The 551,409-nt window shown below is 38.5% G+C and overlaps 7 protein-coding genes, 6 long non-coding RNA genes and 2 pseudogenes across 14 annotated transcripts; 6 read left to right on the top strand and 9 right to left on the bottom strand.

Moving 5' to 3' along the window:
• Positions 1 to 28,744: 28,744 nt before the first annotated feature.
• LOC114268952 (uncharacterized) lies at positions 28,745 to 39,466 on the bottom strand. 2 transcript variants are annotated; one of them, XR_003631456.2, is made up of 3 exons: positions 39,280 to 39,466; positions 39,126 to 39,151; positions 28,745 to 29,266 (listed from the first exon to the last, which is right to left on the bottom strand). It is a non-coding gene; the product is annotated as an uncharacterized LOC114268952 (long non-coding RNA). The 2 variants fall into 2 exon arrangements; XR_003631455.2 differs by having other exon boundaries at positions 39,284 to 39,466.
• LOC114268951 (putative mannitol dehydrogenase) lies at positions 39,442 to 43,728 on the top strand. Its single transcript, XM_082866909.1, has 5 exons — positions 39,442 to 39,650; positions 39,758 to 39,871; positions 42,229 to 42,742; positions 42,854 to 43,007; positions 43,305 to 43,728. The coding sequence occupies exons 1-5, from the start codon at positions 39,550 to 39,552 to the stop codon at positions 43,505 to 43,507; spliced, it is 1,086 nt and encodes a 361-aa protein (XP_082723035.1). The 5' UTR covers positions 39,442 to 39,549; the 3' UTR covers positions 43,508 to 43,728.
• A 25,386-nt stretch (positions 43,729 to 69,114) lies between these two features.
• LOC145824227 (glycerol kinase-like) lies at positions 69,115 to 71,812 on the bottom strand (annotated as a pseudogene).
• Positions 71,813 to 94,647: 22,835 nt separating this feature from the next.
• LOC114281691 (protein FAR1-RELATED SEQUENCE 5-like) lies at positions 94,648 to 109,868 on the top strand. The gene is made up of 7 exons (XM_082923853.1): positions 94,648 to 94,798; positions 95,065 to 95,240; positions 104,520 to 104,615; positions 104,907 to 104,975; positions 108,074 to 109,058; positions 109,161 to 109,246; positions 109,344 to 109,868. The coding sequence occupies exons 1-7, from the start codon at positions 94,648 to 94,650 to the stop codon at positions 109,866 to 109,868; spliced, it is 2,088 nt and encodes a 695-aa protein (XP_082779979.1).
• Positions 109,869 to 112,753: 2,885 nt separating this feature from the next.
• Positions 112,754 to 116,855, bottom strand: LOC145789680 (uncharacterized). Its single transcript, XR_014327899.1, has 3 exons — positions 116,300 to 116,855; positions 112,929 to 113,078; positions 112,754 to 112,844 (listed from the first exon to the last, which is right to left on the bottom strand). It is a non-coding gene; the product is annotated as an uncharacterized LOC145789680 (long non-coding RNA).
• A 764-nt stretch (positions 116,856 to 117,619) lies between these two features.
• LOC114302632 (putative mannitol dehydrogenase) lies at positions 117,620 to 120,004 on the top strand. Its single transcript, XM_082866910.1, has 4 exons — positions 117,620 to 117,745; positions 118,606 to 119,050; positions 119,132 to 119,285; positions 119,482 to 120,004. The coding sequence occupies exons 2-4, from the start codon at positions 118,688 to 118,690 to the stop codon at positions 119,682 to 119,684; spliced, it is 720 nt and encodes a 239-aa protein (XP_082723036.1). The 5' UTR covers positions 117,620 to 117,745; positions 118,606 to 118,687; the 3' UTR covers positions 119,685 to 120,004.
• An 80,000-nt stretch (positions 120,005 to 200,004) lies between these two features.
• On the top strand, positions 200,005 to 204,877 carry LOC114295476 (uncharacterized). Its single transcript, XR_003640919.2, has 2 exons — positions 200,005 to 201,268; positions 204,171 to 204,877. It is a non-coding gene; the product is annotated as an uncharacterized LOC114295476 (long non-coding RNA).
• A 22,033-nt stretch (positions 204,878 to 226,910) lies between these two features.
• LOC145824226 (uncharacterized) lies at positions 226,911 to 235,274 on the bottom strand. Its single transcript, XM_082923852.1, has 5 exons — positions 235,242 to 235,274; positions 229,694 to 229,787; positions 229,227 to 229,477; positions 228,944 to 229,150; positions 226,911 to 226,925 (listed from the first exon to the last, which is right to left on the bottom strand). Exons 1-5 carry the CDS (start codon positions 235,272 to 235,274, stop codon positions 226,911 to 226,913), a joined length of 600 nt encoding a protein of 199 aa, XP_082779978.1.
• Positions 235,275 to 235,581: 307 nt separating this feature from the next.
• Positions 235,582 to 454,264, bottom strand: LOC114269193 (coniferyl alcohol acyltransferase-like). The gene is made up of 5 exons (XM_082923851.1): positions 453,726 to 454,264; positions 441,284 to 441,682; positions 314,075 to 314,081; positions 272,333 to 272,343; positions 235,582 to 236,597 (listed from the first exon to the last, which is right to left on the bottom strand). The coding sequence occupies exons 1-5, from the start codon at positions 454,262 to 454,264 to the stop codon at positions 235,637 to 235,639; spliced, it is 1,917 nt and encodes a 638-aa protein (XP_082779977.1). The 3' UTR covers positions 235,582 to 235,636.
• LOC114306897 (putative mannitol dehydrogenase) lies at positions 244,738 to 247,210 on the bottom strand. Its single transcript, XM_082922826.1, is given in 4 exon segments — positions 244,738 to 245,197; positions 245,457 to 245,609; positions 245,670 to 246,241; positions 247,008 to 247,210. Coding segments are annotated over 4 exon segments (1,131 nt in total). The 3' UTR covers positions 244,738 to 244,994.
• Positions 248,054 to 252,522, top strand: LOC145789679 (uncharacterized). The gene is made up of 3 exons (XR_014327898.1): positions 248,054 to 248,458; positions 251,918 to 252,067; positions 252,152 to 252,522. It is a non-coding gene; the product is annotated as an uncharacterized LOC145789679 (long non-coding RNA).
• On the bottom strand, positions 279,505 to 283,937 carry LOC114302967 (putative mannitol dehydrogenase). Its single transcript, XM_028248088.2, has 5 exons — positions 283,539 to 283,937; positions 283,309 to 283,422; positions 280,481 to 280,994; positions 280,215 to 280,368; positions 279,505 to 279,928 (listed from the first exon to the last, which is right to left on the bottom strand). Exons 1-5 carry the CDS (start codon positions 283,637 to 283,639, stop codon positions 279,726 to 279,728), a joined length of 1,086 nt encoding a protein of 361 aa, XP_028103889.1. The 5' UTR covers positions 283,640 to 283,937; the 3' UTR covers positions 279,505 to 279,725.
• A 52,372-nt stretch (positions 454,265 to 506,636) lies between the features above and the next one.
• On the bottom strand, positions 506,637 to 548,396 carry LOC114312819 (coniferyl alcohol acyltransferase-like; annotated as a pseudogene).
• Positions 524,326 to 526,390, top strand: LOC145789677 (uncharacterized). The gene is made up of 4 exons (XR_014327896.1): positions 524,326 to 524,412; positions 524,501 to 524,580; positions 526,018 to 526,169; positions 526,245 to 526,390. It is a non-coding gene; the product is annotated as an uncharacterized LOC145789677 (long non-coding RNA).
• On the bottom strand, positions 527,240 to 528,511 carry LOC145789678 (uncharacterized). The gene is made up of 2 exons (XR_014327897.1): positions 528,054 to 528,511; positions 527,240 to 527,813 (listed from the first exon to the last, which is right to left on the bottom strand). It is a non-coding gene; the product is annotated as an uncharacterized LOC145789678 (long non-coding RNA).
• Positions 548,397 to 551,409: the final 3,013 nt, after the last annotated feature.

The following is a 551,409-nucleotide window of genomic DNA, read 5'->3' as shown; positions in this document are numbered from 1 at the left end:
ACCCACTGTCACAGTATGTGTTGTGTGTGTGTGTGTGTGTGTTTTTTTTTTCTTTTCGTTTTCCACCTCATTAGTGGTGGATTAGAACCACCAAATTATGTCTCTACGATGACCAGTGGAAAAATGCACCTACACATAATACAGACAGAGATGGGTGGGCTTTGTCTACGTTGCGAGAAATTCTATGATACGGGCCCTGTGCCTCAATTATCACGTGTGTTTTTTAATTTTTTTTATTTTATAATCAAGTATTTGGGTCAATACCCATTCGGAGTAACACATCTCGACTAATTTTTTTTTTTTAATTTTATAATCGAGTATCTGTGGCAGCACCCATTCAGAGTGACGCATCTCGACTAATCTCGGGTTTTTTTTTAAAAAAAATTTTATAATCGAGTATCTAGGCCAGCACCCATTCGGAGTGACGCATCTCGACTAATCTCGGAACTATGAGCCGATCGACCAGGTAAAGACGCAATGGCCCGCCAGTAGCTAATTGGGGATAAGATTCGAACCAGGCAAAGATGCAGTAGTCCATCAGTAGGGTCCGATTGTCTAGGCAAAGACGCAGTGGCCTGCCAGTAGCCAATTGGAGATGAGATTCGAACCAGTTAAAGATGTAGTGGCCTTCTAGTAACTAGCTAGGGGTGGGATTCGAACTTGAAACCTAGAGAGGAGCATACTCCTATAGGTCTTTGGTCCCTTTCTCCTCAACCAATCAGGCTACCCTTGTGGGCAAGGTTCTGAAAAACGGTTGTGGTCGCCATAACGGTAGCGGTGGCACGGTTGCGGTTGCGGAGTGTAAAGGCGGTAGCGTAACGGTTGCGGTAACCGGAACCGTGAATTTTTTTATTTTTCACACAATTTGAAAAAAACTTACCGATATGCATTTTTTTTTTCCATGATCATATTTATTGGGTTTAAAATAAATATTGATCAATTTTTGTAAATTTTTAAGTATGATATAATATATTTCATATTTTTAAATCACCAATTGAGTTTTTTACATCTAATTTTAATAATTAATGACTTTATATTATATAAAAAATCAATCACTAACTATTATATATAAGATAAATAATGACAAAAGTAAGAGAATAAATAAGAGCCTAAATATATATATATATATATATACATATTTTAACCAAGCCAAATAGAAAATGACCACACTTATTAATATTATTATTATTTTCAAACAATATATAGATAGACACACACAAACAAAATAGTTGAGTGATAGCAGCTAAATAGAATAGCGTAGGTATTATAGTTTTAACAAATCAATAACATATTCTTCATTTTCCCTCTTCTCTCTCTCTCTATCTCTTGCTCCTCCATCTTCTCTATTTTTCTTCCCTTTTCTCTCTATCCCTCTTCCCCCATTTTTAGCTTTTTTTTTTGTGTGTTTTTTCGAAAGAAACAGTTCAGAACCGTTACTTAACAGTGCGTAACAGACCGTTATGGCACCATTACAACCGCTACAGCAGTCGCTACAACCGACACATTTGTGAATCCCAATCACACTGCAAAAGTGGCCGTAACGGGTGGCGATAACCACCACAACCGTTACGTAACGACGTTACGTAACGATTGCGGCTGCTTTTTAAAACCTTGCTTGCAGGTTACCGCAATTATCACGCTAGTAGTATTTGATTAAGATTTATTGTGATTTTAGCTATAACTTTGTTGTAATTTTGTTATATAAATTGTAAAGTTAGTTATGACATTATGATATTGGTTATAATTTTAATTTAATTATGATTCAAAACATTTTAGTTATACCTTGTTGTATTTTGTTATGACTCAATTTTTTTAATTATAACTCTAAAAGGATTTAATTATGACTGAAAAATCTAAAAATCCCCTAAATGTTGATTTGTGATTATGTATCAATTTTAAGCAGCATATAACAATCCCAATCAAACAATCAAGACAAATTGACACAACGATTTTACGTGAAAAAACCACAATTGGACACCTCCAATTGTGATAAAAAAAAAAAACCACGGGCAACAGCCACAAAACAATCCACTAAGAAGATATAAAGGAATTACACAGTTATACTCTCAATTACCTAGCGAATCCACGCCCGAATTGAACCAACCTCTATGTGCATCTTCCAACCCCGTCTTCACCTCAGAATTGTCTTGACGATGAGCCACTTCAGAATCCACCAAAGCTTCAGGCTCGAATTCTTCAGAATCCACCGAAGAACAACTCTCTCTTTTGTGTAGAACAAACAAATAATCCTTTGATGTATACTCTTTAAACCATGAGTTGAATACTCAATCAAAACATCAAAGAAAACTAGCAAAATATCCCCAGATATAAACCCTAGAACCCAAGAAGAAGATCTGGAGAAGTAATCCTAAATTCTGACAGAAACCCGTACTTATAGAAATCTGGAACTGCGAGGCTCGCTCGAGCGAAGACTCACTCGCTCGAGCGAGGAACCAAAAACACGTGTTTTCCATAAGTACCTACGCTCGAGCCACGAAACCTTCCCTCGTGCGTACATTCATCTCTTTCAGGTTTTTTGCTAGACGCAGCCTTCGCTCGAGCGAGCAATGGCGGACATACAACTTCGAATATAATTTTGCATTTTGCTTCGGGGGTGCTGCCCCTCGACCCCGCCATGGCGCTGCCCCGGATCCGCCAAGGGGCGCTGCCCCGTAGACCCCCGCGAGCTGACCAGGCAACTCGATCCACGTCATAATCAGCGAAGTGGCAATCTTAAAAGTATTAACATCACAAATTTCTCTGCAAGGTACAATTCGGGTTGGATTCGCATCTAAACACTCATAGCCTCACTGAAATAAAAAGTGCAAAAATAAATACAACTTAAAGGAGTTTTGCCAAACGGGGTTGCCAAGAAAAAAAACCTAAGAATCTCCCCCTTTGGCAATGCCGTGACAAAACACACCTAACAAATAAAATCCTAAACACCCTAACCCTCACAGCCAATAAAAACAAACTTTTTTCTCAAGGTCATGATCTGCAAAACAACTATTAGTGCCAAGAGTATATGAAAAAGCAATAGACATGTGACACGATTATCTTGAAACATGAGATGGAAAACATGAATAGATGAAAACTAAGACTCATGAAAAACAACTCTCAAACAACAAAAGCAAGATCATAAACCACACAAGCAATGATATGACGATGTAAATACCATGAACATGCAAGAAGGAAATAATAAGGAAGCAGTGCATAGCAACATGCAAAACAACTATAGCCAATCTCCCTTACCAAACAAATCAAAGCAAACTCTTGTAATGATAAACCAAACTCCCCTTCACTAAAAACAATGAACAAGAAGAAAAACAACAAAAGTAATATGGTGGAACAAGCAAGAAATCTCAGATTTGTACCTTAAAACACACAAGATTATCCAAGAAGCAAAATTACTAGTAAACACAATGTGCACAGTCTATAGAAGATTCCTCATGAAAGAAAGTGATGCATTATGTGAAAAGCATAGATCCCATGATAAAAGTGTGTGTGTGACTCTTGGATTTCGACAAAGGAAAGTCAAGCACAACAAAGGAAAGTCAAACAAGAGATCTGAAAGTTGGACCTCCAACAAGAGAATCTAAGCACAACAAAGGAAAGTCAAACCACTAGGAATCAAGGGGTATTTGGTGCGTAAAGGCGGAAGCTCCCCCTCAACCAATGAATCCTTTATTTTTTCCTTTTTTTTTTTTTTACATCTTTTGCTTTTCTTTCTTTTGCACATCCTTTTTTTTCTTTCTTTTGCATATTTTTTCTTTCTTTTGCACACTCATTGGCGGCTGACACGTTCAAGAGTATGGAAATCGAACCAGAGAAGTATGGGTATAATAAGGATGGCCTGGTTGGTGACTCTGAGGTAGCCTTTTCCTCATGGCTGGACTACAAAGAATAACGGGGCAAGCCGTGGAGATGCAAAATGATGGAAGATGGTTAAGAGACTCAACATCACCCATGATATACTAGTATAAGTCAATTCCTCTAGAAACGCAAAAGATCAATGACAGAAGTCTATAGAGAAAAAATAATCACTAAGGCAGAAGACTCCAAAATTTGCTAATCCAAGAGTGTGAACAGAATGAGACATACTAATAAAAAAATACGCACTTCAAAATGAGTAATGACCACAGAAAGCACACATATATTAACATGTAATGGATATTCTCATCAATTCCAATATACACCAAGGACCACTCAAAAATTTCAAGCTTGCAAAACCATACTAAGAAAATCTTTTTGGGATTTTTTTTTTTTTTCAAAAATAAAGCAAGACAAAAAAATGAACAAGCACACATTTAATGAAAAAAAAAACACACAGAAACCCAAAAACTAAAACGACAAAACACATTAACACAAGTCAAATTTTCTCACCCAAACTGCTTTAGTACGAACAAAGTTGTGAGCATTGCGGTTCTTGGGTGGTGTCTTGACGTTGTGGTTCCCTTTGCTTTCAATGAGAACCCGTCTCGACTTGGTTTCCAACTTCCTATATCTAGGTCTAGGTAAACACAATCTCTGTTCATGTTTGGTCTCAAGCAAATCAAAATAGCAAGGTTTATTATGACCCTTGGCCTCCTTACGACCAATGACGTGTCTCTTACCCCATGAGATGTTAGAATTTCTTCCATCTCTATGAGACACTCTCCCATGCAACTTATAACAATAAGGGCGAATATGACCATGCATACCACAATGATGACAAATAAAGACAGAGTGTAGCTTCTTTTCTTTGGCCTTACCAACTCTAGGAAGATTGAGAAGTCCATCCTCATGTTGAATTTTTTGATGTCCCTTTCCTTGAGTTCTTGTAACATGAGATGTGGATGCACTCTGTTTTTGCTCTTTCTTACCACCAAATCCAAAGCCAATGCCACTCTTGTCAAAACAAATTTGTTGAGACCCAATGATATTGCCTAAAGTCTTTAATCCTCTGTTCCAAAGACCAATGGTAGCCATAGCACACTTGAGTTCTTCATCTTTCTTGATCATTAGTTCTTCCAAAGCAACTTGAGACATCTCAAGAGTTTCAATTTTTTCTTCATATGTTGCATAGATTTGCTGTGGCTCATTTCTCTCTGTCTCACAAGCAAGAGTTTTGCACAAAGAGCTTGTCGATCATTAGCTATCTTGATGGCATCAATCCTAGCCTTGGAAATCTCCTCCTTTAGTTTGACATTCTCACTTTCACATGCTTTGAGTTTCATAGTGAGTTTGTCATTCAATTTGGATAACTTAAGAGATTCCTTATACAACTTTTCATAAGCTTGCTCAAGCTCTTCATCATCACTCTCCGTGGATTCATCATCAGTGGCATTCTCAACCGACCTCTTCGGATACTCTGTTTGTCCTTCAGATTCAGAAGCCACCATGAAAGCAAGGAAATGTTTATGTCCCTCTTCGCCTTGATCTTCGTTGTCACTTTCATTTTCATCAGATTCTGATTCATCATCCTAAGTGATGGCGAGGGCTTTCTTCTTCTTCAAACGAGTGGGGCATTCTAGAGCAAAGTGGCCAAATTCTTGGCATTCATAGCATTGGACTCTTGCAGAGTTCCCTTGTATCTTTCCTTTCTCCTTCTTAGCTATAGAATTAATTTTGAGTTTATCTTTGCCTTTAGATTTATGAGTATGAGTAGATTCCAAAAGATTAGGATCTTTTTCAAAAAAGATTTTTTAAATTGTTTAACAAAAGCAACCGTAATCTTGGAATCTATCTCACAATCCTCATCAGGATCCTCTCCAACTCTATGAGCACTACTAAAAGCAATAGCATCTTTTTGTTTCTTTTTGAAATTCCTATGTGCCTCATAAGTTTGGAGATTTCCAATCAATTGATCCAGCTTGAGGTTGTCAACATCTTGAGCCTCCTCAATAGCCGTAACTTTTGGTTGGAACCGATCGGGCAAGGATTTGAAAATTTTTCCCACAACTTTGGATTCTGGTATTTTTTCACCTAAATTGAAGCTGGAATTTACAATGTCACTCAACTTCGTATAAAATTCATCAAAGGTCTCACTATCTTTCATTGAAAGGTTTTCGAAACTAGACGTGAGCCTTTGAAGTTTTGAGCGTTTAACAGAAGGAGTGCCCTCATGAATAGTTTGTAAGATATCACAAGCCTCTTTTGCGACTTCACAATTGCAAATACGACTAAACTCTTCAGGTGTGACAGCGCGAAAGAGAGAACTGATAGCTTTACTATTCTAGCTACTATTTTGGTAATCAATTGTGTCCCACTTATCAGTTTGGGGAAAGTTACTCCATCAACGGTAATTGTTGGTTCGGTACACCCATTCATGACAGATTGCCAAACTTTTTCATCTATAGATTTCAAAAACGATCTCATCCGAGCTTTCCAAAAAGAATAATTGGATCCGTCAAGTAGGGGTGGTCAAACCATAGAATTTCCCTCACGTATTGAATCCATTATCACAAATCAAACAAGATCTCGTTCTAAAAGATGTTTTTTTAAAAAAAATAGAACGACCCGCTTTGATACCAAATTGAAAAATCTAGAAATCCCCTAGATGTTGATTTATGATTATGTATCAATTTTAAGCAGTATATAACAATCCCAATCAAACAATCAAGACAAATTGATACAACGATTTTACGTGGAAAAACCACAATTGGACACCTCCAATTGTGATAAAAAAAAACCACGGACAACAGTCACAAAACAATCCACTAAGAAGATATAAAGGAATTACACAGGTATACTCTTAATTACCTAGCGAATCCACGCCCGAATTGAACCAACCTCTATGTGCCTCTTCCAACCCCGTATTCACCTCAGAATTGTCTTGACGATGAGCCACTCCGGAAGCCACCAAAGCTTCAGGCTCGAATTCTTCAGAATCCACCGAAGAACAACTCTCTCTTTTGTGTAGAACAAACAAATAATCCTTTGATGTATACTCTTTAAATCATGAGTTGAATACTCAATCAAAACATCAAAGAAAACTAGCAAAATATCCCCAGATATAAACCCTAGAACCCAAGAAGAAGATCTGGGGAAGTCATCCTAAATTCTGACATAAACCCGTACTTATAGAAATCTGGAACTGAGAGGCTCGCTCGAGCGAAGACTCTCTCACTCGAGCGAGGAACCAAAAACGCGTGTTTTCCATAAGTGGCTTTGCTCGAGCCACGAAACCTTCGCTCGAGCGTACATTCATCTCTTTCAGGTTTTTTGCCAGACTCAGCCTTCGCTCGAGCGAGCAAGGGCGGACATGCAACTTCGAATGCAATTTTGCATTTTGCTTCGGGGGCGCTGCCCCGGATCCGCCAAGGGGCGCTGCCCCCTAGACCCCCGCGAGTTGACCGGGCAGCTCGATCCCCGTCATAATCAGCGAAGTGGCAATCTTGAAAGTATTAACATCACAAACTTCTCTGCAAGGCACAATTCGGGTTGGATTCGCATCTAAACACTCATAGTCTCACTGAAATAAAAAATGCGAAAACAAATACAACTTAAAGGTGTTTTGTCAAACGGGGTTGCCAAGAATAAAAACTAACGATGACATTTATGATAATTAACCTCACAAATATCACAACTAGAATATGATATAGCTGTGTACCCAAGGATTGATCTGGGGGGCGGGGTGTGGTCACACTCCAAAAATTATAAAAAAAAATGCATATTATTCTACTAATTAGTAAAATAATTTTATGATAATTAACCTCACAAATATCACAACTGACATATGATATAGCTGTGTACCCAAGGATTGATCTAGGGGACGAGGTACGGTTGCACTCCAAAAATTATAAAAAAAAATGTAAATTATTCTACTAATTAGTAAAATAATTTAAAAAAATGAGAAATTATATACATTTGCCCCTCCAAAATTTGAATCCTGGAACCATCAAATACCATAACATAATCTGTATGTTCTACACAATTATATATATATATATATATTTGTTCAATAATAGTTTTTTTTTAATTAAAAAAAATTACAGAATTATGTATGTTATTATAGTATTTTTAACTTAAAAACACAACACCCATCGTAATGATAATAATTTAAATAAAGATATTATGATTATTTTTTATAACCAAAATAATAAAATGTATATATATTTTTGGCATATTTATTTATTTTTTGTAAATAACTTATATATTTATATTAAAAATTATTACGCATAATTAAGTATATTGATATATGAAAAAATTATATAATACTGGGTCAACCTAAAATATAGAGTTTGTTCTAGTCTTACATTGGGCTCGATTTAAAAATTGATCAGTTAATAATAATCAATTTAAACTTGTGTTTAATAATTTGTTAAGTTATGATGGGTATGAGCTAACACTAGATCAAATACTAATAGTGTAGAAATTGAATTTGATTGATTTTTATGTTATACATCAATATAAGTTTTAGACAATCATTTTGGTTCAAGCCCAACCATCACATTACCCACTTATTTATCTTTTAAAATGATAAAAATATTGTAAAATGTTTTATAACCAAAATAAAAAAAAAATATGAATATGTATTTGGCATATTTATTAATATTCTGAAACTTCAATTAAGAAATTATATATTTATTCTTAAAATGTGTCTAATAGTAAATTATATTTACATCTGAAAGAATTATTTAAGATTGATTAAATTAGTTCGTAGATTTTATTTTTAGTATAGAACTTGATTAAAAAAGTGAAGTCTCAAAGCAAATTATAATTTTCAATTTAAATTTTATGAAACTTTTATTTAATACAAATCTTCACGTAAAATGTTTTAATATTTTAAAAATAATTAATTATTTGTGAAACGAGTTACCATTATAAAAACATTAAAAAAAATTGTCCTTTAGTAGTGTGAAAATTGATTAACCAAAGAATTAAATTGATGAGATATAGATTTTTTTTTTCTTTTGAAAAAAAAAATCAATGAATGTGTGCTTATAATCATACACACTTAATTTCTTTTTACACCCATCACATGTATTAAAAAATTTATAATTTAGGCATAAATATTAGTACATATGAGTGTACAAAAAAGAAAAAAAAAATGTACAAAAGAAATTAAATGTGTGTTATTAAATCATAATATTTTGAAGGTTTTGAATTTTTATCATGAATTTTAAAGATTTGAGAGCAATTATATATGGTATGAATAATATAGTAATATAGTAAAAAATAAGTTTTAATTTTTTTTAAAAGGAATAAAAATCAGTGTTTCCTTCAGAAAACTATAAATTATGGAATTAATAATATTTTGAAAACTATTACTTTAATGAATTAGCCAATATTAGTTTTTAAAATTTATTTTTAATTCAATAAATTCATAAATTTGTTATGAGGTTTTGGACACGAAAACCTCATTTTGCTTATATAATATACAGATTTGCTAACCAAAATATTTTTGAGTCTGTCATTTATTAATTGTTTTTTTTTTTAAGTGGAAAACTTCTTTTTTGTTTGATTGTAAGGAAATAATGATTTTAGGGAATAATTTTAGGAATGGATTTAATTTGAAAAATTGAAAAAGAGTAAAATTATATATGAAACTGAGCGTGGGATTTATAAATTAATTTTTTTAATTGAAAAATTTAGAAATTGAGATTGAGTGTGTGGAGTTCTTACATTCCTTCTCATTAGAAACTTTATTTTCTTTAATATATAGTATAGATGAATGACTACTCTTGAAATTATAATTGTCGTTCATTTTTTAAAATCTAATGGGATTCAAACAAATAGTTGTCGATATCGGATTATCATAATATTTAGTATGAATATTTTACTCAACAAAAGTGAAAGATTCATATCATTAAAATCAACTCCAAAATGAACCCACCAAGCTCGAATGCTCTATAAAGTTGGATGGCGAATTTAAGATAATCTAATCTCATAGGGTAATACATTTTTTTGAGAATAATGTGTATAATAGTGTCTTAGACATGCATGTTTTTGCTTTATTTAGGAGCAATGATTGAGACCCCCACCTCCACAAATTTGAACCACTCATGATGTGGGCCTCGTACATACATGAGTGGTCACACATATATAGAGGGTCAGAATCACTTTGGGAGTGTGAGTCATTCTCAAAAGGGGTTCCAAACATTTTCCTTTACTACACATTATTCCTTTTAAACGTTATACACATTCTACATTTTAACGCCTTCTGCAATCTAAATCAATTATCACTAGGCATGTAACACGTCCTTGGACTAAATTCAAATGATGTTTGGTAACTTTGAAGTTTGAATAATGCATCTTTAAGGTTGAGTTTACACCATAAATTTGAGAAGAAATTTTGAAAAGAAAATAAAAAAAATGTGTGAAGTATAAGTGAAATATATTTATATTTTATTCAGATTTCACCTACTTTTTCCCTTACCGCTTCCCTTTCTCTTTCTAAATTCTTACTTACATCTATGAACCAAAGGCAACATAAATAGTGACAAAGGTGCAATTTTGGTTATGTAGTTGCGAAAATAATACCATCGTTTGATGAAAATATCTTCCTAGTTCTTCCACATGTGGCCAATGTGAATCCATCCTTATCCTTCACCTACAATGGACAAGGGGATGAGTGAACTTTCTCAATGAATGTTAGTACTAAATATCCCAGACGACCAAGTCAGTCATGCTGACTAAAAATTGGATATTTGTCAAATTAATATTTTATGGACAAAAATTTAGAAACGAAATCAAATTAAGAATCAAATATTTTAATTGATAAAAATAATGTCGTTATATTTTTAGCTCATATGGCTGATCAGCAACTTGAGCTTTGAATGCATCCTTAAAAAGTGACTCTAAAAGGTGCAATTTAGTTATGTGCGATTCGTTTGGGGATTAGCTAATGTGTAAAAATATAACATATTCTTATTATATTTTTAGTGATAAAATTATACATTTAATAATGAATTATTATATTTTTTTAATCAAAATTTTCATTTCAAAAAGTAAACCTTTTTTATATGAAATTATTTTGTTACTAAAAGTGTATATATTTATTAATGTATTTACTACAATCCCTAAAAATGCAATTTTTAGTGTATTTATTAGTGCAAAAAATTTCACTTGGAATGAAAAGAATTAGTTTCTAAAAAGCAATAGCTTCTCTCCAGTCCTCCATCTAACTAGAGAGGTACTGTTGGGCTTAATGAGCTTACTTTTAGGTCCCGTTTCGATGATTTGAACCGTTAATATTTTAGGATTCAACGAGTACAAAAAATCAAGTTGATCAAATAACGACAACCACGTATTCGAATCAATTTTGTATGAAAAAATGGACAGTGAAGAAATAAAAGGTTCATACAAAATTAATCCGAAAATGTGATTTTCGTTATTTGATGGACTTATTTTTTGCAAAGATGTCACACTCGACAAAACCTAAAATATGAACATTTCGGATCATCGAAGTGGGGCTAAAAAATCAGCCTACTGGGCCAGACTGCACCGTCTAGTTCGAGGGAGGACTGAAGATAATCCAAACTCTTTTTCAAACTCTTATATTTTGTAGTGAAGACATCATGTCATGATAACAATAAAGTAAATTGTAAATTACAATTACCCCCGGAGATTTTTGATAAATACATTTGAATGCCTAAAGTTCAAAAAAAAAACATATTCCACCCCTTGAGATCTTAAATAACATAATTGTGGTGGGTAAAAATTGTACCACTTGATTGCGGCGCTACAATAGTTTTGTATCGCTTTGGACCTGAAATCACTCACAAAATGATGAAGAGTATGGTTGGGGAGTAGTATGGGGACACTCCGATGCCTAAGTTACTAAAACAATAGACAAAAGTGTAGAATATGTGAGTAAATGTTCAGATAGAAGTGATTGTGTGCCTTAAACTTGAAAATTATCTTTATTTATAACTTGCTTCCACTAGCCGTTGTGGGCTGTTAGCCCTCTTCCCACTCCTCACATCAACCCCTTTTCTCTAGGGATTGTGTTCCACTAAGCGTAAATTTCTAGAAGTTTTTTGGACCTAGAATTTAAGAACACGTCTTGACTGAATCTGCTCCCCTAAGATATGCTTTATACTCCTCTAATCTTAAACCTAAATGTCTGGACCTAAAACCCCAATTCTGGTTCTGGACTTCGAGTTCTGAACTTTCACGCTAGATCTAGTCCACCAAGACCTGAATCTCTAAATTTCTAAATGACAAGTCTTCTGACTTGTCAGGAAGTTATCCTAACTGTAACGCCCTCAAAATAATAACATTAAACCCATCAAATAAGACATGCATTGATATGTAAAAGTTCCACATTCTTCTATATATCTGAGTTCCATTACAAAAGCATTACATGTTAACAACAAAAGCAAATGCCCTAAGGGCTTACAGCTTTCCAAGTTAACACTTGGTTACATCAAAAGAGTACTAACTCGTTTACACATTAAGCCCTTGGCTTGAATTTACATGTAATACATCAAAAAGTAAAACGACAAAAGTATGTCCGCCTCTAGCCTCCCAAGCTATGTCCTTGGAGGTGGCATGCTACCTGTACCTGAAAATGAGATTCCCATATAGGGTGAGCCACAGCCCAGTAGAAAAACACTAAACCAACCATGAACAATGACTAAAAGATTAGCAATTAATAGATGGCCAACACTGATACATTCACATAAATCACATATTTATGTCATCCGACTTATGAGTCCAAGTTACTTTTCATTTTTCCCTTTTTCAACAGATAAGTATAAAAACTATATCCCACATTCACAGATAAGCATATAAGCTATATCCACATTCTCAACAGATATGTATGACAACAATATCCCACATTCACAGATAAGCATATAAGCTCTATCTTCACTTCTCTAGACAAGCATATGAGCTGTATCTACGGAGTTCATCCCTTATCTTCTCCCAACACTATCCGGTTTAGAGGTGCATCCCCCATCTTCCCCTAAACCGCGGAGTACATCCCCCATCTCCTCCTCTACACGTAACGTATACAAACACATTGGTTCTATATACAATCACTCAATACATACAGTTAATGTATTCTAACAACCGTCAAATCCCATGACACATTCCATTGATTAGTTTCTGTTTGCCTAATCATCATGCATTGTCTACAACAATCACGACTATCCTCCACCGATAGCCCAAAGCAGTTATCTCTAAACAGAAAATAAATGCACAATGGATATTCAATCAACATTTCATTTCCTCATTTCTCACAATTAATTATCCCAATTAATCAAACAATGTAATTAGGTCATTTTCCTTAATTACCATCCCGACCCTTAGGTCCCATTTTCATCAATGATTCAACATTTATTCCATTTCTCTATGCCAAACATGCATCTAGGTTTATTATGAATAAAACCCCAACTTTTGTAAAATAACACAAAAGCCCCAACTTTCACAAAATTACCAAACCAACCCCAACATCTCCAAAATACCAAAATTTAAAGACAAAATCCATAGAGAGGAGTAGGATATCCCTACCTTGAAGTTTGAGCCAAAAAGGAGATGAAGGCTCGAAGTTCAACGTGCTCCAAATCCAAACTTTTTCAGATTAAGTCGAAGCTCTCAACGCCCTCTATCTTTTTAACAAAGGCCCTAGGCTAAATTCACACTCTAGGGAGATCAAATCTTAGAGAGAGTGTAAGTTTAGAGAGAGAGAGTCTCGGATCTAGGGTTTGGAAGAAAAAGAAAGTGAAAAACTGATGTTCAAAAACGCTACTGTCCGCTGATATAAAACACGCTCGCTCGAGCGAAGACTTTTTCGCTCGAGCGACCAGACACAGAAAACTCTCGCTCGAGCCAAGAAGTTCTCGCTCGAGCCAAAAACTCAGAAGTGCGCTCGAGCGAAAGAATGCTCGCTCGAGCCAACAACTCAAACCCTCAGGTCTGCAACCAGCACGCTCGAGCGACAGACTTCTCGCTCGAGCGAAGAACAAACCAGACCGCTCGAGCGAAGAAAGCTCGCTCGAGCCAAGAAATGCAACTCTCAGGTCCAGAACCAAACGCAATCGCTCGCTCGAGCGAAGCCACTCTGGCTCGATCCACCAGACACGAACTCAACTCTCGCTCGAGCGACCAACTCCTCGCTCGAGCGAAGGTCCAAAAATCTGGGCAGCAACACTAGGCTCCCAAACACAACCAACCTGTAACAAACCTGCCCAACACATCCTATAACTCAAAATACAAAGTAAAAAGGATGCAAACAAGATAATAAACAACTACCAACATCCATGGACACATGTCCGGATCACTGTACCACAAGGGTAAACCCGGGATCGCTATACTAACCATAACTTTTGGTCCTGCTCAATCACAGCTTCTTTTAGCTTCCCACAGTAACAAGTATTTTATTTTGGTTAAGTAACAAATTTTGATGATTTAGTAATTTTATTTTTCAAAATATCCATTTGAACTGAAGAATAATCTCATGCATTTATCCTTAATTTACGTTATAATCTAATTAGAAAAAATAATGAAAAATGCTATAAGCCCCAAATTACGGATCCCACACCCATATGAGATATTTGGTTATTTATTTGATAAAAAAATTGATATCCCTAACATTATCCAAAAATAATTTATCATTTGTGATTATAGTAATTATTATAACTACTATGATATTATTGAACTTCTCAAAATAATGTACAAGCCTCACCAGATTTAAGCAATTGTAAATTATTTATTTTTCCAACAAATAAAAAAGGAAAAATCATATACAAATATGCTATTTAGACGTATTTTCTACACTCATAGATATGTCACCAAATTGATTGGTTGATAATTAGAGAATCTTTAATTATCAACTAATCATTTTCTTAACACGTCACTAGATTTAAAAAGTGAGTCTAATTTTTTAGTCTGATTAGCAACACTGTTAAAAAAAATTAGATAAAAAAACCTAAAATTCTTAAGATTGTGATTTGTAATTACGATTCAATATCGACAATGAATAACAATCCTCAAACAATCAATGATAGATCTAATCCAATCAAGAGTGAATTGAATTAGATCTAATATCAACCAACAACCATGGACAGGGACCGGGACAGAATCAAAATTTTTATTACGGAGGGGCTGAGATCTGAATAATTTTTTTCCTTTGTATATCAATTGTTATGTATTTTTGTTATATTTCAATTCAGAAATGAGAAATAACTAAGATATGATACTAAAATAATACATATAAAAAATATATTGTATTTAGTCTTAACATGATCAAAAGCAAATTCATAAATATTTAACTTAAACATATAAATAAAAGAGAAATTAGAGGTCAATTATTTTTTGTAAATGCCAATTAAATTGTCTATTAAAGTGAAAGTCAGTGCGGCTTTTTGTGAGTTCAAATTTCAAAACTTTTCAACAGGTCTAATGTGAATCTCATTAATTTGGTATTATCATTAAGAGTACTAGTGAAAACCCATGCTATATGTTGAAAATCAAAATCAATTTGAGTTTGGACAAGAAGGTTCAAAGAGTTCCAGATTGAAGAAGAGGAATTCAATTTGAATTTGAAGAACAAAAGAAGAAGCTAGAAACTTCTGGAGAATTCATGAAGTTTCTTCTTCATTCTAGACTCTCTTCTTCAACTTGAATTTTGAAGCCTCCAAATTCATGAAGTTTTTTTTTTCAATCGAATTCATCAAGTTGATATGGGGAACTTAACACTAATTTAAATTTTAGTAATTCAATTTACACACCATCAATTCTCTCAGTATACACCATTTAGCCAATAAATTTATATAATAATAATATCCTCAAATAAAATGACTATTAAGGACAATATGGGTGTGTATACACTCATTTCAACGATTTACATATGAAAACACAAATATCTTTATACGCACCATTACCTAGAACAAATTTCTATTCTATTATTTTTCAAACTCAAAATATTATTGTTTTGGAAGATTTAGGGTTTTAAAACACTGAAATCAATTGATTTTAAAATTTTACATTCTATGGATGACATTGATTTGGAACAAAACAGTAATGAAAATGTCAGTTTACTTTGCTATTTATCTTGTTCGTATCAATTTGGAACAAAAGACCGCTGTTTATATTTACAACAATAACTTATTCATTTCGTGTGCACATAGAGTTAAACATCTACAAAATGTTTAATTATTTATATTTGAACAGATTCATTTTCTTCATATTATTAAAGTTGATCAGATGTTAAACTTTCATACATAAAAAATTGGACATTTTGATTTGGTTTGAATATCAATTTGTAAACATATTAAGTTTTTTCAATACTGTATTTGTGAACAATACTAAAACTATTTCTTTGTTTAAATTTTTGCAAAATACCACACTAATTGCTTTGTCATCGTAAAATTTCGGTCCACCGTTTGATTCTCGCTTTTGCTCTCACATTGCTTTCATAGATTCAACACATATCGGGAAGAGAGAGACACATAGAAATCTAAAATTATCATGAATTATATTTTAGACCATTTTGTCTTTTCAATATTGATGGCGTGTACATCATCTTGTGTTAGGATGTGTATTGTGTTATGTGGGTTAGGCTAAAAGAGTAATATTATGGTGTGTATGTTGAGTGAAAAATCAAAAATTCAAAACATTATTAATGCGAACTAAATGATGATATATACTGAGAAAATTAAAAGTGTGCAAATAGAATCACCCATTAAAGTTAGTTGAAAATTACGTTTCATGGGGAAAAGTCGTGAGAGTTTTGTATGTAATTAACGCGAATTTTGTGTGTCTATGACATCTGCTTTTGACAATTTTACAACATTGTTATGGTATATTACATGAAAATGGGGAGACTATTGTGTATCAGTCACTCTTGTTCTTTCGGTGGGACCAATTCTAGGTTTTATTTTGATAACATGAATTGTTCTTTCGGTGCGACCAACTCTAGATTCTATTTTGATAACATGAATTGTTATTTTTTAGAGTGTTATGTAAAATATTAAATTGCACATAAATTGATAACAATTGATCGAATCATATTTTTATTCAAGTTAACATTCAAACTCGCATCTACCTTTTATTTTATTACATACAAATGTGTTTTTGATAAAAAGGCTACTAATATCCGATTAATTTAATTTTTACAAAAATATTGTACTTGACGAACTCTAAAAACTGAACGGTTCGAATTATCGAAATAAGATCACAAAAAGCACAACCGTGACTGTTGTACTAGAAAATAACAATCACCTAACATCCTATATATACCGATAGTTATAACGTATTATTTATGGTATATATACACTTATCAATGTGAGACCATTTCACACATTAGATTTTGCACTTGAATGTCTGCACTGAATTATTCTTTCACAACAATGCAAAGTGAATCATTTTATGGGTTTGATTTACTGTAAATCTTAAAATTTGTATATCTACATTGAATTGGATGTTGATTCGAATAATTGGAATGATGTACTATGTAAACATTCATAATAGATTTCATGTACACCTTCTATTTGGATCCTAAAATGTTTTTTGGTTTTTGAATGTAAATATCAACATTATTCAAAAACCACAAAACATTTTAGGATCCAAATAGAAGGTGCACATGATATCTATTATGAATGTTTACATAGTACACCATTCCAATTATTCGAATCAACATCCAATTCAATGTAGATATACAAATTTTAAGATTTACAGTAAATCAAACCCATAAAATGATTCACTTTGCATTGTTGTGAAAGAATAATTCAGTGCAGACATTCAAGTGCAAAATCTAATGTGTGAAATGGTCTCACATTGATAAGTGTATATATACCATAAATAATACGTTATAACTATCGGTATATATAGGATGTTAGGTGATTGTTATTTTCTAGTACAACAGTCACGGTTGTGCTTTTTGTGATCTTATTTCGATAATTCGAACCGTTCAGTTTTTAGAGTTCGTCAAGTACAATATTTTTGTAAAAATTAAATTAATCGGATATTAGTAGCCTTTTTATCAAAAACACATTTGTATGTAATAAAATAAAAGGTAGATGCGAGTTTGAATGTTAACTTGAATAAAAATATGATTCGATCAATTGTTATCAATTTATGTGCAATTTAATATTTTACATAACACTCTAAAAAATAACAATTCATGTTATCAAAATAGAATCTAGAGTTGGTCGCACCGAAAGAACAATTCATGTTATCAAAATAAAACCTAGAATTGGTCCCACCGAAAGAACAAGAGTGACTGATACACAATAGTCTCCCCATTTTCATGTAATATACCATAACAATGTTGTAAAATTGTCAAAAGCAGATGTCATAGACACACAAAATTCGCGTTAATTACATACAAAACTCTCACGACTTTTCCCCATGAAACGTAATTTTCAACTAACTTTAATGGGTGATTCTATTTGCACACTTTTAATTTTCTCAGTATATATCATCATTTAGTTCGCATTAATAATGTTTTGAATTTTTGATTTTTCACTCAACATACACACCATAATATTACTCTTTTAGCCTAACCCACATAACACAATACACATCCTAACACAAGATGATGTACACGCCATCAATATTGAAAAGACAAAATGGTCTAAAATATAATTCATGATAATTTTAGATTTCTATGTGTCTCTCTCTTCCCGATATGTGTTGAATCTATGAAAGCAATGTGAGAGCAAAAGCGAGAATCAAACGGTGGACCGAAATTTTACGATGACAAAGCAATTAGTGTGGTATTTTGCAAAAATTTAAACAAAGAAATAGTTTTAGTATTGTTCACAAATACAGTATTGAAAAAACTTAATATGTTTACAAATTGATATTCAAACCAAATCAAAATGTCCAATTTTTTATGTATGAAAGTTTAACATCTGATCAACTTTAATAATATGAAGAAAATGAATCTGTTCAAATATAAATAATTAAACATTTTGTAGATGTTTAACTCTATGTGCACACGAAATGAATAAGTTATTGTTGTAAATATAAACAGCGGTCTTTTGTTCCAAATTGATACGAACAAGATAAATAGCAAAGTAAACTGACATTTTCATTACTGTTTTGTTCCAAATCAATGTCATCCATAGAATGTAAAATTTTAAAATCAATTGATTTCAGTGTTTTAAAACCCTAAATCTTCCAAAACAATAATATTTTGAGTTTGAAAAATAATAGAATAGAAATTTGTTCTAGGTAATGGTGCGTATAAAGATATTTGTGTTTTCATATGTAAATCGTTGAAATGAGTGTATACACACCCATATTGTCCTTAATAGTCATTTTATTTGAGGATATTATTATTATATAAATTTATTGGCTAAATGGTGTATACTGAGAGAATTGATGGTGTGTAAATTGAATTACTAAAATTTAAATTAGTGTTAAGTTCCCCATATCAACTTGATGAATTCGATTGAAAAAAAAAACTTCATGAATTTGGAGGCTTCAAAATTCAAGTTGAAGAAGAGAGTCTAGAATGAAGAAGAAACTTCATGAATTCTCCAGTAGTTTCCAGCTTCTTCTTTTGTTCTTCAAATTCAAATTGAATTCCTCTTCTTCAATCTGGAACTCTTTGAACCTTCTTGTCCAAACTCAAATTGAGTTTGATTTTCAACATATAGCATGGGTTTTCACTAGTACTCTTAATGATAATACCAAATTAATGAGATTCACATTAGACCTGTTGAAAAGTTTTGAAATTTGAACTCACAAAAAGCCGCACTGACTTTCACTTTTGGTCGTGGAATGTGATAATTGGCGACCAAATTTTTTGGTCGTGGAATGTGGCAATGGGCGACTAACATGTTTGGTCGGGAATATGTCACTTTTCGCGACTAAAGTGTTTTAGCGACTAAATGGATTAGTCGCAGTAATGATATATTTAGCGATCAAAAATTTAGTCGGCAAATTTAACTTTTTCCCGACTAACAAAAGTTTTGGTCGCTAATTACTTTTGCCGACCCTCAATTGGTGACCAAGGTGGCGACCAAAAAAATTGGTCGCGAATTGCTTTTGCCGACTAAAAATTGACTTTTGCCGACCAAATTTTTAGTCGCCAAAAATGTGATTTCTTGTAGTGAATATTGTCGACCAATTATTTTGGTCGTGGAATGTATTGCCGACCAAATTTTTTGGTCACGGAATGTGACAATTGGCGACCAAATTTGTTGGTCGTAGAAATGGGCGACAATTGCCGACCAAACTATTTGGTCGTTGAATGTGCGAATTGGCGACTAACATGTTTGGTAAGGAAAATATGACTTTTCGCGACTAAAGTGTTTTAGCTACTTAATGGATTAGTTGCAGTAATTATATATTTAGCGACCAAAAATTTAGTCGGCAAATATAACTTTTTCGCGACTAAAAAATTTTTCAGTCGCTAATTACTTTCCGCGACCCTCAATTAGCGACCAAAGTGGCGACCAAAAAAATTAGTCGCAGATAACTTTTGCCGACTAAAAATGGACTTTTGCCGACCAAATTTTTAGTCGGCAAAAGTGCAAATTCTTGTAGTGATATAATATGAGTCCTTGCGGACCACACCTATTGATTTAATTGTTTATGATGACTACTCTTTTTCATGAACACAGACGAAACAGTACTGATACTGATGTACAAATAAAAAAATTAATACAAAATTTTTATACATAATGATGTAATTTAATAGTGACTTTTTATTTTAAAATAAAATATTTATAAAGATAATTTATATTTACAATAATATTATTACAACATCATTTTTATAATATATTTTGCATAAATTTTATGTATGAAAAGAATTTTCAGGTGTTGTTTGATTAGCAAGATTAATAGTGAAGTGATTAATAATTCATACAATTAGTATAAAATTAATTATCTAACTGAATTATTTGGATAAATAATTCAATTTTGCTCACATTTATTTTGCAATAGATATAAAAATATATAATCCTAATTATATGTTAATGCTACATTATTAGTTGTACAAATTAAAATATTCACTAATTTTATTAAATTGAATATCCATGGAAATCCCAAACATTCAAATATGAGTCACATGATTAATAATCTCAGCCACCCAATCAAACAGCCCTTACAGTCCAAAATGAATAATGCTATATATACTAATTAGTGTACTAACTAATATATCAATTGATGATGTGACATAATTTAAAATATTTTTGGTATTTATAATTTGTATAATGAGTAGGGTCAATAATAATGTCATAACTAGTGTTGGTACACTAATTGGTGTATGTAGCACTACTCATTGGGATCCTTTGGAGAGTGGGCGAGGTTTTTACGCGCTATTAACCTACAATATGTGCACGCTCCATATCGTTGTAAAACAATCTCACCACCAATAGGTGACTCTACATAGAGAGGAGATGCTAACTAAGCCAACTCTAACCCCAAAACCAATGCAAATGCAGACGAGATAAATGAATGGGATGCACCCGTATCAATCAACACATTAGCAACTGAATTGCAAAACAAGAAAGTACCTCTCATTACTGAAGGAGCTGGTACAAGATCTGGTGTGGTAATAGCATACACACGCCTTGTAGGTCTATGCTCAACCTGCTCACCCCTCGGAGCATAAGCCTGATACAATGACTGAGCCGAAGAAGCTTCATGATTAGCCCTCGAGGCCTGTGCTGACTGTGCCGGCTAGTGGCTTTGTGTCTGCCTCGAATCAGACTTACTAGGCGTGCCACCCAACTGAGTGCAAAACCTCTTTATGTTCCCCGCCTGCCCACACTGATAACAAGTGAGCGGATGGCCTCTCCCCTGACTCTGGCTCTGAGAACGAGCCGAAGACGATGCAGACTGCTGCCCTCCTCCTCTCTGCGGGCAAGCTGGAGACTTGTGGCCTAACTGACCACACTTGAAACAAGTGACATCTCCTTGACCACCTCCCCCAGAACCCGAACTCGGTACTGGAAAAGCGGACCTCGACTGAGCTCCTTAGGACTGCTGTGGGTTAAAATCCCTCTACCTCTTACTGGCCCCGTTTGGTAGAGCTGTGAGAAAGTGATTATAACTTATAGCCTAACAATTTATAACTCATAGCTGTGAACATAACCTGATTTTTGACTTATAAATTAAGCTTCTCCTCCCCCACTCAAAGAATAAGTTGATTTTTGACTTACAAAAAGCTATAAGCTGTATTGTTAACTGAACCAAACACATCGAAATAGCTTAAATTAAGCTAAAAGCTGAAATAAGCTGGAAATAAGCCCTACCAAACAGGGCCACTGTCTTCCTGAACATCCTGACTCCTCCTGAAGCCCCTTATCCACTCTTCCTCAATTTGCATTACGGTCTTAAGATGAGCCGTCACTTCCACAAGGCGTCCATAGTCTCTAATAATTGTCCTGGCTACTTTGAACATGAGCCCAGTCCTCAACCTCTTTTCGAACTCTAAACAACGGCGCTCCTCAATCGCTACGAGTTCTGGTGCAAACCTCGACAAGCTTGTAAATGTAGCCTCAAACTCAGCAACCGGAGTGTTCAACTGCACAAGCTTAGAGAATTGGTCTCTCAATTTCTCCCTAAAAATGGGAGGCAAAAACTTCTCCTGGAAGGTGCTGACAAAAGCCTTCCAGGTCGCCCCAATGCGCCCACATGCATACTTTCACCACTGACCCGTATCTCCCTTCAGTTTGAAGGATGCCAAGGTCACTCAAAGTTGGTTGTCCTCAATGCCGAGCATCTCAAACATCTTCACTATCTACCCTAGCCATTCATCTACCTTCAGTGGCTCCTTGGGACCATCCAAAACTCATCCGGATTTAACCGGAAAAACCCCTGCTTAAGGAATGACAACCCTGTCTCAGCTACTTGGGCCAGGACTTGATTCTCAACTCTAAGAATGTCCATAGACTCTTGCAATGCTCCGACTGTTTCACGGGCTAAGGCACCCATGGCCTGCTGATCGACTGGTTCAACTACATTAGCTTAACTAACTCCTTCTTCTTGCACCGGAATATCATTCGGTAAAGACACCTCATACCTCCTAGGCCTACCACACCTACCACCACCACGCCCACGTCTTGACATCCTAATGAAAGTAACACAAGAGATTGGCACATTTACAAATGTGCTAAAACTAACTCACTCGCGTTCTAATGCGGTGGACAACAGTAATTCATTCCACATAAGCACGTTGTCACATAAACACATATGAATTTTATTTCTGGATAATGACCGTCCCATTGCGTTGCCAGAGTTCCAATTAGAAACAGCAGTGATCAATTGCTCTTCTAATGGGACTTCTAGAAACCCGTGGACTCGATCAACATCCTAGAAACTAAATCCCATATCCATATAACCACATAAGGATGTTATCATGTAAACACATCATACATACTAAAGTCTCTATCAAACGAGACAAACCCATTGTGGTACTAACCACTTCCCACGTACCCAAAGTATTCAAACCCGGTATGCTCTAATACCAAGTTGTAACACCCCAAAATAAACACAATATACATGTCTCATACAACTAACCAACAATAGCATAGATAAAATGATAAGTTTTCATTAATCAGAGTTTGATATACAAAAGGTGACACATGCGATATACATTCATAAACAGAGTAACTTGAATCTACAGCATGTGTTACAAGTAGTAAAGGGAATGAAAGCTAAATAGATATTCATATGCCCTAAAGGTTTACATCTCTCCAAGTCACTACTTGGTTACAACAAAAATATGAGTCTAGCTCAACACAATTAAAGCATTTGGCTATACAAAATAAATACAACAAAAGAGAAGCTCTTGCTCCAAATCCCTCCAAACTACTATCTTGGCAGAGGCATATCACCGACACCTGGAAATGGTTTTTCCCAAATAGAGTAAGCCAAAGCCTAGTAAAAACAATCCAACACAATGCATGAATCTTAACAAAGATATAAGTATGATATGCATATCCAATGGCCATGATAAAATCATTTATAACTCTTTTACAAAACCATGCCATGCCAAGTTTTATGTCTCAATTCATTTTATCTCATTTAATGAGTCATTCACTATTTCATTTAGACAACTAATTTAAGGGTACAACTTAGTGGGTCTCTAACCAACACAACCATTATACAAATACTTTAATTTTTTCATTTTACAGATATTTCATCCGCAGGAATCGACACTCATGTATACATGCGGTTTTTAGGACTTTTACCCTAGACACATAGGCCAGCGTAATTCAGTGGAGTCCATCCCATTTCTTCTCCCAAACATCATACATTTACAATGTATTAAAGACATAGTCATATTCAATGACAACAGATAAGAGATTAGTTTCAATTCACCTAATCCTCATGTAATTTCTACAACAATCATAGCTATCCTCCACCGATAGCCCAAAACAAATATTTCTAAATAGATCTACAATTTTCAAGAAAAATAAATTATCCAAATTTCCATAAGTGAGTGGTAATACATATCCAACTCCACCATTTATATAAACATTCATCCAATTTTATATTCCCAATACTAATTTCATTTATTTATACAAAATAACTATTTGAGACATTTTAGGACAAAACTCCATTTTCTTCCAAAATCCATACTGGGTAACAAAATCAACAAATTTATCACAACACAACCTCACATCTACTCCCATAACCATTTTTAATGCATACATTTGAAAATCCCTATTTTGATTTTTAAACCAAAAACCTAGTTTTGTTCAAAATTATTCCAAATTCCAATATTCTTTACACATCAACAAATAATTAAGTTAAAACTCATAGAAGAGTGTAGAAAGTCCCTACCTCAAGCTTAGAAGACCAAGGAAGAAATGGAGGAACTCTAAATACACCGAAACCAAGCTTTATTCAGATCAAATGAGAGCCCCCGGAGTGCTTTATCTTTTTAACAAAGAGAGTAGGGTAGAGAGATCCTTAGTTCTAGGTGTATTTGTAGAGAAAATTAGGGTTTTAGAGAGAGTGTGTGTCGATCTAGGGTTTTGAGAGAAAAAAAGATGAAAAAGTGATGTAAAAAGGTGTCGTTGTGAACTGATATACGTGAACTCGCTCGAGCGCAGAAGTTGTCGCTCGAGCGACCAGACACAATAAGTTATTCCACTCGAGCGTAAGAAACTCTGCTCGAGCGCAGAATGCACACTCCCAGAAGTTTTACAGACAGAAGGCCGTCGCTAAAGTGTAAAAAGTCTCGCTCGAGCGAAGAACACTACCTCCTCGGTATCTCTACAGGCCTGCAAAAGTACTGGGAGTTCACAAAGCTCGCTTGAGCTAAGAGGCCAGTTTCTAAACAACAACAATTTGAACCAATTAGCAACCAACCTGTTCCAAACACACCCAAGACACTCCAATACTCAAACTCAACGAGAAATGAGGGAAATAGGACATTAACAACAATACAAAACCACAAAAACCCGAGTCCAAGATACAAAAGGATCGGGTTAAAACCAGAATCGCTATAAAAATTACCATTCTATATTTGAAGAATACAGGGTCATGGGCGCCGTATATTGATTTTTTTTTTTAAAAAAAAGGCCCCCAAATATTTTTGGCTATTATACTAGTCCACAAAAAAAATTCACCTAAATTTAAAAGGACTCAACAAAATTCGACGAAGATTCAAAACTAATAAATGATTGAGGTGTGAAAATTATATGGGGAGATGCACCTCTAAATCTCTGCATAAGATTGGAGTCTTGAATAATAGCATCTCTTTTGTGTGAAACTAAAGCAGCAGAGTGTGAAAATTAGAGTTGTAGCTTCTGCAGGTGTATGCCACTATTTTTTTTTTTTTTGCCGTAGTTATGAAGCTTCCTTTCATGGTGGAATAATGATTCTTAATGATCTCTGTGATCTCATTAAAGTAAGAGTAGCTTTTGGTGGAAATCATTTGATCTAGGATGCCCATTTCCTATCATTGTTCTTATTTTCAATAAGTAGCATCCGAGTAGTAGTCTGTGAGAACAAGGTAGGGAATAGCAGTTGGGCTCTCTTTGTGTTACTGATATGTTACTTGTTTCTTTTTTTTTCTATCTTTGTTCCTTTAGTTGGTTGCTCACCAATTTGGGGGTGTAGCATATGATAGGATGAGTTTTTTGGTGCCAACCTAATTAGGATAATCGTGCTCATCGTGATGCTTTTTTGCACTCACCTATTTTTATTGATGTAATTTGTTCTTGTACCTTGTACCGTGCTATTTCATCAATAAAGTTTCTCTTTTGCTGATCAAAAATAAATAAATAAATGATTGATGTAGTGAATTATTTAAACTAATAGATGTTTGTTTTTACTTCAAAAAATCGAAAAGCCTATTTATTTGATGAGTTATTCGAAATTAATGGATGGTTGTTTTCCAAATTTATGAATTGTATATAGATTGCGATTAATTACACTAGTAACAGTTATTTCTGAAGAAAAAAAAAATCAAATTTCAAATTAAATAAATCTTATCTATGCCAGTTATAAAAATTTTATTATTTTATTAAAAACATCAAATTTAATATTTTGTTATTTTAAATAAATCTTACCATTGTTTTATTATTTTATTCAGCAGCTAGCTAGTTCTAAATATTTTGATCAACCTTCTATTTATTTATTTTGTTTATATGATTTTGTATGGATTATGAATCTCCTCAATTTTATTAGATTTGAACGAGTTTTGGTGTGGGTAGGAAAATGATATAGGGTTTGCATGTTTAATATGCATGTTTAAGTTCAGAATTTATCATAAATTTTTATTTAATTTTATCCTTTATAAATTCATAAACTGTATAATAAATTTTAATTTTCTAAATTTCTCGAATAAAATTAATTTATACAGTGATGTAGTGGCTTTCATTTATTTAAATGTAGTGGCTTCTATATATACTTTGAATTAATGTTAGTTTTTATTAATTTTGATTATTTTGTAAAATGATAGTAATCTACATTGCAAATACACACAAACATATATAAATTTTGCCGTGTCCATATCTCTATTTTTTCGAAATCGCTGTGTCCCATGTCCGTATCTGTGTGCGTGTTCATGTCCGTACTTCATAGCATGGTAGCGTCTTCTTTATTACGCTGCCAGAGTGTTGGGTATACCTCCTTAGGGGAATATGGGACTTAATTAGTTTATTAAAAAAATTTAATTTGATTTGGTGTTGGTTATAATATATTTTTAATATATTAGATCTAACCTTTGGAGACCCAATAGGTATTTAATAATTTGTTTGGTGGCAACTAAGGTTTTGACAAAAAGCCCAAGAGTTCACAATTGGTATTATATATACTTGCTAGGAGGCAGCGGCTAAGTCAATTCGGTGGGTTTGGTATATGCATAGTGCTTGGTGTATAGATTTTCAATTGGTGGCTGCTGTAAGGATTGGTCCTTTTTCGACTGGTGCTTGGGGATTCTTTGGATGCTTTGAAGCATTAATTATGTACATATTCGGCTGATTTGGAATATTATTTTGCGTCTTCTATAATTTTGTTTTGAAGGTTTTTGTTCATCTATTTGGTGGGGTTTTTGCTCTTGATTATTTGGAATTCACATAAGGGTGGTTTTGTGAGACCATTCGTGTCTCGTTTGTAATCGTTTGGAAACTTTTTGATTGATAGTGGAATCAGATTTTGATCTCGTAGACGTACCTCACATTGAGGGAACCACGTAAAAATTCTTGTTTCGTTATTGATTTAATTTTTCCATATTAGGTTTTATTCCCATTGCTTGATTTACTAGTGGGGAACCATATATTTTCCCTAACACATAGCAGGTACTCATCAAGTCATTTCTTCATAGTTTATGATTTATATTTTCAAATTTCCAATGATGGTGTATTTTGTTGGCTTGAGTAATATATAGATGGTTCTTCAATGTTCTAAGTAGAACGAAAAATTAAAAATTGCATTACCAATTTATTCATTTGTATTTTCTTTAAAAATAGTCTTTTTAATCGATTTCTTTGATTTCCAACTATGTTTCTTTGTTTTCTATGTCAAATTTTATTCTGTTGCATACTTCTTTGCTTCTCTAAATGTTTATTTTGTGCACTTCCAGATCGCGTTAACCATTTGGAAACATTCTTTTCAATTGCAAGAACTTAAGTTATAAATTGTTGGGAGGTTCTCTACCTTTAGGCCTGGGTCTTAATTCTCTTAAAAAGTTGTAAGGTTACAAACTTCAATACATTAGGGTACATAGCATTGTTCCTTACTCTATATGAAGTCTTCTTATGTCATCTTATAACTTAATCTGTATCATTTCTAATGCCCAGAGGCATTCTGAGATTTACCTTTCATTGACTGGTTGATAAATGTATGCTTTAGAATCTTCTCTCTTTTCACATATGTTATTGTGCTTTATGTAAACAATTTTCTTTATAGTTACTTGGCTTAAAACTATCATGTTTATTTTCTCGGACTTCTCATCTTATTTTTTAAATTAGCTATAGTCTCCACCATATATTTGAATCCCTTCACAAGGAATGTTGTTTGCATACATACCCAACAATTTCTATGTGGCTATTCATATTCTATAATGCTTGTGAAAGTGAAACAAAGGGATTTACATATGTTTAAGTGAAACAAAATGGAACAGATGTGCATGTATCAATCCTTTAAAACACTTCTGCTAGATTGAGCTGAAATAAAATAGAAGAGAGAAAATTAAAGTTTTCATATTTTTAATGCTCCTTTGCTGCCATTGGCACATGTTTCCTCAAGAAAAACAAGTTGGCAACCTTCATACAATGTAGTTTGTTCCACTTTAACCAATGAATTAGAAATTTCAACATGCACATAACTCTAAAAAATCTAGAAAACCTAGGGCCTGGGACTTCAGCAACCAGCAGCATCAAAATAAAAAAATAACCGTAAAGGCCAACTGGTCCCTGCTACATAGACTATATACACCACTACTAATGGCAGACTCCACAGTTCCCTAGTACAACCCACCAAGATAAGCAAAATAAAATAAACATTTTCTGATATTAAAGATTTTAGACATGAGGTAATAACATAAGAAAATAACAACAGAGTATAGCCATAGTAGATCAGCAAGAGGGCGCAAGATGTAGCCATTCCATGATTCCGCTTCTTGTCAAACTCCAGCAGCAAGAATAACCAATGCTGATATCACAGTAGTTCCATCCATGGAAATGTATTGGTTGTAGCCACCACCAAGGAAGAGTGCCATTTTGTTGAGACTCAAATGATCCTGGCAAGGGAGCTTTAAGTATTACCAACACATAGGTAGCACCAACCATTTAGCAACAAATAGGTGAAGGCTAGTGCCACTCAACCCACCATGTGACCTCTCATTTCTAATATTATGTAGCATTGAGATATGTGGCTCACAACACTCAACCCTTAGAATATCTTCAAGTTCCATGGACAACATCTACACAACACAACAAACAATTAGTAAAACACATAGTGTACTGCTCCCCTTCATTCAACTCTCATATAGAGAAACTCCTATCACTTAGTAGCCCTCCCATAGCTGGATATATGGAGCTTCAAAATGGATTCTGGTAAATTCCATTACTAAAAAAACCAAGAATCAACTGTTGATCTAGGCAAATTGTATACAGATAACAGTCTTACAACATGTAATATATTTCTATAACTATCTAAAACATAACACTTTAGGTATGAAAATAGGTTACAAAACTCTATGAAGAAAATCACCAAAAATTTGAATTAGCCACAGAAATACCCAATAATCGGTTCAAACACTTAGTAAGGACCAAAGTGACTTACACAAACTCATGGAACAAGCACTAGACTCCTGATTTCAAAATTAAGCTCAAACTTGCATTTTTTGAGCTCTTTTTTTGGGGGGAAATAAGTTATAATATAAAACAACACAACTAAACAAGTTTACAAGGGACATACCCCAGGCCCTAACAAAAACTATACATAAACAAGCCCTAATGAAAACAAAACCACCAACTGGACTAGTAAGGGACTACCTAGGCTACAAACATCATAGACCTGTTCATAACCCCCATTCAAGTTGGAGGGAGGAGATGAACAAACCTTAACAAGCCTAGTTAAGCAGGAGCACCAAAATGATAATATAGCAACATAAACTAGCAGCAACTGGAGCAACCCAAACATCCAAGCTGAGCTTCCATAATCAGCAACAGTAAGAGATGGCCAAACAAAAGCCAAAAATAATTACACTACCCAAAATAACTCATACATAGCCCGTAGGAGAAGGCTAAAAAGAAACCAAAAATATTTACACTGCCCAGTGTTCTAGTATTACAAGACACTCCTATATCCTCTCATCACTAGGCCCACACCAAAGAATTCCCTATTAACGTACCAGCATAGATCTAATCCTACAAGAAAAGGTTAGGGACACTCCTTTATGATTATTTACATCTCTTAACCCACAAGCTCACAACTGCCCACCTTCTAACTATATGCTCACACCACACTTAATCCACAATCCCTAAAGAGAAAGGCCAACAAACAACCTACATAGCAAACTGTTAGGGAAAACATGTATAATGGCATATAATAGCTCACATTCACTCAACCCTGAGTATAGTAACACTTCACTCTCAACTCAATGCTTCAAACATCTGCTCCAAGCACCATAACTAGGTATACTAGTAATCAAATGAGGCCAGGGCGACCTGCAGAAACTGTTAGATACACCTACTAAAACATCAATTAGGATTTGCACAGAGGATAAATGAGGGCAACCTTCAAGTAGCTAAAAACCATGCATCATTTGGATTCGTTTCCAAATTTTTAAGTGACAGTACTCTAAATCTAACCATATTAAAGCTGTTCAAACCAATGATTTCTTCAGGAATTTTTTCTTTGGTGAAGACTCTATTATTCCTCTCAAGCCAAATAAGGTAAACAGTGCAGGTAAGATCAAGCCTAAAGATAATAGAGCCAAGTGAGTTACCATTAATAGATTTAGCAATATGAGACACCAAACCAGACCAGTTTAACACAGGCCAAGCCATATTTTAAAATAGGGAAAACCATTTAATAATCATGAAAATGCCCAAGAATTGGTTTGAGCACCTTATTAAGGACAAAAGTGACTTGTAGAAACTCACGATATAAGCACCAAACTTTTGGTTTGGAAATTAGGCTCAATTTTTAACTAATTCAAAAAAAGATGAATTACTCATGTTTTTACACTTAAAAATGAAATAACTTTAATTAATTCAATTAATTTTAACTATATTTGTATATTATTTTTGAAGTTAATGCATTGATAAAATACTCATGTTTTTATCCTTTTGTTCACAGGTTGGTGACTGATGTTCGTGGTTCAATAGTGATATATATGGTCATTAAAGATATGATAATTTGTCATTTTGCACGTAGGCATTCATTTTATTTTTCTTTGTTTCATTTTATAGGTTATTTTGTTGAATATTTAGATACTTTTAGGAATTATTATGTTTGGGATTTATGGATGTAGTTAGATACATTTTAGGATTCTTATGTTTAGTATTGTTGGATATTTGAATAAAATTTGAAATATTGAAATGCATTTGATATTAATTTGGTTACATTGCTAATTGTTATTGTAAAACAAGTATATAACGCAGCGGGTAAAAAAATTCAGATCATACCTTGAGGTGATAGAACCTGAAGTGAAGAATCTCGTGGGTAAATCACGTGCTTCTAAAAATGCGAACAATGAACACCTAGCAGTGGAGTGATACCACAGTATGAGTATCACCCACACAGTCACAGTATAGAGGCTGGATTGTTCTCTTCATGGGAGAGAGTTAAAGAGAGAGTCTAGGAAAAAAGGCTATAGGTAAAAACCACATAACGTACGTGATATCAATATATTATATAAAATATATAATCAGATATATAAATATATATATATATATATATATATCAATCTATCCATATCAGTTGATATGATAGATATAGATATCATGAGTGGTTATCCAAATAAGTTTTGAATTCAAATTCAAACTTACATGGATAAGGTTCAAAAGGTTCATAGCTCATGCCACATGAGTGCCCAATTTCTAACATCTCCCACTCGCTCATGAGTTGGCATGACACAGCCACATCTCTATCTCAATCTCCCCAAATATTAAACAATCACATCCTAGCCAATGAATCGTGCGACTGCTGAGAAACACCTGCATGTGGAAGCTCTATACTAGAAACTCAAAAAAGAGCCAGCATAGAGACATCAACCCAAAAAATAGAAATAATGTCTCATATACCCCAGACCCATCTAATTACACCGGTCCAAAAAACATCTCTAATCCCTCGAAAAGAGCATGTTTGACCTTCTCAATTCTTGCAATATATTCACACTCAATCTGCCTCTCATATAGAGCGATGTGAGTTGCCAGCAATGAATACACAACAGTGGTGTAATACTAGATGATCTTCCCTTTGCCCTCATACCATTTAGTTTAGGATTGACCGTTTTCCCAGTGATATCCCTTAAGGCCGAATCATACATGACCGCAGACAACATATCAAAGTAGCAGAACATCAACCCCTTACCTTATGACATAGTCAAAAGTCACAAAAGGGTACATAAATGAAAGTCATATCAATAATGACACGTAAGACTCACACGGTGAGAAAACAGGGATCCATTATCTCACCTCATTACTCGGTCGCCAAGCACATGCAGTATGAATACATGTTATGGTGCAGTAACTCTTCCAAAAAAAGTGACGTCATACTCGATACACTATACAGATATTAGTCTAGTTGCTTTCTAGCGCCTAATCCAAATTCTCTATTTGCTCACCTTCCAGGCGCCAAATAAGATCTCGCATCTGGCTAATCATAACAAGCACAACATGGAAAGTGGGTACAAACATCCATGTTTGGTCCTTATCAAGACCTTATCTTGGTTGTAACCAAGGAGACATACATAGTGGATAATTTAAGCCTTTCTTGGCTCTAAATAAAAATAAACCACTAGTCTCATCCTTGCTCGCTTCTAAGCGCCAAGGGCGATTGCTTGTGTGAGTGAGCCAATCTTGCCTGCTGACATCATCACATGCTAATCATTATGACACAAACCATAATAGTGTCAACATCCCATCATCTCATAACAAATAAGTGATCTATTTTTTTAAAAAAACTCGACCACAGCTTGCGCAATTCTAGACTCCAAACATAAGCCTTATCAGCACCTCTTGCGATAAGTATGTACAATGGAATCCACCATGTGCGCCTCACATGAAGTGATTCAAGATCACTACCTCTTGCGCAATAACCTCTCTAAAGGTATTTTGGTGACTAATTTGCGTTTATTCTGGATGCGCAGGAGGAAGTCTTCTCATGGTCTACACTTTTCTCAATGGTGCGACTTTTCGGTATCTAGCAAGCCTTATGCCTCAACAATGACTATCCAAATTGCGCATAACTTTAGAACAGTTTCGCATCATAATGGAAAGTCAACCAAATTATAGAAATGGTTAATCCTCAAAGACTTTGTCTTAAACTGCGTAACGTTGATCCACTTTCTAAAAACAGGGGACTAGAGCCTTTGGCATTATCCTAGGCTCTTTATCATCTTGCGGAGCAATCAAGAATGTTTCCCTCTCAATCACCCAGTGATGACGTGGAAAATTTTCACATTTGCTACCATGCAACAAAAAATGTAGAGTATTCTTCTCTAATGGAGTAATCCACTAGTAGGCACATCGCTTCCACTATCTCTAGGATATTGGAAATTTCTTTCCATTCTCAACTAGGCTACATAAAAGCGCTATGCTTAGAATTTTCTATCTTATAGAGTTCCAAAACTCTATTCACGTCACCTTTACTAAGAAAACTTTATGTGACTTAGTTATACTACCACAAAGCTGCTTACCTATATATACATGACCCGGAGGGTTTACATGACAGCATACAATAATGCGCCACATGACCCTATGTGTTTACAAGACAGCATACAATAATGCGTTATAGAACCCTAGGTCTTAACTTCGCAACCTTATGAGAAGTAAGATAAGGATAAGCTACTTAACAGTTACAGATCGTCCATAGATGGCTCTCCGCTAACCCATTACTCAAATGGAGTGTAAAATCTGATATGGAGGGCACTTAGTCAGGGATATAGGCAACAAACTAGTGCAATTCCCAATTGGGAAACATTTTGCGCCATCATCCACCTAACATTAACAATATTTAATTTCTTATCTCTACTACACCATTGTGTTGTTGAGTACTAGGAATAATCAATTTCTAAGCATCCATTTCTCTTCACAGAGTTTTCTAAAATAACTCAAATAGATGCTCGCCACCTTGGTCAAAACTAAAAGCACGAAAGTTATTATCTAATTGATCTCAACCTCATATGTGCAATGTCAAAAATCATCTTAAAACTTTTGACTTATGGGAGATCAAATAGTCTTGACTCAGATGCGTATCGTAATCTATAAATGTGTCAAGATTGAGGCTTAGCTATCATACCCTTACACATATCTAGTCACAAATATAATAGTGGACTAAATGTGCCAAAACCAATGACCTTTTACGACTTTCCTACTTACTTGTGCGCAACCATTGTGAACAAAGTTACACATTCATATGAGAGCAGGATGTCACAAGCGAGTGGGCCCGAAAGGGCCTACTCAAACCATCCATGTCATCTTCTCATTAATGTGATTAAGTATAACAAACCACTGACTAATTCCAATCATTCTAATGTGTGAGTTCTTGAACACAAGTTTAAAAGGTTTAGGCCCAAATAAGTAATGACTCACGACTAATTCATGTTCACTAGATCATAAAAGGATGTCATGGAGATATCAAGTGCACTTAAGTCACAAATTTAACTAGTAAGTGCTAATCCCCTGCACCTTCAAGTCAATTTTATTCTCCATACACTTTACTACATCTAGTTGAAAGATCACGATGCTCCTCTTGCCATCTTTGTTTCTCGCTTCATAGTTACTTGCAATTAATTCTACTATCCACAAGAAGGAGAGAATAAGCTATCAATCTATGACAGCTCCCGAAATAACTTAAGCGCGAATTAGGCTAAAGAGTCTAATTCAACACAAAGCTCTCACAAGTCATGCGTCAAATTCTTAGAGTCATAACAACCTTGTCGGCCTTGACCTTTTCATTACTATGCTGCAACGTTTGCGCTTAGTGGTAAACATTATTCAAAAACATTAGCCTAGCTAAGGAACCATACAAAGAAGCACCTCCTCATGTCTCACACTCAAGTGTGGAAACAGTAAGTGTCCAAACTTAGACAAGTTGGCAATGTTAATAGATTTTGCAGCCACTTGGCGCTAATCTCTTCACTTAGTATTAATAGATTTTTCTACTACTAAGCGCTAATCTTTTAACTTCAAGTGATACTTTAATGCACACTATTATAGTGCATGAAATTTTGCTCCATCCATGCCAACAGTTGGATAGAGAGCGAAACACTGCTCATATTGGCTACTCATCTTACACTTAAATGACTAATTCATTTAAGCTCGCATTTTTTGGATGACGTGACTCTTGAATGTTACTTCTTCCAATGATGCAACATCATTACAAGTCAAATTACAAAGTCAATCCACACAGCTCAATAGTCAAGATCATATATAGATCTATTGAGGGCTTACTAATTTCACAACTCCAAAACTCGCCAACCAAAACTACGTAGCGTGCTGCTAACCATAGCGCACACATTAGTTTTTATTGTGCCAAACAAGGCAACAAAACCACAGCAACTTTGAGTCATGTTTCCTTACTTTGGCTCAATTAAGGTCTAACCTAAAGTCTCCAAGACTTTTGCTCATCTAAAGAATAGGGTTACATTGTTCACATTTGAACATCTCTACTAAGTCTAGGTCAACCAAATTAACTTCTATAAGCTAAGTCAATTTAGAGAGAAATTCACATTGGGATTAATTTGATTAGCATAATATAATTTTTTCGCAAAAATCTAAATTAAATAGTGACAATATTACACAAGTCACAAGATCGAAAATCTGCTATGCTCGTAATCATCTCTTGCGCCACAGGTGACAATTATCCAAAATTTAATTTTATTTTATTTATGCGCAAAATATTAGTTTTCGGGAGTAAATCTACAAAGATTTCTCTCAACCGAACAACCTCCCACTGACTATGGCATGTCTAAAAACATGATAAAATATTCTAATTCCATACAATAGCATCATAATGTAGATTCACAATCAACACATGCTATGTTACAATTAATAATGGAATTTAAATAAATAAAAAAATTAATCATGCTATTCGAATCATAACATATTAGAAACTCTAGGCAAAAACAACAATATGCTATATTTAATAATCAGATTATGCCATAATAGAAAGTATATCACTTCTAAAATTTTTTGGAATTTTCTGGTATTTTCTAGAATTTTAAATAATTAATGAACACACATGAAATCATAAATAAATATTCCAGAATCTGGAAAAATACAACAATCATACCAGCAAATAGTAAACCATTACAGTGGCCTACAGTAAAAATTTCAGCTCCAGAAACTTAATCATGCAACACCAGAAGCATTTTATAGTAGAAATAATGAATTATTATTTCAGGAAAAATATTTTTTATTTTCATAAAATTTTGAAAATTTTACAGAAGATAGAAAATTTAATTCTGAGTCTAACAGTACTAACCACGCTTAAAACAAAGCTATAACGAATTACTTATGACCATTCAACACAATTCTAGATTTTAAAAAAAAAAAAAAACAAAAAAAAAACAAACAAACAGACCCTTACACCCAGCCGTCAAACCAGCCAAGCTGGCACGGAAAACGGAGCAGCTCGGCTTGGTGTGCCGCTCAGCGCACGGCTCGCGCGTGGCAGCTCACGTGGCGCGGCTCGAAGCGGCTCAGCTTAACACGCTCGTGGAAGGGTGCAAGTCGCACGCGTGGACGACCCAGACAGCGCGCGCATGGCAGCACGTAGGAAGCGGGTCTGGCACGTGGTAACGCGTGGCAGCCGCTGACGACATCATTTGGTGCGTGAGGCTCACGTGGCGCCTTCTGGAGTGTTTTCTGGTCCAATTTTGGTACTTCCGGACTCCATTTTCCAAAATAAAAACATTTGTGGTCTCAAAAAAGACATTTAATGAACATAAAAAGATGAGGTGTATTACACTCTCTCTCTAATGAAAGTGGAAGTGCAAAAAATTAACATTGAGATATTAGAACATGTGAATTAGAAATCTCATTTTCCTTATATAATATATAAATAGATAACTAATCAGATTACTTTAATACTTTCCAAAACTAACATTCAAAAGATAACTGTGGATAATAAAGCACATAAAATTATAATTATAACTAATCAAATTACTCTAATACTATCCAAAACTAACATTCAAAAGATAAATGAAGAAAGGGTCTTGCCATGAGCCACTGGCCACAAAGCCATGAAACGATCCGGTCCATAAAATCTGAGCCCTTGCGGACCACCCCTATTATTTAATTGTTTATGATGACTAATCTTTTTCACCAACACAGACGAAACAGTAATTATATACAAATAAAAAAAGTAATACAAAATTTTTATATACAAATAAAAAAATTAATACAAAATTTTTATGGCTTTGTTTGCCATATAGGATTTGGGTTAAAATAGTCATAAAAAGATATAATTTACTAAAAATTCAATAAGACAAAACATCACATCCAAAACATCACAATAGTTAAAAAAATCAAAAACTTATCCAAAATAAGGTTTTTTAGCCTCAGGCTAAAATAGCCGAAAAATCAACCCATATTCCAAAACGAAGGCATAATAATGTCATTTAATAGTGACTTTTCATTTTAAAATAAAATATTTATAAAGATAATTTATATTTATAATATTATTGCAACATCCATTTTATAATATATTTTGTATAAATTTTATATATGAATTGAATTTTCAGGTATTGTTTGATTAGCAAGATTAATAGTGAAGCGACTAATAATTTATAAAATTAGTATAGAATTAATTATCTAGTTGAATTAGTTGGATAAATAATTCAATTCTGTTCACGTTCATTTTGCAATGGATGTAGAAATATATAATCATAATTATATGTTAATGCTACATTATTAGTTGTACAAATTAAAAAATTCATTCATTTTATTAAAATCGAATATCCATCAAAATCCCATACATTCAAATATGAGTCACATGATTAATAATCTTATCCACCCAATTAAACAGCTCTTACTGTCCAAATTGTGACAATCGCCTCATTTAAAAAGTTAGTTATTTTAATAAGTTAAAATTTTTGTGTTTGAGAATATGATTAAATTTTTTATAATTTAATATGATATTTGTGAGAAAAAAAAATAAAATATGAGTTGATACAATAATTTGCCCTATTAACTATTTTAACTTATTTTATATTTTTGTGAATTTTAGTATAAAAAAATATTTAAAAAAAAAAATCAAAAACCCAAGTGATATTTAGTTAATTATGATTGTTATTTGAATAATGACCAATGAGGTCTTTGATTATATCTCAAGTGATATTTAGTTATAACTTTGTTCATAATTCATTGTGAGATTAGTTATAATTTAACCTTAAAGAGTTGGCCTAGTGGTTAAGATTTGAGGTTTGGGGGATGTGCTTCTTCTAATGTCTCAAATTTGAAACTTCGCAAGTGTAAATAATTTCTTGTAGCCATGCTTATATAGGACAAAAGCCTTGGTTTTAATCGAGACTCTTTCAAGTAAACAATAGGATTGATCCCCTGAACTAGTCAGATCTCCCGAACTAGTCAGTTCAAAAAAACAATTTAACTTGCATATAATATATTCTTTCTCAGGGGTGTAGGGAAGAAGTCATCTTAAATTATTGATTTAAATGATAATGTAAAAAATGTAAACTTAGTAGAGTGGAGCATTGAACTCTGGATTATTTTTTCATGATGGGGAGAAGGTAAAGTTGGAATGTATTCATTGATTTAAGTGATAATTTAAAAAATGTTAACTTATCAAAGTAGGGCATCGAACTCTGAATAACTTGTCCATGATGGGGAAAAGGTGAAATTAAAATATACTATTGATTTAAATGATAATGTAAAAAATATTAACTTAGCAGAGTGAAGCATTGAACTCTAGATAATTTTTCAATGATGTGGGGAGCACGTGAAGTTAAAATGTTGAAATTAAAGACATACATGTGACATTGATCAAAACTTATGGTTGTCGACTTTTCGACAACTGATAATTGCTCCATATCTACTACAAATTAAAAAAAAAAAAAAGCAATATAACACCATTACGGATTAGTGTACCTGGGCGTGGCCAATTCCATAGTTTTCTGTAGCCAACAAAAATAGATAAAATTTATATTAAGTGTCACATAAATTATAATAAAATTAAATAGAATCATAAAAGTTAATTTTCTAGCTATATAACAAAATTGACCAATGAATAAACAATACTAACCCACCACGTCTTATAATTGGAATTCGAATACTTTTCCGTGGAACAAACCTAGCAATGGCTGATCTCACCGGCTACGAAATGTCTCACTGATTTCATCGACAACGTCAGGCCCATTCCAGTCCTCAACTAGTATATATATCCACGAACCCAAACGACAGACCCAACACATGTCACTGCTTTGCACCACTAGCCAATAGCATATCCCTCTTTTTGTTCTCTCTCTAGATTTCTTAACATTCTGTTCTCTTTCTCTCTCTTTCTCTCTCTGTCATGGCAAAATTACCTGCTGAGCAACAACACCCAGTCGAGGCCTTGGGATGGGCAGCCAGAGACACATCTGGTGTCCTCTCTCCTTTCAAATTCTCCAGAAGGTATATTACTTCTTTTTTTTTTTCATTTCATTCGATTAATGTTTAATATATGGTTGTGTTTAATCGGCAGTATGTTATTGTATTAATTGGGTTTTCGTGTGGTACAGGGCAACCGGAGAAAAAGACGTAACATTCAATGTATTGTATTGTGGGGTTTGTCATTCGGACCTTCACACAATCAAGAACGAATGGGGCAGCACCAACTATCCTTCTCTCCCTGGGTACCACTTCATGCATCTTTCATTCTCTCTCTCCAAACATTTTCAAAAAATACAAGAACCAAACCAAATCAATTGGACCATTATCAGTTGGGTTGGTTGGGTTATGTCAATGCATTGCTCTGTTTTTGTGTCTAAAACCAGAAGCTATACAATTTCAACCCAAAACAAGAAGCTATAAAATATGATTTATATTGAGATGCCTTCATTCATATATTTGTATATTCGTTGTAACTAAAAAGGTTTGTTGTTTATATTAGCATTCGTGCACGCATACATATATTTTACTTGTATAAATATCTTGACAATGCAATCTTCATTTTTAATTTGTAATTTTGAAACATGTTACTTTGTATCTAAGTCCATTGAGTCTATTATGCATTTCTTATTTCTCAAAATTAAAAATTGGTTCCAATTTTCAAAAAATTCTACTTTTTTATTTTTCGTATTTAATGTTTTTGACGAATTTTTTTAATATTTTGAACAATTTTTTTTTATTTTTTAATTACACCTAACATAAAAACACTTACTAAAAAGTATAATATTTGTGGAAAAAAATCTTTAAAAAATACACTAAATGCCAAAAAATACAAAAAAAAAAATACACAAAAAAACGAAAATTCAGTTCATTTTTCGTATTTTTGTGTATTTATTAAAATTTTAAAATATTTTTTCACAAATATTTTACTATTTAGATACATGTCTGAAAAAGTAAAAAAAAAAATTCTTAAAACTTGAAAAATATTCACTAAAAACGAAAAAACACAAAAAATAAAAAATTCAATTTTCAAACCCAACACACCATATACACTACAAGAAAAAGCAGATTTCGCGACTAAAAATAGATTTTTCGTCGCTGAAAGTAGAAAAATTGGCGACTAAAATTCAATTAGTCGCCAAAAGTCACTTTTGGTGACTAAAACAGTTTAGTAGCCGAATGTAGGGGTTTTAGTGACTAAAAGTCAGTTTAGTCGCCGAATGTAGGGGTTTTAGCGACTAAAAAAATTTTAGTAGCCAAAAGTGAAGGTTTTTTGGCGACTAAAAACATTTAGTAGCCAAAAGTATACGTTTTGGTGACTAAAAAATAGTTTGGTCGCCGATTATACGTGTTTTACCGACAAAAATCAATTTCGTAGCCAAAAGTGAACCTTTTTGGCCACTAAAAAAAATTTAGTAGCTAAAAGTCAAGAATTGCCAACTAAAATGCAGTTTAGTCGCCCAAAGTACAGGTTTTGGCGACTAAAATTCAGTTTAGTCGCCAAAAGTGCTATCCTTAGGCGTGATTCAATTCTTTTAGCGACAAAACAGAAATTAGTAGCCAAAAAAATATAGAATTCGCGACTAAAATTCAGATTTAGTCACCAAAAGTACTATCCTATTTTTTTTAGTAAATAATTTATTTTTTACATAAAATATATTAAATAAAAATAATTATTTATATATATATATATATATAATTTTGTATTAATACTGGTCAATATAATATATAAATAATATATGTTGCATTAATATTCATGTGATGTTGTAGTGGCGTAGTGGGGTGAGAGTGTTGGTAAAGGTTGAGAATGTTGGGAGGTTGGTGGTTCGAAACTTGGGAACAACAGAGGCAATTTTTTTTTCTTTTTTTCTGAAAATGGCTTTTGGCGACTAAAGTCTGTGGTCGCCGAAAGATTGGCTATTGGCGACGAAAAGTTTAGTCGGGAAATGTATAAATAAATAAAAAAATTCACTATTGGCGACTAAAAGTTTAGTCGCTAAATGTATAGTTTCCAAAAATGGAATTAACTATTGGCGACAAATTCTTTAGTCGTTGAAGACCTGTACATTGCCGACTAACAGTTTTTTAGTCGCCAAAGGTATTCACGACCATGTATTCGCGACAAAATCGGCGACTAAAATATTTAGTCGGGGAAAGTGAAAATTCGACATTTGGCGACTAAAAAAGGACTTTTGGCGACTAAAAATTTAGTCGCCAAAGGTGTGTTTTCTTGTAGTGATAGTCTTTTTTTTTCCCCTTGTTCTTTGTGTTTTTTTATGATTAGGCTTGTTTATTGCACTTATTTATTTATTTATGTATTTCTTTTGATTATGTGACAGTGACATTTTTATAATTAAATGTCATTTTAGTGGGCATTCTCTTTTAAAATAACAATTCCAAATGAAATTATGTCATTTAAATAAATAATTTCTATTGGTATATCAGTACTAAATTGTTCTTACATCCCATTAATAGAAATTGGTAGTTAGATGATGAAATTCTAACCACTTAATTAATAAAATCTAACATATGAATGGATATAAAATTGCCAACTCCTTAGTTAGTACGATATGACATGTTTCATTTGAATTGACAAACGCAGGCACGAGATAGTGGGTGTGGTAACAGAGGTAGGTAGCAAGGTGCAGAAATTCAAAGTTGGAGACAAAGTTGGGGTGGGATGTTTGGTTGGGTCTTGTCACACTTGTGACAATTGTGCTAATGATCTAGAAAACTATTGTCCTAAAATGTTATTCACCTACAATTCCATCTACTATGATGGAACCCCAAACTATGGAGGTTACTCTAATATTATGGTGGCTGATGAGCACTTCGTGATTCGCATCCCTGACAGTCTTCCTCTTGATGGTTGTGCACCTCTTCTTTGTGCTGGGATCACTACTTATAGTCCTCTAAAACACTTTGGGCTTGACCAGCCTGGTATGCATGTGGGTGTGGTTGGTCTTGGTGGGCTTGGTCATGCAGCTGTAAAATTTGCCAAAGCTTTTGGTGTTAAAGTGACTGTGATTAGTACCTCTCCCGACAAGAAGAAAGAAGCTATTGAACGGCTTGGTGCTGATTCTTTTTTGGATAGCCGTGACCCAACTCAGATGCAGGTAACCATTTTTTTTCCTTAATAGCTTTGAGTCTTGTTATGATCAATAGTTAATGGGCATTCTTGATTGATAACTTTTTTTCTTGTTGTTTTGATGTGTCGAATGTAATAGGTTGTTATGGGCACAATGGATGGTATCATTGATACGGTTTCTGCACCTCACCCTCTTCTACCATTGATTGGTTTGTTGAAATCTCATGGAAAGCTCATCTTGGTTGGTGCACCAGAGAAGCCGCTTGAGCTTCCAGTCTTTCCTCTGCTCATGGGTAAGCATTTAACATAACTAATTTGTTTTGAGGAATGTATGTAAAAGAAACACAACACTTCTATGTACACAAAATCTAAACATAGAAAAAATAAACCAAACGTTCATGCAGTCCAACCATAGAAAAATACTCCAAACGCTTACACACACCCATGTGAGTGCTTGTATTTTTTGTGGTTGAATTGCCTACCTAACTGTTCTTGAGCAAAAATATAATGAAAGGCTCCTTGGCTTTGTGAATTAGAAATTATATGTACGAAAGGCTCCAAACGCTTAATACACAATGTTTGAATGGCAGGGAGGAAAATTGTGGCTGGGAGTTGCATTGGAGGCATAAAAGAGACACAAGAGATGATAGATTTTGCCGCAAAACACAACATAACGGCAGACATTGAGGTGATACCGATGGACTACGTGAATACTGCAATGGAGCGCCTCGTGAAAGCTGATGTTAGATATCGGTTTGTGATTGATATAGGGAATACATTAAAAATGGCTTAAAGTTTTTGCGTTGTGGCTCCTGAATTTGGCTTTTCTTTTTGAACTGACTTGTGCTGTTGGATGGGGATATCTCACAGATTGCAAGTCTTAGAAGTTCTGCACTTATTTTTCTTGTTTTGTTGCTACTGGTTATTTATTTCTTCTTGTCATTCAAATTTCCAACAGTGTATTCACTTTTTCATTTTGAATAAATGATAGTGGTCAATTTTGCTAGAATAAAACTGTCTGCAATTTATTCTCCAAAATAAAACTCATAGACGCTACATTGATAAGTTTATGTAGTTAATGAAAAATGTAAATATTAGTAAGTTAAGCATTGAAAGTATCCGAGAGGTATACTATCAGAAAAACTTCTTAACCAGTTGGGTAGTTTAAGAAAACAATAGTGCTAAAATGAAAAGGAATGTGAAATGTGAATTAAATACAACTACATTTCACACATATTTTTTCTTCTCCCTTTCCTTTTTCAAATGCGTCTCCAAATTTATAAACTAAATACAGCCTTGGAGTATCTATCTATATCTATACCAACTATAATTGCAAAACATTGTGTTGTTGCCTTTAACAAACTCTAGATCCAATTTTTTCATATTTTCAAATTTAAATAAAAAAAATAAAAATACGCATGTCGCAATACTATAGTGTGTTTGATTTGAGTTTTCTGGATTAAGATTTTTGAAAATTGAGTTTTTTGGTTTTTGTATTCTTTTGTTTTTATTAGTGAATATTTTTTAAATTTTAATTTTTTTTTTTTACTTTTGTAGATGCAGCTTAGTTAGATATATCTAAAAAGTAAAAAATTTGTGCAAAAATATTTTAAAAAATTAATAAATACATAAAAATACAAAAAAATGTACTGAATTCTTGTATTTTTTTTTGTATTTTCGGTATTTAGTGAATTTTTAAAAGATTTTTTTTACCATTTTTTTTACTTTTTAGGTGTATTTATGTTAAGTGTGTCTAAAAAGTAAAAAAATTGCTTAAAATATTAAAAAAATTCAATAAAAACAAAAAAACACGGAAAATAAAAATGTAGAATTTTCTGAAAAGTGTTTTCTGAAAAATGAAAACAAGCAATTTTTTTTAAAAATTCAATAGGTATTAATTTTTCTTCATTTTTAATAATTAACTTCCCAAAAATATATGTTTGGAAATTAAGTCAAAATCTTAAATTTGAAAATTTAAAATTAATGTGTTATTATTAAATCTTTCTTTATATAACAATGATTCAATTATTATTATTTTTAATTGTAGCCCTCTAGAACATTTAAAATGAAAAATAAATAAATTTTAAATTTGGTATCTAGAATTATGTTTTTTCAAAAATATAAGGTAAGTTACACTTTGCCCCCTTTATGTTTGGTCACTCTTCCATTTTGGCTCTTAAAATTTGTTTTTTTTTTTTTTCACTTTAGCTCTTCATGTTTCAAAATTTTCTCAATTTACTCTTAAAGTCAAACAGAAAATGACACATTGACAATTACATGACATAAAAATATTTTATTATATGCAACTCACATCTCTAACATAAACTTAAATTCTAATATAATAATATATATTTTTTATGTTATGTGACAGTTATTATGGGCTTTTTTGTCTAATTTTGAACAGAAATGAGTTTTAAGAGTAAACTGAGAAAAACTTGAAAAATATAAACGGCCAAAGTGAGAAAAAATAAAATTTAAGGACCAAAGTAGAAAAGTGGTTAAACATAAAAGGGACAAAGTGTAATTTACCCAAAATATAAATATTTATTTGTAAATACATTATTAAAATTGCCCTAAAATTTTAATGAACTAAAGATTAAATTACAAATACATTCCCTGAGGTATACTTAAAATATGGATTGTGTTTTATAATTTAGAAAATTACAAATACCCCTTCTAAGAATTTTTTATTTAACAGAATTAACTAGAAAAATGAAATTCCTAACTGCAATCCTATATAATATAAAATTACCTGAACTATTAATTGAAATATATTTATGATATCATTAAAAATTGTTAATTGACTTGATGATTTATTGATAAAATGGTCCACTTGTTATAAAATTAGAAATTTCAAGGGATAGAATGTAATTTTTAAAATCACAAGGGATAATTTGTATTTTAAATAAATCTAAAGAGATGTATTTATAATTTATCTTTTTTAAAAAATATTATAATTGTCCCAAATAAATATGTCAATTTTTTAAGATGCCTCTTCGAAAATATATATGCTAACTTTTTTTTTCAATACGATAATGTGGAATAGGTGTAAATGCGGCCTCATTTGAGCTTCTTAAGCATGCTTGAAAGTATGAAAGAATCAACCCCACACCAATAACTCTGGAATTTTTGAATAATTTCTATAATTTAGCCCAAGAAATAGCAGCTGTGATAGGAATAGTGGTCGAAGTTCTTATGCCCACCGAATAATGGAATTGGGGTGGCAGTTGTCCGAGTTGTTGTGCTGCTTATGGGGTTTGTTTTGAAGTTTATTTTGATATTTTAATTGTAGAATATATTTATAAAAAATTTAATTGATCGATCTCATATTCTTATTATTGAATTTTATTTGTATTTATAAAAGTAATAGTAAATGTGATTTAAAAAATAAAACTGAATACAAATATAATTTGATGAATCGATTATCGATATTTAATCAATTTAGTTATTACAATTATATTCTACGCCATATACCTTAAAAAGTGAACAATTTAAATTATAAAAATAATTTCGAAATCAGTGACTATGCAGCAGCGGGTAATTATTCAGTAATCTCGGAATATGGATACGTAGTATTCCATAGTATTGTGATTGGTGGAGAAAGTGGGTAGGTGAAGTATTGTGTTAAGTGATTGAAAAATATGAAAGAATATATTAAGCCATGGTTTGGCTAACATTTTGGAGCTAAACAATCACAAAAAGACAAAATAGGCTATGTAAGTCAATAAGATAAAATACTACTTTTTTCCATAATCATTACGCTTTTTTTCTCACAAAAAAAAAATAATCCCAAAACAAAACCAAACGAGGCTAGGCATAGTTTGGGAAGTTGGTTTTGGTGGGTTAGGGGCTAAAATAGCCACAAAAAACAAAATAGGCTATTTTAGCCACAAAAAACAAAACATCAAATCCAACCCATAATCATTACACTCCTCTCTCGCAAAAAAAGTCAAAAAACTAAAAAGCCCTTCCCAAACCAGGCTTTTTAGCCCCAGGCTAAAATAGCCAAAAAGTCAAAAAGCCAACCCACTTCCCAAACGGAGGCTAAAAATGTCACGCTAAAAAAGTCTCAAGATAAAAAAAAATTGGCTAAAAAAGCCAATATCAAACGAACCATAAATAACGATTGATTAGAAAATAAAGACACATTCTATTGGGAATATTGAATAATGAAAAAAAATTGGAAGCTCTAAATTAAGGGAGTATTTGTTTGGATTTTTTTGAGCCAACTTATAATTTTTAGCTTTGGAAAAGTTATTTTGGACTGTTTGGTTAAACTTATTTCAAACAATTTCTGATTCTAACAACTTATTTTAACTCAAGAAATTGATTCTGAGAAACCGCTCACCCCTTACTTCTGATTATCAGCTTTTGCTGTGGACATCTTAATTTATACTCTTAGATTTTTTTTAAAAAAAAAAAAAAAAAATAGAAAAAGACTCAAATGAATTATAGATTATTATTATTATTATTTATGAAAAATGTAGATAAGTAGTGAATAATAAAAAATAAAAGTTAATTGAAAAATCTACTTCACAGCTTATTTAACAAACACTACTCAACAACTTAAATCTATAATCTAATAGTTACAGCAAACAGATTAACAGTCTTTGATTAAAATCATAATCTATAATCTGTTAAGTTATAATTTATAATTAAGTAATAATCAAACTAAAGAAATCGTACTGTGAGATGGCAACCGGTGGTGTGAAGGAAGTAGGAGGATGGCAACCAGTGGTGCATGGGAGAAGGAAGCAGGTATGGAGGTGTGAAGAGGTTGACGGAAAGGACAATGCTATTTACACAGTTTTTGTTGATAACATTCCATGGTCCATGACTCCAAAGGGTCTTTACTCTCTGTTTGGAAAGTTTGGGGTTATAAGTGATGTGTTCATTCCAAACAAGATAAGGAAAGTTACAAAGACAAGATTTGGCTTTGTCAGATACGATTGTCGTGTTGCAGTCACTACAAGAAAAAGCACATTTGGCGACTAAATTTTTAGTCGCCAAAAGTCCGTTTTTAGTCACCAAAAGTCGACTTTTTACTTTCCCCGACTAATTTTTTTAGTCACTGGTTTTGTCGCGTATAGATGGTCGGCAGAGGTATTGGCGACTGAAACTTTTTCGCGACCAACATTTTAGTCGCCAATAGTGATTTACACTTTTCAAAATCATACATTTAGCGACTAATCCTTTAGTCGCCAATACTCACTGAATCGCCAACTAATCCATTTAGTCGCCAAAATAAAGACTTTTGGCGACTAATAGTTTTAGTCGCCAAAGGTGCTTCCGTGAAAAAAAAAATTACCAACTTCTTTGCTTTTTCTGAGATTCGAACCACGGACCTTCTACTTTATAGACCTTTACCAACACACTCCTTCCACTATGCCACCACAAGATCACATGAATATATATGCAATATATATTATTTATATAGTATATTGACCCGTATTAATTTAAAACTATATATATAAATATAATTATTTTTATTCAATATTAATTTATGTAAAAAATAAATTAATTATTAAAAAAAAAGGGAGCCACTTTTGGCGACTAAAGTTTTTTTTAGTCGCCAAAAACCTTAGTTTTGGCTACTACCAATAATTTAGTCGCTAAAAAAATTAATTTCCGTCCAAAAATAACCACTTTCGGCAACTAAACTGATTTTTAGTCGCCAAAACCGCCACTTTTGCCGACAAAACTCAATTTTAGTCGCCAATTGTCCACTTTTAGCCATTAAAAATTTTTTTGTAGCCAAAAACCTTTACATTTGGCTACAACATTTTTTTTTGTCGGTAAAACACCTACAATCGGCGACCAAACCATTTTTTAGTCGCTAGAGTCTATACTTTTGGCTACTAATCTTTTTTAGTCGCCAAAAACCTTCACCTTTGGCTACTAAAATTGTTTTAGTCGCTAAAACCCATGTAATCAGCGACTAATCTGATTTTTAGTCGCCAATAAGTACACATTTGGCTACTAAACTGTTTTAGTCGCCAAAAGTCTTCACTTTTGGCTACTAATTCAATTTTAGTCGCCAATTGTCCTACTTTCAGCGACGAAATTTACATTTTTGGTCGCCAAAACTGCTTTTTGTTGTAGTGAGTATCTATGGCAATCGAAAAAGGAAATGGTTTGTGGTGTGATGACAAGGCGTTGAAGGTCAAGGAAGCAGAGTTCGGGAAAGATCCAAGAGAAAAACTTAGCGATACAATCCAAGTAGTCACCAATGGAGGAAGGGGAAGAAATACCGTAGGAAGCTTAAAAGAGCAAATGGATAAGATAAGGCTAAGGAGTATAGGATTTAAGTCCTATGCTGAGGTTGTGAACAATGACTCATGCAAAGTGTATAAAGAACACACAATTGTCGCTCATGAAGTGGGGAATGAGTGGTTGTTTGACAGCCTCTTTGTGAAGTTAAAGAGTTATCACGCTTTTCCATTTTTCAGAAAGCAGTTCTTGAAAAAGGGACAAAAATGTGTCCTTGTCCAGAAAGGGAGGGGAAGGATGGCTGTAGTTTCATTTAGCTCACCGAAACACTTAAAAGAGAATCAAGTTTTACTCAAAGAATGCTTGCAGGAATGGTGTGAATCTGTCTTAGGATGGAGTGAGGGTGCCCACGTAGAGCAAGAAAGAGAAGTATGGCTTTGTTGTTATGGTGTGCCGTTTAACCTCTAAAGTACTGATAAGTTCACAAAGATTGGAAAACTTTGGGGCGAGGTAATCAAGCTTGACGAAAAAACATCTCGACAAATTTTCTTTAGGTGTGGAAGAGTCAAAGTGGCTACAAAATATATGGATTCCATCAATACAGTTATTCAGGTCTGTTGTAAGGATAGAATTTTTCCTGTCAGAGTTTGTGAAGAGCAAGTCATGGTATCTAAAGTGGTTAATGTGGCATATATGTGCACCATGCATGATTGTTCCAGCTCATACAAACTGGAAAAGCTGGGAGGCAGCCATGGCAATAGCTCGGAGGATGAGACCGATGGGGTGGTTGGAGTAGAGATGAATGATGTGGCAAGATCACAACGGAATGAGGTGGCAATTGTTGACGAAGTGGTAATGATCGAGTTAGTATGGGGGAGAAGGAGAAGAACGGTTCTAATTCCTCTTTTGTGGGGGAAACTATTAGTAATTGTTTCGGAAACATAATGGTGTCAGAGGCATGCAAAACTCAGACAGTTAAGGAGGCACCATTTACTAACCAGAGGAGTAATGATATTGGAGAAAGTGCAAGGGTGGAGAAGGTTACCACGTCTGGGTTTATGAAAAGCCTAAGTGGGAATGGGTGTGAGGAGCCTAGAATAAATATTCAAATTCTATTGGGTAGGGCCCAATTAGCAAACAGACTGCCTAAGCCCAAGTTTACGCCAACAGTGATGGACCATAATTGTCACGACCCGAACCTGCCCCTACGGGTTAAAGACGTAACCGGCCAGTAATCCTGAGATTACCTGCGGCCTCAAACCAAAATAGACATAACTCAACAGAGTAAAGGGGCCAAACGGAAGCAATAATCAAAAACTTTGTCCATAGAGCCGTGCTTATATGCGCTTCAAAACAAACCATACTCATATACGTTAATAACCCACGTCAAAAGTACAGTACCATAAAATTCTTTACAGACAGGATCATCCAACTAAGTCAACCCATGACAGACTATTTACAAATATACATAAAGTCCTTGCCAGCAAGACAAAATATAGTTACATAACAAAATGGCAAGGATAGGTCTCTTGCGTGAGACACAAGGCTGACTTTCTCAAAACTCATGTTGTTCCTGGCAGACTTCACTGGGGCTGGGTTTGGACTTCCCTCGGCTCACCTGCAGACACATAAATGAGCGTGAGCGATAGCCCAGTGAATAATATCAAGTATAGAAGTCATATAAACAATATGTAAGACAACATACTCCAAACGGCCTTGGGCCCAATTCATATTCCTACTTAACATATGTACATTTATGCAAGGTTTAGATCGAGTGACTGTAGTTCCAAACATATTAGCCTTTGGCCCATTCATTTATGTCAAAACGGCCTTCGGCCCATTCATTTATGTCATAACGGCCTTCGGCCCATATACTTGTGGCAAAACGGCCTTCGGCCCACTCATTCATGCCAAAACGACATTTGGTCCATCTATATATGTCAAAACGGCCTTCGGTCCGTTCATGTACATCAAAACAACCTTTGGTCCAGCCATTTCTATCAAACGACCTTCGGTCCATTCATTTATATCAAAACGACCTCCGGTCCATTCATTACTATCAAAACGACCTTTGGTCCACTCATCTCTATCAAAACGACCTCTGGTCTATTCATTTCTATCAAAACGACCTTAGGTCCAATTATTTTCATATTAGATTTTTGTCCACAATCCCAATCAGCAAATCATAAAGCTTATAAGGGAATAAACAAGTGGACATTCACAATTATTCGAATATCGATATTACTCACAGTGATCGGCTTGTGGATTTGTCCTGGAGCTTGACCCAAGGAGTTTAATCTTCGCACTCTATGGCAATTCTTGTGTTATCTTCAAGGCATTCAAGGATCACAAGCAAAACTTAGATTTTTCTCCCCCCACTCTCTCTAATAGCCGGCCCTCCTCTTCTCTTAGAGTTGATCTGCCAAAATCAATGTAAAGGGAAGGAATTGGTTTTAATAAGGTTTATAATAGCCCCTCTCACATATTATTTCAACATAAAATAATTGAGTACTCAATTCATCAATTAAATCAATTTAATTTGACCAGAATCAATTTCTAATTAAATTTCACCATAGATTCTAAAAATTATGCTAATCCCAATCGCGTAATCAATTTCGGGTTCTGTAGCCGATAAGGCCCTCAATTTAATTTCCAAAGCAGATTATTCAAACAGATATTCCTACGATGAACAGATAAAACTTCAAAATCACATATATTCATATAATGGCACATAAAATCATGCTAAACACCTAATCATACTTAAATTAAGGACCAATTAGCATACTACGGAACAGGGGTATCACAGTCTTCCCCCCTTTTTGGAAGTTTGGTCCTCCAAACTTAATTTACCTTTGTTGGGAAACAAATGTGGATAGCGTAGACGCATGTCCTCCTCTTTTTCCCATGTAGCATCTGTCCCATAGTGTTCCTTCCATTCCACTTTCACCATCGGGATGGATTTGTTTCTCAATTCTTTCACTTGTCGGTCAACGATCCTTTCCAGCCATTCAGCATATTCCATATTTTCATCAATAGCAACCCGGTGATAATCAATCACATGCAACGGGTCTCGGAGGTAACCCCTCAACATTGACACATGAAACACATTATGGATTTGCTCAAATCCCGGTGGCAAGGCAACTCTATAAGCAACTGGACCGAGTCTCTCCAAAATCTGGAGCGGCCCAATGTAACGGGGCGACAACTTGCCCTTTTTCCCAAATCTGACTTGGCCCTTCATCGGAGAAACACGGATGAACACATGGTCACCAACCTCATACTCAAGAGGTCTTCTCCGAACGTCTGCATAATTCTTTTGTCGGTCCTGAGCTGTTTTGAGCCTTTGACGAATAGTCTTGATTTTCTCAGAAGTGTCTTGTACAATTTCTGGCCCAAGCAAAGCTCTATCCCCGATCTCTGTCCAACAGATAGGTGATCTACACCTCCTACCATACAAAGCCTCGTATGGTGCCATACCGATGCTGGAGTGGAAGCTATTATTATAAGCAAATTCTGCAAGTGGCAAATAATCTTCCCAACTCCCCTGAAAATCCAAAGCACACATGCGAAGCATATCTTCCAATATCTGTATCGTTCATTCTGACTGCCCATCTGTCTGTGGGTGAAATGCAGTACTAAACCTTAGTTCTGTTCCCATAGCTTCCTGCAAACTCTTCCACAATCTAGATACAAATTTCGGATCTCTATCCGACACGATAGATACCGGAACTCCGTGTAAACGGACAATTTCATCAACATAAATAGTAGCCAATCTATAAGTAGTAAATGTAGTTTTGACAGGCAGAAAATGTGCAGATTTAGTTAGTCTGTCAACTATAACCCAAACAGAATCCATACCTTGAGAAGTCCGAGGTAGGCCAACGACGAAATCCATAGTCTCATGTTCCCACTTCCATTCAGGAATAGGAAGAGGTTGAAGTAGACCGCCTGGTTTCTGATGTTCAGCCTTAACTTGCTGACACTGAAGGCACTTGGACACATATTCTGCAATCTCTCTCTTCATTTTAGGCCACCAATAGGTTTGTTTCAAATCTCGATACATCTTATTGTTGCCCGGATGCATAGCAAACACGGATCTATGGGCTTCATCTAAGATCCTTTTCTTTAGTTTCGGAATATCTAGGACACACATTCTGTTCCGAAATCTCAACACTTGATTTTCGATGCTAAACTCTGCTTTCGGACTTGTCTCAAATTCCCTAATTACTTTCTTGAAAAACTCGTCCTTTTTCTGTTTCTGTTTGATTTCATCAATGATTGCCGGCTCGACTGTAATAGCGGCTATCAATCCACCCTGTTCACACACTACCACTTCAATTTCAGACTTTTCAAAGTCTTGCAAAATCTCCCTTTGTTCAGTAAGCATACACGCCATACTCCCTGTTGATTTTCTGCTCAAGGCATCAGCTACTGTATTAGCTTTCCCGGGATGATACTGAATCTCTAGATCGTAGTCTTTTATCAGTTCTAGCCACCTTCTCTGACGCATATTCAACTCTTTCTGCGTGAAGAAGTATTTCAAGCTCTTATGATCCATGTAGACTTCACACTTTGCCCCATACAAATAATGCCGCCAGATTTTCAAAGCAAAAACGACTGCGGCCAATTCTAGGTCATGTGTTGGATAATTCTTCTCGTGTGGCCTCAGCTGTCGGGAGGCGTAAGCAATAACCTTTCCGTTCTGCATTAGCACACAACCCAAACCCTTATAAGATGCATCACTGAAAATCACAAAATTTTCCGTACCTGAAGGTAGTGTCAAAATTGGTGCAGTGGTCAATCTTGTCTTCAATTCATGAAAGGCTGATTCTCTTTCACTATTCCACTCAAATGGTTGTCCTTTACGTGTCAATTGGGTAAGAGGTATTGCTAATTTCGAAAAGTCCTTCACAAACCTCCTGTAGTACCCAGCTAAGCCCATGAAACTGCAAACTTCTGTCACATTGGTCGGCGTAGGCCAATTCACAATTGCCTCTTTCTTCTGCGGGTCCACTGAAATTCCTTCCTTGTTGATCACATGCCCTAAGAAAACAACCTCATCCAACCAAAACTCACATTTCTTTAATTTAGCAAATAGTTTTCTTTCCCGAAGTATTTGTAAGACAGTCCTCAAATGATGTTCATGTTCAAGTCTATCTCTAGAGTATATCAAAATATCATCGATAAAGACTACAACAAACTCATCAAGGTAAGTCTTAAAAATTCTATTCATTAAGTCCATAAATGCTGCCGGAGCATTAGTTACCCCAAATGGCATAACAAGAAACTTAAAATGACCATACCTTGTTCTGAATGCGGTTTTCTCAACATCCCCTGCCTTAACCTTCAGCTGATGATACCCGGATCTCAAATCAATCTTAGAAAACACCTGTGATCCCTGCAATTGGTCAAATAAGTCATCAATACGGGGTAAGGGATATTTGTTCTTTATCGTTACCTTGTTCAATTCCCGGTAATCAATGCACAGGCGCAAGGTACCATCCTTCTTCTTTACAAATAACACTGGCGCACCCCAAGGCGAAGTGCTAGGCCGAATAAACCCTTTATCAAGAGGGTCTTGCAACTATTCCTTTAATTCTGTCATTTCGGCAGTGGCCATTCTGTAGGGAGTTTTAGAAATAGGCTGGGTGCCTGGCACAGTTTCAATGGTAAACTCTATCTCCCTGTCTACCAATTCCCCTGGTAATTCATTCGGAAACACATCCGGAAATTCTTTAACAATAGGAATATTATTCAATTCAACATTCTCAGGTTGTTCAGACAGCACATAGCACAAATAACCCTGGCACCCTTTCCTGATCAGTTTACATGCTTTAATTGCAGATATCAAATAAGGTGGAGGCACTACCCCATTACCCACAAACACGATCTCTTTCTGTTCTGGTGGGTTAAATACAACCCTTTTTGTCACACAGTCTATGGTGGCACAATACTTGGTCAACCAATCCATGCCCAAAATTACATCGAAATGTCTAAAGTTCAAGGGCAGCAAATCTACATATAGGGTAGCCTCCTCAATATGCATGTCACAAAACCGATATATATAATCACATAGCACAGATTCCCCCGATGGAGCAGACACACATAGCAAATATGGCAATAACTCTAGGGGTCCATTCAGTCTAGATGCAAATGTATATGTCACAAATGAGTGCGTTGATCCAGAATCAATAAATACAAAGGCATCCTGATCACATATTGAAATAGTACCTGAGACAACGGCATTGGCATTCCGTGTATCGCCCGGAACAAGCGCAAAAACTCTTCCCTATGTCACTGTATCCCCAGTAGTAGCAAATCTCAAAGTATTTCCCGGCTTTGGGACTGATGCAGTTGAACTAGCTGCTAGTTTTCCACTGTTCTGATTACATTCTCGGGCTATGTGCCCCTACTTCCCACATTTGAAACAGGCTTCAGATGCACGGTAACAGACTCTATGGTGCCTTTTGCTACAAATGTTGCACATGGGAACTGTGTCTCGGGAAGAACTTGAAGTAGTTGAGGAGCCCGTGTTTTGCTTTTTCAGAAATTTCTTCTTCGAAAAGAAGCCTTGCCCTTTATTGCCCTTTATTGCCCTTCCATTCTGTCGTTGGCTTAGCTTGTCTAGCTATGTTAGTCTCTGATATGATGGCCCTGTCTAGCACCCCAATGTAGGTCTCCAGCTTTAGGACATTCACCCTCTCTAGGATGTCACTGCGGAGTCCACCTTCAAAATGTCTTGCCTTCTTATAGTCTGTGTCAATTACATGTGGGGAAAACCTGGCCAATTCAGTGAATTTGGCCTCATACTCAGCTACAGTCATGCTGTCTTGCTTGAGTTCCATGAACTCTGCCACTTTTCTATACCGGACACACTGTGGGAAGTACTTGTCATAGAATATTTCTAGAAACTTTACCCAGTCAACGTCCTTATGATTTTCTCGTATCAACATCCACCATCTTCTTGCTTCGTCTTCTAGCATAAAAGTGGCTAGAAGCACTTTCTGAGTCTCTGAATAGGGGAACACTTCAAATAATTTCTCAATGCCGAGGACCCACGCTTCGGCTTTCAACGGATCTAATCCCCTGTGGAACTGTGGTGGTTTCCTTTTCTTGAATTTCTTGGTGAGAGCTATAATCCGGTCATCATTCTGATTATCTGGCACGGGTGGTGCCGGAGGTGGAGGTGACGGATGTGGTTGCTGCCACTGCTGTTGCCACTCTTGTTGCTGTCTCAAGGCTTCTGCCATTTCCTGTATCAGTCTTTCCATTCTGTCCATTCTGGCAGTTGAGGATTCTTCTATTTCATCTCCTCTTGTTCTCACCATCTGATTAAACTTGCATTATATTTCATACAAAAGGTACACAAATATGCACACACTAGAAAGCACATATTCCCAAATAATTTCCAATGCAAGTAGTTCACAACTTACACACGTAATTGCTCATGTCAAAACATTTAGGCATATAAACAATGCTTTCAAATTCATATTTATCACATGAATGCATCCTAGATCTTGTCTAGACGCTTATTGCTCTTTTTGGACAAGTGTGTGAGTTATTAACTCGTGCTCTGATACCACTCTGTCACGACCCGAACCTGCCCCTATGGGTTAAGGGCGTAACGGGCCAGTAATCCTGAGATTACCTACAGCCTCAAACCAAAATAGACATAACTCAACAGAGTAAAGGGGCCAAATGGAAGCAATAATCAAAAACTTTGTCCATAGAGCCGTGCTTATATGCGCTTCAAAACAAACCATACTCATATACATTAATAACCCACGTCAAAAGTACAGTACCATAAAATTCTTTATAGACAGGATCATCCAACTAAGTCAACCCATGACAGACTATTTACAAATATACATAAAGTCCTTGCCAGCAAGACAAAATATAGTAACATAACAAAACGGCAAGGATAGGTCTCGTGCGTGAGACACAAGGCTGACTTTCTCAAAACTCATGTTGTTCCTGGCAGACTTTACTGGGGCTGGGTTTGGACTTCCCTCGGCTCACCTACAGACACATGAATGAGCGTGAGCGATAGCCCAGTGAATAATATCAAGTACAGAAGTCATATAAACAATATGTAAGATAACATACTCTAGACGGCCTTGGGCCCAATTCATATTCCTACTTAACATATGTACATTTATGCAAGGTTTAGATCGAGTGGTTGTAGTTCCAAACATACTAGCCTTTGGCCCATTCATTTATGTCAAAACGGCCTTCGGCCCATTCATTTATGTCATAACGGCCTTCGGCCCATATACTTGTGGCAAAACGGCCTTCGGCCCACTCATTCGTGTCAAAACGGCCTTTGGCCCACTCATTCATGCCAAAACGACCTTCGGTCCATCCATATATGTCAAAACGGCCTTCGGTCCGTTCATGTACATCAAAACGACCTTTGGTCCAACCATTTCTATCAAACGACCTTCGGCCCATTCATTTTTATCAAAATGACCTCCGGTCCATTCATTACTATCAAAATGACCTTTGGTCCACTCATCTCTATCAAAACGACCTCTGGTCTATTCATTTCTATCAAAACGACCTTAGGTCCAATTATTTTCATATCAGATTTTTGTCCACAATCCCAATCAGCAAATCATAAAGCTTATAAGGGAATAAACAATTGGACATTCACAATTATTCGAATATCGATATTACTCACAGTGATCAGCTTGTGGATTTGCCCTGGAGCTTGACCCAAGGAGTTTAATCTTCGCACTCTATGGCAATTCTTGTGTTATCTTCAAGGCATTCAAGGATCACGAGCAAAACTTAGATTTTTCTCCCCTCCCTCTCTCTAATAGCCGGCCCTCCTCTTCTCTTAGAGTTGATCAGCCAAAATCAATGTAAAGGGAAGGAATTGGTTTTAATAAGGTTTATAATAGCCCCTCTCACATATTATTTCAACATAAAATAATTGAGTACTCAATTCATCAATTAAATCAATTTAATCTGACCAGAATCAATTTCTAATTAAATTTCACCATAGGTTCTAAAAATTATGCTAATCCCAATCGCGTAATAAATTTCGGGTTCTGTAGCCGATAAGGCCCTCAATTTAATTTCCAAAGCAGATTATTCAAACAGATATTCCTACGATGAACAGATAAAACTTCAAAATCACATATATTCATATAATGGCACATAAAATCATGCTAAACACCTAATCATACTTAAATTAAGGACCAATTAGCATACTACGGAACAGGGGTATCACAATAATCACAATATTAAGAAGGGCAATCAGGCCCTATTAGGATCTATTCTCTCATCACCTAAACCCCAGCCCACAGCTATGTATGGGCTATTTGTGGAGGAATCAAGCAAGGCCAAACTCCAAAATAGCAAGATTTTTAGATCTAAGCAAGCTTTTGCTCCAGCAAAATGAAGTAGGGGAGGAAGGTATGCTCGGAATAAAGGGAAGGGATTAAGGAGTGGAGGGATGTCAATGATGAATAATTGGTATAAAGGACCAGTGTTTAGAGTGGCAGCATCAACTTTTTCTCATTCAAGTTTGAGTGAGCAGCGTTCAGCTAGAGTGATGAGCATATTAGCGGAGGCCAGAGAAACTATAAAACTGGGTAAAAATCTGGGCATCGATTTTGATAACAACGATGAAGAAGCTATAAAAAGAATTGTTGAGCTCATAGAAGATGATGCTCTGAAAGTTGCGCATGAGAATGATGTTGTTTGTAATTGAATGGTATTATATGGTGGTCTCAGTGTTTTTCTCAAGTTTTAATGAAGCTATTGTCGTGGAATGTAAGGGAGACCAGAAAAAAGGAGGTCTGTAAAAAATCTGGTCAAAGAAAGAAGAATTTATGTTGTGTTTTTGCAAGAAACAAAGAAATCAGTACTGACGTCTGACATAGTTAAATTGCTCTGGCTTAGTGATGATATGGAATACATGTCGGTAGATGCTGATGGTTTGGCTGGGGGACTTTTGTGCATTTGGAAGTCTGGTGTATTTTCACTTTTACAATGTTTCAGCACAAGGAATTTCGTTCTTTTATCAGGTACGATTCATCCAGATTTTCAATGTGTTTTGATTAATATTTATGCTCCTAATGATGTTGTTAGAAGAAGTTATCTATGGAATGTACTGGTAAATTTGAAGTCACAGTTTAAAGAGCCTTGGTGTATAGGGGGGATTTCAATGAGATTAGAAAGTTGGGTGAAAGAAATGAGTGTTCAAGGAGGGATAGAGGAATGAGGGCTTTCAATGATTTCATTGAAAGGCTTGAATTATCCGATTTACCAATGCAAGGTAGGCAATTTACATAGAGTAATTCAAGTGATGGAGGAAGGTGGAGTCGAATTGACAGAATTTTACTCTCAACAGAGTGGTCGGAAAAATACAATTTTAAACTTTGGGGCCTTCCAAGAGGGGTATTTGACCATAGTTACGGGCCAAGACCATTTCGTTTTATTAATGCATGGGTTTTACACCCTCAGTTTTTGTTAGTTATGAAGAACTCCTGGTTGGATTCAGTTGTCTCAAGTTGGGCGGGGTATGTCATTCAAATAAAGCTTAGGAAGCTTAGATTGAATCTAAAGAAATGGAACACTAAGGTATATGAGAATACCACTCACTCTATCAAGGTCGCGAAGGAGGAACTGCATAAGCTTGATTTATTGACTGAGCTTAGGGATTTGTCTGTAGGTGAAGTTGAAAGAAGAAGACAGATCAGAAAAGAATTATGGTCACTAAACAAAAAACATGAATGGATGTGGCTCCAAAAATCTAGAATGGATTGGGGTTTGAAAGGGGATAAAAATGCGAGATTTTTTCATATTGTGGCTTCCAGCAAGCAAACACAGAAATCTATTAAATTCGATATCAGTGGGAGGGGTTCTATTTGAAGATCCACTTGGGGTAAAGCATGAGATATTTAAGCATTTCAAGAATCTATTCTCACAAGATTAGAGGTCTAGGCCCAAACTGACTGGGCATTTCACTTCTATTGACAGTGATTGTCTTGCTAAAAATCTTGAAGCCAGGTTCACTGAAGGGAAATATGGGATGTCGTTAAGAGTTGTGATGGTAATAAAGCTCCGAGTCCTGACGGGTTTAATTTATTGTTCTTTCAAAAATGTTGGAAGATTCTCAAAGATGATATCCTTCAATTCTTCAATGAGTTCCATGAAAATGGGAAATTAGTAAGGGGTATTAACAGTTCTTTTATCACTCTTCTCCCTAAAGTGGATGGACCAGCCAAAATTTCTGATTATAGATCAATCAGTCTAATTGGGTCTATGTATAAAATTCTAGCCAAAGTTCTTACTAATAGGTTGAAGCTAGTGGTCCATAGAGTGATTGGAGAGGCACAATCTGCTTTCCTTGGGGAAGGAATATTATGGATTGGGTATTAATAGCAAATGAAGTGGTTGATTGGTGAAAGAAAAATAGAAAACAGGGCCTGATTCTAAAACTTGATTTTGAAAAAACGTACCATTTTGTCAGTTGGGAGTGTTTGCTTTCTATGATGAACAAATTTGGTTTTGGGGGTAAATGGCGAAATTGGATTAAGGAGTGCCTAACCTTATCCCGAATTTCAGGCCTTGCCAATGGGTCTCTAACTCTTGAATTCACTCCAGAAAAAGGCCTCAGGCAAGGGGATCCAATGTGTCCTTTCCTCTTTAATCTTGTAGCTGAAGGTTTAAATCTATTGTTGCAAAAGGCAAGATCAAGAGGCCTAATAACAGGGGCTGTGATAGGTCATGGTGAAGCCAAAACAACGGTAACCCATCTTCAATTTGCTGATGATACGATAATTTTTTGTGAAGGAGGTGGGGAGGAGGTGATGTTAATTAAAAGGATTTTGAGATGCTTTCAGTTAGTTTCAGGCCTGAAAATAAATTTCCATAAGAGTATTGTGTGTGGTGTTGGAGTGCTTGAGCAAGTGGTAGAGGAGTGTGCAACTAGACTGCACTGCACAAGACATAAGTTACCTATTCTTTATCTTGGGATGCCTCTAGGTGCCAATCCCAGAATGAAGAAAACATGGTGACCTGTCATTGATAAGATGAATGTTAGATTAGCCTCTTAGAAAAGGAAGTTGCTGTTTTTTGGTGGGCGGTTCACCCTCATTAAATTTGTTTTATCCAGCCTTCCTGTGTACTATTTATCTTTATTTAAGCTATCACAATCAGTAGTGAAGGAAATTGAGAGCATTCAAGTAGCTTTCCTTTGGGAAGGATTTGGTTTAAAGAGGAAGATCCATCTTATCAAATGAGAGGAGGTTACCAAACGAAAGGATCAAGGATGGCTGGGCATTAGAAGAATCAAAGATGTGAATGACTGTTTGTCAGTTAAATGGTGGTGGCGTTTTGGTTCTGAAGATAGTACTCTGTGGAAAAGAGTCCTGTGTAGTAAGTATCAGTCTATGTGTGGGCGTTGGCTTCCTTGTACAAACTTTAGTGGCAGCTATTCATCATTATGGGGTGAGATTTTGAATATTGGTCAGTCAAACCCTTTTTACTGAGCCTTTTTCTGGATAATTCACAGATAGTTGTGGGGAATAGGTGTAGAGTTCATTTTTGGGATGATCATTGGCTGGGGAATTATTGTATCAAGAGTGATTTTCCTAGGCTCTACTGTTTATCATCTCAGAAGGATTTGTCTTTGAGCATAATGATTGAAATGAGAAGGAACTCAGGTAGTTGCAACCTCAATTTCAGAAAGCCCTTATTTGTTTGGGAGTCTAAGGAGTTGGCAAGATTATACTCTATTATGAATCAAGTGGAGTTAATGACTTCAAGTAGAGAGGATCATTTGAAGTGGATGGCATGTCAATCAGGTCAATTTAGTGTCTCTTCCCTCTATAATTTGTTAGCTCCTACAAATTTTGTGCTAGTTACTAAGCTGCTGTGGAATAATGTGGCTCCACCAAAAGCCCAATTCCTTAGTTGGTTGGCTTGGAAGGGGAGATTGAAGATTGCTGGGTTTTTATGTCACATTGGTGTGCTGAATCAGAATACTTCGGTCATTTGTGTGTTTTGTGGTCAAGCCGTGGAAATAGTAAACCATGTTCTTCTTTGGTGTCCTATTGTTTGGAAAGTGTGGTCATGCCTCATGAATTGGTAGGGGATGCACTGGGTAATACCTGATAATGTTAATGGGCTACTGCAGTGGTGAAGGGGTTATAAATGGAGAAAGTTCGAAAATAAAATTTGGAAGGCCATTCCGATGGCTGTCATGTGGTCATTATGGAAAATTAGAAATGATGTGGTCTTTAATGGGAGAATCTTCCAGTTGGATGAATTATGCGAATTGATTAAGGTGAGAATTGCCTTTTGGGTTAAATCTCTATCAAAGGAGCCTCCATATTCAGTTTAGGATATTATTATTAACTTACAGCATATCAGAGCTATCGGTTACTAGACATTGTATCTGTATGTTTGGGGTGTGGGTGTTCTGTAAGGTAAGTATGCAGCTGTCTATCTATGCATTGTTCTGGTTTGGGAGTATTGCTGCTGTCTGTTCTGAGTATGCTGGTTTTGCGATTTCAAGACCTATATGTAGAGACTCATGAGCTGTGGATGTTGAACCGAACTGTATTTGTTGTTTTATAAGGTTTGCTGGTTGCATATATATGCTATCTTTCCTTTGGCTTGGATCTCCAATTACAAGTACATGCTCTTTTTATGTCTTTGTAATGTTAACAGAGGATGCATTGGTGGAGGTTAAGATGGTTTTGAGCTTGGGAGTGAGGCTGCTGTGCCTATGAGTAGGGTGAGCTGTAGTGGAGGTTAACACATTGATGGTCAAGTATAAATATGAAGGACAAGGTAATGGAGGAATTTGTGACACAGGGGAGTTAAGTTGTTCTTGTATTTGAGGCTGCTGTATTTGTAAGCATTGATGCAGGTTTTGTTATCTTGTCTTCTTCCCCTCTTCTTTTTGGTTGCTCTTCATTGGTTCCCATCGGAGAGGTGCAGGTTCAGCTGTTGTTTAGCTCATTGGTTCTGGTGCTGGGATTGAGGTGTTGCTGATGCAAATATGTTATTGAAGCTGCTGTATTGCTGTTGTTTTCTCCAGCAGTGTTGATGTATTATTGCACTGCTAATGGTGTGTTGTTTATTTATCTCGTTTTGGTTGCTTTTGATTGGTTTCTCACCAATCTTGGGTTGTGCTAGCATATGATTGTGCTTCCTTTGTGGTGCCAACCTAGTTAGGATTGTTGAGGTTAGCTATGATGCTCTGTGCATGTCCCCACTTTGTTGATGTAAACTTTGCGTGTATATTGTTTTTTATCAATAAAGCTTTTTTGCTGATAAAAAAAAAAAAGAGAAGAAGTTATAATCTATAATCTATTTTAACAGCTACAGTAAACGGGGCCTAAAAGTTCTAATAGCTCTAATTGGTGTGTGAGTCTCATATAATGTGATGTTTTTTTTTTTCATTTTTTCTTTTTTGCATCATTAGTACACTTAAAACTTTCAAATTAGAGGAATGTATTATTTCTGTTAAATAATTTCCCTGTAGCAGCACATGGTTGACCTGATGGCCTTGGACATCAATATCAATCAGTGACTGTGCAGCAGGACATGGTTGGCCTAATGGCCTTGGACATCATCATCAATTCAAATGGTATCAAATTGTATTGATAATTAAAGTTTCGTTTCACATTGGTTAATATAATTTATTTATTTTATATTGAGACTTTTTTAATTTAATTTTTTTAATCTTATTTAGTTTGAATTTTTTAATTTTTATGAAAGAAAAAATATAATGATTGTAAGTTGAATGTGATATTTTATCTTATTAATTTATTTAACGTAAATTATTATTTTATACTTTTTTAACCCAAAATAATAGCCACACCAAGGTTAAAGTAACAAAGGACACATGCATCAAGGATGTCATATTTCTAAAAATAAATAATAAAAAAATAAAAAAAAGTAACTTAATAAAGTCTAGATGGAAGTTACGACTTTTTTTATTTTTTTATTTTATGGAAATTATGAACAATGAAATTATGATGTATATTTTTAAACAATCCCGCTAGGTAGTTCAAAAAATTAGAGGTTTGAGTGGCCTGAAATCACAAAGCGACGTCATTTTGCCTTTTTCTTTTTTTCTTTTTTCTTTTCTTCTTTCTTTCCATAACTCACAGAAGAAGAAGAAGAAGAAGAAGAAGAAGAAGAAGAAGAAGAAAGAAAGAAAGAAGAGAAAGGAGAGAAGAGGAAAGAAATAGAGCAGAGAGATTTAAACCTAAAAAACAAAAATCAAAAATCAAAACCAATACAAATCAAACTCACAAATCCATGAAAGACACACACACACACACACATATACAGATCTGGAAAATCAAAAGCCAAATTCATGAAACACACACACGCATTTATACCTATATATACTTATCCATTTATACCTATATATAAGGAACATAAAATTATTAAAAATAAAAAAAAAAATTCCACACAAATTGGGTCATCCATCCCCTCTTTGAGCAAGAGCACATAGATGACAAAACTCAAAAGAGAAAGAACATATTAATTTATAACACATACTAGTAGGAAGTTTTATAGTATTAGACAATCGGCATAGCATAGCAAAATGTCCATAACCTTCTCTCAGCAAAGCTTGCTAATCAACGCTCTCACTCAATCCCACAAACCCAACAACAAGAAGAACTTGATTCCTTTGAATTCCATACCCATCCATGAAACACACACACACACACACACACACATATATAGAAAAAGAGAAGAGAAGAGGAGAGAAGATCGCCGACAGTGTAGCAATGACAGAAGAGAAAGAGGCGACGGCAACGACGTGAGAAGATCAGCTCCCCCTCCCTCTTCTCTCTTCCTTTCTTCTTTCTTCCTCTCTCTTCTCTTTCACTCTCTCTTCCTCCCTCTCTCTGTTTCATAGATAAAAGAGAGAGGGGGGAAAAAAAAATTCAAAACGACGTCGTTTTGAATTCAGGCCACTCGAGCCTCAGAAATTTCAAGCTCTGAAACATTTTTCATTTTTAAAATTACGATGTTGGTAGATTAAAAAATAAAATTTCGATTTAATTAATCTAAACTAAAGGTTCCTATTAAATTATGAATGTTTAATTAATAATTTAATATTTAAAAATATGATAAAAGTACTATTTAAGGTAAAGCATCAATAAATTTTAAAAAGTGATTTTATGAACTGTTTACTTATTCTTCTTTTCTTATGGATTCAAAAGTTTCATTCTAATGTGAATTACATAAATAGTCAAAATGTGAGTTTTCTCATAATATTGAAATTATTAAACGTAAAATTTCAAAAAACTTCATAGTATACTTTTTCCAAGCGTGGTACTCTAATGTAACACTCAAAAAATATAACACACTAAAAAATTTTTAGCATACTTTTTCCAAACGTAACATTTCAATCAATGAAACACACAAAAACTGCTTACCCAAACGTAACACTCTAATATAACACACTAAAAAAACTCCATGCATTTTTTCCAAACGTAACACTACAATCAATGTAATACTCAAAAACTCTTTAATATACTTTTCTCAAACATAATTACATAACGTTTTTAAAAAAAATTCTTAATATGTTTTTCCCAAACGTAATATTACAATCAATGTAATACACAAAAACTCTTTAGTGTATTTTTCCCAAAAGAAACACTCTAATGTAACACACTAAAAAATTCATGAGTATATTTTTTCCAAACGTAACACGTAACATTCGAAAAAATTTCTTATTATATTCCCAAACGTAACACTCCAATCAATGCAACACATAAAAACTTCTTAATGTACTTTTTCCAAATATAGCACCCTAATGTAACACTCCAATATAACACTAGAAAATCATGCTACAAAAAATATTGATTTTCTTGCTCGGCAACCAATACTTCAACCAATAATTCCTCCAAAAAGAATCTTTTAGACCTTACCTTTCCATTTCCATGCTAAAAATGAAAAAATTAGAAAAATGAATCATAAAAGGCATTCACTTAAAGTCAAATGGTACCAAATCAAATAAATATGGCTTTTCAAAACAAAAAAGACTAATTGATTCACAAAAAAAAAATTTAGGACTAAATGGATCAACATTCTCCCATATAAAATTTATGAATAAATTTTCCTACTATTTAGTTAATGTGTTGCTGTGATTGGTTTAAATTTTATTTTGTATTTTAAGTTCAAATTTTTTTTATTTTATTTTGTTGTAATCTAGATTTATTAAATCATAAAGCAATAACATGTATTTTTAGATTTTTTAATTATTATAATGCTTTCTTTATATCTTGATCTATATAAATAAATTTAGTTTATAATTTTAGGAGTAAAATACAAACATACCTCATAAGATTTGTTTAAAATGCAAATTTTTTCCTATAATTTTGAAACTACACTAATCACCGGTTTTAATAAAAGGAGTATTAGTAATTTTAAAATTATAAGAAAAAATTTGTAGTTTAAGCAAATCTTATGAGGCGTGTTTGTATTTTACTCCTAAAATTATACACTAAATTTATTTATATAGATCAAGATATAAAGAAAGCATTATAATAATTAAAAATCTAAAAATACGATGTTATTGCTTTAGATTTGTGGGACATTCAATAGAACCATCAACAAATTGCAGTAGATTTGTGGCTCTGAGTATATTTTGGAATTGATTCTTCCAAACAATATAATTCAATGAATCCAACTTGACAGTAACAAAAGAATTCAGATTCAAAATCAAGAGTGTGAGATTCGAAGGAAGAGGAATTGAAGAATCCTCCATGAACGCCATTAAGCTAAGCTCGTTAGAGCACAAGCACTGGTATCATGAAGAAGATATGAAACTATTCATTCATTATTTCAAAAGAGTATACTCACTCTGTTTATATACATCAGTAAAGACACTGCTGGAAAAATAACTTTAGCGGCGTTTCAAAAACGCCGCTATATGTCTGAAAAACGCCGTTAATTCCTTTAGTGACGCTTACTACCAAACGCCGAGGACGCGGCCGTCGCTGTAAGTTTACGACGCTTTAAAAGCGTCGTAAAATTAGAATAGGCGGCGTTTTTATGTGACAGTCAACATCAACATGACGTCACATAATCATTTAGCGACGCTTCAAAAACGTCATAATAGCTTTTTTGTTATTTTAAAAATATAACTATAGTGGCATTTTGCAAAACGCCGCAATAGATTTTTTTTTTTTTTTTTCTTCAACTACTAATTTTGTAAGATTTAACTTCAAAAATATACCTGTAAAATAGCAATAATGAATAAAACTTGTATAGACATATATTTATGTGAGATTAATATTCCCTCACATCTATAATAGTACCCCATACAACATCCTTCAAGAAAAAAATCTAATAAGTTCAATCCCAAAAAGTAAAATGAGAATAATTTAAAGATAATACACATCAAATATTACCCTTCCTACATAAAGCAAGAACCACCATACTGCTAGAAATTTATTTTTTCACCCCAAGTCATGCACCTATACCACCGCTTCTGAAGCATTTGGAATCTCTGCCATAATCATGTGCGCATTTGAAAGACCAGAATCATCACCTTTTGTACAGCCAACCTGCTCACAGAGAGAGAGAGAGAGAGAGAGAGAGAGAGAGAGAGAGAGAGAGAGAGAGGATGAACTTATACTAATGGTAAAACTAGGAGGTTCAATCATGGTAAATCAACAATAAAATTCTACTCTAAAAGAGTTTATCTTGCAAAGCATTTTAAGCAAAAAATAATAATTTAATTCTGAAACTAGTTTACTCAAATTGCATTCAATATGCCAGTATCACTTGTGTTCAACTTAAAATCTCAACAACCTGTAGCAGTATTACATTTCATCGTACTAGAAGGTAAGGCACACACTGTGTGCCAAATTAACAAAATATAATATATATATATATATATATAAAGTAGTTGTAACTATTTGTAAGTGGAAAGGCAGGTTTTACTTTTGGAAAATAAAAGTCCACAAAACTTCATGAACACCAAATTGGGTGCTCCCTCTATATATATATATATATATATAAGTATATAGCTAACATTTGTTTCTATTTCAACGAGGTACTGCTAAGGACAAAAAAGATATGATGGGACTTAAGTCTTAGTTTGGTTTGGTGTATATAAATACTTTACATGGAAGAATTTCTTACGTCACATGGCGACTGCGTTGTCACTTCTTTTAAGGTACTGCTCATATAAGGAATGATACTTTGCAGGGATATAATCCTTGAATCTGTCAACAATGACAACAAAAAGATTGAGATCCAGGAATGCTAAGGCAAGCAGATAAAAGACTTTCCACAAAAAATCAAATTGAGTAAACATCCATTTTTTGTAATATAAATTTGATTTAAACATATAATTATCAATATTTGATTATTTTAATTTTTGTATAAATATTCTACTCAACGAAATCGATTCCAAAACGAACCTATCAAATCTAAACATTCTCATTTGAAATGACCAACATGAGAAAAATTTAATCTTTTCTTTTTTGGTGAAAACTTTTTCCTTCAGATATTACCAACATCGCCATACTATCCCACCACCACCACCACGCCCTTACCATCACTACTACAATTACCAACACATTAGTTACAAGGTGATAATCAATCATATCAAAATATTTTTTGAAAGTTTTTCTCCGAGGCAAATATAAAGTTGTGAAAAATTTACTCCACACCCTCACTTTTTTTTTTTTGGTAAAAAAATCCTTATCCGCCTAAAAGGAAAATAATTTATTGTTGATGGTTTCCTTATTTTTTTTAGTGATGCTGGAAAAATTGGCTACACATTGTCATCTTCAGTCCTATGACAAGAGAAGCAGTCATCTTTGTAAAATGGTTTTCATTCTGCCATCATTTTGTGTCTCCCTTTCCCCAATTCTTAGGATCATGCATATACTCAACAATCGGCAAAGGTAGTTTTGTCGATGACATAACAATCAGCATTTCTATCCAACAAATATCAGTCTTTGATTGGTAGCCTCTACCACTGAACCGTGCGTGAGAAAGTGAAAGAAAAATGAGCATTTGTCTTAAGACATAAACTAGTGTCGTACAGGCTGCGTGAGCATGCATTTCATGTGTTTGTGTGTGTGCACATGTGTGTGTGTGTGTGTGTGTGTGTGAGAGAGAGAGAGAGAGGTACCAGTAATTCACAATCATCATTCTTAACACAATTTATGAAAAGCAGCAGCATATTCAGGAATGTAATTCACCACTATCAGAAACAACAACTTCGCTTCTGGGATCCCCACTCTGTCTGCCCTCAGCTTCAATCTTGGAGACAACATCCATCCCAGAAAGCACTTTCCCAAACACAACATGATGCCCATCCAACCTGTACCCAAAATAAATAAAAATAAAAAACTGAAATTCAATGCAGTAGTTAAAAAATCTGTCAGGCCACAAACTATAGGCTTTAGTACCAGTAAATGCGCTATATTGATCAACCAGTAGTGCAGAATCTACACACTGTACCCTTGTTTATGAACATACTACCTATCCAGCCTACTTGCTGGTGTTTTCAATAATGTCGTAATTAAGTTGCCACAAACATTTAGATTTTGTTTATTATATCCTGAGTTCAAAGCTTGATGAGTGTTTAGTGTATTTTTTAACTTTAAACAAAAATAAAACTTAATAAATTGTATATAAGATTTATATAATATATAATTTATAAAACTATATATTGATAATCAGGCTGGCTCAAGAACTATTCCCAAGTGCAACCCATTTAATAAATGGGCTTAAAAAGTTCAGGCCAGCCTGGCCCAATAAGCCTAATTATCAATTCAAAGCCCTTAAAAATGTGGGCTAGATTAGGCAGGCCACCAAAACAGTGCCACCCCTATGCAGGATGTGTACTTCTCTAGTAAATGCTGGAAAAGTTCCTATAGAGAGGAGTACATAGTTAATTACCAGCTAGTTGTCAGAGTAGTAATGAAGAATTGTGATCCGTTGGTGTTTGCTCCTCCATTTGCCATGGATATTACTCCTGTCTGCAAATCACAAGTTCAAAATGAAACTGTGACATATATGACTGGGATAGAGAGAAAAACAATTAGCAGCCAATTATCAAAATATGAACTGAAGAGAAAATATGCCCAAAAAAACTTAAAATGACAATAGAGTAGACTTATAATTTAACTACCTAAGGAAGATCATGCGTGAACAACACAAGATCATGAAAAAAATGTTTGGAAAAATGTTAACAGTAGCACCACCATCCACCCTAAGCAAGAATTCCCCCTTCTCATTTTTGACCTCACCATTCTCTCCTGCATCCTTATGCATTGAATCCAACACATCTTTCACCTGGAAACACATACTCTCAAGCACAGCTCGAGCAATGTGAAACTTGTTTGTAAACCTTGCAATCCCAACACAAACTCCACGAGCATCATCACGTCACCATGGAGCAAATAATCCATTAAATGCCGGCACAAAATAAATTCCACCAGTGGAGTCAACCTGCATAGCCAAGTCCTCAATCTCACTAGCAGTTTTAATTAACCCAAGACCGTCTCTGAGCCACTGAACAGCAGCTCCTGCAATGGCAATTGAGCCCTCAATAGCATAGTTTGTCGGAGCATCTGGGCCAAGCTTAAAAGCGAAAGTGCTTAATAGACCATGAGTAGACTGAATCAACTCTTCACCGGTGTTTAGAAGTATGAAAGCCCCAGTTCTGTAAGTACTTTTTGCCTCTCCTTTCCTACAAGCTTGCCCCAGCATTGCTGCGTGTTGATCACCGAGACAACCAGCAATTGGGATTCCTGGGATTGGCCATCTAGTTTATATTTTTCCGATAATCTCAGAAAGACTAACAATTTTGGGTAGAATGTCAGCAGGAATTTTGAGCGTCTGCAATGTGGATTTATCCCAATCAAGTGTTTTCAAATCCGTGAGCATAGTTCTTGACGCATTTGAAGAATCAGTGACATGTAAACTATTATTAGCCCCTCCAGTCAGATTCCAAATCAACCAGGAATCCAATTTCCTAATTTCCTGTACAAAATACAAAATATTATGGTAAATCTAAAATAAAATAAAAAATTATTTCTTCCAAGTTTACAAGTAAATTGAGTGCAATAGTATAACACCATATGATTACTAACACATTGTGTTACCATCCAATAATAGATGTAAAGGGATGGAGCCGGGATTTTATACACATTATAAATAAATCAAGTTACTTGTGTTCAACTATTTAAAAGTTCATTCAATATCGGCTCATTGTATAAATAAGATTGAGGAACAACAAATCTGTATTGATGCAATTCAAATTCTAGCTGTCAATCCATAATTAGTACTTTTCTACATCTGAATTGACAAACTCAGAACTAGATAAATGATAAATACATACCATTTGGTATATCCTTAAGCTGTGTGCCTTGACCCTGCATATTTACAAAACACAATGTGAGAAAATTCACAATTACTAAGGGGGAAAAAAAGTATAGCATAAATTTACTGTCAACACCTTCTCAATGGACAATGCTTTGCTTGCACTTCTCCCAGTCGAAGGCTCCGAATACCGCTCGACAGTCTTCCTCTCCCTGATCGGCCTCTCAATTGGTGTAATAGGCTCTTTCGAGCCGGGCTCACTCTTCGCCGCCTTCTCATCTTTTGCAGCTTTCTTCGAACTACCCTTTCGGCCTCTCTTCGCCTTCTTGCTTACCTCCTCTGCTTCCTCCTTACTCTCTTCACCTTTCACCTCAAGTTCTTCCTTCTCCTCCTCTTCTTCTTCCTTCTCCGCCATTTCCGTATCCTCTTCTTTCTTTTCCGCTTCTTTCTCTTCTTCACCCTCCTCTGTTTTCCCTTCTTCTTTCACTTCACCTTTGTCTTCGACGTTAGCTATTTCTTCTTGTTTCTTGTCTTCTAGGGTTTCAGACGCCATCGAAATGAACTTCCAGAAAAGAGCGAGAGACAGAGAGAGAGATATAGGGTGTGCTATATGTATATGTATATAGAGAGATCAAAAAAGAACCTAACAGATCAATTCAACAATTCAACAAATATTGATGTATACAAATGTTATACATGAAGTAAAATTCGAAAGAAATAGAGAGAGAGAGAGAGAGAGAGAGAGAGAGAGTATTGATTAAAGTTCAGTAAATGAGGATCAAGTCAGAATGCCTCTCTCTGAATCTCTGCAAATGAGGTTCAAGTAAGAATGCCTTCAAAACATTGATTTCATAGATCTAGAGAGAGAGAGAGAGAGACGGTGGAGCTCGCTACCTCGCCGGTGCAGATGACGGTGGCGATGGAGCTTCGAAATCGATCTGAATCTTCGAAATCGCTTCGAAATCGCTTCGAAATCGCAGGTGCAGATGGAGCTTCGATGAAGAAATGTGTGCGTATAAGGATTGAGAGAGAGAGAGAGATGTGTGCGTATTCAAGCTTCAAGAACAGCCGATTGATCTCCTCCGTCTTCTTCGTCGCTGAGAGAGAGAGAGAGAGAGATGTGCGCGAAATTGCTATTACACTTTGCACTCAGATTAAAAAATAAGGGTTTCATAAAGGGGCGCGTGTAGCTACAGCATTCGGAGGCGCTTTTAAACGCCTTCAATTGGAAACGGTGCCATTTTGGTTTTGAAAAATATGCGACGGTTGCAAAACACCGTTAAAAATTAGCAAACGTGACGTTTAATAAAACGCCGTTAATTAAACGCCGTTAATTGTCTAATTTCCTGTAGTGAGAATCAATAACCAACTATATCTATTCTATATCTAACACACTCTAATTAATTCAGTTACATAAACAGAATAGGGCTTTGATATGCTACAACACAGTCGTATCAGTTCTGGTACTCATCTTGAGATGCACTTGATTTCATAATTCTATCAATTAGTACCTCTCCTGGCAAAAAGAAAAAAGCTACTGAACAGCATGGTGTAGATTTATTTTTGGTCAGTCGTGACCCAGATCAGATGCAGGTAACAGATTTTTTTTTTAGTCACCTTTTCTTGTTATCAGCCTTTTTTTTTTTTTTAGTCACATCCAAAAACAAAGTGTGGGGATATATTTTCTGAGTACTAACACGTGGCATGGTGACGCCGACGTGTCAGCTGAGGTGCCACGTGTCCAAATTGTGACGCCGAGGTTATCTCGGCAAGGCCGAGGTGATCTCCGAAGATATCGGAATCCAAGATAAGCAGATAAGGGACAAAAGTCCTAGAGTAAAGAGAAGACTTTGCTAAGATAAGGATAAAGCTCTTAGGGAGTTTATCTATAGCGATCCCGGGTTTACCCTTGTCGTACAGTGATCCGGACATGTGTCCGTGGATGTTAGTAGTTGATAATTACCTTGTCTACATCCTTTCTTACTTTGTATTTGAGTTATAGGATGTGTAGGGCAGGTTTGTTACAGGTTGGTTGAGATTAGAAACTAAAACTAGTTGCCCAGATTTTGACCTGTCCGCTCGAGCGGGAGTTTCACCCATCCAGTATTTCCTGTGCAGTGTTCGACGCTCGAGCGTGGGATTGGCCGCTCGAGCGGGTTTGTGTGAGTGACGCTCGAGCGGGGAGTTGGAAGCTCAAGCGGGAGACCTGTCTGCAAAAGTTCTAGGAGTGTGTATCCGGAGATCGAGCGGGGGATTGGCCGCTCGAGCAGGAGTCTGTGAGTGACGCTCGAGCGGGGCGTTGGACGCTCGAGCGGGGCGACTGGGTTAAAGCTCCGTGTTTTGACTTTTCAAATCACTTTTTCACTTTCTCTTCTCTATCCTACTTTTTCAAAAACACCATTGTTGAGCCTCTCACTCTAGAACTCTACCTTTTCTCTAGGTTTTGATCTAGTAGGAGTGATTTGCTCATCTTTGGCCTTTACAAAAAGGTTTTTGATCGTCAAGGGCTACATTTTAATCTGAAAATTTCGGGATTTGGAGCACGTTGGGTTTTGTCATCTTCTCCATTGGGGCTCCGAATTTGAGGTAGGGATATCCTACTCCTCTCTATGGATTTTGTCTTTAGATTTTAGTATTTTGAGATGTTGGGGTTGGTTTGGTAAGTTTTGTGAAAGTTTGGGGCTTTTGTGTGATTTTACAAAAATTGGGTTTTATTTATAATAAACCTAGATGCATGTTTGGCATAGAGAAATGGAATAAATGTTGAATCATTGATGAAAATGGGACCTTAAGGGTTGTAATGTTAATTATGGAGAATGTCCTAATTACATTGTTTGATTAATTGGGTTAATTAATCGTGAGAAATGAGGTTATGAAATAGAAATGTTGAGATTGGGAATACATGGGATTAAAGGGTGTAGTTGGATCTCATGCCACTCACCTAGTTGAAAATGTCGATTTTATATCCATTTGTTGCATTTATTTACTATATAGAAATAATTACTTTGGGCTATCGGTGGAGGATAGTCGTGATTGTTGTAGACAATGCATGATGATTAGGCAAACGAAAACTAATCACTGGAATGAGTCATTGATTATGATTGATTGAAAGAACACGTTAAATTTATGTGTTGCGTGATGATGTGTATAATTATTGTTTATATGCATTGTGTTGTGTTGGAGGAGATAAGAGATGTACTCCACGGTTTAGGGGAAGATAGGAGATGGACCTCTAAAACGGATGTTGTTGGGAGGAGATAGGGGATGGACTCCGTAGATAGAGCTCATATGCTTATCTAGTACTGTGTTGATAGAGCTCATATGCTTGTCATTGGAAGTGTGATAGTGCTCATATGCATATCTGTGGAAGTAATGATATAGCTTGTATGCTTATCTGTTGTTGTGTGATATAGCTAGTATGCTTATCTATTATGAAATGGGAAGTGTTTGATATGAGTTACTGTCTCATATCAGTTGTTTGGCCAGGTTCTGAGCCATGGTTGTAAATTGAGAATTGAAAGGAATTGGAAAATGGACTGTAATATGGACTTGTATGTCATGAAACCGTAGAATGTGATAAGGGAAAATATCTGTATTGGCCATCTATCAACTGCTAATCTCTTAGTCATTGTTCATATTTAGTTTAGTGTATTTCTACTAGGCTGTGGCTCACCCTATATGGGAATATCATTTTCAGGTACAGGTAGCATGCCACCTCCAAGGTCATAGCTTGGGAGGCTAGAGGCGGACAGATTTTTTGTTGTTTAAGTTCCTTTTTGATGTATTACATGTATATTCAAGCCGAGGGCTTAAGTTGTAGATGAGTTAGTACTCTTTTGTTGTAACCAAGTGTTAACTTGGAAAGCTGTAAGCCCGTAGGGCATTTTGCTTTTGTTGTTAACATGTAATACTTTTGTAATGAAACTCTGATGAATAGAAGATTGTGGGTATTTCATATGTCAATGAATGTTTTATTTGATGGGTTTAATGTTATTATTTTGAGGGCGTTACAACTTGGTATCAGAGCGTACCGGGTTCGAATACTTTGGGTACGTGGGAAGTGATTAGGATCACAATGGGTTTGTCTCGCTTGATAGAGACTTAGACGTAGTGTTATATGCTACATGTTTAATTGATAACATGCTTATGTGACTATGTGGGTATGGGATTTAGTTTCTAGAATGTTGATTGGATCCTTGGGTTTCTGTGAGTCTTGTTGGAAAGGCACTTGATCAATGCCGTTTCTAACTGGAACTCTAGTAACGCCTCGGGACTATCATTATCCGGAAATGAAATTCGTAAGTGCTTATGTGTTTATGTGCTTACGTGGAGTGAATTACAGTTGTCCATGCATTAGGACGTGAGTGTTTAGTTTTGGCACATTGTGAATGTGCTAATGTTCTGTATTACCTTTATTAGGATGTCAGGGCGAGGAAGAGGCGCTAGGCGTGGTAGGCCTGCGAGGCAGGAAGTACCTTTATCGGATGAGATTCCGGCAGTGCAGGAGGGAGTTGGCCAGGCCAATGTGGCCGAGCCAGCGGGTCAACAGGCTATGAGTGCCTTGGCACGAGAGATAGCAGGAGCTTTGGGTATTCTTAGGGCTGGGAATCAGGCAGCTGAGGCAGGACCTTCTTTCTTGAAGAGGGAGTTTTTTTAGTCTAATCCGGATGAGCTTATCGGGGACCCGAAGGAGCCGCTGAAGGCTGATGAGTGGCTAGAGCAAATGAGTAAGACGTTCGAGATGCTTGGCATCGAGGACGGAGCACTGAAAGTGACCTTGGCATCCTTCCAGCTGAAGGGAGATGCGGGTCAATGGTGGAAGTACGAGAAGGCTCGTGTTGGTGGTGCATGGGAGGCATTTGTGAATGCTTTTCAGCAGAGGTTTTTGTCTGCAGCAGCTAGGGAGAAGTTGAGGGATCAGTTTAGCCGGCTTAATCAACAGGGTATGTCTGTGGTAGAGTTTGAGGCCACTTTCACTAGTTTGTCCAGGTTTACACCTGAGTTGGTGGCATCTGAAGAACGCCGTTGCTATGAGTTTGAGCGGAAGTTGAGGCGGGGCCTCAAGCTAAAAGTTGGTGGGTCTTACATCCGAGAGTATAGACATTTAGTGGATGCTGCAGCTCATATGGAGCTCATGATGCAGGAGGAGGATGAGGGGCAGAGAGGCTCCAAGAGGAGCCAAGATGGTCAGGGTGATGGCAGGAGACAGAGGGGTTCTAACCCTCAGCAGTCTCAGGGAGGAGTTCCTAGATCGACCTTTCCGGTGCCGAGTGCAGGCTTGGGGAGAGGTAGTCAGGGAGGCCTGACTTGTTTTGCGTATGGCCAGCTGGGTCACAAGTCTTCAGTCTGCCCGTAGAAGGGAGGGGGTCAGCGAGCGGCTTCTTCATCAGCTAGACCTCAGGGCCAGAGTTAGGGCAGAGGCCAGCCGTTGTCTTGTTATCAGTGTGGTCAACCTGGGCACCTGAAGAGGTATTGCCCGCAGTTGAGTGCCACATCGGGAGCGTCTGGTTCTAGGCAGACGCAGAGTTTTCAGCCAGCTCAGTCTGTGCAGGCCTCGAGAGCCAATCCGGGGGCTTCGTCGTCCCAGTCAGTGCAGCAATCGTATACTCCTAGAGGTGAGCAGGTAGATCAGGGGCCTACAGGGCGCGTGTATGCTGTTACCGCGCAGGATTTAGTACCGGCTCCATCGGTGGTGAGAGGTACTTTTCTGTTTTGCAACTCGGTTGCTAGTGTGTTGATTGACACGGGTGCATCTCATTCTTTTGTATCTGCTGCATTTGCATCTGTTTTAGAATTGGAGTTGGCACAGTTAGCATCTCCTATTTGTGTGGTATCGCCTTTGGGTGGTGAGTTGATCTTGAAACAGGGTGTTAGAGGTTGTGATATAGAGGTCGCCGACCATAGGCTTCCTTTTCCGTTTGTTGTCATGCCCATGAAGGGCTTTGATGTTATTTTGGGTATGGACTGGCTATCGTCATACCGGGCTGTTATCGATTGCTACCGCCAGAGGGTCACGTTATGTACCTTGAGCGGGGAGTGGTTCCATTTCTTGGGAGACCGGGTTGGTAATGTTTTGCCACCGGGGTATGATTCGCGAGGGCGAAGTGAGCTTAGTGGTCTACTTGCTAGCTTTGAGAGTGGTGAGAGTGGTGAGACCCAGCTTGTATTGCCGAGGGTGGTTTGTGAGTATTCGGATGTCTTTCCCGAAGACATTGTTAGTTTGCCACCTCACCAGGAGATAGAGTTCTCTATTGATCTAGTGCCTGGCACGGCGCCGATTTCTATGGCACCTTACCGTTTTGCTCCAGCAGAGTTGGTTGAGTTGAAAGTTCAGCTCCAAGAATTGCTAGATAAGGGATTTGTCCGCCCTAGTGTTTCGCCGTGGGGAGCACCGGCCCTCTTTGCTAAGAAGAAAGATGGTGCCTTGAGATTGTGTATAGACTACCGGAAGTTGAATCGGGCTATGGTCAAGAATAAGTACCCTATGCCCCGTATAGATGATTTGTTTGACTAGTTGAAGGGTTCCCGTTGTTTCTCTAAGATAGACTTGAGATCGGGTTACCACCAGTTGAGGGTCAGGGAGGAAGATATTCCTAAGACGGCTTTCCGTACGCGGTATGGCCATTATGAGTTCCTGGTGATGCCATTTGGGCTCACCAACGCACCAGCAGTCTTTATGGACTTGATGAACCGGATCTTCCGGGAATTCTTGGATCGATTTGTAGTCGTTTTCGTGGATGACATCCTTATCTATTCGCCTTCAGAGGAGGAGCATGAGGAACACTTGAGAGTGGTGCTTGAGTTGCTTAGAGCCCATAGGCTGTATGCCAAGTTTGGGAAGTGTGAGTTCTGGCTAGGAGAAGTCAAGTTCTTAGGCCATGTGGTTTCCGGGGAAGGGGTGTCTGTAGATACATCCAAGATTGAGGCAGTGCAAGATTGGGCACAACCTAAGAGTGTGTTTGAGATCCGCAGTTTTCTGGGATTAGTTGGGTATTATCGCCGGTTTGTGAAAGATTTCTCCAGGTTAGCGTCACCGTTGACTAGGCTGACTTGGAAGGGAGTCAAGTTTGTGTGGAGTGAAACTTGTGAAAAGTCATTCCAAGAACTGAAGGTTAGATTGACCACCGCCCCAGTTTTGATTATTCCGGAGAGAGGGTTGGGTTACGCAGCTTATTGTGATGCCTCACGAGAGGGTTTGGGTTGTGTGTTGATGCAAGAAGGGAAAGTGGTAGCTTATGGCTCACGTCAGTTGAAAATACACGAGAATAATTACCCTACACACGACCTAGAATTAGCGGCTGTGATCTTTGCCTTGAAGATTTGGAGACACTACCTTTATGGTGAGAGGTTTGAGGTGTTCTCAGACCACAAGAGTTTAAAGTATCTGTTTACACAGAGAGACTTGAATTTGAGGCAGAGGAGATGGATGGAGTTCATCGAGGACTATGATTTTGAGTTGCATTATCACCCGGGAAAAGCCAATGTTGTGGCCGATGCCCTTAGTAGGAAATTCATTAGTGATGTAGCTTGTATTGCCATCCGAGAATGGGAGATGTTGGGAGCACATGGCGAGTTTGATTTTCTACTGGGCGAATCCGTTGAGGCTGCGGCCTTGTTTTCCATTGTTACTCAGCCTACACTTGTGACTAGAGTGTTAGAGGCACAGAGAGGTGACCTTGGGGTAGAATCCCTCTGAGAGAAGATCTCCAGTGGGAGAATTGAGAAGGGTTTGACGGTGTATCCCGACCTGAGTGTGAGATACCGAGACCGTTTGTTTATGCCGGAGTCTTGCCGAGAGGAAGTACTCCGAGAGTTTCACCATTCGCGTCTTCGGTGCATCCGGGGGTTACTAAAATGTATCAGGATTTGGGTCGCCAGTTTTGGTGGCGGGGTATGAAGAGAGATGTGGCTGTTTTCGTATCGAAGTGCCTTACTTGCCAGCAAGTGAAGGCCGAGCATCAGAGGCCAGCGGGTTTGTTGCAACCCTTGCCTATTGCCAAGTGGAAGTGGGAGCATGTCACTATGGACTTCGTTGTAGGTCTTCCGAGGACTCAGTGGGGTAGTGATGCTATTTGGGTGGTTGTAGACCGGTTGACTAAGTCGGCGCATCTCATTCCCATGCGCGTGAGAGATTCGGTAGATCATCTTGCCGACTTGTATATTCGGGACATAGTGAGATTGCACGGGGTCCCAGTGACGATCGTCTCAGATAGAGATCCTCGTTTTACCGCCAAGTTGTGGCAGAGTTTGCAGAGTGCCTTGGGCACTAACTTAACCTTTAGTACGGCTTATCATCCTCAGACTGACGGGCAGTTCGAGCGTACTATTCAGATCCTCGAGGATATGCTTCAGGGTTGTGTCCTGGACTTCAGTGGGACGTGGGAGAGGCACTTACCCTTGGTAGAGTTTGCCTACAATAACAGTTTTCAATCTAGCATCGGTATGGCACCGTTTGAGGCCTTGTATGGCCGACCGTGTAGGTCTCCAGTTTGTTGGGCTGAGGTGAGTGATGCACCTTTGTTGGGTCCAGAGTTGGTTAGGGAGACGACGGAGAAGGTCGAGCTTATCCGTAGGAGACTTTTTACAGCCCAGAGTCGCCAAAAGAGTTATGCCGACCGTAGGAAGAGGCCTTTGGCGTTCAAGGTAGGTGATCATGTCTTTCTGAAGATATCACCTAGGCGAGGTTTGATGAGGTTTGGGAAGAATGGGAAGTTATCCCCTCGGTTTATTGGTCATTTTGAGATCCTTGAGAGGATTGGCGAGGTTGCTTATTGGTTGGCTTTACCGCCGCAGTTGTCCGAAGTTCATGACATGTTTCACGTGAGTATGCTTAGGAAGTATGAGCCAAATCCATCACATGTGTTGGATTGGACCGATTTAGAGGTAGGTGAGGATGCCTCGTATGAGGAGAGACCGATTCGGATCTTGGATAGGCGGGATCAGGTCCTGCGTGGCAAGACCATTCCTTTGGTGAAAGTCTTGTGGAAACGTCACGGAGTGGAGGAAGCCACTTGGGAACGTGAGTTGGAAGTCCGCGAAAAATACCCGAACTTGTTTGTTGATATGTAATCTTGTATTTAGATTTTGAACTATTGTTGAACTTAAGAGCTTTTGTATATGTCTTAAGTTGTGAAACATTGAAAATGTTTTGGTTTATTGGAAATATGTTTTGGAACTTGCCTCATATGGAAGTTGAATGTAACATTATATATGTTGAATATATTGTTGAAATTGGAAAGGAAATGCGTAATGTTGATGCATGTTGAAAGTACATATGTTGTTTACATATTGTGAAATGCCTCTTGTTAAAGGGATGGGATGACCGGTAATGGGTCGAGTTTTTGAATGTTAAAATGTAACATTGTTAAAAATGGAGGAAAACCTGTTTTTGAAACTTGTGCTTAATTTCGGGGACGAAATTCTTTAAGGGGGGGAGGTTATAGCGATCCCGGGTTTACCCTTGTCGTACAATGATCCAGACATTTGTCCGTGGATGTTAGTAGTTGATCATTACCTTGTGTACATCCTTTCTTACTTTGTATTTGAGTTATAGGATGTGTAGGGCAGGTTTGTTACAGGTTGGTTGAGATTAGAAACTAAAACTAGTTGCCCAGATTTTGACCTGTCCGCTCGAGCGGGGGTTTTAGCGCTCGAGCAGGAGTTTCACCCATCCAGTATTTCCTGTGCAGTGTTCGACGCTCGAGCGTGGGATTGGCCGCTCGAGCGGGTTTGTGTGAGTGACGCTCGAGCGGGGAGTTGGAAGCTCGAGCGGGAGACCTGTCTGCAAAAGTTCTGGGAGTGTGTATCCGGAGATCGAACGGGGGATTGGCCGCTCGAGCGGGAGTCTGTGAGTGACGCTCGAGCGGGGCGTTGGATGCTCGAGCGGGGCGATTGGGTTAAAGCTCCGTGTTTTGACTTTTCAAATCACTTTTTCACTTTCTCTTCTCTATCCTACTTTTCCAAAAACACCATTGTTGAGCCTCTCACTCTAGAACTCTACCTTCTCTCTAGGTTTTGATCTAGTAGAAGTGATTTGCTCATCTTTGGCCTTTACAAAAAGGTTGTTGATCGTCGAGGGCTACATTTTAATCTGAAAATTTCGGGATTTGGAGCACGTTGGGTTTTGTCATCTTCTCCCTTAGGGCACCGAATTTAAGGTAGGGATACCCTACTCCTCTCTATGGATTTTGTCTTTAGATTTTGGTATTTTGAGATGTTGGGGTTGGTTTGGTAAGTTTTGTGAAAGTTTGGGGCTTTTGTGTGATTTTACAAAAGTTGGGATTTTATTTATAATAAACCTAGATGCATGTTTGGTATAGAGAAATGGAATAAATGTTGAATCATTGATGAAAATGGGACCTTAAGGGTTGCAATGTTAATTATGGAGAATGCCCTAATTACATTGTTTGATTAATTGGGTTAATTAATCGTAAGAAATGAGGTTATGAAATAGAAATGTTAAGATTGGGAATACATGGGATTAAAGGGTGTAGTTGGATCTCATGCCACTCACCTAGTTGAAAATGTCGATTTTATATCCATTTGTTGCATTTATTTACTGTATAGAAATAACTACTTTGGGCTATCGGTGGAGGATAGTCGTGATTGTTGTAGACAATGCATGATGATTAGGCAAACGGAAACTAATCACTGGAATGAGTCATTGATTATGATTGATTAAAAGAACACGTTAAATTTATGTGTTGCGTGATGATGTGTATAATTATTGTTTATATGCATTGTGTTGTGTTGGAGGAGATAGAGGGTGTACTCCACGGTTTAGGGAAAGATAGGGGATGGACCTCTAAACCGGATGTTGTTGGGAGGAGATAGGGGATGGACTCCGTAGATAGAGCTCATATGCTTATCTAGTACTGTGTTGACAGAGCTCATATGCTTGTCAGTGGAAGTGTGATAGTGCTTATATGCATATCTGTGGAAGTAATGATATAGCTTGTATGCTTATCTGTTGTTGTGTGATATAGCTAGTATGCTTATCTATTATGAAATGGGAAGTGTTTGATATGAGTTACTGTCTCATATCAGTTGTTTGGCCAGGTTCTGAGCCATGGTTGTAAATTGAGAATTGAAAGGAATTGGAAAATGGACTGTAATATGGACTTGTATGTCGTGAAACCGTAGAATGTGATAAGGGAAAATATCTGTATTGGCCATCTATCAACTGCTAATCTCTTAGTCATTGTTCATATTTGGTTTAGTGTATTTCTACTGGGCTGTGGCTCACCCTATATGGGAATATCATTTGCAGGTACAGGTAGCATGCCACCTCCAAGGTCATAGCTTGGGAGGCTAGAGGCGGACAGATTTTTTGTTGTTTAAGTTCCTTTTTGATGTATTACATGTATATTCAAGCCGAGGGCTTAAGTTGTAGATGAGTTAGTACTCTTTTGTTGTAACCAAGTGTTAACTTGGAAAGCTGTAAGCCCGTAGGGCATTTTGCTTTTGTTGTTAACATGTAATACTTTTGTAATGAAACTCTGATGAATAGAAGATTGTGGATATTTCATATGTCAATGAATGTTTTATTTGATGGGTTTAATGTTATTATTTTGAGGGCGTTACATTATCTTTATCTCTTGAGGAATCCAAAGTAAGCACTGAATTGGAGTCCATAGAAGTCAGGCTTCTAGTGGGACTTGGATTAAGTAAACTATAAAAGAGAGGCACCCCCGTGGGTCTAAGGTACGCAGTTTTATACTCAAGCTTGTGAGTTTAGCACTTGATTATCTTTGAGAGATATACTGACTTGATCGTTGGAGTGCCCCCGGGTGGAAGAGCCACCGCCGGAGCCTTTTCTTTCTGTTACAGGTTTGCTGAAGCCATCTATTCTGCCAGTGCTCTCCTGCTGATTACTAGGCGGGCAGTGTGGTCAGAAAATTACCCACACAATTTGGCACCGTCTGTGGGAACTTAGAAGAATAGATGGCCAGTGACGGACAAAGGGAAAACATGGGGGACGACACTCCTGCTAGGAGTGGCAGACCAATTGACCTTGATGTTGAAGGAGACAACCACAATGCAGAAACTCATGACCAAGGCCACATCGAGAAAGATGTCGGCCAGGAGGGCAACACTTCAAAGAAGACAGACCAAGGCAAGTACTATAACGAAGATAACCTTCAGGTATGGAGGGATAGGTTCCTACGGAGGGATGAGGAAGTAAAAGACTTGGCAAATAAGTTGGCAGACCTACAGTCGGTCGTCAACTTCATGATGCAAAATAATGTCATGCAGCCACCATACCCGCTGCAGGACACACCGATGCCAGCAACCAATGCCCAGAAGGGAGGAAGAAGAACAATCCCCGAAGTCCCTCAGCACACCAGGAGCGGAAGGCACTCTCACCGACCTTCCAGGGAAGTCGGACGGGAGGAGCCGAGGCAAGAAGAGTCCCGAAGGACACATCACATAAAGGATCCAGGGCCCAAAGAACATCGGCATGTCCAAGGGCAAGCACTCTGCTTTGACACAACCCATGGAGAAAGATCGAAACGGGCCCACCACGAGGCCGAAAGTAGTGTGCCAAAAAGATTAAAGTCCAGAGATAGCCGAGCTCCAGGTAGGAGTAAAGAAGACTTGAGGGATTACCTCAAAAGGAGGCAGCAGAATGTTGAAGCCGAGGTGACTTCCCCAGTTAAGCCGAGAACACCATTCTCGATGGAACTGGACAAATTTGAAGCACCAAAGAGATTCAGTATGCCGAGGTTCCAAATTTATGATGGTAAGTCAGATCAAAACTTTCATGTTGGACTATACCTGAATTCAATGGCATTATATAGTGGGAACGAGTCGTTGCTCTGCAAAGTATTCCCCTCATCCTTCGGGGAGATCGCATCCGATTGGTTCCATAAACTACCGAAGGGAAGCGTAAAGACGTGGGTAGGCCTGGCCGAGATGTTTGTGGCCAGGTTTGTGACGAACAAACTACAGCCCTTAAGGGTCGACGCCCTGATGGCTTTAAGAATCACCAAGGAAGAAGGCCTTAGGGCCTACGCGAAGAGGTACTACGAGGTGTTCAATCGAATACCCGAATGCAACCAAGAAGTGGCGGTCGTGTCGTTCAAGAACGGCCTAAAAGATGACTGCCCACTACGGAAGTCTTTGGCAAAAACACTGCCAAAAAGCATGGAAGAACTCATGGCAAGAATCGAGAAGTACGCCAGAGCCGAGGAATATACATCGGGAAACAAAGAGATGAAGTAGGAGAAGGGAAACGGCTCACCGAAGCGAGGCCGAGGTAACAATGGGCCGACCAAACAAGAAACAGAATTGAAGGGTAAACAGGCAGTGACGACGGTATTCCGAATCCCTATCCATAAAGTCCTGGATCAAATACGAAATCAACCCTATTTCAGGGCACCGGCAAGAGCACCAGGGGAATTTATGGGAAGAAACGTTGGTAGGCGCTGTGCTTACCACAATGAAGAAGGACACCCAACTCAGGGTTGCAGAGCCTTAAAAGCACACTTAGAAGACCTAGTAAGGCAAGGCCATCTGAGGGACCTTGTTGATGAGGCCAGGACAAGAGAAGAACAGGCAAGATTGCCTCAAGCACCTGCAGCTCCGCCTCTCCCAGCACAACAACCACAGGCAGGAGGACCACGGGTGGTTAATGTCATTCACTTAAAAGTGAACGAAAACGACATTCAGGGAGAAACCCAAAGAATAAAGCACCTGGAGCACATGAACCAGGTCGGACACAAAAGACCTCGGCCTAAAGAATGCCAAGGGCCGATGATAACCTTCACTAAAGCCGACCTAGAGATGGTCCAGCATCCGCATAATGATGCCTTGGTAGTATCCCTTCAGGTTGGGGAGTGCCAAGTAAAACGCATCCTAATAGATCAAGGCAGCTCTTGTGACATCATGTACGTCAGATGCTACAAGGAGTTGGGCCTTTATCCTAACGACCTGGAACAATCCAACAACCCTATGGTCGGCTTCAATGGAACGCCGACATGGCCACTGGGCGCAGCAAGCGTGGAAGTACAAGCTGGTACTAAGAAGATCAAGACAGAATTTATGGTGATTGACACACCCTCGCCATATAACATTATCTTGGGAAGACCATGGTTGCATGCAATGGGGGCAGTTCCCTCAACATTGCATCAACCACTACGATTCCCAACAGAGCATGGGATTGAAGAAGTCAGAGGAGATCAACTACATGCAAAAAGTTGCTCCATGGCAGCAATGAAGACTACTTACAGCATTCGAGAGCCAAAAGAGGCAGAGATTGAAGACGAGAACATAGAGGTCCTAGATGATGTCGGCAAGGAACCAACCGAAAAGAGTGATGAGACACTAAAGAAAATCCTTGTCCAGGAAGGTGACGAAGAACGCTTCTTTCTTCTCGGCTCAGGCTTAGCCGAAGAAGAGGAAAGAGAACTGGATGATTTTTTGAGAGCCAACATTGAGGTGTTCGCCTGGACACCTTACGAAATGCCTGGCATTGACCCCGAGGTCATTTGCCACAGACTGAATGTCGACAGGTCGGCAAAACCTGTGATTCAACGAGCCAGAAGACCGACGTTGATGCACGTCGAAGCAGTAGAAGAAGAAGTAGACAGACTTCTGGAGGCCAGGGCCATCCGAGAAGTTCACTACCCGACATGGCTGTCCAACACAGTAGTGGTGAAGAAGAAGAATGGCAAATGGAGGGTCTGTGTAGACTTTACCAGCCTCAACAAAGCCTGCCCCAAAGACAGTTTTCCTCTGCCCAAGATTGACCAGCTAGTAGATGCTACTTCAGGGCATGAAAGGATGAGTTTTTTGGATACATACAGGGGTACCACCAGATTGCCATGTACCCTCCAGACGAGGAGAAGACCGCGTTCATCACCCCTAAAGGCCTGTACTGTTACAAGGTAATGCCTTTTGGGTTGAAAAACGCAGGGACAACTTACCAAAGGTTAGTAACAAAGATGTTCAAACATCTGATTGGCAAAACGGTAGAAGTCTACATCGATGACATGGTTGTGAAGACCAAAGAATCTAAGGGTCATCTTGCCGACCTAAAAGAGGTCTTTGATATACTCAAAACATACCGGCTCCGACTCAACGCGTCAAAGTGCGTGTTTGGAGTTTGATCTAGTAAGTTTTTAGGGTATCTGGTAACAAGAAAGGGCATTGAGGCCAGCCCAGACCAAATCAATGCCATCCTAGAGCTGACGAGCCCTACGTCGGCAAAACAAGTTCAGATGCTTACTGGAAGGGCCGCAGCCCTAAACAGATTCATCAGCAGAAGCTCAGATAAGTGCAGACCCTTCTTCAACTTGGTGAAAAAAGCCACAGACTTTCTGTGGACAGAAGAATGTGAAGCCGCTTTAACCGACCTGAAGAAGTACTTGACCACAGCTCCGGTTCTTTCCAATCCAGAACCAGGAGAAGAACTATTTTTGTACTTGGCAGTTTCAGAACACGCAGTCAGTGCAATACTAATCCGAGAAGAAAAAGGGGAGCAAAAGGCTGTTTATTATGTAAGTAAAACCTTGGCCGATGCAGAAACAAGGTATCTACCACTGGAAAAAGTAATGCTAGCCTTAGTAATGGCTTCAAAGAAGTTGAACCATTACTTTCAGGCGCACAAGATTGTGGTCCTAACAGAGCACCCACTGAAGTCCTTGTTGCAACAAGGAGACTTAACATGAAGGATAGCAAGATGGGCAGTAGCCCTGGGTCAGTATGACCTGGAGTTCAGGCCGAGAACAGCAATAAAGGGTCAAGTTTTGGCCGACTTCGTAGCAGAATTCACGCCTGAAACCATCGAACATCGGGCTCCGTTGAGCCAGGATGAGCATTGTCCCAGCAAGCAAGGAGAATCCCAGCCTAGGGCAAAAGAGCAAAGGAAGGAAAAACTCAGACCCTGCAGCATCTACATCGGCGATTCATTCAGACTATTCGTCGATGGAAGTTCGAACCGACAAGGAGCGGGGGCAGGAGTACTGTTGATATCTCCAGATGGAGAAATAATAGAACAGTCCATCCGTTTGGGGTTCAAGGCCTCAAACAATGAAGCGGAATACGAAGCATTAATTGCAGGGCTAAAACTGGCAGTAGTAGCAGCAGAAGCAGATGAGGTAATAGTTTTTTGTGATTCACAGCTTATTGTTAACCAGTCAACAGGAGAATTTGCAGCCAGGGACGAAAGGATGTCGACATATGCAAAAGAGGTCATCAGATTGGCAGCCCTATTTCAGAACTGCCGACTACTCCAAGTTAGCCGAGATGACAACACCCACGCCGAAGCGTTGGCTAACCTGGCAAGTTCAATGCAGACTAGAAAAACAAGGACAATCATGATCGACTATATGTCGGGCCCGAGCATAGAACCACAGAGCAACGAGCAAGAAGCAATGTGCGTGGACTTGGGACCAAGCTGGATGGATGCAATCGTTGCATTCCTAAAAGAGGGAAAGCTGCCAGAAGACCATAAGGAAGCACATAAAATCAGATTAAAGTCGGCCAGATTTAGTCTAACAGCAGAGGGCCATCTCTACAGAAGGTCCTTCACTGGACCCCTTTTAAGGTGCATACACCCTTTGCAGGTTGAAGATTTTCTATACGAGATTCATGAAGGGATTTGTGGAAGCCACACTGGGGACAGATCATTAGCCCACAGGGCCATTACCCAGGGGTATTGGTGGCCCTACTGGCAAAAGGATGCTAAAGCCTACGTGAAGAAGTGTGAACAATGCCAAAAGTTTGCACCTTTGATACATTAGCTAGCTGCTGACCTAAACCCAGTGTCCAGCCCCTGGCCATTTGCCCAATGGGGCATGGATCTTGTTGGGCAACTTCCCCAGGCAACTGGGCAGAGAAAATACTTGCTGGTGGCAATAGATTACTTTACGAAGTGTATAGAGGCAGAACCTCTTGCCAAAATTCGATATGTGGACGTCAAGAACTTTATATGGAGAAACATCATCACCAGATTTGGCATTCCAAGAGCAATAGTTGCCGACAACGGAACACATTTTGACAGCAAACTCATCAAGAACTTTTGTGCGAAATTCAAGATCAAGAATTACTTTTCAACACCAAGTTTTTCCCAAAGTAATGGGCAAGCAGAAGCATCCAACAAAGTAATCTTAGATGGGATAAAGAAGAGGCTGCAGGCAGCAAAAGGAAAGTGGGTAGACAAATTACCCAACGTGCTTTGGGCATATCGGACTACGCCGAGAAGATCAACAGGGGAATCCCCCTTTGCCATGGCTTATGGCACAGAAGTAGTCATCTCATTCGAGATCGGCATCCCTAGGATCAGGACCCAGGGAGTAAAGAATGGCACCAATGACATACTCTTAGCCCGAGATCTGGATCTTTTAGAAGAACGAAGAGAGAAAGCTGCAATTCAGCTTGCAGTATACCAGCAACAACTTGCCAGAGCTTACAACAAGAAGGTCAATCCAAGAGATTTTCAAGTTGGCAACCTAGTCCTGAGAAAAGTCGTTGGCAACAAGAAGGATCCCAGAGAGGGCAAGCTTGGCCCAAACTGGGAAGGACCCTACAGAATTACTTCGGTATTAGGCAATGGAGCTTATCGACTAGAAGATAACGAGGGCAAAGCACTGCCAAGACCTTGGAACACTTGTAATTTGAAATTCTTCTATCATTAGATGTGCACTGTTTTTGGCCGATGTCATCAATAAAATCTTTTCCCTTTTCTTTAAAACACATACGATTGATAAAGTTACATATTGGTGTTTTTGAGACATGAATAATGAGAACCCAAGTAGAACTCAGGTTCACATTGGGGGCAGAGAGAAGACTAAGACACTTAATTAACTAGTTAAAATTTGTAGCAATTTACAAGTTGGAGTTAAGCTGATTCCTTATCTTCACTTGTTGAAATTTGTAGCAATTTACAAGTTGGAGTTAAGCTGATTCCTTAATTCACTTGTTGAAATTTGTAGCAATTTACAAGTTGGAGTTAAGCTGATTCCTTATCTTCACTTTTTAAAATTTGTAGCAATTTACAAGTCGAAGTTAAGTTGAGATTATTCCTTATCTTCACTTGTTGAAATTTGTAGCAATTTACAAGTTGAAGTTAAGCCGAGATTATTCCTTAATTCACTTGTTGAAATTTGTAGCAATTTACAAGTTGGAGTTAAGCTGATTCCTTATCTTCACCTGTTGAAATTTGTAGCAATTTACAAGTTAGAGTTAAGCTGATTTCTTAGCTTCACTTGTTAAAATTTGTAGCAATTTACAAGTTGGAGTTAAACTGATTCCTTAATTCACTTGTTGAAATTTGTAGCAATTTACAAGTTGGAGTTAAGCTGATTCTTTATCTTCACTTGTTAAAATTTGTAGCAATTTGCAAGTCGAAGTTAAGCCGAGATTATTCCTTATCTTCACTTGTTGAAATTTGTAGCAATTTACAAGTTGAAGTTAAGCTGAGATTACTGTTTCTCTTCACTTGTTGAAATTTGTAGCAATTTACAAGTCGAAGTAAAGCCGAGATTATAGTTTGCACACTTATAGCAATCTACAGGTTAGTCCAACCAAAGAAGATGCTTAACACTAGTTGAAATTTGTAGCAATTTACAAGATAATGTTAAGCCGACATGTGATCATCTGTTGAAATTTGCAGTAATTTGCAAGTTGAGGTAAAAGCTAAGTATATTGTTTAAACACTTGTTGAAATTTGTAGCAATTTACATGTAGATCATTACTTAAACACTTGTTATAACTTGAGAAAAGCTTACAGTACGTGATAACACTTGTTGAAATGGGTAGCAATTTACAAGTAGGTTAGACTAAGATCACTGTCTAAACACTTGATTGAAACATTGAGAAACGTTCACAAAGTTGACATTGAGTAGTATATGTCTTACACTTGTTGAAATTTATGAAAAGTTTGTAGGTCAGTATCTTACCGAAGTAAAGCTTGTAGTTATTATACCTGAGATATGTAACCCCGAGAAGATTGCACAAGGCGGCAAAATATGAAAGGCATACAAAATATTCTAAGTATAGAACCATGCAGAAGCAAATGAAGAGAAATGAAAAGATTAAAGCATCCATAGAAAAACAGTTGCAGTTGTGTACAAAAGAAGGCACTACAGAAGTAAATTGTTTCGAAATAACAAAGATAGGCACATCGGCCACAAAAGAAAGTTTACATTCTCCAGAACATAGAAAAATAAAAATGTTCAAACAAAGAAACACATCGGAGTCAAGCTCCTTCAGCATCAACAGCTGGATGGGCTGAAACCTCGGAGGATTCTAGTGGAACCACCTCGGCAAGCTTTTCCGCCGCCAACTCAGCATCAATTTTGGCAAGTGTTTGATCAAGACTTCTGTCGACTGGAGGAACATCAGATGACGCTTGCTCAGGAGTGGTCTCCTTGATAACCTCCCCATCCTCCTCCTGAGTCAAGTCTAGGACTTGATCATCCTGAGGAGGGGACTTGGTCTCACCAGCGTCCTTGTGTTTCCTTACCAAAGCCTCATCGTCATCCTTATCCTCATCCTCAGATTCAGACTCAGATTCATCTTCAGCTTGGCTTGGAGGTGGAGGAAATGGAAGAGGGATAGCATCGGCATTGTGGAAGGGTGAATCGGCAGGAAGATTAAGTTTCTTTATCAGGGACATCCAACCAAGGGAGAAGCCCCAGTTGCATGCCTGCCTGACCTGAAGTTTGTATTCTTCAGTGACGTCAGCCATACCCTGGGCGTATGCCTTTTCGTCGGCCTCTTTAATGTCAACATCCTTGGTGGCCAGGGCCTCCTACAGTTCCTTTTCGGCTTGGGCCTTTCTGTCCTCGGCCTTTATCTTCTCTGCTTCGGCGACCTTCCTTATGGCCTCGGCTGATTAAGCTTTTTCCTCGGCTATCTGTTGGGCCTTAGTTGCAGCCTCGGCCTGGTCTTCCAGCTTCTTCATTTTTAGTTGAAGACCTTTGTTGGTCTTCTGCAGGGCAGAAAACTCCCTCTTCATCTCGGTCATCCTTTCCCGGTTCTTAAAAGACTGCACTGAAAACGAATGAGCATGCTGGATGGCCTGAGAGAAAATAGAAGTATTAGAAAATATTTTAAGTATAAAATAGAAAGAAAGTCAAAAAGTAGGAACACTTACTTGAACGGAGTGCTGGAGCATTAAGGCGTAGTTCTCATACTCACTCATCTTGGCATTCCGCTCAAGATCGCCTGGGAGGAGTAGAGCAGTACTGAGTGCCACGCCGACGTTTATATCATCGGCGCTATCGCTGGCAAGGACAGACTTATCTTCTAGAGTAATCTCAGGTGTCCAGGGGACTTTTGGTATTCTAGAACCCGAGGTCGTCGCAGACGATGACCTCGGCTTCTTTGACTGTGTGGACTCAGAGGGTTGGGTTTCAGCAGACCTTTTTGCAGGAGCAGAAGAAGTCTTCTTACTCCCAGCCAATTATGAAATTGGCAGAGTATCTTCAGTCTCAACTACAGTAGCTTTGGCCTTGGGCTGAGCCTTTTTGATTCTTTTCGGCTTTGGTGGGGGCATGGATTGAGTTGGAACAGCATCAACGTCGGCAAGTAGGTCGGCTAAGAGATCAATAGCATCAGGCTTCGGGCGACCCATCTCAGCAGTCTTAACAAGTCGTCACTGACGTTTTCTTTCTAGTATTGGGATTAAATATGGGACTGAAGTAGATGGCAGATCAGCTGGGTCAGAAGTGGATCCTTGGTCTGCTCGTGATGTGGAAGCAGTGGGAAGAGTTGTGGCAGAAGGTGGAGAAAGACTCTTCTTCTTCTTCTTCGGGACGTCGGGCAGAGTGGATTTGTACGTAGGAATAAAGTTTAGAAGAAGAGGTGCTTTTCTTTTGTGGACAGGCAAGTCCAGGAGCTTTTTCAGGTCCTTGTTAGGAACGTAAGATTGGCGAAAGTCTTTCGCTGGCTTGCGAACGTCTGCAAGAAGAAACAGACATTAGAAACAGATAAAATGTTGAAGACTTGAACAGAAACAACTAAGTATTGACACTAGGCTCTTACCCTTGCCCTCTTTAATTGATCGGGGAAGAGGGTAGAGATGGGCGTCCTCATCTGCGCCAAACTCCCAATTTCCCGAAGCAATAACATAGTCATCTCCAGCCCCCTTGTTGGAGTCTGGAAGGTCGGCTACGATTTTGAATTCTGTGGACCTCGGCTTGAGGTAGTAGACAAAACCTTTTTCCTTCAGGTTAAGGGGGCACATGGTGTAACAATATCGTATATCGGCTAGGGTGATTCTAACATTTTCTTGTCTAGCCAAGGCGATGATACCAAAAATCACTCGATAAGAGTTTATGGCAAGTTGCATAGGGTTCAACTTGTAAAAGTGAAGAATTTCACGAAAGAGAATGTTAAGTGGGAGCTGGAGTCTGCACTTAGTAAAAGCTACTATGGGAAAAGGCATTGAATCATCTGTGGGCATGATGGAGTCGTTATCTTCAGCCAACCTCAGATGGACATCGGCAGGAATAGAAAACTCCTGCCTAAAGTACTCAAGTTTGGTCGGGGTATCTACCTTATGTCTCCACATACCCATAACGTCGGCCTAACCTCAGAGGGCTAGGTTTCAGAAAGAAGGTGCCCTTAAGAGATTATCGGGACCTCGGCAAAACCCTAGGTATATGCTGGTAAGGATTGTTTCAGTTTTTTCCTAAGAATTGATAGGTTCTATAGACAAATCCCAAACCTAAATCTATGAAGGCAAAGATTGAAAGCCAAAATTGAAGGTAGAGATCTGGCAAAGACACAAAACACAGAAAACAAAGGCGAAGTTTCAGAAACAAGAACAAGGATGGGCTATCAGGAACATGAAGAATACAAGAAATAAAGGACCAAGATCAATGGCAAAAATACAGTGAAGTGGTGCAAAGGTGCGTGTGTTCAAGATATAGCAAGGGCCAAATCAAAGAATAAACATATTCAGACGAATGATTCACAAGATAGATATTTGAGCAAAGAAGTAATAACGGGAGGTTCCAGAAACAGTCAAGAATTGAAATCACAAGGAACAGTTGCTTACCAGAAAAAATGAAGCCGATGTGAGGGCTGCCGAAGTCAACAGTAGTTACAGATGTGACAGAATGACGAAAGTTCCACCAGGAAGACAAATGCAAAGCTTGGAGCTTCAGCAATGCCGGAATCGAAAGAACAAGTTTTAGAGAGAGAAACAGCGAATGCAAAAGTGAAGAGACGGAAAGAAAGGGGGAAAATTTTTTGTCAAAAACCAAACAACGGCGGCAAAGAGATAATCAATGCACCTGGAGCAACGCATACGTCAGGCGGCGTACGCAGAAAAAACGTGGTTTATAAGCACGTCACAAACACGCACCAATAAAGTAAAGACGCATAAGAAAAACGGTTGAGAAGTAGTGCATGACAGCTCACACATATGAAAAGGATCACTGGAATTCTTGTTCTCCAAAGGGAACATGTCGGCTTGACATGAATGATCTCGGCCAAAGAGTTCTTACGCCGAGGTACTAGAAGACAATACAGATATAGGTTCCATCACCTCAGAATGCCGAGGTAATAGAACCTAGGGGGCAGTTGTGGGGATATATTTTATGAGTACCAACACGTGGCATGGTGACGCCGACGTGTCAGCTGAGGTGCCACGTGCCCAGATTGTGACGCCGAGGTTATCTCGGCAAGGCCGAGGTGATCTCCGAAGATATCGAAATCCGAGATAAGCAGATAAGGGACAAGAGTCCTAGAGTAAAGAGAAGACTTTGCTAAGATAAGGATAAAGCTCTTAGGGAGTTTATCTTTATCTCTTGAGGAATCCAAAGTAAACACTGAATTGGAGTCCATAGAAGTCAGGCTTCTAGTGGGACTTGGATTAAGTAAACTATAAAAGAGAGGCACCCCCGTGGGTCTAAGGTACGCAGTTTTATACTCAAGCTTGTGAGTTTAGCACTTGATTATCTTTGAGAGATATACTGACTTGATCGTCGGAGTGCCCCCGGGTGGAAGAGCCACCGCCGGAGCCTTTTCTTTCTGTTACAGGTTTGCTGAAGCCATCTATTCTGCCGGTGCTTTCCAGCTGATTACTAGCCGGGCAGTGTGGTCAGAAAATTACCCACACACAAAGGATAAAATTCTCGATTTATACTAATAAATGGGATTCTTGGTCACTTTTTATTCTATTTTTTTACGATTGTTGTTATGATTAAAAGTTCATAGGTAATCATAATTACTTTGGGTAGAAGTTAAAAAAAGCCAGTTTTTTGACTTTTTAGTTTTTTAAGCCAAAAAAGTCAGTTTTTTTGCCAGAAAAATCACCCAAAAAACTAAAAAATCAAAAAGTCAGCTTTTTACTATCTTTCCAAAACACTACTAGGTGATTTTTTTTTTTTTTTTTTTTGTTTGGTTGAATTTAAATAGGCTGTTATGGCCACAATGGACTTTATCATTGATACTGTCTCTGCACCTCACCCTCTTGTACCATTGGTAGGCCTGTTGAAGTCCCATGGAAAACTCATCTTGGTTGTTGCACCAGAGAAGCCACTTGAGCTGCAGTCTTTCTTCTGCTCATGGGTAAGCATTCAACGTAACTAATTGGTTTTGAGGAATGTGGGTAGAAATAGCAGTTCTACGTACACAAAATATAACCATAGAAAAAAACTATGCGAGTATTCGTTGTAATTTTTTGTGTTAGAATTTCTTGTACCTAACTTTTCTTGAGCATAAATATATTGAAAGGCTTAATCGATGCCTTAATTTCTAGGATGTCATGCCCATGTTTTTAGTCTCTTTAATCTTTATTAGTTCTTCAAATCGCGAATGATATGTAATAACACAATGTTTCAATGATAGGGAGAAAGATAGCGGCTGAAAGTTGCATTGGAGGCATGAAAGAGACACAAGAGATGATAGATTTTGTGACAAAACACAATATAGCGGCAGATATTGAACTGATTCCGATGGATTACGTGAACACTGCAATGGAGTGCCTTGGGAAAGTTGATGTTAGTTATCGATTCGTGATTGATGTATGGAATACATTAATACTGTGTTTGGTTGGGAGATTTGGAAAGGGATTTGGAAAGGAAAATGGAAAAGATAGGTAAAATGTGAATAAATCATGCCTATATTTTACTTAGTTTCACACACATTTTCTCTTTCCCTTTCCAAATCCCCCAACCAAACATAGCATAAAGGTAGCCTAATCTTCTAGCCTTGGCTTTTGAATTTCGCATTTTTTTTAGGTGTGTCTTGTCTTGTTAGATAGAGTCTTTTACACTTACTTCCCATCTTTCGTTCTTCCTGTGATTTAGCACTCCAAGTTTTAGTAGTTTATCTCATTTTGAATAAATCATATTATGCGGGTAAAAAATCATACCAAATTGTTGATGATGAGAACTGTTTTTCTTGAGGTTGAGAAGTGACACTGAATATTAAGAGCAATGATACATTTTTTAATTTTAGAATTTTAATTAAACTCTAATGATATGACAAGGAATAAAAAAAATTAAAAAATAAGATCAAAATATCACATCACAATAAAACTTACTTCTATTAGAGTTTATTAAAACTTCTTCATTAGAGTTTTCAATCATTTTTTTTTTTGTGAATATTAAATGGAAAATGCATAAGACCCCCAGTGGGGGGGCTTGGGGTCTGTTTTGATTGGCCAAAAACTGTTTTTTTTTTTTTTTTTCTTTGTCTTTTCCATTGGCAGCCCCCTACGTAGAGGTGGGGGTGCTGAGGGTGCTGCCGTACTATGGTCCGTAGCAGCGCCCATATTAAATATGAATGCGCAAATATCTTCACCAACAAAACCAAGTTCCATAATTGCTTAGTGGTGCGGTCAAATGACCAGGCACTCTAGTGCCTAAGTCAACAACTCACTCAAGAATATTTAGCATCTGTTTGGAAAGTGGGTTGATTTTTTAACTTTTTAATTTTTTTAGTTATTTTATCTTGGGCTAAAAAACTTAATTTGGGAAGAGTTTTTTGACTTTTTTAGCTTTTTTATGAGAGAAGAGTATAATGATTATGAGTTGGATGTGATGTTTTATTTGTTGTGGTTAAAATAGTATATTTTGTCTTTTGTGACTAAAATAGCCACAAAAGCCCTTGCCAATTGCTCTAATACTGAAAGCTATTGAGCCTTTATATTGATTATTTTGGAAACAAGGTTGAAAATCAATTTATATGTTTTATGATTTTTTTAAGTCATATTATTTTTTTATTTTTTATATTTTTTTTTAAAAGAAAATTAAAAAAATTAAAAAATCAACTTTTAATTTAATTCTCAAAATAAGTCATAGTAGTGTCATTCATCGATTTAGGTTTCGTCATTCATTCATTTTGGTTTCTTTTTCCATATAAGAATGTACTTGCCTAGAAACTATTCTCAATATGGGGCTCCTTTCTTAATTGGATTATGTTAGGTAGTTCCTTATCACATTGGGATTACTCAATCTAAAGCACCGTTAATCTCAGTGATTCATATCATTTCATTGACACCTTTGTTTGAGCTCTTGCCACATAAGCTGACACCATTAACCCATCTAGTCCTACTTAAAATTTTTCCACACAAATGGTTTTTAATTTTTCCAAGATAAAGCTTTGCGATTTATTCTCCAAAAAATAACTTGTTAGTGCTAGAATACTATTCTAGTTAGATTTGTTAATTCCTTAGACTCATGGAAAATTTAGCAAAAATTCTTCCATTGGACCCTTGTTTAATGAAAAAGACAGCTTAATTTATTTTGCTTCATAAACTCCCTAAGAATAAAATACGTAAGTGTTTTGGGAAGTTGGTAAAAAATTGACTTTTTAAATTTTTTGGTGGCTTTTTTGGTAAAAAGCTGGGCTGTTTTAGGTAAAAAAAACTGACTTTTTTGACTAAAAAAACTAAGAGGAGTGATGGAGACCCTCTCCAATCACCACCCCCACCACCCCCCACATACATGTGGCAGGTAGTGATTGGAGGACAAGGGAAACAAAAAAAAAAAAAAAAAAAAGAAAATTCAACCAATGAAAGAGAGAGGGGGTCAAAGGGGGTGGAAAAAAAAGGGGTTCTTAGACATTTTTGAAAAACTAAAAAGCCAAGAAGCTGACTTTTTTGATGTGTTCCCAAAAGACTCCATAATTGAGTAAAGATAAAATAAAATATCTTCATTTTTTTTTCTTGGACAATATTGTCAGAGTAACATGTTACTGTTGTTTACATCAATTTTGATGGTAATAATTTTTTTTAAAGAATTTTATAGTCAACATGAATCTTATTTGATAGATCTTGATAAGAGAATTTTAAAAATATTAATTTTATTAAAAACCGATATCTATATCAAAAGTTATATTATTTTGAAGTTTAATATTTTGATAATAATGATATGTTCAAGGAAAACTTTTTGTAATTGTTAGTATATACTTGTTAATTACTTGTTAATTAGAATAGCTTTAGCTTTATAATTATTAATTGTATAGCTTTACTTTATGCTTTCGGTGTAATTGTTAATTGTATAGCTTCACTTTATGCTTTCGGTGGTAGTGGGTTTTTTGGTATCCAATGCCCATATTTCTCTCTATAAAGAGAGACTTCATTCTCTTTGTAAATGATAACAAATATAGAAACATTTCACAGTCTCTCTCTCGCTCTCTAGCTTCTCTCACTCTCTCAAACTAATCTTTCATGGTATCAGAGCCCAGTATTACATTTCTGGCAATTTTTTAGTCCCGTATACAGTGGCACACTACATCAAACTGTTCGAAATTTTCTCCTGATTCCAACGACACCAAGCCCGTTCTCAGAAAACCTAACACGCGCCCCCACGCGCCGCCCTTATCCTCTGCGCGTCAACACTTCCGCCACCACTCTCACACGCGCCCACACGCGCCATCTGCTGTCGCTCACTTCCGCCACGCGCCCACACGTCCGCGGCTCCCATACGCCGCGCCTGCTACCGTACGCGTCTCGTGCACCACTTCGCTAGTGCGCACCCGCGTGCGCCAAACCAGCTAACGTGCGCCGCGCCTGCGCCTGTCTGCTACCGTGCGCCGTCGCCTACCTGCTAACGTGCTCCTCCCTACACTCTGCTAACGTGAGCCGCTGACATCACTGCTGACATCATCTCTGTCCAGCATACCTTTCCTTGCTATTTTCGACCTTCCGGACTCACTGGTACACTATGTTTTACCTAATTTTGCTCCTACGGGTCTATTCCTATTACTTTAACCCTACTCAACTAGTATTATGGATCGTCATGATGCCTCCCATCCCATTTCCGTCATTTTAAATGGTTCAAACTATGTTCTGTGGGCCCAAGCCATGTCCTCTTTCCTCAAAGGCAAGAAGCTCTGGCGAATTGTCACCGGGGATGTGGCTAAACCAGTAAAAGACAGTGCCACTACTGAAACTCCTGTTCATACTGCTACATATGAAGACCGACTTGAGGAATGGGACAGTAAGAATTACCAAATCATTACCTGGTTTCGTAATACCTCTGTTACCTCTATCAGTCTTCAATTTGGCCGCTTTCAGCTTGACTCTGTAACTACTCTTGCGAAAGACATCTGGGATTTTTTGAAAGAACGATACCAGACTACTGGTCTTGCCCATCAATATCAACTTCAGAACCAACTTCACCGCATGCGCCAAGAATCCACTCAGTCCATTAATGACTTCCTTTCTCAAATATACTCTGTTTGGGATCAGCTTGCTCTTTCAGAACCAGCTTGGCATGACCCCGAAGATGCCGTTTTATTTACTATCCATCGCAACCAGCAAAGGTTGGTGCAATTTCTCATGGCTCTTACCCCCTCTTTTGAGCCCGTCCGTGCCTCTCTGCTTCATCGCCATCCCTTGCCCACTCTTGAACAAGCCATTTCTGAGTTGCTATCAGAGGAGACTCGTCTAGGTACTCTTCAAACTCATCATGTGGACTCTGTTCTTGCCACTCCTCCGTCCCGGCCATCATTTACCCAGCGGACCACTGCTTGCCTCTATTGTCAGAATCGGGGCCTTCCTTCAACCCATCTCCTGGTCAATTGCCTCCTCAGATCCTGCCGCTACTGCAACAAACTTGGTCCTGGTCATCTGCAACAGGATTGTTTTCGCAATCCATCTCGCTCATCCTCCAATAGCCACTCCTCTCGCGGTGGCTCTTCCCGGGGAAGCTTTCATCGTTCCGGCAACCAGTCTCATCACACTGCTACTTCTGCTTCCGGGAATCAGTCTTATCACACTGCTGCTGCTGCTTCCGGGAATCAGTCTCATCACACTGACACTGCCACCTCTGCAGGGTTCTCTGAGTCACCTGCTCCATCTACCCCTCACTTTTCTCCAACGGATGTAGAGGCCATGCTCAAACAACTTCTCTCCTCATCTGGTACACCTCCTCCTACTGCTTTGTCTGTAATCCCAGGTAACTCTTCTTGGTATTTTGACTCTGCCTGTTGTAATCATATGACCTCCAGTTCTACTATCTTTTCTTCCTTATCTTCATCTCCTCATATTCCCTCAATACATACTGCTGATGGTTCCCTCATGTCTGTTCGTCATGTTGGTACTGTTTCCACCTCTTCTTTATCTATACCTCACGTTTATCATATCCCTGCTCTTACCTTAAACCTTATTTCCATTGGTCAATTATGTGAACTTGGTCTAACTGTCACATTTTCTGCTACTGATTGTTTGGTACAGGACCCTCAGACGGGGCAGACTATTGGGATCGGCCGTAAGCATGGACGTCTCTATGAACTCATTCACCTTCATGTTCCTGCCTCTCCTCAGATTGCTGCTCCTACATCTACTTCCTCATTATCTCCCTTTCATCTTTGGCATTGTCGCTTAGGGCATATTTCTATTACTCGCTTAAGGTCTTTGGTTTCTAGTGGACAGTTGGGTCATGTAATTCCTGATAATTTCGATTGTATACCCTGTCAACTTGCCAAACAACCTGCTTTATCCTTTAATAAGAGTACTTCTGTTTCTCTTGCCCCTTTTGATCTTATACATTCGGATATTTGGGGGCCCTCCCCTACTACTACTATGGGGGGATCTCGCTATTTTGTTATTTTTATTGATGATTTTTCCCGGTTTACTTGGCTTTTTCTCATGAAAAATAGGTCTGAACTTAAACACATTTATTATCGATTTGCACAAATGGTTCACCCAATTCTCCAAAGCCATCAAAATTTTTCGCTTTGACAATGCTATGGAATATCGGGATTCAGATTTCCTTTCCTTTCTTCAGCATCATGGTACACTGCCTCATCGTTCCTGTGCTGGCACGTCCCAACAAAATGGCCGCGCTGAACGGAAACATAGGCATATTCTTGACACTACTCGCGCTCTCCTTCTCTCTTCTTCCTGCCCTGAAAACTTTTGGGGAAAAGCTGCCCTCACTGCTGTTTACACTATCAACTGTGCTCCTACCCCTGTCATCCATAATCAAACTCCCTTTGAACGTCTGCATGGCACTCCCCCTCCTTACGCCAATCTCCGGGTTTTTGGCTCTGCCTGTTTTGTTCTACTTCAATCCCATGAACACACCAAGCTTGAACCTCGCTCTCGTCTTTGTTGCTTTCTTGGGTATGGCATTGAACATAAAGGCTTTCGCTGTTGGGATCCTCTCTCTAAACGTCTTCGTATCTCCCGCCATGTCGTTTTCTGGGAACACCAAATGTTTTCCTCGCTATCCTCCTTTCACTTACCCGGACTTTCCACTACTGCACTGTTTACTAATCCTTCCATCGATCTTTTCTCTGCTGATTTTGATACAGGTTCTTCCTCCATCGAGACGCCCTTGCTCACCCCTGATCCTGTCCAGCCTGCTCTACCTGAAGGTCTACCTCTTGTTGCCACACCTCCTTCTCCACCGGCTCTTCCTCCCACCGATCCTCCTACGGGTCGACCACGCCGGGTAACTCAACCTCCTATCCATCTTCGTGATTATATTGTTGGATCTGCTGCCTTCTCTACTTATGAACCTACCTCCTATCGTGAGGCTTGTACTAATCCTCTTTGGCAGCAAGCTATGACTGATGAACTCCATGCCTTGGACAAAGCTCATACTTGGGATCTTGTTGATCTTCCTCCTGGCAAGACTGCGATCGGCTGCAAATGGGTTTACAAAATCAAAACACATTCTAATGGCTCTATTGAACGCTACAAAGCTCGTCTTGTTGCCAAGGGTTTCAACCAAGAATATGGCATTGATTATGAGGAGACATTCTCTCCTGTTGCTCGGCTTACCTCTGTTCGCAGTTTACTTGCTGTTGCTACTGCTCGCCACTGGGGGCTCTTTCAGATGGATGTCAAAAATGCTTTCCTCAATGGTCATCTTCTTGAGGAGGTCTAAATGCAACCTCCACCTGGGTCCACTTTTCAACCTCATCAGGTTTGCAAACTACAGCGTGCTCTCTATGGTCTCAAGCAAGCGCCTCGTGCTTGGTTTGCTAAGTTCAGTTCTGCCATTCATGACTTCGGATTTACCTCTAGCTCCTATGACTCTGCTCTTTTTATACGGACTACTTCTCATGGTACTACTCTTCTTCTTCTGTATGTGGATGATATGATTATCACTGGTAATGATAAAGCTGGTATTCTCCACCTCAAACAATTTCTCCACCAACAGTTTGAGATGAAGGACCTTGGTACTCTTAACTACTTCTTAGGCCTTGAAGTCTCTCATGATTCTACTGGTTCCTATTTGTCCCAGGCCAAATATGCATCCGATCTTCTGGCTCGTGCTGGTCTTACTGATTGCAAAACTGCCTCTACTCCGGTTGATCCTCAGATTCGTCTCACTCCTCTCGATGGGACTCTTCTCTCTGATGCTACTCTTTATCGCCAGCTCGTCGGTAGTCTTGTCTATCTCACAGTCACTCGTCCTGACATTGCCTATGCTGTTCACATTGTCAATCAGTACATGTCGGCTCCTCGCACTCCCCTCTATACTGCTCTACTCCGCATCCTTCGCTACCTCAAAGGCACTATGTTCCATGGTCTTCACTTCTCGGCTTCTTCCTCTCTTGACCTACGTGCCTTTTCCGATGCTGATTGGGCTGGGGATCCTACGGATCGACGCTCCACCACGGGATTCTGTTTCTTCTTAGGGGATTCTCTTCTTGCTTGGCGTAGCAAAAAACAATCCCTCACTGCCCGCTCTAGCACCGAAGCTGAATACCGAGCTCTTGCTGATACTACTCAGGAACTTCTCTGGCTTCGCTGGCTCCTTGCTGATATGGGTGTTTCTTCATCTGCTCCTATCCCTCTCTACTGTGACAATCAGAGTGCCATTCAGATTGCTCACAATGATGTTTTTCATGATCGCACCAAACATATTGAGATTGATTGTCATTTCATTCGCCAGCATGTTACCTGTGGAACTGTTCATCTTCTTCTTATTGCTTCAGTCGATCAACCCGCTGATCTCTTCACTAAGGCTCTTCCTCTTGGCCGCTTCAATGATCTTGTTTCCAAACTCAACTTGGTTGATGCTTTCCCTCCTTGAGTTTACGGGGGGCTGTTAGTATATACTTGTTAATTACTTGTTAATTAGAATAGCTTTAGCTTTATAATTATTAATTGTATAGCTTTACTTTATGCTTTCGGTGTAATTGTTAATTGTATAGCTTCACTTTATGCTTTCGGTGGTAGTGGGTTTTTTGGTATCCAATGCCCATATTTCTCTCTATAAAGAGAGACTTCATTCTCTTTGTAAATGATAACAAATATAGAAACATTTCAGAGTCTCTCTCTCGCTCTCTAGCTTCTCTCACTCTAGAGGATCCTTGGTGCTATATATTAGCTATAATTGACTATTTGAGTCGTAATTATTTTTAGAATCTATCTTAGTTGGGATCATCTTGGAAGAATGCAAGCTAATAAATTAAGAGCAAATCAAACAGATGTAAATGAATTTGTTGATATTTCAATTTGCACTTTTATAGAATACACAACCAAAAAAAAAAAATGTTAATAAATAAAAAATACATTTCGTGGTGTGTATAGCGTGGGTTCACTGCTACTAAAAGGAGAGTGAGTAATTATGGTAAGTAATCTAACTTTATGATTTTCTTATAATAATTTTTTTCTTTTTGCCATTTTTAGTGATACGTTTAAAAAGTAAGATTTTTGTTATTTTATATAGATAAGTTAATATCTTACAACTTCTTAATGTTAACCCCAAAAAAATAAATAATAAAAAAAATGCATATGATTTTAAATTTTGAATTAAAAGTTAATTTATAATAGGAGTATTTTTATAATAAAAAAAATATTATTTATAGTATTTATGTTCCAACTAGTGATCATTTATTCTTACGAGTCTCTCAAATTCGTTCAAAGTCATAGCATAACTTGAAAAAAAATTCAATCTAAAATCCTGTGACTAGTTTTGGGGATGTTTGACCTGATTTGGCATTAAGCTTTGCTATTGCGGAAACAATTAGATCTTTACGAAAAATACTTTGGAGCTCTAATTTTTGAGCTTTAAAGGTAGCTCTAATGAGTTGGCAATTGGCTCCACCCACACTGATGTGATGTTTTGGTCTTGGTTTATTTTTATTTTATTTTTTTTATTTATTGCCATGTCATTAGTGCTCCATTAGAGCACCAAAATTATTGGTATGAATCATTGCTGAATCTTTATCTATCTAAAGACTTGCCTTAGTATCTTGAAGTCTTGCGTATACATATGCCAAGTGAAAATTTATATTCCTAAATTACCTTTTAATCTCACTTAGTAGTTATCACACATTAATAAAGGTTAATACAATTTTATTTTACACATAAATTAAATTATGAAAAAAATCTATATTAAACAAATATTTATATAATACATGCATTTACATATAGAAACACTAATTATCTATACTATTATCTAAAACAAAGTTTTAAACAGGTCTATTAAAGTCATATATCATGTCTTTTCGGTTGATTTAATACCTATTATGCTATCAATATCTATTAGTAAAAATTTAGTTTAACAAACACAAAAGATCAAACTTTAGTTGAGTTTTATACCTTAAACAGATTAAAGATTTCTTTAGAAGTAGTTAAATGAAGAAGAAAAACTAGAACAAAATAGAATATGTATCATTTAAATAAATTATCACTTGTTACAAGTTACATGAACTTAAACAAGAATAAAAATTAAAAAATACATCAATTTGATAGAAGAAAAGAAATAGGAGTTGAAAAAAGTTATCACTGATTTACTCTTATAATTACTAATTTGACTATTCCTAATTAGAAACTAATATCACGATGTATAAATGATTTGATTTGATTGTTTTCTTTTTCTTATTTATAGGCAAAGACTCTCAAAAACAGCTTTCTTAATTCATGTGCCATCTTCTACAATGTTTATCATAAACAGTCACCACTTTTGCCTATTGATCAAAGTCACGTATCATTCAATATAGTAACTTCCTCTACTTTTTCGAAAGATTATTTTCTCCATTTCCTTAAAATTTGCACATTATCAATTGACCATAACTGTGTCGTATTTGTGCTCTTTTTTTGCCATTCAATTTGAAACTCATGATTTGTCAAGACCACCATCATGTGTCACTCATGGCTTGCTTTGCTTATATCGACAGACAATTTACAAAATGGGTGCAAACAATATGTTATTGAGATGAGTTATGTTAGAGGCCCCAATCAAATTATCAAATGTTCTATCAAATCTTTCATATAGGTGTGGGACCTACATACATATGAAGTTTGTAGGTCTCACACCCATGTGAAAGATTTGATAAAATATTTGGTAATCCATTTGAGATCCATAACATTTTCCTATTAAGATATGACTTGCATAATAATAATAATATGGTCATAATCACTTTAAAAAAAAATAATTTATGATTTGTGTTATAATATCTAAGAGAGAGAAAGAGAATATTATATTAAATATTGTAATAATATATACAAAACTCTTTTATATAAGAGGAGAAAAATCTAAATATGATAATGAATATAATATAACATATATGATAGACAAAATATATAATTATTATATTTAACACTCCCTCAAATTCAAGTAAGGATACCAATTTAAGTTTAGAGAGAGAAACTAAACATGAAACAGAACTAAAAAATAAATAAAACATGGATAGATCCGAGGTAAATAGATTGCAAAGTTCAAATGAGAGCGCAAGGGTGCTTGAGATAGATCAAATGTCAAAGTTAATGCAGGAGACAGTGTATGGTCATGTTGGACCGTTGTAGAAGAAGAACGGGTGTCCAACCAGCAAATGTGACACACACATAACTTATTTGAAGTAAAAGGAAAGACAGGGTGGAGCAAAAGCACACCCAAAAATAAAATAAAATTTTGCGAGTAAAAAAAATATGATAGAGATATTTGGGATAGAAATAAACCAGCAAACAAAGGAGATCATCAAGAAATGCGACTGAAAGGAAAATATAGCAGTGGAATGTGCTGAGATTCGGCAGGCGGCCAAAGCAAAGTTGCTGCCCGCCAGTAAGGCAAAGAACATCAAGAGCTTAATCTATAACTCTGATACGATGTTACAATATGTAAGAGAGAGAAAGAGAATATTATATTGAATATTATAACAATGCATACAAGACTCCTTTATATAAAAGGAGAGAAATCTAAATATGTTAATAAATATAATATGACATGTATGATAGACAGAATATATAGTTATTATATTTAATAATTTGAATTGACAGACCACAATAAGATTAGATTTGATCACAATTAATTGGCCATAATCGACATGAAAATTAAAATATGATGTCAACAATACCTTTATTATTTTTTTATTTTATTTTTATTTACTTGAATTTTACACGTTAGGCAACAACTTAATTATTAGAGTAACTCCAACACTACCTTTTAGTTTTTATTGCTAAAGTATAAAAAATGAATGCTTTTTATTTTATCTAATTAAATTTTTATTTATGTGCTTTAACACTGCTCTTTATTTTACTTATTTATTTACTTAAACTGTACAAAGAATATTTTAAAACTCTCCAAATATAACTAATTTAAAAAACTTTTATTAAAATAGTTACTCCCTCCGTCCTAAAATATTAATCCTTTATTCTATTTTTTATTGTCCCAAAATATTAGTCTCTTTTCAAAAATTAAGGACTAAAATAATATGAATTTCTTATTTTTTTTAAAATTCATTAATAACACAAAAAATACAATTATGATAATTGATATTCTTAAAAAAATATACTATCAAAAAGTAATTTTAAAAGATTAAAATATTTCTAAGTACAATAATTGTACTAAAAAAAGTTAAGTTCTCAAAAAAAAAAAAAAAACTATTTTGATGGAGGAAATAATAAATAATAATCAACGTATCTATTTTAAAGAGCTTATTACAAATACTCTTTTAAAAACATAGAAATCACCATTTCACACCTTCTACTCTAGACTAGAGGAGAGGATTCTTGATCCTCCAAACGAGTCTGGATCCCCTCCTTGCAAGCCTTCCTTGCAATCCTCCTTGCAACGGCTGAGCAAAGGCCATAAAAAAAATAAAAAAATAAAAAATAAATAAAGAAATTGAATTTTCATTTTCTTTCCACCCAAAGACACAGAACAGAGCCTACACAGATTTTGGTTCTACAGATTTTGGTTTGGAATCACACTCACAAAAACACACTAATTCCTTCTTCTCCGTCGAATCCACCCTCACCGGCGACCCAGTCTCAGCCGTTGTAGATCCGACGACGGGGAAACACTCTCGACGCCGTTACAGATTTTGTCTACTTGGCAAACCAGAGCCATCATGCTCTTCTCCTCCACCTCACCGGCAGACCCTCGCTACAGCGACCAAATGTTAGTCTCCATTGTCTCTGTCTCTGTAATTGGTTTGCCGTCACTCCCCAAACCGAATCCATTGATGTCTGTAATAACATTGATGTCTGAAGACTGACCTCATTGTCTCTGTCTGTAATTGCAATGAGGCTGAAGACTAACCTCATTGTAATTACACTGTATAGGCTGAAGACTAACCTCATTGTCTCTGTCTGCAATTACAGAGACAGAAATTGAAACAAAACAAAACATAGTCTTCATTGTATGTCTGTAATAACAATGAAATACATTCAATTTACACTGTCAATGGTATTTCAGTGTTAAAAATATTGTTTATTTGTATGATTGTTCAGAATCAAATGTGTACCAGTGAAATACATTCAATGTTAAAAATACATCCAATGAAATGCATTCAATGGTATACAATCAACATTGTGTATTTCAATGGTTTTTCAGTGTTAAAAATACTGTGTCAATGAAATACATTCAATTTCATGTGAACCTATAGACAGATAAAAAAATTCACTTGTTATAATTGATTTAATATTTTGTATTTTTATTTGTTATACATGCAATTCACTTGTTATACATTCAATTTCAGTGTTAAAGGTGACAAATTGTATTTTTATGCTATTTTGTATCCGTTGAGCTACAATAGGATTGCCAAACCCTGTGTAGTGACCCAACCCAAAACTAAACGACTCTTGTTGCCTATGAATCATTGTTACCAAAGGTACTTGGCTTGCATACCTTTTCTTAGACACTTGAAGGAGAACCAAGTAGTTGGAGTTTGGGATTATATAGTTTAATTAATTTATTATTTGATCTTAATTGGGGCTGGCCATATGGTTCTCATTTCTTGTTTCTAGTTTAATTGATTTCTTATTTGATCTTAATTGCATACCTTTTGTCTCTTTAATTGATTTATTATTTGATCTTAATTGCATAACTTTTGTGTAGTTCTCATTTCTTAGACACTTTAATTGATTTGTTCTTGTTTTCTTTTGTCTATGAAATAAATATATTATTTATGTAGCTAAGATTTTATTTATATGGGTTTTCAGTTGCATTTTAATATGGATATGGAACCTGAGAATGATTGTGCTTGGAAGCCAAAACATGGAATGACATTTGATTCTGAACAAAGTGTGTATGGTTTTTATAATACATATGGAGGAAGAATCGGGTTTAGCATAAGAAGGGATTTTTGTAGGAAGAACAAGTTCACTAACCAACTTATTTGTAGACTTTTGGTTTGCAACAAGGAGGGATTTCGGAAGGTTGACAAACGAGACCCATTGGCAAAAAATCCTAGAGCTGAAACTAGGACTGGTTGTGAGGCTCGACTTTATGTTAAATTAGATGAGGGTACTGGGAGATTTGTTGTGACTAATTTCAAAGAAAAACATAACCATGATCTTGTATCACCAGAGTGTGCCCACACGTTGCCATCACAAAGAAAGATATCGACTACCCAAGCAATTGAGTTAGATTTGGCGGCACAATCTGGTCTTCGTTTAGGCCAGTCTTTTGAACTCATGGGTAAGGAAGCTGGTGGGAGGCAATGTCTTGGGTTTACAAAATTAGATCAAAAAAATTATTTGAGAACCAAAAGACAACAAAGTTTAACATATGAGGAAGTAGGCAATGTGTTGCAATACTTTAAAGAAAAATCTTTGCAGAATCCTTCCTTCTTTTATGCTTTTCAATTAGATAATGAGGAGCAAATAACCAATATGTTTTGGGCCGATGCACAAATGATCGTGGATTATGCCCAATTTGGTGATGTTGTCACATTTGATACGACTTGCAAGTTAAACAAAGAACATAGACCCTTTGCATCTTTTGTGGGATTCAGCCATCATAGGGAAACAGTTATATTTGGTGCAACATTGTTGTATGATGAGACCGCCGAATCGTTTGTATGGTTGTTTGAAAATTTTCTAGAGGCTATGTCAAGAAAGGCACCAAAAACTTTGTTCAGCAATCAAGATGCTATAATGGCTAAAGCCATACCTATCGTTATGCCTGACACAAGTCACCGATTGTGTAATTGGCATTTGATGCAAAATGCATTAAAACATGTTAATTGTTTGTTCTAAGATAAGGGGGTAAAGGGTTTACTAAATAAATTCTTCTTTGACATTGAAGATGCAAATCAATGGAAGTTAGAGTGGGCGGAAATGCTTGATAAATATGATGTGCGTGAAAACCATTGGTTGAAATTGACTTTTGTGGTAAAAGAAAAATGGGGTTGGCCATATGTTAGATCAACATGGGCTGCGGGAATGAGTATCACACAGCTTAATGAATCTTTTAATGCTTTTTTTGAAGGATTACATTCGTTCTGATTTTAACTTAAATGAATTCTTCATGCATTTCAAAAGGGTACTTTACGAGAAGCGATGCAAGGAGTTAGAAGTAGGATATGCTTTGTGCCAAAGGTTGCCAAAGGTGAAAGCAACAATAAGAATGTTAATTCAAATGGGTAATGTCTACACAAAAAAGATATTTGAGAAATTTCAAAATGAGTACTTTCGATCCATTGAATCAGACATAGAAGCAATTGAATATGGCGATGCTCGTACCATTTACACAGTTGTTGATGTTGCTAACAAACATGCAAGGAAATTGAAGATGGGGAGGGATGGCTCTTTCAGTTGTAATTGTACAGAGTTTGAAAGGGAAGAAATCTTGTGTTGTCACTCATTGAAGGTTATTAGAGACATATTGAAGATGAAAGAGGTTCCTCCACAATACATTCTAAAGAGGTGGACCAAACAAGCAAGAGCCGAAACTGTGAAGGACATTAAGAGGAATGACATTCAAGTAGATGTGAAATTCCAACAAGCCTTGTAGTATAAGACATTGATGACAACATTTAGAGCACTAGCAAGTAGAGCTGCTGAAACTGAAGAAACTTATGATTTTTGTATTGCACACCTTGTTACATTAGGTGCAAATGTTGAAGGCAAGTTAAGTGCTCATTTTGGTGTTGGAAATGAAGTAAGTAATGATGATGACACCCAAAGCTTTGAAATGGATTGCGAAGATATGAATCATGTTATGCAACCAAAAGGATTGAAGAAAAATGTGGCAACTAGTAGGGCAAAATGAGGGTAAAAGGTGGATTCGAAGCGGCATTGGTAGCGAACTCCAAAAAAAAATCCCATGCTAACAGCTTGGCTTCGTCACAATCTATTGCAAGTCCAACAGTTGTACCTTCTCCATTATCTGTTTGAGGAGATATCTATGTTCGTCAACATGTTCCTCCTCTTCAACCTCTTCCTCTCCTTCATCCTCTTCCTCCATCTTTGCCCATGGGTGGTAATTCTATTCCTCCACCATTGATGTATCCCACATATCATGTAAGTGTTACTTTAACATTGTATTTTTTGTGTAGATATAATATGTGACTCAAACCATGATTGCAAAGCCTAATATATGACATTGTTGTAGGCGAACAATTTGCGGGATATGTATGTAGTGCCAAATTCTTTGCCAAATTCAATGCCTCAATGGTATTCTGCGCAACCAACATTCCAGTCACTACTTCAAGGTTCATGTGGATATGACATTGAGTTTCGATATTCTCAAGAATCAAACAGTCCAATGTGTAGTCAGGTTCGTCCTTGCTGCCTTTTTAATTTGTAGTTGCTGAAAATTCTTGCTTTTTACTTACTGAAAATTTTGTTAGAACATGTATTTACTTGCCGAAAATTCATTTTAAAGTATGTATTTAGCTGCTGAAAATTGTGGAAAATTCTGTCTTTTTCCATTTTAGGCTATGGACAAGCAGAAAGAGAAGCAAACTGAAGCTGAAATTGGCATGGAAAGTGAAGTCATAGCAGCTCAAATTGTGAAGCAAACTGCTGTTGGAAAGTGATGTTACTGCACAAATTGTGATGTTGCTGGAAAGTGAAGTAATGGTTTGTATGTGTGTTCAAATGGCTTGCTAGCTAGAAAGTGATGTTCAAATTGTGTGTTCAAAGTGTTCAAATTGGCTGGAAAGTGATGTTCAAACTGATGTTCAAACCGCTGCTGTATGTGTGTTCAAATTATGTTCAAAATGTGTGTTCAAACTACTGTTGTATGTGTGTTCAAATTGTGTTGTTGCTGGAAAGTCAAGTAATGGCTTGTATGTGTGTTCAAATGGCTTGTGAAGTAATGGCTTACTGGAAAATTCTGTGTACCTGTGTGTTCAAATGTTAATGGCTTGTATGTTAATGGCTTGTATGTGTGGACCAATCTGTTAATTTAGATGGACCAATGTGAGCAAACTTCACTTGATGTTAATTTACACTTGATGTTATATTTCATTTTCTTCTGATTGATTTTCAAATGGACCAATGTGTGTGTTCAAATTTTTAGATTTTGTTTTGTGTGAAAGAATAGGTACATAGATTTGCAACAGATCTGCCAAATAGCATCCACAGATTTTCTTGTGTGAAAGAACAAGTACACAAATCTGCAACAAATCTGCCAAATAGATGCTTGGGTGCAATTTTGTTTAGATGCAATTTTGACGCCAAACATATTTGCCAGTTGATGCAATTTTGTTTAGATGTTTGGGTGATGTTCACTTTTGTTTAGATGCCAAATAGCAGCCACAGATCTGCAACAGATCTGCCAAATAACTTACATGTGGATGCAATTTTGTTTACATGCAATTTGCTACAATTCTGATGAAATACAGATGCAATTTTGATGCCAAACAGATCTGCCAGTTCATGCAATTTTGTTTACATGCTTGGGTGATGTTCAATTTTGTTTAGATGCCAAATAGGAGTCACATATCTGCTAAATAGCAGCAGTTACATATCTGCAACAAATCTGCCAAACAGATCTGCAATAGATAACAGATGCAATTTGATGCAATACAAATGCAATTTGATGCAATACAGATACAATTTTGATGCAATACAGATGCAATTTTGATACCAAACAAATCTTTAACAGATAATAGAACTTGTTCATTAGAACCAAAGCATCAACAAACAACATCCACAGATCTGTCAAATCTGCTTTAAACTTGCTAACAGATAATATTTGAGGCCACAGATAAGTGACAAACAGATACTAGTTGACATATAACAGATCTGCCAAATCTGTTCATTAGAAACAAACCTACAACAGATAACAGAAGTTGTTCATTATAATCAAAATTCATTCACCAAAATAACAAAACCTGCAACAGATAACAGGGCACAGATAAGTGATAAAGCATCTACAAAATTCATTCATCCACAAAGCATCCACAAAATTCATCCACATAGCATCCACAAAATTCATCCACAGATTTGCCAAATAGCATCCACAAAACTCTAACAATGAGACCAATGTTTCCCAAATTTCATTCCATAATAAAATTCTAAGTTACATCATAATAACTTATAAAACTCATTCCATACATTCATTCCATAATAAAATTCATTCCAAAAAGCTATTAAGTAAGTTACATAAGTTACATAAGTTACATCATAATAACATTTATTCCATAAACATAAGTTACATCATGAAGTACAATACAACCAAAAATGGTAGAAACTTTTATTCAATTTCTCAAAATACAATAAAGTACAAAAGTTACATGATAAAGTACAAAATGATAGAAAATACAATGAAATACACCATCCCTTTGATGTTATTTTTTATCCTTTCAAGCCTTTGACCATAGTCATTTTCCATGTCATGAAGCCTCATCCTTACATCATTAAAGTCTTCTATTGTTATAGCATCACAAGCTCTAGTGTTGGAACGGATTCTGGACGTAACGCCTTCATCATCTTCATCCACGAACTTGAAGTAATTGCAATGGGGAGTGGGAGTGTTACTCTACAATGCATGACAATCAGTTAGTTGAATAAGACAAATATTAATGTGACTACTGAAGGATTAAAATTTCCAATACATACTTACATATTTTGATGGGCAAACAAAGAACAAACGCCCTTGATTTCCATTCTCATTGGTTCTTACAATATATATGGCAGCGGTTCTTCCACAATTGCACAGCCTCGGTAGTAATCTTATGTTGCTAATGTTAGAAGAAGAAGCCATTTTTTAAATCTGCATACATGAGAAACATCTATTTGTGTATATTCCATAATGTTATGTTCCATAATAAAATTCTATGTTGCTAATGCTATGCTTGTGTTTGATAGGGTTAATAACAATTCTATTTGAATTTGAGGGACAGAGTGTATGTCATTACTGTTAACATTATATTTTTTCAAACTGCCATGTTTAATAGCATTTGAACAGAGGTTACACAGACTAAACTATTAATAGCATTTGAACAAACATGGCAGTTCAATGTCAGTCATTTTCTTCAGTTTCAAATATAGCATTTGTGATTAAGACTGAACAAAGGTCATTTTCTTCAGTCATTTGAACACACATAGCAATTTCAAACTGAACAAACATAGCAGTTTAATGTCAATTCATATGCAGTTTTACAAACATAGCAGTTCAATGTCAATTCAATTATCAATCACACATGTTACACAAAATTATACATCTTGATAATTATCAATCTACATAATTATGATTCCATGTTATCAATTGGCATAATCATACTATTTATCAATCATACTATTTATCAATCTGCATAATTATGATTCCACAATATGCATATATGATTTCAAAATTTAGCTACTGTAGTTCCACATTTTAATGATATATGTTCCACTATTTATCAATCTGCATAATTTGGCTCCGAAATGCATATATGTTCCTCACAATATGTTCCAATTATACTATTTATCAATCTGCATAAGAGTAATTTTGAAAGCCCTAATTTTCAAATTTCAAATCTATTTTATCAATCACAACCCTAACCTTTTGATTTCAGTGTTTCGAGGACGAACCTGGTTCATTTATGGCCTGAAAACCCACGTTCTCCTCAACAAATTCCTTCGCTCCAGCCGATGGTGGTCGCGGTGGAGCTATGGTCCAAGCAGAGAAAAAGAGGGCTACAGCGGTGGGTTGGGTTTACGAGTGGGTTGCTGTCGGGAGTGGTCGCCGGTGAGGCTAGGTTTGGTGCAGGAGAAGTGAGTGTAAGAGTGAGGGAGATTGAGAGTGAGAGTGAAGTGTATACACTGTATAACCTATATAGCAAAGCGGGAAAGTGAAAATTCAATTTATTTATTTATTTTTATTTTTTTTATGGCCATTGGATATGCAACGACTATTACAAGGAGGGCTTGTAAGGAGGGGATTCGGACTCCCTCCAAACAGCACCCAACCCCACCGACATCAGATAAGTACGTCTCCAGTCATACGTAATCAATGACGTCATCCTTTCCTTTATTATAGTACCCTTCTTTCCAGTCTCTAGAACTCTCTCGCTCTCAATACCCAAAAAATAGAAGTATTAAAAGAGCTGAAAATGACTTCATCTACTATTATTCAATGAGAGAAAATGATAGTACTGACATGTGCAATTTTTTATTTTTTTCCCATTTTCTAGTAGCTATAAAGTAATTACGAAAGAGAGTGGTCTATCTGGGTTTGCTCTCCATCTTTAAGCAAGATATTCAACATCCAGAGTTCTGTCTTCTTTCAACTTCTCCAAGAGGTAAGGGTTTTTTTTTTTTTTTTTAATTTTATTTATTTCTGACTTGGAAAATATTTATATTAAAACAACAACATAGAAACAAGACTAAAGCGTCATACAAACATGTTGTGTTTTGAGAAATTGGTAAAAAAATATTTTTTAAATTATTTTTTGTGATTTTTGGGCTTTTTGTGTTAAAAGAGTTGGCTTTTTTTTTGTAATTTTTTGTGTGTAAAAAAGTTAAAAATTATCTTTTGTGGAAGTTCTCAAAACACCCCATATAAGCAAAATGGAAAAAAAAAACAATAAAAAAAAAAGCAAACAAAAAATAAATTGTCCAAAAACAAATCAGTTACGATATAACAAAAATATCGATCTTTTTGAAGATGTAGTCCGGAAAGTAAAATGTACATCAAATCAAGCAAGATCTTGAAAGCCCACCGACGTCGATACGTCCCTCGTCACAGCTGCCAATTCCTAATTCTTGCCACTCAATTTTTTTTTTTTTTTTTTTTTTTTTTTTGGGTTGAATAATTTGTTTGGGGAGTTGATAATCATTTCTATGCTTATAAAATCATTTGGAACACTCCGTTTGGATCAACTGATTTGATAAGAAATAAAGAGGAGAATTTAAGGGGTGCGAATTGATGAAAAATAGTGACATTTTGTAAGAAAGAGAACCCTTCATAATACTCTGTTTATAAATTATAGATTCATTTCTCACCAAAGTGGTGAGATTATGAACTTTTTCATAATACTCAGACTGCTCGTTAAAATGAAAACATATAAAGAAAAAAAATGTCACCCATATTCCAATTTAAATATAAAAAAATGATTCATCTCCTAATTTTGTCCCCAATTTCACCCAATGATGTGGAATTAGAGGGGTTAAAATGGGAGAGAGAAGTGTGGGACCACATCATTGGGGTGGAATTAGAGAATGTAGCGAACTGACAAGAAAACGGTATAGTTTTTTACCAAATCTCTCGCATGAGTGTGGGACTCACACAAAATTTCGTAGAAAATTTGATAATTTATTTGGGATCCCTATTATCACTTGGACTGATAAATATAATAGTGAGAAAAAACGTAGTTTTTTTTTTTTTTTTTTTTTGGTCATTTAGACGAAAGACAACTATCATTCATTTTCTTTTTCTCATCCCGCGATCCAAACAATATTAGAGCATCTCCAATGGAGCTGCTATTCAACTTGTCAAAGCTAAAATTTGACAAGAATGACAAAAAGAGGGTTTCCAATTGCATGTTATTCTATTTGCCAAAGATAGCAGATGCCATTTCTGTTCTCAAATTTGGCAGGCTGAATAGCAGCAGCCAAACTTGCCAGATCAGCAAATCTCAACAGATTTTTGGCACCAAATGCAGTTGAAGAAACAGATTTGAAATAATATAAAACCCAAAAAATTTAGAATCAAACTCAAATATCAAAATCAAACCCAATTTACAATTTTTTTTGCCAAATTCACAAATTTCAAGATAAATTTGACAAAGCCAAATTCAGTTTCTCTTAAAAAAAATTTTTTAATCATTTATCACCAAATCAGTCAATCAAAATAGAGTGTAAAAATTAGATGGATATTATCACAATAAACCAAACCAAAATAGTCTTGAGTTGTTTGAAAATCAAAATAAAGATCAAAATAAAATCAATGGATGAACAAAAATTAAACCAAAAATCAAAATAAATAATTACGAAAAATCGGGGAGCACAGACCTGAGTTCTTTGAAGATATGGAGATGATTGAGTTCTTTGAAGATCTGGTTTGACGCCATCGCGAGACTTGAGTTTGAAAAATCGCGATCACCTCCACATCAACAACCAGAAAAATAAACAAAAAATCAAAGCATATATATATGAGTATGTATATAGATGGAAATCGTACCAGAGACAGAGGGAGAGAGAGGAAATGGGGGGCGAAATGAGAGAGAGAGAGAGAGAGAGAGATCAGTTTGAGGAGAGAGAAAACAAAGTGAGAGGGAGAGAGAAGACAATGCGAGAGTGAGAGAGCGAGAGTGAGAGTGAGAGATTGGTTTGGAAGAGGGAAGACAGTGCGAGAGTGAGAGAGAGAGATCGGTTTGAGAGGAAAGACAGAGTGAGAGGGAGAGGGAAGACAGTGCGAGAGTGAGAGATTGGTTTGAGAGGGAAGACAGAGTGATAAGAGGGAGAGAAAAGATAGTGTGAGAGTGAGAGGGAGAGGGAAAGGGTTGGATGATTCTAGAGAATCATCTCAACCATTGAACATATAGACGTGGACGGTTGTGATCTCCCCTCTGCACTTAAAACGGCCGTTGTGCTCTGTTTGTTTTTTTTTTTTTGTAAAAATAAATAAATAAATAAATAATTTTTTGTGACGACAGCTATCTTCAAAGAATTTTTTGTGTATTTTCTACAAAAGAATGTAATATTATTTTTGCAATGTATAATGTTGACTATTTTTTAGTATAATTTAATTTTTTTCAATAAAGTCTAATTATTTTTTCAAATGAAGGAAATGAAAAGATAAAATTCATTAACTTTCATTAAATGAAGATATTTTTATTATAATAAAAAGACATTAATGACATTAAAAAAATTGGTGATTGTTTATTTTTTATGTGTAGTTAAAAAAATTTATTAAATATGTAATAATATGTTTTTCGGTGGGGTGAATTATATTTAATTTTTTTTTTTCCAATTTTTTAATTTTTTTTAATTTTTTATATTTGCCTAGTCAGGAATAATATAAATATATAATTTTTTTTACAAACGGTTAAAAAAAAGTCAAAAAAGACAAAAAAATAAACAAAAATAAAATCACAAAAAAACCTATATCCAAACAATATCTACAAACTTAAAGGGAAAGTTGGTTGAGATTTGCCAAAATAGCAAATGACCATTGGAGCACTATTGCTATAATTTGGCAAAATAACACTATTCATTGTCAAATTATAACAATAGCAATGACATTATAGCAACAATGATTGGAGATGCTCCTAGTTTGGGTTTTATTGTTGTGGAGGATGTTGACAGTGATGGATATGATGATGTTGACGATGATGGTTGCAGGGCGACAGGGGATGAAGATGTTAGGTTCAAAATTCTGTACTGTGGAATCTGCCATTCCGATCTTCACTGCGTTAAGAACGAATGGGGCATCTCCAAGTACCCCCTTGTCCCCGGGTATGTTTCCAAAAACCCCTCTGTAATATATTTCTTGGAGTGTTTTAGTTTGTGCTTTGGAGGATTCTGATGCTGATCCTTGTATTAGTCTCTTCATATTTAAATTGCTGATACAATCAGCAGAATTTTATAGAAATTAGAACTGATAATTCGAGATTTATTGGTGTAATTCAACAAGTGTACTTAATTGTGTAGTTGTGTACGAAAACTTGTCCTATAACTGAAAAGAATTTGTGAAGAAAATGGTGCTCTCTCATACACTCAACTCAACATACCTTTGTCACTATTACTTGTGGAAAGCACTAGGAATTCAGATGCAATGCTTATTCATGGAACTTATTTTTCCCATGTGTAATCGAATTGGAAGGAGGACATAAGAACAAGCGAAAAAAAACTAGAGCTGGCTATGTTGTTTGCTAGTCTATCGCGTGACAATGTCTCATTCTTTCAGTTTCCATGACCCGTGTGGACATTTTTTTGCACCGCAGACTGCTATTTCAAATGCATATTAGCTCACTTATAATGGAATCCTCAAATGTAACTGCCAAATGGTATAGCTATTGGTGGTTGTATTATTTATGATATTTATTAAAGTTTTTAAACTACACACACACACATATATTGGTTTTGTATCTAAAGTAAATATAAAATTTGCACCTCTTGATTTTTCTGGCTCTGCCATTTTTAATAAATCTACACCTGTTTTTGACTCTGGTTCACATTAAGATGTCAATGTTACCACATTGATTTTTTATCCTACTCCTTTAATTACACCTGGAAAGATGTTCTGATTTTAAATTTCTAATAACTCATTTAATCACACTTCGACATACGTGTGTGAATACAATTTATATATGTAGGCATGAGATTGTGGGTGTAGTGACAGAGGTGGGTAGCAAGGTACAAAAGTTCAAAGTTGGAGACAAAGTTGGTGTTGGTTGCATGGTTGGAGCGTGTCACTCATGTGACAGCTGCAAGAACGACCTTGAAAATTCTGATCACATGGTTGCTACTGAGCGCTATGTGGTTCGGATTCCTGACAATCTGCCTCTTGATGCATGTGCTCCTCTCCTTTGCACTAGGATCACAACTTATAGCCCCCTAAGATATTTTGGACTTGATAAGCCTGGTCTGAATTTGGGCGTGGTGGGTCTAGATGGGCTGGGCCATGTAGCTGTGAAGTTTGCCAAGGCTTTTGGGCTTATTGTCACTGTGATCAGTACCTCTCCTCGCAAGAAGAAGGAAGCTATTGAACATCTTGGTGCGGATTCATTTCTGATTAGCACTGACCCTAATGAGATGCAGGTAACCATTTTTCCTCCCTTATATATGATATTATAACTTCATGGAGATTCTAAGTGTTTACTGACATGTTGAGTTACATAGGCTGCTATGGGCACTTTGGATGGAATTATTGACACAGTCTCTGCAGTTCACTCTCTACTACCATTGCTTGGTCTGTTAAAGTCTCATGGAAAGCTCATCTTGGTTGGTGCACCAGAAAAGCCATTTGAATTACCAGCTTTTCCTTTGCTTATGGGTAAGCATTTGAGATTGCTTTAATAAATAGCAAAACATATATTTTACAAAGAAAGCAGAAAAATTATTGCTTGGCTTAGATAGTGTGGCCCTGCTTTTTATTTTATATATGTTGAAATGCATATATATACATCCCTTTGATCCTTTCTACTGTTTAAATAAATAAATGTTAGCTAATATGGGATTCGGAATGACAGGGAGGAAAATAGTAGCGGGAAGTAACATTGGGGGTATGAAGGAGACACAAGAAATGATTGATTTTGCAGGAAAACACAACATAACTGCGGACATTGAGGTCATCCCAGCGGACTATGTGAACACTGCTATGGAGCGTCTTGCCAAAGCTGATGTTAAGTACCGATTTGTCATTGACATTGGAAACACACTGAAAGCTGCCTAGTCTTTACCCTTATGCTTCCTGAATTTAGTTTGATGTAGTGACATGGTCACCAATATGGGAGACTATTAAGTTGTCTACTGTCTTTATTTTCTTTTTGTAATGTTAGGCATTTTGTTACCAATGTTGGAACATCTTTTCTACCGGTTACATCCTGTGTCTCCTAGCCCAACTTAATTTTTAAGTGCACTTTTGAAGATCTCAAATGCATTGCTACAAAATAGTTGACTTCACTGCTTGACATTATGTAAAGAGTGCGTGAGAAGCATTACCCAAAAAGACAAAGTCTTCACTCCTTCGTAATCAAATTAACCATGTCTGCATCTGTAGGTAACAATGTCAATGTTTGGGGTTCCATTTTTTATGCATGAATTCTAATTGTGATATTGTGGCTAGGGGTAGTGATAAGGGGTTTGATGGTATTCTTGGTACTTAGAGCCCCAAATGTGCTGATATCATAAGATTCTATCAACAGTTTAATGGTTGATTTAATAGAATGGGGATCTTATATATATTGTTTGAAAAAATAGGAAAAATTAGTGTAATTTTTAAATTACAAGTGGAGTCCCTGCAATTATGCAAAACTTCAAGGGAGGTAGATGTAGTAATTTTATCTAAGTTAGTAGTACCCAAAAGTAACCACCACCCTCACTATCCAATTAAAAATCATTTTCAACATAATCTTCATCAACTTCCTCACATATAAGAGTTGAATAATGAAAAAAAAAATTAAATAAATAAAAAAAGTCATTTGGGAAGAAAGGTTTTGGCTAAAATAGTCAAATAAAAATAAAAATTTATTTTTTTTACATATGTTTTCAAAAAAAATCTAAAAAAATTGAATTTTTTTTTTTTTTTTTTTTTACTTTTCAAAATAGGCCAAAATAGGTTAAAATAGATTAATAGAACAAAATATCACATTCAAATTATAATCATTTTACTCTTTCTCTCACAATCATTAAATGAACTAAAAAAAAATCAATTATTTTCTCAAATACAATTTTTTTAACTAGACTAAAATAATAAAAAAGTCAATTAAGTTGCCATTTGGAAGCAATTTTTTTTGGCTAAAAAGACAAAATAGACTAAGGCCTCGTTTGGGAATATGTTATTTTAGTAACTTTTTTGCTTTTTAACTAAAATATGAGATAGATAAAAAAAAAAAAAAAACTAATATGTTTATAATGACTTTTTAATTTTTTACGAAAAGATATGCAAAAAGTAAAGAGAATGAAATCTTTGGTAGTGTTTGGTAGAGTTTTAGAATTATGATTTGAGGATAGAGTTGTATTTTAAGTTTGTGGGTTTTAGAATTATGATTTGAGTGTGAAAAATTTGTTTGGTTATGAGTTTTGAATTGAGTTTGAAATTTTTGATGTGACATATGATATTTAATTCAATTCAAAAACTTACAATTCATAACCAAACACACAACTCAAAATTCTATTCAAAACTCATAAAAAATTTTAAAAAATTCCGAAAATATTTTTTATTTAAAATATAAAAACAACATATGCCAATTTTCCAAAAAAAAAAAAAAAGAAAAGAAAAGAGCATCGTTCCGATCAATCGGCCGGATGACCGGGTAGGCCAAATTTCAAAATTCAAAACCCCACTTGAAACAAGTTTGCAAAAGTGGGTGTAGATTTAATTTTTGAAAGTTGTATCCAAACACCGCACTCGAATATGAGTGTGGAATCATGATTAGAACTGCATACCAAACACAACCTTTGACTTTTTAGTATAAGTTATAGGTTCTTTAGTTTTTTTAGTAACTTTTTGACTTTTAGGTTAAAAGTGTTGCATGCCAAACGAGGCCTAAATAGCCAATAAAATAAAATGTTACGTCTAAATCATAATTATTTCACTTTATCTCTCACAATCATCACATCCAAACCCAAAAAAAATCATAATTTCTTCCCAAACAAAGCTAATTTAGTCAAGCTAAATTAGCAAAAAAAATCAGACTAAATTAGCCAACTTCCCAAACCAGTCTAACAATTGATCTATCTATTATTTACAACAATTTCACTGACTTTCAAAATATTTTGTAAATATTCGAAGCCATTGACAGAGTGACTGCATTTGTAGTTGAGACCTGAGATGCAACACCAATTTGATAACATCTTTATTTTATCCATCTATCCACACACATTGTTTAAGAAGTCTCCCAATACTCTTCAAATGTAACTAAACTGAAAATTTTTTGTTAAAATAACTATTGTCCTAACTAGTTCATTGGAGAAAGTTAAATAGAATGATGCTAATTATAATAGCCAGCGAGCGTATGGGGATGCTCTAAGTGGGGATCAGCCAAGGCATTAAAATCTGAGAAGAATGTATGAACCAACAGAAAATCCAGTTTAAACTCGTATCAAGCACATAATGTAAAAATGTTATATTGCTCATCCCAATTCACAACTAGAATTTCCTCAAAAAATAAATAAATAAAACCAAAGTTTACCAAGGTTTTTTCATAATTTTAGAACTGTATTGCAGTTGTAGTGACATATAATATGCAAATACTGAAAGAACCAAGACATGGGATGGGAAAGAAAAGAATCCAATCAATGCTGTAGATCCTCATTTTTGCTGCACATGACTGAACTTGTTTCACCAATTTCACGTGACCATATGGTAAAAGCTGGCACAAGGTCAAAAGAATTCAATCAAATATAGAAATATAAAATCAACCTTGTTACACGCATATTTAGGGAGGTTCCTGCGTTTTGATTTTGACCACATTTACATAATAGCCATGTGACAAAGCAGTCAAAAATCAAGTCTCCCATTGCTGGAAACAGGGGTTTAGAGGCGTTTAAAAAACGCCGCTATAGGTCTCAAAAACGCCGTCAAATCTTTTGGTGACGTTTAGCACCAAACGTCGAAGATGCGGCCGTCGCTATAACTTTATGGCGCTTTTAAAAACGTCGCTATATTACTATAGGCGGCGTTTTCTAAAAAAAAATGATTTTGAACAGATTGGGATCCCTGGCTTAGTCGACCCAGAACAGCTACCAGACGTGCCATAAGAACTCCCACTTGAACCATCTATGGGGGCTTGATTTAGACATTCTAAAACCAATGACCTCAGCTTTTTCAGCTTCATTGAGAATGTTGTTGCCTCCAAAATAACTGGAACCTGTGGATAAGTTTGAATCAACCAACTGCAATTAAAGTAGATAATTTCCCAACAGATTAAATTAATTATTCGGCAGATCCAATAATTTGTGGGTAAAAAATTGTATTATTTCACGCTCGTACAGTTGGCAATGAGTAAAATGATAATAGAAAATAACATATGAAGTAGAAGAGAGCACTAGTGCAAAACACACTCATCTCCTACCTGGGTGTTAAGACGGGCCACGTTGTGCACATTGAGAAGGCCAACCATGTCCTGATAACCAGTGAGAAGGTTTGCCAACTCCTTGTCCTCATCTGATACAAACCCCGGTTTAAGGATTAACATTCAGATAGTAAACCTAACAATGCTACTAAGCCAATGGCATACCTGGAATTGCTCTGACGGATAGTAAGGTGTCAGCCAAATGCTGCCATCTCTTTGCAATGGATGGTGAAACAAGGGAAGGTGGAAAGGTTATAACAGCAACTGCATTTGAAGATCGAACCATGCTTTTCAAAGATCTGATAAAGGAAAGCATTTCCCATTCCTACAATGATTATGTGTGAAAAAAGATATTGATAATGCTCATTGAGATAGCAGCAGCAGCCGCTAGAACAAGTGGTAGAAGCCAATCACTAGGATTTCCATTAGCAAAGCATAATGAAGCAGGTTTAAGCCTATTTAAGTAAAAGAAGACATTTTAGAAAGAGAAAAGGGTATAAGAGACTATTAACAATGCCACCAGAATCTCTTCGGGGTCATTCTGTTTCCCCACACTATTTCTGTTTCCACACTACAAAGGACATTAGCACACACCGCATTTCTTTTCATTTAGTAGTTCATATCTGAACCATTGGTTTTCATTCAGTACTAAGTTTCTAAATCTAAGGGTGTGGAAATTGTTAGGTGTGTGAATTGAGAAAAATTGGCACATGGAAATAGAATCTCCCATCTCTTTGCCACTAACCATATTGGAATATTCACATTGTGGAGCACAGAATGATTGAATGGTGATGCGTCAGCAGATTTTATGTTGCCATCAAATCTGGGAACAGAACAAAGAGATGGTCAGAACAAATATGAAAACAGTTGCTTAGATGACCCAAACAGATTCCAACCACCAAAAGCAGTTGAGCAAGATGGATTTTTTAACGGAAAACATGTAATTTGTGAAGAGATATGAGGGATTAATTGAATCTGTTCCCCAATAAATATAAAGAAATATCCATTCATGTTTTCACCTTCTCCATAAATCAAAAGTGAATCATAATTTGGCAGAAGCTGCAAAACACGTGAATATTGTTTTCATACTGCCATTAGCAGCTCAAATGCATATGGGAGACCATAGGAACTAAGAATTTTTATTTTTTATTTTTATATAAAATTACATTAAAAGAGGCACCAAGGGGGTGCAACCCTTGTACAATAGGATCTATACCATCTATATATCAAATGTCTACTCAAAGGCCTCTAAAAATCCAAAAATTGGATCAAAGACAGATAAACAGCTCCTGAATCCGTCTTGAAAAGTAAGCTGATTCTAGCTTGAAAAGTTTGTCCAGCATATGAAATATAATAGAATTCAGCAGAAGTACAAATGCAAAATCAAGGATTGTAACCTTCAAAAAGGAGTGGTGAATTCCATCCAAAACAATTGAAGCATAGTAGAAAGTGAAGCATCTTTGTTCTAAATCCTTTCAATTTTCTATGTTTTAGAATTGATGGGGAGTTTGACATCAAAAAAAAGGAAGGAATATTTTTCCCGTCTCCCCTGAAACTGTTTTTTGATATAAAGCTACATCTCACTAGATTCTTTCTTCCATCATTTTTTTATTTAACAAAACTGTACAATTTCCATCATCATAACAGATTACATAAGACTGCTGAGTTGGGGCAACCACATACAATTGGAAGAACAATTACACAAGACTACTGAGTTGAATAACTATGTGGCAGTATTTAAATTCAACTGCTTATGCATGCTGAAACTTTCATGCCAGGACAGGACAATGTAGAATGGTTTAGGGAAAGAGAGAAACGAATTGGCCACAACAGATATCTCATTTCAATCTTAACGAAGAAATGAAAACATTACTCTTTGTGCCAAAACCCTAATTATATTAAGAAACTAGTTCCTAAAATATTGGAAACAAAATCAAATTTCGTTACTAATATTTGTCTAAATAATAATGTAATTTACCAATTACATTTGTTGGTCCAAAAAATTCTTCGGTCCACACAATGGAACCACAGGCTTCACCTTAGGCTTCCAAAGTGGATAATGGGCCTCCAAAGAGTTAAGGTTGCACCATCAATTCTCCTACACTAAAAAGAACTCAACTCCAGCAAGTTAGCAGACCGACCAAGAATTCCATCAGAACAAGGAGTTGTCGGTGGGCACAAATAAGGGTGTATTCTGTAGAGCCATCAATGAAAGAGTAGATGTTAGCACGGACCGCATGAGTGACATCACAGCTCAAATCTATGCCTGAAGAATATGACAGAGCTTAAGAGGCAAAACATCACATATGACCATCTCTTTGTGCTTGTCGATGTTGAATGTCACGTGACTGATTAAGGTCGAATTGTGCAACACTGAGGCCGTTAATTACAATCTCTTAACTCTACTTGCTTGTCAAATTATATATTTTATGCATGTTTAATGTCAATCAGGTTGTACATAGTGGGAGCATAAAATGAGCAAAAATGCAAGACTTGTGGAGAAAAGTGTTTCCTGCACGTGCATTGACTTTTCCCGCACGTGCAGCAGCACCTCAAAAATTGTGCCGCTGTTTTAAACCTGTTTGAAAGACAGCAGAGGTATAAAAAGAAGAAAGGGAGGATGGATTAGGGTTCTGAAATTTTGAAGGAGAAAGAGGAGGCTAGGGTTTGGAAAAAGGTGATTCTCAATCTTCAAAGCAAATTCCCATGGAGGGTCCCATCTCTTTCCACTCCTCCATGAGTGGCTAGGCTCTTCTTTTCTAGGGTTTTGATGAAACCCTAGCTATGTAATTAGGTTTTCTTTTTGGTTTTTGATTATGTAAAGGTTTGAACAATTGTATGGTGTTTTAGAAGTTTCGTATATGTATTTTTCACTATTTCTTCAAGTATTCGACTTTCTGTGGTTGTTGAATGCTTTCCATACAATAGTTTTCTATTCTTTCATATTCAAGGTATGAGACGAACCATACTACGAGGGACGAGTCGTGTCGTTACCATAGTTTAGAGTGAATGATTCATACTACTTGAGATGGTTCGTGCCCGTACATTGAACGTGATGATTTTCTTGACAAATGCTTCGAACTTGTAGTTGCGAAGTATTATTCTGTTCGAACCATAGCATAATTGATTTCAAATTGAAACCTTATTTACATAACTAGTGGTGAACTCATCGCCCTAGGTTTTTCCCCAAATCAGTAAATTCATCTTTATTTATAACGGCTAGTTTATTAGCTTATTTAATTTAATCATTATTAGGTTATGAACAATCAATCTTTTTTATCAAAATTAATTTAGGAATTTAACAATTAAAATTAGTTTAATTTCCCAATTGTCCCTGTGGATCAATACTTGGACTTACTATTATTCTAAGGAATTTGGTATAATTTAGTGTTTAATTTTGGTGTGTTGACCTTGAGTTTAGTATTGAGGAAAATTAAGTTCAAGATACGACTCCATTTTCAAACCCAATTTCTTCACGGCTTCTTCAGACACAACATTAGTGCAACTCCTAGTATCAATCACCAAAGAATACACTTGATCACCAATTCACCCTTGTATCAAAAATCTTGACTCTTTGTAGCTTTCCGGGTTCTTTTATGGCTTGTTTTGTAGAAGCCAACAATGGTCAAAAAATACCAAACATATCATTAAGGAGATCATCATAGGATTCCGAATCAAGGGGGTCAACAACCTGTTCATCAAGCTTTGTTTCTCAGATTTTTTTACCTCCCAAAGTCTTCATTTTCAATAACTGGTTTAATTGGCACATTAATCTTGGGAGAAAGGCAATCTTGAGCTTGATGTCTAAAACGTGGACAATTAAAACACTTGGACTTAATGTTATCTCAATACAAAGATTGAAAAGGACTTGGAGTAGAATGGGAAGGCCAATCAGGAAGTTTTCTATAAATGAGTTTCACAAAAGTCTTCCATTTGAAATGCTACTTGGATTGCATCTTCTGTATGTAAATTCTATTAGCAGCCAATCCACCAAAGAGTTTCAGATTGAGTTGCGGATTCAACCCCTAACAGTACATGGAAATCATGTCATCTTCAATCGATGAGAACTTGGACCTGGTAGCCAAATTGTAAAACAACCAACGGTAGTTGTCCATGGACTTAATCCCAATTATGTCTAGCTTCATTATGTTTTCACTGATATTTAGCCTATCAAATTCTAGATGTTCACTTCAAATTTTCTCCCACAAAAAAAATATTTTCTTTCCTCTGTCGTGTGATACCGACAAAAAAAAAAAAAAAAAACCTCTTGAAACTGTATGCTGCATCTCATAAGAGGAGATTTAGTGTGGCCCACATACATATTAATATTTGTAAATTATATATATTATATTTTATTTATATATTTATCCTTATATGTATATTTATCTTTTGATAATTATGGGTAATAATTATTGAAGTTATATCAAGAACTCTAAATAGTGGTTTGGCTAAGGCCTATCAATTTCCACTAATTAAGTTTCCTTGACGGAAAGAAACTAACAAGGTTTATCTGATAATGTATCTATCTGATAAGGGTCCCTGACCTAGCAGTTATAAATAGGCTTGTGGGTTTTCATCAATGAGGCACTCAAGTTCTACATAGGTTAGAAGACACTTATTCATAAAGTGTAAAGTGAGTGATATAATATTGAGAGGTTCATAAGAATTACACACATCACACAACTTGATCAACAATGGCTGGAGGAGGTTAGTATAAATTTTATTCCGCTGTATATCCATACATATATGATTATATTATATGTGTATGATTTTCCAACATTGTGGTATCAGAGCTTATCTCCAAATCCATGTTGATCAGTATATAGATTCAATATATATATATATCATTGACGTTCTTATAAACTTTTTTTTTCCCGGTCAATCCTGTTCTTGCAATTGTATAGATTCAATATATATATATATATATATATCATTGACGTTCTTATAAACTTTTTTTTTCGTCAAGACCGTTCTTGCAAATGTGTAATTGTCTTCATCATGACTAGGATGCAAGAATAGCTTCAGCTTTAAACTGTCTTCATCTGTGTATGTGTGTAAATGAGAATGCATGTGCACGTATGTCAAAGGGTAATTAAAAAAAATAAAAATAAATAAATAAATAAATTATGTAAATAGTTGTGGAACGATATTTGGGTTTGTTTATAGAAATTAAATATCTTGGGACCATTATATTTGAGTTTGTTTTCTATTCTGTTAAAGGTTATATGGTGCCGAATTTATAAGATGGTTGAGCACTATAGTAATTTGAGAATAGCCACAGCATCTTAAATTATTGTTATGTGTATAAAGTTAGAAAAATAATTATATTAGATGACATCGTATTACTTGCATTTAAATTAGTAAAATTAATTATTTTACCCACAGGAAGATAATTGTTTTATTAATTTATTTGGAATAAGATAGTAACTTAAATATCAAAATAAAAAAAAAATTCTATGTCCACAGATAATGGAATTATTTTATTTTGTGAGAGATATTTACTAGTCTTATTGATAAAGTTAAGTAGATTCGATGCAAGTTGCAATCTTTACCCACATGGAGATTAGAATTTACTTTATTTTTTATTTTTTCCGTAGCATGATTTGTTCTTTGTTGTTGCAGTCATTCCTACTACATTATTGAGTTCTAAATCATCTCATATTCCATTTTTGAGTGGTGAAAATTTTTCTGACTGGAAAGATAAGATTCTTTTGACTTTGGGGTGCATGGACCTTGATTTGGCGATTTGTGTGGACGAACCACCTGTTCCCACGGAATCAAGTACACTAACTGAGAGGGCTTCTTATGAGCTGTGGGAACGATCTAATTGCTTAAGTTTAATGCTCATCAAGTCCCATATCAGTAAGGGCATTAGGGGTTCAATCCCTGACTGCGACAAGGTTAAGGTCTTCATGAAGGCTATTGAAGAGCAATTTGTGACATCTGATAAAGCATTAGCCAACACCCTAATGAAGAAGCTCTCAGGCATGAGACTTAATGGTTCTAAAGGTGTGCGTGAACACATTATGGAAATGCGGGACATTGTAGCTCAACTTAAAACATTGGAGACAAAAATTTCTGAGTCATTCTTAGTACATTTTATCCTTAACTCTCTTCCTATGGAATATAGTGCTTTCAAAATTTCCTATAACACACGGAAGGAGAAATGGTCAGTAAATGAACTTTTGGCCATGTGTGTTCAAGAGGAAGAGAGATTAAAGCATGAAAAACTAGAGATTGCCAATCTTGCATTTCATGGAAAAGGAAAAGGCCGAAAGGACAAAACTGTTCCACAACAGAAAGTGCAAATGAAGCGTTATGGCAATAAAGGTGAATGCTTCCTTTGCAAGAAAAAGGGACACATGAAGAAGGATTGTCCTAAGTACAAGAAAAGGCTCGAGAAAAAAGGTAATCTATTCTCTCTTGTGTGCTATGAATCTAACTTTGTTAAAGCTCCTGATAATACATGGTGGATTGATTCTGGTTCTACAATTCATGTTGCCAATATTGGGCAGGGCTTTCTCATCCTAAGGAAATTGACAACAAGTGAACAGGGCATCTATTCGAGAAATGGGATGCGTTCACATGTGGAGGCTGTGGAAACTTTTGGATTAATTTTAAATTCTGGCTTTGTTTTGAATCTTGAAAACACTTTTTATGTTCCATCATTTTCTAGAAATTTAGTTTCGATTTCAAAATTAGTACCTTTTGGATATACATTTAGTTTTGTTAGTTCGAGTTTCAATTTATTGAAAAATAATGCTATTATTGGCAATGGTTTTTTAACTGATGGTTTATATAAATTTAATTTGGATCTTTCATATGAAAATAGTCTTATAACCTTACATAGTGGAATTGGCATAAAGAGAAGAGTTACCAATGAGAACTCCTCTATGTTATGGCATAGAAGATTGGGACATATCTCAATGGAAAGGATAAAAAGATTAGTAAATGATGGAGTTTTAAATACTCTTGATTTTACTGATTTTGGTACTTGTGTGGATTGCATTAAGGGAAAGCAAACCAACAAGTCCACTAAAGGTGCCAAAAGAAGTTCTAATATTCTTGAGATCATACACACAGTCCTCTGTGGACCATTTACTCCAACTTGTTTCAATGGTCAGAGATATTTTGTCTCATTTATTGATGATCATACACGATATATGTATCTCTATCTTTTATTTGATAAGGCTGAGGCACTTGATGCTTTTAAAGCCTATAAAGCAGAGGCAGAGAAACAAACAGAAAAGAGCATTAAAATCATGAGATCAGATAGAGGTGGAGAATATTATGGAAAGTACACAGAATCTGGATAAATACCTGGTCCATTTGCTAGGTTTCTTAAAGAAGAAGGGATAATTGCCCAATATTCAATGCCTGGTACACCACAACAAAATAGTGTAGCTAAAAGGAGGAACCGTACACTTATGGAGATGGTAAGGAGCATGCTTAGTTATTTCAATGTTCCCATAAATTTGTAAAGTGAAGCTTTGAAAACCGCTGTGTATGTCTTAAATCAGGTTCCATCTAAAGTTGTTCCTAAAACACCTTTTGAATTATGAAAAGGAAGGAAACCAAGTTTGAGACTGTAACGCCCACAAAATAATAACATTAAACCCATCAAGTAAGACATGCATTGATATGTAAACGTTTCACATTCTTTCAATTATCAGAATTCCATTACATAAGTATTACATGTTAACAACAAAAGCAACTGCCCTATGGGCTTACAGCTTTCCAAGTTAACACTTGGTTACAACAAAAGAGTACTAACTCATTACACATTAAGCCCTTGGCTTGAATTTACATGTAATACATAAGAAAGTAAAACGACAAAAGTATGTCCGCCTCTAGCCTCCCAAGCTATGTCCTTGGAGGTGGCATGCTACCTGTACCTGAAAATGATATTCCCATATAGGGTGAGCCACAGCCCAGTAGAAATACACTAAACCAACCATGAACAATGACTAAAAGATTAGAAATTGATAGATGGTCAACACTGATACATTCACATAAATCACATATTTATGTCATACGACTTATAAGTCCAAGTTACTTCTCATTTTCCCTTTTTCAACAGATAGGCATATAAGCACTACCCACATGCTCAACAGATATGTATAACAACAATATCCACATTCTCAGATAAGCAAATAAGCTATATCCACATTCTACAACAGATATGTATAACAACAATGTCCACAGATAAGCATATAAGCTATATCCACATTCTACAACAGATATGTATAACAACAATGTCCACAGATAAGCATATAAGCTATATCCACATTCTACAACAGATATGTATAACAACAATATCCACAGATAAGCATATAAGCTGTATCCACACTTCACAAAGATAAGCATATGAGCTCTATCTTCACTTCTCTAGACAAGCATATGAGCTGTATCTACGGAGTTCATCCCCTATCTTCTCCCAACACTATCCGGTTTAGAGGTACATCCCCTATCTTCCTCTAAACCGCGGAGTACATCCCCCATCTCCTCCTCTACACATAACGTATACAAACACATTGGTTCTATATACCATCATTCAATACATACAGTTAATGTATCCAATCATCCGTCAAATTCCATGACACATTCCATTGATTAGTTTTTGTTTGCCTAATCATCATGCATTGTCTACAACAATCACGACTATCCTCCACCGATAGCCCAAAGCAGTTATTTCTAAACAGAAAATAAATGCACAATGGATATTCAATCAACATTTCATTTCCTCATTTCTCACAATTAATTATCCCAATTAATCAAACAATGTAATTAGGTCGTTATCCATAATTACCATTTCAACCCTTAGGTCACATTTTCATCAATGATTCAACATTTATTCCATTTCTCTATGCCAAACATGCATCTAGGTTTATTATGAATAAAACCCCAACTTTTGTAAAATTGCACAAAAGCCCCAAACTTTCACAAATTACCAAACCAACCCCAACGTCTCAAAATACTAAAATTTAAAGACAAAATCCATAGAGAGGAGTAGGATATCCCTACCTCAAATTCGGAGTCCCAAAGGAGAAGACAACAAAACCCAATGTGCTCCAAAACCTGAGATTTTTAGATTAAAAAGTAGCCCTCGACGATCAACAACTTTTTTGTAAAGGCCAAAGGTGAGTAAATCACTCCTACTAGATCAAAACCTAGAGAGAAGGTAGAGTTCTAGAGTGAGAGGCTCAACAATGGTGATTTTGGAAAAGTAAGAGAGAGAAGAGAAAGTAAAAAGTGATTTGAAAAGTCACAATTTCGGGACTTAAACCCAGTCTCCCGCTCGAGCGTAAAACACCCCGCTCGAGCGTCACTCACAGACTCCCGCTCGAGCGTCCAAACTTCCGCTCGAGCGCCGGATGCACTATCCCAGCATTTATACAGAACCAGGCCTCCGCTCGAGCTTCCAACTCTACGCTCGAGCGGTACTCAGACAACCCCGCTCGAGCGGCCAATCCCACGCTCGAGCGTACAACGCTGCACAGGAAAATACTGAATGGGTGTAATCTCCGGTCGAGCGCCAAAACCCCCGCTCGAGCGTACAGGCCAAAACCTGGGCAACTAGTTTTGGTTTCTAAACTCAACCAACCTGTAACAAACCTGCCCAACACATCCTATAACTCAATTACGATGTAAAAAGGATGTAAACAAAATAATAAACAACTACCAACATCCACGGACACATGTCCGGATCACTGTACAACAAGGGTAAACCCGGGATCACTATAACCTCCCCCCCTTAAAGAATTTCGTCCCCAAAATTAAGCACAAGTTTTCAAAAACAAGTTTTTCTTCATTTTAAACAATGTTACACTTTAACATTCAACAATTCGACCCATTACCGGTCATCCCATCCCTTTAACAAGAGACATTCCACAATATGTAAACAACATATGTACTTCCAACATGCATCAACATTATGCACTATCTTTCCAATTTCAACAGTATATTCAACATATACAATGTTACATTCAACTTCCATACGAGGCAAGTTCCAAAACATACTTCCAATAAACCAAAACATTTTCAATGTTTCACAACTTAAGACATATATAAAAGCTCTTAAGTTCAACAATAGTTCAAAATCTAAATACAAGATTACATATCAACAAACAAGTCCGGATATTTCTCGCGGACTTCTAACTCACGTTCCCAAGTGGCCTCCTCCACTCCGTGATGTTTCCACAAGACTTTCACCAAAGGAATGGTCTTGCCACGCAGGACCTGATCCCGCCTATCCAAGACCCGAACCGGTCTCTCCTCATACGAAACATCCTCATCTACCTCTAAATCGGTCCAATCCAACACATGTGATGGATCTGGCTCATACTTCCGAAGCATACTCACATGAAACATGTCATGCACTCCGGACAACTGCGGCGGTAAGGCTAACCGATAAGCAACCTCGCCAATCCTCTCAAGGATCTCAAAAGGACCAATAAACTGAGGGGATAACTTCCCACTCTTCCCAAACCTCATCTAGCCTCGCCTAGGTGATATCTTCAGAAAGACATGATCACCTACCTCAAACGCCAAAGGCCTCCTCCTACGGTCGGCATAACTCTTTTGTTGACTCTGGGCTGTAACAAGCCTCCTACGGATAAGCTCAACTTTCTCCGTCGTCTCCCTAACCAACTCCGGACCCAACAAAGGTGCATCACCCACCTCAGCCCAACAAACTGGAGACCTACACGGTCGGCCATACAAGGCCTCAAACAGTGCCATACCGATGCTAGACTGAAAGCTGTTATTGTAGGCAAACTCTACCAAGGGCAAGTGCCTTTCCCACGTCCCGCTAAAGTCAAGGACACAACCCCGAAGCATATCCTCGAGGATCTGAATAGTACGCTTGGACTGCCCGTCAGTCTGAGGATGATAAGCCGTACTAAAGGTCAACTCAGTGCCCAAGGCACTCTGCAAACTCTACCACAACCTAGCAGTAAAACGAGGATCTCTATCTGAGACGATCGTCACTGGGACCCCGTGCAATCTCACTACGTCCTGAATATACAAATCGGCAAGATGATCTACCGAATCTCTCACGCGCATAGGAATAAAGTGCGCCGACTTAGTCAACCGGTCTACAACCACCCAAATAGCATCACTACCCCGCTGAGTCCTCGGAAGACCTACAACGAAGTCCATAGTGACATGCTCCCACTTCCACTCGGCAATAGGCAAGGGTTGCAACAAACCCGCTGGCCTCTGATGCTCGGCCATCACTTGCTGGCAAGTAAGGCACTTCGATACGAAAACAGCCACATCTCTCTTCATACCCCGCCACTAAAACTGGCGACCCAAATCCTGATACATCTTAGTACCTCCCAGATGCACCGCAAGGCGCGAATGGTGAAACTCTCGGAGTACTTCCTCACGGCAAGACTCCGGCACAAACAAACGGTCTCGGTATCTCACACTCAGGTCGGGATACACCGTCAAACCCTTCTCAACCTTCCCACTAGAGATCTTCTCTCGGAGGGATTCTACTTCAAGATCACTTCTCTGTGTCTCTAACACTCTAGTCACAAGTGTAGGCTGCGCAACAACAGAAAACAAGGCCGCAGCCTCTACAGATTCGCCCAGTAGCAAATCAAACTCGCCAAGTGCTCCCAACATCTCCCATTCCCGGATTGCTATACAAGCTACATCACTAATGGTCTTCCTACTAAGGGCATCGGCCACAACATTGGCCTTTCCCAGATGATAATGCAACTCAAAATCATAATCCTCGATGAACACCATCCATCTCCTCTGCCTCAAATTCAAGTCTCTCTGTGTAAACAGATACTTCAAACTCTTATGATCCGAGAATACCTCGAACCTCTCTCCATAAAGGTAGTGCCTCCAAATTTTCAAGGCAAAGATCACTGCTGCTAACTCTAGGTCGTGTGTGGGGTAATTCTTCTCGTGTATTTTCAACTGACGTGAGCCATAAGCTACCACTTTCCCCTCTTGCATCAACACACAACCCAAACCCTCTCGTGAGGCATCACAATAAACCGCATAACCCAACCCTCTCTCCGGAATAATCAACACCGGAGCGGTGGTCAATCTAACTTTCAGCTCTTGGAACGACTTTTCACAAGTCTCACTCCACACAAACTTGACTCCCTTCTGAGTCAGTCTAGTCAACGGTGACGCTAACCTGGAGAAATCTCTTACAAACCGACGATAATACCCAGCTAATCCCAGAAAATTGCGGATCTCAAACACACTCTTAGGCTGTGTCCAATCTTGCACTGCCTCAACCTTGGATGCATCAACAGACACCCCTTCCCCAGATACCACGTGGCCTAAGAATTTGACTTCCCTCAGCCAGAACTCACACTTCCCAAACTTGGCATACAGCCTATGGGCTCTAAGTAACTCAAGCACCACTCTCAAGTGTTCCTCGTGCTCCCCCTCAGAAGGCGAATAGATAAGAATGTCGTCCACAAAAATGACTACAAACCGATCCAAGAATTCCCGGAAGATCCGGTTCATCAAGTCCATAAAGACTGCCGGTGCATTGGTAAGCCCAAATGGCATCACCAGAAACTCATAATGGCCATACCGCGTGCGGAATGCCGTCTTCGGAATATCCTCCTCCCTGACCCTCAACTGGTGGTAACCCGATCTCAAATCTATCTTAGAGAAACAACGGGAATCCTTCAACTGGTCAAACAAATCATCTATACGGGGCATAGGATACTTATTCTTAACCGTAGCTCGATTCAACTTCCGGTAGTCAATACACAATCTCAAAGCACCATCTTTCTTTTTAACAAAGAGGGCCGGTGCTCCCCACGGCGAAACACTAGGGCGAACAAAGCTCTTATCTAGCAATTCCTGGAGCTGAACTTTCAACTCAACCAACTCTGCTGGAGCAAAACGGTAAGGTGCCATAGAAATCGGCGCCGCACCAGGCACTAAATCAATAGAGAACTCTATCTCTCGGTGAGGTGGCAAACTAACAAGATCTTCGGGAAAGACATCCGAATACTCACAAACCACCCTCGGCAACACAATCTGGGTCTCACCACTCTCACCACTCTTAAAGCTGGCAAGTAGACCACTAAGCTCATTTCGCCCTCGCGAATCATACCCCGGTGGCAACACACTACCAACCCGGTCTCCCAAGAAATGGAACCACTCCCCGCTCAAGGTACATAACGTGACCCTCTGGCGGTAGCAATCGATAACAGCCCGGTATGACGATAGCCAGTCCATACCCAAAATAACATCAAAACCCTTCATGGGCATGACAACAAACGGAAAAGGAAGCCTATAGTCGGCGACCTCTATATCACATCCTCTAACACCCTGTTTCAGGATCAACTCACCACCCAAAGGCGATACCACACAAATAGGAGATGCTAACTGTGCTAACTCCAATTCCAAGATAGATGCAAATGCAGCAGATACAAAAGAATGAGATGCACCCGTGTCTATCAACACATTAGCAACCGAGTTGCAAAATAGAAAAGTACCTCTCACTACCGACGGAGCCGGTACTAAATCCTGCGCGGTAACAGCATACACGCGCCCCGTAGGCCCCTGGTCTACCTGCTCACCTCACGGAGCAAAAGACTGCTGCACAGACTGGGATGACGAAGCTCCCGGATTGGCCCTCGAGGCCTGCACAGACTGAGCTGGCTGAAAACCTTGCGTCTGCCTAGAACCAGACGCTCCCGAAGTGGCACTCAACTGCGGGCAAAACCTCTTCAGGTGCCCAGGCTGCCCACACTGATAACAAGACAAGGGCTGCCCCCTGCCCAAACTCTGACTCTGCGGTCTAGCTGAAGAAGAAGCAGCTCTCTGACCCCCACCCTTCTGCGGGCAAACAGAAACCTTGTGACCCAGCTGGCCACACTTGTAACAGGTGAAATTCCCCTGACCACCTCTCCCGGAGCCTGCACTCGGCACTGGAAAGGTCGATCTAGCAACACCACCCTGCGACTGCTGAGGGTTAGAACCCCTCTGCTTCCTGCCATCACCCTGGCCATCTTGGCTCCTCTTGGAGCCTCTCTGCCCCTCATCCTCCTCCTGCATCATGAGCTCCATATGAGCTGCAGCATCCACTAGGTGTCTATACTCTCGGATGTAAGACCCACCAACTCTCAGCTTGAGGCCCCGCCTCAACTTCCGCTCAAACTCATAGCAACAGCGTTCCTCAGACGCCACCAGTTCAGGTGCAAACCTGGACAGACTGGTAAAAGTAGCCTCAAACTCGGCCACTGACAAGCCCTGCTGATTAAGCCAGCTAAACTGATCCCTCAGCTTCTCCCTAGCTGCTGCAGACAAAAACCTCTCCTGAAAAGCATTTATAAACGCCTCCCAAGTACCACCAACACGAGCCTTCTCATACTTCCACCATTGACCCGCATCTCCTTTCAGTTGAAAGGATGCCAAGGTCACTTTCAGTGCTCCGTCCTCGATGCCAAGCATCTCGAACATCTTACTCATTTGCTCTAGCCACTCATCCGCTTTCAGTGGCTCTTTCGGATCCCCGACAAACTCATCCGGATTAGACCAGAAAAACTCCCTCTTCAAGAAAGAAGGCCCTGCCTCAGCTGCCTGACTCCCAGCTCTAAGAATACCCAAAGCTCCTGCTATCTCTCTGGCCAAGGCACCCATGGCCTGCTGACCCACTGGTTCGGCCACATTGGCCTGGCCAACTCCCTCCTGCACTACCGGAATCTCCCCCGGTAACGGTGCTTCCTGCCTCGCAGGTCTACCACGCCTAGCACCTCTTCCTCGTCCTGACATCCTAATAAAGGTAACACAGAACATTAGCACATTCACAAATGTGCCGAAACTAAACACTCACGTCCTAATGCATGGACAACTGTAATTCACTCCACATAAGCACATAAACACATAAGCACTTACGAATTTCATTTCCGGATGATGATAGTCCCGAGGCGTTACTAGAGTTCCGGTTAGAAACAGCATTGATCAAGTGCTTTTCCAACAAGATTCCCAGAAACCCAAGGATCCAATCAACATCCTAGAAACTAAATCCCATACCCACATAGTCACATAAGCATGTTATCAATTAAGCACATAGCATATGGCACTACATCTAAGTCTCTATCAAGCGAGACAAACCCATTGTGATACTAATCACTTCCCACGTACCCAAAGTATTCGAACCCGGTACGCTTTGACACCACGTTGTAACGCCCACAAAATAATAACATTAAACCCATCAAGTAAGACATGCATTGATATGTAAACGTTTCACATTCTTTCAATTATCAGAATTCCATTACATAAGTATTACATGTTAACAACAAAAGCAACAGCCCTATGGGCTTACAGCTTTCCAAGTTAACACTTGGTTACAACAAAAGAGTACTAACTCATTACACATTAAGCCCTTGGCTTGAATTTACATGTAATACATAAGAAAGTAAAACGACAAAAGTATGTCCGCCTCTAGCCTCCCAAGCCATGTCCTTGGAGGTGGCATGCTACCTGTACCTGAAAATGATATTCCCATATAGGGTGAGCCACAGCCCAGTAGAAATACACTAAACCAACCATGAACAATGACTAAAAGATTAGAAATTGATAGATGGTCAACACTGATACATTCACATAAATCACATATTTATGTCATACGACTTATAAGTCCAAGTTACTTCTCATTTTCCCTTTTTCAACAGATAGGCATATAAGCACTACCCACATGCTCAACAGATATGTATAACAACAATATCCACATTCTCAGATAAGCAAATAAGCTATATCCACATTCTACAACAGATATGTATAACAACAATGTCCACAGATAAGCATATAAGCTATATCCACATTCTACAACAGATATGTATAACAACAATGTCCACAGATAAGCATATAAGCTATATCCACATTCTACAACAGATATGTATAACAACAATATCCACAGATAAGCATATAAGCTATATCCACACTTCACAAAGATAAGCATATGAGCTCTATCTTCACTTCTCTAGATAAGCATATGAGCTGTATCTACGGAGTTCATCCCCTATCTTCTCCCAACACTATCCGGTTTAGAGGTACATCCCCTATCTTCCCCTAAACCACGGAGTACATCCCCCATCTCCTCCTCTACACATAACGTATACAAACACATTGGTTCTATATACCATCATTCAATACATACAGTTAATGTATCCAATCATCCGTCAAATTCCATGACACATTCCATTGATTAGTTTTTGTTTGCCTAATCATCATGCATTGTCTACAACAATCACGACTATCCTCCACCGATAGCCCAAAGCAGTTATTTCTAAACAGAAAATAAATGCACAATGGATATTCAATCAACATTTCATTTCCTCATTTCTCACAATTAATTATCCCAATTAATCAAACAATGTAATTAGGTCGTTATCCATAATTACCATTTCAACCCTTAGGTCACATTTTCATCAATGATTCAACATTTATTCCATTTCTCTATGCCAGACATGCATCTAGGTTTATTATGAATAAAACCCCAACTTTTGTAAAATTGCACAAAAGCCCCAAACTTTCACAAATTACCAAACCAACCCCAACGTCTCAAAATACTAAAATTTAAAGACAAAATCCATAGAGAGGAGTAGGATATCCCTACCTCAAATTCGGAGTCCCAAAGGAGAAGACAACAAAACCCAACGTGCTCCAAAACCCGAGATTTTCAGATTAAAAAGTAGCCCTCGACGATCAACAACTTTTTTGTAAAGGCCAAAGGTGAGTAAATCACTCCTACTAGATCAAAACCTAGAGAGAAGGTAGAGTTCTAGAGTGAGAGGCTCAACAATGGTGATTTTGGAAAAGTAAGAGAGAGAAGAGAAAGTAAAAAGTGATTTGAAAAGTCACAATTTCGGGACTTAAACCCAGTCTCCCGCTCGAGCGTAAAACACCCCGCTCGAGCATCACTCACAGACTCCCGCTCGAGCGTCCAAACTTCCGCTCGAGCGCTGGATGCACTCTCCCAGCATTTATACAGAACCAGGCCTCCGCTCGAGCTTCCAACTCTACGCTCGAGCGGCACTCAGACAACCCCGCTCGAGCGGCCAATCCCACGCTCGAGCGTACAACACTGCACAGGAAAATACTGAATGGGTGTAATCTCCGCTCGAGCGCCAAAACCCCCGCTCGAGCGTACAGGCCAAAACCTGGGCAACTAGTTTTGGTTTCTAAACTCAACCAACCTGTAACAAACCTGCCTAACACATCCTATAACTCAATTACGAAGTAAAAAGGATGTAAACAAAATAATAAACAACTACCAACATCCACGGACACATGTCCGGATCACTGTACAACAAGGGTAAACCCGGGATCGCTATAGAGACATTTGCACATATGGGTTGTCCAGTTGAGGTAAGGGTTTATTACCCACACTTAAAGAAATTGGACCCAAGAACAGTTAGTGGTTTTTTCATTGGCTACGCTGAAAACTCCAAAGGTTTTAAATTTTATTGCCCTTCACACACACTTAAAATTGTTGAGGCTAGAAATGCAAAATTTCTTGAGGATCATGGGTAAAGTGGGAGTGGTTTTTCTCGTGTCATAGAATTCGAGAAAATAAGGGACCATATTGAGAAACCAATTGGGGAATTGGTTGTTGTTCTAAGTGTTATTCCAAATATCATTGAAGAACAACCAATACCAGAACAACCGCACCATGAGGAACAAATCAATACAGAACCTCTTATTCAAAATTTAAATGAACCAATAGGAGTAAGGAGATCCACAAGAGAAAAGAAATTAGCTATTTCTAGTGATTACCTTGTATATCTACAAGAATCTGACTTTGATGTTGGACCTAAAGCTGATCCTAGTTCATTTTCACAAGCCATGAATGGAATTAATTCCAATTTATGGTATGATGCTATGAAACAAGAAATGAAATCAATGGCCACAAACAAAGTTTGGGATCTTGTTGAGTTACCAAAAGAAGCTAAGGTCATTGGCTGTTAATGGGTCTATAAGACCAAAAGGAATTCTTCTGGTAACATTGAACGATATAAAGCCAGACTTGTAGCCAAAGGTTTTACCCAAAAGGAAGGAATTGATTACCATGAGACCTTCTCTCCGGTTTCTAAGAAGGACTCATTTTGAATAATCATGGCTTTAGTAGCTCATTTTGATTTAGAGTTACACCAAATAGATGCGAAAACGACTTTTCTTAATGGGGATCTTGAAGAAGAGGTATACATAGTTCATCCTGAGGGATTTTCCTCAAAGGATAATCACTTGGTTTGTAAGTTAAAGAAATCTATATATGGACTTAAACAGGCCTCCCGCCAATGGTATTTAAAATTTCACAACATTGTTACTTCATTCGGGTTTACGGAGAACATTGTTGATAATTGTATATACCTTAAGGTTAGTGGGAGTAAATACATATTCTTAGTCCTGTATGTAGATGGCATTCTACTTGCGAGTAGTAATTTGGGTTTGCTACATGAAACGAAAGAATTTCTTTTTGAAAACTTTGAAATGAAGGATATGGGCGAAGGCTCATATGCCATTGGCATAGAGATTCATAGAGATAGATCTTGTAAAACATTGGAACTATCTTAGAAGGCCTACATTGAACAGGTTTTGGAAAGATTTAACATGAAGTCTTGTTCACCTTCTGTAGCACCTATTGTCAAAGGAGACAAATTTAGTCTAAATCAATCACCACAAAATGATTTGGAGTAAGAATAGATGAAAAACATACGTTATGCATCTGCAGTAGGTAGTCTCATGTATGCTTAGGTTTGTACAAGACCTGATATTAGGTTTGTGGTAGGAATGTTAGGCAGATATCAAAGTAATCTAGGCCTTGCGCACTGGAAAGCTGCTAAGAAGGTTATGAGGTATTTGCAAGGAACTAAGGACTATAAGCTTACATATAGACATGCAGATTCACTAAAGGTGATTGGATATTCAGATTCAGATTTTGTTGGATGTTCCGACACTAGAAGATCTACTTCAGGATATATATTTCTTCTTGCTGAAGGAGCTGTATCTTGGAGAAGCATCAAGTAGTCCATAACTGCTTCGTCTACTATGCAAGCAGAATTTGTTGCATGCTATGAAGCTACAACACAGGCCTTATGGTTAAGAAATTTTATCACAGGACTAAGGATTGTTGATTCCATATCAAGACCACTAAGGATTTACTGTGATAATTCAGATGCAGTTTTCTTTTCTAAAAACAATAAAAGTTGCAGCCGAAATAAACATATTGACATAAAGTATATTGTTGTTAGAGAGAAAGTCAAGATGCAAGAAATTGCTATTGAGCACATCGACACTGAGCTGATGGTTACAGATCCCATGACAAAAGGATTGCCGGCTAAAGTACACAATGATCATGTGGTTCATATGGGACTGTAGACACCCCATTTTTGACCGTCCTCATGACTTGGACGTCATCATTTGAACACTCGATGATCATCCATGCTCGTGTTCGTTTTGAGTTTCTGAAGGTCTCGGTTGCTGGAGTTGCAACTTTGAAGTTGTTCTTCAAGGGTGAGTTTCTAATCCCTTAAAGCTTTATTTTTTGATTAAGCCTTTGGCCCCCTTTGCATGCTAATTTAGGCCTAACTTTAAACTGCAAAAAGTTTTGATTTTAAGTTCTTAACATGTTTGTTTAAGGCCTCTTTGGTGTTGGGGGTGATCTACCCCCTTTGGTGCCTTGTTTGGCTTTGTTTTGTGCCTTCACTTTAGGCTTTTGTTTTAGCCTTTGCATGACCTTTATACCACTAAATTCCATAGGAATTTCAGTGGTGGAAAGTCTGTTTTGAGGTCTCAAATAGGAGGGGGTCGCCCCCCCTCCCCTACTCTTGTTAGCTTGTGTTGATGGCCAACCAAAAGAGCATGCATTTCTATCTTTTTGAGGCTTTGTTTGAGCTCATTTTTGTGACTTTCCAGACTTTCCATAACTCTTGTTTTGGTTATCTTGGTCACCCTTTGCATGCTTCCTGTACTTGTAGTATAATCCTACTTATAGCTTTGCAAAGGAGCATGTCTTTCTAGCATGTTTTGGCTCTATCTTAGCATGTTTAAGGCCTTATTCTAACATGGTATAACTCTTTTTTGGGTTGGTTTGATTGTGTCTTGCATGCTTAATACACTTGTAGTGTAATCCTTGCAAACTAGCCTCGTATGCTTAAGGTTTTGGCTCATCTTTCTAGCATGTGTTGATTCCATTCCAACATGTTTTTGGTTATTATTTAACATGTCATAACTCTGATTTTGGTTGGTGGAGTCACCTCATGGTTGGTTTTGGTAGGTGTAGTGTAATCCTCCTTGTTGGCCTTGCATGCTCCATGCCTTCATGCTAGCTTGTTTTGGCTATACTCCATGCATGTTTTGGTCTTGTTTTGACCTACCTTGGGACTATTTTAAGTCACCTTGGCCCTTTGGGTCTTGCTTGATATGGCTATGGTACAAGTACCTTTACTAGCCATAAGTTTTGAGCCTCCTAGCATGCCTCATTTGTCATATGCGCATGTTTTGGCATCATTTAACATGATATTTCAGAGCATATAGTGTTGTCACACTTTCATGTTTTTCACTCTTTAAGTGCTCTTGAGAGTTGCACCTTAATGCCTTATCCATGAACCAATTAGCATGCATGCTTGTATACGTTTTTGGACTTCATTTTTCAGAATGTTTTGGCCATTGTCTTGGCATGCATGAGGCTTGTTTGAGGTTGGTTTGGTCCATTGAGTGTTGCATTACATAGCCCTTGCCATGTTCATGTTGTTTGCATGTTGTTGCATTGCATTGTTGTTTGCATGTTGTTGCATTGCATTGTGTTAGCATGTTGTTACATTGCATTGTTGTTTGCATGTTGTTGCATTGCATTATTGTTTGCATGTTGTTGCATTGCATTGTGTTAACATGTTGTGTGCATTGCCTTGTGTTAGCATGTTGTGTGTTGCATTGTGTTTGGGTTGCATGTCAATCTAAACATGAGGAATGTCGCACGTTTCATACTCAAAGTGATGAAACGTGCCTCATTTCTTAGTCACCGACACCTTTGATCATGTATGATAAGGCGGAGATTCATCGACTCTTATGTGGTATTTGTGTGCATTCATTGACATTGATTTGTGCAACTCGGTCTCTTTGGCCATCATGCATTGAGATGTGTGATTGATGGCTCGAGAGCTGAGCACTACACTCCTTTGAGCTTTGAGAAATGATAGGGAGGGTGGTTGTGCACGCATACCTTGCAAATACACTGCCATGCCCTTGTTTGTGCTCTGTTGCAGCAAAAAGAGAATATGCAGGAAGCAGTGGCTAACCGGCCATCCGAGCTGCCGATTGATCACTTAGTCTATCGATCGGCTATCAAAATTGGTCGATAGCCATAAACTCTGGCCGATGGCCACTCCTCTTGGTCGACCACCCCTCAGCGTGGTCCTAAGGTGGATCAGAAGCTTCTTGGAAGTTGGTATAATTTTCAGAAGTACAAAAGAGTGCAAACAGAGGCATCACGAGGCACGGTAGTGGATTTCTGAGCGAAGTCGACCGAGCATGCATACATCGCTCGCCCGCGAGGCCATTTTACCGCTTTATTAGCTAGTTGTAGTTAATTACATGTGTTGTAATTAATTAGTTTAATTAATTAGCTTAGATTAGGTGATTATTTAATTTAATTTGATTTGTAATAATTAATTAGCTAGAATAGTTAGTTAATTAGTTGGTTTGTAACAGTTAGCTTAATTAGCGTAGCTAGTTAGCTTTCGTTTCATTCAGACCCTTCGTCGAGAGGGCGAATTTTGTAATAAGTGTGTGTGTGTGTGATGCATGTCTTCCAACCCCCATTTCTTTCTCCCTTTTACTTAACTGCTTTTGATGGTTAGTTTAGGACATATTTCGATTAGCATACCTTATGCTTCGCATACGTGCATCATTCATTTGTCTTCCTTGCACCGGGCTCGGCACATCATTCAAACTGCATAGTATTTCAATACCAATTTGAATACATGTTATCAAGTTGCCTTCACATGACATTTTAGAATAACTGAGCCTATCTTAGTTGCATTTCGCATGTGTTGCATTAGGCATTCTTGACATAGCTAGGGTCATGCATTGATTTCTAACTAGCTTTTGTTTTGGCTTGGAGTATTAGGTAAGCTTTTACGCTTTAGCATACTGCATGAGATGTGTATGTTGCCATGTATAGCATGCTTGCCATGAGGCTAACTGCTTAAGTGTTTAACTGCATGAATGCCTGTGGATGAAGGCTTCATTGCTTGAATTGGAACAATTCACCAAAATATGCGTTTTAAGCCCACTTGAAGTGGAAAATCACCTTGTTTTTCTAAGCCCACTTGAGGGTGGCAAATCTGCGTCATTAGCCTACTTGCGAGTAGCACCTTCAAACCATTTTCAAACAAACAAACATGAGATGTTTTGTTCCAACTTGAGCGATTTAGTCTATACTTGTATGCTGTGCGCATCACATAGTAATTCTAGATTAATAACCGGAATAAGAACACATGTGTTTTCAAAACTGACATATCATGTTAGTAGAGGCCGATCTTTGATCAGGCGAGCGGGGGTGCTCATTTCATGACCTTCCCTTCTCGTACCCAAGTTCCCGAGCCAAGGCAACTTTGGTGATGACGGACACGTGGCCTTAGGCACGAGTTAGGGTTTCCTAAATTTTTTCAAAATAAAATATTTAGGTGGCGACTCTGAAATCTGGCAAAGCAGTCCATGTCTGGCGCTTTTTGATTAAAATTAGTTTTCCAAACCGATTTGCCAGATTTGGACTCTTTGGTGATTTATCAGTCTTACATTGCACTTTGTAAGATTAGATTCAGAACCGTGACAGTAGTCCGAACTGTAGTAGCTAAGAACTACGATTCGCGCTCTCGCGTGCGGCGTGGAGTTCGGGGCGGTCTACTGGGACTAACTAGCTCTTTTGATGTATGAAATTACTTTCTCATTTTGAGGGATTCACTATTGAAAACAATATTTATTTAGAATAAATACATGACCTTTATTGTGCACTTAAAGTATTTGTCATGTTTGTTATCCATTGGGATAAGTAAAGTAGGACCCGAATGGCTATTTATTAGTCATTTGTAAATTGAAAAATTTTATTTAGTACTCATTGAAAAGTGTTATACATTGTAATTTATGGAAGGAAATGTCTATTAAATGAGGCATAACCGCTATGATTCGTGTAGTAACACTTGGCAATGGAGTGTGAGGATTTCAATATTAAAGTTTAGGCAAAGTTTAATGGCCATAATTCAGTACATATCACCCAATACAGTATTTATATGATTTGTGGACCAAGTGGGAGAATATAAGCTGCGTCTCCTAAGAGGAGACTTAATGTGGCCTACATACACATTAATATTTGTAAATTATATATATTATATATTATTTATATATTTATCCTTATATGTATATTTATCTTTTGATAATTATGGGTGATAATTATTGAAGTTGCCTAAAATATCAGGAAGCCTATCAATTTCCACTAATTAAGTTTCCTTGATGGAAGGAAACTAACAAGGTTTATTTGATAATGTATCTATCTGATAAGGGTCCCTGACTTAGCAGTTATAAATAGGCCTGTGATTTTCCATCAATGAGGCACTCAAGTTCTGCATAGGTTAGAAGACACTTATTCATAAAGTGTAAAGTGAGTGATATAATATTGAGAGGTTCAGAAGAATTACACACATGACACAACTTGATCAACAATGGCTAGAGGAGGTTAGTATAAATTTTATTCCGCTGTATATCCATACATATATGATTATATTATATGTGTATGATTTTCCAACATAAAATACCTAACCAATCAAAAAATACCTCTGGATCATGGTCCTCATTAAAATCTGCAATTTACAACTTGGCACTCTTGTCTAGTCTACATTAGACAAGTGATGATCCTCTAGCATTCGTTCATGTTCATACCCAACATCATGAGGCAGAGAAGTACTCAAAGTTGCAATAATCATACCCCTATCCTTTCCTTTGTCTTTCAAAACTAGGCTTATTCAAAGGTAACTTGCACTTGGGTCAATGTCATCTTCAACTCCTTGTGGTATTGGTATAGGGCTTCAATTTTTAAGTTTAACTCAGTGTTGGTCAACGTGTCTTAGGTAAGGAGGTTTTGGGCTGGATGGAGCTTGATTTTGGGCTTAAGTCATAAGCTTTGAACCTAGTAAATTTGATTGTGGGTGATGTATGTGGGTTGGTTTGGGGTTGAAGCCTTTGGTTTTTTAAAAATATAATGGATTGGGGTAAGTTTTAAAAGTTAAGGATAGGTTTTGAAGGAAAAAGATTTAGGTTGGGTTGTTTGAAGAATCTGGGTTGGTTCTTGGGATTAAATGACTGGGTTCTGGTGGGCTGATTGGTTCGGTATCAGGTTAAGCTATCAGTTAGGCAAAAAGGTTGGATTATAGGAAATACACTAGGATAATAGTTTTGGCTATAAAGCAGGGTTGGACCACAGAGGTGTTAGGTTAGGGCCTCAAGTTTTAGATTTATGGTCGGTTTAAGGGTGAAGGGGAGAGGGCCGAACCAACGGGTCTTGAAACTCTACTTGTCTTGTCTTCTGTCGTCATTCTCAATAAACAACGTTGGTATGATGCTGACCTACAAATTACAGCAAGGACGACGAGATAGGAAAGCTTTGGTTGTGATCTATGGCAGTGATGAGGGAAGCTTCGGTTGTGATCTATGGCGGTGATGATGATCTCATCTTTTATTGATGATGACGACAACAAAAGAAACAGTGAGTAGAAGGTGTTGGAGGACTCTACTGATGTTTACAATGACAATGGCTGACAATGAAGGTGGTACCATTGTCGATGACGATGGCTAACTCTTCTAACGGAAAAGGATCAATGTAAGATTTGATACCAAATTGATGTAGAATAGTGGGGGGCAGAAGGAGAGAGAGAGAATTGGCCATGGCCAATGTCTCCAATAATATTATGGAAATTTAGGCCTTGTTGGGGTACTTTAAAAAATTCAAAAAGTTACTATCTTATTTAAGACATATTATTTTATTTAAGTCACATCACTTCTCTATCACATCACTTTAAACTCAACTTATACACAACCCATATTTCACAAAAGGTCAAAAAGTGTACTTATTTAGATCATGCCAAACCATCCCTAAAACCTCTCTCCAATGGACCATTGTTTGGTGAAAAGTACAACTCAATTTACTTTTCTTTATAAACTTTCTAAGGAGAAAACACATAATTGAATAGACAAAGTAAAATATAATTTTTTTTTTCTTTCTTGGACAATATCACCAGAGTAACATATTACTGTGAGACAGAATAATATGTTGCCGTGAAATAGAGTAACATGTTACTGTCAAACAGAGTAACATGTCAAATTTTACTCAATTTCGGATCCATTTGATAGTAAACCAGATACAAATTTTCTTTATAAACATAGTATTATTACACACTATTAAAATTAGAAAATTTTAAAATACTAAATTCATTATAGAATTTATGATATCAAAGTATGTTTTGACACCTTATTTCTACCAATTTTAAGAAATTAATAAATAAATAAAAATATTCACCTTATTTGGTTTAAATTTTCTTAATTGATTTTTTTTATTTTTCCTGTTTTTTAATTTTCAGTTGATTTTTTTAATATTTTAATATTTTTTTAATTTTTAGATACACTTAATATAAATACAATTAAAAAGTATAATATTTGTAAAAAAAAATTAAAATTTCACTAAATACCAGAAATATATAAAAAAAATATGAAAATTTAATATATTTTCGTATTGTTATATATTTATTAATTTTTTTTTAATATTTTAACTTTTAGGTTGATCTAGGTTAGGTACATCTAAAAGTGTAAAAAAAAAATTTACTTAAAATACTAAAAAAATTCACTAAAAAAAAATAAAAAATTCAATTTTCAAAACATAAAAATTAGAGCCAAACAAGGTGATTTATATTTCTTATTATTATTCTTTTATTTTACAGGATAAAATTGGATTTACAGGATCACATAAAACATTTCATGCATAATATGGGAGTTTTATGCATAGCTCTATGGAAAACTCAGAATTGTACAACAAGCTTGTTGGGTGAATATCCAAATACATGCCGAACACACATTCAATACCGTTATCCAAATGTCACTTGTGTAGCACAAATGCTTCACTTATTTAGAAGAATTCGTTTAAGATAGAAAAAGAGACAAAAAAAGAAAAGATGAAATTGAGATAAGGAAGCAAATTTATGCTCTTTTGTTTGAATTGCACTAGGTTAGGTCAGTTCATTAATGTGTCTCCATGATGATATAGAGAGATTGAGGAATACATGTTACTTTCCTATTTTCTGTTTCTGGTAATATTGCAGTTTATTCTAACAACATTGACTCTTGATTTAGGAGTAGTGATGCTGATTTACTAAATTGTATGGTTAAGGTGAGGAAATCTTATAGGATATTTAAATTTTGATTTGCTTTTGATTCTGTGCTTTGTTTTGTAGTTCAAATTCACTAGCCACGAGTTTTCATATGTTGGTTACATAGTTTGGTGTGGGAGTCGGATAAAAATGGACGCAGATAGGCCGAATACACATTTAGATAATCGGTACATGTACTTGCCCGTCTTGTACGTTCTGGATGTCGAATAGCTTAGTCGGCCACACAACCAGCCGAACGAGGGGCCGATTGGAAGTCAGGTTACGACGAAAGAAGGGTCGAGTGAGCAATCACACGACAGATTAGTAGTGGGCCCCATCCTGAGGATTGGGAGTGTATATAAATAGAAGAACAGCAACCAAAGAGAGGTATGTGAGAACTATTACGCTTAACTTAAGATATAAGTAACTAAGAGAGCAGACACTGACTTAACCGTCAGAGTGCTAATTCTGGCACCCCCAACCGGAGTGTTCATCCCTTTTCAAGTCACTAGCTGAGGATCTCGAGCGTCCCAGTGGATCAAAAGAGTATTTCCAAACCACTTCCCCACAATTGGTGCCGTCTGTGGGAATACTCAACTACATCCATGGCGAACGTAACGGAAGACCCTCCAATAGTCACTAACGAAACCACATAGAGAGATGACCTCACTCCAACAAACATGCTTGGACCGGAAACTATCATCGCAAGACGTGCCTTGAACTTCGACTCACTTGCCCAGAACTCATCCTCGACTTCAGCACATGAGACAATGCAGGCGATCATGGAACAGGCGAAGCAAATCGAATAGAGGATGGAAAACATGATCGCTGAGAACGAGCACCTCCGTCAAGATTTGGCCTTAGAAGTAGCAAAATCCAAGCAAGCTGCACGCCAAGATCCCAGACGACCTCTGAGAGAAGATGATCGACAACCTCGAGTTCGAAGATAAAAAAGTGACAGTGATTCTGACTCATTATCCCTGGAACCCAAAAGGAAAGGACGAGTTGAAACCACCAGTTCCTCAGAAGAGAGTCTGTGTGCACGCCATAAGCGAAGATGAAATGGTTTAGGCAAAGAGGACCATCATAATCCCTTTGTGCAACGGATCGCGATGGCAGTACTACCCAAAAAGTTTAAAGCCCCATCGTTTACCCCGTACGACGGGAAATTAGACCCCACTGATCACATCCGACATTTTAAGCAAGCTATGACGTTGCATGCGGACGACGAGGCCCTCATGTACCGAATATTTCCTAACAGTTTGGGACCGTTGTCCGTCAGATGGTATTATAAATTGGAACCGGCATCGATTAAGAGCTTTCATCAACTCCAAAAATCCTTAAGGGCAAGGTTCATTACCAATGAGGTCCAGCCGAAGCGGACTGATTCTCTCTGGGCAATGCAAATCCAGTCAGGGGAAACATTACAGGCATATTCGGCGCGCTATTGGGAATGCTTTAATCTTGTGAATGATGCCTGCAACGACTCCATGGCCATCACCGCCTTTAAAATGGGGTTGCATCCTGATAGTGCCCTCCGCAGTTCCTTGACTAGAAGGCCCCCCAAAACAGTTTAGTCGTTGATGAAGAAAGTCGAGGAATATTGCAAAGTTGAAGATGACGCAATGCGGGTTAAAGTCAGGCACCAGGCCATCAAGACGGCCCCATCTGAAATTATTCAACCGATAAGTTCTGTACCATCACGGAGCCCTGAACTATAGGGCCGGGCTAAACGAGATAAAATAAATTTACACTGATCAAACGACCAATACTCCCGCCATGCTAATGAACAACTTCAAGTGGATGACAGACGTGCAAGACGCACGACCAAGAAATATACGGAGTTGTCGGAGCCGATCAGCACGGTTATGACTAAAATTCAATATCTGCCATTCTTCAAGTGGCCGCCCAAGATGGTGGGACCTCCCGACACAAGGAGACGGGATAGGCGGTGCGAATATCACAAAGATCACGGTCATGATACTGACAGTTGCTATGCTTTGAAAGACCACCTTGAGGAGTTGGTACAAGACGGTCGGCTCCAGCAACACGTCCGAAAGAACAACTCAACTAAAACAGTTGCCCTAAGACAGGATTCACCTCCGCTCGGCGTAATCCATATAATATACAGCCTGTTGACAGCCCTCGCTGTACATTCAATTTAGTCTCATCCTGGCCCCCAAAAGCAAATCACACCAGCAAAATGGCCCTATGAAGCTCCGAGTATTACCTTCAATGATTCTGATTTGATCGATGTAACACTCCCCCATTGATCCATTGGTCATTGAATTACACGTACATCGATTCACCGTTGAACGCATTCTCATAGACCAGGGGACCACCTCGGAGGTTATGTATTACAAGACCTTCATCAAACTCGGGTTCACTGAGTTAGACCTGTCTCCGGCTCCTTATCCGTTTTTCGGCTTCAATACTAATCCAGAATACCCGTTGGGCAAAATCACACTACCAGTTTGAGCGGGCTCCCGAACATTAGATGTGGAATTCTTGGTTGTCAAGCTGCCTTCACCGTATAATCTTATCATGGGACGAACTTGGCTGCATGCCATGCATGTCGTGCCCAGCACCTATCATCAACTGCTTCGCTTCCCGACTGAACGAGGCATTGAACAAATCCGTTGTTCCCAGAAATCGGCACAAGCATGTTATCTTCTCGCCACAAAGACACCAAGAGAGCTGGAGGTGAACTCTATTGAGGTGTCGGATCATGAGAGCTTAGACGATGTTGGACGGCTCCCAAGTGAAAAAGCCACGGAAGCCCTAGACCGAGTTGAAATTGACGGGGATCCTGACAAGTTCTTCATGGTCGGCGCCTCCTTAAATAAAACTAACAGGCAGTAGTTAATTACCTTCTTGCTCGGCAACCTTGTTGTATTCGTATTGTCGCCGTATGAGATACCGGGGGTAGATCCATCTGTTTCTGAGCACCGTCTGAATGTTGACCCCAAATGTATGCTGATCATTTAGAGAAGCCGGCGGTCGGCCGCAGAACACACTGCTGCCATTGTTGAAGAAGTTGACCTGTTACTTGATGCCGGGGCAATCCGGGAAGTGACCTATCCTACATGGCTGTCGAATACTGTGGTGGTAAAGAAGAAGAATGGAACTTGGTGTGTCTGTGTGGACTTCACGGATTTAAATAAAGCTTTCCCCAAGGATTGTTTTCCTCTCTCCAGAATTGACCAACTCGTAGATGCCACGGCACGTCATCAACATATGAGCTTCCTCGATGCCTACAGAGGCTACTATCAAATCGCCATGCATCTGGAGTACCAAGACAAAACTGCATTCCTCACCCCAAGAGGAACCTATTGCTATAAGGTTATGCCTTTTGGGCTGAAGAATGCAGGGGCAACTTACCAAAGACTAGTCACTACCATGTTCAAGGAGCAACTCGGCCGTACTATGGAAGTGTACATTGACGATATGGTGGTCAAGTCAAAAGAAGAGAAAACTTATCTGGCCGACCTGGAAGAGACGTTCGGCATTTTACGCAAGTACAAAATAAAGCCGAATACTTCCAAGTGTGCATTTGGGATTGGATCCAGCAAATTCCTTGGCTACATTGTCAATCACCGAGGAATCGAAGCCAACCCGAGGCAAATCACAGTAATCTTGGAACTCGGCTCCCCTCGATAGGTGAAGGAGGTTCAAAAGTTGATGGGGATGGCCACCGCACTCAACAGGTTCATTAGTCGTTCCACAGACCGCTGTCGACAATTCTTTCATACCCTACGGAAGGGCAAGGCTTTTGAATGGACCTCCGAGTGCGAAGTCGCTTTCAACGGTCTGAAGACCTACCTCCGATCAGTTCCATTCTTGACAACACCTTCGGTAGGTGACCCGTTCATTTTATATCTGGCAGTTTCCGACCGGGCAGTCAGCGCCGTACTGTTAAAGGAAGAGCTTGGGGAGCAGCGGCCAGTGTACTATGTGAGCAAAGCAATGGTTGACGCCGAAACACGTTACCTTCCGTTGGAAAAACTCCTCCTAGTCCTCGTCACGGCAGCAAGAAAGCTGATGCATTACTTTTAGGGGCATACCATCGGGGTACTAATGAACCACCCCCTTCGGTCAGTACTCCGTAGGGCAGAAGCGTCAGGGTGTGTTTCAAAATGGGCTCTTGAACTCGGCCAGTATGATATTCAGTTTCTGCCTAGAACCATAATCAAGGGGCAAGTGCTTGCCGACTTTGTGGCCGAATTCATTGGGGGTCTTACCAACTTCGAGTCTGATGAAATACAACCTAGGCCGAACTGAAGAATTCATGTTGGGGACATTTGGTAGCTGTACTGTGACGGATCATCCAATCAACGTGGCAGCGAGGCCGAAGTAGTAATCATGGCTCCTAACAGAGCAATAATTGAGCAGGCTATCAAACTCAGCTTCGAAGCGTCGAACAATGAAGCCGAATACGATGCCCTGCTAATCGGCTTGCGGAATGCGCATCTTCTGGGTGCTCGACGTCTACTTATATTTTGTGATTCAAAACTGGTGATCAATCAGCTAAAGGGGGAATACGCGGCCAAAAACGACCGTATGGCCGCTTACATGAAAATGGGAAATGCCTTACTAGCAAAATTTGACCATCATGAATTGAACCAAATAACCCGTGATCAGAACACACATGCAGACGCCCTGACTTTCTTAGCCTCCACCACTAACTCAGAGATTAAACGGACAATTAAGGTGGGTTTTATCCTTAATCCGAGCATTGGCCCTTCAGAGGAAGTCCATATCAATGTCATAGAGTCAGGTCCGAGTTGGATGGACTCCATTGTTGCATTCTTATATTCCGAACAGCTCCCGTTGGATAAGAAAGAAACACACAAGCTACGAAACAAAGCCCTGCGATACTATTTGGATCCGCAAGGAAAACTTTACAAAAAATCCCTTTCTGGCTCGTACCTAGAATGCGTTCATTTGGATAAAGTCGAGGGACTCCTAACTGAAATACATGAAGGTAGCTGTGGTGCCCATTCTAGTGGGCGCTCTTTGGCCCACCAAGCTGTGACACAGGGGTATTATTGGCTGACAATGAGAGCTGATGCCGAATGTTACGTGAAGAAGTGTGAACAGTGCTAGAAGTTTTCTCCCTAAACCCATCTGCCTACTGAAGAGTTAAGCTCTTTAACTAGTCTTTGGCCATTTTTCCAATGGGGACTTGACATCGTCGGACCACTGCCTCACGCCCCCAGCAACAAGCGATTTTTGATTGTCGCAACAGATTATTTCACAAAATGGGTAGAAGCGGAGGCACTGACGCACATTTGAGATACTGATGTGAAGCGTTTTCTACAGAGAAATATTGTAACGCAATTCGATATTCCAAGAGCACACATTTCTGATAACTGCACCCAGTTTGATTGCGGTGTCTACCGAGAGCTGTACAGTAAGTATGGTATTCGGCCCTATTTCTCCACCCCGGCTTATCCACAGAGTAATGGCCAAGCTGAAGCCTCCAACAAAGCCATTTTGGACGACATCAAGAAGAGGCTGGAGAAAGCTAAAGGCAGATGGGTCAAAGAATTGTCGAGTGTATTGTGGGCTCATCGCATTACTCCGAGAAAACGCCGTTTGCTTTGTGCTTCGGAAATCAAATAATCATCCCCTTGGAGATTAGTCTCTCAACCTTGAAATCAAAAGTCTTTGATATAGGCCGAAATGACATGATGTTGGCCTTGGATTTAACTCTGATTGAAGAACGAAGAGACCGTGCCCTTGCGTCCATGGCACGGTACCAGGAGCAGCTTACTAAGTTGTATAATCAACGTGTTCAGCTACGCTGCTATGTATTAGGCGAATTGGTCCTGAAGAAAGTGCTTCCAGCTGCCAAGAATCCGACTGATGGAAAATTGGGTCCTAACTGGGCGGCCCCTATCAGGTCGACTCAATCGCAAGAACAAGGGCATGTCGGCTCAAAGACATGTCTGGGAGGAGTCTGCCACGCCCTTGGAATTTCCCACATTTGCGTAAATTCTATCATTGAACCCGACCTATGGGACATGATACTTGTTTTGAGTGATTCACCATGTAAACATTTCGCTTTTGCAATGCAAAGTTTCCTATTTTCTGTGTGAAACTCAGCACAAAAGTATGCTGAATAAAGACTCCGGATTCAGAGCACCCTTCATGGACCTAACGATTGGCCAAGATAAAAAGCCTTCGAATTCGGAGCCCCATCCATGCAGGTCACGTTTGGGCCGAAAAAAGACTCCAGATTTGGAGTGCCCTTTGTGGACCTCACGATTGGCCAAGATAAAAAAGCCTCCGAATTTGGAGCCCCATCCGTACAGGTCACGTTTGGGCCAAAAAAAGATTCCGGATTCGGAGCGCCCTTCATGGATCTCACGATTGGCTAAGATAAAAAAGCCTCCGAATTCGGAGCCCCATCTGTGCAGGTCACATTTGGGCCGAAAAAAAAGACTCTGGATTCGGAGCGCCCTTCGTGGATCTTACGATTGGCTAAGATAAAAAAAAAAAAAGCCTCTGAATTCGGAGCCCCATCCGTGCAGGTCACGTTTGGGCCAAAAAAAGACTCTGGATTTGGAGCGCCCTTCGTAGATCTCACGATTGGCCAAGATATAAAAAAAAAAAAAAAACCTCCGAATTCGGAGCCCCATCCGTGCAGGTCACAATTGGGCCGAATAAAGACTCTGGATTTGGAGCGCCCTTTGTGGATCTCACGATTGGCCAAGATAAACAAGCCTCTGAATTCGGAGCCCCATCCGTGCAAGTCACGTCTGGACCGAATAAAGACTCCGGATTCGGAGCGCCTTTCGTGGATCTTACGATTGGCCAGGATAAAAAAAGCCTCTGAATTCGGAGCCCCATCCGTGCAAGTCACGTTTGGGCCGAATAAAGACTCCGGATTCGGAGTGCCCTTCGTGAATCTCACGATTGACCAGGATAAAAAGGCCTCCAAATTCGGAGCCCCATCCGTGCAGGTCACGTTTGGGCCGAATAAAGACTCCGGATTCGGAGCGCCCTTCGTGGATCTCATGATTGGCCAAGATAAAAAAGCCTCTGAATTCAGAGCCCCACCCGTGCAGGTCACGATTGGGCCGAATAAGGAATCTGAATTCAGAGCGCTCTTCGTGGATCTCACGACACACAGCGAAAATTGAAACATGCAAGCATTCAAAATGAAATGTTTCATTAAATTGATCGACTGGCATAAAGTGTATAAACGCAAGTTGAAACATGCAAACATTCGAAATAAAGTGTTTTATTAGATTAACCAATAAATACATAATTTACATTCAATTTGCGTTTGAGCATTACAATGTCTACTTTTATTCGGCATCTCCCTCATCATCGCTCTTCTCGACTTCGAAGGCTGAAAAGGGACAATGATGACCTTGATATAGCGGCGATGCCGAATCAACGCATGCTGCCTGGAGAGCATCCGCAACCTGAAGTGCCTTGATCTAGCCGTGCTTAAATCCATGATTTTCACATCGGCAGACCTCCTCGGCAAGTTTTTCCTTGGTCTTGTATATCTCGACCTTTCGGCCGTCGTGAAAGCCTTTTTCATAGGCCCTGTTGCAAACATGCTAGTCGTATCTCGATCGGCAATTGCATGACTTATTAGCCGTTGAGTCAGCCTTTCCTCCACGACCGGGTTAGGATGGCTGGCCGATTGTGACTCGGCAGTCTTGATCTTTCTTAGTTCGCGCTCAGCCTTCTCCACGCGAGCTTCTAAGCTTCATATACGTTCGTCTCTCTGCTCTATATCCCGTTGTACGACATGAAGACGCATGCCGATTTCATAGGTGGTGTACAGCCCTTTCACCGGCCCATGAACGCCTTCCCGAAACACTTCGAAATCCTGTGGACCTACCATCGACTGCTGGACTTCAGGTGGAAAAATCTGTCGAGCGAACTTGACTGCCACATTTGGGTCACGAACGATTGAATCCACTTCTGTCATTGGTTTATTCCCCACGAAGACTGCAAAACTCAACGGGCGCGGTGTCGCCTCGGATTCTCTTCCGGGGTAGGGTTAAGGGGATCTACCTTGTTGCTGCTTTTCCCTCCCAGGTGACCTACTTCGACGACAAGGGGAATGGCGTCTCTCCCACTCCCTCGAAGTCCTACTTCCCATGCGCACAGGTTCGCCACTTCGATTCATTTCTCCTTCTAGGTCAGCCAATGTCCTTCCCTCTCCTCCGCTGTTGAAGAACAATCTATTTGACATTCGCACTTGTCTAACCTTCCTCAACGGACTGAACTGAGTTGTTGAGTCTGAACACATAAACAAGACCTACGTGCACGAAGCACTCGCCCCCATTTATTCCTCACGGGGCAGCAGCCTCGAGGCGTTATCATTAATGCTAAACTTCAAAGCCTCACGCGACAAACTAACTATTTTTGGCGTCCCAGTTCAAGTGCTGGCTGGTGCAAGGGTGGATTTATCAATCTATTCGGCATATCTATCAAAGCTCAGCCGAATTGCCATTGTGCCCCAGCAAGTTACTGAATTGCTATTTTCAGTCTGTCTTGGTTCATTAACTTGCTGGGGCAATGGCAGATTAATCAATCCATTCGGCATAACTATCAAAGCCTAGCCGAATTCCCATTATGCCCCAGCAAATTACTGAACTGTCATTTTTAGTCTGTCTTGGTTCATTAAATTGCTGGGGCAAGGGCAGATTAATCAATCCATTTGGCATAATTATCAAAGCTTAGCTGAATTTTCGTTGTGCCCCAGCAAATTACTGAACTACCGTCTTCGGTCTGTCTTGGTTCATTAACTTGCTGGGGCAGGGGTAGATTCATCAATCTATTCGGCATATCTATCAGCGCTCAGCCGAATTGCCATTGTGCCCCAGCAAATTACTGAACTGTCGTTTTCAGTCTGTCTTGGTTCATTAACTTGCTGGGGTAAGGGCAGATTAATTAATCCATTCGACATAACTATCAAAGCTTAGCCGAATTCCCGTTGTGCCCTAGCAAATTACTGAACTGCCATTTTTAGTCTATCTTGGTTCATTAACTTACTGGGGCAAGGGTAGATTAATCAATCTATTCGGCATAACTATCAAAGCTTAGTCGAATTTCCGTTGTGCCCCAGCAAATTCTTGAATTGCCGTTTTCAGATTTTTTCAGTTCATTAGTCTGACTGGTTCATTAACCTGTCGCGGCAAGGGCATATTCACTAGTATATTCGGCTAAGCTGCAACACTTTACAGTTATTTTTAATTCAGCAGCTCTTTTCATTCATTTCATGATTTTACATCTTACTTGGCTGCTAACAAGCACATTCAATGAGCACAAAAGGCAAAAATAATTTCCATTCATAAGCTACGTGCAAATAGCAAAAATAATTTTCATTCGTAAATTGAGCACGAATAGAATTCATTTTACAAATGAAAACTACACTATATCAGTTTCTTATAAAAACAAAAACCTAATACATACAACAAAATCTACATACACTTAGTACCCAAAGCAAAATGGAAAATATTCAACTATCTTCGGGGTCAGACTCCAGCGGCTCAACGTCTACCTGCTCGTATAGAATTGGCTGTTCTGATGTCACGTTAGCGGCATCCAAGGCCTTGAGCCAGCCGTGTTTGAACCCCCTATTTTCAAATTTTGGCACTTCTTCGACGTAGTCCGCCAAGGCCGCATTCTTGCTAGACTAGAACGACTCGGAAATAGTAGACTCGGCGTTCACTTTCGCCCGCCTAGACTGTTCCAGGTCAGCCTCCAGCTTTGCAATCATTTCATTGGCCAGTCTGAGCACCTCTTCGTTCACTTTCGCCTTTTCCTCAGTGGCCATTTTCAGTGCGACAGTGGTCCTGGCTTCATTTGCTTCTGCATCGGACCTAGCTCTCTCTTCCGCCGCTTTCGCGGCCTCAGACTCAGCTCAGAGTGATGCCTCAACTGCTCTCCCCTTCTCATTTTCTAATTTGGCTGTAAGAAAGCCGATTTGCTCAATTGCGTCGTGCTGGCGACATCCAATCTCGGCTATTCTCCCCGTCGCCTACAAAAGAAGGGACCAGTAAGCTAATATAGAAACTCCTGTTTAAGCCTTGCAAATCTGTAAAGGAGTACATACTAGTATCGTCGATTGAGCGGCTAACGCGATAGCCAGCAGATCAGCCTCTGCCCTAAAAGTCGCTTTGTCAGTCGGCAGAGAAATGGAGGAAGCCAGGCTCAAGGCGACAGCTGGGTCCCTTATAGCCGATGAATCAGAGCTAATCGACAAGTTTTTTATCTTTGGTTGCACTGTAAACGGCACAACCAAGTTTGATTCTTCCAAACGTGGCCGTTTATGTATTGGATCTTCCGAATAAACAGTGTCGTGATCGGCTGGGCGCCTTTCACCCCTGTACTCCGTCACTTGAGCCTCCTGTTGATTGACAACAATTTCTGTTTTGGCCATTTCACTCTGAGCCACCTCTTCAACAGGAACGGGTGGAGTTTCTTCCCTGGCGTCAGGTGGAAGGGGCGGAGGTTGGTTTTGCTCAGCTTCAACCCTTCTTCGGGCGGCCATCCTCTCGGTGTTCCTCCGTTTGGCCATTTGGGTGAGCGACTCGCCAGCCATGTTGTCAGGGCAAGAGCCGGGCAAGTCCCCTAAGGTTGTAAAAATGTCTTCGAAAAAGTCCCCTTGGTCTGAGGCGGGCAAAGGGTCAGACGAATTCAATTCGGCCTCCTCAAAAGCTGAATTAAGTGCTTCTTCTATCTCGACTTCCGACTAGTTCAGGTTCTCGGCAACCGGATCGGCTGCTTGTTATTCCTCTTGTTCCGATTCAGAGGCTTCTAAACCAACCTCCTTTATGTTTTTGAAGCTGGGGAAGATAAGGGTGGTAAGATGATCTTACCAATCGGAATTGGAATGTGTTCAGCCGCCAAAAATGTAGAGTAAGACGGCGTGTATCGCAAAAGAATATGGGCTGCCCTCGCTTGTTTCGGCAAGTTTGGATGGCCAATGAATTGAAGAGCGACTCTAATGTCTGCAAGTACAGCGTCGTCGGATGAAACCAACACTTTCTTCAAATTGTTACCTGCAAAAACAAAACGGTAAACACATGGACGGCGAGCCGAATACAAATAAGGTAGACGGAGAAACTAGAGCGAGCTATACGGCCACCTGGTTCGCCTTTTCGCCTTGGCACGGGATCTAGGCGATCTTCACCCTCGCCGAATTCCCAGTTGCCTCGGACAACGACTATGACATCGTCAACACGCTTGCCAGAGCTGGCAAGCATAGTCATTAGGTAATGTTCGGTATTTTTGGCCTTGAGAAAATAGCGTCCCAACCGGCCAGTAGACTTGGCCAAGGCATAACAATGCCGAATTGCAGGTATACCTAAGTTAATCCTAAGACGACGGTTCAACTCTGTAATGCCCATTATGATGTGAAAAAAATTCACGTTGGGCTAGGAAGGAATTAGACCCCAATGTCGAAGGACGGCTCTTAAAAATGGGTGAAGGGGAAAACGGACTCCGCCCTCAGTAATCGATACGAGAGAAAAGATGATTGTACTCTCATCGGTCTTCTCCATATCAGTGGTGCTGTCTGCCACAAGTGACAGATGGACGTCGTCGGGAATGGAATAATGGCATCGGAAGCCGGAAATTCGATCCGCAAAAAGGAGCTCTTTCAAATTTTTTGCCATCACGGCCGACCTAAAGATTATGCAAGACTAAAAGTAAACAAGGAAATGGCATTGGGAGTGAAGGAGAAGAAAACTTACAAGGAGCAGGAGATATAATGAGAGACAGAAGGAAATTGTAGAGGTCGCGATGTGAAGGAGTTGAACTAGAAGGTGAGCCAGAAACTTTGAGTATTCAGATTATACATTTGAAGAGACAAAGTTATAAATCACATTAAATGGAGGACGCGTGCGAAGAGGCGGGAATTCGTAATGATGACCAAAAAACGTGTGCGTTCTGACACACGTTGGCATGAGGTTAACCGCTAAATTTTTGACTTTTCAAGTTCGAAACCAACCACCCAAACATGCCAACTAACTAGCGCTAGTGGGGTGTTTGGGGGGCAATTGTGGGAGCCAGATAAAAATGGACGCAGATAGGCTGAATACACATTTAGATAATCAGTACATGTACTCGCCTGTCTTGTACGTTTTGGATACCAAATAGCTTAGTCAGCCGCACAACCAGCCGAACGAGGGGTCGATTGGAAGTCGGGTTACAACGAAAGAAGGGCCGAGTGAGCAATCACACGACAGATTAGTAGTGGGCCCCATCCTGAGGATTAGGAGTGTATATAAATAGAAGAACATCAATCAAAGAGAGGTATGTGAGAACTATTACGCTTAACTTAAGATACAAGTAACTAAGAGAGCATACACTGACTTAACCGTCAGAGTGCTAATTCCGGCACCCCCGATCGGAGTGTTCATCTCTTTTCAGGTCACTAGCTGAGGATCTGGAGCGTCCCAGTGGATCAAAAGAGTATTTCCAAACCACTTCCCTACATTTGGTTATGTGTAGTTTGACTCATACGGAATATATTGAGGGATGATTCTTGGTTTAAATTTAAAAATCAGTAATTTTACCAATTCACGCAAAATTAATTTTATTTAGAATTAAATTATGTGATGAAAATTAAATTAGTATAATGTAAGTTCTACGTATAGAATAAATTTAAATCGTAGATTAATTTTCTATGTAAGATTGTAGATAAAAAATCTAGTGCTACTTAAAATGGATAGTAGACAGTAACGGGCTAAATGTGCCGTTTAGTTAGCATGTTACAAAAGAATAATTGATTGGGGCCACAAGATGAAAGTGGAAGGAAAGACTTTAATGAACGATTTTCATTAAAAATATAAATTTATAATTATTTTAAATTTTAAAAATTATTATACTTATATAATACAATAGGCCTGTTTAGTAGAGCTTATAAGCTGCTTATTTTAATTTTTAGTTTAATTTAAGCTAAAATATTGTGTTTGGTGCAGTTTAAGTTAACTAAATCAAGCTATTTCTCAGCTTATCTCAAAAGCTGGTCAAGGAGTGTTTAAATTTTTTACTTAAGCGCGTAGCTGGTGTTGGGGGGCTAAAATTACTTAAATACCTTCGTCAATACTCAAATATTAATATTATTAATTAATATTATTTAAAAAATAAAAAATTGTATATTTCTGCAGAAAAAGAAAAAAATCAATATTAATTGAAAAATAAATTTAATTGTTATTAATTATTAATAAATTCATATTGTATATTTTTATATTAATTAAAAAATAAAAAATTGTATATTGCTGAAGGAAAAGAAAAAAAAATCAATATTAATTAAAAAAAATCAATATTAATTGATATTAATTATTAATAAATTAATATTGCATACTTTTGTAATGAATTAATTATTAATTGATACTAATTAATAACAATTTTTGATTATTAATATTAATTGATACTAATAAAAATTAAATATTAATTTTAATTTATATTAATTAATAATTTTAATATTAATTGAGACTAATTAAGCCATTAATTGATACTAATTAATAATTTTAGTATTAATTGATACTAATCAAGCAATTAATTGATACTAATTAATTTATAATGGAAAATAATTGTGACAATAATACTTCTATTACATTTTTAGCAAATGTATCAATTTTTATATTAATTGATACTAATTAATACTACTTATATTAACTTTTATTAATGAAATATATATATATATTTTTAAATTAAAACTGAAAAAAATGACAAAATAATTATTTTTATATCATATAAGGGTAGAAAGGACAATTATACAGTAAAAAGTTATTTTACAGCTTATTAACCAAACACTACCCTGCTGCTTAAATCCATAATCCCATAACTGCACCAAACAGGTTAACAGCTTATGTGCATAGGTATAAGTCATAATATGTTAAGTTATAATGTATAATCACTTTTCTACGGCTCTACCAAACGGGTCAATAACTGAACCGAGAGCACCCCTTGCTTCTTCTTAGGCACCAACTTACCTTCAATGCTGTCATCAGGATTGTAAAAATTGAGACCTTGAAGCTCTACGTGGGCAAAAGCTTCAATGTAGTCCACTACACGGTTGTTGCAGAGAAGCTGAGGTTCACCCACAGTGTTGTGCACAACCTCCCCAGCAAATGGGTAGGAACAAACTAAAGCTTGAGACATGGCCTTCTTCAAATCACCGACCATGGAGGCAAATGTGAACAGCATTAAGCCCCCATCTTTTCTAGTGAGTCCTGTGGTGGTGGTGGTGGGATTCTTGTAACAGAAGAACACAGTGACGTCGACAGGAGGCAAGAGCAAGTCAAGGTTGGAAATAATTAAGTATATTGATGTATGAAAAAAATTTATAATACTGCGGTCGACCTAAAATATAGAGTATGTTCTAATCCTCCCTTGGGCTCGATTTAAAAATTGATCAGGTAATTAGCGAAAACAGTTAATAATAATCAATTTAAGCTTATGTTTAATAATTTGTTAAGTTATGATGGGTATGAGCTAATAGTAAATCAAATACTAAAAGAAGTGTAGAAATTGAATTTGGTTGATTTTTATGTTATACATCAATATAATTTTTAGATAATCATTTTGGTTCATGCCCAAAAATCACATTGCCCACTTATTTATTTTTTAAAATGATAAAAATATTGTAAAATGTTTTATATCCAAAATAAAAAAATAAAATGAATATGTATATTTGGCATATTTATTAGTATTCTAAAACTTCAATAAAGAAATTATATATTTATTCTTAAAATATGTCTAATATTAAATTATATTTACATCTGAAAGAATTATTTAATATCAGATTAAGCTAGTTTGTAGATTTTATTTTTAGTATAGAACTTGATTAAAAAGTGAAACCTCAAAACAAATTATAATTTTCAATTTAAACTTTATGAAACATTTATTTAATACAAATCTTAACGTAAAATGTTTTAATATTTTAAAAATAATTAATTATTTGTGAAATGAGTTACCATTATAAAACACTAAAAAAATTGTCTTTTAGTAGTGTGAAAATTAATTAACCAAAGAATTAAACTGATGAGATATAGATTTTTTTTTTTTGAAAACAAAATCGATGAATGTGTGCTTATAATCATACACACTTAATTTCTTTTCACACCCATCACGTGTATTAAAAAATTTATAATTTAGGCATAGATATTAGTACATATGAGTGTACAAAACAAATCAAAAAAGAAAAAAAATATATACAAAAGAAATTAAATGTGTGTAATTAAATCTTAATATTTTGGAGGTTCTAAATTTTTATCAGGAATTTTAAAGATTTGAGAGCAGTTATATATGGTATGAATAATATATTAATATAGTAAAAAGCAAGTTTTAATTTTTTTTTATTATAAAAGGAATACAATTAGTGTTTCCTTTTGAAAACTATAAATTATGGAATTAATAATATTTTGAAAACTATTACTTTAATGGATTAGCCAATATTACTTTTTAAATTTTATTTTTAATTTAATAAATTCACAAATTTATTATGAGGTTTTGAATCTCTCACAATACTCCTCTCGAAAACTTCTTGTTGCTTATATAATATAGAGATTTGCTAACCAAAATATTTTTGAGTGTGTGATTTATTAATTATTATTTTTTAATTGAAAAACTTCTTTTTTGTTTGATTGTAAGGAAAGAATGATTTTAGGGAATAATTTTAGGAATGGAAGATGCCTTCTTTGTTTAATTTGAAAAATTGAAAAAGAGTAAAATTATATATAAAATTGAGCGTGGGATTTATAAATTAATTTTTTTAATTGAAAAATTAAGAAATTGAGATTGAGTATGTGGAGCTCTCACATCCCTTCTCATTATAAACTTCATTTTCCTTAATATATAGTATAGATGAATGGTCACTTTTGAAATTATAATTGTCGTTCATTTTTTTAAAATTTAATGGGATTCAAACAAATAGTTATCAATTATCATAATTTTTAGTATGAATATTTTACTCAACAAAAGCGAAAGATTTAGATTATTAAAATCAACTCCAAAATGAACACACCAAGCGCGAATGCCCTATAAAGTTGGATGGCCAATTTAAGATAATCTCATCCCATACGGTAATACAATTTTTTGACAATAATGTGTATAATAGCGTCTTGGGCGTGCATGTTTTTGCTTTATTAAAGAGCAATGATTGAGACCCCCACCTTCACAAGACCCCTACAAATCTGAACCACTCATAATGTGGATCTTATACATACATGAGTGAGCCTCACACATATACGGAGGGCCAAAATCACTTTGAGGGTGTGAAAGTCATCCCCAAAGGGGGGTTCCAAACATTTTTCTTCACAACACGTTGCTCCTTTTAAACGTCATACACATAAATCAATTATCACTAGGCATGTAACACGTCCTTGGACTAAATTCAAATGCCTGTCTGCTAACTTGGAAGTTTGAATATTGCATCTTTAAGGTTGTGATTACACCATAAATTTGAGAAGATATTTTGAAAAGAAAATTAAAAAAAATGTGTGAAATATAAGTGAATTATACTTATATTTCATTCAGATTTCACCTACTTTTTCCCTTATCCCTTCCCTCTCTCTGTCTAAATTCTTATATGAACCAAAGGCAACATAAATAGTGACAAAGGTGCAATTTTGGTTACGTAGTTACGAAAATAATACCATTGTTTAATGAAAATATCTTCCTAGTTCTTCCACATGTGGCTAATGTGAATCCTTTCTTATCCTTCACCTACAATGGACAAGGGGATGAGTGAACTTTCTCAATGAATGTTAACACTAAATATCCCAGATGACCAAGTCATTCATGTCCTCTGTGCGGACTAAAAATTGGATATTTGTCAAATTAATATTTATGGACAAAAATTTAGAAACGAAATCAAATTAAGAATCAAATATTTTTAATTGATAATGTTAGAATTATGTATCAAGAAAGAGAGAGAATAAATTGTGTATTGAATTGATGTTTATGTATATTGAATGTGTATTTACAATGTTCAGAGAAGACTCTCCTTTATAGGGGAAAGTGTGTACAGAGGGGTCAAAAGTGGCCGAAAGAAGCAATGCACTAAGGAACAACATGATGAAAGCTGGTTAGTAGACAGCTCATATACAGCTGGCTAGTATACTACTAATATATTCTAACATCCCCCCTTAAACTCAAGGAGGATAAGTTCAAACCAACTTGAGTTTGAAAAGAGTAACAAAATGGGAAAATAAAATAAAAGAGGATAGGAGACACTGTATGTTCGTGTCAGACTGGTGTTGAAGATACTGTGTAGTTGGGTCAGACCGTTGTAGAAGACACTATGTGGTCGTGTCAGACCGTTGTAGAAGACACTGTGTGGTCATGTCGAACCGTTGTAGAGGACACTGTGTGGTCATGTTGGATCGCTGAAGAAAACACTGTGTGGTCGTGTCAGACCGATGTAGAAGACACTGTGTGGTCGTGTCAGACCGTTGTAGAAGACACTGTGTGGTCGTGTTGAACCGCTGTAGAAAACACTATAAGGTCGTGTCGAACCATTGTAAAATACACGGTATGGTCGTGTATATAGGCTGCCCAAAGATATATACATATATATATATATATGTCGCACCTTTGTAGAAAGTCATGCCCGAACTTTCAAAAGTCACGCCGGACACTGTGGCATCGAGCGTCGTGTCTAGTGTAGTTCACGTGACCGACAGAGCGTTGTGTCTACCTCGGGTCTCGCGCCCTCTCTGTCTTCTTCATCTTTTTGTTCTCTTTAAATCGAGGCTGAGACTAGATAGAGAGGCAGAGAAAAACAAAGTGACGAACCAATCTGAAATCACTCTGCAATCCCTTTCTTCCACTATACTACCCCTTGCTTGTGCATCCTCTGATATGGCCTCGTCTTCCCATGGTTCGCTTACCCTCTTTCCAGACCTGAATGAACCGATAAGCGCCCCTAGACAGAGTGCCCCTGCCCCTGCTTTTACTACTCTAAACTTTCCTATGTTGTCAGTTAAGCAAATAATGGCGGCTCAATCTGACATTGAGGCCAACCATTATACGCTAAAGTCATGTGTGGAGACCATGACTGTGGTCACTAACTTGTCTCACTGGCTGCAGAATAGGATAAGTGAGGTACAACAGTTAAATGCCTAACTCTCTCTACTGCAACGTATGTACAAGGATGCGCGAGCAAAGATTTGTGCGCTGAAAGTGGAGAACAAAGAGCTAAAACGGAAGGCCACCGTCATGGTGCGATTCGGAGTGCCGCCGTACTCTGCGGTTGAGGAGCAACAGGGAGGCATGGCGCTCAGCGGGCTTGGAAGTACGGAGGTAGGGCTCTCAAGGGTCGCTCAAGATGAAGGCAAGAGGAAGAGATCGGTAGCAGAGGCGAGTAAGTGAGGCAGGCGGGATGGCCGTCATCGAAAAAGAAAATAAAGCCCTTGTTGGTGGTGTTTGTGGTTTGGTTGTTATGTTTTGCTTTTCTTTGTGCCTTTTTTTTTTTTTTGGTGGTGTAATGGAAAGTGGAGCTATTGAAGATGTGTTATTTACATGGGAAAGTAGAGCAACGTGGGTGATAGTTGGCTCATTGGTTTGGTGAAAACCAACACATGGTTTTGGTTTGGTGGTGGTGTTTATTTGTTTGTTTGTTTGTTTTTTTTTTTTGGATAGTGGGAAACAGGGGTTTGATTAAAAAATAATAATAATAATAAAGAAAAAAAGAAAAGAAAATGGGTTGTGTGGGGACATATTTTTTGGGTAGTAACACGTGGCCAAGGTGGCATCGAAATGCCAGTCGAGGTGCCACGTGTCCTTGACTTGACGCCGAGGTAAGCTCGGTTAGGCTGAGGTTATCTGCCAAGATACCGGAATCCGAGATGAGCGGATAAGGGACAAGAGTCCTAGAATGGGGGAGGACCTCAGTCTGGATAAAGATAAAGCTCTTAGAGAGTTTATCTCTATTTATTTGGGAGTCTAGGATAAGCATTGCATCAGAGTCCATTGAAGCTAGGCTTCTACAGGGATTAGGTCAGTGTTGGCTATAAAAGTGAGGCATCCTTGTGGGCCTAAGGTACGCTTTTTGTATTATGACTAGTGAGTTAAGCACTAATTATTATCTTTGAGAGATACTGATTGCTGACTTGATCGTCGGAATGCCCTCGAGTGGAAGAACCACCACTGGAGTCTTTTTTCCAGTGATAGGTCGTTTGGGCGCAATCTATTCTACCGGTGTTCTCCAGCTGAGTACCTATTTGGCAGTGTGGTCAGAAAAACAACACACATAATTTGGAACCGTCTATGGGAAAGAAGGGAGAATAGATGGCCAACGACGGACAGAAAGAAAAGGTTGGGAACGACATCCCTACTGGGAGTGGTAAGCATATTGACCCTAACGTGGAAGAGGATAACTGCAATGAAGAAACTCGAGATCATAATCCTAGAGAGAAAGACGTCGGCAAGGAGGGCGACGTACCAAAGAAGTCAGATCGAGGTGGGTATTATAATGAGGACGACCTCCAGATATGGAAAGATAGATGCCTGTGGAGGGACAGAGAGATGAAGGGAATGGCGAACAAATTGGCAGACCTGCAATCGGTCTTTAATTTCATAATGCAGAACAACGTCATGCAGCCACCGTTCCCATTACAAGACTCGCCGATTCCAGTGGCCAAGAACAATGCACAGAAGGAGGGGCAGAAAACAGCCCATGTAGTCCCCTAGCACACCAAGACCAAGGAACACTCTCACCGGCCTTCAAGGGCGGTCGGGCAAGGAGAGTCAATGAAGGGAGATTCTCAGAGGACGGATCATACCAAAGAAGCTGACCCCAAAGAACTTTGTTTCGATGCAACGAGCAGAGAGAGGTCCAAGAGAACTCATAACGATACTGGGAGTAGCGCACCGAAAAGGCTAAAATCCATTGATAGCCGAGCTCCTGGACGAACAAAGGAGGATCTAAGGGATTACCTCCAGAGGAAGCAACAAGATGCCGAGGTAACCTCATCGGTCAAGCCGAGAATGCCGTTCTTGGTAGAGTTGAACAAGTTGGAGGCCCCGAAGACGTTCCGCATGCCAGATTCCGATATACGATGGTAAGTCTGACCCTAACTTTTACGTCGGCTTATACCTGAACTCGATGGCACTGTACACCAGGAATGAGCCGTTACTCTGCAAAGTGTTCCCCTCATCCGTTAGGGAAATTGCATCAGACTAGTTTCACAAGTTGTCGAAAGGAACTGTGAAAAGCTGGGAAGGCCTGGCCGAGATGTTTGTGGCCAGGTTTATGACAAACAAACTACATCCGTTAAGGGTGGACTCCCTGATGGCTCTGAGAATTGGCGAGGATGAAAGCCTTGAAGCCTATACCAAAAGGTATAATGAGGTGTTCAACTGAATACTTGGATATAACCAAGAGGTGGCGGTCGTATCTTTTAAGAACGGCCTGAAAAATAATTGTCTGCTTCGAAAATCACTGGCAAAGACACTACCAAAAAGCATGGAGGAACTCATGGCTAGGATAGAAAAGTATGCCAGGGCAGAGGAGGACACACCGAGGACAAAGGCGTCAAAACAAGAGAAGAGAAACAACTCACCAAAGCGAGGCCGAGGTAATGGTGGGTACAACAAGCAAGAGACAGGACTGAGGGCTACACAGGCAGTCACAACTGTGTTCCGAATTTCGGTCTACAAAGTCTTGGAAAGAATCCAAAATTAGCCCTATTATAGAGCACCAGAGAGGATTCCTGGCGAATTTATGGGAAGAAGTCAGGGGAAACACTGTGCCTACCACAACGAGGATGGGCATCTAACTCAAGAGTGCAGAGCCCTAAAGGCACATCTGGAAGACTTGGTAAGACATTGTCATCTAAGGAATCTGGTAGATGAGACCAGGACAAGGGAAGAGCAAGCAAGACTGCCTCATGCACCGGCAGCACCACCTCCACCAGCACCGTAACTACAAGTAGGCGGACCTCGAGTGATCAATGTGATTCACTTGAAGGTCAATGAGAACGAGATACGTGATGAAACTTAGAAGGTAAAACACTTGCAACATGTGTATCAGGTCCGACAGAAGAGACCTAGGGCAGACGAGTGCTAGGGACCAGTGGTATCCTTTACTGAAGACGACCTAGAGATGGTGCAGCATCCACACAACGATGCCTTGGTAATATCCCTCCAGATTGGAGAGTGCCAGGTAAAGCAAATTCTAATCGACCAAGGTAGCTCTTGTGACATCATGTATGTTAGATGTTACAAGGAGCTTGGTCTTCACCAAGATGATCTGGAGCAATCCAATGGTCCAATGGTCGCATTCAATGGAACGCCAACGTGGCCCTTGGGAGCAGTAAGTTTGGACGTACAGGCTGGCACCAAGAAGGTAAAAACTGGGTTCACAATAATTGACACTTCATCTCCTTACAATGCTATCCTAGGAAGGCCATGGCTGCATGCAATGGGGGCTGTTCCCTCAATATTGCACCAGTTGTTGCGATTCCCAACAGAGCATGGAATTAAGGATGTTAGAGGGGATCAAGTGTAGGCAAAGAATTGCTCCATGGCAGTAATGAAATCCATCTGCAACATACAAGAAGCTGAAGTAGCAGAGATTAAAGATGAGGACATGGAGGTCCTTGAGGACGTCAGCAAGGAACCAGCCGAGAAAAGTGAGGAAGCCCTGAAGAAGATCTTAGTCCAGTAAGGGGATGAAGAGCGCTTCTTCCTCCTCGACTCAGGCTTGGCTGAGGAAGAGGAAAGGGAATTAGAATCATTCTTGAGAGCAAACCATGAGGTGTTTGCTTAGACACCGTACGAGATGCCTGGCATTGACCTCGAGGTCACTTGCTATAAACTGAATGTGGACAAGTTGGCTAAACCTGTCATCCAGTGAGCAAGAAGGCCGACGTTGATGCATGTTGAGGCAGTAGAAGATGAAGTGGATAAACTTCTAGAGGCCGCAGCCATTCGAGAGGTAAATTACCCGACATGGTTATCAAACATGGTGGTTGTAAAGAAAAAGAATGGGAAGTGGAGGGTCTGCGTGGATTTCACCAGCCTGAACAAGGCTTGTCCCAAAGACAGTTTCCCACTACCCAAGATTGACCAATTGGTGGATGCCACTTTAGAGCGTGGAAGGATGAGCTTCCTGGACGCCTACAGAGGCTATCATCAGATAGCCATGTACCTCCCAGATGAGGAGAAGACTGCATTTATCACCCCAAAAGGGTTGTATTGCTACTGAGTGATGCCTTTTGGGTTGAAAAATGCAAGAGCAACTTACCAGATATTGGTGACTAAGATGTTCAGGCATCTAATAGGCAAAATAGTGGTGGTATACATTGATGACATGGTCGTGAAGACCAAGGAACCTGAGGATCATCTGGCCGACCTAAAGATAAGCTTTGATATCCTAAGGACATTTTGGCTTCGACTCAATGCATCGAAGTGTGCATTTGGAATGAGATCAGGGAAATTCCTGGGATACTTGGTCACCAGAAAGGGCATTGAGGCAAGCCCGGATCAAATCAAGGCCATCTTGGAGTTAAACAGCCCAATATCGGCAAAGTAAGTGCAGATGTTGACTGGAAGGGCTGCAGCCCTAAATAGATTCATAAGCAAAAGTTCTGACAAATGCAAACCTTTCTTCAGTTTAGTGAATAAAACCACAAACTTCTTATGGACAGAAGAGTGTGAAGCCGCCTTAGCTGACTTGAAGAAATACTTGACCACAACTCCAGTTCTCTCAAATCCAGTACCTGGAGAGGAGCTGTTCCTATACTTAGTGGTTTTCAGAACATGCAATAAGTGTAGTAGTAATCAGAGAAGAAAAGAGAGAACAGAGGGTAGTTTACTACGTGAGTAAAACCCTAGCAGATGCAGAGAGGAGATACCTGCCCTTGGAGAAGTTGACACTGGTTTTAGTGATAGACTCCAAGAAGCTAAATCATTACTTTCAAGCCCACAAAATTGTGGTATTAACTGAGCATCCTTTGAAGTCCTTGTTGCAGCAAGGAGATCTGACAGGTAGGATAGCCAGGTGGGCAGTGGTGTTGGGCCAATATGATCTGGAATTCAGACCCAGAACAATAATCAAAGGCCAAGTTTTGGCCGACTTCGTGGTCGAGTTCACACCAGGTGCCATCATACATCGGGCTCCATTGAGCCGAGGTATACGATGTCCAGATGAACAAAGAGAAACTCAGCTAGGGATAGCAGAACAGAGGAAAGAAAAAAAATTCATGCCCTGCAGCATTTATGTCGGCGACTCATTCCGCCTGTTTGTTGATGAAAGTTCAAACCGACAAGGAGTAGGGGCAGGAGTAGTGCTAGTATCACCGGATGGGCAGATGTTGGAACAATCCATTTATTTGGAGTTTAAGGCCTCAAACAATGAAGCAGAGTATGAAGCACTGATAACAGGATTAAAGTTGGCAACAATAATGGAAGTCGACGAGGTAATGGTCTTCTGTGACTCACAGCTTATCTTCAACCAGGCAACATGCGAATACGCAGCCCGAGATGAAAGGATGGTGGCCTATGTAAAGGAGGTGGACAGACTGATGGCATTGTTCCAAAATTGCCGACTACAGCAAGTCGACCGAGATGACAACAGCCATGCTGATGCCTTGGCTAACGTAGCTAGTGCAATGAAACCAGGAGAGGCAAGGACAATCATGATTGACTACTTATCAGGTCCAAGTGTAAAACCACTGAACACAGAGCATGAAGCAATGTGTGTGGAGATGGGACCAAGCTAGGTGGATGCAATAATAGTATTCCTTAAAGAGGGAAAACTGCTAGATGATCATAAAGAAGCACACAAGATAAGACTGAAGTCGGCAAGATTCAGTGTGACAGCAGAAGGGCATCTCTACAAAAGATCTTTTACTGGACCCTTTTTGAGGTGTGTGCATCCTTCACAAGTTGAAGACTTCCTGTATGAAATACATGAAGGAGAATGTGGAAGCCACACTGGGGGCAGGTCACTTACTTATAGGGCCATTACTCAAGGGTACTGGTGGCCCTACATTCAGAAAGATGTTGAACCTTATGTCAAAAAGTGTGAGAAGTGTTAGAGGTTTGCACCTTTGATACACCAGCCAACAACAGATTTAAACCCAGTATCCAGCCCTTGGCCATTTGCCCAATGGGGCATGGATCTTATTGGACAGCTGCCTCAGGCAACTGGACAAAGGAAGTTCCTACTAGTGGCAACAGACTACTTCACCAAGTGGGTGGAAGCTGAACCCTTTGCAAAGATTCGAGATGTTGATGTGAAGAGTTTTATATGGAAGAACATCATCACCAGGTTTGGGATCCCAAGGGCAATAATAGCAAACAATGGTATGCAGTTTGACAGTAAGGTAATCAAGAGCTTCTGTGTAAAGTACAGGATCAAGAATTATTACTCTACTCCAAGCTTCCCTTAAAGCAATGGTCAAGCAGAAGCATCCAATAAGGTTATCTTGGATGGGATCAAGAAGAGGCTGGGAGCAGCAAAAGGAACGTGGGTGGATGAGCTGCCCAGTGTAGTCTGAGCATACCAGACTACGCCGAGAAGATTAACTGGGGAATCCCCATTTGCTATGGCTTATGGCACAGAGGCAGTAATCCTATTAGAGGTCGGCATCCCAGGAATCAGAACCCAAGGAGTAGAGAATGGGACTAATGATGCATTTTTAGCCCGAGATCTGGACCTATTGAAAGAAAGAAGGGAGAAAGTAGCAATTCAGCTGGGGACATACCAGCAACAGCTTGCTAGGGCTTACAACAAGAAGGTCAACCCACGAGAGTTTCAAGTTGGAGACCTTGTCTTGAGAAAGGTCGTCGGCAACAAGAAGGATCCTAAGGGCAAGCTTGGTCCAAACTGGGAGGGACCTTATAGAATCATCTCGGTCCTGGGCAATGAGGCATATCAGCTTGAAGATAGTGAAGGCAAAGAATTGCCAAAACCTTGGAATACTTGCCACCTGAAGTTCTTCTATCGTTAAGATTTCATTTTGTTTCTTTCTTTAAACTCTTTTGTTATTAGTCGAAGTAATTAATAAAATTTTAGCTCGATTTTTGATTTCAAACTTGTGTAAAATGATCGACCAGTCACTTGGTGATGTTTCTGATTGAAACATGATGAATAACTTAGACTTATTATATGGCAGAGTTGAATTATACTTGCATATAATAGAGTTGAACTAAGTTAACGATGTTTCTGATTGAAACATAACGAATAACTTAGACTTATTATATGGCAGAGTTGAATTATACTTGCATATAATAGAGTTGAACTAAGTTGGTGATATTTCTAATTGAAACATTACGAATAACTTGGACTTATTATATGGCAGAGTTTAATTATACTTGCATATAATAGAGTTGAACTAAGTTAGCGATGTTTCTAATTGAAACATGACTAATAACTTAGACTTATTATATGGCAGAGTTGAATTATACTTGCATATAATAGAGTTGAACTAATGTTTCTAGTTGAAACATGACGAATAACTTAGACTTATTATATGGCAGAGTTGAACTATACTTGCATATAATCAAGTTGAACTAAGTTGAATTAACCTAGATTTGCTATGTCGACAGAATGAAAACTTTGAATGACACTAAAGGCATATTAGTTAGATTAACCGAGACCAAGGTTGATAACCTCGACTAGTCTCTGTTTGAATCTGATTTCAGTGACAAGGTCATAGGTACATATTTAATGTGAACATAAGTGAAACTTAAGTTCACATTAGGGGGCAGAGAGTTGGAAAATAATTTACAAGCTAAAGTTGGTTTAACACTTGTTGAAATTTTAAAAATTTACAAGTTGAAGTTAAGCCGAAGTCATGTTGAAAGAAAATTGGTTTAACACTTGTTGAAATTTTAAGAACAATTTACAAATTGAAGTTAAGCCAAGGTTATGTTGAAAGAAGTACCTACGTACTTGCCGAGATTACCATATTGTTAAAACTTGGAAAATAATGGAAGACAAAAGTCTTGATAGCTGAAAACTTTTTTACAATGTTTTTCAAGTGTTAAGACAAGGCCGAGATAAACATTCAGCAGATATATCCAAAGTATTGAAGACATGCAAAATATTCTAAGTATGGAATCATACAAGACAATAAAGGAAAGACAAGCATTCGAACACTTAGTCAAAAAAGAAGACTTGCATTCAAAAGGAAAAAAGGCACTTTGGCCTACAAAGAGACTACTTGATCAAATTACAAAAGTGGCACATCGGCCAAACACAGAGCTAACATTGTTTAAAGACAAAGTATTATAGCTAAAAAGAAACAAAAAAAATACAAGAAAAGCAGAAATATCCTAAGTACTAGGATTAGCTTCGTCGGCCGGAGGTGTTGTACTTTTGTCAGCCTCTACCTCAGCATCAATCTAGTGAAGTATATCATCAATGCTCTTGCTGGCAGCCTCGACCTGGGCCTTAGAGGTGGTCTTTTGGACCTCGTCCTCCTCATCCTGAGTCAAGTCTACTTACTCATTCAGAGTTGGGGACTTGGCCTCAGCAGCTTCGGCCTTCTCAGACTTGTCGACCTCGGCATCTTTTTCGAACTCAACTTCGGATTGGCTAGGAGTAGGAGGAAATGGCAGGACGAGGAGATTATTATCTCGGAGAGTTGAGTCCTCAAGGACAGCTAACTCCTTTAAAGCAGCCATCCAACCCAGGGTGAAACCTTTGTTGCATGTCTGTTTCACTTATTTCTTGTAGTCCTCGCGGACGTCGGCTGCCCCCTCGGCGTATGTTTTCTCGTCCGCCGCTTTGATCTTAGCGTCCTTTGTGGCCAAGGTAGCGATGAGCTCAGCTTGGGCTTCAGCGGTCTTTGCTTCGGCTTCTTTCTTTTCAGCTTCAAGGACCTTAGCAACGGCCTCAGCAGCGTCTGCCCTCTCTCCGGCCTCGTCTTGGGCCTGTTTTGTTGCTTTGGCCTGATCTATCAGTGTCTTTATCTTGGCCTCGGCTTTGTTCACGGTCTTTAGCAAGCCAGCAGCCTCCTTGGTCTTGTTGACCAACTCCTTCTTGATGTCGAAGGCCTACATCGCGAAGGAGTAGGCATACTGGATCGTCTAGAAGAAATGGACAAAACAAAAGTTAGAAAAATTCTCTAAGTATGGAAAAACAGAGAATGAAAAGTACCAAGTGTTAGGGACTTACTTGTACGGAGTGCTGAAACATCAGAGCGAAGTTTTCATACTCGCTGACCTCGGCGTTACGTTCGAGGTCTTTTGGGAAGAGCAAGGTAGTAGAGAGGGCAACGCCGACTTCAATGTCAGTCGCGCTGTCGCCGACTCTAACTGGCTTGTCCTTAATGGTGATTGGAGGGGCCCAGGGGGGATCAGATTTCATGGACCCCGAGGTTGTCGCAGACTCTGACCTCAACTTCTTCGACCGGGTCGTCGATTCAAAGGGAGCAACCTCTGCGGGCCTCTTTTTGGCGGCAGAGGTACTTTTTTCCACCTCAGCCATTTTTGAGATCGGCATGGTATCCTTAGAATCGATCTAAGTTACCGTTGCCTTCGCTTGGGCTTTCTTCAACCTTTTTTACTTTGGCTTTGTCTGAGATTGCGATGGTGAAGACTGTATGGTGATGATGTTGGGGATGTCGGCTAGAAAGTCGTCTGCTACAGCCTTTTACAACCTATCTCGTCGGTGTCTACGGCAACGGTGACCTTAGTGCCGAAATGGATGGCTGGAAGTACAGTTGGGGGGTTGGCTGGATCGTATGAGGACGCCTCGGCACTTCGGCATCTTTGGCTTCGAGTTCTACCTACTGGTGCAAGCAGTGGAGTTCGACATCAGTGTTGGCGTTGAGAAGGTGGGATCAATTGTGGAGCAGAGGTTGATGGTTGCTTCACAAGACCAGATATTGATCCTTGGTCGGGCCTTGATGATTCGGCTTGGGGAGTTGTTGCTGAAGGAGGAGACTTGCTTTTTCTTGGGACGTCGGGAAGTACAGATTTGTACGTCGGGATGTAGTTGAGCAGCAAAAGGGCTTTTTGTTGGTCAATTGGCAGACCCAACAGCCTCTTAAAATCCTTGCTGGGATAAAAGTTTTTGCGGAAGTTCTTTGGAGGCTAAGGAAGAACTACAAAATAAAACATACAGACATTAGAGCATACAAAAATATCAAAGTAAAAAAGACTTGAGAAGCAAATAAAAGTAACACTTGGCTCTTACCATCTCCCTTTCTGAACAATGTATGGCTTAAAAGGTAGTGGTGAAGGTCATCATCTGGAAGGAACTCCCAGTTGCCCGAGACGATGAAGTAATCGTCGCCCTTGTTAGAATCAGCGAGGTCGGCGATGAGTTTGTATTCCGTCGACCTCGGCTTAAGGTAGTAAATGTAGCCTTTTTCTGACTTAAGGCTACACATGGTGTAACAGTACTGGATGTCGGCTAGAGTTACCCTAGCATTTTCTCGGCTAGCTAAGGTGATAATACCGTTGATGACTCTGTAAGAGTTAATGGCTAATTGCATTGGGTTGAGTTTATAATAGTGAAGGACTTCTCGGAGGAGGATATCGAGAGGGAGCCTAAGTCCACACTCTACGAAGGCTACGACTGGAAAGTGCATGGAGTTGTCTTTGGGCATGATGGAGTCTTCCTTCCTAGTCAACCTGAGGTGAACATCGGCAAGGATGGCAAACTCCTGCCTGAAATATTCTAGCTTAATTGGGGTGTCTACCTTCCACCTCCACATACCCATGATGTCAGCTTCAGGGAAAAGTGTTGGATTTCAGAAGGGAGTGGTTTGTTAAGGTTTGAGGGACCTCAGCAAAACCTAAACGTATGCTGGGGCAAGAGTTTTGAAGGATCTAAGGGGAATTTCTTTCAATTTTTCCTAAAATTTGTAAGTTCTACAACAAATCCCAAAACCTAGGACTGTGGAAACAAGAATTGAGGGCAAGAATCTGGAAAAAAAGCAACAAGAAAACAGAGAAGAATAGAGATTCAGACTCATGAAAATCATAAGGGGTTCAAGAACATTGCATAAAATATAAATGTGCACAAAAACAAGAACAGTGACAAGCCATCAAGAACGTCAAGTGTATGGATAACATGTGTGTATGTGTGTGTGTATACAAGCAACAGATTGTACAAAATCAGAATCATGAAACAGATGACAAATGGGGGAATTCAACACACAAATGACTATTTAAGAGCATGAACATATTTGCAATGGCCATGTACAAGCATAGCAAAGTTTGAAGTAAAACAAAAAATTGAAACGAATGGAAGCAATGGCTTACTAGGAAGAGTGATGTCGGTGAAATGAATGCCGAAGTTGAATGCTGGTGGTACGAGTAACAGAACGTTGAAAGCCTTGCCAGAGGGGAAGAATGAAGTAGTTACAGAAAGCTTCGAGAATGAAAATGGAGGATTTGGGAGATAGAGAGAGAGTTTGGAGAAGACGAAGATGCAAAAGTGAAATGACGAAGAGAGAGGGATGTGTTTTTGTCAAAACACAAAAATGCGACAAATCGCAATTAGTGTGCCTAGGACAACGTGCTTGTTAGGCGGTGCACGCAAGTGTGATGCAACTTGATGGTGTGTGTCAAGTACAGATCAATGGGAAAGAGACGTGTGGCAAGAACGGTTAAGAAACCATGCGTGATAGCTCATATGCGTGTAGAAACTCTTGGAGTTCTTGATTTAATAAAGCAAAGACCTCAGCTAGGGGGACGATCTCGGTTAAGGAAACTTGAAAAAACTTGGTTATTGGTTCAAGGGCATTGATGCAAACAGACTACAAGTCTTGGTCATATGGAGCCGACGAGTGATGACCTCGGTAATAAATGATAGAGCCAGCTTAGCCGACATGCTATATGGTTTGAAGAGATAGGTTCCATCATCTCAGGATGTTGAGGTAATATAACCCAGGGGGCATTTGTAGGGACATATTTTTTTGGGTAGCAACACGTGGCCAAGGTGGCACCGAAATGCCAGCCGAGGTGCCATGTGTCCTTGACTTGACGCCGAGGTAATCTCAGTTAAGCCGAGGTTATCTGTGGAGATACCGGAATCTGAGATGAGCGGATAAGGGACAAGAGTCCTTGAATGGGGGAGGACCTCAGTATGGATAAAGATAAAGCTCTTAGAGAGTTTATCTTTATCTATTTAGGAGTCCATGATAAGCATTGAGCCAGAGTCCATTAAAGCTAGGCTTCTACAGGGATCATGTCAGTGTTGGCTATAAAAGTAAGGCACCCTCATGGGTCTAAGGTACGCTTTTTGTGTTATGACTAGTGAGTTAAGCACTAATTATTATCTTTAAGAGATACTGATTACTGACTTGATCGTTGGAGTGTCCCCGGGTGGAAGAACCACCGCCGGAGTCTTTTCTTCCAGTGACAGGTCGTTCGGGCGCAATCTATTTTGCCGGTGTTCTCCAGCTGTGTACCTGTTTGGCAGTGTAGTTAGAAAAACAACACACACAGGTTGTCCTACCAATAATAAAGTAAAAATATCTGAACTGATGCTCTCATCCTCACACACCACCCATGCCTCCATTATTGCTCCTTTCAAATAAAATATCAAAGTTGGTGATGATCTTTAATGGCCTTTGACAAAAGATGAACCAGTAGTGAAGCTTGATGCGTTGCACTACTTGTTTTCGCTGCCGGTGAAAGATCGTGAGCCTTTCAGCTATGGTGTGACTTTCTTAGGTGGTGGAAATTTGGGGTTATTGGATTCATTCTTGAATGAACATTCATGTTTTTCTTGTTCATCTTCTTCTGCTTCTTCATCAAATCAGAATAAGGATCTAAATTGGAAGGAGTATGCACCTACAATTTGGGAGGAGCAAGTTGGGATGAGAGAGTGGAAGAGTAGCGAGAGGTTTGACCTTAGATTTTGAGGTGAGAGTGAGTGAGTGGTAGCTGAAAATGGCAGTTGTCGTCAGACCAGCAGATGCTTTCGCGGCGGAAAGCAACGGTGACAGCTGGATTCAAATGGCCACTTGAGATGTTGGCCGCCACGGACACTCCAACAAAGAGTGCAAATGCATGGGCTACGGCCACTGCTACTAGCCCTGCTGGTTCCAATGCTGCTTCTGATGTCTTATTGGCCAGCTCGCAATCCATGAGTCTGCATAAGAGGCTTGATACGGTCAAGAGGAGCTGTGACGGTCTTCACAGCGGCGCCGACAATCATTCCGACGGTGAAGAGCACCACGTCTTTGGGCACCAATATCCTCTGCCATTGAAACAGAGGCAAACCTACAAACACTGACATCGGAGCCAGCAGGAGTATCGCCGGAGAACTGCAAATCCTGGAATGACGGTTGAACCTCGTCCTTGGCCTCGAGGAGTGGTAAGTAGCACGGAACTTGAATCAATCAAATGGCATAGTCTTAGGGGGCTTTCCACTTGTTTGGCCATAGCTGGTCGTGGGTTGGTTCAGCGAAGCCATTTCGAGGAGGAATGAGATCCGGAATGACTCGAAAGACTAGTATGGGTTTTTCAGTAGTCCCTTATGGTTGGTGGTATGGAGTTGTTGGTCACATTAAATCATGCGCAGGGAGCAGAACCCATTAAGGAAATAGAATCTCGAGTCATACAAGTGGTATCCGGGAGATATAGAATTTTGTTGGGTTGTAGTCGAATTGAGGAAATCTCCATAGCTGCCTCTGTAAAACTGTGGATGAAAAAGAAGATAAGGAAATGCGAAGAAGTTGCAAAGAGAGAAGGCATGTGTAGAAAATTCCAGCGGGCAGCGAAGGCAAAGTTGCCGGCTGGCTGCCCGCCGGTGAGAAAGAAATACAGGCCTAAATCTTATAGTTCTGATATCATGTTAATTTAATATACAGAGAAAGAGAGAGAATAAATTGTGTATTGAATTGATGTTTATGTATATTGAATGTATAGTTACAATGTTCAGAGAAGACTTTCCTTTATAGGGGAGAGTGTGTACAGAGGGACCAAAAGTGGCCGAAAGAAGCAATGCACTAAGGAACAACATTATGAAAGCTGGTTGGTAGACAACTCATATACAGCTAGCTAATATACTACTATTATATTCTAACATATAAAAACAATGTCGTTATATTTTTAGCTCATATGTCTGATCAGTAACTTGAAGTTTGAATGCATCTTGACTTTAAAAGGTGCAATTTAGTTATATGCGATTCGTTTGGGAATTAGCTAACGTGTAAAAATATAACGAGAAAAGTTGACTTTAATAATAACCTTTTGAATATTTTTTTACTTTCCAAATAATCCCATAGTTATGAAAATAGTATACTATGGACAATATGATGAAAATATCTTACTTGTTCTTCCATTTGTGGCCAACGTGAATTGTTCCTTATCCTTCACATACAATGGACAAAGTGGAGATGAGTGAACTTTTCAACGAATAGGAGGACTAAAATATCGCAGATGACCAGGTTAGTCATTTCCTCTATCCTTACTAAATATTGGATATTTCTCAAAATTAATATTTTATACAAAAAAATTTAGAAAAGAACTATTTTTTATGAATGAAATATTTTAATTGATAAATGTGGGGACATATTTCTTGAGTGCCAACACGTGGCCAAGGTGACGCCGAAGTGTCAGCCTAGGTGCCACGTGTCCTGGTCATGACGCCGATGTGATCTTGGCTAGGCCGTGGTTATCTCCGAAGAAATCGGAGTTCGGGATAAGCGGATAAGGGACAAGAGTCCTAGAATGAGGAAGGACCTCGGCCTGGATAAGGATAAAGCTCTTAGGGAGTTTATCTTTATCTATTGGAGAGTCCAAGATAAGCACTGAGCTGAAGTCCATTGAAGCTAGGCTTCAATTGGGACTAGGGTTGAGTTGGCTATAAAAGAGAGGCACCCCCATGGGTCTAAGGTACGGAATTTGTATTCTGAATAGTGAGTTAAGCATTTTTATCTTTGAGAGATAACTGACTTGATCGTCGGAGTGCCCTCGGGTGGAAGAACCACCGCCGGAATCTCTTCTTTCTGTTGCAGGTCGTTCAGGTTTAATCTATTCTGTCGGTGCTCTCCAGCTGAGTGCTTGATTGGCAGTGTGGTCGGAAATTGACACACATAATTTGGCACTGTCTGTGGGAAAGAAAGAAGAATAGATGGCCAGCGACGGACAGAAAGAGAAGGTTGGGAACGACACCCCTATTGGGAGTGGGAAACCTGTAGACCTTGACGTCGAAAGAGACAATTGCAATAGAGAGACTCACGATAAGAATCACGAAGGAAATGACGTCGGCTAGGAAGGCGACGTACCAAAAAAAATGGACCGAAGTGGGTACTACAACGAGGACGACCTCCAAGTATGGAAAGAAAGATGCTTGCAGAGGTACGATGAGGTAAAGGCCATGGCGAACAAATTGGCGGACCTACAAACAGTGGTCAATTTCATGATGCAGAATAACGTCATGCAGCTACCATACCCACTGCAAGATACGCCGATTCCAGCGGCAAAGAAAGATACCCAACAAGAGGGGCAGAAAATAGTCCCTACAGTCCCTTAGCACACCACGGCTGAGAAACACTCTCACAGGCCTTCAAGGGAGGTTGGGCGAGGGGAGTCAAGAAGGGAAGAATCAAGGAGGACGCATCGCACCAAGGAAGCCGACCCCAAACAGCATCGACATGTCCAAGGGCGGGAGTTGTGCTTCGACGCAACCAATGGAGAGAGGACCAAGAGGACTCACAATGACACAGACAGTAGTGCACCGAAAAGATTGAAATCAGGAGATAGCTGAGCTCCTGGGCGGACCAAAGAGGATTTGAGAGATTACCTCAAGAGAAAGCAACAAATTTGAGGTAACTTCCCTTGTTAAGCCAAGAACACCATTCTTGGTGGAGTTGGACAAATTTGAGGCCCCGAAAAGATTCAGTATGCCGAGGTTCCAGATATACGATGGTAAGTCAGACCCCAACTTTCACGTCAGTTTATACCTGAACTCGATGGCATTGTGCACTGGGAACGCGCCGTTGCTTTGCAAGGTGTTCCCCTCATCTTTCGGGGAAATTGCATTGGATTGGTTTCATAAATTGCCTAAAGGAACTGTGAAGACCTGAGAAGGCCTGGTCGAGATGTTTGTGGCCAGGTTCGTGACAAACAAACTACAGCCATTAAGGGTAGATGCCTTGATGCTTTGAGAATCAGTGAGGATGAAGGCCTTAGGGCCTACGCTAAAAGGTATTATGAGCTGTTCAACCGAATACTCGAGTGCAACCAAGATGTGGCGGTTGTGTCTTTCAAGAACGGCCTAAAAGATGATTGTCCACTACGAAAGTCATTGGCAAAGACATTGCCAAAAAGCATGGAAGAGCTCATGGCCAAAATTGAGAAATATGCCAGAGCCGAGGAAGACACGCCAGGGACAAAGGCGTCGAAACCAGAGAAGAAAAATGGCTCGCCGAAGCAAGGCCAAGGTGATGGTGGACACAATAAATTAGAGACAGGACTAAGGGCTACACAGGCAGTCACAACTGTATTCCGAATCCCAATTCACAAAGTCCTCGATAAAATCCGAACCCAGCCCTATTTCAGAGCACCAGTAAGGGTACCATGAGAGTTTATGGAAAGAAGCCTTGGTAAGCATTGTGCTTACCACAATAAAGATAGGCGTCTGACTCAAGGTTGCAGAGCCCTGAAGGCACACCTGGAAGACCTGGTAAGGCAAGGCCATTTAAGGGAACTTGTAGATGAGGCCAGGACAAGGGAAGAGCAGGCAAGACTGCCTCAGGCACCAGCGGCTCCACCTCCCCCAGCATAGCAACCGCAGGCAGGCGGACCTCGAGTAATTAATGTAATTCACTCAAAGGTCACCGAAAACAAAATACAGGGGGAGACCCAGAAGGTAAAGCACTTGCAGCATGTGTACCGAGTCCGGTAGAAAAGACCTCGGGCCGAGGAGTGCCAGGGACCAGTAGTGTCCTTTACCAAAGCTGACTTGGAGATGGTACAATATTCGCACAACGATGCCTTGGTAGTATCCCTTCAGGTTGGGGAGTGCCAAGTGAAGCGCATCTTAATTGACCAAGGCAGCTCTTGTGACATCATGTATGTCATGTTACAAGGAGCTTGGCCTTCACCCAGACGATATGGAGCAATCCAATGGCCCAATGGTCGGGTTCAATTAAATGCCGACATGGCCACTAGGAGCAGTAAGCTTGGAGGTGTAGGCTGGCACCAAGAAGATAAAGACAGAGTTCACCATAATCGACACACCCTCCCCTTACAATGCTATCCTGGGAAGGCCATGCTTGCATGCAATGAGGGTTGTTCCCTCAACATTGCATCAGCTATTGCGGTTCCCAACAGAGCATAGGATAGAGGAGGTCAGAGGGGACCAGCTACAGGCAAAGAACTGCTCCATGGCAGCAATGAAATCCACTTGCAGCATACGAGAACCAGAAAGGGCAGAGATCGAAGACGAGGACATGGAAGTCCTAGAGGACGCCGGTAAGAAGCCAGCCGAGAAGAGTGAAAAAGCCCTAAAGAAAATCCTCGTCCAGCAGGGGGACGAAGAACACTTCTTCCTTCTCGGCTCGGGCTTAGCTGAAGAAGAGAAAAAAGAACTGGAGGATTTCTTGAGAGCAAACATTAAAGTGTTTGCCTGGACGCCTTATGAAATGCTAGGCATTGACCCCGAGGTCACTTGCCATAAACTGAACGTAGACAAATCGGCCAAACTTGTAATCCAACGGGTAAGAAGAACGATGTTGATGCATGTTAAGGCAGTGGAAGAGGAAGTAGACAAATTTCTGGAGGCCAGAGCCATTCGAGAGGTAAATTACCCGACAAGGCTATCGAATACAGTGATGGTGAAGAAAAAGAATGGTAAATGGAGGGTCTGCGTGGACTTTACCAGCCTAAACAAGGCCTGTGCCAAAGACAATTTTCCTTTAGCTAAGATTGACTAACTGGTGGATGCCACTTCAGGGCATGGAAGAATGAGCTTCCTAGATGCCTATAGGGGGTACCATCAGATAGCCATGTACCCCTCAGAGGAGGAGAAGACTGCGTTTATCACCCCAAAGGGGCTGTATTGCTACAGAGTGATGCCTTTTGGGTTGAAAAATACTGGAGCAACTTACTAGAGATTGGTAACCAAGATGTTCAGACACCTAATTAACCGAACAGTGGGGGTATACATCAATGACATGGTCGTGAAGACCAGGGAATCTAAGGACCATCTGGAAGACTTAAAGGCAGTCTTTGACATCCTAAAAACATATTCGCTCTGACCCAATGCATCGAAGTGTGCATTTGGAGTTGGATCTAGTAAGTTCTTGGGATACTTGGTGACCAGAAAGGGCATTGAGGCCAGCCCAGATCAGATCAAGGCCATCCTAGAACTGAAAAGCCCAACATCGGCGAAGCAAGTACAGATGTTGACTGGAAGGGCCGCAACCTTGAATAGGTTCATAAGCAGAAGCTCAGACAAATGCCAACCCTTCTTCAGCTTTGTGAAGAAAGCCACAGACTTCTTATGGACAGAAGAATGCAAAGTCACCTTGGCCGACTTGTAGAAGTATTTGACCACGGCTCCAGTTCTCTCAAATCCAAAACTTGGAGAGGAGCTGTTCCTGTACTTAGTAGTTTCGGAACATGCGGTGAGTGCAGTGGTAATCCGAGAAGAAAAAGGGGAACAAAAGGTTGTTTACTATGTAAGCAAAACCCTGGCTGATGTAGAAACTAGGTATTTACCCTTAGAGAAGTTGGTGCTAGCTTTAGTAATGGCTTCAAAGAAATTGAACCATTACATTCAAGCCCACAAAATTGTGGTGCTAACTAAATATCCTTTGAAGTCCCTGCTGCAGCAAGGAGATTTGACAGGCAGAATAGCCAGGTGGGCAGTGGCCTTGGGCCAGTATGACCTGGAATACAGACCCAGAACAGCAATCAAAGGCCAAGTTTTGGCTGAGTTCACGCTAGGATCCATCGTACATCGGACTCCGTTGAGCCGAGGTGAACAATGTCCAAGCGAGCAGAGAGGAGCCCAGTCGAAGGCAATAGAACAAAGGAAGAAAGGAAAACTCAGGCCCTGCAGTATTTACATCGGCGACTCCTTTCGACTGTTTGTTGATGGGAGTTCAAACCGACAAGGAGCGGGGGCAGGAGTAGTACTGGTATCTCTAGGTGGATAGATACTAGAACAATCCATTCGTTTGGGATTTAAGGCCTCAAACAATGAAGCAGAGTATGAAACACTAATTACAGGACTGAAACTGGCAGTAGCAGTAGAAGCAGATGAGGTGATAGTCTTCTGTGACTCTCAGCTTATAGCCAACCAGACAACAGGCGAGTTCGCAGCTTGAGACGAAAGGATGTCGGCCTATGTAAAGGAGGTCGGCAGATTGGTGGCCCTGTTTTAGAATTGACAACTACAACAGATTAGTCGAGATGATAACAGTCACGCAGATGCACTGGCCAACCTGGCTAGTGCAATACAACTTGGAAAGGCAAGGAGAATAATGGTTGACTACTTGTCTGGCCCGAGCATCGAACCACTGACCACAGAGCGTGAAGCAATGTGTGTGGACATAGGACCAAGCTGGATGGATGCAATAATAACATTCCTGAAAGAAGGAAAACTGCCAGATGATCACAAAGAGGCACACAAGATCAGATTGAAGTCAGCAAGATTCAGTCTGCCAGCAAAGGGACATCTTTACAGAAGATCCTTCACTGTACCCCTTTTGAGGTGTGTATATCCTTCACAAGTTGAAGATTTTTTGTACGAAATACATGAAGGAGTATGTGGAAGCCATGTTGGGGACAGATCACTTGCTCATAGGGCCATTACCCAGGGGTATTGGCGGCCCTACATCCAAAAAGATGCAGAAACCTATGTCAAGAAGTGTGAAAAGTACCAAAGGTTTGCACCACTAATACACCAACCAGCAGCAGACCTGAACCCAGTATCCAGTCCATGGCCTTTTGCCCAATGGGGCATGGATCTTGTTGGAAAACTGCCCTAAGTAACTGGGCAAAAGAAGTACCTACTGGTAGCAACAGATTACTTCACCAAGTGGATAGAAGTTGAACCCCTTGCCAAGATTCGAGACGTGGATGTGAAGAGCTTCATATGGAAGAACATTATCACCAGGTTTGGGATCCCAAGAGCAATAGTTGCAGACAATGGAACACAATTTGACAATAAGCTAATCAAGAGCTTCTGTGCAAAATTTTCAAGAATTATTTTTCAACCCCAAGTTTTCTTCAAAGCAATGGACAAGCAGAAGCGTCCAACAAAGTTATCTTAGATGGGATCAAGAAGAGGCTACAAGCATTAAAGGGAAAATGAGTGGATGAGTTGCCCAGTGTACTCTGGGCATATCGGACTACGCCGAGAAGATCAACAGGGGAATCCCCATTTGCCATGGCTTATGGCACAGAAGCAGTAATTCCACTAGAGGTCGGTATCCCAGGAATCAAAACTCAGGGAGTAGAGAATGAGACTAATGATGTATTATTAGCTCGAGATATGGATCTGCTAGAAGAAAGAAATGAGAGAACTACAATTCAGCTGGCGGCATACCAGCTGCAGCTTGCCAGGGCTTATAATAAGAAGGTCAACCCAAGGGAGTTTCAAGTCGGTGACCTCGTCTTGAGAAAGGTCGTCGGCAGCAAGAAGGATCCCAGAGAGGGCAAGCTTGGCCCGAATTGGGAGGGACCCTATAGAATCATCTCGGTATTGGGCAATGGGGCATATCGGCTTGAAGATAATGAAGGCAAAGAGTTGCCAAGGCCCTGGAATACTTGCAATCTGGAATTTTTTTATCATTAGACTTTCTTGTTCTTTGTTATTAGCTGAAGTAATAAATAAAGTTTTAGCTTGATTTTTTACACTTGTGATTGATCAGATAATTGACGATGTTTCTGGAATACATGCATAATGAGAACCCAAGTGGAACTTAAGTTCACATTAGGGGGCAGAGAGTTGGAAAATGGTTCCTAGAAAGGTAGAATTTACAAGCTAAAATTAGTTTAACACTTGTTGAAATTTAAGTTTACAAGTTGAAGTTAAACTGAGGTCATGCTTAACACTTGTTGAAACTTGAGTTTACAAGTTGAAGTTAAACTAAGGTCATGTCTAATGCTTGTTGAAATTTAGATTTACAATTGAAGTTAAATCGATGTCATGTTTAACACTTGTTGAAATTTGAGAAAAATTTACAAGTTGAAGTTAAACCGAGGCCATGTTTAACACTTGTTGAAATTTGAGAAAAATTTACAAGTTGAAATTAAACCGAGGCCATGTTTAACACTTGTTGAAATTTGAAAAAAAAATTACAAGTTGAAGTTAAACTGAGATCATGTTTGACACTTGTTGAAATTTGAGAAAAATTTACAAGTTGAAGTTAAACCGAGATCATGTTTGACACTTGTTCAAATTTGAGAAAAATTTACAAGTTGAAGTTAAACCGATGTCATGTTTAACACTTGTTGAAATTTGAGAAAAATTTACAAGTTGAAGTTAGACCGAGATCATGTTTAACACTTGTTGAAATTTTAAGAAAAATTTACAAGTTGAAGTTAAATCGAGGTCATGTTGAAGGATGTTGGTTTAAAATAGTAAGTCCAGGCCGAGATAAACCGTTGGTGGGTATAACCGACGTATTTCACCCCGAGAAGATCGCACAGATAAGGTGTATTTTGAAGACATCCAAATTATTCTAAATATAGAATCATACAAGATAGTAAAAGGAAGACAAAGATACAAGCATTTAGGAGAGGAAGTTGTATTAACATTCAAAAGATGACATGTCGGCCAAATTAAAACTTACACCGTTTTAAAAAGAAAGAAAAAAGTAAAAGGTACAGGGAAAAAAAAAAGAGAAGAGAGAAGAACGTCAAACTAAGACTCTTCGGCGTCTATGACTGGTTAGGTCTGGAGTTCAGAAGATAGCTGAGAAGACATCTCAACGGCCCTCTCGGCCGCGAGCTCGGCATTAATTTCTTGAAGAGTTTGGCCGAGGCTCTTGTCGGCAATAGGCGCGTCCAATTTTGCCTTCTCAGGAGGAGTGTCTTTGGAGACCTTAACTTCCTCATCCTGAGTCAAGTCCAAGACTTGCTCATTCAGAATAGGGGGCTTGGCCCCAGCAATGTCCTTCGTCTTTCTAACCAAAGCTTCCTCTTCAGACTCAGAATCGTCGTCAGATTGGCTTGGAGTAGGCGGGAATGACAGGGGGAGCTCGTCGGCATTCTTGAGGAGGGAGTCCTCGGGATGTCCAACTTCTTGAGAGCAGCCATCCAACCAAGGGTGAAACCCTTGTTGCATGCTTGCTTCACTTGTTTTTTGTAGTCCTCCTTGACGTCGGTCGCTCCCTCTGCGTATACCTTCTCATCGGCGGCCTTGATCTCGGCCTCCTTTGTGGCTAAGGCATCTTGGAGTTCTTTTTAGACATCGGCCGTCTTTTCTTCGGCCTCAAGAACCTTCTTAATGGCCTCTGCAGTATCTGCTTTTTCCTCGGCCATGTCTTTGGCTTTAATGGTTGTCGCAGCCTGATCTGACAAGGTCTTCATTTTTGCCTCGGCCCTTTTGATAGCCTTCTGTAAACCACCAACCTCCATGATCTTGTCGGCCAACTCCTTACTTATTTCAAAAGATTGCATAGAGAAGGAGTGGGCGTGCTGGATCGCCTAGAAGAAAATGGATAGAACAAAAGTTAGTAGAAATTCTGTAAGTATGGAAAAATAGAGAAAGAAAATTACAAAGTGAAGGGACTTACTTGAACGGAGTGTTGCAGCATCAAGGTGAAGTTTTCATACTGGCTCATCTCGGCGTTGCGATCAAGATCTCCCGGAAAGAGCAAAGCTGTAGTAAAGGCAACGCTGACGTTAACGTCATCAACACTATCGGCAGCTCTGACCGGCCTATCCTCCAGTGTGATTGGGGGGGCCCAGGGGAGTCAGACTTCATGGAGCCCGAAGCTGTTGCCGATTCGGACCTCGGCCTCTTTGACCGAGTTGATTGGGATGGTTCGGCCTTGGCGGGCCACTTTTCGGGGATGGAGGGATCTTCTCGCTCTCAGCCAATTTTGAAATTGGCAAGGTGTCCTCAGTGTCAATCTGAGTCACCGTTGCCTTAGGCTGGGCCTTCTTCATTCTTTTGGGCTTTGGTGTTGGTTGAGCGTTGATGGTGTCGGGGATGTTGGCTAGAAGATCTTCTGCGACTGCCTTCTTGCGACCCATCTCGCCAAGAATTGCAGTTCGGCGTCGGCATCAGCGTCGACGTGGTGGGATCAGTTGTGGAGCCAAGGTAGATGGTTGTTCTGTTGGATCTGAGGTTAACCCCTAATCTATCCGAGATGATGAAGTTGTTGGTGGAGTTGTGGCGAAAGGAGAAGACTTGCTTTTCTGCTTCCTTGAGATGTCGGGAAGTACCGACTTGTAGGTCGGGATGAAGTTAAGCAATAAAGGAGCTCTTTGCTTGTGGACTGGCAGGTCCAGCAACTTCTTAAGATCCTTGCTGGGGAATAAGGACTTGCAGAAGTCTTTTGGTGGTTATGGAAGAACTGCAAGAAAAACAGACGTTAGAACATATGGAAAGAACGAAGTATTAAAGGCTTAAAAAAATGTAGCACTTGGCTCTTACCATTACCCTCTACGAATACTGTTCGGCTGAGAGGGTAGAGGTGAAGGTCGTCATTTGGAACAAACTCCCAGTTGCCCAAGACAATGAAGTAATCATCCCCGGCTCCCTTGTTGGAGTCTGGGAGGTTGGTAACAAGTTTGTATTCAGTAGACCTTGGTTTGAGGTAGTAGACATAGCCTTTTTCTAATTTGAGGCCACACATGGTGTAGCAGTATTGGATGTCAGCTAAGGTCACCCTAACATTTTCTCGGCGTGCTAAGGCTATGATACCATTAATGACTCTGTATGAGTTAATGGTTAACTGCATTGGGTTAAGCTTGTAATAATGGTGGACTTCTCGAAAAAGGATGTCTAGTGGAAGCCTGAGTCCACACTCAATGAAGGTGACGACTGGGAAGGACATGGAGTTGACTGTAGGCATAATGGAGTCGTCCTCCCCAGCCAACCTAAGGTGAACGTCGGCTGGAATGGAAAACTCCCGCCTAAAGTATTCTAACTTGGTCGGGGTGTCTACCCTATGCTTCCACATACTCATGATGTTGGCTTAAGGAGAAGGTATAGGATTTCAGAAGGAAGTGTTTTATGACGGTTTTTGAAGGACCTCGGCTAAAACCTAAATGTGAGGTGGGGTAAGAATTTGTGGGGATTTTAAGGGGAATTCGTTCCAGTTTTTCCTAAAATTTGTGGGTTCTACAAGCAAATCCCAAACCTAGATCTATGGAAATGAAGATTGAAGGCACGAATCTGGAAAAGACATAGAAAACAGAAAACAAGAACGTGTTTCAGAATCAAGAACAGTGATGAACTATCAAGAACACTGTGACAAAGTGTGCACAAGGGTGCGAGGCCAAGAACAGTGGCAAAAGTGAATAAACTTGTGAGCAATGTGTGTGTATTCAAGACATGAATTGGGCAAAAGCAAAATCGTAAAATAAATGTGCTTAGATACGTGATTCATAAATCAAGAACTTGAGCAAAACAGCAATGGCAACGAATAATAAAGCAAAACTTTTTGAAGAGAAACAAGGAATTAAAATACAAAGGAACTGTGACTCACCCAAGAAAAATGAAGCCGAAGTAAAGTTTGTCGGGATCAGACGGTAGCCGGAAGCAAGGAAGTGCAACAGAAGCCTCGCCGGAGGAGAGAGTGAGACTGGTCGCAGAAAGCTTCGCGAAAGCAGCAATGGAGGATTTTAGAGAGTAAAGAGAGAGAGAGTTTTTGCACGAAGACAATGATGTAAAATGAAAAGACGAAAAGAGAGGGTGCTAGTTTTGTCAAAAATGCGAAAAGGCGACAAAATGAAATTGATGAGCCTAGAACGACGTATTTGTTAGACAACGCACGCAGGCGCAAGGTGACTTAATGGTGCGTATCAGACACGGTCCAGTGGGGGACAGATGTGTGGTAGAAACGGTTGAAATATTGTACGTGACAGCTCATATGCGTGATAAAACTCTTGGAGTTCTTGGTTTAATGAAGCAATGACCTCGGCTGTTAGGAAGATCTCGGCTAAATAACTTGAATAAACTAGGTTATTGGTTCTAAAAGCCTTGATGAGACAGACTATAGGACCTGGTCGTGTGAAGCCGACGTATGATGACCTCGGTAAATGGATGATAGAGCAAGATAGCCGACATGCTATACGATATGACGATATAGGTTCCATCACCTCAGGATGCCGAGGTAATAGAACCTAAGGGGCAGTTGTGGGGACATAATTCCTGAGTGCCAACACGTGGCCAAGGTGACACTGAAGTGTCAACCGAGGTGCCACGTGTCTTGGTCGTGACGTCGGGGTGATCTTGGCTAGGCCGAGGTTATCTCCAAAGAAATCAGAGTCTGGGATAAGCGGATAAGGGATAAGAGTCCTAGAATGAGGAAGGACCTCAGCCTGGATAAGGATAAAGCTCTTATGGAGTTTATCTTTATCTATTGGAGAGTCCAAGATAAGCACTGAGCTGAAGTCTATTGAAGCTAGGCATTCTTATTATATTTTTAGCGACAAAATTATACGTTTAGTAATGAATTATTATATTTTTTTAATCAAAATTTTCATTTCAAAAAGTAAACCTTTTTTATATGAAATTATTTTGTCACTAAAAGTGTATCTGTTTATTAATGTATTTACTACAATCCCTAAAAATGTATTTTTTAGTGTATAGTGCAAAATATTTCACTTGGAATGAAAAGAATTAGTTTCTTAAAGGCTATGGCTTCTCTCCAGTCCTCCATCTGACTAGAGGGGTACCGTTGGGCTCAATGGGCTCAATTTTAGGCCCCGTATCGATAATTCGAACCGTTAATATTTTAGGATTCGTCGAGTACAAAAAATTAAGTTGATCAAATAACGACAATCACGTGTTCGAATAAGTTTTGTATGAAAAAATGGACGGTGAAGAAATAAACGGTTCGTACAAAATTAATTCGAAAATGTAATTTTCAGTATTTGATGGACTTATTTTTTGCAGGGATGTTGCACTCGACGAAACCTAAAATGTGAATAGTTCGGATCATCGAAGTAGGGTCCAAAAATCAGCCTACTGGGCCAGATTGGACCGTCTAGTCTGATGGAGGACTAAAGACAATCCAAACTCCTTCTCAAACTATTATATGTTGTAGTGAAGGCATCACATCATGATAACAACAAAATAAATTGTAAATTACAATTACCCTTAGATATTTTCAATAAATACATTTGAATGCCTAAAGTTCCAAAAAAAACATGTTCCACCCCTTGAGATCTTAAATAACGTAATTGTGGTGGGTAAAAATTGTACCACTTGACTACGACGCTACAACAGTGTTGTATCACTTTGGACTTAAAATCGCTCACAAATGATGAAGGGTCTAGTTGGGGAATAGCACGGGGACACTCCGATGCCTAAGTTACTAAAACAGTAGACAAAGGTGTAGAATATATGAGTAAAGGTTCAGGTGGAAGTGATTGTGTGCCTTAAACTTGGAAATTATCTTTATTTATAGCATGCTCATACTAGCCATTGTGGGATGTTAGCCCTCTTTTCACTCCTCACATCAACCCGTTTTCTCTAGGAATTGTGTTCCACTAAGCGCGAATGTTTAGGAGTTTGTTGGGCCCTAAAGTTTAAGAACACGTCTTGATTAAGTCTATTCCCCTAACGCATGCTTTATGCTCCTCTAGTCTTGAACCTAAATGTCTGGACCTAAAACCTTAATTCTGGTTCCAAACTTCTAGTTTTGAACCTTCACGCTAGATCAGTCCACCAAGACCTAAATTTTCGAATGACATGTCTTCAGGCTTGTCAGGAAGTTATCCTGACCATAACTTTTGGTCCTCCTCAATCACAGCTTCTTTTAGCCTCCCGTAGTAACAAGTATTTTATATTGGGTTAAGTAACAAATTTTGATGATTTAGTAATTTTATTTTTCAAAATATCCATTTTAACTCAAGAATAATCTAATGCATTTATCGTTAATTTACGTTATTGTCTAATTAGAAAAAATAATGAAAAATGTTATAGGTCCCAAATTTTCCACCAAATAAATAACTAAATGTCTCACATGGGTGTGGATTCCACAAAATTGCGGACCCTACACCCATGTGAGACGTTTGGTCATTTATTTAATAGAAAATTTGGTATTCCTAACATTACCTAAAAATAATTTATCATTTGTGACTTCAGAAATTATTATGACTACGATGATATTATTGACCTTCTCAAAATAATGTACAAGTCTCACTTGATTTAAGCAATTGTAAATTATTTTTCCAATAATTAAAAAAAAAAAAGAAAAATCATATACAAATATGCTATTTATACATATTTTCTAAACTCAATGATACGTCGCGAAACTGATTGGTTGATAATTAGAGAATCTTTAATTATCAACCAATCATCTTCTTGACACATCACTAGGTCAAAAATTGAGTCTAATTTTTTAGCCTGATTAGCAATGCTCTTAAAAAAAAAAAAAGATAAAAAAAACCTAAAATTCTTGAGATTGTGATTTGTAGTTATGATTCAATATTGATAATGAATAACAATCCTTAAACAATCAATGATAGATGTAATCCAATCAAGAGTGAATTGAATTAGATCTAATATCAACGAGCAACATTGTCGCGGTAAATGTTCGGATTCTCAATGCTTTCCGGAGGTTGTAGTTGAAGAGGCATTCTATCTTGTGCACCCCCTGATTGGCCGGTCTGGACATGTCCATTGCTTTGAACCACATCGGGTTCTTCAAAGTATCGTAAAATACCCCTGACAGCGTCCTCTCTCTCCAATGTATGTGGTTCGACGCAGCCGTTCGTTTGGAATATTGAACAGCCGCATTGGAAGTGGAATATCTTCCTGCGTTGGGCCTTCTTCTTGGCATTACGATGCCTCTTCTCGATTGGTTCTGGCGAACAGGGGCTCGTCGACTATATAGAATTCTACGTTTCGGATCGTCCACGCTTTGAGCCCGGCGTGTTCATGTTTTTCCAAAAACTCTTTGTAACTGGAGTCGGCTCCGGGGTTGCATAATATAATACTTGGAATCCCACCCGTTATGTTCTTTGGGTGGGCATATTTACAATTTGAAAAAAAATCCCATTGCACTCCAATAAACTCGCGCCAATGTTTCAAAAATTATGGGGCCACATCATCGATTATGTTGTAGAAAGCGTCGTCCTTGTGGTCCCTCAGGTTGATGTGGCCAGAATAATAATTATGTGGTCCCAAAGACCGGGCCCAACATGTTTTCCCAATTCTAGATGGGCCTTCAATTATAATGCTCTTGGGCCTGTGCGGTCTTTGGGCTTCGTCTTTAATATTGTCTGCAACCCATTGCTGTATGGCTGTTGGAACGATCCATACTGTGTCTGTAAATGGATGAACATACGGCAATGGTGGATTAAATGAAATCCGGTCATAATTTGATGACAATTTGTCATAATTTAACCAGAAACATTTTGGATCGTCGTTTCGTACCACTGCTAGTGCTTCGTCCTTGGTGCCGGCAGCGAGTGCATCGCGATATATATTTTCTTTGTTACTCTGGTTAGCGCAGCAGCTCCTCTCACAGAATTCACCCCATTCCGTGTAATCCCCGTGTTTGGAGATGTATTCCAGTACATTCTGTTGGTTGTAGGCCCCTTGTACATTCGGATGGAAATGGCGACTAGTTCGGTCGTGAGTAACGTCGAAGAACCGTTCATTCTGCGTCTGAAAACGGTATGGAAATTGAACAAGGGCATGGAGATGTGGTTGTCCGTTCTCATGTAATTCACGTGCAACCCTCACATAATTTGGTGGCCTAGTTGTGAAGAGCGCTCTAATTTTTTCTAATAATCTCTCTTTAGGTATAGAACATTGGGCATATGTGAGGAAGATGTTCTTGTTTTGGACTCTAAAACGACGTCGCATTGATGCCATAACTCACTCTCAATGACGTCACTTACTCTCTCGGATGACGTAAGTCACTCTCTGAAAAACTTTACTGGTGGAAGAGAGTTAGGGAGTGAGTTATATAGGTGCCCCGGAGTGTCCAACTAATATTACCTGGGACGCTCCCCCCCTCCCGCGCCACGTGTCGTCCCCTGATTGGTGCTCCCTTCTGCAATTCGCGGCGTGTTGTCGTTTAGGGCTTCCGCTCCGCGTCCAGATCTGCGACCAGGATTAAAAATCTAAAAAGGCAAGCGCCGCTCCCCGATCTGCGGCCAGGATTAAAAATCTAAAAAGGCAAGCGCAGGCGGGAAATTATATAAGCCAAAATAATTGGGGGAGTTTGAATTATTTTGCAAATGGATCGCGGAGATCTAGGCCAATTTCGGCAGCTGATTTTAAAATACGAACCGGATCTATTACTGCTACATTGGTCCTTGTTGGTCGTCGGCGAAAACAACGCCGAAAGTTTAATCCGGCTCATCAACCATGGACAGAGGCAGAACCAAAATTTTTATTACAGAGGGGCCAAGATCTAAATAAATTTATATATCAATTATTATGTACTTTTGTTATATTTCGATTCAAGAATGAGAAATAACTAAGATCTGATACTAAAATAATACATATAATTTTTTTCCTGTATATATCAATTGTTATGTACTTTAGTTATATTTCGATTCAAGAATGAGAAATAACTAAGATCTGATACTAAAATAATACATATAAAAAATATATTGTCTTAACATGATCAAAAGAAAAGTCATAAATATTCAACTTAAACATATAAATAAAAGAGAAATTATAAGTTAATTATTTTTTTGTATATTTCAACTAAATTATCTATTAAAGTGAAAGTCAGTGCGGTTTTTCTGACCTCAAATTTCAAAACTTTTCAATAGGTCTCATGTGAATCTCATTAAATTGGTATTATCATTATGAGTACTAGTGAAAACCCGTGCTATATGTTGGAAATCAAACTCAATTTGAGTTTGGACAAAAAGGTTCCCAAGAGTTCCAAATTGAAAAAGAGGAATTCAATTTGAATTTGAAGAAAAGAAGAAGAAGAAGCTAGAAGCTTCTAGAGAATTCATGAAATTTCTTCTTCATTCTAGACTCTCTTCTTAAACTTGAACTTTGTAGCCTTCAAATTCATGAAGATTTTTTTTCTTTTTCTTTTTTTTAAATCGAATTCAATAAGTTGATATGGGAACTTAACACTAATTTAAATTTGGGTATATAATTCTATTTACACACTATCAATTCTCTCAGTACACACCATTTAACTAACAAATTTATAGAATAATAATATCCTCAAATAAAATGACTATTAATGATAATATGGGTGTGTATATACTCATTTCAACAATTTACATATGAAAACACAAATATCTCTATACGCACCATTACCTACAACAAATATTTTTTTTTATTATTTTTCAAACTTAAAATATTATTGTTTTGAAAAATTAGGATTTTAAAACATTGAAATCAATTGATTTTAAAATTTTACATATTATGGATGACATTGATTTGGAATAAAACAGTAATGAAAATATCAATTTACTTTGCTATTTATCTTGTTCATATTGATTTGGAACAAAAGACCGCTGTTTATCTTTACAACAATAACTTATTCGTTTCATGTGCACATAGAAGTTAAACATTTACAAAATGTTCAATTATTTATATTTGAAAAGAATCATTTTGTTCATATTATTAAAGTTGATCAAATGTTAAATGTTCATACATAAAAAATTGGACATTTTGGTTTAGTAAATTTGTGAACATATTAAGTTTTTTCAACATTGTATTTATGAACAATACTAAAACTATTTCTTTGTTTAAATTTTTACAAAATACCACACTAATTGCTTCGTCGTCGTAAAATTTCCACCTGCCGTTTGATTCTCGCCTTTGCTCTCACGTTGCTTTCATATATTCAACACATATCAGGAAAGAGAGAGACACGCATAAATCTAAAATTACCGTGAATTATATTTTAGACCATTTTGTCTTTTCAATTTTGAGGGTATGTATATCATCTTGTGTTAGGGTGTGTATTGTGTTGTGTGAGTTGAGCTAAAAGAGTAATATTATAGTGTGTATGTTGAGAGACAAATCAAAAATTCAAAACATTATTTATGTGAACTAAATGATGATATATACTGAGAAAATTAAAAGTGTGTAAATAAAATCACACTTTAAATTTAGTTAAAAATTACATTTCATGGAGAAAAGTCGTGTGAGAATTTTGTATGCAACGTGAATTTTGCGTGTCTATGACATCTATGGCATCATTTTTTTTACGACATTGTTATGGTATATGTACATGAAAACTAAAGACGAATGTTGAAAAAATGTCTCCAACTGTTTCCAACGGCACAATCGGTGATCAACGAGAATAGCAATCCTCAGAGGAGAAAGATCATCTTTCTCGGAGTACTAAGAAACTGAAAGCCCATGGGGGCGATGATGATGATAACATGGCAGAGCCTCCTCCAGCTTTTGAGGGTCCATTGGATGCCTTGAATACTCTCGAGGCCAACACAGAGGCTCGAAGCTTATCGAAGCCTCATGCTTCGAAGTCCTTCAAGGAGGCACTAATAAACAGATGCTACGATGAGCGAGCTTTTGACGATGATCTTGATCGATTATCCACGGATGACGATGAATCTGAACCAGAGAGCATGGAAGAAGAATTATGTCTGGATGAGCTAGATCTGGGCTTCCCTCGAATCAAACTTCCCAAAAATTTGCTGAATAAGATAAGAAGGCCGTGGAAAGACTGCCTCATTGTTAAACCGCTTGGGAGAAATATTGGCTACAAACTTCTAACTCTAAAAGTTAGGAAAATTTAGGACCTCCAAGGTGACTTTGAGGCAATTGATTTGGGATTAGGGTTCTTTCTTTTCAAATTCCAAATGAAAGATGATTACATGAAAGTCTTATCAGGGGGGCCATGGATAATTTTGGATCACTACCTCACTGTACGTAAATGGTGCCATGATTTCAAGCCATCTCAAGCAAGAGAAGTCACCACTGCTATCTGGGTTAGATTTCCACAACTACCCATAGAATATTATAATGAGAGGGTGCTTTACCACATTGCCAAATCCATTGGCAAGCCCCTGAAAATTGACATTAACACAGTAACGTGAACAAGAGGTAGGTTTGCTCGGGTTTGCATAGAAGTTGATTTGAGTCAACCTTTAACAGCCTATTTTGCTATTGGGAAATATTCTTATGGGATTGAATATGAACACTTTCACTCCTTTTGTTTTAATTGCGGCAGAGTGGGTCATCGGAGGGATCGTTGCAGCGCTGTTTCGGTGAATCTGTCCGGCGCCATTGCTCCAAAGGAGGTGCCTGCAAAAAATTTGACCGTTGAGAATGAGAAGAAGAGTAGGCCCAGCTGTAGTGAGAGTGGTAAGGCCCACTCATCAGACCCAATTTCGGATCAACCTACAGAGGGCTTTGGCCCATGGATGTTGGTTAGTCGGAGGAGCCCAAAATAGAACTATGCCAACAAGAAAGAGCCCAGATCAAAATCTAAAGACAAAGCCCATGGAAAGGGGCCAGGTAAGCAGTTTCATTATAACCAAGGGGCTATGAATGGAACTTAGTCTTCCAAGACAAACCAGATCACTCCAGATCTTCTAGCTGATGTCAGTTCAGTCCCTGCAAAAAGCACTGATGTGCATAACCCTTTCACAGCCTTGGCAGACACATATGTTATGATGGAAGGTCTAGCCTCAGAAAGTTTAGCTCCACTAGTAGCTCCATGTCCAGTTGCACCACCCTCACCCTTTACACCTTTGGTCCAAAAAGCACAGCCACAAATGGCCACCACAAAAAAACCCCTTGACCCCACCCGTCTTTGCCTGTGACTATCCATTTATCAAACCCAGTGAGTTTACCCAGCTATGGAGATTCCATTGGAGAACCATCACAGAGTTAGGCTTGCATGATCTATCTTGCATTCGATCAAGAGAAAGAAGCCACTCACCTAGTAAGCATAAACTGGTGGATTGGCGAAGCTCGTCTCATAATCAAGAAAGAGAAGATGAACCACTATGGCATCCAAAACACCATAGTCAGAGTGAGTTCCCTGAACTCGGGTGTCTTCGATCGGATGAAAATCAGGAAGACTCTAGGCATTCCTGAATTTGCCTCTTTTCCTAATTTCCCAAATTATGTCTCAATGAAGTTGCTCATATGGAACTGTCGTGATGCTGGCAACAAAGTTTTTAGAAGAACCATGAAGGAACTTGAGAAAAATCACAGACCTTCTATTATTGTTCTGATGGAAACAAAATTTGAGCTTAGTTCAATGGGTTCTTTTTTTAACAAATTGGGGTTCACTGCTTCTTCCCATGTAGACCTTGTTGGTAGGTGTGGGGGCATCTAGGTCCTTTGGGGTCCTTTTAAAGCTACTGTAAAAGCCCTTGAGGTTAATGCCCAAGTTATTCATGCAAAAATTCAACGTGATAACCATGCAAATTGGGTCCTGTCAGTGGTTTATGCCATCCCAATTTCCAGAAATTGTGAACTGTTATGGGATAATCTTGAATCTATTGCCGACAACATGAATCTGCCTTGGCTTGTGGCTGGAGATTTCAATGACATAGCTTCTCAGGGGAAAAACGTAGTCTCAGCCTAACCCTCTCTCATGCTCGAACCCGTAAGTTCAATGCCAGAATGAATAGGTGTAATCTGTTGGATTTTGGGTGCTCTGGGCCCCAACTCACTTGGTCCAATGGAAGGCAAGGACAGGCTAACACATTGGAGAGACTAGACCGTGCTGTTTGCAATTTTGAATGGTGTATAGCTTTCACTGAAGGTGCAATTCGTAATTTACCAAGAACCTACTCTAACCACTCTCCTTTGATTGTGTTCACACAAGGTATGGACTCTCCTAACCCCTTAGCCAGACCTTTCAGATTGGAGGCCGCTTGGCTTACTGATATTACATTTAAATCTATTGTTGAAAACTCTTGGGCTACTAATAATGAATCTATTATTGATACTCTGAATTTGTTCACTAGAAATATTTCTGCTTGGAACAAAAATCATTTTGGCAATATTTTTTGAAAAAAAGGTGGCTTCTTGGACGTATTGAGGGCATCCAAAAAGCCCAATCCTTTGTTTATTCCCATAATCTATTCTTACTTGAAAAAGAACTTGTTAGGGACTATAACAATATTTTGTACCAAGAAGAGCTATTGTGGTTTCAAAAGTCCAGGGCTAACTGGATCACCATGGGTGAGAGGAATATGAGATATTTCCACGTCTCTACTATTGCTAAAAGGAGGAGGATGAGAGTGGTAACTCTGAAAAATTCTGAGAATGGGTGGATCACTGACCCCATTGACCTCAAAAACCATGTACACAACTATTTTTGTAACCTTTTTAAGAAAGGTACTAGTGACACTCTGAGTGTTGGCCCTAACCCTCTGCAGGCTAAAATTAGTCTGGATGATAACAGGTCCCTTTGTAAGCCTATTTCTGGTAAGGAGGTGTGGGATGCCATTAAGAGTGTTAAAGCTTTTAAAGCACCTGGTAGTGATGGTATTCCATCCCTCTTCTATCACAAGCATTGGGACATTGTTGGATCTTCTGTTTGTAAGTTTATACAAAATTGCTTTGCCAACAAACACATTCCTGATAGCATGAATAAAACTCTCCTCACCCTTATTCCTAAAGTTGCTAACCCTGAATCTATATCCCACTTCCGCCCCATTAGCCTTTGCAATGTTCTCTACAAAACCCTCACCAAAATTCTTGTTAATAGACTTAGACCCCTTTTTGACCGATATTGTTGGACCTTTCCAAAGTAGCTTTATTCCTGGACGCTCCACCAGTGATAATGTTATCATTGACCAAGAGATCCTCCACACTCTTAAAGGTAAGAAAGGCAATAAAGGTGATATGATTCTTAAAATTGATCTAGAAAAAGCCTATGATAACGTGTCTTGGGAATTTTTATATCAAACTTTAAATAATCTTGGTCTTAATGATCATTGGGTGGATCTCATCATGAATTGTGTCACAAATGTTTCTGCCTCCATTTTGTGGAATGGGGAAAAACTTAAGGGATTTTGTTTTAAGAAGGGGTTGAGACAGGGGATCCCTTATCCCCTTACCTCTTTGTGTTATGCATGGAAAGACTCTCTAATATGATCCTTGAGAAAGTCCATAACAAAGTATGGATAGGGGTAAAAGCATCTAACAGAGGCCCTATGTTTTCTCACCTTTCTTTGCTGATGATCTGTTTTTGTTTGGGAGAGATGATGAAAAGATGTGTAACTTTGTTATGGGGGTGTTGAAGGAGTTCAGTGAGCTCTCGGGCCTTAAGGTGAGCCTCCATAAATCTAAGCTTTTTGTCTCGCCCAATGTGGGGATCCAGAAAGCAAGAGTTTTGAGTAATTGTTGTGGAATTTCCCTCACCCAAGATTTGGGTAAGTACTTGGGCATTCCCATGTTACATGGCAGATGTAATCGTGCTCATTTCAGTCATATAACTGAAAGGATTCAAAACAAGTTGTCGGGTGGAAAGCCAATATGCTTTCTTTGGCTGGAAGGGCCACCTTAATTCAATCTGTCACTTCTGCCCTTCCTTTTTACACTATGCAAACTCTTGATCTCCCTATGAGTATATGCAGAGATATTAACAAACTTAATCGTAATTTTCTTTGGGGAGATTATGAAAATGGCAAAAAAGTACATCTCATGAATTGGGATATGGTCTGTAATAGCAAGAAGATAGGAGGGCTTGGTCTGAAAAAAGCTTACTTGTAGAACCTGGCCCTCCTATCAAAGTTGGGGTGGAGATTGTTATGCAATGATACTAGCCTTTGGGTGCAAGTCTTGAAGGAGAAATATCTCCGACATGAGTCTTTTATGAGCTATTCTTCTAAGAAAAGGTCTTCTCACACTTGGAGAGGCATCCTCAAAACAAGATATATCTTGAGGAAAGGTACTCAATGGGGAATGGGTGATAGTGCTACTATATCCATCGGGTTTGACTGGTGGTGTGGAAAGGAAACTCTTGCTACTAAATTTCCAAACCACCAGCTTACCAATAACGCTACGGTGGATGTCCTTATAAATGAGGAGGGCAAATGGGATGTGAACCACATCCGGTCTCATATTCCTAGTAACGCTATTGCAAGTGTTTTAAAAATTCCTCTTCCCCAATTTGTTACCTTTCCTGATAGCCCTCACTGGAAGGGTGGTTTAGGAGGGTTTTCTATGACTGCTGCGTATAAAGCTGCTTCTGGGCAGCTTGAGTGTAATTTGGAGATTGCGTGGGTGTGGAAACTTAAAATACCTCACAAACTGAAAGGTTTCCTACGGTTGATTTGCCATAGGAGACTCTTAACCAATGCTATGAGAAAGAATAGAGGCATGGCTTTGAATGCTAATTGTCCCAGATGTAATTGGCATAATGAGGACATGGATCACCTTCTACGTGGTTGCATTGTTTCAAAAAACATATGGACCAATATTGCTGGTCTGTAGTGGGTGTCAACCATCAACCACCTTAATCTGGTTGACTGGATTAGGAAGGACTTGAAGTCTCATAAGAGGAGTGATCCCCATTGGTGCCGTGTTTTTTTTGTGACACTTTGGCAGATATGGAAAGATAGGAACAAGAAAGTTTTTGATAATATTGAAACTACTGTTTTGAATGCTTGCACCTGTATTCTTAATTATGTTGCAGAGATAAATCATGCTTTCTTATCTTCTATTGTTTATGCTCATAAACCTGCTGATAAGATTATTTGATACCCTCCTCTTGCAAGGAAAATCAAATTAAACACAGGTGGCTGTGCTCGGGGCGATCCAGGAGCAGAGGGGTTTGGAGGCCTCTTTCGCGATGAATCTGGCATTTGGCTGTGCGGTTTTTTGGGAAGTTAGAGACATGCTTTAGCTTGGAAGCAGAAATGTGGGGCATCTACAGAGGTCTTACCATAGTGCTCGAGAAAGGTCTCGCCGAAGTTGTCATTGAGACTGACTCCATCATAGCCCAAGAAATGATCACAAACGGGCCTTCCCCAAACTGCCCGTATAGAGCCATTATGGAAGATGCTCGTCACCTGCTCCAGCGGTGCAATTGTTCCATCCAGTACATTGTGAGAGAGGCCAACCAATGTGCGGACAAGCTCGCCAACATGGGTGCAGATCAAGTGGAGTACTTGCTGGTTATGAAGGAACCTTCTCTAGAAGTTAGAAGCTTGATTGTAGCAGATATGGTGGGCACAGCGTTTTGGAGGCTCTAGCTTAGCTGCCTCTCTTGTCTGTGTTTTTGTTGTTCTGGTTTTTTAATTTCCAATGTACCAGAAAAAAAAATGTACATGAAAATGGGGAGACTATTGTATATCAGTCGCTCTTGTTCTTTCAGTGGGACCAACTCTAGGTTCTATTTTGATAACATGAATTGTTATTTTAAGAGTGTTATGTAAAAAATTAAATTGCATAGAAATTGATAATATTTGATCAAAACATATTTTTATTCGAATAATGTCATATGTACCAATTAACATATTCATTAGTATACTAATAGATGATGTGGTATAATTTTAGAAGTTTTGGGTATTTATAATTTATATAATTGGTGGGGTCAGTAATAATGGCATAACATTATTGGTACACTAGTGCGTACATTAATTGGTGTATGTAGCACTACCGTTTTTATTCAAGTTAACATTCAAACTCACATCTACCTTCCATTTTATTAGATACAAATGTGCTTTGATCAAAAGGTTACTAATATCCGATTAACTTAAGGTTCGTTTGGGGAGTGGGTTGGCTTTTTCGCTTTTTGGTTTTTTCAGCTATTTTAGCCCGGGGCTAAAAAGTCTGGTTTGGGAATGGCTTTAGGCTTTTTTGGTTTTTTGTAAGAGAAATAATGTAATGATTATGGGTTGCATGTAATTTTTTGTCTTATTGAGTTAAAAAGTCTATTTTGTTTTTTGTGGCTAAATTAGCCAAAAAAGCCCTAACTTTTGCTTCCCAAACAAAGCCTTAATTTTTTACAAAAATATTGTATTTGATGGACTCTAAAAATTGAACGCTCAAATTATCGAGATAGGATCATTGAAAACACAACCGTGACTGTTGTACTAAAAAATAACAATCACCTAACATCCTATATATACCGATATTTATAATGTATATTATTTATGGTATATACACATTTATCAATGTGAGATGATTTCACACATTAGATTTTGCACTTGAATGTCTGCACTGAATTATTCTTTCACAACAATGAAAAGTGAATCATTTTATGGGCTTGATTTGCTGTAAATCATAAAATTTGTATATCTACATTGAATTGGATGTTGATTCGAATAATTGGAACGATGTACCATGTAAACATTCATAATAGATATCATGTACACCTTCGATTTGGATCTTAAAATATTTTGTGGTTTTTGAATGTAAATATCAACATTAAATCTGGATGCCCTATATCTACATTGAATCAGATGTTTGAAACATAATGTTGATGTTTGGTGTTCAAGGTTTGCTTTCTTTGTGACTTTTGTGTTGGCTTATTTTTAATATATTTTTTTAAATTTTTTTTAATAAAATTTAAAAGTTTAAAATTCTATTCAACAAGACGAAATGAAATGTAACATGCTTTCCTTCTAAAATCATGCAGTAGATTGGTTTTTAATTACACTTCCAAAATAGGTGATACGGTTTGAATGGGTTGTATTTGGTGTTTTCCTCTAATGGAGAGAGACATTCTCAATATGGGATTTGTGGGTAAAAAAGCACATAAAATTATATAATTATAACTAATCAAATTACTCTAATACTTTCCAAAACTAACATTCAATAGATAAACCAACTAAATGAAGAAAGGGTCTTGCCATGAGCCACTGGCCACAAAGCCACCAAACTTCCTCATGAAATGCGATTTTTCAAATGCGATTTTATATTGACTTGATTTATTGGTGTGTAAATGTGGATCGTGTTAATATGAAATTGCATATTCAATATATGATTTCACCATGAAATCGTATTTTAAACTTGCGATTTTAAAAAATGAGTTAATTTAGTAAATAATTTAAAAAGCTGACTATTTACATAAATAATTTAATTTTTTGGAATATTCACAAAAAAAAAAAAAAAATCTTCTTCAAATCCAACACCAAATAACTAGAAAGGCATTTAAACCAGTTTATTTTTTAAAACATTAGTATTATTTTTTGATTAAATATTCTATATTTTAAGACATAAAAATTGGATTTAGATTCTCTCAAGTTGGCCACTCAATTTGATAGAACATTTGGGCTTAGTGGGCCCATTGTAGGGCCAATTCAGTGATCTAAATCATTCAATTTTTAGACATTATTGAATAGAATATTCATATAAAAAATTAAAATGATCAGATATCGACTCAAATTGGGCTTTTACTGCATCGGCTTAGGCCCATGCCTAGCCTTGAACTACATGTAAAGTCCATCAGGGAGAGATATGTCTTATGATTTTATCAGCAATAATCTATAAAGACAGATGTATTCCAAGGAATGTAACAGATGTGAAACAAATAGTAGGTCTCATATGTAGACCCTATATCATGTGGAACTTATCATTAATCTTTCATCTGTATTTCATTCAATGGAACACATCTGTATTGCTAGCAATGCCTCATTAATCTTTCATTTGTATTTCATGCAATGGAACACATCTGTGTTCCTAGCAATGCTCTATTATCAGTGGGGTTAAATTGATTAATTTTTGGAAAAGTTTCTAAATAAAGTAAAATTTTATTTTATTTTTAATATTTTTTCTTCCTATGTTAGATACTTGGGCTATAAATTTAAATTAGGGATAATTATGAAAAAAATATATCAGAATTTGAGTTTGTAACAAAATAAACTATGTGTTTTTAATTTATCAATTTAAACCTTAATATTGTAATTTGCTTTCAATCTAAATCATTAATGTATTTTCGTTAAATAAAATTGACGAAAAAATAGTAGTTTAGTTTTTAAACTCAATGTAAGTATAAATAAAGAGTAATTCTATTTACATACTACAAAATCTCTCAATACACACCATTTCCATAATTTTTTGTATTACGCTTACAGCACTTTATCAAATTACCGTTTTGGACATAATTCTAAACTCTAGACTCTTTTGGGCACCACCACCTACCATTAGTCTTTGCCGCCTGCTTCCACTTCCGGCCACTGTCACTGAAACCCAGCCACCATAGTAAACTCCATAACTTCTCTACCTCGCTGGCGACCCTTTTCCCTTCGGCAAACCTGCTTTTCTCCATCGTGGATAAAGAGAGAGAAAGAGAAATCCTAAGGGTTTTCAGATCTAGATCTAGAGTTTGTAGGAGTTCGATCGTGCAAACCAGTTTCAAAGCTCCGATCTAGGATTTCAAGCTCCGATTCGAAGCTTCACTGTTGCAACTGTCTTCGATGAGAAGCTCCTTTCAAATGGGTTAGGAAAGATTGCTGTGAAGGGGGGGTCGCAGTGTGTAACAACCCCACTCTATGATTAGCTACTAACCCTTAATTAGGAATGCCTAATACGTGTTTAATAAGTAATTATGAGTTAATTATGCATCTCATGAGTTATTTGTGTTTATATCTATTTCTTGTAGGAATATCTGTCTGAATTTCTACTTTGGTACGAAAACTGAAGGCCTTATCGGCATCCAAACCCAAAATCGACTAGATGTATGTGGTAGTTAGAATTTTTAGAGTATTATGGTAATTTTAATTAGATTTTGATTCGGAATCAAATAATTAGAATAAACTAATTAGATTCAATTAGATATAAGCAAGCTTAATTAAACTTAAGTTAACTTAATCCAATCTATAAATATGTGACATAAGTTCTAGAACTCATCTTTCTTCATCATTTTGAGCCTCAAACCGTAAGAGAGAGAGAGAGAGAGAGAGAGAGAGAGAGAGAGAGAGAGAGAGTATATGTGAGGATAATAGTGTGATCAAAGAACAAGAAAGAAGGAATTGTAAGGGAATTGCGAAAATTGGCTTGGTAACTCAAAGAATTAACAATCTAGAACCCAATTGAGGAGTAGAGTTAAGAATTCAACCCATGAATTAAGTGTATGAGTCATCAAGAATGTAATTCAAAAAGTTTAAGAGATTAAACAAGAGAATTGAGCTTTGAATGTAGAATTGGGAATCAATTCATGCATGCACACATAATTCATCCATTTTGAGTTTAATTTCCAATAACTTCTTACATGCGAGATCATATTTTGTTATATCATGAGAGCTTACCATGATTTCAAGTTTTAATACTTCATCTGCTCATGATTTAAGGAGTTTGAACTCAAACATTGCATGCATGTTATATATATACAAGTTCAAGCTTAGTTTTAAGGAATTGGCATGTTTTTGGGCCTTATCATGATGTTATACAATTTTCTAAGTGTTTTCTTGAGTTTTGTCCCAAAAGAATGAGTTTTGATACTTTGAAGCTGAGGTTTGCAGCTTGAAGAACAATCTGGAAATTTTAGGGTTCGCAGGGTTCGCTCGAGCGATGAACTCTTCACTCAAGCGTACTTTGCGAGCTCTCTGAAGTTTTGCAGACAGTGTAGTTGGCTCAAGCGACCAAAGCTTCACTTGAGTGAACTCACCTTTGTTAGGCTCATGGCTCGAGCGACCAAAAAGTTGGCTCGAGCCTAAAATGAGAGCTCCTAGAAATTTTGCAGACTAAGGGGTCCGCTTGAGCGAACTATCCTGTTTTTCAAAATTTTGCTAAGTGTTTCAAAGTGTAAAATTGCATCCTCAAATGAGAGCTCCTAGAACGTTTACAGAGCGTGTGTTTCAATATGTATCTGTCACGTGTTTGTGTAGGCCACATGCTAGTATCCATCTTATTTGTCCAAGCTATTTTTCTGCTTCTGGAGCTATCTGTGAGTAACAACTCTATAAAACTATGTTTGACTATAAATATTTTCTGACTGATAAGATATGATTTGTTTTCTGAAATGTCATTTTGTGATTCATGAATGGATGTCCAAGTTTTTGAAATATACTCGTGGCATCCTTAGCATCATGTGAATTTGTCATGTGTTATCTGTTACCTGGTACCAAGGTTTTACGTGGGTTCCATTCATGGAATTGATTATGCATAATCAACTATCTATTCTGGACGTAGGCCTTAATGGCCATCTCAAGTGAATATGGGTCTTTATGACCAACTACTTTGCGCGTGGGTCTTAATGACCATCTCAAGTGAATATGCGTCTTTACGACCAATTACTCTACACGTGGGTTTTTATGACCAATCTAATCTGTTAGCTATTGGATGTGCCATACATAACTCTTTACAAATTTGAATATGCAAAAAAATCTGTTTCTGATCTGAATTCTGAATCTGTTATGGATATCGTTCATAAAACATTTATTCTATTGTTATTTACTAGGCTCCAGCTCACTATTTATATTATATATGTAGGTGATCAGGCACGTGACCAGGCTTGAGACTTCGAGTCTAGATCGGTTCTGTCAATCCAACTACCGTGTCTCACATGGAGGTTGTGACACATTGTGTCCCCTCGAGGCATAGAGGTTAACATCATTGCAGGCCTTCCTCCACTCAATTTTGTGCGTCAAATTAGGTCTTTCCTAGGTTATGCAAGTTTTTACTGTAAGGTCATCAAAGACTTTAATAAAATATTTCGTCATTTGTGTAGTTGACTTGCTAAGGACGCACTTTTTATCTTTGATGAGGTATGCTTGAAAGTCTTTGAAACACTGAGAGTGGCCCTTACTACCGCCCTAATCATGAAATCACCGGATTGGTCGCTTCCCTTTGAAATCATGTGTGATGCCACAGATTATGTAGTTGGGGTTGTGTTGGGCCAAAGGGTCAATAGGGCACCCTATGCTATATACTGTGTTAGTCGTACTCTCTCGGATGCACAATTGAATTACACTACCGCCAAGAAAGAGTTGCTAGTTGTGGTCTTTGCCTTAGATAAATTCTGGTCCTATCTTTTAGGTTCCAAGGTCATAGTCTTCACTGACCACGCCGCTTTGCGGTATTTATTATCAAAGAAAAAGTCCAACCCTAGGCTGATTAGATGGATATTGTTGCTTTAAGAATTTGACTTAAAGATTCGAGATAAGAAATGATCTTAGAATATGGCGGCCAATCACTTCTCCCAAGTCCTTGTTGAGTATACTAGTGACCCTTTAATTTTGCATGATTCGTTTCCGGATAAACAACTTCTTACGGTGTCATGAGCGAGCCCCCCGTGGCTGGCACATATTGTGAATTACTTGGCCATTGGGCAAATTCCTAAAAATTGGTCTAAGCAAGACAAAGACCGATTCTTTTTGCAGCTCAGGTATTATTTTTGGGAGGATCCAGAGTTGTTTAAATATTGCTTTGACCAAATGATCTGACAGTGTGTGCCGGAGAGTGAGGTGCATAGCATTCTTACATTTTGTCATTCTTCTGCCTGTGGCGGTCATTTTAGTGGGCATAAAACAGCTGCCAAGATTTTACAAAGCGGATTTTATTAGCACACCATTTTTAAAGATGCCTATCAATTTCAAAATTTGATGGGTCGTTACACACACCAAATATAAACACTAAACTATACCAGATTCTTTTAGAATAATGGCAAGTCTAGGTATCGATCCAAAGGGACAAATGAGAAATTAAACTAATTTAATTGCTAGATTCCTAAATTAATTTTGATTAAAAAGATTAATGGATATTATAACTAAACAAGAATTAAATGAAATTAAATAATTAAATTGACAATTAAAATTAGGGTTTGAGATATTAATTTTTTAAAAAATCTTAGGGCAAAGAATTCACCACTAACCGCATAAATGAGATTTAACGTCGGCCATTAATTGCAATCTGGTTTGAAATACCCAATATTTCACAACTACAATTTGAAATATTGATCAAGAGGGTTGTTGCATTCAACGTAATGGCATGAATCATCCCGAGTAGCTGAGGCGTTTGCTCTAAACTATGGTAGCAACACGACCCGTCTCTCGTAGCATGATTCATCTCGTACTTTGAACACAAACGCAAAGAAAACTAATGTATGGAAAGCATTAAATAATTACATAGAGTAAAATACTTGAAGAGATGAAAATAACAATTATTATAAACTTCTAAAACGTCCATACATTTGTTCAAATCGTTTCACAATCAAAGCTTAAGAACAATCCCTTTACATGGCTAGGGTTTCATCAAAACCCTAGAAAATAAGAGCCTAGCCACTCATGGAGAAGTGGGAAGAGGTGGAAGAGATGGAAGCTCGCATGAAAGTTCTCCTTGAAGCTTGAAGAAAATCCTTTTCAAAACCCTAGCCTCCCTTTCCTTAGAATAATTTTCGAACCCTATTCCAGCCTATTTTTCTTCCTTTTATTCCCAGCAAAATAGACTGAAAATTTCATGCACGCAACCCTAGGTAGGCCGCTGGAGCGCCCATATGGGCCACTCGAGTGGTGGTGGGCTGCACGTGTGGTGAATCTTGGTCGTACGTGCGATGAGGTGGCTGGCTTGGATATTTCGCTTTTCGCACGAATAATCTGCTGTCGTGCTCTTTTTGATTGAATTTGAATATGTCCTTCCAAATTTGTACAAGTGCACTAAACACATCATCTCCACCAAATAAACAAAATTTAAAGACTATAAATGTAACTTAAGCGACCTCAATGTGGTACCTTTTGGCCTACGTCAGTTTCTGAAAGTCTTTTGTCATGCCCCAATTTTTAACTACTCAGAAACATTACCAAAAGCCTTTAATTTAGCTATCTCTCTTCCTTTTTTTAAATATATATATATATATATTACCCTTGAGTAATAGAAACATAATAATACATATTCTCTCTCTCAATGAATACAACAATAACAATGATACAGGCCAAGCTTCCGCTATGGAGCTACAAATAAATAATTACAAATATCAATATACAATATTTATTTCCTTCACATCCACAACGAAATTACACAAAAGAGACTCTTGGACTTCTTAACTCTTCAACTATTGGATCAAAATACCTTGAAAAAAAAATAAAACAATAAGGGACGAGCACAATTGCCCAGTAGGAATTTTATAGTTTTACAATAATAACTAACACACAGATAGAAATGATCATGCATGTAGAGTGATACCATATAGTAAGGTGACATTTTGTAAGTTCAAAATATTATTTGTAGAGTATCTTTTTCTCAAAATTTCTTTGAACATTTAAGGAAAACTTTCAGCTATAAAAATTATCCTTCATTATCAGAAAAACCATAAATCATTTTCATAAACAAATATGTTTAAGGAACAACATCATTTTGAATTTGTTAACCAATTCCAAAATATTCTTCATTTAATTTCCATTTTAATAATCCTCTTTTTATTTTCATTTTTCGCTTTTACTAATTCCCATTATTATAACTCCATAACGTAAAAATCCAAATCTTCTTTATTTTCAATAACAATTCTCCTACACTCAACTCCTATTTGTCTAACAACTACCTCACATCCACATTTGCAATATCAATTATAATTCAACATAACACAAGAATAATAAACCCACTTAATTCAATTTCTCAATTAATTATGAAACAAAACTCTTATCTCTCCTTATAATTACATATAACCTAGTGAGTTCATTATCACCAATCCCTTATCTAATTATTATTTCCTTATCCATTCTTTTCAAATAATTTCTATATGTATTACCCTTCCATACTAAATTACACATCAAATTGTAATTTCATAAGTTCATCACAAGTCACACATATCATCACCGATTCAACGCATTTTACAACACATTCCATCTTTTGCCGACTTGATACAATGAGATAACGGACACCCAATTCATAACACCCTCCACCTTTTGCCAACTATTATACGACATGATAGCAGGCAGCCAATTCATAACACCTTCCACCTTTTGTCGACTATTGTACGGCGTGATAGTGGGCAGCCAATTCATTACACCCTCCACCTTTTACCGACTATTATACGACAGGAAGTGAACTCCTAATAACCATTTTCTCAAAAATCATGTTTTCTACATTTACCGACTGTCATACGACAGGACGTAGACACCCAAAAACCATTTCCAACTTTAAAATCATTTTCCACATTTGCCGACTATTATACGGCACGACGTGGGCACCAAAAAACATTTTTAAAATCATTGTTTTTTTCACTTTTGCCGACTATCATACGGAAGGATGTGGGCACTCAAAAATATTTTTGACTCCCCGCGCGGGTACAAACCATAACACAACCCAACACAACTCAACTCAACTCAACCCAACTTAATATAACACAACAAAATTCAACACATTTCAACTTAACTCAATACAATTCAGCACCATTTAATACAATTCGACAAAATTCAATACAAACTCTTAAACCTCCACATCATCATTTCATCACAACGATTGTAACGCCCTCAAAAATAATAACATTAAACCCAACAAATAAGACAGGCATTGATATTCAAAAGTTCCACATTCTTTCATTTCTCAGAGTTTCATTACAAAAAGTGTTACATGTTAACAACAAAAGCAAATGCCCTACAGGCTTACAGTTTTCCAAGTTAACACTTGGTTACAACCAAAAGAGTACTAACTCATACACATTAAGCCCTTGGCTTGTATTTACATGTAATACATCAAAAAGTAAAACGACACCATTATATCCGTCTTAGCCTCCCAAGCTATGTCCTTGGAGGTGGCATGCTTCCTGCACCTGAAAATGATATTCCCATATAGGGTGAGCCACAGCCCAGTAGAAATACACTAAACCAACCATGAACAATGACTAAAATATTAGCAATTTATAGATGGCCAACACTGATACGATCACATAAATCACATATTTATGTCATACGACTTATGAGCCCAAATTACTTTTCATTTTCCCTTTTTCAACAGATAGGCATATAAGCACTACCCACATTCTCAACAGATATGTATAACAACAATATCCACATTCTCAGATAAGCAAATAAGCTATATCCACATTCTACAACAGATATGTATAACAACAATATCCACATTCTCAGATAAGCAAATAAGCTATATCCACATTCTACAACAGATATGTATAACAACAATATCCACATTCTCAGATAAGCAAATAAGCTATATCCACATTCTACAACAGATATGTATAACAACAATATCCACAGATAAGCATATAAGCTATATCCACATTCTACAACAGATATGTATAACAACAATACCCACAGATAAGCATATAAGCTATATCCACATTTCACAAAGATAAGCATAAGAGCTCTATCTTCACTTCTCTAGACAAGCATATGAGCTGTATCTACGGAGTTCATCCCCTATCTTCTCCCAACACTATCCGGTTTAGAGGTACATCCCCTATCTTCCCCTAAACCGCGGAGTACATCCCCCATCTCCTCATCTACACATAACGTATACAAACACATTGGGTCTATATACAATCACTCAATACATGTAGTTAATGTATTCTATCAACCGTCAAGTTCCATGACACACTTCATTGATTAGTTTCAGTTTGCCTAATCATCATGCATTGTCTACAACAATCACGACTATCCTTCACCGATAGCCCAAAGCAGTTATTTCTAAACAGAAAATAAATGCACAATGGATATTCAATCAACATTTCATTTCCTCATTCTTCTCAATTAATTATCCCAATTAATTAAACAATGTAATTAGGTCAATTCCCATAATTAACATTTCCACCCTTAGGTCCCATTTTCATCAACGATTTAACATCAATTCCATTTCTCTATGCCAAACATGCATCTAGGTTTATTATGAATAAAACCCCAACTTTTGTAAAATTACACAAAAGCCCCAAACTTTCACAAAATTACCAAGCCAAGCCCAACATCTCAAAATACCAAAATTTAAAGACAAAATCCATAGAGAGGAGTAGGATATCCCTACCTCAAATTCGGAGTTCCAAGGGAGAAGACGACAAAACCCAACGTGCTCCAAAACCTGAGATTTTCAGATTAAAATGAAGCCCTCGACGATCAACAACTTTTTTGTAAAGGCCAAAGGTGAGCAAATCACTCCTACTAGATCAAAACCTAGAGAGAAGGTAGAGTCTAGAGTGAGAGGCTCAACAATGGTGATTTTGGAAAAGTAAGATAGAGAAGAGAAAGTAAAAAGTGATTTGAAATGTCACAATTTCGGGACTTAAACCCAGTCGCCCGCTCGAGCGTAAAACACCCCGCTCGAGCGTCACTCACAGACTCCCGCTCGAGCGTCCAAACTTTCGCTCGAGCGCCGGATGCACTCTCCTAGCATTTATACAGAACCAGGCCTCCGCTCGAGCTTCCAACTCTACGCTCGAGCGGCACTCAGACAACCCCGCTCGAGCGGCCAATACCATGCTCGAGCGTACAACGCTGCACAGGAAAATACTGAATGGGTGTAATCTCCGCTCGAGCGCCAAAACCCCCGCTCGAGCGTACAGGCCAAAACCTGGGCAACTAGTTTTGGTTTCTAAACTTAACCAACCTGTAACAAACCTGCCCAACACATCCTATAACTCAATTACGAAGTAAAAAGGATGTAAACAAAATAATAAACAACTACCAACATCCACGGACACATGTCCGGATCACTGTACAACAAGGGTAAACCCGGGATCGCTATAACCTCCCCCCCTTAAAGAATTTCGTCCGCGAAATTAAGCACAAGTTTTCGAAAACAAGTTTTTCTTCATTTTAAACAATGTTACACTTTAACATTCAACAATTCGACCCATTACCGGTCAGCCCATCCCTTTAACAAGAGACATTCCACAATATGTAAACAACATATGTACTTCCAACATGCATCAACATTGTGCACTATCTTTCCAATTTCAACAATATATTCAACATATACAATGTCACATTCAACTTCCACACGAGGCAAGTTCCAAAACATACATCCAATAAACCAAAACATTTTCAATGTTTCACAACTTAAGACATATATGAAAGCTCTTAAGTTCAACAATTGTTCAAAATTTAAACACAAAATTACATATCAACAAACAAGTCCGGATATTTCTCTCGGACTTCCAACTCACGTTCCCAAGTGGCCTCCTCCACTCCGTGATGTTTCCACAAGACTTTCACCAAAGGAATGGTCTTGCCACGCAGGACCTGATCCCGCCTATCCAAGACCCGAACCGGTCTCTCCTCATACGAAACATCCTCATCTACCTCTAAATCGGTCCAATCCAACACATGTGATGGATCTGGCTCATACTTCCAAAGCATACTCACATGAAACACGTCATGCACTCCGGACAACTGCGGCGGTAAGGCTAACCGATAAGCAACCTCGCCAATCCTCTCAAGGATCTCAAAAGGACCAGTAAACCGAGGGGATAACTTCCCACTCTTCCCAAACCTCATCAAGCCTCGCCTAGGTGATATCTTCAGAAAGACATGATCACCTACCTCAAACGCCAAAGGCCCCCTCCTACGGTCGGCATAACTCTTTTGTCGACTCTGGCTGTAACAAGCCTCCTACGGATAAGCTCAACTTTCTCCGTCGTCTCCCAAACCAACTCCGGACCCAACAAAGGTGCATCACCCACCTCGGCCCAACAAACTGGAGACCTACACGGTCGGCCATACAAGGCCTCAAACGGTGCCATACCGATGCTAGACTGAAAGCTGTTATTGTAGGCAAACTCTACCAAGGGCAAGTGCCTCTCCCACGTCCCGCTAAAGTCAAGGACACAACCCCGAAGCATATCCTCGAGGATCTGAATAGTACGCTCGGACTGCCCGTCAGTCTGAGGATGATAAGCCGTACTAAAGGTCAACTCAGTGCCCAAGGCACTCTGCAAACTCTGCCACAACCTAGCAGTAAAACGAGGATCTCTATCTGAGACGATCGTCACTGGGACCCCGTGCAATCTCACTACGTCCCGAATATACAAATCGGCAAGATGATCTACCGAATCTCTCACGCGCATAGGAATAAAGTGCGCCGACTTAGTCAACTGGTCTACAACCACCCAAATAGCATCACTACCCCGCTGAGTCCTCGGAAGACCTACAACGAAGTCCATAGTGACATGCTCCTACTTCCACTCGGCAATAGGCAAGGGTTACAACAAACCCGCTGGCCTCTGATGCTCGGCCTTCACTTGCTGGCAAGTAAGGCACTTCGATACGAAAACCACCACATCTCTCTTCATACCCCGCCACCAAAACTGGCGACCCAAATCCTGATACATCTTAGTACCTCCCGGATGCACCGCAAGGCGCGAATGGTGAAACTCTCAGAGTACTTCCTCACGGCAAGACTCCGGCACAAACAAACGGTCTCGGTATCTCACACTCAGGTCGGGATACACCGTCAAACCCTTCTCAACTTTCCCACTGGAGATCTTCTCTCGGAGAGATTCTACCTCAAGGTCACCTCTCTGTGCCTCTAACACTCTAATCACAAGTGTAGGCTGCGCAACAACAGAAAACAAGGCCGCAGCCCCAATAGATTCGCCCAGTAGCAAATCAAACTCGCCAAGTGCTCCCAACATCTCCCATTCCCGGATGGCTATACAAGCTACATCACTAATGGATTTCCTACTAAGGGCATCGGCCACTACATTGGCCTTTCCCGGATGATAGTGCAACTCAAAATCATAATCTTCGATGAACTCCATCCACCTTCTCTGCCTCAAATTCAAGTCTTTCTGTGTAAACAGATACTTCAAACTCTTGTGGTCCGAGAACACCTCGAACTTCTCACCATAAAGGTAGTGCCTCCAGATTTTCAAGGCAAAGATCACAGCCGCTAACTCTAGGTCGTGTGTGGGGTAATTCTTCTCGTGTATTTTCAACTGACGTGAGCCATAAGCTACCACTTTCCCCTCTTGCATTAACACACAACCCAAACCCTCTCGTGAGGCATCACAATAAACCGCATAACCCAACCCTCTCTCCGGAATAATCAACACCGGAGCGGTGGTCAATCTAACTTTCAGCTCTTGGAATGACTTTTCACAAGTCTCACTCCACACAAACTTGACTCCCTTCCGAGTCAGTCTAGTCAACGGTGACGCTAGCCTGGAGAAATCTTTCACAAACCGACGGTAATACCCAGCCAATCCCAGAAAACTGCGGATCTCAAACACACTCTTAGGCTGTGCCCAATCTTGCACTGCCTCAATCTTGGATGTATCAACAGACACCCCTTCCCCGGATACCACGTGACCTAAGAATTTGACTTCCCTCAGCCAGAACTCACACTTCCCAAACTTGGCATACAGCCTATGGGCTCTAAGCAACTCAAGCACCACTCTCAAGTGTGCCTCGTGCTCCCCCTCTGAAGGCGAATAGATAAGGATGTCGTCCACAAAGACGACCACAAATCGGTCTAAGAACTCCCGAAAAATCCGGTTCATCAAGTCCATAAAGACTGCTGGTGCATTGGTAAGCCCAAATGGCATCACCAGAAACTCGTAATGGCCTCACCAGAAACTCGTAATGGCCATACCGCGTACGGAATGCCGTCTTCAGAATATCCTCTTCCCTGACCCTCAACTGGTGGTAACCCGATCTCAAGTCTATCTTAGAGAAACAACGGGAACCCTTCAACTGGTCAAACAGGTCATCTATACGGGGCATAGGATACTTATTCTTAACCGTAGCCCGATTCAACTTCCGGTAGTCAATACACAATCTCAAGGCACCATCTTTCTTTTTAACAAAGAGGGCCGGCGCTCCTCACGGCGAAACACTAGGGCGAACAAAGCCCTTATCGAGCAATTCCTGGAGCTGAACCTTCAACTCAACCAACTCTGCTGGAGCAAAACGAAAAGGTGCCATAGAAATCGGCGCCGTGCCGGGCACTAAATCAATAGAGAACTCTATCTCTCGGTGAGGTGGCAAACTAACAAGATCTTCGGGAAAGACATCCGAATACTCACAAACCACCCTCGGAAATACAATCTGGGTCTCATCACACTCACTACTCTCAAAGCTAGCAAGTAGACCACTAAGCTCACTTCGCCCTCGCGAATCATACCCCGGTGGCAAAACACTACCAACCCGGTCTCCCAAGAAATGGAACCACTCCCCGCTCAAGGTACATAACGTGACCCTCTGGCGGTAGCAATCGATAACAGCCCGGTATGACGATAACCAGTCCATACCCAAAATAACATCAAAACCCTTCATGGGCATGACAACAAACGGAAAAGGAAGCCTATAGTCGGCGACCTCTATATCACATCCTCTAACACCCTGTTTCAAGATCAACTCACCACCCAAAGGCGATACCACACAAATAGGAGATGCTAACTGTGCTAACTCCAATTCCAAAACCGATGCAAATGCAGCAGATACAAAAGAATGAGATGTACTCGTGTCTATCAACACATTAGCAACCGAGTTGCAAAACAGAAAAGTACCTCTCACTACTGATGGAGCTGGCACTAAATCCTGCGCGGTAACAGCATACACGCACCCCGTAGGCCCCTGGTCTACCTGCTCACCTCTCGGAGCAAAAGACTGCTGCACAGACTGGGATGACGAAGCTCCCGGATTGGCCCTCGAGGCCTGCACAGACTGAGCTGGCTGAAAACCCTGCGTCTGCCTAGAACCAGACGCTCCCGAAGTGGCACTCAACTGCGGGCAAAACCTCTTCAGGTGCCCAGGCTGTCCACACTGATAACAAGACAAGGGCTACCCCCTGCCCAAACTCTGACTCTGCGGTCTAGCTGAAGAAGAAACAGCTCTCTGACCCCCACCCTTCTGTGGGCAAACAGAAACCTTGTGACCCAGCTGGCCACACTTGTAACAGGTGAATTCCCCCTGACCACCTCTCCCGGAGCCTGCACTCGGCACTGGGAAGGTCGATCTAGCAACACCACCCTGCGACTGCTGAGGGTTAGAACCCCTCTGTCTCCTGCCATCACCCTGACCATCCTGGCTCCTCTTGGAGCCTCTCTGCCCCTCATCCTCCTCTTGCATCATGAGCTCCATATGAGCTGCAGCATCTACCAGGTGTCTATACTTTCGAATGTAAGACCCACCAACTCTCAACTTGAGGCCCCGCCTCAACTTCCGCTCAAACTCATAGCAACGGCGTTCCTCGGACGCCACCAGTTCCGGTGCAAACCTGGACAGACTGGTAAAAGTAGCCTCAAACTCGGCCACTGACAAGCCCTGCTGATTAAGCCGGCTGAACTGATCCCTCAGCTTCTCCCTAGCTGCTGCAGACAAAAACCTCCCCTAAAAAGCATTCACAAACGCCTCCCAAGTACCACCCACACGAGCCTTCTCATACTTCCACCATTGACCCGCATCTCCCTTCAGTTGAAAGGATGCCAAGGTCACTTTCAGTGCTCCGTCCTCGATGCCAAGCATCTCGAACGTCTTACTCATTTGCTCTAGCCACTCATCCGCTTTCAGTGGCTCCTTCGGATCCTCGACAAACTCATCCGGATTAGACCGGAAAAACTCCCTCTTCAAGAAAGAAGACCCTGCCTCAGCTGCCTGACTCCCAGCTCTAAGAATACCCAAAGCTCCTGCTATCTCTCTGGCCAAGCCACCCATGGCCTGCTGACCCACTGGTTCGGCCACATTGGCCTGGCCAACTCCCTTCTGCACTACCGGAATCTCACCCTGTAATGGTACCTCCTGCCTCGCAGGTCTACCACGCCTAGCACCTCTTCCTCGTCCTGACATCCTAATAAAGGTAACACAGAACATTAGCACATTCACAAATGTGCCGAAACTAAACACTCACGTCCTAATGCATGGACAACTGTAATTCATTCCACGTAAGCACATAAACACATAAGCACTTACGAATTTCATTTCCGGATAATGATAGTCCCGAGGCGTTACTAGAGTTCCGGTTAGAAATAGCATTGATCAAGTGCTTTTCCAACAAGACTCCCAGAAACCCAAGGATCCAATCAACATCCTAGAAAATAAATCCCATACCCACATAGTCACATAAGCATGTTATCAAGTAAGCACATAGCATATGATACTACATCTAAGTCTCTATCAAGCGAGACAAACCCATTGTGATACTAATCACTTCCCACGTACCCAAAGTATTCGAACCCGGTACGCTCTGATACCAAGTTGTAACGCCCTAAAAAATAATAACATTAAACCCAACAAATAAGACAGGCATTGATATTCAAAAGTTTCACATTCTTTCATTTCTCAGAGTTTCATTACAAAAAGTATTACATGTTAACAACAAAAGCAAATGCCCTACAGGCTTACAGTTTTCCAAGTTAACACTTGGTTACAACCAAAAGAGTACTAACTCATACACATTAAGCCCTTGGCTTGTATTTACATGTAATACATCAAAAAGTAAAACGACACCATTATGTCCGTCTTAGCCTCCCAAGCTATGTCCTTGGAGGTGGCATGCTTCCTGCACCTGAAAATGATATTCCCATATAGGGTGAGCCACAGCCCAGTAGAAATACACTAAACCAACCATGAACAATGACTAAAATATTAGCAATTGATAGATGGCCAACACTGATACGATCACATAAATCACATATTTATGTCATACGACTTATGAGCCCAAATTACTTTTCATTTTCCCTTTTTCAACAGATAGGCATATAAGCACTACCCACATTCTCAACAGATATGTATAACAACAATATCCACATTCTCAGATAAGCAAATAAGCTATATCCACATTCTACAACAGATATGTATAACAACAATATCCACATTCTCAGATAAGCAAATAAGCTATATCCACATTCTACAACAGATATGTATAACAACAATATCCACATTCTCAGATAAGCAAATAAGCTATATCCACATTCTACAACAGATATGTATAACAACAATATCCACAGATAAGCATATAAGCTATATCCACATTCTACAACAGATATGTATAACAACAATACCCACAGATAAGCATATAAGCTATATCCACATTTCACAAAGATAAGCATAAGAGCTCTATCTTCACTTCTCTAGACAAGCATATGAGCTGTATCTACGGAGTTCATCCCCTATCTTCTCCCAACACTATCCGGTTTAGAGGTACATCCCCTATCTTCCCCTAAACCGCGGAGTACATCCCCCATCTCCTCCTCTACACATAACGTATACAAACACATTGGTTCTATATACAATCACTCAATACATGTAGTTAATGTATTCTATCAACCGTCAAGTTCCATGACACACTTCATTGATTAGTTTCAGTTTGCCTAATCATCATGCATTGTCTACAACAATCACGACTATCCTTCACCGATAGCCCAAAGCAGTTATTTCTAAACAGAAAATAAATGCACAATGGATATTCAATCAACATTTCATTTCCTCATTCTTCTCAATTAATTATCCCAATTAATTAAGCAATGTAATTAGGTCAATTCCCATAATTAACATTTCCACCCTTAGGTCCCATTTTCATCAACGATTTAACATCAATTCCATTTCTCTATGCCAAACATGCATCTAGGTTTATTATGAATAAAACCCCAACTTTTGTAAAATTACACAAAAGCCCCAAACTTTCACAAAATTACCAAGCCAAGCCCAACATCTCAAAATACCAAAATTTAAAGACAAAATCCATAGAGAGGAGTAGGATATCCCTACCTCAAATTCGGAGTTCCAAGGGAGAAGACGACAAAACCCAACGTGCTCCAAAACCCGAGATTTTCAGATTAAATTGAAGCCCTCGACGATCAACAACTTTTTTGTAAAGGCCAAAGGTGAGCAAATCACTCCTACTAGATCAAAACCTAGAGAGAAGGTAGAGTCTAGAGTGAGAGGCTCAACAATGGTGATTTTGGAAAAGTAAGAGAGAGAAGAGAAAGTAAAAAGTGATTTGAAAAGTCACAATTTCGGGACTTAAACCCAGTCGCCCGCTCGAGCGTAAAACACCCCGCTCGAGCGTCCAAACTTCCGCTCGAGCGCAGGATGCACTCTCCCAGCATTTATGCAGAACCAGGCCTCCGCTCGAGCTTCCAACTCTACGCTCGAGCGGCACTCAGACAACCCCGCTCGAGCGGCCAATACCACGCTCGAGCGTACAACGCTGCACAGGAAAATACTGAATGGGTGTAATCTCCGCTCGAGCGCCAAAACCCCCGCTCGAGCGTACAGGCCAAAACCTGGGCAACTAGTTTTGGTTTCTGAACTCAACCAACCTGTAACAAACCTGCCCAACACATCCTATAACTCAATTACGAAGTAAAAAGGATGTAAACAAAATAATAAACAACTACCAACATCCACGGACACATGTCCGGATCACTGTACAACAAGGGTAAACCCGGGATCGCTATAACGCTCATATCGTCCATACCATTAATAGTTTCTTCCCCCCAAGTTTGGTTTCATAGTATAATATAACAAAAATGATCAAGACCCCCTTTCCCCCCACCCCCTTTGACCACCCCCTCTCTTTCCTGATTGGCCAATTTTTTTTTTCTTTTTTTTTTCATTCTCCTCCAATCACCACCGCCACGTGTGTGGGGGGGGGATGGTGATTGAGGGGGTCTCAATCACAGCCCATAATATAATTTAAAATATCAACATTAAGAGTTCAATCGCAACTTTTACATAAATTTTCAAAATCTTTAAAATTTCAATTAAACTTGTATATGTGTAATTTAGCACCTCAATTTCATGATACTACTTTTAACTTAAGCAAAACTATCATCTATCTTCATGAACCAAACTAGGGTTTTTAAAAGAAATTAAAAATTTTCACAAAACATTTTTTGTTCCAACTCTACTATTGCTTATACAACCAAATTCATAACTCAAAATAATAACCCAACAAGTATACCCCAATCCTTCAAACCCTAAACCCCCAATCTCAAGTTTTTTCACAATGTGCTTAAAAATATAAATTTTGTATTTATGTAAGAAAATAGTACAAATCTATCTATAAATGAGAGTATTGAAGGAGAACTAAAAACCCCTACCTCAGTGATCAAGCAAGAAAGCAAGGCTCCAAGAGATTCCTTCATAAAACCAAAAATCCAATCAGTAGGAAAATGAGATCTTCATGTATTCTTCACTTTTGGTAAGAGATCTTGGCCAAATCTTTGAGAAATAGAAGGTATTTGGGTCAAGAAATCAAGGGTTTTCAGTCTTAGGATGAGAGGAAGGAAGAGAGAAAAGAAAAGTGGAGAGAATGATCTAGAAAGGCACTTTGCTGAATTCGTGCAATCCGCTAGAGCTCCACTTCCTGCACTTGAGCTTTCAGCACAGATATTCAAACTTCAAACGAGCATAACTCTCTCATTTGGACTCCAGTTTAGGTCGTTTTTGTGTCTAAACCGAAACCCCGGAAACAAGCTTTCCAATGGTTCTAGCCGCACACCCAAATTCAAAGGGTGGAAAAAGAAAAGAGTAAAAGAATGATGGTTATTCAGAGGAAAATTATCCGAGTCAAAGTTTTTGGTCCAATCTTGCGCTTGAGCGAACAGACCAACAAAGCCGACGCTTGAGCGACCACTCCCGCGCTCGAACAGAAACTCATAACTCTTAGAATCTCGGACAGACTGCAAAAGTACTGGGAGCCTCACAAGACCGCTAGAGCGTCAATTCTTGCGTTTAAGCAGAGGGAAAATTTATGGAGTGTTACATCTTTTGTGGATGAGTTCCGTAATCAATGTTTTGTGATCAAGTCTTAAGCTCTTATTGTCTTTTGTTTATTTTTTACATAGGGCTAAGTCCCTTTTGTTCTATCTGTACTTGTGACGATGTGTTGACACTAGTATGACATCAAAATATATGTGAATATAAGTTTAAATTTTCTGTCCTATATAAGTTTGCACAACTCTATGGACATTATATGTTTGATATTTGCTTCTGCTAGCCCCTTATTTTGCTAATTTGTCTCAGAGGCCTTTGGTAATCTTACGATTACTTGCTGGTTACGGCGCTAAATCTATAGGGGCGGATTTGGGTAGTGACACAGTGGTGAGGGTGGGTTTGGTAGTTTTTAGAGAGAGAAAATAAGAAGAAGAAGAAGAAGAAGAAGATGTGATGGGATGAGAGGTTGCGGCGACGATAGTCGGGAGGTGTGGAGCCACTAATGGAGAGAAGAAGGGAGGTGGAAAAGGGTTTGGGGGTGAGGCTGGCGATGGTAAGGGAGGAGGAGTGATGAATGGAGAAGTGAGGAAGAAATTCGCTAGAGAAAAATGAGGAGGAGGTGACGGCCGATGGCGAGTGGCGGCGACTAGGGTTAGGGTTAGGGTTGGTGGGGTGGTTGAAGAAGATGAGGATATTTTAGGTAGAAAATGGATGGTGTGCATTGAGCAAAAATAATAATGTCAAAATTGTGTTTGGTGTGCACTGAGATGATGTGTGGTGTGTAAATAGAATATCTCATATATAAAATGCCTAAAGTATCATTTTCCAACGAGTGTTTAAATTTATAAAATTAAAAATTTATTTTTTAGAAAGGCTCAAATCTTGAAATTTTTTGGAAAATAGTTTCCCTATAAATTATAAACTTTTTGGGACCATTTTCTTAACATGGCGGTTGTTGGCTCAAAACGACATTTTATTTTATTTTATTTTTGGGAGTTGCAATGGCTGCAAGTTTATTGAAACAACCAAAGATGCATTCTTACTCGAGGATAATTATTTAGTATTTTGGGAATATGGTCAAATGGTGTTCTATGATAACATGATTGGTGAAAAAGGTAAAGTATTAATTACACTACAAAAAAAGGCATTTTTTGCGACGGTAAAGAGCCGTCGCAAATGCCCCGAAAGCCGTCACTAATACTTTTTGCGACGGTAATTTGGCTTTTTACGACGGTAAGGGGGGGTCGCGACAAAGGGGGTTGCAAAAGAGCTTTAGCGACGGTAAGTACCGTCGCCATTAGTTTCTGCGACGGTAAGGTGTGTTTTTTGCGACGGCACTTTTCCTGTCGCCAATAATGGAAAAAAAATCAGTTTTCACGACGGCACGTAATTCCCGTCGCTAAAAGTGAGTTTTTGAGACGACAACATTACCGTTGCTAAAACTCTGGCATCTTATAAGTATTGGCGACGGCAACGGTTACGGTCGCTAAAGGTGTCTTGTAAATTCCAATTGCACAGCTTTTGCGACTGTGTTGGTGCCGTCGCAAAAGCCTATTATTGTTTTTTGCGATGGGTTCTTCTCCCATCTCAAAAAAAAAAAAAAAAAAAAAAAAAAAAAAAAAATCTGCTAAAAAATTATTAAAAAAATTAAAATAACCTGTATTAGATAAAAAAATAACTATAAAAAAATTGAAAAATTACAGAATAATATAAATACGTACATAAACAAAAATTGACAAATAATGAAAATTAATAATATTGTTCCATTCATAGCAATACATAAATAAAAATTCATAACAATAAAAATTATGCCACTACATAACGTCGCATAATACATACATAATGTTGCTCACAAATTTAAATAACATAAATCAAAATCAAAACCAAAAGTTTTCGTCTTCATTCGTTCGTGGGTTACAAAAACAAAAATTGGTCATAATCTTGATGCGCCCGCATTCCAGAAGAAGCCAACTGCTACTCAGGAAATATCTGAAAAAAACAAGATAAAAATAATTAAAAACCATATAATGGTGTTAATATTTTAATTATAGAAAAATAAAAAAAAAAATTGACTACTATATAATTAGAAAGATAGTTTAGTAAATAATTTTGACTGGACCGAAATCCGGCTCTAACTTCCAAACCGGGAACCCGATTCGAGCCCCGTCTTCTCCCACAAGTCTCTCTTGCCTAGGTGGTCGTGTGTACCAAGTTTCGTGCTAAACCGACGCCGTTTGGTGATTTTGGGGCGTTAACGCCTCGAATTAAAGTTTCTTAAAGAAGTAGTTTGCCTAAAGTGAAATCCGACTCTAACTCCCAAACCGGGAACCTGATTCGAGCCCCGTCTTCTCCCACAAGTCTCTCGTGGCTAGGCGATCGTGTGTGCCAAGTTTCGTGCTAAACCGACGCCGTTTGGTGATTTTGGGGCGTTAACGCCTCAAATTCAAGTTTCTTAAGGAAGTAGTTTGCCTAAAGTGAAATCCGGCTCTAACTCCCAAACCGGGAACCCGATTCGAGCCCCGTCTTCTCCCACAAGTCTCTCGTGCCTAGGCGGTCATGTGTGCCAAGTTTCGTGCTAAACCGACGCCGTTTGGTGATTTTGGGGCGTTAACGCCTCGAATTAAAGTTTCTTAAAGAAGTAGTTTGCCTAAAGTGAAATCCGACTCTAACTCCCAAACCAGGAACCCAATTCGAGCCCCGTCTTCTCCCACAAGTCTCTCGTGCCTAGGCGGTCGTGTGTGCCAAGTTTCATGCTAAACTGACGCCGTTTGGTGAATTTGGGGCATCAACTCCTCGAATTCAAGTTTCTTAAGGAAGTAGTTTGCCTAAAGTGAAATCCGGCTCTAACTCCCAAACAGGGAACCCGATTCGAGCCCCATTTTCTCCCACAAGTCTCTCGTGCCTAGGAGGTCGTGTGTGCCAAGTTTTGTCCTAAACTGACGCCGTTTGGTGATTTTGGGGCGTTAACGCCTCGAATTCAAGTAAAGAACGCAAAGATGCGTTTTAGCTTAGAATGCAAAGATACATTTTATACCTGATCTTCTGGTGGTGGTGTATATGGATTCTCGTCTTCTGCAGATTCCCTAAATGCCCGGTGGCCACTCGATGCATCAGGAACCTATGTTAGTCAGTGCATAATGTGTTAATCATATTCGAATTTCATACATAATCTTGAGTGAAAATTGAACTATCAAACAATTGTGATGTTTATATGGAACCTGTCTGTTGGGATCCACACTCGCCCCCTGTGACACAAGGGCCATCATCTCAGCTCTCATCTGCTGCAAATGTGTAGAGAACTCTGCTCCCAGCTCCTCCCTCAACTCATCCCTTAGCTCAGCATGAACCTACTGCGTGATCTGATCAATAGTCGATGGCTGGGGTGTTAACTGTGATGGCCCAGCACCATCTTTATACACCACTCTCCGAGGCACGATTCTCCCGTATGTGCGACAATATCCATGTCTGTCATGACCTATCAACTCATGGAAAATGGCATTCCTAGCCTCCAAAGTCCGACCATCCTCAGGTAGCATAGAGAGTTGACGATTAAACTCATCCTGTATTGAATAAGACACACAAGTATACGCCAAATTAAGATGGTTGACACACAAAAAATAAACTTTAAATACAATCAAAGGTGTTTGGAAACTACCAAGGTCTGGATAACCTCTAGGTCATCTACTCTACGTGTCATAAGCCAAACATTCATCTTATCAGTAGACTCCCCCTTACTGGTCATCTAAATTTTTTTTAGAAATATGAAAATTAGAATCCAAATAATTTGAAAATATACAATGTTTATTTATATACAAAAATAAAATAATAAAATGTAAACCTCATGCCGTATCTGAGAGAAAGTAGTATGCCCTGTGGTATGAGCTATGCCGTGAGCTCGCCGATTTTTAGCGTTCCTACTTGCAATTTTCTATAACAAGTTCAACAAATGTAAGTATGTAAATATGATTTGTATGTTTACATATCATAAATATAACGTAATTGTATACCTCAACATCGGAAGTACGCCAATACTCCACAAGTTGTTCCCACTGGCTTGGCACAACGTTCATAGGAACATCATCCTTCAGATTAGGATCAGAGCTTCTAGGCTTGAAATACTTAGCCTTAAGCTTGTTCTTGTGATCCTTCCATATGCTGTTGCAGTTTTTCATGCAGATTGGCTTGTACTCCTCTGGACATATATTCAAATTGTCCTATAAAACACAAAGTTTAAGGCTAAGTATAACACAAATTTGGAATTCGAATTTGTGGACAAAAATATACTTTTACCTTCACATCCTTCCAGATAGCATCAACAATATCATCAGGCACACTGTTCCAGTCAACAAAAGTAAGAGGAACAATGTTACCATTCCGGACAATAATGCCAAGTTGAGTAGTTAACTTGGCCACGTTATCCCCTATTGGGCAGTAATTTCCATCAAATTGTATGTGCAGTTTTTTACCAGTACCCCACTCTTTAATGCCCTTGGCACATCCTCTACCACGCCTAGTCGAGGTTGATGAAGAACTAACATGACCTGCGATATACAATAATAATAAACAATATGCAATGGTAACAACCAAATGCAAATTTAAATAATGTGAATACAAATCATATCAAATAAACCTGATGTGGGCTGTGAAGAAGTCGAAGGGTCTGCAAAATACAATAAGAATAAACAAGTTATATATAATGAGCATAAATAAATGTATGTGTAAATAATTTTCATGCAAATCAAAGCAAATTTAAATACCTGCGGATGGCTCATAAGCTGATGATGATAGCTGCTGTGGTGCCACTGATGGTGGACGCACCGATGGTAGGCGTGGAGGCTGAGTACATGGTAGCTACTGTGGTGCCACTGATGGTGGTCGATACGGTGGTAATGGCCCCTCAGATGGTGGTGGCACTAATGGCCCCTCCGATGCTGGCCGATGTGATGCCTCTTCTAATGGTGGTGCTACTGATGTCCTGTTATGTAGCACATCAGACATCATGCGCCGGGGATGATCAGGCTTCCTCTTCCTTCCCATAATAATCTGCAAGCAATATAACATTAATTGACATTAGAAACATAGACAATGGTTTGTCATCAACTATAATATGACATGAATTGAACTAATACAATTACAAAGACAAAGTAAATTAAGAAATTGATGATTAACTACAACCTTGGCCTTAATTGAATTACTAATGTTGATTACATATCAGCCTATTTGAACATCAACTGTTTCCCCTTCTGCGGCTTCCCTCACCCAACCAACTTCTTCATCACGAAGCATTATATTTTCTTCCAATTGTTGGCTCATGTAAGGCTCGATTTGTGGATCAGTTGAACTCATATCAAATAAACCTCTTTGAGACATCTTCACCACGACTTGCCAGTCTGGTTGTAACGGGTCTGCAACATACCAAACTTGCTCTGCTTGGGACGCCAAGATGAAAGGTTCATTGGTAATTCGATCATCTTGGTACAACAAATGATTGAAGTTCACCAACGTGAAATTGAAGACATCTTCTTTCTTTCCGTGAATGTTGTCAATCCAATCACACTTAAACAACACATGTTTCTTCTCATTGGAATATCGAATCTCAACAATATCTGTCAATTGTCCATAATAGTACACAGACCCCAGACGAGGATTCTTGTCTTTTCGACTAGCATAACTTATGGTATCTGCCTTCAAAGCTACACCACAATTTTGTGTGGCTCGACGATCATCCATGGCCTTTACTCAATACCGAAACCCATTCAGTATATACCCGTTGAACCTCCTTGCCAGGTTATGAGGACCATTTGCCAATAGAATAATCTCTTCAGAAAGTATGACATCAGTAGTCCTTCGCAAAGTTTGGACCTATTTAACACGAAAATGTAAAATTTAAAATGTAGATCGACTTAAGTAACTAGAATCTATAGAGTTAAATACATACATGTTCCTTGAACCAAATGTGAAAAGTTTCAAAATGTTCACGCCGAAGTTGATGATCGTCGACACGAGGCATTTTGAGCTTAAGTACTTCAAGGTGTTTGCTGTGTAGATTGAAATTTTAGCCATACAAAAATTTTAGTTGAAAATTCAATAAAACATAATAAAATATTGAGTGAGTGACTTAACCTACTTTATGAATGGTTGAACCGCGCTTGTATTGCATAAGATGTACTGATGAGCTTGTACCCAAGAAGTATTATCAAGATAAAAGCTTGTGTTTTCACCAGTAGCGTGACCCAAATTATCAGCACCACTATAGTTCCTCACGGGTCGACTAGATTTGGTTTCCACATCACTGAGATATTGTGCACAAAAATTCATGCATTCTTCCATAAGATATCCTTTAGCAATTGATCCTTCATGACGAGCTCTATTACGCACGTATTGCTTCAAAGTAAGAAGATACCTCTCAATTGGATACATCTATCGAAACTGAATCGCTCCACCCAATAACGCTTCATCAGCTAGATGTATAGGCAAGTGCTCCATTATATCAAAAAAACTCGGAGGAAATATTTTCTCTAGATGACAAAGTGGTACAGCGATACGATCTTTAATATATTGTAAATCCGTCGCACGATTCACTTTCGAACACAATTGTCTAAAGAAATTGCTCAATTCAATCAAGGGTTCAATTACATTCTTCGGTAACGATCTGCGAATAGCCAATGGAATAAGTTGTTGCATCAGAATATGACTATCATGGCTCTTAAGACCCCCAATGCTTCTATCATGTAAGCGCACACGACGTGATATATTGGATGAATACCCGTCGGGAACTCTTACTTCCTTCAACACTTTCAAGAACAAATCTTTCTCATCCTTGGTCATCGTGAATTGTGCTGGTGGTAAATAGGCTTTATTCGACCCTCTTAACTGCAAATGTAGGGGTTTTCTAATATTCATATCTTGTAAATCACGCCGAGCATTAACACCATCCTTCGATTTTCCTGCAACCCCTAATATTGTCCACAACACATTGTCACAAACATTCTTCTCTATATGCATCACATCGAGGTTGTGTCTTATTAGATTGTGCTCCCAATATGGCAATTCATAAAAGATACTCTTTTTCTTCCAACTATGGGTGCGATGTCCAGCTTTCTCCTTCTCTACCTGTCTCCTATGCCTCTCCTTAAGGTCATCCCTATTGTATTGGGTTAAAATACCCTCAGATTCTAATTGTAGCAACATCTCAATTCCAGACAACAATTTTGGTTTGAGTCTGACTTCCCGACTACCATCAAATGATACTTTATCCTTCCGAAATTTATGGCCAGTAGGTAAAAATCTGCGATGACCCAAGTATAATTGTTTCCTACTATGCTTCAACCAACACGATGTAGTTTCCTTATTGCAACAAGGACATGCATATTCTCCTTTAGTGCTCCATCCTGACAAGTTTGCGTATGCAGGAAAATCACTAATTGTCCACAGTAAAGCTGCATGCATTTGAAACATTTGATTTGTTGATGCATCAAATGTTGACACACCCTCATTCCATAGTTCTTTCAACTCCTCAATCAACGGTTGCATATAAACATCAATCTTGTCACCAGGTCCTTTCGGGCCGTCAATAAACACAGATAAAATTAGAAATGGTTGCTTCATGCACATCCATGGCGGCAAGTTGTATGGAATGAGCACAACAGGCCAAGTGCTATGAACTATGTTCATCGTCCTGAATGGGTTAAAACCATCAGATGCTAAGCCAAGCCTTACACTTCGGCAATCATTACTAAAGTCAATATTCAGACGGTCAAAATCTTTCCATGCAAGGGAGTCAGCAGGATGCCTGAAGACACCATCATCAGTTCGTTCCTCTGCATGCCATCTCATTAACTTGGCCGTCTTGGATGACATAAACAACCTCTGCAACCTTGACTTTAAAGGAAAATACCTCATCTGTTTTGCAGCTATTTGTTTGCCACCTGTGTTAGGACCATTTGAACCACCATCACCATTTGGTTTCCATCTAGAACTGTTGCATATGACACATTTATCAAGATTGGCGTCCTCGTTTCGAAACAATATGCAACTGTTGGGACATGCATCCCACGTCTCATAAGTGAAGCCCAAATCTGTTATGACCTTTTGAGCTTTATAATATGAGTCCGGGAGTTTCACACCCAACGGAAACGCCTCATTCAATAACTCAAGCAACATGTCAACAGACTTGTCCGTCCACTGATTAAGCACCTTCAAATGTAGAAGTCGAACAATGAATGACAAAGATGTGAACGTCTGACAACCCGGATACAATTCAGTTTGTGCATCTTGAAGAAGTTTGAAATACTTTGCAGTCTCTGCATTTGGACCGAGCTGGGGTTCAGATGCATGGGGATCAGGCCCCTGTGGTTCATCACCCTCAACACTTGTACCGGCATGTGGATTTTCCATAGCCCCTTGTATCATTCCAATCATATCATCTCCAATGTCTAAATTAGCTAATGTTTCATTCTCTCGATTACTATGCAGAGATATGTAAGATTCCCCATGATTAATCCAATGTTTGTATTTTTTAAAAAAAACCATTCAAAATCAGATGCTCCCGTACACCATCTCGTACAAAATAGTATCGATTCTCACACTTCCTACACGGACAACTGATCATCGAACCTTCAACCCTATTGGTGTAGGCAAACACAAGGAATTCATCAATCCCATTAATATATTCACTCGACATCCTATTTGGCAAATCAATCCAACTCTTATCCATCATCTGTACACATCCACAAGAATATCTCACCAAAGTAACTCTAAATATAATACCTACACATAAATATTCACTCGACATCCTATTGGGCAAATTAACGAAATGTCTAAAATTCCTATTTAAGGTTTAAATTAATTAAATTAAAATTTTAAGATTTATTTTATTATAAGGGTTAAAATCCTGTTTTTTTTTTGTATTTTTTTTATTTTCTCTTAAATATTTTTATGACTTATTTAAACATTTGCAATTTAAATTTGTAATCGAACCATTACATGTGTATGATATCAAAAATACAAAAAAAAAAAGAAATTCTATCATAATAAACAGATTTATTATGGTACTGTATTTTAAGATTATTGTATATATAGACAGATTTATATAGACATCTCTGAAATCTGTTTATTGTATTTTAAATAAACCAATAAACAGATATATATAGACATCTCTGAAATCTGATTATTTAAGATTATTTTATATACAATAAACAGATTTATAAACCAATAAAATAGATTTATAAATAGATTTATAAACCATAATAAACAGATATATATAAACCAATAAACCAATAAACAGTTATTTAAGATTATTTTAAATACAATAAACAGATTTATAAAAAAAAAATTAAGATTTAAATACAATAAACACATTTCAGATTAAGATTAACTGATTTATACATATATAGACAGATTTATATATATATAGACAGATTTATATATATATATAGACAGATTTCAGATTTATATATATATAGATTTATATACATTGCATATATATACAGATTTATATATATAGACATTCATCTATATATATATATATATATACAGAGACCGAGAGAGAGAGAGAGAGAGAGAGAGAGCATACGCAGAGCGAGAGAGAGTCGTCGCCGGAGCACCACTACTTGTCGCCGTCGCCGCCGCACCACCGCTGTCTTGCTCGTAGCCCGTTTGAGAAATTTGGGGGTGAAGTTAGGGATTTGGGGAGGAAGGATTGAGCGGCAACAGGAAAAAGAAGAGGGGGGATTTTTTTATTTTGACTTTTTGCGATGGTATGCTGTAGACCGTCGCAAATAGAAGGCAGTAGTTCGTAAAACGGCGCCGTTTGAATTAATACTTTTTTGCGACGGCAAATTTCCGTCGCAAATGAGATATGCCGTCTCAAAAAAAAGGTGTTTTGCGACGGTTTTCTTTACCGTCGCTAATACTTCCGCATTTCCGACCCCTCCGCTTAGTTTCATTACCGACGGGTAAGTGCCGTCGCTAAAGACTATTATTTGCGACGGGTGACATTACCGTCGCAAAAAACCGTTTTTTGCGGCGGGGGGCGCGGCGTCACTAAAAGCTCCGTGTTTTTTGCTATGTTTTCCTGTAGTGTTATTTGTGTTAGGTGATTGAGGAACATTAGAAGATATAATAAATGGTTATTGGTGAGGGATATGATCACATAATACTCCAAAACTATTGTATAGTTTTCGCTTAATTAGAGAATACTATCCTCACACGTCCAAAGATATTAATAATTTACTTTTTATTATCAGTTTTTTCGTAAGCGATCAAATAATTATTTCTTCTGTGACAATTTAATTTTCAAATAACTTGCTCTTCTTGTTTTTGTTTGTTACAGATCATTATGTATTTTTCAGTATAATTTATATTGGGGGTTTATATATGAACTAGATGATACCTAAAATTGGATTTTGATTATGTTGTAGGAGGGAGGAGGTGGCACTCATGATATTTCAGAACTGAATGGTTTTATTGATGAAAAAAGAGTACAAGCAGTACACAGAAAAACATCAAAAAAGAGAGGGCTGTGGCATGTTTTTTTACTGAATAGCAAAACAAGATCTCGGTAGAAACTTGCATGGCAAAGGATCAAATTCATTGGGGAGGAAGGAGCAGAGTGCTTAGGTTTTTTTGAACAAAGAGTGCTTATGTTGTTAATTCATAAAAACCACCGACTTGTACACAATTTTTTTCTCATTCTTTTGCTAGTTAAGATTCAGATAATCAAAGGTTAAGGGCTTAAACACATGAGCAGCTTTGGTCTCTATGAACTTCAATTGCTCTTTCAGCATGTGAATGTAGACAATCCAGTCACCATTTTGCAGAGGACTTGGCATGGGCATGACATAGCCAGCCTCCCCACCCCATGGGAAGTGGTAAGACCCAAGCGTCGGCCTTCCCCAACCGAAATCCACCTTTGAGACTGGAAATTGTCGGCCAGATGACACCACAAAAGCCGGTCCATCGTCCTCTTTTCCACTACTACCGGCATATATCTTTGCCAGAGCTGGTTCAGGACGGTGAGCCTCTACCCAATCTATTAGGTCCAAGAAATGCTCCTTCGTCGCTGCATTTGCCAAGCAGTCATGAACTGCCTCTGCCACCCAACTCAACGGCTTCTCCTTGAGGTCGCCCGCTCTTTCCTTGCAAAACGGAATGGACAAAACGTTCCCAAAGTAAGCATCCATCAGGGTTGCCTTTTTGATATATGCATCTGCTTCTCTCAATCTCATTCGTCCATCTACTACAATACCCATCCTGCAAATCTTGTCCCTTTCAGCTTCCCTAGCAGCAACTAGTTTCCACAAGAAGGCACTAAATGCCTCAAGCTTGGTCCTCCCTCGTCCGCTAGTACCACGATTGGCTAATGACTGGAGACGACTGAGTTGATCAACCTCAATATAATAGATGCGACTTATCAACTCATCGACATTGGGCTTCGGATTTTTGGGTAGTGGTGGTAGGGCAGAGACAGGCACATACATGTCATCCAAGAAAGGATTATACCTTCCGGGCTGTCGAGGGCTGAGTAATGATCCTCCGATTGATGGCAGCAAAGACAGTTGTTTGTGCTGAGCCATCTCTGCCCACGAGACAAGAAACATGTTGGTGGAGTAAGCGTCGGCCACCCGATGGTCAAACGTGCAAGCCACCACTAGTCCACCACTACTCTATGGCATTGGCATGCTTAAATGTAATTGCATTATCAGCACTTTTATTGCAGAAAACCAATGACAAAACATTCAGAGTGTATTGGTCTCATGATGGGATTCATCTCTTATGAATGTTTTGTAACTGATTGTTGTGTGTATTTTTTGGGGAAATTGCAATTGAAGTGATAATTTTTTTTATGGTTTTGCAATTTTTTTTTTTTTTTTTGTCTTTCAACTGATTTATAATTTTTTTTATAATTACTGTGTGTGTGTGTGTGTACATATTAAATAATTTATTAAACTAATTGTTGATTTACAAAATTCAATATTCAATATTCAATTTTGAATTCTTAATTTTTGATTTTTGATTTTTTTTTCAATTAAAAAAAATATTACAAATACATGACAAAATTAAGATTTTTATTATTGATACCAATGAAATTTTTCATTAATTTATAATTTATTTTTGAAACTTTTTTTCTCCTGATCTGTTATTTTCTTTAGATTTTATTTAGGACAAATTTTACTTTATCTCTTATGGTTTGGCTCATGTGCGGATTACACCCTTTTTATTTGGAAACTACATGGCCTCTTGTGGCTTGTGAATTGAAATGCACAGTTAAGCCCGTAATCATTTAATAAAAAAAATTAAAATACCTCTGTATATAAATAACATGAGTTTGTGAATTACGAATATTTTCATCTTTTGTTTGGGAGACAAAATGTACTATAACCGTTGTTCTTTATTCAATGTGATTTACCACTTGAAATTTGAAAATGACCATCTAACCCCTTGATGTATTTCATACTTCTGTTAAATTAGATGAAATGTTTAACAATGCATTTCAATTCACAAACCACAACGGTGCTATGTGGTTATTTCCAAATGTGAAGCGGGTAATTCACACATGGGTTAAATCATACAGGGGTAAAGTAAAATTTGGTTTTTTATTTATTCAATGTTAATTTCAGAGAATTATTACAAATTCATGAAAAAATTTATAATTTTAATTATTAATATCCATAAAGTTTACCACTTATTTGTAATTATTTTTTAAAACTTACCTTGCATTGAAAATTCCCCTTTTATTTATGGAGGAAGAGGCTTGTGCAGCTCAGCACAGGTCCCATTTTGATAATACAAATTATTTATTTTGTTGGACATTTCGTATATTTCATCCACACAAAAAAATTAACTCGATTCAGTGATCATAATTTATTCAATTTATCGCGTTAAAAATAAACCATTCATTTTTTTGCCGATAAACGCTATAAATTGAATAAGTTATGATTATTAGATCGATTTAATTTTTTTAGTGAATGAAATAAAGAAAACGCTCAACAAAATAAATAATTCTAATCATCAAGATCGATCCGTAACAGACCCACGGAGCCAAACAGCATAATCTGCCTCACTTATTTGAGCAAGTCAATATAAAAATAAAAAGTTAAGATAGGACCCTCCATCTAGCTACGGGATTGTACGTTTCAAAATTTTCTATTTTCTTTTTCAAGTATACTCATAATCATTCATCACGTATCAAAATTTACATATAATTTAATAATTAAAAATAAATTGGGATACGAAAATAAGAAAATTTGACAACGTTGATTTAACTCAACAATTTTTTTTTCATTATTTTTGTTAAATTGTTTTTCAGTAGAGATAAATGTATAAGTCCCACATATTTATTAATGTGAATCTATTATATTTTATTTACTGATAAAAAAATCTAATAAAAAATCCATTCATATATTAGATTAGTGTTTTGTCAAAGAGTTAGCTTCATTATATTGACATTAACATTTTTAATGCCATTTTATAGTTTAATTAAAAATTTGTAATGTGTACTTGTATTGAACATGTTAGGAAATATCTTTATAATTTTTATTATATATACTTTGGGAAAATATTCCACTGATGTGTACTCTTCTTGAAGGGCATTTTTTTCTTTGAGCAAATCTTTCAAGAGTCTGAGAAAAGCAATAAAATTAAATAATATTTCAATCTTGGCTATTAAAAATTTAGATTTTTCCCAAATAACTACTAAAAGTGAAAATCCAAGTTCGACAGCTCTAATTTTATTAAAAATATTAAGAAAATAGAATTTTAACTTTAAACTCACTAATATGTGTGTAGTATTGAAATATATTTGTAATACAAATTTTACTCAATTTCGTATCCATTTGATAGTAAACTAGATATAGATTTTCTTTATAAACACAGTATTATTACATACTATTAAAATTAGAAAATTTTAAAATTCATTATAGAATTTATGATATCAAAGTATGTGTTGACACCTTATTTTTACCAATTTTAAGAAAATAATAAATAAATAAAAATATTCACCTTGTTTGGTTTAAATTTTCTTAATTCAATTTTTTTAAAATTGAATTTTTTATTTTTATATTTTGTGTTATTAAATTTTTAGTTAATTTTTTAAAATATTTTAAACAATTTTTTTTTAATTTTTTAGACACATTTAATATAAATACTATTAAAAAGTATAATATTTGTAAAAAAAAATTTAAGAATTCACTAAATACCAAAAATATATTTAAAAAAAATGAAAATTTAATATATTTTCGTATTGTTGTGTATTTATTGATTTTTTTTTAAATGTTTTACCTTTTAGGTAGATGTAGGTTAGGTATATCTAAAAGGTATTAAAAAAAGTGTTACTTAAAATATTAAAAAAAATTCACTAAAAACAAAAGCAAAAAAAATTCAATTTTCAAAACATTGAGTTTAGAAATTAGAGCCAAACAAAGGTGATTTATATTTCTTATTATTATTCTTTAATTTTACAAGATAAAATGGGGTTTACAAGATCACATTAAACATTTCATGTATAATATGGGAATTTTATGCATAGCTCTATGAAAATCTCGAATTGTACAACAAGCTTGTTGGGTGAATATCCAAATACATGCCGAACACACATTCAATATATACCTTTATCCAAATGTCACTTGTGTGGCACGAATGCTTCACTTATTTAGAAGAATTCATTTCAGATAGAAAAAGAGACAAAAAAAGAAAAGATGAAATTGAGATAAGGAAGCAAATTTATGCTCTTTTGTTTAAATGGCACTAGGTTGGGTCAGTTTATTAATGTGTCTCCATGATGATATAGAAAGAGATTGAGGAATACATGTTAATTTCCTTGCAGTTTATTCCAACAACATTGACTCTTGATTCAGAAACAGTGAAGCTGATTTACTAAATTGTATGGACAAAGTGAGGAAATCTTATAGGATATTTAGGCCTCGTTTGGGAACATGTTATTTTAGTAATTTTTTTGATTTTTTGGCTAAAATATGAGGTAAAAAAACTAGTACGTTTGGGGTATTTTTTGACTTTTTACGAAAAAATGTGCAAAAAATAAAGAGAAAAGAGAATCTTTGATTTTTTGATATATGTTATAGGCTTTTTAATTTTTTCAGTAACTTTTTAACTTTTAAGTTAAAACAACTACTTGCCAAACGAGGCCTTAAACTTTGATTTGCTTTCTATTCTATGCTTTGTTTTGTAGTTTAAATTCACTAGTCAAGAGTTTTCATATGTTGGTTACATAGTTTAGTTATGTATAGTTTGATTCCCACGGAATATATAAAGGGATGAATCTTGGTTTAAAATTAAAAATTAATAATTTTACTAATTTACAAAAAATTAATTTTATTCAAAATTGAATTGTGTAGTAAAAATTGAATTGATATAATGTAAGTTCCACATATAAAATAGGGGGATTTCGTGATATCCCCCTCACTATCCAATTTGTCTTTCAAAAGGACAACAATTATATAAGTACTTTCAAAACCCCCTGATATTTTAAAACTTGTTTCTTTTACTATATTACCCTCATATCTATCAGCTCTCCTATTAAGTCATCTTCACTATGTATTTCAGAGTAAAATTTTACTCTGTATGAAAGTAAAATTTTACTCTGTATAAATGTAAAATTTTATACTTTGAAACTAAAGTAAAATTTTACTCTGAATAAGAGTAAAATTTTACACTCTGAAACTAAAAGTAAAATTTTACTCTGTATAAAAGTAAAATTTTACTCTGAATAAGAGTAAAATTTTACACTTTGAAACTAAAAGTAAAATTTTACTCTGTATAAAAGTAAAATTTTACTCTGTATAAAAGTAAAATTTTACTCTGAATAAGAGTAAATTTTACACTCTGAAACTAAAAGTAAAATTTTACTCTGTATAAAAGTAAAATTTTACTCTGATTCTGTCAAATGAAAAAAACAGAGCAATAGAACCAGAGTAAAATTTTACTCTGGTTCTATCAAATGAAATTAGATCATTCACAGCCACTGGTCTTCTGTTTCTTCACAGTTACTTGCCTCTTTCGTATCACCTCTTTGGCTTCTCTGTTATCTATTACATATACACAATCCATATTGCTCACTCACGACACAAAAATTTATCAAAATCAAAAACAATTTTACAACAAAAAGTTGAGAGAACATAGTAACAACTCATCAATAGATCAATTTAAGAACTTAACAACACTATCCAAATGAAAAATCTCTCCCTCACACACACACACACACACACACACACACAAACACACACATATATATATGAAAAATCTGAAGAACTGTGTTCAAATATGAAAATTTTGAACAGTCGCGCGATTCGTCTCTATACTCTTTCACAATTCGAATTTTTGATCGACGAGGCTATCATCAACGGCAAGAACATGAACTTCATGAGAATTAGAAGGCGATACATCGACGTCGTCGAAGCTTTCTCTGATCATCTCCGACGATCTCTTCCACTGCGAAACCTATGCGCCATTCAAAGAAAATTCTTTGCAACTGAGAGTGATTTAGGTATATTCACAGTTTTGGTTGAAATCACGAGAGCTTCGAACGAATCCAATTCAAACCCTAGGAATGGAAGAGAGAAGGAAAAAAGAGTGGAGAAGGTGAGGAAATTTAGTTGAGGGTATAATAGTCTAATAAAATATTTAAATAATAAATTTTGTCCTTTATGCAAAATTTTATAATTATGAGGGGGTTTAGAAAATATAATTTTTTTCTTAGTCCTTTTAACAATGAAAGGAAGGTAAAGGGGGTTTATAGCTAAATTTCCCATTCTATTTCCATGTGCCAATTTTTCTCAATTCACACACCTAAAAATTTCCACACCCTTAGATTTAGAAACTTAGTACTGAATGAAAAGAAATGCGGTGTGTGCTAATGTCCTTTGTAGTGTGGAAACAGAAATGGTGTGGGGAAACAGAATGACCCCGAAGAGATTCTGGTGCCATTGTTAATAGTCTCTTATACCCTTTTCTCTTTCTAAAATGTCTTCTTTTACTTAAATAGGCTTAAACCTGCTTCATTATGCTTTGCTAATGGAAATCCTAGTGATTGGCTTCTACCACTCGTTCTAGCGGCTGCTGCTGCTATCGCAATGAGCATTATCAATATCTTTTTTTTAGAAAACGCTGCCTATAGTAATATAGCGACGTTTTTAAAGTGCCATAAAGTTATAGCGACGGCCGCATCTTCGACGTTTGGTGCTAAACATCACCAAAAGATTTGACGGCGTTTTTGAGACCTATAACGGCGTTTTTTAAACGCCTCTAACCCCCTATTTCCAGCAGTGGAAGACTTGATTTTTGACTGCTTTGTCACATGGCTATTATGTAAATGTGGTCAAAATCAAAACGCAGGAACCTCCCTAAATATGCATGTAACAAGGTTGATTTTATATTTCTATATTTGATTGAATTCTTTTGACCTTGTGCCAGCTTTTACCATATGGTCATGTGAAATTGGTGAAACAAGTTCAGTCATGTGCAGCAAAAATGAGGATCTACAACATTGATTGGATTCTTTTCTTTCCCATCCCATGTCTTGGTTCTTTCAGTATTTGCATATTATGTGTCACTACAACTGCAATACAGTTCTAAAATTATGAAAAAACCTTGGTAAACTTTGATTTTATTTATTTATTTTTTGAGGAAATTCTAGTTGTGAATTGGGATGAGCAATATAACATTTTTACATTATGTGCTTGATACGAGTTTAAACTGGATTTTCTGTTGGTTCATACATTCTTCTCAGATTTTAATGCCTTGGCTGATCCCCACTTAGAGCATCCCCATACGCTCGCTGGCTATTATAATTAGCATCATTCTATTTAACTTTCTCCAATGAACTAGTTAGGACAATAGTTATTTTAACAAAAAAATTTCAGTTTAGTTACATTTGAAGAGCACTGGGAGACTTCTTAAACAATGTGTGTGGATAGATGGATAAAATAAAGATGTTATCAAATTGGTGTTGCATCTCAGGTCTCAACTACAAATGCAGCCACTCTGTCAATGGCTTCGAATATTTGCAAAATATTTTGAAAGTCAGTGAAATTGTTGTAAATAATAGATAGATCAATTGTTAGATTGGTTTGGGAAGTTGGCTAATTTAGTCTGATTTTTTTTTGCTAATTTAGCTTGGCTAAATTAGCTTCGTTTGGGAAGAAATTGTGATTTTTTTTGGGGTTTGCATATGATGATTATGAGAGATAAAGTGAAATAATTATGATTTAGACGTAACATTTTATTTTATTGGCTATTTAGGCCTCGTTTGGCATGCAACACTTTTAACCTAAAAGTCAAAAAATTACTAAAAAAACCAAAGAACCTATAACTTATACTAAAAAGTCAAAGGTTGTGTTTGGTATGCAGTTCTAATAATGATTCCACACTCATATTTGAGTGCGGTGTTTGGATACAACTTTCAAAAATTAATTCTACACCCACTTTTGCAAACTTGTTTCAAGCGGGGTTTTGAATTTTGAAATTTGGCCTACCCGGTCATCCAGCCGATTGATCGGAACGATGCTCTTTTCTTTTCTTTTCTTTTCTTTTTGGAAAATTGGCATATGTTGTATTTTATATTTTAAATAAAAAATATTTTCAGAATTTTTTAAATTTTTTTATGAGTTTTGAATAGAATTTTGAGTTGTGTGTTTGGTTATGAATTGTAAGTTTTTGAATTGAATTAAATATCATATGTCACATCAAAAATTTCAAACTCAATTCAATACTCATAACTAAACAAATTTTTCGCACTCAAATCATAATTCTAAAACCCACAAACTCAAAATACAACTCTATTCTCAAATCATAATTCTAAAACTCTACCAAACACTACCAAAGATTTCATTCTCTCTACTTTCTGCATATTTTTTCGTAAAAAATCAAAAAGTCATTATAAACATATTAAATTTTTTTTTTATCTCATATTTTAGTTAAAAAGCAAAAAAGTTACTAAAATAACATATTCCCAAACGAGGCCTTAGTCTATTTTGTCTTTTTAGGCAAAAAAAATTGCTTCCAAATGGCAACTTAATTGACTTTTTTATTATTTTAGTCTAGTTAAAAAAAATTGTATTTGAGGAAATAATTGATTTTTTTTTTAGTTCATTTAATGATTGTGAGAGAAAGAGTAAAATGATTATAATTTGAATGTGATATTTTGTTCTATTAAGCTATTTTAACCTATTTTAGCCTATTTTGAAAAGTAAAAAAAAAAAAAAAAAATTTCAATTTTTTTAGATTTTTTTTGAAAAAATATGTGAAAAAAATAAATTTTTATTTTTATTTGACTATTTTAGCCACAACCTTTCTTGCCAAATGACTTTTTTTATTTATTTATTTTTTTTTTTTCATTATTCAACTCTTATATGTGAGGAAGTTAATGAAGATTATGTTGAAAATGTTTTTTAATTGGATAGTGAGGGTGGTGGTTACTTTTGGGTACTACTAACTTAGATAAAATTATTACATCTACCTCCCTTGAAGTTTTGCATAATTGCAGGGACTCCACTTGTAATTTAAAAATTACACTAATTTTTCCTATTTTTTCAAACAATATATAAGACCCCCATTCTGTTAAATCAACCATTAAACTGTTGATAGAATCTTATGATATCAGCACATTTGGGGCTCTAAGTACCAAGAATACCTTTGTAGATACCAATGCCACCTCTACAAACCCCTTATCACTACCCCTAACCACAATATCACAATTAGAATTCAAGCATAAAAAATGGAACCCCAAACATTGACATTGTTACCTACAGATGCAGACATAGTTAATTTGATTACGAAGGAGTGAAGACTTTGTCTTTTTGGGTAATGCTTCTCACGCACTCTTTACATAATGTCAAGCAGTGAAGTCAACTATTTTGTAGCAATGCATTTGAGATCTTCAAAAGTGCACTTAAAAATTAAGTTGGGCTAGGAGACACAGGATGTAACCGGTAGAAAAGCCTGACATTACAAAAAAAAATAAAGACAGTAGACAACTTAATAGTCTCCCATATTGGTGACCATGTCACTACATCAAACTAAATTCAGGAAGCATAAGGGTAAAGACTAGGCAGCTTTCAGTGTGTTTCCAATGTCAATGACAAATCGGTACTTAACATCAGCTTTGGCAAGACGCTCCATAGCAGTGTTCACATAGTCCGCTGGGATGACCTCAATGTCCGCAGTTATGTTGTGTTTTCCTGCAAAATCAATCATTTCTTGTGTCTCCTTCATACCCCCAATGTTACTTCCCGCTACTATTTTCCTCCCTGTCATTCTGAATCCCATATTAGCTAACATTTATTTATTTAAACAGTAGAAAGGATCAAAGGGATGTATATATGCATTTCAACATATATAAAATAAAGTACAGGGCCACACTATCTAAGCCAAGCAATAATTTTTCTGCTTTCTTTGTGTAGAACAAAAACACTACCAGCCTAATAACCTAAATGTGGAATGCAATGCCTCTATTGCTTAGGTAAAATATATGTTTTGCTATTTATTAAAGCAATCTCGAATGCTTACCCATAAGCAAAGGAAAGGCTGGTAATTCAAATGGCTTTTCTGGTGCACCAACCAAGACCAGCTTTCCATGAGACTTTAACGGACCAAGCAATGGTAGTAGAGAGTGAACTGCAGAGACTGTGTCAATAAGTCCATCCAAAGTCCCATAGCAGCCTATGTTACTCAACATATCAGTAAACACTCAAGAATCTCCATGAAGTTATAATATCATACATAAGGGAGGAAAAATGGTTACCTGCATCTCATTAGGGTCAGTGCTAATCAGAAATGAATCCGCACCAAGATGTTCAATAGCTTCCTTCTTCTTGCGAGGAGAGGTACTGATCACAGTGACAATAAGCCCAAAAGCCTTGGCAAACTTCACAGCTACATGGCCCAGCCCACCTAGACCCACCACGCCCAAATTCAGACCAGGCTTATCAAGTCCAAAATATCTTAGGGGGCTATAAGTTGTGATCCCAGCGCAAAGGAGAGGAGCACATGCATCAAGAGGCAGATTGTCAGGAATCCGAACCACATAGCGCTCGGTAGCAACCATGTGATCAGAATAGCCTCCATATGTCATGGTTCCATCATAGTATATGGAGTTGTAGGTGAGAATCACTTTTGGACAGTAATTTTCAAGGTCGTTCCATCATAGTATATGTCATGGTTCCATCATAGTATATGGAGTTGTAGCCTCCATATGACACGCTCCAACCATGCAACCAACACCAACTTTGTCTCCAACTTTGAACTTTTGTACCTTGCTACCCACCTCTGTCACTACACCCACAATCTCAAGCCTACATATATAAATTGTATTCACACACGTATGTCGAAGTGTCATTAAATGAGTTATTAGAAATTTAAAATTAGAACATCTTTCCAGGTGTAATTAAAGGAGTAGGACAAAAAATCAATGTGGTAACATTGACACCTTAATGTGAACCAGAGTCAAAAACAGGTGTAGATTAAAAACTTTAATAAATATCATAAATAATACAACCACCAATATCTATGCCACTTGGCAGTTACATTTTAGGATTCCATTATAAGTGAGCTAATATGCATTTGTAATAGCAGTCTGCAGTGCAAAAAAATGTCCACACGGGTCATGGAAACTGAAAGAATGAGACATTGTCACGCGATAGACTAGCAAATAACAAAGCCAGCTCCAGTTTTTTTTCGCTTGTTCTTATGTCCTTCCAATTCGATTACACATGGGAAAAATAAGTTCCATGAATAAGCATTGCATCTGAATTCCTAGTGCTTTCCACAAGTAATAGTGACAAAGGTATGTTGAGTTGAGTGTATGAGAGAGCACCATTTTCTTCACAAATGCTTTTCAGTTATAGGACAAGTTTGCGTACACAACTACACAATTAAGTACACTTGTTGAATTACACCAATAAATCTCGAATTATCAGTTCTAATTTCTATAAAATTCTGCTGATTGTATCAGCAATTTAAATATGAAGAGACTAATACAAGGATCAGCATCAGAATCCTCCAAAGCACAAACTAATACACTCCAAGAAATATATTACAGAGGGGTTTTTGGAAACATACCCGGGGACAAGGGGGTACTTGGAGATGCCCCATTCGTTCTTAACGCAGTGAAGATCGGAATGGCAGATTCCACAGTACAGAATTTTGAACCTAACATCTTCATCCCCGGTCGCCCTGCAACCATCATCGTCAACATCATCATATCCATCACTGTCAACATCCTCCACAACAATAAAACCCAAACCAGGAGCATCTCCAACCATTGTTGCTATAATGTCATTGCTATTGTTATAATTTGACAATGAATAGTGTTATTTTGCCAAATTATAGCAATAGTGCTCCAATGGTCATTTGCTATTTTGGCAAATCTCAACCAACTTTCCCTTTAAGTTTGTAGATATTGTTTGGATATAGGTTTTTTTGTGATTTTATTTTTGTTTATTTTTTTGTCTTTTTTGACCTTTTTTTAACTGTTTGTAAAAAAAATTATATATTTATATTATTCCTGACTAGGCAAATATAAAAAATTAAAAAATTGGAAAAAAAAATTAAATATAATTCACCCCACCGAAAAACATATCATTACATATTTCATAAATTTTTTTAACTACACATAAAAAATAAACAATCACCAATTTTTTTAATGTCATTAATGTCTTTTTATTATAATAAAAATATCTTCATTTAATGTCAGTTAATGTATTTTATCTTTTCATTTCCTTCATTTGAAAAAATATATTTATTTTTTCTTTATACTTTATTGAAAAAAATTAAATTATACTAGAAAATAGTCAACATTATACATTGCAAAAATAATATTACATTCTTTTGTAGAAAATACACAAAAAATTATTTAAAGATAGTTGTTGTCACAAAAAATTATTTATTTATTTATTTATTTTTACAAAAAAAAAAAAAAACAAACAGAGCACAACGGCCGTTTTAAGTGCAGAGGGGAGATCACAACCGTCCACGTCTATATGTTCAATGGTTGAGATGATTCTCTAGAATCATCCAACCTTTTCCCTCTCCCTCTCACTCTCACTCTCACACTATCTTTTCTCTCCCTCTCATCACTCTGTCTTCCCTCTCGAACCAATCTCTCACTCTCGCACTGTCTTCCCTCTCCTCCTCACTCTGTCTTTCCTCTCAAACCGATCTCTCTCTCTCACTCTCACACTGTCTTCCCTCTTTCAAACCAATCTCTCACTCTCACTCTCGCTCTCTCACTCTCGCATTGTCTTCTCTCTCCCTCTCACTTTGTCTTCTCTCTCCTCAAACTGATCTCTCTCTCTCTCTCTCTCATTTCGCCCCCCATTTCCTCTCTCTCCCTCTGTCTCTGGTACGATTTCCATCTATATACATACTCATATATATATGCTTTGATTTTTTGTTTATTTTTCTGGTTGTTGATGTGGAGGTGATCGCGATTTTTCAAACTCAAGTCTCGCGATGGCGTCAAACCAGATCTTCAAAGAACTCAATCATCTTCATATCTTCAAAGAACTCAGGTCTGTACTCCCCGATTTTTCGTAATTATTTATTTTGATTTTTGGTTTAATTTTTGTTCATCCTATTTTTGTTCATCCATTGATTTTATTTTGATATTTATTTTGATTTTCAAACAACTCAAGCCTATTTTGGTTTGGTTTATTGTGATAATATCCATCTAATTTTACACTCTATTTTGATTGACTGATTTGGTGATAAATGATTAAAAAAAAATTTTTTAAGAGAAACTGAATTTGGGTTTGTCAAATTTATTCTAAAATTTGTGAATTTGGAAAAAAAAATTGTAAATTGGGTTTGATTCTGATATTTGAGTTTGATTCTGAATTTTTTGGGTTTTATATTGTTTCAAATCTGTTTCTTCAACTGCATTTGTTGCCAAAAATCTGTTGAGATTTGCTGATCTGGCAGGTTTGGCAGCTGCTATTCAGCCTGCCAAATTTGAGAACAGAAATGGCATCTGCTATCTTTGGCAAATAGAATAGCATGCAATTGGAAACCCTCTTTTTGTCATTCTTGTGAAATTTTAGCTTTGACAAGTTGAATAGCAGCTCCATTGGAGATGCTCTAATATTGTTTGGATCGCGGGATGAGAAAAAGAAAATGAATGATAGTTGTCTTTCGTCTAAATGACCAAAAAAAAAAAAAAAACTACATTTTTTCTCACTATTATATTTATCAGTCCAAGTGATAATAGGGATTCCAAATAAATTATCAAATTTTCTACCAAATTTTGTGTGAGTCCCACACTCATACGAGAGATTTGGTAAAAAACTATACCGTTTTCTTATCAGTCCACTACATTCTCTAATTCCACCCCAATGATGTGGTCCCACACTTCTCTCTCCCATTTTAACCCCTCTAATTGCACATCATTGGGTGAAATTGGGGACAAAATTAGGAGATGAATCATTTTTTTATATTTAAATTGGAATATGGGTGACATTTTTTTTCTTTATATGTTTTGCATTTTAACGAGCAGTCTAAGTATTATGAAAAAGTTCATAATCTCACCACTTTGGTGAGAAATGAAATCTATAATTTATAAACAGAGTATTATGAAGGGTTCTCTTTCTTACAAAATGTCACTATTTTTCATCAATTCGCGCCCCTTAAATTCTCCTCTTTATTTCTTATCAAATTAGTTGATCCAAATGGAGTGTTCCAAATGATTTTATAAGCATAGAAATGATTATCAACTCCCTAAACAAATTATTCAACCCAAAAAAAAAAAAAAAGTGGCAAGAATTAGGAATTGGCAGCTGTGACGAGGGACGTATCGACGTTGGTGGGCTTTCAAGATCGTGCTTGATTTGATGTACATTTTACTTTCCGGACTACATCTTCAAAAAGATCTATATTTTTCTTATATCGTAACTGATTTGTTTTTGGACAAATTTATTTTTTGTTTGCTTGTTTTTGTTTTTGTTTTTTTTGTTTTTTTTTTTTTTGTTTTTTTTTTCATTTTGCTTATATGGGGTGTTTTGAGAACTTCCACAAAAGATAATTTTTTAACTTTTTTACACAAAAAAAATTACAAAAAAAAAGCCAACTCTTTTAACACAAAAAGCCGAAAAATCACAAAAAATAATTTAAAAAATATTTTTTTACCAATTTCTCAAAACACAACATGTTTGTATGACGCTTTAGTCTTGTTTCTATGTTGTTGTTTTAATATAAATATTTTCCAAGTCAGAAATAAATAAAATTAAAAAATAAAAATAAAAAAAAAACCCTTACCTCCTGGAGAAGTTGAAGGGAGACAGAACTCCGGATGGGTCGTGGGCAGCCCATCCAAATGCCTTAACAGGGTGCTCTGTTAGAATTAAAAATCCGATTAATTTTTGATAAACAAACCTTATAATACAATCATGTTCCAATTAATTAATAATAAAGGCTATACAAGCAAAAACATACCTGTAGACATTTGAAACGATCGCTTGCTTTTGGCTACGTAGATGATGAATATCTTGCTTAAAGATGGAGAGCAAACCCCGAGAGACCACTCTCTTTCGTAATTACTTTATAGCTACTAGAAAATGGGAAAAAAATAAAAAATTGCACATGTCAGTACTATCATTTTCTCTCATTGAATAATAGTAGATGAAGTCATTTTCAGCTCTTTTAATACTTTATTTTTTGGGTATTGAGAGCGAGAGAGTTCTAGAGACTTGAAAGAAGGGTACTATAATAAAGGAAAGGATGACATCATTGATTACGTATGACTGGAGACGTACTTATCTGATGTCGGTGGGGTTGGGTGCTGTTTGGAGGGAGTCCGGATCCCCTCCTTGCAATAGTCGTTGCACATCCAACGGCTGAGATTAGCCGTTGCACATTCAACGGCCATAAAAAAAATAAAAATAAATAAATAAATTGAATTTTCACTTTCCCGCTTTGCTATACAGGTTATACAGAGTATACACTTCACTCTCACTCTCAATCTCCCTCACTCTCACACTCACTCCTCCTGCACCAAACCCAGCCTCACCGGCGACCACTCCCGACAGCGACCCACTCGTAAACCCAACCCACCGCTGTAGCCCTCTTTTTCTCTGCTTCACAAACCATAGCTCCACTGCGACCACCATCGGCTGGAGCAAAGGAATTTGTTGAGGAGAACGTAGGTTTTCAGGCCATAAATGAACCAGGTTCGTCCTCGAAACACTGAAATCAAAAGGTTAGGGTTGTGATTGATAAAATAGATTTGAAATTTAAAAATTAGGGCTTTCAAAATTACTCTTATGCAGATTGATAAATAGTATGATTGATAAATATGGAACATATTGTGAGAAACATATATGCATTTCGGAGCCAAATTATGCAGATTGATAAATAGTGGAACATATATCATTAAAATGTGGAACTACAGTTGCTAAATTTTGAAATCATATATGCATATTGTGGAATCATAATTATGCAGATTGATAAATAGTATGATTATGCCAATTGATAACATGGAATCATAATTATGTAGATTGATAATTATCAAGATGCATAATTTTGTGTAACATGTGTGATTGATAATTGAATTGACATTGAACTGCTATGTTTGTAAAACTGCATATGAATTGACATTGAACTGCTACGTTTGTAAAACTGCTATGTTTGTTCAGTTTGAAATTGCTATGTGTGTTCAAATGACTAAAGAAAATGACCTCTGTTCAGTCTTAATCACAAATGCTATGTTTGAAACTGAAGAAAATGACTGACATTGAACTGCCATGTTTGTTCAAATGTTATTAATAGTTTAGTCTGTGTAACCTCTGTTCAAATGCTATTAAGCATGGTAGTTTGAACAAATACAATGTTAACAGTAATGACATACACTCTGTCCCTCAAATTCAAATAGAATTGCTATTAACCCTATCAAACACAAGCATAGCATTAGCAACATAGAATTTTATTATGGAACATAACATTATGGAACATACACAAATAGATGTTTCTCATGTATGCAGATTTAAAAAATGGCTTCTTCTTCTAACATTAGCAACATAAGATTACTACTGAGGTTGTGCAATTGTGGAAGAACCGCTGCCATATATATTGTAAGAACCAATGAGAATGGAAATCAATGGCGTTTGTTCTTTGTTTGCCCATCAAAATATGTAAGTATGTATTGGAAATTTTAATCCTTTAGTAGTCACATTAATATTTGTCTTATTCAACTAACTGATTGTCATGCATTGTAGAGTAACACTCCCACTCCCCATTGCAATTACTTCAAGTTCGTGGATGAAAATGATGAAGACGTTACGTCCAGAATCCGTTCCAACACTAGAGCTTGTGATGCTATAACAGTAGAAGACTTTAACGATGTAAGGACGAGGCTTCATGACATGGAAAATGACTATGGTCAAAGGCTTGAAAGGATAGAAAATAATATCAAAGCGATGGTGTATTTCATTATATTTTCTATCATTTTGTACTTTATCATGTAACTTTTGTACTTTATTGTATTTTGAGAAATTGAATAAAAGTTTCTACCATTTTTGGTTGTATTGTACTTCATGATGTAACTTATGTTTATGGAATAAATGTTATTATGATGTAACTTATGTAACTTATGTAACTTACTTAATAGCTTTGTGGAATGAATTTTATTATGGAATGAATGTATGGAATGAGTTTTATAAGTTATTATGATGTAACTTAGAATTTTATTATGGAATGAAATTCGGGAAACATTGGTCTCATTGTTAGAGTTTTGCGGATGCTATTTGGCAGATCTGTGGATGAATTTTGTGGATGCTAGGTAGATGAATTTTGTGGATGCTTTGTGGATGAATGAATTTTGTAGAAGCTTTGTCACTTATCTGTGGCCTGTTATCTGTTGCAGGTTTTGTTATTTGGTGAATGAATTTTGATTATAATGAACAACTTCTGTTATTTGTTGCATGTTTGTTTCTAATGAACAGATTTGGCAGATCTGTTATATGTCAACTAGTATCTGTTTGTCACTTATCTGTGGGCTCAAATATTATCTGTTAGCAAGTTTAAAGCAGATTTGGCAGATCTGTGGATGCTGTTTGTTGATGATTTGGTTCTAATGAACAAGTTCTGTTATTTGTTGAAGATTTGTTTGGCATCAAAATTGCATCTGTATTGCATCAAAATTGTATCTGTATTGCATCAAAATTGCATTTGCATTGCATCAAATTGCATCTGTTATCTATTGCAGATCTGTTTGGCAGATCTGTTGCAGATATGTAGCTGCTATTTGGCATCTAAACAAAATTGAACATCACCCAAGCATGTAAACAAAATTGCATGAATTGACAGATCTGTTTGGCATCAAAATTGCATCTATATTGCATCAAAATTGCAGCAAATTGCATGTAAACAAAATTGCATCCACATGTAAGTTATTTGGCAGATCTGTTGCAGATCTGTGGCTGCTATTTGGCATCTAAACAAAAGTGAACATCACCCAAACATCTAAACAAAATTGCATCAACTGGCAAATATGTTTGGCGTCAAAATTACATCTAAACAAAATTGCACCCAAGCATCTATTTGGCAGATTTGTTGCAGATTTGTGTGCCTGTTCTTTCACACAAGAAAATCTGTGGATGCTATTTGGCAGATCTGTTGCAAATCTATGTACCTATTCTTTCACAAAAAACAAAATCTAAAAATTTGAACACACACATTGTTCCATTTAAAAATCAATCAGAAGAAAATGAAATATAACATCAAGTGTAAATTAATATCAAGTGAAGTTTGCTCACATTGGTCCATCTAAATTAACACATTGGTCCGCACATACAACCCATTAACATACAAGCCATTAACATTTGAACACATAAGTACACAGAATTTTCCAGCAAGACATTACTTCACAAGCCATTTGAACACACATACAAGCCATTACTTGACTTTCCAGCAACAACACAATTTGAACACACATACAACAGTAGTTTGAACACACATTTTGAACATAATTTGAACACACATACAGCAGCAGTTTGAACATCACTTTGAACATCACTTTCCAGCCAATTTGAACACTTTGAACACACAATTTGAACATCAGTTTCCAGCCAGCAAGCCATTTGAACACACATACAAGCCATTACTTCACTTTCCAGCAACATCACAATTTGTGCAGCAACATCACTTTCCAGCAGCAGTTTGCTTCACAATTTGAGCTGCTATGACTTCACTTTCCAGGCCAATTTCAGCTTCAGTTTGCTTCTCTTTCTGCTTGTCCATAGCCTAAAACGGAAAAAGATAGAATTTTCCACATTTTTCAGCAACTAAATACATACTTTAAAATGAATTTTCGGCAAGTAAATACATGTTCTAACAAAATTTTCAGTAACTAAAAAGCAAGAATTTTCAGCAACTACAAATTAAAAAGGCATCAAGGACGAACTTGACTACACATTGGACTGTTTGATTCTTGAGAGTATTGAAACCCAATGTCATATCCACATGAACCTTGAAGTAGTGACTGGAATGTTGGTTGCACAGAATACCGTTGAGGCATGAATTTGGCAAAGAATTTGGCACTACATACATATCCCGCAAATTGTTCGCCTACAACAATGTCATATATTAGGCTTTGCAATCATGGTTTGAGTCACATATTATATCTACACAAAAAATACAATGTTAAAGTAACACTTACATGATATGTGGGATACATCAATGGTGGAGGAATAGAATTACCATCCATGGGCAAAGATGGAGGAAGAGGATGAAGGAGAGGAAGAGGTTGAAGAGGAGGAACATGTTGACGAACATAGATATCTCCTCAAACAGATAATGGAGAAGGTAAAACTGTTGGACTTGCAATAGATTGTGACGAAGCCAAGCTATTAGCACGAGATTTTTTTTTTGGAGTTTGATACCAATGCTGCTTCGAATCCACCTTTTACCCTCATTTTGCCATACTAGTTGCCACATTTTTCTTCAATCCTTTTGGTTACACAACATGATTCATATCTTCGCAATCCATTTCAAAGCTTTGGGTGTCATCATCATTACTTACTTCATTTCCAACACCAAAATGAGCACTTAACTTGCCTTCAACATTTGCACCTAATGTAACAAGGTGTACAATACAAAAATCATAAGTTTCTTCAGTTTCAGCAGCTCTACTTGCTAGTGCTCTAAATGTTGTCATCAATGTCTTATACTGCGAGGCTTGTTGGAATTTCACATCTACTTGAATGTTATTCCCCTTAATGTCCTTCACAGTTTCGGCTCTTGCTTGTTTGGTCCACCTCTTTAGAATGTATTGTGGAGGAACCTCTTTCATCTTCAATATGTCTCTAATAACCTTCAATGAGTGGCAACACAAGATTTCTTCCCTTTCAAACTCTGTACAATTACAACCCAAAGAGCCATCCCTCTCCATCTTCACTTTCCTTGCATGTTTGTTAGCAACATCAACAACTGTGTAAATGGTACTAGCATCGCCATATTCAATTGCTTCTATGTCTGATTCAATGGATCGAAAGTACTCATTTTGAAATTCCTCAAATATCTTTTTTGTGTAGACATTACCCATTTGAATTGCTTTCGCCTTTGGCAACCTTTGGCACAAAGCATATCCTACTTCTAACTCCTTGCATCGCTTCTCGTAAAGTACCCTTTCGAAATACATGAAGAATTCATTTAAGTTAAAATCAGAACGAATGTAATCCTTCAAAAAAGCATTAAAAGATTCATTAAGTTGTGTGGTACTCATTCCCGCAGCCGATGTTGATCTAACATATGGCTAGCCCCATTTTTCTTTCACCGCAAAAGTCAATTTCAACCAATGGTTTTCACACACATCATATTTATCAAGCATTTCCGCCCACTCTAACTTCCATTGATTTGCATCTTCAATGTCAAAGAAGAATTTATTTAGTAAACCCTTTACCTCCTTATCTTAGAACAAACAATTAACATGTTTTAATGCATTTTGCATCAAATGCCAATTACACAATCGGCGACTTGTGTCAGGTATAACGATATCTTGATTGTTGTAGAAAATTTTTGGTGCCTTTCTTGACATAGCCTCTAGAAAATTTTCAAACAACCATACAAACGATTCGGCGGTCTCATCATACAATAATGTTGCACCAAATATAATTGTTTCCCTATGATGGCTGAATCCCACAAAAGATGCAAAGGGTCTATGTTCTTTGTTTAACTTGTAAGTCATATCAAATGTGACAACATCACCAAATTGGGCATAATCCATGATCATTTGTGCATCGACTCAAAACATATTGGTTATTTGCTCCTCATTATCTAATTGAAAAGCACAAAAGAAGGAAGGATTCTGCAAAGATTTTTCTTTAAAGTATTGCAACACATTACCTACTTCCCCATATGCTAAACTTTGTTGTCTTTTGGTTCTCAAATAATTTTTTTGATCTAATTTTGTAAACCAAAGACATTGCCTCCCACCGGCTTCCTTACCCATGAGTTCAATAGACTGGCCTAAATGAAGACCAGATTGTGCCGCCAAATCTAACTCAATTGCTTGGGTAGTCGATATCTTTCTTTGTGACGGCAACATATGGGCACACTCCGGTGATACAAGATCATGGTTATGTTTTTCTTTGAAATCAGTCACAACAAATCTCCCAGTACCCTCATCTAATTTAACATAAAGTCGAGCCTCACAACCAGTCCTAGTTTCAGCTCTAGGATTTTTTGCCAATGGGTCTCGTTTGTCAACCTTCCAAAATCCCTCCTTGTTGCAAACCAAAAATCTACAAATAAGTTGGTTAGTGAACTTGTTCTTCCTACAAAAATCCCTTCTTATGCTAAACTCGATTCTTCCTCCATATGTATTATAAAAATCATACACACTTTGTTCAGAATCAAATGTCATTCCATGTTTTGGCTTCCAAGCACAATCATTCTCAGGTTCCATATCCATATCAAAATGCAACTGAAAACCCATATAAATAAAATCTTAGCTACATAAATAATATATTTATTTCATAGACAAAAGAAAACAAGAACAAATCAATTAAAGTGTCTAAGAAATGAGAACTACACAAAAGTTATGCAATTAAGATCAAATAATAAATCAATTAAAGAGACAAAAGGTATGCAATTAAGATCAAATAATAAATCAATCACACTAGAAACAAGAAATGAGAACCATATGGCCAGCCCCAATTAAGATCACATAATAAATTAATTAAATTATATAATCCCAAACTCCAACTACTTGGTTCTCTTTAAAGTGTCTAAGAAAAGGTATGCAAGCCAAGTACCTTTGGTAACAATGATTCATGGGCAACAAGAGTCGTTTAGTTTTGGGTTGGGTCACTACACAGGGTTTGGCAAACCTATTGTAGCTCAACGGATACAAAATAACATAAAAATACAATTTGTCACCTGTAACACTGAATTGAATGTATAACAAGTGAATTGAATGTATAACAAATAAAAATACAAAATATTAAATCAATTATAACAAGTGAATTTTTTTATCTGTCTATAGGTTCACATGAAATTGAATGTATTTCATTGACACAGTATTTTTAACATTGAAAAATCATTGAAATACACAATGTTGAATGTATACCATTGAATGTATTTCATTGGATGTATTTTTAACATTGAATGTATTTCACTGGTACACATTTGATTCTGAACAATCATACAAATAAACAATATTTTTAACACTGAAATACCATTGGCAGTGTAAATTGAATGTATTTCATTGTTATTACAGACATACAATGAAGACTATGTTTTATTTTGTTTCAATTTCTGTCTCTGTAATTGCAGACAGAGACAATGAGGTTAGTCTTCAGCCTATACAGTGTAATTACAATGAGGTTAGTCTTCAGCCTCATTGCAATTATAGACAGAGACAATGAGGTCAGTCTTCAGACATCAATGTTATTACAGACATCAATGGATTCGGTTTGGGGAGTGACGGCAAACCAATTACAGAGACAGAGACAATGAAGACTAACATTTGGTCGCTGTAGCGAGGGTCTGCTGGTGAGGTGGAGGAGAAGAGCATGACGGCTTTGGTTTGCCAAGTAGACAGAATCTGTAACGGCGTCGAGAGTGTTTCCCCGTCGTCGGATCTACAACGGCTGAGACTGGGTCGCCGGTGAGGGTGGATTCGACGGAAAAGAAAGAATGAGTGTGTTTTTGTGAGTGTGATTCCAAACCAAAATTTGTAGAACCAAAATCTGTGTAGGCTCTGTTATGTGTCTTTGGGGGGAAAGAAAATGAAAATTCAATTTCTTTATTTATTTTTTATTTTTTATTTTTTTATGACCTTTGCTCAGCCGTTGCAAGGAGGATTGCATGGAAGGCTTGCAAAGAGGGGATCCAGACTCGTTTGTAGGATCAGGAATCCTCTCCTCTAGTCTAGAGTAGAAGGTGTGAAATGGTGATTTCTATGTTTTTAAAAGAGTATTTGTAATAAGCTCTTTAAAATAGATACGTTGATTATTATTTATTATTTCCTCCACCAAAATAGTTTTTTTTTTTTTTTTTGTGAGAACTTAACTTTTTTTAGTACAATTATTGTACTTAAAAATATTTTAATCTTTTAAAATTACTTTTTGATAGTATATTTTTTTAAGAATATCAATTATCATAATTGTATTTTTTGTGTTATTAATGAATTTAAAAAAAAAAAAGACAAACTAAGAAATTCATATTATTTTAGTCCTTAATTTTTGAAAAGAGACTAATATTTTTGGACAATAAAAAATAGAATAAAGGATTAATATTTTAGGACGGAGGGACTAACTATTTTAATAAAAGTTTTTTAAATTAGTTATATTTGGAGAGTTTTAAAAGATTCTTTGTACAGTTTAAGTAAATAAATAAGTAAAATAAAGAGCAGTGTTAAAACATATAATAAAAATTTAATTAGATAAAATAAAAAGCATTCATTTTTTATACTTTAGCAATAAAAACTAAAAGGTAGCATTGGAGTTACTCTAATAATTAAGTTGTTGCCTAACGTGTACAATTCAAGTAAATAAAAATAAAATAAAATAATAATAAAGGTATTGTTGACGTCATATTTTAATTTTCATGTCGATTATGGCCAATTAATTGTGATCAAATCTAATCTTATTGTGGTCTGTCAATTCAAATTATTAAATATAATAACTATATATTCTGTCTATCATACATGTCATTTTATATTTATTAACATATTTAGATTTCTCTCCTTTTATATAAAGGAGTCTTGTATACATTGTTATAACAGCAATGCTACAGACCCCCAATGGGGGTGACCCCCAGTGACCCCCCCAGTGCCACGTGTCGGCCTGGGGTTGGCTGAAAACCAAAAAAAAAAAAAAAAAAGTATTTTTTTTGGACCAGTGGGAAGGGACCCCAGCACCCCCACTGGGGGTCCGAAGCTTTATTCTTGTTATAATATTCAATTTAATATTCTCTTTCTCTCTCTTACATATTGTAACATCGTATCAGAGTTATAGATTAAGCTCTTGATGTTCTTTGCCTTACTGGCGGGCGGCAACTTTGCTTTGGCCGCCTGCCAAATCTCAACACATTCCACTGCTATATTTTCCTTTCAGTCTCATTTCTTGATGATCTCCTTTGTTTGCTGGTTTATTTCTATCTCAAATATCTCTATCATATTTTTTTTACTCGCAAATTTTTTTTTTTTTTTTTTTTTTTGGTGTGCTTTTGCTTCACCCTGTCTTTCCTTTTACTTCAAATAAGTTATGTGTGTGTCACATTTGCTGGTTGGACACCTGTTCTTCTTCTACAACGGTCCAACATGACCATACACTGTCTCCTAGCATTACCTTTGACATTTGATCTATCTCAAGCACCCTTGCGCTCTCATTTGAATTTTGCAATCTATTTACCTCGGATCTATCCATGTTTTATTTATTTTTTAGTTTTGTTTCATGTTTAGTTTCTCTCTCTAAACTTAAATTGGTCTCCTTACTTGAATTTGAGGGAGTGTTAAATATAATAATTATATATTTTGTCTATCATATATGTTATATTATATTCATTATCATATTTAGATTTTTCTCCGCTTATATAAAAGAGTTTTGTATATATTATTACAATATTCAATATAATATTCTCTTTCTCTCTCTTAGATATTATAACACAAATCATAAATTATTTTTTTTAAAGTGATTATGACCATATTATTATTATTATGCAAGTCATATCTTAATAGGAAAATGTTATGGACCCCAAATGGATTACCAAACCTTTCACATGGGTGTGGGACATACAAACTTCATATGTATGTAGGTCCCACACATATGTAAAAGATTTGATAGAATATTTGATAATTTGATTGGGGTCTCTAACATAACTCATCTCAATAACATATTCTTTGCACCCATTTTCTAAATTGTCTGTCGATATAAGCAAAGCAAGCCATGAGTGACACATGATGGTGGTCTTTACAAATCATGAGTTTCAAATTGAATGGCAAAAAAAGAGCACAAATAGGACACAGTTATGGTCAATTGATAATGTGCAAATTTTAAGGAATTGGAGAAAATAATCTTCCGAAAAAGTAGAGGAAGTTACTATATTGAAGGATACGTGACTTTGATCAATAGGCAAAAGTGGTGACTGTTTATGATAAACATTGTAGAAGATGGCACATGAATTAAGAAAGCTGTTTTTGAGAGTCTTTGCCTATAAATAAGAAAAAGAAAACAATCAAATCAAATCATTTATACATCGTGATATTAGTTTCTAATTAGGAATAGTCAAATTAGTAATTATAAGAGTAAATCATTGATAACTTTTTTCAACCCCTATTTCTTTTCTTCTATCAAATTGATGTATTTTTTAGTTTTTATTCTTGTTTAAGTTCATGTAACTTGTAACAAGTGATAATTTATTTAAATGATACATATTCTATTTTGTTCTAGTTTTTCTTCTTCATTTAACTACTTCTAAAGAAATCTTTAATCTGTTTAAGGTGTAAAACTCAACTAAAGTTTGATCTTTTGTGTTTGTTAAACTAAATTTTTACTAATAGATATTAATAGCATAATAGGTATCAAATCAACCGAAAAGACGTGATATATGACTTTAATAGACCTGTTTAAAACTTTGTTTTAGATAATAGTATAGATAATTAGTGTTTCTATATGTAAATGCATGTATTATATAAATATTTGTTTAATATAGATTTTTTTTCATAATTTAATTTATGTGTAAAATAAAATTGTATTAACCTTTATTAATGTGTGATAACTACTAAGTGAGATTAAAAGGTAATTTAGGAATATAAATTTTCACCTGGCATATGTATACGCAAGACTTCAAGATACTAAGGCAAGTCTTTAGATAGATAAAGATCTGACAATGATTCATACCACTAATTTTGGTGCTCTAATGGAACACTAATGACATGGCAATAAATAAAAAAAAAATAAAATAAAAATAAACCAAGACCAAAACATCACATCAGTGTGGGTGGAGCCAACTGCCAACTCTACCTTTAGAGCTCAAAAATTAGAGCTCCAAAGCATTTTTCATAAAGATCTAATTGTTTCCGCAATAGCAAAGCTTAATGCCAAATCAGGTCAAACATCCCCAAAACTAGTCACAGGATTTTAGATTGAATTTTTTTTCAAGTTATGCTATGAATTTGAATGAATTTGAGAGACTCCTAAGAATAAATGATCACTAGTTGGAACATAAATACTATAAATAATTTTTTTTATTATAAAAATACTCCTATTATAAATTAACTTTTAATTCAAAATTTAAAATCATATGCATTTTTTTTATTATTTATTTTTTTTGGGTTAACATTAAGAAGTTGTAACATATTAACTTATCTATGTAAAATAACAAAAATCTTACTTTTTAAACGTATCACTAAAAATGGCAAAAAAAAAAAAATTTATTATAAGAAAATCATAAAGTTAGATTACTTACCATAATTACTCATTCTCCTTTTAGTAGCAGTGAACCCACGCTATACACACCACGAAATGTATTTTTTATTTATTAACATTTTTTTTTTTTGGTTGTGTATTCCATAAAAGTGCAAATTGAAAAATCAACAAATTCATTTACATCTGTTTGATTTGCTCTTATTTTATTAGCTTGCATTCTTCCAAGATGATCCCAACTATGATAGATTCTAAAAATAATTACGACTGAAAAAGTCAATTATAGCTAATATATAGGGGATTTGGCCAAACTCCCTCATAATTAAATTTTAATGCATTAAGGATAATCACAAAAAGTTTTCCTTGAACATATCATTATTATCAAAATATTAAACTTTAAAATAATATAACTTTTGATATAGATGTCGGTTTTTAATAAAATTAATATTTTTAAAATTCTCTTATCAAGATCTATCAAATAAGATTCATGTTGACTATAAAATTCTTTAAAAAAAAAATTATTACCATCAAAATTGATGTAAACAACAGTAACATGTTACTCTGACAATATTGTCCAAGAAAAAAAAAGAAGATATTTTATTTTATCTTTACTCAATTATGGAGTCTTTTGGGAACACATCAAAAAAGTCAGCTTCTTCGCTTTTTAGTTTTTCAAAAATGTCTAAGACCCCCTTTTTTTCCCACGCCCTTTGACCGCCGTCTCTCTCATTGGTTGAATTTTTTTTTTTTTTTTTATTTCCCTTGTCCTCCAATCATTACCTACCACATGTGTGTGGGGGTGGTGATTGGAGGAGGTCTCCATCACTTCTTTTAGTTTTTTTAGCCAAAAAAGTCAGTTTTTTTTACCTAAAACAACCCAGCTTTTTGCCAAAAAAGCCACCAAAAAATCTAAAATGTCAGTTTTTTTACCAACTTCCCAAAACACTTACGTATTTTATTCTTAGGGAGTTTATGAAGCAAAATAAATTAAGCTGTCTTTTTCATTAAACAAGGGTCCAATGGAAGAATTTTTGCTAAATTTTCCATGAGTCTAAGGAATTAACAAATCTAACTAGAATAGTATTCTAGCACTAACAAGTTATTTTTTGGAGAATAAATTGCAAAGCTTTATCTTGGAAAAATTAAAAACCATTTGTGTGGAAAAATTTTAAGTAGGACTAGATGGGTTAATGATGTCAGCTGATGTGGCAAGAGCTCAAACAAAGGTGTCAATGAAATGATATGAATCACTGAGATTAACGGTGCTTTAGATTGAGTAATCCCAATGTGATAAGGAACTACCTAACATAATCCAATTAAGAAAGGAGCCCCATATAGAGAATAGTTTCTAGGCAAGTACATTCTTATATGGAAAAAGAAACCAAAATGGATGAATGACGAAACCTAAATGGATGAATGACACTACTATGACTTATTTTGAGAATTAAATTAAAAATTGATTTTTAAATTTTTTTAATTTTTTTTTAAAAAAAAATGTATAAAAAATAAAAAAATAATATGACTTAAAAAAATCATAAAACATATAAATTGATTTTCAACCTTGTTTCCAAAATAACCAATATAAAGGCTCAATAGCTTTCAGTATTAGAGCAATTGGCAAGGGCTTTTGTGGCTATTTTAGCCACAAAAGACAAAGTATGCTATTTTAATCACAACAAGCAAAACATCACATCAAACTCATAATCATTATACTCTTCTCTCACAAAAAAGCTAAAAAAGTCAAAAAGCTCTTCCCAAATCAAGTTTTTTAGCCCAGGATAAAATAACTAAAAAAATTAAAAAGTCAAAAAGTCAACCCACTTTCCAAACGGATGCTAAATATTCTTGAGTGAGTTGTTGACTTAGGCACTAGAGTGCCTGGTCATTTGACGGCACCACTAAGCAATTATTGAACTTGGTTTTGTTGGTGAATATCTTTGCGCATTCATATTTAATATTCACCAAAAAAAAATAATAATAATTGAAAACTCTAATAAGAAGCTTTAATAAACTCTAATAGAAGTAAGTTTTATTGTGATGTGATATTTTGATCTTATTTTTTAATTTTTTTTTATTCCTTGCCATATCGTTAGAGTTTAATTAAAATTCTAAAATTAAAAAATGTATCATTGCTCTTAATATTCAGTGTCACTTCTCAACCTCAAGAAAAACAGTTCTCATCATCAACAATTTGGTATGATTTTTACCCGCATAATATGATTTATTCAAAATGAGATAAACTACTAAAACTTGGAGTGCTAAATCACAGGAAGAACGAAAGATGGGAAATAAGTGTAAAAGACTCTTATCTAACAAGACAAGACACACCTAAAAAAAATGCGAAATTCAAAAGCCAAGGCTAGAAGATTAGGCTGCCTTTATGCTATGTTTGGTTGGGGAATTTGGGGAGGAATTTGGAAAGGGAAAGAGAAAATGTGTGTGAAACTATGTGAAATATAGGCATGATTTATTCACATTTTACCTACATTTTCTATTTCCCTTTCCAAATCCCTTCTCAAATCTCCTAACCAAACACAGTATTAATGTGTTCCATACATCAATCACGAATCGATAACTAACATCGACTTTCCCAAGGCGTTCCATTGCAGTGTTCACGTAATCCATCGGTATCAGCTCCATATCTGCCGCTATATTGTGTTTTGTCACAAAATCTATCATCTCTTGTGTCTCCTTCATGCCTCCAATGCAACTTTCAGCCGCTATCTTTCTCCCTATCATTGAAACATTGTGTTATTACATATCATTCGCGATTTGAAGAACTAATAAAGATTAAAGAGACTAAAAACATGGGCATGACATCCTAGAAATTAAGGCATCGATTAAGCCTTTCAATATATTTACCAGAACTGATACGGCTGTGTTGTAGCATATCAAAGCCCTATTCTGTTTATGTAACTGAATTAATTAGAGTGTGTTAGATATAGAATAGATATAGTTGGTTATTGATTCTTTACTGATGTATATAAACAGAGTGAGTATACTCTTTTGAAATAATGAATGAATAGTTTCATATCTTCTTCATGATATCAGAGCTTGTGCTCTAACGAGCTTAGCTTCAATGGCGTTCATGGAGGATTCTTCAATTCCTCTTCCTTTGAATCTCACACTCTTGATTTTGAATCTGAATTCTTTGTTACTGTCAAGTTGGATTCATCGAATTATATTGTTTGGAAGAATCAATTCCAAAATATACTCAGAGCCACAAATCTACTGCAATTTGTTGATGGTTCTGTTGAATGTCCCACAAATCTAAAGCAATAACATCGTATTTTTAGATTTTTAATTATTATAATGCTTTCTTTTTATCTTCATCTATATAAATAAATTTAGTGTATAATTTTAGGAGTAAAATACAAACACGCCTCATAAGATTTGCTTAAACTACAAATTTTTTCTTATAATTTTAAAATTACTAATACTCCTTTTATTAAAACTGGTGATTAGTGTAGTTTCAAAATTATAGGAAAAAATTTGTATTTTAAACAAATCTTATGAGGTATGTTTGTATTTTACTCCTAAAATTATAAACTAAATTTATTTATATTGATCAAGATATAAAGAAAGCATTATAATAATTAAAAAATCTAAAAATACATGTTATTGCTTTATGATTTAATAAATCTAGATTACAACAAAATAAAATAAATAAAATTTGAACTTAAAATACAAAATAAAATTTAAACCAATCACAGCAACACATTAACTAAATAGTAGGAAAATTTATTCATAAATTTTATATGGGAGAATGTTGATCCATTTAGTCCTGAAATTTTTTTATGAATCAATTAGTCTTTTTTGTTTTGAAAAGCCATATTTATTTGATTTGGTACCATTTGACTTTAAGTAAATGCCTTTTATGATTCATTTTTCTAATTTTTTCATTTTTAGCGTTGAAATGGAAAGGTAAGGTGTAAAAGATTCTTTTTGGAGGAATTATTGGTTGAAGTATTGGTTGTCGAGCAAGAAAATCTATATTTTCTGTAGCGTGATTTTCTGGTGTTATATTGGAGTATTATATTATGGTGCTATATTTGGAAAAAGTACATTAAGAAGTTTTTATGTGTTGCCTTGATTGGAGTGTTACGTTTGGGAATATAATAAGAAATTTTTTCGAATGTTACATGTTATGTTTGGAAAAAGTATACTAATGAATTTTTTAGTATGTTACATTAGAGTATTTCTTTTGGGAAAAATACACTAAAGAGTTTTTGTGTATTACATTGATTGTAATGTTACGTTTGGGAAAAACATATTAAGAATTTTTTTAAAAAATGTTATGTTATTATGTTTGAGAAAAGTATATTAAAGAGTTTTTGAGTATTACATTGATTGGAGTGTTACGTTTAGAAAAAATGCATTGAGTTTTTTTAGTGTGTTATATTAGAGTGTTACGTTTGGGTAAGCAGTTTTTGTGTGTTTCATTGATTGAAATGTTACGTTTGGAAAAAGTATGCTAAAAATTTTTTGGTGTGTTATATTTTTTGAGTGTTACATTAGAGTACCACGCTTAGAAAAAGTATACTAGGAAGTTTTTTTGAAGTGTTACGTTTAATAATTTCAATATTATGAGAAAACTCACATTTTGACTATTTATGTAATTCACATTAGAATGAAACTTTTGAATCCATAAGAAAAAAAGAATAACTAAACAGTTCATAAAATCACTTTTTAAAATTTATTGATGCTTTACCTTAAATAGTACTTTTATCATATTTTTAAATATTAAATTATTAATTAAACATTCATAATTTAATAGGAACCTTTAGTTTAGATTAATTAAATCGAAATTTTATTTTTTAATCTACCAACGTCGTAATTTTAAAAATGAAAAATGTTTCAGAGCTTGAAATTTCTGAGGCTCGAGTGGCCTGAATTCAAAATGACGTCGTTTTGATTTTTTTTCCCCCTCTCTCTTTTATCTATGAAACAGAGAGAGGGAGGAAGAGAGAGTGAAAGAGAAGAGAGAGGAAGAAAGAAGAAAGGAAGAGAGAAGAGGGAGGGGGAGCCGATCTTCTCACGTCGCTGCCGTCGCCTCTTTCTCTTCTGTCACTGCTACACTGTCGGCGATCTTCTCTCCTCTTCTCTTCTCTTTTTCTATATGTGTGTGTGTGTATGTGTGTGTGTGTGTGTGTGTGTGTGTGTTTCATGGATGGGTATGGAATTCAAAGGAATCAAGTTCTTCTTGTTGTTGGGTTTGTGGGATGGAGTGAGAGCGTTGATTAGCAAGCTCTGCTGAGAGAAGGCTATGGACATTTTGCTATGCTATCCCAATTGTCTAATACTATACAACTTCCTACTAGTATGTGTTATAAATTAATATGTTCTTTCTCTTTTGAGTTTTGTCATCTCTGTGCTCTTGCTCAAAGAGGGGATGGATGACCCAATTTGTGTGGAATTTTTTTTTTTATTTTTAATAATTTTATGTTCCTTATATATAGGTATATAAATGGATAAGTATATATAGGTATAAATGCGTGTGTGTGTTTCATGAATTTGGCTTTTGATTTTCCAGATCTGTATATGTGTGTGTGTGTGTGTGTGTCTTTCATGGATTTGTGAGTTTGATTTGTATTGGTTTTGATTTTTGATTTTTGGGTTTAAATCTCTCTGCTCTATTTCTTTCCTCTTCTCTCCTTTCTCTTCTTTCTTCTTCTTCTTCTTCTGTGAGTTATGGAAAGAAAGAAGAAAAGAAAAAAGAAAAAAAGAAAAAGGCAAAATGACGTCGCTTTGTGATTTCAGGCCACTCAAACCTCTAATTTTTTGAACTACCTAGCGGGATTGTTTAAAAATATACATCATAATTTCATTGTTCATAATTTCCATAAAATAAAAATAAAATAAAAATCGTAACTGTTAGGTTTTATTTCTTGGCAATCCCGTTTGACAAAACTCATTTGAGTTGTAATTTTATTCGCATTTTTATTTCAGTGAGGCTATGAGTTGTTAGATGCGAATCCAACCCGAATCAAGCATTTCAGAGAAGTTTGTGATGATAAAGCTTTCAAGATTGCCACTTCGCTGATTATGACGGGGATCGAGTTGCCCGGTCAGCTCGCGGGGGTCCAGGGGGCAGCGCCCCTTGGCGGGTCCGGGGCAGCGCCACGGCGGGGTTGAGGGGCAGCGCCCCCGAAGCAAAATGCAAAAATGCATTCAAAGTTGCCATTCGATCATGTTTTATTTTTCCAGATTTTCCAGTTTTGGCCTGTCCGCTCGAGCGGGACATCGGGCGCTCGAGCGTGGATTGGAAGCTCTCAGCATCTCTGCAGTCGCCTGTAAAAATACTGGAATGTGTGATTTTACGCTCGAGCGGATGCTCCTACGCTCGAGCGCATCTCAGTTTATTCACACGCAGTTTTTGGTCAGTCCGCTCGAGCGGGCTGTGTTGAGCTCGAGCGGAGATCGCGGGACAGATTCTATAAATTCGCGTGTTGGGTCAGATTTTAGGATAACTGCTCCAGATCTTCTTTTTGGTTTCTAGGGTTTATATCTGGGGATACTTTGGGAGTTTTCTTTGATGTTTTTATTGAGTATTCAACTCATGATCTAAAGAGAGTACATCAAAGGTTTGTTTGTTATACACAAAAGAGAGAGTTATTCTTCAGTTGTGGATTCTGAAGAATTCGAGCCTGAAGCTTTGGTGGAATCCGGAGTGGCTCATCAGAAAGACAATTCCGTGGTGAAGATGGGGTTGGAAGAGACACTTAAAGGTTGGTTCAATTAGGCGTTGTGGATTCGTTAGGTAATTGAGAGTATACCTGTGTAATTCCTTTTATTCTTCTTAGTGGATTGTTCTTGTGGCTGTTGCCCGTGGTTTTTTGATCACAGTTGGAGGTGTCCAATTGTGGTTTTTTCCACGTTAAATCACTGTGTCTCTTTGTCTTGATTGTTTGATTGGGATTGTTATATTCTGCTTAAAATTGATACATAATCACAAATCAACATCTAGGGGATTTCTAGATTTTTCAGTAACTTCCATCCAAACTTTATTGAGTTACTTTTTTTATTTTTTTATTATTTATTTTTAGAAATATGACATCCTTGAAGCATGTGTCCTTTGTTACTTTAACCTTGGTGTGGCTATTATTTTGGGTTAAAAAAGTATAAAATAATAATTTACGTTAAATAAATTAATAAGATAAAATATCACATTCAACTTACAATCATTATATTTTTTCTTTCATAAAAATTAAAAAATTCAAACTAAATAAGATTAAAAAAATTAAATTAAAAAAGTCTCAATATAAAATAAAAAAATTATATTAACCAATGTGAAACGAAACTTTAATTATCAATACAATTTGTTACCATTTGAATTGATGATGATGTCCAAGGCCATTAGGCCAACCATGTCCTGCTGCACAGTCACTGATTGATGCTGATGTCCAAGGCCATCAGGCCAACCATGTGCTGCTACAGGGAAATTATTTAACAGAAATAATACGTTCCTCTAATTTGAAAGTTTTAAAAGTGTACTAATGATGCAAAAAAGAAAAAAAGAAAAAAAAAACATCACATTATATGAGACTCACACACCGATTAGAGTTATTAGAACTTTTAGGCCCCGTTTAGTGTAGCTGTTAAAATATATTATAGATTATAACTTCTTCTCTTTTTTTTTATCAGCAAAAAAGCTTTATTGATAAAAAACAATATACACGCAAAGTTTACATCAACAAAGCGGGGAAATGCACAGAGCATCATAGCTAACCTCAACAATCCTAACTAGGTTGGCACCGCAAAGGAAGCACAATCATATGCTAGCACAACCCAAGATTGGTGAGAAACCAATCAAAAGCAACCAAAACGCGATAAATAAACAACACACCATCAGTAGTGCAATAATACATCAACACTGCTGGAGAAAACAACAGCAATACAGCAGCTTCAACAACATATTTGCATCAGCAACACCTCAATCCCAGCACCAGAACTAATGAGCTAAACAACAGTTGAACCTGTACCTCTCCGATGGGAACCAATGAAGAGCAACCAAAAGGAATAGAGGAAGAAGACAGGATAACAAAGCCTGCATCAATGCTTACAAATACAGCAGCCTCAAATACAACAGCAACTTAACTCCCCTGTGTCACAAATTCCTCCATTACCTTGTCCTTCATATTTATACCTAACCATCAATGTGTTAACATCCACTGCAGCTCACCTTACTCATAGGCACAGCATCCTCACTCCCAAGCTCAAAACCATCTTAACCTCCACCAATGCATCATCTGTTACCATTACAAAGACATAAAAAGAGCATGTGCTTGTAATTGGAGATCCAAGCCAAAGGAAAGATAGCATATATATGCAACCAGCAAACCTTATAAAACAACAAATACAGTTCGGTTCAACACCCACAGCTCATGAGTCTCTACATATAGGTCTTGAAATTGCAAAACCAGCATACTCAGAACAGACAGCAGCAATACTCCCAAACCAGAACAATGCACAGACAGACAGCTGCATACTTACCTTGCAGAACATCCACACCCCCAACATACAGATACAATGTCTAGTAACTGATAGCTCTGATATGCTGCAAGTTAATAATAATATCCTAAACTGAATACGGAGGCTCCTTTGATAGAGATTTAACCCAAAAGGCAATTCTCACCTTAATCAATTCGCATAATTCATCCAACAGGAAGATTCTCCCGTTAAAGACCACATCATTTCTAATTTTCCATAATGACCACATGACAGCCATCGGAATGGCCTTCCAAATTTTATTTTCGAACTTTCTCCATTTATAACCCCATCACCACTGCAGTAGCCCATTAACATTATCAGGTATTACCCAGTGCATCCCCTACCAATTCTTGAGGCATGACCACACTTTCCAAACAATAGGACACCAAAGAAGAACATGGTTTACTATTTCTACGGCTTGACCACAGAACACACAATTGACAGAAGTATTCTGATTCAGCACACCAATGTGACGTAAAAACCTAGCAATCTTCAATCTCCCCTTCCAAGCCAACCAACTAAGGAATTGGGCTTTTGGTGGAGCCACATTATTCCACAGCAGCTTAGTAACTAGCACAGAATTTGTAGGAACTAACAGATTATAGAGGGAAGAGACACTAAATTGACCTGATTGACATGCCATCCACTTCAAATGATCCTCCCTACTTGAAGTCATCAACTCCACTTGATTCATAACAGAGTATAATCTTGCCAACTCCTCAGACTCCCAAGCAAATAAGGGCTTTCTGAAATTGAGGTTCCAAATACCTGAGTTCCTTATCCTTTCAATCATCATGCTCAAAGACAAATCCTTCTGAGATGATAAACAGTAGAGCCTAGGAAAATCACTCTTGATACAATAATTCCCCAGCCAATGATCATCCAAAAAATGAACTCTACACCCATTCTCCATAACTATCTGTGAATTATCCAAAAAAAGGCTCAGTAAAAAGGGTTTGACTGACCAATATTCAAAATCTCACCCCATAATGATGAATAGCTGCCACTAAAGTTTGTACAAGGAAGCCAACGCCCACACATAGACTGATACCTACTACATAGGACTCTTTTCCAAAGAGTACTATCTTCAGAACCAAAACGCCACCACCATTTAACTGACAAACAGTCATTCACATCTTTGATTCTTCTAATGCCCAGCCATCCTTGATCCTTTCGTTCGGTAACCTCCTCCCATTTGATAAGATGGATCTTCCTCTTTAAACCAGATCCTTCCCAAAGGAAAGCTACTTGAATGCTCTCAATTTCCTTCACTACTGATTGTGATAACTTAAATAAAGATAAATAGTACACAGGAAGGTTGGATAAAACAAATTTAATGAGGGTGAACCGCCCACCAAAAAATAGCAACTTCCTTTTCTAAGAGGCTAATCTAGCATTCATCTTATCAATGACAGGTCACCATGTTTTCTTCATTCTGGGATTGGCACCTAGAGGCATCCCAAGATAAAGAATAGGTAACTTATGTCTTGTGCAGTGCAGTCTAGTTGCACACTCCTCCACCACTTGCTCAAGCACTCCAACACCACACACAATACTCTTATGGAAATTTATTTTCAGGCCTGAAACTAACTGAAAGCATCTCAAAATCCTTTTAATTAACATCACCTCCTCCCCACCTCCTTCACAAAAAATTATCGTATCATCAGCAAATTGAAGATGGGTTACCGTTGTTTTGGCTTCACCATGACCTATCACAGCCCCTGTTATTAGGCCTCTTGATCTTGCCTTTTGCAACAACAGATTTAAACCTTCAGCTACAAGATTAAAGAGGAAAGGATACATTGGATCCCCTTGCCTGAGACCTTTTTCTGGAGTGAATTCAAGAGTTAGAGACCCATTGACAAGGACTGAAAGTCGGGATAAGGTTAGGCACTCCTTAATCCAATTTCGCCATTTACCCCCAAAACCAAATTTGTTCATCATAGAAAGCAAACACTCCCACCTGACAAAATCGTACGTTTTTTCAAAATCAAGTTTTAGAATCAGGCCCTGTTTTCTATTTTTCTTTCACCAATCAACCACTTCATTTGCTATTAATACCCAATCCATAATATTCCTTCCCCAAGGAAAGCAGATTGTGCCTCTCCAATCACTCTATGGACCACTAGCTCCAACCTATTAGTAAGAACTTTGGCTAGAATTTTATACATAGACCCAATTAGACTGATTGGTCTATAATCAGAAATTTGGGCTGGTCCATCCACTTTAGGGAGAAGAGTGATAAAAGAACTGTTAATACCCCTTACTAACTTCCCATTTTCATGGAACTCATTGAAGAATTGAAGGATATCATCTTTGAGAATCTTCCAACATTTTTGAAAGAACAATAAATTAAACCCGTCAGGACTCGGAGCTTTATTACCATCACAACTCTTGACGACATCCCATATTTCCCTTCAGTGAACCTGGCTTCAAGATTTTCAGCAAGACAATCACTGCCAATAGAAGTGAAATGCTCAATCAGCTTGGGCCTAGACCTCTAATCTTGTGAGAATAGATTCTTGAAATGCTTAAATATCTCATGCTTTACCCCGTGTGGATCTTCAAATAGAACCCCTCCCACTGATATCGAATTTAATAGATTTCTGTGTTTGCCTGCTGGAAGCCACAATATGAAAAAATGTCGTATTTTTATCCCCTTTCAAACCCCAATCCATTCTAGATTTTTGGAGCCACATCCATTCATGTTTTTTGTTTAGTGACCATAATTATTTTTTGATCTCTCTTCTTCTTTCAACTTCACCTACAGACAAATCCCTAAGCTCAGCCAATAAATCAAGCTTGTGTAGTTCCTCCTTTACGACCTTGATAGAGTGAGTGGTATTCTCATATACCTTAGTGTTCCATTTCTTTAGATTCAATCTGAGCTTCCTAAGCTTTATTTGAATGACATACCCCGCCTAACCTGAGACAACTGAATCCAACCAGGAGTTCTTCATAACTAATAAAAACTGAGGGTGTAAAACCCATGCATTAATAAAACGAAATGGTCTTGGCTCGTAACTATGGTCAGATACCTCTCTTGGAAGGCCCCAAAGTTTAAAATTATATTTTTCCAACCACTCTGTTGAGAGTAAAATTCTGTCAATTCGACTCCACCTTCCTCCATCACTTGAATTACTCTATGTAAATTGCCTACCTTGCATTGGTAAATCGGATAATTTAAGGCTTTCAATGAAATCATTGAAAGCCCTCATTCCTCTATCCCTCATTGAACACCCCTTTCTTTCACCCAACTTTCTAATCTCATTGAAATCCCCCCTATACACCAAGACTCTTTAAACTGTGACTTCAAATTTACCAGTACATTCCATAGATAACTTCTTCTAACAACATCATTAGGAGCATAAATATTAATCAAAACACATTGAAATTCTGGATGAATCGTACCTGATAAAAGAATGAAATTCCTTGTGCTGCAGCATTGTAAAAGTGAAAATACACTAGACTTCCAAATGCACAAAAGTCCCCTAGCCAAACCTTCAGCATCTACCGATATGTATTCCATATCATCACTAAGCCATAGCAATTTAACTATGTCAGACGTCAGTACTGATTTCTTTGTTTCTTGCAAAAACACAACATCAATTCTTCTTTCTTTGACCAGATTTTTTACAGACCTCCTTTTTTTCGGTCTCCCTAAACCCCTTACATTCCACGACAATAGCTTCATTAAAACTTGAGAAAAACACCAAGACCACCATATAATACCATTCAATTACGAACAACATCATTCTCCTGCGCAACTTTCAGAGCATTATCTTCTTCGAGCTCAACAATTCTTTTTATAGCTTCTTCATCGTTGTTATCAAAATCGATGCCCAGATCTTTACCCAGTTTTATAGTTTCTCTGGCCTCCGCTAATATGCTCATCACTCTAGCTAAATGCTGCTCACTCGAACTTGAACGAGAAAAAGCTGATGCTGCCACTCTAAACACTGGTCCTTTATACCACTTATTCATCATTGACATCCCTCCACCTCTTAATCCCTTCCCTTTATTCCGAGCATACCTTCCTCCCCTGCTTCATTTTGCTGGAGCAAAAGCTTGCTTAGATCTAAAAATCTTGCTATTTTGGAGTTTGGCCTTGCTTGATTCCTCCACAAATAGCCCACGCATAGCTGTGGGCTGGGGTTTAGGTGATGAGAGAATAGACCGTAATAGGGCCTGATTGCCCTTCTTAATATTGTGATTATGGTCCATCACTGTTGGCGTAGACTTGGGCTTAGGCAGTCTGTTTGCTAATTGGGCCTTACCCAATAGAATTTGAATATTTATTCCAGGCTCCTCACACCCATTCCCACTTAGGCTTTTCATAAACCCAGACGTGGTAACCTTTTCCACCCTTGCACTTTCTCCAATATCATTACTCCTCTGGTTAGTGCCTCCTCAACTGTCTGAGTTTTGCATGCCTCTGACACCATTATGTTTCCGAAATAATTACTAACAGTTTCCCCCACAAAAGAGGAATTAGAACCGTTCTTCTCCTTCTCCCCCGTACTAACTTGATCATTGCCACCTTGTCAACAATTGCCACCTTATTCCGTTGTGATCTTGCCACATCATTCATCTCCACTCCAACCACCCCATCGGTCTCATCCTCCGAGCTGTTGCCATGGCTGCCTCCCAGCTTTTCCAGTTTGTATGAGTTGGAACAATCATGCATGGTGCACATATATGCCACATTAACCACTTTAGATACCATGAATTGCTCTTCACAAACTCTGACAGGAAAAATTCTATCCTTACAACAAACCTGAATAACTGTATTGATGGAATCCATATATTTTGTAGCCACTTTGACTCTTCCACACCTAAAGGAAATTTGTCGAGATGTTTTTTCGTCAAGCTTGATTACCTCGCCCCAAAGTTTTCCAATCTTTGTGAACTTATCAGTACTCTAGAGGTTAAACGGCACACCATAACAACAAAGCCATACTCTCCTTTCTTGCTCTACGTGGGCACCCTCACTCCATCCTAAGACAGATTCACACCATTCCTGCAAGCATTCTTTGAGTAAAACTTGATTCTCCTTTAAGTGTTCCGGTGAGCTAAATGAAACTACAGCCATCCTTCCCCTCCCTTTCTAGACAAGGACACCTTTTGTCCCTTTTTCAAGAACTGCTTTTCTGAAAAATGGAAAAAGCGTGATAACTCTTTAACTTCACAAAGAGGCTGTCAAACAGCCACTCATTCCCCACTTCATGAGCAACAATTGTGTGTTCTTTATACACTTTGCATGAGTCATTGTTCACAACCTCAGCATAGGACTTAAATCCTATACTCCTTAGCCCTGTCTTATCCATTTGCTCTTTTAAGCTTCCTACGGTATTTTTTCCCCTTCCTTCATTGGTGACTACTTGGATTGTACCGCTAAGTTTTTCCCTTGGATCTTTCCCGAACTCTGCTTCCTTGACCTTCAACGCCTTGTCATCACACCACAAACCATTTCCTTTTTTGATCGCCATAGATACTGCAACACGACAATCGCATCTGACAAAGCCAAATCTTATCTTTGTAACTTTCCTTATCTTGTTTGGAATGAACACATCACTTACAACCCCAAACTTTCCAAACAGAGAGTAAAGACCCTTTGGAGTCATGGACCATGGAATGTTATCAACAAAAACTGTGTAAATAGCATTATCCTTTCTGTCAATCTCTTCACACCTCCATACCTGGCTCCTTCTCCCATGCACCACTGGTTGCCATCCTCCTACTTCCTTCACACCACCGGTTGCAATCTCACAGTACGATTTCTTTAGTTTGATTATTACTTAATTATAGATTATGACTTAACAGATTATAGATTATGATTTTAATTAAAGACTGTTAATCTGTTTGCTATAACTATTAGATTACAGATTTAAGTTGCTGAGTAGTGTTTGTTAAATAAGCTGTGAAGTAGATTTTTCAATTAACTTTTATTTTTTATTATTCACTACTTGTCGACATTTTTCATAAAAAATAACAATAATAATCTATAATCCATTTGAGTCTTTTTCTATTTTTTAAAAAATAAAAAATAAAAAAAATCTAAGAGTATAATCGTAAATTAAGATATCCACAGCAAAAGCTGATAATCAGAAGTAAGGGGTGAGCAGTTTCTCAGAATCAGTTTTTTTGAGTTAAAATAAGTTGTTAGAATCAGAAATTGTTTGAAATAAGTTTAACCAAACAGTCCAAAATAAATTTTCCAAAGCTAAAAATTATAAGTTGGTTCAAACAAACCCAAACAAATACCCCCTTAATTTAGAGCTTCCAATTTTTTTTCATTATTCAATATTCCCAATGGAATGTGTCTTTATTTTCTAATCAATCATCATTTATGGTTCGTTTGATATTGGCTTTTTTAGCCAATTTTTTTATCTTGAGACTTTTTTAGCGTGACTTTTTTAGCCTCGTTTGGTTTTGTTTTGGGATTTTTTTTTTTTTTGTGAGAGAAAAAACGTAATGATTATGAAAAAAAGTAGTATTTTATCTTATTGACTTACATAGCCTATTTTGTCTTTTTCTCATTGTTTAGCTCCAAAATGTTAGCCAAACCATGGCTTAATGTATTCTTTCATATTTTTCAATCACTTAACACAATACTTCACCTATCCACTTTCTCCACCAATCATAATACTATGGAATACTACGTATCCATATTCCGAGATTACTGAATAATTACCCGCTACTGCATAGTCACTGATTTCAGAATTATTTTTATAATTTAAATTGTTCACTTTTTAAGGTATATTGAGTAGAATATAATTGTAATAACTAAATTGATTAAATATCGATAATCGATTCATCAAATTATATTTGTATTCAGTTTTATTTTTTAAATCACATTTACTATTACTTTTGTAAATACAAATAAAATTCAATAATAAGAATATGAGATCGATCAATTAAAATTTTTATAAATATATTCTACAATTAAAATATCAAAATAAACTTCAAAACAAACCCCATAAACAGCACAACAACTCGGACAACTGCCACCCCAATTCCATTATTCGGTGGGCATAAGAACTTCGACCACTATTCCTATCACAGCTGCTATTTCTTGGGCTAAATTGTAGAAATTATTCAAAAATTCCAGAGTTATTGGTGTGGGGTTGATTCTTTCATGCTTTCAAGCATGCTTAAGAAGCTCAAATGAGGCCGCATTTACACCTATTCCACATTATCGTATTGAAAAAAAAAGTTAGCACATATAATTTCGAAGAGGCATCTTAAAAAATTGACATATTTATTTGAGACAATTATAATATTTTTTAAAAAAGATAAATTATAAATACATCTCTTTAGATTTATTTAAAATACAAATTATCCCTTGTGATTTTAAAAATTACATTCTATCCCTTGAAATTTCTAATTTTATAACAAGTGGACCATTTTATCAATAAATCATCAAGTCAATTAACAATTTTTAATGATATCATAAATATATTTCAATTAATAGTTCAGGTAATTTTATTATTATATAGGATTGCAGTTAGGAATTTTATTTTTTCTAGTTAATTCTGTTAAATAAAAAATTCCTAGAAGGGATATTTGTAATTTTCTAAATTATAAGAGAGAATCCATATTTTAAGTATACCTCAGGAAATGTATTTGTAATTTAATCTTTAGTTCATTAAAATTTTAGGGCAATTTTAATAATGTATTTACAAATAAATATTTATATTTTGGGTAAATTACACTTTGTCCCTTTTATGTTTGACCACTTTTCTACTTTGGTCCTTAAATTTTATTTTTTCTCACTTTGGCTGTTTATATTTTTCAAGTTTTTCTCAGTTTACTCTTAAAACTAATTTCTGTTCAAAATTAGACAAAAAAGCCCATAATAACTGTCACATAACATAAAAAATATATATTATTATATTAGAATTTAAGTTTATGTTAGAGATGTGAGTTGCATATAATAAAATATTTTTATGTCATGTAATTGTCAATGTGTCATTTTCTGATTGACTTTAAGAGTAAATTGAGAAAATTTTGAAACATGAAGAGCTAAAGTGAAAAAAAAAAAAAAGATTTTAAGTGCCAAAATGTAAAAGTGACCAAACATAAAGGGGGCAAAGTGTAACTTACCTTATATTTTTGAAAAAACATAATTCCAGATACCAAATTTAAAATTTATTTATTTTTCATTTTAAATGTTCTAGAGGGCTACAATTAAAAATAATAATAATTGAATCATTGTTATATAAAGAAAGATTTAATAATAACACATTAATTTTAAATTTCCAAATTTAAGATTTTGACTTAATTTTCAAACATATATTTTTGGGAAGTTAATTATTAAAAATGAAGAAAAACTAATACCTATTGAATTTCAAAAAAAATTGCTTGTTTTCATTTTTCAAAAAACATTTTTCAGAAAATTCTACATTCTTATTTTTCGTGTTTTTTTGTTTTTACTGATTTTTTTTAATATTTCAAGCAATTTTTTTTTTTACTTTTTAGACATACCTAACATAAATACACCGAAAAAGTAAAAAAATTGTAAAAAAAATCTTTTAAAAATTCACTAAATACCGAAAATACAAAAAGAATACAAGAATTCAGTACATTTTTTGTATTTTTATATATTTATTAATTTTTTAAAATATTTTTGCACAAATTTTTTACTTTTTAGACATATCTAACTAAGGTGCATCTAAAAAAGTAAAAAAAATATTTAAAATTTAAAAAATATTCACTAAAAACAAAAGAATACAAAAACCAAAAAACTCAATTTCTAAAAAACTTAATCCAGAAAACTGAAATCAAACACACTATAGTATTGCGACATGCGTATTTTTATTTTTTTATTTAAATTTGAAAATATGAAAAAATTGGATCTAGAGTTTGTTAAAGGCAACAACACAATGTTTTGCAATTATAGTTGGTATAGATATAGATAGATACTCCAAGGCTGTATTTAGTTTATAGATTTGGAGATGCATTTGAAAAAGGAACGGGAGAAGAAAAAATATGTGTGAAATATAGTTGTATTTAATTCACATTTCACATTCCTTTTCATTTTAGCACTATTGTTTTCTTAAACTACCCAACTGGTTAAGAAGTTTTTCTGATAGTATACCTCTCGGATACTTTCAATGCTTAACTTACTAATATTTACATTTTTCATTAACTACATAAACTTAGCAATGTAGCGTCTATGAGTTTTATTTTGGAGAATAAATTGCAGACAGTTTTATTCTAGCAAAATTGACCACTATCATTTATTCAAAATGAAAAAGTGAATACACTGTTGGAAATTTGAATGACAAGAAGAAATAAATAACCAGTAGCAACAAAACAAGAAAAATAAGTGCAGAACTTCTAAGACTTGCAATCTGTGAGATATCCCTATCCAACAGCACAAGTCAGTTCAAAAAGAAAAGCCAAATTCAGGAGCCACAACGCAAAAACTTTAAGCCATTTTTAATGTATTCCCTATATCAATCACAAACCGATATCTAACATCAGCTTTCACGAGGCGCTCCATTGCAGTATTCACGTAGTCCATCGGTATCACCTCAATGTCTGCCGTTATGTTGTGTTTTGCTGCAAAATCTATCATCTCTTGTGTCTCTTTTATGCCTCCAATGCAACTTCCAGCCACAATTTTCCTCCCTGCCATTCAAACATTGTGTATTAAGCGTTTGGAGCCTTTCGTACATATAATTTCTAATTCACAAAGCCGAGGAGCCTTTCATTATATTTTGCTCAAGAACAGTTAGGTAGCTAATTCAACCCCAAAAAATACGAGCACTCACAAGGGTGTACGTAAGCGTTGGGAGTATTTTTCTATGGTTGAACCGTATGAACGTTTGTTGTATTTTTTCTATGTTTAGAATTTGTGTACATAAAAGTGTTGTGTGCTTTTACATACATTCCTCAAAACAAATTAAATGCTTACCCATGAGCAGAGGAAAGACTGGAAGCTCAAGTGGCTTCTCTGGTGCACCAACCAAGATGAGCTTTCCATGAGATTTCAACAAACCAATCAATGGTAGAAGAGGGTGAGGTGCAGAAACCGTATCAATGATACCATCCATTGTGCCCATAACAAGCTATTACATTCGACACATCAAAACAAGAAGAAAAAAAAAGTTATCAATCAAGAATTCTCATGAACTTTTGATCATAACAAGACTCAAAGCTAATAAGGAAAAAAATGGTTACCTGCATCTGAGTTGGGTCACGGCTAACCAAAAAAGAATCAGCACCAAGCCGTTCAATAGCTTCTTTCTTCTTGTCGGGAGAGGTACTAATCACAGTCACTTTAACACCAAAAGCTTTGGCAAATTTTACAGCTGCATGACCAAGCCCACCAAGACCAACCACACCCACATGCATACCAGGCTGGTCAAGCCCAAAGTGTTTTAGAGGACTATAAGTAGTGATCCCAGCACAAAGAAGAGGTGCACAACCATCAAGAGGAAGACTGTCAGGGATGCGAATCACGAAGTGCTCATCAGCCACCATAATATTAGAGTAACCTCCATAGTTTGGGGTTCCATCATAGTAGATGGAATTGTAGGTGAATAACATTTTAGGACAATAGTTTTCTAGATCATTAGCACAATTGTCACAAGAGTGACAAGACCCAACCAAACATCCCACCCCAACTTTGTCTCCAACTTTGAATTTCTGCACCTTGCTACCTACCTCCGTTACCACACCCACTATCTCGTGCCTGCATTTGTCAATTCAAATGAAACATGTCATATCGTACTAAGTAAGGAGTTGGCAATTTTATATCGATTCATATGTTAGATTTTATTAATTAAGTGGTTAGAATTTCATCATCTAAGTACCAATTTCTATTAATGGGATGTAAGAACAATTTAGTACTGATATACCAATAGAAATTATTTATTTAAATGACATAATTTCATTTGGAATTGTTATTTTAAAAGAGAATGCCCACTAAAATGACATTTAATTATAAAAATGTCACTGTCACATAATCAAAAGAAATACATAAATAAATAAATAAGTGCAATAAACAAGCCTAATCATTATAAAAAAACACAAAGAACAAGGAAAAAAAAAAAAAGGACTATCACTACAAGAAAACACACCTTTGGCGACTAAATTTTTAGTCGCCAAAAGTCCTTTTTTAGTCGCCAAATGTCGAATTTTCACTTTCCCCGACTGAATATTTTAGTCGCCGGTTTTGTCGCGAATACATGGTCGTGAATACCTTTGGCGACTAAAAAACTGTTAGTCGGCAATGTACAGGTCTTTAGCGACTAAAGAATTTGTCGCCAATAGTCAATTCCATTTTTGGAAATTATACATTTAGCGACTAAACTTTTAGTCGCCAATAGTGAATTTTTTTTTTATTTATACATTTCTCGACTAAACTTTTCGTCGCCAATAGCCAATCTTTCGGTGACCACAGACTTTTGTCGCCAAAAGCCAATTTCAGAAAAAAAAAGAAAAGAAAATTGCCTCTACTATTCCCAAGTTTCGAACCACCAACCTCCCAACATTCTCAACCTTTACCAACACTCTCACCCCACTACACCACTACATGAATATTAATGCAACATATATTATTTATATACTATATTGATCAGTATTAATACAAAATTATTTACTAAAAAAAATAGGATAGCACTTTTGGCGACTAAATCTGAATTTTAGTCGCGAATTCTATATTTTTTGGCTACTAATTTCTGTTTTGTCGCTAAAAGAATTGAATCCCGCCTAAGGATAGCACTTTTGGTGACTAAACTGAATTTTAGTCGCCAAAACCTGTACTTTGGGCGACTAAACTGCATTTTAGTCGGCAATTCTTGACTTTTAGCTACTAAATTTTTTTTAGTAGCCAAAAAGGTTCACTTTTGGCTACGAAATTGATTTTTGTCGGTAAAACACGTATAATCGCTGACCAAACTATTTTTTAGTCGCCAAAACGTATACTTTTGGCTACTAAATGTTTTTAGTCGCCAAAAACCTTCACTTTTGGCTACTAAAATTTTTTTAGTCGTTAAAACCCCTACATTCGGCGACTAAACTGACTTTTAGTCGCTAAAACCCCTACATTCGGCTACTAAACTGTTTTAGTCGCCAAAACATTAAATACTGTTTTAGTCGCCAAAAGTGTTCACTTTTGGCGACTAATTGAATTTTAGTCGCCAATTTTGCTACTTTTAGCGACGAAAAATTTATTTTTAGTCTCGAAATCTGCTTTTTCTTGTAGTGTATATAGTGTGTTGGGTTTGAAAATTGAATTTTTTATTTTTTGTGTTTTTTTGCTTTTAGCGAATATTTTTTTTAAGTTTTAAGAATTTTTTTTTACTTTTTTAGACATGTATCTAAATAGTAAAATATTTGTGAAAAAATATTTTAAAATTTTAATAAATACACAAAAATACGAAAAATGAACTGAATTTTCATTTTTTTGTGTTTTTTTTTGTATTTTTTGGTATTTAATGTATTTTTTAAAGATTTTTTTTCCACAAATATTATACTTTTTAAGTGTTTTTATGTTAGGTGTAATTAAAAATTTAAAAAAAATTGTTTAAAATATTAAAAAAATTCATCAAAAACATTAAATACGAAAAATAAAAAAGTAGAATTTTCTAAAAATTGAAACCAATTTTTAATTTTAAGAAATAAGAAATGCATAATAGACTCAATGGACTTAGATACAAAGTAACATGTTTCAAAATTACAAATTAAAAATGAAGATTGCATTGTCAAGATATTTATACAAGTAAAATATATGTATGCATGCACGAATGCTAATATAAACAACAAACCTTTTTAGTTACAACGAATGTGCAAATATATGAATGAAGGCATCTCAATATAAATCAAATTTTATAGCTTCTTGTTTTGGGTTGAAATTGTATAGCTTCTGGTTTTAGACACAAAAACAGAGCAATGCATTGACATAACCCAACCAACCCAACTGATAATGGTCCGATTGATTTGGTTTGGTTCTTGTATTTTTTAAAAATGTTTGGAGAGAGAATGAAAGATGCATGAAGTGGTACCCAGGGAGAGAAGGATAGTTGGTGTTGCCCCATTCGTTCTTGATTGTGTGAAGGTCAGAATGACAAACCCCACAATACAATACTTTGAATGTTACGTCTTTTTCTCCGGTTGTCCTATACCACACAAAAACCCAATTAATAAAATAACATACTGCCGATTAAACACAACCATATATTATACATTAATCGAATGAAAAGAAAAAAAAAAGAAAAAAAGAAAAGTAATATACCTTCTAGAGAATTTGAAAGGAGAGAGGACACCAGATGTGTCTCTGGCTGCCCATCCCAAGGCCTCCACTGGGTGTTGTTGCTCAGCAGGTAATTTTGCCATGACAGAGAGAGAAAGAGAACAGAATGTTAAGAAATCTAGAGAGACAACAAAAAGAGGGATATGCTATTGGCTAGTGGTGCAAAGCAGTGACATGTGTTGGGTCTGTCGTTTGGGTTCCGTGGATATATATAGCAGTTGAGGACTGGAATGGGCTGACGTAGTCGATGAAATCAGCGAGACATTTCCTAGCCGGTGAGATCAGCCATTGCTAGGTTTGTTCCACGGAAAAGTATTCGAATTCCAATTATCAGTTGTCGAACAACCATAAGTTTTGATCAATGTCACATCTATGTCTTTAATTTCAACATTTAAACTTCACGTGCTCCCAACATCATTGAAAAATTATCCAGAGTTCAATGCTTCACTCTGCTAAGTTAATATTTTTTACATTATCATTTAAATCAATAATATATTTTAATTTCACCTTTTCCCCATCATGGACAAGTTATTCAGAGTTCGATGCTCAATAATATATTTTAATTTCACCTACTCTGATAAGTTAACATTTTTTAAATTATCACTTAAATCAATGAATACGTTCCAACTTTACCTTCTCCCCATCATGAAAAAATAATCCAGAGTTCAATGCTCCACTCTACAAGTTTACATTTTTTACATTATCTTTTAAATCAGTAATTTAAGATGACTTCTTCCCTACACCCCAGAGAAAGAATATATTATATGCAAGTTAAATTGTTTTTTTGAACTGACTAGTTCAGGAGATCTGACTAGTTCAGGAGATCAATCCTACTGTTCACTTGAAAGAGTCTCGATTAAAACCAAGGCTTTTGTCCTATATAAGCATGGCCACAAGAAATTATTTACACTTACGAAGTTTCAAATTTGAGACATTAGAAGAAGCATATCCCCCAAACCTCAAATCTTAACCACTAGGCCAACTCTTTAAGGTTAAGTTATAACTAATCTCACAACGAATTATGAACAAGGTTATAACTAAATATCACTTGAGATATAATCAAAGACCTCATTGGTCATTATTCATATAACAATCATAATTAACTAAATATCACTTGGGTTTTTGATTTTTTTTTAAAAATATTTTTTTATACTAAAATTCACAAAAATATAAAATAAGTTAAAATAGTTAATAGGGCAAAATATTATATCAAACTCATATTTTATTTTTTTTTCTCACAAATATCATATTAAATTATAAAAAATTTAATCATATTCTCAAACACAAAAATTTTAACTTATTAAAATAATTTATTAAAATAACTAACTTTTTAAATGAGGCGATTGTCACAATTTGGACAGTAAGAGCTGTTTAATTGGGTGGATAAGATTATTAATCATGTGACTCATATTTGAATGTATGGGATTTTGATGGATATTCGATTTTAATAAAATGAATGAATTTTTTAATTTGTACAACTAATAATGTAGCATTAACATATAATTATGATTATATATTTCTACATCCATTGCAAAATGAACGTGAACAGAATTGAATTATTTATCCAACTAATTCAACTAGATAATTAATTCTATACTAATTTTATAAATTATTAGTCGCTTCACTATTAATCTTGCTAATCAAACAATACCTGAAAATTCAATTCATATATAAAATTTATACAAAATATATTATAAAATGGATGTTGCAATAATATTATAAATATAAATTATCTTTATAAATATTTTATTTTAAAATGAAAAGTCACTATTAAATGACATTATTATGCCTTCGTTTTGGAATATGGGTTGATTTTTTGGTTATTCTAGCCTGAGGCTAAAAAACCTTATTTTGGATAAGTTTTTGACTTTTTTAACTATTGTGATGTTTTGGATGTGATGTTTTGTCTTATTGAATTTTTAGTAAATTATATCTTTTTGTGACTATTTTAACCCAAACCCTATATGGCAAACAAAGCCATAAAAATTTTGTATTAATTTTTTTATTTGTATATAAAAATTTTGTATTACTTTTTTATTTGTATATAATTACTGTTTCGTCTGTGTTCGTGAAAAAGATTAGTCATCATAAACAATTAAATAATAGGGGTGGTCCGCAAGGGCTCAGATTTTATGGACCGGATCGTTTGATGGCTTTGTGGCCAGTGGCTCATGGCAAGACCCTTTCTTCATTTATCTTTTGAATGTTAGTTTTGGAAAGTATTAGAGTAATTTGATTAGTTATAATTATAATTTTATGTGCTTTATTATCCACAGTTATCTTTTGAATGTTAGTTTTGGAAAGTATTAAAGTAATTTGATTAGTTATCTATTTATATATTATATAAAGAAAATGCGATTTCTAATTCACAAGTTCTAATATCTCAATGTTAATTTTTTAATTTGTTGATTAAAAAAAAAATCTCAACATTTATTGACTTTTTCCAACCAACAAGTCTTTTTGACTTCTCTCATACTTACTACCGCACTATTTTCAACTTCTCACACTGTGGTTAGTGATAGGATTGTAAAATTATTTTTGTAAAAAATCTAAAAAAAAAATTTGTATATTAAAAAAAAACCTAAACACAATAATAAATTCTTATTAAAAATAATAGATTGCAATTGCGAAAAAAAAAGAGAAAAAAATATACTGTACAAAAATAATTTGTATATTAAAAAATATTTTAAAGAAATATAAATTCTTATTAAAAAATAATGCAAAAAAAAAAAGAAAAAAAAATTACACTCTGCATTTCATTGAAATCTAAAAAAAAATAATTTGTATATTAAAAAAATATCTAAAACAAATATAAATTCTTATTAAAAAATAACAAGTTGCAATTGTGAAAAAAAGAGAAAAAAAATTACACTGTGCATTTCATTAAAATCTAAAAAAAATAATTTCTATATTAAAAAAATAACAGGTTGTAATTGTGAAAAAAAATAAGAGAAAAAAATTACACTGTAAAAAATAATTTATATATTAAAAATATATCTAAAATAAATATAAATTCTTATTAAAAAAAATAACAAGTTGCAATTGCAAAAAAAAAAAAAAAAAATTATACTATGCATTTCATTAATAATGCTCAAAAAATGTGCCAAGTATTTGTGTGTTGCTTGACGGATGTTTACTCTTAAATTATCAACTGAATATAGATGAAACTGAATAATTCAGTTTTAATGGCTAACAAATATTAAAAACCCGACCATTGAAGCCTAATAACTATTAATGAATAGAATTCAACAATTGAAAGGCCTCAAACCACATTTCTTTGTCTTCTCAAATGTTCCTTTTTTTTTTTTGTTTTTGGTTCATGTATTCATTCTAATATTGATGGAGAATTGGACGCGTGGAAGAGTGAGAGATATTAAAATTATATATTGAGTTATGTAATTGTTGTGACAAAAAATAAAGGTTGTCTTCCTCTTTTATGACGATTTATGTAGTTATACCTCCAATTAAAACGTCAGGTGTGCTTCTACATCATCATTGAATGTTGGTTTTATTTTTTTAGATACTTTGTCTCACAATTGTTTGTATTTTGTGTTATGAAATTTATTACATCTATGTTTGCTAAAGCTATTAGATAGACCTAATGCAAAAAGTGCAAACTATTTCAATGTTATTCTCGGGATTAAAGGTACAAAAAAAATATACACAAAAAGTGTATGAATAGACAAGATTTTTCGAAATTTGTTTGTGAGTCTCACTTCTTGAAAATCTTATAATTCATTTATTTTTTGTATTATGTTTTATGTTTGGTTTCTATACTTTATATTTATATATATATATATAGTTTTCTTTGTTTTTTGTAAAATTTTATTTTTAAAAATTAATAAATAAATAAATCATTTTCTATTTCAAACAATTTTATTTTTGTTTTTATTTTTTCTTAAAGTAGTTTTAGTTTTGGGCAATTACTTACTTTTTTTTTTCTTCTATATATTGTAATTTTGTGCATTATTAAGTGTATGATATTTTCATTAATACACTCGGAGATGCACTATAAAAGAAATATCATGCGAAAATCAAGTAAGAAGAAGAAAAATAAATAAAAAAATACGATGAATGTGGAACAAAAATCAAAAATCAAAACTCCCAAAACAAACAAGCAAACAAACAAATAAGTAGAATAGAATGTTTAATAATAGACATATAAAAATTTGCAGCAAAATTTTATAGCTTTCCTTTCTGTTAAGAAAATTCTATTTGGTACTAGCTAAATAAAATGCATTTAAAATAGTTTTTTTTTAAAAAAAATTTGAAATTAAAACTACAGTAAATTTATGTAAGCATAATTGCTAGCCTCATTTTTTTACTTAATGTATAATATTTATATTAACTACCTTTTTCAAGGTTATTTTTTTAAGTACTTATATAGAAGTAAAAAAATATCTTTAGGAATAATTTTTTTCGTAATTTAGTTATAAATTTTGCCTGTATATTATTTTTAAATTTTGAATAAAAGCAAATATGAAATAATTGATTGAAGATATGCTGCATTTGTTATATTCTTTTTTTCTGTATGCCAAAAAAAATGAAAAAAAATTTTAAAAATCACAATTCATATATATACAAATTATTATAAATACAACTCATGCGTAGCATCAGTGGAACACCAGTTATTATATAATTTTATGTGCTTTTTTACCCACAAATCCCATATTGAGAATGTCTCTCTCCGCAAGAGAAAATGACCAAATACAACCCATTCAAACCGTATCATCTGCTTGGGTAGTGTAATTAAAAACCAATCTACTGCATGATTTTAGAGCCCGTTAGGGATGTTAGTTGACCTTTTGGTTATTTTAGTCTGGGATTGAAAATCTTGTTTGTGTAAGATTTTTTGACATTTTTGATTTTTGTGAGAGAAAAAATGTAATGATTATGGCTAAAATAACCTATTTTGTCTTATATGGCTATTTTAGCCCAAATTGTCTCCCCAAACAAGCTCTACATTTGATTTCGTCTTGTTGAATAGAATTTAAAGATTTTAAATTTTATTCAAAAAATTAAGAAAAAAATTCACTAAAAACACAAAGAACAAGGAAAAAAAAGAAAATGAGAGAAAATGAGATTTTTGACTTTTTGGTATATGTTGTTGACTTTTTAATTTATTTAGTGATTTTTAACTTTTAAGTTAAAAGAATGAATTGCAAAATGAGACCTAATTAACACATTTTTTTTTAATATTTATTTATAATTCCTCCATCAGAGTGATGTCTCTACAAGAAATTGCATTTTTTGCAACGCAATAAAAATATGTTGCCAAAAGGAAAAACTTGTCGGCAAAAAATTTTGTCGATACATAGAGCTACGTCGACAACCTGTAGATAAAAGTGAGTTGGCAAAAGTTTTACCGACGAAATTATCATTGCATTAGTAAAAGTAATGCCTTTAGCGACAAACATAGTCGTCGATAAAAGCCTTCATCCATCGTCGGCAATTCACCTTGCGTCGGTAAAAGTAGTTCGAATATGATGATTGTGTAGTACTTTTCCCAACACAAATTTGCATTGGCATAAAATATATTGTTAGCAACAAAATATGAGTCGGTAAAAGTAAACTTTTGGTGGCACATTTACGCCGGTAAATGTTGCCATTTGACAAAGATTTGTTTGTCGAGAAAGCTTTACTTTTAGCAACGACAAATTTGCATTAGCAAAAAATACACTTCTAGCAACACAATATAAGTCGGCGAAAATAAACTTTTGGTAACACATTTGCTGACTAGTTATTTGTCGAGAAAGCTTTAATTTTTGGCAACAACAAATTTGCATCAGCAAAAATAATTGAAAATCATATATATTTTTTATAAGATTTACAAATTTACAATAGGCATTCCTCAAGCACAGCAGAGCTATCAACAACAAAACACAAGACAACGAAAGCTAAATAAGGCACCAAAGCCTAACAACTAAACAACATTTCCCACCAAACCAAAAGAAAACTAACAAAATAAACACAACTAATAGATTACAACAGACAGCAACATATAGAAACAGACAACAATAGACTGCAAGATACAATAGACAACACATAACGGACAGATAGCATACAGCAACACACCAGCACATAGAAGCACTGCAACACTCCAGCAGGCCAACAGTACAACATCAAAGCAACGCACGACACAAGAGCACTATAGCATGCTAGCAGCATATGTCAGCAAAACACACCAGCTCCAGTAGCACAACAACAAACTTGCACCAGCACCTATTCAAATAGCAAACCAACAAACCAGCACTAGAAACACATTTATAACCTGTTTAAGAATCACACTAACCTATTCAAGAATCACATATAATAATATGGATGTCTAGAACAGGCCCAAACAGGGCATATAAACCACTTGGGAAATGGAAACTCAACTAATGTTATTACAAACAAAAAACAATAATCATCCAAGCTATCACAAAAGAAGCCCATGGACAGTTCACATAGAAGAGCAAATCAAAATAAAAACAATATCACACACAAGCACCAACAACTGGAAGGAGCCACCAAGAAACATGAGAATAATCCAATTTCTCTGTAACCTCTATTTGTCTGTAAAATATACAAAAAAAATTATATATAACAAATAATACAAACTAAATTTAACACAGCATCATAATTATTAGAAATTGGGCGCCCATGTGGCATGACGTTTGAACCTTTTGAACCTTATCCATGTAAGTTTGAATTTGAATTCAAAACTTGTTTGGATAACTACTCATGATATCTATATCTATCATATCAACTGATATGGATAGATTGATATATATGGTTATATGTCTGATTATATATTTTATATAATATATTGATATCACGTACGTTATGTGGTTTTTACCCATAACCTTGTTTCCTAAACTCTCTCTCTAACTCTCTCCCATGAAGAGAACGATCTAGCCTCTGCAGTGTGACTGTGTGGGTGATACTCATATTCTGGTATCACTCCACTGCTGGGTGTTTGTTGTTCGCATTTTAGAAGCATGTGATTACTCACGAGATTCTTCGCTTTAGGTTCTATCACCTCAAGGTATGATTTGAATTTTTTTACCCGCTGGTTAGATTTCAATGAAAAATGGAGACCCATTTTATATATTCGAAACTTTACATGCATGATGGTTTTACATGCTTTAATTTCAGTCTGCAAATCTTACATATTTAGAATCCTTGTTTCGAGACCATCGAAACCATATATTATTTGTTAGATTTGGATTTACGGTTAATGAGATACATCAAACCTTAATTTGGGTTCGTTTTATTTTTTTGGTGGCTTGAGGAGGAAGATGAAGTGCAGGATTTTTGCACTTCCACTTTCATTAGAGAGAGAGTGTAATACACCTCATCTTTTATGTTCATTAAATGTCTTTTTTGAGACCACAAATGTTTTTATTTTGGAAAATGGAGTCCGGAAGTACCAAAATTGGACCAAAAAACACCCCGGAAGGCGCCATGTGAGCCTCACGCACCAAATGACGTCGTCAGCGGCTGCCACGCGTTACCACGTGCCAGGCCCGCTTCCTACGTGCTGCCATGCGCGCACTGTCTGCGTCGTCCACGCGTACGACTTGCACCCTTCCACGAGCGTGTTAAGCCGAGCCGCTTCGAGCCGCGCCACGTGAGCTACCACATGCGAGCCGTGCACTGAGCGGCACACCAAGCCGAGCCGCTCCATTTTCCGCGTTGGCTTGGCTGGTTTAACGGCTGGGTGTAAGGGTCTGTTTGTTTGTTTTTTTTGTTTTTTTTTTTTAAATCTAGAATTGTGTTAAATGGTCATAAGTAATTCGTTATAGCTTTGTTTTAAGCGTGGTTGGTGCTGTTAGACTCAGAATTAAATTTTCTATCTTCTGTAAAATTTTCAAAATTTTATGAAAATAAAAAATATTTTTCCTGAAATAATAATTCATTATTTCTACTATAAAATGCTTCTGGTGTTGCGTGATTAAGTTTCTGGAGCTGAAATTTTTACTGTAGGCCACTGTAATGGTTTACTATTTGCTGGTATGATTGTTGTATTTTTCCAGATTCTGGAATATTTATTTATGATTTCATGTGTGTTCATTAATTATTTAAAATTCTAGAAAATACCAGAAAATTCCAAAAAATTTTAGAAGTGATATACTTTCTATTATGGCATAATCTGATTATTAAATATAACATATTGTTGTTTTTGCCTAGAGTTTCTAATATGTTATGATTCGAATAGCATGATTAATTTTTTTATTTATTTAAATTCCATTATTAATTGTAACATAGCATGTGTTGATTGTGAATCTACATTATGATGCTATTGTATGGAATTAGAATATTTTATCATGTTTTTAGACATGCCATAGTCAGTGGGAGGTTGTTCGATTGAGAGAAATCTTTGTAGATTTACTCCCGAAAACTAATATTTTGCGCATAAATAAAATAAAATTAAATTTTGGATAATTGTCACCTGTGGTGCAAGAGATGATTACGAGCATAGTGGATTTTCGATCTTGTGACTTGTGTAATATTGTCACTATTTAATTTAGATTTTTGCGGAAAAATTATATTATGCTAATCAAATTAATCCCAATGTGAATTTCTCTCTAAATTGACTTAGCTTATAGAAGTTAATTTGGTTGACCTAGACTTAGTAGAGATGTTCAAATGTGAACAATGTAACCCTATTCTTTAGATGAGCAAAAGTCTTGGAGACTTTAGGTCAGACCTTAATTGAGCCAAAGTAAGGAAACATGACTCAAAGTTGCTGTGGTTTTGTTGCCTTGTTTGGCACAATAAAAACTAATGTGTGCGCTATGGTTAGCGGCACGCTACGTAGTTTTGGTTGGCGAGTTTTGGAGTTGTGAAATTAGTAAGCCCTCAATAGATCTATATATGATCTTGACTATTGAGCTGTGTGGATTGACTTTGTAATTTGACTTGTAATGATGTTGCATCATTGGAAGAAGTAACATTCAAGAGTCACGTCATCCAAGAACTGCGAGCTTAAATGAATTAGTCATTAAGTGTAAGATGAGTAGCCAATATGAGTAGTGTTTTGCTCTCTATCCAACTGTTGGCAGTGGATGGAGCAAAATTTCATGCACTATAATAGTGTGCATTAAAGTATCACTTGAAGTTAAAAGATTAGCGCTTAGTAGTAGAAAAATCTATTAATACTAAGTGAAGAGAATAGCGCCAAGTGGCTGCAAAATCTATTAACATTGCCAAGTTGTATAAGTTTGGACACTTACTGTTTCCACACTTGAGTGTGAGACATGAGGAGGTGCTTCTTTGTATGGTTCCTTAGCTAGGCTAATGTTTTTGAATAATGTTTACCACTAAGAGCAAACGTTGCAGCATAGTAATGAAAAGGTCAACGCCGACAAGGTTGTTATGACTCTAAGAATTTGACGCATGGCTTGTGAGAGCATTGTGTTGAATTAGACTCTTTAGCCTAATTCGCGCTTAAGTTATTTCAGGAGCTGTCATAGATTGATAGCTTATTCTTTCCTTCTTGTGGATAGTAGAATTAATTGCAAGTAACTATGAAACGAGAAACAAAGATGGCAAGAGGAGCATCGCCATCTTTCAACTAGATGCAGTAAAGTGTATGGAGAATAAAATTGACTTGAAGGTGCAGGGGATTAGCACTTACTAGTTAAATTTGTGACTTAAGCGCACTTGATATCTCCGTGACATCCTTTTATGATCTAGTGACATGAATTAGTCGTGAGTCATTACTTATTTGGGCCTAAACCTTTTAAACTTGTCTTCGAGAACTCACACATTAGAATGATTGGAATTAGTCGGTGGTTTGTTATACTTAATCACATTAATGAGAAGATGACATGGATGGTTTGAGTAGGCCCTTTCAGGCCCACTCGCTTGTGACATCCTGCTCTCATATGAATGTGTAACTTTGTTCACAATGGTTGCGCACAAGTAAGTAGGAAAGTCGTAAAAGGTCATTCGTTTTGGCGCATTTAGTCCACTATAATATTTGTGACTAGATATGTGTAAGGGTATGATAGCTAAGCCTCAATCTTGACACATTTATAGATTACGATACGCATCTGAGTCAAGACTATTTGATCTCCCATAAGTCAAAAGTTTTAAGATAATTTTTGACATTTCACATATGAGGTTGAGATCAATTAGATAACAACTTTCGTGCTTTTAGTTTTGACCAAGGTGGCGAGTATCTATTTGAGTTATTTTAGAAAACTCTGTGAAGAGAAATGGATTCTTAGAAATTGATTATTCCTAGTACTCAACAACACAATGGTGTAGTAGAGATAAGGAATTAAATATTGTTAATGTTAGGTGGATGATGGCGCAAAATGTTTCCCAATTGGGAATTGCACTAGTTTGTTGCCTATATCCCTGACTAAGTGCCCTCTATATCAGATTTTACACTCCATTTGAGTAATGGGTTAGCGGAGAGCCATCTATGGACGATCTGTAACCGTTAAGCAGCTTATCCTTATCTTACTTCTCATAAGGTTGCGAAGTTAAGACCTAGGGTTCTATAGCACATTATTGTATGCTGTCTTGTAAACACATAGGGTCATGTGGCGCATTATTGTATGCTGTCATGTAAACCCTCCGGGTCATGTATATATAGGTAAGCAGCTTTGTGGTAGTATAACTAAGTCACATAAAGTTTTCTTAGTAAAGGTGACGTGAATAGAGTTTTGGAACTCTATAAGATAGAAAATTCTAAGCATAGCGCTTTTATGTAGCCTAGTTAAGAATGGAAAGAAATTTCCAATATCCTAGAGATAGTGGAAGCGATGTGCCTACAAGTGGATTACTCCATTAGAGAAGAATACTCTACATTTTTTGTTGCGTGGTAGCAAATGTGAAAATTTTTCACGTCATCACTGGGTGAGTGAGAGGGAAACATTCATGATTGCTCCACAAGATGATAAAGAGCCTAGGATAATGCCAAAGGCTCTAGTCCCCTGTTTTTAGAAAGTGGATCAACGTGGCGCAGTTTAAGACAAAGTCTTTGAGGATTAACCATTTCTATAATTTGGTTGCCTTTCCATTATGATGCGAAACTGTTCTAAAGTTATGCGCAATTTGGATAGTCATTGTTGAGGCATAAGGCTCGCTAGATACCGAAAAGTCGCACCATTGAGAAAAGTGTAGACCATGAGAAGACTTCCTCTTGCGCATCCAGAATAAACGCAAATTGGTCACCAAAATATCTTTAGAGAGGTTATTGTGCAAGAGGTAGTGATCTTGAATCACTTCATGTGAGGCGCACATGGTGGATTCCATTGTACATACTTATCGCAAGAGGTGCTGATAAGGCTTATGTTTGGAGTCTAGAATTGCGCAAGCTGTGGTCGAGTTTTTTTATAAAAATCGATCACTTATTTGTTATGAGATGATGGGATGTTGACACTATTATGGTTTGTGTCATAATGATTAGCATGTGATGATGTCAGCAGGCAAGATTGGCTCACTCACACAAGCAATCGCCCTTGGCGCTTAGAAGCGAGCAAGGATGAGACTAGTGGTTTATTTTTATTTAGAGCCAAGAAAGGCTTAAATTATCCGCTATGTATGTCTCCTTGGTTACAACCAAGATAAGGTCGTGATAAGGACCAAACATGGATGTTTGTACCCACTTTCCATGTTGTGCTTGTTATGATTAGCCAGATGCGAGATCACATTTGGCGCCTGGAAGGTGAGCAAATAGAGAATTTGGGTTAGGCGCTAGAAAGCGACTAGACTAATATCTGTATAGTGTATCGAGTATGACGTCACTTTTTTTGGAAGAGTTACTCCACCGTAACATGTATTCATACTACATGTGCTTGGCGACCGAGTAATGAGGTGAGATAATGGATCCCTGTTTCCTCACCGTGTGAGTCTTACGTGTCATTATTGATATGACTTTCATTTATGTACCCTTTTGTGACTTTTGACTATGTCATAAGGTAAGGGGTTGATGTTCTGCTACTTTGATATGTTGTCTGCGGTCATGTATGATTCGGCCTTAAGGGATATCACTGGGAAAACGGTCAATCCTAAACTAAATGGTATGAGAGCAAAGGGAAGATCATCTAGTATTACACCACTGTTGTATATTCATTGCTGGCAACTCACATCGCTCTATATGAGAGGCAGATTGAGTGTGAATATATTGCAAGAATTGAGAGGGTCAAACATGCTCTTTTCGAGGGATTAGAGATGTTTTTTGGACCGGTGTAATTAGATGGGTCTGGGGTATATGAGACATTATTTCTATTTTTTGGGTTGATGTCTCTATGCTGGCTCTTTTTTGAGTTTCTAGTATAGAGCTTCCACATGCAGGTGTTTCTCAGCAGTCGCACGATTCATTGGCTAGGATGTGATTATTTAATATTTGGGGAGATTGAGATAGAGATGTGGCTGTGTCATGCCAACTCATGAGCGAGTGGGAGATGTTAGAAATTGGGAGCTCATGTGGTATGAGCTATGAACCTTTTGAACCTTATCCATGTAAGTTTGAATTTGAATTCAAAACTTATTTGGATAACCACTCATGATATCTATATCTATCATATCAACTGATATGGATAGATTGATATATATATATATATATATTTATATATCTGATTATATATTTTATATAATATATTGATATCACGTACGTTATGTGGTTTTTACCCATAACCTTTTTTCCTAGACTCTCTCTTTGATTCTCTCCCATGAAAAGAACGATCCAGCCTCTGTACTGTGACTGTGTGGGTGATACTCATACTGTGGTATCACTCCACTGCTAGGTGTTCATTGTTCGCATTTTTAGAAGCACGTGATTTACCCACGAGATTCTTCACTTCAGGTTCTATCACCTCAAGGTATGATCTGAATTTTTTTACCCGCTACGTTATATGCTTGTTTTACAATAACAATTAGCAATGTAACCAAATTAATATCAAATGCATTTTAATATTTCAAATTTTATTCAAATATCCAACAATACTAAACATAAGAATCCTAAAATGTATCTAACTATATCCATAAATCCCAAACATAATAATTCCTAAAAGTATCTAAATATTCAACAAAATAACCTATAAAATGAAACAAAGAAAAATAAAATGAATGCCTACGTGCAAAATGACAAATTATCATATCTTTAATGACCATATATATCACTACTGAACCACGAACATCCGTCACCAACCTGTGAACAAAAGGATAAAAACATGAGTATTTTATCAATGCATTAACTTCAAAAATAATATACAAATATAGTTAAAATTAATTGCATTAATTAAAGTTATTTCATTTTTAAGTGTAAAAACATGAGTAATTCATCTTTTTTTGAATTAGTTAAAAATTGAGCCTAATTTCCAAACCAAAAGTTTCGTGCTTATATCATGAGTTTCTACAAGTCACTTTTGTCCTTAATAAGGTGCTCAAACCAATTCTTGGGCATTTTCATGATTATTAAATGGTTTTCCCTATTTTAAAATGTGGCTTGGCCTGTGTTAAACTGGTCTGGTTTGGTGTCTCATATTGCGAAATCTATTAATGGTAACTCACTTGGCTCTATTATCTTTAGGCTTGATCTTACCTGCACTATTTACCTTATTTGGCTTGAGAGGAATAATAGAGTCTTCACCAAAGAAAAAATTCCTGAAGAAATCATTGGTTTGAACAGCTTTAATATGGTTAGATTTAGAGTACTGTCACTTAAAAATTTGGAAACGAATCCAAATGATGCATGGTTTTTAGCTACTTGAAGGTTGCCCTCATTTATCCTCTGTGCAGATCCTAATTGATGTTTTAGTAGGTGTATCTAACAGTTTCTACAGGTCGCCCTGGCCTCATTTGATTACTAGTATACCTAGTTATGGTGCTTGGAGCAGATGTTTGAAGCATTGAGTTGAAAGTGAAGTGTTACCTATACTCAGGGTTGAGTGAATGTGAGCCATTATATGTCATTATACATGTTTTCCCTAACAGTTTGCTATGTAGGTTATTTGTTGGCCTTTCTCTTTAGGGATTGTGGATTAAGTGTGGTGTGAGCATATAGTTAAAAGGTGGGCAGTTGTGAGCTTGTGGGTTAAGAGATGTAAATAATCATAAAGGAGTGTCCCTAACCTTTTCTTGTAGGATTAGATCTATGCTGGTACGTTAATAGGGAATTCTTTGGTGTGGGCCTAGTGATGAGAGGATATAGGAGTGTCTTGTAATACTAGAACACTGGGCAGTGTAATTATTTTTGGTTTCTTTTTAGCCTTCTCCTACGGGCTATGTATGAGTTATTTTGGGTAGTGTAATTATTTTTGGCTTTTGTTTGGCCATCTCTTACTATTGTTGATTATGGAAGCTCAGCTTGGATGTTTGGGTTGCTCCAGTTGCTGCTAGTTTATGTTGCTATATTATCATTTTGGTGCTCCTGCTTAACTAGGCTTGTTAAGGTTTGTTCATCTCCTCCCTCCAACTTGGATGGGGGTTATGAACAGGTCTATGATGTTTGCAGCCTAGGTAGTCCCTTACTAGTCCAGTTGGTGGTTTTGTTTTCATTAGGGCTTGTTTATGTATAGTTTTTGTTAGGGCCTGGGGTATGTCCCTTGTAAACTTGTTCAGTTGTGTTGTTTTATATTATAACTTATTTCCCCCCAAACAAAGAGTTCAAAAAATGCAAGTTTGAGCTTAATTTTGAAATCAGGAGTCTAGTGCTTGTTCCATGAGTTTGTGTAAGTCACTTTGGTCCTTACTAAGTGTTTGAACTGATTATTGGGTATTTCTGTGGCTAATTCAAATTTTTGGTGATTTTCTTCATAGAGTTTTGTAACCTATTTTCATACCTAAAGTGTTATGTTTTAGATTGTTATAGAAATGTATTACATGTTGTAAGACTGTTATCTGTATACAATTTGCCTAGATCAACAGTTGATTCTTGGTTTTTTTAGTAATGGAATTTACCAGAATCCATTTTGAAGCTCCATATATCCAGCTATGGGAGGGCTACTAAGTGATAGGAGTTTCTCTATATGAGAATTGAATGAAGGGGAGCAGTACACTATGTGTTTTACTAACTGTTTGTTGTGTTGTGTAGATGTTGTCCATGGAACTTGAAGATATTCTAAGGGTTGAGTGTTGTGAGCCACATATCTCAATGCTACATAATATTAGAAATGAGAGGTCACATGGTGGGTTGAGTGGCACTAGCCTTCACCTATTTGTTGCTAAATGGTTGGTGCTACCTATGTGTTGGTAATACTTAAAGCTCCCTTGCCAGGATCATTTGAGTCTCAACAAAATGGCACTCTTCCTTGGTGGTGGCTACAACCAATACATTTCCATGGAAGGAACTACTGTGATATCAACATTGGTTATTCTTGCTGCTGGAGTTTGACAAGAAGTGGAATCATGGAATGGCTACATCTTGCGCCCTCTTGCTGATCTACTATGGCTATACTCTGTTGTTATTTTCTTATGTTATTACCTTATGTCTAATATCTTTAATATCAAAAAATGTTTATTTTATTTTGCTTATCTTGGTGGGTTGTACTAGGGAACTGTGGAGTCTGCCATTAGTGGTGGTGTATATAGTCTATGTAGCAGGGACCAGTTGGCCTTTACGGTTATTTTTTATTTTGATGCTGCTGGTTGCTGAAGTCCCAGGCCCTAGGTTTTCTAGATTTTTTAGAGTTATGTGCATGTTGAAATTTCTAATTCATTGGTTAAAGTGGAACAAACTACATTGCATGAAGGTTGCCAACTTGTTTTTCTTGAGGAAACATGTGCCAATGGCAACAAAGGAGCATTAAAAATATGAAAACTTTAATTTTCTCTCTTCTATTTTATTTCAGCTCAATCTAGCAGAAGTGTTTTAAAGGATTGATACATGCACATCTGTTCCATTTTGTTTCACTTAAACATATGTAAATCCCTTCGTTTCACTTTCACAAGCATTATAGAATATGAATAGCCACATAGAAATTGTTGGGTATGTATGCAAACAACATTCCTTGTGAAGGGATTCAAATATATGGTGGAGACTATAGCTAATTTAAAAAATAAGATGAGAAGTCCGAGAAAATAAACATGATAGTTTTAAGCCAAGTAACTATAAAGAAAATTGTTTACATAAAGCACAATAACATATGTGAAAAGAGAGAAGATTCTAAAGCATACATTTATCAACCAGTCAATGAAAGGTAAATCTCAGAATGCCTCTGGGCATTAGAAATGATACAGATTAAGTTATAAGATGACATAAGAAGACTTCATATAGAGTAAGGAACAATGCTATGTACCCTAATGTATTGATGTTTGTAACCTTACAACTTTTTAAGAGAATTAAGACCCAGGCCTAAAGGTAGAGAACCTCCCAACAAATTATAACTTAAGTTCTTGCAATTGAAAAGAATGTTTCCAAATGGTTAACGCGATCTGGAAGTGCACAAAATTAACATTTAGAGAAGCAAAGAAGTATGCAACAGAATAAAATTTGACATAGAAAACAAAGAAACATAGTTGGAAATCAAAGAAATCGATTAAAAAGACTATTTTTAAAGAAAATACAAATGAATAAATTGGTAATGCAAATTTTAATTTTTCGTTCTACTTAGAACATTGAAGAACCATCTATATATTACTCAAGCCAACAAAATACACCATCATTGGAAATTTGAAAATATAAATCATAAACTATGAAGAAATGACTTGATGAGTACCTGCTATGTGTTAGGGAAAATATATGGTTCCCCACTAGTAAATCAAGCAATGGGAATAAAACCTAATATGGAAAAATTAAATCAATAACGAAACAAGAATTTTTACGTGGTTCCCTCAATGTGAGGTACGTCTACGAGATCAAAATCCGATTCCACTATCAATCAAAAAGTTTCCAAACGATTACAAACGAGACACGAATGGTCTCACAAAACCACCCTTATGTGAATTCCAAATAATCACAAATAATCAAGAGCAAAAACCCCACCAAATAGATGAACAAAAACCTTCAAAACAAAATTATAGAAGACGCAAAATATAGCGATCCCGATATTCCCTGTTGTTATTGAACCGTAATCCGGACTCGGTTCCGTAGATTTGTTGTTGTTGTCTCATTCTCTTTTCTGTCCCTTACTCTTTATCTTAGAGTTTTGGGTTGTGTTGGACTTGTTGGGTGATGTTGGTTGTGTTTTAAAACCTAGAATCTTTGCCCAGTTTTTTGACCTCTCCGCTCGAGCGGGGGTTTCGGCACTCGAGCGGGAAAATCACCTTCCCAGTATTTCCTCTGTAGTGTTGGACGCTCGAGCGTGAGGTTTGACGCTCAAGCGGGAGTTTGTGTGAGACGCTCGAGCGGGGAGTTGGACGCTCAAGCAGGGGCTTGTTCTGCAAAACTTCTGGATGGTTGTATCCGCCGCTCGAGCGGGGTTTTTGGCGCTTGAGCGGGAGTCTGTGAGTGAGGCTCGAGCGGGGGTTTCCACGCTCGAGCAGGGCGACCTGTATAACACACCGAGATTCAGCCTTTTGAATCACTTTTTGATTTCCTTTCTCTCTCTTACTTTTCCGAAAAAGCCATTGGAGAGCACCTCACTCTAAAACCTAACTTCTCTCTTAGGATTGATCTAGCTAGAGTGTTTTCCTCACCTTGGGCCTTTGCAAGAAATGTGTTGATCGTCGAGGGCTTCGTCATGATCCAAGAAATTTGGGATTTGGAGCACTTTGATTTCGGGTCATCTTCTCCATTTGAGTTCTCCATTTGAGGTAGGGATTTCCTTGTTCTTTTTCAATACTTCGTCTATAGATAGACATGTGGTAGTTTTGTATTGCATGAAAACCATACCTATGTTGGGTTTGTTTGAAAATCATGAGGGAACCTAGAGTTGGTTGATTAAAAATGGATTTATTGTCTTTGGGTGTTCATTGGACTATTTGTGGCGTGAAATAGCATGTTGTTGTTGAAATATAGAAAAGCCCTAATTTATATGTGTCATGATGAATTAAAAGAGGGAGAAAAACCCTAACTTAATGTTTATGATTTAATTTGCATAATTAATTTGGAAGGTTATGGAAGGAATGGAATTGATTTTGGGAAAATGAGAAAAGTGTTTTTGGAATAAGTGGTGGAACATATTGATTTGGAAAATTATGAAAGTTGATTCTGAAAGTGAAGAATGAAACTTTAACTCTATGTGAGTCATAGAAAATAAATATGGGAATTGGATTGTTGTATCATGCGCGTCGAGTGTACACATTTGGGGGAATAAATTGTAACTACCATGCTTGGGTTGTTAATGGGTTTGTGATCTCATGATAATTGAGTCTGTTAATAGATGTACAATATATTTGCATCTAGAGGTTTTGTCTTTGGTCATCGGTGGAGGATGACATGGTTGGGTTGAATTGTCGTGTATGCATTATACCATTGTTAATGGAACATCGTATGTGATGAATTATTGAGATACATTATATATGTATGCTTGCTTGGGAAGAGGTAGTCATGTGTTCATATACTTTAACACATTGTTTGTATCCAGATGGTTTATGTATATGTGTTATACATGTTGGTTGTGCCTTGTTGCATTTGGTTGGTGGTGTTATACCTTGCGCTAATAATCAGAGGTACCGTGACCTTCCAGCTAGCGCCTGGAGAACTGTCTGCGCTAATAATCGAAGGTACCATACCCCTCCAGCTAGCGCCTGGTAAACTGGCTTGTTGTTGTAAAAGGTATATTGTTGGCTTACTACGCACATAGCTAGTAGAGCGAAGTTGGTTGTAGTTATTTCCGTATATCTTTGGCTTACTAAACTCATAGCTAGTAGAGCAAAGTGGGATTGTTGTTGTTTCGTTGTAACTGAAAATATCATGGATTTTGATTGGTTACAGTTCGGAGGACCGAGTTACTCCATTGGTTGATTGTATACACGTTGGTGGTTTGTAAATTTATATTTTTACAAAGATATGCATGTATAGTTATGATAGTAATGGAAACGAACCAAAATGTCTTTTTGTCTTTTGGAAAGTGTGGAGGAGAACGTATGTTTTAAAGATAAACATGTTTGAAAAGGTACATCTGAGTATGTATAGGAAATGGAAGAGAGTATCGGGCTTAGTGTGATTACTTCCTAAGTATTTGTTAATGTTATGACAGATTGAGAACGGGGGTTAATGAAAGGAAAAAGGAAAGACAAACCACTTGTAGCGTTGAATGAAACGGTTGTTTTCGAGAAAAGTTCATACATATATATTTTGTATAAACTGTCACATTACTATTCTAGTATGAGAATGAGTGTTCATGATCATAGCTATCTGTAAGTTGTTATTGTTGAGGATCATGTTGAGTTCCCTACTGGACTATATGTTCATCCCACGTTGTTAAATCTTTTTCAGGTATTAAGCAGGTTGAGCTGCAAGTTTGGGATCTACTTGTTTACTGGCCACGGGGCCTCAGTTATGTTGGCGGAATGCCATTGTTGTAAAAGGGTTACACCCTTCTTCTTGTACCTTAAGTGATGTAAGCCCAAGGGCAATTTATTAAGTATGCTCATGTAATATTTACTTTGCATACGAATGAGAGTATCGTTAATCACTTCTACGGATTGAATATATGAGTTTATTTCCGCATGTTATCCTTGTAATTGAATTAAGCTAATGAATTTGGTAATGACTTCGAGTAATAAAAAGTGGGGCGTTACACAAAATAATATTCCAAATCAGCCGAATATATACACAAATAATGCTTCAAAGCATCCAAAGAATCCCCAAGCACCAGCCGAAAAATGACCAATCCTTACAGCAGCCACCAATTGAAAATCTATACACCAAGCACTATGCATATACCAAACCCACCGAATTGACTTAGCCGCTGCCTCCTAGCAAGTATATATAATACCAATTGTGAACTCTTGGGCTTTTTGTCAAAACCTTAGTTGCCACCAAACAAATTATTAAATACCTATTGGGTCTCCAAAGGTTAGATCTAATATATTAAAAATATATTATAACCAACACCAAATCAAATTAAATTTTTTTAATAAACTAATTAAGTCCCATATCCCCCTAAGGAGGTATACCCAACACTCTGGCAGCGTAATAAAGAAGACGCTACCATGCTATGAAGTATGGACACTGTTAGGTTTTATTTCTTGGCAATCCCGTTTGACAAAACTCCTTTGAGTTATAATTTTATTCGCATTTTTATTTTCAGTGAGGCGATGAGTGTTTAGATGCGAATCCAACCCGAATTGTGCTTTTCAGAGAAGTTTGTGTTGATAAAGCTTTCAAGATTGCCACTTCGCTGATTATGACGGGGATCGAGCTGCCCGGTCAGCTCGCGGGGGTCCAGGGGGCAGCGCCCCTTGGCGGGTCCGGGGCAGCGCCAGTCGATCATGTTTTATTTTTCCAGATTTTCCAGTTTTGGCCTGTCCGCTCGAGCGGGACATCGGGCGCTCGAGCGGGGATTGGAAGCTCTCAGCATCTCTGCAGTCGCCTGTAAAAATACTGGAAGGTGTGATTTTACGCTCGAGCGGATTCTCCTACACTCGAGCGCATCTCTGTTTGTTCGCACGCAGTTTTTGGTCAGTCCGCTCGAGCGGGCTGTGTTGAGCTCGAGCGGAGATCGCGGGACAGATTCTATAAATTTGCTTATTGGGTCAGATTTTGAGGTGAACCTCTCCAGATCTTCTTTTTGGTTTCTAGGGTTTATATCTGGGGATACTTTGGGAGTTTTCTTTGATGTTTTTATTGAGTATTCAACTCATGATCTAAAGAGAGTACATCAAAGGTTTGTTTTGTTCTACAAAAGAGAGAGTTATTCTTCAGTTGTGGATTCTGAAGAATTCGAGCCTGAAGCTTTGGTGGAATCCGGAGTGGCTCATCAGAAAGACAATTCCGTGGTGAAGATGGGGTTGGAAGAGGCACATAAAGGTTGGTTCAATTAGGCGTTGTGGATTCGCTAGGTAATTGAGAGTATACCTGTGTAATTCCTTTAATTCTTCTTAGTGGATTGTCTTGTGGCTGTTGCCCGTGGTTTTTTGATCACAGTTGGAGGTGTCCAATTGTGGTTTTTTCCACGTTAAATCACTGTGTCTCTTTGTCTTGATTGTTTGATTGGGATTGTTATATTCTGCTTAAAATTGTTACATAATCACAAATCAACATCTAGGGGATTTCTAGTTTTTTCAATTGGTATCAGAGCGGGTCGTTCTATTTTTTTAAAAAAAATATTTTCTTTTAGAACGAGATCTTGTTTGATTTGTGATAATGGATACAATTCGTGAAGGAAATTCTATGGTTCGACCACCCCTACTTGACGGATCCAATTATCCTTTTTGGAAAGCTCGGATGAGATCTTTTTTAAAATCTATTGATGAAAAAGTTTGGCAATCCGTCATGAATGGGTGGACTGAACCAACAATTACTGTTGATGGAGTTACAATCCCCAAACCAATTGATCAGTGGGACACAACTGATTACCAAAATAGTAGCTGGAATAGTAAAGCTATCAATTCTCTCTTTTGCGCTGTCACACCTGAAGAATTTAGTCGTATTTGTAATTATGAAGTCGCAAAAGAGGCTTGGGATATCTTACAAACTATTCATGAGGGCACTCCTTCTGTTAAACGCTCAAAACTTCAAAGGCTCACATCTAGTTTCGAAAACCTTTCAATGAAAGATAGTGAGACCTTTGATGAATTTTATGCGAAGTTGAGTGACATTGTAAATTCCAGCTTCAATTTAGGTGAAAAAATTCCTGAATCCAAAGTTGTGGGAAAAATTTTGAGATCCTTGCCCGATCGGTTCCAACCAAAAGTTACGGCTATTGAGGAGGCTCAAGATGTTGACAACCTCAAGCTGGATCAGTTGGTTGGAAATCTCCAAACTTATGAGGCACACAGGAATTTCAAACAGAAACAAAAAGATATTGCTTTTAGTAGTGCTCATAAAGTTAGAGAGGATTCTGATGAGGATTGTGATATAGATTCCAAGATTATGGCTGCTTTTGTTAAACAATTTAAAAAATCTTTTTTGAAAAAGAATCCTAATCTTTTGGAATCTACTCATTCTCATAAGTCTAAAGGCAAAGATAAACTCAAAATTAATTCGCTAGCCAAGAAGGAGAAAGGAAAGATGCAAGGAAACTCTGAAAGACTCCAATGCTATGAATGCCAAGGATTTGGCCATTTTGCTCAAAAATGCCCCACTCGTTTGAAGAAGAAGAAAGCCCTTGCCATCACTTGGGATGATGAATCTGAATCTGATGAAGATGAAAGTGAGAATGAAGGTCAAGGCGAAGAGGGTCATAAACAATTTCTTGCTTTCATGGCGGCTTCTGAAGCTGAAGGACAAACAGATTCTCCAAAGAGGTCAGTTGAGAATATCACTGATGATGAATCCTCGGAGAGCGATCATGAAGAGCTTGAGCAAGCTTATGAAAAGTTGTATAAGGAGTCTCTTAAGTTATTCAAATTGAATGACAAACTCACAAAGAAACTCAAAGCATGTGAATGTGAGAATGTCAAACTTAAGGAGGAGATTTCCAAGGCTAGGATCAATGCCATCAAGATAGCTGATGATCAACAAGTTCTTTGTGCAAAACTGTTGACTTGTGAGACGGAGAGGAATGAGCTACTGCAAACCCATGTCATGTATGAAGAAAAGGTTGAATCTCTCGAGATGTCACAAGTTGCTTTGGAAGAACTAATGGTCAAGAAAGAGGAAGAGCTCAAGTGTGCTATGGCTACCATTGGTCTTTGGAACAAAGGATCAAAGACTTTGGAGGATATCATTGGGTCTCAACAAATGAGTTGTGACAAGAGTGGCATTGGCTTTAGTGGTAAGAAAGAGCAAAAACAGATTGCTTCCTCATCTTATGATACAAGAACTCAAGGAAAGGGAGGACAAAAGATTCAACAAGATGAAAGACTTCTCAAACTCCCTAGAGTTGGTAAGGTAAAAGAAAAGAAGGTACACCCTGTTTTTATTTGTCATCATTGTGGTATGCATGGTCATATTCGCCCTTACTGTTATAAGTTGCATGGGAGAGTGCCTCAAAAGGGTAGAAATTCGATTTACATGTCTAAGCGGAATACCAAGATTCATGAGGGTGTTCATAACACCACGACTTTTACCAAGACCACTGGACCTAATTTTGTTAAGACCAAAAAGATTTGGGTGAGAAAAGTTGACTTGTGTTAATTTGTTTGGTCGTTTTAGTTTATAGTTTTTTGTGTGTTTCTCTTTGGGTCTTTTAATGTGTGCTTGTTTGTTTTTTGTCTTGCTTTGGTTAAGAAAAAAATTCTAGAAAAAAAAAAAAAAAAAAAATCCCTAAAAGATTTTCTTAGTATGGTTTTGCAAGCTTGAAATTTTTGAGTGGTCCTTGGTACATATTGGAATTGATGAGAATATCTATTACATGTTAATATGTGTGTGCTTTCTGTGGTCATTACTCATTTTGGAGTGTGTGTTCTTTGATTAGTATGTCTCATTCTGTACACATTCTTGGATTAGCAAATTCTGGAGTCTTCCGCCCTAGTGATTATTTTTTTTCTATGGACTTCTGTCATTGATCTTTTGTGTTTCTAGAGGAATTGACCTATACTAGCATATCATGGGTGATGTTGAGTCTCTTAACCACCTACCATCTTTTTGCACCTCCATGGCTTTCCCCTTAATTCTTTGCAATCTAGCCATGAGGAAAAGGCTACCTCAGAGTCACCAACCAGGCCATCCTTATTATATCCATGCTTCTCTGGTTCGGTTTCCATACTCTTGAGCGTGTCAGCCACCAATGATTGTGCAAAAGAAAAAGAAAAAAAAGAAAAAGAAAAAGGAAAAGAAAAAGGAAAAATACGCACAAGAAAGAAAAGAGAAAATGTGAAAAAGAAAGAAAAGAAAAAAAAAAAAAAAAGGAAAAAGATTCATTGATTGAGGGGGAGCCTCCGCCTTTACTCACCAAATACCCCTTGATTCCTAGTGGTTTGACTTTCCTTTGTCGTGCTTAAGATTCTCTTGTCGGAGGTCCAGCTTTCATATCACTACTAGGATTGAATCTAGTGTTTGTCGAACTCCAAGAGTCACACACACACTTTTTTTCATGGGATCTATGCTTTTCACATAATGCATCACTTTCTTTCATGAGGAATCTTCTACAGACTGTGCACATTGTGTTTTCTTGTAATGGTGCTTCTTGGATAATCTTATGTGTTTTAAGGTACTAATCTGAAATTCCTTGCTTGCTCCACCATATTATTTTTATCATTCTCTTCTTGTTCACTGTTTTTCAGTGTTTGTGGTTGCTTTTAGTGAGGGGGAGTTTGATTCATCTTGATTTGGGTTGGTAAGGGAATTTGGTTTTGCATTGCAAGAGTTGTTTAGCATGAACACTTTGTTATGTTTGATAAGGGAGATTGGCTATATTGTTTTTCATGTTGCTTTGCACTATTTGCCCTTCTTGTATGTTCCTGGTTTTTACAGCGTCATATCATTGCTTGTGTGGTTTATGATCTTGCTTGTGTTGTTTGAGAGTTGTTTTTCATGAGTCTTAGGTTTCATCTATTCATGTTTTCCATCTCATGTTTTAAGAAAATCGTGTCTTATGTCTATTGTTTGTTTTATATATCCTTGTGGGACTAATAATTGTTTTGAAGATTGTGGCACTAATAACTGTTTTGCAGATCATGACCTTGAGAAAGAAGTTGGCTTTTGTTGGCTGTCTTGGGTTGGGGTGTTTAGGATTTTATTTGTTAGGTGTGTTTTTTCACGGCATTGCCAAAGGGGGAGATTGTTCGGTTTTATTTCTTGGCAATCCCGTTTGACAAAACTCCTTTGAGTTGTAATTTTATTCGCATTTTTATTTTCAGTGAGGCGATGAGTGTTTAGATGCGAATCCAACCCGAATTGTGCTTTTCAGAGAAGTTTGTGTTGATAAAGCTTTCAAGATTGCCACTTCGCTGATTATGACGGGGATCGAGCTGCCCGGTCAGCTCGCGGGGGTCCAGGGGGCAGCGCCCCTTGGCGGGTCCGGGGCAGCGCCAGTCGATCATGTTTTATTTTTCCAGATTTTCCAGTTTTGGCCTGTCCGCTCGAGCGGGACATCGGGCGCTCGAGCGGGGATTGGAAGCTCTCAGCATCTCTGCAGTCGCCTGTAAAAATACTGGAAGGTGTGATTTTACGCTCGAGCGGATTCTCCTACGCTCGAGCGCATCTCTGTTTGTTCGCACGCAGTTTTTGGTCAGTCCGCTCGAGCGGGCTGTGTTGAGCTCGAGCGGAGATCGCGGGACAGATTCTATAAATTCGCTTATTGGGTCAGATTTTGAGGTGAACCTCTCCAGATCTTCTTTTTGGTTTCTAGGGTTTATATCTGGGGATACTTTGGGAGTTTTCTTTGATGTTTTTATTGAGTATTCAACTCATGATCTAAAGAGAGTACATCAAAGGTTTGTTTTGTTCTACAAAAGAGAGAGTTATTCTTCAGTTGTGGATTCTGAAGAATTCGAGCCTGAAGCTTTGGTGGAATCCGGAGTGGCTCATCAGAAAGACAATTCCGTGGTGAAGATGGGGTTGGAAGAGGCACATAAAGGTTGGTTCAATTAGGCGTTGTGGATTCGCTAGGTAATTGAGAGTATACCTGTGTAATTCCTTTAATTCTTCTTAGTGGATTGTCTTGTGGCTGTTGCCCGTGGTTTTTTGATCACAGTTGGAGGTGTCCAATTGTGGTTTTTTCCACGTTAAATCACTGTGTCTCTTTGTCTTGATTGTTTGATTGGGATTGTTATATTCTGCTTAAAATTGTTACATAATCACAAATCAACATCTAGGGGATTTCTAGTTTTTTCAATACGAACACGCACACAGATACGGACATGGGACACAGTGATTTCAAAAAAATAGAGATATGGACACGGCAAAATTTATATATGTTTGTGTGTATTTGCAATGTAGATTACTATCATTTTACCAAATAATCAAAATTAATAAAAACTAACATTAATTCAAAGTATATATAGAAGCCACTACATTTAAATAAATGAAAGCCACTACATCACTGTATAAATTAATTTTATTTGAGAAATTTAGAAAATTAAAATTTATTATACAGTTTATGAATTTATAAAGGATAAAATTAAATACAAATTTATGATAAATTCTGAACTTAAACATGCATAATAAACATGCAAACCCTATATCATTTTCCTACCCACACCAAAACTCGTTCAAATCTAATAAAATTGAGGAGATTCATAATCCATACAAAATCATATAAACAAAATAAATAAATAGAAGGTTGATCAAAATATTTAGAACTAGCTAGCTGCTGAATAAAATAATAAAACAATGGTAAGATTTATTTAAAATAACAAAATATTAAATTTGATGTTTTTAATAAAATAATAAATTTTTTATAACTGGCATAGATAAGATTTATTTAATTTGAAATTTGATTTTTTTTTTCTTCAGAAATAATTGTAACTAATGTAATTAATCGCAATCTATATACAATTCATAAATTTGGAAAACAACCATCCATTAATTTCGAATAACTCATCAAATAAATAGGCTTTTCGATTTTTTGAAGTAAAAACAATCATCTATTAGTTTAAATAATTCACTACATCAATCATTTATTTATTTATTTTTGATCAGAAAAAGAGAAACTTTATTGATGAAATAGCACGGTACAAGGTACAAGAACAAATTACATCAATAAAAATAGGTGAGTGCAAAAAAGCATCACGATGAGCACGATTATCCTAATTAGGTTGGCACCAAAAAACCCATCCTATCATATGCTACACCCCCAAATTGGTGAGCAACCAACTAAAGGAACAAAGATAGAAAAGAAAAGAAACAAGTAACATATCAGTAACACAAAGAGAGCCCAACTGCTATTCCCTACCTTGTTCTCACAGACTACTGCTCGGATGCTACTTATTGAAAATAAGAACAATGATAGGAAATGGGCATCCTAGATCAAATGATTTCCACCAAAAGCTACTCTTACTTTAATGAGATCACTGAGATCATTAAGAATCATTATTCCACCATGAAAGGAAGCTTCATAACTACGGCAAAAAAAAAAAAAAATAGTGGCATACACCTGTAGAAGCTACAACTCTAACTTTCACACTCTGCTGCTTTAGTTTCACACAAAAGAGATGCTATTATTCAAGACTCCAATCTTATGCAGAGATTCAGAGGTGCATCTCTCCATATAATTTTCACACCTCAATCATTTATTAGTTTTGAATCTTTATCGAATTTTGTTGAGTCCTTTTAAATTTAGGTGGATTTTTTTTGTGGACTAGTATAATAGCCAAAAATATTTGGGGGCCTTTTTTTAAAAAAAAAAATCAATATACGGCGCCCATGACCCTGTATTCTTCAAATATAGAATGGTAATTTTTATAGTGATTCTGGTTTTAACCCGATCCTTTTGTATCTTGGACTCGGGTTTTGTGGTTTTGTATTGTTGTTAATGTCCTATTTCCCTCATTTCTCATTGAGTTTGAGTATTGGAGTGTCTTGGGTGTGTTTGGAACAGGTTGGTTGCTAATTGGTTCAAATTGTTGTTGTTTAGAAACTGGCCTCTTAGCTCGAGCGAGCTTTGTGAACTCCTAGTACTTTTGCAGGCCTGTAGAGATACCGAGGAGGTAGTGTTCTTCGCCCGAGCGAGACTTTTTACACTTTAGCGACGGCCTTCTGTCTGTAAAACTTCTGGGAGTGTGAATTCTGCGCTCGAGCAGAGTTTCTTATGCTCGAGTGGAATAACTTATTGTGTCTGGTCGCTTGAGCGACAACTTCTGCGCTCGAGCGAGTTCGCGTATATCAGTTCACAACAACACCTTTTTACATCACTTTTTCATCTTTTTTTTCTCTCAAAACCCTAGATCGACACACACTCTCTCTAAAACCCTACTTTTCTCTACAAATACACCTAGAACTAAGGATCTCTCTACCCTACTCTCTTTGTTAAAAAGATAAAGCACTCAAGGGGCTCTCATTTGATCTGAATAAAGCTTGGTTTCGGTGTATTTAGAGTTCCTCCATTTCTTCCTTGGTCTTCTAAGCTTGAGGTAGGGACTTTTTACACTCTTCTATGAGTTTTAACTTAATTATTTGTTGATGTGTAAAGAATATTTGAATTTGGAATAATTTTGAACAAAACTAGGTTTTTGGTTTAAAAATCAAAATAGGGATTTTCAAATGTATGCATTAAAAATGGTTATGGGAGTAGATGTGAGGTTGTGTTGTGATAAATTTGTTGATTTTGTTACCCAGTATGGATTTTGGAAGAAAATGGAGTTTTGTCCTAAAATGTCTCAAATAGTTATTTTGTATAAATAAATGAAATTAGTATTCGGAATATTAAATTGGATGAATGTTTATATAAATTGTGGAGTTGGATATGTATTACCACTCACTTATGGAAATTTGGATAATTTATTTGTCTTGAAAATTGTAGATCTATTTAGAAATATTTGTTTTGGGCTATCGGTGGAGGATAGCTATGATTGTTGTAGAAATTACATGAGGATTAGGTGAATTGAAACTAATCTCTTATCTGTTGTCATTGAATATGACTATGTCTTTAATACATTGTAAATGTATGATGTTTGGGAGAAGAAATGGGATAGACTCCACTGAATTAAGCTGGCCTGTGTGTCTAGGGTAAAAGTCCCAAAAACCGCACGTATACATGAGTGTCGATTCCCGCGGACGAAATATCTGTAAAATGAAACAATTAAAGTATTTGTATAATGGTTGTGTTGGTTAGAGACCCACTAAGTTGTACCCTTAAATTAGTTGTCTAAATGAAATAGTGAATGACTCATTAAATGAGATAAAATGAATTGAGACATAAAACTTGGCATGGCATGGTTTTGTAAAAGAGTTATAAATGATTTTATCATGGGCATTGGATATGCATATCATACTTATATCTTTGTTAAGATTCATGCATTGTGTTGGGTTGTTTTTACTAGGCTTTGGCTTACTCTATTTGGAAAAAACCATTTCCAGGTGTCGGTGATATGCCTTTGCCAAGATAGTAGTTTGGAGGGATTTGGAGCAAGAGCTTCTCTTTTGTTGTATTTATTTTGTATAGCCAAATGCTTTAATTGTGTTGAGCTAGACTCATATTTTTGTTGTAACCAAGTAGTGACTTGGAGAGATGTAAACCTTTAGGGCATATGAATATCTATTTAGCTTTCATTCCCTTTACTACTTGTAACACATGCTGTAGATTCAAGTTACTCTGTTTATGAATGTATATCGCATGTGTCACCTTTTGTATATCAAACTCTGATTAATGAAAACTTATCATTTTATCTATGCTATTGTTGGTTAGTTGTATGAGACATGTATATTGTGTTTATTTTGGGGTGTTACAACTTGGTATTAGAGCATACCGGGTTTGAATACTTTGGGTACATGGGAAGTGGTTAGTACCACAATGGGTTTGTCTCGTTTGATAGAGACTTTAGTATGTATGATGTGTTTACATGATAACATCCTTATGTGGTTATATGGATATGGGATTTAGTTTCTAGGATGTTGATCGAGTCCACGGGTTTCTAGAAGTACCATTAGAAGAGCACTTGATCACTGCTGTTTCTAATTGGAACTCTGGCAACGCAATGGGACGGTCATTATCCAGAAATAAAATTTATATGTGTTTATGTGACAACGTGCTTATGTGGAATGAATTACTGTTGTCCACCGCATTAGAACGCGAGTGAGTTAGTTTTAGCACATTTGTAAATGTGCCAATCTCTTATGTTACTTTCATTAGGATGTCAAGACGTGGGCGTGGTGGTGGTAGGCGTGGTAGGCCTAGGAGGTAGGAGGTGTCTTTACCGAATGATATTCCGGTGCAAGAAGAAGGAGTTGGTTAAGCTAATGTAGTTGAACCAGTCGATCAGCAGGCCATGGGTGCCTTAGCCCGTGAAATAGTCGGAGCATTGCAAGAGTCTATGGACATTCTTAGAGTTGAGAATCAAGTCCAGGGCCAAGTAGCTAAGACAGGGCTGTCATTCCTCAAGCAGGGGTTTTTTCGGTTAAATCCGGATGATTTTTGGATGGTCCCAAGGAGCCACTGAAGGTAGATGAATGGCTAGGGTAGATAGTGAAGATGTTTGAGATGCTCGGCATTGAGGACAACCAACTTTGAGTGACCTTGGCATCCTTCAAATTGAAGAGAGATACTGGTCAGTGGTGAAAGTATGCATGTGGGCGCATTAGGGTGATCTGGAAGGCTTTTGTCAGCACCTTCCAGGAGAAGTTTTTGCCTCCCATTGTTAGGGAGAAATTGAGAGACCAATTCTCTAAGCTTGTGCAGTTGAACACTCCGGTTGCTGAGTTTGAGGCTACATTTACAAGCTTGTCGAGGTTTGCACTAGAACTCGTAGCGATTGAGGAGCGCCGTTGTTTAGAGTTCGAAAAGAGGTTGAGGTCTGGGCTCATGTTCAAAGTAGCCAGGACAATTTATGGACGCCTTGTGGAAGTGACGGCTCATCTTGAGACTGTAATGCAAATTGAGGAAGAGCGGATAAGGGGCTTCAAGAGGAGTCAGGATGTTCAGGGAGACAGTGGCCCTGTTTGGTAGGGCTTATTTCCAGCTTATTTCAGCTTTTAGCTTAATTTAAGCTATTTCGATGTGTTTGGTTCAGTTAACAATACAGCTTATAGCTTTTTGTAAGTCAAAAATCAACTTATTCTTTGAGTGGGGGAGGAGAAGCTTAATTTATAAGTCAAAAATCAGGTTATGTTCACAGCTATGAGTTATAAACTGTTAGGCTATAAGTTATAATCACTTTCTCACTGCTCTACCAAATGGGGCCAGTAAGAGGTAGAGGGATTTTAACCCACAGTAGTCCTAAGGAGCTCAGTCGAGGTCCGCTTTTCCAGTACCGAGTTCGGGTTCCAGGGGAGGTGGTCAAGGAGATGTCACTTGTTTCAAGTGTGGTCAGTTAGGCCACAAGTCTCCAGCTTGCCCGCAGAGAGGAGGAGGGCAGCGGTCTGCATTGTCTTCGGCTCGTTCTCAGAGCCAGAGTCAGGGGAGAGGCCATCCGCTCACTTGTTATCAGTGTGGGCAGGCGGGGCACATAAAGAGGTTTTGCACTCAGTTGGGTGGCACGCCTAGTACGTCTGATTCGAGGCAGACACAAAGCCACTAGCCGGCACAGTCAGCACAGGCCTCGAGGGCTAATCATGAAGCTTCTTCGGCTCAGTCATTGTATCAGGCTTATGCTCCGAGGGGTGAGCAGGTTGAGCATAGACCTACAAGGCGTGTGTATGCTGTTACCGCACCAGATCTTGTACCAGCTCCTTCAGTAATGAAAGGTACTTTCTTGTTTTGCAATTCAGTTGCTAATGTGTTGATTGATACGGGTGCATCCCATTCATTTATCTCGTCTGCATTTGCATTGGTTTTGGGGTTAGAGTTGGCTTAGTTAGCATCTCCTCTCTATGTAGAGTCACCTATTGGTGGTGAGATTGTTTTACAACGATATGGAGCGTGCACATATTGTAGGTTAATAGCGCGTAAAAACCTCGCCCACTCTCCAAAGGATCCCAATGAGTAGTGCTACATACACCAATTAGTGTACCAACACTAGTTATGACATTATTATTGACCCTACTCATTATACAAATTATAAATACCAAAAATATTTTAAATTATGTCACATCATCAATTGATATATTAGTTAGTACACTAATTAGTATATATAGCATTATTCATTTTGGACTGTAAGGGCTGTTTGATTGGGTGGCTGAGATTATTAATCATGTGACTCATATTTGAATGTTTGGGATTTCCATGGATATTCGATTTAATAAAATTAGTGAATATTTTAATTTGTACAACTAATAATGTAGCATTAACATATAATTAGGATTATATATTTTTATATCTATTGCAAAATAAATGTGAGCAAAATTGAATTATTTATCCAAATAATTCAGTTAGATAATTAATTTTATACTAATTGTATGAATTATTAATCACTTCACTATTAATCTTGCTAATCAAACAACACCTGGAAATTCTATTCATACATAAAATTTATACAAAATATATTATAAAAATGATGTTGTAATAATATTATTGTAAATATAAATTATCTTTATAAATATTTTATTTTAAAATAAAAAGTCACTATTAAATTACATCATTATGTATAAAAATTTTGCATTAATTTTTTTATTTGTACATTAGTATCAGTATTGTTTCGTCTGTGTTCATGAAAAAGAGTAGTCATCATAAACAATTAAATCAATAGGTGTGGTCCGCAAGGTGTCACGCCCCCAAACCGCCCCTAGTGGTTTGGTGCCGTGATGGCCAGTAACCCGAGGTTACCGAAGGCCGACTTACAAAAATCACACACAATCAGAGTATGAAATATGGGGCTTACAAGTGCGGAAGCAATATATATACAAAAATCTGAGTAGTCCATAAGAGCCGTGCAAAAGTCCAATGGAATGACATACATTTTTTTACCAAGCCTTAAAACTTAAATACAATAAGGAAATAAGATACAAAATACATCTTGACCAAAAGGCTTCTCAAGCCGACGTATACAAGTACATATGAAATATAAGCTAAGAAGCATGATCTTCAAGATGGTACAAAATGCAATCCCAAAACAGGTCGGCAATGTACCCAAAAACATGTCGGCATTACGTCTAGGCCTTATTGCCTTCTTGTTCATCACCTACATATATATAGAGAGGGTGAGCTTGGATACTCAGTGAATGATATTAGAAATAAAGGTTTTGCATGATTGATATCCAGGGTCTCTTTCAAAACAATACATAGCATACTTTACAATCAAGGGGAAAAATCAAGTTCACTGCCGGTCTTTCAAGTTCCTTGGATGTTAATAACATCTACATATTACAAAGGGGCGATGACATGTCAAGACAAGAGTGCAGTTGCATTATAGTCCCCTGGCACTAAGGACTTTCAAGACAAGAGTGCAGTTGCATTATAGTCCCCTGGCACTAAGGACTTTCAAGACAAGGGTGCAGTTGCATTATAGTCCCCTGGCACTAAGGACTTTCAAGACATGTCATCAAAACAAGATAGTGCTTGATATACAAATAGGGATAGTCATTCATGCTAAATCAAATACTTTTCATCAAAACAAAGCAAAACGAGATTTATCAAAACAAGTATAACATAGCTTTATTAAAAATACCACTCACATAGCTCTTCAAACGTCGGGGTCGAGACAAGCCCAAGTCCTACAAACACATGGCAAAGTCTATTGAATGCACTTTCAAACAAGTTTCATATGTATACCAATGATCTCGGAAAAACATGCTGGGCACTAATCAGGTCTAGGCCGAGGTTCCACACCTCCTTGCTGAGGTATGTCCCCGAGGGCCACATGCAAGGAAAAGAGGTCGGGAAACTCTGGGTTTCCCTCTGCTGATGAACTTGAAGAACATGAGTACGAAAACATGAAGAATATGAATGTTCATTTACAACCTGTTATTACAAAAATATGGGATTTTCATGCTACGAGTTTGAAAACATGGACCTGGGTACCCGTACTTGAAGTTCTTGCGGAAATAAACACAAAAACATGATTCTCTATGCAAGCTTTCGGATCAAAACAACACTTTTTCTTCAAGAACGTATGAACATTATTTTCTCTTTCTAAAATCAGTTTCAAATTAATGCATGACGTGCAGAACAGGTTCGATCATGCAATGCAGCTAGATAAACACAAGGAACAACAAGAGTAAGCCAAGGATCTAACCCCAATACACGAATCTAACGCTTCGATCTCTTGGAATCAAGCTTGAAGACTTACTTTCTCACTATAAAACTTCCTCTTCCTCCTAGAGCTTCTCTCTCTAAAAGGCGAGGTTATGACACCAAATGATAGTTTCCCTTACCCGGTTCTGGGGTTAACCCTCAGCGAGGACACGTGGCGGCGACTGGTTGGGTTTTCCCTGAAAAGGTGGCTGACAGACCAGACAAGGCATGGCAAAAGTGTGTTCAACAAGTAAAGCGGTATGGGCTCTCTGATGAGGCAATGACATCAGCTAATAACAAGGCGTATCTAACGAGCTACACAGAATGGCACTCCGGCAAGGGGTGACATTGGCTAACAAAAGGGCTTCGGCAACTAAGGTGACAATGACCTCGGCTAGGAAGGACAACTCTTGACTAAGCTGTGCCACACCTTGGCCTAGATGTGCCACACCTCGGTCCAGGTCATACCACTCCAGGACGAGATCACTTGGGTGCAAAGGTAACATCTCGGCCTATGCGTCAAAGCAAGGATGGAGGTCAACAAAGGGGTTCGAAGATACTCCTAGGCTGAGGATAACCTTAGATCGGAATGGTCTAGGCGTAACGTAACCTAGGCTTGGCATAACATCGGCTAATCATAACTTAGGCAAGGCGTGACCTAGGTTTCACATCAAGGAAGGAGCAAGGCAAGCACACAACACTTAGACAAATCACAAGGCATCAAAACAAGACATGGATCTCACTCACTTAAGCAGAACAAGTCACAAACATACACATGCAAGCTTAACAAGCCATAATCATACAGATGCCCATGAACATGATTAAGACGTAAAATGTGGGTTCCTACAGTCTACCCTCCTTAAAGAAGTTTGGTCCCCAAACTCAAGTTACCTTGCCCTACGAATAACTCCGGATAATGGATTTTCATTTCCTCTTCCTTTTCCCATGTGGCTTCCTTGCCATAATGCTTCGCCCATTCGATTTTTACCATCGGTATCGACTTGTTTCTCAACCGTCTCACTTGTCTGTCCATAATTCTCATTGGTTTCTCTTCGTAGCCTAGATCTTCATTAATTACAACCCCGAAATAATCTATCACATGCAGTGGGTCTCGGATATATTTCCTCAACATCGAAACATGGAACACGCTGTGGACTTGGCTCAAATCTGGCGGCAAAGCAAGTCTGTAAGCAACGGTGTTAACTCTCTCAAGAATTTCAAATGGTCCAATGTATCGGGGTGCAAGTTTGCCCTTCTTCCCAAATCTCGAAACTCCTGTCATCGGCGAGACCTTTAAAAATACATGATCCCCAATTTCAAATTCTAACTTCCTCCTTCTCTGGTCGGCATAACTCTTCTGTCGACTCTGTGCGGTTTTAATCCTCTGCTGAATGAGTTTAATCTTTTCAGTTGTCGTTCGAACCAACTCGGGGCCAATTAGAGCTTTGTCCCCTACTTCAGTCCAACATATCGGCGATCTGCATTCCCTTCCATACAAAGCTTCATACGGCGCCATGCCTATGCTGGCTTGATAACTGTTGTTGTACGCGAACTCCACTAATGGAAAATGCGATTCCCAACTTCCTTGGAAATCCAACACGCACAGTCTGAGCATGTCTTCGAGTGTCTGGATCGTTCTTTCCGTTTGCCCGTCGGTCTGGGGGTGAAAGTCTGTGCTAAATTTCAAATCGGTTCCCAAGGCTCCCTGTAGACTCTGCCAAAATCTAGAAACGAACTTCGGATCTCGGTCTGACACAATGGACATCGGCACGCCATGAAGCCTAACAATCTCATTCATGTACAGTTCGGCAAGTCGGTCGGCATTAAACGTAGTCTTGACAGGTAAAAAGTGTGCTGACTTAGTAAATCTATCAACTACAACCCAAATCGAGTTCATACCTTTCTGCGTCCTCGGCAAACCTACTACGAAATCCATGGAGATGTGTTCCCATTTCCACTCAGGAATTGACAAGGGTTGAAGAGGTCCTGCCGGTCTCTGGTGTTCTGCCTTCACTTGCTGACAACACAGACACTGAAATACGAACTCAGCTATCTCTCTTTTCATGTTTGGCCACCAAAAAGTCCGCTTTACGTCCTGATACATCTTGGTGCTCCCTGGATGAATGGCAAATTTGGAGCTATGGGCCTCTTGAAAAATCTTCCTTTTCAACTCTGGCACGTCGGCCACGCACAATCTTCCTTCAAACTTAAGCACTTGATTTTCCATTGTGTACCCTGGCCTCGGCTTGGTGATGAATTCATCAATTATCTTTTTGAGGAATTTATCCTCCATTTGTCTGGTCTTCACTTCCTCAATAATGGTCGGTTCCACTGAGATCGTTGTCAGGCACACCAAACTTCCAACTAGCTTCCTGCTCAACGCGTCGGCTACGGAATTTGCCTTACCTGGATGATACTGAATCTGCATGTCATAGTCCTTCAATAGCTCGAGCCATCTTCTCTGCCTCATATTTAACTCTTTTTGAGTGAACAAGTACTTCAGACTTTTGTGGTCGGTGAAAACTTGGCAAGATGTTCCATACAAGTAATGACGCCATATCTTCAAAGCAAAAACCACGGCCGCCAGTTCCAAATCATGGGTAGGATAGTTCTTTTCGTTGGGCTTCAACTGACGAGACGCGTACGCTATGACTTTACCTCCTTGCATTAACACGCAACCTAAACCCTTATGTGAAGCATCACTGTAAATCTGAAATTCCTCATTAGCTGATGGTAGTACAAGAACTGGTGCTGTAACTAACCTCGTCTTCAACTCCTGAAAGGCTGATTCTCTATCATTAGTCCATTCATAAGCTGCTCCCTTCTTAGTTAGTTGTGTCAATGGTACTGCGATCCTCGAGAAATCCTTCACAAACTTTCTGTAATAACCAGCCAAACCCAAAAAACTACGAACCTCGGACACGTTGGTCGGCGTTGGCCAATTCACAATAGCTTCAATCTTACTGGGGTCAACTGATATACCATCTTCATTAATCACATGCCCTAAAAATGAAATGCTGGAAAGCCAAAACTCGCATTTACTCAACTTGGCGTACAACTTCTTATCTCTCAAGATTTGCAGGGCAAGTCTCAGATGATTCTCGTGCTCGTTCGTACTCTCGGAGTAGATCAATATGTCGTCAATAAAAATAATTACGAACTCATCTAGATACGGCTTAAAGACTCTGTTCATCAAGTCCATGAACGCTGCTGGGGCATTGGTCACTCCGAAGGGCATTACCAAAAATTCGTAGTGGCCATATCTTGTCCGAAAAGTAGTTTTCTCAATTTCCTCAGCTTTAACCTTCAACTGGTGGTAGCCCGACCTAAGGTCAATCTTGGAAAAGACTCGTGCTCCTCGTAGTTGATCAAGCAAATCGTCGATCCTAGGCAAAGGGTACTTGTTCTTAATGGTCACCTTATTAAGTTCTCTGTAGTCAATGCAAAGACGAAGTGTGCCATCCTTTTTCTTAACAAATAGAACGGGTGCTCCCCACGATGAAGTGCTCGGCCTAACAAATCCCTTATCCAACAATTCTTGTAATTGCGATTTCAGTTCTCTTAGTTCGGCTGGGGCCATTCTGTAGGGTGTTTTGGAGATAGGTTGTGTTCCTGACAGGATGTCCACAGTAAACTCTATTTCCCTATCGACATGGTGGCCAGGCAGCTCATTTGGAAAGACGTCGGGGAATTCCTCAACAACGGGTATGTCGGCTAACTCAACACTTCCATTCAAATCACTTAGTATACTGCACAAATACCCCTGACATCCTTTTTGGATCAACTTGTAGGCTTTCATGGATGAGATTAAGTAAGGTGGGGGTACTACTCCTTTACCCTAGAAAATGACCTCGGCTAGATTTGGGGTCTTCAATGTGACACTCTTAGTAACACAATTAATGGATGCATGATTCGCTACTAACCATTCCCAATATGACATCGAAGTGAGTCATGCTTAATGGCATCAAATCAACTAACAACCCTACACCCCCAATCACAACAATACACGCCCTATAAATGGATGTAACAATCATATTTCTCCCAGATGGAGTAGACACAGATAATACATAATCGAGGGGTTCTAATTCCCTATTCAACTTCTCGGCGAACATAGTAGATACAAATGAATGCGTAGAACCCGAATCAATCAATACGTATGCATCTTGAGAACAAATTGGAAGGGTACCTGACACTACCGCCTCGGCACTCTGGGCGTCTCCTGGTACCAATGCAAAAACTCTGCCTTGCCTTGCCTCTATCCTCCTGACGTTGTTGTTCTGTGCAGGGCCCGAGGTGCTTCCATTCCTCTTTCCGTCATCAGCCTTGGCTTTCGGGCAGTCCTTCACACGATGACCAATCTCGCCACACTCGTAGCAAGCCCCTGTTGCCCAACGACAGACCCCGAAATGTAGCTTCCCACAACTCGCACACAACGGCTTAGCATTACCTTCTTGATTTGAGTTGCTGGAACTGTCCATATTCATCTTCTTCTTGGCATTGAACGGAGCTCGGCGATTATCATAATTCTGTCTCTTCCTCTGACCCTCACCTGAACCCTGGTATCGGTTCAAGTTAGCTTCAGCCAGGATGGCCTTGTCCAGTACTCCGGCGTATGTCAGCATATTGAGCATGTTGACCCGATCTTGTCTCGGTCCACGCAACCCACTTTCGAACTTCCTTGCCTTTCGGTACTCGTCGTCAACCATGTGAGGCACATATCTCGCTAGTTCAGTAAAGGCACGATCGTATTCTGCCACTGTCTTGTTCCCTTGCATCAGATTCTGGAACTCTGTGGTCTTTCGATCTCGGACGCTAAGGGGGAAATGCTTGTTGTAGAACAACTCCAAAAATTTGGCCCAAGTCAAACCCGGATTGCTTTCTCAGACCATCATCCACCACCTACGAGCGTCGTCGTCTAATGTGAATGCTACCAAAGATACCTTCTGGGCATCTATACTGGGGAAAATTTCAAACAACTTCTCCATCTCTAAAACCCATGCCTCGGCTTTCATTGGTTCTATACCTCCTTGAAATCTCGGCGGTTTCATTTTCTTGAACTCTCTGATTAGGGTTATCGTGTCGTTTCCATACAAAGCTTGCGGTAGAGGCACTTGTGGCAATGGAGGAGGCGGAGCCGTATATCGGCCATTCGTCTGCTCGGCCTGCGTGGAAGTGGTACCAGTATCCTGTGGCCTGGGTTGTCTCTGCTCACAAACCAAGCCTTCGACTAACCTTTCCAATCTCTCCAATCTATCTTCTGAATGATCTCGACTAACTGGAGGTCTACCTCTCCTCATGATGCTAGGAGGACGTAAGATGAGACTTCAAAACAACTGAACAGATAATACGTATGCAAGTAACAGGCGTCTATGCCGAAATGATGCACACATAGTCAAGTAGCAAGCAATATGATGCAGTCCTAACATCATTCTAAAGGAAATCCTATGCTCTTTAGGACTCAAGGTGTGTGATTAACGTACTATAAGGAACTTGGGCTCTGATACTGTGGGGATATATTTTCTGAATAGCAACACGTGGCAAGGTGACGCCGACGTGTCAGCCGAGGTGCCACGTGTCTTGGTCGTTGTGCCGAGGTCATCTCGGCTAGGCCGAGGTTGCCTCCGAAGATATCGAAATCTGAGATAAGCGGGTAAGGGACAAGAGTCCTAGAATAAAGAGGGAACTCAACTTGGATATGGACAAGAGTCCTAGATTGGGAGAAGACTTCAGTTTGGGTAAAGATAAGACTCTTAGAGAGTTTATCCTAATCCCACTGGGAGTCCCAGATTAGCAGTAATCCTAAGTCCATTAGGGCCAGGCTCCTTTTGGGACTAGGATTGTATTGGCTATAAAAGAGAGGCACCCCCATGGGTCTAAGGTATGCTTTTGATACTCAAGCTTGTGAGTTTAGTACTTGATTTATCTTTGAGAGATATACTGACTTGATCGTCGGAGTGCCCCCGGGTGGTCGAAACCACCGCGGGATTCTTATATTTCTGTTACAGGTCCGTCAGGTGCCATCTATTCTGCCAGTGCCCTCCAGCTGGTTACTAAGCGGGCAGTGTGGTCGGAAAATCACCCACACAATTTGGCGTCGTCTGTGGGAAAGAAAGAAGAATAGATGGCCAATGACGGACAGAAGGATCAGATTAGAGACAATGCTCCTACTGGGAGTGGGAGACCTATCGATCTCGACATTGAAGAGGACGATCACAACACAGAAACTCGTGACCAGAGTCACGGAGTGAAAGACGCCGGCCAGGAAGGTGACGCACCAAAGACAACAGATCGAAGCGGATACTACAACGAAGATGACCTCAAAGTATGGAAGGATAGATACCTGCGGAGGAACGAAGACCCTTCCAGAAGGGATGCAAAGACAGGGGGCATGAGCGCTCCCAAGGAGATAACATTCAAGTATAGAAGAGCTCAACCTAAGTAAGCAAATCCCGGATCCCAGATCCTAGAAGACATGATCTCAGCCTAGATGAGTAGGTCCGAGAAAAGAAGAGCTCAACTTGAGTGAGCAGATCCAAGATTCCAGAAGATAAGATCTCGGCACCTGAGTCCGAGAAGAGAAGAGCACAATGAGCAGATCTCAGATCCCAGAAGATAAAAAAGAAACACACAAGATCAGACTAAAGTTGGCCAGAATTGAGAAGTATGCTAAGGCCGAGGAAGACATGCCGGGAACAAAGGCGTCGGAACAAGAAAAGAGAAATGGCTCGCCGATGCGAGGCCAAAAATCAAACTCAGGTTGGAGCCAAGTAAGATCAATAGAGAAACCAAGGCCGACAACCTCGGCGACAAGGTCAAAGCTACATGTATGATGAGAACCCAAGTGGATTTTAAGTTCACACTGGGGGCATAGAGAAGAAGAATGCATTTACCACTTGTTGAAATTTGTAGCAATTTACAAGTTGGTTAAACCAAGATGATGCTTAACCGAAGTTAAGCCGAGATGATGCTTAACCGAAGTTAAGCCCAGATGATGCTTAACCGAAGTTAAACCGAGACGATGCTTAACCAAAGTTAAGCCGAGATGTTGCTTAACCGAAGTTAAGCCCAGATGATGTTTAACCGAAGTGAAACCGAGACGATGCTTAACCGAAGTTAAGCCGAGATGATGCTTAACCGAAGTTAAGCCCAGATGATGTTTAACCGAAGTGAAACCGAGACGATGCTTAACCGAAGTTAAGCCGAGATGATGCTTAGTTGAAATTAAGCTGAGATGGTTCCTTACCTTCACTTGTTGAAATTTGTAGCAATTTACAAGTTGAAGTTAAGCTGAGATGGTTCCTTACCTTCGCTTGTTGAAATTTGTAGCAATTTACAAGTTGAAGTTAAGCTGAGATGATTCCTTAATTCACTTGTTGAAATTTGTAACAATTTACAAGTTGGAATTAAGCTGATTCCTTAATTCACTTGTTGAAATTTGTAGCAATTTACAAGTTGGAATTAAGCTGATTCCTTATCTTCACTTGTTGAAATTTGTAGCAATTTACAAGTTGGAGTTAAGCTGATTCCTTATCTTCACTTGTTGAAATTTGTAGCAATTTACAAGTCGAAGTTAAGCCGAGATTATTCCTTAATTCACTTGTTGAAATTTGTAGCAATTTACAAGTTGGAATTAAGCTGATTCCTTATCTTCACTTGTTGAAATTTGTAGCAATTTACAAGTTGGAGTTAAGCTGATTCCTTATCTTCACTTGTTGAAATTTATAGCAATTTACAAATCGAAGTTAAGCCAAGATTATTCCTTAATTCACTTGTTGAAATTTGTAGCAATTTACAAGTTGGAATTAAGCTGATTCCTTATCTTCACTTGTTGAAATTTGTAGCAATTTACAAGTTGAAGTTAAGCCGAGATTACTGGTTCTCTTCACTTGTTGAAATTTGTAGCAATTTATAAGTCGAAATGAAACCGAGGTTATAGTTTGCACACTTATAGCAAACTACAGGTTGGTCCAACCAAAGAAGATGCTTAACACTTGTTGAAATTTGTAGCAATTTACAAAATAATGTTGAGCCGACATGTGATCATCTGTTGAAATTTGCAGCAATTTACAGGTTGAGGTAAAAGCTAAGTATATTGTTTAAACACTTGTTGAAATTTGTAGCAATTTACAAGTAGATCATTGTTATAACTTGAGAAAAATTTACGGTATATGATTAACACTTGTTGAAAATTGCAGCAATTTACAGGTTGAGGAAAAAGCTAAGTATGTTGTTTAAACACTTGTTGAAATTCGTAGCAATTTACAAATAGATTATTGTTTAACACTTGTTATGTTAATCCTTGTTGAAATTTGTAGCAATTTACAAGTAGGCTAGACCGAGATACCGTTTAAAAACTTGTTGAAACTTGAGAAAAAGGTTTGCAAAGTTAACATTGAGTAGTATATGTTTCACATTTGTTAGAAATTATGAAAAGTTTGCAGGTCAGTATCTTGTCAAAGTAAAAGTTTTTATACCCGAGGTATGTAACCCCGAGAAGATTGCACAAAGATGGCAAAGTATGAAAGGCATACAAAATATTCTAAGTATAGAATCATGCAAGAGCAGTTAGAAGAAGATCAAAACAGAATTCGTCATGCTTGACACGCCTTCACCTTACAACATCATCTTGGGAAGGCCATGGTTGCATGCAATGGGGGCAGTTCCCTCAACGTTGCATCAACTATTGCGGTTCCCCACAGAACATGGGATTGAAGAAGTTAGAGGAGACCAACTGCAGGTAAAGAATTGCTCCATGGCAGCAATGAAAACTACCTGCAATATTCGGGAACCAGGGAAGGCAGAGATTGAAGACGAGGACATGGAGGTCCTAGATGATGTCGACAAGGAGCCTGCCAAAACGAATGAAGAGACACTGAAGAAAATCCTCGTCCAGGAGGGCGACGAAGAGCACTTCATTCAGAGAAGGAAAGTTGAATTAGACATTGAAGAACAAGGAGGCACATCGGCCATATGCAGAGCTTACAATATCTAAAGAACAAAAAGGTACAAGAGTACAAGCGACAAAAAAAGAAAAAACTTCAAAAACTGAGATGATGCTTAACCGAAGTTAAGCCGAGATGATGTCTAACCGAAGTTAAACTGAGGTGATGTTTAACTGAAGTTAAACTGAGATGATACTTAACCGAAGTTAAACCGACATGATGTTTAACACTTGTTGAAATTCTGAGAGAATTTACAAGTTAAAGAGTGCACAAAGTTAAATGTCGGCAAAAGATTCGCCGGAGTCAAACGTCGTTTTGATTAGAACCACTAAAGTGCACGCCAAAAGTGGTGACCAGAATTGTGAAAGGAATAAATGCTTCAGGAAACAGCGATGATAGTTTGCAAAGGCCAAGAGAAAGAGGGTCTAAAGGGGGGTGAATTAAACACCAGAAGTTTTAATACATTGGCGAAAGAAGAACACATCAGGTTTGTGACTACAGCACGAAGCCCACTTCCCTAATGTGATCCTAATGTTCACATTATGGGGCAGGGAGAATGTGCAGGGGGAAGGAATGATAATTAAGGAGCAAGGAATGTTAACACTTGTTGAAATTTTTGAGCAAAATTACAAAATGAGTTAAACAAAGATTATGAAGTCTACCACTTGTTGAAATTTGTAGCAATTTACAAGTTTGGTATAGCCGAGATAAACACTGAAAGACGTTTCCGAGATATGATCAATCGGGATGACCAACTAGCTTGTTAAGAGCTGAGAAGGTTGGCAAGTACAAAAATGAAGACCTTAAAGAACTAGGGACTGAAAACAAAAACGTCGGACTAATCTGCTTCGACGGACGACAATGGTTCAGCCTCGGCAGTCAGTTGGAGGAGTTTTTCTACCGTTACCTCGGCACCAATTTCAAGAAGGAAGCAAACTACTCGGCATCAGCGGTAGGTTGTGTCTCACCCCCAGAAGACAGTTGGAAAGAACTTCTCAGCAGCCTTCTCAGCCACGAGCTCAGCGTCGACCTCCTGAAGAGTTTGATCAAAGCTCTTCTTGGCGATTGGCACCTCGGAGTTTGAAGGCAAAGATTGAAAGCAAGAATCTGGAAAAAGACACAGAAAACAGAAACATGAATGTAATTCGTAATCAAGAATGATGATGAAGCTATCAAGAAATCAAGGCAAAAAGATTGCACAAGTGTGTATTTAAGAAGATGATTTGGAAATAACGGGTAAAACAAGCAATGGTGATTAACAATAAAGCAGAGCTTCTTGGAAAGCAACAAGAAATAAAACCAAGAGGAACAGTGGCTTACCAGAAAGAGGGAAGCTGGAATGAGAATTGCCGAAGTCTGACGACAATGACAGAATGACGTAAAGCTTCACCGGAGGAGAAAAACGAAGACAGTTGCAGAAGCTTGAAAGCTTGGAACAAATGGCGGATTCAAGCAAAAGAGCTAGAAAGCGAAGAAGCCAGAGGATTAAATGAAAAAAGAGAAAAACATAAGTCAAGAAGATGACAAAGTTCAAAGAATAAAGCCAAGTGCACAGGCACTAAGTAAGTATGTGAAGAACAAGAAAGTAATGAACCAGACATGATGCTCGCAACAGAAAACGGATATGACAAAGAACAGTTCCAGGAATTTTAGCAAATAAGAAATCAAAAACTTGAAGACAGACGAGAACAGAAGGCCACAGATGGCAAATAAACATATTCAAAGTAAATCAGAAGAGTTATGAAAGATTGAGCTTAATAAAAAAGTAAGAGTTTATGAACCTACAAAAGTGAAATGAACACCGATATGAAAATCGCCGGAGTCAAATAGGTGACTGGAAATCGGGAACTCACCAGAGAGTGTGAGTGGAGCAGTTGCAAAACTCTTGGAGTTTACGAATTAATGGAACCAGAATCTCGGCTAGGAGGTACGATTTCAAGTAGCTTGGAAAGCATGAAACTTGACTCTTGACACCAGTGGACAGTAAAGTCCAGGGAACTTTGAGGTCGGCGAGTTTGATCTCGGACAGAGGGGCACAGGTGAATGAACAGTGTAGGTTCCATCACCTCAGAATGCCGAGGTAATAGAACCTAAGGGGCAGTTGTGGGGATATATTTTCTGAATACCAACACGTGGCAAGGTGACGCCGACGTGTCAGCCGAGGTGCCACGTGTCTTGGTCGTTGTGCCGAGGTCATCTCGGCTAGGCCGAGGTTGCCTCCGAAGATATCGGAATCCGAGATAAGCGGATAAGGGACAAGAGTCCTAGAATAAAGAGGGAACTCAACTTGGATATGGACAAGAGTTCTAGATTGGGAGAAGACTTCAGTTTGGGTAAAGATAAGACTCTTAGAGAGTTTATCCTAATCCCACTGGGAGTCCCAGATTAGTAGTAATCCTAAGTCCATTAGGGCCAGGCTCCTTTTGGGACTAGGATTGTATTGGCTATAAAAGAGAGGCACCCCAATGGGTCTAAGGTATGCTTTTGATACCTAAGCTTGTGAGTTTAGTACTTGATTTATCTTGGAGAGATATACTGACTTGATCGTCGGAGTGCCCCCGGGTGGTCGAAACCACTGCGGGATTCTTATATTTCTGTTGTAGGTCCGTCAGGTGCCATCTATTCTGCCAGTGCTCTCCAGCTGGTTACTAAGCGGGCAATGTGGTCGGAAAATCACCCACACAGATACCAATCTTTCACGCCCCCAAACCGCCCCTAGTGGTTTGGTGTCGTGATGGCCAGTAACCCGAGGTTACCGAAGGCCGACTTACAAAAATCACACACAATCAGAGTATGAAATATGGGGCTTACAAGTGCGGAAGCAATATATATACAAAAATCTGAGTAGTCCATAAGAGCCGTGCATAAGTCCAATGGAATGGCATACATTTTTTTACCAAGCCTTAAAACTTAAATACAATAAGGAAATAAGATACAAAATACATCTTGACCAAAAGGCTTCTCAAGCCGACGTATACAAGTACATACGAAATATAAGCTAAGAAGCATGATCTTCAAGATGGTACAAAATGCAATCCCAAAACAGGTCGGTAATGTATCCGAAAACATGTCGGCATTACGTCTAGGCCTCATTGCCTTCTTGTTCATCACCTACATATATATAGAGAGGGTGAGCTTGGATACTCAGTGAATGATATTAGAAATAAAGGTTTTGCATGATTGATATCCAGGGTCTCTTTCAAAACAATACATAGCATACTTTACAATCAAGGGGAAAAATCAAGTTCACTGCCGGTCTTTCAAGTTCCTTGGATGTTTATAACATCTACATATTACAAAGGGGCGATGACATGTCAAGACAAGAGTGCAGTTGCATTATAGTCCCCTGGCACTAAGGACTTTCAAGACAAGAGTGCAGTTGCATTATAGTCCCCTGCCACTAAGGACTTTCAAGACAAGAGTGCAGTTGCATTATAGTCCCATGGCACTAAGGACTTTCAAGACAAGAGTGCAGTTGCATTATAGTCCCCTGGCACTAAGGACTTTCAAGACAAGAGTGCAGTTGCATTATAGTCCCCTGGCACTAAGGACTTTCAAGACAAGAGTGCAGTTGCATTATAGTCCCCTGGCACTAAGGGCTTTCAAGACATGTCATCAAAACAAGATAGTGCTTGATATACAAATAGGGATAGTCATTCATGCTAAATCAAATACTTTTCATCAAAACAAAGCAAAACGAGATTTATCAAAACAAGTATAACATAGCTTTATTAAAAATACCACTCACATAGCTCTTCAAACGTCGGGGTCGAGACAAGCCCAAGTCCTACAAACACATGGCAAAGTCTATTGAATGCACTTTCAAGCAAGTTTCATATGTATACCAATGATCTCGGAAAAACATGCTGGGCACTAATCAGGTCTAGGCCGAGGTTCCACACCTCCTTGCCGAGGTATGTCCCCGAGGGCCATATGCATGGAAAAGAGGTCGGGAAACTCTGGGTTTCCCTCTGCTGATGAACATGAAGAACATGAGTACGAAAACATGAAGAATATGAATGTTCATTTACAACCTGTTATTACAAAAATATGGGATTTTCATGCTACGAGTTTGAAAACATGGACCTGGGTACCCGTACTTGAAGTTCTTGCGGAAATAAACACAAAAACATGATTCTCTATGCAAGCTTTCGGATCAAAACAAGACTTTTTCTTCAAGAACGTATGAACATTATTTTCTCTTTCTAAAATCAGTTTCAAATTAATGCATGATGTGCAGAACAGGTTCGATCATGCAATGCAGCTAGATAAACACAAGGAACAACAAGAGTAAGCCAAGGATCTAACCTCAATACACGAATCTAACGCTTCGATCTCTTGGAATCAAGCTTACAGACTAACTTTCTCACTCTAAAACTTCTTCTTCCTCCTAGAGCTTCTCTCTCTAAAAGGCGAGGTTATGACACCAAATGATAGTTTCCCTTACCCGGTTCTGGGGTTAACCCTCAGCGGGGACACGTGGCGGCGACTGGTTGGGTTTTCCCTGAAAAGGTGGTTGACAGACCAGACAAGGCATGGCGAAAGGGTGTTCAACAAGTAAAGCGGTATGGGCTCTCTGACGAGGCAATGACATCAGCTAATAACGAGGCGTATCTAACGAGCTACACGGAATGGCACTCCGGCAAGGGGTGACATCGGCTAACAAAAGGGCTTCGGCAACTAAGGTGACAATGACCTCGACTAGGAAGGACAACTCTTGACTAAGCTGTGCCACACCTTGGCCTAGATGTGCCACACCTCGGTCCAGGTCATACCACTCCAGGACGAGATCACTTGGGTGCAAAGGTAACATCTCGGCCTATGCGTCAAAGCAAGGATGGAGGTCAACAAAGGGGTTCGAAGATACTCCTAGGCTTAGGATAACCTCGGCTCGGAATGGTCTAGGCGTAACGTAACCTAGGCTTGGCATAACATCGGCTAATCATAACTTAGGCAAGGCGTGACCTAGGTTTCACATCAAGGAAGGAGCAAGGCAAGCACACAACACTTAGACAAATCACAAGGCATCAAAACAAGACATGGATCTCACTCACTTAAGCAGAACAAGTCACAAACATACACATGCAAGCTTAACAAGCCATAATCATACAGATGCTCATGAACATGATTAAGACGTAAAATGTGGGTTCCTACACAAGGACTCATATTATATCACTACAAGAATTCGCACTTTTGCCGACTAAAAATTTGGTCGGCAAAAGTTATCCGCGACTAATTTTTTTGGTCACCACTTTGGTCGCCAATTGAGGGTCGCGGAAAGTAATTAGCGACTAAAAAATTTTTTAGTCGCGAAAAAGTTATATTTGCCGACTAAATTTTTGGTCGCTAAATATATAATTACTGCAACTAATCCATTTAGTAGCTAAAACACTTTAGTCACGAAAAGTCATATTTTCCCCACCAAACATGTTAGTCGCCAATTCGCACATTCAACGACCAAATAGTTTGGTCGGCAATTGTTGCCCATTTCCACGACCAACAAATTTAGTCGGGAAAAAGTTAAATTTGCCGACTAAATTTTTGATCGCTAAATATATCATTACTGCGACTAATCCATTTAGTCGCTAAAACACTTTAGTCGCGAAAAGTGACATATTCCCGACCAAACATGTTAGTCGCCCATTGCCACATTCCACGACCAAAAAATTTGGTCGCCAATTATCACATTCCATGACCAAAAGTGAAAGTCAGTGTGGCTTTTTGTGAGTTCAAATTTCAAAACTTTTCAACAGGTCTAATGTGAATCTCATTAATTTGGTATTATCATTAAGAGTACTAGTGAAAACCCATGCTATATGTTGAAAATCAAACTCAATTTGAGTTTGGACAAGAAGGTTCAAAGAGTTCCAAATTGAAGAAGAGGAATTCAATTTGAATTTGAAGAACAAAAGAAGAAGGTGGAAACTACTGGAGAATTCATGAAGTTTTTTCTTCATTCTAGACTCTCTTCTTCAACTTGAATTCTGAAGCCTCCAAATTCATGAAGTTTTTTTTTTATTATTTTTTTTTCCAATCGAATTCATCAAGTTGATATGGGGAACTTAACACTAATTTAAATTTTAGTAATTCTATTTACATACCATAAATTCTCGCAGTACACACCATTTAGCCAATAAATTTATATAATAATAATATCCTCAAATAAAATGATTATTAAGGACAATATGGGTGTGTATACACTCATTTCAACGATTTACATATGAAAACACAAATATCTTTATATGCACCATTACCTAGAACAAATCTCTATTCTATTATTTTTCAAACTCAAAATATTATTGTTTTGGAAGATTTAGGGTTCTAAAACACTGAAATCAATTGATTTTAAAATTTCACATTCTATGGATGACATTGATTTGGAACAAAACAGTAATGAAAATGTCAGTTTACTTTGCTATTTATCTTGTCCGTATCAATTTGGAACAAAAGACCGCTGTTTATCTTTACAACAATAACTTATTCATTCCGTGTGCACATAGAGTTAAACATCTACAAAATGTTTAATTATTTATATTTGAACAGATTCATTTTCTTCATATTATTAAAGTTGATCATATGTTAAACTTTCATACATAAAAAATTGGACATTTTGATTTGGTTTGAATATCAATTTCTGAACATATTAAGTTTTTTCAATACTGTATTTATGAACAATACTAAAACTATTTCTTTGTTTAAATTTTTGCAAAATACCACACTAATTGCTTCGTCATCGTAAAATTTCGGCTCACCGTTTGATTCTCGCTTTTGCTCTCACGTTGCTTTCATAGATTCAACACATATCGGGAAGAGAGAGACACATAGAAATCTAAAATTATCATGAATTATATTTTAGACCATTTTGTCTTTTCAATATTGATGGCGTGTACATCATCTTGTGTTAGGATGTGTATTGTGTTATGTGGGTTAGGCTAAAAGAGTAATATTATGGTGTGTATGTTGAGTGAAAAATCAAAAATTCAAAACATTATTAATGCGAACTAAATGATGATATATACTGAGAAAATTAAAAGTGTGCAAATAGAATCACCCATTAAAGTTAGTTGAAAATTACGTTTCATGGGGAAAAGTCGTGAGAGTTTTGTATGTAATTAACGCGAATTTTGTGTGTCTATGACATCTGCTTTTGACAATTTTACAACATTGTTATGGTATATGTACATGAAAATGGGGAGACTATTCTGTATCAGTCACTCTTGTTCTTTCGGTGGGACCAATTCTAGGTTTTATTTTGATAACATGAATTGTTATTTTTTAGAGTGTTATGTAAAAAAATTAAATTGCACAGAAATTGATAACAATTGATCGAATCATATTTTTATTCAAGTTAACATTCAAACTCACCTCTACCTTTTATTTTATTAGATACAAATTTGTTTTTGATAAAAAGGCTACTAATATCCGATTAATTTAATTTTTTACAAAAATATTGTACTTGACGAACTCTAAAAATTGAACGGTCCGAATTATCGAAATAAGATCACTAAAAGCACAACCGTGACTGTTGTACTAGAAAATAACAATCACCGAACATCCTATATATACCGATATTTATAACGTATTATTTATGGTATATATACACTTATCAATGTGAGACCATTTCACACATTAGATTTTGCACTTGAATGTCTGCACTGAATTATTCTTTCACAACAATGCAAAGTGAATCATTTTATGGGTTTGATTTACTGTAAATCTTAAAATTTGTATATCTACATTGAATTGGATGTTGATTCGAATAATTGGAATGATGTACTATGTAAACATTCATAATAGATTTCATGTACACCTTCTATTTGGATCCTAAAATGTTTTTTGGTTCTTGAATGTATATATCAACATTACTCAAGGGGTGGAATATGAACGACAATTATAATTTCAAGAGTAGTCATTCATCTATACTATATATTAAAGAAAATAAAGTTTCTAATGAGAAGGAATGTAAGAACTCCACACACTCAATCTCAATTTCTAAATTTTTCAATTAAAAAAATTAATTTATAAATCCCACGCTCAGTTTCATATATAATTTTACTCTTTTTCAATTTTTCAAATTAAATCCATTCCTAAAATTATTCCCTAAAATCATTATTTCCTTACAATCAAACAAAAAAGAAGTTTTCCACTTAAAAAAAAAAAAACAATTAATAAATGACAGACACAAAAATATTTTGGTTAGCAAATCTCTATATTATATAAGCAAAATGAGGTTTTCGTGTCCAAAACCTCATAATAAATTTATGAATTTATTGAATTAAAAATAAATTTTAAAAACTAATATTGTCTAATTCATTAAAGTAATAGTTTTCAAAATATTATTAATTCCATAATTTATAGTTTTCTGAAGGAAACACTGATTTTTATTCCTTTTAAAAAAAATTAAAACTTGTTTTTTACTATATTACTATATTATTCATACCATATATAATTGCTCTCAAATCTTAAAAATTCATGATAAAAATTCAAAACCTTCAAAATATTATGATTTAATAACACACATTTAATTTCTTTTGTACATTTTTTTTTTCTTTTTTGTACACTCATATGTACTAATATTTATGCCTAAATTATAAATTTTTTAATACATGTGATGGGTGTAAAAAGAAATTAAGTGTGTATGATTATAAGCACACATTCATGGATTTTTTTTTTCAAAAAAAAAAAAATCTATATCTCATCAATTTAATTCTTTGGTTAATCAATTTTCACACTACTAAAGGACAATTTTTTTTAATGTTTTTATAACGGTAACTCATTTCACAAATAATTAATTATTTTTAAAATATTAAAACATTTTACGTGAAGATTTGTATTAAATAAAAGTTTCATAAAATTTAAATTGAAAATTATAATTTGTTTTGAGACTTCACTTTTTTAATCAAGTTCTATACTAAAAATAAAATCTACGAACTAGTTTAATCAATCTTAAATAATTCTTTCAGATGTAAATATAATTTACTATTAGACACATTTTAAGAATAAATATATAATTTCTTAATTGAAGTTTTAGAATATTAATAAATATGCCAAATACATATTCATATATATATATATATATATATTTTTTTTTTGGTTATAAAACATTTTACAATATTTTTATCATTTTAAAAGATAAATAAGTGGGCAATGTGATGGTTGGGCTTGAACCAAAATGATTGTCTAAAAATTATATTGATGTATAACATAAAAATCAATCAAATTCAATTTCTACACTATTAGTATTTGATCTAGTGTTAGCTCATACCCATCATAACTTAACAAATTATTAAACACAAGTTTAAATTGATTATTATTAACTGATCAATTTTTAAATCGAGCCCAATGTAAGACTAGAACAAACTCTGTATTTTAGGTTGACCCAGTATTATATAATTTTTTCATATATCAATATACTTAATTATGTGTAATAATTTTTAATATAAATATATAAGTTATTTACAAAAAATAAATAAATATGCCAAAAATATATATACATTTTATTATTTTGGTTATAAAAAATAATCATAATATCTTTATTTAAATTATTATCATTACGATGGGTGTTGTGTTTTTAAGTTAAAAATACTATAATAACATACATAATTCTGTAATTTTTTTTAATTTAAAAAAAAACTATTATTGAACAAATATATATATATATATATAATTGTGTAGAACATACAGATTATGTTATGGTATTTGATGATTCTAGGATTCAAATTTTGGAGGGGCAAATGTATATAATTTCTCATTTTTTTAAATTATTTTACTAATTAGAAGAATAATTTACATTTTTTTTTTATAATTTTTGGAGTGCAACCATACCTCGCCCCCTAGATCAATCCTTGGGTACACAGCTGTATCATATGTGAGTTGTGATATTTGTGAGGTTAATTATCATAAAATTATGTTACTAATTAGTAGAATAATATGCATTTTTTTTTATAATTTTTGGAGTGCGACCACACCCCGCCCCCCAGATCAATCCTTGGGTACACAGCTATATCATATTCTAGTTGTGATATTTGTGAGGTTAATTACCATAAATGTCATTGTTAAGTTTTTATTCTTGGCAACCCCGTTTGACAAAACACCTTTAAGTTGTATTTGTTTTCGTATTTTTTATTTCAGTGAGACTATGAGCGTTTAGATGCGAATCCAACCCGAATTGTGCCTTGCAGAGAAGTTTGTGATGTTAATACTTTCAAGATTGCCACTTCGCTGATTATGACGGGGATCGAGCTGCCCAGTCAACTCGCGGGGGTCCAGGGGGCAGCGCCGCTTGGCGGATCCGGGGCAGCGCCCCCGAAGCAAAATGCAAAATTGCATTCGAAGTTGCATGTCCGCCCTTGCTCGCTCGAGCGAAGGTTGCGTCTAGGAAAAAACCTGAAAGAGATGAATGTACGCTCGAGCGAAGGTTTCATGGCTCGAGCGAAGCCACTTATGGAAAACACGCGTTTTTGGTTCCTCGCTCGAGCGAGAGAGTCTTCGCTCGAGTGAGCCTCGCAGTTCCAGATTTCTATAAGTACGGGTTTATGTCAGAATTTAGGATTACTTCCCCAGATCTTCTTCTTGGGTTCTAGGGTTTATTTCTGGGGATATTTTGCTAGTTTTCTTTGATGTTTTGATTGAGTATTCAACTCATGATTTAAAGAGTATACATCAAAGGATTATTTGTTTGTTCTACACAAAAGAGAGAGTTGTTCTTCGGTGGATTCTGAAGAATTCGAGCCTGAAGCTTTGGTGGCTTCCGGAGTGGCTCATCGTTAAGACAATTCTGAGGTGAAGATGGGGTTGGAAGAGGCACATAGAGGTTGGTTCAATTCGGGCGTGGATTCGCTAGGTAATTAAGAGTATACCTGTGTAATTCCTTTATATCTTCTTAGTAGATTGTTTTGTGACTGTTGTCCGTGGTTTTTTTTATCACAATTGGAGGTGTCCAATTGTGGTTTTTCAACGTAAAATCGTTGTATCAATTTGTCTTGATTGTTTGATTGGGATTGTTATATACTGCTTAAAATTGATACATAATCATAAATCAACATCTAGGGGATTTCTAGATTTTTCAATTTGGTATCAAAGCGGGTCGTTCTATTTTTTTAAAAAAAACATCTTTTAGAACGAGATCTTGTTTGATTTGTGATAATGGATTCAATACGTGAGGGAAATTCTATGGTTCGACCACCCCTACTTGACGGATCCAATTATTCTTTTTGGAAAGCTCGGATGAGATCGTTTTTGAAATCTATAGATGAAAAAGTTTGGTAATCTGTCATGAATGGATGGACCGAACCAACAATTACCGTTGATGGAGTAACTTTCCCCAAACCAATTGATAAGTGTGACACAATTGATTACCAAAATAGTAGCTAGAATAGTAAAGCTATCAGTTCTCTCTTTTGCGCTGTCACACCTGAAGAGTTTAGTTGTATTTGCAATTGTGAAGTCGCAAAAGAGGCTTGTGATATCTTACAAACTATTCATGAGGGCACTCCTTCTGTTAAACGCTCAAAACTTCAAAGGCTCACGTCTAGTTTCGAAAACCTTTCAATGAAAGATAGTGAGACCTTTGATGAATTTTATACGAAGTTGAGTGACATTGTAAATTTCAGCTTCAATTTAGGTGAAAAAATACCATAATCCAAAGTTGTGGGAAAAATTTTCAGATCCTTGCCCGATCGGTTCCAACCAAAAGTTACGGCTATTGAGGAGGCTCAAGATGTTGACAACCTCAAGCTGGATCAATTGATTGGAAATCTCCAAACTTATGAGGCACATAGGAATTTCAAAAAGAGACAAAAAGATGCTATTGCTTTAGTAGTGCTCATAGAGTTGGAGAGGATCCTGATGAGAATTGTGAGATAGATTCCAAGATTACGGTTGCTTTTGTTAAACAATTTAAAAAATCTTTTTTGAAAAAGATCCTAATCTTTTGGAATCTACTCATACTCATAAATATAAAGGCAAAGATAAACTCAAAATTAATTCTATAGCTAAGAAGGAGAAAGGAAAGATACAAGGGAACTCTGCAAGAGTCCAATGCTATGAATGCCAAGAATTTGACCACTTTGCTCTAGAATGCCCCACTCGTTTGAAGAAGAAGAAAGCCCTCGCCATCACTTAGGATGATGAATCAGAATTTGATGAAAATAAAAGTGACAACGAAGATCAAGGCGAAGAGGGACATAAACATTTCCTTGCTTTCATGGTGGCTTCCGAAACTGAAGGACAAACAGAGTATCCGAAGAGGTCGGTTGATGTAGACACCCCATTTTTGACCGCCCTTAAGACTTGGGCGCTACTGATGGTTTGCTCGATGATGAAAGGTGTGCAAGGGCAAAGGTTCAATTTCTTCGGCAATGAGAGGGTCAAATCCCAACTTCACACCCCATTTTGGACCAAAGCTATTTTGAATGGTTTTTAGACCTTAAAACCCTCTCTTTCAAAACATTTTTGAAATAAAGTTTCTACGATGTTCCGAGGTTCACATTTTGTCAAAAAATGTGCTTTTCGATAAACCGAGCAAGGACAAAGTGGAAATGAATGAAAGAGAGACAAAATCTTTGAAAAATCTTTCAAAACACCTTGCTTAGGGGTTTGAAGTTGAAGAAAAGAGGAGAAGAGGGGAGAAGCCAAGTTGGAGAAGAAGATAGGCAAGAATTGCTAAGAGAGGGACGAGCAGTCCTCGCTAAATCAAGCTTATTTGTCTATACACTTTGAGTTAAGGTATGAGGCCACCACCGTTGGAAAGAAAACTTCCGGGCTTCATTTTTCATTCAAGAATCTCTTAAATCCGAGACCGGAGGGCGAAGATATGATTGGTTGAAGTTGGGCATCATCCCGGTTAGACCGAAACTGAGCAGCCTTCACTAAAGCAAGCATAACTTTTTGCACAGTTGGAATTTTGATGCAAGGCTGGTGCCATTGGAACGATTACTTCCGGGGCTTCAATTTTTACACAAGAATGACCTGAAAAGGAGTTGATATGAAGAAGTTATGCCCGTTTGAAGTTGGACCTGCAGAGCAGATTTTTCCTGCCGACCGGCCAAAACAAATGGCCGACCGGCCAAATAGATGGCCGACAGGCCAGAAAAGATGGCTGACCGACCAAGTTTGCTAGCTGATGACCTTCTGGAGTATTCTACAGATTGAATGGATGCCAGCTGTGGCAGCTGGAATGCACAGACCCTGCTCCCCATGCACGTGTGTGGCTGTTTTGCACCCTTTGCACCCCTTTTGACCCTCTTTTTTGCACCCTTTGCTCAAAGCTTCTTGAGGAAGCTTTGACCCCTTGTCTTGGCTTCCTCAAGAAGCTTGCACCTTTGCATTAGCTTCTCTTAGAAGCTTGGTCCCTTTGACCCTTTTGTATAGCTTCTTTGAGAAGCTTTATGCCATTTCCTTGCTCTATAAAAGAAAGCCATCCTCCTCCATTGTTTTGGTTGAGCAAAAACAAGACCTAGGGCATATATATCTTATATATATACCCTCTCTCTATACATCTCCCTCCATCTCTCTCTTTCAAGCTCAAGCATCCAAGTTCCTTGCACCATTCCTTCATCACTACCTAGCATCACCACCACTACTCCATTTCCAGCAGCTTAGGGAGCTTTCCAGCAGCTAGGAGGCATTACTTCTCAAGCCAAGAAGCAACCAAGGGTTGGTCTTCAAGGGTAAATGTCAATTCCCTCTTTTTGAGCTTAATTTTGCAACATTTTTCTAGCTATTTTGCTTGTTGTTTTGAGCTCCGACCAAAACTGAAAGTACCATTTATTTGAGCTCTATTTCATGATTCATTAATTGAATTTTGTCATTTGAGGTCCCCATCTTACACTTCCTTCTTTATCTCTCCTTTAGGCCCTAATCTTGCATGTTATTTTTGGCCTATGTGTAATCTGTTTTGGGGCATGTCATAAACTGTAAGTGAGCCTTTTTTGAGCCCTTCTTCAACATTGAAGAAGGGATCATCACCGTTTAGATACCCCATGTGCTACTTGCTTTGAAATCCATGTTTTTGCCTCATTTTGCATGTTTTTTTAGCCTATTTTTCTTCTGTTTTTGGACCTTGGTCCGAACTGAAAGTGGCCATATTTTGACCCCCTTGTCATGTTTCATTAAGGGTCTTTGGCTGTTTGATGAATTTTTTGTATACTTTGTGTTTTGACCTCTTTTGGGCCCTACCTTGCATGGCATTTTGAGCATACTTGTATATTGTTTTGGGGGTTTCCATAAACTGTAAGTAGTCATATTTTTGGTCTCTCTTCAGTGTTGTAGAAGAGTCTTTTTCTGTTTGGGCTTTGCATCTACCACTTGCTTCATTGCCTCCCTTGCGAAGCCATTTTTGTATGATAATTTAGTCCCACTTGTGCTTACTGTTTAGCCATGCTTTGAACTGTAAAAATGCTTATTTTTGGGCTGCCTTGCTTCTGTATTTTCATTCCATGTACCAATTATGCATGCTTTGTATAGCTGTAAGCCATTTTATGTACCTAGTTTTGCATTTCGGGAGAAATTCCATGCATCGGGTGTCATTTCGCCTTGTTCCGGGGCTGTTTTGCCCCTCATTTTGCTACTGATTTTTGCATGTTTGCATATCATATTCCATGTCTTTTCCATGTCTCATTAGAGTGGCATTTCGGTGCCTAAGGGTTGGTCCTCGGTTTGCGTGCATGCGTGCACGCGTTTCGAGAGTCTCATTTTCATCTAATGGCCACCGATTTTGGCATGCTTGCGAGCTATCCATGTTAGTTTTAGTCCATCATCGCATGTTGTTGCATGCCATGTTTACTTACATGTTTAGGTTGCGCGCCTAGTATACATTGCTCATTTGCATGTTCATGTTGCATACTTAGCCTCCATGCCTAGGTTGCATTTCATTGAGCATGCATTCCTTGCCTCTTGATCAATCATGATAGGGGTTGGGGCCCTTTGATGTGTTTTGTGCTTGCATTTCATTTGATATCAAAGTTACAAAACTTGGCCTCTTAGGCCATCATGCATAATTGATGGCCCGAGGGTCGAGGGTCATGCTCCCTTGAGTCCCTTGCATGATAGGGAGTGTGCCCGCGCATACATGTGCTTGAAATTCTATGCCATGCACTGTCTGTCCTTGTTGCTGTCAAAAACCAGCTTCTGCAGGAAGTTTCTGCCGACCAGCACTGAAGAATGCCGACCGGCAAAGGATATGAGGCCGATGGACTTGAAAGCAGCCGATGGAAATTTCCCATGGCCGGTGGTCATTTCACTTAGCCGGTGGTGTTATGCAGTTCTCATTGAAGATACCCTGAGACTTTGGCAATTTTCAGAGGAGCAGGGAAGCATTAACAGAGGCAGCAGTGGCATGGTATGGGTTTCCGGGCTTTCGGGGGAAGATAAATCCGAGCATTCATCATTCACGTATCCCGAGGCGGGGGCTGCGGCCATCCTCTCTTTGCATTTAATTTGTTAATTAGATTAGAAATTTTGTAATAATTAATTTAGTATTATTTATTCGGACTGTAATATTTATTTGGACCCTCCGAGTGAGGCCAATTCTGTAATAAGTGTGGGTGAGTGTGTGAAAGTCTTCCAACCCCCACTTCTTTCTTCCCTTTTATTTACCTGCTTATGATGGTAGATTAGGGCATGTTTAAATTAGCATACCTTATGCTATGCATGTGTGCATCCATACATTTGTTTTGCATGCACCGGGCTCGGTACATCATTCTAACTACATTTGTATTTCAATCCCAAATTGAATACGTGCATTAATTGGTTGCATTTCACATGCCATGTTTAGGTTAGCCGAGCCTACTCTAATTGCATCTTGCATGTGCTGCATTAGTCAACTTGACATGAACTAGGATCACGCATGTTTGCTAACTAGTTTATTGTTTTGGCACGGAGTACGATGTAAGTATTTATGCTTTAGCATCTCACATGCGTGTGAATGTTAACCTGATAGCATGCTTACCATGTGGCTAGATGCTTATGTGTTATAAATTGTTTGAATGCCTGTGGGTGAAGGTTAGATTGTTTGAGTTGGAAAATTTCGTTGAAATCCGTATTTTAGCCTACTTGCGAGTAGCAAATTCCAAAGTACTTTTTTTTTAAAGACAAACGGATATGCAATGTTTCTTTCCAAATTAGGCAATCTAGTCTATACTTGTTTGCTGTGCGCATAACATAGTAATTCTAGGCTAACAATTGGAATAAGAACACATAATGTTTTCAAAAACGGATATCACAGTTAGTAGAGGCCGATCTTCGGATCGGGCGAGAGGGGGGGCTCATAGCTGACCTTCCCTAATCGTACCCTAGCTCCCGAGCCGAGAAACTCCGGTGATGACGGACATGTGGCCTTCGGCACCGAGTCAAGGTTTCCTAAATTCCCCCATAAAAAATATTTAGGTGGCGACTCTGTATCTGGCAAAGCAGTCCATGTTTGGCACTTCTTTTCAAAAATCTGTTTCTCAAAATGATTTGCCAGATTTGGACTCTTTGGTTCAGATTAAGAACCGTGATAATTTGAGAGTCCGAGCTGTAGTGACCCCACAAATGAACAGAACGGGACTCACCCTCCCGGGGCGTTCGGGGACGTCTACAGTTGAGAATGCCACTGATGATGAATCCACAGAGAGTGATGATGAAGAGCTTGAGCAAGCTTATGAAAAGTTGTATAAGGAATCTCTTAAGTTATCCAAATTGAATGACAAACTCACTATGAAACTCAAAGCATGTGAAAGTGAGAATGTCAAACTAAAGGAGGAGATTTCCAAGGCTAGGATTGATGCCATCAAGATAGCTAATGATCGACAAGCTCTTTGTGCAAAACTCTTGCTTGTGAGACAGAGAGAAATTGTAATGCCCTCGAAATAATAACATTAAATCCATCAAATAAAACATTTATTGACATACGAAATATCCACATTCTTCTATTCATCAGAGTTTCATTACAAAAGTATTACATGTTAACAACAAAAGCAAAATGCCCTATGGGCTTACAGCTTTCCAAGTTAACACTTGGTTACAACAAAAGAGTGCTAACTCACTTACACATTAAGCCCTCGGCTTGAATATACATGTAATACATCAAAAAGGAACTTAAACAACAAAAATCTGCCCGCCTCTAGCCTCCCAAGCTATGACCTTGGAGGTGGCATGCTACCTGTACCTGAAAATGATATTCCCATATAGGGTGAGCCACAGCCCAGTAGAAATACACTAAACCAACCATGAACAATGACTAAAAGATTAGCAATTGATAGATGGCCAACACTGATACATCCACATAAATCACACTTTATGTCATACGACTTATGAGTTAAAGTTACTTTTTATTTTCCCTTTTTCAACAGATAAGCATATTAGCTCTATCATCATCTCAGCAGATATGTATAAAAACTATATCCCACATTCACAGATAAGCATATAAGTTGTATCTACACTTCACAAAGATAAGCATATGAGCTCTATCTTCACTTCTCTAGACAAGCATATGAGTTGTATCTATGAAGTTCATCCCCTATCTTCTCCCAATACTATCCGGTTTAGAGGTACATCCCCCATCTTCCCCTAAACCGCGGAGTACATCCCCCATCTCCTCCTCTACACATAACGTATACAAACACATTGGTTCTATATACAATCATTCAATACATACAGTTAATGTATTCTATCAACCGTCAAATTCCATGACACATTCCATTGATTAGTTTTCATTTGCCCAATCATCATGCATTGTCTACAACAATCACGACTATCCTCCACCGATAGCCCAAAGCAGTTATTTCTAAACAGAAAATAAATGCACAAATGGATATTCAATCAACATTTCAATTCGGTGAGTGATAAATAATTCAACTACACCCTTTAACCCCATACATTCCCAATCTCAACATTCCTATTTCATAACCTCATTTCTCACGATTAATTAACCCAATTAATCAAACAATGTAATTAGGGCATTTTCCATAATTAACATTACAACCCTTAAGGTCCCATTTTCATCAATGATTCAACACTTACTCCATTTCTCTATGCCAACCATGCATCTAGGTTTATTATAAATAAAACCCCAACTTGTGTAAAATAACACAAAAGCCCCAAACTTTCACAAAATTACCAAACCAACCCCAACATCTCAAAATACTAAAATTTAAAGACAAAATCCATAGAGAGGAGTAGGATATCCCTACCTCAAACCCGGAGCCCCAAGGGAGAAGATGACAAAACGCAACGTGCTCCAAATCCCGAAATTTTCAGATTAAAAAAGTAGCCCTCGACGATCAACAACTTTTTTGTAAAGGCCAAAGATGAGCAAACCACTCCTACTAGATCAAAACCTAGAGAGAAGGTAGGGTTCTAGAGTGAGAGGCTCAACAATGGTGTTTTTGGGAAAGTAGAAGAGAGAAGAGAGAGCGAAAAAGTGATTTGAAAAGCCAAAACTCAAAACTTAAACCCCGTCGCCCCGCTCGAGCGTCCAAACCCCCGCTCGAGCGGCACTCACAGACTCCCGCTCGAGCGGCCAAACTCCCGCTCAAGCGCCGGATGCACTCTCCCAGCATCTCGACACAACAGGTCCCCGCTCGAGCCCTCGAAGCCCCGTTCGAGCGTCACTCACAACCTCCCGCTCGAGCGTCCAATCCCCCGCTCGAGCGTCCAACACTGTACAGGAAATACTGGATGGGTGTATTCCCCGCTCGAGCGTCAAAACCCCCGCTCGAGCGGACAGGCCAAAATCTGGGCAACTAGTTTTGGTTTCTAAACTCAACCAACCTGTAACAAACCTGCCCAACACATCCTATAACTCAAATACAGGGTAAGAAAGGATGTAAACAAGATAATGATCAACTACCAACATCCACGGACACATGTCCAGATCACTATATAACAAGGGTAAATCTGGGATCGCTATAACCTCCCCCCCTTAAAGAATTTCGCCCTCGAAATTAAGCACAAGTTTTCAAAAACAGGTTTTTCTCCATTTTTAACAATGTTACAATTTAACATTCAAAAACTCGACCCATTACCGGTCATCCCATCCCTTTAACAAGAGGCATTTCACAATATGTGAACAACATATGTACCTTCAACATGCATCAACATTACGTATTTCCTTTCCAATTTCAACATATATAATGTTATATTCAACTTCCATATGAGACAAGTTCCAAAACATACTTTCAATAAATCAAAACATTTTCAATGTTTCACAACTTAAGACATATAAAAAGCTCTTAAGTTCAACAATAGTCCAAAATGTAAATACAAGATTATATAACAACAAACAAGTCCGGATATTTCTCGCGGACTTCAAACTCACGTTCCCAAGTGGCCTCCTCCACTCCGTGATGTTTCCACAAAACCTTCACTAAAGGGATGGTCTTGCCACGCAGGACTTGATCCCGTCTATCCAAGACCCGAACTGGTCTCTCATCATACGAGGCATCCTCATCTACCTCTAAGTCAGTCCAATCTAACACATGCGATGGATCCGGCTCATACTTCCGAAGCATACTAACATGAAAGACGTCATGCACCCCGGACCACTGCGGCGGTAAAGCCAAACGGTAAGCGACTTCCCCAATCCTCTCAAGGATCTCAAAAGGGCCAATAAACCGAGGGGATAACTTCCCACTATTCCCGAACCTCATCAAACCTCGCCTAGGTGATATTTTCAAGAAAACATGATCACTTACCTCAAACGCCAAAGGCCTCCTCCTATGGTCAGCATAAGATTTCTGACGACTCTGGGCTGTAACAAGCCTCCTATGGATAAGTTCAACTTTCTCCGTCGTCTCCCTAACCAACTCTGGACCCAACAGAGGTGCATCACCCACCTCGGCCCAACAAACTGGAGACCTATACGATCGGCCATACAAGGCCTCAAACGGTGCCATACCGATACTAGACTGAAAACTGTTGTTGTAGGCAAACTCTACCAATGGTAAGTGCCTCTCCCACATCCCACTAAAGTCAAGGACACAACCCCGAAGCATATCCTCAAGGATCTGAATAGTACGCTCGGACTGCCGGTCAGTCTGCGGATGATAAGCCGTACTAAAAGTCAACTTAGTGCCCAAGGCACTCTGCAAACTCTGCCACAACCTAGCTGTAAAACGAGGATCTCTATCCGAGACGATCGTCACTGGGACCCCGTGCAATCTCACTATGTCCCGAATATACAAGTCGGCAAGATGGTCTACCGAATCTCTCACGCGCATAGGAATGAAGTGCGCCGACTTAGTCAACCGGTCTACAACCACCCAAATGGCGTCACTACCCCGCTGAGTCCTTGGAAGACCTACAATGAAGTCCATAATGACATGCTCCCACTTCCACTCGGCAATAGGCAAGGGTTGCAACAAACCCGCTGGCCTCTGATGCTCGGCCTTCACTTGCTAGCAAGTAAGGCACTTCAATACGAAAATGGCCACATCTCTCTTGATACCCCGCCACCAAAACTGGCGACCCAAATCCTGATACATCTTAGTGCCTCCCGAATGCACCGCAAGACGTGAATGGTGAAACTCTCAGAGTACTTCCTCTCGGCAAGACTCCGGCACAAACAAACGGTCTCGGTATCTCACACTCAGGTCGGGATACACCGTCAAACCCTTCTCAACCTTCCCACCTGAGATTTTCTCTCGGAGGGATTCTACCTCAAGGTCACCTCTCTGTGCCTCTAACACTCTAGTTATAAGTGTAGGCTGCGCGACAACGGAAAACAAGGCCGCAGCCTCAACAGATTCGCCCAGTAGCAAATCAAACTCGCCAAAAGCTCCCAACATCTCCCATTCTCGGACGGCAATACAAGCTACGTCGCTAATGGATTTCCTACTAAGGGCATCGGCCACAACATTGGCCTTTCCCGGGTGATAATGCAACTCAAAGTCGTAGTCCTCAATGAACTCCATCCATCTCCTCTGCCTCAAATTCAAGTCTCTCTGTGTAAACAGATACTTCAAACTCTTATGGTCCGAGAACACCTCGAACTTCTCACCATAAAGGTAGTGCCTCCAAATCTTTCAAGGCAAAGATCACTGCTGCTAACTCTAGGTCGTGTGTGGGGTAATTCCTCTCGTGAATTTTTAACTGACGTGAGCCATAAGCTACCACTTTCCCTTCTTGCATCAATACACAACCCAAACCCTCTCGTGAGGCATCACAATAAACCGCATAACCCAACCCTCTCTCCGGAATAATCAACACCGGAGCGGTGGTCAATCTAACTTTCAGCTCTTGGAACGACTTTTCACAAGTCTCACTCCACACAAACTTGACTCCCTTCCGAGTCAGCCTAGTCAATGGTGACGCTAACCTGGAGAAATCTTTCACAAACCGGCGGTAATACCCAGCTAATCCCAGAAAACTGCGGATCTCAAACACACTCTTAGGCTGTGCCCAATCATGCACTGCCTCAATCTTGGATGTATCTACAGACACCCCTTCCCCGGAAACCACATGTCCTAAGAACTTGACTTCTCCTAGCCAGAACTCACACTTCCCAAATTTGGCATACAGCCTATGGGCTCTAAGCAAATCGAGCACCACTCTCAAGTGTTCCTCGTGCTCCTCCTCTGAAGGCGAATAGATAAGGATGTCGTCCACGAAAACGACTACGAATCGATCTAAGAATTCCCGAAAAATCCGGTTCATCAAGTCCATAAAGACTGCCGGTGCATTGGTAAGCCCAAATGGCATCACCAGAAACTCATAATGGCCATACCGCGTACGGAATGCCGTCTTAGGAATATCCTCCTCCCTGACCCTCAACTGGTGGTAACCCGATCTCAAGTCTATCTTAGAGAAACAACGGGAACCCTTCAACTGGTGAAACAAATCATCTATACGGGGCATAGGGTACTTATTCTTGACCGTAGCCCGATTCAACTTCCGGTAGTCTATACACAATCTCAAGGCACCATCTTTCTTTTTAGCAAAGAGGGCCGGCGCTCCCCACGGTGAAACACTAGGGCGAACAAAACCCTTATCTAGCAATTCCTGGAGCTGAACTTTCAACTCAATCAACTCTGCTGGAGCAAAACGGTAAGGTGCCATAGGAATCGGCGCCGTGCCGGGCACTAGATCAATAGAGAACTCTATCTCTCGGTGAGGTGGCAAACTAACAAGGTCTTCGGGAAAGACATCCGAATACTCACAAACCACCCTCGGCAATACAACCTGGGTTTCATCACCCTCACCACTCTCAAAGCTAGCAAGTAGACCACTAAGCTCACTTCGCCCTCGCGAATCATACCCCAGTGGCAAAACACTACCAACCTGGTCTCCCAAGAAATGGAACCACTCCCCGCTCAAGGTACATAACGTGACCCTCTGGCGGTAGCAATCGATAACAGCTCGGTATGACGATAGCCAGTCCATACCCAAAATAACATCAAAGCCCTTCATGGGCATGACAACAAACGGAAAAGGAAGCCTATGGTCGGCGACCTCTATATCACAACCTCTAACACCTTGTTTCAGGATCAGTTCACCCCCAAGAGGTGACACTACACAAATAGGAGATGCTAATTGTGCTAACTCCAATTCCAAAACAGATACAAATGCAACAGATACAAAAGAATGAGATGCACCCGTGTCAATCAACACACTAGCAACCGAGTTACAAAACAGAAAAGTACCTCTCACTACCGATGGAGCCGGTACTAAATCCTGCGCGGTAACAGCATACACGCGCCTTGTAGGCCCCTGATCTACCTGCTCACCTCTAGGAGCATACGACTGTTGCACTGACTGGGATGACGAAGCCCCCGGATTGGCCCTCGAGTCCTGCACAGACTGAGCTGGCTGGAAACTCTGCGTCGGCCTGGAACCAGACGCTCCCGAAGTGGCACTCAACTGCGGGCAAAACCTCTTCAGGTGCCCAGGCTGTCCACACTGATAACAAGACAAGGGCTGCCCCCTGCCAAAACTCTGACTCTGCGGTCTAGCTGAAAAAGAAGCAGCTCTCTGACCCCCACCCTTCTGCGGGCAAACTGAAACCTTGTGACCCAGCTGGCCACACTTGTAACAAGCAAACTCCCCCTGATTGCCTCTCCCTGAGCCTGCACTCGGCACTAGAAAGGTCGATCTAGAAACTGCACCCTGAGGCTGCTGAGGATTATAACCTCTCTGTCTCTTGCCATCACCCTGGCCATCCTGGCCCCTCTTGGAGCCCTTCTGCTCTTCCTCCTCTTCCTGCATCATAATTTCCATATGAGCAGCAGCATCTACCAGGTGTCTATACTCTCGGATGTAAGACCCACCAACTCTTAACTTGAGGCCCCGCCTCAACTTCCGCTCAAACTCATAGCAACGGCGTTCCTCAGACACCACCAGTTCAGGTGCAAACCTGGACAGACTGGTAAAAGTAGCCTCAAACTCGGCCACTGACAAGCCCTGCTGTTTAAGCCGGCTAAACTGATCCCTCAGCTTCTCCCTAGCTGCTGCAGACAAAAACCTCTCCTGAAAAGCATTCACAAACGCCTCCCATGTACCACCAACACGAGCCTTCTCGTACTTCCACCATTGACCCGCATCTCCCTTCAGCTGGAAGGATGCCAAGGTCACTTTCAGTGCTCCGTCCTAGATGCCAAGCATCTCGAACATCTTACACATTTGCTCTAGCCACTCATCAGCCTTCAGTGGCTCCTTCGGATCCCCGATAAACTCATTCGGATGTAACGCCCCCAAAATAATAACATTAAATCCATCAAATAAAACATTCATTGACATACGAAATATCCACATTCTTCTATTCATCAGAGTTTCATTACAAAAGTATTACATGTTAACAACAAAAACAAAATGCCCTACGGGCTTACAGCTTTCCAAGTTAACACTTGGTTACAACAAAAGAGTGCTAACTCACTTACACATTAAGCCCTCGACTTGAATATACATGTAATACATCAAAAAGGAACTTAAACAACAAAAATCTGCCTGCCTCTAGCCTCCCAAGCTATGACCTTGGAGGTGGCATGCTACCTGTACCTGAAAATGATATTCCCATATAGGGTGAGCCACAGCCCAGTAGAAATACACTAAACCAACCATGAACAATGACTAAAAGATTAGCAATTGATAGATGGCCAACACTGATACATCCACATAAATCACACTTTATGTCATACGACTTATGAGTCAAAGTTACTTTTCATTTTCCCTTTTTCAACAGATAAGCATATTAGCTCTATCATCATCTCAGCAGATATGTATAAAAATTATATCTCACATTCACAGATAAGCATATAAGCTGTATCTACACTTCACAAAGATAAGCATATGAGCTCTATCTTCACTTCTCTAGACAAGCATATGAGCTGTATCTACGGAGTTCATCCCCTATCTTCTCCCAATACTATCCGGTTTAGAGGTACATCCCCCATCTTCCCCTAAACCGCGGAGTACATCCCCCATCTCCTCCTCTACACATAACGTATACAAACACATTGGTTCTATATACAATCATTCAATACATACAGTTAATGTATTCTATCAACCGTCAAATTCCATGACACATTCCATTAATTAGTTTTCATTTGCCTAATCATCATGCATTATCTACAACAATCACGACTATCCTCCACCAATAGCCCAAAGCAGTTATTTCTAAACAGAAAATAAATGCACAAATGGATATTCAATCAACATTTCAATTCGGTGAGTGATAAATAATTCAACTACACCCTTTAACCCCATACATTCCCAATCTCAACATTCCTATTTCATAACCTCATTTCTCACGATTAATTAACCCAATTAATCAAACAATGTAATTAGGGCATTTTCCATAATTAACATTACAACCCTTAAGGTCCCATTTTCATCAATGATTCAACACTTATTCCATTTCTCTATGCCAAACATGCATCTAGGTTTATTATAAATAAAACCCCAACTTGTGTAAAATAACACAAAAGCCCCAAACTTTCACAAAATTACCAAACCAACCCCAACATCTCAAAATACTAAAATTTAAAGACAAAATCCATAGAGAGGAGTAGGATATCCCTACCTCAAACCCGGAGCCCCAAGGGAGAAGATGACAAAACCCAACGTGCTCCAAATCCTGAAATTTTTAGATTAAAAATTAGCCCTCGACGATCAACAACTTTTTTGTAAAGGCCAAAGATGAGCAAACCACTCCTACTAGATCAAAACCTAGAGAGAAGGTAGGGTTCTAGAGTGAGAGGCTCAACAATGGTGTTTTTGGGAAAGTAGGAGAGAGAAGAGAAAGAGAAAAAGTGATTTGAAAAGCCAAAACTCAAAACTTAAACCCCGTCGCCCCGCTCGACCGTCCAAACCCCCGCTCGAGCGACACTCACAGACTCCCGCTCGAGCGGCCAAACTCCCGCTCGAGCCCCGGATGCACTCTCCCAGCATCTCGACACAACAGGTCTCCGCTCGAGCGCTCGAAGCCCCGCTCGAGCGTCACTCACAACCTCCCGCTCGAGCGTCCAATCCCCCGCTCGAGCGTCCAACACTGCACAGGAAATACTGGATGGGTGTATTCCCCGCTCGAGCGTCAAAACCCCCGCTCGAGCGGACAGGCCAAAATTTGGGCAACTAGTTTTGGTTTCTAAACTCAACCAACCTGTAACAAACCTGCCCAACACATCCTATAACTCAAATACAAGGTAAGAAAGGATGTAAACAAGATAATGATCAACTACCAACATCCACGGACACATGTCCGGATCACTATATAACAAGGGTAAATCCGGGATCGCTATAGAAATGAGCTACAGCAAATCTATGCAACATATGAAGAAAAAATTGAAACTCTTGAGATGTCTCAAGTTGCTTTGGAAGAACTAATGATCAAGAAAGAGGAAGAACTCAAGTGTGCTATGGCTACCATTGGTCTTTGGAACAGAGGATTAAAGACTTTAGGCAAATTTGTTTTGACAAGAGTGGCATTGGCTTTGGATTTGGTGGTAAGAAAGAGCAAAAATAGAGTGCATCCACATCTCATGTTACAAGAACTCAAGGAAAGGGACATCAAAAAATTCAACATGAGGATGGATTTCTCAATCTTCCTAGAGTTGGTAAGGCCAAAGAAAAGAAGCTACACTCTGTCTTTATTTGTCATCATTGTGGTATGCATGGTCATATTCGAACTTATTGTTATAAATTGCATGGGAGAGTGTCTCATAGAGATGTAAGAAATTCTAACATCTCATGGGGTAAGAGACACGTCATTGGTCGTAAGGAGGCCAAGGGTCATAATAAACCTTGCTATTTCGATTTGCTTGAGACCAAACATGAACAGAGATTGTGTTTACCTTGACCTAGATATAGGAAGTTGGAAACCAAGTCGAGACGGGTTCTCATTGAAAGCAAAGGGAACCACAACGTCAAGACACCACCCAAGAACCGCAATGCTCACAACTTTGTTCGTACTAAAGCAGTTTGGGTGAGAAAATTTGACTTGTGTTAATGTGTTTTGTCATTTTAGTTTTTGGGTTTCTGTGTGTTTTTTTTTTCATTAAATGTGTGCTTGTTCATTTTTTTGTCTTGCTTTATTTTTGAAAAAAAAAAAATCCCAAAAAATTTTCTTAGTATGGTTTTGTAAGCTTGAAATTTTTGAGTGGTCCTTGGTATATATTGGAATTGATGAGAATATCCATTACATGTTAATATATGTGTGCTTTCTGTGGTCATTACTCATTTTAGAGTGCGTATTTTTTTATTAGTATGTCTCATTCTGTACACACTCTTGGATTAGCAAATTTTGGAGTCTTCCGCCTTAGTGATTATTTTTTCTCTATAGACTTCTGTCATTGATCTTTTGCATTTCTAGAGGAATTGACTTATACTAGTATATCATAGGTGATGTTGAGTCTCTTAACCATCTTCCATCTTTTTGCATCTCCACGGCTTGCCCCGCTATTCTTTGTAGTCCAGCCATGAGGAAAAGGCTACCTCAGAGTCACCAACCAGGCCATCCTTATTACACCCATACTTCTCTGGGTCGGTTCCCATACTCTTGAGCGTGTCAGCTGCCAATGAGTGTGCAAAAGAAAGAAAAAATATGCAAAAGAAAGAAAAAAAAGGATGTTCAAAAGAAAGAAAAGCAAAAGATGTAAAAAAAAAAAAAGGAAAAAATAAATGATTCATTGGTTGAGGGGGAGCTTCCGCCTTTACTCACCAAATACCCCTTGATTCCTAGTGGTTTGACTTTCCTTTGTTGTGCTTAGATTCTCTTGTTGGAGGTCCAACTTTCAGATCACTACTAGGATTGAATCTAATGTTTGTCGAAATCCAAGAGTCACACACACACTTTTATCATGGGATCTATGCTTTTCACATAATGCATCACTTTTTTTCATGAGAAATCTTCTACAGACTGTGCACATTGTGTTTACTAGTAATTTTGCTTCTTGGATAATCTTGTGTGTTTTAAGGTACAAATCTGAGATTTCTTGCTTGTTCCACCATATTACTTTTGTTGTTTTTCTTCTTGTTCATTGTTTTTAGTGAAGGGGAGTTTGGTTTATCATTACAAGAGTTTGCTTTGATTTGTTTGGTAAGGGAGATTGGCTATAGTTGTTTTGCATGTTACTATGCACTGCTTCCTTATTATTTCCTTCTTACATGTTCATATTTACATTGTCATATCATTGCTTGTGTGGTTTACGATCTTGCTTTTGTTGTTTGAGAGTTGTTTTTCATGAGTCTTAGTTTTCATCTATTCATGTTTTCCATCTCATGTTTCAAGATAATTGTGTCACATGTTTATTGCTTTTTCATATACTCTTGTGGGACTAATAGTTGTTTTGCAGATCATGACCTTGAGAAAAAAGTTTATTTTTATTGGCTGTGAGGGTTGGGGTGTTTAGGATTTTATTTGTTAGGTGTGTTTTGTCACGGCATTGCCAAAGGGGGAGATTCTTAGATTTTTATTCTTGGCAACCCCGTTTGGCAAAACTCCTTTAAGTTGTGTTTATTTTCGCACTTTTTATTTCAATGAGGCAATGAGTGTTTAGATGCGAATCCAACCCGAATTGTACCTTGCAGAGAAATTTGTGATGTTAATACTTTCAAGATTGCCACTTCGCTAATTATGACGGGGATCGAGTTGCCCGGTCAGCTCGCGGGGGTCGAGGGGGCAGCGCCCCTTGGCGGATCTGGGGCAGCGCCATGGCGGGGTCGAGGGGCAGCACCCCCGAAGCAAAATGCAAAATTATATTCGAAGTTGTATGTCCGCCATTGCTCGCTCGAGTGAAGGAGTGCTCACTCGAGCGAAGGCTGCGTCTGGCAAAAAACCTGAAAGAGATGAATGTACGCTCGAGCGAAGGTTTCGTGGCTCGAGCGTAGCTACTTATGGAAAACACGTGTTTTTGGTTCCTCCCTCGAGCGAGAGAGTCTTCGCTCGAGCGAGCCTCACAGTTCCAGATTTCTATGAGTACGGGTTTCTGTCAGAATTTAGGATTACTTCTCCAGATATTCTTCTTGGGTTCTAGGGTTTATATCTGGGGATATTTTGCTAGTTTTCTTTGATGTTTTGATTGAGTATTCAACTCATGGTTTAAAGAGTATACATCAAAGGATTATTTGTTTGTTCTACACAAAAGAGAGAGTTGTTCTTCGGTGGATTCTGAAGAATTCGAGCCTGAAGCTTTGGTGGATTCCGAAGTGGCTCATCGTCAAGACAATTCCGAGGTGAAGACGGGGTTGGAAGATGCACATAGAGGTTGGTTCAATTCGGGCGTGGATTCGCTAGGTAATTAAGAGTATAACTGTGTAATTCCTTTATATCTTCTTAGTGGATTGTTTTGTGGCTATTGCCCGTGGTTTTTTTTATCACAATTGGAGGTGTCCAATTGTGGTTTTTTCACGTAAAATCGTTGTGTCAATTTGTCTTGATTATTTGATTGGGATTGTTATATGCTGCTTAAAATTGATACATAATCACAAATCAACATTTAGGGGATTTCTAGATTTTTCAGTCATAATTAAATCCTTTTAGAGTTATAATTAAAAAAATTGAGTCATAACAAAATACAACAAGGTATAACTAAAATGTTTTGAATCATAATTAAATTAAAATTATAACCAATATCATAATGTCATAACTAACTTTACAATTTATATAACAAAATTACAACAAAGTTATAGCTAAAATCACAATAAATCTTAACCAAATACTACTAGCGTGATAATTGAGGTAACCTGCAAGTAAGGTTTTAAAAAGCGGCCGCAACCGTTACGTAACGTCGTTACGTAACGATTGTGGTGGTTATCGCCACCCGTTACGACCGCTTTTGCAATGTGATTGGGATTCACAGATGTGTCGGCCGTAGCGACTGCCGTAGCGGTTGTAACGGTGCCATAACGGTCTGTTACGCACTGTTAAGTAACGGTTCTGAACTGCTTCTTTCGAAAAAACACACAAAAAAAAAAAGCTAAAAATGGGGGAAGAGGGATAGAGAGAAGAGGGAAGATAAATAGAGAAGATGGAGGTGTCACGCCCCACTTTTTATTACTCGAAGTATTACTAATTTCATTTACTTAATTCCATTTCAGAGATAACATGCGGAAATAAACTCGTATATTCAACTTGTAGAAGTGAATAACATTGCTCTCATTCGTATGCAAGTAAATACAACATGAGAACACTAAATAAATTGCCCTTGGGCTTACATCATTAAAAGTCAAGAAGAAGGGTATAACCCTTTTACATAAATGGCATTCCGCCAACACAAAAGAGGCCCCGTGGCCAACAAATAAGAAGATCCAAAACCTTGTAGAACATCCTGGCTATCACCTGAAAAAGATTCAACAACGTGGGATGAACATATAGTCCAGTAGGGATCTCAACATGATCTCCAACAATAACAACTTACAGATAGCTATGATCATGAATGTTCATTCTCATACTAGAATAGTAATGTGGCAGTTTATACAAAATATACATAAGTATGAACTTTTATCGAAAACAGCCATTTTATTCGACGCTATAAGCGGTTCACCTTTTTCCCTTTCCTTTTTATTACTCATTTTTTCCAAACTTTCATAACTATAACAGTTTTAGAAAAACAATTTCACCAAGCCCATTACTCTTCCCCCATTTTCCGTACTTACAACAAAATGACCTTTTTTGAAAACATGTTCACAAATACCCCATTTTCCTTCACACTTTCCAAAATCTCAAAATGGCATTTTGGTTTGTTCCCAATACATTCATATCAATACATGCATGCCTTAAATAAAAGGGAAATAACAAATCATCAACATGTATATAATCCACAAATGAGGCAGCTCGGCCTTTCAAAACTGTAACCACCGCAACCAATAACATACTTAGACACACTGACGATAACAATTAAAACTCTGTTTTACCGGCTATATGCACAGTAAGCTAAGGATATGCCAAAGCGATAAGCGAGATAATAACTCATTTTAAACATTTCATACCTCATAATAGATACACATTTTAGTCCTGTATCAATCTCAGACAAAAACACTTCCATACTTCACAAATAATACACATTTTGGTGTTGTATAAATATCAAACAAAAACACTTCTATACTTCACAAATGATACACATTGTAGTGCTGTATCAATGTCAAACAGTTTCCGGTTTAGAGGTCCATCCCCTATCTTCCCCTAAACCGTGGAGTACATCCCCTATCTCCTCCCACACAAAACAATGTATGTAAACAATTATCATATACAAATTCCACAATACAACAAAGCATCAATAACAAGTGTAATACATACACATAAACTATTCAATAATGTTTAACCAACACAAGTGTAACGCATACATCACAATTCAACACACCAATGTCATCCTCCACCGATGACTAAGGACAAAACCTCTAGATGCATGTATTCAGTACACCTAATAAAAGAGACTCAACTCTCAAGCAAACCTTAAACCCAACAACGACACTAGTACGATAGGTAAGGATAAAACCCCCAAATATGTGTATTCGACACTCATGATACAATAGTTTAATTCTCAAATTTACTCTCCGAGACTCACATAGAGTTAACATTTCATTTACCATTTTCAAGATCAACTACATAATTTTCTTAAGTCAACATGTTCCATCACTTATTCCAAAAACACTTTTCCCTTCTCACAAAACCAATTACATTTTCTTCATTTTACAAAATCAATTCCATGGATAATAAGCCATAACCCAACTTGATTCAATACGTTCATTTCAAAATAACCCCAATACCTTAATTAATCCCTTAACTGTTAACACCTTCTACACAACTCATATTAACAATAGAAATTACCAACATTGTTCAACCGTAAATCCTTTTTATTTTACCAAATCAAAATATAATTTAGTGCTTTCTCTTCTTTCAACAATAACATGCTAATTTTACTCTCTGATTAGTCCAAACCACAGTCAGTGATAACAAAACCATTCTCAAACAACCAACCCTAGGTTCCCCTCATGATTTTCAAACAAATCCAACACGGATATGATTTTCATGCAATACAAAATTACCACATGTCTATCTATAGATGGAGTATTGAAAAAGAACAAAGAAATCCCTACCTCAAATGGAGAAGATGAAGGCCAAAAACCAAAGTGCTCCAAATCGCCAAACTTTCAGATTAAAAAAAAAAGCCCTCAACCCACTCTACCTTTCTTACAAAGGACTTAGTATAGATTTACACTAGAGGGAGATGAACAAGTGATATTGAAAGGTTGTTATTAAAGCCCATTAATTGGAAAATGAAAGGACAAGTTAGAATTGAATGAACACTAACTAGCATTAAATGAACACAGTTACAAATATGAATGGACAACTAATAAGGGTAGTAACTGAACTACTAATAAGGATATTAAATGAACAAGTTTGTAACCACTAATAAGGATATTAAATGAACCACTAATAAGGATATTAAATGAACAAGTTTGTAACCACTAATAAGGATATTAAATGAACCATTATGAAAATTTAATGGACACTAACCCTTGGTTTCCAAACACAACCAATGTGTTTTAAACCTACCCAACACGACCCAAGACTCATATACAAAGAGTAAAGGATGGAAACTAGAAAAAGACAACAACACATCCACGGAACGAGTCTGAAATACAATTAAACAATGAAAGGAAAACTGGGATCGCTATAACCTCCCCCCCTTAAAGAATTTCGTCCCCGAAATTAAGAATACACCAGAAACACAAGGCCAACTAATCACATAGCACTCAACACCCGAGCACTTAGAAAAGAAACTATTCTCACCACAAACCTCTGGTTAACTCTCACAAAAGAAAGGGCTTACCAAGGAGACACGTTTCAAAAGGAAACCCTCAGGCACAAAAGCCTCAACAAAACCAAACCCTTCCCGAAACAAATCACCAAAACACCCGACTAGCGCTCCAAGCTATGTCACTACTCAACATTCATAACTTCACATAAGACAATCAAAGCAAATCTTTTGTATAAATATAAGAAAAATCATTCTTTTGTTCATGAGACATTTCTCAAAGATAATCAAATTTTCAACATTGGCATTCAAAAATAAATTTTGCATTTTCCATGTGAAACTCAAAAGTTTTGTAAACATTTTTCATAAACCCATAATACATAAACATCTCCAGTTTATTTGCCAAAAACTACTCGTTTGGAAATTCTCATAACATTCAAATTAAATCGAATCCTCAACATTTTCCTTTTTAACAGCGCCCTTAGAAGGCCAAAACACTAGGAAGAATTTATGTTCCAATCTATTTCCAACATAACACCCACCACTCACACGGTGATGCCACAACCAACATAAAACATAACATTTCTATAATAATAGTTAATAGAAATAACAACCTTGCTATCAACACATAAGGCATAAGAAATTCATGATTTTGGAATTTCATCCTACCTTCCTTTACTTAATCAATTTAAAATCATAAACATGGCCCATTGCCTAGCTGAGCTATTAATGAGACTACAACTCATATATAAACATTTCCATACTTCAATTGATACACAAATTTTCTGTATCAACAACATGTAAAAAAAAAACACTTCCAAAAATCAATAAGCACACATATAGTGGTGCTAATGGAGTCCATCCCCTATCTCCTCCCAAACAAAATCCGGTTTAGAGGTCCATCCCCTATCTTCCCCTAAACCGTGGAGTACATCCCCTATCTCCTCCCAAACAAAATGCATATGCAATGAATCAAACACTTGTCATATACAACACACAATCAATACACGTATTTTTTGTATTAATTCAACAGTCAAAATCAATGACTTAACCAATATGGTTAGTTTTAGTTTTCCCTAATCCACATGGAATGTCTACAACAATCACGACTATCCTCAAGGTGACCAATGCCAACCAAAACTCGATGCCAACAAGTTGACTAATCAACTCAATAAACCGCCACACTTAGTAAACGACACACTGATGTGCCACTCAAAACCATTTACCCCAAGCACGGAGTTCCCTACACAAACCCCCAAATTTTGGAATCTCACCGGATTTCCTAAAATCAAACCACACCAACACTGCTTTTAAGGGAGTCTTCACCCCCAAGCCTACATAGCAAGCCTGCCCTTCTCCTCAAACTCAAGACTGACATGGTCAGCCTCAATCACCCAATCCCTAATACAAATGACAATTTTAACCAATGCTACCCTCGTTATCCGAGGACACAAACTGATTTTCGTTTCAAAGATTACCGCCAGCATCCACTCAAGAAATTCTCTTCCCACTCACAAACCATACCCAATAACCAATAACACCACTAACTCATTTCACCCACACATAGTCACCAACCGATAACAAGTCACAATACGAACACCACCCAAATATATAACTGATGGGATCACAACAAACTCATTAACTAGCAAAGCCCAAAACACTAATCAACACACTGGTACCATTTCCTCTAACCCGAGATACAAATCTCATGCTCCCTCGTGTAGACATCCTATAAAGTCCAAAAACAAAACCACACTTACTGCACAACACAACAGCCTTCCCCGAGGCATACACTTACCACCCTAAACATACATTTCTATTGCATATAAACATTTAAACATTTAAACACATAATCGAATCAAGTCCATAAAGATAGTCACTCATCCCGGAACTCTCAAGGAATTCCTATCAGAAACCACGTTGATCAGGCGTGTTTCCAAGAGGACCTCAAAGAAAGTTCACCGGCTATGAGTACTATCCAGAAAACTTAATCCCATGCCCACATAAATGCAACATACAAGTCCTAACATTCATGTTAACTATATGCAACGTCCTCACCACATGAAACAAACCCACTATAGTAAAAACTACTTCCCACGAGCCCAAAGTATTCAAACCCGGCTCGCTCTGATACCAAGTTGTCACGCCCCACTTTTTATTACTCGAAGTATTACTAATTTCATTTACTTAATTCCATTTCAGAGATAACATGCGGAAATAAACTCGTATATTCAACTTGTAGAAGTGAATAACATTGCTCTCATTCGTATGCAAGTAAATACAACATGAGAACACTAAATAAATTGCCCTTGGGCTTACATCATTAAAAGTCAAGAAGAAGGGTATAACCCTTTTACATAAATGGCATTCCGCCAACACAAAAGAGGCCCCGTGGCCAACAAATAAGAAGATCCAAAACCTTGTAGAACATCCTGGCTATCACCTGAAAAAGATTCAACAACGTGGGATGAACATATAGTCCAGTAGGGATCTCAACATGATCTCCAACAATAACAACTTACAGATAGCTATGATCATGAATGTTCATTCTCATACTAGAATAGTAATGTGGCAGTTTATACAAAATATACATAAGTATGAACTTTTATCGAAAACAGCCATTTTATTCGACGCTATAAGCGGTTCACCTTTTTCCCTTTCCTTTTTATTACTCATTTTTTCCAAACTTTCATAACTATAACAGTTTTAGAAAAACAATTTCACCAAGCCCATTACTCTTCCCCCATTTTCCGTACTTACAACAAAATGACCTTTTTTGAAAACATGTTCACAAATACCCCATTTTCCTTCACACTTTCCAAAATCTCAAAATGGCATTTTGGTTTGTTCCCAATACATTCATATCAATACATGCATGCCTTAAATAAAAGGGAAATAACAAATCATCAACATGTATATAATCCACAAATGAGGCAGCTCGGCCTTTCAAAACTGTAACCACCGCAACCAATAACATACTTAGACACACTGACGATAACAATTAAAACTCTGTTTTACCGGCTATATGCACAGTAAGCTAAGGATATGCCAAAGCGATAAGCGAGATAATAACTCATTTTAAACATTTCATACCTCATAATAGATACACATTTTAGTCCTGTATCAATCTCAGACAAAAACACTTCCATACTTCACAAATAATACACATTTTGGTGTTGTATCAATATCAAACAAAAACACTTCTATACTTCACAAATGATACACATTGTAGTGCTGTATCAATGTCAAACAGTTTCCGGTTTAGAGGTCCATCCCCTATCTTCCCCTAAACCGTGGAGTACATCCCCTATCTCCTCCCACACAAAACAATGTATGTAAACAATTATCATATACAAATTCCACAATACAACAAAGCATCAATAACAAGTGTAATACATACACATAAACTATTCAATAATGTTTAACCAACACAAGTGTAACGCATACATCACAATTCAACACACCAATGTCATCCTCCACCGATGACTAAGGACAAAACCTCTAGATGCATGTATTCAGTACACCTAATAAAAGAGACTCAACTCTCAAGCAAACCTTAAACCCAACAACGACACTAGTACGATAGGTAAGGATAAAACCCCCAAATATGTGTATTCGACACTCATGATACAATAGTTTAATTCTCAAATTTACTCTCCGAGACTCACATAGAGTTAACATTTCATTTACCATTTTCAAGATCAACTACATAATTTTCTTAAGTCAACATGTTCCATCACTTATTCCAAAAACACTTTTCCCTTTTCACAAAACCAATTACATTTTCTTCATTTTACAAAATCAATTCCATGGATAATAAGCCATAACCCAACTTGATTCAATACGTTCATTTCAAAATAACCCCAATACCTTAATTAATCCCTTAACTGTTAACACCTTCTACACAACTCATATTAACAATAGAAATTACCAACATTGTTCAACCGTAAATCCTTTTTATTTTACCAAATCAAAATATAATTTAGTGCTTTCTCTTCTTTCAACAATAACATGCTAATTTTACTCTCTGATTAGTCCAAACCACAGTCAGTGATAACAAAACCATTCTCAAACAACCAACCCTAGGTTCCCCTCATGATTTTCAAACAAATCCAACACGGATATGATTTTCATGCAATACAAAATTACCACATGTCTATCTATAGATGGAGTATTGAAAAAGAACAAAGAAATCCCTACCTCAAATGGAGAAGATGAAGGCCAAAAACCAAAGTGCTCCAAATCGCCAAACTTTCAGATTAAAAAAAAAAGCCCTCAACCCACTCTACCTTTCTTACAAAGGACTTAGTATAGATTTACACTAGAGGGAGATGAACAAGTGATATTGAAAGGTTGTTATTAAAGCCCATTAATTGGAAAATGAAAGGACAAGTTAGAATTGAATGAACACTAACTAGCATTAAATGAACACAGTTACAAATATGAATGGACAACTAATAAGGGTAGTAACTGAACTACTAATAAGGATATTAAATGAACAAGTTTGTAACCACTAATAAGGATATTAAATGAACCACTAATAAGGATATTAAATGAACCACTAATAAGGATATTAAATGAACAAGTTTGTAACCACTAATAAGGATATTAAATGAACCATTATGAAAATTTAATGGACACTAACCCTTGGTTTCCAAACACAACCAATGTGTTTTAAACCTACCCAACACGACCCAAGACTCATATACAAAGAGTAAAGGATGGAAACTAGAAAAAGACAACAACACATCCACGGAACCGAGTCTGAAATACAATTAAACAATGAAAGGAAAACTGGGATCGCTATAGGAGGAGCAAGAGATAGAGAGAGAGAGAAGAGGGAAAATGAAGAATATGTTATTGATTTGTTGAAACTATAATACCTACGCTATTCTATTTAGCTGCTATCACTCAACTATTTTGTTTGTGTGTGTCTATCTATATATTGTTTGAAAATAATAATAATATTAATAAGTGTGGTCATTTTCTATTTGGCTTGATTAAAATATGTATATATATATATTTAGGCTCTTATTTATTCTCTTACTTTTGTCATTATTTATCTTATATATAATAGTTAGTGATTGATTTTTTATATAATATAAAGTCATTAATTATTAAAATTAGATGTAAAAAACTCAATTTATGGTGATTTAAAAATATGAAATATATTATATCATACTTAAAAATTTACAAAAATTGATCAATATTTATTTTAAACCCAATAAATATGATCATGGAAAAAAAATATGCATATCGGTAAGTTTTTTTCAAATTGTGTGAAAAATAAAAAAATTCACGGTTCCGGTTACCGCAACCGTTACGCTACCGCCTTTACACTCCGCAACCGCAACCGCGCCACCGCTACCGTTATAGCGACCGCAACCGCTTTTCAGAACCTTGCCCGCAAGGGTAGCCCGATTGGTTGAGGGGAAAGGGACCAAAGACCTATAGGAGTATGCTCCTCTCTAGGTTTCAAGTTCGAATCCCACCCCTAGCTAGTTACTAGAAGGCCACTACATCTTTAACTGGTTCGAATCTCATCTCCAATTGGCTACTGGCGGGCCATTGTGTCTTTGCCTAGACAATTGGACCCTACTGACGGACTACTGCATCTTTGCCTGGTTCGAATCTTATCCCCAATTAGCTACTGGCGGGCCATTGCGTCTTTACCTGGCCAATCGGCTCATAGTTCTAAGATTAGTCGAGATGCGTCACTCCGAATGGGTGCTGGCCCAGATACTCGATTATAAAATTAAAAAAAAAAAAGCCGAGATTAGTCGAGATGCGTCACTCTGAATGGGTGCTGGCACAGATACTCGATTATAAAATTAAAAAAAAAAAAATTAGTCGAGATGCGTTATTCCGAATGGGTATTGACCCAGATACTTGATTATAAAATAAAAAAAAATTAAAAAACACACGTGATAATTGAGGCACAGGGCCCGTATCATAGAATTTCTCGCAACGTAGACAAAGCCCACCCATCTCTGTCTGTATTATGTGTAGGTGCATTTTTCCACCGGTCATCGTAGAGACATAATTTGGTGGATCTAAACCACCACTAATGAGGTGGAAAATGAAAAGAAAAAACAAACATACACACACACACAACACATACTGTGACAGTGGGTGAGACTCACTGCCACATCTTTAGTGATAACTTTAATTAGAGCTCCCACTCATTTTTCTTTTTCCACTGCACAGGGTACGTTTCATAGAATTTCTCGTAACTTAGAGAAGGCCCACCCATGTCTATATTATGTGCACGTGCATTTTTCCATTATAAATTTTCCGTCGTCGCCTCCCATATCCCCAACTCAGTTCTCTTTGAAATAAACAAAAAATGAGTGCGAAAGGAGAGTTGGTGGTGGTGGAGGTGAGGAAGACAGAAGTGGTGGCGGCAGCGTTGCCGATGCGTGTGCATTTGCTACCGCTTTCCAACCATGACTTGCTCTTGCCTCCTGTCGACGTCGCTGTGTTCTTTTGTTATAAGAATCCAACCACCACCACCACAAGACTCATTGGAAAAGAAGGGGGCTTAATGTTGTTCACATTTGCCTCCATGATCGGTGTTTTGAAGAAGGCCATGTCTCAAGCTTTAGTTTCTTACTATCCATTTGCTGGGGAGGTTGTGCACAACACTGTGGGTGAACCTCAGCTTCTCTGCAACAACCGTGGAGTGGACTTCATTGCAGCTTTTGCCCATGTAGAGCTTCAAGGTCTCAATTTCTACAACCCTGATTACAGCATTGAAGGTAAGCTGGTGCCTAAGAAGAAGCAAGGGTTGCTCTCGGTTCAGGTATTGTATTACATAAGTATAATAGTTTTTAAAATTTAAAATAATTATAAATTTATATTTTTAATGAAAATCGTTCATTACGTATGTAGAACGGAAAGAATCTCTTTCCTTCTGCTTTCATCTTGTGGGCCCCAATCCATTCTTCTTTTGTAACATATTGACCAAAAGGCACACTTAACCCGTTACCTATAAGGCCTACTATCTATTTTAAGTAGCATTAGATTTTTTTATCTATAATTTTGCATAGAAAATCAATCTATAATTTAAATTTATTTTATAGGGAAATTTAGCTATAAACCCCCTTTACCTTCCTTTCATTGTTAAAAGGACTAAGAAAAAAATTATATTTTCTAAACCCCCTCATAATTATAAAATTTTGCATAAAGGACAAAATTTATTATTTAAATATTTTATTAGACTATTATACCCTCAACTAAATTTCCTCACCTTCTCCACTCTTTTTTCCTTCTCTCTTCCATTCCTAGGGTTTGAATTGGATTCGTTCGAAGCTCTCGTGATTTCAACTAAAACTGTGAATATACCTAAATCACTCTCAGTTGGAGAGAATTTTCTTTGAATGGCGCATAGGTTTCGCAGTGGAAGAGATCGTCGGAGATGATCAGAGAAAGCTTCGACGACGTCGATGTATCGCCTTCCAATTCTCATGAAGTTCATGTTCTTGCCGTTGATGATAGCCTCGTCGATCAAAAATTCGAATTGTGAAAGAGTATAGAGACGAATCGCGCGACTGTTCAAAATTTCCATATTTGAACACAGTTTTTCAGATTTTTCATATATATATGTGTGTGTTTGTGTGTGTGTGTGTGTGTGCGTGTGTGAGGGAGAGATTTTTCATTTGGATAGTGTTGTTAAGTTCTTAAATTGATCTATTGATGAGTTGTTACTATGTTCTCTCAACTTTTTGTTGTAAAATTGTTTTTGATTTTTATAAATTTTTGTATCGTGAGTGAGCAATATGGATTGTGTATATGTAATAGATAACAGAGAAGCCAAAGAGGTGATACGAAAGAGGCAAGTAACTGTGAAGAAACAGAAGAACAGTGGCTGTGAATGATCTAATTTCATTTGATAGAACCAGAGTAAAATTTTACTCTGGTTCTATTGCTCTGTTTTTTTCATTTGACAGAACCAGAGTAAAATTTTACTTTTAGTTTCAGAGTGTAAAATTTTACTTTTAGTTTCAGAGTGTAAAATTTTACTATTATTCAGAGTAAAATTTTACTCTTATTCAGAGTAAAATTTTACTTTAGTTTCAGAGTATAAAATTTTACTTTTATACAGAGTAAAATTTTACTCTTATACAAAGTAAAATTTTACTCTGAAATACATAGTGAAGATGGCTTAATAGGAGAGCTGATAGATATGAGGGTAATATAGTAAAAGAAACAAGTTTTAAAATATCAAGGGGTTTTGAAAGTACTTATATAATTCTTGTCCTTTTGAAAGACAAATTAGATAGTGAGGGGGCTATCACCAAATCCCCCAAATAGAATCTCCCATCTCTTTGCCACTAACCATATTGGAATATTCACATTGTGGAGCACAGAATGACTGAATGGTGATGCGTCCAGCAGATTTTATGTTGCCATCAAATCTGGGAACAGAACAAAGAGATGGTCAGAACAAATATCAAAACAGTTGCTTAGATAACCCAAACAGATTCCAACCACCAAAAGCAGTTGAGCAAGATGGATTTTTTAAAGGAAAGCATGTAATTTGTGAAGAGATATGAGGGATTAATTGAATCTGTTCCCCAATAAATATAAAGAAATATCCATTCATGTTTTCACCTTCTCCATAAATCAAAAGTGAATCATAATTTGGCAGAAGCTACAAAACACGTGAATATTGTTTTCATACTGCCATTAGTTGTTGGATTTATTTTTCTAGTGTGGCCCAATCGCCTACATATTTTCTACATGTTTTAATTTATTTGGACTCCACAAATAGATAAAGCCAATATTTGAGATCAAGTTTAGTAAATAGAATTTTAATATAATCACTCTTCTAAGATAAGAAGGAAACCTTGATGGATTAGGAATTCTTCTGATAGAGTTTATCTGGCCCTCTTCTCTCCTCTATATAAGGATGGGTGACTCCCCTTTCATATCATGAGTATTATTCCATCACTCTAAGTTTTATAGTCATCCTAATAAAGTGAGAGACAGAGAGAAGAAGGTGAGCCAAGAATTAAAGGTTCAACTATTAGGGGTATTTTCTCAACTTCTCTAATTCAATGGCTGACAAAGGTATGTTCGTTTTATTCTTGAGTTGTATTGAATTCAAGATCCTGTAAAGTTTAATTCCGCATTATTATTATGGTTACATGTATTATTAAATCTTACATGTGGTATCAGAGCTTTAGTTTGTGAATCAATACACCTTGGAATAATAATATATTTATGAATATTGTTATTATAGTTATAATTATTCATAACAACATAATTTTTGTTCATAAGGTTTGAACCCTCGGCATGTGTTGGTTATCTTGAATATACGCTGTATGTTCAACCTTGTAAGCTGCATGCCATATTTATTAGGCAGTGTCTGAATGGTACATCTAATCTCTTTCATATTCATTATGCATCAAAGAAACTCTTTTTGCGTTGTTAAAAGTCAAAGGTCGTGTGAAAGAAGATTTCATTCTTGATTTCTAAATCGTAACTAAGTATGCACATCATGGACTCCCTCACTCACTTTGTTTTGTGATATGTTAGGTGCAAACTTTTATGTAATTCTATATGCTGTTCATATGCATGTTTTGATTTATTATCAATTTTAGTGATAATAATTTTTATAATCATCATACTATGTTATTGAATTGAGTGTATTGCTTGCCGTTATGATAAAGTGCATAGATTAAAAGCAATTTTAGAATTTTGCTGAATCGTTCGGACTATTAAATAAATATATTTATTTGATTGTATCACATTAGAGGATTATGTTTTTGCTTTGTTTAAATTATGCACACTTATTGTCTATTATTGTTAAATATTTATATATTTTCATGATTTAAAATTTATATCATGATATAATTTTATGACATTGAATATTAAATATTAAAGTGGTTAATTCATATTAGGTGTAATTCTTATTAACCATTATTTTAGATATTCATGATTGTTATAATACATATATAAATATTCCTGTTCATCCAGAGTTATTATTATTATATTGGTAATAGCAATCACATAAAAGAAATTTTAGAAATCATAAAAATAGTGATCTCATTAAAATTGTGATTGAATTAATGATAATTAAATAACTCAAAATTAATGAATAGAGAATATTGTTGGTTAGTTCCGTATTCATAGGGTTTACTAATTTAGTTGCTGCCAAAGTGGCATAGATTTGTAAAACTTATGAATATAGAACTACATAAAAGAATTGTTAAAAAGGGTAACATTAAGGTCGATAATATTCTCAATTGCAGTTATAATTAGGAGATTGAGACTAGCCCAAAGGAGAGTCACTTTCAAATAATTATAAACTGGGTAGGATAATATAACTTATGTAATTTGACAGATTAGAATTGAATACCCAAAGGTAACATGACTAGTTGAAAAATTGCATAAATTACTTTAGACCTACATAAATGATTCTTGACGAGTGGACAATAGATATACCTAAGTTTTTCCCAAAGGAAAGACTTATGTGATATCAATAGTTCATCGTAATTCTCAAAGCTTTAATATGTATATTGTTTATGCCTTTTTCCATGTTACTTATGGGATCTTGTGTTAATACCTCTTAAGATCTGTCAAAAAGATAGCTTGCTATCTAAGGTGGTTGGACTTAGAAGGGAGGCTATATTAACTCCTCCGACCTTCCTGGGATCTTACTTGGTTATTAACCAAAGGACTCTTTAGTGACGTTATCCTAACGCTTAAAGTAAAATTTGGTTAAAGGCTGTTGAAGATCGACAAGCCACTTGCTGGCACTATTATGGCTGAATTAACAACAATGAAATATAATGGCCACCGAGGAGTTTAGGATCACATCCTCAATATGGCGACAAAGCTGCAAAGCTTAAAACTTTAGGAATGCAAGTTGATGAAACTTTCCTCGTGCAGCTTATTCTCAACTCACTTCCATCACAATACAGCGCATTCAAAATTCACTATAACACCAATAAAGATAAGTGGAATTTGAATGAGTTGACTAATATGTGTGTTCAGGAGGAAGTGAGGTTGAGGGAGGAAGGACGTCAAACTGCATTGGCTGTAACTCATGGAGCTATAAAGAAAAAGAAGGGTAAGTTTGTAAAATCAAAGAAAAATCCACCAAAGAAAAAGAATGAACCTGGGGAAGAAAATCAGGCCAAGAATGGTTTCACTGTCAAGTGCTACTTTTGTGGCAAGAAGGGACATGTGAAGAAAGACTGCAACAAGCGAAAGGCTTGGTTCAAAGAGAAATGTAAGAAATTTTCTTTTGTTTGTTATGAATCAAATCTTGCTGAAGTACCTTTTAATACGTGGTGGATTGACTCTGGGGGCCACGACCCACATTACAAATGACATGCAGGGATACCTCTCAACCAGGAAACCGAAGGAAAGTGAAAGATTTGTCTATATGGGGAACCGTCTCAAAGCTGAAGTCGTAGCTGTAGGAACCTATCGACTGATCTTAGAGACGGGTCATCAGATGGATCTAGAAGACACTTTTTATGTTCCTTCAATTTCTAGGAATTTAGTTTCGTTATCCAAATTGGATCGTGTTGGGTATTCAGTTTTATTTAATTGTGGAAAACTCAATTTAATGTTTAATTCAAAAGTGATTGGTTCTGGTAATTTATGTGATGGTTTATATAAAATTACCTTAAATCATGAGTTTGCACAATCATTAGTAACTCTGCATTCGAATATTGGTTTAAAACGTGGTCTAATTAATGAAAAAATCATCGATCTTGTGGCATAGACGGTTGGGGCATATCTCCAGAAATAGAATTGAAAAATTGGTGAAGAATAGGATTTTGGAAAACCTAGACTTCACTGACTTTCAGATATGTGTGGATTGCATTAAAGGAAAGCAAACCAAACACACCAAGAAAGGTGCCACAAGAAGTAATGAGCTTCTTGAGATAATTCATACAGATATTTGCGGGCCACTCAACATCCCATGTCTTAGTGGTGAAAAATATTTTATCATATTTATGGATGACTTCTCACGTTATGGATATGTGTATCTAATTCATGAAAAGTCTCAGGCTATTGACATCCTTGAGGTATACATAACTGAAGTCGAGAGACAATTAGATAGAAAGGTTAAAATAGTGAGATCAGACAGGGGTGGTGAATATTATGGTAAATATGATGAGTCAGGCCAAAATCCTGGCCCATTTGCCAAATTCTTAGAAAAGAAAGGCATTTGTGCTCAATATACAATGCCTGGTACGCCACAGCAGAATGGAGTTGCTGAAAGGCATAATCGTACACTTAAAGATATGGTTAGGAGTATGTTAAGTTACTCAATTGTACCTATTTCAATGTGGGGTGAAGCTTTAAAAACTGCAATGTATATCTTAAATAGGGTTCCTAGTAAGGCGGTCCCAACAACTCCTTTTGAGTTGTGGACTGGTAGGAAACCTAGTTTGAGACACTTACATATTTGGGGTTGTCCAGCAGAGGCAAGAATCTTCAACCCACAAGAGAAAAAGTTGGACTCAAGAACAATATCTGGATATTTCATTAGTTATCCAGACAAGTCTAAAGGGTACAAATTTTATTGTCCTAATCACAGTACGAGGATAGTGGAGGCTGGTAATGCTAGATTCCTAGAGAATGGTGAAATCAGTGGGAGTGAGAAAACACGAGTGGTGAATTTCGAGGAAATTAGGGTAGATGTGCCAACATTTGACCCTTATCGAAAAGTTGTTGTTCCTCAGACTATTTCACAGGATGAGGAAAACGAACAACATGATGAAAATCCTTCAGCACCTCATGTTTCACCACTTCATGAAGATACCACCATTGAAAATATTGTAGAACCACCGCAACCGGCAGTTCTGAGAAGATCTCAGAGGGAAAAAAAGCATGCCATTCCAGATGATTACATGGTGTATCTACAGGAATCTGATTTTGATATTGGGATTAACAAAGATCCAGTCTCATTTTCACAAGCCATGAATAGTGATGATTCTTCTAAATGGGTCAATGCTATAAATGAAGAGTTAAAATCCATGGAACAGAATAGTGTTTGGGATCTCGTCGAATTGCCTAATAACTGCAAAAAGGTCAGGTGTAAATGGGTCTTCAAGACCAAGCGTGACGCAAAAGGCAATATCGAACGATTTAAAGCCAGACTTGTTGCCAAAGGTTTTACTCAAAAAGAAGGCATAGACTATACAGAGACCTTCTCTCCAGTATCTAAGAAGGACTCGCTTAGAATCATCCTAGCATTGGTAGCTCATTATGACTTAGAGTTGCATCAAATGGATGTGAAAACTGTTTTTCTAAATGGGAATTTGGATGAAGAAATTTATATGGGGCAGCTAGAAGGATTTGCAAAGAAAGGTAAAGAACATTTAGCTTGCAAATTAAAGAAATCCATATACGGCCTTAAACAAGCTTCCAAGCAATGGTATTTAAGGTTTAATGATACCATTATCTCTTTCGGATTAAAGGAAAATGCAGTTGATCAGTGTATATATCTGAAGGTTAGTGGGAGCAAGTTCATTATTTTTGTGCTATATGTGGATGATATTTTGTTAGCTAGTAATGACCTTGGCTTATTACATGAAACCAAGGAATATCTCTCAAAAAAAAAAAAAAAAAAACTTTAAAATGGTCGATATAGGTGAGGCAAACTATGTTTTGGCATGGAGATCTTTGGGGATCGATCTCGAGGATTGCTAGGACTATCATAGAAAGGATATATTGATCGTGTTTTGGAGAGATTCAATATGCAGTTTTGTTCAACCGGTGATGCACCCATGATGAAGGGTGATAAATTAAGTGAAAAACAGTGTCCAAGGAATGACTTGAAAAGAAAACAAATGAAGGACATTCCATTTGCTTTGAGGCTACAAATCATGCTTTATGGTTGCGAAATTTCATCTCAGGACTTAGTGTTGTTGACTCAATTACCAGGCCACTGAAGATATATTGTGACAATACCGCAACAGTTTTCTTCTCTAAGTATGGAAAGTACTCCAGTGGTTCTAAACACATGGAAGTAAAGTACTTAGTTGTTAGAGAAAGAGTCCAGAAACAACAAGTATTAATTGAAAACTTAAGCACATCTCTTATGATTGTTGATCCATTCACAAAGGGATTGCCACCAAAGACATACAAAGAGCATGTTATCAGGATGGGTCTTTTAAGCAACCCTTGATGTGTATGGTTAATCGTGAGTGCTTATTTTCATTTGACACTATTTGCGCAATAATAATTTTGTTTCTGTTTTTTCTGTTCTAAAAGTGTGTGTACACATTAAATTGAATATTGATAAACAGGGAATGTCTTAAAAAGACAAATTACAGGGGCCTTTCAGGAAAATAATTATATATCCTGATAATGGACTGGGTTGGTGAAGGTTATCGATGGTGTAGTACATAGAAGGAAATATGACATAAATGTTATATAACCGCTATGACTCACATTGGTGATCTGAAGTAATCACAGTATTATAGTTTCTAATATATCTGAACTTATTGGCTATTTTTAAAAAATTCGTGATCACGTGTCAAAGTTTTTAGTGTGGAATCCAATGAGTCAAAATTTTTTAAGTTACATATTTTTGAAAAAACTCATAATTGTATCATAATCGGCTTAATGGGCCAAGTGGGAGAATGTTGGATTTATTTTTCTAGTGTGGCCCAATAGCCTACATAATTTCTACATGTTTTAATTTATTTGGACTCCACAAATAGATAAAGCCAATATTTGAGATCAAGTTTAGTAAATAGAATTTTAATATAATCACTCTTCTAAGATAAGAAGGAAACCTTGATAGATTAGGAATTCTTCTGATAGAGTTTATCTGGCCCTCTTCTCTCCTCTATATAAGGATGGGTGACTCCCCTTTCATATCATGAGTATTATTCCATCACTCTAAGTTTTATAGTCATCCTAATAAAGTGAGAGACAGAGAGAAGAAGGTGAGCCAAGAATTAAAGGTTCAACTATTAGGGGTATTTTCTCAACTTCTCTAATTCAATGGCTGACAAAGGTATGTTCGTTTTATTCTTGAGTTGTATTGAATTCAAGATCCTGTAAAGTTTAATTCCGCATTATTATTATGGTTACATGTATTATTAAATCTTACATGTGGTATCAGAGCTTTAGTTTGTGAATCAATACACCTTGGAATAATAATATATTTATGAATATTGTTATTATAGTTATAATTATTCATAACAACATATTTTTTGTTCATAAGGTTTGAACCCTCGGCATGTGTTGGTTATCTTGAATATACGCTGTATGTTCAACCTTGTAAGCTGCATGCCATATTTATTAGGCAGTGTCTGAATGGTACATCTAATCTCTTTCATATTCATTATGCATCAAAGAAACTCTTTTTGCGTTGTTAAAAGTCAAAGGTCGTGTGAAAGAAGATTTCATTCTTGATTTCTAAATCGTAACTAAGTATGCACATCATGGACTCCCTCACTCACTTTGTTTTGTGATATGTTAGGTGCAAACTTTTATGTAATTCTATATGCTGTTCATATGCATGTTTTGATTTATTATCAATTTTAGTGATAATAATTTTTATAATCATCATAATATGTTATTGAATTGAGTGTATTACTTGCCGTTATGATAAAGTGCATAGATTAAGCGCAATTTTAGAATTTTGCTGAATCGTTCGGACTATTAAATAAATATATTTATTTGATTGTATCACATTAGAGGATTATGTTTTTGCTTTGTTTAAATTATGCACACTTATTGTCTATTATTGTTAAATATTTATATATTTTCATGATTTAAAATTTATATCATGATATAATTTTATGACATTGAATATTAAATATTAAAGTGGTTAATTCATATTAGGTGTAATTCTTATTAACCATTAAAAAAGGAAGGAATATTTTTCCCGTCTCCCCTGAAACTGTTTTTTGATATAAAGCTGCATCTCACTAGATTCTTTCTTCCATCATTTTTTTATTTAACAAAACTGTACAATTTCTATCATCATAACAGATTACATAAGACTGCTAAGTTGGGGCAACCACATACAATTGGAAGAACAATTACACAAGACTACTAAGTTGAATAACTATGTGGCAGTATTTAAATTCAACTGCTTATGCATGCTGAAACTTTCATGCCAGGACAGGACAATGTAGAATGGTTTAGGGAAAGAGAGAAACAAATTGGCCACAACAGATATCTCATTTCAATCTCAACGAAGAAATGAAAACATTACTCTTTGTGCCAAAACCCTAATTATATTAAGAAACTAGTTCCTAAAATATTGGAAACAAAATCAAAATTCCTTACTAATATTTGTCTAAATAATAGTGTAATTTACCAATTACATTTATTGGCACAAAAAATTCTTCGGTCCACACAATGGAACCACAGGCTTCACCTTAGGCTTCCAAAGTGGATAATGGGCCTCCAAAGAGTTAAGGTTGCACCATCAATTCTCCTACACTAAAAAGAACTCAATTCCAGCAAGTTAGAAGACCGACCAAGAATTCCATCAGAACAAGGAGTTGTCGGTGGGCACAAATAAGGGTGTATTCTGTAGAGCCATCAATGAAAGAGTAGATGTTAGCACGGACCGCATGAGTGACATCACAGCTCAAATCTATGCCTGAAGAATATGACAGAGCTTAAGAGGCAAAACATCACATATGACCATCTCTTTGTGCTTGTCGATGTTGAATTTCACGTGACTGATTAAGGCCGAATTGTGCAACACTGAGGCCGTTAATTACAATCTCTTAACTCTACTTGCTTGTCAAACTATATATTTTATGCATGTTTAATGTCAATCAGGTTGTACATAGTGGGAGCATAAAATGAGCAAAAATGCAAGACTTGTGGAGAAAAGTGTTTCCCGCACGTGCGTTGACTTTTCCCGCACGTGCGGCAGCACCTCAAAAATCGTATAGCGATCCCGGTTTCCCCTTTTCTTTTACTGTTGTACCCAGACTTAGGTTCCGTGGAGTTGGTTGTTGTATATGTCTTGTTTACATCCTTTACTCCTTGCATTCGAGTCTTAGGTTGTGTTGGGCGAGTTTGAAACAGGTTGGTTGGACTTAGAAACCAAGAGTAGTTGCCCAGATTTTGGCCTTCACGCTCGAGCGAGGATTTTGACGCTCGAGCGGGCTCTTCGTTGTTGTCTGTCCGCTTGAGCGGGGTTTTCGACGCTCGAGCGTAGTTTTCCATCTTCTAGTATCTCCTCTGCAGAGTTGTACGCTCGAGCGGGTTGTTGTGTGTGACGCTCGAGCGGGAGGGTTGACGCTCGAGCGGAGACCTGGTTCTGTAAAAGTTCTGGAAGTGTGTATTCGCCGCTCGAGCGGAATTGTTGACGCTCGAGCGGGAGTCTGTGAGTGACGCTCGAGCGGGGCGTTGGACGCTCGAGTGGGGCGACTGGGTTAAAGCTCCGTGTTTTGACTTTTCAAATCACTTTTTCCATTTCTCTTCTCTCTCTTACTTTTCCAAAAACCCCATTGTTGAGCTTCTCACTCTAGGACTCTACCTTCTCTCTAGATATTGATCTAGTAGGAGTGATTTGCTCACCTTTGGCCTTTACAAAAGAGTTGTTGATCGTCGAGGGCTACCTTTTGATCCGAAAAGTTTGTGGTTTGGAGCACTTCCGTTTTCTTCGTCTTCTCGGTTGGGAGTCATCTTTTGAGGTAAGGATATCCTACTCCTCTTTATGAGTTTTGTCTTTAAATTTTGGCATTTCGATATGTTGGGAGTTGTTGGGTAATTTTGAGAAAGTTCGGGCCTTTGTGTAATTTTACAAAAGTTGGGGTTTTAATCATATAAAACCTAAATGCATGTTTGGCATGGAAAAGTGAAATTAATGTTAAAACATTAATGAAAATGGAACCTAAGGGTTGTGATGTTAATTATGGAATATGCCCTAATTACATTGGTTAATTAATTTGTATAATTAATTGTTGGAAATGAGGAATTGAATTGAGAATGTTGAAATCGAGAATGTATGGGACTAAAGAGTGTGGTTGGATCATTTATTGCTCACCTAATTGAAATGTCGATTTAATATCCATTTTGTGCATTTATTTTCTATTTAGAAATAACTGCTTTGGGCTATCGGTGGAGGATAGTCTTGATTGTTGTAGACAATGCATGATGATTAGGCAAACTAAAACTAATCGAGTGAATGTGTCATAGAGTATGACGGTGAATTGAAAACATTAATTCTATGTATTGACTGATTGTGTATAGAACCCTTGTGTTTATATGCATTGTGTGTAGAGGAGGAGATGGGGGATGTACTCCGCGGTTTAGGGGAAGATGGGGGATGTACCTCTAAATCGGATAAGATTGGAGGAGATGGGGGATGAACTCCGTAGACACAGCTCATATGCTTGTCTAGAGAAGTGAAGATACAGCTCATAGGCTTATCTTTGAGAAGTGTAGATACAACTCATATGCTTGTCAAGTGAAGTGTAGATACAGCTCATATGCTTGTCTAGTGAAGTGTAGATACAACTCTTATGCTTGTCTAGTGAAGTGTGGATACAGCTTATATGCTTATCTGTTGATGCGTAAGATGTTTATCTGTTGATGTGTTGATATAGCTAATATGCTTATCTATTAAATAAGGATGGAAAATGGAAAGTGACATAGACTCATATGTTATGAAATTGTGACGTGATATATGCGGATGTATCGGTGTTGGCCATCTATCTATTGCTAATCTTTTAGTCATTGCTCATAGTTGGTTTAGTATATCTCTGTTGGGCTGTGGCTCACCCTATATGGGAACATCATTTTCAGGTACAGGTAGCATGCCACCTCCAAGGACGTAGCTTGGGAGGCTAGAGGCGGGCAGACTTTTGTTGCCTTTTTCCCTTTTGATGTATTACATGTATATTCAAGCCAAGGGCTTAATGTGTAAATGAGTTAATACTCTTTTGTTGTAACCAAGTGTTAGCTTGAAAAGCTGTAAGCCTCTAGGGCATTTGCTTTTGTCGTTAACATGTAATACTTTTTGTAATGAAACTCTGATGGATAGAAGAATGTGGAATTTTTATATATATCAATGTATGTCTATATTGATGGGTTTAATTGTTATCTTTTGAGGGCGTTACAAATCGTGCCACTGTTTTAAACCTATTTGAAAGACAGCAGAGGTATAAAAAGAAGAAAGGGAGGATGGATTAGGGTTCTGAAATTTTGAAGGAGAAAGAAGAGGCTAGGGTTTGGAAAAAGGTGATTCTCAATCTTCAAAGCAAATTCCCATGGAGGGTTCCATCTCTTCCCACTCCTCCATGAGTGGCTTGGCTCTTCTTTTCTAGGGTTTTGATGAAACCCTAGCTATGTAATTAGGTTTTCTTTTTGGTTTTTGATTATGTAAAGGTTTGAACAATTGTATGGTGTTTTAGAAGTTTCATATATATATATATATATTTCCACTATTTCTTCAAGTATTCGGCTTTCTGTGATTGTTGAATGCTTTCCATACAATAGTTTTCTATTCTTTCATATTCAAGGTATGAGACGAACCATACTACGAAGGACGACTCGTGTCGTTACCATAGTTTAGAGCGAACGATTCATACTACTTGAGATGGTTCGTGCCCGTACATTGAACGTGATGATTTTCTTGACAAATGCTTCGAACTTGTAGTTGCGAAGTATTATTCTGTTCGAACCATAGCATAATTGATTTCAAATTGAAACCTTATTTACATAACTAGTGGTGAACTCATCGCCCTAGGTTTTTCCCCAAATTAGTAAATTCATTTTTATTTATAATGGCTAGTTTATTAGCTTATTTAATTTAATCATTATTAGGTTATGAACAATCAATCTTTTTTATCAAAATTAATTTAGGAATTTAACAATTAAAATTAGTTTAATTTCCCAATTGTCTCTGTGGATCGATACTTGGACTTACTATTATTCTAAGGAATTTGGTATAATTTAGTGTTTAATTTTGGTGTGTTGACCTTGAGTTTAGTATTAAGGAAAATTAAGTTCAAGATACGACTCCATTTTCAAACCCAATTTCTTCACGGCTTCTTCAGACACAACATTAGTGCAACTCCTAGTATCAATCACCAAAGAATACACTTGATCACCAATTCACCCTTGTATCAAAAATCTTGACTCTTTGTAGCTTTTCGGGTTCTTTTATGGCTTGTTTTGTAGAAGCCAACAATGGTCAAAAAATACCAAACATATCATTAAGGAGATCATCATAGGATTCCGAATCAAGGGGGTCAACAACCTGTTCATCAAGCTTTGTTTCTCAGATTCTTTTACGTCCCAAAGTCTTCATTTTCAATAACTGGTTTAGTTGGGACATTAATCTTGGGAGAAAGGCAATCTTGAGCTTGATGTCTAAAACGTGGACAATTAAAACACTTGGACTTAATGTTATCTCAATACAAAGACTGAAAAGGACTTGGAGTAGAATGGGAAGGCCGATTAGGAAGTTTTCTATAAATGAGTTTCACAAAAGTCTTCCATTTGAAATGCTATTTGGATTGCATCTTATGTATGTAAATTCTATTAGCAGCCAATACACCAAAGAGTTTCAGATTGAGTTGCGGATTGAACCCCTAACAGTACATGGAAATCATGTCATCTTCAATCGATGAGAACGTGGACCTGGTAGCCAAATTGTAAAACAACCAACGGTAGTTATCCATGGACTTAATCCCAATTATGTCTAGCTTCATTATGTTTTCACTGATATTTAGCCTACCAAATTCTAGATGTTCACTTAAAATTTTCTCCCACAAAAAAAATATTTTCTTTCCTCTGTCGTGTGATACCGACAAAAAAAAAAAAAAAAAAAACCCTCTTGAAACTGTAAGCTGCATCTCATAAGAGGAGATTTAGTGTGGCCCACATACATATTAATATTTGTAAATTATATATTATATTTTATTTATATATTTATCCTTATATGTATATTTGTCTTTTGATAATTGTGGGTAATAATTATTGAAGTTATATCAAGAACTCTAAATAGCGGTTTGGCTATGGCCTATCAATTTCCACTAATTAAGTTTCCTTGATGGAAAGAAACTAACAAGGTTTATCTGATAATGTATCTATCTGATAAGGGTCCTTGACCTAGCAGTTATAAATAGGCCTGTGGTTTTCCATCAATGAGGCACTCAAGTTCTACATAGGTTAGAAGACACTTATTCATAAAGTGTAAAGTGAGTGATATAATATTGAGAGGTTCATAAGAATTACACACATCACACAACTTGATCAACAATGGCTGGAGGAGGTTAGTATAAATTTTATTCTGCTGTATACCCATACATATATGATTATATTATATGTGTATGATTTTCCAACATTGTGGTATCAGAGCTTATCTCCAAATCCATGTTGATCAGTATATAGATTCAATATATATATATATATATATCTCATTGACATTCTTATAAACTTTTTTTTTTTTTTTTGCCGGTCAATCCTGTTCTTACAATTGTATAGATTCAATATATATATATATATATATCATTGACGTTCTTATAAACTTTTTTTTTTGTCAATACCGTTCTTGCAATTGTGTAATTGTCTTCATCATGACTAGGATGCAAGAATAGCTTCAGTTTTAAACTGTCTTCATCTGTGTATGTGTGTAAATGAGAATGCATGTGCACGTATGTCAAAGGGTAATTAAAAAAATAAATAAATAAATAAATAAATTCTGTAAATAGTTATGGAACAATATTTGGGTTTGTTTACAAAAATTAAATATCTTGGAACCATTATATTTGAGTTTGTTTTCTTTTCTGTTAAAGGTTATATGGTGCCGAATTTATAAGATGGTTGAGCACTATAGTAATTTGAGAATAGCCACAGCATCTTAAATTATTGTTATGTGTATAAATTTAGAAAAATAATTATATTAGATGACATCTTATTACTTGCATTTAAATTAGTAAAATTAATTATTTTCCCCACAGGAAGATAATTGTTTTATTAATTTATTTGGAATAAGATAGTACCTTAATATCAAAATAAAAAAATTTCTATATCCACAGATAATGGAATTATTTTATTTTGTGAGAGATATTTACTAGTCTTATTGATAAAGTTAAGTAGATTCGATGCAAGTTGCAATCTTTACCCACAGGGAGATTAGAATTTACTTTTTTTTTTTTATTTTTTCCGTAGCATGATTTGTTCTTGGTTGTTGCAGTCATTCCTACTACATTATTGAGTTCTAAATCATCTCATATTCCATTTTTGAGTGGTGAAAATTTTTCTGACTGGAAAGATAAGATTCTTTTGATTTTGGGGTGCATGGACCTTGATTCACCTTCTGTAGCACCTATTGTCAAAGGAGACAAATTTAGTCTAAATCAATCACCACAAAATGATTTGGAGAAAGAATAGATGAAAAACATACGTTACGCATCTGCAGTAGGTAGTCTCATGTATGCTCAGGTTTGTACAAGACCTGATATTGGGTTTGTGGTAGGAATGTTAGGCAGATATCAAAGTAATCCAGGCCTTGAGCACTGGAAAGCTGCTAAGAAGGTTATGAGGTATTTGCAAGGAACTAAGGACTACAAGCTTACATATAGACATACAGATTCACTAAAGGTGATTGGATATTCAGATTCAGATTTTGTTGAATGTTCCAACACTAGAAGATCTACTTCAGGATATATATTTCTTCTTGCTGAAGGAGCTGTATCTTGGAGAAGCATCAAATAGTCCATAACTGCTTCGTCTACTATGCAAGCAGAATTTGTTACATGCTATGAAGCTACAACATAGGCCTTATGGTTAAGAAATTTTATCACAGGACTAAGGATTGTTGATTCCATATCAAGACCACTAAGGATTTACTATGATAATTCGGATGCAGTTTTCGTTTCTAAAAACAATAAAAGTGGCAGCTGAAATAAACATATTGACATAAAGTATCTTGTTGTTAGAGAGAGAGTCAAGATGCAAGAAATTACTATTGAGCACATCGACACTGAGCTGATGGTTACAGATCCCATGACAAAAGGATTGCCGGCTAAAGTACACAATGATCATGTGGTTCATATGGGACTGTAGACACCCCATTTTTGACCGTCCTCAAGACTTGGACGTCATCGTTTAAACACTCGATGATCATCCATGCTCGTGTTCGTTTTGAGTTTCTAAAGGTCTTGGCTGCGTGCCTTGCCTTGGAGCCTTTCAACTTGTCTGTTTTGTGGTTGGTTGTGGACCAAGAGCTTGTGGTTTCGTTTCTGAGGGAAGAGGGTGGCTTGTTGGCCAGCTCTACAACCCATCGGCCAGGCCTCATGCCTATCGGCCATTCCTTCCTTCCATCGGCCATCAGTGTTGGCCGGTCGGCACCTTTTATGGCCAGTCGGCACCCTTTTTGGCCGGTTGGCCATGTTTGTTGGCCGAGGCCTTGTTATTTGCTTTTGTAGATATTTTTGTGCCAGCTATGACAGCTGGTGAGCATAGATTTCATCCTCCATACACGTGTATGGAGGGATTGAACCAAGCCTTTAGCTTGTCTAACAAGCTTAGGACTTGAATTTCTATAAGAAGGGAGGTCCCTCTCCCTTTCCAGGGATTCTGAAAATTTGAGATAAAAAACATATATCTCTCTTTATATTTCTCCCTCTCTATCTATATTTGCACTTGTTTGTGCTCAAAAGTGCCATTTCTTCATACTTTTGCACACAAACACATAGTGAAACACCTTTGCTTTGGAGCTGAGGCACCTTGAAGCTAGTTTTGGAGTTTTTGGATTGCTTTTGGTCCAAAAAAGTTGTTGGAGTTGCAGCTTTGAAGTTGTTCTTCAAGGGTGAGTTTCTATCCCCTTCAAGCTTTATTTTTTGATTAAGCCTTTGGCCCCCTTTTCATGCTGATTTAGGCCTAACTTTAAACTGCAAAAAGTTTTGATTTTAAGTTCTTAACATGTTTGTTTGAGGCCTCTTTGGTGTTGGGGGTGATCTACCCCCTTTGGTGCCTTGTTTGGCTTTGTTTTGTGCCTTCACTTTAGGCTTTTGTTTTAGCCTTTGCATGACCTTTCTACCACTGAATTCCAGAGGAATTTCAGTGGTGGAAAGTCTGTTTTGAGGTCTCAAATAGAAGGGTGTCGCCCCCCTCCCCTACTCTTGTTGGCTTGTGTTGATGGCCAACCAAAGGAGAATGCATTTCTATCTTCTTGAGGCTTTGTTTGAGCTCATTTTTGTGACTTTCCAGACCTGCCATAACTCTGGTTTTGGTTGTCTTGGTCACCCTTTGCATGCTTCTTGTACTTGTAGTATAATCCTACTTATAGCTTTGCAAAGGAGCATGTCTTTCTAGCATGTTTTGACTCTATCTTAGCATGTTTAGGGCCTTATTCTAACATGGTATAACTCTGTTTTGGGTTGGTTTGATTGTCTCTTGCATGCTTAATACACTTGTAGTGTAATCCTTGCAAACTAGTCTTGTATGCTTAAGGTTTTGGCTCATCTTTCTAGCATGTGTTGATTCCATTCCAGCATGTTTTTGGTTATTATTTAACATGTCATAACTCTGATTTTGGTTGGTGGAGTCACCTCATGGTTGGTTTTGGTAGGTGTAGTTTAATCCTCCTTGTTGGCCTTGCATGCTCCATGCTTCATGCCTTCATGCTAGCTTGTTTTGGCTATACTCCATGCATGTTTTGGTCTTGTTTCGACCTACCTTGGGACTATTTTAAGTCACCTTGGCCCTTTGGGGCTTGCTTGATATGGCTATGGTACAAGTACCTTTGCTAGCCATAAGCTTTGGGCCTCCTAGCATGCCTCATTTGTCATATGCGCATGTTTTGGCATCATTTAACATGATATTTCAGAGCATATAGTGTTGTCACACTTCCATGTTTTTCACTCTTTAAGTGCTCTTGAGAGTTGCACCTTAATGCCTTATCCATGAGCTAATTGGCATGCATGCTTGTATACGTTTTTGGACTTCATTTTTCAAAATGTTTTGGCCATTGTCTTGGCATGCATGAGGCTTGTTTGAGGTTGGTTTGGTCCATTGAGTGTTGCATTAAATAGCCCTTGCCATGTTCATGTTGTTTGCATGTTGTTGCATTGCATTGTTGTTTGCATGTTGTTGCATTGCATTGTTGTTTGCATGTTGTTGCATTGCATTGTTGTTTGCATGTTGTTGCATTGCATTGTGTTAGCATGTTGTGTGCATTGCATTGTGTTAGCATGTTGTGTGTTGCATTGTGTTTGGGTTGGACGTCAATCCAAACACAAGGAATGTCGCACGTTTCATACTCAAAGTGATGAAACGTGCCTCATTTCTTAGTCACCGACACCTTTGATCATGTATGATAAGGTGGAGATTCATCGAGTCTTATGTGGTATTTGTGTGCATTCATTGACATTGATTTGTGCAACTCGGTCTCTTTGGCCATCATGCATTGAGATGCGTGATTGATGGCTCGAGAGCTAAGCACTACACTCCTTTGAGCTTGAGAAATGATAGGGAGGGTGGTTGTGCACGCATACCTTGCAAATACACTGCCATGCCCTTGTTTGTGCTATGTTGCAGCAAAAGGAGAATTTGCAGGAAGTAGTGGCCAACCGGCCATCCGAGCTGCCGATCGACCACTTAGTCTGCCAATCGACTATCAAAATTGGTCGATAGCCATAAACTCTGGCCGATGGCCACTCCTCTTGGCCGACCACCCCTCAGCATGGTCCTAAGGTGGATCAGAAGCTTCTTGGAAGTTGGTATAATTTTCAAAAGTACAAAAGAGTGCAAACAGAGGCATCACGAGGCACGGTAGTGGATTTCTGAGCGAAGTCGACCGAGCATGCATACATCCCTCGCCCGCGAGGCCATTTTACCGCTTTATTAGCTAGTTGTAGTTAATTACATGTGTTGTAATTAATTAGTTTAATTAATTAGCTTAGATTAGGTGATTATTTAATTCAATTTGATTTGTAATAATTAATTAGCTAGAATAGTTAGTTAATTAGTTGGTTTGTAACAGTTAGCTTAATTAGCGTAGCTAGTTAGCTTTCGTTTCATTCAGACCCTTCGTCGAGAGGGCGAATTTTGTAATAAGTGCGCGTGTGTGTGATGCATGTCTTCCAACCCCCATTTCTTTCTCCCTTTTACTTAACTGCTTTCGATGGTTAGTTTAGGACATATTTCGATTAACATACCTTATGCTTCGCATGCGTGCATCATTCATTTGTCTTGCTTGCACCGGGCTCGGCGCATCATTCAAACTGCATAGTATTTCAATACCAATTTGAATACATGTTATCAAGTTGCATTCACATGACATTTTAGAATAGCTGAGCCTATCTTAGTTGCATTTTGCATGTGTTGCATTAGGCATTCTTGACATAGCTAGGGTCATGCATTGATTTCTAACTAGCTTTTGTTTTGGCTCGGAGTACTAGGTAAGCTTTTACGCTTTAGCATACTGCATGAGATGTGTATGTTGCCATGTATAGCATGCTTGCCATAAGGCTAACTGCTTAAGTGTTTAACTGCATGAATGCCTGTGGATGAAGGCTTCATTGCTTGAATTGGAACAATTCATCAAAATGTGCATTTTAAGCCCACTTGAAGTGGAAAATCACCTTGTTTTTCTAAGCCCACTTGAGGGTGGCAAATCCGCGTCTTTAGCCTACTTGCGAGTAGCACCTTCAAACCATTTTCAAACAAACAAACATGAGATGTTTTGTTCCAACTTGAGTGATTTAGTCTATACTTGTATGCTGTGCGCATCATATAGTAATTCTAGATTAATAACCGGAATAAGAACACATATGTTTTCAAAAATGACATATCATGTTAGTAGAGGCCGATCTTTGATCGGGCGAGCGAGGGTGCTCATTTCAAGACCTTCCCCTCTCGTACCCAAGTTCCCGAGCCAAGGTAACTTTGGTGATGACGGACACGTGGCCTTAGGCACGAGTCAGGGTTTCCTAAATTTCCCCAAAATAAAATATTTAGGTGGCGACTCTGAAATCTAGCAAAGCAGTCCATGTTTGGCGTTTTTTGATTAAAATTAGTTTTCCAAACCGATTTGTCAGATTTGGACTCTTTGGTGATTTATCAGTCTTACATTGCACTTTGTAAGATTAGATTCAGAACTGTGACAGGAGTCCGAACTGTAGTATCTAAGAACTACGATTCGCGCTCTTGCGTGCAGAGTGGAGTACGGGGCGGTCTACAGGGACTAACTAGCTCTTTTAATGTATGAAATTACTTTCTCATTTTGAGGGATTCACTATTGAAAACAATATTTATTTAGAATAAATACATGACCTTTATTGTGCACTTAAAGTATTTGTCATGTTTGTTATCCATTGGGATAAGTAAAGTAGGACCCGAATGGCTATTTATTAGTCATTTCTAAATTGAAGTATTTTATTTAGTACTCATTGAAAAGTGTTATACATTGTAATTTATAGAAGGAAATGTCCATTAAATGAGGCATAACCGCTATGATTCGTGTAGTAACACTTGGCAATGGAGTGTGAGGATTTCAATATTAAAGTTTAGGCAAAGTTTAATGGCCATAATTCAGTACATATCACCCAATACAGTATTTATATGATTTGTGGACCAAGTGGGAGAATGTAAGCTGCGTCTCCTAAGAGGAGACTTAATGTGGCCTACATACATATTAATATTTGCAAATTATATATATTATATATTATTTATATATTTATCCTTATATGTATATTTATCTTTTGATAATTATGGGTGATAATTATTGAAGTTGCCTAAAATATCAGGAAGCCTATCAATTTCCAAGTTTCCTTGATGGAAGGAAACTAACAAGGTTTATTTGATAATGTATCTATCCGATAAGGGTCCCTGACTTAGCAGTTATAAATAGGCCTGTGATTTTCCATCAATGAGGCACTCAAGTTCTGCATAGGTTAGAAAACACTTATTCATAAAGTGTAAAGTGAGTGATATAATATTGAGAGGTTCAGAAGAATTACACACATCACACAACTTGATTAACAATGGCTGGAGGAGGTTAGTATAAATTTTATTCTGCTGTATATCCATACATATATGATTATATTATATGTGTATGATTTTCTAACATAAACTACCTAACTAATCAAAAAATACCTCTGGATCATGGTCCTCATTAAAATCTGCAATTTATAACTTGGCACTCTTGTCTAGTCTACATCAGACAAGCGATGATCCTCTAGCATTCGTTCGTGTTCATACCCAACATCATGAGGCAGAGAAGTACTCAAAGGTGCAATAATCATACCCCTATCCTTTCCTTTGTCTTTCAAAACTAGACTTATTCAAAGGTAACTTGCACTTGGGTCAATGTCATCTTCAACTCCTTGTGGTATTGGTTTAGGGCTTCAACTTTTAAGTTTAACTCAGTGTTGGTCAATGTGTCTTAGGTAAGGAGGTTTTGGGCTGGATGGAGCTTAATTTTGGGCTTAAGTCATAAGTTTTGGACCTAGTAAATTTGATTGTGGGTGATGTATGTGGGTTGGTTTGGGGTTGAAGCCTTTGGTTTTTTAAAAATATAATGGATTGGGGTATGTTTTAAAAGTTAACGACAGGTTTTGAAGGAAAAGGATTTAGGTTGGGTTGTTTGAAGAATTTGGGTTGGTTCTTGGGATTAAATGACTGGGTTCTGGTGGGCTGATTGGTTCGATATCAGGTTGAGCTATCAGTTAGGCAAAAAGGTTGGATTATAGGAAATACACTGGGATAATAGTTTTGGCTATAAAGCAGGGTTGGACCACAAAGGTGTTAGGTTGGGGCCTCAAGTTTTAGATTTACGGTCGGTTTAAGGGTGAAGGGGAGAGGGCCGAACCAACGGGTCTTGAAACTCTACTTGTCTCGTCTTCTGTCGTCATTCTCAATAAACAACGTTGGTGTGATGCTGACCTACAAACTACAGCAAGGATGACGAGATAGGAAAGCTTTGGTTGTGATCTATGGCAGTGATAAGGGAAGCTTCGATTGTGATCAATGGCGGTGATGATGATCTCATCTTTTATTGATGATGACGACAACAAAAGAAACAATGAGAAAAAGGTGTTGGAGGACTCTACTGATGTTGACAATGACAATGGCTGACAATGAAGGTGGTACCATTGTCTATGATGATGGCTAACTCTTCCAACGAAAAAGGATCAATGTAAGATTTGATACCAAATTGATGTAGAATGGTGGGGGTAGAGAGAGAGAGAGAGAGAATTGGCCATGGCCAATGTCTCCAATAATATTATGGAAATTTAGGCCTTGTTGGGGTATTTTAAAAAAGTCAAAAAGTTACTATCTTATTTAAGACATATCATTTTATTTAAGTCACATCACTTCTCTATCACATTACTTTAAACTCAACTTATACACAACCCATATTTCACAAAAGGTCAAAAAATGCACTTATTTAGATCATCCCAAACCATTCCTAAAAACTCTCTCCAATGGACCATTGTTTGGTGAAAAGTACAACTCAATTTATTTTTCTTCATAAACTTTCTAAGGAGAAAACACATAATTGAATAGACAAAGTAAAATATAATTTTTTTTTTCTTTCTTGGACAATATCACCAGAGTAACATATTATTGTGAGACAGAATAACATGTTGTTGTGAAATAAAGTAACATGTTACTGTCAAACAGAGTAACATGTCAATTTTACTCAATTTCGGATCCATTTGATAGTAAACCAGATACAGATTTTCTTTATAAACACAGTATTATTACACACTATTGAAATTAGAAAATTTTTAAATACTAAATTCATTATAGAATTTATGATATCAAAGTATGTTTTGACACCTTATTTTTACCAATTTTAAGAAAATAATAAATAAATAAAAATATTCACCTTATTTGGTTTAAATTTTCTTAATTGATTTTTTTTTTATTTTTCCTGTTTTTTAATTTTTAGTTGATTTTTTAATATTTTAATATTTTTTTAATTTTTAGATACACTTAATATAAATACAATTAAAAAGTATAATATTTGTAAAAAAAAAATTAAAATTGCACTAAATAGCAAAAATATATATAAAAAAATATATGAAAATTTAATATATTTTCGTATTGTTGTATATTTATTAATTTTTTAAAATATTTTAACTTTTAGGTTGATCTATGTTAGGTACATCTAAAAGTGTAAAAAAAAAAATTACTTAAAATACTAAAAAAATTCACTAAAAACAAAAATAAAAAATTCAATTTTCAAAACATAAAAATTAGAGCCAAACAAGGTGATTTATATTTCTTATTATTAGTCTTTAATTTTACAGGATAAAATTGGATTTACAGGATCACATAAAACATTTCATGCATAATATGGGAGTTTTATGCATAGCTCTATGGAAAACTCAGAATTGTACAACAAGCTTGTTGGGTGAATATCCAAATACATGCCGAACACACATTCAATACCGTTATCCAAATGTCACTTGTGTAGCACAAATGCTTCACTTATTTAGAAGAATTCATTTAAGATAGAAAAAGAGAAAAAAAAAAAGAAGAAAAGACGAAATTGAGATAAGGAAGAAAATTTATGCTCTCTTGTTTGAATTGCACTAGGTTGGGTCAGTTCATTAATGTGTCTCCATGATGACATAGAGAGATTGAGGAATACATGTTAATTTCCTATTTTCTGTTTCTAGTAATATTGCAGTTTATTCTAACAACATTGACTCTTGATTTAGGAGTAGTGAAGCTGATTTACTAAATTGTATGGATAAGGTGAGGAAATCTTATAGGATATTTAAATTTTGATTTGCTTTTGATTTTGTGCTTTGTTTTGTAGTTCAAATTCACTAGCCATGAGTTTTCATATGTTGGTTACATAGTTTGGTGTGGGAGCCGGATAAAAATGGACGCAGATAGGCCGAATACACATTTAGATAATTGGTACATATACTTGCCTGTCTTGTACGTTCTGGATGTCGAATAGCTTAGTTGGCCGCACAACCAGTCGAACGAGGGGCCGATTGGAAGTCAGGTTACGACGAAAAAAGGGTCGAGTGAGCAATCACACGACAGATTAGTAGTGGGTCCCATCCTAAGGATTGAGAGTGTATATAAATAGAAGAACAGCAACCAAAAAGAGGTATGTGAGAACTATTACGCTTAACTTAAAATATAAGTAACTAAGAGAGCATATACTGACTTAACCGTCGGAGTGCTAATTCCGGCACCCCCAACCGGAGTGTTCATCCCTTTTCAAGTCACTAGTTGAGGATCTCGAGCGTCCCAGTGGATCAAAAGAGTATTTCTAAACCACTTCTCCACAATTGGCGCCGTCTGTGGGAATACTCAACTACATCCATGGCGGACGTAACGGAAGATCCTTCAATAGTCACTGACGAAACCACACTGAGAGATGACCTCACTCCAACAAACATGCTTGGATTGGAAACTATCGCCGCAAGACGTGACTTGAACTTCGACTCACTTGCCCAGAACTCATCATCGACTTCAGCACATGAGACAATGCAGGTGATCATGGAACAGGCGAAACAAATCGTACAGAGGATGGAAAACATGATCGCTAAGAACGAGCGCCTCCGTCAAGATTTGGCCTTAGAAGTAGAAAAATCCAAGAAAGCTGCATACCAAGATCCCAGACGACCTCTGAGAGAAGATGATCGACAACCTCGAGTTCGAAGATAAAAAAGTGGCAGTGATTTTGACTCATTATCCTCGGAACCCAAAAGGAAAGGACGAGTTGAAACCACCAGTTCCTCAGAAGAGAGTCTGCGTGCACGCCATAAGTGAAGGCGAAATGGTTTAGGCGAAGAGGACCAGCATAATCCCTTTGTGCGACAGATCGCGATGGCAGTACAACCCAAAAAGTTTAAAGCCCCATCGTTCACCCTGTACGACGGGAAATTAGACCCCACTAATCACATCCGACATTTAAAGCAAGCTATGACGTTGCATGCGGACGACGAGGCCCTCATGTGCCAAATATTTCCTAACAGTTTGGCACCGTTGGCCGTCAGATGGTATTATAAATTGGAACCGGCATTGATTAAGAGCTTTCATCAACTCCAAAAATCCTTAAGGGCAAGGTTCATCACCAATAAGGTCCAGCCGAAGCAGACCGATTCTCTCTGGGCAATGCAAATCCAGTCAGGGGAAACATTACAGGCATATTCGGCGCGTTATTGGAAATGCTTTAATCTTGTGGATGATGCCTGCAACGACTCCATGGCCATCACCGCCTTTAAAATGGGGTTGCATCCTGATACTGCCCTCCACAGTTCCTTGACTAGAAGGCCCCTCAAAATAGTTTAGTCATTGATGAAGAAAGTCGAGGAATATTGCAAAGTTGAAGATGATGCAATGCGGGTCAAAGTCGGGCACCAAGCCATCAAGACGGCCCCATCTGAAATTATTCAGCCGATAAGTTTTGTACCATCATGGAGCCCTGAACCACAGGGCCGGGCTAAACGAGATCAGATAAATTCTTGCCGATCAAACGACCAATGCTCTCGCCATGCTAATGAACAACTTCAAATGGCTAACAGACGTGCAAGACGCGCGACCAAGAAATATACGGAGTTGTCGGAGCCGATCAGCACGGTTATGACTAAAATTCAATATCTGCCATTCTTCAAGTGGCCGCCTAAGATGGTGGGACCTCCTGACACAAGGAGACGGGATATTCGGTGCGAATATCACAAAGATCACGGTCATGATACCCACAGTTGCTATGCTTTGAAAGACCACCTTGAGGAGTTGGTACAAGACGGTCGGCTCCAGCAACATGTCCGAAAGAACAACTTAACCAAAATAGTTTCCCTAAGACAGGATTCACCTCCGCTCGGCGTAATCCATATGATATACAGCCTGTTGACAGCCCTCGCCGTACATTCAATTCAGTCTCATCCTGGCCCCCAAAAGCAAATCACACCAGCAAAATGGCCCTATGAAGCTCCGAGTATTACCTTCAATGATTCTGATTTGATCGGCGTAACACTCCTCACATTGATCCATTGGTCATCGAATTACGGGTAAATCGATTCACCGTTGAACGCATTCTCATAGACCAGGGAAGTACCTCAGAGGTTATGTATTACAAGACCATCATCAAACTCGGGTTCACTGAGTTAGACCTGTCTCCGGCTCCTTATCCGTTTTTCGGCTTCAATGCTAATCCAGAATACCCGTTGGGAAAAATCACACTACCAGTTCGAGCGGGCTCCCGAACATTAGATGTGGAATTCTTGGTTGTCAAGCTGCCTTCGCCGTATAATCTTATCATGGGACGAACTTGGCTACATGCCCTGCATGCCGTGCCCAGCACCTACCATCAACTACTCCGCTTCCCGACTGAACAAGGCATTGAACAAATCCGTGGTTCCTAGCAATCGACACAAGCATGTTATCTTCTCGCCGCAAAGACACCAAGAGAGCTGGAGGTGAACTCTATTGAGGTGCCGGATCATGAGAGCCTGGACGATGTTGGACGGCTCTCAAGTGAAAAGGCCACGGAAGCCCCAGACCGAGTTGAAATTGACGAGGATCCTGACAAGTTCTTCATGGTCGGCGCCTCCTTAAATAAAACTAACAGGCAATAGTTAATTACCTTCTTGCTCGGAAACCTTGATGTATTTGCATTGTCGCCGTATGAGATGCCGAGAGTAGATCCATTTGTTTCTGAGCACCGTCTGAATGTTAACCCCAAATGTATGCCGATCATTTAGAGAAGCCGGCGGTCAGCCGCAGAACACACTGCTGCTATTGTTGAAGAAGTTGATCAGTTACTTGATGCCGGGGCAATCCAGGAAGTGACCTATCCTACATGGCTGTTGAATACTGTGGTGGTAAAGAAGAAGAATGGAACTTGGCGTGTTTGTGTGGACTTCACGGATTTAAATAAAGCTTGCCCCAAGGATTGTTTTCCTCTCTCCATAATTGACCAACTCGTAGATGCCACGGCACGTCATCAACGTATGAGCTTCCTCGATGCCTATAGAGGCTACCATCAAATCGCCATGCATCTGGAGTACCAAGACAAAACTGTATTCCTCACCCCAAGAGAAACCTATTGCTATAAGGTTATGCCTTTTGGGTTGAAGAATGCAGGGGCAACTTACCAAAGACTAGTCACTGCCATGTTCAAGGAGCAACTCGGCCGTACTATGGAAGTGTACATTGACGATATGGTGGTCAAGTCAAAAGAAGGGCAAACTCATCTGCCCGACCTAGAAGAGACATTCGGCATTTTACGCAAGTACAAAATGAAGCTGAACGCTTCTGTAGACACCCAATTTTTGACCGACCTTAAGACTCAGACGTCACTGATTGAGCGCTCGGTGATATTGCATATTGTGCTCGTTCAGAAGTTTCAGAGTCCTGGCTGCAAGCCTTGCCTCCGGATTTTCGGACTCTTTCGTGCTTTGCCTCGGTCTGCGAACCAGGTCTCGTTTTCTCTGTTTTCTCTTCCCAAAGGGAGAGAGAGGTCTTTTAGACCATCTCTCAGTGGCCGTAGGCCATTTTTCCCGTTTGGAGCCCGGTTTCTAGTTTTTCAGAGCCGACGGCCGTGTACCTCGGTTCGGGACCGCCTAACCACCTCCGTTTGCTCCGGTTTTTGGCATACACCTTATTTCCTCCCTTTTGAGGGACACTGGGGTCTGAAAGACCAACTTCGTGGTCGAACGCTACTTCCAGTGCCTAATAGCCTGTTTTCGAGGTCCCGAGCCGCGCGTTTCGGTCCCCGAACCTTCGCTTTGCATCCGTTTTGGTTCATTTTTGGTGGAGACCTTATTTTCATTGTCTGGAAGCTTGTAGGAGGGTGGGAGGCCAGTAATTGTTCTGAAAAGCTAGCTTTATATCTTCATCGCTCTCCGTCGCCCGTTTTCCTCACTAAAAAGCTAATGTTGACCACTCCCGGGCCACTTTCTTTAGCCCTAAACCCCATATTTGTGTTGTACACACCTGGGAGCCCACCAATGTGAATAGGATGGCCAGTAATTCTTTCTGACCCTTTTGAACCCCTCTAAAAAGTTGGCTTTTCTCTCTCCTAGTTCATATTTTCTGAGTTTTAACCACATATTTGTGTTGTGCACACATAGGAGGCCACCTTTTTGGGGTGGCCGGCCAGCAATTTTGATTGACCCTTTTGACCCCTGCCCGGCCGGCCAGGGGGGGTGGCCGGCCGGCCACCTGAACCTTTTGAACCTGGCTGGCCATGATCCTCTCTCCAAGTGCCTTCCAACTGTACCCTCTGTTTTCTCCCAGATTCTGTATTCGAGGGGCTGCCTTTTGGGGGGGAAATTTGAATTTGTTTTTCCCCTCCTTTTTCTTAACCTCCCTCCCTCTATATAACCAGCGCCCTACCTCATTTCTAATGGTTGACAAAACCAGCTGGGGCATTGTATACAACTCTCCCTCTCCCTCTCTTCCAAACCCTTCAAACCCTAAGGTTCTTGCCGCCTTTACACTACCACTCATAGCACCACACCTCCACCCTCCATTCCAGCCCTTTGAAGCTGATTTCAGAGGCTAGGAGCACCATTTGTTGGACCAAAAGTTGTTGAAGACTTAGGCTACAAGGGTAAGCCTCTTTTCTCTCTCTTTTAGCTCTATTTTGCATGCTTTCTTAGCCTTTGGTTCTTGCATTTCTGGGCTCCGACCCAAACTGGAAATAGTCATATTTCGAGCTCTTCTCCATGTTTGATCAAGGGTCTTTCTCTGTTTGAGGTCTCCTCCTCCCCCTTTGTGTTTAAACTCTCTTTTAGGCCTATTTTTGCATGATATTTTAGGCTTATTTTTGTGCTGTTTTGGACTTGGTCATAAACTGTGAAATGTCTTTTTTTGATCCCCTATTCAACTTTATTGAAGGGCTCTCCTTTGTTTGAGGTCAGCTGCAACCACTTGCCTCTTTATCCCTCTTTTAGGCCTTTTTCTTGCATGCTGATTTAGCCTCACTTTTGTTCATTTTCGAGACTTGATATAAACTGTAAAGTGCTTCATTTTGAGCCCCTCTTCAACTTTGTTGAAGGGCTCTTCACTGTTTTGGGCCAGCTGTTGTCCCTTGTCTCTATTCTCTCTTTTAGGGCCATTTTTGCCTGATAGATTAGCCCTATTTATGTTCATTTTTGAGACTTGTTATAAACTGGAAAAAGGATTTTTTTGACATCATCTTCATGTTTTATTAAGGGCATTATTTTATTTGAGGTCACATGCTTCCTTGTATGCTTGATTGTCCCTTGTTTTGAGCCTTACACCTAAGCCCCAATTGCATGCTTTGTTTGTCCTTCTAGCCACTGAAATCCAGTGGATTTTTGGCGGCTTGAACACTTTTTTGAGAGCCAAGATTAGAGGGGGGTGACCCCCTCTCTCCTTCTCTTGTTTGGTGGCCTTTTTGGCCTTCCAAAGAGACCCTACCTTGCATGCTTCGAAGTCACTTTCCAGGGTCAATTTGGTGAGTTTTAGGACTACCATATTTGATTTTCATAGTTTTTTATGCCATGCTAAATGTCTACCTTGCATGTGCTTAATAACTCCTTGCATGGCCCTCCAAAGTAACTCATTATTTTTGCATGTATTGGTTGCATCTCCATGGTTATTTGGTCATATTTTCACATGTTTTACTCACTGATTTTTGCTGGTTTGGTAAGATTTCATGTGCATCCTATACTTTCCATATAACTCATGTTTGCCAGCCAATCTTGCATGCTATTTTAGTCCACCATGCTAGCATCTTTTGGCCACGCTTTGAACTGGAAATATTCATGTTTTGGGACTGCCTTGGCTCTGTCTTCATGCTTCATGATCAAATAATGCATGCTTTGTATAGCTATAAGTCATTCCATGTGCCTAGTTTCGAGTTTCGGGTTTCATCTCATGCATCGGGTGCCATTTTTCCATGTTTCGGGGCCATTTTGCATCACATTTTAGTGCTGGAAATTACATGCTTGTATGTCGTATTTCATGCCTTGCCATGCCCTGTTAGAGTTGCATACTATGCCTTAGGTTCGGTCCTCAGTTTGCGTGCATGTGTGCACGCATTTTGAGACTCTCATTTTCACGTAATGGCTACTGATGTGAATGTGGCTGAGGTCCACTCATGTTAGTGTAAGTCCATTATGCATTGTGTATGCCATTTCATTTCATAGCATTGCGTATGCAAGGTTGTATGTTAGAGCATTATGTATGCCTCGTTACATCGTGCATTGTGTGTGCCATTTCATAGCATTACGTATGATAGGTTGCATGTTAGGATTGCATTCATGCATGTCATGCATTCATGCATGTCATGCATATTGCATTGTGCTTGGGATAGGAGTTAGACCAAGCACGGAAAACGAGGGACGTTTCGTACTCTGAGTGACGGAACGTGTCTCAATTCCCGGTCGCCGACACTCCGGATTATCCATAATGGAGTCTAGGCCTTGTTGTGTCCATATGTGCATTCATTTCATATTGAGTCATGCAATTCAACTTCTCGGCCATCATGCATCGAGATGCGTGATTTGTGGCACAAGGATCGAGGACTACACTCCCTGAAGAGTAGTCATGCATACCTATGTGAAAATACTTTGCCATGCCCCTTTGTTGCTCTCTGTTGCAGCAAATCAGAAATCAGCAACCTTCCGGAGCCTGGCACGCATCCCAAGAATAATTGCAAACAGAGGCAAACCGGGGCATCGCAAGGGATTCTCCGCACAAGGCAACCCGAGCATGCATCATTCATCATTTGGAACAGAGCTGAGGCGGTTCATGGATTTACGTGCCAATTTACTGCTTTCCTAGATTAATTTGTTAATTAATTAGGATTCTGTATTTATTTGGGACTGTATTATTTATTCATTTGGGACTGTATTATTTATTCGGACCCTCTGCGCGAGGGCAATGTTGTAATAAGTGTGCGTGTGTGTGATGTATATCTTCCAATCCCACGTGTTTCTCCCTTTTATTTATCAGCTTATGATGGTTAGATTAGGACATGTTTCAATTAGCATACAGTATGATAGCATGTTTGCATTCATTCATCTGTCTTGCATGCATCGGGCTCGGCTCATCATACTAACTGCATTTGTATCTCAATTCCAAGCTGAATACATGTTAGTTGTAGCATTTCATATGCCATCTTTAGAATAGCCGAGCCTATCTTAGTTGCATTTTGCATGTGTTGCATTAGGCATTTCTGTATAGTTAGGGTCATGCATGGATTTCTAACATAGCTTTTGTTTTGGCTTGGAGTACTCGGTAAGTGTTTATGCTTTAGCATCCTTGCATGTGTGTGAGTGACTGCCATGATAGCATGCTTACCATGAGGCTATATGCTTATGTGATATAACTGCCTGAATGCCTGTGGGTGAAGATTGGATTATTTGAATTGGAATAAATGCATTGACTGTGAGTTTTAAGCCCACTAGATAGTGGCAAAATCATGTTTTTCTAAGCCCACCCGAGGGTGGCAAATCCACGTCTTAGCCTACTTGCGGGTAGCACCATCAAACCACTTTCAAAAATAAACATGAAATGTTTTGTTCCAATTCAGACGATCCAGTCTATACTTGTATGCTGTGCGCATCACATAGTAAATCTAGGCTAATAACCAGAATAAGAGTACATAATGTTTTCAAAACTCGATATCATGGTCAGTAGAGGCCGATCTTTGATCGGGCGAGCGGGGGTGCTCACGAAGTGACCTTCCCCAATCGCACCCAAGTTCCCGAGCTGAGGCAACTTTGGTGATGATGGACACGTGGCCTTAGGCAAACGAGTCAGGGTTTCCTAAATTTCCTGAAATAAAACATTTAGGTGGCGACTTTGTATCTGGCAAAGTAGTCCATGTTTGGCACTTCTTTCAAAAAATCTGTTTTCTCAAAACGATTTGCCAAATTTGGACTTTTTGGTCCAGATTAAGAACCGTGACAATTTGAGAGTCCGAACTTGTAGTGAGCCCAAATGAATAGAACGGGACTCATCCTCCTGGGGCGTTCGGGGACGTCTACAGTTTCTGGCGACTCTGCTGGGGACTTAGAGAACTTGACTCGAACCCATGATATCTGTTTTTGACTACACTTATGTGTTTCTTTGCATTGCATGTGCATTGGTGCGCCTAGGACACCATGTTTGCCATCTGTTATTCCTGAACGATTTGCCGGACGCTTGTCTTGTCAAGGCATGACCATAAAGCTGACCAGTTATGGGCTCTGCCAGTATGGGAACACAAACCCCGGTTTTACCGGGGCACCCTTTTGACCATTCGACCTAGTGCATATTTGAAATCTGTAGTGACCATTCCAAACTAGGACAGGTTGCTTACCCGATAGGTTGTCTGGAACTGCTGCGTGCATAGTGAAACCCTAGTTCCTGACAAAATAGGACAGGGAAACCTTACCCCAACATAGGGGTGTTTTGGCTCTCACTTGTTTGTTATGTGCTTTAGAGTGCGTCTCTACAGGAATGCATGTATCAGTTTGCAAGTTTGGGCATCAGGCCTGCGGGCACCAGTTCAGTATTTTGGGAATCAGTTATATCTACGGGTATCAGATTCAGTTTTGGGCACTAATTTTGGGAACAGTGATCAGTGGTCGAATGTAGTTATTCAGTTATGTTCATGTCTGTATTGGTGGGGATTGGGCTGAGATGCTGCATGTTTTCTCTTTCAGTTCAGAGACTCGGTTCAGAACAACCAGTGTTCTCCTTTGCTGAGGCAAGACAAGAAAAGGCTTACCGGTTCATCAGATCCGTCAGTCACCAATCCGGTCTATCTGATCCGTCCGTCACCAGTCCAGTCCATCTGATTCGTCAGTCACCAGTCACATCACCTCCGTTCAGTTCAACAGACTCGTGATGACGCAAAATTCGAAAGAAATTGTGGTTATGGCAGCCGCAATAGACCAAGGAATCACATTGCAGGGTGAGACCGACGTTGAAGTACCACACCCACCTAGGTCACCTGCCGCGCACCCGGTCTGGACACCCCAGTTGTTTCAAGCTCGTGAGCCTACCACGTTTGAGTTGATGGGAAGGATTGGCGACCTTCAGAGATCCGTGGCTGATCTAGCCTACGGAATGTCGGCTCCACCACCAACCACATCGTATGCCGGGAACTTCATACCGGAGGAGCCCCCGCTACTGGGACGAATTGTAATCGAACTTAGCCAACCTGAAGCCATCCCAAGTTCTAGCAATGGCATGTCGACAACGGGGCTTCACTCTGATGTAGCAACTCAAACCTTCTACCAAGCCGAGGCGAGTGGTAAAAACAAGATGAAGGTAGACACCGATCCCTACGAACAACTCCTATGGGCTGTTGAGGCTTTGAAAGCCGAAGGATTGAATAAACAACAGGTGCTCGCTGTTGCTGTAAAAACTGTGGATGACACCTTCCCCACTCAGGCCGAGAGCAGTTTAAGCCAGAGGGAAAATTGAGATGGGGACCGTCGTACCAGAACAGTTCCTTCCAATCCTAACCCTGCACCTGGAAAAGATCTGAGAGCCAAGGCAGCACCTGCCGACCCTTTTTTGAGTGCGTCCAGCAAAAGTCAGCAAACATCGAAGTATCCGCCCCGAGGTCGCAGGGTCTTCCATGCCCTCTACATGCCTTTGTCTAAGGCCCTTCAAATCCTCGTCAAAAAAGGGCATCTCAAACCCCTCGAGCCTCGGCCTCTCCCGAGTCCCCTTCCAGTTAAGCATGATGGTACCCAGTACTGTGCATACCATCAACAAACTGGTCACAGCACCGACAACTGCTTCCGTCTTCGCCACGAAGTGTAAGATTTGATTGACAATGAAGTCATCCTCCCTCCAAGCTCGGCAAAGTCTGTCACCACCGGGTTGGTGGATTTCGAGGATAATGCAAGTATGTGATCAGGGGTTCGACCACCTACGGGCGGCGCACGATTTACCTCGGATGTGGCATATGGCACGCACTATTTTGAGCATTTGCGAATACTAGTTTTGTAGTTTCTGACTTGGGTGTTGAGTCAGTTCTGTAGTTTTGTTTTGAGTCCGTCTCATTGTCTCGAGTCAGTCTTCTTGATGAAGGGTCTGTCTTGTTGTATCGAGTCAGTCCTGTTGTACAAAGGTTGGGTGATTCCGGGGGTGTTACCTCGGGCATCACCATTTTGTTTTGTGTTTGTCTTTTCGTTTTGCTTTGAGTCTGTTCCTGCTTGGAGCCAGTTACACCAACAAATTTGAATGGAACAGCGGTAATTTTCACGCTCTTGTATTTGCTTCTGCCGTGTGCCAATTGTGCCAGAAGTTCTGATTGAGATGGCAGTATTTGACCAGAACTGTGTCTTTTCTGTGCCTTGAACTCATTGCATTGACCTAAGTTTTTAAAACTTTTTCTAACACTGTGGTGAAAACAAAGAGGAAGGAATTCCTCGGGATTTGCAAAAATTTGATCAACTGAGAGAAAGAGAGGCATGCTAAGCCCTTAATGAATGAGATCATGCTTGTTAATGTGAGTACTGAGAAGGATCCTGGCTTGATCCAGATTGGTTCTACATTGTCTTCAGCGCAAGCGACTAGTCGCTTTCTTAAAAGATTTCAAAAAATGTTTTGCGCGGTCCTGCGAAGACCTGTGTGGAATCGCTCTTGAGATTGTGCAGCCTAGGATCGCTCTCAGCCTCGAGACTTGACCCCTTGCTTTTAAACCTCGAACTCGGACTCGGAAAGTTCAAAGGTCAACCATAATGTGAGGCTTGCGTGGCCAGATTTGAAGCAGCCCTTGAACTAGGGGCAAGAAAAGTCAGATCAAGAAGATCAAGTGTTTTCAAAGGAAGCTTGCGATGCTAGATCAAAAGCCCTCAAACTAGGGGCAAAACTGTCAGATGTGCTCGAAGAGTCAAAAAATTGGGATGTTTCTCAAGCTAACAAAGATCAGCAAGAATGCTAAATCCTAGAGGGGAAGAAAGAAGAAAGTATTGCTGAAGAAAAATCGAGTTCTGATCTACAACACTAGGGGCAAATTCAGCATCCACAGGATGGACTCCTGCATCGTCAGCGAAAAGCAGCCACTCTCTTGGATTCAGATGGATTCGAGATCTCAGAACCATTTGACATGGACTAAGCTACACTTTTACCCTTGAGAGGCTCGCTGGGCCGAAAACTCGGAAGGGCGACCCAGGCAAAAGTTAGAGCAAGAAAAAGAAAAAAAAAAGAAGAAAAATGCAAAAAAAAAAAAAGAAAAAGAAATGAAAAATTCTGAAAAAGAATGAACAAATGAAAAGACTTGAAAAGAAAAGAAGAACATAGCTCGCAAGGTTGAAAACCCGGAAGGGCGGCCTTGGCAAAAGTTAGAGCGCAAAAGGAGAGGTTAAATACCCGAGTGTACCTTAACCCCGAACTACGTAAGGCTTGATTGCCATCTTTGGATACGTAGGCAACTTCATTCTGAAGTCCAGCTGTAAAACACTTCAAACTCAACTATGTCCATGTGATGGTTCTGGTCATCTTTGTCTTTTTTGTATCTGGGAGTTCGGTTGTGATCGTCACTCTGAGGATTGACTACAATGCGCTGCGGTGCCATTCAAACAAGGGGCAACTTTCCGTTGCCATTCAATGCGCCGTGGTGCCATTCAAACAAGGGGCAACTTTCCGTTGCCATGCAGTGTCCTCCAAGCAAGGGGCAATTTTCCTTCGGATCTGAGGTTGTGCATCTCAAGAGTAGGTTCCGTGCTCGTTGAGCAGCGGTCATTTGCAAAAACAGTTTTGAGAATTTTTTTAATGAAGTTGACTAATTTTCTCGAAAAATTATTCTTTTTTTCCAAAACTGGACCATTTCTTAGACCCAAAAAGGAAAATTTCCAGTGCTCATAACCTAACTTGCATGATTTTAAATCAGAAAATCGAACAAGCATGTTAATCTAACTCTCATGTTGGTCAAAATCGTTTTAATAGAACGTCAAAAACAAAAAATGGTCAAAATAATGAACTAAGGGCAAAGTTAAGTCAGGTGTTCTGTCTTTTCCCCGTTGTCAACATACTTGCCAGAAAAGGGCACTCTACTTGCTAGAAAGGACACTCTACCCGCCAGAAAAGGGCATAACTGAAGTTAACAACAAAGGGCTAAAAGCTCTTTCATCCTCCAAGCAGCGAGGTATCAAGCCGAGTGCGAAGCACGAATTGGAATGGATCAAGATACTCCATTCCCTCATCCGGCGCATCGACAGATGTCACCGGGGGAAATAGCCGCGAGCTGATTATGTTGGACGTGAGCCCGCAACTTCCTGTTCATCCATCAACCACCCAGGGGAGCGATAAAAAATGAGAGATTAAAGAATAGAGAGATGTACGCTGAGAGAAAAAGTGAGGAAAAGGGCTTTTTCAGCAAAAACAGAGCCTGATGGCCGAGTGATGTGAGAATCACAAATGAGAAAGGGTGGGAAACAATACCCGAAGAAACTGGCTCCTCGCGTACTGAGAGGTCTCTCGTCTTTGTAACACGTCTGTGTGTCGTGTCTTTTGTTTTGTTTGTCTCGATTCTTGCCTTGAGTCTTTCCGAGCGTGTCTCATTGTGTTCAGGTTGTTTACCTTTTGTTTTCCGTTGTTGAGTCTTTTTCGCTGTGTTCAGTCGTAGGCCCAATACCCAGTTAAGAACACATTTCTTAATTTCAAAAAATTGTCTTGTGCTCAGAGTGCCGTGTCGTTCTCCACATTTGTGCAAAACAAGATTTTGTTCTTTCAAAAAACCGCAGGGTTCAACCCGAGTCATGTGGGAACATTAAAGCCAGAACCCATCTGAAGCTATATAGGTTCCAAACTTCGAAGCAAACGGAAAAGAGGAAGATGTCGGACATCTGAGTTTGTTTCAACTTCTGCAAGTTCCGTCATCGCATCTTGTATGTTCAGAATGAGCTGTGTGTTCAAAATTAAAAGACTACTGAGTTATGAGCCATGTGTTCAAATTGAGCAGTGTTATGTTATGAGCTGCGTGTTCAAAAATTGAAGTATATGAGCTGTGTGTTCAGAATTGTAGTACGTGAGCTGCACGTTCAACATAAAGTATATGAGCTGTGTGTTCAGAATTAAAGTATATGAGCTGTGTGTTCAGAATTGAAGTATGTGAGCTGTGTGTTCAACATGAAGTATATGAGTTATGTGTTCAGAGTTGAAGTATATGAGCTGTGTGTTCATAATTGAAGAATGTGAGCTGCGTGTTCAAACTGAAGTGAATGAGCTGTGTGTTCAGAAGTGAAGTGTATGAACTGTGTGTTCAGTATAAGCTGCGTGCAAATGAAATGAATGAGCTGCGTGTTCAGAAGAGAAATGTGTGGGTTGCGTGTTCACAAGTGAAATGTGTGAGCTGTGTGTTCAAAGTGGGATGTATAAGCTGCGTGCAAATGAAATGAATGAGCTGCGTGTTCAACTTTTAAAAACTGTGGGCTGTGTGTTCACCATCAAGAGTTCGGACTGCGTGTTCAACTATCAAAAAATGGGCTGTGTGTTCAGAAGTTCAAAAGTTTGAGCTGCGTGTTCAACTTTCAACAAATGTGTGCTGCGTGTTCACATTCAAAATATGGGCTGTGTGTTCAGAAATTCAAAAGTTTGGGCTGCGTGTTCGACTTTCAACAAGTGTGCGCCGCTTGTTCACAATCAAAAAATGGGCTGCGTGTTCTGAAGTTCAAAAGTTTGAGCTGCGTGTTCAACTTTCAACAAGTGTGTGTTGCGTGTTCACAATCAAAAAATGGGCTGTGTGTTCAGAAGTTCAAAAGATTGAGCTGCGTGTTCAACTTTCAAGAAATGTGTGTTGCGTGTTCACAATCAAAAAATGGATTGCGTGTTCAGAAATTCAAAATTTTGAGCTGCGTGTTCAACTTTCAACAAGTGTGTGCTGCGTGTTCACAATCAAAAAATGGGCTGCGTGTTCAGAAGTTCAAAAGTTTGAGCTGCGTGTTCAACTTTCAACAAATGTGTGCTGCGTGTTCACATTCAAAATATGGGCTGCGTGTTCAGAAATTCAAAAGTTTGGGCTGCGTGTTCGACTTTCAACAAGTGCGCGCCGCGTGTTCACAATCAAAAAATGGGGTGCGTGTTCAGAAGTTCAAAAGTTTGAGCTGCGTGTTCAACTTTCAACAAGTGTGTGCCGCGTGTTCAGAATCAAAAAATGGGCTGCGTGTTCAGAAGTTCAAAAGTTTGAGCTGCGTGTTCAACTTTCAACAAGTGTGTGCTGCGTGTTGACAATCAAAAAATGGGCTGCGTGTTCAGAAGTTCAAAAGTTTGAGCTGCGTGTTCAACTTTCAACAAGTGTGTGCTGCGTGTTCACAATCAAAAAATGGGCTGCGTGTTCAGAAGTTCAAAAGTTTGAGCTGCGTGTTCAACTTTCAACAAATGTGTGCTGCGTGTTCACAATCAAAAAATGGGCTGCATGTTCAGAAATTCAAAAGTTTGAGCTGCGTGTTAAACTTTCAACAAGTGTGTGGTGCGTGTTCACAATCAAAAAATGTGCTGTGTGTTCAAAAATTCAAAAGTTTGGGCTACGTGTTCAACTTTCAACAAGTGTGTGCTGCGTGTTCACAATAAAAGATGGGCCGCGTGTTCAGAAATTCAAAAGTTTGAGCTGCGTGTTCAACTTTCAAAAACTGTGAGTTGTGTGTTCACGACAACAAGTTTGAGCTGCGTGTTCAGATTTCAAGAAAATGTGGGCTGCGTGTTCACGACAAAAGTTTGAGCTGTGTGTTCAGGTTCAAAAATGTGGGCTACGTGTTCACGCCAAAAAGTTTGAGCTGCGTGTTCAGAAATTCAAATGCTTGAGCTGTGTGTTCAAAATGCAAACCAAATGTTGTGTTATGGACTGAGTGTTCAGATTGAGCAGTGTTATGAGCTGTGTGCCCGAAATGAGCTGTGTGCCCAAAATAGCTGTGTGCCCAGATAAACAGAGTGCTATGTTTTGAGCTGCGTGCCAAATGAACAGAATATTGTGTTGTGAGTCGCGTGCCAAACAAACAAAGTGTTGTGTTGTGAGTCGTGTGCCAAATGAATGGAATGCTATGTCGTAAGCCCTGTGCCAAGTCTTGCGTTGTGCATGCATTTTATTGCGCTATCTTGCGCACCTCATTCGCACTGTTTTGTGCATTGCATTCATCGCACTATTTCGCATCGCACTGTCTTATGCTTTGCGTATCGCATCGCACTATCTTGCGTACCTTACCTGCACTTGTTAGTGCATAGCATCGCGCTATCTTGCACACCTTATCTGTATCGCACTGTTTTGTGCATTCACCCTGCTCGTACTGGTTTGTACACCTTTAGCATCGCACTATTTTGTACATCGCACTGTCTTGTGCACATTGTATTTTTGTATCATTCGCACTGCCTTATGCACTCTCTGGTCTAGGAGACCTTAAATCCTCTAAAGGTGTAATTCCTTTGGTGTTTGTCGTGCCCGAACGACTTTCGGCAGTCTGGTATAGCCACCTACCTGTGTTTACGGTGAGTTCCTAGGAGACCAACTGAGGCGGTGGAAACTAGAGTTCAAATGGCTCACGCCTAGAACGCAAAGGTTCGAGATTTCCGAGACTAAAGTCTGGTTTAAATACCCAGGGGTATATTCTCGGCTTGAAATCTGTATGGCAGCCCCATAGATTGAGATAGCATGTGTATGCACCTTAATTCTGGATACTGAACCAACCTAGTCTGTCACCCTGTTGGAGAATAGGGAAAGCTGCAACCATAGTTAGGGAGAAAAGTAGTACCTGCAGTTCAACTGAGAAGAAGCAAAAGATCCCCAGCAGCATGAGGCACGATATTGTATGTACGGTTCATTTGAAGCTGGTGCGACCAGACGAACTGGAGTAATGTAGTTTGCATAATTCTCTTGCATCCTTTCTGCATGTAATGTAGATTGATTTGATTTCATTCGCCTGCTTAAACTGTCGCATTCATTGTGTATGATTGCTTCGCTAGGGCTACCTTTGCATAATCATAAGTTACCTTCGACTTCTTGGCTTGTCGGTTGCATTTTGCCCCTGCCTGCGGGCACGGCTGCGGGCGCATCTCTGTTTATCTCGCCTGTTTGTCTAAGTCTTCGGCCTTGTCAAAAATGGGTCGTCTCTGGGCTTTGACATTCACTCCCGTCACTTATGACTTCCGAGTTCTGTCAAAGAGGGGCAACTGTAGACACCCCACTTTTGACCGACCTTAAAACTCAGACGTCACTGATTGAGCGCTCGGTGATATTGCATATTGTGCTTGTTCAGAAGTTTCAGAGTCCCAGCTGCAAGCCTTGCCTCCAGATTTCTGGACTCTTTCGTGCTTTGCCTCGGTCTGTGAACTAGGTCTCGTTTTCTCTATTTTCTCTTCCCAAAGGAAGGGAGAGGTCTCGTAGACCATCTCTCAGTGGCCGTAGGCTACGTTTCGTGGCCGTAGGCCATTTTTCCTGTTTGGAGCCCAGTTTCCGATTTTTCGGAGCCGACGGCCGTGTGCCTCAGTTCGGGACCGCCTAACCACCTCCATTTGCTCCGGTTTTTGGCATACACCTTATTTCCTCCCTTTTGAGGGACACTGTGGTTTGAAAGACCAACTTTGTGGTCGAACGCCACTTCTGGTGCCTAACAGCCTGTTTTCGGGGCCCCAAGCCGCGCGTTTCGGTCCCCGAACCTTCGCTTTGCATCCGTTTTGGTTCATTTTTGGTGGAGACCTTATTTTCATTGTTAGGAAGCTTGTAGGAGGGTGGAAGGCCAGCAATTGTTCTGAAAAGCCAGCTTTATTTCTTCATCGCACTTCGTCGCCCGTTTTCCGCACTAAAAAGCTAATGTTGACCACTCCCGGGCCACTTTCTTTAGCCCTAAACCCCATATTTGTGTTGTACACGCTTGGGAGGCCACCAATGTGAATAGGCCGGCCAGTAATTGTTTCTAACCCTTTTGAACCCCTCTAAAAAGTTGGCTTTTCTCTCTCTTGGTTCATATTTTCTGGGTTTTGACCACATATTTGTGTTGTGCACACATGGGAGGCCACCTTTTTGGGGTGGCCGACCAGCAATTTTGATTGACCCTTTTGACCCCTGGCCGGCCGGCCACCTGAACCTTTTGAACCTAGCCGGCCATGATCCTCTCTCCAAGTGCCTTCCAGCTGTACCCTCTGTTTTCCTCCAGATTCTGTATTCGAGGGGCTGCCTTTGGGGGGGGAATTTGAATTTGTTTTTCCACCCATTTTCCTTAACCTCTCTCCCTCTATATAACTAGCACCCTACCTCATTTCTAAGGGTTGACAAAACCTGCTGGGGCATTGCATACAACTCTCCCTCTCTCTCTCTTCCAAACCCTTCAAACCCTAAGGTTCTTGCCCCCTTTACACTACCACTTATAGCACCACACCTCCACCCTCCATTCCAGCCCTTTGAAGCTGATTTCCAAAGGCTAGGAGCACCAATTCTTGGACCAAAAGTTGTTGAGGACTTAGGCTACAAGGGTAAGCCTCTTTTCCCTCTCTTTTAGCTCTATTTTGCATGCTTTCTTAGCCTTTGTTGCTTGCATTTTTGGGCTCTGACCCAAACTGGAAATAGTCATATTTCAAGCTCTTCTCCATGTTTGATCAAGGGTCTTTCTCTATTTGAGGTCTCCTCCTCCCCCTTTGTGTTTAAACTCTCTTTTAGGCCTATTTTTGCATGATATTTTAGGCTTATTTGTGAGCTGTGTTGGACTTGGTCATAAACTGTGAAATGTCTTGTTTTGAGTCTCTCTTCAACTTTGTTGAACGGCTCTCCTCTGTTTGAGGTCAGCTGCTACCACTTGCCTCTTTATCCCTCTTTTAGGCCTTTTTCTTGCATGCTGATTTAGCCTCACTTTTGTTCATTTTTGAGACTTGATGTAAACTGTAAAGTGCTTCATTTTGAGCCCCTCTTAAACTTTTTTGAAGGGCTCTTCACTGTTTGGGGCCAGCTGCTGTCCCTTGTCTCTATTCTCTCTTTTAGGGCCATATTTGCATGATAGATTAGCCCTATTTATGGTCATTTTTGAGACTTGTTATAAACTGGAAAAAGGCTTGTTTTGACATCATCTTCATGTTTTATTAAGGGAATTATTTTATTTGAGGTCACATGCTTCCTTGTATGCTTGATTATCCCTTGTTTTGAGCGTTACACCTAAGCCCCAATTGCATGCTTTGTTTGGCCTTCTAGCCACTAAAATCCAGTAGATTTTCAGTGGTTGGAACACTGTTTTGAGAGCCAAGATTAGAGGGGGGTGACCCCCTCTCTCCTTCTCTTGTTTGGTGGCCTTTTTGGCCTTCCAAAGAGACCCTACCTTGCATGCTTCGAAGTCACTTTCCAGGGTCAATTTGGTGAGTTTTAGGACTACCATATTTGATTTTCATAGTTTTTTATGTCATGCTAAATGTCTACCTTGCATGTGCTTAATAACTCCTTGCATGGCCCTCCAAAGTAACTCATTATTTTTGCATGTATTGGTTGCATCTCCATGGTTATTTGGTCATATTTTCACATGTTTTATTCACTGATTTTTTCTGGTTTGGTAAGATTTCATGTGCATCCTATACTTTCCATATAACTCATGTTTGCCAGCCAATCTTGCAAGCTATTTTAGTCCACCATGCTAGCATCTTTTGGCCATGCTTTGAACTGGAAATATTCATGTTTTGGGACTGCCTTGGCTCTGTCTTCATGCTTCATGATCAAATAATGCATGCTTTGTATAGCTATAAGTCATTCCATGTGCCTAGTTTCAAGTTTCGGGTTTCATCTCATGCATCGGGTGCCTTTTTTCCATGTTTCGAGGCCATTTTGCATCACATTTTAGTGCTGGAAATTACATGCTTGTATGCCATATTTCATGCCTTGCCATGCCTTGTTAGAGTTGCATACTATGCCTTAGGTTCGGTCCTCGGTTTGCGTGCATGCGTGCACGCATTTCGAGACTCTCATTTTCACCTAATGGCTACTGATGTGAGTGTGGCTGAGGTCCACTCATGTTAGTGTAAGTCCATTATGCATTGTGTATGCCATTTCATTTCATAGCATTGCGTATGCAAGGTTGTATGTTAGAGCATTGTGTATGCCTCGTTACATCGTGCATTGTGTGTGCCATTTCATAGCATTGCGTATGCTAGGTTGCATGTTAGGATTGCATTCATGCATGTCATGCATATTGCATTGTGCTTGGGATAGGAGTTAGCCCAAGCACGGGAAACGAGGGACGTTTCGTACTCCGAGTGACGGAACGTGTCTCAATTCCTGGTCGCCGACACTCCGGATTATCCATGATGGAATCTAGGCCTTGTTGTGTCGATATGTGCATTCATTTCATATTGAGTCATGCAATTCGACTTCTCGGCCATCATGCATCGAGATGCGTGATTGGTAGCACAAGGATCGAGGACTACACTTCCTGAAGAGTAGTCATGCATACATATGTGAAAATACTTTGCCATGCCCCTTTGTTGCTCTCTGTTGCAGCAAATCAGAAATCAGCAACCTTCCGGAGCTTGGCACACATCCCAAGAATAATTGCAAACAGAGGCAAACCGGGGCATCGCAAGGGATTCTCCGCACAAGGCAACCCGAGCATGCATCATTCATCATTTGGAACAGAGCTGAGGCGGTTCATGGATTTGCGTGCCAATTTACTGCTTTCATAGATTAATTTGTTAATTAATTAGGATTCTGTATTTATTTGGGACTGTATTATTTATTCATTTGGGACTGTATTATTTATTCGGACCCTCTGCGCGAGGGCAATGTTGTAATAAGTGTGCGTGTATGTGATGTATATCTTCCAACCCCACGTCTTTCTCTTTTTTATTTATCAGCTTATGACGGTTAGATTAGGACATGTTTCAATTAGCATACAGTATGATAGCATGTTTGCATTCATTCATCTGTCTTGTATGCACCGAGCTCGGCGCATTATATTAACTGCACTTGTATCTCAATTCCAAGTTGAATACATGTTAGTTGTAGCATTTCACATGCCATTTTTAGAATAGCCAGGCCTATCTTAGTTGCATTTTGCATGTGTTGCATTAGGCATTTCTGTATAGTTAGGGTCATGCATGGATTTCTAACATAGCTTTTGTTTTGGCTTGGAGTACTCGGTAAGTGTTTATGTTTTAGCATCCTTGCATGTGTGTGAGTGACTGCCATGATAGCATGCTTACCATGAGGCTATATGCTTATGTGATATAACTGCCTGAATGCTTGTGGGTGAAGATTGGATTATTTGAATTGGAATAAATGCATTGACTGTGAGTTTTAAGCCCACTAGATAGTGGCAAAATCATGTTTTTCTAAGCCCACCCGAGGGTGGCAAATCCACGTCTTAGCCTACTTGTGGGTAGCACCATCAAACCACTTTAAAAAATAAACATGAAATGTTTTGTTCCAATTCAGACGATCCAGTCTATACTTGTATGCTGTGTGCATCACATAGTAAATCTAGGCTAATAACCGGAATAAGAGCACATAATGTTTTCAAAACTCGATATCATGGTCAGTAGAGGCCGATCTTTGATCGGGCGAGCGGGGGTGCTCATGAAGTGACCTTCCCCAATCGTACCCAAGTTCCCGAGCCGAGGCAACTTTGGTGATGATGGACACGTGGCCTTAGGCAAACGAGTCAGGGTTTCCTAAATTCCCCGAAATAAAACATTTAGGTGGCGACTCTGTATCTGGCAAAGCAGTCCATGTTTGGCACTTCTTTCAAAAAATCTGTTTTTCAAAACGATTTGCCGGATTGGGACTCTTTGGTCCAGATTAAGAACCGTGACAATTTGAGAGTCCGAACTTGTAGTGAGCCCAAATGAACAGAACGGGACTCATCCTCCCGGGGCGTTCGGGGATGTCTACAGCTTCCAAGTGTGCATTTGGGATTGGAACCGGCAAATTCCTTGGCTACATTGTCAATCACCGAGGAACTGAAGCCAACCCGAGGCAAATCACAGCAACCTTGGAACTCGGCTCCCCTCGATCGGTGAAGGAGGTTCAAAAGTTGATGGGGATGGCTGCCGCACTCAACAGGTTCATCAGTCGTTCCACAGACCACTGCCGACAATTCTTTCATACCCTACGGAAGGGTAAGGCTTTTGAATGGACCTCCGAGTGCGAAGCCACTTTCAACGGTCTGAAGACCTACCTCCGATCAGTTCCATTCTTGACAACACCTTCGGTAGGTGACTCGCTCATTTTATATCTGGCAGTTTTCAATCGGGCAGTCAGTGCCGTACTGTTAAAGGAAGAGCTTGGGAAGCAGCGGCCAGTGTACTATGTGAGCAAAGCAATGGTTGACGCCGAAACACGTTACCTTCCGTTGGAAAAACTCCTCCTAGCCCTTGTCACGGCAACAAGAAAGTTGATGCATTACTTTTAGGGGCATACCATCGGGGTACTAACGAACCACCCCCTCCGGTCAGTACTCCGTAACGCAGAAGCATCAGGGCGCGTTTCAAAGTGGGCTCTTGAACTCGGCCAATATGATATTTAGTTTCTGCCTAGAACCACAATCAAGGGGCAAGTACTTGCCGACTTTGTGGCCGAATTCACTGGGGGTCTTGCCGACTTCGAGTCTGATGAAATACAAACTAGGCCGAACTGAAGATTTTATGTTGGGGACATTTGGCAGCTGTACTGTGACGGATCGTCCAATCAATGCGGCAGCGAGGACGGAGTAGTAATCATGGCTCCTAATGGAGCAATAATCGAGCAGGCTATCAAACTCAACTTCGAAGCGTCGAACAATGAAGCCGAATACGAAGCCCTGCTAACCAGCTTACGAAATGCACATCTCCTGGGTACTCGACGTCTACTTATATTTTGCGATTCAAAACTGGTGATCAATCTGCTAAAGGGGGAATACGCGGCCAAAAACGACCGTATGGCCGCTTATATGAAAATGTCAAATGATTTACTGGCAAAATTTGACCATCATGAATTGAACCAAATAACCCGTGATTAGAACACACATGCAGACGCCCTGGCTTTCTTAGCCTCCGCCATTAACTCAAAGATTAAACGGACAATTGAGGTGGGTTTCATCCCTAATCCGAGCATTAGCCCTTCAGAGGAAGTCCAGATCAATGTCATAGAGTCAGGTCCGAGTTGGATGGACTCCATTGCTGCATTCTTATCTTCCGAACAGCTCCCGTCGGATAAGAAAGAAACACACAAGCTACGAAACAAAGCCTTGGGATACTATTTGGATCCGCTAGGAAAACTTTACAAAAAATCCCTTTCTGGCCTGTACCTAGAATGTGTTTATCCGGATAAAGTCGAGGGACTCCTGACTGAAATGCATGAAGGTAGCTATGGTGCCCATTCTGGCGGGCACTCTTTGGCCCACCGAGCTATGACACAGGGGTACTATTGGCTGACAATGAGAGTTGATGCCGAATGTTACGCTAAAAAGTGTGAACTGTGCTAGAAGTTTTCTCCCCAAACCCATCTGCCTACTGAAGAGTTAAGCTCTATAACTAGTCCTTGGCCGTTTGCCCAATGGGGACTTGACATCGTCAAACCATTGCCTCACGCCCCCGGCAACAAGCAATTTTTGATTGTCGCAACAGATTATTTCACAAAATGGGTAGAAGCGGAGGCACTAACGCACATTTGAGATACTGATGTGATGCGTTTTCTATGGAGAAATATTATAATGCAATTTGATATTCCAAGAGCACACATTTCTGATAACCGCACCCAGTTTGATTGCGGTGTCTACCGAGAGCTGTACAGCAAGTATGGTATCCAGCCCTATTTCTCCACGCCGGCTTATCCACAGAGTAATGGCCAAGCTGAAGCCTCTAATAAAGCCATTTTGGACGACATCCAGAAGAGGCTGAAGAAAGCTAAAGGCAGATGGGTTGAAGAATTGCCGAGTGTATTGTGGGCTCATCGCACTACTCCGAGACGTTCCACTGGGGAAACGCCGTTTGCTTTGTGCTTCGGAAACCAAACAATCATCCTCTTGGAGATCAGCCTCCCAACCTTGAAATCAAAAGTTTTTGATATAGGCCGAAATGACATGATGTTGGCCTTGGATTTAACTCTGATTGAAGAACGAAGAGACCGTTCCCTTGCGTCCATGGCACGGTACCCGGAGCAGCTTATTAAGTCGTATAATCAACGTGTTCAGCTACACCGCTATGTACCAGGCGAATTGGTCCTGAAGAAAGTGCTTCCAGTTGCCAAGAATCCGACTGATGGAAAATTGGGTCCTAACTGGGACGGCCCCTATCAGGTTGACTTAATCGCAAGAACAAGGGCATATCGGCTCAAAGACATGTCTGGAAGGAGTCTGCCACGCCCTTGGAATTTCCCACATTTGCGTAAATTCTATCATTGAACCCGACCTGTGGGACATGATACTTGTTTTGAGTGATTCACCATGTAAACATTTCGCTTTTACAATGCAAAGTTTCCTATTTTCTGTGTGAAACTCAGCTCAAAAGTATGCTGAATAAAGACTCCGGATTCGGAGCGCCCTTCATGGACCTCACGATTGGCCAAGATAAAAAACCTCCGAATTCAGAGCCCCATCCATGCAGGTCACGTTTGGGCTGAAAAAGACTCCGGATTCGGAGCGCCCTTCGTGGACCTCACAATTGACCAAGATAAAAAAAACCTCCGAATTCGGAGCCCCATTCGTACAGGTCACGTTTGGGCCGAAAAAAGACTCCAGATTCGGAGCGCCCTTTGTGGATCTCACAATTGGCTAAGATAAAAAAGCCTCTGAATTCGGAGCCCCATCCGTGTAGGTCACGTTTGGGCCCAAAAAAAAACACTCTGGATTTGGAGTGCCCTTCGTGGATCTCATGATTGGCTAAGATAAAAAAAAAAAAGCCTCCGAATTTGGAGCCCCATCCGTGCAGGTCACGTTTGGGCCAAAAAAAGACTCCGGATTTGAAGCGCCCTTCGTAAATCTCATGATTGGCCAAGATAAAAAAAAAAAAAAAAAAAAAACCTCTGAATTCGGAGCCCCATCCGTGCAGGTCACAATTGGGCCGAATAAAGACTCCGAATTTGGAGCGCCCATCGTGGATCTCACGATTGGCCAAGATAAACAAGCCTCCGAATTCGGAGCCCCATCCGTGCAGGTCACGTCTAGGCCGAATAAAGACTCCGGATTCGGAGCGCCTTTTGTGGATCTTACGATTGGCCAGGATAAAAAAGCCTCTGAATTCAGAGCTCCATCCGTGCAGGTCACGTTTGGGCCGAATAAAGACTCCGGATTCGGAGTGCCCTTCGTGGATCTCACGATTGACCAGGATAAAAAAGCCTCCAAATTCGGAGCCCCATCCATGCAGGTCACATTTGGGCTGAATAAAGACTCCGAATTCAGAGCGCCCTTCGTGGATCTCATGATTGGCCAAGATAAAAAAGCCTCCGAATTCGGAGCCCCACCCGTGTAGGTCACGATTGGGCCGAATAAGGAATCCGAATTCGGAGCGCTCTTCGTGGATCTCACGACACACGGCGAAAATTGAAACATGCAAGCATTCAAAATGAAATGTTTCATTAAATTGATCGACTGGCATAAAGTGTATAAACGTAAGTTAAAACATGCAAACATTCGAAATAAAATGTTTTATTAGATTAACCAATAAATACATAATTTACATTCAATTTGCGTTTGAGCATTACAATGTCTACTTTTATTCAGCATCTCCCTCATCATCACTCTTCTCGACTTCGAAGGCTGACAAGGGAAAATGATGACCTTGATATAGCAGCGATTCCGAATCAACGCCTGCTGCCTGGAGAGCGTCCGCAACTTGAAGTGCCTTGATCTAGCCGTGCTTAAATCCACGATTTTCACATCAGCAGACCTCCTCGGCAAGTTTTTCCTTGGTCTTGTCTATCTCGACCTTCCGGCCGTCATGAAAGCCTTTTTCATAGGCCCTGGACTTAGCAGTCTTAATTGCAAACATGCTAGCCGTATCTCGATCGGCAATCGCATGACTTATTAGCCGCTGAGTCACCCTTTCCTCCACGACCGGGTTAGGATGGCTGGCCGATTGTCACTCGGCAGTCTTGATCTTTCTTAGTTCACGCTCAGCCTTCTCCACGCGAGCTTCTAAGCTTCGGATACGTTCGTCTCTCTGCTCTATATCCCGCCGTGCGGCACGAAGACACATGCCGATTTCATAGACGGTGTACAACCCCTTCACCGCCCCATGAACGCCTTCCCGAAACACTTCAAAATCCTGTGGACCTACCATCGACTGCTGGACTTTAGGTGGAAAAATCTGTCGAGCGAACTCGACTACCACATTTGGGTCACGAATGATTGAATCCACTTCTGTCATTGGTCTATTCCCCACGAAGACCACAAAACCCAACGAGCGCGGTGTCGCATCGGATTCTCTTCCGGGGCGGGGTTGAGGGGATCTACCCCGTTGCTGCTTTTCCCTCCCAGCCGACCTACTTCGACGACAAGGGGATTGACGTCTCTCCCACTCCCTCGAAGTCCTACTTCCCATGCGCATAGGTTTGCCACTTCAATTCATTTCTCCTTCCAGCTCAGCCAATGTCCTTCCCTCTCTTCTACTGTTGAAGAACAATCTATTTGACATTCGCACTTGTCTAACCTTTCTCAACGGACTGAACTGAGTTGTTGAGTCTGAACCCATAAACAAGACCTACGTGCACGAAACACTCGCCCCATTTATTCCTTACGGGGGCAGCACCCTCGAGGCGTTATCATTAATGCTAAACTTCAAAGCCTCACGCGACAAACTAACTGTTTTCGGCGTCCCAGTTCAAGTGCTGGCTGGTGCAAGGGCGGATTTATCAATCTATTCGGCATATCTATTAGAGCTCAGCCGAATTGCCATTGTGCCCCAGCAAGTTACTGAATAGTTATTTTCAGTCTGTCTTGGTTCATTAACTTGCTGGGGCAATGGCAGATTAATCAATCCATTCGGAATAACTATAAAAGCTTAGCCGAATTCCCGTTATGCCCCATCAAATTACTGAACTGTCGTTTTCAGCCTGTCTTGGTTCATTAACTTGCTGAGGCAAGGGCAGATTAACCAATCCATTCGGCATAATTATCAAAGCTTAGCCGAATTTTCATTGTGCCCCAGCAAATTACTGAACTACCGTCTTCGGTCTGTCTTGGTTCATTAACTTGCTGGGGTAGGGTCAGATTCATCAATCTATTCTGCATATCTATCAGCGCTCAGCCGAATTGCCATTGTGCCCCAACAAATTACTGAACTGTCGTTTTCAGTCTGTCTTGGTTCATTAACTTGCTGGGGCAAGGGCAGATTAATCAATCCATTCGGCATAACTATCAAAGCTTAGACGAATTTCCGTTGTGCCCCAACAAATTCCTGAATTGCCGTTTTCAGATTTTTTCAGTTCATTAGTCCGATTGGTTCATTAACCTATCGCAGCAAGGGCATATTCACTAGTATATTCGGCTAAGCTGCAACACTTTACAGTTATTTTTAATTTAGTAGCTCTTTTCATTCATTTCATGATTTTACATCTTACTTGGCTGGTAACAAGCACATTCAATGAGCACAAAAGGCAAAAATAATTTCCATTCATATGCTACGTGCAAATAGCAAAAATAATTTTCATTCGTAAATTGAGCACGAATAGAATTCATTTTACAAATGAAAACTACACTATATCAGTTTCTCATAAAAACAAAAACCTAATACATACAACAAAATCTACATACACTTAGTACCCAAAGCAAAATGGAAAATATTCAACTATCTTCGGGGTCAAACTCCAACGGCTCAACGTCTACCTGCTCGTACGGAATCGGCTGTTCCGATGTCACGTTAGCGGCAGCCAAGGCCTTGAGCCAGCCGTGTTTGAACCCCCTATTTTCAAATTTTGGCACTTCTTCGACGTAGTCCGCCAAGGCCGCATTCTTGCTAGCCTAGAACGACTCGGAAAGAGCAGACTCGGCATTCACTTTCGCCCGCCTAGACTCTTCCAGGTCAGCCTCCAGCTTTCCAATCATTTCGTTGGCCAGTGTGAGCACCTCTTCGTTCGTTTTCGCCTTTTCCTCAGCGGCCATTTTCAGTGCGACAGCGGTCCTGGCCTCATTTGCTTCTGCATCGGCCCTAGCTCTCTCTTCCGCCGCTTTCGCGGCCTCAGACTCAACTCGGAGTGAGGTCTCAACTGCTCTCTCCTTCTCTTTTTCTAATTCGGCTGTAAGAAAGCCGATTTGCTCAATTGCGTCGTGTTGGCGACGTCCAATCTCGGCTATTCTCCCTGCCGCCTGCAAAAGAAGGGACCAGTAAGCTAATATAGAAACTCATGTTTAAGCCTTGCAATCTGTAAAGGAGTACATACCAGTATCGCCGATTGAGCGGCTAACGCAATAGCCAGTAGATCGGCCTCTGCCCTAAAAATCGCTTTGTCAGTCGGCAGAGAAATGGAGGAAGCCAGGCTCAAGGCGACAGCTGGGTCCCTTATAGTCGATGAATCAGAGCTAATCGGCAAGTTTTTTTTATCTTTGGTTGCACTGTAAATGGCACAACCAAGTTCGATTCTTCCAAACGTGGCCGTTTATGTATTGGATCTTTCGAATAAACGGTGTGTAGACGTCCCCGAACGCCCCGGGAGGGTGAGCTCCCGTTCTGTTCATTTGGGGTCACTACAGCTCAGGACTCTTAAATTGTTACGGTTCTTAATCTGAACCAAAGAGTCCAAATCCGGCAAATCGTTTTGAGAAAAAACAGATTTTTGAAAGAAGTGCCAAACATGGACTGCTTTGCCAGATACAGAGTCGCCACCTAAATATTTTATTTTGGGAAATTTAGGAAACCCTGACTCGTTGCCTAAGGCCACGCGTCCGTCATCACCAAAGTTGCCTCGGCTCGGGAACTTGGGTACGATTGGGGAAGGTCACTTCGTGAGCACCCCCGCTCGCCCGATCAAAGATCGGCCTCTACTAACCATGATATCTATTTTTGAAAACATTATGTGTTCTTATTCTGGTTATTAGCCTAGATTACTATGTGATGCGCACAGCATACAAGTATAGACTGGATCGCCTGAATTGGAACAAAACATTTCATGTTTGTTTTTGAAAGATGGTTTGCTACTCGCAAGTAGGCTTAAAATGCAGATTTTGCCACCCGCAGGTGGGCTTAGAAAAAGATGGTTTTGCTACTATCTAGTGGGCTAAAAACTCACAGTCAATGATTTGTTCCAATTTAAACAACCCAACCTTCACCCACAGGCATTCAGGCAGTTATATCACATAAGCATATAGCCTCATGGTAAGCATGCTATTCATGGCAATCACTCACACGCATGCAAGGATGCTAAAGCATAAAACTCACCGGGTACTCCAAGCCAAAACAGAAACTCATTAGAAGTCATGCATGAATCCTAAGTATACAGAAATGCCTAATGCAACACATGCAAAAATGCAACTATAGCAGGCTCGGCTATTCTAAACATGGCATATGGAATGCTACAGCTAACACGTATTCAACTTTGAAATTGAAATACAATGCAGTTAGTATGATGCGCCGAGCCCGGTGCATGCAAAACAGATGAATGATGCAAACATGCTGTCATACTGTATGCTAATTGAAATATGCCCTAATCTAATCATCATAAGCAGGTAAATAAAAGGGAAGAAAGACGTGGGGTTGGAAGACATACATCACACTCACGCACACTTATTACAATTATGCCCTCGCACAGAGGGTCCAAATAAATATACAGTCCCGAATAAAAGAATATTACAGTCCAAATAATACAGTCCAAATAATATACAAATTCCTAATTAATTAATCAAATTAACTAAGAAAGCTGTAAAACTGGCGTGCAAGCTAGGGACTGCCTTGATTCTAATGAATGATGCATGTCAGGGCTGCCTTTGCGCGGAAATCCATGATGATGCCCCAATTAGCCTCTGTTTACACCTTTTCTTGAAATGCGCGCCAAGCTCCAAAAAGTTACTGATTCTTCATTTTGCTGCAACAGAGAGCAGGAAAGCGGCATGGCAATGTATTTTCACAGATATATGAATGCCTCGATCCTCGTGCTACCAATCACGCATATCAATGCATGATGGCAGAGGAGTCGAAATGTGCAACTCAATATAGAATGAATGCACGTGTAAACACAACAAGAACCTAACTCCATCATGGGTAATCCGGAGTGTCGGTGACTTGGAATTGAGACACGTTCCGTCACTCGGAGTACGAAACGTACCTCGTTTCCCGTGCCTGGGCTAACTCCTATCCCGAACACGATGCGATATGCATGACATGCATGAAATGCAACTAAGATACAATCCTAACATACCCAATGTTATGGAATGGCATACACGCTGCACGAGGTAATACACAACCGAGCATAAACAATGCTATGGATGAAATGGCATACGCAATGCAATAATGGGCTTACACCAACATGAGAGAGCCTCAGCCACACTCACATAGGAGGCCATCAGATGAAAACAAGACAACTCGAAATGCGTGCACGCGTGCACGCAAACCGAGGACCGACCCTCAGGCACCGAAATGCCACTCTAATGAGACATGGCAAAGACATGGAATATGATATGCAAACATGCAAAAATCAGTAGCAAAATGAGGGGCAAAACAGCCCTGAAACAAGGCGAAATGACACCCGATGCATGGAATTTCTCCCAAAACATGGATTTTGGCGCATGAAATGGCCTATAGCTATGCAATGCATGCACAATTGGAACATTAGATGAAAAGATAGAAGCAAGGAAGCCCCTAGATAAGCATTTTTACAGTTCAAAGCATGGCCAAACAGCAAACATAAATAGGGCAAAAATAGCATGCAAAAATGGCCCTAAATGTGAGATAATTAAACAACTCACAACTGCTGACCCCAAACAGGTTAGGGCCCTTCAACAAAGTTGAAGAGGGGCCCAAAATATGATCTATTACAGTTTATGGAAAGCCACAAAAACCAGCACAGGTAAGGCTAAGCTCTTATGCAAGAAATGGGCCAAAAGATGGCCAAAGAAGCAAGTAGTGGTTTCTGGCCTTAAACACAAAGGGGCCCTTCAACAACATTGAAGAGGGGCCAAAAATAAATCATTTTACAGTTGAAGGCCAGACCCAAAATAGTATGCAAATATGTCAAAAAAGCTATGCCAAAATGAGGTCCAAAAGAGAGATATAACATGAAGTGTATAAAAGATGCCTCAAACCATGAAAGGCCCTTAATGAAACATGAATAATGGACCAAAATAAGACTATTTTCAGTTCTGTAAAATGACCAAAAATAGAAGTAGATCTGGCAGGGTTCGGGGCCTTCTGCATGGGATTATCGCGTTGTCCGGCCAGGAGGACATTGATGGCGGCCCTGGTGGAGAGATGGTGGGACACCACCAACTCCTTTCATTTCTCCGCCACTGGGGATCTGACTATGACCCCGCTAGATTTTGCTGTGTTGACCGGCTTGGACATAGGAGGTTGGTCCATTCCTTATGACGAGGACATGGGCGAGTGGGAGGCTGCTTGGATTCATTTGCTGGGGACCCGCCCGCCTGTTGACAGGGCTTCTGGGAGAGTCCGGTACACTTGGTTCTCTTCCCATTTTCGGAGGGCGGAGATGGAGCCCGGGACTCCTGAGGAGACAGAGCAGTATGCCCGCGGTTTCCTTATGTTCCTCTTCGGGACTACTCTGTTTGCCGATAGAGGGAACACGGTTGGGCTATATCTGTTGGGCGCTCTGGTTGACCTATCACAGGTCAGTCGGTACGACTGGGGTGGCACCGGCCTAGCTACCGTTTACTGTTATATGAGCGCGACCTCCCGCGAGGAGGGAGACTTACTCGGCGGTTATTGGAGAGCTTGAGAGGTACTTTTTGTCCTCTTGATTTACATTTCTGCTCCTCATTACTTGTACATTGCACACATAACGCACTTTACAGTCTGTATTTTGCCCTCAGCATTTTGTATTTACATTCTGCACTGCTTTTCTCAGTTATGGGTCTACGTCTATTTCCCGACGTTAGCCCCAGAGTTGGAGGTGGCAGGGCCCCTCATGACCCCATACTCACTGGTGTTTGAGGGCCAGCACTGGCCGAGACCCCGGGAGTCTCTCCTTTACCTGCGGTAGTATTTTGACACTGTGCGCCCATCGGAGGTACTTCAGAACTCTCAGTCCCTTCCATTTTCATCTTTGATTTGCCACGCATATTCTCGATTTCTAATTGGTTTATGCACTTGTTATCCGCAGATCACATGGCAGCCCTGGGCACCCTTGGGTGATGGTCTCCGATTTCAGTATCCCGGAGGATCGGGCACCTCCCAGTACAGACTCTTGCTCGAAGGAGCGGTTGGCAAAGCATGGTTTCTGGGGGAACGCTTCTTACGTCAGGTGTGGGGGTACCTTTCTCAGGACCCTCCCGCAGTGCCCCCAGTCAGTATGCGAACCGCTGATAGGTTCTCTTCCCAGGAGGTAGTCAGTGCTATGCTGGGTACTGATGCTTTGCTACATCTCGAGGAGGGGGACTACGCCACTTACCGTCATACATACATGATGCCTCCATTGACGGGAGTTCGCACCCCAATGATGAGGTCTACTGGTATGCCATCCTCTAGCCCGGCTCGAGCTCGGGCTACAGACGCCCCTTCCACCAGCAGGGCTGGTACATCTAGAGGTGGGGGTAGACCGGTTCCCCTGATTCCTCCGACTCTTTCTCATCCTAGGTGGCCGGATATGCCGACCGAGCTGATGGGGTGGCAGTTAGGGGCTATCTCTCCGACTCCGATCCCGATTGAGCCTCTGATGCCCGGTCATCGGTATGCCATTGATCCCGACTCACCGATGGTATGTTCTACTACTTTTCATCTGTCATTCAAATGCTTTAGACACTCCTTTATTCGTTGATGATTTGGGCTTGTATTTGCAGCCACCCAGAGAGTACGTGGAGGAGGTAGTCGGATTGGTAGCCTCACTCGAGGGCATGGTCTTGCGGAGGGAGGCACAGTTGTCTGTCATGGGCGTTCAGGTACCTTTCAGTCTTCTGGCATTTATCATACTTCTGATGACATGCTGATTTCTACTGCATTGGTAGGCTATTTGTGTAGAGCACATCTGACACACACCCCACTTGTACACTGTGTTTACATGCACCCACTTCATGTAGCCCTTTTTTGCTTGCATCTGCATCTGATGTACATATTGAGACTGATGTATTGAACTTTTCACTTTCAGATGCCTCCTGTGTACGCTCAGCCACGGGCCGGGCCACCTGGGCCTTCTTGGGGAGCTGGGCCATCTGGGCCTTTTCAGGGAGCTGGGCCATCCGGGCCTTCTCATGGAGCTGGGCCATCCAGGCCTTTTCACGGAGCTGGGCCATCCAGGCCTTTCCGAGGAGCTCGAGAAGGGTCCTCCCGCAGACGCAGGGCACATGTTGTAGAGGCGGAGCCCGATGAGGAGGAGGAGGAGGAGGAGGTTACAGACCGTCAGTCAGAGACATCTGCTGGGGAGGGGGACTCCAGTCTTGGTTCCGGGAGCAGAGGCGAGGCTGAGGAGGATCCTGAGGATGACAACTCCGACCCGGATGATGATGATGGTGCAGAGGTTGTCCCGCAGAAGAGGATGAGGAGTGCCCCTCATTCCCGCTCCCGAGGGCATTGATGCTGCTGTTTCCTGCTTTATTTTCCTTTTTGCTAGTAGTTTGTAGCACTTTGCATATTGTTAGGCAGTTTTATTTTCTGTAAAACTTGTACCTTTTGTTGGTTGTAAAACATGATGGAATGAAACAGCTTTTGAAAAGGTGTTTGTATTTTAAACTTTTAGCATCGTATCGCATCATTTTATTTTGCACAAAAATGAAATTGAATGGGAATGTGCATTGTGTAATCACCAAGTCAGGTAGTGAACCGACGCAACAAACTAAGCAACTCAACTTACTAAGATATAACTGAACCCTAGCAAGTTTACAAACTCGATAATCAAAATACAATAATGTTGACAATTCGATAAACAAGACTTAAACAAAAAGCTTAAACAAAGAGTAACAACTCAAAAACACAAAATACGACAACTCGATAAACAAAACAACAACTCGATAAGCAAAACTTAACAAAGCGAAGTGTACTTCGGACGATCTGGGCACCGGAACGCATCCGAGACAGAGGAAAATAGAGGCTTTTGACACATCCGTTGCACGGAAATGCTTGAAACTTTCCCTCAGAGGGTAAAATAGGGCCAAAGGCATACACTGGAGCATGGCCGGCCAGTTATTTTCCCAAGGGGAGGCCACCGGCCATTTTTTGTAACAAGAAGTGGCCGGCCAGCTAGAAAAGGTGGCCGGCCGGCCACTTATCCCTGCAACCGTCCAATTTTTGACACGTGTCCTCCTGAATAGTGTTTTCCCCTCTATAAAAGCCTCAACTTCGGGAACATTCATTTCATCACTACTTTGCACAAGAAATGGAGGCGTTTCTTATAGAAAATCTCACATCTTGGATCTCTTCTCTAGACGGCTCGGAAAAGCTGAACTTCCGGGGTTTTGGCTTGAATGCACTATTCACGCTGAGCCGTACTCGGCTACATCTCCCTTTTCTCCATGCCGCGGCGAGGTTTTGGAACCCGGTGACGCACGTCTTTAGCTTCGGCGGTCAAAAGGTATGTCCAACTTTCAAAAATTTTCAGGTTTTGATGGAGTCTGAATGTCAGGAAGAGATCTTGCCCCAGTTCCGCTTTGGCCATGCCCAGGCTTTAGGACGGATGTGTGGACTCACCGCGCATGATGCTCGATCTCTAATTTGTAGCGGGGAACTGGACATCCTTGGCTTGATCCATCGCTTCTCTGACGCTGGCGACCGCAACAGCCATTATTGGCAAGGTTTCCGGCAACACGCCCTTTGCTTGTGCTTGTTGTCTCACTTTCTGCTTTCCTCGGGCTTCGGCGGAGCTAGCATTCGTCTGGTTGAAGTTGCCCAAGGCTTGAGAGAAGGAAAGAGCTGTATCGCCATGACCTTGGCCGAGACGCTGATGAGTTTGGATTCTGTCTATCGCCGGGAGACGACTAGATTTGCTGGGAGTCCACTGCTGCTGCAGGTAATGTTTCCCACCCAATCTCACATATGTATTTGCTCACATCACTCGGCCCTCAGGCTCGGTTTTTCTCACAAAACCCTTTTCTCACTTTTTCTCTCATCGTACACCTCTCTATTCTTTATTCTCTCATTTTTCATCCCTCCCCAGGTATGGTTAATGGACAAGTTGCAGGTTGTGGACTCTTGCCCGGCCTACTCGACTCGAGGCTATTTCTTTCGACAACGCCTAGTCGTTGCACCCGATGAAAGATGGTGGTTTGATTGGATGTGCAATTTGTCCACAGACCGTATTGCTTGGCGTTGTCCCTGGCTCAATCTCCCGGCAATGAGCTATAGCATGTCCCGGCTGATCGGGATTCAATTGATTGGTTTAACCCACTGTGTATTCTACTTTCTGTTCCGGTTCCTGCGCCAGTTTGGTCATGATCAGATCTGCCCACCAGAGCGGATTGAGTACCCAGCTGCTTTCCCGGTCCGAGGTGCACAGCTTGCCCGATATGCCACAGCATGGAGGACTAGAGAGCTCCTAGCTCCTGCTCCCACTTTCAGTTGCACTTTGTCTGACGAGTGCTTGGACTGGCTTAACGAGGAGGCACAGATTGGGCCTAGCTTGGCGTCAGATGCTTCGACCAGCTCTGGGAGGGGGCGCAGGGACACTTGACTTGACTATGCCCCGAATTTATTGCTTTATTAGTACTTTCAAGTTTTCTTTATGAATGTAATAAAAAAGCAACTTCGATTGTATGCAAGAGCAGGAGAACTCTGTTGAAATCAATGAAATTAAAAGTTGTGGTACTGAAAATTTTTCGCTTTGGTCCAAAAATGGTCTTAGTTGTAAAGAGATTAATTTGAACAAAGTCAACTTTTATTAAAACTTTTCAAAACCATTTTCAATATGGATCAGAACTGGACACGCCGAAGATCTGTCACCGAGATGCACAACCCCAGATTCCTGCAACTGGAAAGTTGTCCCTAGTTTGAAGAGTACCACGGCACTGCATGGCAACGGAAAGTTGCCCCTAGTCTGGATAGCTTTTGCACCGCCGCGGCAACGGAAAGTTGCCCCTAGTCTGAATAGCACTGTACCGGAGATCGCAATAAATGCTGATGGACAAAGATGACCGAGATGGTCAAAATGGACAGAGTTGATCTGGGAAAAGTTTATGGCTGAACTTCAAGGTGAAGTTGCCTACGTATCCCAAAGATGGGAATCAAGCCTTACGTAGTTCAGGCTTAGGTTCACTCGAGTATTTTCACTCTCCTTTTGCACTCTAACTTTTGCCAAGGCCGCCCTTTGCGGGTTTTCAGCCTTGCGAGCTCAGTTTTTATATTTTCCAATTTTTTTGTGCTCTAACTTTTGCCTAGGTCGCCCTTTCGGGTTTTCGGCCTAGCGAGCCTCTTAAGGGTAGTATTTCTTCAACTTGTCCATATTGATCGGTTGGGAAAACTCTAGGCCATCTAGATCTATTAGAACCACAGCTCCACCTGACCAGATAGCTTTGATGATGTAAGGACCAGTCCAATTGGGTTTGAACTTGCCCCTTGGGTCGTGGATGGGAGCTCGGTTGTCCTTGAGCACCAAATCTCCTTCTTTTAGATTCCTGGACTTAACCTTCTTGTTGAAAGCCCGGGCAATTCTGCGTTGATAGCCTTGAATGTGGTACAATGCTTTCAGTCTTCTTTCGTCAAACAACATGAGTTCCTCAAATCTGCTCTGCTGCCAATCTGCCTCGGCTATTTGGCATTCAGCCAATACTCGCAATGATGGAACCTCAATCTCAATAGGTAGAACAGCCTCCATCCCATAAACCAATGAATACGGAGTTACTCCGGTAGAAGTTCTGATTGAAGTCCTGTAGCCCCACAGAGCAAATGGCAGCTTATCTGGCCAATCCCGGTAGGTTTCCACCATCTTCTGCAGTATGTGTTTGATATTCTTGTTGGCGGCCTCGACCGCTCCATTGGTTTGCGGCCAGTATGTAGATGACTTATGGAAAGCCACGTTGTATTTCTCCAACAAGTCTATCACTTCCTTCTTGAAGTGGGAACCATTATCTGAAATTATCTCGTTTGGGACCCCATGGCGGCAAATGATGTTGTTTCTGATAAACTTTGCAACGTGTGATGCTTTCAACACCGCATACGATTGGGCCTCGACCCACTTTGTGAAATAATCTATCGCAACCAGGATGAATTCATGCCCATTTGACCCCTTCGGAGTGACAGCCCCGATCACATCGATTCCCCAAACTGAAAATGGCCATGGCGAAGTCATATTGTACAGCTTCGACGACGGGATGTTCATGCGGTTTGCATGAACCTGACACTTGTGGCATCGCCAAACAAAACTAATACAATCCTCCTCCATGGTGGACCAGTAATAACCCTGTCTGAGGATCTTCCGTGCTAGCATCACTCCATTCATATGCGCACCGCATTCTCCTCCATGGATGGCCTCCATCAGGTGCTTTGACTCTTCAGCTTCAACACACAGCTTGTGCATTCCCAGATGACCTCTCTTATACAGTTTACCCCCACAGATGATGAACTGAACGGCCATTCTTCTGATTGCCCTTTTATCCTTGGCATTTACCCCTGGCGGGTATGCTTCCTTTTCTAAGAAATTCCAAATGTCATAATACTAGGGGTTTTCGTCCTGAACCTCATCTATAGCAGCAATCGACTCATAGGCTGGCGCAAATTTCTGATCAATGACGACTGGATGCATCCGGATTCCAAATGGGATGTCTATCATGGAAGATAGAGTTGCTAGAGAATCTGCGAACCTGTTGTTCTCTCTCGGAAGATGAGCGAAGTTTAGCTTCTCAAACCGAGGAATTAACAAATCCAAGGTTTGGTGGTACATCATCATCTTTTCTTCCTTGACTTTCCAGTCTCCGTTTGCTTGAGATACAACGAGGTTTGAATCCCCGATAACGTCCAAACGTCTTGCCCCTAGTTCCAAGGCCACTTCTAGGCCATCAATGCGCGCCTCATACTCTGCTTCTTTGTTCGAGACTTTGAACCGGAGTTTGAAGGCTAAAGGGATACGGGAATTGTCGGGTGCTATCAGCAACACTCCTATCCCATACCCGTATTAATTTGACGCTCCATCAAAGTACATCGTTCAATATTCGTCGTCGATGTGCAAAATGGCTTCATCTGGGAATAGGTACTCAACCGCTTCATCCCCCTCAACCGGGTGGTCGGCAAGGAACTCCGCTACTGCTCTTGTTTTGACTGACTTGCGTATCACATACTTCAGATCGAATTCGGAGAGTAACAGCAGCCAACGAGCTAGCCTACCCGTAAGCGCTGGTTTCTCGAAAAGGTACTTGATGGGATCCAATCATGAAACCAGCATTACGGAGTGAGCTAACAGGTAGTGCCGCAGCTTCCTGGTAGCCCATACCAAAGCTAAGCAAGCCTTCTCGAGCGGAATGTAGCGGGTCTCGTAGTCCAACATCTTCTTACTCAGATAGTAGATGGCCCTCTCCACCTTATCCTCCGATTCTTGTGCGAGCATGCAGCCCATTGTAGTCTCAGTCACCGAAAGGTACAAAATCAACGGTTTCCCCTGCTCTGGCGGCGACAACACGGGCGGGTTCGGTAGATATTCTTTGATTTGTTCAAACGCAGCTTGGCATCGGCCGTCCCATTGGAACTTCTTGCCTTTCTTCAGGAGACCAAAAAGTGGTTCACAAGTCAAGGTTAATTTAGAGATAAACCGTCTTATGAATTGCACTTTACCCAGAAAGCCTCGCACCTCCTTTTCGGTCCTTGGTGGTGGCATTTCTAAGATGGCCTTGATCTTTGAAGGGTCGACCTCGATGCCCCTTTGTGTAATCAGAAACCCAAGCATTTTTCCCGCTGTAACACCGAAAGTACATTTCTGAGGATTTAGCCGCAACCGGAATTCCCTGATCCTTTGAAAGAACTTTTGCAAGGCGGTGTAGTGGCCCTCTCTTTCCTTGGACTTGACAATCATGTCGTCCACATACACCTCAACCTCCTTGTGGATCATGTCGTGCAATATCGTGGTTGCGGCCCCTTGATAAGTAGCTCCGGCATTCTTCAACCCAAACGGCATTACCCTGTAGCAGTAAGTCCCCCACGGGGTGGTGAATGCAGTCTTTTCTCTGTCTTCTGGTGCCATCACTATCTGATTGTACCCTGAGAAGCCATCCATGAAAGAGAGCAAAGCATGCCCTGCTGTGAAGTCCACCAATTCATCAATATGCGGTAAGGGAAAGTCGTCCTTCGGACTAGCTCTGTTCAAATCCCTGAAATCTACGCATACCCGGATCCTGCCATCCTTCTTTGGCACTGGGACGATATTGGCTAACCAAGTCGGGTATTCGGATACCAGCAGGAAGCCCGCGTCGATTTGTTTGGTGACCTCTTCTTTGATCTTGAGAGCCCAGCCGGGGCGGATACTTCTGAGTTTTTGCTTAACAGGTCGGGCTTCGGGGTCAAGGGGGATCCGATGCTGTACAATCTCAGGATCGATCCCAGGCATGTCTTCGTTGGACCACGCGAAAACATCTTTGAAATCTTTTAATAAAGCGACTAAGCGCTCGCGTTCCTCCGAAGACAGCGTGGACCCGATCTGGACCAGCCGCGGGTCTTTCTCAGTACCAATGTTCACGGTAATGATTTCATCTGTTAAGGGTTTGACAAATCTCTCCTGCTCCTGCTCAATTAAACGTTGCAAAACCGGAGGAACTTCGTCCTCATCGTTTTCATCAAAATTTTGAAAGTCTGAATTTATGCAATAAATTAAGGGCACAGAAAAGTACTCAGAAACCACAGTTGCTTGATTCTCATTAAGTTCATCCAAATCGTCCGAATTCTCGGTTACAACAGACTCAAATGAGAAAGAAAAAGACGACCTGGACATAACTGTGGTATCCGGGCTATCATCCCCAGGATTACCAGACTCAGACTCAGTCGAGCTGGAACCTGATTCCGACTCACAGGACTCGGTGGAATCAGATTCCGGCTCACTACCTGACCCGGTTTCACTGGACAAAAATCCCTCTTCATATTGCCAAATGAGAGAGGGTGCGATAGATGCATCCAAGATAGTCGCTGGAAAGCCCGCAGCTGTTTCATCTCCAATCATGGAAACCGAGGAGTTATCCCCCAAGCACTTTTGGTCGATCGAAGGATCTGAAAGTAGACACGCCGGTGCTACCCCCATCTCAAGTTCGGTGCTCTCAGAATCCACTGCTTCACACTGCTCAACCTCAGTTGGTGGGTCTGTCTGCTCTTCGGCAACGTCATCCCTAGATAATTGCAAGTCGAAGAAGATCTCGAAACCAGGCACGCGCTTCCTCTCCGCGTTCAGCCATGGTTCTGGGAAGCCGCAAAATGGAAAGTCTTCCCCCTCGCGAACGAAGCGTCCGTTTAGGGTACCCCAGATGGGCCTATGCATTAACTCAAACGGCTTCCCAGCCTTCTTTGCTCTGGCTCTTCCGGCCATCTCTTTACCCTTCCTCACCCAGTCCTCTTTGGTGGGCAGATAACCCAATCCAAAGGTGTGAGGGTTGTGTGGCACTTCGGCCAACGCTGCGACGCCTTTCCGGCCGCTTCTTCCCAATCCGATTCCGGGGATGTGTTGTAGCTTGTTCATGAGGTAGACAGATTGAGCACTGACGTACATCCCCTCATTTACGGCCATTACATTCTGTACCACTCGAGCCTCAGCCAAAGTGAACCCCGATAAAAACACATCCTCCGTGCCGTGCTCGATTTCCAGTACAGGGTACTTTAGCATCTGATGTAGAGTGGAAGAGACTGCCTTGACCTGGTGCAACCACGGTCGCCCCAAAAGTAGGTTAAAGGTTGCGGGAACGTCCAAGACGTGAAATTCAATGTTGTGTTGTCCTGGACCAACCTTGGTTTGAATTTTGACAGTCCCCATTACTTCCCTGCTGGTATTGTTGTATGCTCTGATTACTTGAGTAGTTGGGACGAAGTCTGCGGGCTTCAACCCGATTGCATAGGCCGTCCTGGTCGGGCAGACATTAATAGCAGACCCGGTATCAACCAGTACCACCGGTATCCATTTGTCTCTACATTCCATGGAAATATAGAGAGGTTTGTTATGATTTGTGCCCTCAGGCGGTAGTTCCTTGTCCGAAAAGGTCAATGCCGGGGAACCTCCTCCCGGAAAGACCAACCCAACCAGCTGTTCAGGAGTGGTATCTGTGGAGAGTTTGGATTTGTCCATAGCAGATAGGACAGCTTGCCTATGTACCCGCGATGCCATAAGCAATCCCCAGATGGAGATGTCTGCTTGTATCTTCTTTAACTGTTTCAGCACAGCTTCCTCTTCAATCTGCTTCTCCTTCTGTTTCTCAGCTTCTCTATCTTTCCCGGATGCCTCGGGTTGGTCTAAGTGTGGGGGCTTGAAGTACCGCCCACTTCTCGTCATGTGATCCACCTCATCGAGGTACCAAGTGTCATCCGGTTGATTGTTTCCCTAATCCTCATCCGTGTGGGCAAGACATAAGTCATCGTCTTCCCACCACATGCCGCTAGCATTCAAAAGGCACCCGTCTGGTTCGGGCATGTTCGTGCTCACAGTACTTTCAGTCTGTATGCCCACGGCATTCTCCATTCTTGTGCCCGCAGCACTTTCGATCCCTTCATGGATCTTAGCTTTTCCGGTTCTCTCAGAACCTTGTTGTTTTACCTGCACCGGTGCAGCTTGTTGTTCAGCCTTTCTTGCATCCACAATGCTTCCGTCCAGAGCGAAATTCTTCGTACCGGCGCTCTCTGGCAATATAACTTGACTTCCGGCCCTTCTGGCCACAACTGATACTCCCGCCCCTGCCGGGCCCTGTTCTGGTTGCAATCCTCCAACTACATCTGGTTGATCATCGAGCCATCCAGTGGCCTCTGCCGATTCCTCATAGTCGAACCAGTTGATTGTTGCATCCCCTGATTCTTGATCATCGAAAAATTGCAAGTTAGCAAAGTCCCCCTCTACGGCTGTCAGATCATCTGCCCCTAGTCCAGATCCATCCCCCCGGATCATGCACAACTCTCCTGTCTCTGGCAATTCTATACTCAGCCCAATCTGGCTTGTTGATAGGATATACTCGCTTGGATCATAGGCACCCCCAGCAAAACTCTGTCCAGTCCCAGATTCAACAACCCCACTCTCTCCTGAAGTCTGCCCTTCCACATCTTCGATGGCCACCACCGTTGGCTCTGGTTGGGTTGTGAAGATGTCCAACATGCACAAAAAGTCAGTGCAGTCGGGGAGGAGCACCTCCGGCTTGGGTAGGTGGGTGGGAGTAATATAGATGCTAGGATCGTAAGACACGACCCCAGTCTGGATAAAATTGATTCTATTGGGAGAGGGAGCTTGGTTATGCGGTGGGAGAGGATTGGTTGTGACATTGGGTTTGTCGGGAGGCGCAATCACCTGCTTGTCAATAAGATCCTGGATCTCATAACGCAATCTGAAACAACGGTCGGTGTCGTGACCGTGTTGTTGGTGATACGCGCAGTATTTTGCTGGGTCATGAGAGGGAGGGAGTGGATTCGGTAGTGGCCTCGGCTCCAGGGGCTTCAAATGCTTTTTCCTGATCAATACCCCTAGAGCTTTGGACAGGGGCATGTATAATGGGGTGAAGGTTCTTTGGCCTCTGGGGGTGTATTTGGAGGTTTGAGTATTGCTTCCGGACGCACCGGAGAAGGGTGTGGCAGCCATGGGCTTTGGAAGGGGAGGGGGAATGGTGGTGACCATACTGACTTCCGAGGCTCTTGCGTTTGCAGCGCCACTCGGGCCCGCATTGTTGTTATGGTTGAAAGTCCTCCTCGGTTGCTCCCTATCATGGTCAAACAGACCTTGTTTCATTGCATCTTCGATTTGCACCCCCATCTCGTGTAAATCTGAGAAAGTAGGAAAGGGGATTACAATCATTCTCTGCATCAACTTTGGGTGGAGATTGCGCACAATCATCCGGATTTGGTCCTTATCCGTGGGCCTCAAAGTCATCATTGACGCCTTTGCCCTCCATCGGATTACAAAGTCCGAGAAAGTTTCCTTGGGCTCTTGCCTTGTCGTTTCGAGATCACGAGTTGTAATCTCGATCTGAGTGTTGTACGAATATTACGCGACAAAGGCCTCAGCCATTTCATCCCAATTCTTCTTCACTTCATCCTCTAACTTCGCATACCAGTGGGCGGCCACACCCGACAGGGTTCTGCTGAACAGTGAAAGCTTCTGTGGTCGGGTTAGGCCCATTGGCTGCAGGATGTCTGAGAATAGCCGAAGATGGACCATGGGGTCGCCGGACCCGTCGAAACGGTCGATTTGCAGCATTTTGAACCTATCGGGCAATGTTATGGCCACGTCGGTGTACCCGTCCTCAATGTCCAGGATAGCCCTTACCCCTTGTGATTTCTTGAAGAGCTTCTCAAGCTTGCTCAATTTCAGAGCTGTATGATCAACCTCGAACTCGAAAGGAGAGTCCGGGTGATTAGGCGTATGGGTCTTGGACAGTTGTGGCAGAAGCGGGGGCGGAGCTGGCCCCGTTGGAAGATTCGTGTCCTCTTGTAGGTTCTGGATATTTGGCACGGTGTTCTGAGTGGTTGGCAGAGCGTTCTGAACGGTAGGTGCCTGCTCAGGTAAGGGAGCCCCTGGCGGAGGAGGGACTTGGTGTGAAGCAGATGTCGCATTCTGCTGTTGCAGTCTGGTAATCAGTTTAGCCTGCTGGGCCATGATCGCGGCCTGCTGCTTGGAGAACTCCGCTTGATGGGCGGCATCCTCATGCATCTGTCTCATGCTCTCCTGCATCTGGCGCATTAGGGCCTCCATCCCTGATGTATTTTGCTGATCCATCTGACTAACTGGTATGTCTATTTCTATAGCAGTAATTGAGACCTCAGTCCTATAGTCCTCTGATGAAGTAACCTACTGCTCTGACAACCTCTGTTCTGACACACCGCGCTTTCTCGGCTTTCTTCTGACAACGGGGGGTAGAGAATGGAACACTGGCTGTCCGTCGATTAGATCCTCAAATCGATTGAGTCGACGACCTCGTGTCCAAAGTGCTTGGGGAATGTCTGCTGGGTTGGAAGCAATTGTGCTAGAACTGCCCTAGCAAAAGATAAATAAAGCGAAAAGGAAATAAATAAACAGATAAACAGACAGCATAACAGCTTAAAATAAATGCATGACACATAGCCTACAGTCGATAAGCTGAATACACACTGTCCTCAAACACTGGTTATTATCCCTGAATCACTGTTCCCAAAGGCTGAATCTGATACCCGCAGATAACTGATTCTCAAATGCTGACTGATGCCCGCAGGCCTGATACCCACAATACTGAACTGACGCCCGCAGGCCTGATGCCCAAACTCATACCCTGATACATGCATTCCTGTAGAGACGCACTCTAAAGCACATAACAGATAAGTGAGAGCCAAAACACCCCTATGTTGGGGTAGGGTTTCCCTGTCCTATTTTGTCAGGAGCTGGGGTTTCACTACGCACGCAACGGTTTCAAACAACCTATAAACGGGTAAGCAACCTGTCCTAGTTTGGAATGGTCACTATGGATCCGAATATGTACTAGGTCGAATGGTCAAAGAGGGTGCCCCGGTAAAATCGGGGTTTGTGTTCCCATACTGGCAGAGCCCACAACCGGTCAGCCTTATGGTCATGCCTTGACAAGACAAGCCTCCGGCAAACCGTTTAGGAATAGCAGATGGCAAACACGGTGTCCTAGGCGCACCAATGCAAATGCAATGCAAAGAAACACACAAGTGTAGTCAAAAACAGATATCATGAGTTCGAGTCAAGTTCTCTAACTCTCCAGCAGAGTCGCCAGAAACTGTAGACGTCCCCGAACGCCCCGGGAGGGTGAGCTCCCGTTCTATTCATTTGGGGTCACTACAGCTTAGGACTCTCAAATTGTCACGGTTCTTAATCTGAACCAAAGAGTCCAAATCCGGCAAATCGTTTTGAGAAAAAACAGATTTTTGAAAGAAGTGCCAAATATGGACTGCTTTTCCAGATACAGTGTCGCCACCTAAATATTTTATTTTGGGAAATTTAGGAAACCCTGACTCGTTGCCTAAGGCCACGTGTCCGTCATCACCAAAGTTGCCTCGGCTCGGGAACTTGGGTACGATTGGGGAAGGTCACTTCGTGAGCACCCCCGCTCGCCCGATCAAAGATCGGCCTCTACTAACCATGATATCTATTTTTGAAAACATTATGTGTTCTTATTCTGGTTATTAGCCTAGATTACTATGTGATGCGCACAACATACAAGTATAGACTGGATCGCCTGAATTGGAACAAAACATTTCATATTTGTTTTTGAAAAATGGTTTGCTACTCGCAAGTAGGCTTAAAATGCAGATTTTGCCACCCGCAGGTGGGCTTAGAAAAAGATGGTTTTGCCACTATCTAGTGGGCTAAAAACTCACAGTCAATGATTTGTTCCAATTTAAACAACCCAACCTTCACCCACAAGCATTCAGGCAGTTATATCACATAAGCATATAGCCTCATGGTAAGCATGTTATTCATGGCAGTCACTCACACGCATGCAAGGATGCTAAAGCATAAAACTCACCGGGTACGCCAAGCCAAAACAGAAACTCATTAGAAGTCATGCATGAATCCTAAGTATACAGAAATGCCTAATGCAACACATGCAAAAATGCAACTATAGCAGGCTCGGCTATTCTAAACATGGCATATGGAATGCTACAGCTAACACGTATTCAACTTTGAAATTGAAATACAATGCAGTTAGTATGATGCGCCGAGCCCGGTGCATGCAAAACAGATGAATGATGCAAACATGCTGTCATACTGTATGCTAATTGAAATATGCCCTAATCTAATCATCATAAGCAGGTAAATAAAAGGGAAGAAAGACGTGGGGTTGGAAGACATACATCACACTCACGCACACTTATTACAATTATGCCCTCGCACAGAGGGTCCAAATAAATATACAGTCCCGAATAAAAGAATATTACAGTCCAAATAATACAGTCCAAATAATATACAAATTCCTAATTAATTAATCAAATTAACTAAGAAAGCTGTAAAACTGGCGTGTAAGCCAGGGACTGCCTTGCTTCTGATGAATGATGCATGTCAGGGCTGCCTTTGCACGGAAATCCATGACGATGCCCCAATTAGCCTCTGTTTACACCTTTTCTTGAAATGCGTGCCAAGCTCCAAAAAGTTGCTGATTCTTCATTTTGCTGCAACAGAGAGCAGGAAAGGGGCATGGCAATGTATTTTCACAGATATATGAATGCCTCGATCCTCGTGCCACCAATCACGCATATCGATGCATGATGGCAGAGGAGTCGAAATGTGCAACTCAATATAGAATGAATGCACGTGTAAACACAACAAGAACCTAACTCCATCATGGGTAATCCGGAGTGTCGGTGACTTGGAATTGAGACACGTTCCGTCACTCGGAGTACGAAACGTACCTCGTTTCCCGTGCCGGGCTAACTCCTATCCCGAACACGATGCGATATGCATGACATGCATGAAATACAACTAAGATACAATCCTAACATATACAATGTTATGGAATGGCATACACGCTGCACGAGGTAATACACAACCGAGCATAAACAATGCTATGGATGAAATGGCATACGCAATGCAATAATAGGCTTACACCAACATGAGAGAGCCTCAGCCACACTCACATAGAAGTCCATCAGATGAAAACAAGACAACTCGAAATGCGTGCACGCGTGCACGCAAACCGAGGACAGACCCTCAGGCACCGAAATGCCACTCTAATGAGACATGGCAAAGACATGGAATATGATATGCAAACATGCAAAAATCAGTAGCAAAATGAGGGGCAAAACAGCCCTGAAACAAGGCGAAATGACACCCGATGCATGGAATTTCTCCCGAAACATGGATTTTGGCGCATGAAATGGCCTATAGCTATGCAATGTATGCACAATTTGAACATGAGATGAAAATACAGAAGCAAGGCAGCCCCTAGATAAGAATTTTTACAGTTCAAAGCATGGCCAAACAGAAAACATAAACAGGGCAAAAATAGCATGCAAAAATGGCCCTAAATGTGAGATAATTAAACAACTCACAACTGATGACCCCAAACAGGTTAGGGCCCTTCAATAAATTTGAAGAGGGGCCCAAAATATGATCTATTACAGTTTATGGCAAACCACAAAAACCAGCACAGGTAAGGCTAAGCTCTTATGCAAGAAATGGGCCAAAAGATGGCCAAAGAAGCAAGTAGTGGTTTCTGGCCTTAAACATAAAGGGGCCCTTCAACAACATTGAAGAGGGGCCAAAAATAAAGCATTTTACAGTTGAAGGCCGGACCCAAAACAGTATGCAAATATGTCAAAAAAGCTATGCCAAAATGAGGTCCAAAAGAGAGATATAACATGAAGTGTATAAAATATGCCTCAAACCATGAAATGTCCTTAATGAAACATGAAGAATGGACCAAAATAAGACTATTTTCAGTTCTGTAAAATGACCAAAAACAGAAGTATAATGGGCTGCCAAATCATGCAAGAAAAGGGGACCAAAGAGGGATATAACATGAAGTGGCAGATGGAGGTCCCAAACCATGAAATGCCCTTAATGAAACATGAAGAATGGGCCAAAATAAGACTATTTTAAGTTCTGTAAAAAGACCAAAAACAGAAGTACAATGGGCTGCCAAAGCATGCAAAAATGGGGACCAAAGAGGGGTGTAATGACAAGTGGCACATGGAGGTCCCAAACAGTGATGAGCCCTTCTTCAATGTTGAAGAGGGGCTCAAAATAAGCCTATATACAGTTTACATCATGCTCCAAAACAGATCACACATAGGCTAAAAATACTACGCAAGATAATGGTATTTAAGAAGGATATTGAAGCAAGTGCAATATGGGGGGCTTAAACAGTGTTGAGCCCTTAAGAAAAAGTGAAAAAGAGCTCAAAATAAGGCCACTTTCAGTTAGGGCCGGAGCTCAAAACAGCAAGCATATATGGCTTATAAATGACACAAGATATGGACCAAAAGGAGGGAAATGCTACTCACCCTTGAAGACAAGTCTTCGGTTGCTTCTTGGCTTGAGAAGTGATGCCTCCTAGCTTCTGGAAAGCTCCCCAAACTGCTGGAAATGGAGTAGTGGTGGTGATGCTTGGTGGTGATGAAGAAAAGGTGGTAGAACTTGGTTGTTTTTGGTTGAAAGAGAGAGATAGAGGGAGATATGGATACAAGTCTTGAAGCCAAAAATTTCCCAACCCTTGGACCAAAGCTGGAGGCCAGTTATATGGACCAAGGAGAGGGAGGGCAAGGAGGGAAAGAGTGGGGAAAAAAGGACCAACTTTTCCCCACAAGCTGTCCCCCGGATACAGATATTTTTGGGGGAAAACAGCTATACAGCTGTAAAGTACACACTGTAAGGATTATGGCCGGCCCGGATTTGGAGCTGCAGGTGGCCGGCCGGCTACCTCCCATGGCGGGCTGGCCAAGGGTCAAAAGGTTCAAGGTGATTTAATGGCCGACCACCACAGATAGGTGTCCTCCCATGTGTGCTCAACACAACCCTGTGGTTCAAAATTACAAACTGTAAAACAGGAGAGAGAATAGGGCATTTTTAGGAGGGGTTCAAAAGGGTCAGGTGAAATTACTGGCCGGCCACCAACTTTTAGGGTCCTCCCATGTGTGTACATCATAAATATGTGTTTAAAAGTTCAAGAAAATGGCCTAAGGGTGTTCAACATTGGCTCGGAAGTGAGAAAAACGGGCGTCGGAGGGCGCCGGAGGATATGTAACTGGTTGCTAAAACAATTGCTGGCCTCCCACCCTTCTATGGCCTTCCTAGTGATGAAACAAAGGTACCTGCCAAAAATGAACGAAAACCGATGCAAAACGAATGTTCGGGGGCCAAAACGCGCAGTTCGGGGTCCCGAAAACTGCCTATTAAGCACCGGAAGTGGCATTCGGCCCCGAAGTGGGTCTCTCAAACCTCAGTGTCCCTCAAAATGGAGAAAATAAGATGCATGCCAAAAATCAGAGCAAATGGAGATGGTTAGGCGGTCCCGAACCGAGGCACACGGCCTGACGGCTCCGAAAATCGGAAACCGGGCTCCGAAATGGACAAAATGGCCTACAGCCACAAAATGTAGCCCAAGGCCACTGAGAGATGGCCTACGGGACCTCTCCTTCCCCTCAGGAAAAGAAACAGTGAAAATCGAGTCTGGTTCGCAAACCGAGGCAAGGCACAGAAGAGGGTTCGGAAATCCGGAGGCAGGGCTCACGGCCGCGACTCTGAGACTTCTGAACGAGCACGATATGCAACGTCACTGAGCGCTCAATCGGTGATGTCTGAGTCTTAAGGTCGGTCAAAAATGGGGTGTCTACACGGTGTCGTGATTGGCTGGGTGCTTTTCACCCCTGTACTTCGTCACTTGAGCCTCCTGTTGATTGACAACAATTTCTGTTTCGGCCATTTCACTCTGAGCCACCTCTTCAACAGGAACGGGTGGAGTTTCTTCCCTTGCGTCAGGCGGAAGGGGCGGAGGTTGGTTTTGCTCGGCTTCAACCCTTCTTCGGGCAGCCATCCTCTCGGCGTTTCTCCGTTTGGCCATTTGGGTGAGCGACTCGCCGGCCATGTTTTCAGGGTAAGAGCCGGGCAAATCCCCTAAGTTTGTAAAAATGTCTTTAAAAAAGTCCCCTTGGTCTGAGGCGGGAAAAGGGTCAGACGAATTCAATCCGGCCTCCTCAAAAGTTGAATTACGTGCTTCTTCTATCTCGACTTCCAACTGGTTCAGGTTCTCGGCAACCGGATCGGCTGCTTGTTATTCCTCTTGTTCCGATTCAGGGGCTTCTAAACCAACCTCCTTTATGTTTTTTAAGCTGGGGAAGATAAGGGTGGTAAGATGATCTTCACTACTCGAAATTGGAATGTGTTCAGCCGCCGAAAAAGTAGAGTAAGACGGCGCGTATTGCAAAACAATATAGGCTACCCTCGCTTGTTTCTGCAAGTTTGGACGGCCAATGAATTGAAGAGCGACTCTAATGTCTGCAAGTACAGCGTCGTCCGATGAAACCAACACTTTCTTCAAATTGCTACCTACAAAAACAAAACGGTAAACACATGGACGGTGAGCCAAATACAAATAAGGTAGACGGAGAAACTAGAGTGAGCTATACGACCACCTGGTTCACCTTTTCACCTTGGCACGGGATCTAGGCGATCTTCACCCTCGCCGAATTCCCAGTTGCCTCGGACAACGACTATCACATCGTCAACACGCTTGCCAGAGCTGGCAAGCATAGTCACTAGGTGATGTTCGATATTTTTGGCCTTGAGAAAATAGCGTCCCAGCTGGCCAGTAGACTTGGCCAAGGCATAACAATGCTGAATTGCAGGTATACCTAAGTTAATCCTAAGACGACGGTTCAACTCTATAATGCCCATTATGATGCGAAAAAAATTCACGTTGGGCTAGGAAGGAATTAGACCCCAGTGTCGAAGAACGGCTCTTAAAAATGGGTGAAAGGGAAAACGGACTCCGCTCTCAGTAATCGATAGGAGAGGAAAGATGATTGTACTCTGATCGGTCTTCTCCATATCAGTGGTGCTGTCTGCCACAAGTGACAGATGGACGTCGTCGGGAATGGAATAATGGCATCGGAAGCCGAAAATTCGATCCGCAAAAAGGAGCTCTTTCAAATTTTTTGCCATCACGGCCGACCTAAAGATTATGCAAGACTGAAAGTAAACAAGGAAATGGCGTTGGGAGTGAAGGAGAAGAAAACTTACAAGGAGCAGGAGATATAATGAGAGACAGGAGGAAATTGTAGAGGTCGCGAAGTGAAGGAGTTGAACTAGAAGGTGAGCCAGAAACTTTGAGTATTCAGAGTATACATTTGAAGAGACAAAGTTATAAATCACATTAAATGGAGGACGCGTGCGAAGAGGCAGGAATTCGTAATGATGACCAAAAAACGTGTGCATTCTGACACACGTTGGAATGAGGTTAACCGCAGAATTTTTGACTTTTCAAGTTCGAAACCAAACACCCAAACATGCCAACTAACTAGCGCTAGTGGGGTGCTTGGGGGGCAATTGTGAGAGCCAGATAAAAATGAACGCAGATAGGCCGAATACACATTTAGATAATCAGTACATGTACTCGCCCGTCTTGTACGTTTTGGATACCGAATAGCTTAGTCAGCCGCACAGCCAACCGAACAAGGGGCCGATTGGAAGTCGGGTTACGACGAAAGAAAGGCCGAGTGAGCAATCACACGACAGATTAGTAGTGGGGCCCATCCTAAGGATTGGGAGTGTATATAAATAGAAGAACAAAAACCAAAGAGAGGTATGTGAGAACTATTACGCTTAACTTAAGATACAAGTAACTAAGAGAGCATATACTGACTTAACCGTCAGAGTGCTAATTCCAGCACCCCCGACCAGAGTGTTCATCCCTTTTCAGGTCACTAGCTGAGGATCTCGAGCGTCCCAGTAGATCAAAAGAGTATTTCCAAACCACTTCCCCACATTTGGTTATGTGTAGTTTGACTCATACGGAATATATTGAGGGATGAGTCTTGGTTTAAATTTGAAAATCAGTAATTTTACTAATTCACACAAAATTGATTTTATTCAGAATTAAATTATGTGATGAAAATTAAATTAGTATAATGTAAGTTCTACGTATAGAATAAATTTAAATCATAGATTAATTTTCTATGTAAGATTGTAGATAAAAAATCTAGTGCTACTTAAAATGGATAGTAGACGGTAACGGGCTAAATGTGCCGTTTAGTTAGCATGTTACAAAAGAATAATTGATTGGGGCCACAAGATGAAAGTGGAAGGAAAGACTTTAATGAACGATTTTCATTAAAAATATAAATTTAAAATTATTTTAAATTTTAAAAATTATTATACTTATCTAATACAATAGGCCTGTTTGGTAGAGCTTATAAGCTACTTATTTCAGTTTTTAGTTTAATTTAAGTTAAAATATTGTGTTTGGTGCAGCTTAAGTTAACCAACTTATAACTTAAATCAAGATATTTCTCAGCTTATCTCAAAAGCTGGTAAGGGAGTGCTTAAATTTTTTACTTAAGCGCGCAGCTGGTGTTGGGGGGCTAAAATTACTTAAATGCCTTCGTCAATACTCAAATATTAATATTATTAATTAATATTAATTAAAAAATAAAAAATTGTATATTTTTGAAGAAAAAGAAAAAAATCAATATTAATTGAAAAATAAATTTAATTGTTATTAATTATTAATAAATTCATATTGTATATTTTTATATTAATTAAAAAATAAAAAATTGTATAGTGCCGAAGGTAAAGAAAAAAAATCAATATTAATTAACAAAATCAATATTAATTGATATTAATTATTAATAAATTAATATTGTATACTTTTGTAATGAATTAATTATTAATTGATACTAATTAATAACAATGGTTGATTATTAATATTAATTGATACTAATAAAAATTAAATATTAATATTAATTTATACTAATTAATAATTTTAATATTAATTGAGACTAATCAAGTCATTAATTGATACTAATTAATATTTTTAGTATTAATTGATACTAATCAAGCAATTAATGGATACTAATTAATTTATAATGGAAAATAATTGTGACAATAATACTTCTATTACATTTTTAGCAAATGTATCAATTTTTATATTATATGATACTAATTAATACTACTTATATTAACTTTTATTAATGAAATATATTTTTTTTAAATTAAAACTGAAAAAAATGACAAAATAATTATTTTTATATCATATAAGGGTAGAAAGGACAATTATACAGTAAAAAGTTATTTACAGCTTATTAACCAAACAATACCTTGCTGCTTAAATTCATAATCCCATAACTGCACCAAACAGGTTAACAGCTTATGTGCACAGGTATAAGTCAAAATATGTTAAGTTATACTTTATAATCACTTTTCCACAACTCTACCAAACGGGGCCAATAACTGAACCGACAGCACCCCTTGCTTCTTCTTAGGCACCAACTTACCTTCAATGCTATCATCAAGATTGTAAAAATTGAGACCTTGAAGCTCTACGTGGGCAAAAGCTTCAATGAAGTCCACTACACGGTTGTTGCAGAGAAGCTGAGGTTCACCCACAGGGTTGTGCACAACCTCCCCAGCAAATGGGTAGTAACAAACTAAAGCTTGAGACATGGCCTTCTTCAAATCACCGACCATGGAGGCAAATGTGAACAACATTAAGCCCCCTTCTTTTCTAGTGAGTCCTGTGGTGGTGGTGGGATTCTTGTAACAGAAGAACACAGTGACGTCGACAGGAGGCAAGAGCAAGTCAAGGTTGGAAATAATTAAGTATATTGATGTATGAAATTTTTTTATAATACTGGGTCAACCTAAAATATAGAGTATGTTCTAATCCTTCCTTGGGCTCAATTTAAAAATTGATCAGGTAATTAGTGAAAACAGTTAATAATAATCAATTTAAGCTTATGTTTAATAATTTATTAAGTTATGATGGGTATGAGCTAATAGTAAATCAAATACTAAAAGAAGTGTAGAAATTGAATTTGGTTGATTTTTATGTTATACATCAATATAATTTTTAGATAATCATTTTGGTTCATGCCCAACAATCACATTGCCCACTTATTTATTTTTTAAAATGATAAAAATATTGTAAAATGTTTTATATCCAAAATAAAAAAAAATAAAATGAATATATATATTTGGCATATTTTTTAGTATTCTAAAACTTCAATAAAGAAATTATATATTTATTCTTAAAATATGTCTAATATTAAATTATATTTACATCTGAAAAAATTATTTAATATCAGATTAAGCTAGTTTGTAGATTTTATTTTTAGTATAGAACTTGATTAAAAAGTGAAGTCTCAAGACAAATTATAATTTTCAATTTAAATTTTATGAAACTTTTATTTAATACAAATCTTCACGTAAAATGTTTTAATATTTTAAAAATAATTAATTATTTGTGAAATGAGTTACCATTATAAAACACTAAAAAAATTGTCTTTTAGTAGTGTGAAAATTAATTAACCAAAGAATTAAATTGATGAGATATAGAATTTTTTTTTTTGAAAACAAAATCAATGAATGTGTGCTTATAATCATACACACTTAATTTCTTTTCACACCCATCACATGTATTAAAAAATTTATAATTTAGGCATAGATATTAGTACATATGAGTGTACAAAACAAATCAAAAAAGAAAAAAAAATATACAAAAGAAATTAAATGTGTGTAATTAAATCTTAATATTTTGAAGGTTCTGAATTTTTATCATGAATTTTAAAGATTTGAGAGCAGTTATATATGGTATGAATAATATATTAATATAGTAAAAAGCAAGTTTTAATTTTTTTTTATTATAAAAGGAATACAATTAGTGTTTCCTTTTGAAAACTATAAATTATGGAATTAATAATATTTTGAAAACTATTACTTTAATGGATTAGCCAATATTACTTTTTTAAATTTATTTTTAATTTAATAAATTCACAAATTTATTATGAGGCTTTGAATCTCTCACAATATTCCTCACGAAAACTTCTTGTTGCTTATATAATATAGAGATTTGCTAACCAAAATATTTTTGAGTGTGTGATTTATTAATTATTATTTTTTTAATTGAAAAACTTCTTTTTTGTTGGATTGTAAGGAAATAATGATTTTAGGGAATAATTTTAGGAATGGAAGATGCCTTCTTTGTTTAATTTGAAAAATTGAAAAAGAGTAAAATTATATATGAAATTGAGCGTGAGATTTATAAATTAATTTTTTTAATTGAAAAATTAAGAAATTGAGATTGAGCATGTGGAGCTCTCACATCCCTTCTCATTAGAAACTTCATTTTCCTTAATATATAGTATAGATGAATGGCTACTTTTGAAATTATAATTGTCGTTCATTTTTTTAAAATTTAATGGGATTCAAACAAATAGTTATCAATTATCATAATTTTTAGTATGAATATTTTACTCAACAAAAGCGAAAGATTTAAATTATTAAAATCAACTCCAAAATGAACACACCAAGCGCGAATGCCCTTTAAAGTTGGATGGCCAATTTAAGATAATCTAATCCCATACGGTAATACATTTTTTTGACAATAATGTGTATAATAGTGTCTTGGACGTGCATGTTTTTGCTTTATTAAAGAGCAATGATTGAGACCCCCACCTTCACAAGACCCCTACAAATCTGAACCACTCATAATGTGGATCTTATACATACATGAGTGAGCCTCACACATATACAGAGGGCCAAAATCACTTTGAGGGTGTGAAAGTCATCCCCAAAGGGGGGTTCCAAACATTTTTCTTCACAACACGTTGCTCCTTTTAAACGTCATACACATAAATCAATTATCACTAGGCATGTAACACGTCCATGGACTAAATTCAAATGCCTATCTGCTAACTTGGAAGTTTGAATAATGCATCTTTAAGGTTGTGATTACACCATAAATTTGAGAAGATATTTTGAAAAGAAAATTAAAAAAATGTGTGAAATATAAGTGAAGTATAGTTATATTTCATTCAGATTCCACCTACTTTTTCCCTTATCCCTTCCCTTTCTCTGTCTAAATTCTTACTTAAATGTATGAACCAAAGGCAACATAAATAGTGACAAAGGTGCAATTTTGGTTACGTAGTTACGAAAATAATACCATTGTTTAATGAAAATATCTTCCTAGTTCTTCCACAGGTGGCTAATGTGAATCCTTCCTTATCCTTCACCTACAATGGACAATGGGATGAGTGAACTTTCTCAATGAATGTTAACACTAAATATCCCAGATGACCAAGTCAATCATGTCCTCTGTGCGGACTAAAAATTGGATATTTGTCAAATTAATATTTATGGACAAAAATTTAGAAACGAAATCAAATTAAGAATCAAATATTTTAATTGATAATGTTAGAATTATGTATCAAGAAAGAGAGAGAATAAATTGTGTATTGAATTGATGTTTATGTATATTGAATGTGTATTTTTACAATGTTCAGAGAAGACTCTCCTTTATAGGGGAAAGTGTGTACAGAGGGGCCAAAAGTGGCCGAAAGAAGCAATGCACTAAGGAACAACATTATGAAAGCTGGTTAGTAGACAGCTCATATATAGCTGGCTAATATACTACTAATATATTCTAACATCCCCCCTCAAACTCAAGGAGGATAGGTTCAAACCAACTTGAGTTTGAAAAGAGTAACTAAACGGGAAAATAAAATAAAAGAGGATAGGAGACACTGTATGTTCATGTCAGATCGGTGTTGAAGATACTGTATAGCTGGGTTAGACCGTTGTAGAAGACACTATGTGGTCGTGTCGGACCGTTGTAGAAGACACTGTGTGATCATGTCGAACCGCTGTAGAGGACACTTTGTGGTCATGTCGGATCGCTGAAGAAAACACTGTGTGGTCGTGTCAGACCGATGTAGAAGACACTGTGTGGCCGTGTCAGACCGTTGTAGAAGACACTATGTGGTCGTGTTGAACCACTGTAGAAAACACTGTAAGGTTGTGTCGAACCATTGTAAAATACACGGTATGGTCGTGTATATAGGCTGCCCAAAGATATATACATATATATATGTCGCACCTTTGTAGAAAGTCGTGCCCGAACCTTCAAAAGTCACGCCAGACACTGTGGCATCGAGCGTCGTGTCTAGCGTAGTTCACGTGACTGACAGAGCGTTGTGTCTACCTCGGGTCTCGCGCCCTCTCTGTCTTCTTCATCTTTTTGTTCTCTTTAAATCAAGGCTGAGACTGGATAGAGAGGCAGAGCAAAACAAAGTGACGAACGAATCTGAAATCACTCTGCAATCCCTTTCTTTCACTATGCTACCCCTTGCTTGTGCATCCTCTGATATGGCCTCGTCTTCCCATTGTTCGCTTACCCTCTTTCCAGACCTGAATGAACCGATAAGCGCCCCTGGACAGAGTGCCCCTGCCCCTGCTTTTACTACTCTAAACTTTCCTATGTTGTCAGTTAAGCAAATAATGGCGGCTCAATCTGACATTGAGGCCAACCATTATATGCTAAAGTCATGTGTGGAGACCATGACTGCAATCACTAACTTGTCTCACCAGCTGCAGAATAGGATAAGTGAGGTATAACAGTTAAATGCCTAACTCTCTCTACTACAACCCATGTACAAGGATGCGCGAGCAAAGATTTATACGCTGAAGGTGGAGAACAAAGAGCTAAAACGAAAGGTCACTGTCATGGTGCGATTCGGAGTGCTGCCGTACTCTGCGGTTGAGGAGGAGCAGGGAGGCATTGGGCTTAGCGGGCTTGGAAGTACGGAGGCAGGGCTCTCAAGGGTCGCCCAAGATGAAGGCAAGAGGAAAAGATCGGTAGCAGAGGTGAGTAAGTGAGGTAGGCGGGATGGCCGTCATCGAAAAAGAAAACAAAGCCCTTGTTGGTGGTGTTTGTGGTTTGGTTGTTATGTTTTGCTTTTCATTGTGCCTTTTTTTTTTTTTTTTGGTGGTGTAATTGAAAGTGGAGCTATTGAAGATATGTTATTTACATGGGAAAGTAGAGCAACGTGGGTGACAGTTGGCTCATTGGTTTGGTGAAAACCAACGCATGGTTTTGGTTCGGTGGTGTTTGTTTGTTTGTTTGTTTGTTTTTTTTTTTTTGGATAGTGGGAAACAGGGGTTTGATTAAAAAAATAATAATAATAGTAAAGAAAAAAAGAAAAGAAAATGGGTTGTGTGGGGACATATTTTTTGGGTAGCAACACGTGGCCAAGGTGGCATCGAAATGCCAGCCGAGGTGCCACGTGTCCTTGACTTGATGCTGAGGTAATCTCGGTTAGGCCGAGGTTATCTGCGGAGATATCGGAATCCGAGATGAGCGGATAAGGGACAAGAGTCCTAGAATGGGGGAGGACCTCAGTCCGGATAAAGATAAAACACTTAGGATTTTATCTCTATTTATTTGGGAGTCTAGGATAAGCATTGCATCAGAGTCCATTGAAGCTAGGCTTCTACAGGGATTAGGTCAGTGTTGGCTATAAAAGTGAGGCATCCTTGTGGGTCTAAGGTACGCTTTTTGTATTATGACTAGTGAGTTAAGCACTAATTATTATCTTTGAGAGATACTGATTACTGACTTGATCGTCGGAGTGCCCCCGAGTGGAAGAACCACCACCGGAGTCTTTTTTTCTAGTGACAGGTCGTTTGGGCACAATCTATTCTGCCAGTGTTCTCCAGCTGAGTACCTATTTGGCAGTGTGGTCAGAAAAACAACACACACAATTTGGCGCCGTCTGTGGGAAAGAAGGGAGAATAGATGGCCAACGACGGACAGAAAGAAAAGGTTGGGAACGACATCCCTATTGGGAGTGGTAAGCATATTGACCCTAACATGGAAGAGGATAACTGCAATGAAGAAACTCGAGATCAGAATCCTAGAGAGAAAGACGTCGGCAAGGAGGGCGACGTACCAAAAAGTCTGATTGAGGCGGGTATTATAACGAGGACGACCTCTAGATATGGAAAGATAGATGCCTGTGGAGGGACGGAGTGATGAAGAGAATGGTGAACAAATTGGCGGACCTGCAATCGGTCATCAATTTCATGATGCAGAACAATGTCATACAGCCACCGTTCCCATTGCAAGACTCAACGATTCCAGTGGCCAAGAACAATGCACAGAAGGAGGGGCAGAAAACAACCTATGTATTCCCCTAGCACACCAAGACCAAGGAACACTCTCACTGGCCTTCAAGGGCGGTCGGGCAAGGAGAGTCAATGAAGGGAGATTCTCAGAGGATGCATCGTACCAAAGAAGCTGACCCCAAAGAACTTTGTTTCGATGCAACGAGCAGAGAGAGGTCCAAGAGAAATTATAACGATACTGGGAGTAGCGCACCGAAAAGGCTAAAATCCATTGATAGCCGAGCTCCTGGACGAACAAAGGAGGATCTAAGGGATTACCTCCAGAGGAAGCAACAACATACCGAGGTAACCTCACCGGTTAAGCCGAGAATGCCGTTCTTGGTAGAGTTGGACAAGTTTGAGGCCCTGGAGACGTTCCACATGCCAGATTCCAGATATACGACGGTAAGTCTGACCCTAAATTTTACGTCGGCTTGTACCTGAACTCGATGGCACTGTACACCGGGAATGAGCTGTTGCTCTGCAAAGTGTTCCCCTCATCCTTTAGGGAAATCGCATCAGACTAGCTTCATAAGTTGTCGAAAGGAACTGTGAAAAGTTGGGAAGGCCTGGCCGAGATATTTGTGGCCAGGTTTAGGACAAACAAACTACAGCCGTTAAGGGTGGACTCCCTGATGGCTCTGAGAATTGGCAAGGATGAAATTCTTAGAGCCTATTCCAAAAGGTATAATGAGGTGTTCAACTGAATACTTGGATATAACCAAGAGGTGGCGGTCGTATCTTTTAAGAACGGCCTGAAAGATAATTGTCTGCTTCGAAAATCACTGGCAAAGACACTACCAAAAAGCATGGAGGAACTCATGGCCAGGATAGAAAAGTATGCCAGGGCCGAGGAGGACACGCCGGGGACAAAGGCGTCAAAACAAGAGAAGAGAAACAACTCACCAAAGCGAGGCCGAGGTAATGGTGGGTACAACAAGCAAGAGACAGGACTGAGGGCTACACAGGCAGTCACAATCGTGTTCCGAATTTCGGTCTACAAAGTCTTGGAAAGAATCCAAAATTAGCCCTATTATAGAGCACTAGAGAGGATTCCTGGCGAATTTATGGGAAGGAGTCAGGGGAAACACTGTGCCTACCACAACGAGGATGGACATCTAACTCAAGAGTGCAGAGCCCTAAAGGCACATCTGGAAGACTTGGTAAGACAATGTCATCTAAGGGATCTGGTAGATGAGACCAGGACAAGGGAAGAGCAAGCGAGACTGCCTCATGCACCAGCAGCACCACCTCCACCAGCACCGTAACTGCAAGTAGGCGGACCTCGAGTGATCAATGTGATTTACTCGAAGGTCAATGAGAATGAGATACATGGGGAAACTTAGAAGGTAAAACACTTGTAACATGTGTATCAGGTCCGACAGAAGAGACCTAAGGCAGACGAGTGCTAGGGACCAGTGGTATCCTTTACTAAAGACAACCTAGAGATGGTGCAGCATCCACAAAACGATGCCTTGGTAATATCCCCCTAGATTGGAGAGTGCTAGGTAAAACGAATTCTGATCGACCAGGGCAGCTCTTGCGACATCATGTATGTTAGATGTTACGAGGAGCTTGGTCTTCACCAAGATGATCTGGAGCAATCCAATGGTCCAATGGTCGCGTTCAATGGAATGCCGACGTGGCCCCTGGGAGCAGTAAGTTTGGACGTACAGGCTGGCACCAAGAAGGTAAAAACTGGGCTCACAATAATTGACACTTCGTCTCCTTACAATGCTATCCTAGGAAGGCCATGGCTGCATGCAATGGGGGCTGTTCCCTCAACATTGCACCAGTTGTTGCGATTCCCAACAGAGCATGGAATTAAGGAGGTTAGAGGGGATCAAGTGTAGGCAAAGAATTGTTCCATGGCAGTATATAAGAAACTGAAGCAGCAGAGATTAAAGATGAGGACATGGAGGTCCTTGAGGACGTCAGCAAGGAACCAGCCGAGAAAAGTGAGAAAGCCCTGAAGAAGATCTTAGTCCAGTAAGGGGATGAAGAGCGTTTCTTCCTCCTCGACTCAGGCTTGGCCGAGGAAGAGGAAAGAGAATTAGAATCATTCTTGAGAGCAAACCATGAGGTGTTTGCTTGGACACCGTACGAGATGCCTGGCATTGACCCCGAGGTCACTTGCCATAAACTGAATGTGGACAAGTTGGCTAAACCTGTCATCCAGCGAGCAAGAAGGCCGACGTTGATGCATGTTGAGGTAGTAGAAGATGAAGTGGATAAACTTCTAGAGGCCAGAGCCATTCGAGAGGTAAATTACCCGACATGGTTATCAAACATGGTGGTTGTAAAGAAAAAGAATGGGAAGTGGAGGGTCTACGTGGATTTCACCAGCCTAAACAGGGCTTATCCCAAAGACAGTTTCCCACTACCCAAGATTGACCAATTGGTGGATGCCACTTCAGGGCATGGAAGGATGAGCTTCCTGGACACCTACAGAGGCTATCATCAGATAGCCATGTACCTCCCAGATGAGGAGAAGACTGCATTTATCACCCCAAAAGGGTTGTATTGCTACTGAGTGATGCCTTTTGGGTTGAAAAATGTAGGAGCAACTTACCAGATATTGGTGACTAAGATGTTCAGGCATCTAATAGGCAAAATAGTGGAGGCATACATTGATGACATGGTCGTGAAGACCAAGGAACCTAAGGATCATCTGGCCGACCTAAAGATAGGCTTTGATATCCTAAGGACATTTTGGCTCCGACTCAATGCATCGAAGTGTGCATTTGGAATGAGATCAGGGAAATTCCTGGGATACTTGGTCACCAGAAAGGGTATTGAGGCAAGCCCGGATCAAATCAAGGCCATCTTGGAGTTAAACAACCCAACATCGGCAAAACAAGTGTAGATGTTGACTGGAAGGGCTGCAACCCTAAATAGATTCATAAACAGAAGTTCTGACAAATGCAAACCTTTCTTTAGTTTAGTGAATAAAACCACAGACTTCTTATGGAAAAAAGAGTGTAAAGCCACCTTAGCTGACTTGAAGAAATACTTGACCACAGCTCCAGTTCTCTCAAATCCAGTACCTGGAGAGGAGCTGTTCCTATACTTAGCGGTTTTCAGAACATGCAGTAAGTGCAGTAGTAATCAGAGAAGAAAAGAAAGAACAGAGGGTAGTTTACTACGTGAGTAAAACCCTAGCAGATGCAGAGAGGAGGTACCTGCCCTTGGAGAAGTTGACACTGGTTTTAGTGATAGACTCCAAGAAGCTAAATCATGACTTTCAAGCCCACAAAATTATGGTATTAACTGAGCATCCTTTGAAGTCCTTGTTGCAGCAAGGAGATCTGACAAGTAGGATAGCCAGGTGGGCAGTGGTGTTGGGCCAATATGACCTGGAATTCAGACCCAGAACAATAATCAAAGGCCAAGTTTTGGCCGACTTCGTGGTCGAGTTCACACCAGGTGCCATCATACATCGGGCTCCGTTGAGCCGAGGTATACGATGTCCAGGTGAACAAAGAGAAACTCAGCTAGGGATAGCAGAACAGAGGAAAGAAAAAAAACTCAAGCCCTGCAGCATTTATGTCGGTGACTCATTCCGCCTGGTTGTTGATGAAAGTTCAAACCGACAAGGAGTAGGGGCAGGAGTAGTGCTAGTATCATCGGATGGGCAGATGTTGGAACAATCCATTCATTTGGAGTTTAAGGTCTCAAACAACGAAGCAGAGTATGAAGCACTGATAACAGGATTAAAGTTGGCAACAATAATGGAGGCCGATGAGGTAATGGTCTTCTGTGACTCACAGCTTATCTTCAACCAGGCAACATGCGAATACGCATCCCGAGATGAAAGGATGGTGGCCTATGTAAAGGAGGTGGGTAGACTGATGGCATTGTTCCAAAATTGCTGACTACAGCAAGTCAACCGAGATGACAACAGCCATACTGATGCCTTGGCTAACCTGGCTAGTGCAATGAAACCAGGAGAGGCAAAGACAATCATGATTGACTACTTGTCAGGTCCAAGCGTAAAACCACTGAACACAGAGCATGAAGCAATGTGTGTGGAGATGGGACCAAGCTAGGTGGATGCAATAATAGTATTCCTTAAAGAGGGAAAACTGCTAGATGATCATAAAGAAGCACACAAGATCAGACTGAAGTCGGCAAGATTCAGTCTAACAGCAGAAGGGCATCTCTACAGAAGATCTTTTATTGGACCCTTTTTGAGGTGTGTGCATCATTCACAAGTTGAAGACTTCCTGTATGAAATACATGAAGGAGAATGTGGAAGCCACACTGGGGGCAGGTCACTTACTTATAGGGCCATTACTCAGGGGTACTGGTGGCCCTACATTCAGAAAGATGCTGAAGCTTATGTCAGAAAGTGTGAGAAGTGTTAGAAGTTTGCACCTTCGATACACCAGCCAACAACAGATTTAAACCTAGTATCCAGCCCTTGGCCATTTGCCCAATGGGGCATGGATCTTGTTGGACAGCTACCTCAGGCAACTGGACAAAGGAAGTTCCTGCTAGTGGCAACAGACTACTTCACCAAGTGGGTGGAAGCTGAACCCCTTGCAAAGATTCGAGATGTTGATGTGAAGAGCTTTATATGGAAGAACATCATCACTAGGTATGGGATCCCAAGGGCAATAATCGCAAACAATGGTATGCAGTTTGACAGTAAGGTAATCAAGAGCTTCTATGTAAAGTATAAGATCAATAATTATTACTCTACTCCAAGCTTCCCTCAAAGCAATGGTCAAGCAGAAGCATCCAATAAGGTTATCTTGGATGGGATCAGGAAGAGACTAGAAGCAGCAAAAGGAAAGTTGGTGGATGAGCTGCCCAATGTACTCTGAGCATACCAGACTACGTCGAGAAGATTAACTAGGAAATCTCCATTTGCTATGGCTTATGGCACAGAGGCAGTAATCCCATAAAAGGTCGACATCCCAGGAATCAGAACCCAAAGAGTAGAGAATGGGACTAATGATGCATTTTTAGCCCGAGATCTGGACCTATTGGAAGAAAGAAGGGAGAAAGCAGCAATTCAGCTGGGGACATACTAGCAGCAGCTTTCTAGGGCTTACAACAAGAAGGTCAACCCACCAGAGTTTCAAGTTGGGGACCTTGTCCTAAGAAAGGCCGTCGGCAACAAGAAGGATCCTAGAAAGGGCAAGCTTGGTCCAAATTGGGAGGGACCTTATAGAATCATCTCGGTCCTGGGCAATGGGGCATATCGGCTTGAAGACAGTGAAGGTAAAGAATTGCCAAGACCCTGGAATACTTGCAACCTGAAGTTCTTCTATCGTTAAGATTTCATTTTGTTTCTTTCTTTAAACTCTTTTGTTATTAGTCGAAGTAATTAATAAAATTTTAGCTCGATTTTTGATTTCAAACTTGTGTAAAATGATCGACCAGTCACTTGGTGATGTTTCTGATTGAAACATGATAAATAACTTAGACATATTATATGGCAGAGTTGAATTATACTTGCATATAATAGAGTTGAACTAAGTTAACGATGTTTCTGATTGAAACATGACGAATAACTTAGACTTATTATATGGCAGAGTTGAATTATACTTGCATATAATAGAGTTGAACTAAGTTGGCGATATTTCTAATTGAAACATTATGAATAACTTAGACTTATTATATGGCAGAGTTGAATTATACTTGCCTATAATAGAGTTGAACTAAGTTGGCGATGTTTCTAATTGAAACATGACGAATAACTTAGACTTATTATATGGCAGAGTTGAATTATACTTGCACATAATAGAGTTGAACTAATGTTTCTAGTTGAAACATGACGAATAACTTAGACTTATTATATGGCAGAGTTGAACTATACTTGCATATAATCAAGTTGAACTAAGTTGAATTAACCTAGATTTGCTATGTCGACAGAATGAAAACTTTGAATGACGTTAAAGGCATATTAGTTAGATTAACCAAGACCAAGGTTGATAACCTCGGCCAGTCTCTGTTTGAATCTGATCTCGGTGACAAGGTCATAGGTACATACTTAATGTGAACATAAGTGAAACTTAAGTTCACATTAGGGGGCAGAGAGTTGGAAAATAATTTACAAGCTAAAGTTGGTTTAACACTTGTTGAAATTTTAAGAACAATTTACAAATTGAAGTTAAGCCAAGGTTATGTTGAAAGAAGTACCTACGTACTTGCCGAGATTACCATATTGTTAAAACTTGGAAAATAATGGAAGACAGAAGTCTTGATAGCTGAAAACTTTTTTACAATGTTTTTCAAGTGTTAAGACAAGGCCGAGATAAACATTCAGCAGATATATCCGAAGTATTGAAGACATGCAAAATATTCTAAGTATAGAATCATACAAGATAATAAAGGAAAGACAAGCATTCGAACACTTAGTCAAAAAAGAAGACTTGCATTCAAAGGGAAAAAAGGCACTTTGGCCTACAAAGAGACTACTTGATCAAATTACCAAAGTGGCACATCGGCCAAACACAGAGCTAACATTGTTTAAAGACAAAGTATTACAGCTAAAAAGAAACAAAAAAAATACAAGAAAAGCAGAATTATCCTAAGTACTAGGATTAGCTTCGTCGGCCAGAGGTGTTGCACTTTTGTTAGCCTCTACCTCAGTATCAATCTAGTGAAGTGTATCATCAATGCTTTTGCTGGCAGCCCCGACCGGGGCCTCAGATGTGGTCTTTTGGACCTCGTCCTCCTCATCCTGAGTCAAATCTACTTGCTCATTCAGAGTTGGGGACTTGGCCCCAGCAGTTTCGTCCTTCTCAGACTTGTCGGCCTCGGCATCTTCTTCGAACTCGGCTTCGGATTGGCTAGGAGTGGGGGGAAATAGCAGGACGAGGAGATTGTTATCTCGGAGAGTTGAGTCCTCAGGGACAGCTAACTCCTTTAAAGCAGCCATCCAACCAAGGGTGAAACCTTTGTTGCATGTCTGTTTCACTTGCTTCTTGTAGTCCTCGCTGACGTCGGCTGCCCCCTCGGCGTATGCTTTCTCACCTACCGCTTTGATCTTAGCGTCCTTTGTGGCCAAGGCAGTGATGAGCTCGGCTTGGGCATCGGCGGTCTTTGCTTCGGCTTCTTTCTTTTCAGCTTCAAGGTCCTTAGCAACGGCCTCAGCAGCGTCTGCCCTCTCCTCGGCCTCGTCTTGGGCCTGTTTAGCTGCTTTGGCCTGATCTATCAGTGTCTTCATCTTGGCCTCAGCTCTGTTCACGGTCTTTAGCAAGCTAGCAGCCTCCTTGGTCTTGTTGACCAACTTCTTCTTGATGTCAAAGGCCTGCATCACGAAGGAGTAGGCATGCTGGATCGTCTAGAAGAAATGGACAAAACAAAAGTTAGTAAAATTCTCTAAGGATGGAAAAACAGAGAATGAAAAGTACCAAGTGTTAGGGACTTACTTGTATGGAGTACTGCAACATCAGAGTGAAGTTTTCATACTCGCTGACCTCGACGTTGCGTTCGAGGTCTTTTGGGAAGAGCAAGGCAGTAGAGAGGGCAACGCCGACTTCAATGTTAGTCGCGCTGTCGCCGACTCTAATTGGCTTCTCCTCAATGGTGATTGGAGGGGCCTAGGGGGCATCAGATTTCATGGACCCCGAGGTTGTCGCAGACTCTGACCTCGACTTCTTCGACCGGGTCGATTCAGAGGGAGCAACCTCTGCGGGCCTCTTCTCGGCGGCAGAGGTACTTTTTTCCACCTCAGCCATTTTTGAGATCGGCAAGGTATCCTTAGAATCGATCTAAGTTACCGTTGCCTTTGCTTGGGCTTTCTTCAGCTTTTTTTACTTTGGCTTTGGCTGAGATTGCGATGGTGAAGACTGTATGGTGACGATGATGGGGATGTCGGCTAGAAAGTCGTCTGCTACAGCCTATTACAACCTATCTCGTCGGTGTCTACGACAACGGTGAACTTAGTGCCAAAATGGATGGCTGGAAGTGTAGTTGGGGGATTGGCTGGATCATATGAGGACGCCTCGGCACTTCATCGTCTTTGGCTTCGAGTTCTGCCTACTGGTGCAAGCAGTGGAGTTCGACATCAACGTTGGCGTTGAGAATGTGGGATCAGTTGTGGAGCAGAGGTTGATGGTTGCTTCACAAGACCAGATGTTGATCCTTGGTCAGGCCTTGATGATTCGGCTTGGGGAGTTGTTGTTAAAGGAGGAGACTTGCCTTTTCTTGGGACGTCGGGAAGTACAGATTTGTACGTCGGGATGTAGTTGAGCAGCAAAAGTGTCACGACCCAAACCCACCCCTATGGGTTTAGCACCGTAACCGGCCAGTAATCCGAGATTACCGAAGGCTTGCTTAACAGTAATACAGTAAAACAGAGTACAGGGGCCTAGTGGAAGCCAATACAGTAAATAAACAATGTCCAATGAGCTGTGACAGTCTGAATGCCAAAATGACTTTTCATACATATATGCAGTCAGTGACAAACAGTATGTACATATATACAATCATTCAGTTTAGGGACCTAATCCCTATTAAACAGTATGGTAACAGTCTACAGTTTACAAAACAGAATAGAAGGGGGAAAACTAAAACACCCCATAGCCTTAGCTTGACAGGCTCGGAACCTCGCAGTGAGGCACAGTGGTTGGCTTGACAAAACTGGAGCTTAACCCTGATGCTTCTAGCCGCGGTCTGGTGCCTGTACACCTACATATATATATGAGCAGTGAGCTAAAGCCTAGTGAATAACGTAATGCGTAAAGAGGTTAAGAATGAATGTCCTTACAGTAATGAAAACAGTTCGTTAATTCAGTATATCAGCCATTCAGTCATATGTGGTACATCCATTAGCATAACAGTACAGTAAACAGTAGGTTTTAAAAGACCGAACAGTAAATGATGGCCATCAATCAGTAAACAGCAGTGGTTCCAACAAGGGAACCGATAGAGATTTCTGTAACAGTAACAGTAAACAGTAGTTGCTAAGGATGCCACAATACAGTTCAGAATATAGGACATACATTCATTCAATTAACAGTATCAGTTCAGAAAGCAGTACAGTTCAATTGTTCAAATGATAATCATTTTGAACATATCTTTACACAGTTGTTACTCACAGAGTTCTAGGCTACAGTAAAGCTAGAGCGTGTCCCCAGTCGCCAACCATACACAGTTTACAGATTGAACACACACTAAGCTACACAGTTGGGAAAATAATAACTTAATCCCTAATTTGCCTCGGTGTGGTTCTACATCTATATCCTCATTAAGATGCTTTAACCTAGGCCTAATAATGCCTAGGATGAGATGAGGATGCAAAGATGCACTTTAAAAGCATTTTCAGAATTTTCAGAAAACAGGGGTCACGCTCGAGCGTAGGTTACTCCGCTCGAGCGGACATGTAGACAAAAGTTTCCGCTCGAGCGTAGACTTACCCGCTCGAGCGTTCTGCAAAACAGTCAAAAGTGCTAGATAGGTGAAAATCACGCTCGACTGGGCGCTCAACACCCGCTCGAGCATAAGACACAATGTCCCGCTCGAGCGTCAATTATTCCGCTCGAGCGGACTTCAAAATAGTGCAAAGTACTGGGAGCACGAATTTCACGCTCGAGCGCCAGTCACCCTGCTCGAGCGTGAGTTCAAAATCTGGGAACCTCAAGCTCAAATTCTATTTTTAAAACATAAATTTCGATCCTCTTGGGCTAGTTTGCTGGAAAACACATCAAAACTCATAGTTTAACATGATTCAAAGCTCAATTGTAAAATCAAAGCCCCAAAGGAAGATCAATTCAACTCAATTTCAAACCAAAACTCAAGAACATAACTTCAATTGAACATGCATGAGTTTAAACCAATTCAAAGCTTCCAATACTTGCTCTAATGAGCCAATTCCTTCAAAACCAAGATGAGTTCATGGTCCAATGCAAAAATATGAACATGCATGTACCAAATTCTATGTATTCAACCTCAAAATGCTACGATATAAGCATGCATGCATGATTTATGCTACAATTCAACACATTAAGCCAATTCTAGACTCAAATCACTAGAGGCTCAAGAAGCATGCAAGAATCAACTCAAATACACAAATGAGAGGGTGAAACACCAACCTTAAACCTTCAAACTCAAGAATATAAGCTCAATTTTGCAATCCTCTCTTCAATTCTTCCAATTTCAAGCAAGCCACCAATGAATTCAATTCTCTCTCTCTCTCTCTCTCTCGGTCGATTGTGCCTCTCAAAATGGCTGAAGAAGATGTTTTGTCTAAGTGTGATAAGGCTCCAACCAAGGTTTTGATAGTGGCCCACTATAATGGCAAGGTTGCAAATAATGCAATTTGTGGGATTAAGCTCATTTTAATATAATTAAATCATACCAAATCACATTTCAGATAAATACACCATAAATTCACATAAATTCTATTGATAATAAAACACTAATCGATTTTGGGTTTGGCCGCCGATAAGGCCTTCAATTTGCAGTTTAACCATAAAAACATGAACAGATAATCAGACAGTCAAACAGATAGATAGTGTATTTAAACGGATACAATCAATCAATCAGTTTCAGATTTCAGTCAGTTAGTTCAGTATTTCAATCAGTTCAATTACTTTTCATAATCAGTCTCAGTTTAGCAGTAATTGGTAGTTTAACGGTAAATAGTGGTGAGGGTTGTTACAGTCTCCCCTCCTTAAAAAAGTTTAGTCTTCTAAACTCGAGTTACCTTCGTTTTGGAAGAAAACAGGATTCAGTGGAAACAGTTCAGGATATCTTTTAGCCATGTCATCTTCCCTTTCCCAAGTGGCATACATGCCACCGTGATTTTTCCAGTCGACTTTCACTAATGGGATCTCTTTGTTTCTCAACTTCTTGATCCGTCTATTTACAATCTGAATAGGCCGTTCCTCGTAAGTGTAGTCATCACTCAGCACTACACGAGTAGGCTCTATCACATGGAAAGGATTCCGGAGGTAGTCCCTCAACATAGAAATGTGGAAGACGTTGTGCATATACTCCATTTCAGGAGGAAGCGCAACTTGATACGCCACCGGATTTATTTTCTCAATAATCTCATATGGTCCGACGTATCTCGGCGCTAACTTACCTTTGACTCCAAAACGAGTCTGGCCTTTCATCGGTGTCACTTTCACAAAAATGTGATCACTTACTTCATATTCTCTGTTTCATCTTCTGACATCTGCATAACTTTTCTGTCTGCTTTGTGCGGTTTTCAGTCTCTGCTGTATCAGTTTCACTTTCTCAGTCGTTTCATATACAATCTCGGGCCCAAGTAAAGGCCCATCTCCAACTTCTACCCAGCAAATTGGAGATCTACATTTTCTGCCATACAATGCCTCAAAAGGCGCCATACCAATGCTCGAATGAAAACTGTTATTGTAGGCGAATTCAGCTAAAGGCAAATGGCATTCCCGATTTCCCTGAAAATCAAGGACACACATTCTCAGTAGATCCTCTAGAGTCTGGATGGTCCTTTCTGACTGGCCATCGGTCTGAGGATGATAAGCACTACTCAGTCTCAATTCAGTACCCAATGCAGTCTGTAAGCTTTGCCAAAATCTTGATGTAAACTTCGAATCCCTGCCAGAAACAATGGACACAGGCACTCCATGCAGTCAAACAATTTCATCAATATAGAGTATAGCCAATTTGTCCGCATTATAAATTGTCTTAACAGGTAAGAAGTGAGCAAATTTAGTCAGTCTATCAACGATAACCCAAATTGAGTCCATACCTTTACTGGAGCGAGGTAATCCCACAATAAAATCCATGGTGATATGTTCCCATTTCCACTCCGGTATGGGTAAGGGCTGCAATAAGCCTGCGGGTCGTTGATGTTCGGCTTTAACTTGTTGGCAATGACGACATTTTGATACAAAATCGGCAATTTCTTTCTTCATTTTCGGCCATCAAAAATTTAGTTTCAAATCTTGGTACATTTTTGTATTCCTTGGATGGATAGACAGTTTTGAATTGTGGCCTTCTTGCAGAACTCTTCTTTTCAGTTCAGTATCATTCGGTACACACAGCCTTTCTTGAAATTTTAGTACATTATTTTCAAATTTGAAACCCGATCTTGGTTTAGTTTCCCTTTCTTCGATGATCTTCTTCAAGAAGTCATCCGATTGTTGTTTCTCTTTAATTTCTTCAATCAGTGCTAGTTGAGCAGAAATAGCAGCTATTGTTCCACCTTGTTCTCACAAAACAATTTCAATTTCAGATTTTTCAAGGTCACAAAGCAATTCTTTCTGCCCGGTGAGTAAACAGGCTAAATTTCCAATCGATTTCCGGCTCAGTGCATCAACAACGGTGTTGGCTTTTCCCAGATGGTAGAAAATCTATAGGTCATAGTCTTTAATCAGTTCTAGCCATCTCCGCTGTCTCATGTTCAGTTCTTTCTATGTGAAGAAGTATTTCAGACTCTTGTGATCGGTATATACTTCACATGTCGCCCCATATAAATAGTGACGCCAGATTTTCAGTGCAAATACTACTGCAGCAAGTTCCAGATCATGGGTTAGGTAATTCTTTTCGTGCGGTCTCAGCCCATTCTGCATTAAAACATATCCCAAACCCTTATGAGAAGCATCACTAAATACAGTAAAACCATCCGTACCTGAAGGTAAGGTAAGAATCGGTGCAGTTACAAGTCGAGTTTTCAATTCTTGGAATGCTGATTCCCTTTGGTCAGTCCAGTCAAACGATATCCCCTTCTGAGTTAACTGAGTCAACGGTAAGGCAATTTTGGAGAAATCTTTGACAAATCTTCTGTAATATCCAACCAAACCCAAAAAGCTTCGGACTTCTGTCACATTTGTTGGTCTAGGCCAGTTTACTACAGCTTCAATTTTCTGTGGATCAATGGAAATTCCATCGTTGCTAACAACATGTCCCAAAAACATAACATGATCAAGCCAAAATTCACATTTAGACAGTTTAGCATAAAGTTTCTGTTCTCTTAGGGTCTGTAGGGCAAGTCTTAGATGATGTTCATGTTCTTCTACACTTTTGGAGTAAATCAATATGTCATCAATGAATGCAACAATAAAGTCATCAAGGTATGGTTTAAAGATTCTGTTCATGAGGTCCATAAATGCAGCAGGTGCATTGGTAACTCCGAAAGGCATAACTAAAAATTCGTAATGTCCATACCTCGTTCGAAAAGCAGTTTTGTCAATGTCTTCTGGTTTAACTTTCAACTGATGGTATCCTGATCTGAGGTCGATCTTAGAGAATACTTGAGCACCCTGTAACTGATCAAATAAGTCATCAATACATGGCGATGGGTATTTATTTTTCACAGTTACCTTGTTCAGTTCACGGTAGTCAATACACAGTCTCAGTGAGCCGTCTTTCTTTTTCACAAACAAAAAAGGTGCGCCCCACAGTGAAGTACTGGGCCTAATGAACTCCTTATCTAACTGTTCCTGCAGTTGCACTTTCAATTCTTTCAATTCAGTCGGAGCCATTCGGTAAAGAGCTTTAGATACTAGCTGGGTACTCGGAGTCACATCAACGGTGAATTCAATCTCCCTATCAATCAAATTCCCTGGCAGATTATCTGGAAAAACATCTGGGAATTCTCTGACTATGGGAATGTTGTTCACATTAGCATTATCATCAGTAGATACAGTCAATACAGAACACAGATATCCTTTACACCCCTTTCTAATCAATTTAACAACTTTCACAGATGAAATCAAATACGGAGGAGGTACTACTCCAACCCCATTAAACACAAATTCGGGTAAACCCGGTGGACGGAAAACTACTTGTTTCGTTACACAGTCTATGGTAGCATAGTATTTCGTTAATCAGTCCATTCCCAACATTATATCAAAATGTTCAATGTTCAGTGGCAGTAAATCAATATACAGATGTGCATCTTCAACAATAATTTCACAAGCAGGGTACATATATGCACAAGTCATAGACCCCCCAACGGGTGATGATACAGCTAACAGATAATTCATGGGTTCTAATGGTCTATTCAATTTTTGCGAAAAAGCATGCGATACATACGAATGTGTAGACCCCGAATCAATCAGTACATATGCATTTTGAGTACAAATAGAGAGGATACCTGACACAACGATCTCAGTATTTTGTACGTCTCCCGGTACTAGGGCGAACACTCGGTCCTGCCATAGGCTCTTTCCCTGTAGCTTTGGGGTTCGGTTTTGGTGCAACAGTTCATGCTGCCACGCTTGGTGCAGCTTTACTATTGGCTTGTGGAGTAGAGGGGCAGTCTTTAACCATGTGGCCCACCTTACCACACCTGTAACAGGCTCCAGATATTTTGTAACAGACTCCTTTGTGCTTCTTGCCACACTCAGAACAGGGTGGTATGAAACCACTTCCTTGGCTGGGGCTAGTTGTTGACCCTGTATTCTGGTTCTTGTTCAATGGGTTATGCTTGCCTTTCTTGAATTTAAAACCCTGCCTTTTACCACGCCATTCAAACGCTGGTTGTAGACACCCCATTTTTGACCGTCCTCAAGACTTGGACGTCACCATTGGAACACTTGGTGATTACCCTTGTTTGTGTTCGTCTTGAGTTCCCGGAGGTCTCGGTTGCGCGCCTTGCCTCAGGATCTCTCGACCCGACCGTGTTGTGTCTGGTTTTGCACCAAACACTTGTGTTTTGCCTTGAAGGGGGAGGGAATGGCTTGTGAGGCATCCCCACACATCACCGGCCATGGCTTGAGGCCACCGGCCAGTGATTTTATGCCATCGGCAATGTATATTGCCGGTCGGCACTCTTTGTTGCCGGTCGGCCATTTATTTTGCCAAAATGGCAATTTTGAATGGCCGATCACTGTTCATCTACTTTTAGTAGATATTTTGTGCCAGCTGTGATAGCTGGCACCCACTTGCTCCCCTCCATACACGTGTGTGGAGGGATTTCCCTCTTGGATGGCTTGTTTTGGAAGCCTTACAAGAGGGAGTTGCCTATAAGAAGAGGGCTCCTCCCTTGGCATTAGGGTTACAAAAATTTCAAAGGGAGTCTTGGATTAGGGTTAGGGTATATATATATTCCATCTCTATATATCTCTCTCTTGAGTGTTCTAGGTGTGTTTGTTCATAGTATTACACACAAACACCTACCATTACACCTTCCCTTGGCTATTAAGGTTCTAAGGGATTGTTTTCAGACTTTTGAAGCTAGTTTGGACCTAAGGAGACTGCTCATCCACCATTTGTGAAGAGTGTCTACAAGGGTAAAACTTTTGTCCCTTTTTACCCCATTTTTGCATAGCTTTTTAGCCTATCTTGCATCTATTTTTGAGCTTAGTGTATAACATAAAAAAATTCTTGTTTTAGGCCCTCTAAATAGTTGTTTCAGGTTGCTTCAAGCTTTGGGGTTGTTTGACCCCTCTTAAGCCTTGTAAGGCTCCATTTTGTACCATTTTGGGTGAGCTCCGGGACTTTGGTGTTCGGGCCTCCTCACCACTGAAATCTTGAGGGATTTCAGTGGTAAGGATGGTGCCTTGAGGTCCCAAGAAGGAGAGGGCCACCCCCTCTCCTTGTTGTCCTTGAAAAGGACCATTTTTTTTTTGCCTCTTAAGGGAGCACCTAGCTTAGGCTCTTGTTGAGCATGCCTTAGCTGTTATTTATGCTTATTTTGCCATGAAATAGCATTGTTTTGAGTTGGTTTTGGTACACCATGCTTGCTTAGCATACATGCCTTGTAATACCATGATTTGCCTCAACATGTGCCTAGCATTTAGAGTACCACGCTCATGTGTTTTGGCCTAGTTTTGTGAAGCTTTTATGCTTGTTTTAGTATGCTAAGGGACTGTTTTTGGTCATTTGGGTCATCCATGCTTTGCTTTGTATAGCTACCATGCAAACTCTCTTGTATGCCTTAAGCTTCGGCCCTTCTAGCATGCCATCCTTGCTTTGTTTCAGTGGTTTGAAACCACTTGACATGTTATTTCAGACCTTATGATGTGCCCATGTGCTTGCATTTGATCCCCCTTCAATGTGTTTAAAGGTTGTTGCCTTATGCCCCTTGTTTAGGCCTTGGAGTATGCTTGCATTTTTAGACCACGTAGATGCCATCTAAGTACATCCTTGGCTCTGTTTAGGTCTGCATTAGACCTATTTTAAGTCCCTTTGGCCTTGTGAGGCTTGGTTGACCTAGCCTTGGTTTACCTCCCCTTTGGCTTGCCTTAAGTTTTGGACCATTGTTGCATGTTTTGATTGTTTTGTTTAGTTGGTTTGGCACCACCCTTAACATGATTTTCAGAGCTTGGTATGTATGCCATATGTCCATGTTTATCTTCTTTTAAGTGTGCTTAAAAGTTGTCTCTTTGATGCTTGAGTGTTGGTCCATTTGCATGCATGTTTGTATGTGTATTTGCCCCTCATTCCATAGCATGTTGGCCACTGTTTAGGTTAGTTTGAGGGCTGCCTAAATTAGTCTAAGTCCATTCTTGCACGTTGTGACATGCTTACCTTGTATGTTGATTGCATGCTTGGCCTATCACGTGTTGTGGCATGTTCAAGTGACTTTGCATTTGGCATGCATTTCTCTTAGTTGGAATTGCCTAACATGTTGCATGCTTTGCATACTTGCATACTTGAGTAACTAGCATAGTTGTCACACGCCTTGTATGCTTGTTTGCATTACTTGCTTGCACGCCCATATTGTACACTTAGGCTCACATGCTTAGGATTGCATTGCATTGGCGTGCATGCTTCACCTCTTGATCAAGCCATGATAGAGGTTGAAATCCCCCTTGGTTTGTTTATGTGCATTGCATCTCATTTGAAATTGCAATGCACACTTGATTCTTTAGGCCATCATGCGTGGAAATGCGCAATTGATGGTCCGAGAACCAAGGACCATGTCCCTTTGAGTCATAAACATGATAAGGAATATGGTTGGTGCATACATTGCTTGAATTGCATTGCCATGCAAAGCTCTGTCCTCTGCTGCTGTCAAACAGATTCTGCAGGAACTTTTTGCCAATCGACTGCACAGAGTGCCGACCGGCAATTCATCGGTGGCCGATAGCTTCATTTGTGGCCGATGACCACCAAATCACAGCCGATGATAATTCCCTCCAGCCGGTGGCATTCCCCAACACCCAGTGAGCACATCCTGAGACTTTGGCAGTCTTCAGAGAGGCAGAGTAGGGAAAACAGAGGTAGCCTACGCATGGCAGTGGACTTCCGAGCAAGACCCGAGCACGCGTGCATTGAGCCCTCTTCCCGAGGCCCTTTTTCTTGCTTTCTTAAGTTGATTAATTTGTTTAATTAATTTAGTTGGTCTGTAATAATTAATTAGCTAGGTTAGTTAATTCATTATTCGAATTGTACCATTCTTTTGGTCCCTCCGAGCGAGGGCGAATTTGTAATAAGTGTGGGTGAGTGTGTGCATGTCTTCCAACCCCCACTTCTTTCTCCCTTTTACTTACCTGCTTTGATGGTTAGTAATAGGTAATGTTTAATTTAGCATACCTCATGCTATGCATGCGTGCATCATTCATCAGTATTGCATGCACCGGGCTCGGCGCATCATGCTAACTGCATTAGTATTTCAAATCTAACTTGAATACATGCTACTTGTGCATTTTCACATGTCATTCATAGACTAGCCGAGCCTACTCTAGTGACATTCTGTATGCGTTGCATTAGGCATTTAAACATGGGCTTGGATCATGCATTGATTGCTAACGAGTTCTTTGTTTTGGCACGGAGTACGATGTAAGTATTTATGTTTTAGCATCCTTGCATGTGTGTGAGTGTTGCCATGATAGCACGATTACCATGAGGCTAGCTGCTTATGTGATATAACTGCTTGAATGCCTGTGGGTGAAGGTTGGATTGTCTGAATTGGAATAGCTCATTGAAATCCGTGTTTTAGCATACTTGCGAGTAGCAAATTCCAAAACATTTTTCCAAAACAAACGGATATGCAATGCTTATTCTCAAATTAGGCAATCTAGTCTATACTTTTGTGCTGTGCGCATAACATAGTAATTCTAGGCTAATAATTGGGATAAGAACACATAACGTTTTCAAAAACGGATATCATGGTTAGTAGAGGCCAATCTTCGGATCGGGCGAGAGGGGGTGCTCATAGCTAACCTTCCCCAATCGTACCCAAGTTCCCGAGCCGAGGCAACTTTGGTGATGACAGACACGTGGCCTATGGCACCGAGTCAGGGTTTCCTAAATTCCCCAAAATAAAATATTTAGGTGGCGACTCTGTATCTGGCAAAGCAGTCCATGTTTGACACTTCTTTCAAAAATCTGTTTTCTCAAAACGATTTGCCGGATTTGGACTCTTTGGTTCAGATTAAGAACTGCGACACAAATCGAGTCTGAACTGTAGCGAGGGCCTCACGCGGGTGCGTCTACACTGGTGTTTCAGTTTTCAGTGCCTCAATGTTCGATTCAGCCATCAAAGCTTGGTCAAGAACATTTACATAATTCGGTAATTTCAGAACATTTATTCTGTCCAGTATTGCAACATTAAGGCCGCCTTCAAACTTTCTGGCCTTCTTATAATCAGTGTCCACCATGTGTGGTGCATAACGACAAGTTCAGTAATTTTGTTTCATATTCTGCAACGGACATTGTGCCCTATCTCAGCTGTTCAAATTCAGTCACTTTTCTGTCCCTAACACACTGAGGGAAGTACTTTTCAAAGAAGGCTCCTTTGAATTGAGCCCAAGTCATTACAGTATTATCATCGCGGATAAGCATCCACCACCTTCTGGCCTCTTCTTGCAAGGTAAAGGTAGCTAACAGTACTTGATGTGCTTTAGAGCACGGAAAAACCTCAAATAACTTTTCAGTCTCAAGAACCCATGCTTCAGCTTTTAACGGTTCAAGGCCTCCCTGAAAGGACGGCGGTTTCACTTTACTGAACTTTTGGGTGAGAGCAATTATGTCCCCATCATTAACATTCACATTCTATTCTGGCTGTACCGGAGGAGGTGGTGGGGGCTGTTGATTCTGTTGTTGATCTAGTCTTTCAGTTATTAGTTCCATCATTCTTTCTAGTCTTGTCATTCTTGCCTCAGAAGATGAGGATTTAGATTCATTTGCAGTTCTTGCATTATCCATTTCACTATAGGCAGTTATAACAGTTATCAACATAGGCAGTCATTTGTTTAAACAGATTAACACATTAGCATAAATTCAGTCATGTCATAGCCACACACTTATCATGCTCATGTAATGCCCTAATCGTTTTTCTAAGACATCCTATAACTCATTTGGACACGTGTGTGCGGTATAACTCGTGGTAAGTATCGCTCTGATACCACTCTGTCACGACCCAAACCCGCCCTTATGGGTTTAGCACCGTAACCGGCCAGTAATCCGAGATTACCGAAGACCAGCTTAACAGTAATATAGTAAAACAGAGTCCAGGGGCCTAGCGGAAGCCAATACAGTAAATAAACAATGTCCAATGAGTTGTGACAGTCTGAATGCCAAAAAGACTTTTCATATATATATGCAGTCAGTGACAAACAGTATGTACATATATACAATCATTCAGTTTAGGGACCTAATCCCTATTAAACAGTACGGTAACAGTCTACAGTTTACAAAACAGAACAGAAGGGGGAAAACTAAAACACCCCATAGCCTTAGCTTTACAGGCTCGGAACCTCGCAGTGAGGCACAGTGGTTTGCCTGACAAAACTGGAGCTTAACCCCGACGCTTCTAGCCGCGGTCTGGTGCCTGTACACCTATATATATATATGAGCAGTGAGCTAAAGCCTAGTGAATAATGTAATGCGTAAAGAGTTTAAGAATGAATGTCCTTACAATAATGAAAACAGTTCGTTAATTCAGTATATCAGTCATTCAGTCATATGTGGTACATCCATTAGCATAACAATACAGTAAACAGTAGGTCTTAAAAGACCGAACAGTAAACGATGGCCATCAATCAGTAAACAGTAGTGGTTCCAACAAGGGAACCGACAGAGATCTCTGTAATAGTAACAGTAAACAATAGTTGCTAAGGATGCCACAATACAGTTCAGAATATAGGACATACATTCATTCAATTAACAGTATCAGTTCAGAAAGCAGTACAGTTCAATTACTCACAGAGTTCTGGGCTACAATAAAGCTAGAGCGCGTCCCCAGTCGCCAACCCTATACAGTTTACAGATTTAACACACACTAAGCTACACAGTTGGGAAAATAATAACTTAATCCCTAATTTGCCTCGGTGTGGTTCTACATCTATATCCTTATTAAGATGCCTTAAACTAGGCTTAATAATGCCTAGGATGAGATGAGGATGCAAAGATGCACTTTAAAAGCATTTTCAGAATTTTCAGAAAACATGGGTCACGCTCGAGCGTAGGTTACTCCGCTCGAGCGGACATGCAGACAAAGGTTTCCGCTTGAGCGTAGACTTACCCGCTCGAGCATTCTGCAAAACAGTCAAAAGTGCTGGATAGGTGAAAATCACGCTCGACTGGGCGCTCGAGACCTACTCGAGCATAAGACACAATGTCCCACTCGAGCGTCAATTATTCCGCTCGAGCGGACTTCAAAACAATGCAAAGTACAGGGAGCACGAATTTCACGCTCGAGCGCCAGTCACCCCGCTCGAGCGTGAGTTCAAAATCTAGAATTCCCAAATTTGAACCTCAAGCTCAAATTCAACTTTTAAAACATAAATTTCGATCCTCTTGGGCTAGTTTGCTGGAAAACACATCAAAACTCATAGTTTAACATGATTCAAAGCTCAATTGTAAAATCAAAGCCCCAAAGGAAGATCAATTCAACTCAAGTTCAAACCAAAACTCAAGAACATAACTTCAATTGAACATGCATGAGTTTAAACCAATTCAAAGCTTCCAATCCTTGCTCTAATGAGCCAATTCCTTCAAAACCAAGATGAGTTCATTGTCCAATGCAAAAATATGAACATGCATGTACCAAATTCTATGTATTCAACCTCAAAATGCTACGATATAAGCATGCATTCATGATTTATGCTACAATTTAACACATTAAGCCAATTCTAGACTCAAATCACTAGAGGCTCAAGAAGCATGCAAGAATCAACTCAAATACACAAATGAGAGGGTGAAACACCAACCTTAAATCTTTAAACTCAAGAATATAAGCTCAATTTTGCAATCCTCTCTTCAATTCTTCCAATTTCAAGCAAGCCACCAATGAATTCAATTCTCTCACTCTCTCTCTCTCGGTCGGTTGTGCCTCTCAAAATGGCTGAAGAAGATGTTTTGTCTAAGTGTGATAAGGCTCCAACCAAGGTTTTGATAGTGGCCCACTATAATGGCAAGGTTGCAAATAATGAAACTTGTGGGATTAAGCTCATTTTAATCTAATTAAATCATACCAAATCACATTTCAGATAAATACACCATAAATTCGCATAAATTCTATTGATAATAAAACATCGATTTTGGCTTCGGCCGCCGATAAGGCCTTCAATTTGCAGTTTAACCATAAAAACATGAACAGATAGTCGGACAGTCAAACAGATAGATAGTGCATTTAAACGGATACAATCAATCAATCAGTTTCAGATTTCAGTCAGTCAATTCAATATTTCAATCAGTTCAATTACTTTTCATAATCAGTCTCAGTTTAGCAGTAATCGATTGTTTAACGGTAAATAGTGATGAGGGTTGTTACAAAAAGGGCTTTTCGTTGGTCAATTGGTAGACCCAACAGCCTCTTAAAATCCTTGCTGGGATAGAAGTTTTTGCGGAAGTTGTTTGGAGGCTGAGGAAGAACTGCAAAATAAAACATACAGACATTAGAGCATACAAAAATATCATAGTAAAAAAGACTTGAGAAGCAAGCAAAAGTAATACTTGGCTCTTACCATCTCCCTCTCTGAACAATGTATAGCTTAAAAGGTAGAGGTGAAGGTCATCATCTGGAAGGAACTCCCAGTTGCCCGAGATAATGAAGTAATCGTCCTCGGCGCCCTTGTTGGAATCAGCGAGGTCGGCGATGAGTTTGTATTCCGTCAACCTCAGCTTAAGGTAGTAAATGTAGCCTTTTTCTGACTTAAGGCTACACATGGTGTAACAGTACTGGATGTCGGCTAGAGTTACCCTAGCATTTTCTCGACTAGCTAAGGCGATAATACCGTTGATGACTCTGTAAGAGTTAATGGCTAATTGCATTGGGGTGAGTTTATAATAGTGAAGGACTTCTCAGAAGAGGATATCGAGAGGGAGCCTAAGTCCACACTCTACGAAGGCTATGACTGGAAAGGGCATGGAGTTATCTTTGGGCATGATAGAGTCTTCCTCCCTAGTCAACCTGAGGTGAACAACGGCAAGGATGGCAAACTCCTGCCAAAAATATTCTAGCTTAATTGGGGTGTCTACTTTCCACCTCCACATACCCATGACGTCGGCTTCAGGGGAAAGTGTTAGATTTCAGAAGGGAGTGGTTTGTTAAGGTTTGAGGGACCTCGGCAAAACCTAAACGTATGCTAGGGCAAGAGTTTTGAAGGATCTAAGGGGAATTTTTTTCAATTTTTCCTAAAATTTGTAAGTTCTACAACAAATCCCAAAACCTAGGACTATGGAAACAAGAATTGAGGGCAAGAATCTGGAAAAAAAGCAACAAGAAAACAGAGAAGAATAGAGATTCAGACTCAAGAAAATCATAAGGGGTTCAAGAACATTGCGTAAAATATAAATGTGCACAAAAACAAGAACAGTGACAAGCTATCAAGAATGTCAAGTGTATGGATAACATGTGTGTATGCGTGTGTGTATACAAGCAACACATTGTACAAAATCAGAATCATGAAACAGATGACAAATGGGGGAATTCAACACACAAATGACTATTTAAGAGCATGAACAGATTTGCAATGGCCATGTACAAGCATAGCAAAGTTTGAAGTAAAACAAAAAATTGAAACGAATGGAAGCAGTGGCTTACTAGGAAGAGTGATGTCGGCGAAATGAATGCTGAAGTTGAATGCTGGTGGTACGAGTAACAGAACGTTGAAATCCTTGCCGGAGGGGAAGAATGAAGTAGTTACAGAAAGCTTCGAGAATGAAAATAGAGGATTTGGGAGATAGAGAGAGTTTGGAGAAGACGAAGATGTAAAAGTGAAACGGCGAAGAGAGAGGGATGTGTTTTTGTCAAAACACGAAAATACGGCAAATTGCAATTAGTGTGCCTAGGACAACGTGCTTGTTAGGCGGTGCACGCAAGTGTGATGCAACTTGATGGTGTGTGTCAGGTACGGATCAATGGGGGAAGAGACGTGTGGCAAGAATGGTTAAGAAACCGTGTGTGACAGCTCATATGCATGTAGAAACTCTTGGAGTTCTTGATTTAATGAAGCAAAGACCTCGGCTAGGGGGATAATCTCGGTTAAGGAAACTTGAAAAAACTTGGTTATTGGTTTAAGGGCATTGATGCAAACAGACTACAAGTCTTGGTCATATGGAGCCGATGAGTGATGACCTCGGTAATAAATGATAGAGCCAGCTTAGCCGACATGCTATATGGTTTGAAGATATAAGTTCCATCACCTCAGGATGTCGAGGTAATAAAATCTAGGGGGCATTTGTAGGGACATATTTTTTGGGTAGCAACACGTGGCCAAGGTGGCACCGAAATGCCAGCCGAGGTGCCATGTGTCCTTGACTTGACGCCGAGGTAATCTCAGTTAAGCCGAGGTTATCTGCGGAGATACCGGAATCTAAGATGAGCGGATAAGGGACAAGAGTCCTAGAATGGGGGAGGACCTCTGTATGGATAAAGATAAAGCTCTTAGGGAGTTTATCTTTATCTATTTAGGAGTCCATGATAAGCATTGAGCCAGAGTCCATTGATGCTAGGCTTCTACAGGGATCATGTCAGTGTTGGCTATAAAAGTAAGGCACCCTCATGGGTCTAAGGTATGCTTTTTGTATTATGACTAGTGAGTTAAGCACTAATTATTATCTTTAAGAGATACTGATTACTGACTTGATCGTTGGAGTGCCCCCGGGTGGAAGAACCACCGCCGGAGTCTTTTCTTCCAGTGACAGGTCGTTCGGGCGCAATCTATTTTTCCGATGTTCTCCAGCTGTGTACCTGTTTGGCAATGTGGTTAGAAAAATAGCACACACAGCTTGTCCTACCAATAATAAAGTAAAAATATTTGAACTGATGCTCTCATCCTCACACACCACCCATGCCTCCATTGTTGCTCCTTTCAAATAAAATATCAAAGTTGGTGATGATCTTTAATGGCCTTTGACAAAAGATGAACCAGTAGTGAAGCTTGATGCTTTGCACTACTTGTTTTCGCTGCAGGTGAAAGATGGTGAGCCTTTCAGCTGTGGTGTGACTTTCTTAGGTGGTGGAAATTTGGGGTTGTTGGATTCATTCTTGAATGAACATTCATGTTTTTCTTGTTCATCTTCTTCTACTTCTTCATCAAATCAAGATAAGGATCTAAATTGGAAGGAGTATGCACCTGCAATTTGGGAGGAGCAGGTTGGGATGAGAGAGTGGAAGAGTAGCGAGAGGTTTGACCTTAGATTTTGAGGTGAGAGTGAGTGAGTGGCAACTGAAAATGATAGCTGTCGTCAGACCAGCAAATGCTTTCGCGGCGGAAAGCAGCGGTGACAGCTGGATTCAAATGGCCACTTGAGATGTTGGCCGCCATGGACACTCCAACAAAGAGTGCAAATGCATGGGCTACGACCACTGCTACTCGCCCTGCTGGGTCCAATGTTGCTTCTGATGTCTTCTTGGGTAGCTCGCAATCCATGAGTCTTCATAAGAAGCTTGATACAGTCAAGAGGAGCCGTGACGGTCTTCACAGCGGCGCCGACAATTATTCCGGCAGTGAAGAGCGCCACGTCTTTGGGCACCAATATCCTCTGCCATTGAAATAGAGGCAAACCCACAAACACTGGCATCAGAGCCAGCAGGAGCATTGCCGGAGAATTACAAATCCTAGAATGACGGTTCGACCTCGTCCTTGGCCTAGAGGAGTGGTGAGCAGCACGGAACTTGAATCAACAAATGGCATAGTCTTAGGGGGCTTTCCACCTGTTTGGCCATAGCTGGTCGTGGGTTGGTTCGACGAAGCCATTTCGAGGAGGAATGAGATCCGGAATGACTCGAAAGACTAGTATGGGTTTGTCAGTAGTCCCTTATGGTTGGTGGTATGGAGTTGTTGGTCATATTAAATCATGCGTAGGGAGCAGAACCCATTAAGGAAATAGAATCTCGAGTCATACAAGTGGTATCCGGGAGATGTAGAATTTTGTTGGGTTGTAGTCGAATTGAGGAAATCTCCATAGCTGCCTCTGTAAAACTGTGGATGAAGAAGAAGATAAGGAAATGCGAAGAAGTTGCAGAGAGAGAAGGTATGTGTAGAAAATTCCAGTTGGCAGTGAAGGCAAAGTTGCCGCTGGCTGCTCGCCGGTGAGAAAGAAATAGAGGCCTAAATCTTATAGTTCTAATATCATGTTAATTTAATATACAGAGAAAGAGAGAGAATAAATTGTGTATTGAATTGATGTTTATGTATATTGAATGTATATTTACAATGTTCAGAGAAGACTCTCCTTTATAGGGGAGAGTGTGTACAGAGGGACCAAAAGTGGCTGAAAGAAGCAATGCACTAAGGAACAACATTATGAAAGCTGGTTGGTAGACAACTCATATACAGCTAGCTAATATACTACTAATATATTCTAGCATATAAAAATAATGTCGTTATATTTTTAGCTCATATGTCTGATCAGTAACTTGAAGTTTGAATGCATCTTAACTTTAAAAGGTACAATTTAGTTATATGCGATTTGTTTGGGAATTAGCTAACGTGTAAAAATATAACGAGAAAAGTTGACTTTAATAATAACCTTTTGATTATTTTTTTACTTTCCAAATAATCCCGTAGTTATGAAAATAGTATACTATGGACAATATGATAAAAGTATCTTACTTGTTCTTCCATTTGTGGCCAACGTGAATTGTTCCTTATCCTTCACATACAATGGAGAAAGTGGAGATGAGTGAACTTTTCAACGAATAGGAGGACTAAAATATCGCAGATGACCAGGTTAGTCATTTCCTCTATCCTTACTAAATATTGGATATTTCTCAAAATTAATATTTTATAGAAAAAAAATTTAGAAAAGAACTATTTTTTATGAATGAAATATTTTAATTGATAAATGTGGGGACATATTTCTTGAGTGCCAACACGTGGCCAAGGTGACGCCGAAGTGTCAGCCGAGGTGCCACGTGTCCTAGTCGTGACACCGAGGTGATCTTGGCTAGGCCGTGGTTATCTCCGAAGAAATCGGAGTTCGGGATAAGCGGATAAGGGACAAGAGTCCTAGAATGAGGAAGGACCTCGGCCTAGATAAGGCTAAAGCTTTTGGGGAGTTTATCTTTATCTATTGGAGAGTCCAAGATAAGCACTGAGCTGAAGTCCATTGAAGCTAGGCTTTAATTGGGACTAGGATTGAGTTTGGCTATAAAAGAAAGGCACCTCCATGGGTCTAAGGTACGGAATTTATATTCTGAATAGTGAGTTAAGCATTTTTATCTTTGAGAGATAACTGACTTGATCGTCGGAGTGCCCTCGGGTAGACGAGCCACCGCCGGAATCTCTTCTTTCTGTTGCAGGTCGTTCAGGTTTAATCTATTCTGTCGGTGCTCTCCAGCTGAGTGCTTGATTGGTAGTGTGGTCGGAAATTGACACACACAATTTGGTGCCGTCTGTGGGAAAGAAAGAAGAATAGATGGCCAGCGACGGACAGAAAGAGAAGGTTGGGAACGACGCCCCTATTGGGAGTGGGAAACCTGTAGACCTTGACGTCAAAAGAGACAACTGCAATAGAGAGACTCACGATAAGAATCACGAAGGAAATGACGTCGACCAGGAAGGCGACGTACCAAAGAAGATAGACCAAAGCGGGTACTACAACGAGGATGACCTCCAAGTATGGAAAGAAAGATGCCTGCCGAGGGACGATAAGGTAAAGGCCATGGCGAACAAATTGGCGGACCTACAAACAGTGGTCAATTTCATGATGCAGAATAACGTCATACAGCTACGATACCTACTACAAGATACGCCGATTCCAGCAGCAAAGAAAGATACCCAAAAAGAGGGGCAGAAAATAGTCCCTACAGTCCCCTAGCACACCAGGGCTGAGAAACACTCTCACAGCCCTTCAAGGGAGGTTGGGCGAGGGGAGTCAAGAAGGGAAGAATCAAGGAGGACGTATCGCACCAAGGAAGCCAACCCCAAACAACATCGACATGTCCAAGGGCGGGAGTTGTGCTTCGACACAACCAATGGAGAGAGGACCAAGAGGACTCACAATGACACAGACAGTAGTGCACCGAAAAGACTGAAATTAGGAGATAGCTGAGCTCCTGGGCGGACCAAAGAGGACTTGAGAGATTACCTCAAGAGGAAGTAACAAATTTGAGGTAACTTCCCTTGCTAAGCCAAGAACACCATTCTTGGTGGAGTTGGACAAATTTGAGGCCCTGAAAAGATTCAGTATGCCGAGGTTCTAGATATACGATGGTAAGTCGGACCCCAACTTTCACGTCAGTTTATACCTGAACTCGATTGCATTGTACACTGGGAACGAGCCGTTGCTTTGCAAGGTGTTCCCCTCATCCTTCGGGGAAATTGCATCGGATTGGTTTCACAAATTGCCGAAAGGAACTGTGAAGACCTAGAAAGGCCTGGTCGAGATGTTTGTGGCCAGGTTCGTGACAAACAAACTACAGCCATTAAGGGTAGACGCCTTGATGGCTTTGAGAATCAGTGAGGATGAAGGCCTTAGGGCCTACGCTAAAAGGTATTATGAGGTGTTCAACCGAATACCCGAGTGCAACCAAGATGTGGTGGTTGTGTCTTTCAAGAACGGCCTAAAAGATGATTGTCCACTACGAAAGTCATTGGCAAAGAGATTGCCAAAAAGCATGGAGGAGCTCACGGCCTGAATTGAGAAATATGCCAGAGTCGAGGAAGACACGCCAGGGACAAAGGCGTCGAAACAAGAGAAAAAAAATGGCTCGCCGAAGCGAGGCCGAGGTGATGGTGGACACAATAAACTAGAGACAGGACTAAGGGCTACGCAGGCAGTCACAACTGTATTCTGAATCCTAATTCACAAAGTCCTGGATAAAATCCGAACCCAGCCCTATTTCAGAGCACCAGCAAGGGTACCATGAGAGTTTATGGGAAGAAGCCTTGGTAAGCATTGTGCTTGCCATAATGAAGATGGGCATCTGACTCAAAGTTACAGAGCCCTGAAGGCACACCTGGAAGACCTGGTAAGGCAAGGCCATTTAAGGGAACTTGTAGATGGGGCCAGGACAAGGGAAAATCAGGCAAGACTGCCTCAGGCACCAGCGGCTCCACCTCCCCCAGCACAGCAACCGCAGGCAGGCAGACCTCGGGTAATTAATGTAATTCACTCGAAGGTCAATGAAAACAAAATACGGGAGGAGACCCAGAAGGTAAAGCACTTGCAGCATGTGTACCGAGTCCGACAGAAAAGAACTCGGGCCGAGGAGTGCCAGGGACCAGTAGTGTCCTTTACTGAAGCTGACCTGGAGATGGTACAACATTCGCACAACGATGCCTTGGTAGTATCCCTTCAGGTTGGGGAGTACCAAGTGAAACGCATCCTAATTGACCAAGGCAGCTCTTGTGACATCATGTATGCCATGTTACAAGGAGCTTGGCCTTCACTCAGACAATATGGAGCAATCCAATGGCCCAATGGTCGGGTTCAATGGAATGCAGACGTGGCCACTAGGAGCAGCAAGCTTGGAGGTGCAGGTTGGCACCAAGAAGATAAAGATAGAGTTCACCATAATCGATACACCCTCCCCTTACAATGCTATCCTGGGAAGGCCATGGTTGCATGCAATAGGGGTTGTTCCCTCAACATTGCATCAGCTATTGCGGTTCCCAACAGAGCATGGGATAGAGGAGGTCAGAGGGGACCTGCTACAGGCAAAGAACTGCTCTATGGCAGCAATGAAATCCACTTGCAGCATACAAGAACTACAAAGGACATAGATCGAAGATGAGGACATAGAAGTCCTAGAGGACGCCGGCAAGAAGCCAGCCGAGAAGAGTGAAGAAGCCCTAAAGAAAATCCTCATCCAGCAGGGGGATGAAGAACACTTCTTCTTTCTCAGCTCGAGCTTAGCCGAAGAAGAGGAAAAAGAACTGGAGGCTTTTTTGAGAGCAAACATTAAAGTGTTTTCCTGGACGCCTTATGAAATGCCAGGCATTGACCCCGAGGTCACTTGCCATAAACTGAACGTAGACAAATCGGCCAAACCTGTAATCCAACAGGTAAGAAGACCGATGTTGATGCATGTTAAGGTAGTGGAAGAGGAAGTAGACAAATTTCTGGAGGCCAGAGCCATTCGAGAGGTAAATTACCCGACATGGCTATCGAATATAGTGGTGGTGAAGAAAAAGAATGGTAAATGAAGGGTCTGCGTGGACTTTACCAACCTAAACAAGGCATGTGCCAAAGACAGTTTTCCTTTACCTAAGATTGACCAACTGGTGGATGCCACTTCAGGGCATGAAAGAATGAGCTTCCTGGATGCCTATAGGGGGTACCATCAAATAGCCATGTACCCCCCAGGCGAGGAGAAGACTGCGTTTATCACCCCAAAGGGGCTATATTGCTACAGAGTGATGCCTTTTGGGTTGAAAAATACAGGAGCAACTTACTAGAGATTGGTAACCAAGATGTTCAGACACCTAATTAACCGAACAGTGGAGGTATACATCGATGACATGGTCATGAAGACCAGGGAACCTAAGGCCCATCTTGAAGACTTAAAGGCAGTCTTTGACATCCTAAAAACATATCCGCTCTGACTCAATGCATCGAAGTGTGCATTTGGAGTTGGATCTAGTAAGTTCTTGGGATACTTGGTGACCAGAAAGGGCATTGAGGCCAGCCCAGATCAGATCAAGGCCATCCTAGAACTGAAAAGCCCAACATCGGCGAAGCAAGTACAAATGTTGACTGGAAGGGCCGCAACCCTGAATAGGTTCACAAGCAGAAGCTCAGACAAATGCAAACCCTTCTTCAGCTTAGTGAAGAAAGCCATAGACTTCTTATGGATAGAAGAATACGAAGTCGCCTTGGCAGACTTGTAGAAGTATTTGACCACGGCTCTAGTTCTCTCAAATCCAGAACTTGGAGAGGACCTGTTCCTGTACTTAGCAGTTTCGGAACATGTGGTGAGTACAGTGGTAATTCGAGAAGAAAAAGGGGAACAAAGGGCTGTTTACTATGTAAGCAAAACCCTGGCTGATGCAGAAACTAGGTATTTACCCTTAGAGAAGTTGGCGCTGGCTTTAGTAATGGCTTCAAAGAAATTGAACCATTACATTCAAGCCCACAAAATTGTGGTGCTAACTAAACATCCTTTAAAGTCCCTGCTGCAGCAAGGAGATTTGACAGGCAGAATAGCTAGGTGGGCAGTGGCCTTGGGCCAGTATGACTTGGAATATAGACCCAGAACAGCAATCAAAGGCCAAGTTTTGGCTGAGTTCACGCCAGGATCCATCGTACATCGGGCTCCGTTGAGCCGAGATGAATGATGTCCAAGCGAGCAAAGAGGAGCCCAGTTGAAGGCAACAGAACAAAGGAAGGAAGAAAAACTCAGGCCCTGCAGTATTTATATCGGCGACTCCTTTCGACTGTTTGTTGATGGGAGTTAAAACCGACAAGGAGTGGGGGCAGGAGTAGTACTGGTATCTCCAGATGGACAGATACTAGAACAATCCATTCGTTTGGGATTCAAGGCCTCAAACAATGAAGCAGAGTATGAAACACTAATTACAGGACTGAAACTGGCAGTAGCAGTAGAAGCAGATAAGGTGATAGTCTTCTGTGACTCTCAGCTTATAGTCAACCAGACAACAGGCGAGTTCGCAGCTTGAGACGAAAGGATGTCGGCCTATGTAAAGGAGGTTGGCAGATTGGTGGCCCTGTTTCAGAATTGCCGACTACAGTAGATTAGCCGAGATGATAACAGTCACGCTGATGCCCTGGCCAACCTGGCTAGTGCAATACAACCTGGAAAGGCAAAGACGATAATGGTTGACTACTTGTCTGGCCCGAGCATCAAACCATTGACCACAGAGCGTGAAGCAATGTGTGTGGACATGGGACCAAGCTGGATGGATGCAATAATAGCATTCCTGAAAGAAGGAAAACTGCCAGATGATCACAACGAGGCACACAAGATCAAATTGAAGTCAGCAAGATTCAGTCTGCCAACAGAGGGACATCTTTACAGAAGATCCTTCACTGGACCCCTTTTGAGGTGTGTATATCCTTCACAAGTTGAAGATTTTTTGTACGAAATACATGAAGGAGTATGTGGAAGCCATGTTTGGGGCAGATCACTTGCTCATAGGGCCATTACCCAGGGATATTGGTGGCCCTACATCCAGAAAGATGCAGAAGCCTATGTCAAGAGGTGTGAAAAGTGCCAAAGGTTTGCACCACTGATACACCAACCAGCAGCAGACCTGAACCCAGTATCTAGTCCATGGCCTTTTGCCCAATGAGGCATGGATCTTGTTGGAAAACTGCCCCAAGTAACTGGGCAAAAGAAGTACCTGCTAGTAGCAACAGATTACTTCACCAAGTGGATAGAAGTTGAACCCCTTGCCAAGATTCGAGACGTGGATATGAAGAGCTTCATATGGAAGAACATTATCACCAGGTTTGGGATCCCAAGAGCAATAGTTACAGACAATGGAACACAATTTGACAATAAGCTAATCAAGAGCTTCTGTGCAAAATTCAAAATCAAGAATTATTTTTCGGCCCCAAGTTTTCCTCAAAGCAATGGACAAGCAGAAGCGTCCAACAAAGTTATCTTAGATGGGATCAAGAAGAGGCTACAAGCAGCAAAGGGAAAATGAGTGGATGAGTTGCCCAGTGTGCTCTGGGCATATCAGACTACGCCAAGAAGATCAACGGGGGAATCCCCATTTGCCATGGCTTATGGCACAGAAGCAGTAATTCCACTAGAGGTCGGCATCCTAGGAATCAGAACTCAGGGAGTAGAGAATGAGACTAATGATGTATTATTAGCTCGAGATATGGATTTGCTAGAAGAAAGAAGGGAGAGAGCTGCAATTCAGCTGGCGACATACCAGCAGCAGCTTGCTAGGGCTTATAATAAGTAGGTTAACCCAAAGGAGTTTCAAGTCGGTGACCTCGTCTTGAGAAAGGTCGTCGGCAGCAAGAAGGATCCCAGAGAGGGCAAGCTTGGCCCGAATTGGGAGGGACCCTATAGAATCATCTCGGTATTGGGCAATGGGGCATATCGGCTTGAAGATAATGAAGGCAAAGAGTTGCCAAGGCCCTGGAGTACTTGCAGTCTGAAATTTTTTTATCATTAGACTTTCTTGTTCTTTGTTATTAGCCGAAGTAATAAATAAAGTTTTAGCTTGATTTTTTACACTTGTGATTGATAAGATAATTGACGATGTTTCTGGAATACATGCATAATGAGAACCCAAGTGGAACTTAAGTTCACATTAGGGGGCAGAGAGTTGGAAAATGGTTCCTAGAAAGGTAGAATTTACAAGCTAAAATTAGTTTAACACTTGTTGAAATTTAAGTTTATAAGTTGAAGTTAAACCGAGGTCATGTTTAACACTTGTTGAAACTTGAGTTTACAAGTTGAAGTTAAACTAAGGTCATGTCTAACGCTTGTTGAAATTTAGATTTACAAGTTGAAGTTAAACCGAGGTCATGTTTAACACTTGTTGAAATTTGAGAAAAATTTACAAGTTGAAGTTAAACCGAAGCCATGTTTAACACTTGTTGAAATTTGAGAAAATTTTGCAAGTTGAAATTAAACTGAGGCCATGTTTAACACTTGTTGAAATTTGAAAAAAAATTACAAGTTGAAGTTAAACCGAGATCATGTTTGACACTTGTTGAAATTTGAGAAAAATTTACAAGTTGAAGTTAAACCGAGATCATGTTTGACACTTGTTGAAATTTGAGAAAAATTTACAAGTTGAAGTTAAACCGATGTCATGTTTAACACTTGTTGAAATTTGAGAAAAATTTACAGGTTAAAGTTAAACCGAGATCATGTTTAACACTTGTTGAAATTTTAAGAAAAAATTACAAGTTGAAGTTAAACCGAGGTCATGTTGAAGGATGTTGGTTTAAAATGTCAAGTCCAGGCCGAGATAAACCGTTGGTGGGTATAACCGAGGTATTTCACCCCGAGAAGATCGCACAGATAAGGTGTATTTTGAAGACATCCAAATTATTCTAAGTATAGAATCATACAAGATAGTAAAAGGAAGACAAAGATGCAAGCATTTAGGAGAGGAAGTTGTATTAACATTCAAAAGATGACATGTCGGCCAAATTAAAACTTACACTGGTTTAAAAGAAAGAAAAAAGTACAAGGTACAGGAAAAAAAAAAAAAAAGAAGAGAGAAGAACGTCAAACTAAGACTCTTCGGCGTCTATGACTGGTTAGGTCTGGAGTTCAGAAGACAGCTGAGAAGACATCTCAACGGCCCTCTCGGCCGCGAGCTTGGCATCAATTTCTTGAAGAGTTTGGCCGAGGCTCTTGTCAGCAATAGGCGCGTTCGATTTTGCCTTCTCAGGAGGAGCGTCTTTGGAGACCTTAACTTCCTCATCCTGAGTCAAGTCCAAGACTTGCTCATTCAGAATAGGGGGCTTGGCCCCAGCAATGTCCTTCATCTTTCTAACCAAAGCTTCCTCTTCAGACTTAGAACCGTCATCGGATTGGCATGGAGTAGTAGGAATGACAGGGGGAGGTCGTCGGCATTCTTGAGGAGGGAGTACTCGGGGATGTCCAACTTCTTGAGAGCAGCCATCCAACCAAGGGTGAAACCCTTGTTGCATGCCTGCTTCACTTGTGTTTTGTAGTCCTCCTTGACGTCGGTCGCTCCCTCTGCGTATACCTTCTCATCGGCGGCCTTGATCTTGGCCTCCTTTATGGCTAAGGCATCTTGGAGTTCGTTTTAGGCCTCGGCCGTCTTTTCTTCGGCCTCTTTCTTTTCGGCCTCAAAAACCTTCTTAATGGCCTCTGCAGTATCTGTTTTTTCCTCGGCCACGTCTTTGGCTTTAATGGCTGTCGCAGCCTGATCTGACAAGGTCTTCATTTCTGCCTCGGCCCTTTTGATAGCCTTTTGTAAACCACCAACCTCCCTGATCTTGTTGGCCAACTCCTTCCTTATTTCAAAAGATTGCATAGAGAAGGAGTGGGCGTGCTGGATCGCCTGAAAGAAAATGGATAGAACAAAAGTTAGTAAAAATTCTCTAAGTATGGAAAAATAGAGAAAGAAAATTACAAAGTGAAAGGACTTACTTGAACGGAGTGTTGCAGCATCAAGGTGAAGTTTTCATACTGGCTCATCTCGGCGTTGTGATCAAGATCTCTAGGAAAGAGCAAAGCTGTAGTAAAGGCAACGCTGACATTAACGTCATCAGCACTATTGGCAGCTCTGATCGGCCTGTCCTCCAGTGTGATTGGGAGGGCCCAGGGGGAGTCAGACTTCATGGAGCCCGAAGCTGTTGTCGATTCAGACCTCGGCCTCTTCGACCGAGTTGATTGGGATGGTTCGGCCTCGGCGGGCCTCTTTTCGGGGATAGAGGGGGTCTTCTCGCTCTCAGCCAATTTTGAAATTGGAAGGTGTCCTCAGTGTCAATCTGAGTCACCGTTGCCTTAGGCTGGGCCTTCTTCATTCTTTTGGGCTTTGGTGTTGGTTGAGGCTGGGTTTGTGTTGGTTGAGCGTTGACGGTATCGGGGATGTCGGCTAGAAGATCTTCTGCGACTGCGTTCTTGCGACCCATCTCGCCAAGAATTGCAGTTCGGCGTCGGCGTCGACGTTGGGATGGTGGGATCAGTTGTGGAGCCGAGGTAGATGGTTGTTCTGTTGGATCTGAGGTTGACCCCTAATCTAGCCGAGATGATGAAGTTGGTGGTGGAGTTGTGGCGAAAGGAGAAGACTTGCTTTTCTGCTTCCTTGAGACGTCAGGAAGTACCGACTTGTAGGTCGGGATGAAGTTAAGCAATAAAGGAGCTCTTTGCTTGTGGACTGGCAGGTCCAGCAACTTCTTAAGATCCTTGCTAGGGAAGAAAGACTTGCGGAAGTCTTTTGGTGGTTGTGGAAGAACTGCAAGAAAAACAGATGTTAGAACATATGGAAAGAACGAAGTATTAAGGGCTTGAAAAAATGTAGCACTTAGCTCTTACCATTACCCTCTACGAATACTGTTCGGCTGAGAGGGTAGAGGTGAAGGTCGTCATCTGGAGCAAACTCCCAGTTGCCCGACACAATGAAGTAATCATCCCCGGCTCCCTTGTTGGAGTCTGGGAGGTTGGCAATAAGTTTGTATTCAGTAGACCTCGGTTTGAGGTAGTAGACATAGCCTTTTTCTAATTTGAGGCCACACGTGGTGTAGCAGTATTGGATGTCAGCTAAGGTCACCCTAGCATTTTCTCGGCGTGCTAAGGCTATGATACCATTAATGACTCTGTATGAGTTAATGGTTAACTGCATTGGGTTAAGCTTGTAATAATGGAGGACTTCTCGGAAAAGGATGTCTAGTGGAAGCCTGAGTCCACACTCAATGAAGGCGACGACCGGGAAGGACATGGAGTTGACTATAGGCATAATGGAGTCGTCCTTCCCAGCCAACCTAAGGTGAACGTCGGCTGGAATGGAAAACTCCCGCCTAAAGTATTCTAACTTGGTCGAGGTGTCTACCCTACTTCCACATACTCATGATGTCGGCTTGAGGAGAAGGTATAGGATTTCAGAAGGAAGTGTTTTATGACGGTTTTTGAAGGACCTCAGCTAAAACCTAAATGTGAGCTGGGGTAAGAATTTGTGGAGATTTTAAGGGGAATTCGTTCCAGTTTTTCTTAAAATTTGTGGGTTCTACAAGCAAATCCCAAACCTAGATCTATGGAAATGAAGATTGAAGGCACGAATCTGGAAAAGACACAGAAAACAGAAAACAAGAACGTGTTTCAGAATCAAGAACAGTGATGAACTATCAAGAACAGTGGCAAAAGTGAACAAATTTGTGAGCAGTGTGTGTGTATTCAAGACATGAATTGGGCAAAAGAAAAATCGTAAAATAAATGTGCTCAAATACGTGATTCATAAATCAAGAACTTGAGCAAAACAGCAATGGCAACGAATAATAAAGTAAAACTTTTTGAAGAGAAACAAGGAATTGAAATTAAAAGGAACAGTGACTCACCCAAGAAAAATGAAGCCGAAGTAAAGTTTGTCGGGATCAGACGGTAGCCGGAAGCAAGGAAGTGCAGCAGAAGCCTCGCTGGAGGAGAGAGTGAGACTGGTTGCAGAAAGCTTCGCAAAAACAGCAATGGAGGATTTTGGAGAGTAAAGAGAGAGAGAGAGAGAGAGTTTTTGCATGAAGACAATGATGTAAAATGAAAAGACGAAAAGAGAGGGTGCTAGTTTTGTCAAAAATGCAAAAAGGCGACAAAATGAAATTGATGAGCCTAGAATGACCTATTTGTCAAACAGCGCACGCAGGCGCAAAGCGACTTAATGGCGCGTATCGGACACAGTCCAGTGGGGGACAGACGCGTGGTAGAAATGGTTGAAATATTGTGCGTGACAGCTCATACACGTGATAAAACTCTTGGAGCTCTTGGTTTAATGAAGTAATGACCTCGACTGGTAGGAAGATCTCGACTAAATAACTTGAATAAACTAGGTTATTGGTTCTAAAAGCCTTGATGAGACAGACTACAGGACCTAGTTGTGTGAAGCCGACGTATGATGACCTCGGTAAATGGATGATAGAGCAAGATAGCCGACATGCTATACGATATGACGATATAGGTTCCATCACCTCAGGATGCCGAGGTAATAGAACCTAAGGGGCAGTTGTGGGGACATAATTCCTGAGTGCCAACACGTGGCTAAGGTGACACTGAAGTGTCAGCCGAGGTGCCACGTGTCTTGGTCGTGACGTCGGGGTGATCTTGGCTAGGCCGAGGTTATCTCGAAAGAAATCAGAGTCCGGGATAAGCGGATAAGGGATAAGAGTCCTAGAATGAGAAAGGACCTCAGCCTGGATAAGGATAAAGCACTTAGGGAGTTTATCTTTATCTATTGGAGAGTCCAAGATAAGCACTGAGCTGAAGTCCATTGAAGCTAGGCATTCTTATTATATTTTTAGCAACAAAATTATACGTTTAGTAATGAATTATTACATTTTTTTAATCAAAATTTTCATTTCAAAAAGTAAACCTTTTTTATATGAAATTATTTTGTCACTAAAAGTGTATTTGTTTATTAATGTATTTACTACAATCCCTAAAAATGCATTTTTTAGTGTATCGTGCAAAAAATTTCACTTGGAATGAAAAGAATTAGTTTCTTAAAGGCTATGGCTTCTCTGCAGTCCTCCATCTGACTAGAGCGGTACCATTGGGCTCAATGGGCTCAATTTTAGGCCTCGTATCGATAATTCGAACCGTTAATATTTTAGGATTCGTCGAGTACAAAAAAATTAAGTTGATCAAATAACGACAATCACGTGTTCGAATAAGTTTTGTAAGAAAAAATGGACGGTGAAGAAATAAACGGTTCATACAAAATTAATTCGAAAATGTAATTTTCATTATTTGATGGACTTATTTTTTGCACGGATGTTGCACTCGACGAAACCTAAAATGTGAATAGTTCGGATCATCGAAGTAGGGTCCAAAAATCAGCCTACTGGGCCAGTCTAGACCGTCTAGTCTGATGGAGGACTAAAGACAATCCAAACTCTTTCTCAAACTATTATATGTTGTAGTGAAGGCATCACATCATGATAACAACAAAATAAATTGTAAATTACAATTACCCCTAGAGATTTTCGATAAATACATTTGAATGCCTAAAGTTCCAAAAAAAACATGTTCCACCCCTTGAGATCTTAAATAACGTAATTGTGGTGGGTAAAAATTGTACCACTTGACTGCGACGCTACAACAGTGTTGTATCACTTTGGACTTGAAATCACTCACAAATGATGAAGGGTCTAGTTGGGGAATAGCACGGGGACACTCTGATGCCTAAGTTACTGAAACAGTAGACAAAGGTATAGAATATATGAGTAAAGGTTCAGGTGGAAGTGATTGTGTGCCTTAAACTTGGAAATTATCTTTATTTATAGCATGCTCATATTAGCCATTGTGGGCTGTTAGCCCTCTTTTCACCCCTCACATCAACTCGTTTTCTCTAGGAATTGTGTTCCACTAAGCGCGAATGTTTAGGAGTTTGTTGGGCTCTAAAGTTTAAGAACCCGTCTTGATTAAGTCTGTTCCCCTAACGCATGCTTTATGCTCCTCTAATCTTGAACCTAAATGTCTGGACCTAAAACCCTAATTCTGGTTCCAGACTTCTAGTTTTGAACCTTCACGCTAGATCAGTCCACCAAGACCTAAATTTCTAAATTTCTGAATGACATGTCTTCTAGCTTGTCAGGAAGTTATCCTGACCATAACTTTTGGTCCTCCTCAATCACAGCTTCTTTTAGCCTCCCGTAGTAACAAGTATTTTATATTGGGTTAAGTAACAAATTTTGATGATTTAGTAATTTTATTTTTCAAAATATCCATTTTAACTCAAGAATAATCTCATGCATTTATCGTTAATTTACGTTATTATCTAATTAGAAAAAATAATGAAAAATGTTATAGGTCCCAAATTTTTACCAAATAAATAACTAAATGTCTCACATGGGTGTGGATTCCACAAAATTGCGGACCCTACACCCATGTGAGACGTTTGGTCATTTATTTGATAGAAAATTTGGTATTCCTAACATTACCTAAAAATAATTTATCATTTGTGACTTCAGAAATTATTATGACTACGATGATATTATTGAACTTCTCAAAATAATGTACAAGTCTCACTAGATTTAAGCAATTGTAAATTATTTTTCCAACAATTAAAAAAAAAGAAAAATCATATACAAATATGCTATTTATACATATTTTCTAAACTCAGTGATATGTCACGAAACTGATTGGTTGATAATTAGATAATCTTTAATTATCAACCAATCATCTTCTTGACACATCGCTAGGTCTAAAAATTGAGTCTAATTTTTTAGCCTGATTAGCAATGCTCTTAAAAAAAATAGATAAAAAAACCTAAAATTCTTGAGATTGTGATTTGTAGTTATGATTCAATATTGACAATGAATAACAATCCTCAAACAATCAATGATAGATGTAATCCAATCAAGAGTGAATTGAATTAGATCTAATATCAACCAGCAACCATGGACAGAGGCAGAGCCAGAATTTTTATTACGGAGGGGGCCAAGATCTAAATAAATTTATATATCAATTATTATGTACTTTTGTTATATTTCGATTCAAGAATGAGAAATAACTAAGATCTGATACTAAAATAATACATATAATTGTTTTCCTTTATATATCAATTGTTATGTACTTTAGTTATATTTCGATTCAAGAATGAGAAATAACTAAGATCTGATACTAAAATAATACATATAAAAAATATATTGTCTTAACATGATCAAAAGCAAAGTCATAAATATTCAACTTAAACATATAAATAAAAGAGAAATTATAAGTTAATTATTTTTTTGTATATGCCAACTAAATTATCTATTAAAGTGAAAGTCGGTGCGGTTTTTTTGAGCTCAAATTTCAAAAGTTTTCAATAGGTCTCATGTGAATCTCATTAAATTGGTATTATCATTATGAGTACTAGTGAAAACCCGTGCTATATGTTGGAAATCAAACTCAATTTGAGTTTGGACAAAAAGGTTCCCAAGAGTTCCAAATTGAAAAAGAGGAATTCAATTTGAATTTGAAGAAAAGAAGAAGAAGAAACTAGAAGCTTCTAGAGAATTCATGAAATTTCTTCTTCATTCTAGACTCTCTTAAACTTGAACTTTGTAGCCTTCAAATTCATGAAGATTTTTTTTCTTTTTCTTTTTTTTAAAATCGAATTCAATAAGTTGATATGGGGAACTTAACACTAATTTAGATTTGGGTATATAATTCTATTTACACACTATCAATTCTCTCAGTACACACCATTTAACTAATAAATTTATATAATAATAATATCTTCAAATAAAATGACTATTAAGGATAATATGGGTGTGTATATACTCATTTCAACAATTTACATATGAAAACACAAATATCTCTATACGCACCATTACCTAGAACAAATATTTTTTTTTAATTATAAAATATTATTGTTTTGAAAAATTAGGGTTTTAAAACATTGAAATCAATTGATTTTAAAATTTTACATATTATGGATGACATTGATTTGGAATAAAACAGTAATGAAAATATCAATTTACTTTGCTATTTATCTTGTTCATATTGATTTGGAACAAAAGACCGCTATTTATCTTTACAACAATAACTTATTCGTTTCGTGTGCACATAGAAGTTAAACATTTACAAAATGTTCAATTATTTATATTTGAAAAGAATCATTTTGTTCATATTATTAAAGTTGATCAAATGTTAAATGTTCATACATAAAAAAAATTGGACATTTTGGTTTAGTAAATTTGTGAACATATTAAGTTTTTTCAATATTGTATTTATGAACAATACTAAAACTATTTCTTTGTTTAAATTTTTACAAAATACCACACTAATTGCTTCGTCATCGTAAAATTTCGACCTACCGTTTGATTCTCGCCTTTGCTCTCACGTTGCTTTCATAGATTCAACACATATCAGGAAAGAGAGAGACACACATAAATAAAAAATTATCGTGAATTATATTTTAGACCATTTTGTCTTTTCAATTTTGATGGTATGTATATCATCTTGTGTTAGGGTGTGTATTGTGTTGTGTGAGTTGAGCTAAAAGAGTAATATTATAGTGTGTATGTTGAGAGAAAAATCAAAAATTCAAAACATTATTTATATGAACTAAATGATGATATATACTGAGAAAATTAAAAGTGTGTAAATAAAATCACACTTTAAATTTAGTTAAAAATTACATTTCATGGAGAAAAGTCGTGTGAGAATTTTGTATGTAACATGAATTTTGCGTGTCTATGGCATCTATGGCATCAGTTTTTTTACGACATTGTTATGGTATATGTACATGAAAACTAAAGACGAATGTTGAAAAAATGTCTCTAGCTGCTTCCAACGGCACAATCGGTGATCAACGAGAATAACAATCCTCAGAGGAGAAAGATCATCTTTCTCGGAGTACTAAGAAACTGAAAGCCCATGGGGGTGATGATGATGATAACATGGCAGAGCCTCCTCCAGCTTCTGAGGGTCCATCAGATGCCTTGAATACTCTCGAGGCCAACACAGAGGCTCGAAGCTTATCGAAGCCTCATTCTTCGAAGTCCTTCAAGGAGGCACTAACAAACAGATGCTACGATGAGAGAGCTTTTGACGATGATCTTGATCGATTATCCACGGATGACGATGAATCTGAACCAGAGAGCATGGAAGAGGAATTATGTCTGGATGAGCCAGATCTGGGCATCCTTCGAATCAAACTTCCCAGAAATTTGCTGAATAAGATAAGAAGGCCATGGAAAGACTGCCTCATTGTTAAACCGCTTGGGAGAAATATTGGCTACAAACTTCTAACTCTAAAAGTTAGGAAAATTTGGGACCTCCAAGGTGACTTTGAGGCAATTGATTTGGGTTTAGGGTTCTTCCTTTTCAAATTCCAAATGAAAGATGATTACATGAAAGTCTTATCAGGGGGGCCATGGATAATTTTGGATCACTACCTCACTATACGTAAATGGTGCCATGATTTCAAGCCATCTCAAGCGAGAGAAGTCACCACTGCTATTTGGGTCAGATTTCCACAACTACCCATAGAATATTATAATGAAAAGGTGCTTTACCACATTGCCAAATCCATTGGGAAGCCCCTGAAAATTGACATCAACACAGCAACGTGAACAAGAGGTAGGTTTGCTCGGGTTTGCATAGAAGTTGATTTGAGTCAACCTTTAACAGCCTATTTTGCTATTGGGAAATATTCTTATGGGATTGAATATGAACACTTTCACTCCTTTTGTTTTAATTGTGGCAGAGTGGGTCATCGGAGGGATCGTTGCAGCGCTACTCCGGTGAATCCGTCCGGCGCCATTGCTCCGAAGGAGGTGCCTGCAAAAAATTTGACCATTGAGAATGAGAAGAAGAGTAGGCCCAGCTGTAGTGAGAGTGGTAAGGCCCACCCATCAGACCCAATTTCGGATCAACCTGCAGAGGGCTTTGGCCCATTGATGTTGGTTAGTTGGAGGAGCCCAGAACAGAACTATGCCAACAAGAAAGAGCCCAGATCAAAATCTAAAGACAAAGCCCATGGAAAGGGTCCAGGTAAGCAGTTTCATTATAACCAAGGGGCTATAAATGGAACTAAGTCTTCCAAGACAAACCAGATCACTCCAGATCTTCTAGCTGATGTCAGTTCAGTCCTTGCAAAAAGCACTGATGTGCATAACCCTTTCACAGCCTTGGCAGACACAGATGTTATGATGGAAGGTCTAGCCTCAGAAAGTTTAGCTCCACCAGTAGCTCCATGTCCAGCTGCACCACCCTCACCCTTTACACCTTTGGTCCAAAAAACACAGCCACATACGGCCACCACAAAAGCCCCCCTGACCCCACCCCTCTTTGCCTGTGACTATCCATTTATCAAACCCAGTGAGTTTACCCAGCTATGGAGATTCCACTGGAGAACCGTCGCAGAGTTAGGCTTGCATGATCTATCTTGCATTCGATCAAGAGAAAGAAGCCACTCACCTAGTAAGCACAAACTGGTGGATTGGAGAAGCTCGCCTCATAATCAAGAAAGAGGAGATGAACCACTATGGCATCCAAAACACCATAGTCAGAGTGAGTTCCCTGAACTCGGGTGTCTTCGATCGGATGAAAATCAGGAAGACTCTAGGCATTCTTGAATTTGCTCTTTTCCTAATTTCCCAAATTCTGTCTCAATGAAGTTGCTCATATGGAATTGTCGTGATGCCGGCAACAAAGTTTTTAGAAGAACCATGAAGGAACTTGAGAAAAATCACAGACCTTCTATTATTGTTCTGATGGAAACAAAAATTGAGCTTAGTTTAATGGGTTCTTTTTTTAACAAATTGGGGTTCACTGCTTCTTCCCATGTAGACCCTGTTGGTAGGAGTGGGGGCATCTGGGTCCTTTGGGATCCTTTTAAAGCTACTGTAAAAGCCCTTGAGGTTAATGCCCAAGTTATTCATGCAAAAATTCAACATGATAACCATGCAGATTGGGTCCTGTCAGCGGTTTATGCCATCCCCATTTCCAGAAATTGTGAACTGTTATGGGATAATCTTGAATCTGTTGCCGACAACATGAATCTACCCTGGCTTATGGCTGGAGATTTCAATGACATAGCTTCTCAGGGGAAAAACGTAGTCTCAGCCCAACCCTCTCTCATGCTCGAACCCGTAAGTTCAATGCCAGAATGAATAGGTGTAATCTGATGGATTTTGGGTGCTCTGGGCCCCAACTCACTTGGTCCAATGGAAGGTAAGGACTGGCTAACACATTGGAGAGACTAGACTGTGCTGTTTGCAATTTTGAATGGTGTATGGCTTTCACTGAAGGTGCAATTCATAATTTACCAAGAACCTACTCTAACCACTCTCCTTTGATTGTGTTCACACAAGGTATGGACTCTCCTAACCCCTTAACCAGACCTTTCAGATTGGAGGCCGCTTGGCTTACTGATATTACATTTAAATCTATTGTTGAAAACTCCTGGGCTACTAATAACGAATCTATTATTGATACTCTGAATTTGTTCACTAGAAATATTTCTGCTTGGAACAAAAATCATTTTGGCAATATTTTTTGAAAAAAAAGGTGGCTTCTTGGACGTATTGAGGGCATCCAAAAAGCCCAATCCTTTGTTTATTCCCATAATCTATTCTTACTTGAAAAAGAACTTGTTAGGGACTATAACAATATTTTGTACCAAGAAGAACTATTGTGGTTTCAAAAGTCCAAGGCTAACTGGATCACCATGGGTGAGAGGAATACGAGATATTTCCACGTCTCTACTATTGCTAAAAGGAGGATGATGAGAGTGGTAACTCTGAAAAATTCTGAGAATGGGTGGATCACTGACCCCATTGACCTCAAAAACCATGTACACAACTATTTTTGTAACCTTTTTAAGAAAGGTACCAGTGACACTCTGAGTGTTGGCCCTGACCCTCTGCAGGCTAAAATTAGTCTGGATGATAGCAGGTCCCTTTGTAAGCCTATTTCTGGTAAGGAGGTGTGGGATGCCATTAAGAGTGTTAAAGCTTTTAAACCACCTGGTAGTGATGGTATTCCATCCCTCTTCTATCACAAGCACTGGGACATTGTTGGATCTTCTGTTTGTAAGTTTATACAAAATTGCTTTGCCAACAAACACATTCCTGATAGCATGAATAAAACTCTCCTCACCCTTATTCCTAAAGTTACTAACCCTGAATCTATATCCCACTTCCGCCCCATTAGCCTTTGCAATGTTCTCTACAAAACCCTCACCAAAATTCTTGTTAATAGACTTAGACCCTTTTTGACCAAAATTGTTGGACCTTTCCAAAGTAGCTTTATTCCTGGACGCGCCACTAGTGATAATGTTATCATTGCCCAGGAGATCCTCCACACTCTTAAAGGTAAGAAAGGCAATAAAGGTGATATGATTCTTAAAATTGATCTAGAAAAAGCCTATGATAACGTGTCTTGGGAACTTTTATATCAAACTTTAAATAATCTTGGTCTTAATGATCATTGGGTGGATCTCATCATGGATTATGTCACAAATGTTTCTGCCTCCATTTTGTGGAATAGGGAAAAACTTAAGGAATTTTGTTTTGAGAAGGGGTTGAGACAGGGGATCCCATATCCCCTTACCTCTTTGTGTTATGCATGGAAAGAATCTCTAATCTGATCCTTGAGAAAGTCCATAACAAAGTATGGATAGGGGTAAAAGCATCTAACAGAGGCCCTATGTTTTCTCACCTTTTCTTTGCTGGTGATCTGTTGTTGTTTGGGAGAGCTGATGAAAAGATGTGTAACTCTGTTATGGTGGTGTTGAAGGAGTTCAGTGAGCTCTCAGGCCTTAAGGTGAGCCTGCATAAATCTAAGCTTTTTGTCTCGCCCAATGTGGGGATCCAGAAAGCTAGAGTTTTGAGTAATTGTTGTGGAATTTCCCTCACCCAAGATTTGGGTAAGTACTTGGGCATTCCCATGTTACATGGCAGATGTAATCGTGCTCATTTCAGTCATATAACTAAAAGGATTCAAAACAAGTTGTCTGGGTGGAAAGCTAATATGCTTTCCTTGGCTGGAAGGGCCACCTTAATTCAATCTGTCACTTTTGCCCTTCGTTCTTACACTATGCAAACTCTTGATCTCCCTATGAGTATATGTAGAGATATTGACAAACTTAATCGTAATTTTCTTTGGGGAGATTATGAAAATGGCAAAAAAGTTCATCTCATGAATTGGGATATGGTCTGTAATAGCAAGAAGATGGGAGGGCTTGGTCTGAAAAAAGCTTACTTGCAAAACTGGGCCCTCCTATCAAAGTTGGGGTGGAGATTGTTATGCAATGATACTAGCCTTTGGGTGCAAGCCCTGAGGGAGAAATATCTCCGTCATGAGTCTTTTATGAGCTATTCTTCTAAGAAAAGGTATTCTCACACTTGGAGAGGCATCCTGAAAACAAGAGATATCATGAGGAAAGGTACTCAATGGGGAATGGGTGATGGTGCTACTATTTCCATTTGGTTTGACTGGTGGTGTGGAAAGGAAACTCTTGCTACTAAATTTCCAAACCACCAGCTTACCAATAACGCTACGGTGGATGTCTTTATGAATGAGGAGGGCAAATGGGATGTGAACCACATCCGGTCTCATATTCCTAGTAATGCTATTGCAAGTGTTTTAAAAATTCCTCTTCCCCAATTTGTTACCTTTCCTGATAGCCCTCACTGGAAGGGTGGTTCAGGAGGGTTTTCTACGGCTGCTGCGTATAAAGCTGTTTCTGGGCAGCTTGAGTGTAATTTGGAGATTGCGTGGGTGTGGAAACTTAAAATACCTCACAAACTGAAAGGTTTCCTATGGTTGATTTGCCATGGGAGACTCTTAACCAATGCTATGAGAAAGAATAGAGGCATGGCTTTGAATACTAATTGTCCCAGATGTAATTGGCATAATGAGGACATGGATCACCTTCTACGTGGTTGCATTGTTTCAAAAAACATATGGACCAATATTTCTAGTCTGCAGTGGGTGTCAACCATCAACCACCTTAATCTGGTTGATTGGATTAGGAAGGACATGAAGTCTCATAAGAGGAGTGATCCCCATTGGTGCTGTGTTTTTGTTGTGACACTTTGGCTGATATGGAAAGATAGGAACAAGAAAGTTTTTGATACTATTGAAACTACTGTTTTGAATGCTTGCACCTATATTCTTAATTATGTTGTAGAGATAAATCATGCTTTCTTATCTTCTATTGTCTATGCTCATAAACCTGCTGATGAGATTATTTGATACCCTCCTCTTGCAGGGAAAATCAAATTGAACACAGATGGCTGTGCTCGGGGCGATCCAGGAGCAGGGGGGTTTGGAGGCCTCTTTCGCGATGAATCTGGCATTTGGCTGTGCAGTTTTTTGGGAAGTTAGAGACATGCTTTAGCTTGGAAGCAGAAATATGGGGCATCTACAGAGGTCTTACCATAGTGCTCGAGAAAGGTCTCGCCGAAGTTGTCATTGAGACTGACTCCATCATAGCCCAAGAAATGATCACAAACGGGCCTCCCCCAAACTGCCCGTATAGAGCCATTGTGGAAGATGCTCATCACCTTCTCCAGCGGCGCAATTGTTCCATCCAGTACATTGTGAGATAGGCCAACCAATGTGTGGACAAGCTCGCCAACATGGGTGCAGATCAAGTGGAGTACTTGCTAGTTATGAAGGAACCTCCTCCAGAAGTTAGAAGCTTGATTGTAGCAGATATGGTGGGCATAGCATTTTGGAGGCTCTAGCTTAGCTGCCTCTCTTGTCTGTGTTTTTGTTGTTCTGGTTTTTTAATTTTTGATGTACCAGAAAAAAAAATGTACATGAAAATGAGGAGACTATTGTATATCAGTCACTCTTGTTCTTTCGGTGGGACCAACTCTAGGTTCTATTTTGATAACATGAATTGTTATTTTTAAGAGTGTTATGTAAAAAATTAAATTGCATAGAAATTGATAATATTTGATCAAATCATATTTTTATTCGAATAATGTCATATGTACCAATTAATATATTCATTAGTATACTAATAGATGATGTGGTATAATTTTAGAAGTTTTGGGTATTTGTAATTTATATAATTGGTGGGGTCAGTAATAATGGCATAACATTATTGGTACACTAGTGCGTACATTAATTGGTGTATGTAGCACTACCGTTTTTATTCAAGTTAACATTCAAACTCACATCTACCTTCCATTTTATTAGATAAAAATGTGCTTTGATCAAAAGGTTACTAATATCCGATTAACTTAGGGTTCGTTTGGGGAGTGGGTTGGATTTTTCACTTTTTGATTTTTTTAGCTATTTTAGCCCGGGGCTAAAAAGTCTGGTTTGGGAAGGGCTTTAGGCTTTTTTGGTTTTTTGTAAGAGAAAGAATGTAATGATTATGGGTTGCATGTAATGTTTTGTCTTATTGAGTTAAAAAGTCTATTTTGTTTTTTGTGGCTAAAATAGCCAAAAAAAGCCCCAACTTTTGCTTCCCAAACAAAGCCTTAATTTTTTACAAAAATATTGTATTTGACGGACTCTAAAAATTGAACGTTCAAATTATCGAGATAGGATCATTGAAAACACAACCGTGGCTGTTGTACTAAAAAATAACAATCACCTAACATACCATATATACCAATATTTATAATGTATATTATTTATGGATATATACACACTTATCAATGTGAGACGATTTCATACATTAGATTTTACACTTGAATGTCTGCACTGAATTATTCTTTCACGACAATGAAAAGTGAATCATTTTATGGGTTTGATTTGCTGTAAATCATAAAATTTGCATATCTACATTGAATTGGATGTTGATTCGAATAATTGGAACGATGTACCATGTAAACATTCATAATAGATATCATGTACACCTTCGATTTGGGTCTTAAAATATTTTGTGGTTTTTGAATGTAAATATCAACATTAAATCTGGATGCCTTATATCTACATTGAATCAGATGTTTGAAACATAATGTTGATGTTTGATGTTCAAGGTTTGCTTTCTTTGTGACTTTTTGTGTTGGCTTATTTTTAATAATTTTTTTTTAAAATTTTTTTAATAAAATTTAAAAGTTTAAAATTCTATTCAACAAGACGAAATGAAATGTAACATGCTTTCCTTCTAAAATCATGCAGCAAATTGGTTTTTAATTACACTTCCAAAGCAGGTGATACGGTTTGAATGGGTTGTATTTGGTCTTTTCCTCTAATGGAGAGAGACATTCTCAATATGGGATTTGTGGGTAAAAAAGCACATAAAATCATATAATTATAACTAATCAAATTACTCTAATACATTCCAAAACTAACATTCAACAGATAAACCAACTAAATGAAGAAAGGGTCTTGCCATGAGCCACTGGCCACAAAGCCACCAAACTTCCTCATGAAATGCGATTTTTCAAATGCGATTTTATATTGACTTGATTTATTGGTGTGTAAATGTGGATCGTGTTAATATGAAATTGCATATTCAATATATGATTTCACCATGAAATCGTATTTTAAACTTGCGATTTTAAAAAATGAGTTAATTTAGTAAATAATTTAAAAAGTTAACTACTTACATAAATAATTTAATTTTTTAGAATATTCACAAAAAAAAAAATCTTCTTCAAATCCAACACCAAATAACTAGAAAGGCATTTAAACCAGTTTATTTTTTAAAACATTAGTATTATTTTTTGATTAAATATTCTATATTTTAAGACATAAAAATTGGATTTAGATTCTGTCAAGTTGGCCACTCAATTTGATAGAACATTTGGGCTTAGTGGGCCCATTGTAGGGCCAATTCAGTGATCTAAAACCATTCAATTTTTAGACATTATTGAATAGAATATTCATATAAAAAATTAAAATGAGCGGATATCGTTAGTTATGTATTTGAATTACATTTGTTTTAAAAAAAAATGATATCAAATATAATTTCAAAAATAGTCATCTATTTTTTGTAATATAATGATCCCACTAAACCCAAAGGGTCTTTTAAATTAAAATGACTAACTTGAAAAAATTCAAAAACTTTAAAATTATGTCCATTTAGCTTCGTGAAAAAAATAATAATACTAAATATTCGTTGTAAAAATCGCACTAAATACAAAAAAAACGATAAATAGGATTAGTCCAGATTTTCCAAAGTCCGTGTTGAGCTGATCTGGGTTGTAGATTCAACTCAAATTGGGCTTTTACTGCATCGGCTTAGGCCCATGCCTAGCCTTGAACTACATGTAAAGTCCATCAGGGAGAGATATGTCTTATGATTTTATCAGCAATAATCTATAAAGACAGATGTATTCCAAGGAATGTAACAGATGTGAAACAAATAGTAGGTCTCATATGTAGACCCTATATCATGTGGAACTTATCATTAATCTTTCATCTGTATTTCATTCAATGGAACACATCTGTATTCCTAGCAATGCCTCATTAATCTTTCATTTGTATTTCATTCAATGGAACACATCTGTATTCCTAGCAATGCTCTATTATCGGTGGGGTTAAATTGATTAATTTTTGGAAAAGTTTCTATATAAAGTAAAATTTTATTTTATTTTTAATATTTTTTCTTCCTATGTTAGATACTTGGGCTATAAATTTAAATTAGGGATAATTATGAAAAAAATATATCAGAATTTGAGTTTGTAACAAAATAAACTATGTGTTTTTAATTTATCAATTTAAACCTTAATATTGTAATTTGCTTTCAATCTAAATCATTAATGTATTTTCGTTAAATAAAATTGATGAAAAAATAGTAGTTTAGTTATTAAACTCAATGTAAGTATAAATAAAGAGTAATTCTATTTACATACTACAAAATCTCTCAATACACACCATTTCCATAATTTTTTGTATTGCACTTACATCCCTTTATCAAATTACCGTTTTGGACATAATTCTAAACTCTAGACTCTTTTGGGCACCACCACCTGCCATTAGTCTTTGCCGCCTGCTTCCACTTCCGGTCACTGTCACTGAAACCCAGCCACTATAGTAACCTCCATAACTTCTCTACCTCGCTGGCGACCCTTTTCCCTTCGGCAAACCTGCTTTTCTCCATCGTGGATAAAGAGAGAGAAAGAGAAATCCTAAGGGTTTTCAGATCTAGATCTAGAGTTTGTAGGAGTTCGATCGTGCAAACCAGTTTCAAAGCTTTGATCTAGGATTTCAAGCTCCGATTCGAAGCTTCACTGTTGCAACTGTCTTCGATGAGAAGCTCCTTTCAAATGGGTTGGGGAAGATTGCTGTGGAGGGGGGGGGGTCGCAGTGTGTAACAACCCCACTCTATGATTAGCTACTAACCCTTAATTAGGAATGCCTAATACGTGTTTAATAAGTAATTATGAGTTAATTATGCATCTTATGAGTTATGTGTTTATATCTGTTTCTTGTAGGAATATCTGTCTAAATTTCTACTTTGGTACGAAAACTGAAGGCCTTATCGGCATCCAAACCCAAAATCGACTAGATGTACGTGGTAGTTAGAATTTTTAGAGTATTATGGTAAGTTTAATTAGATTTTGATTCGGAATCAAATAATTAGAATAAACTAATTAGATTGAATAAGATATAAGCAAGCTTAATTAAACTTAAGTTAATTTAATTAAGTTAACTTAATCCAATCTATAAATATGTGACATAAGTTCTAGAACTCATCTTTCTTCATCATTGTGAGCCTCAAACCGTAAGAGAGAGAGAGAGAGAGAGAGAGAGAGAGAGTATGTGTGAGGATAATAGTGTGATCAAAGAATAAGAAAGAAGGAATTGTAAGGGAATTGTGAAAATTGGCTTGGTAACTCAAAGAATTAACAATCTAGAACCCAATTGAGGAGTAGAGTTAAGAATTCAACCCATGAATTAAGTGTATGAGTCATCAAGAATGTAATTCAAAAAGTTTAAGAGATTAAACAAGAGAATTGAGCTTTGAATGTAGAATTGGGAATCAATTCATGCATGCACACATAATTCATCCATTTTGAGTTTAATTTCCAATAACTTCTTACATGCGAGATCATATTTTGTTATATCATGAGAGCTTACCATGATTTCACATTTTAATACTTCATCTGCTCATGATTTAAGGAGTTTGAACCCAAACATTGCATGCATGTTATATATATACAAGTTCAAGCTTAGTTTTGAAGAATTGGCATGTTTTTGGGCCTTATCATGATGTTATACAATTTTCTAAGTGTTTTCTTGAGTTTTGTCCCAAAAGAATGAGTTTTGATACTTTGAAGTTGAGGTTTGCAGTTTGAAGAACAATCTGGAAATTTTAGAGTTCGCATGGTTCGCTCGAGCGATGAACTCTTCACTCAAGCGTACTTTGCAAGCTCTCAGAAGTTTTGCAGACAGTGTAGTTGGCTCAAGCGACCAAAGCTTCACTTGAGTGAACTCACCTTTGTTAGGCTCATGGCTCGAGCGACCAAAAAGTTGGCTCGAGCCTAAAATGAGAGCTCCTAGAAATTTTGCAGACTAAGGGGTCCGCTCGAGCAACCAAAGCATCGCTCGAGCGAACTGTTCTATTTTTCAAAATTTTGCTAAGTGTTTCAAAGTGTAAAATTGCATCCTCATTGTATCCTAGGCATTTTTAAGCCATGATTAAGCTATAATAATGAGGATAAGAATTAGAAACACACCTAGAAAGAAACCAATAAGTTAGAACGTTTACAGAGCGTGTGTTTCAATATGTATTTGTCACGTGTTTGTGTAGGCTACATGCTTGTATCCATCTTATTTGTCCAAGCTATTTTTCTGCTTCTGGAGCTATCTATGAGTAACAACTCTATAAAACTATGTATGACTATAAATATTTTCTGACTGATAAGATATGATTTGTTTTCTGAAATGTCATTTTGTGATTCATGAATGGATGTCCAAGTTTTTGAAATATACTCGTGGCATCCTTAGCATCATGTGAATTTGTCATGTGTTATCTGTTACCTAGTACCAAGGTTTTACGTGGGTTCCATTCATGGAATTGATTATGCATAATCAACTATCTATTCTGGACGTAGGCCTTAATGACCATCTAAAGTGAATATGGGTCTTTATGACCAACTACTTTGCGCGTGGGTCTTAATGACCATCTCAAGTGAATATGTGTCTTTATGACCAATTACTCTGCACGTGGGTTTTTATGACCAATCTGATCTGTTAGCTATTGGATGTGCCATACATAACTGTTTACAAATTTGAATATGCATAAAAATCTGTTTCTGATCTGAATTCTAAATCTGTTATGGACATCATTCATAAAACATTTATTCTATTGTTATTCACTAGGCTCCAGCTCACTGTTTATATTATATATGTAGGTGATCAGGCACGTGACCAGGCTTGAGACTTTGAGTCTAGATTTGTTCTATCAATCCAACTACCGTGTCTTACATGGAGGTTGTGACACATTGTGTCCCCTCGAGGCATAGAGGTTAACATCATTGCAGGCCTTCCTCCACTCAATTTGGTGCGTCAAATTAGGTCTTTCCTAGGGTATGCAGGTTTTTACGGTAAGGTCATCAAAGACTTTAATAAAATATTCCGTCTTTTGTGTAGTTTACTTGCTAAGGACGCACTTTTTATCTTTGATGAGGTATGCTTGAAAGCCTTTGAAACACTGAGAGTGGCCCTTACTACCGCCCTAATCATGAAATCACCGGATTGGTCGCATCCCTTTGAAATCATGTGTGATGCCTCAGATTATGCAGTTGGGGTTGTGTTGGGCCAAAGGATCAATAGGGCACCCTATGCTATATACTGTGTTAGTCGCACTCTCTTGGATGCACAATTGAATTACACTACCGCCAAGAAAGAGTTGCTAGTTGTGGTCTTTGCCTTAGATAAATTCCGGTCCTATCTTTTAGGTTCCAAGGTCATAGTCTTCACTGATCATGCCGCTTTGCGGTATTTATTATCAAAGAAAAAGACCAACCCTAGGCTGATTAGATGGATATTGTTGCTTTAAGAATTTGACTTAGAGATTCGAGATAAGAAATGATCTTAGAATATGGCGGCCAATCACTTCTCCCATGTCCTTGTTGAGTATCCTAGTGACCCTTTAATTTTGCATGATTCATTTCCAGATAAACAACTTCTTGCGGTGTCATGAGCGAGCCCCCCGTGGCTGGCACATATTGTGAATTACTTGGCCATTGGGCAAATTCCTAAAAATTGGTCTAAGCAAGACAAAGACCGATTCTTTTTGCAGGTCATGTATTATTTTTGGGAGGATCCAGAGTTGTTTAAATATTGCTTTGACCAAATGATCTGACAGTGTGTGCCGGAGAGTGAGGTGCATAGCATTCTTACATTTTGTCATTCTTCTGCCTGTGGCGGTCATTTTAGTGGGCATAAAACGGCTGCCAAGATTTTACAAAGCGGATTTTATTGGCACACCATTTTTAAAGATGCCTATCAATTTCAAAATTTGATGGTTCGTTACACACATCAAATATAAACACTAAACTATACCAGATTCTTTTAGAATAATTGCAAGTCTAGGTATCGATTGAAAGGGACAAATGAGAAATTAAATTAATTTAATTGCTAGATTCCTAAATTAATTTTGATTAAAAAGATTGATGGATATTATAACTAAACAAGAATTAAATGAAATTGAATAATTAAATTGACAATTAAAATTAGGGTTTGAGATATTAATTTTTAAAAAAAATCCTAGGGCAAAGAATTCACCACTAACTGCATAAATAAGATTTCACATCGGCCATTAATTGCAATCTGGTTTGAAATACCCAATATTTCACAACTACAAGTTTGAAATATTGATCAAGAGGGTTGTTGCATTCAACGTAAAGGCATGAATCATCCCGAGTAGCATGAGGCGTTTGCTCTAAACTATGGTAGCAACACGACCCGTCTCTCGTAGCATGATTCATCTCGCACTTTGAACACAAACGCAAAGAAAACTAATGTATGGAAAGCATTAAATAATTACAGAGAGTAAAATACTTGAAGAGATGAAAATAACAATTATTGTAAACTTCTAAAACGTCCATACATTTGTTCAAACCGTTTCACAATCAAAGCTTAAGAGAAGAATCCCTTTACATGGCTAGGGTTTCATCAAAACCCTAGAAAAGAAGAGCCTAGCCACTCATGGAGAAGTGGGAAGAGGTGGAAGAGATGGAAGCTCACATGAAAGTTCTCCTTGAAGCTTGAAGAAAATCCTTTTCAAAACCCTAGCCTCCCTTTCCTTAGAATAATTTTCGAACCCTATTCCAGCCTATTTTTCTTCCTTTTATTCCCAGCAGAATAGACTGAAAATTTCACACACGCAACGCTAGGAAGGCGGCTGGAGTGCCCATATGGGCCGCTCGAGTGGTGGTGGGCTGCATGTGTGGTGAATCTTGGTCGTACGTGCGATGAGGTGGCTGGCTTGGATATTTCGCTTTTCGCACGAATAATCTACTGTCGTGCTCTTTTTGATTGAATTTGAATATGTCCTGCCAAATCTATACAAGTGCACTAAACACATCATCTCCACCAAATAAACAAAATTTACAGACTATAAATGTAACTTAAGCGACCTCAATGTGGTACCTTTTGGCCTACGTCAGTTTCTGAAAGTCTTTTGTCATGCCCCAATTTTTAACTACTCAGAAACATTACCAAAAGCCTTTAATTTAGCTATCTCTCTTCCTTTTTCTAAATATATATATATATATATATTACCCTTGAGTAATAGAAACATAATAATACATATTCTCTCTCTCAATGAATACAACAATAACAATGATACAGGCCATGCTTCCGCTATGGAGCTACAAATAAATAATTACAAATATCAATATACAATATTTATTTCCTTCACATCCACAACGAAATTACACAAAAGAGACTCATGGACTTCTTAACTCTTTAACTATTGGATCAAAATACCTTGAAAAAAAAATAAAACAATAAGGGATGAGCACAATTGCCCAGTAGGAATCTTACAGTTTTACAATAATAACTAACACACAGATTGAAATGATCATGCATGTAGAGTGATACCATATAGTAAGGTGACATTTTATAAGTTCAAAATATTATTTGTAGAGTATCTTTTTCTCAAAATTTCTTTGAACAGTTAAGGAAAACTTTAAGCTATAAAAATTATCCTTCATTATCAGAAAAACCATAAATCATTTTCGTAAACAAATATGTTTAAGGAACAACATCATTTTGAATTTGTTAACCAATTCCAAAATATTCTTCATTTAATTTCCATTTTAATAATCCTCTTTTTATTTTCATTTTTCGCTTTTACTAATTCCCATTATTATAACTCCATAACGTAAAAATCCAAATTTCCTTTATTTTCAATAACAATTCTCCTACACTCAACTCCTATTTGTCTAACAACTACCTCACATCCACATTTGCAATATCAATTATAATTCAACATAACACAAGAATAATAAACCCACTTAATTCAATTTCTCAATTAATTATGAAACAAAACTCTTATCTGTCCTTATAATTACATATAACCTAGTGAGTTCATTATCACCAATCCCTTATCTAATTAATATTTCCTTATCCATTATTTTCAAATAATTTCTATATGTATTACCCTTCCATACTAAATTACACATCAAATTGTAATTTCATAAGTTCATCACAAGTCACACATATCATCACCGATTCAACGCATTTTACAACACATTCCATCTTTTGCCGACTTGATACAACGGGATAACGGACACCCAATTCATAACACCCTCCACCTTTTGCAACTATTATACGACATGATAGTAGGCAGCCAATTCATAACACCTTCCACCTTTTGTCGACTATTATACGGTGTGATAGTGGGCAGCCAATTCATTACACCCTCCACCTTTTACCGACTATTATACGACAGGAAGTGAACTCCCAATAACCATTTTCTCAAAAATCATATTTTTCCAAAAATCATGTTTTTCTACATTTACCGACTGTCATACGGCAGGACGTAGACACCCAAAAACCATTTCCAACTTTAAAATCATTTTCCACATTTGCCGACTATTATACGGCAGGACGTGGGCACCAAAAAACATTTTTAAAATCATTGTTTTTTTTCACTTTTGCCGACTATCATACGGAAGGATGTGGGCACTCAAAAATATTTTTGACTCCCCGTGCGGGTACAAACCATAACACAACCCAACACAACTGAACTCAACTCAACCCAACTTAATATAACACAACAAAATTCAACACATTTCAACTTAACTCAATACAATTCAACACCATTTAATACAATTCGACATAATTCAATACAAACTCTTAAACCTCCACATCATCATTTCATCACAACGCTCATATCATCCATACCATTAGTAATTTCTTCCCCCCAAGTTTGGTTTCATATTATAATATAACAAAAATGATCAAGACCCCCTTTCCCCCCACCCCCTTTGACCACCCCCTCTCTTTCCTGATTGGCCAATTTTTTTTTTCTTTTTTTTTTTTTTTCATTCTCCTCCAATCGCCACCCGCCACGTGTGTGGGGGGGTTGGTGGGGGTTGGTGATTGAGGGGGTCTTAATCACAGCCCATAATATAATTTAAAATATCAACATTAAGAGTTCAATCGCAACTTTTACATAAATTTTCAAAATCTTTAAAATTTCAGTTAAACTTGTATATGTGTAATTTAGCACCTCAATTTCATGATACTACTTTTAATTTAAGCAAAACTATCATCTATCTTCATGAACCAAACTAGGGTTTTTAAGAGAAATTAAAATTTTTCACAAAACATTTTTTATTCCAACTCTTCTATTGCTTATACACCCAAATTCATAACTCAAAATAATAACCCAACAAGTAAACCCCAATCCTTCAAACCCTAAACCTCCAATCTCAAGCTTTTTCACAATGTGCTTAAAAATATAAATTTTGTATTTATATAAGAAAATAGTACAAATCTATCTATAAATGAGAGGATTGAAGGAGTACTAAAAACCCCTACCTCAATGATCAAGCAAGAAAGCAAGGCTCCAAGAGATTCCTTCATAAAACCAAAAATCCAATCAGTAGGAAAATGAAATCTTCATGTATTCTTCACTTTTGGTAAGAGATCTTGGCCAAATCTTTGAGAAATAGAAGGTATTTGGGTCAAGAAATCAAGGGTTTTCGGTCTTAGGATGAGAGGAAGGAAGAGAGAAAAGAAAAGTGGAGAGAATGATCTAGAAAGGCACTTTGCTGAATTCGTGCAATCCGCTAGAGCTCCACTTCCTGCACTTGAGCTTTCAGCACAGATATTCAAACTTCAAACGGGCATAACTCTCTCATTCGGACTCCTGTTTAGGTGGTTTTTGTGTGCAAACCGAAACCCCGGAAACAAGCTTTCCAATGGTTCTAGCCACACACCCAAATTCAAAGGGTGGAAAAAGAAAAGAGTAAAAGAATGATGGTTATTCAGAGGAAAATTATCCGAGTCAAAGTTTTTGGTCCAATCTTGCGCTTGAGCGAACAGACCAACAAAGCCGACGCTTGAGCGACCACTCCCGCGCTCGAACAGAAACTCACAACTCTTAGAATCTCGGACAGACTGCAAAAGTACTGGGAGCCTCACAAGACCGCTCGAGCGTCAATTCTTGTGTTTGAGCAGAGGGAAAATTTATGGAGTGTTACATCGTTTGTGGATGAGTTTCGTAATCAATGTTTTGTGATCAAGTCTTAAGCTCTTATTGTCTTTTGTTTATTTTGTACATAGGGCTAAGTCCCTTTTGTTCTATCTGTACTTGTGACGATGTGTTGACACTAGTATAACATCAAAATATATGTGAATATAAGTTTAAATTTTCTGTCCTATATAAGTTTGCACAACTCTATGGACATTGTATGTTTGATATTTGCTTCTGCTAGCCCCTTATTTTGCTAATTTGTCTCAGAGGTCTTTGGTAATCTTACGATTACTTGCTGGTCACGGCGCTAAACCTATATGGGCGGATTTGGGTAGTGACACAGTGGTGAGGGTGGGTTTGGTAGTTTTTAGAGAGAGAAAATAAGAAGAAGAAGAAGATGCGATGGGATGAGAGGTTGCGGCGACGATAGTCGGGAGGTGTGGAGCCACTAGTGGAGAGAAGAAGGGAGGTGGAAAAGGGTTTGGGAGTGAGGCTGGCGATGGTAAGGGAGGAGGAGTGATGAATGGAGAAGTGAGGAAGAAATTCGCTAGAGAAAAATGAGGAGGAGGCGACGGCCGATGGTGAGTGGCGGTGACTAGGTTAGGGTTAGCGTTGGTGGGGTGGTTGAAGAAGATGAGGATATTTTAGGTAGAAAATGGATGGTGTGCATTGAGCAAAAATAATAATGTCAAAATTGTGTTTGGTGTGCACTGAGATGATGTGTGGTGTGTAAATAGAATATCTCATATATAAAATGCCTAAAGTATCATTTTCCAACGAGTGTTTAAATTTATAAAATTAAAAATTTATTTTGTAAAAAGGCTCAAATCTTGAAATTTTTTGGAAAATAGTTTTCCCTATAAATTATAAACTTTTTGGGACCATTTTCTTAACATGGCGGTTGTTGGCTCAAAACGACATTTTATTTTATTTTATTTTTGGGAGTTGCAATGGCTGCAAGTTTATTGAAACAACCAAAGATGCATTCTTACTCGGGGATAATTATTTAGTATTTTGGGAATATGGTCAGATGGTGTTCTATGATAACATGATTGGTGAAAAAGGTAAAGTATTAATTATTTGTGTTAGGTGATTGAGGAACATTAGAAGATATAATAAATGGTTATTGGTGAGGGATATGATCACGTAATACTCCAAAACTATTGTATAATTTTCGCTTAATTAGAGAATACTATCCTCACACGTCCAAAGATATTAATAATTTACTTTTTATTATCAGTTTTTTTGTAAGCGATCAAATAATTTATTTCTTCTGTGACAATTTAATTTTCAAATAAGTTGCTCTTCTTGTTTTTGTTTGTTACAGATCATTCTGTATTTTTCAGTATAATTTATATTGGGGGTTTATATATGAACTAGATGATACCTAAAATTGGATTTTGATTATGTTGTAGGAGGGAGGAGGTGGCACTCATGATATTTCAGAACTGAACGGTTTTATTGATGAAAAAAGAGTACAAGCAGTACACAGAAAAACATCAAAAAAGAGAGGGCTGTGGTATGTTTTTTTACTGAATAGCAAAACAAGATCGCGGTAGAAACTTGCATGGCAAAGGATCAAATTCATTGGGGAGGAAGGAGCAGAGTGCTTAGGTTTTTTTGAACAAAGAGTGCTTATGTTGTTAATTCATAAAAACCACCCACTTGTACACAATTTTTTTCTCATTCTTTTGCTAGTTAAGATTCAGATAATCAAAGGTTAAGGGCTTAAACACATGAGCAGCTTTGGTCTCTATGAACTTCAATTGCTCTTTCAGCAAGTGCATGTAGACAATCCAGTCACCATTTTGCAGAGGACTTGGCATGGGCATGACATAGCCAGCCTCCCCACCCCATGGGAAGTGGTAAGACCCAAACGTTGGCCTTCCCCAACCGAAATCCACCTTTGAGACTGGAAATTGTCGGCCAGATGACACCACAAAAGCCGGTCCATCGTCCTCTTTTCCATTACTATCGGCATATATCTTTGCCAGAGCTGGTTCAGGACGGTGAGCCTCTACCCAATCTATTAGGTCCAAGAAATGCTCCTTCGTCGCTGCATTTGCCAAGCAGTCATGAACTGCCTCCGCCACCAAACTCAACGGCTTCTCCTTGAGGTCGCCCGCTCTTTCCTTGCAAAACGGAATGGACAAAACGTTCCCAAAGTAAGCATCCATCAGGGTTGCCTTTTTGATATCTGCATCTGCTTCTCTCAATCTCATTCGTCCATCTACTACAATACCCATCCTGCAAATCTTGTCCCTTTCAGCTTCCCTAGCAGCAACTAGTTTCCACAAGAAGGCACTAAATGCCTCAAGCTTGGTCCTCCCTCGTCCGCTAGTACCATGATTGGCTAATGACTGGAGACGACTGAGTTGATCAGCCTCAATATAATAGATGCGACTTATCAACTCATCGACATTGGGCTTCGGATTTTTGGGTAGTGGTGGTAGGGCAGAGACAGGCACATACATGTCATCCAATAAAGGATTATACCTTCCGGGCTGTTGAGGGCTGAGTAATGATCCTCCGATTGATGGCAGCAAAGACAGTTGTTTGTGCTGAGCCATCTCTGCCCACGAGACAAGAAACATCTTGGTGGAGTAAGCGTCGGCCACCCGATGGTCAAACGTGTAAGCCACCACTAGTCCTCCGCATTTGAGTTCAGTGGCGTGTCATTAAATTTTACCAATCAACTCTATGGCATTGGCATGCTTAAATGTAATTGCATTATCAGCACTTTTATTGCAGAAAACCAATGACAAAACATTCAGAGTGTATTGGTCTCATGATGGGATTCATCTCTTATGAATGTTTTGTAACTGATTGTTGTGTGTATTTTTTGGGGAAATTGCAATTGAAGTGATAATTTTTTTTATGATTTTGCAAATTTTTTTTTTTGTCTTTCAACTGATTTATAATTTTTCGGAACTTTTTTAGCATTATTACTGGAGCATATACTACGGGAATGAGAAAAATTGGAAGATAATAAATTTTTATTTATTTAATTTTGTGTGTGTGTGTGTGTGTGTACATATTAAATAATTTATTAAACTAATTGTTGATTTACAAAATTCAATATTCAATATTGAATTTTGAATTCTTAATTTTTGATTTTTGATTTTTTTTCAATTAAAAAAAAATATTACAAATACATGACAAAATTAAGATTTTTATTATTGATACCGATGAAATTTTTCATTAATTTATAATTTATTTTTGAAACTTTTTTTCTCATGATCTGTTATTTTCTTTAGATTTTATTTAGGACAAATTTTACTTTATCTCTTATGGTTTGGCTTATGTGCGGATTACACCCTTTTTATTTGGAAACTACATGGCCTCTTGTGGCTTGTGAATTGAAATGCACAGTTAAGCCCGTAATCATTTAATAAAAAAAATTAAAATACCTTTGTATATAAATAACATGAGTTTGTGAATTACGAATATTTTCCTCTTTTGTTTGGGAGACAAAATGTACTATAACCGTTGTTCTTTATTCAATGTGATTTACCACTTGAAATTTGAAAATGACCATCTAACCCCTTGTTGTATTTCATACTTCTGTTAAATTAGATGAAATGTTTAACAATGCATTTCAATTCACAAACCACAACGGTGCTATGTGGTTATTTCCAAATGTGAAGCGGGTAATTCACACATGGGTTAAATCATACAGGGGTAAAGTAAAATTTGGTTTTTTATTTATTCAATGTTAATTTCAGAGAATTATTACAAATTCATGAAAAAATTTATAATTTTAATTATTAATATCCATAAAGTTTACCACTTATTTGTAATTATTTTTTAAAACTTACCTTGCATTGAAAATTCCCCTTTTATTTATTGAGGAAGAGGCCTATGCAGCTCAGCACAGGTCCCGTTTTGATAATACAAATTATTCATTTTGTTGGACATTTCGTATATTTCATCCACACAAAAAATTAACTCGATTCAGTGATCATAATTTATTCAATTTATCGCGTTAAAAATAAACCATTCATTTTTTTGCCGATAAACGCTATAAATTGAATAAGTTATGATTATTAGATCGATTTAATTTTTTTAGTGAATGAAATAAAGAAAACGCTCAACAGAATAAATAATTCTAATCATCAAGATCAATCCGTAACAGACCCACGGAGCCAAACAGCATAATCTGCCTCACTTATTTGAGTATGGAAACAAATTCATTTCCTTGCATAGAACGAGTGTTGATTTATGAAATATGCATTGGGTTGGGACCAAACACAGGTAGCACCAAAGAGCAAGTCAATATAAAAATAAAAAGTTAAGAGGGAAAGTCTATAGTACATTTTGTACAAAAAATGTACGGTACATACAAAATCAATGGTTAGGATTGAGCCACATCATTAGAAGTGACCTGCTAAACAGGTCACTTTTTATAGTTATGAGCTAAAATCATATTTCTTCATAACTATAATCAAATTGATCATAACTTAGCTATAACTACATCTCATAACCAACACCATTTTGTTCATAACTAATATCACATATTTCATAACCACATCTCATAACCAATACCATTTTGTTCATAACTAATATCACATATTTCATAATCATAATCACATATCTCATAACCAACACCACTTTGATCATAACAAATGTCACATATCTCATAACTATTGGTCACATATTCATAACTACTATCCACATACATCATAACCACATCTCATAGCCAATCCCTTTGAGTCATAACGAACATCACATATCTCATAACCACTGGTCACATATCTCGTAACCAACACCTTTTTGTCATAACCAATATCACTTATCTCATAACCACTAATCACATATCTCATAACCACTACCCACATACATCATAACCACATCTCATAACCAATCCCTTTGAGTCATAACCAACATCACATATCTCATAACCACTAGTCACATATCTCGTAACCAACACCTTTTTGTCATAACCAATATCACATATCTTATAACCACTAATCACATATCTTATAATTAACACCTTTTTGCTCATAACCACATCACTTTGATCATAACCAACATCACATATCTCATAACTACTAGTCACATATCTAATAACCAACATCACATATCTCACAACCACTAGTCACATAACCAATATCTCATAACTCATAACCATTACCCACATATCTCATAACCACTAACACATATAGCATAACCAAATACCCTTTGACACCACTTTGCTCATAACCATTACTCACATGTCTCATAACCACTCATAACTATTACTCACATATCTCATAACCACTAACACATATAGCATAACCAAATACCCTTTGACACCACTTTGCTCATAACCATTACTCACATATCTCATAACCACTCATAACCATTACCCACATATCTCATAACCACTAACACATATAGCATAACCAAATACCCTTTGACACCACTTTGCTCATAACCATTACTCACATATCTCATAACCACTCATAACCATTACCCACATATCTCATAACCACTAACACATATAGCATAACCAAATACCATTTGACACCACTTTGCTCATAACCATTACCCACGTATCTCATAACCACTCATAACCATTACCCACATATCTCATAACCACTAACACATATAGTATAACCAAACACCCTTTGACACCACTTTGCTCATAACCATTACCCACATATCTCATAACCACTCATAACCATTACCCACATATCTCATAACCACTCTCTCTCTCTCTTTTTTTTCCATTCCCGTTTTGTAACCCCCCAACCCAAACAAAAAATCCTCAATCTCAAACCACCCCGCCCAAAACCAAAAATCCCTAATCTCTTCTTACCCCCCTCTCTATCTCTTTTCACTCATTTTTCATCTTCCTCTCTCTCTTCTCATTCTCTCTTTTACTCACCACTCTTCTCTGTCTGTTTGTCTGTCTGTCTATTTGTCTCTCACTCATCTATCTCTTCTCTCATCTTTTTTCTCTGTCTGTCTTTTTCGTTCATCTCTCTTCTCTCTATCTCTCTCGTTCATATCTCTTCTCTCTCTATCTCTTTTTCTATCTCTCACTCTCTATCTTTTTCTCTCTTTGTCTCTCTCTCTTCTCTTTCTCTCTCTAACTCATTACTCTTCTCTGTCTGTCTGTCTGTCTGTCTGTCTCTCTCTCTCTCTCTCTCTCTCTCTCTCTCTTTCTCTCTTTGTCTCTCGCTCATCTGTCTTCTCTCTATCTCTCTCATCTGTCTTCTCTCTCTGTCTCTCTCACTCATCTCTCTTCTCTTTATCTCTCTCTCCCTCATCTCTCTTCTCTCTATCTCTCTCATCTCTTTTCTCTTTATGTCTCTCTCGCTCATTTCAATATATCTCTCTCTCGCTCATTTTTCTTCTCTCTCTATGTCTTTCTTTCGTTTATCTCTTTTTGTTCTCTTTCTCTCTCTTTTTGTCTATCTCTTGCTCATCTCTTGTTTCTCTCTCTCTCTCTCTCTCTCTCTCTCTGTTTCTCTCTATGTCTCTCACTCTCTTTTACTCATCACTCTTCTCTCTCTCTTTTTCTCTCTATCTATCTGTCTATTTGTCTCCCCCTCGTTGTGTTTGCCTTGCTTACTCCACTCCCCCTTCTTCTTTATTTACCAAGCTATCTTTCGATTTATCGAGACACTACAAGAAAATACACTTTTAGTGACGACTTTGTCTCTCTATCGCTCATTACTCTGTCTCTGTCTCTATCTCTCTTCTCTATCTGTCTCTCACTCATTTTCATTTTACCATATAATTTTATTAACATTCTGAATTCGATGATATATAAAAAGATTTAAATAATTTAATATACATTCAAGAAAATAATAGTTTATATTTATTGGATTAAGTGACTGGACTTGGAATTTGAACCTTTTTAGGATCGGGTTTGAGATGGTTAGATTAGTCTCGATGTCAGATTGAGTTTGGGATGACACATGTCCTAACTATTCCTCCTTTTCTTTTCTTGTTCTATTTTATTTCCCTCGATTTGTCTTAGTTATGCCTCAGCTTTCTCTATTTCTCACTCAGACTCCTCTATTTTGCTCAGATTATCGAATGATCAACATTGGTAGTTTTTTCTCGCTGGATTCTTGCTCTCTCAACCTCGATCACCTCTCTCTACTCCTGTGTCTCTACACTAGGATCCTTGAGCTTGTCATTACTCTCTCTGTCTGTTTCAACCTTATTGTGGTTGATGTTACAAAACTTTGTGACTTAATTACAATATTTGTGATTTTTAATAATTTTGAACAATCTTGTTACGCCAACTAGTGATATCATTACGTATTTTGTGTTTTATGTTACGAAATTTTGTGACTTGATTACGATATTTCTGGTTTCTAAAAATTTTAAATATTTTTGTTACACTAATTGGTGATGTGGTTATACATTTTGTGGTTGATGACTATAATACACAAAAATAGACAATGATTTATATTAAAAACAAATAAAAAAATTAAGATTTAAATTGATAAATAAAAAATTAATAATTTATTTTATTATAATACTCAAATCATGATTTATTTTTTATTTTTTTATTTTTTATAATTGTTAATAGTAAAAAACTTTATCAAATTTATCATAGTTTTCCCTCCAAATAATTTTTGTGAAAAAAGTTGGAGCAAACCCTCGAAATTTTGTCCAAACCAAAATTCCCTCCTATTTTTTTTTTTTTTTTGACAAACCCCTGGACCTTTTCTTCAACCCTAACATTTGGAGAAATTACTCTCTCTCCCTCTCTCTCTCTCTCTCTCTCTCTTTCCAATCGTCGCCGCTGTCCATTGCCATAACCATCACCACATCCAGGTAAGTCCCACACATTTCTCTCCTATTCTGTTTTATTTCGGACAACTGATTTTAACCCTCTAGGTGTCACTCTCTGTCAAGGGATCATACACTTCCTGCCAACGTCACCACCACCTTTGTCTCCACCGTCATCTCCAAATTAAACAATCTATTGGATAACGCCCAACCCCCTGCAGCGACGATGAAACCCTAGATGTATTCGAGCTCGATTACAAACTAGTTTGTATGTAGTTCATAATTGCCCAAAGCCCTTACTTTTACTGTATTATCTTCGATTTGTCTGTGCTAAGAGGAAATTTTCAAATTTAGGGTTTTCAAGTAGAGGATATGGAATTTTTTGTATGATTAAGTAAAAAAAAAATCAAAAACCCATCTTCATTCAGTCCCATTTCCTTTGAAGAAAGACTTGATTTTGTTTTTCCAGGTGTAATTTATGAGCTTTGGTTGATTGTTTGTGTTATTTAATGTTTTTGTTTCTCTCCCTTTCTCTATCTCCATTCTATGAAACCCTAGACCGAAATCCCCTTCTTCGAAACTGCCCCTTTCACCTTTGTGAACTCACTGGGTTGGTTTATAAAATTAGGAAAATATGATTTGAATAAGTTAAGGTTTTTTTATGTTTGTTAGTTGTGTTGATTCCATATATATATATACTTGAAATTTGGCTTGTGTGTGAGATCTGATGTGTGGGTAATTGAATTTTGTACTCATGTAACTGATATGAATTGCCTTATTTTGTATTTGAAATCTGTTTATTTGATCCATTTGAGTTTAAAGTCCATTTGTTTAACTAGTTAAATAAGCCTTTTGATAAATTTGTTTTTTCTGTTTTAAAAAAATGGTACACCCAGTTTAGTCCCTATTGGATGGAGGTCTCGAATAATTTTGTTTTTCTAGCTTTCTCAAATTATATTCAACTCTTTGTATCGCGTTGATGCTTTTTTAATAAAGTTTGATTATTTATCAAAAAAAAAAACATTATATTTAACTCTTTACTTCCAAACAAAAATTCTTCTAATGATACTGATTTTAATCCGTGCAGATCAAGGATAAAACTGGTGAGCAAATAGGTGAAACTGAAGGTATGATGTGTGATTAAAAAGAAGTTTTTCTTAATGTTAGATGGCATTTATGAAAATTTGCTTCTGATCTGTTACTGTTGCATGCTGTTTCAATGGTGATTTTATTTTGATGGGAAAACATGACAACCATCTGAACAGTATGATAGCTGACCTGGAATTATCATGAAGAAATTTTTTTTTGAATTGATAGTGTTTTCCTGTTTCAAGCTAATAAACTACCATAACTACATTTAATCCCAAACAATTGCCCGATTTTGAGTAGTAGTCCCCCATTCACAAATATAAATAAAAATCTTATGAACAAGGTAAGTTGTTCTAACTTATTGAACTTAACTTACAGGGAAGTGTAGTGTTAAGAGCTATATCATTTCAAAAAAATGTGGTATGGACATCATTTCATGATCCTTTTGGCTATTATGGAGTTTCAGTGTTTCATTTGTCTTTGGAATTTCAGAATGATGTAGTGAAGAACCTAGTGACTAAGTTACACTCTGCTAAAGCTAAGCTTCATTTGCTGACACAAACAAAATGCAAATTTGTTTTGGAGAATAGAAAGGTTCATGTATTAAATTTTGATTTCTATAGCTTGAGTGGATGTACATAGATACTAAGGGTAGAGTGTTTTTTTATTTTATTTTTTATGTCATTGTTATTACTGTTTATGTTTTTACTAGCCTTTAAGTGTTTTGAATTGTTTAAAGAGTTAATGTTGTTGTTCAGAGAGAACTTCACAAACCCGAGTCTGATTGTTCTTGCATACATCTGGAGTTCGATGTATTTTTTCCTTTTATTTTTTGGTTGTGTTTGTTGTTTGATTTTGGTTTAGAAATAATCATGCAATGTTTGCCTAAATTTAGTCAATATATTCAAATAGCAGTAAAGTTTTATCCATATTATTGCTATTTTTTAGCTTTATTACAAGTCCATTTGAGTGTAACTTATTTAAATACTAAACTGGGTGTATCAATTTGAGTGTAAAGTCCATGTTTTTCTGTGGTAGAATCATAGGGGGAATTGTAGTATCAAAAATCAAGTGCCAAGTAATTTTTTAAAATTTTATATAATTCTGTTTATGATGACATGATAAATATATGAATATTTGCACAAATTTGCGTGATTTATCATGAAGATAACCTAAATAGTATCAAAAATCAAGTGCCCAATAATTTTTCAAAAAAATCCACTGATTGATGTTCTTCTGACAAGCACAGATATCCTAGTATAATATGTGATAACCTAAACTTTCTGTGACATGCAGCATGTCAGTCCTAGATTCCCAAAGTTGGTGGCTAACATGTTACCCTTTGATTAAGTCACATGAATATTAGGAGACCTTGTAATAATTGTTTATTACCAAAGATAAAGAAAAAGTCAATGCTGTTTTGCATTTGTGGCTCAATCTTATTGGTATTCAACATAGATTTTGCTGATAGTAAACAATTATTTCTGGAAAATACTATTCTCACAGCCTTCTTGGTAGCATATACAGCCTTCTAATAAAGAAGGGACAATTTTCTCATTTGAGAAAGCAACCAAAGAAGCTGTGGTAATAAAGCATCACATCTTTTTTCCTTCATTTGTACTGGTGGTGAGGAAAGTCTTATATGAATCATGCACAAAGAATGTTCATCATGTTCTAAAAGCCCAAATAATCCTCCAAAAACTTACCAGAAATTCCACCTGAATGAGGTCCTATGGCTAGTGGAAATTTAAAGCTATCTGCCTCCTTACTCATCAGAGAACAGCCAGGATCAATTTGTCTTGTGGATTGATTTAAATTGACATGGGTGCCACTTCCTCCCACTTGCCAACAGTGGCCAAGTTTGAATATATTTGAAGCACATGAACACCAGGTTTAGAGTTGTGTGAGTCAGAATTCGATGGGTATAAATCACTTATTTATCATAATAGATCTTAACTTATACAAGGAGGATAAGTCAAAAAAATTCTGTGAAGTTTGATTAATTAAAAAGTTATAAAGTTATAAGTTTGATTAATTATTTGCTATAAGTGGGACAGTGTATAAAGTTATACTTGCGGGTGTGTTTTAGAGCAATCCAAATACCTAAAAATAACCCAAGTCAATTAAGAAAAATACCAAAGAACCCAAATGAATTGCCTTAATGAGTCTCCATATATTTATTCATATTTTTTTTATTTGTTACGATTTCATTCTTCTTTTAGAATCTCTGCTATAAATGGGGTGCAAAACTGTAACGCCCTCAAAATAACAACATTAAACCCATCAGATAAGACATGCATTTACATATAAACTAACCACATTCTTTTATTCATTAGAGTTCCATTACATAAGTATTACATGTTAACATCAAAACAAAATGCCCTACGGGCTTACAGCTTTCCAAGTTAACACTTGGTTACAACAAAAGAGTACTAACTCGTTTACACATTAAGCCCTTGGCTTGAAGTTACATGTAATACATCAAAAGTTAAGCGACAAAAGTATGTCCGCCTCTAGCCTCCCAGCTATGTCCTTGGAGGTGGCATGCTACCTGTACCTGAAAATGATATTCCCATATAGGGTGAGCCACAGCCCAGTAGAAATACACTAAACCAACCATGAACAATGACTAAAAGATTAGCAATTGATAGATGGCTAACACAGATACATTCACATAAATTACACATTTATGTCATACAACTTATGAGTCTAAGTTACCTTTCATTTTCCCTTTTTCAACAGATAAGCATGCTAGCTCTATCATCATTTCCACAGATATGTATAAAAACAATATCCACATTCACAGATAAGCATATAAGCTATATCCACATTCTACAACAGATATGTATAACCACAATATCCACAGATAAGCATATAAGCTATATCCACATTCTACAACAGATAAGTATAACCACAATATCCACAGATAAGCATATAAGCTATATCCACACTTCACAAAGATAAGCATATGAGCTCTATCTTCACTTTACTAGACAAGCATATGAGCTGTATCTACGGAGTTCATCCCCTATATTCTCCCAACACTATCCGGTTTAGAGGTACATCCCTATCTTCCCCTAAACCGCGGAGTACATCCCCCATCTCCTCCTCTACACATAACGTATATAAACACATTGGTTCTATATACAATCACCCAATACATACAGTTAATGTATTCTATCAACCGTCAAGTTCCATGACACATTTCATTGATTAGTTTCAGTTTGCCTAATCATCATGCATTGTCTACAACAATCACGACTATCCTCCACCGATAGCCCAAGCAGTTATTTCTAAACAGAAAATAAATGCACAAATGGATATTCAATCAACATTTCATTTCCTCATTTCTCACCATTAATTATCCCAATTAATCAAACAATGTAATTAGGTCAATTCCCATAATTAACATTTCAACCCTTAGGTCCCATTTTCATCAATGATTTAACATTCATTCCATTTCTCTATGCCAAACATGCATCTAGGTTTATTATGAATAAAACCCCAACTTTTGTAAAATTACACAAAAGCCCCAAACTTTCACAAAATTACCAAACCAACCCCAACATCTCAAAATACCAAAATTTAAAGACAAAATCCATAGAGAGGAGTAGGATATCCCTACCTCGAAGTTTAAGCCAAAAAGGAGATGAAGACTCGAAGATCAACTTGCTCCAAATCTAAACTTTTTCAGATTAAATCAAAGCTCTCAACGCCCTCTATCTTTTTAACAAAAGCCCTAGGCTAGATTCACACTCTAGGGAGATCAATTCTTAGAGAGAATATAAGTGTAGAGAGAGAGTGTGTCGGATCTAGGTTTTGAAAGAAAAATGGAGTGAAAAAGTGATGTTCAAAAACGCTACTGTCCGCTGATATAAAACACGCTCGCTCGAGCGATGACTTGGTCGCTCGAGCGACCAGACACAGAAACTCTCGCTCGAGCCAAAAAAACTCAAAAGTGCGCTCGAGCTAAGGAATGCTCGCTCGAGCCAACAACTCAAACCCTCAGGTCTGTAACCAGCAACACGCTCGAGCGACAGACCTCTCGCTCGAGCGAAGAACAAACCAGACCGCTCGAGCCAAGAAAAGCTCGCTCGAGCCAAGAAACACAACTCTCAGGTCCAGAACCAGGTGCAAGCGCTCGCTCGAGCGAAGCCACTCTGGCTCGACCCACCAGACACGAACTCAACTCTCGCTCGAGCGACAAACTCCTGGCTCGAGCGAAGGGCCAAAAATCTGGGCAGCAACACTAGGCTCCCAAACACAACCAACCTGTAACAAACCTGCCCAACACATCCCATACTCAATATACAAAGTAAAAAGGATGCAAACAAGATAATAAACAACAACCAACATCCACGGACACATGTCCGGATCACTGTTCAACAAGGGTAAACCCGGGATCGCTATAACCTCTCCCCCTTAAAGAATTTCGTCCCCGAAATTAAGCACAAGTTTTCAGAACGAGTTTTTCTCCATTTTAAACAATGTTACACTTGAACATTCAACAATTCGACCCATTACCGGCCATCCCCTCCATTTAACAAGAGGCATTTCACAATATGTAAACAACATATGTACTTTCAACATGCATTAACATAACGCATTATCTTTCCAATTTCAACAATACATTCAACACATATAGTGTCACATTCAACTTCCATATGAGGCAAGTTCCAAACATACTTCTAATAAACCAAAACATTTTCAATGTTTCACAACTTAAGACATATATGAAAGCTCTTAAGTTCAACAATTGTTCAAAATTTAAACACAAAATTACATATCAACAAACAAGTCCGGATATTTCTCTCGGACTTCCAACTCACGTTCCCAAGTGGCCTCCTCCACTCCGTGATGTTTCCACAAGACTTTCACCAAATGAATGGTCTTGCCACGCAGGACCTGATCCCGCCTATCCAAGACCCGAACCGGTATCTCCTCATACGAGGCATCCTCATCTACCTCTAAATCGGTCCAATCCAACACATGTGATGGATCTGGTTCATACTTCCGAAGCATACTCACATGAAACACGTCATGCACTCCAGACAACTGCGGCGGTAAGGCTAACCGATAAGCAACCTCACCAATCCTCTCAAGGATCTCAAAAGGACCAATAAACTGAGGGGATAACTTCCCACTCTTCCCAAACCTCATCAAGCCTCTCCTAGGTGATATCTTCAGAAAGACATGATCACCTACCTCAAACACCAAAGGCCTCCTCCTACGGTTAGCATAAGATTTCTGCCGACTCTGGGCTGTAACAAGCCTCCTACGGATAAGCTCAACTTTCTCCGTCGTCTCCCTAACCAACTCCGGACCCAACAAAGGTGTATCACCCACCTCGGCCCAACAAACTGGAGACTTACACGGTCGGCCATACAAGGCCTCAAACGGTGCCATACCGATGCTAGACTGAAAACTGTTGTTGTAGGCAAACTCTACCAAGGGCAAGTGCCTCTCCCACGTCCCGCTAAAGTCCAGGACACAACCCCGAAGCATATCCTCGAGGATCTGGATAGTACGCTCGGACTGCCCGTCAGTCTGAGGATGATAAGCCGTACTAAAGGTCAACTTAGTGCCCAAGGCACTCTGCAAACTCTGCCATAACCTAGCAGTAAAACGAGGATCTCTATTTGAGACGATCGTCACTGGGACCCCGTGCAATCTCACTACGTCCCGAATGTACAAATCGGCAAGATGATCCACCGAATCTCTCACGCGCATAGGAATAAAGTGCGCCGACTTAGTCAACCGGTCTACAACCACCCAAATAGCATCACTACCCCGTTGAGTCCTCGAAAGACCTACAACGAAGTCCATAGTGACATGCTCCCACTTCCACTCGGCAATAGGCAAGGGTTGCAACAAACCCGCTGGCCTCTGATGCTCGGCCTTCACTTGCTGGCAAGTAAGGCACTTCGATACAAAAACAGCCACATCTTTCTTCATACCCCGCCACCAAAACTGGCGACCCAAATCCTGATACATCTTAGTACCTCCCGGATGCACCGCAAGGCGCGAATGGTGAAACTCTCGGAGTACCTCCTCTCGGCAAGACTCCGGTAAAAACAAACGGTCTCGGTATCTCACACTCAGGTCGGGATACACCGTCAAACCCTTCTCGACTTTCCCACTGGAGATCTTCTCTCGGAAGGATTCTACCTCAAGGTCACCTCTCTGTGCCTCTAACACTCTAATCACAAGTGTAGGCTGCGCAACAACAGAAAACAAGGCCGCAGCCTCAACAGATTCGCCCAGTAGCAAATCAAACTCACCAAGTGCTCCCAACATCTGCCATTCCCGGATGGCTATACTAGCAACATCACTAATGGTCTTCCTACTAAGGGCATCGGCCACAACATTGGCCTTTCCCGGATGATAGTGCAACTCAAAATCATAATCCTCAATGAACTCCATCCATCTCCTCTGCCTCAAATTCAAGTCTCTCTGGGTAAATAGATACTTCAAACTCTTATGATCCGAGAATACCTCAAACCTCTCACCATAAAAGTAGTGCCTCCAGATTTTCAAGGCAAAGATCATTGCTGCTAACTCTAGGTCGTGTGTGGGGTAATTCTTCTCGTGTATTTTCAACTGACGTGAGCCATAAGCTACCACTTTCCCTTCTTGCATCAATACACAACCCAAACCCTCTCGTGAGGCATCACAATAAACCGCATAACCCAACCCTCTCTCCGAAATAATCAACACCGGAGCGGTGGTCAATCTAACTTTCAGCTCTTGGAACGACTTTTCACAAGTCTCATTCCACACAAACTTGACTCCCTTCCAAGTCAGTCTAGTCAACGGTGACGCTAACCTGGAGAAATCTTTCACAAACCGACGATAATACCCAGCCAATCCCAGAAAACTGCGGATCTCAAACACACTCTTAGGCTGTGCCCAATCTTGCACTGCCTCAACCTTGAATGTATCAACAGACACCCCTTCCCCGGATACCACGTGGCCTAAGAATTTGACTTCCCTCAGCCAGAACTCACACTTCCCTAACTTGGCATACAGCCCATGGGCTCTAAGCAACTCAAGCACCACTCTCAAGTGTTCTTCGTGCTCCTCCTCTGAAGGCGAATAGATAAGGATGTCGTCCACAAAGACGACCACAAATCGATCTAAGAACTCCCGGAAAATCCGGTTCATCAAGTCCATAAAGACTGCCGGTGCATTGGTAAGCCCAAATGGCATCACCAGAAACTCATAATGGCCATACCGCGTACGGAATGCCGTTTTCAAAATATCCTCTTCCCTGACCCTTAATTGGTGGTAACCCGATCTCAAGTCTATCTTAGAGAAACAACGGGAACCCTTCAACTGATCAAACAAATCATCTATACGGGGCATAGGATACTTATTCTTAACCGTAGCCCGATTCAACTTCCGGTAGTCAATACACAATCTCAAGGCACCATCTTTCTTTTTAACAAAGAGGGCCGGTGCTCCCCACGGCGAAACACTAGGGCGAACAAAGCCCTTATCCAGCAATTCCTGGAGCTGAACTTTCAACTCAATCAACTCTGCTGGAGCAAAACGGTAAGGTGCCATAGAAATCAGCGCCGTGCCGGGCACTAAATCAATAGAGAACTCTATCTCTCGGTGAGGTGGCAAACTAACAAGATCTTCAGGAAAGACATCCGAATACTCACAAACCACCCTCGGCAATATAACCTGGGTCTCATCACACTCACCAGTCTCAACGCTAGCCAATAGACTACTAAGCTCACTTCGCCCTCGCGAATCATACCCCGGTGGCAAAACACTACCAACCCGGTCTCCCAAGAAATGGAACCACTCCCCGCTCAAGGTACATAACGTGACCCTCTGGCGGTAGCAATCAATAACAGCCCGGTATGACGATAACCAGTCCATACCCAAAATAACATCAAAACCCTTCATGGGCATGACAACAAACGGAAAAGGAAGCCTATAGTCGGCGACCTCTATATCACATCCTCTAACACCCTGTTTCAGGATCAACTCACCACCCAAAGGCGATACCACACAAATAGGAGATGCTAACTGTGCTAACTCCAATTCCAAAACAGATGCAAATGCAGCAGATACAAAAGAATGAGATGCACCCGTGTCTATCAACACACTAGCAACCGAGTTGCAAAACAGAAAAGTACCTCTCACTACTGATGGAGCTGGTACTAAATCCTGTGCGGTAACAGCATACACGCGCCCCGTAGGCCCCTGGTCTACCTGCTCACCTCTCGGAGCAAAAGACTGCTGCACAGTCTGGGATGACGAAGCTCCCGGATTGGCCCTCGAGGCCTGCACAGACTGAGCTGGCTGAAAACCCTGCGTCTGCCTAGAACCAGACGCTCCCGAAGTGGCACTCAACTGCGGGCAAAACCTCTTCAGGTGCCCAGGCTGTCCACACTGATAACAAGTCAAGGGTTGTCCCCTGCCCAAACTCTGACTCTGCGATCTAGCTGAAGAAGAAGCAGCTCTCTGACCCCCACCCTTCTGCGGGCAAACAGAAACCTTGTGACCCAACTGGCCACACTTGTAACAGGTGAAATCCCCCTGACCACCTCTCCCGGAGCCTGCACTCGGCACTGGGAAGGTCGATCTAGCAACACCACCCTGCGACTGCTGAGGGTTATAACCCCTCTGTCTCCTACCATCTCCCTGACCATCTTGGCTCCTCTTGGAGCCTTTCTGCCCCTCATCCTCCTCCTGCATCATGAGCTCCATATGAGCTGCAGCGTCCACTAGGTGTCTATACTCTCGAATGTAAGACCCACCAACTCTCAGGTTGAGGCCCCGCCTCAACTTCCGCTCAAACTCATAGCAACGGCGTTCCTCAGACGCCACTAGTTCAGGTGCAAACCTAGACAGACTGGTAAAAGTAGCCTCAAACTCGGCCACTGACAAGCCCTGCTGATTAAGCCGGCTAAACTGATCCCTCAGCTTCTCCCTAGCTGCTGCAGACAAAAACCTCTCCTGAAAAGCATTTATAAACGCCTCCCAAGTACCACCAACACGAGCCTTCTCGTACTTCCACCATTGACCCGCATCTCCCTTCAGTTGGAAGGATGCCAAGGTCACTTTCAGTGCTCCGTCCTCGATGCCAAGCATCTCGAACGTCTTACTCATTTGCTCTAGCCACTCATCAGCCTTCAGTGGCTCCTTCGGATCCCCGATAAACTCATCCGGATTAGACCGGAAAAACTCCCTCTTCAAGAAAGAAGGCCCTGCCTCAGCTGCCTGATTCCCAGCTCTAAGAATACCCAAAGCTCCTGCTATCTCTCTGGCCAAGGCACCCATAGCCTGCTGACCCACTGGCTCGGCCACATTGGCCTGACCAACTCCCTCCTGCACTGCCGGAATCTCACCCGGTAACGGTACTTCCTGCCTCGCAGGTCTACCACGCCTAGCACCTCTTCCTCGTCCTGACATCCTAATAAAGGTAACACAGAACATTAGCACATTCATAAATGTGCCGAAACTAAACACTCACGTCCTAATGCATGGACAACTGTAATTCACTCCACATAAGCACATAAACACATAAGCACTTACGAATTTCATTTCCGGATAATGATAGTCCCAAGGCGTTACTAGAGTTCTGGTTAGAAACAGCATTGATCAAGTGCTTTTCCAACAAGACTCCCAGAAACTCAAGGATCCAATCAACATCCTAGAAATTAAATCCCATACCCACATAGTCACATAAGCATGTTATCAATTAAGCACATAGCATATGATACTACATCTAAGTCTCTATCAAGCTAGACAAACCCATTGTGATACTAATCACTTCCCACGTACCCAAAGTATTCGAACCCGGTACACTCTGATACCAAGTTGTAACGCCCTCAAAATAACAACATTAAACCCATCAGATAAGACATGCATTTACATATAAACTAACCACATTCTTTTATTCATTAGAGTTCCATTACATAAGTATTACATGTTAACATCAAAACAAAATGCCCTACGGGCTTACAGCTTTCCAAGTTAACACTTGGTTACAACAAAAGAGTACTAACTCGTTTACACATTAAGCCCTTGGCTTGAAGTTACATGTAATACATCAAAAGTTAAGCGACAAAAGTATGTCCGCCTCTAGCCTCCCAGCTATGTCCTTGGAGGTGGCACGCTACCTGTACCTGAAAATGATATTCCCATATAGGGTGAGCCACAGCCCAGTAGAAATACACTAAACCAACCATGAACAATGACTAAAAGATTAGCAATTGATAGATGGCTAACACAGATACATTCACATAAATTACACATTTATGTCATACAACTTATGAGTCTAAGTTACCTTTCATTTTCCCTTTTTCAACAGATAAGCATGCTAGCTCTATCATCATTTCCACAGATATGTATAAAAACAATATCCACATTCACAGATAAGCATATAAGCTATATTCACACTTCACAAAGATAAGCATATGAGCTCTATCTTCACTTTACTAGACAAGCATATGAGCTGTATCTACGGAGTTCATCCCCTATCTTCTCCCAACACTATCCGGTTTAGAGGTACATCCCCTATCTTACTGACTCCATCCGAGGTGGCTGATAAAGTGAAGCACTATGACAAGATAAGTGGAAGAAGTCGAGGGTTTGGCTTCGTGACGAGGAGGTTGTTTTTTTGTCCTTTTATTTTTTTTTAAATAATCTTTAGCATGATGTTCACATTTTGATTTGGGTTTAATTTGATTTGATTGTAGAAGTAAGCAAAGCAGGGCCTCTGGTTGAGTATGAGCGTAGAATTGCCACGAGTGATCTTGTGGATGGGGATAGTAGTCGGGTAATATTGCAATCAATTCACTCTTCATGTTTGATTATAAGTTTCAAAGGAAAAGCTAGTAGTTTGTATGTCTCTTCTGAATTTTCTCCAACCTAGAAGGTTAAGTTTGTCATATTCGATCGGAATTTTAGGTGAAGTAGCTGTGTATCAGTTAGTTATCATGAGCATACCACTAACTTTTGGTGTACCATTCTGGATTTATAATTTATAAACATTAATTTGTCAATTGTTGTGGATTTATATATACGAGTCTTTAATACAATTAAAAAAAAAAACAATAGTTAAACATTTTATCAATTTATACAATATATTCTTTAAGAAAATTAAAAAAAAAATCAATGTTTAATAGTTTCTTCTAGAATGTATGCTAAATTTTGTTTCTTCTTGTTTGTGATGTGTAATTTTAAATTTTTGAATGAGGCAAGTTGAAGTGAATGTATGTGGATGCATGTGGCTGTTATTACCAAAAATATAAGGAAAATGTTTTGTGCCTTGACTAGCAGGAAAAAAGGTACCACAACCAAAAACTAGGGTTTGTGTTTCTGTTTGATTGCTAAGAAAAAAAAAATTTGAAATTTGTGTTAGGGTTTTGGTTTTGGCTTGAATTTGTAGAACATGTTTTTCAGATTCCTCAATTATTGATTATTAGGGTTATGATTGTTTGTTAGGGTTTGGGCATTGTGGGTTTTGCCTTGAATTTCTATAATGGCCTTGATTATGGACTTCATTATACTTGATTTTGAATTCGATTTTGAATTTCTTGAATGGACTTCTACGAGTTGAATGGAATTTGATTCAGAACAGGTTTCTATAATGATTTTTGTTCATTGGCTCCACTATACAGATTCTGAATCTGTTCAAAAGCTGTTCTAAATCAGATTCTGAATCTATCCATTTATCAGAATAGATTTTTGTTCATTCGGAACAGGTTTCTATAATGGAACAGGTTTTGAACAGATTCGGAATAGGTTATGGACTTCCATGGGTTCTGGACTTGTTCATAGTTTAATACCAGAAATGTTGAATTTCTTGAATTTCTATAATGGTCTTGATTCTGGACTTGATTATACTTGATTTAGAATTTGATTTTGAATTTCTTGTTGAATTTGGGCATTATGGGATAGCAGTTAAGGTCTTGATTATGCTGATTTTTGTTTTTTATTTACTGTTCTTGTCAAAATAACAAGTTTAGCTAAGCACAAGTTCAATGTTGTCTTGAGTTAAAATCTATGGCTTAATCTAATATGTTTACTAATGTATGTATATATATATATTTATCTTGTATTGTAGCAAATGTTTTGGCCCTTGAACCCTAATCTCATTCTCAGCCCAGATATTCATCTAAAAGCTCATCTCTAAGTTATTAATTCATAGTAGCTATGTTTACTAATGTATGTATATATATATATATATATTTATCTTCTATTTTGTATGCAGATTACAAAATGGCTTCTTCTTCTAGTAACAATAGCTACTTAAGAGTGATACCAAGATTTTGTGATTGTGGGAGAACAGCTGCCATACACATTGTGCGAACCAATCAGAATGGAAATAAAGGGCGTGTGTACTTTGTGTGTCCATCAAAATATGTAAGTACTATGGAAATTTGTTTGCAAATTTATTAGCCTGATTTGATGAACTGATTGTCATGCATTGTAAATTAGTGAGGAACATTGCAATTACTTCAAGTTCGTAGATGATGATGACTACGACGTGATCTCCAATGCTGCACCTCGTACATCTATAAGAAGCGAAGAATTTAACGATCCAAGCACAAGGGTTTATGAGATGGATAATGAATTTCAGGAGCATGGTAAGATGGAGAAGAAATTGAATGTCGTGCTTTATGTCATTGTATTTTGTATTGTTTTATATTTTATAATGTAAACTACTGAGTTCATAGCTTTTGGGGAATTTGATGGATGTACTTATGGATTGAATGGACTTGATGTATGTACTTATGTATTGAATGAACTTTATAACTTCAATGGACTTCTATTTTCAATTACTGTTGATAGGTTGAAATTATTGTTGAATTTGTTGTTGAATTATGATGTCAGACATGTATGGATTGAATTATGAATTTCTTGTATGGATTGAATGGACTTTCTGAATTATGATGTCAGACATGTTGAATTCCTTGAATTTCTATAATGGACATGTTGAATTATGAAATAATTATTCACCATTGTAATTGAATGGTCATCCTATAAGGAGACTAAAGAAACTTTTACTTTAGTAAATCAAACATGGCATTAAAGAAATCTACTTATCTGTGCATAGATAACATAGCACAACTGATAGTTCCTTCACTTGGCTTCTTTTAAGGTTTTGTTTCAGGTGTTATTATTAGAGCTTGTTGGCTGCTTTCTAACATTACTTTTTTAAGGAAAAGTGGTGTGGTAACAAGGTTTGGCAGCAAAGTGGAAAGGTGGGGAGGTTCATGAGTGTTATGTTTGTCATATCTTGTAAAAGAATTTATTAGAAAAAAGGCACGAGAATCACCATGTTAGTACCCAAACTGTCATTTTTTCCCCAAGAATGTCCACATTATTAGTTGATCTAATAAATAACTGCTAACAATTGTTAAATTCAACTCACCATCATCTTCATTCATGAAATCATTAAAACATTTAAATAGAAAACAAAAGGATATAGGTACTTGAAACCCAAAATAAAATTTATTTCTTAAGCTTCAGCTTCGATGGACAACACTGCAAAACTCAATTCCATTAAATTTATTTCTATAACCTCTGTTCAACAATCATCATGTTGACCTCAATTTAACTCTTACCATGCTACTTAGACATTCATAATCTATGCTACTTACAGCCAAATGTTACTAATAATATGTAATCTCTTACCATGCTACTTAGACATTCATAATCTATAACAACTCCAAAAAAATACATATTATCCAGCAAAAGATTACATATAATCCAGCAACATATTACATATTATTGCCAAATGCTTCATTTTGGACTGCTCAATGCTGCTTCAATAGTGCATAGCCATGTTGCTTCATTCTGGACTGCATCATTATGAATTTCATGTAATTCTGTACTGCATCATTCTTAAATTCTGGACTGCATCATTCTGAGCTTCAATTCTGGAGTGCTTCATTCTAGACTGCATCATTCTGAACTTCATTCTGCTAAACCTGTCATTCTGCTTCAAACAATCAACCTGTGATTCTGCTTCTGAACCTGTCATTCTACACAAATTGACTGAATCTGAAATTTAGATTAACCTCTTCAGAATCTGAATTTGAAAATCAGATTAACCTGTTCACAATCTGAAATTCAAAATCTGAAATTAACCTGTTCAGAATCTGTTCAAAATTTGAAATTAACCTCTTCAGAACCTGTTCAAAACCTGTTCAAAACCACATTAACCTGTTCAGAACCTGTTCAAAACCTGTTCAAAACCAGATTAACATGTTCAGAATCTAAAATACAAAATCTGAAATTAACCTGTTCAGAATCTGAAATTAACCTCTTCAGAACCTGTTCAAAACCTGTTCAAAACCACATTAACTGACTCCACTAAAGGGTTAGTGCACTCTAATGGGATGTCATATAGACATAGGTTTGGGACACATGGCACAAAGGTACAGTCTAGCCTGTGGTAAGCTCACAATGCCCTATCACATACAATTAAAGGTGCAACTCAAACTCATACTCACACAAATATCGTCAAAGCGTTAGAATTCACTCTTACTCGATTACATGGCATTTTCTTGAGAAAACAATTAAAAGCCTCGTGATGAAAAATCAATATGCTTGGAAAAATCGTAATGCGTGAAATGTGTACGCTAATACATAAGAATGGACTAAGTCCTTACACAATGCTTCTTTCAGGGATTAATGATATGTAGCCTATCCTATGATGGTGGTGTACATGAGCCAATGCAGGCAGATTTCAACCTTATCATAACATTGCTTTCTAGAATTTATTTTGTATTTTTCTAAAGGGTGTTGGCATTATTACGTAGCTATTATTTTGTATTTACTTGGTGGCTTATGCATTAGTTTTGGTGACATGCAGTTTTGTTACGGAATCTACCACAACTGGGTTGAATGTTGGCTTCGAGACCATTTTCCAGAAAGTGAATCCTCATCAACCCACAGCAATTGAAGGCTTGCAAGAAAGTAGAAGCGCTTTTGGTATTTCAAACACCATTTTTTCTCTTCACTTGCGTTCTGCCTTTCTAGAAGGTTTGAAGTACAGTAATGGTTCTTATACAGCTTCTGTTTCATCCGTTTGACATTCTGTTTTATGTCGTCTTTACCATAAATGAAACAGTGAACTCTTGTTTTCACTGCATAATGGTGATTATTTTTGCCCTTTCGGTTTTTGGTAGAAAATGCTAACCATTTCTGTATTTGATGTAATGTTGTTGAATTGTTTGATCTACACTTTGATTGAAATTGTAATTTTATTTAACCCAGATTAGAAGTTAAAAAAAAAAGGAAGAAAAGAATTGAAACAGTTATTAAACTACTGGCAATTTTTAAACAGCAACATTGGTGTTAGGTCCTATGTTGTCAAATCCGGAGACAAAACATTGTGTTGATTCAAATGTAATTTTTTGTGTTTTTGTTCTGTCCGCTCGAGCGGAGACTTGTGAGCTCGAGCGTAGATTAGCAGGTCTCAGTAGTTTGTCAGGGCAAGCAACAAATACTGGTGGGTGTGATTTTCCGCTCGAGCGGATTCTCCTACGCTCGAACGCATATCAGTTTGTTTCGCACGCAGTTTTTGGTCAGTCCGCTCGAGCGGGATGTGTTGAGCTCGAGCGGAGATCGCGGATCCAGATTCCTATTTAAAGCTGTTAAGGGTGTTTTTGTGGAGGGTTTTTTCCTAGATCTGATCTAAACGAACTAGGGTTGTGTTTAAAGTTTTCTTTGGAGATTTTTTCATAGTTTTTCCTTGATGTTCTTGAGAGAGTTCTGAACTTATGCATTGAGATTCATACATCAAGGAGGTTGCTTCTTAAGTTACAAGAAAGTTCTCTTCGGTGGATTCCGAAGATTAAAGCGTAGAATTCAAAAGGCGTTTGATTTTACGCAGTCGTTAATTCGACAAGTGGAGTTGTGGTGTGGAATCAACTTCAGGATCAATTCCGTGACGAAGGTGTGGCGAAAAAAGTTACAGAAGATTCAGAGACAACTTGACTGGGTTGGGTAATTTGTATTGTTTCTTTGTAATCTTTTTGTTCTTCAGTAGTGGATTGATAGTGGCGTTTCGGCCGTGGTTTTTTTATTGCAATTGAAGGTTCTTCAATTGTGGTTTTTTCCACGTAAAAAATCGTTTGTGTCGATTTATTGTTTATTCTCAAAAAACAAACAAACTAAAATCACTCTCGTAAGTGTTTGATGATTTTAGGTTGAGAGTTTTGAATTAATTGGGTTTTGGAATAAGTTTATCTTGATCTAATCACAAATCACGTTGGATTTTCAATTGGTATAACAGATGTAGGGAACCATGTAAGCATCACATAGACAAAGAAAACGCTTCAAAACGTTTGGTTTCGCAAAAGGCTCCATATTTCTTTTCTGTTGTTGCCGACTGAAGAATTCAGTTCCCATCTGATTTTTACATGCTTGAAAGTGTTTAGGTCTAAAGAAAAAGAAATTAAAATCAAATTGGGCTGGAAATGTGCAGAATTCTTTATTCCCAATCTTTGGCTGGATGATTGGGTTGGTGCCAAGTCACTATCTAATACAGTAAAAATTAATTGAAGTTGGAGAGTTGTTCCTTTCTCTATTCTAATCATTGAGGTGGATGAGCATTAAATTGCTGGACCTGCTATAACATTGCTAGTTTGTGAGCTGGAATCCATTACTCACCATTACCTCTGGAAAATTTTATTAAAAAAAGGAAAAAATGTGCATAGAAATCGGTGAACAAAAGGGAAGTAGCCACATTGATCTGGGTTTATAGCACGTACATAAATGATGTTACGATCATTAATAAATTCTTTATTCGTAGTTTAGTGGTGGTTTTGTTTAATGATTTTGAAAATATATATATTTGAGGGGAGAAACTCACATCGATGGTAGGAAATGATTATGACTTCATAAGCATATAACGTTAGCTGTGCACTTTGAAGCATCTCAGATGTGGGAACAATTGAAGCAGTTCTTCACGACTTCGTCTCTGTGAGGGAAATATATACACATCAAAAAAAGGAAAGAAAAAAAAGAAAGAAACAACAGGAGAATCTACTAGTGTGTTACACGAAAAAAAAATAATAAAAAATAATAAATAAAAAAATAAATAAGGGCAAAATACAAAGCCCACAAAGCCGTAGTTAAACTCTTGCTCCAATGTCAAAAGTGGCAAACCCCAAGCAAATCAAATTGACAACCAAAATAGGAAAAGCTATAAAAAAACAACAAATCTAATGGAATTCCTATGGTGACTTAGAAGAATTTGAGTGGTGTAAAAGTAGTTAGGTTGACTGATTTGTTCAACAAAATATTACAAACTAAGAAGATGGTTGATGATTGAAAGAAAAATGCTCTTGGTACATGTATATAAGAAAAAATGTGATATGATATACCTTGATGCCAATGCATCCATTCACATCGAGGGTTGTAAGTGTGTTTGAGCAGAACCTTGACAGGGCCTCCAAGCACTTATCAGTAACACCAATAATACCAAACAAGCTACAGTTTTTCCATCCATGAAATCAGTAACAGATGTTATATCAAGAGGAAACTTTTTAATAGCCAGAAGATGACTGCACGACCATACGATTTCACCATAACAGTATGGAATGGCCAATGCTCATCAATCTTGCTAGTACTTTGTATTTGATACTAGATGTGCATGTTGCACTAAAATTGTTTCAGCAAGGTTGCAATAAAATTCAATCAATAAAAAATTTGAACAATATGACAATGACCATCGTGTCATAGCTCAACTCAACTCAACTCGACAAGGCTTTATCCCAAATCCCAATTACTTTAGTGTAAGCTACATGGATCCATTTCCTTGAATTGATTATGATAAATACAGCTGCATAAATTATAGATTTCATTTTAAGTTCATTCCCAATTATAGTTCAGCTTTCATATTTTCTGCATGCCATGTTCCAATAACTTGGGTATGGATGTCAGAGGTGTGTATGTGCCTAAAATCGGATTTATCTATTTCCAAATTTAAGAAATGAGGGACACAGCTAAATGTGATATTACTTAATGCTCTTTTGTTTTTGTTTCTAATGCTAAAATGGTGTTTTTATGTAACATAGAGCATCAACCACCGATACTATACCCAATTTGAAGCAACAATATCCAAATCACATAATAAGGGAGTTTTGACTTTATAGCGACCCCGGTCTTTTCCCTTTAGATTATTGTATCCGGACTTAGGTTCCGTGGATCCTGTCATTATATATTGGTTGTTGTCGTCCTCTAATCTCTTTGTATTTGAGTTATAGGATGTGTTAGGCAGGTTTGTTACAAGTCGGTTGAGTTTAGATGCCAAAACTAGTTGCCCAGATTTTGACTTGTCCGCTCGAGTGGGAGTTTGACGCTCGAGCGGGGATTCTTTTGTTTCTTGTCCGCTCGAGCGGGGGGGTTTTGGTGCTCGAGCGGGATTATCACCCATCCAGTATTTCCTGTGCAGTATTGGATGCTCGAGCGTGGGATGGGACGCTCGAGCGGAAATGTGTGAGTGCCGCTCGAGCGTGGAGTTGGACGCTCGAGCGGGGACCTGGTTCTGCAAAAGTGCTGGGAGTGCGTATTCGACGCTCGAGCGGGAGTTTGGACGCTCGAGCGGGGAGTCGACTACATCAGTCCGTGATTTCACTTTTTGGATCACTTTTTGACCTACTTTTCTTTCTTAACTTTTAAAAACCGCCCCTTGAGAGTCTCTCTCTCTCTAAACCTGCCTTCTCTCTAAGAATTGATCTAGCTAGGGTGAGTATCTAACCTTAGTCCTTTATTAAAAAGATAGAGTGAGTCAAGGGCTTCCGTTTAATCTGAACGTTAGGTGGTTTGGAGCACTTTGGAATTTAGGTCTTCATCTTCGTCTTCTCCATTCGGGTTATTTTCTTCGAGGTAGTGATTTCCTACTCCATCCTATAAGTTTTGTTCTAAGTTTTGGTATTTTGATATGTTGGGAGTACTTTGGTAATTTTGGGAAAAAAACCCTAGTTGTATTAATAAATTAATTTGTATAATTAATTTAAGGAAATTGGGAAAATTGGTTAAATGCATGAAATTGGGGAATTCATTGATTAAATGGTGTAGTTGGATAATTAAAATCGCTCGCCTATTGAATTTTTAATACATTTATTTCCAGTCTAGAAATAACTGTTTTGGGCTATCGGTGGAGGATAGTTGTGTTTGTTGTAGACATTGCATGTGGATTAGGGAAAATTGAAACTAATCAATTTGTTTAAGTCATAAATTTAGACTATTGAATTAATACAGAAATTACATGTATTGATTGAGCATTGCATATGCATATTGTTTGGGAGGAGATAGGGGATGTACTCCACGGTTTAGGGGAAGATAGGGGATGGACCTCTAAACCGGATTTTGTTTGGGAGGAGATAGGGGATGGACTCCATTAGCATCACTATTATGTGTGCTTATTATATTGAAGTGTTTATACATGTTATTGATACAGCACTACAATGTGTATCAAACGAGAAGTATGAAGTGTTTTGATATGAGCCTGAGTCTCATTTGTTTTGTTGATATTGAAAGTAATGTGAATATGATATATAGTTCACTGTTGTAAGTTTGGCCAGGTTTTGAGCCATGTTGATAATAATGGAAAGTGAAATGTGTCTTAGACATTAGTGTCATGAGACTGTATAATGATACAATTGATTATCTTGGTTAACCATCTATTGAATGTTATAGCTGTATTCAATGCTTATATTTGGTTTAGTATTTGTCTACTGGGCTGTGGCTCACCCTTTATGGGAACATCATTTTCAGGTTCAGGTGATAAGCTACCTCCAAGGACTTAGCTTGGAAGGATTTGACTTTTGGATTTTGAAGACTATCTTCAGTTAGTTGTTTTGATTTGATAGTACATGTAAACATTCAAGCCTAGGGCTTTACTTGTATTTGAGTTAGAACTCATATTTTTGTGTCCAAGTGTTGGCTTGGAAAGATGTAAGCCCGTAGGGCATTTAATTTGATATTACATGTAATGTTTTTATTTAGAAATACTCTGATGAATGAGATAATGAATTGTTTACTTTAAATATTGCATGTCAGTGACAAATATATAATGAGTCTATTTTGAGGGCGTTACAACTTGGTATCAAAGCGTACCGGGTTTGAATACTTTGGGTACGTGGGAAGTGATTAGTATCACAATGGGTTCGTCTCGTTTGATAGAGACTTAGTGAAATGTTATATGCTTATATGATAACATGTTTATGTGATTATGTGGGTATGGAACGTAGTTTCTAGGATGTTAATTGGACCCTTGAGTTTCTAGTAGTCTTGTTGGAAAGGCACTTGATCAATGCTGCTTCCAACCGGAACTATAGTGACGCTTCGGGACTAGTATCATCCAGGAATGAAATTCGTAGGTGCTTATGTGATTATGTGCTTATGTGGAATGAATTATTGTTATTCAATGCATTAGGACGCAAGTGTTTAGCTTCGGCACATTTATTAATGTGCTAACGTCTTTGTTTTCTTTATTAGGATGTCAGGACGAGGACGAGGGCGCGGTAGGCGTGGTAGGCCGGGTAGGCAGGAGGTGCCTGTGCTAAAGGAGGTTCCGGCAGTACAGGAGGGAGTTGGCCAGGCCAATGTGGTCGTGCCAGTAGGCCAGCAGACTATGGGCGCTCTAGCCCGAGAGATAACAGGGGCATTCAGGGAGTCAGTAGGCATTCTCAGAGCTGAGAATCAAGCGCGGGTTGTTGTTGCGGATGCAGGACCTTCCTTTCTGAAGAGGGAGTTCTTCCGGTCTAACCCGAATGAATTTGGGGGTGATCCTAAAGAGCCACTTAAGGCAGATGAATGGCTCGAACAGACAACGAAGACGTTTGAGATGCTTGGCATCGAAGACGAGGGGTTGAAAGTGACCTTGGCATCTTTCCAGCTGAAGAGGGATGCGGGTCAGTGGTGGAAGTTCACTAAAGGTCATATAGGAGGTACATGGGAGGCTTTTGTGAATGCTTTCCAGGAGAGGTTCTTATCTCCAGCAGTTAGGGAGAAGCTGAGAGACCAGTTCTGCTAGCTTAAGCAGTCGAGTTCTTCAGTGGCCGAGTTTGAGACTGCATTTACTAGCTTGTCCAGGTTTGCACCTGAGTTGGTGGCGTTTGAGGAACGTCGTTGTATCGAGTTTGAGAAGAAGTTGAGGCGTGGCCTCAAACTGCGAGTTGGGGGAACTATGATTCGGGATTATGGGCGTATGGTCGATGCTGCAGCCCACATGGAAATCATGATGCAGGAGGAGGGGGAAGGACAGAAGGGCTCCAAGAGGAGTCAAGATGGTCAGAGTGATGGTAGGAGACAGAATGGTTTTAATCCTCAGCAGTCTCAGGGTAGTTTTTCTAGATCGACTTTTCCTGTGCCGAGCGCTAGTTCGGGGAAAGGCAGTTAGGGAGACATTACCTGTTTCAAGTGTGGCCAGCTGGGCCACAAGTCCCCAGTTTGTCCTCAGAGGGGAGGAGTGCAGAGAGCAGCATCATCTTTGGCTCGATCTCAGAGCCAGAGTCAGGGTAGAGGCCAGCCACTCTCGTGTTATCAATGTGGTCATCCAGGGCATATGAAGAGGTATTGCCCGCAGTTGGGTGGCACACCTGGTGCATCTGGTTTGAGACAGATTCAGGGTCAGCAGCCAGCTCAGTCGGGTCAGGCCTCGAGGGCCAATCAGGGGGCTTCATCATCCTAGTCGGTGCAGCAATCTTATGCTCCTAGGGGTGAGCAGGTTGATCAAAGGTCTTCTGGGCGCGTGTACGCTGTTACCGCGCAGGATCTTGTGCCAGCACCATCAGTTGTGAGAGGTACCTTCTTGTTTTGTAACTCAGTTGCTAGTGTTTTGATTGATACGGGTGCATCTCATTCCTTTGTGTCTGCTGCATTTGCATCTGTTTTGGAGTTGGAGTTAGCGCAGTTAGCATCCCCTATTTGTGTAGTGTCACCTCTTGGGGGTGAATTAATCTTGAAACAAGGTGTCAGGGGTTGTGATATAGAGGTCGCCGATCATAGACTTCCGTTTCCTTTTGTAGTTATGCCCATGAAGGGCTTTGATGTTATTTTGGGTATGGACTGGTTATCATCATACCGGGCAGTAATTGATTGCTACCGCCAGAGGGTCACTTGTTGTACCGTGAGCGGGGAATGTTTTCATTTTCTAGGGGACCGGGTTGGTAGTGTTTTGCCACCGGGGTATGATTCGCGAGGGCGAAGTGAGCTTAGTGGTCTACTTGCTAGCTTTGAAAGTGGTGAGTGTAATGAGACCCAAACTGTGTTGCCAAGAGTGGTTTTTGAGTACTCGGACGTCTTTCCCGAGGACCTTGTTAGTTTGCCACCTCACAGAGAGATTGAGTTTTCTATTGACTTAGTGCCCGACACGGCGCCGATTTCTATGGCACCTTATCGTTTTGCCCCAGCTGAGTTAGTTGAGTTGAAGATCCAACTCCAGGAGTTGCTAGATAAGGGCTTTATATGTCCTAGTGTTTCGCCATGGGGAGAACCGACCCTCTTTGTTAAAAAGAAATGTGGTGCTTTGAGACTTTGTATAGATTACCGGAAATTGAATCGGGCTACGGTTAAGAATAAGTACCCTATGCCTCGTATAGATGATCTGTTCGATCAGTTGAAGGGTTCCCGTTGTTTCTCGAAGATAGACTTGAAATCGGGTTATCATCAGTTGAGAGTCAGGGAGGAGGATATTCCGAAGACGGCATTCCGTACGCGGTATGGCCACTATGAGTTTTTGGTGATGCCATTTGGGCTCACCAATGCACCGGCAGTATTTATGGATTTGATGAACCAGATATTTCGGAAATTTTTAGATCGTTTTGTAGTCGTCTTCGTGGACGACATCCTTATCTATTCACCTTCTGAGGAGAAGCACAAGGAACACTTGAGAGTGGTGCTTGAGTTACTTAGAGCCCATAAGCTTTATGCTAAGTTTGGGAAGTGTGAGTTCTGGCTAGAAGAGGTCAAGTTCTTAGGCCATGTAGTTTCTGGGGAAGGAGTGTCTGTTGATACATCCAAGACTGAGGCAGTGTAAGATTGGGCACAGCCTAAGAGTGTGTTTGAGATCCGCAGTTTTCTGGGGTTAGCTGGGTATTATCGCCGGTTTGTGAAGGATTTCTCCAGGTTAGCTTCACCTTTGACTAGTTTGACTCGGAAGGGAGTCAAGTTTGTATGGAGTGAGACTTGTGAAAAGTCGTTCCAGGAGTTGAAAGTTAGACTGACCACTGCTCCAGTCTTGATTATTCCGGAGAGGGGGTTGGGTTATGCAGTTTATTGTGACGCCTCACGAGAGGGTCTGGGTTGTGTGTTGATGCAAGAAGGGAAAGTAGTTGCCTATGGCTCACGTCAGTTGAAAATTCACGAGAAGAATTACCCTACGCATGATTTAGAGTTAGCAGCTGTGATATTTGCCTTGAAGATTTGGAGGCATTATCTTTATGGTGAGAGGTTCGAGGTATTCTCGGATCATAAGAGTCTGAAATATCTGTTTACAAAGAAAGACTTGAACTTGAGGCAGAGGAGGTGGATGGAGTTTATTGAGGATTATGACTTCGAGTTGCATTATCATCCGGGGAAGGCCAATGTGGTGGCCGATGCCCTTAGCCGGAAATCTGTTGGTGACATAGCTAGTATAGCCATCCGGGAATGGGAGATGTTGGGTGCACTTGGGGAGTTTGATTTGCTTCGGGGCGAATCCGTTGAGGCTGCGGCCTTGTTTTCTGTTGTTGCTCAGCCTACACTTGTGACTCGAGTGTTAGAGGCTCAGAGGGGTGACCTTGAGGTAGAATCCCTCCGTGAGAAGATTTCCGGTGGGAAGGTTGAGAAGGGTTTGACGATGTATCCCGACCTGAGTGTGAGATACCGAGACCGTCTGTTTATGCCGGAGTCTTGTAGAGAAGAGGTACTCCGAGAGTTTCATCATTCACGCCTTGCGGTGCATCCGGGAGGCACTAAGATGTACCGGGATTTGGGTCGCCAGTTTTGGTGGCGGGGTATGAAGAGAGATGTGGCAGCTTTCGTGTCTAAGTGCCTTACTTGTCAGTAAGTGAAGGCCGAGCATCAAAGGCCAGCGGGTTTGTTACAACCCTTGCCTATTGCCGAGTGGAAGTGGGAGCATGTCACTATGGACTTCGTTGTAGGCCTTCCGAGGACTCAGCGGGGTAGTGACGCCATTTGGGTGGTTGTAGACCGGTTGACTAAGTCGGCGCACTTCATTCCTATGCGCGTGAGAGTTTCGGTAGACCATCTTGCCGACTTGTATATTCAGGACATAGTGAGATTGCACGGGGTCCCAGTGACGATCGTCTCGGATAGAGATCCTCGTTTTACTGCTAGGTTGTGGCAGAGTTTGCAGAGTGCCTTGGGCACCAAGTTGACCTTTAGTACGGCTTATCATCCGCAGACTGATGGGCAGTCCGAGCGTACTATTCTGATCCTTGAGGATATGCTTCGGGGTTGTGTCCTTGACTTTCGTGGGACGTGGGAGAGCCACTTACCATTGGTGGAGTTTACCTACAACAACAGCTTTCAGTCTAGTATCGGTATGGCACCGTTTGAGGCCTTGTATGGCCGACCGTGTAGGTCTCCAATTTGTTGGGCCGAGGTGGGTGATGCACCTTTGTTGGGTCCGGAGTTAGTTAGGGAGACGACGGAGAAGGTTGAGCTTATCCGTAGGAGGCTTGTTACAGCCCAGAGTCGCCAAAGGAGTTATGTCGACCGTAGGAGGAGGCCTTTAGCATTTGAGGTAGGTGATCATGTCTTTTTGAAGATATCACCTAGGCGAGGCTTGATGAGGTTTGGGAAGAGTGGAAAGTTATCCCCTCGGTTTATTGGTCCTTTTGAGATCCTTGAGAGGATTGGCGAGGTTGCTTATCGGTTAGCTTTACCGCCGCAGTTGTCCAGAGTTCATGACGTGTTTCATGTGAGTATGCTTCGGAAGTATGAGCCAGATCCATCACATGTATTGGATTGGACCGATTTAGAGGTAGATGAGGATGCCTCGTATGAGGAGAGACCGGTCCGGGTCTTGGATAGACGGGATCAAGTCTTGCGAGGCAAGACCATTCCTTTGGTAAAAGTTTTGTGGAAATATCACGGGGTGGAGGAAGCCACTTGGGAACGTGAGTTGGAAGTCCGCGAGAAATATCCAGACATGTTTATCGATTTGTAATCTTGTATTTAGATTTTGTAATATTGTTGAACTTTAGAGCTTTATATATGTCTTAAGCTGTAAAACATTGAGAATGTTTTGGTTAATGGAAATATTTTGGAACTTGTCTCGAAATGGAAGTTTAATAGAACATTGCATATGTTGAATATATTGAAAATTGCTGAAATTGAGAGAAAATTGCATAGTGTTAATGCAGGTGGAAATATATGTTATTTTACATATTGTGAAATGCCTCTTGATAAGAGATGAAATGGCCAGTGTTGGGTCAAGTTGTTTATTTTGAGTTATCATATTGTTGGAATTTGAGAAAAACTTGCTTTCAAAACCTTATGCTTAATTTTGGGGACGAAATTCTTTTAAGGAGGGGAGGTTATAGCGACCCCGGTCTTTTTCCTTTAGATTATTGTATCCGGACTTAGGTTCCGTGGATCCTGTCATTATATATTGGTTGTTGTCGTCCTCTAATCTCTTTGTATTTGAGTTATAGGATGTGTTGGGCAGGTTTGTTACAAGTCGGTTGAGTTTAGATGCCAAAACTAGTTGCCCAGATTTTAACCTGTCCGCTCGAGCGGGAGTTTGACGCTCAAGCGGGGATTCTTTTGTTTCTTGTCCGCTCAAGCGAGGGGGTTTTGGTGCTCGAGCGGGATTATCACCCATCCAGTATTTCCTGTGCAGTATTGGACGCTCGAGCGTGGGATGGGACGCTCGAGAGGAAATGTGTGAGTGCCGCTCGAGCGTGGAGTTAGACGCTCGAGCGGGGACCTGGTTCTGCAAAAGTGCTGGGAGTGCGTATTCGACGCTCGAGCGGGAGTTTGGACGCTCGAGCGGGGAGTCGACTACATCAGTCCGTGATTTCACTTTTTGGATCACTTTTTGACCTACTTTTCTTTCTTAACTTTTAAAAACCGCCCCTTGAGAGTCTCTCTCTCTCTAAACCTGCCTTCTCTCTAAGAATTGATCTAGCTAGGGTGAGTATCTAACCTTAGTCCTTTATTAAAAAGATAGAGTGAGTCAAGGGCTTCCATTTAATCTGAACGTTGGGTGGTTTGGAGCACTTTGGAATTTAGGTCTTCATCTTCGTCTTCTCCATTCGGGTTATTTTCTTCGAGGTAGGGATTTCCTACTCCATCCTATAAGTTTTGTTCTAAGTTTTGGTATTTTGATATGTTGGGAGTACTTTGGTAATTTTGGGAAAAAAACCCTAGTTGTATTAATAAATTAATTTGTATAATTAATTTAAGGAAATTGGGAAAATTGGTTAAATGCATGAAATTGGGAATTCATTGATTAAATGGTGTAGTTGGATAATTAAAATCACTCGCCTATTGAATTGTTAATACATTTATTTCCAGTCTAGAAATAACTGTTTTGGGCTATCGGTGGAGGATAGTCGTGTTTGTTGTAGACATTGCATGTGGATTAGGGAAAATTGAAACTAATCAATTTGTTTAAGTCATAAATTTAGACTATTGAATTAATACAGAAATTACATGTATTGATTGAGCATTGCATATGCATATTGTTTGGGAGGAGATAGGGGATGTACTCCACGGTTTAGGGAAAGATAGGGGATGGACCTCTAAACCGGATTTTGTTTGGGAGGAGATAGGGGATGGACTCCATTAGCATCACTATTATGTGTGCTTATTATATTGAAGTGTTTATACATGTTATTGATACAGCACTACAATGTGTATCAAACGAGAAGTATGAAGTGTTTTGATATGAGCTTGAGTCTCATTTGTTTTGTTGATATTGAAAGTAATGTGAATATGATATGTTAGGTTTTATTTCTTGGCAAACCCGTTTGACAAAACTCCTTTGAGTTGTAATTTTATTCGCATTTTTATTTCAGTGAGACTTTGAGTGTTTAGATGCGAATCCAACCCGAATAAAGCCTTTCAGAGAAGTTTGTGTTGATAATGCTTTCAAGATTGGCACTTCGCTGATTATGACGAGGATCGAGCTGCCCGGTCAGCTCGCGGGGGTCCAGGGGGCAGCGCCCCTTGGCGGGTCCGGGGCAGCGCCACGGCGGGGTCGAGGGGCAGCGCCCCCGAAGCAAAATGCAAAAATGCATTCAAAGTTGCCTGTCCGAGCATGTTATTTTTTTCCAGTTTTTCCAATTTTGGCCTGTCCGCTCGAGCGGGGAAAGGGACGCTCGAGCGGGGATTGGCCTTTCCAGTTTGTTCGCACGCAGTTTTTGGTCAGTCCGCTCGAGCGGGCTGTGTTGAGCTCGAGCGGAGATCGCGGGACAGATTCTATAAATTCGCTTATTGGGTCAGATTTTGGTGATAACTGCTCCAGATCTTCTTTTTGGTTTCTAGGGTTTATATCTGGGGATACTTTGGGAGTTTTTCTTTGATGTTTTTATTGAGTATTCAACTCATGTTCTAAAGAGAGTACATCAAAGGTTGTGTTTTGTTCTACAAAAGAGAGTGTTGTTCTTCAGTTGTGTATTCTGAAGAATTCGAGCCTGAAGCTGTGGTGGAATCCAGAGTGGCTCATCAGAAAGACAATTCCGTGGTGAAGATGGGGTTGGAAGAGGCACATAGAGGTTGGTTCAATTAGGCGTTGTGGATTCGCTAGGTAATTGAGAGTATACCTGTGTAATTCCTTTAATTCTTCTTAGTGGATTGTCTTGTGGCTGTTGCCCGTGGTTTTTTTTTATCACAATTGGAGGTGTCCAATTGTGGTTTTTTCCACGTAAAATCGTTGTGTTTCTTTGTCTTGATTGTTTGATTGGGATTGTTATATTCTGCTTAAAATTGATACATAATCACAAATCAACATCTAGGGGATTTCTAGATTTTTCATGATATATAGTTCACTGTTGTAAGTTTGGCCAGGTTCTGAGCCATGTTGATAATAATGGAAAGTGAAATGTGTCTTAGACATTAGTGTCATGAGACTGTATAATGATACAATTGATTATCTTAGTTAACCATCTATTGAATGCTATAGCTTTATTCAATGCTTATATTTGGTTTAGTATTTGTCTACTGGGCTGTGGCTCACCCTTTACGGGAACATCATTTTCAGGTTCAGGTGATAAGCTACCTCCAAGGACTTAGCTTGGAAGGATTTGACTTTTGGATTTTGAAGACTATCTTCAGTTAGTTGTTTTGATTTGATAGTACATGTAAACATTCAAGCCTAGGGCTTTACTTGTATTTGAGTTAGAACTCATATTTTTGTGTCCAAGTGTTGGCTTGGAAAGATGTAAGCCCGTAGGGCATTTAATTTGATGTTACATGTAATGTTTTTATTTAGAAATACTCTGATGAATGAGATAATGAATTGTTTACTTTAAATATTGCATGTCAGTGACAAATATATAATGAGTCTATTTTGAGGGCGTTACAGACTTCATGGCATAATCGCATGGTATGCTCTTAAAAGCTTCTAAAGGCACAAACCATACATAAAATGCATCAATTTTTCACATTCAATAATATTAGTCTCATCAAGATTTAACCCCAAGGGACCGAGTGGTAAAGACATAAGAATAAGATCCAAGGTCTCAAGTTTGAGTCTCCCAAGGGGCCACTAGAGGTTTGTGGTTGTTAACTTCAGGCCATATGCTTTCAACGTTCAATGCATACAAAATACAATTTTAAAATGGAATCCAAAAGGCTTTGACTAAAAATTAAAATAAAACATTTCTACAACTTACACTAGAATGTTGAATTGGAGCACAAATTCCCATTAGTCCACATCCAAGATGCTCTATACCATCTTCAAATAATTGGACTATGTTATAAGTCAATTTTTACCTTGTTCTTTTAATAATCAAACAATAACAACATGTTTTCTGTAAGAAAAAAGTACAAAATCTGCAATAGCACAAATGAATAGAACATGCAAGTGATGCAGACATATTTTCCAAAACCATAATTAATTTTTTTTTTCTTGCCATACCCATTGAAAGGTTTTAATTTGCAATTGCAATCACTGCCAAACTTCCAAAGCATGGGTAAGTTCTGTCAATGGCCTATTGGCATAATTGATGAGTCATAGGTACTAACATTTCAATAAGAATAGTTGAAAACAAAAGGAATAACAAATGGCATACTACCATAAAAGTTGCTATTTAAAAGCAACTTTAACTTCGAAGTCAAGAGAGAAGGTCAAATAATGTTTCCCTGAAGAGTAGGTAACACAAAACAATTTACTAAGGGCTATTAGTTTTGGGTCCTCCAGGTACCACTCCTCATTTCCCCATTATGCTACCTAATTAGGCGCTACAGATTCACCATAAATCTAAAATTGGTAAAAAAGAAAAAAAATTAATACAAGAGATATAATTACTAATTTATTAACTATATGATTTCAAGGTCTAAAGATCGATACAAACAATCAAGAAAACTAATGGGTATAAGGGTAGATTATATGTATGCATATATACATACCTATATGCATATGATATGCTATCTCTATGTGTGTGTATATATATAAACAACGCCCAAATAGTACACATTAATATGTGTTGGGGAGGGAAAAGATTGGGTACACACCTAACCTTTGACATAGTACACAGAGTGGCTACCTCGCATATATATATATATAGGCTAAGATTGGGTACACAACTCATAACTTCAAGATTATTAGGCTAAGATTTTAACCATTGAACCAATGGTCACCCCTGTGTGTGTGGGCGCGCATATATATATATATATATATATGTGTATCTTAAATATACAAATATGAGAAAGTAACATTTCTCATAGGAAAGTAAGTTTCCAGTAAACCAAAAAATGGGTAAACAAGAAGCATTATCATTGAATCTGTAAACAATGCTCAAGATTATCATTATCAAAGGGTTCAATAAAACCACAATACACATACACACAACGAAATGATTTTCTAGATAATAATTTTTGAAGAATTCATCAAGAAAATTGGTTGCACCTGCCTTCAACTAGCCTAAGTTGAAAGAAAATAATTCATCAAAAAAAAATTATTTATATTTTTTGGAAATTTTTGATAAAACTCTAATTTGAACGAGAGTGTTAAGATGAGTTGGGTTTTCCCATATCATACTAATCTTGCACACAACTTTCAAATCCAAAATTTCATATCAGGAAGTACTAAACAATCCAAGAAGGCTCTTTTGATTCTAACATATTAATCAGAAACTCAAACAAGGTCTACAATTTCTTACATATCTATTGGTTTTCATAAAAAAATCATATGATCAAAACAAGACCCAGATAACTTATTCTATCAAACAACACCATTCAAGCTCGATCCACAGATCATCTTAAGATAAGTAAAAACACCAATTAGATTATATTATTTTATTATAAATTTTCTTTTACACATTATTATGTTAAAATTAGTGTTTGTTTTATATGTCTAGATTTTTTATTTTACTTGTGTCTGATAAAAATTTGGATCTGCCAAACTTTATAAAAAAAAATAAAAAAAAAATAAAAAAAAAACTAAAATTTAAAAGTAATTTTGTAGCTTAAAAACAGAGAAAATTTATTTTATATAAAAATTTACATTGTAAAAAAAACTCGTTTAGATTTTTCTCCTTAGGTGCACTTTTAGATTTTCTCAAAAAAGCTTGAGCTGGGTCGCTGTGTGTTTAATCAGCATGTAGACGTATAATGCTATAGCAAAGAGAAAGCAATTAAACAAATGCCAATATGATTGAGAACCGATGTTAATTTTGAATGTGAACAAAACCTAATATCATCAGCTATTCACTTTTTAGGGTTAGGGTTTTGAAATCAAAGCCCAATCTTGGGTGGTTACAGATGTTAATTTTGACTGAGAACAAACCTTAATATTAGATATTCAATAAGGGTTAGGGTTTTGAAATCAAAGCCCCAATGGCACAGCTATCTTGGGTGGCTGTAAATAGGAACATACCTGACCTACAGAAGAGAGCTCTCGTAAATATTCAATTCGACTAGAAGGGAAAATATTTGCTGACAAACCCATGGTGGAGACGTGAACAGAGTGATGGCTTGTGAAGAAGATGTAGACAACGGTGGCGTGGATCGCCGATGAGCTGGTGGTCTTTGGCCATGGCGGAAGCTTCGGCTATGGTGGAAGAGAAAAGAAAGGTGAAGAGCAAGAGAGAGAGGGAGGCCAATCGTTCTTCTCTCGCTATGGTGGAAGAGAAGAGAAAGGTGAAGAGCAAGCGAGAGAGGCTATGGTGGAAGAGAAGAGAAAGGTGAAGAACGGTGGCCCCGACGCTTGACCGTTGGACTTCGACAATCTCTGCAGCTTCGGCTATGGTGGAAGAGAGGAGGAAGGAGAAGAGAAGATCAAGAGCACGAACCAGAGCAAGAGAGGGAGGCAACTGACTTGGGACCGTTGGACTTCTGATTTTGGCAACCGGTTAGACCGGTTGCCAATTCAAAATTAAATTATTAAAATAATTTAGTTATATGATAGTTATAAGATAATATGATATATATAAATAACTAAATATAACTAAGTTATGAGTTAATATGAGAATAGTTATGATTTATATGATATTAGTTATGATATCAAATCACATAATCTCATAACTAATGTATGGTACATCCAAATGTACCATAGCATCACCCTTTCATTATTTTTGTTAAATTGTTTTTCAGTAGAGATAAATGTATCAGTCCCACATATTTATTAATGTGAATCTATTATATTTTATTTACTGATAAAAAAATCTAATAAAAAAATCCATTCATATATTAGATTAGTGTTTTGTCAAAGAGTTAGCTTCATTATATTGACATTTACATTTTTAATGCCATTTTATAGTTTAATTAAAATTTTGTAATGTGTACTTTTATTGAACATGTTAGGAAATTTAAAATATCTTTATAATTTTTATTATATATACTTTGGGAAAATGTTCCACTGATGTGTAGTTTTCTTGAAGGGTATTTTTTTCTTTGAGCAAATCTTTCAAGAGTCTGAGAAAAGCAATAAAATTAAATAATATTTCAATCTTCGCTATTAAAAATTTAGATTTTTCCCAAATAATTACTAAAAGTGAAAATCCAAGTTCGACAGCTCTAATTTTATTAAAAATATTAAGAAAATAGAATTTTAACTTTAAACTCACTAATATGTGCGTAGTATTGAAATATATTTGTAATACAAATTTTCTTTATAAACGCAATATTATTACAGACTATTAAAATTAGAAAATTTTAAAATTCATTATAGAATTTATGATGTCAAAGTATGTGTTGACACCTTATTTTTACCAATTTTAAGAAAATAATAAATAAATAAAAATATTCACCTTGTTTGGTTTAAATTTTCTTAATTCAATTTTTTTTAAATTGATTTTTTTTTTTATTTTTTGTGTTATTTAATTTTTAGTTAATTTTTTAAATATTTTAAACAATTTTTTTTTTAAATTTTTTAGATACACTTAATATAAATACTATTAAAAAATATAATATTTGTAAAAAAAATTTAAGAATTCACTAAATACCAAAAATATATTTAAAAAAATGAAAATTTAATATATTTTCGTATTGTTGTGTATTTATTGATTTTTTTTAAAAATGTTTTACCTTTTAGGTAGATCTAGGTTAGGTATATCTAAAAGGTATTAAAAAAAATGTTACTTAAAATATTAAAAAAAATTCACTAAAAACAAAAGAAAAAAAAAATTCAATTTTCAAAACATTGAGTTTAGAAATTAGAGCCAAACAAAGGTGATTTATATTTCTTATTATTATTCTTTAATTTTACAAGATAAAATGGGGTTTACAAGATCACATTAAACATTTCATGTATAATATGAGAGTTTTATGCATAGCTCTATGAAAATCTCGAATTGTACAACAAGCTTGTTGGGTGAATATCCAAATACATGCCGAACACACATTCAATATATACCTTTATCCAAATGTCACTTGTGTGGCACGAATGCTTCACTTATTTAGAAGAATTCATTTCAGATAGAAAAAGAGACGAAAAAAGAAAAGATGAAATTGAGATAAGGAAGCAAATTTATGCACTTTTGTTTAAATGGCACTAGGTTGGGTCAGTTTATTAATGTGTCTCCATGATGATATAGAAAGAGATTGAGGAATACATGTTAATTTCCTTGCAGTTTATTCCAACAACATTGACTCTTGATTCAGAAACAGTGAAGCTGATTTACTAAATTGTATGGACAAGGTGAGGAAATCTTATAGGATATTTAGGTCTCGTTTGGGAACATGTTATTTTAGTAATTTTTTTGGTTTTTTGGCTAAAATATGAGGTAAAAAAACTAGTACGTTTGGGGTATTTTTTGACTTTTTACGAAAAAATGTGCAAAAAGTAAAGAGAAAAGAGAATCTTTGATTTTTTGATATATGTTATAGGCTTTTTAATTTTTTCAGTAACTTTTTAACTTTTAAGTTAAAACAACTACTTGCCAAACAAGGCCTTAAACTTTGATTTGCTTTCTATTCTATGCTTTGTTTTGTAGTTTAAATTCACTAGTCATGAGTTTTCATATGTTGGTTACATAGTTTAGTTATGTATAGTTTGATTCACACGGAATATATAAAGGGATGAATCTTGGTTTAAATTTAAAAATTAATAATTTTACTAATTTACAAAAAATTAATTTTATTCAAAATTGAATTGTGTAGTAAAAATTGAATTGATATAATGTAAGTTCCACATATAAAATAAATTTAAATTATAGATTGATTTTCTATGCAAAATTATAGATAAAAAAAAATCTAATGCTACTTAAAACAGATAGTAGGCCTTATAGGTAACGGGTTGAGTGTGCCTTTTGGTCAATATGTTGCAAAAGAAGAATGGATTGGGGCCCACAAGATGAAAGCAGAAGGAAAGAGATTCTTTCCGTTCTACATACGTAATGAACGATTTTCATTAACAATATAAATTTATAATTATTTTAAATTTTAAAAACTATTATACTTATGTAATACAATACCTGAACCGAGAGCACCCCTTGCTTCTTCTTAGGCACCAGCTTACCTTCAATGCTGTAATCAGGGTTGTAGAAATTGAGACCTTGAAGCTCTACGTGGGCAAAAGCTTCAATGAAGTCCACTCCACGGTTGTTGCACAGAAGCTGAGGTTCACCCACAGTGTTGTGCACAACCTCCCCAGCAAATGGATAGTAAGAAACTAAATCTTGAGACATGGCCTTCTTCAAAACACCGATCATGGAGGCAAATGTGAACAACATTAAGCCCCCTTCTTTTCCAATGAGTCTTGTGGTGGTGGTGGTTGGATTTTTATAACAAAAGAACACACCAACGTCGACAGGAGGCAAGAGCAAGTCATGGTTGGAAAGCGGTAGCAAATGCACACGCATCGGCAACGCTACCGCCACCACTTCCGTCTTCCTCACCTCCACCACCACCAACTCTCCTTTCCCACTCATTTTTTGTTTATTTTAGAGAGAACTGAGTTGGGGATATGGGAGGCGACGACGAAAAATTTATAATGGAAAAATGCACCTACACATGATACAGACATGGGTGGGCCTTCTCTAAGTTACGAGAAATTCTATGAAACGTACCATGTGCAGTGGAAAAAGAAAAATGAGTGGGAGCTCTAATTAAAGTTATCACTAATGATGTGACAGTGAGTCTCACCCACTGTCACAGTATGTGTTGTGTATGTGTGTGTGTGTGTGTTTTTTTTTTTCTTTTCGTTTTCCACCTCGTTAGTGGTGGATTAGAACCACCAAATTATGTCTCTACGATGACTGGTGGAAAAATGCACCTACACATAATACAGACAGAGATGGGTGGGCTTTGTCTACGTTGCGAGAAATTCTATGATACGGGCCCTGTGCCTCAATTATCACGTGTTTTTTAATTTTTTTTATTTTATAATCAAGTATCTGGGTCAATACCCATTCGGAGTAACGCATCTCGACTAATTTTTTTTTTTTTTTAAATTTTATAATCGAGTATCTGTGCCAGCACCCATTCAGAGTGACGCATCTCAACTAATCTCGGCTTTTTTTTTTTTTTAATTTTATAATCGAGTATCTGGGCCAGCACCCATTCGGAGTGACGCATCTCGACTAATCTCGGAACTATGAGCCGATCGACCAGGTAAAGACGCAATGGCCCGCCAGTAGCCAATTGGGGATAAGATTCGAACCAGGTAAAGATGTAGTAGTCCGTCAGTAGGGTCCGATTGACTAGGAAAAGACGCAATGGTCCGCCAGTAGCCAATTGGAGATGAGATTCGAACCAGTTAAAGATGTAGTGGCCTTCTAGTAACTAGCTAGGGGTGGGATTCGAAATTGAAACCTAGAGAGGAGCATACTCCTATAGGTCTTTGGTCCCTTTCCCCTCAACCAATCGGGCTACCCTTGCGGGCAAGGTTCTGAAAAGCGGTTGCGGTGGCCGTGCGCGGTTGCGGTTGCGGAGTGTAAAGGCAGTAGCGTAACGGTTGCGGTAACCGGAACCCTGAATTTTTTTATTTTTCACACAATTTGAAAAAAACTTACCGATACGCATATTTTTTTTCCATGATCATATTTATTGGGTTTAAAATAAATATTGATCAATTTTTGTAAATTTTTAAGTATAATCTAATATATTTCATATTTTTAAATCACCATAAATTGAGTTTTTTACATCTAATTTTAATAATTAATGACTTTATATTATATAAAAAATCAATCACTAACTATTATATATGAGATAAACAATAACAAAAGTAAGAGAATAAATAAGAGCCTAAATATATATATATATACATATTTTAACCAAGCCAAATAGAAAATGACCACACTTATTAATATTATTATTATTTTCAAACAATATATAGATAGACACACACAAACAAAATAATTGAGTGATAGCAGCTAAATAGAATAGCGTAGGTCTTATAGTTTCAACAAATCAATAACATATTCTTCATTTTCCCTCTTCTCTCTCTCTCTATCTCTTGCTCCTCCATCTTCTCTATTTATCTTCCCTCTTCTCTCTATCCCTCTTCCCCCATTTTCAGCTTTTTTTTGTGTGTTTTTTCGAAAGAAGTAGTTCAGAACCGTTACGTAACGGTGCGTAACAGACCGTTACGGCACCGTTACGACCGCTACGGCAGTCACTACGGCCGACACATCTGTGAATCTCAATCACACTGCAAAAGCGGTCGTAACGGGTGGTTTTTCGAAAGAAGCAGTTCAGAACCGTTACGTAACGGTGGATAACAAACCGTTATGGCACCGTTACGACCGCTACGGCAGTTGCTACGGCCGACACATCTGTGAATCTCAATCACACTGCAAAAGCGGCCGTAACGGGTGGCGATAACCACCACAACCGTTACGTAACGGTTACGGCCGCTTTTTAAAACCTTGCTTGCAGGTTACCTCAATTATCATGCTAGTAGTATTTGGTTAAGATTTATTGTGATTTTAGCTATAACTTTGTTGTAATTTTGTTATATAAATTGTAAAGTTAGTTATGACATTATGATATTGGTTATAATTTTAATTTAATTATGATTCAAAACATTTTAGTTATACCTTGTTGTATTTTGTTATGACTCAATTTTTTTTAATTATAACTCTAAAAGGATTTAATTATGACTGAAAAATCTAGAAATCCCCTAAATGTTGATTTGTGATTATGTATCAATTTTAAGCAGCATATAACAATCCCAATCAAACAATCAAGACAAATTGACACAACGATTTTACGTGAAAAAACCACAATTGGACACCTCTAATTGTGATAAAAAAAAAAAACCACGGGCAACAGCCACAAAACAATCTACTAAGAAGATATAAAGGAATTACACAGGTATACTCTCAATTACCTAGCGAATCCACGCCCGAATTGAACCAACCTCTATGTGCATCTTCCAACCCCGTCTTCACCTCGGAATTGTCTTGACGATGAGCCACTTCGGAATCCACCAAAGCTTCAGGCTCGAATTCTTCAGAATCCACCGAAGAACAACTCTCTCTTTTGTGTAGAACAAATAAATAATCCTTTGATGTATACTCTTTAAACCATGAGTTGAATACTCAATCAAAACATCAAAGAAAACTAGCAAAATATCCCCAGATAAAAACCCTAGAACCCAAGAAGAAGATCTGGAGAAGTAATCCTAAATTCTGACAGAAACCCGTACTTATAGAAATCTGGAACTGCGAGGCTCGCTCGAGCGAGGAACCAAAAATGCGTGTTTTCCATAAGTAGCTACGCTCGAGCCACGAAACCTTCGCTCGAGTGTACATTCATCTCTTTTAGGTTTTTTGCCAGACGCAACCTTCGCTCGAGCGAGCACTCCTTCGCTCGAGCAAGCAATGGCGGACATACAACTTCGAATATAATTTTGCATTTTGCTTCGAGGGCGCTGCCCCTCGACCCCGCCGTGGCACTGCCCCGGATCCGCCAAGGGGAGCTGCCCCCTAGACCCCCGCGAGCTGACCGGGCAACTCGATCCCCGTCATAATCAGCGAAGTGGCAATCTTGAAAGTATTAACATCACAAACTTCTCTACAAGGTA

Source organism: Camellia sinensis, chromosome 4 (genome assembly GCF_055761805.1).
Source record: "Camellia sinensis isolate YWXY chromosome 4, ASM5576180v1, whole genome shotgun sequence".
Taxonomy (NCBI): Eukaryota; Viridiplantae; Streptophyta; class Magnoliopsida; order Ericales; family Theaceae; genus Camellia; species Camellia sinensis.
Note: the sequence above shows the minus strand (reverse complement) of the source record. Positions and strands in the feature narration are given on the sequence as shown.

Excerpts from the sequence above, each read along its gene's own strand:
- LOC114268951 (XM_082866909.1), top strand. The coding sequence starts at position 39,550 with ATGGCAAAATTACCTGCTGAGCAACAACACCCAGTCGAGGCCTTGGGA. Across the intron at positions 42,743-42,853 it reads GTGACCCAACTCAGATGCAG|GTTGTTATGGGCACAATGGA; the intron begins GTAACCATTTTT and ends CGAATGTAATAG. Across the intron at positions 43,008-43,304 it reads AGTCTTTCCTCTGCTCATGG|GGAGGAAAATTGTGGCTGGG; the intron begins GTAAGCATTTAA and ends TTTGAATGGCAG.
- LOC114281691 (XM_082923853.1), top strand. The coding sequence starts at position 94,648 with ATGGACTTTATCATTGATACTGTCTCTGCACCTCACCCTCTTGTACCA. Across the intron at positions 95,241-104,519 it reads GTTATCGATTCGTGATTGAT|GCAAAGACTCTCAAAAACAG; the intron begins GTATGGAATACA and ends TCTTATTTATAG. Across the intron at positions 109,059-109,160 it reads TGACACAAGTCACCGATTGT|ATGCAAATCAATGGAAGTTA; the intron begins GTAATTGGCATT and ends TTGACATTGAAG.
- LOC114302632 (XM_082866910.1), top strand. The coding sequence starts at position 118,688 with ATGGTTGGAGCGTGTCACTCATGTGACAGCTGCAAGAACGACCTTGAA. Across the intron at positions 119,051-119,131 it reads CTGACCCTAATGAGATGCAG|GCTGCTATGGGCACTTTGGA; the intron begins GTAACCATTTTT and ends TGAGTTACATAG. Across the intron at positions 119,286-119,481 it reads AGCTTTTCCTTTGCTTATGG|GGAGGAAAATAGTAGCGGGA; the intron begins GTAAGCATTTGA and ends TCGGAATGACAG.
- LOC145824226 (XM_082923852.1), bottom strand. The coding sequence starts at position 235,274 with ATGATCTGTAACAAACAAAAACAAGAAGAGCAA. Across the intron at positions 229,788-235,241 it reads AACAAAAACAAGAAGAGCAA|CTACCATGTACTCAGCCTCC; the intron begins GTTATTTGAAAA and ends GCACCACAGTAG. Across the intron at positions 229,151-229,226 it reads CTATCTGGAAGGATGTGAAG|GACAATTTGAATATATGTCC; the intron begins GTAAAAGTATAT and ends TGTGTTTTATAG.
- LOC114302967 (XM_028248088.2), bottom strand. The coding sequence starts at position 283,639 with ATGGCAAAATTACCTGCTGAGCAACAACACCCAGTGGAGGCCTTGGGA. Across the intron at positions 283,423-283,538 it reads CCTTTCAAATTCTCTAGAAG|GACAACCGGAGAAAAAGACG; the intron begins GTATATTACTTT and ends TGTGTGGTATAG. Across the intron at positions 279,929-280,214 it reads AGTCTTTCCTCTGCTCATGG|GGAGGAAAATTGTGGCTGGA; the intron begins GTAAGCATTTAA and ends TTTGAATGGCAG.
- LOC114269193 (XM_082923851.1), bottom strand. The coding sequence starts at position 454,264 with ATGCAGGCCTTTGACATCAAGAAGAAGTTGGTCAACAAGACCAAGGAG. Across the intron at positions 441,683-453,725 it reads GACGAAACTGCTGGGGCCAA|TATTATAAAAAAATTTCATA; the intron begins GTCCCCAACTCT and ends AGGTTGACCCAG.